Genomic DNA, 531,587 nt, shown 5'->3' on the forward strand with positions numbered 1-531,587 from the left:
CGAATTATTTCATTGTGGCAAAAAAGTGTAAGACGTACATTTTTTCTATCTCTATCTGCACTTGAATGTACGTCAGATACGCAGGGAAATTATTGGGGTGGTACTACTGAAACAATCAATCGACAATTTGGCATCGCCCGACGAAACCTGTTCGGTATTACCCCTCGTTGCCGGGGGAGGCACTAACGAGTTAGATCCGTCAGGTTCAACGACGATAGATCATCGACGTAGCAGCTATGGTGACGTAGGCGCTATTGATTTATCCGGTCGGCGAGAGAGCAGAGAGGTAGACGCGATTTAGGTCGACGCGCGCCGCGTCTAGACGGGCATAGACCGCGCCACCGACCGACCTACCCTCCCCTTTTTTCCTCGCCGCTCGCCGCTCGCCTCTCTCGCCCCCTTTTCCCCCTATATAGCCCGTTTGTTGTGGTACTCGGGAGGCGGTGCCGGTGCCGATGCCGACAGACGCCCGGCGACGCCGTAGCGTACCGCACGTCGCACAAGCGCCGCGACGCCCCTCAACGCTTTCGACACCTTTTTACTCTGCTTCGGTTTTCCATTTAGGTAAGCCTCCGTTTGCATTAAAACGCAACTTTCCTTTGCCAAAATCAAATTATTTCCCTTTTAATTACATATTTGCTCACAAAAATCTTTACAAATTCAGTTTTTTCCTATTTCTATTATTATATATTCATAATAAAATAAATAAAATATTTTATATTAGAATATTAATAATTCGATTTATTAAAACTGTGCTTTAAATTATTCGATATATTTTAATAAAAAATAAAATTGTTTTTTAATTAAATAATATAAATTTGTAATAAATAATCTTAAATGTCAAATTATTAATGCAAATAAATAAATAAAACATTTTTTCCATTTCAATTTCCCGGATGAGTCTTATTGTTCGCGTGTAAGAAACTAGGTCAAATACAAACGGGAGCAAATGCGTACATATCTTCTTTATGTATGCATAAAAATGCATTTTTATTACTTGTCTCTATATTTATTTATGAAAATATATATTTAATGTACATAAGCACATTAGTTATTTTATTATTAAAATACTTGACTAAAACAGTACTGCCCAATGCCTCTAAAATTGTAATGACGTCGCGTTTTTCGATAATTTGTTATCACACTCATCTAAACATTTTAACGACATTTATTTATTTAGTGAAATGTATATTAATAATATATGTTTAACAGTGACTAGATCCGATGTAAATTATAAGTGAATAAATTCCATTGCTAGTACTAAAATTTCCTAATCTCGAAGATTGCCAGTTAATAACATTTTCCACTTTTAGGTTTACACTTATATATATTTTTTGGTCATAATAAAAATTAAATCGTCCAGTTTATCGGAATAAAGTACGATGATTATTGTACAAAATTTATTGGCATAGTTTGCCTTCTAAATTAATAATAATATAATAAATTTAAAAAAATACCTTTTATATTTAATAGAAAAAAGTTGTAATTATAAATATAGTGGCAATTTTTTTTATTATTAAATACGCAAATAATAAAACGCGTTAATCAATTTTTTTGATTAAATTTTACAATTTTAAGTATGTTTCAGAATTTCAATTAATTTTTTCATTATTAAAAAATCACCATTTCAAATTAATTGTTTTTAATTTATTTTGTAACAAAAACGTCAATAATAAATTTGATGCACAACACTATTTGACAGTTCTTTTTATGGTTATGTTTATGACAATTTAATATTGATGCAATCTGAATCTAGTAAAGCAAAGTTTGTTATTTTTTTATTGATATGATATAAAGTCATTCAGTATTTTTGAAAAGTGCTATTTACAATTTAGCTATAAGTTAAATAAAATCCTTTCTCCTTTCAGAAAGATCAAAATGGAAGTCGAGCAAAGTAAAGGCTACAAAATTTGCAATCTAATTCGCGACAAGCGCATAGGCATCACGGCCGTGTCGCTGGAAGACCTGATATCCAAAATGCGCGAAAAGTTAAAAGCCGATGACGAGAAAGAGGATGAAAAAATCACAGTAGTTTTAGAATGCGACGGCACCGAAGTGGACGAAGAAGAGTACTTCGCCACGCTGGAGCCCGACACGTGCCTGATGGGTCTGAAAGGCACAGAGCGATGGTCTCCCAACGTTCCCAAGAGCCAAAGGTCCGAGGATCAAACGGACGACGCCTCGGGAGACAACCGAGGCACCAGACTGGTGAATCTCGTGGGACAGATAAAACACAGCATGTGCCACATATCGCTGCTCAACGAAGAAGACCTGGAACTGCTGTCCGACATGAACCCGGAATGCGTGTCCGATTTGATATCCGAGAAAGACAACATAATGTTTTTGGAACAGTTGAAAGATGCGTCCGGAAGGTAGTTTTCTAATGCGCGAAATTCGCCGTTTTAAACATAATGCCTTTGATTAGATATTGTTCTGTTTAATTTCAGATTTCGACTGGAAAAGCAGGAAGCTCATGATGCCATGGAATTATTGAAATTGTACCACGAGACTATGGTAAAAGGTCCCGAAAACTGATGCACGCCGAAGGGAAACTTAGACGTCGATACGTGCTGCCGTGAATCCCTCTCCCTCGCGTTTTAATCTTATATTTTTTTTATTAATTGAGCTGAAGTGAAGCACGCGGATAATGATACAGGTAGAGCTTGTGGTTGAGAATTTTAGTACTTTCGAGAAGTACCTTATTTATATAAATGCATATCTTTCTTCTTATTATACAGAATTTGACTGAAAACGAAGAAATTACTGCACATATAAAACTTTTACTTTATGTTTGGTTCGATTAGATTCCTTATTTGCGGGAAAATTCCACATGGCTATGTTATCTACTCCAAATATCATATAAATTTTGCTTTTATATTACACATATCATGTTGACGAGTTGAATACACTTTGCTTTTCAAATCATCAATTTACCATCTACTTTACACAGATATCTTTTAAATTACATACCATCATCACATTGAATAAAATATCATCTGAATACATATTTTTTAAGTAGATATTACTCATGAGATTTTTATAGATTGCACTCTATCTAAGCTGCATATCATTAAATTATTCGATGTTTTATTGCTTTCAATTCATTATTATTCGACTAGTGTGGTAAAAACATTGTCTAATTGATATTGTAAATTACACAAGGTGTCGGCAACCTTTTCAGAGTGGTGAGCTACATTCAGTTTTTAGTTTTATTTACCAGGCCGTAGGTAATTAAGAGTATATAAAGTTCTTAACCAACTAGTAAAAAACAAAATAAAATCTGAGCAATTCCATTGAATGATTTTTACCATATAAAATGTGTACGTTTAACTCTTAAAAACTAAAAATGGCAATATAAAAATAAGCACACAGCGAAACTTTTAGGATTTTCCATTAAAAGTCACTAATTTTGTTCAAGAAGATTATTCGTGAAATAAAAAGAATTTCCTTGATAACCATAATTTTTGCACAAAAACATTAGCTGCGCAGCAAAATTTTTTCGGAGCTTTCCTTTTAAAAACGGTAATTTTTTTCAATGAAATTAGCCGCATAATAAAAAATTAACCCTCAATAACCATTAAAAAAATTTTCCTAATAACTACGATTTTTTTATTTTACTTATAATATGGTGACCTCACAGAATACCCTTTTCGAAAGTCTTATCGGTTTGGAACTCATAATATAGGTAGTGTAAAAAAAATTCAATATACATATACATCCAGGCCTCGTATAACACGGTCATATGGTTCCACAAAAACGCCGTGTTATACGAGGCTTTGGAGTATTATATTATATATATATATATATATATATATATATATATATATATATATATATATATATATATATATATATATATATATATATTTATTATTACAAAAATATTTAATCAAATGAAAAACATTAAAAACTATAAAAGAGTAAAAACGAAATAAGTATGTTTAATGTTTTTTTCTTTAATGTGACTTGTGGCTGATTTTCCGCTTTGAATCCGGAGGTGGTATCTAAATACAAGCATATAGACGTACATCAGCCAGTACAGAAGAAAATTTATTCTTTCTAAATCCATTGCAAAAAATGATTCTTCGCAAATATACGTACTTCTAAGTGCCACTTTTTCGCGAAACTGATTAATCCCTCAAATTTTTGGGGTAAACTTCGATAAAATAGCTGGATATTTTCTGACGCAAATATCTTTTTCAACATTCATTATTTTGTGACCACAAAATTTCCATTTGTAGTTGATGTTGTACATTGACAATATAAAGTGGTATAAAAATATTTTTATTTAATTTTCTTTGTCACGTAAATCTTCAAATCTTCTCGTGTTTGCCAACTAATAACAGATACAGATTTACAACATGTAAAATGATATAAATTTTCTGTATTAAATGCTGAATTCAAAAGCCTTAATTTATGAATACATATCAACCAGAAATTTATCTTTACACTGCAGCCTCAAATTAAGATTATTTAGATATGTTGTAATATCTACCACAAATGCCAGTTTCTTTATCCGAAAGTTGTGGGCCAGAATTTTTATGCTCTGTCATGAAAATATCGATTTCTACACAAAAATTAACTCAACTATCTAAATAACATCCTTAAACTCAGTTGTATAATATGTTTTGACGAAATTTATATATGATTTAAAGAATACATTTTATTTTCATATTTATATAAAATTTATTATTTAAATAATTTGTATGGTCAATCGCTTGTGGGCCGTAGAAAAAAAAAAAAATAGACCGGAGGTTGTCGACCCCTGTATTAAACTATCTACGCCACACATATATTTTATCAAATATTAATTCACCATCAATTTATTACTATCCCATCAGTTAGTTAACTATATTTTACATTTTAATATTCACCATTTTACTACCACATTAAATATAATATCATCCAAACGAATTCCTATTTTGCGCAGATATCCTCATAATATCCTCATATATGATTGCATCCTATTTATGCCGCATATTTTATAAATTATACAATATTCTTTCACTTTCAATTCATTAATGCCTCATTGGTAAGTTGAACATATTTTACTTTTCAATCTCCCCGTTTTACCACCATCCAAATATACTCGATTTTTCCCAATATCCTCATGATATCGTTAAAGATTACACTCTATCTACCCCGCATATCATACAAATTATCAAATATTCTTTCGCTTTTATATCATTAATATCATTAGTAAGTTGAATAAACTATTTTTCAGATTTCCCCATTTTACCAACACATTGCATCAAATTTCCAAATATATTCCTTTTTTGCATATATAATCCTCATGGACACATAAATACATATTGCTTCATCTACACTACATATCTCATATAAAAGATTTAATATCTTTGCTTTTAATTAATCTAATCGTCGAATTGAATACGTTTCACAACTATATTTAAAATCATCCAAATTTCATTCTGTGTAAATATTTCTCATGGTAATATATGTACACTCTTTGTATGTCATATATCATACATAATATTAATTCCTTAATTTATTAGTATGTTAAATTACTTTTCTAATCTAACCATTTTATTACCACTTAGCATAAATTATCATCTAAATATATCTATATCACGAATACATCATATTCAAGATTCACCATTCAAATCATCCAAATAAATTGTCGATATTCCACGTTTTCGCTTTTAATTCATTACTATCACATAAACGAGTTGAGTACACCTTAATCATCTAAATAGATTCCATTTTTGCTTACATATACCTCATGACAATGGTAAAGATGCTCATGACTATCTACACCACATATCTTATCAACATCACATCTATGATTATTATAAAATATCATAGTATTGGAATGATTTTCACAAAATATAACAAAATGGTAAATTGTGCTATTTTTTAACTTGTAGTTGTATGTCATTTCTTCGACAAACCCTGTACTGTGTGTTAATATGAAAGATAAATAAATTTTAAAATAAAAAAGTTAGATATTAGAATTCTCAAGTATAACAAGCTCTAAATACAAGTGCCAATTACTTGATAATAATCAAACCTTTTATAGATATTTTACTTCCAACAATTTTATCGTGATAGTTTACGAAGATTATGTTAAACGTAGACGTTTTCTATATACACACTACCTTTAGGTATTATCTACTGCATCTATTGTACGTTTATATTTTTTTAACAATTTTATTTTTTATTTACAAGTATTCCCAATGTGCGATTTATTTACAATTTTCACAAAACCAACAACAAAATATGGGAGCGGTTATTAATTTATTAAGACTGATAGTTGGTAACGCGTTTTGCTTTAAAATTCGGCATATAGATATTAGTAATCGTTACTGATATAGACGATATCCCCCATACGATGGAAGAATCATCGATTTGCTCAAACGGTGCATCCGAAGCATGGAAACGGTGCGTAGGCTATCGGAGAACTTATTAAAAAATACGAAACTAAACGATCGGAAATTATTTAAAATTATATCAAAAAATTTGAAGGCCTGTAATAAAGACTAGCTCACATTAAATTACCCCTTCACGAGTTTTAATGTGAATTTAGACTAATAAGACTTCCAATTTAGAATCTTCTCACGTACCGTCACGATCCCTCGTCGACGCTCGTCGATTGATGTGTTTAAATACGCACACTTGCAATATACCCTGTAAAATGATAATAAATAATTAGTGTTTGTAATAAATATTGTAATCAAAAAAAAAATGATCAGTGTGAAGTTTTTTATACTCATCTTATTGTTTAGGCTGAATTCATACAAAAAAAATCAATTACTATTCTAACCCGGCTCACTTTTTAAACCCGAATTAAATAAACTAGAATAACTTTGTAGCAGTTTCATAGATATTAAATAGCGAAAGCTTTTGGATCACATAGGCGTATTTTTTGTATGAATGCAGCCTAATTCATATTTAACAAAATATAATCCTAGTTATTATTTTATGTAATTATAGTTTAATTATTGTTACGAAATATGGACACCAATATAACGACATTCTTATGCTATACATATATATTATACACATTCATAGAAAATTATTAGACTATAATAAAATAAAAAAAGAATTAAAAGGACCCCCCTAGTTATTAAACCATTGACGTTTATTAATATATTTATATTCGCCCCTTTGTACGTATTTTGAAATATGTATATATAATAAAAGTGTTTTTAATATATCAGTTCGATTGATGAAAGCCTTTGTAACGTTCGATAGCTTATTACTATAGAAGGAATTGATTGAAAATCACACGTTTATTTATATTATATTGTATTTGATATTAGTTTTTAAATGTATTGTTATTGTAACATGTATGATTTATTACTGATTATATTAAAATGATAATTCTTACGAATATTTATTTTAAATTTATATAATTTTGACCTTTATGAATTTAGTTTGTTGGAAATTACTTATTTGTGGCAGTTTCTAGTTGTCCTAAAAGAAAATAAAATTAGTATATGTCTGTTATAAAATACAGACGTGGACTAAACATTGGTAGTTGCATTATGTCTTTACAGAAATGATACATTAACAAAATAAATTCAAGATTTTCTTATAATTTATAATAGGGTTTGCATTTAAAATATAGCTTCTTATGTTTTTTATTAATTAAAAATATTATATAACTTTAAAATTATTATTCTAAATCTAAATTTGTATGAACTGCTTCTGACAAGTGAGAAAAATTTACTCAGTAAATAAAATTACCCAAGTTCAAACCCATTAATAACATTAACTATTTTACTCATGACTAACTTCATGCATTACCTAAGTATCTACTTCTACAATTTTTCTGTTTTTTTTTTTATTAATCTATAAAAAGATTGTAAAATTTATACAGCCAATATAAATGCGAATTAAGATTTTTTGTATTATATATACGTATATACTCAGCGACTGTCAGATAGGGACAATAAGAGCTGTATTTATTTAGCTACTATACATTATGTGGGTATGAATGTAGTAATATTTTAAGACTTGCATTTAACAGAATCTTACAAAGAAGCCTTAATTTTTTGAAACTGTCCTGAAAATTTACTATTTGTTTAGTGAAAGTCTAAAATGTAAGAAAGTTGATGCACAAACACAGATTCCTGTATTTTATTTTTTTTGTCAAAATGTGAATGTATTGTAAAGTCGAATTTGGTTGAAACTATTGGAGGTATCAGTGCAACAAAGAACGTAGAAAAAGATTATATTGCGATCCTAACTGAAGAAATAAAACAAATATCGCCGATTAAAGGACTATGTGTATTTCAACCAGGGCTTCCAAAAAATCGTCTGAAGAAAAACGATTTTCAGTTTTCTTACTCCACTGTTACAACCTGCCCAAAACGGTGTCAAATATCTCGACGTGGAAATTTAAGTAGACGTCGTTTATTCGAATTTTGAGAAGGCCTTCGACAAGGTTTGTCATGTGTTGATATTAAAAAAATAGTCGAACCTCTGTTGCTTGAATAATTTAACTCGGTTATTCTCAAGTAATTTGAGCAAACGTAAACTGTTTGTAACCGTTGGCGGCCGATTGACGAAAGAATATTTCATTCCTTCGGAGGTTTCTCAAGTGTCCATCCTCGGCCCTTTGCTCTTCGCGACATTTATTAATGATATAAATATTGCAATTACAAATTCAAAATATTTAAATACATTCGATCTGTTGTGGACTCCTCTGTACTAGGGCTTCCGACCCGGATAAAACCAGAACTGGGTACCCAGCTACCCGCGCGTTTTAAAAAGAACCGAGTATCCTATTATTTTTTACGGGTATCCGGTTATTTTAATTTTAATATAATATTTGATTTCTCCGCATGAAATATATATCTCACACAATTTTCAAGATACAAAATTCTTTGGTTATTTATCTATTTTGCAAAACCCATTTAGAGATTAAATGGGTAGTGAGAGCAGTGTATCAAAGACGGACAGGAAATCCTTTTTTAACAATCCGATAGTATTGTTTCACCATGTAAGTTTTATGACACATTTCGTTTCTGCATCTTCAAACATTTGCCATTTAACAAAAAAAATGGAAGTATTTGCTTAAAATACACACGGTATATTCGGGGGACTGATGTACACATAAAAAGGCATTTAAGTCTATTGATATTATTTACCATCAATGATTTATGATCGTTAGTCTTGATCGCTTATTATCCATTGGTTGATGGATAGTTCACTAGCAGATGTGAACAGATTTATTTTTAATACTCCAATGCAACTTCAATATCAATTACACAGAATAAATTTTTTGGTTATGTAATTAATATTTATTATCGATTTAGAAGTAACAAAAAATATTTTTTCTTCACTTTTAGAAATATGAAAATTCTGCTTGGACAATAGGTGATTCATAAATAGATGATTATAAAACTTTCATTCAAAATTTTATGATACTTTCAAGTTTATAATCCACAAGAGTTGACAATGATTGGCACTTCATAAAGTTTCTGTTAATCCTTTGACTCATAATAAAAACACATTTTTGCTATTTTTTCCATCTTACTTTGGTTTCATCACAAAATTAAAAAATGGAAAGTTTAGTGTCTTCATTGACGAATGAACAGGTACAAAGAATAGTAGATACATGGATGTCCAAGCTTATTGTTTGAAGAAGACGGTAAACCTTAGAATGTTACCGATACAAGAAAGTTGCAGTGCAAAAAATATGTTAAAGTCAATGAGTGAAAAAGTATCATCGCTTGGGATTAGTATTAAAGATGATGTCATGGCTTTCATTAGTGATAGTGCTGCTGTGATGTTAAAATTTGCTAAGCTCTCCCCATCTTATCAGCAACTATGCTATACCACAGGCATCACTTGGCAGTGTTTAAAGTGCTATATTTAAAAAAAAATAGTAAAGACGAATGTGATGAAAATGCCGATGATGAACCATTCGAGGATTTCGATATAAATCAATATAATTAAGTTTTTGATATAAATTCAGATGCGGATGACTGAAGAAATCACCAACGTAAAACTTGTACCATTAGAAAAATGAAGAAGATTTTTAAATATTCTCCCGTACAAAATAACATTTTACAAAAATATGTATATATGTATGTATTTAAAGTTGAAAAAAAAATATAACCTCATTTTAGACGTGAAAACCAGATGGAACACAATGAAGGCGATACTTGACTGCTTTTTACGAATTAAGCAACAAGTTAAAAATACACTAAGTGACCTAAATTTCAGTTATTTATGTGGAATGAAGAGTATTTAATTATTGCTGAAGGGATACTGAAGAAATTACAGCCAATAAAGATGACTATAGATACCTTAATAGAGAAGAGGTTACATTATTGACAGCTGAAGGGGCCTTAAAATGTTTTGTCAAACAATTGGAAATTTTTCTAATAATACATCAAATAATATCAAGTCATTCAATGATTCCTTAAACGCTGCCCAATTTGTTCTCTTATTGTAAAATGATGGTTTTTTCGCCTTATTTATTACTTTTGTACACACGGTAATTACAATCAGAGAATGATCTGATGATAGGTCCAATGAAGATACTTCTGAGATTCGTTTTACAACACAGAAGTCGATAAGGTCCAGACTTGAATTTGTACCAAAACAAGAACTAATGATCTTTACTTCGGTTGGTCTCACAACTTTTTATTTAATCGTCTAAATCGACAAGACTATATTTGCAAATAATGATATAAATAAAAAACAGTATACACAATAACCAAGTTTATTTAATAAACATTCATAGACAGTTAAATAGTTACAGTTTCATGATATACCAGTGTAATAGTCTGCGAAAATACTAGCGATTTATGTTTACATTTTTTTTTGTTGCTCTTTAACAATTATACACAGATATATAAATACATTAGATTACAATAAATAGTTTACAAAACAGTACAAGAGCTTTTCTCGCGAAACGGGTTGACCTTTTGACTGGTGAAGCCGACCAGGAGGCAGTCCTCTTGTTCGTGATCGATGATGAACTTGACGATGTCGGCCACCGCCTGCGACACGGGTATGCGCTTTATCGCGGCTTCCCGGCGCAGCTGCTCGGTGACAGCGCGCTGCTGCTGTAAGGTTGACACCATCATGTCCATCACGGCGGTGTCTGATAGGCCTATGTTGATTGTATTTTATAAAATCTCCAAGATTCAAAATGACGACGGGGCGAGGCCCTTTATTGCTAAAAACTATTAAATAACCTCATTAGTGACGATTGAAACGCGAGGTGTTTGCATAGCGTTGGTTCGATAATTTCACCAAAATAAGGAAATGGGTGGGGCGACGCTATGTTAGGTTGTGCACAGCATGCCAGTGTATAAATATCAAGTATGTGGGTTTATAAATCAGTACAGTGCTCGTTTATAGGAGTAGGATAAGTTTAATTATGTATATATCGCGTTTTTAATGGTGAAACTAACTCACCAAGTGCTGGTGACCACCGCCCGGGACGTCAGACTCGCAAAGTGTTGCTAGAGATTAAAAATATCGGACGCTTTATGACCACATTTTTTGAGCATGCGTGAAAAATCGATATTAACGGATAATAATAAATAAATTTACTTTTAGTTGTATTATACTTATATTTAAAACATTATAACAAATATTAATTACTTTTATAGAATGCTCAAAAATATTTTTATAATTTATATACAGCTGTGCAAGGCCTTTAAATACGCTTTTAAATTATGCGGAATATACGAGTGAAATTTTTGTTTAACACGAAATCCTGTAATGGAATATCATATAATGCGTAACACATCAGTTACTATTATACTGTAATCTTATTTATAAAAAATTATCAAAAAGACATGTTTGAAGAATGTTAGAAAGAAGGAGGACTGTAATTCCATCCATTGAAACCACAAGTGACACTCGTGGTCGTATTTCGTGAGCATATCCGGCAACCACGAGCTATATTTGTTGTATATTTCAATGTGCATTATTTTTATAGCCGAGAAATATAAAAATCTTTAGGGACTGTGATGATGGCGGGTGGCAATGAGACACAGATTGAGCCGCTGCAGTAATATATTTATTGACTATTAACGGTGTTTACATTACAAGGGGCGCGCGCGCGACGGCACGCGTCCGAACCCTTGCGGGCTTGCCGGTAGAAAGAGAAAACCGTCACGTCGATGCTACTTCAGCGCCGACCAGTTTTGGCCATAACAAATCTATTTTGGCCCCCATAAATCTTTAGTTTTGCGTAAATTATGACAAAATCCTACGCTTTTGGATGTAGTTGAAAAAGTTCCTAAAACATTTTTTTTTGAAATGGCAAAACAAATCTGTATACAAAACAAATGATCGATAGTAATTACAAGAAAAAATAAATAAATCATGGTATCCTGTAGTTTCTAATGAAATGAAAGTATTTTTTGCATTGTCCATTGTCATATCACGTAAAAATAAATTGGTCAAAAAATAATAAATAATATACGAACAAACCATCCCTTCCGACGGTTTTTGGTAATATCTGAAGCGGTCGTGTTTAAGCTTCTATTTTGTAGTTATCGGCGGGTCCGGTTGACGATTTGTGGTAGGACGTTTGTACAGCGAACTGTACAAAGTGGCCCTTGCGAAATCTTCCAGAAAGTTCTTGACGCGTTTTGACGGTGATCCTTCGACAGTCGTCGATGTTAATCCTCGAGCGCGTGTCCTGGAGATGGTTGCTCAGACAGGAGGCGAGGTGTAGAATCAGCGTTCAAGAGCGAAGATGAGATCGGAGCGGCGAGTTGTAGTCCAGTGAGTGTTGCAGAGTCGGAAGTCCGGAGTCGAATGAAATGTGAACTTTTGGCCCCGCCTTATATTCCCGGTCGGGTACGTTAAGGTATCCCCACTCCGCGCGTTGCTTGCGGCTGCGGGAATGCGGCGTCATTGTACGACGCCGCTTAGTTCGGGTGCAAGGCTCAGCGGGACTTCACTTTTGCGTATGATGCGTCCCGGACGGTCGTCTCGGGATCGCCATAGTACTCCCCCTCTTAGCAATTTACAGTTGCGAAATTCAACCAAGAGGAGAAATTATGGCTTGTTCTAATTGATGTGGTCTTCGTGCGCAGCGTGGGTCGGCGCAGATGAAGCAGAACCAGATGGTTGATGATTGTGTGGACGTATGTACAGCGAACTGTACAAAGTGGCCCCTACGAAACTCTCAGCTAACGGAAAAGTAGGGGTTCGGGGTCCGTTTGTCACTTGCGCATGACATGGTCCTCCAATGGTGTCCTAATGTGCATAGATCTACCTTAAAATATAAAGAATAATATTATTACTGTAATTAAAAAAATATATTTCAAGATACTGCCTGCGTCGTTGTCTGTATGTGTAGAGCTCGTCTGTCGTTTTGTTGAAGCTGTTGCTGGATGCTCAGTCTTTCAAGCGATTTGGGAATTTCACTGTTCTTCCGCATCTTGTCTGTTTGATTACGCGTTCAGGCGGCTTCTCGTCCCGTGGAGTAGAGTCCGCTGGTATCTCTTGAATAGGCGCCGTATCTTGATCCGTTGTCTGGATGTAAGCAGGTTTCAAGCGATCGATTGAAACGGTTTTCGGCTTTCCTCGAATATTCACTGTTACGCATTTGTCCGTTCTGCTAATAACAGCGAATGGTCCGTCGTATGGTGGCTGTAGTGAGCCTCGTGCTGCGTCATGCCTCACGAAAACGTGAGAGGTCGTGTGCAGGTCCTTGAAGACGAAGGTAGAATGTGGTCCATGCCGCTTGGGCGATGTCGGTGTCAATTCGGCCATCCGTTGTCGTAGTCGTTCGGCATAATCAGGAGTCGGTGACGTGTAATTATGCGTGCGTGGAGCCAAAAATTCTCCCGGTAATCGGAGAGGTTGTCCGAATACTAATTCGGCTGAAGTCGCTTTTAGATCCTCTCGCCAAGCTGCGCGGATTCCCATCAAGACTGCGGGTAATGACTCAGTCCATTGCTCGTCTTGATGGCACATGAGGGCGGCTTTCAGCTGTCTGTGGAGCCGTTCGACCATCCCATTTGCCGCGGGATGATACGCCGTCGTCCTTATGTGTGTAGATCCGGTTGAGCGGGCCAATTCTTTAAACAGGGCGCTTTCGAATTGCCGGCCTTGATCGGTGGTTATGCGAAGAGGTGTTCCGTAGCGGGAAATCCAGCCGCTGAAAAGCTCCTTAGCGACGGTTTCTGCAGTGATGTCGTCGATAGGAAAAGCTTCAGGCCAGCGGGTGAATCTGTCGACGCACGTTAACATGTACGTTTTTCCCTCCGATTGTGGAAGAGGGCCGACTAGGTCGATATGGATGTGTTCGAACCGTCCCTCCGGGGGCGGAAAACTGCCGATCGGCGTGGAAACATGGCGAGAAATTTTCGATCGCTGGCATTGTTCACACTCTCTAGCCCATCGCTTGCAATCGGTGCGCATACAGGGCCAGAAGAATTTCTCTGCGACGAGCTTGGTTGTTGGTCGTCCTCCAGGATGCGATAGGTTGTGGCACAATTCGAAAGCTTGTTTTCTAAATTGGAGCGGTAGATATGGTCGCTCGTTGCCGGTAGAGCTATCGCACAAAATTGTCGCATCGGATCCAGGAATGTTGACGGTCCGCAAATTGGTATATTTTTCAATTTCCGGATCTGCAGATTGTTGGCGCGACAGATCTTCATAATTTAAAGACTGCACGCTTTCTATTCTGGATAATGCATCCGCCACGACGTTATCGCTGCCCGAAATGTGTCGGACGTCAGTTGAGAACTGCGCGATGTAATCGGTGTGACGGAATTGTCGAGGGGAAGCTTTGTCAGGCTTCTGTTTAAATACATACGTCAGTGGTTTGTGATCGGTATGTATTGAAAATTCTCGTCCTTCGATCATGTGACGAAAATGTCTCACTGCTCGATATATGGCTAGCAACTCTCGATCGTAAGTGCTGTATCGAGTCTCCGTTGGTGAGATTTTCTTCGAGTAAAAGGCAAGTGGGTGCCATCCATCCGGTGTTTGTTGTTGAAGCACTGCGCCGATAGTCCTGTCCGAGGCGTCAGTGAAAAGTCCGAGTGGTAAACTTGGGTCTGGATGCACTAAGCAGGTGGCATCCGACAAGCCTTGTTTACACGCCGTGAAGGCTTTTTCCAATTCTTCACTCCACGGCACCGGATCGTTGTTGGATTTACTTCCCTTCAATTGATCCGTGAGAAGTTGTTGATTCGCGGACGCACTAGGGATAAACCTCCGGTAGAAATTTAACATCCCTAGGAAACGTCGTAGTTTCTGCATGGTGTCCGGGCGGGGAAAATCTGCAATGGCTGCAACCTTTTCCGGCAGTGGCCTGGTGCCTTCGTGGGAAACGCGATATCCCAGGAAATCAACTTCTGCTTTTCCGAAAACGCTCTTTGCTGAATTGATTAGCACTCCGTATTCCTTTAGTCGGCCGAATAGCTGCCGAAGGTGTTCATCGTGCTGTTGGTGGTTTTCGGATGCGACGAGTATATCGTCGATGTAGACGAAACAGAAGTCGAGTCCTCGAAGTGCTGAGTCCATAAATCGCTGGAACGTCTGTGCTGCGTTGCGTAGGCCAAACGACATAAAGGGGAACTCATAAAGTCCGAACGGTGTAGATATTGCTGTCTTCTTTATGTCCTCCGGAGCCACAGGTATCTGATGGTACGCCCGTACCAAATCGATTGTGCTGAAGATTTTCTGGTTCGCCAGTGCGTGGGCGAAATCCTCAATATGTGGCACGGGATAGCTGTCGGGTATTGTTCTTGCATTCAGTGCTCTATAATCTCCGCAGGGTCGCCACTCGCCAGGAGTTTTCTTCGCGACGAGGTGAAGAGGCGATGACCATGGGCTGTCAGATGGTCGAACGATTCCGTCGTTGATCATCTTCCGGAATTCCTCTTTGGCGATGTGGTACTTCTCCGGAGCTAGTCGTCGAGGGCGATTTGAAACTGGAGGGCCTGAACTGGTCCGGATGTGATGCACTGCTGTATGTTTCGGCTGAGGTCGCAGCGATGTCAATCCAGCTGATTGCGTAATTTCCGGAAAACGTTTCAAAATGTCGTGATACGTCGTCGTTCCGGAAATAGCTTTGATCTGCGGCAAACTATCTGTGCCTTGTACAATGCATTGAATGTTGAATGCAGTTGTACCGTCGACCAGGCGGGCACGTTTTAAATCTACAAGTAGATTAAAGTGGTGCAAGAAATCGGCTCCAATGATGGGTTTCGTTACGTCGGCAATGATAAAACGCCACTGAAAATCCCGACGAAGTCCTAAATCGACGGAGAGTTGTTTCCATCCGAACGTTTGGATGATGGAACCGTTGGCTGCGAAAAGGTCGTACGGAATAGCTGGAGTTCGAAGTCCTAATTTGCTTCTCGGATACACGGACAGGTCCGAGCCGGTATCGATTAAAAACTGTTCCTTTGTTACTTTGTCGGTAACAAACAGGCGGCTTGACTTCGGCCTAACATCGTCCGCTACCATTGACGAATGCCGGATTAGTTTTCCGACCTTTTCGAGCACGGATCCTTGCAACGGCGCGCCTTGTCCCCGAAAGTCTCGTGGTAGTAGCACAGTCCTGAATCGTTGCTTGGGCGTTTTTTCGAAGAGGAGCGACTTCTCGGGCGGTTGTTGTAAGCTCGGCTCCGGCTTGAGCTTCTTTGACGGTCTGTAGTAACGACCATCTTCTCCAAAATTGCAGTCATCCGGGACAGCTTTTCCTCGAGCATGTCCAATCTTGACGGAGTGGTTGGTGGAGGCGGTGCACTGACGGCGGCGGTAGTATTGTATCCGCATGGTTCGGCGTCCATCAATTTGTCGGCGATGGTGGCGAGTTTATCGATGCTCGTGTCGTCCAAAATCAGCATCATTTGACGCACGTGTGAAGGAAGACGGGCCATCCACACCGTGCGTAGGCCTAGCACGGAAAACTCTGAACCGGCGAGTCCTTCCAAGTGCCGTAAAAACTGAGATGGTTTCCTGTCGCCCATCTCCTCGCGCTCAAGGCATTGCCTTAACTTCGTTTCGCGTGATGATGAAAGGCGGCTGATCAGAGCAGCCTTTAACGTGTCGTACGCGTGCGCGGCCGGTTTATTAGTGATAATATCACGCACCTCTTGGATGGTGCGAGGCGGCAACGAAGACAACACCTTGTAGTACTTCGTTTCGTCCACCGTAATTCGAGCATGGGCCAGTTGTTCTTCAAGCATGATGAACCATAGGATAGGGTCATCGCTGGTGAAGGGCGGAGGCGTCACGGACACAGCATCGGAGTTGGCGGTTGGAGCACTGGTGTTGGCTGGAGCTTCCATCGTCACGTTTGAGTAATAGCTTCTTCGGGGAAAAAAATATTATAATGCGTTGGTGTCAAACACTGCCGGGGTTATACGCATTTAAAAATACGGTTGTGTTGGGTTCCGTCAGGACAGATATTTTTTTTGAGAAAAAAAAATAAATAAAAAAAAGCGTTGGTGTCAAAAACTGCCGAGATTATACGTATTTAAAAAAATACGGTTTACGCATCAGAAGGGTGCGTTAAATATCACGTCGGGGTCACCAATGAAGCGGTCGTGTTTAAGCTTCTATTTTGTAGTTATCGGCGGGTCCGGTTGACGATTTGTGGTAGGACGTTTGTACAGCGAACTGTACAAAGTGGCCCTTGCGAAATCTTCCAGAAAGTTCTTGACGCGTTTTGACGGTGATCCTTCGACAGTCGTCGATGTTAATCCTCGAGCGCGTGTCCTGGAGATGGTTGCTCAGACAGGAGGCGAGGTGTAGAATCAGCGTTCAAGAGCGAAGATGAGATCGGAGCGGCGAGTTGTAGTCCAGTGAGTGTTGCAGAGTCGGAAGTCCGGAGTCGAATGAAATGTGAACTTTTGGCCCCGCCTTATATTCCCGGTCGGGTACGTTAAGGTATCCCCACTCCGCGCGTTGCTTGCGGCTGCGGGAATGCGGCGTCATTGTACGACGCCGCTTAGTTCGGGTGCAAGGCTCAGCGGGACTTCACTTTTGCGTATGATGCGTCCCGGACGGTCGTCTCGGGATCGCCATATATCCAAATTTTTAGATTTTATAAATTATGAGGAAGCTGATAACTGATCGAATAAATAAAATTCGATGTGTAGTTGACCATTTGAAAAATAAATTTCAACAAATTATACTACATATGAGAGATGAGTAATCGATGAAGTTCGAAGGTCATATTAGGCAAGTGGAAATGTCTTGTTTTACTAAATTTTCTAGATTGCTTTGTAAGGTAGCACAGTCTACAAAACAATTGATATTGTTGCTATATTATATGAAGTTGTACAGAATAAAAGTAATTTTAAGTCAAAGTTTTCATTCTTTTTTATACTTGTCTTATAAAGAAACACACACAAAAAATATTTCACAAGCTTTTTCACGTTTAAAATCTTTATTTAGCCCTGTTAGCTATTAACTATTTTCCTGCCTTTCCTAGTTTAACATTTTATCTTCCAAACAAATTTTGCTTATTAGTATATTCCATACAGATTTTGAGAAAAATATATTTTACTAAAATACTATAATTTTCAATAAATCAATTGGCTTACAAATATTTTTTATTGAAAAATTACATTGAAGTTAAATTTTTCAATTACACATAAATCTTATTTGAATATAGAATAGAGTGTTTATTTTCTAATCTATTTAATTGTATGTAGGACGCGAAGGTATTCGGACCGACGAACGAAGCGGGAATAACGACAAAGCGGCAGCAGAGAGCACGTTTGGCTTGTTGTGTTGACATCTGACAATGTTGCGAGCCCAACCAAAAAGCTGCTCCAAAAGCACTTTGATAATAAATTATATTACATGTGTGCTAACCGTCTATCAACATAAAACTAACATTGAGGTTAAAATACAGATTATATATTTTAAATACATACTGGCTATTCATTATAAATACTTACCAATGAACTTTAATACTGATTTTGCTGACTGGATAGTTATGGGTGGCAATTAGATACACATTGAGCCGCTGCAGTAATGTTTTATTGATGATTAACGGTTATTTACATTGTTAAGAAGGCGGACGCGAGACGACGCGTCCGAATCGCCTGAAGATTGCCAGTCGAGAGAATAACCATCTCATCAGTGCTACCTAAGTGTCGCAAAGTTTTGGCCATAGCAAATCTAGGCTCTCACACTGACAAAAAAAATATTGTGACAATCTATCAAAATAATTCTTACCAGTTAATATAAATTCTGACCATAACTGTATTAAAATTCTGACCCGAAAATTCGAGCCTTATGTTAATTATATTTCATATAGCAACACAGTCATGTTGGCTGTCACTCGTTTTGCATTAACACGTGCACCTCTTAGAATTTTATATTCAGACATGGCTTCGTCTAGTGCGGCGTCTCGTGATAGATTAGAGAAAGCCACGAAGCTTTTGAACGCTCTGAAAGATGAGGTTACGTTTTGCATCACGAATGTCAATTAATATTTAATTTTTCACATTTTTTTAACTTTCAGTTGGAAACCCTTAAGCAATTAAAAGCCCAGGGGCGCATAATTCATTTAGTATTAGAAAACGAATCAATGCGCCGGCAGGTTACGTCGGTCATAAACGAATTGGTCAGATTAGAAACACTCAATGGCAAAAAACAAATTCCAGTGCCTAATCAAAATTATGTAGAAACAAATACAGGTATTGAGAGCGAAAACGTTAAATTAGAAGTGAAAGATGATAAAATAAAAGAACCCAAGCAGAAAAAAGCTAAAATTGTATCGGAGAAACCACCGGCTGCCAAAGAAGCTCCCGTCGACGTTGGACGCCTCGATTTTAGGATAGGAAAAATTGTGGAAGTGAATATTCATCCTAATGCCGATTCGCTTTACATCGAGGAAGTTGATTGTGGGGAGCCAAATCCGAGGATAGTCATTTCCGGATTAGTCAACCATGTACCAATTGAAGAGATGCGAGATAGACTTGTAGTTCTACTGTGCAATTTGAAACCAGTAAAAGTATGTATAAATTTGAGCTAATAAATTATCTGGACTTAATCATTATTTGCAGAAATGCATACATAAAATGTGTATTTACTATCTCAAAAATAAACAAATTTATTTAATCAATTTAATCTTTCGTAATGACCCAAAGAATGCAAATCCTTGGGTAAAACTTCTTCAAAAATGTTGACAGAAGCCATTTTAAATGATAACGTTCTTTTGCAATTAAGTTCGCTGAAGAATGGGCACTTGTTAAACCGAGTGATCTTTCGTTTTTATGCACTATTTAGGTTACTTCCATTATTGCATTAGGTGAGTTTTAGTCAGTGTTTTCTTTAAAATTTTAAAGTGCCTGCGCGTTTAGTGAGCTCTTAACCATATTATTAACTCATTGTTTCAGCTTCGGCCAAACCTGAGTATGGGAATTTAAATATATCATAAATAATATATGTATTTTTATGTAGTTACTTTGTTTTGCTTAGTTTACCTGGCATGAAGATCAAAATTTAATACATAATAATTTATTTTCAACAGATGCGCGGTCTTACATCCACTGCAATGGTCATGTGCGCCTCTGGTCCTGACAAAGTTGAAATACTAACACCGCCTCCAGGATCTAAACCCGGGGACTTGGTCCAATGCGAAGGGTATACAAGAAACCCAGACGTTCAACTCAATCCTAAGAAAAAAATATTTGAAACATGCGCCCCTGATCTTATGACAAATCAGGATAAAGAAGCTTGTTTCAAAAATATCCCATTGGTAGTACCGAGCAAGGGTAAGATTATATCGCAGACTTTGGCCGGAGTGAATGTGCGTTAATATTTTTTTGTATATCAGTACTTCAAATAAAACTACAATATGTTATAAAAATGTTTTATTAAATAACGTTATTTATTAAAATTTATGGATCTTTGACCAGATACGGAATTGGCAAAGAACCAGATAGTGTTTTAAATTAAGCCTGTGGTTTATTATTTCAAGAAAAATAAAGCAATTGCTACATAATTAGCAATATTCTTAAATAAGTGTTAATACCGGTCGACGAATATCACACGGCGTAATTGCATTATAACGAACCAGAAGTTAAAACATAATACTTGAATCTGGCTGTTTTGTTCAATTATAAAGGTAGCTAGCTGTTTATGAATAAGTAAGTTATGATTCGTCATCGCTTCTGTTTCCACCGTCCCTGGGTTTGGGTCCGCCAGCCCTCTTGGCCATGATGATTTGATCGATCTTGATTATGGTGGTCGTTGCTCCGACAGCATATCTGAGAGCCCATTCTTTGCAGGCGTAAAGATCGAAAATGCCCTTTTCTTTGGCATCGCAGAATTCATCAGTTTCAGATTCGACGTCAAATCCAGCGTTCTTGTGTCCTTCCTAAAATACAAAATTTTATATATCTTCAACTTATTTTCGTATTACAGTATTTTAAAGTGTAATATTATTTAATTTTTAGAACATATATAATTCTGAAAAACATGGACTTTTCCATAAAAGTGTAATTAAAATCAGATAAGAACTAAGGAAGATATCCTATCTAGGGCTTGCAATATCAGTATTGGGGCAAAAATCAATCTTAGATACTACCGGTATTACAAAATGAAATACCAGTAAAAAAACATTTTTTTTCCTCAAATCCGTAGATTTTATTTGTTGAAAACTATTTTTGAAAAAAATTAAAAACAATTAGGAAGCAGTAATCGGATTATTTTATTGTTTTTTATTACCAATTAATTAAAATAGTAATAATAATGGCAGTAGCGGTATTGACTGTTTTATTTACATATATTTAAAAATTTTTGAAGGAAAATAAAACTACATATCCTCATCTATACAAGATTGCAATGGTGGTTTTACAAGCTCTAGCAACACAAGTCAGTGTTGAAAGGGCTTTCTATGATTTAAGATTTATTCTACAGGACAAAAGAAACAGTTTAAATGAAAATACATTGGAAGATATTTTAATTATTAGATGCAACTTTCATATTTTTTTAATTATAAATAAATATACCCAAGAATCGTGTATACTTCAACCGTGAATATACAAATTTGTTTCGTCTATATAATTTTCGTTTAATAAATTGTATCATTATCACATATTATATACTTATACTTCTAATTATTATATTATTGTATTAATTAATGTAGTATGCTTATCACAAAAGAAGAAATAAAATGTTATGAATTATAATAGAAAATAATAAAAAATTAATCTCTGGGAGCTGAACCAAAAAAAACGTTATTTTTTCTGAAACGAAAACCGGAACCAAATTTATATATATGAAAACTGAATGAAAAAAATAACGGTCTGAAGCACTGGTTTTTATAACATTTTTCATCAAAAGTAGTCCAGATAAATGTTTTGATAAATTAAGTAATAGTTCACGCTAACTTTTACCATATGAACACTCTTGACCAATTGGTAGTGAGTGCCATTTTCAAAATTGGTTAGAGAAAAAGGAGATTACATGAAATGTATTTAAAACCTAAATAAAAACTATAGTGAGTGAAAAAATGTTTTCAGGCATAAATCAACGGTAAAAAAAACTTATGAGAATTATACCTGATGAGCACGGTGAAGATTTGTCAGAGCTTTTGTCGCATTCGCTCCTGAATTTTCAGCGAGAATCTTGGGGAAATTCTCCAAAGCATTAGCAAATCTCCTGACAGCGTATTGCTCAAGACCAGGTAGAGAATCGGCATATTTAGTCAGTTGATGCGCCAATTCCAATTCGACAGCACCAGCTCCAGGTAAGAATCTACAAAAAATATTTTTTACATTAGTCAAATTTATTTACTAGTAAATCGTGAAAACAAAAAACTATTACCTTCCATCGCGAGCAATACCCTTAAAAGTATTGACACCGTCGTCGATAGCCCTTTCGATATCGTCCATGTAATTATCTGTAGCGCCTCTAATCACGACCGTCGCGATTCTTGATTCGCCGTCATTCTTGAATACGACTGTATGCGTGTCACCGAGCTCTTCAATTTGCACGCTATCGATATAGCCTAATTCTTGCGAAGTTGGCGGCAATAATTTTGGTAATACTGTACCGCCGACTGCTTTGGCTAATCGTCTGAGATCAAACTTCGAGTTAAGTCTCACGCCCATCAATTTGTGTTTGTTTATGAAATGTAATGCCATATCGCCGAATTTTCCGCCGGAAATTACGATTTTAGCTCCCGAATCGGCGATGGCTTTGATTTGGTTCTCGAGCATGGATTCTTCGCCTCTGCTAAACTTCATAAGTTCTTCGGCAGTCTTTATTAAAACTGTTCCTTTCGTTTCAGTTTGAGATATATCAATCGGACAAGAGTAAAGAGCTACTTTGACTTTCTGCATGGAAGTGATGTCGCTTTCGACTTGACGCTTGAACACCATACCGTTTATGACGTAGGATTGAAGAAGACCGGAACCCAAAATCTTACAGATGCGAACGTTATCGACGTTGAAAGTCGTCTTTTCGGGTAATATTGAAACGCAAGCGTTAGTCACCAAATCGGTGATGAAATCTTCGTTTCCGTACTGTTTTGACATTATAGCGCATCTGATACCGATCTTGACGTCGTTGACATTTCTATAATCTTCGATCTTGTGGCAGACCAAAGTGGGTAGAATCTCCAGACACTTGTTTAAGGCTACTTCGTAACCGCTGGCGATTTCGGACGTGCTTATCCCTAAGCGGAGCAAATCTTCGGCAGCTTCTAAGAGTGCGCCGGATAAGATAATGACGAAGTTGGTTCCGTCTCCGATTTCAGCGTCTTGCATCTGGCTAGCCAGAACCATCATTTTGGCAGCTGGATGCTCAACATCCAGCTCTCTGATGATTGTGCCAGCGTCGTTTGTGACGAATTGCTTGTCAATGTGGTTTATGATCATCTTGTTCATTCCGTTGGGGCCATAAGCTGAGCGTACGCTTTGAGCAAACTGCTTGCATGCATTAATGTTACGGTAGACGGCTTCTTCCAAACCAGAATACATCTGAAAAATTATTGTTTACCTTAGTTTTTGCCCAAAACATAATAAAATTACATTAATATTTTTATAAGCTACAAACAACTATTTTATAAAATACAATATCACCAATTCAGTATAAAATGATACGTGTATTCGATTGTTTTATGAATATAAAAACTTGGATTGGCAATTTAATATGTATTAGACACACTATTGTGCAATAGATTTTGAATCCATGGAATTCTGTTAGAACCAGGGCTGTGGAGTCGGAGTCGTGGTGTTTTGGCCGGAGTTAAAGTCGTGAAAAATGAGCGACCCCGAACATTTTTTATATAAAATTCATTTTTTTAAATTATGAAATTTATGAAAATTTAATTGCGTAATAATGAATGTGTATAGCGTATGCATATAAAACGTATAGAAGAACACTAAAAATACCTGATAAAATTAAACTTTTTTGAGTCGGGAGTAGGAGTAGGAGTAGGCGTTGGAGTCGGAGTGGAGTCGTGTTATTGGTAAATATCGGAATCAGAGTCGTGTTTTTTTAACGACTCCACAGCCTTAGTTCCAAAAACTATAATTCCAAATTTTACACCCATTTTTTTTGTTTCGTAATTTGTGAACAAAAAATGATTTTTGGTACTTAACATTATTGTCACTACTATTTCGATACAAACAAATATTTTATAAAATGCAACGTCAAAAAGCTCCAATATTTGGGTGCCACATCAATTGAATGATAAGCATTTAGTGGACCGAATTTTTACTTGTGATTCATTACTTAAACAAATTGAGAATTAGTTTTTTCTCAAACAACTCATCACTAGGAGTCGAAAAGGGAAGGAATACCCAGAGGTCACGTTGTGTATCTGGTGAGGAATTGGAAGGATATTGTGTACTACGAGCAAGTACTGTTCACAATCAATTAATATTATCGAGAGTTGGTCAATAGAAAGGGAATTGTTTTTCACTATGAGAATGCCAGAATACACGCTTCTGCAGACTCGGCTGATTATTACAACTTGGTTGGGATGTTTTGGTGCATCCATCATAAAAATATTATTAAATATTTATTATATATATATTGCTATAAATTATACAATGCTTGTTCAGCTAGAAATTGTCTAAATTGAGTTAGAGCCATTTTTATATAAGAAACGGTGCAATTTGCTTTCGAAATAACGATAAATAAATCTCAGGGACGATCCGTTAAATTAGCTGGGGTAAGTTTAGAATCGCTACTATACGAAAACATAACTGTAATAATTTATGGAAAATATATTAAAAAATCATTGTAGTGTAGAGTATATTTTCAGTGTAAATTTCTAAAAATTCAACTTTGTAATAAAAAATGTCGCCTTGCACACATTTTGCGATTTTTGAATAAAATAATGCACAAATGTGCAATTCTAGTATGTCAAAAGGGTTAAATATATAATAAATGAAAGTTATTATAACCTATCAATGTGATTGGATCTATATATGAAATAACATACAACGAGACATAGTTTATGCAAAGAACATAAAGCATGTGTTAAAATATGTATTTTAGGGCATTTAAGCGTGACAAAGAGTGGGTGGTGCAGAAGGTTCTGGAAGTTTGTTTGACTCACCCGAGCACCTTCTTTGAGCATCTGCGCCACTCCTGGCGCTTTCGGCACGTGTAAAGCCATGGTGAATTTGGTCGAAGGTAGTTTTCGATCTAAGAAGGATACTCCCAAAAGTTTCGCGCACGTGCGAGTGGGCCGGCACGCGGATAGAGTATGGCCGAAAAGCGTCGCGCCTTGTCCAAGCGCTGTCGAATATAAATGATAAATGACATTTAGCGTTTACAATGTTATCAAAATATTTTCTTTCAAAATTAATAAATAAATTAACTTAAAAAAGAATACAATTTTTATATAATCTAAAAAGTTTATTTAATTTTGCAAATTATAAATTTTCTTGAAAAATCAATATCAACTTCATGCTGCTCTAACGCCCTATAGTGTATGGTCTTTAAGCTTTAGTTTTTGTGTTATCTGAATTTTAATCGGGTGTATGTCCAAGTACAGATGAAAAGGGTGCCAAAGAGAGCAATAAAAAAGCCAAAAGCGCCGAGAAATCGGCAAATTCGGGTATTCAGGCATACTTTCATTTAAGGGAGCAACATTCTTGACTTAATGGGCGCGACAGTGTTGCAAAGGCTTTACACTATTTCCAACGCTTTCAGTTTATTCATGTTTTTTTATTGCGTTGCAAATTTTTTGCTCAGTAGGACGATGAAATTGACCATAATCTATGGACAATAAAGTTGCCTATAGTTCGTACAGAATTATAATTTCTGTTGTGCGGTTGTTAAGCGATCTATTTCGTAAATATATTGTTGCGAACTAATATTTCATACTTTAAACACGCGTAATTATTGACAGCTGCCTAATTTACAGTGTTGTCAACACGGGAAACTCAAATTAAATCATTCTGTTTGTTTTATTACCATATGATATCTAAAAAGTGACCCCAGTAGTCTCGGCAACTATAGGGTTAAGCAGAAAGTTACGAAGAACTTACCGGGTTGACGGTACCAATATAACAACAACAAATTAAATCTAGTGTGTCAAGAGATCAACAGCATAAAATATATCAAAATATAAAACCACTAGTAATCTTGCATGAATTACTCAAAAGTTACAAAACGTACAAGGAAAATAATTTTGCGAATTGATTAATAATTAAAGTAACAGAATGCAACTCTAGACGTGGTCCGGGTCAAATTCTGAAATTTCGTTTTTTCTTTAATATTAATATTTAAGGTAGGAGCAATATTATTTTTAACAATAAAATAAATCATACCGTTATTAGTTTAAGCGCTTCTATAAAACGGATATCACATCGATTGCAGTGGTGTTATAACATTTCATTTTTAATTAGTTACCGGCATTTTTAGTAAGAGAAATGGTTTTAGAGTTTCATACTCTCGTTATAAACGAATTTTAAATGCTATTAATATTTTTATGTTATATTATTTTTATAATTTATATAGCTGATATAGCAAATTTGTACAATGTTTATAACGTATTTCAAGAACGTTAAGCAAATGCGTTTATGATATTCAATTTCAAGAATAGTGGTTATTATTTTTTAATAATATTTTTTTTATAAAATACATTTTTTGGACGATATCTCTATGGTCCATATTTAAGTGGTTATGTTCAAACGTCAAAATAAAAAAAATACTAGCCTGTCAATAATAAACGTTATGCTTCGGGTGTTTTATCGTTTATCAAGAAATGGGTAAAGAAATATCAATATTTGCACATATTTTGATAAATTATCACGTGAAATAGATATATGTTATAATTTTTCGCTCCCATTCAAGTTTTCACTTTATGCATTTCACATTGTACAATATTAACTCGATTTATTATTCAGCGACTGAAGATCAAATTGAAACACTAAACTTTTCTGGAAAAGGACTTAAAAAAATCAATAAGGCTACGGAAAACGAAGCGAAATGCTTGGTTACGCTCATATTAGACGACAACGAATTGCAGAGGCTCGATTATGTTGATTCATATTCGAGACTAGAACATGTAAATATTAAACATGCATTAAAATTATTTATTGATGTATTGAAATAAATCATAAATTTTAATATATTGAACAGCTTTCTGCATCTAAGAACGGTCTTCTTAGAATGCACGGAGTCAGTAGACTTTTAAGTTTACGAGAATTATGTCTCAGCCATAATTCAATATTGACTATTGAAGGTCTTAAAGAATTGGTTTACTTGAAGAAACTGATACTTTCGGGTATTCATCGTTTTTTTTAATCATTAGTTATTAACATATGTTTTATTGTGTGACTGTTTGGATTTGGATTCAAGTATTGCTTTTGTACCTTTATTTATGTTTAAGCATGCTTAATAATATTTATATAAAATATACTGAAACGTACTAACATTACAGGCAATAATATAAAATCTATAGAGCACCTCAACAATAATAATAATTTGGAACATTTGGATCTTTCCGATAATCAAATATCACACATTTCCGATATTTCATATCTTAAAAATCTGAAGGTAAATTATTAAACACTTGTTTTATAAATAATACTATAATTTGTGATTTGTGTATTACTAACTTTGTTAATGATACAATTATTATTGCATTGTATTTATTTTAGATTAATACGTTATTTTATTAATCAATTTTCAGCACTTAAATTTAGATCGGAATCGCTTTGGAAATTTGAAGCAATGTGAACGTTATCTGCCATCTTCGTTGATCTCGTTTGGAATTTCTAATAATTTTATCACCGATCTGAATACGTTGTGTCATATATCGCATCTGGAATCTTTGGAAAGATTTAATATTGAAGGAAATCCATGCGTTACACCGACCGATAATGAAAAATTGTATCCTTTTTTTATGTATTTAATCTAGATCCTTTTGCTCAATGTTTATTTTCCTTAAGTATACTTTTAGAAATTTCGATTATCGTCCTTTTGTCATTAATTGGGTGATGAACGTCAAAGTTCTCGATGGATATGAAGTGAATGCAATTGAAAGGTATTGATAATATATGTGTTATACCTTGATATTGTTGTAATATGATACATAATATCAAATTGCACTTTAATGTAATATTAATGTACTAATGAATCTGTTTTGTTTTTAGTTTAAAGGCAGAATGGTTATATAGTCAAGGAAAAGGACGTCAATTTAGAGAAGGTGAACATGCACTTTTGATTCAATATCTCGCAACAACTTGTCCGTCAGGGGCTGCAGCACCTGAAACTGAAGAACAGAGAAAGCTGAGGTTAATACTCAGCAAGGTAAATCTTTTTAATAATACCATTGTAAGTTCCTATAAAAACAATTAAATTTTATCTGCATTGTTGAGATTGGTCAGAACATGTGAACTCGCATGGTTCTATTTTGGGACTACGTTTATTTAAGAGTCAAATAAAAATCACTATTCAATATTTGTTATATTATAGCGTTCAAAACAAGTTTTTCAGTACTTAGAAAGTGCGTGGATACCTTTAAAAAAACAACTTTTGGCTGAGTGCACCACTTGCTGCATCTTTTCATGGACCTAAACCCTTTTCTTCTCATCTACTCTTTGTCTGTCCCAAAATGTCAAAATCACTGTAGGAAGATTAGTTCAATTGCATGTCTTAAGATGAATCTTGAGATTTGTATTTATATGTAGGGCTGCCCCTAGGAGATTGGCTGCCTGCTGCAAACATATTATAGATTGGCTGTCCCAATTTTTTTCAGCAAAATCTATCCCACCGTTGGTCGTGTGTGGAATCTCTGATTTTGATGAAGAGGTATGGCATTATTCCTTGCTCGCTCTATATATCTCCGGCTGGTAAGAAATCAACTGGTGCGGTAGCTGATCCATGACTTATGTATATCCGGAATTAAGGCTGTTTGAATTTTACTTCACAATGCCTTCAACTGCTGTATTGAACTCTGATGGTACTGCTTGAAAAGAAAATTAACGTTCTAGTCCACCCGTACACTCGTTGGTTGGAGTGACAGACATGCATCACTATACTGAAATTTCATTCATCGATAAATTTTAATTGGTTTTCTCGGCATTGATTTCAACAATGGCTCTCTTAAAAACTTGGCATTTTAGGACACAACATAAAAATACTGATTGCTTTGCATCAAATAAGCATTGTTAGAATGTATTCTTCGTAATTATCGGACAGTCACTCACAAATGGCCACCTTGGAAGTTTAGCTTTCATTAAGGGATGTATCGGAGGCAAAGCTAAACAATAACATGATTGGTTATAAATTCGTCTTCTCTCCCTTTCATATAATCACTCATGAACTTGCTCAATGATCACTTAGCGAACTTGCAATTTTGTCACAAACTCTTAAATGTTTTAGGAAGAGTTCATATTTTTTTATTCATTTTTTTATTCTAGGCGCAGCATCATCAACAGCAGCTCAGAGAACAAGGACCTAGTTCTCCACGTCTTAGACAATCGCCAAGAATGAATGGTATAGTATTATATTTAAATATATCTTATCAAATTTCATTTTGATTTATAATCATTGTATTGTAGCTCGCATAACGGGACGTATCACTAAATCACCCGATAGAGCAATGTCGAGCAGCTATCACTCAGCTTTATCTAATAAACACCACAGCTTATTAGCTCAATCTAGTCAAATGTCAGCTAGCTTTTCTGGCGAAATACCTTCAAACACACTACCAAGGACTAATCATCCCAAGATTGACTCGATAATGAGTCAAAGCTTTGATTTGTCGAATAGTTTGCAATTAAACACAGACAGCACAGATAATAAAGTAGAAGCAAAGAAGCAGTCAAACGAAATTGATAAGAAACCGAGAGAGTTAATTAAACCAGCTGAAGGTTAATCACTATTGTTTTATATGTAATATGGACATGGGTAATTTAGTATTGTTATTTATATATATTTGCTTCTTTAGATTCGAATAAAGCTCTAAACCAACCATTGGAAGCTGCCTCAAAGATGGTTCCAGTACCTGATTCAATGATGAGTCCGGATTATCAAGGACCAGCTTTTGTTCCTCCTCCCGGGATGATCAATCAATTGAATAAGAGGAATATTCCTGTTTCAAACTTCCAAACAAGCTCTCCGATGCCATCTAAAGGCTCTGTAACGAATAGTGTGGCTTTGAGCCAGACTGCTTCGTATTGCGAACCTTCGATGGCGAACAAAAATGGAAAGGCATTGAACAAGAGTGCGCCATCAATGATAGTAGCTAAACCGATTGCTCCTATAGTTAAAAATACTAAAGGTAAAATGGATATATCATTTTATAAATGAAAGATACAGATTTTAAATGTAATCTCTTTTTAGGATCTCCACAGCTCCCGAGAAGTGCAATGTCAAGTCCAAAAATGCGACATTGTACGGAAAAAAGAAAAGGTATGTGTGATTTAAAAAAACATTATGTTCATAGATGTTTATAATATTTTTTTTAAATAATTAAATATGAATATGATTTTGTATATAGTATAATCAAATTTCAGGAAGTTTCTCATCGAGACCGGTAGCTAACAATCATGAAGAATTGAACTCACAGTCACTTAAATGCTATAATAGCGCGTCGGCTCATACTTCCAACGGAGGTAGCATAAACTACACAAAATCAAGCGAAATGTCTTCTTCAAAAGCGACAAATGGAACTAGCAAGGCTCAAACTGACGATCAAGTAAATGACATTTATTCTCTTATTAGTATATCTTAACTTTTTATATGATATGCAACTTACTTTTAAATTATTGAGGTAAATTTTGTATTAGTTTTCTGTTTTTGTATATTAAAGTGTGAAGAATGGAGTAATTAAGATAATATTTAGATTTTAATATTTTTTTAATAAAAAGCAGGACATGTCTTTATTGTTGATTCCGATTTTATTGCACTATTTTTTTTTGTCTTTTAAGGTTACTCCGCCTAATACTCACGATGGTAATACTTCAGATGATGACAGTGAAATGTACGTCGAAAAGTTGAAGTCTATAAGAGACGCGGCTAATCAAAGGTGTGTATTAGTGGAAATGATGATTGGATTTTCAACTTTAACATATTTTTTTCTTAAATTATAGAAGAAAGAAACAGTCTATATCTGATAGCGGTTCTTCCGAGAATGTCGCTTCTTCGAACAAGTTGATGGCTAGTAAAAATAAATCGGCTTATAACGCAGCCGTTATTATTCAGAAGCTGTGGAGAGGTTACAGAACTAGAAATCTCAGTCAGAAGACTGGCAGTGTTTTGAATACGCTTCAAATGTTGAGAGCCAGACAGTACATTGAGTACGTATTAATATTTTCTTATAATATTCCCTATTGTAATAGAACAGAGTAGAACAAAAGTACGCCCTTAGTTTTTTATCCAAAATATTACCATTCGAATGCTTAAACATTCAATAATGAATCAAAATGTCTTGAAAATCATTTGCTTAAGTTTGTATATAATATAGTTATAAAATATGGCAAAAATCTACATTTTTATATTTATTAGGAAATTAACGAACGATATTGAGTCGACAAAGGCAGCGCTCGATAGCGATCGTAAAATACAACAGTTTCAAATGCAGGCTATCAGCGCTTTATGGAAAAAAATTTCAGCAATGGAAGGCGAATCTAAAACAAAAGGTATTGCATTCTATTTTATATTATTTGTATATAACATTATGTTTTTTATTCATTATTTTTTTTTAGATTCCGATGAAAAAGATGAAGACAAAGAAAGCAAAGACGTGGCAGTGAGAGAGTTGACGCAAACGTGTAACACTCTACAGGCTCAGATTCAACAGTTGCAGGGTTCCATGAGGGATATTTTGCAGTTTGTTTCGCATCGTAACGCCAGTCAAGCCGATCAGTGGTCTGATGGTATTGCAACTCAAACTGACATTACGGCAGTTCATACACCACAGGTTTGAATAAATTTTATATTCGTCAATCAAAGTTAAAGCTGTGATAATAAATATTGCAGTGTCAACATTTATTTTTCTATTTAGTATATCATTATTATTGCAGCAAAATATATTATAATGTTCTGGGAAGATTGAAAGTATTAGAAATTTTCATTGCCAGTACGTTGTAAATGTCTTATAAGATTGGATTTTGATATTTTTGGTAAAAAAATTAAATTATTGATTAGTCTTCTATAAAATACGCATTATAATATATGTTTGAAGCTAGAAAAAATATTTTTAAATCAAATTTTTATGATCAGTATTAAGAGATGTGTTTAAAAATGTTGTTTTAAAACGGTTTAAAGACAAACTAAACTAGACATGGCATAGCATTGTTATATTGCGAAAAAGCCCGTACATAGACGGCTAATATTTTATTTTATAAAAAATATTGCAATAAATTATACATAGAAAATTATAATACGTTGATTATTTACTAATGATCAAAAAGTATCTGCCATAAGGCCAAAAAAATAGCCTTATCTATTTTGCTAAACTTAGTACTCTTAGAAATGGACTACATCTGAATTTTCCATACTTAAGAATCTCGATCAGGCTCTTCTCCCATATTATATTTGAATTCTTGTGTCATAAACTCTTGACCCTCTGATTTTCACTATAAGTCTGAGAACAAAATTCATTTGGAGTTACATGCCACTATTTATTTTAAACTAACCTAGTCATATTACTTAAAGCACTTCTCTCAGCGATGCTTCTATTGTGGAAAACATTTTTTAAAGCCACTATTTGGGATCATATTGCTCTTGATTTCTTCTGTCTTGTATTATCATATCTCGAGACTAAAAAATATATCTGGAAATTTATAGAACACTACCAAACCAAAGCTATATTTCGTCCAAAAGAATTTTGCCTCTATATAGCGCACTCCAAGATTGTCATTCAAATTGACTGAACTATTATTAATTGTAAGTTTGACAAATATTTGCTGCTTTTGTACTGATGTTTGTTGTCTCTAGGCGAGGTTTATGTATGTGATGTATGTTATTTCTAAGTGAACATGATTGTTAAAATAAAGAGAGCGTAGAATTACGCTGATTCACACTCAGGATGAATATGAATAGCTAAAGTTCTGCACTCAGGTCATCGAGTTGATGCTGGAAGAGTTACCGCGATATCTAATGGGTAAAGCTGGTTCGATTGCCCTCTTTATGTCGTAATGACTGGGATGTTCCACAGGTCAATTCTACGGAGGACTGAATATCGGGGCCAATTAGATTCTGAGTCTATCAGCCTCGGATCTTAGCTGATTTCTGATTTAATCAGATTCTGGTAGAAGGCTATCTATACTTGGCTCTTTTTGGTTGTTTAAGATAGATCCATTCATCTTTTAATGTTAACTTGAAAATGTATTACTTTGTATTTATATTTTAAACAAAGACTACCATGTGATGACGCATAATCCTTTTGGCAATTATCTCTTATATTATACATTCCTCAGACACAATTATATACTGTATCTATAAGTTTTTCTTCTTCATGATTTTTTCATAGAACAATGACACATTGCTTCTTTTATTGGAATATTTATTACATCAGTTTTCGTTTTACAATTTTTTAAGGCTTTCTTATTCTCAGGTGTATTGTTATGAAATTTTGTGTATTTCCGTGTTTTCCTTCTGAAATTGGATAATTTTTTCTGTGCACCTTCATTCTTTTTCTCACTTTATTATGTCTTTTCTTGTATCACACTCTTAATTAAAATTTGGTTTGAAACACAACGACTGAAGATTTGCAGTCTGGAAAAAAATTACTTGCTTATTACAGTCTAAAGTCGCTTGCTGTCTCAGGCAGATACTTTTTGGTCAGACTTTGTATATCGTATTTATATTTATTTATTATAATATCTACTCTTTCTAATCTCTCTAATATTTTTCCCATATTAAAAATGTAATTTAGATGTGTTAATTTATAGCTATGTTATAAATCCCAAATTGTAAGTTTGCAGCATATTTATTTAAATATGCTACTTTTTTCTTAGATTTAATTTATTTTAGTGTTAATTTAAGTTTAATAATATTAAAGCCACTCTATAGACGTTCTTAGAAATTCGAGTAGCATTTAAAATAGTGCTTAATCAATGTATTGCATATTTAGGGTGAATCTACCGTGTCTTGGCCATTTCAAAAAATGGCATCAAGACCGTGCACTCTACACTTGTCCGTTCAGAATAGTAATTTCAATCAGACAAACGTGAACGGTAAAAAAGACGTGTCGCACGTCGAGGTACAAGTGCAAGAAAATTTGCCTGGCCAGGCGGACACCGGCGGAGATAACCCAAAGAAAGCCTCGGACTCTGTCGAGGCGGCTAAGGAAGATGTTAAAAACTTGAACGGAGACTGTCACAGTTGTAAACTGACTGAAGATTTGATTAGCGACTGCCTGGGCAGCAGCGCGAATTGTGAAACGGACGCAGTCAAGTCATAGTCGTTTATTCTTTAGTATATATGTATATACATATGCAAATTTGATGATAGATTATGTGTTTAATGATAGTTTATTGTGTAGTAATCATCTCATTTTTGTTCGTGTTACGATTTTTAATTTTTACATTATTTTAGGACAATTAAAAGGATGACAATGTACGGTCGGTGATTAGACGAATGACTTTAATTTTGTTTGGGTACTGTTGTAATAAATTAATCCGTGATGTTTTTGCGCTTAATATATAATATAACTATATATAAAATAACTGGAGAAAAGTAAGTGAACATTGAATACACATGCCAACCTTCACTTTTATCGCTTTATGCTTATTTATATTTTAGTATAATATAAATAATTTGATACAAAATCCCCCATTCTTTACTTTCGTTTTCTTCTATTGATACATTATTGTTTTACTTTTATCTTACACAATATATTGATACAAAATAACTGGCATGGCATGTTTATTATAATATAACAATCTTTCCGTAAAATAAGGAAGAAGTGTTTTTAAGTGATTTCGCTTCTAAATCAAAGTGCTTTAATATAATAATTACATTTAAAAAACTGAGACCAAATATTTACATTACTACATTATATTTACTACAGGGTTACTTTTATTATTATCACATTAAAAAGCATCCTTTTAATAACTAACATTCTTCCATATCATTTACATCTGATTCTTCTTCATTTTATATATACGTAGTTTTTTTCCCTATATAATATTATGGTATATAAAGAGTGGTGCACTTAGAAGTAGTCTATTTACCTCATCTGTAGTGTATGCGATTTTTTTATTGTTTTATTTATATACTGATTCATATATTGGATACGTAGGATGGATATTGTGACGATCCAGATTGCCCGTTTCATTGAGGTTCTGTCGCACATATCAAGAGGATCTTCAAACAGCAGGCTACTTTTAATTGCGCCATTCCATTTTTTATATAGTATTATTATAAAAAAATACAATTATAACTTAATTAAGTCATATATGATATTTGTGTATAACTTTTTTATGGTTTTAATCAAAATTAATTTATATAAAGCTAGATTATATTTATGATGAAAGCTTATGACAGTTTGTTAACACTAGGTTTACGGGTGTCGTTAAAAATAGGTATATAGTGACCAGATTTTCAAAAATAAGAAGTTTCCGAAAATAAAAATAGTGTTAATATATTTGCATTGTTCAAATATAAAAAGTCGTAAAAAAATCCAGAAAAAATACTGTTTGGTACAAATCAAATCAGAACCCGTCAATTTGACGGGTGCCGTAAATCTAGTGTTAAATTCTTGATGTATGTTAGATTGAGTCTATTTGTAATTCTTCGGTGTTATTTATTAAATTATGTTGTACTGTATTATTTTTTGCCACAAAGATAAAGTAACTTGATTTGTATTTCAAGTAAGCTGGGAATCTAGGGTTTTTTTTTATATATTATATAAAAAAAATAGGAGCTGATAAGAAAATATTGTAATTAATGAAAAACCGCATGTAATTTTACCTTTGTGGCTAAACTCTTGTACAGTGTTATTGTATTTTAAAATACTATTAGGCATTGTCGTTGTATTTTGAAAAAAAAGCAAAGAGAAATATTTTGTTATCGTTGCTTTCTATTTTCTTATCCTCATGTGAAGTGATTCTTGGATAACTATGCTTAAGACGAAAGTGATGCTTAGCAACGAGATGTTATAGAATGATCTCATTATCGTTGTATAAATCCGTCCATGTTGTTAAACAAAGCTAAACATTGGTGATCGTTTTGTGCATAATTTTAATTTTAATGTATCGAGATAGATACAAAAAATGCCTAATCGATAACTACTGAAACGAAACTGTATTGTTATTGTATCAGTCAATGATTTGTCATCGTTAATTATTAAATGATTAAGGACTATTTTATTTTAAACATATAACAGCATGGATTGTGTTAATTGATCTAAACATATTTTGCTATGTAATAGTATTATTTCTTTATTGTGCAAACTAAATTTTGTATTAGACATACATATATATTTCTTATTTTTTTTAGTGATAGGTTAAAAGCCAAAAAGTACATAAGACTCAACAGTAAATTTATATTTTTAATCTTGACACATTAATATATTATAGCCTAACCCTAAAAATATTATATTGCATAGAACTTTAATTATGTAGCCTTAGTTTCTGGAAAACCGTGCTTATTAAAACTTTAGTTTTCGATTAGCGGCTTTGTCAAATAAATTATAGAATACAAAAAGTTGTTGAAGCACGGTTTCTAGTTTCTACTAAAAATGCAAGAAATCCTAAATGTAGCTTATAGACCATTGGCAGCTTTTATTGTGTAATATATTTGCATGTATTTTATTATTTATGCTTGATCTCTATATATTCGATGATTGAATGACAGATTTTTGTTGTTATTTGAAACAATGTAAACTTTGAATAAATCAGTATATAAAGATTTATTGATAATTTCTTTTTAATTATTCGATTTTATATTATAAACTTGAGCTCTATGTATTATGTAAATATATTTGTATATTCACGTGTATTTACTTTCTAATCCTGTGATACATTTTAAACTAAATGCACGTATCTTTTGCCTTTTAATTATTTTAAATATAATCTTAGGTATATAAAGTATTGTATATTAAACCAAAGATTTTTATTGAGATATAATATATGAGTCATATTAATGATATTATTAATTAATTATGATTATTTATTGTGTTTATTATGTTTAGGCCCTAGACAAGTTGTCACGAAATTTAATATCTGTGCATCGTGGTTCTCTGTCATATCTTGAACTAATCACCATTTCTCTTGATCGTGACTATTTAAAATAATATTTTATCTGCGAATCCAATCAATATTGGTTTTAACTTCTTTTGTGTACTGAATTCTCATTCGTTGTGTGTCATTTTAAATCGCAATGAGCCATATCTGTAATTGTTTTTCAATTATTTTAGGATTCTTGCTGTTCCAAATTAAACGATTATACTAAACTTGAATGTGCATAGGTAACATCCATAGATTCATTACAAAATTAAGTTTTTGACTAAATTTAACATAACTATAGTCTCAAAAAAATGCATGCACGTTATAAAAAATGTCATAAAAAATATACGGTCAGATGCTTTTTGGTCATGTATGTCCAATATGCATTCAGAATGTATGATATAAGATATGGCGGAACAATTTCATGACAAGGACTCTGGGTTCTACATATGTTTTTTTGTATTTTTAGATTAAATAGATTAAGATATGAAGCTTTATTGTTGAATAAGGATGTGCATATTTTTCCATTCGATCGTCACGCATACGCTCAGCATGTAAAATTATATAGAATCTGTTTTACGTAATGACTGTAGCTTGTTGGGTATGTAGCATTTAATGCGAAGGCAAGGTGTCAGTTTTTGATGCGGCATGCTTTAAGTGGTAGTAGTGAGTGTTTTACGAATATTTTGCAATCGTGCGGAGGTCCCGTCGCCTGAGGCCGCATACGGAATATTGAATATATTGATTGTGGCATATTTTGGAAAGTCTGTATTTTGCATATTTTTTTATTAAGAAACGTTTATTCATTCCGCATACATTCCATTGTAATATGATAATGAATATAATGTTGTTTTATGAAACACAATTAAAGTGACTAAAATAATATCGCTGAAAAGTTTTTGTAAAAGTTTATTAAAAAATCAATATGTATGTAAATGTTCAATAATAAAGATTGCTGTTTTATTTTGGAATTGTTGTTTTAAATCAATACCTTTAATATAGTTTAATCTGTAATATTAATATATGTATTTTACAATTAATGTACAATATGTAGTTTTCTGGATAATAGAGTGTAACGTTAATTAATTATTGTTATATTAATATAATAATTTAGAATGTATACAAATTAAAAGTTTTGTATATAAATATTTATTTAACAATCTATCCTTTCAGTTGTATTGATGTATCTCACTCCACTGCGGCGCCCACACAAAAATATTATTTATACACTTTTTATGTGGATAGCAAACAAAAATATAACAATATTAATATCCATGTCTCAAAACTCATAGATGTACTGAACAAAGAAATGGTTTATCCTAAAAAAATATTTTAAGGATGAATAAAAATAATTTCTTTCTCGGAAATGCTTCTTTCAAATGCGACTAGTTCCAGCAGTACTTATTATTATAAAATAATAATTTTTTCTCCATCTAAAAATAATTTATTATTCACAATCGACGATTTTTTTGGTTGATCAGTTTCATCTGCTATAACATGTGGGTGTTTAGAATGCTCCTATTAACATTGCGGCATAATATTGACCACGAGAGAATTATTCATCCCTTAAGGCAGGGGTCGGCAAAGTGCGGCTCTTTGGCTCCTTGAGTGCGGCTCTGGCCAAATATCCACCAAATGTCCTTTCCATGCAACGTTGAATGTGTGCGTGAGCGTTGACGTAGTACCTGTTTCGTCCGGTAGGGGCACAGCGCAGCGTAGTAGTATGACAGCTGTCAATTTGCGTATTTGGCGGCTACAGAAAAGCCGGCCAAAAGTATGACCGGCGTCAGAAAAGGGTTTGTTGCCATTTTGAAAGAAAAAAATAATCATGAGATATTGGTTTATCATTGCATTATTCACCAAGAAGCGCTTTGTGCGCAGACATTTCTGAAAGAAATTAGTAAAGTTATGAGATTAGTGATCACGATCATCAACTCCATTGAACCTAAAGCTCTTAATCATCGTCAATTCAAATAATTTTTAGTTAAAATGGAGAGTGAGTACGCTGATCTTCTGCTTCATAACAAGGTTCGATGGTTATCAAGAGGGAACGTTTTAAAACGTTTCGCGTCCCTATTGCCAGAAATTGAAGCATTTCTCCTTGAGAAGGGTGTTCACTATCCAGAACTTACAGACAATCAGTGGATCCAAAACTTTCATTTCATGGTAGACGTTACGTCTCATCAAAATCAGCTTAACCGTAAGCTACAAGGGAAAGGAAACACAATTTTTTCGATGTTAGAAGAAGTCATTTCATTCGAAAACAAATTATCCCTTTTTGCTCAAGATTTTGAAAGGGAAACATTGTTTCACTTTCTGAGCCTGCTGAAGCATCGCCAAGAAAATAATTCCTCTTTTGACAAACACCATTTCAAAACAACAATTTTAAATATGAAGGAAGCATTTTCAGGTTTCAGGCATTTTCAGAAGCAGGTTTCAGGAGTTTAAAAACAGCAAAGCGACCTTAGCATTCGTCAAAAATCCTCTTAATGCTATAATAACTGAGTTGAAATTTTCTCCTTTTGGCATTGACATTGTAACTTTGAAATACAATTGCAGGATTTAAAAAACAAGGAAAAATGGAGCTCCAAATTTCAACGTCTTTGTATTGATTTGAAAATATTGGAGAAAAACGAATGTGATCTTAGTTCACAACACAAGTGGTCTGCTTTGAAAGACCTGGAGAATGAAGACATGATCATTTTCAACGTCTGGAATAGTATTCCTGACTCTTACGATCAGCTGAAAAAACTTGCGTTTGCTGTTCTTTCCCTTTTTGGTTCTACATATTCATGCGAACAATCCTTTTCAAGCATGAATTTTATCAAGAGTAAACTGAGAAGTTGTCTTATTGATGAGAACCTGGAATCATGCCTAAAATTAAAAACAACAACATATACACCTGACTTACTGAAACTTTCCAAGGAGATGCAACGACATTGTTCGCATTAAGTGTTTGTCAGTCATTGTCATGATTTCAATTTATGGATACCTTACTTTCATATTATTGTTTATCAACAAATAAATCTTCATTAAGTGTGAAATCAAGTTTTATTCAGTGTACCCGTAATTTAATGAAGGTCTAAAATTATATTAAAGGTTTACTAAATTAAAAAACAGATTTGGCTCTCAGAACTATTTTGAATCGTTGTAATGTACATATTTGGCTCTTTGGCCAATAAGTTTGCCGACCACTGCCTTAAGGCAATCCTGTAACATTAAGATATCACATATGAGGATTTTTACGAACCAATTGTGTGGAATTAAATGTGTACAAGCCTTAAGAGAAAACATCGTCCAGATGGCTACTTCGGCGATCGATAGCAGGGAGCTCGAAGAATAATGGTAATATACGCAGGGTCGAAAGTATTGTCTGGCGCGCGTCTTGTCATATAAAAAGTACTTTTTTTTGGCGGTAATAATGGGTAGTTAATGTCTCGGTAACCGGGGAGCTCAAAGAACAATGATAATATACACAGGGCCTTTTCATACAAAGCGTAGTTTTTTCGGCGACGAGTTTGATCGATATCTCTTTTCGTTGTTCAAGTTGTCTCTATGGTCACTTCTAAGATTAATTATAACGGCGCAGTTGGTTGAAAATCGCCTGTTGTCTTAATAACTGTATTTGAATATGAATTATGTTTCAAAATAATGAAAATTATATGTATAATGAAAACTCGTTACTGAAACTATTACGTGGGTAAGAAAAGTTTAAGGTCCCGTGGGCAATTCGCTATTCAAATTAATGAGGCGGTTTACTTTTGCCAAAACAAAAATCCCAAAACTTTACGAATAGTTTTATTTTATATATTTTAATATTAAAAATAAATAAAAACATAATCTGCTCATTATTAAGTAAAACACGTTGGCCATTGAAATTTTTGTATATTGTAAATTATTGTAATACAATAAAATTTCCATGCAACTCGATCGACTCGAAATATGTATTGGACAGGTATTAAGCTTTTACTTTTTAGCACACTTATACTCGCCAATCGAGAACAACCTCTTCAAGTGCATTAGTCTTAAGATTTTTTGCACATAGATTAAATCGATAAAAAAGTAACAGTAGAGGAAAGTTCTTTCAGGTTTTATCGGATTCCAGGTTTTTAGAGTAGCACAGTGTGTGAAGCTCTGTAACATACTTTACATTAACAACTCATAATTATTGACTGCGATGTTATAAATCTGAGGTACTGGATAGATATATTTTTATTTGTTTATTTGTTTAGTACACCTTTACTTCTTATATTGATATCAATATGCTATAGTATATTTTAATCAATAGAACAGCGGTTTCAAAAAGTCTTGGGTCGTAAAGTATACGCTTTGAGAATAGGCAGATGGTACACTGTGAGTATATTAATATTCGAACGTGATTTTTATTTCTTATTATCATCGAGATTCCCAAACAGTTTCGAGATAAACGATCTTGGCAGAGGTCATCGGTTGGTAGGCGGGAAGAGACAGGTGTTAGGATGCTGCGTGTGTTCCACCTGCCCCTGGACTAGACTAATGAAGGACCCCAAGAGGTGAGTAAGTACTCACGGTCGAGACGCATTCCACAAAGGCGGCGGTCTTCATAAAGAGACTCCAGAATGATCTCATTATTGCACTCTAAACTATTCCCATATATGTCACGTTTTTTCACCCCGAGAGATATCGTAATTAAAACGCGAAGGTGGTCGTCGGTGGTTTTACTTCTCAAGAGGAATGAAATTGGTGGATTGGCACTTAAGTTTAAAGTGGACCATGAATGACGTTCATATGACGTTTTGATCATATTTACGACATTATATGATAAGCAATTTAATAAGAAAGATATACTTTGAAAAAAACAAAGTTTAATATAAAATCATGTAATAATGGTATTATTATATAATACTATGACAATAATAAGTAGTGCATTTTTATTAAATTTTAATTTTAGAATTTTATGCATCTTTTTAAATTTTACGTATTTTTATTGTACGGTCCTAATATGAAACTATTCATAATTATGAGAAAGAACCACACAAAGCAATATAGATAAAAAAAAATGCGCAAAATACAATAATGTGTTAATGTTTTGTACTCGAAAGAGAAAGCAATTACGCACGTCCAATATATGTATGTGTATGTATATAATTTCAGTACAAAAACAACGCATAAACTCGTGTAATCAGTTTTTGGACCCCTGTCAAAGGAAGTAAAATTAAATTATCGCATTGATTGTCACAATGGTTCAACATTATGATCTTCAATTCTATCACACTGTTTGTCTTGTTTCTGCTATGTCACAAATATTACTTAATAAAAGTTAGTGGTATAATCTTATATTTGATTTAATTCAACTTGATATTTGATACGACTATGTTCTTATTGTTACAAACTTACAATGTTTCTCAACTTTGCTAAACTGTTGAACATTAACTGATCGAGTTGTTTTAACGCAGAGTTGTGTTTTAATATCGGGGTACGCCCAGCGGTGGGCACGCACCTACTGTTTGATTTTTATGTTTGATCTCCGTATGAAACAGCATTCCACCTATTGTGTTGGAGTTCATAGAATAAATATGAGCTTTGGAAAAAAGTCTAACATCCGGCCAATTACAAGGCGGTAGCGGAGCGATTCTCAAATGTTATTTGTAAATTCGAATGCTACAAAATTTCGCCAATATTTTATGTTTGGATATGTTTTTATTTTTTATTAATTTTTAATTAAATGATGACCATTATTCAAACAAGTTTTATTAACCATTTACATATATATTACAGTTAAAGTGTTAAATTTCGATAAAGTATACAATGCTTAGACAAAGTATGCACTATCAAGATTTGACAGACAACGAATCTAATCGTAGAGCCAATAAATAAATAAATATAGGGTTGGACAGGTTAGTTGTGAGCGAGCGAGCGTTGGTCAGAATAGTGAACACCCCATGAATAACTTTGCAATGAATCTATTTAATAGGAGGATTATATAAATGGTTAAGGCGACTCTTATTACAGCCCTAACTCCAAACGTTGCACTGTTAGGTATGTTGGGTATTGTTCTACGGATGCGAAGTATTGTAAACAAACTGATTAAGGAACATAAATAAATGGGCTTATCAAAGTGTAGAAGGCTTTTCATAATAGAAAAAATATTCAGAGAAAAAGTCTCACGTGCTGACTTTGCAACGGGCTTCACAATTCCCTGATCCTTTTCCGGCACTGATATGTAAAATATTTTTATTGAACATCTCTGGTTCGCACCGAATTTCGGAAATAGATACGACAAAAAAAGAAATATTATCTTCTTTATTGCATTACGAACGCTTCGCGACGCAGAAGCGAAATGAAAATAGAAAAAAATATTGTAAATAAAATGTTGTTATGTACAAAATCTATATACGAGTACAACGAAGCGAAGAAAGAGAAGAACGCGGAACACTACTGTGGCGCAAATGAATTGGATTGTCTGTCACCCTTAGTCCCCCTTATATTGGAGCGACCTGGACGCTTTGCACTGTACATTGTACTAAATGCTGGTGAAATGTTAATGGTCGATAACGGAGTAGTGTGAACGTGAGCTGGACATTTCAAAGCACAATGTTCCTTAAAAAGCAATACTGTAAAACAATTTTAATCTAAATACAGTTATAGAACGCTTGATTTGTAAAAACACCCAAAAATATTTTTTCTTTACATTTATATGATATACCTACAATGAAAATGTTCTTACTTAAGTGTTAGGGTGTATTTACAAGCAAAACTTATTTATTAAAAAATTATGAAACAAAGTAAATTGACTATGTGTCCGATTGTATACTCTCGGTTCGCCTAGAGAGGTTTCATGCTCGATTACTAATCGCTGTGATGGCCAAATAGAAGCAATTTGATTTGGTATTATTCATATTTATTTTATATTACAAATCTGACCGTCATGATTTACCAGGTGTTCCCAATGCGTCATGATGTTCCGTATACAAATAATCTTACATATTTACCAAGGTGAAGAGACTCATACTTATCGAGAAATAACCCAAAAATTCAACGTGTCTCGTTAATCAATGATATTAGCACTTGGATACCAACCCTATAAGTCCCAACTATATAATTTTGAACGAAAATGCAAAACTACCTCTGGACGGACAGAAAATTTGTTTCCACTGCGTTGCGAAATAGCCTGGTTACAAATTATGGTGTAACAGCTATTTTAAATGATGAAGGAATCGAAATATTTAAGAGAACTTGATAACGTCGATTACGTGAGGTGGATGTTAAAAGCAGTACCGCAGTGAAAAAGCCACGATTAACAAACGCGATAAAAAAAAACATTTGGAATGAGCCAAGCAATACCGAGATTAGACTGCTAATGATTGGAAAAAAGTATGTCTTTATATTATATTTTTAATTTTTTTAAATTTAAACTATGAATGTTTACAGTAATTATTTTGTATGTTTGTTTATCCGACGAGACAATGTTTGTGTAAAAATATGGTTTTTACTTTTTTAAATTATATAAAAGTGTGTAGAAATTACAAAAATGTGCAAAATAAGGCCTGGTCCATTTATTATGTCACACCCCGTATATCCAAGAGAGTAACCCACAGTTCAGAAAAAATAGTTAATGGTGTTACTAAGCACTTAGAAAACATAAAACACGTTATGCGTAACATCAATAGATAATTAAATAGCAAATCGAATGATTTTATATAATTTAATATTTATGTGCATTTAAAAAGTTAGATAAAAATAGTAGCAATAAATACCCATTTTTAGTGGCTTCTGCTAACAGCTAGTTATTAAGTGAGTTACTGGTTTGCACCACACTGTTTATTCTAAAGTCAATGCTATATTAGAAATGACTCAAGAATAAGCTTTCATGAATAGTCTGCATATAAAATAGTGCAGACGAAATTTTTGAAAATGAGATCATCTCAATATATAATTTGTTATTGAACTAGTTGCGATCCGTCGTCACTTCCGTGAATTTTTTATCATAAATGAAAGCCGAATATCATGACTTGCTCTACCATACAGCTTTTTGATTGCTTAGTCACGGTAAACTTTTATTGAGATATTTTGAGCTCAGAAGAGCAATTTAAATTTTTCTTACTGAAAAAACTCGCCCTTTGCTAATATTATCAAATACGAAATGACATATTTCATTAGATATCTTAAGGAATTTGTCTTTAAACTACAATGAAAAATAGTGTTCATATGTGAAACTTCTGTGTTTGAAAATATGAAAAAAAGCACGTTTTTTATAGCTGACTTAAATTATTCTTCCTGACCCGCTGAACATTAAATACTAAAAAAAGTTTGCCGATCTTTTGTATTAGAGCATATATGGATCAAACATATCTAATTAAAAAATATTTAAAAAAATATTAATAAGCTTAGGTTTACAATCATCCCCGTAAATGTAATGATACATAGTGCACCAAACATTTGTTGTATGTAGCTAAATATGATATTGAAATGTATGTACATTAAAAATAAGTACTGGAACAAAAGTTTGCAATTAATGGAAATCTAAAGCTCAATGAGCTTAATAAAGTCGCAAAGGATCAAGAGATGGCGAACTATAATATAGGCAGTCAATACCCATACTGGGTTGAGAAAATAGTGGTGCAAATTAATTATGTTGACTGTCACGCGTAGCCCCTTGTATCGGAGCGACCGGATGGCTCTGCACACCGCCTCAGTTTACGACTTGGTTGGGAATCGCTGGAATCGTGAGAAAGGCGATACGCAGCCTCCAATATGTCAAGATCGCTGCTCGCGTGTATCACCTGTCGCCGTAGACCAATCGGGGCGCTTCCACAACCTGTTCTTCTTTTACGTCCGAACCCGTAACCCTTTCATTGCGATATCTTAAACATCAACGGGTACAGAAAAATCACATTAATTTTGTAAGGTAACACGAAACTGGACGGTTCTGATATGATAACGCCAAACTTATGATATATGGTCGTTGGAATCATGTAAATTATAATTGATCTAGACTTGCAATATCTTTATAAAAATTGACAAGATGTATTTATATATTATTTATTTATTGTAGAAGTTCTTAATAAAATGTCTCTTTCATAATATTCAGAAGGATTCTCTTATATTCGTTACTTTTATTTCTTTTACCATCTGAAAAAAATATTGCATTTATATGAAAAAATGGGAATCTATAGTAATGTTATTCATCAAGGGCCACAGAACATTTTAATTGAAGCAAAAATAAACTTTTAAAGAGCTATAAGAAAATATGTGTAAATTTATTAAATACAAAAGTTTGCTAAAAATGAAAAAGCAAATACTTTTTACAAATCCATGATTTTGCAAGCACTGTCTATTGTTTTTTTTTGGGTTATAAATTACAGTGTTGATGTAATTAGTCATTCAGTATCGAGATGTAACAGCGAGATGGCAGATGATGCAAAAAACAACTAATTGCTATTTGCAAGTTAAGTTAATTTTGTTTTGCAAATATACGAATCTATTTTACATGCTAATAAACCGCTTCTAGCGGCTTCTAATAGATTTTGGATAATGATTAGCTCTGTAAAAAATTCTTTTTATCATAAAATGTGATACGATTTATCCAGATTTTTTTTAATGAAAATGATCAGTTTGTGCAACCGATTAAATTTTTACTTGTATAAATATAATTTTTTTTGCATCAACCAAGGGAGCATAATAAATATATTAAATATTAGTTGAGCTTAGTTTACTACATGCTTTGTTTTCAAAAACGAATTTTTTATTATTTGCTTCCAAGCCTTCCAAATTGTTTGAGGCGATGCGTTTTATATACGTATCGCTTATCTTATCCCTTGCATGTTATATTTAATATATCTTTTAATAATGAAAAATTAAATAGTGGAAGACAAGATAAGGTGACAACAATAAAAACTGAACTAAAATAACTGTTAACGACAAAAACTACAGTAATTCTAGTCTTATGGAATACTAAATAAAATAAGTAATTTATATAAATAATTTATTTATATTATTATTGGAAGCAATTGTGAAACCACTTCATTTTATTCCATTTTTTAGTAAGCTATTATAATACTTTATAATATTTATTATATATTATTTTATTGCGCAACAATGGTTGGAAAAAATTAGTGTAAATAGTTTTAAATCTTGGTGAAAATTCTTTATGTATTATATGTAATAGTATAACGAAAAGAAATCAAAAAATTTATTTCAATATTTAAAATTACAGCATAAAAATTATTTATATATTATTTAATTTTATATTCATAAAATAAACATTGTAATAATTACTTGTTTAATAATAAACAAACATGCGAGCAAAAATGTGCTTTATAGTAAACTTTTGTAGCCAATAGTAAATATAAATCGTATAACTGATAGGCATGCTAGTGATAAGTATTCGTGATTAAGATAATCTGCCTCTCATGTACCTGCCGAATACATGACAAATTTCCAAGAATTTTGGAAGGCTTGGTACGCTTTGCTATTAATAGACAACAATAAGAGCGGCTTTATGGGCTAATTCTTGTACATTGTCTTTTGAAAATCATTATATATTTTGTCCTCGTCTTGAATACAATATTATAATTTTGTTTTATTTGTATTTAAAAATAGTCACTCCTGTTATTTACACTGAAGTATCTTCAATTTTCAGCATTTTTTAAAAATATTTAATACATAAAATTCGGTTTGCTTTAATTTCTGTAGACCCACTATACACTTTTATGTCTTCAGATTAAAATTTAAAAATTAAAACTTCTTAGATCATCTCTTCATTTTCGTTAAAAAAATTTGTAAAGTCGATTTTATTTGCCTCTTGAATATTCTATGTGGCCCGTTTCGAGATTCTATAATAATAGGGACCAGTGATATATAGTAAATAAATGTTATGGTAGTAATATTAGTTTGCGTTAATAATTAGAAAATTCTTCTGCATCTATACATGCATATACGTATGTATGTGGGTAAGATATATTTCGTGTGTGTTCGCGTACATCTAATTAAGCACTTCCTTAAGGGTGAGTTTATTTCGTATTAATGTTCATATTGAAAACCTTAGGGCGAAACAACAGAAGCCTACAAAACCCACCCTGCTCTTTACTCAAAGGAAATTAATGTTGACTCAACGAAGATACAACTTGCGAAATCGACATAGACTACTCTTACAGAAGTTTAAAGGGGTGCCTCGTAATATAGAATTCAATGTATATAAAGCTAATCGAAAACAACTTTCATCGCTTATTTTAATTCTAGTAATTGTTAAATAATATAAATAATAAAAATCTATTTTTAAAGTACGTATAAAATGCGTAGAAGAGGGTTTCTTATATTTTTCTATTATTTTTAAGGTTACAATGTAGGTGTGTACGTGAATCGAATATGATGGGTCTAAGGTTCGCCACATACACGTTTCTATTATTTCCATGCAGCATTTTCATAAAAATATAGTATCATTTTTCCAATACGATACACCACGCCATGTCCCATTCAACATCGACCCACTTTCTAAAACTTTTCTCGCCCCTATTTGCGGCCAAACTACATACAAGTGACCCCATTTGCAACGTACACAACCACCATTCTGATTTTTTTCACAGCACAGAAATGTCTATTTATGAAATGGCTCTATTTAAATAATGCAACATGAATAATTCATAAAACGAATGTTTGCAGAATGGCCCAAAAAACCATGTATATTTTCAAATGATCATATCCAAGAAATCGGTAATGCTTAAGTAAATATAAAAGCATTTCAAAACAGTTCAAATTATGACCTTTTTAATAATGTATGATTTAAATTAAAATTCACAGGTCACATTTCCTAACTGGATGCGTAGCTAAAAATCTTATAAATTTTACTTATTAACTGTAATTTCATCTATAATTTTAATTGAAAGAATAAAATCTGAAAAACCGTACCGTTATATTTTTAGGAGTTCATTTGCGTGAAAACATATTTTTTAATTCTTATGTATAAAAATGGTGATGAAAAAATATGGCTAATTACCAGCCTAATTTCATCCAGTCTGACATACTTATTTAAAAAACTGTTTTGACAGGTGATAGGCATAAAATCTTAGTAATAGGACTGATTTTTATCTAATAAATTCACGATAAAAAAATCCACATAAAATGCTTTACTTATAAATAAACAATTTAGATTACAATTTTGATAATGTTCATCTTCATATTTTATTGATTAAAATTTATAAATTAAAAATCATAGGTAATATATGTATTATTTCAGTTAAAAATGATTAAACAGAGAGAAATCTTGCTGTAAAATAATTTTGCTACAAATGAAGAACTGCAAGGTCCCATTAATTCTTGAGCATTTAAAAATGACATAGCAACTCTGAGATGAGATCTTATACGCGTATACAGACTATGTATTCTCTATTCAATTTTTGACTAGCAAATAACAAATGGTTTAAAAATCTTGTCCGTAATGACTATTGCTTACTAAGAATTAGATTTATCTCTTCATTTCATATAATTTAAAAAATACTACAGTGCCCACTATAATTATGTAATGACTTTAAACTGAAAGGTTATATGTACTATTTTCTTTAGACATACGTAAAGTAAAAATATAAACATATTAAACTTTCTGAATTGTATGTAATGAATTAAATTTATTAATATTATTTAAAAGCCACATTTGGAGCCACACTGTATTTATAAAAAAGGCAAATTGAACTTTTAGAATCGACGCTACTGTACCACGTAGCCAATCGAGCGTTTACGCTCGAGAGGGAGACAAGCTCTCTTTCGAGAAACAATTGACACATTGGAAGATGAAAAAAGAAACAATATAGAAATGGTGCTGTGACTTTTCTCGCTTTAGTTGAAAATGTCAACTTCAAAGCGTGGCAAATTGTAGAGAAGTTAAACAGAAACACTTTTCAACGGCGCTTCTCAGGGTTTAGTCGGACAAAACAACAACACACACAAATATAGGGGAAAATAAGCGATCTCAGGATTGTGAAGAATTATAATTCTATGATATTTTATATTTACCCGGAAAATTTGCCGATGAATTTAATCAGAACGTTGGCATTTGTATAATGGAAAAGGCACTTGAGTCTTGAGTGGTACTCACTGTGAACCAGTTATTATCTTCGGGTGGGTACTAAAGCATTCAATATTAAAATTAAACTATACGCACAAATTATGTATAAATATGTACATCTTCAACATACAAGAATACCACATCAGATTTAGAAATATTTACGTATTTTATAATGGTAACGATTTTCCAGACATAATTTATCCCTAATTATTATAATATTCTGCCTAGCCATAACTGTTATTTCATAATTTTTCGTCTGAAAAATATTTGCTTTAGACTTACTTAGACTTTTACAACATTTTATATATATTATATATATATAAACAATATTATATATATTTTATATATAATATAAAATAAGACAGGGGTTCGAAAGAACTGGATTCACTGTTACATTTGATATATTTATGTGAGTCGGTGTTTTTTTGGTTTGGTATTTTTATCAAATTATTAATAATTTGTTGTAATCATAAAACCATAATAAGATAAAACGTATCATTTCTATGAGAAATGGGAATGGATAGAAATGTTGCTGTTTGTCGAGAAGAAAAATGTCGCAATAATAAAAAAAATTTGGAGCGGCATTTCAACATTATACATGTTAAATTTCAATTTGATTTTTATATTAAAAAAAATAAGGAAGAATAAGTTGTAAGAACTTAAATCTGCATTAGTTACGCAACAAAAGTTGTTTTTAAAGCATATTGAGCAATATAAGGCTGCAACAAGTTTTCAAATAGTCGATAAATGCAAATCCTTTTCTGATTGAGAATTTGTTAGAGAAACTTTTATTAAAGTCGCGGATTCACTTTTTAAAAATTTCAAATAAATACAGTGCTATATAGATAGTAATTTATAATAGTTGATTTCTAAAATTTAATAATTGTTTTTTTTTTATAATTTTTGTAATATAGAATAATAAATAAAATCTAGTTTTGTAAATATAAAATATGACAGTCACATTTTTAAGGTTTGAGAACCCTAGGGGGGTGTGATTTCGCAGCCAGTGAGACACAGGTTTCAGCAGGACATTCTTTGCCACGCCACCTACACGCGACCTGCCATGGACATCATCCCTGCACCAGCTTTTCTACCACCACTCGGAGAAAACATCCCGCCATTTATCGTCTATCGCAATTGTAATATTATATAATCTAATAACATTCTAATTAGATTCTACCTTGCGCCTCACTGGCTACGAAGTTACACTCTAGGGTTTTCAAACCTTAAAGTATTCAAAATTAAATAAATTATATATTTAATAGCTATTTTAAATCGTTCATTGAAGGTAAATCTTGTTGCAAATTTATATAATCTTCCTTTTAAGTAGATTCGTTGCAGAGTTATTCATGGGGTGTTCACTATTTAGACGAGCGCTCGCTTGCTCGTACGCGCACATTCTGTCCAACGCTATTTTTTATTTATTTGCTCTACTATTAGTCGCTTGCGATTAGGTTGGTTGTCAAACACGCTCTTCTGTCAAATATTATTTGTTGACGATGTAACTAGCTCAAGTCAGTGTTTGCTCACTCACTAGTTATAGCATACATCATACAGTGAAAGTATTGACAAAATGTAGCATTGTAAGCTTTAAGTAAAAGTCATAGTTAGTGCATATTTTGTCTAGAGATTGCATACTTTATCGAAATTTAACACTTTAACTGAAATATTTATGTTATTATAATGTTTGTTTTTATGGTTTTCCACAATTTATTTTGGTCATTTTAAACTCCATCTATTCATTATATACCAGATATTTTTATATACCAAATATATTTATCTCAGGGTTTTGATCGTAAAATTTATGTGTTGTTGTTATATTTTTAATTTTAATCCAAAACTAAATCGCAAATTAGTTTAATCATAATTTCACATAGGCTCTCTGATTGTGTCTCTCGTATAAACACACTATTAAAGCAGGGTGGAGATTGAAAAAAATCGAATTGAAATTCAGAGTCCATTTTTTCATTCAACACCGGGTAAAGTTTGGTCCGCCGTTAAAAAAGCAACGCACAAGAGAGGGACAGTATCGACCCTGAAAAACGTGAGGCTGGATGAAAGTAAGAAACAATTTGACGCTTTTTTACGGTAGAATTTCTCCGAGACGTGAGGGGATTTAATTTTCCGCCACCTTGAAGGTTGTACGGCCGAGAGGAAAAAATCCTCGGCATTCCATGGGGCCGCGGCGTGCCGCTACACTTTCAATGGGGCCTCCCCTTATTCTTTATCCTTTGCGCGGGATTAATAAAACGTTATTTTTATCTCGCCAATTGTGCGAGCCCCCGGGAAATTGGGTCATTTCATCCCCTGGCTAACAGCGAAAAAGGCATTCCTCTAATGCACCGCCCTAAATCTTATTCTTGATTGAATGTTAATGTCGCTACGGATCTAAGAAGGAATTCGCCGCCCCTGTTCGTTTCGAGAATACATAGTATATACACAGGGTCGGGTGATGGGGCAGTAACCCAAGGCGTTTATTTAAGGGACGTTGATGGCAATGTATCCTTCTTTTTCATGTAAATAAAGTTCTTAAACTATTTACATAGACATTTTTAATTGTAAAAGAGGACCGTCTTGCGCCACTTTATATACTATGCTTTATTCTGCTAAAGTGAAACAATTGCTCAAAATAAATAATTAAGAAGATGTTTTATTTAACAATAATCACATAATATAAAATATAAATTTAATTTGAAAAAAATTCTTTTGTTTTGTTGATTTTTTTCATGTAATTATAAATTTCATATGATATTTGGCTAATTAAATATCCTCTAAATAAGGAGCTGCAAATATGTATCTTTAATAAAAACAACTTTTATTGTGTGAAAATTGGTTGCATAATTATTTGCGAATATTTAATTAAACATATTTTACTATTTATCAACTTTTATCATTCATTACAGGTACATATATATATTTATACGTTCATGTATAGATTGACACGTATTTGTGCTATTTGTTGTCACGTTCAGTTACAAGTTGTATTTGGGATTGTTTTTGAGCTGCTGCATTCCTTACGCTTTCCGCTTCGGTGACCTCTGTCACAAGAGGTTTGATGTCCTTTGAAGCCGTTCCTTGGAAAACTTTTTCCTCGGGGGTTGCAAACAAAGAAAATCTGTCAAAATGAGGCAGAGACTTGCAGGGCTTTGAAATAATTTACCTATACACAAAGCCGATTTCGACATAATTAATTTTCACGTCTTGAAACGCAATACAATAAAGATATTTTAAAATTAAATATTTGTATACCTAAAATATACAGAAAACGTACTTATTTTTAAAATGTTTTAAAATCTTATTGGTAATGAGAATTTTTCTTGTCATATCAAGTGATTCAAATCTTGCTTATCTTAAAGAGCAAGAAGTAAACAATTTTTAATAAATAAATTTTACGTTGTTTATGATTTATTTATTAGAATATAAATACAGTATCATTGTGATTTTTTCTAAATCAATATTACTATGAAAAAAAGAATTACATAAAATATTATATTATATGTATCATACATTCGAACCAAAACACAATAATACTTTATAAAATAACCTAATAAAAATAAATAAACACAATATCAAATCATAAATGGATAAATTCAGAAAGAATTGTAGTATAAATATTCATTGTCTGATGTATTGTATATATTGGTATTTGCGGAGCAAATGTAAAACAAAGTACTTACCCTAGAGACTTTAGTACAATAGGAAAACCGCGAAGTGATTGACATTGAAAAAGTGGATAAGTGGGTCTAAACTGTAGCATTAAATAACAATAAAGCAGTAATTTTATTTTATGTTTAAAAGATTATTATATTATTAAATTTATACATATGTAATGGATTGGAACATTTATATGTATGAACGTGTATACAAAGTTTTCCAGCAGTGTTGTGACTGTCGCTTGAAGGCAATTAAGTCCAAAATTTAAATTTCACAGTTGACATATTCGCAGAAACTATTTCACTCGTTAACAACATCTTTAACAAGATTCTTTAGTCGCATCGACGATTACATTTGGTGTATAATGAAACGGGCGCTAATTGAGACGGTCTGCGAAAACTTTCTCCATTGTAGGACATAATATCAAATTCAATGGGACCAAATTGTGTTTCGCTGCTTACGATCTTATATTTTACACGTAAACTGTGAAAAAGTTAACTTGAACGTATTTCGACTGTGACTTTTAAATTTAACACAATTGTGTCTACGAGGTAAGCTCTAATTAAGCCACTTTATACATATATAAGAAATTCTGTAATGTATAAAACTTTTTTCACCATAAATGATTGTTCTGATTTTTTTAAATATTATTTTACTATTTTAATTTTATCATGTATAAAAAAATTATTGATAGTATGATTCTGTACTATTTTTTATCAGTCAATTAAACAAAATTAATACCTACAAGTAAGTATTAACTATACAGACTTGTAAGTCTGGAAAGGAATCGGTGATATCTATATCATTAATTATGTATTATTATTTGTAATATAATTTAAAATCAATAGAAGTCACTGCAACTGGGACCAGTTTTTAATATTAGCGCATTTTTTATACTTAAAAATCGGTCATTTCTAATAAAAATAATCTTAGTATAAAATATATCTTTTGAGGTAGAGTGTATGTATTTTTTTTTGTAAGCCAGCCTAAAATATATATCCATGTATATGTTATTATGTAAATTGCAAAAATATGAAAGGCATACATAAATAGCTACACATATAAATTATTTACAATGTGTGACTTATTTCACTTTTAAATAATTAGTACATTTAACTTAAATGAAAATGAAAATTGTTATTGCATTCATTCATTTGGCAATATATTAAGTGAAAAGTACCACAACGACCGTACTTTTCTGACTACCATTCCATTATCGTATGAGATTTTAGCTCTTTGCCTCTCCCGATTTAGCTTCGGAATACATTCTAATGGAGTGAAGCTTATAGACCAAGCTGTTCCATTGAGTTTTCCGAAAAAAACATAGCGGGTCAATCGCAATAAAAAAAAATCTATAACGCCCAAATTCTACCATAAAGTTCTTGATGGCATCATTTTTCAGCGAGTGCCTATACATTTATTTTATATTCTAGTTTAATAATTTAGAGTACCTTTCCAAAGCAGTAGAAACATCAATTTAATTTATAATCCACAGCAACTCTTTAATAATGTTTAACGCTTGATCATCATCGTTACACCATAACGACCGTCGTTTTTAAGACCGTGTCTCCATTTCATCCCGCTCGAATGCAATGTCCATATATTCAGGCTAACGGCGGATATCAAGCATTCGAGCCGAAATTGTGCAATAAAACCGAAACAGCTCGAGGCCCCGGGCTTTTCAGGCGTTTATTTTTTTCGTCGTACGCCGGCTTTAAATTTGCGGAAGGGTCAAATTAAATGACGCGGGCTTTCCGTGACTCGGGATTGATTTCGGTGTGCAAATCACGCCCAAAGCCTCGGAGCAGTTACCGTGGCAAGACTTAATATCTAGCGCGAAGGGTTGGCAGATTGAAATATGGCAAAACCCTACCGGAGCCCCCTTAATACTGGAGTCTGAGGATAGGTCTTACCTTTGTCATTCGTGGATTACTGTCGGCCCGTAATGTGCAAACGTAGCCCATTGTCGCTTGTTGGGCTCGTTGAAAGACTCAATGAGGCAGGTTTATATTGAAAATAAGCAATTTGCATTAAGCAATACTATAAAATGCTATATGAGGCGATATGTCAAAAAATAATATTACTCATATCATAAAATATTTTTAAAACGCTCATCAGACGAATTTGGAATACATTCTGCATTGCTAGGATAATGTAACAAGAAATAATTCATATGCATGGAGATGCTCTTCTGTCGAATTTTACGAAAATAAAATACTAGACCAGTGGTATACTTTGGTAATTACCAAAGTTAAATTAACTATTTTTTTTAATAGAAATACTGATATTTTTATTTTTACGAAAATATTTTAGAATTTTCTAGATTTATATTTGATTTTTTGGATCAACTGAAATGCCTTTTAAAATATTCCAAGAAGAGAAAATATATTTATTTAGAATTTAGAGTTAAACTAGTGTAATTGCTATGTAGCGTTTATCGGCACGCCAAATTTATAAATCGTTAACAACTAACTTATGATTAAAACTTTCATATGATTAAGGTATTAAAATTTAATAATTAACTTAGTAGACAATGTACTTGGCAGTTATTGTCTTAAATAGTAAACGAGAAACGCGATGTGCTTACAAATATAATTGTCCAAATGTTATCTTAAACTTTAATGAGTACTAAGAGATTAACCCACAATTATATAAGCTAGTAGTCTAGAAGCTTTCATAACAAATTCCCCTTCAAAATAGAGTTCTCAAAGAGATTTTTGGGAGATCTGCCGAAGAGTAAGACGCAAAAAGTTAAGTGTGATAAAATTAGTTTATATCATATATGCAAATTTTTACAAAAAGCTTTTTTTTTGTATAATAAATTTTAAGATCCACGAAGGGGCGGTCATTTCCCAATATACATCAAAATTCATCTTAATACAATTTTGAGGTCATCGAATCTAAGCGTTTAAGAGCATTTTAATTTTTATACTGAGCTTTGCTCAGGATAAGTGTTAGCTAGTGAGTGATGATTACTGATTGAGTCAAAGTCATAAAGTAATATGATGATTTCCCGAGTACTACTTGATCGATGCTCTGACTTTTCTCAGAAAGCCTTTTTATATATTTGATCTTTAGCAGCTTTGAAAAATCATGTGTAGATGGATTATATAAAAATAGGTAAAATGAGAGATCCACCTCCTTTTATACGACCCTAGAAAAAATTGCACATTGGGCCAGTGTGATTTAATACTATTGTGAGCAATGTACTTAGTAAGTTAAATGATTTAGGGTAGAAAATTTATGCGTTTTAATAATGACGATTTTCTTAGTTTATTTTTATGTTTAGATAGATAACACGTAAAGATTCTCCGGTGCATTGAATAAATATTTCTTTGTTCCAAAATGGTCACGGGAAACAATATATCACCGGAAGACAAATAGCACCGTAAGGCCACAAATTCCCGTTACGCAATTCACCTCGAAGATATTCATCAAGCAAATGTCACTTTCTAAAGGCGTATACTTATTTTGTTGTTCTAAGAAGCGAGTACAACGATTGGCTAAATGATTGCTGCATGATTGTGATTGGTGAGCAAGCTATGCAGCCCTGAATACTTAAGCCTGGACTCCAGTCACAGGCACCTGACAGACTCCGGCAGACATTCGAAGAGACTAGAAGATTCAACCCGCCTAGCAGACGAGAAGATACGACCTGAGACTCCCGAACACGATCATGGCAGCAAGAGGAACTGCCTCCAGAGTCTGTCGCTGCAGAAACTTACAAGACCCACGAGGATCTTACACGGACATCATCCCTGCGCCAGCTTCTCCATCAAATTTTGAATGAAAATTTTATAATCATCTATATACGAATCATCTAATTGATCAATAATAATTTTCGCTTTTCATATTTCCAAAAGTTCGGATTAAATATTATTTGTTACTTCTAAATCAATAATGAATATTAATTAGCTAATTGTATAATTTATTGTGTAATTGTTATTAAAATTGCATACAGATTAACGCCCGGGTTATTAAATTTGCTTTAGCTTGTGAGACATTAAGGATATTTTATTAAAATTTAAAACGTACATTTATTATGATTTTTTACATAAATATATTATCAAGTGTGTCATTTAAGCTGTGTTTCTAAATCTGTGGGCCGCATAATTAGGCATATATATGAAGCACTCCGAGTTCAGGAATTCCACAGATTTTATAATCAAAGTAATGCAGTATATTTATTTTCTAACGCTTTTGAAAACAAATATGAAAAGAGATCTCAGAATATCTACTTTTCATAACAGCTAGATCAGGACTCGGCAACCTTTTTTGGCTGCGGGTCAAAATATTTAAAATGTGACTTTTAAAAAGAATATTCGGGTCAGTGAATATTTTTGGTCCTAACAACCATATATGTGGTCTAGTCGTGACATCGTAACACGTTAAAAAAATGATATTTGCAGAACTGAAATTGGTCACTTCAAATCACCAAACGGTTCACTTGGTGACCCGCGGGTCATAGGTTGCCGAGCCCTGAGCTAGATGATAGACACGGGAGAAAAAATAACGACCGGCCTTATAATATGTAAGCATCAATGAATAATGAATAAAATAAATATATCTGATCAATACCTAGCATGTTATACCCAAAATTTCGAAAAACAATTGAATGAATAAAAAATGTAGTTTTTCCGTTTATTTTCAGTCGCATTGTTTAATTCGTTACGGGTCTATCAAAATCTAAATTCTAGCAGAAAAATTAAATTTAAAATTTTTCTTTTGAGTAAGGCTAAAAGATGGATACAGAATCAGTTAAGTCTATCGATTCTGAAGCCATTCCACCAGAAAGGCTCTCGGATAAGCTTAATAATAATTAGTCAATACAAATAAATAGTAGTGAGAAATATGTGAGAAGAAAGTGTCCTGTTTGTTCTGCACATGGAATGAGGAAAGATACAGCATACATGTGCAGAATTTGTGAAATTCCTCTCCATATTGGTGAATGTTTTTATACGTATCATTTAAAAAAAAATATTAAAATAGCTAAAAAAGTGTAATTAAAATTAATAAATAGAAACAAGTGCATAGTGTAGTTTGAAAGTGTAATTATAAAAATAAATGTGTTTGTGATAGTGGTTCGAGAAAATGGACACCGAAAAATTTGGTGAGTGCAAATTATATTATATTATATATGGATGTTTATTATAAATCGTTTATACAAAGAATTATTGAATCTTTAAACATAGATATTTCTAAATTATAAGAAACTGGTTTGTAACCATAGCAACTATTTTCAATATACCCAAAAAAATAATTATTCGTCCATGATTTTATTTCTGAGATTCTTTTAAGCGCAAACATATTTTTTTAAATTTTTACTTAATGACGGAAATTTATCTAAATTGTAGTTTTTCCTCCTGGTTTCTTAATCTGTGAATGACTGTGATTTTCTAAATGCTGAGGAAAAATCAAAATAACAAGCATTCGGTAAAAATGCACGTAGTTTAATTGATGTTATTTCTTGGAACTACCTTTATTACTGTGTTATCTAATTTATCTACATAAACCGTAACGTTTTTTTCAGGTAGAAAAACTTTGTTAATTGATAGGCTATAAACCGCGGATACTTCGATTTCTTTTGATTGGATTGATTTTATGTTTACATAGCAAAACAGTTTTGACCCTGAAATTTATTTCTGTTCAAGGAGTGTAACATAAAATATTATTTTAAGAATAAATAAATAATTATGGTTTATACATTTCATAAAAAAATCACGTGCCTTAAAAAGGCGACGACTTATTGCATTGCGACACAATGGAATAAGGCGAATTTTTTTACAAAAGTTTCAAGTAATATATAATTATTTTTTTATTAGATATTATGTAGAAATAGTATACTACTATCTCTCATTATCACGTAGAGGATAGTAAATTTGATAGTATCTTAGTATTTTTTTAATAAAAGAAAATGCATGATGTAGGACTTAAGCCTGAGCCACTAAACAATGTTCTTTCAAGATTCGTACACGAATCTTAAAAGAACAACAATAAAATGTTAAAAAAATCTAATTACATCTCTTGCTAGAGAGCTACCAATCGATGAAACACGCGATCGAGACTCTTCAGATCATTTTGTTAAATGTTAATGTATGAGGATGCTGAAACGACATTTGTCATAAAACTTTTACTGTGAAACAATACTATCGGATTGTTAAACAGAGATTTCCTGTCCCTTTTCGATACACAGCACTCACTACTGACTTAATCTCTAAATTGGTTTTTCAAAATAGAAGTCGGAGAATTTCGTATCTTGAAAATTATGTGAGATATATATTTTTTCATTTTTTTTATTGGTAAAAGATTCTGGATTTCTTAAAAATTTAATTATTAGTATCAATGTCTAATTTTTTACATTATTTAATTTCTCTTTAATTGCCTGTTGAAATTTCGAGCTTAGCTCAGAATTAATATTTTCCAGTTGTTTTACCAAAATTTTTAAGGCTCTTTCAGCTGTCAATAATTTAACATTTTCTCTATAAAAATACTCTATAGTCATCTTTATTGTTTGTAATTTCTTCAGTACCCCTTCAAACCACATAAATAACTAAAATGTAGGTCACTTAGTGTATTTTTAACTTGTTGCCTAAATCGTAAAAGGCAGTCAAGTATTGTCTCAATTGTGTTCCATCTGGTTTTCACGTATAAAATGAGGTTCAATTTTTTTTCAACTTTAAATACATATGTACATACTTCTGTAAAATGTTATTTTGTACAGGAAAGTATTTAAAAACTTCTCAATTTTTCTAATGCCGTCTATCGTTTCTTTGATTGTTAGTGTAAGTTTTATAGTGATTTTTTCACTCATTCGCATCAGAATTTATATTGAAAAAAATAATGATATTAATTAATATCGAAATACTCGAATGATTCGTCATCGACATCTTCATCAGATTCGTCGATTTCTTTACTATTTTTTTTACATATAACACTACCAAGTGAAACATGTGGTTATAGCATAGTTGCTGATAAGTTTGGGAGAATTTACCAAATTTTATCATCACAGCAGCACCATCACTAGTAAAAGCAATGGCATCATCTTTAATACTAATTCCAAACGAAGGTACTTTTTCACTCATTGACTTTAAAAGTACCTAGTGAATACATTTCCTTTGTAAATGCTGTCATGCCGCCATGGACAAAAATCAAGAAAAGTGTGCTTGCTTAACACAAAGAGTTATTAGATCAGGAGTGTGCATATTTATCTAAACGCAATAAAAATTGCAGCAACTCAATTGTATTTGAGTGGGCAGAAACACTAAATTGACTCGACCCTATTTAAAGATTATTTGCCAAAAAAGCATTTAACGATATATTATTAAAAGCAGAATTTAAAAATTTAAAAATACTAGTTACACCTTTACCTGTGTCATCTCTTAATTATGTACTTACATACTCATAGTCGCATCTCCGCAGCCATCTCCTAACTACTCATTTAATCCAAAACACAAAATTACATCCTCTTCTGCAGTCTTTTGCAACTGATTCACAAAATGGTGGATTTATATACAAAGCCGGGTCATTATTTTAAGTTGTTTGTTAGTTCAATATATTATATTACTGATCTGTGTACAATGTAAAATTATATCAATCTTTCATTTCACTTACCTTTATATAAGACTAAAGAACATAAAGTAGTGATTGACGTGTGTCCATTATTGCCTGACTGATGGTGACATTATAACGAGAATCTCAAATCTTTATTGTTCCTTCCAGTAGCAAGATATCGTAAGGTTACAGCCAGTTTTTCTTCAGCACTTATCGAATTCCTCATGTACGTATCTTGTTTTATCAAGTATGGCTTCACCGTTTCCAACAAAGTGGTCAAAACAGGCATCTTTCATACGATAATAGTTTTCTTTCGATTTTTTTATTTCATTCAATGAGTTCAAATGCGTGTAGGGATCATTTTTCTTCCCTTAACACGTTTTTTGTATCCAAAACTATTATTATTGCAATAGTAGCTATTTTTTTTATTGTAATTCATTGTTATCGAGAAGACTGATCGTATAATATCGTCTGTAAGTCCACCAGTCCGTTATCAGTATTTTTACGATCAAGATCAAGCACTGAACTGATGCCAGTTTAATCGTGTAACCCACGTCTATGTATGTATCTTATATTTGTTTGCAATAAATAGTGCCCCAATGCTTTTTGTTAACGCCTGCCATACTATAACATAATAGTATAAATCATTACCAAGTAAATGCACTTGAAGTTTGATTGAATTATGTATTTCTAATGTTGCTGAAAAGGTCCACGAAACACCATCGCTCCAGTTAATCTCGTTTGCTGAACGAAGCTGAATTGATTCGCAATAAAACGGTCGTTAATCAAGTCAGCCGAGTTTCCAATATTGAACAGCAACGCCTAACTTTACGATTAGTGCACGTGTGTGTATTCGTTCGTGAGTTTATGATTGAATCGAACAATTTGGTAGGTTTTGTGGGTATAGGAGCAAAGATTACCGTCGGCAGGTTGTTTCGCCAAGAGACGAGTTTTGCAGTAGCAGTTTGCCGCCATCCGACGTAACCCAATAAGCTGGCTGAGAACAATGGGGTCGCCTGAGATGGCTTGTTGCCGACGACTTTTTATGAATATGATCTTACTTCTCTTCCTAGTTGTTGGCATCGGTGTGTGTATTCCAAAAACAAGGCGGTGTATATGTACTTGCGCTGGTGGATGTACACCAGCGTAAGCTTCGACGCATAAAACGTAATCGCTTTTAATCTTTGCCCGCTCGATTTTACGACCACCGAGTTTGAAACTCGCGAAATTGTTGCTTAAAATTAAATCTTATGAACGCTCACGAAAATTGGCATGTTTGTAAGCGCCGCGTCGCGCGATGGTAAAGAGTGGATCGTTTAGAGTTGTTGTTTCAAATGGAGAGGTGGTATAAGAAATTTTGTTGAGGGCGAACCCAGCAAGGTGTCCCATAAAGAAATTCACTTTTGTTTTTGATATTACGAGGGATATTCGAAAAGTTAAGTTATGAAGTCATAACAATTCTTAATATTGTTTGTAAAGTTAATCGACCAATAAATGCATTAAAAATCGATTTTTTATTGGATGAGCTCATTAGCTATAACTACTCCTATTTTCATAATAAACGTCATTTATTTATAATTGAAAGTAATATCACTATTTTGCATGTACATAATGTCAATAACATACTGTATGTATCATTGGAATAGACTAATTATATTTATGATTAGTTTGATACTATTAAATTTGAATTAAGATTATAAAAAAATGGGTGTAATAAATATAAAATACCACTTTTATCTAGTCTTCGTTTACTTTTTAACATGTACGATACTAGTGTTGAAAATTTATTTCAATTAAATTAGGATTCATTCAATTTATATTATTACATAGTGACACATTAGACTAGAGTTTGATGTGTCACGATGGTTAGAAATAGTACATAGATATAAAAAGAGAAAAGTCATAAAGTAGCAAAATTAAATGATACAATCTGGAATCAAATGATACGACTTCTGGTAGACTTTGTATTTCATGCGCGCAAATATCAAATCATAATTTGAAGTTTGGAATAAAGAAAATAAATATTCAAACAAGAATAAAACACTATAAATTCTCATCGTTTTTAGAATATACTATGTATAATCTACTTATTTTATGTAGCTAGAATATTCTCTATTTATTCATTTCTTTTATTTTTATTGCAGTAAAAGTAGTAGGAGGTCATATGTGCCTTAAGGTGGTCGATATTTGTAGATCATATTACATACATTTTTATCAGCTCAGAAATTCTTCGTCTCGATCAACATCCTGTATCGTTCAATAATGAATGGCTTCGAATAGAAAACGGCCAGGATGCGAGCAGATTTTTATTATGTTTCTTTTTTATTCTTATTCTCTTTCTCTGATTCCAATATCCCGAGCCCGGCAAAGGAATGCGAATTAAATTAAGTGTTGAAAATTATACAAAATGAGTAAATTTGTGTAACATCCGAAGTCTGCCTCCTGTTCCTTTTCCTCTCAGCGCAGCGCTCCTTTATCTCGCTCTCCTTTGCGACACTCTTTTTGAATTTTTCTGCGCTGTACTATATTTTTTTTATTCTTGTATTGGCATTTCGTTCGTTACGTTACTCGATACAAATGGTTAAGAATTCACAATGTTTAATGTTCAATACAAGGGTAATCAACCATTGCACGGTGCGTCGATCGGAAAATAAATTTAGAATGTTTTATGTATATAAAATGTAAAGTATATTGAAAAAATAATCTATTACTGACTTTTTAACTCTCGCATATTTAAATATTTGTTTGTATGTTTCTTAATTATTAACTATTTTTTTTATCAATTGTATGATACTTATTTTACCATGTTTTGTTAGTGACCTAATATTTATTATTTATTTTTCATAAAAATCTGACCATTTTCTTGCCAGTATACAAATATTATTTATGCCTTTAAAAAAAAATTATGGTTCACACCTAAAATAGACGTGCACCAATAAATATTTTAAGCCATTTTTACCATTGACGAACCAGTAAAATTTTATCCTGAACGACACAAATATTTTTGGTGATTGTGATTTTTTTGTGAAATTCATACATCATACAAATGCGTGAAAACACATTACTCGGAATAAAATCTTTCATTGAAACTTAGTGTGCATGTTCGTAACGAGCTCTCCAGCTGTTATTCTTAACATTACCAAAAAAAGGACTTGCGACCCAAACGACAAATAAGTCACAATTGACCGTCAAAGTTATTCAGTATAATATATCAATAAACTATTACTATTAAACTAGCATGATTGACCAGTGATGTAAGTCACTGACTATTGATCTGAAAGACTTCCCATATAGACCATAGTGCTTTTAAATTTCTATTGTTAGTAATTATTATATAATTTTAATTTCAATCAACCATCACAGATAAGGTCTACTTAGATTTTCCTGATCTCACAGATGAATATCGTGGTGATTAATTAAAATCGAGCTAGGTCGTACATATTCTGTATTTAAATTGTCCAATAATGCGCTACTTATTTAATAAAGAAACAAAGGTGTCAAACAATTGAATGTGAGATTGTAGTTTTACACGTATGTTCAAAAATGTTGACCTTTGACCTGCTGAATTTGGCAGTTGTAAAATGTCCATTTAATGTTCATTTAAATTCAAAAACTATAGTAGATTTCATTTAAAATGTTTAGGTTAGTTTTGGGATTGATTCTTTCAAATTTAATTCGCTTGTAACGTACAGTATTTATAAAGAAAATAATCACGATTTTTATAATTAGTTGACTTTAAGAACTAAGAATTAATCCTTTTTTAAGATTTTAGTTGACATAAATACGTTTTTTTAGAAAAGCACAAAAATTAATATTTTATGCTCGTTTAGAGCAGCATATTTCACTAGCAATATCGGTAAAATTGTATTTTTACTAGTAGAAATGTATATATAGTGGTGAAAATGTATTTCTATATGAATTCATTGAATTGCAAATAAAAATATATTTTTACTGCTAATTAACTGCAATATATATTTAAAAAAAATGCACTTAGTATTTTCTGCATAAATCAACCTATAACGGAGGGTCTTGAAGTGTTTTGATTTGTACTCAATTTTTTATTTAGTTATCTTTATAAGCTAATATTTTATTTGAAAATAATAAATTTTATGAGTTTAAAGGGCATAGAAAAAAGTGCCACAAAAAATCTTTTAAATAATCTAATGAATTTTCACGAGAATCACAATTAAAAAATTAAATTTTTTTAGGCCATCTTGTATATTTCAAATTATTTGTTAGGTTAAGTATTGACAACGAAATTTCCACAATTTATGCTGAAAGCAAATTTGCGCTACCGCTATAATATTATACTAATTTGTTATTTCGAAATTCGTTTCTAAATTACTTTCACGTACACTCAATAATCAATTTACGACGAAATTCTGCACGAATAACTATTTCACGGCCAACAATAATAAAATTAATAATTGTTATTACGTGTTTGAAATTATTGATTCGCATGGTGTGTATTCCAGTTTTGGCATTAATCAAACGTAAGCTTGGCATGATCGTAAGTAACGATATGCCGAAACCGGTTATCGAGATCAGCTCTGATAGCTGCTCTAGAAGCTGCACCGCACTTAACCCCAAAAAGACTAATAGTGTCGGGGTAAGAACGAGCGAGCGAATGAAACGGGCGTATGTGTGCAATTTGCGAAAGAATGAAATAAAACACAAATAAGCGTGCCCGACTCTGGGTGAAGGCCCGGCGATACAAGTGAAATACAAATGACCCCAGAGCACACCGTATTCCGAAAGAGAATTTATAATAATTTGAAATACGATGTGGCCAACATTATATTACAATAATTGTAAAATAGCAGCACGGTGGTTAAATCAAAGCTATTATTTTCAGTTTAATTATTAAGGGGCGGTGTCGATTTTCTGTCAATGATTTGGCTTTCGATTGTGAGATTTAGAGCGCTCGAAAAAGAGTCGCGATCGCGTCCCTTATTCGGTCAAAACCGAATTCTAGTTTTTTATAAAAAAAATAATATTAAAAGAAGGATATATTTTAAATACTATTATTGATATATTTATATATATTGTATATGTACATACGTATGTATGTAATTAGGTGTTCAATAACTTCTTTTTTTCATTAAATAATATTTATTAAAAATTAGGCTTTTATTATTATTGTTTAAATTACTTAATGCATCTTTTTATGGTTTAAAACATTTCAAGATAATATTAATCATATTTATTTATCATTTAATATTAATTTTAGTATTTTTCGACCTTACAAGCGTAAATATTTGCGGATGAAGAAGCAAACAAGATAAAACAAACACGTATAATTTGTTGTTTATTCTATAAACATAAATATATAAGAAAGTTGGTTTACCTCGCATAAGCAATTAAATTTACTTTGTAGAAATGATGTGTCGGATACGTCAGATTTCATAAATCCCTTTTAGTTAAATTTTAATTTCCCCGCAGGTAAAACGTGTAATTCGCACGGATGACATTTTTACGACCGAACGATTTGTTTCGCATGTAACACGCGAAAAAAAGTTTATTTTTTTTACTATTACAACCCTATAAAATATACACCGGCGAACATTAACTGCCAAATTCGAACTGCAATAAAACGAATTAATTTTGCTATAGTTTCATTAAAACGCTTCTCTGTTTAATTTATTAACTCGCGTTATACTACGTTATGCTATTTTTATAATATTTAGTTTCGCTTCAATACAATTGCGATGGTTTTGTAGCCGTAAAAATTAAATTTTACAGCGCGGCGTAATAAAAAAATTGTAACTGCGTAAATTTTATGTTTGCCGTAAAAAGTAGATGTATCTGATTTGATGTGTTTATTGCTTTGCGTTATATACATGCAAAATTAGGTAATATTTCCTAAAGAGACACAATAAAGTTACCTTAATTTTTTTTGTGCAATTGAGAAGGTAATCATTTAGCTTACAATATTTTAATAAATAATATAATTAATATATTAAGAAGTATATGATTTAACCATAATTAGTAATCATTCTCTTGTGGTTATATTTGGAGATTGCATTTGGTTTTGTTTTTCAAAATTCACTAAATACCAACACGATATTTGATGTGCTAGCGACCAGTGAAGAAAAATTATTGATGAAATCAATGTTATTATCAGAAATATATTGAAAGATACTGACATATATTATAGTTATACTGCTGATATATAACTATATTTATATAAGTAATCCTGTAAGACTTAATTTTATTTTATCATATTGCATTCAACATTATTTGTATGATAGTTTCGGGTTTTAAGATTTAAGAGGTGTGATTTTGCAGCTAAAATAGACACCGGAAAATCTGGTAACAGTTTATTCAATAGGGTACAATTTACCGTTAGAAAATATTGTCGGGTTGTATTTCGTAGACTGATGGTGAAGAAAATGGAGCAGAAAGTGATGTCTTCTGGACGATCCGCTGATGTCTCGTGCGGAAGCGGGTCTTTCTCGGTTTGTCTCAGGTGCCGTCTGCTGTCTGAGCTCATTTGGTTGTTTGCCGTCTCGAATTGGTTGATCGTCTCGTTTCTAATTATGTAATCGTCTCTTGCCTCAAATCGTCTTCGATCGGTTAATCGTTTGCCGATGTGACAAAGTGTCATATCTTTCATATTCTTGATTCAAAACAGCTCTGGTGAATCACATATGTGGATGTTGGTGGGCCAATTGCATCGTTTAGTTTATTACCAATCGGAATATATTTATGTTTTGAAGAAGTAAACATATCAAAGATAGTTAATACAAGGGGTAGATGACAATAGCGGTTTTTACGCAGAATATACGCATTATCCATCGCGAATTCTTTACGCACTAAAAGGTGATTTTCTGGTGCTTACGAGTGGTTAATGGTAGGAGGAATGTGAAATATTTAAATTATAAGTATTCTTTAATTGTTGATAAGCATTTTGTCCAAACAAGTTGCTTATTTAATTTTCATATTATTTGAAATGGACGTTTGAATGACTTCAGAATTAATGGTGTAGCTTGTTGGATCCCCACTAGGGATTCCAATCCCGGGATCCCGGATCCCGGGATCCCGGGATCCCGAACGATTTTCAATACCCGATGAGTCCCGGGATTATAAAACATAATCCCGAATTTTTCGGATTGATTGATTTATCAAGCACAATCGAATTATTATTGACAACATCGTTATATTTCGTGTACAAACTTGCGCGAGTTGCACGTGTCATCTGTGAATCTTTGAGGCTGTGAGTCTGAACGTGCTTTTTCAGCAGCAGGCTGCTTAGAAACCAAAATCAGATCAAGGCTAAATGATAAAACACTTGATGCTTTGATGTTACTTCGTTCAATTAATTGTGTCTATGAATGTACATAGTATGTACATACATTGTCAAAAGTTCATTTTTTTCTTCTCAAATAAATATATAAGACCTTCCCTTTTTTATTTTTATTATATTATTTTCTATTTTAAGTCCAAGACTAAAATTATACGTACTTTATACATTGTACGTTATAAAAAACAGATGTAAAAATATATTGTATTATTCATTTTAAATTATTTTTATCTATAAAATAACATGAAAATTATCCCGGGACTGGTCCCGGGATCCCGGGATCGACTAATTGCAATACCGAAATCCCGGGATCAAAATTTTGGCCCGGGATTGGAATCCCTAATCCCCACAATATATAAAATAAGTTTATATTCTGTTCTTCGAATGTTCGTGTGAAATATGAAAAAAATTAATTATAAATAAATTAAAAAATTACATTACATTCAATATATTTATTAAGAAATTGTAGCGTTTATTTTTGTGAAGTATAAAAGAGTAATTCGATATCTAAATTAATTGAAAAACTTTCTTTGACAATTTATTTGGATTAATGACTATATAATACTATTTTTTTTCTTAGAATTTTTTGAAGATCATCAATCTTATCTCTGATAAATTTATGCAAGTATTTAATGAATATAAACCACACACAAATATGAGTGGTAATAAACTTTTATTTTGCGTGCTACATGCGAAACAAATCGCTCGCTCGTAAAAGTGTCATTCTCGCGAATTACGCTTTTGCCTGCGGCCAAATTAAAAATTTACCTCTTTTTGCGTGTGCGATAAAATTAAAGGTGTAGACCCTTGTAAACACTTTGTGGTCAGGGTATGTTAAAGACGAACAGTATTTTATTAAGGCAGAAAAAAGAGATAAGACGCGAATAAGCGTGTCGTGTGGTAGAGACGGTAGTATTCTGTTTACAGACGTATGATAGAGATGGATTGAGTCGCTAACTACTTTGACGCACCATTAGATACAAAGTGTTTAGATATTCGTATATATATATATGTATACGTATATGTTGTTATAAATTATAGATTCGAATTTATGTTTGTATTATGCGTGAATATTTCATAGTTCACCTGAGAGCGTTGATTAATTAATTTGTATTAATTAACCGACGCGAGCAAGAAACAGTAGCTGAGTTTTAATTTGGTTATATTACCGAACATATTATGATGTTAATATGTGAGGTTGAGTTATTAAATAATCAAGAGTTTAATTGAGCATTTTAATATCGTTAAATAAATTCTACTTTTTAATATGATAATATGTTAGACCTTTTAAAAAATAAATGAACTCCAGGATATTCAACTTTAATCTGTCCCCACAATTTTTGATTATCTAATACTTCGTGTGTTCTAACAAAAACGGTATTCTAAAAAAAAAACTCCAAATATCTATATTGTATTACTCTCATAAATAGAAGACCAATGAGTTTTACTCCATTCTTTAGTATGCTTATTGTGTGACGGTTACTGGTACATAGTAATACTGAAAAATGTGGCATTTAGAATTTTAGGTTGTTTCATATCAAATTTTTACTCAGTCAAAAACGGACCGAGAAGTAGTAAAAATATATGGTTATTTACTACGTTCATAGTAAATATCCACCACAAAAATGACAATTTGGGATTTGGCATGGATAATGTTAGCTAGAGAACTGTTAGAATATTAATGTTAAAAATAAGCATCGTGCTGTTTATGAAGAAAGATTTAGGTACATTATTTAAACTAATCTACAAACAACGGTTTGGAAATCTATAGCTAGCTCAATTTTTTCACAACATTCGAACGCCGTATTTGATCTACAGATAATCTTGAAAAGATTTCACAGAGAGAAAATAACTTTTGTCCTTATAAAAAAATTACACTTGATCACTTCTGTCGTTTTTACTTTCGCAATTTTAAGATTTTTTCTCTCCAAAGCTTAATATTAATCAAACAAATTAAATAATTTAACTAATAATTCTGTTATTGTCACTAAACAAAAAGTTTTTTTACACAAATCTTCTTAAAACTTGATTTATGTGTAAAATTAAATATTGATTTTAAGCATGTTATTAGTTATTTTCTATAATGTGTATTTTTTTAGATATAAATAAAAGTAAAATTCAATATTTTTATTTAAGCATTTATATCATCAGCAATTATTATTATTGTTATAGATTATAACATGATATGAAACAGTGTTTATATTATATTGATTTAAAACTTAGTTTTTGAGCGCTTGATAATATTTATAAAATCATAATTAATTAGCTTTTGTTATATATATACTAGGGAAAATGTTTTTTTTTATAAATAATTAACTTTTTTAAAGCTAATTAACCAGATTTCTAAGTTTCATTGGATCTTATCATTTCTAATTATTTTTTCTTCAAAATATAAACATTGCAGGATATTTTAAATTAAAACGGGTGAACGCTTGTAAATCTCGCACATGTTCTTTTTTAATCTATTTTTCAATGCAATAAAATAGCATTTATATTAAAAAGGTTCCTATTTAATGCATTTAGTGATAATAATTCTATAAATAAGATATTATTATATATATTAAAAGCACAAAGCTTTTTGCTTATTGCGCTTTTAACGCGTATTGCGACAGGTCTCATTCTTGGCTGATGTTCGCCGGTTGTTCTTAGCAAAATAAAAAAGAATAGCTTTCTTTTAAAATCCACACTTGTAAATGCTATTTAATAAATTATGTAGGAGGAATGGATAAAAGTTGTTGACGAGGGGTAAAACTGAATTTAGTTGGCACTTTCGTGCTGTTTTATTTGTGGTACTAGTAGTTTTTGCAGTATACTTCTTGAACATGCTTTAATAAGTATCCTTAAAGAGATTTAAACTGGTATTTGTTTTATTAACTTTTAATTGAATAGCGTTAACATTTAATTATATATTAGCTTTTAAAAAGTATTACATTTTTTGTGCATCGTTTACAGAGCAAATGCAAAGATAGTTTTATTATTAATACCCGTTTATCTTATTAAAACATATTATTAAAATAGCTTATAAATAATATTGTGTGTTTACAAAAAAATAAGAAAACTAGCAACAAGCATAAATTAAAATAATTATGTTTTGTGTTATTCATATTTTAGTCATTTTTATTATTATTCAATCGTTAATATGGAATAATTGAATATCTGTTTCTGTTAACTGTATATCATTTTTAACTTATTTTGGAGACAGGAAGAGCTAGACACATTTAGGGAGAAAAATTGATATTAAGATATGGCACAATTAATCCAAATTAAAAAAACCTATACCTAATAGTAGACTTGTATCTAATATTTTCGAATTGCAATGCTTATAAATTATAGTCTATCAAGCAATTATATTCTAATTATAATTGACAAAAACTTTAAATTTGTCATGCTACTTGCTTTGTCAGGATCCATGTCTTTAACTCATATTTTCTGTTTGTGGCTATTTAGAATAATTATCAAATATATATTTGACTTTTTTGTTAATTTGTATGGCATTGTGCTTAGTTAGATAATACTACCAGCAGATTTTTATATATTATAAGAGTAATAATTTTTATATATTTTTTTAAGATTATAAAAATATTTGTTATTTCGTTTCTAGCGGCAAATTGTACCATGTACAGCGGCAGCTTACGACTTTGCTTTGGTTTCAATTCAAAGATTGAACTGATAAATTGTTAATTTGATATAAATTCACCAAAGGACCGAGCAAAGAACGATTCTCGTTAAGTGCGCTTGAATCGTTTCTCGTTCGTAATTGAAAATACTTTGCAAAAGGTAGACGATAGTTTGTGTGTCACACGATATTCGACATTGCCATTTTTAATTCAATTAGGAAAGGGAGAAACTTAAAAGTTTTCTTTTTAAGTTCGCCGACGACTCATCTTGCTTAGATTGCAATTTTAAAGACGAAGAGAAGGACGGAAAAGGCTTTTTGCGTGTGCAACAAGGCGCGCGGTATTGGCATTTGATAGAGCAAGGTCGATTTGCTCTCGTATACAAGTTTTCTAAATATTTACTTGGGTAGTAATTTTGTAAGATATATATTGTAAAAAAAACCCTTTGTATCATGAATGAAAATATTCATTTTTAATCATTATTATCGATCACAGCTCGAGTACAAGCGTTATATTTATGGCGTGTAAAGTTTCATTGAAGCCATGGCTTAATAACGAGAAATTGATACTTTTACCCTTTAAAATTATAAATCTGTATGAAAAAACGTTTAATTATTGTATGGTAATATGAAATTTTAAAGAAGCCAATAAAGTAAATTTTGCATCACAGAATATATTTAAAATTAAATATATACATATATCATTTGCATGGTTTTGCTCTTTTGATCTCTCATAGAAATATTAAATCAAATAAAATACACATGATAAAATATAAGCAAATATTTTTATTGAGAATCTGTATTGAATTTAATAGCTTTTCATTTGATGATGACATTGCGACATAAATTGGTAATAAATATAGTATTCATGTTTCAAATCAAATCCTGTGACATTAAGTAACTGTTTTTGCGACTTATTTATTGTCATAGCAAAGACGATGTTAATTGGGAATTAAAGCTACTTGAATCATAAGATATTATATATAGGCTAGAAATCAATGGGGTTATGGATATAAAAAAAATGTTTTTAATGGTGCCCTTAAACGATTTTAAAAGGATCTTTGCCTAAATCACATACTATGAGCTAAATGCCTTAACAATTAGCGTCATATAAATTAAGAGTATTGGTTCATAAAGTTTCCCGCTAGAATTTTATGGTTACCAATGTTGTAGGCTAGTTTTTTGTTGTGGTATTTTGAGATTTTACTGATAAATATTTTTCTGAAATTGAAAAATTGAAAAAAATAGTTTTATTTTATTGGCGCAGGTGTTAGTTTATTTGAAGTGCAAAATTAAGAGGTACAAAAATAATAATTATATTTATAGGAAATAAGGATTATGAGATTTTTTTCTTTTGAAAGCTCTATACTGAATCAATACAATATTTTACAAATTCAAGTAAATATTAAAAAAACTATTCTGTGAAAATACAAATTATATTAAAACATCGCAATGGATTACTGTAAAAAGATCCAAGTTGTTATATATCTTTTAGAAACATGTACATACATGAAACATGTACAATGTACTAGGATTATTCTCATTTCACTGGAAATTTGGATCTCGTGTAGTTGTTAAATATGATACGGTGTATAAGATTATAATAGTAAGAAATATACAGTCTAGTTACTTTAATATGGCAATTAGTCAAAATATGATACTGCGGTATTTTTTCAAGCAAAAACATATATTTACTAAAATGAAAAAAATAATAAAGATATAATTAGTCTACAATAATTGGTATCATACTGAAGAAAGGTCAGATAAACATACGGAATTAATAAGCGTTTTACTAGGAAATTGGGATCTACAGACGGTTTTTGATACTTATACATATGTACATACCGACGACATCTTAATGATTGTATTTCTATAAAATATTTTTTTACCCGTATGAAAACGTTTTTTTAGCTCTTGAGTTAATTAGGTTAAGCTAAAAATAGAGGACATTTTTAACAGTTCAATTCTAGATGTAGTAACCTTAAAAAATGGCTAAATAAATTATTATAATAATATAAATAACACTGTTTATATGTCAAATTGATGCTAAACATATTATTAAACCAGTTTAAAAAAATGATTTTTGTTATATTTGTCAATCGTTTTTCAACATTTGTCGTTGATATTTAACTTGTTTAAAGTACATTTTTTCGGCAATTACTTAACAACTAAAGTTTAATATATATAATCAAGTACAGTAATAAGTTTTGTGCAAACATTGCACAAATTTATTAAAATTAGTATATATACTTATTGTTCTTGGGGTCTTGCCTGTGTTACATTGTCTCTAAGTGGTCTTTGATGATCGGGTTGAACTCTTGGATTTTGCACTGAGCTGCTGAACCAGATTTGACAGTTTTTCTAATATGTATAAATTTTATATCTTTTTATAGCTACGTATATATTTTACAGCTAAATAGTAGTTTTCTGGTACTTATAGACACTTAAGGGTAATATCAGAAATGTTGTCCTAATAGACGGTCCGTCAAATATTACCAATTATTAACACAATATTGTTTAGTTCCGAGATCTTTCATCTTGATATATATTCCGTTGTTAAGCCTTACTCGAGACAGCTTAATATTTATTTTTATTTATTTTAAATAGTCGTTAGATTGACTTCTTAATTAATTGTGCAAGTGCTTGACAACCTTACATTATATTAAAGTCCTCGTATATTGCTCGATCAAGTAATCGATGTGTAGTTTGTAGCTCAAAATTGAAAAAGAGAACCTCAAGGTTTGGGAGTCGCCGAATGAGTGTTATATATTATTGTAAAATAGTGGTGGTTAACCGTTGGTCCAAACAATATATTATTCATTATTTTAAATATTATATATGATCATTAAATATATGTGCTTATTGACCGCTTGGGTGACTTAGATTACGAAGATGTAGTTAGTTTAAAGGCGACAGTGCGTCTCAAATAGCCAGGGTGGACCTGAACTAAACTCCCAATTGTTTTTTTGGGCAATTGACTGTGAATGTTCAGTACTAAATTTCAATATGGAATCATTGTTCTTGGCCAACAACTTAGGGTTTATTATGAAATATAAAGCAAGTGATGCTTAGATTATGTGCCACAGTTTCTGTAAAATCAGAGCCAATTATAGAAGGAACAATTTGCGGAACCTTGACAATGTAGTGACCCTTTTACGGCCAACAATCTTCTACGCTAACATAATTTAGTTTTTCGTATAATATACGTATGAATATTTGAGTTGCTGCTTTAAATGATATTATTATATTAACACGTATTATTTGATTATGCCACTAATAATCGTTATTATATTTAAGTAAAGCAACGTAAGTAATTGCTCTTCTGAGAATGATACATTAGCACATCTCTAATGTCCGTTATTTCGTTTTTACATGTAACTTGTGATAGACAGCTTATTGCGTATTCTTTTTGTGTTTATATATAACTTCTTTTTAATTATACAAAAACATAGACACATAATCAAGATCTGAAAAGTCATCCGAGGACATCTAAAAACTTACACATGTCCTCGTAAACGAGAACATCTGGTAACTGTGACAGATCTTAACATCTGTGTAATTCTACATATAAATATTTCGATTCCATTAAAATTCTTAGTGTTTCATTAAATGACATACATTTTTAAAATCCACGTTAAAAGTAATAATATCGCGCCGTCACAGTGGAAACGTTGGATTCATATCTAGCATTCATTTAATTATTTTTCAACAATATTACGGCTTAAAATTAGTGAGAATCGAATAAAGTATATCTAAACCAAATTTAGACCAATAGGAGGGCGCAAAAAATAATTATCCCTTTTCGGAAGTCAAAAATCCACATCATAAACAAAAAATCATGCCGACGTCATTGCAGTGAGAATGCTCGTTACCGAAGGTTTCCACTGCAACGGCGCCGGCACGATTTTATTGCTTTTGACGTGAATTTTTGACTTCTGAGAAGTGATAATTATTTTTGCGCCCTCATATTGACTGAAATTCGGTTTGAATATACTTTGACCATTGCTCATATATCAGAAGTGGTTTGAATATATTTTGATAAACACTCTTATATTTATGAAGCAAGCGAGATGTAACGCCTGTCTGTACTTCTTCTGCTTATTTCCCCATTTAGTGAGAGTTTATTTGTATTTTAGATTTCAGTCAATTAAAGTTTTAAAAATTTAATTACTTTTAGAATCTTCATTAGATTAGGTTTTGATTTGAACAGCCCATTTTTTTAATTCTAATATTAATTCGGTATAATTTTTTATTTTATATATTTTTTTCTGTATATTTTAAAAATTATGCCACGCCATTGAAATCGAATTTTTATTGTAGTAGATTTAACTCATTATAAACAATACGCACCGATTTATCATATTGACTCTGCGCAATTATCACCTGTGCGAACATTGTGGAAGCACTGTAGAATAGCGCGAGAAAGGCACTATCAAAAGCGTACACCGTGTACTCACCGAAAGAGACGGAGCTACCGGTAGTACTATCCTCACGGTGCGAGAGAGATAAACGCATACAATTTACTCTCGGCCAGAGCGAGAAGGAGAGATAAGCGTGCCGGAAAGCTCCCGGCAAAAGCTCGCGCTCAGTTCGGTTCTAGGCCCGGAGCCCGTAGGTCGCATGGAACTCGCGAACCACTAGACCTGATCTAGAAAACCCGCGAATTGTAAATACGACAATTGTCAAAACGGAACTGTTTGAATTGATATCAGTGCTAGACACATATATACAATAGTCCGACTGTACTATTATATATACATATAATACATAGGTTAATAAAACGCTTTTATTTTATCAATTATTTTATTTTACGTACTAGTGTTTTTTTGTGTTTGTGATTGTGTGACGCGTACTAAAATCGTATTATTACTACCATAAATTTCTGTGTGCATTCGCTGAAATACTGTGTGTTGTGATTTGATTACTGCTAGAACGGAAATCGAAAGGGGAAACTCGAAAGGGAATATTGGAAAATTTCGTTAACGGTGAGTTTATTTCATAGGTCTCCATGTTTGCGCAAATCTATATTGTCGCGTTATATAAATTCGGATACGCGAAATTATGTCAATAATGAAAGCTCAAAAACTCATGTTATTGTTGTGTGTGTTAGTTTTACGTAATATGAGTAGATACGACGTCGGATAATTGAACTGTCACGTGATACGATGAATTAATCTGTTGAAAAGGGATGTTATTTAACGTAGTTTTGCAAAAAATAAAATACATTTCACTCTATGTCAATTGAGGACATCATCAATTTATGTTCACTTGTGTATTTAGATGTGTTTGACAGCTGTCATTTTTTTGTTTACGCCTATGTTCCAATCTAATAAACGGCGTCTAAATAATATATATTATATTTCATTTCTGCTATATACTTTATGGGGTGAATTTATGTTTTTATCTTAGATTAAAATCAATTTAAATTTATGAAAAATATTCTTTATCATAAATGTCGCTAAAATATATTTAAAAGCAATATGCTTTTAACTGGAATTTTATATGGTATATAAATAAAGAAATAATGGTTTTACCTGATGGTTAATATAAACCGTATTAAAAATATGAGTGTAGTTTAATATTTTTACGTATATTGCCATAATTCTATTTATCTATTAGTGGGTCAATTTAAATATCTTAATTGATTGCTTAGGAACTACTGTATAAAATATACGTAAATTACGAAATGTGACTAAACTAATTGTATATCAACTGTAAAAATATTTTAGTTCAAACTTATTTAGCAACGGTTGTTAATATTGTTCGTTTTATTAGTGTGACTATGAAAATATATTCCGAAGTTTATTAAAATTTATATTAATAATAATTAGTAATTGCTTTAATGACAATATATTATGCATCTGAGAATAATTTAGTTTATTAGTTATCATATAATTAGTTAATTATTTAAAACTTTCTTATTATTTTTACTAGCTTAGAGTAAGAATATATATGTATATATACATTATTTTATTAAGTGGAGTAAAACGATTTGAGAAAAATATATTATATTGTTAGTTTATTTGTTAAAACATATGACTAAATCTTATTTTTATAAAAAAAATCGGCAACCACTATTTTTATTTATATCTAAAAAATAAAAATGGTAAATAAATAGTAGATTATGCCATTTAATGTGTAGAAAACCTTAAATAATAAAAAAATAAAAAGGTATATTACTTATTTAAAATAAACATAATATATAAATAAATGGCTTTCTATGAAAAAAAATATTGTTATTAATATAATAAAATAAAATATTACTATATTGAAGAAAAATATGTACTATATTCAAGATTAAATCATTGACCCATTTTACTCAAAGAAAATTATGTCTTGTTGTTGATTAAATTACAAAAAAGTAATTGGTATATTTAATATTTCTGTATATTATATATGACTATTGTGCTTATTCAGTCTTAACATATTTATTGTATAAACCTGATATTGAATCCCATCGTGAATAAGCAACTAATGCCAGTCCTTTATCTATTAATTAAAGGCTGGTATCCTCCTACAATTCTCTATTGGTTCTACATAAATCTAATGCTATAATAATCGATTTGCAATTGAAAACAGAATTTACAATGTGAATATCTAATGTCGTTATGGATATATTTTGGTTCGATCAAGATTTATATATTATATTATAAAAGCTTTTGTGAAACTGTTACTATTATATTGTAGTGTGTATACATATCGAAACGACTAATAAGTATAAATAAATTTGTGAAATTTAACAATATTTATCGTGCACTAAATCACTATTTATTGGCAGGGTTTACAATAATGATAATGTCAAAACCATTGAGAGGCAGATTAAAAGGTCAAACTGACGGTCACTTTGTCTATAAATATACAAAGACAATAAAGCCTGTCGCTAATTAAGTGTCGAAAAATACGATACAGGCAGTTTTCTACATTTATACGCAAATTCACTAAAGCGAAATTATTCGTAAGAAAATTTATTCATGTTTTTTGTTTACATTGTGTGCACACACACACATATACACATGTATACGTTTCTACTTTATTGTTTTGCCATTCCGGACGAAATACTTTTCCACCTTTTCTCGCATAATACCGGCAAGATAACATCGGTTCGACGTTTCGGCGAGAATCCCAAAATGGTTTTGATAGCTTATTTTGCTCTTACGAATTTGGGTAGGAAACGATTTCAGGCATTTCAGTGCGTGATTCGGATTTTTAGATATAATTTAATTAAGTATATATGTATAATATATAACGTTAAGTAACTATATAAAATATATCTATATGGCTTTGGTTAATTAATTATAGTTTTGGAAAATTAAATGAAAGAAAAGATGCTGTATATTGATCATATAAATAAAATAAGAGTGAGCTATGGTTTAATTTTAATGAATATAATTTTATGATATTATTTTAATATGTCTTATATGTAATATTTTTTCATTATAGTTTTGCATTTTAAAGCATAATTCAATTTATTACACACCTTAATACAATAAAATAATATTTGCATTTAATAACTAAATTACCGGTTAAGATAAATCAGTTGTAAAAGTATATGAATTTTATATTCACAATTATAATAAAAAAGCAATTACAATTAATTATTAAATAAATATTATCATATAACTTTATATAAGTAAAAAAAATACACGTTGAATTTATCTGTGTCGTATAATTACTTTTATCAATTATGTCTCGTTTTATTAATATAGTAAATAACTGGATTTTTTTTATAATTGCTCATATTTTTTTTTCCTTATTTCTAAATGTGCTTTAAAGTGATAGTCTCAGTATTTTTTTACAGTGATTTTTAAAAAAAATTTTTTTTTTACAGCTACTTGTAATTCGTAGCTAGCTTATGCAGTATTTCTCTATGGTTACACTTATTTTTTCAAAGTGTGTTGTAGTTTTTATTTTGTGTTGCAAATGTGTAAACAAGTGATGAAAATATGCCACATTTACGAATTCTCTATTTATTATTAGAGAATTCTCTATATTGTTTATAAAAAAATAAGTTTAAAAGTAATAAAGTCGTCAAAGCCTTTTCTAATATCACTCGTATTTATAATAAATAAATATAAATGATTGAAAATGTAATAATCTATAGAAGATAGATAAGGGTAATTAAATAGATAAGACAAATAATTTTGAAACAGTAATTAGTGAAATATAATGTCTCCCATTATATATTGCAATAATTATGTTTTTCCTTTTAGTCAGTTTGTGCGGTACCTATTATTATGATTTTTGCGGTACCTATTTGATTATTCCCTTCCTTTTAGATGTATTTTATTAGTTGCATGACAAACCTTTAAGTTAGCTGTAATAGTTTCTTAACATTTGTGTGTGGATTAGCTTAAAAAGTAATTTTCAATTTGTTTATCAACAGCAAATACAATTTTTCTATGGGGCTCATTTTCATGGTTCAGTAAAAGTTTCAAACCAAAGTATTACAGTTCTCTAAATTATAGTAATCTCAAATTTATATTTCTCGTGGCTTAAGCCGTATTGTGTTGCAATATGAACTTGTAGAAAAAAGAATATGTAGATATAATGCGTATATAAATGACACCACAATAAATATAACTTCTCGCGGAATAAATAAAAAATATAATTGCTTACTACGAAATTTTTGTTGTAATTATATAATAGTTATATATGTTATAGTTTCTAACTTAATAAAAAAATAGTCATATATAAAGCATTTTTAAATAGCTGCATTTATGATTAGAGGGCTATACAAGCTGCAATGATAATAAAAATAAATATTTTTTTAATTAGTATTATTAATTATATAGCAATTTAAAAAAATACGAGCTTTTCTTGAAAGGCATTTTCTTCTGCTTAATAAAATACTGCTAGCGATCAATGAAGTTTATAAGCAATATCAAGAAGTATTCAGCATTGTCCTTTCAAAAGTAGTTATGTATTGAGTGGCAAAAAATCAGGCAAGATATGATGTTGGAATCAAGAAATTAGTTCTCAGGCTCATAAAATATAGTACATTTAGATCCATGGTAACACTTCTAAAAAATAATTATAATTCGTTAGAAATACTTTATAGACTGTATATTTTAACTTTCCGAATATCTCTTGTATTTGTGTTATTCACCAAGGACCCTCGCATTATATTTTCAGTGAATCACGTTAAAGGTTCTCCTCGTTAAGGTCTAGCCTAGGTAAGCTCCTTCCCATGACACAAATTCCTTATTGAGCATTGTGTTTTGTTGATTTTTCAAAGGTCAACAGGTCCGAACGGTGATCAGAGCAGGGCACGTACAGCCGCCCCATATACAGAATCCCAATTTCGCAAACCGGCTCATATAATATATCGGGGACCGGGCCGCTTCGGTCTATTATTGAAAGACGTGATATATCCTTTCAATGGTCATTCACCAAAAAAGGGACTTCCTCGCTGAAAGGCTCGTTCGCCGTCGGATTGAAAGGGGCTGATTACTGCAATAATGCCGAGAAAAATCCAGCCTCCAGCCTTCCACTTTGGGTACACGCGTTCGCTCATTTTTCGTCGTTTCACCAGAAACACACACACACCTATACCCAAAACATTGTATTAAAAAAGATGTGCGATCCAATGCTCGGGTCATTGTGTCACGAGTTTATTTACTGACTGGCGACACAATGGGCGAGTTGATAAATTGGTTTTCGCCTTGTATGAAACGAGAATCAATCATGCGAGAGTGACTATGGGCAATTGGTTAATACGCCTACGTTTATTAGATTGAAATTAAGAATCATGCATTTTTATCAGCCATAGAGCCCTACAAGATTGACGTGTTGATTTACTATGGCACATATTATAGATTCATTCAACGGCAACTTGGAATGCATAAAGCTTTATATATTAACCTTATTCAAAAATATACAATTAAATGTAAAAAGCCTAAATACATTTTGTAATCCATTCATAACATAATCGCCTCATACAGATATAGGACAAATTTAAATTGAATTAATAAAGTAAAACAAAACTACTCTTTTTTTGCCTAAACATATAATGGCATTTTGATCCATGATATTAATATTATTATAATCTTACATCTTTAAAATACCATGTTTTACATTATCACATTTTTTACATTGATAACAAAACTGCAAAATGTGTTACTTGGCGACGCAGAAGTAGTGGCGTTGATTCTTGGCTGGCCCTTTAAGAAAGCTTATCAACGTGTATGTCTCTGGTGACCAGATAGAGACCTATCTCCTTCTGAAGATGCCTTCTGTGTGGGCCCAAGTAGACAAGGGCGAAGCCCCGGCGTCAGGTCATCTGAAAGGTGGAGCTTAATGTGACGGGGGCTTACAGTAAAGGACTGACAAGGCGTCAGGGCCGAGAATGTAAGTCCTATCTGTAGTACGCATTCCGTTTTTTCTTGATCGTGGTTCGAATCCCTGGTATATCTCGTATTTTTGGATTTAAATTCTTAGATTTATATGATCCACATCTCAAAGTCTTTTTACTAATATAAATTTACCAATAGCTACCACGTAAAATAATTATTTAATTAAAAAAAATGTTTTGATTAAAATATAAACATTATTTTATTAAAATGATTGATGAATATGTTTTGACGTATTTCTATAATAATAACAAGTGTTCTGTCTCACATCATTAGCATACTTTTATTGTATATTGATCAAATATGTATAAATCGAGCAACGAGAAAAAGTGTGGGGGGGCAGGTAGGGGCATTTGCCCCCCATTAAATTTGAATAGAAAAATGCATTTATTGAAATACTATGATTTTTTACAAAATCGAAATATTGAAAAAAATGACAACCGACTGGTCAAATTTTGCCCCCCCCCCTGGAAAAACTAAAATAACGTTATCCCTCGAAGAAAATCGGATTATCCCTTCAAGAAAATCTAAGAAAATAGTCTCGAATCTATCCCTAAAATATTTTTTAAAATATATCATTTCTGTGAATATATTTTCACTGGTTGATATATACTTTTACCGGTGAAAATTTAATTTATATGGCAGGTGCTAGTAAATTTTTATGATTTCAACTTTTCCATACGTATTAAAAATACATTTTCATAATTATCATTATTTATTTACATGGAATGTATAAATCTTACAGTGACTTTGTATTTTAAGTGAAGTTAAATATTCACTAGTTAAGTCCAAACACATTTTCACCAGTGATAATATAGATTAACTGATAAGCTCTCGCGTTCCAAGCGCTAAAACTGTTTAAAAATTAGGTATTTTATTTGAAAGCAATTTCTCTCTCTGATGTTTACTTATTAAGGGCGTTAAGTAATTATATTTGTTATTGATTTTACATTAAGACATTAACACATACAAATAGAGCACTATTTTATATTATTTCAAATCAATAAAACAATTTATCAATATAGCCTTTGAATCTCATCATTTTTGTACAATAACTAAAGATATTATTATATGGTTGAAAAATAACATATAATAATAAAAAAAGCTACAAATTAAAACCAGATTATTAGCTGTTTTTCCCCGCTTTTTCTTCATTTTGCTATTTATTTTAAAATAAGAAATTATAGCGCAACACTGCAGATTGAGATTTTTAAACGAATCTAGGTACCATATGTCATATATTTTTAATTAGGACTTGAAATATTTTAAAAGGCTCACCATCCTTATCGCGTTGTTATGTTTGTCGTTAAAGTTTTATGAACGTAGCCCGCCAGCGAAGCACAGGCGCATAGTAGCTTCTGTTTTTAGTATTTCTAGGAACGGCGCCTTTAAAATAAGGAAAAATAAATATAATAATAAAATTAATCTATGGGTATACATTGAAATCCGTGAGATTATTGTACCGATCAGAATAAAATTTATTTTTGATTAAGTTCTTGATTTATTATGCTTCGTATTTATTTGCTATATTTCATATTATATTTATTCAATAATAATATGACCTATATCACGTGACGTAATTTCATGTGACTTTGATCAATGAGTTGTTCAAGTATACGTAAATGAAATTGTCTTGCGTATTGTAAATGTTATTTATTTATTCTGAACACAGAAAATATTGATTACATGTCACACGTGTTTATGTATATTTGCTTGTCATAATATTGTGTATAATATATATGTATATAGGGTTCTAAATACTCTAATTACATATTAGATAGTCAAATAAGAGTGAGAAAACAACTTGTATCTAATATTAATGAACGTAAAGTTAAACGTAGTTGCTAATTACGCTCGAGAGGTCGTAAAATTAAAATAATTGCTTTATAATATCGTGATGTCAAATTTTCTCCATATTGTAGTATTAATTTTAATTAGCAATTTGAACTATATGTTATAATATATAGAGCAAACCCTCAATTTAACACACTAATTGAGAGAAGGGAGTTTCCGTTATTGCCGGATGACCATTAGATCCGAATATATATTGGCATAGAAAATTTTATAGATACGGTTATGAATTAATTATTATATTTTAACATTGGTACTAACGCATATATTATTTATATACAATTATTTTATTTTCTCTCCCTTTTAAATATAGGTTTCATTCTTAAGTTGCATAAGACTTTCAATTTTTCATAAGAGTTCCGGCTCATTAGAAACAACGAAAGTTACCTAGTCGGGCCTTCATTTCATTACATTACGCGAAATGAGACTCGGCTCACCTTTTACCTGGGTTGTCGCTTGTGATAGTCGTGGTCGAGCTAATTGACACTAAATTAATATGATGCTTAACATAACTAATTAATGTAAGAATAAAAATATAGGATTTATGGTATGTTGGATGGAAAGGCGGTTGGAGATTTATAAAGGAGGAAAAAATAGGATTTTTCATATTAACACTATCTTTATCAGTTTTTTAGTGACGCCACTAGCGTAAGAACAAGTAAATACCAATATAAGGCCAAACATCTGAACGTTAGTTTTGTTGTGACGTCATGATCAGGTATTTTGATTCTTTAGGTTGCTTCTTTTTATATTAATTTTAATATTTACTGTGTTTGTAAAATTATACATTTGTGCAATATATTCATTTAGTGACTATTTATACAATAACTTATAATTATAAACATTTTTCTGAGCTTATTCACGTTCATCTAAGTAATATAATTTAATATTTATTTTATCTCAATTTCTCTTTAATTTTGCAACACTTTATTTAACTGTGAATTTTGTGCTAAACATAAAATTGTTACACAAAATAGCACGTGAAAATGAACAATTTATTTATAGATAATTTTAATACCTAATATTACTCTATCCAGCATCCTCAAAGTATAATTTAATACATTAAAATATACAGATACATACTTTTTGTAAATTTTAATATTAAAATCTAATATTTGTCGTTGTGTTTTCTTTGGAGAAGGGCCGGAGATCAGCTGGCTATTGATCAGTTTTTGAGATATTGCTGATTTTAGTCGATCTTTTTGCCTGTTTTTTCTCTGTACGATCCCGCATCAAGTGATTTTGTCGCTGTTTTAGTAAAATACATGAGCTTAGTTAGAGTATTTATTTCGAATAATTAAGCATAAGCTGACAACAATGTATATAGTTCTTGATGCATAGTTTGTCACTCATTTTATATAAGCGAATACTAAATTGCTTATGTATTTTTTATTACAACAAATAAGTTGTTTATTAACTGCGAAGGTAAAGATTTAAATCCTACAATGAATACAAAAAGTATTTTTTAATTAGCAAGCGTGAGGTTCGGTTCAACTGTACACTCAGAATTGCCTCCGAGTCGGCTCTGCTTGTGGGTACCCACAGGGATTTTTGACACAAAAAAGTGGTAGAAGGGTGAGATTTAATTTTTTATCGCACATCTGTTTTCGCGGGCGCCCTAGTTAAATTTTCAACTTTCGCCCGTTGCACCTGTTGCCCGCGGTGAAAATGCGTTATGTCATTATAGCGTATGAAATAATTAAAGGAATTAATCGCACGACACGTCACAGCGACACAATTACCAAAGCCGACTAATCGTGACAAACGCCCGACGCGTGACGCAGACAAAATTAAACCCGAAGATTAAGAATCTCTGTTCGGATTGTGCGTGTGTCTGTCTGTATTTTGTGTGTGTGTGTGTCGCTAAGCGACGACAAAAATTTTCACGCGATGAATATTCAACAATTAATCAACGTCGAAAGTGTGTACGTACGGTTGCAATGGCTCTTCAGCGTTTTATCGCGTGACATATTCAGAAAGGAAGGAAACACTGTTATCTCGGCTCGGTGCTACATTTTTGCGGCTAAATTTTCGCCGTAGACTGAATTTTCACGAGGGTTCCTAAAATTAAAATGCAACAGCACCTTTGTGAATTTACATAAGTCGACGCTGATAAACTGTACATACTGGACAAGAAAAAATACTTTTATAATTTACCACTACTATTAAAATCTTAGAATATTTAATATTCTCTATTTAAATCGTAGGAAAAAAGGAAAACTTTTTGAGAAGCGGGCCATATGCATTAGTGGCGGTGCATATATACAAGATGTAGAAGCACCGCTTTTCCAATTTATTTCTTTCAATACATATATTATACTATAATAGTGTTAAGGCTTCTCGCATTCCTGCGTTATTTGCGTATAAATAATTACGCTGCAATGGAAATTTCAGCGTCATATCGGCAGTTCAATATTCTGGGGTTTTATGTGCTTTTTAAGCAGCCCAAACGCAGGTAAACAAAAAATATTAAAATTATAGTTAATTAACTGTGTTGTTTCTTATGCCACCTAGTAAATGCTTTTGCATAATTACCTAATTTGTTAAAAATGCATATGAAAGTATATAAATATAAAAAAAATATAACGCTTTTTCAAAGTCCATGTCTTAAGAAAACTAATATTGCTCTATTTTTATTTATTTTTAAATCTGGTTTTTGGCTAATGTAACATATCTATTAAATTGCATGCTATATATATATTAATTTGAAATCCTTCGTTGAAAAATGACACTATCTCAATGTATTATAACGGAATATACGAAATCTTCAACTATTGATTAATAAAATTCAATCATTTTTTAAAAATGATTTTACTATGACGGGCGTTAGCCCAATGTAATATAATGTGACAAACACAAATAACAACTATGAAGTAAAAGTAGCACATAGATTTAATTTGTAATCTGTAAATCAATGACAACTATTATAATAATCAAAAAAATAATTATCACAGCTTACAATCAATATTTGTTACTACACACGACTACGATATTTATCCGTAATAGTAAGAAAATCTAGTAAACCTAATATATGACAATTGCCTGGAATTATAATTATAAATTAATTAAAAATACTGGTCTCCCTGAAACATTACAGGAAGAATCCATAAGGGAAGAAACCCAGAATTTTTAGGCAATATTCATTCATTCTATCGTGCTGTTATTTTTATATTATCTTATACAAATAATTTCACTGAGTTAATTGACTCTATATATATCACAAAATGATATCGTCTCTCAGATATATTTATAAACATTGCGCATTTAAAACGACTTGCTGACAGATTTTTTAATGTTTTGATTTTATTTGAAATATAACATGAGATTATAAAAATCTAGGAAAAATGAATTTCTCATGCTCGATCTGAATATTAATTATATAATAATCATTAATTCCGATTTTCAAAGCAAGCTACAAATTGAGAAACTTCAAAGTTCATTTGGGATTCAAACTTAAGTCTTTCACGTATTTGTTATTAACTTATACCACTGCTCTTGTCGTGTTGGTTAAAACGTTGAATATAATATGTACTATATATGAAATGGCAACGTTAAAATATTATAAGTTTTTTAAAGAGAATTATGCCACATGTTTATTTTTACAGATGAAAAGTAAAAACAACGAATTCTTGTGAAATAAATAGATTTCTTATTTGTAGAAGTACGCTATGTTTCTTAATTGAAAGTACACCTTATAAATATTTTATAATGGCACTACCTATATTTTTTAACTTACTATTGTTTGAAAAGTTTCTCATTTGATTGTATTTATATAGCGGTTTAATATCGTTAATTTTAATGAAATTTAGTAGAAAACATTTAGTTTACCTTGATTTTGTAATTGCAAAAGTATCTAATACATAAATAAGATGGTTTATGACTAATTCGCGTATCCCAAAGGCGTTATAGTGTTATATTATACACTAGAGACCTTTAATTAAGCATACTATAAGATGCCGGAAGGTATTTTGAGTAAGATTACCTATAAACAGCCATTATCCTGCATACGAAATTAATTCGAAATATTCCCATAGTACATTTCAAAATTTCTCTGCGGGGATTCGACATGCGATATTCAATTTATATATATATATACACATCGATCTAGTCGTTCATATTACTGCTGATTGTCTAGAATTTCCATTCAGAACGGGTCACTGCAGTTGGAAAATTTATACGTTCGTCTTCTAGGGAAAATTGTGTCCTATTCTAGGTGGGAAGTTGGTAGCAATTTACGCCACGTTACTTGTGCATATTAGCTTCCAATAGCTCAGGTGATGTGTGCACGTAGCGCGTTCATACCGAGGCGTTCCAGTACAGGCACTATATTATACATGTTTGGGTATGACGAAATATTTTAATATAACGTGTGACGATGAAGCTGCGATGAGAGCTTAAGACTGACGTAAATATATTCTTTTGAAGGGTAAGGATCTGCAGTATTGCGGTTTCAACGAAGAAAACTATGAGCAGCTTCGCCTTATGTCCAAAGATGTAACATTTTTGCAACTATTACCATATTTAAAATTTAATGTTCTGTTTCATAATTAATGAACTCATTTTTTGTTGTTGTTGAAATTAAAATAAAACTTACTTTTCGTAAGTAGTTTAAAAGTGGTTTACCGGAACAGTAAGATTTTTACGTAGAAAAGTGATTTTGAAAGTTTAAAATTTAATTTTCTTTAACTTTGCATTAATAACAATTTCTTCGCAACGTAATAAAGTTTTCATATAAAAAATTATGTTACAAATATTTTACTACACTTTTAGATTTTTTCTTAGTTCTTAAAGTATATATTAGCTGCAAAAACTACTTAAAAGTTTTATTTTATTATTATTAGGTCTAAGATGTTTTCATTTTAAGTCATACACATATTTATATAGTGGAAAAAATCTTAAATTATCGAGATCTTAATTTTCTGAATTAGTTATTTTATCTCTAGTCAACACTTTAGCCAGATTATTTGCAGTAGAGAATATAAACAAATTTATTATTAACAAACCAACTACCTATTCGTCGCTCAATTGCCGACGTTCCAAATTTGTTCAAAATACGCTTTCAAAATTGAAAATCCAAACACGTTGCATTAAAACATCAAACATAATGTGCGTCGACATTTCGCATTAAACGTGCGCCCATTCGACTCGTTTCGGCAATAAATAATGACCACCGTCGCAAAGGGTTAACGCACTCGGCGGTTCACTTTAATGAAACGGTAATTTGGTTATAATGAAAGGGTTAAATCGCACTAATGATGGTCAGCCCGTGGGGGTTAAAAACGCGACTCCTTTGCGAATTTGCTAAAACCGATGAAATATGAACGCAATTAATAATAATATAAAAAAACTGTTCTCTTATAGTAATGACTATATTACGAATGGGCCCGCTGAAAAAAAGTCCCCGGGCGGCCATTTATTGAATTTATCCGTTGCGAAAGTGTAACCATCAATCATACGTATTGTACGCCATTAAATATGTAACTGTAATACATTACGATTTCGAGCCTAACCATTCGTATTCATCATTTTGATATTTTTCTTCTTCTTAAAGACGCGCGCGAGCACTTTCGATTCGATTCGAAACAAATTGTTTTATTCATCTATGTTTTATACCGGTGTTTACCAAACCATGGTTCGTGCTAAAAAGTATTGGTTTTAAGGTAGAAAGTAGTTAGTCTTTTTCATTCTCGTCCAGACATGGACGATTTTTATAAACTTTGTAACGCGATTGTTTTTTGTTTTGAATACATAAAAAAAAGGAGGTGTGATGAGGTGTGACTTTAACAAATAGACGCAGAAAGACTATAACAATTGATTTTATATACGCATATAAAGAAATATAGATGTTACTATCAGGCGGTGGAGTTGAAATTAAGTTTTCGCTGGCGTGAAGAGTTGTATTATTGTCGGCCTTGACTCTGTGGGGTTTTTTACTAGTTTGTATTTTGCGTCTCTCACCGTGTCTATCTTCTGCGTCTTTCACCGCGTCTCTCCTCTGTGACCAAGTGTTACATATTTTATAATAATGGTTCAAGTCAGTATTATCCGCAGGGTAGAACGTGTTGTTTACATGCGTTATTTCCAAACAAAGAGTAGTTTTTCAGAGATACTTAAGGATGACTAAGGTCTCGGGACATATGTGGTATTAGGTGGTCCGCCCAATATTAATAATTATTACTGAAATTGTTTGATCACAAGATATTTTTTTATTATTATTTATTTATTTACGTAATTTACCTAACCTAACGTAACGATTTTTGATTAAATTTTAAGGATAATAACTTTTATTTTTACGTTTTTATAATACATTGGACTTGAATATATTTATAATAAATTTTTTTAAAATGCTGTTTTTATTCTTCTTCTTTATTTTAACTAATGATGTAAGTACATAACATATTTACATAAAATAAAAGTTGTGGGAGAGAATTAGATTATTCAAGAGGGGCTAAATCACATAAGGTCGTGTTTCCGTGGTAAATGTAATCCATATATTTAATATCACTAGCCTTCTTTCTATATATATATTAGATAAAAAAATATTTATGTAATAGTCATTATTAAAATAATGATATTTTATTATATATAATACCTCATTTCTTCATCAAAATTTATAACTATACAGTTTAACACTGCACAATATCGGATACTGAGTAATTATGTTAACAATTCATGGATTACAAAATAAATAAATATAGTACAAGTAATTTCAAGTAATATTTTTATAGCTATTTTATTTTTAGTAAATAATTAAAAGAAATTGGAGGTATTTGGCAGTAAAATTTAGATATTTAAAATGTATTTTATATATGATATTTAATAATAAGCATTTAATTTGTTTAATTAAACATAATATAAGACAGTTATTTTGTCATAGCATATATTTTTAGAAACGCTGTTTCATATTATTTCTTATTTATATATGTATATATGTGTGGCGTGTGTGAATTTACTTTTGCTCGATATTGACACCTCGATCCATCATCAGAAACGTTATTTTGTCATTACTTTGCCTACGCCCAATTCCGCTCTGCCATAATATATTACAGTAAAAAACTATTGTTTGTTAGTATAAAAACGTATTGCCTTATACGTATAAAAAATAATAGACAATAAATAATAAAAAAAACGAGAGGTAAAAATGGTTATTCACACAACCAGCGCGCGATTGAACCAATAGAGAAATTTTCCAATTTTCAAGCACGTGTGTTTCTATGTGCCATGTGCGACTTGTTTTTCGACTGAAATCTATTTAGCTCTTCACTATTGAATCGACGAATGTATATATTTTTTATTGATTTATAAAAAATGTCCGTACGGTAAGATAGATTATCAATTACTCGCAAATAAAATTCACCAAACCACACATTTCCTGTTGGTTTGTTCTATATTATTGTTTTGGACAGAAAGAGCGACTCAATCAATTGTTACAATAATTCAATAAGATAGTAATCAAATTACTCGATTCGTTTGAGGTAGGATGACAGAATATTTATGATTTGTTTGTCCGTTATTCGCTGTTATTATATTTAATGATGATAATGTGTATCTTACTTGAGTGATATTTAATTATTTTACAGCTAGGAAATTGATTTATATTATAATTAGATACAATTTTAATATCTTATTTTCATCGCCATTTCCAGGTAATAAATATTGTGGCAAAATATATTTATGATTATTCTCCAGTTTTCCTGACAGATCTTTAGTATTTTTCACTTGGTCCTAATCTTATCAGAGATTTTTCTCTATTCCTTGTTCCTTTGACGTCCCCAGTGATATCAAACCTTTCCATACTATTAAAATTTCTCCACAATATATTTCTAAAAAAACTAGAGAATGCTCCTAATGCGTATTGTAGACGGCCGCTCTACTTTTATGGAGAAATTGATTTTTTTTCTCTCCAAGAAATAACATTTTATTATGCTTTTTTTCTTGAACTTGGACTAAGATGTATTTTTACAATAAGCTTTTATTATTCTGAATCTTTGATTTAACTTTGACATAAATCTTTGAGTTGCCGAAGATTTTTTCAAAAATAGTCTGTGATTTATGAACCTAGATATTTGGATTTAAAAAACTATAGATCATATCAAAAATTAAATTTAAATTTACTATCCATAGTTTTATATATAATATAATTCATAAAATTAAAGCCTATTATAAATCATTATATTTATTTTTACTAAGAGAAGCTTTAAAATATTTTTTAAAAATATCTATCATTATTAACATAGCATTACATGGTAGCTTCCGTTTATAGGTATATAATCTTGATATCGTAAATAAATAACTATAAAGGGTTGTATTCTTAGTCATTTTCATATATTTATTTGTTTGTAAAGCCAAGTTTAATCTGTAAATCTATGCCTTATCGGCGTATTAAACGCAAATATATAATCTAGAATCATCGCTTAGTTTTGTTTTAAAATAAATACCTACACTATTATTATAATGTGGAGAAAAAAATATGTGTATATAATATTATAAGCCTCGGTTGAAATATTTGAGTCACGCAACGGGCAAAGACAGTGATATTGCATGCCTTAATATTACAATATAACGTTAACTATACATGTGAAACTTTCGTTTCCGTTTCGTGTAAAGAATTTAAGCGTACACAAGATGCTTAAAAAATAACTCACGTTTAAAACGCCCTTAGTTTTTTTTAATACAAAAAATAATTAAAAGAAACTAAAGCTATCCATTGTGTGCTATCTAAAATAGGTTTAAAGTTCGGTTCGGTTTCTATTGAAAGAGTTTAATGCATTTAACAATGGTTTATTGCTAGATTTTTTTTATACAAATAAAATTTATGTCTATTCTGATAAAGTTCAATTCCGGAAGGTTTCATTAAGCGTACGGTATAAGAATTAAATTGATTTTAATACTTTTTATCGGTATTGTCCGTGAAATAGTATTAACTGAACCACGCCCAATTATTATGTTTCTAATTAAAATAAAGCATGGTTGCTATGAAACACATTTAATAAGAATTTAAGCGAATACCTTACGATGTAAAAGGGAGTGACTAGCTGCGTGGTATAATAATAACAAATAAGATAATTAAATTAAAGCGATATCATAATAATTTATACCGCATAATGTAGGTAAGGTTCTTTGGTAACAACGTCGTTATTAATATCGATTATAATCAAAAGCTATTTCGGTTCCTTTATACATACACATATATTTTTTCAATAATAATAAAGAACAGGTTTCTGGCCTAAAAGGTTATTACTCGAATATGCGATTTTTATCTATTTAATGCATTATTCAAACAAATCTGGTAGTTGGATTGGATCATAATAAGCATTGAGAAAAAATGCCTTTAATGATATTGATCATAGGCGCCAGATAAAAAAAATAGCCATATATTATAAAAAATAAACATGACACTCTGGAGCATGACAATCTATTGTAAATACACTGTCAATGTTGAGTTAACTAGTTTTTATCATTTTTATAAGACTGCCTACATAAAAAAAACTTGATAATCAAGTTTTAATATTAATATAAAATATTATGGCATTACTCGATTATATATGTATATATTTTTTATGATGATCAAAGACTGACCTGTCACATTTATTTTACACAAACAATATAACATTGTTCGTTCAAATTTTAATGAATAATAATAACAATATATGTTATAAATTTATTTAACGGTGGTTTCTTTTTTATCCAAAATAGGGGTAGTGACGAGCCAATGCCATTTTGGACGGCTTTTATCTTCGTATTCAATTACTTTTTCACTCATAATATACTATTTGCAGCATTCATTCATAGTTCTATAAATAAAAAAGTTGCTATGTGGACTATTTAAACATCAGATAATTTTAACTAGATTATAAGATTTTCTTTTTAGAAAAACTTTATCACCAACCGCTAATTTTGATCAATATATTTATTAATATTACTCGAACACCGATTATTACGCATATTGTGTTGTATTTTGAATAAATTAATTATATATATGTTAAGCCATATATATAGTAACAATATGAAATAAAATTATAATATTATATTAAAAATATGTTATAGTCTAATGACACGTGCTTCAAATTTAGTACAGTATAAAAGTAATACATTTTGATACATTCTCACTGAAATTTAATTGTTATTTGCTAGCATTTTATTTTTTAAATACAATTAAGTATTCGGAGGAAATCAAAGCTTACCATCGGGACATAAGAGTTTTGCATAATACAAACAGATAAGGATCTTTACGTCTCAGATTTTCACTACGAAAGTTGTTCGCCAGTCTCTGCAAGACACCCCTAGAGAGTTTGACGTTATTAGCTCATTAAGACAGTTTCGCTGTGTTTTTAAAACGCTTCCGTTGTCGTATTAGGAGCCTTCAAAGTTTCTCAATGTGTTTCGGGATCGGATTTCGATTAGCGCTCGCTGGGACTCTGGATTGAAGCGGAGATTCTGTACTCAAGTCTCGCAGGGAAAACTTTCGACTCAATGCATTTCCCTCTTATTTTTTGGCTTTCTAATGTTTGAAAGCTTCTACTTTTAAATGAAGTTGATCTAGTTTCAGATACGAGAGCCGAGTCTCCTCTCTTTCAATGCGTCATGTGACCCACTTCAAATGCAACTAAAGCGCTAAAGGCGAGACCTGCACGTCAACAATGGCGAATAAATTCATGTACATTTTGACTAGCTATATAATACGTATAAAATGATGAAGCTGTAGCATTGAAAAAACAGCAGTCAATTGCCTTTTAATATAACAAGGGCAATTAAATATTTTATTATTAACTCTGAAATCATCTCATAAAATTCATAAAATACTATGTAACCCAACGATAATATATTCAATCTGATTTAAATATTTCATTATTAATTTTAAGTTACTACAACATCTTTTACACTAAGTAAGAAAGCTTTATCAATTAGATACGACTCACCTAATACAAAATCAAATAGAGTCTATGAAATATCAAGCAAAGTTGCAGTTTCATTATGTGAGGATTTTGAGTGCCAAGGTATTTCAAGGACAGAACAGTGTAGTCCGTAACGTTTCAGACCAGTAACTCTTAGGTTTCGGGTTCGAGCCCCGGCAGCGCAACTCGAATTTTTATTTATAAATGCACTATTATAAAAAAGTAGCTCCAGCTGCAGTGACATCAATTGGTTATAAATTATATTACACCTAATAACTTATAATTATTAATATAGATGTCACCGATTCCCAGACTTGCAGTTTGGTGGATAATACTCACTTGTAGGTATTCATTATATCTGATTGACTTACTCAGTTGGTACAGATTTGCCCGTTGTAACGTATTGGGCTAACGCCTGTCAGGTTACAACGGAAGATTTATTACAAAAAAATGCAATTAAAACCCTATATACCACCAATAAACACTTTTTTTATTATAATTAAATGATTGACATTAAATAAACATACATTTATAATATTATATATTTGAGAAAGTGAATTTATAGGTTTAGAACTTTATTAGGTTACTTCGTTTATGTTCGGCTTGGATTCGGTTTAGTCTGTTTGAAATATTGTCGTATTTTATTGATTGATTTTACTGTTATTGAGCAGTTAAAGCAATTATTTTCAAATATAGTGAAAATATAACTTCAATGGTAATCTTAATTCACTTTGACATAGATATCACTAACAAAATGCAGTAGCGATAACGCCAATAGGGACAAATTTTCAAAGCACATTTACCAGGAGGCGCAGACCCTAAGCAACGCGCCATCATCAGGTGCTGCTGTGGTACATATTCCTAGTTGCCCCTCTATGGAGGGCTTCAACGGAAGGGAAGCTTTTCTATGAAAAACGCCATAAATAGAGCACAGTCTTTAAAGTCAAGTCAATGAAGGCCTTCAATGAAGGGTAGTGATAAGTTTCAGTCAAAAGGCGATACTCGGTCTAGTCGGCCCATTTAATCCAAAGAAAGGTGCGCGTTGTTATATCTCATGAGAGATTCAAAAGCAGCTCTGGATGGCGTGACTCAAAAGCTGTCGCATTCCTATCGTCTGGCAAAGAAAGGGCGAGTTTTATCTAAACCACTCAAAGCCGAGTAATAAAACAGTAAAATGATTTATTTTTGTTTAGAAAAGTTTTATCGTGCGTTTTCTGTCGCTAACAGCCGTTTTTGGAGCGGTTCCGAAAAGAACGCTTGTTTTGTAAATTATTGTTAAGACTTTATAGCTCAAGCCCTGACACTCGAGTTTATTTTTATTTAAATCCTTACTAATCTTGATATTATACCTGATTACAATATTATTTTTAAGATTAGCCACTTTCGACGTTAAATTACGTCGGGCTCACCACTTTCGGGTTTTGAGGCCGAATGAGTATTACTTTGAACCAAAATTAACGTCGAAAATAGCAGTTATATACATATATAAGTCACCACATACATATATAGAGAAATGTAGATGCCGCTTTCAGACGGTGAAGTAAAAATTTCAGGTCTTAGAAGTAGGAGGGTTGTATTATTGTCTGCTGTGATTTCGTAAAGCATTTGCATCTCTTACCATGTCTCTGCAGCGTTTTTGCTTTTGTGACCAAGTGTCATATTTTTTATAATGCTGATTCGAGACAATTCTGGCAAATCAAAGATATGGATATTTGTGAGCCAATTACATCGCTTCTTGGACACACATAGAAAATGTGTTTACGCCTTAAAATAAAAATAGTACAGATGGTCACTCCAGTGGTCGGTAACCAAAGGGTAGAATAACAATAGTGCTTTGCGCTGGCTAAAATGTATTGTCTGACTAATATCGTTTTCAAACAAAGTATATTTAGGTGTTATTTATGAGTTATTACCGTCTCGATATGGATGTGCTATTAGGTGGTCCGTGCAATATTTGTTACATTTGGCCTTATTTTTGAGACGTTTTTTCGTTTGTTCGAAATGGTCATTGTAGTCAGGGCCGCCGAAAGCAAACATGGGTTCTGGGAAAACCATGATTCCGGGCCTCAAGACAAAAATGGCATTTTATGTATTTTAAACGTCGTAATCTTATTATAATCGTAAGTCTTGATTAAATAATGATAGGTACGACCCAACCCTTTCTATGCTATAAAAAATATAAAAATAAGCCACTGTTGTGACTTATTTTCTTAAATCATATTTTATGCGAAATAGTTTACTTAGACGTTAAACGTTATTAAAAACAACTACTCATAATATTTACCTGATAATTAGTCGCGTTTTCTTCGCTGCTTAGTGTTGCTATATAGTGAATTTCCAGTCCAGGGAAAAAGCAATAAAATCGTGCCATCGTGGTGAAAACGCTCGATTATTAAGCGTTTATATTAAGACTTTTATAACAATATTACGAGTGAGAATCGAATAAAGCACATCTAAGCCGAATTTTGATCAAAGGAGTGAAAAAACAATTATCCCTTCTCATATGTCAAAAATCCTCGTCAAAGGCGATAAAATCGTGCCATCTCGTTACAAAGCGACGGCGTCGACACGATTTTATTGCTTTTGACTTGAATTTTTGACTTCTGAGAAGTGATAATTGTTTTGGCGTTCTCCTATATATTTATTTCTTATATAACATATTTTTAAAACATAGTGTAATATCGAAATGCATACAAACTGTGGAGCTGTTTGTGTGATGCGATGTCTGTTACATATGCTTCCGCTTATTTTTCCCTGAGAGATGAGTTGGCTTAGTTTGTATTTTTCCTAATGAAAGTTCTAAAACTATAATTAGTTTTGGAACTTTCACTAGGTTAGGTTTAGATTTGAACAGCAAATGGACATTTCACAACTGTCAAATTGATTTTCATAAACATTTTAGAGCAGCATATTAGCGCCTATCAGTTTAATTATAATTAATCAATTATTAAGTGGGAAGCAGCCGTTGTTATAATTAGCTTTACTATTTTTGAATAAGCGAATGTGTGTGCCAAGTAAGGTATAATTGGTAGAAATTCTTGTAGTTCTTGAAGTTATTTTTGATTAGAAGAATGTGTGATTTATGTGCTTCATATATGATTGGTCCAATGGAAGAACTTTCTTACGTATATTGCTTTAAAACCATTGTGGTTTGAACAGGTAAAAAATTGACAACACTGCACTTATTGGGACGTATTCAACCATGCCGACTTAGCAATGCTATATATCATATAATTTTGTGTTTGTAAAGGTACCGTATTCAAGAATGCTAATTCCTTAAAATCTTTGATTATAACATATAAGCGGTCTTTTTGATATAACAATTGCACTTGTGGGCAAGTCATAAATATTTTTGTTTATTGCGCTTTTAACGCGTACATACGTTTAATGCGTATTTGCAATGCGTACTTTTTTCCTGATCGAGTGTTTTCTGCATATTAATTTTAAAGTACACTTAGTGCAAATATTGATTTTATTACGCGCATTGTAGAAATTTATTTTATAGAAAGAGCACCGATTTATTTTTAATAATTTTATGGTCAAAACAAAATATACTGTATATTAATATTTTATTTAAAATCAAACCTTTCATTAAAAGATAGACGTTTCGGACCTGGTCATAAATTTATCCTTGTGGGATTTTGTTATGCCTAATAAGGGCCGATTCTGGGCTACGATTATTTATTTAATAAAGTGGCTGAAGGTAGATATATTCAAGAGCAACCCGATAACACGAATATTTAATAACGCCCCGTTTTCGAGCAATTAATACCAATACACCTACCAAGTACCCGTACATACAACATTAAAAAGCACCAGTTCTTTAGATAGGAATCGTAAAAATAAACGTACGTGTTACATAACGCCGTGTACGGATCGGATTTAATATTTTACATGTCGTTTAGATGTAACGACCGGGGCGAAGATTAATGAGCGATTATATCTAAGACGGTACAACCAGGTTCGAATATATTTTATGTACATCTACTGGTCTGTCTGGGATGTGTGTATTTTTTTAAGGTTGTCGCAATTTACAAAAGCCGAAACGGTTCAAAAGACACGAGCCGCTTTATTAATGCTACGCGTGTTAATCTTTTATCTTCTGATTGTGATATCCATATATTTAAATAGAAATCGGCACAATAGAGAGCTATTAATGGAGATGTTTAATAAAATGTTGGCTTATTTGACGCTCTTCATGATATCATATTTCAAAGATAATCTGACCTAAAGTGGCACTGAAAAAATCTCAATCCATTTGTGTTACCATATCATGACATATTAGATTGAACCGATCTAAAAATTAATAATTTTTAAGCCGTCGGATTTCATTACTTGATTTGAGACTTATCTATGGTAATTCATTTAAAAAAATATTTAAAACAAGTTGGTTTTATTTTTGTTCTAATATATTCATATCCTCAAATATTAATATTCAAAAAAAAAAATAATTTTAATAAAATTTATTATTTAACATGAGTGGCAAAATTAAGATGTAAGTATCTTGAGAATAATCATAAAATACTTTGACATTTAACCATATAGTCAAATAAGTATAATTTTTTTTAAAAATATTATATTTTTAAAGATACTTCTTCAAATGTTACGAGGCGAAATTCACTACTGCAGCAATATATCCGACAACGATTCGACGTAAATTAGCAGCATTCGAAGTTTCCCGGTACAAATAGTTGAAATATTGGCAATCGAGTAGCACTGTTCGTTTCTCGTTTATCGCTTGTAATGAACGAATGAATTAAAAATACATTTATAGAAATATTTTGAAGGGATTACTTCGCGTTTGATTAAGCTTTTAATCTTTTGAACAGGTAATGGTCCTTCTCGCACTCGAAATACTTAATCAACTCTAATAACCGCTATCCTTTGAACTATTACGTTTCACAGTCGAGTTTGAGCACTTAAATGCCGTCGTAATTACTCAACGCTGGCCCCGATAAACCCGACAAGTATAGTTAAACTTGCGAATACATACTTTACAAGAGCGAGGGAATAAAGCGTTTTATATAATACATTATTATTTGCGCCACGGACGCCGCGCACGTATTTTATGCCTACACTAAAACCGAAACGTCGCGAATTATTAACACACTTCCGAGAATATTCGACTCCTTGGCTTATGGCTCATTTCGCTGCGAGCCAGAAAGAATATCAAATAATCATATATAGTAGATTAATGATACTATATGCTGGTTATTCTGTGAAATCGATTTGATGCAGTGTTTCGAAAATTATGAGGCATATTCATAAAGCAAAACATATTTCTAAGCCATTTTATTTTAATATCGACTCCTAATACCTTTAGAACACCTCTTTATTTATTTTTTGTCATACTCAACATTGACCTCAATCTATTTGGCAAGTCTATTAACGAGTATATTCGTTCTAACGTCAAATAAATCTCGCTTCTGCTCTCTTTTTCATTACCAAACGCGCGCATGTATAAAATATTTAAATTTATTAATATAATCTTGAGCTTTAGTCTAGATTTTATTTTTTATGATTTTTAAGTATTAAATCTAGACTTTTGAAATAAGCAAAATCGAAGGCATCAATGTCGATTTAAGGCATAGTTACTTTATTAACAAATCATGCATCAAAATTGAGTCGATTGGTCGCGAATTATTAAAAAATATTTTTAACAAATTCAACTATATCCTTATTAAATTAGCAAAAAAATGACACCCTTAATAAACATAATAAAACATGTCTGTTCCTGACATACAAAAAAAATCACTATTTTCTTTGTTAAATACATATAATATATTCTTTATAAGCTCATACAATTAATAAATTTTAAATACCTAATACGTATGATCTAGGTTTTAGTTACTCATCCCTATATTTATCCGTGAGATTATTAAAATTTAAGGAAACCTAATGTGTGATGATCGGTAGAAATTATTTTTATATGATTATCAATAATTACAATCTTCCAGACATAAATAGAAATAGAATAACACTAATGTCAATATAGGATTCGAACCCAGGTTTTTCAGGTCAATAGTCAGTGACTCTATCGTGTTGGTTTAATACTAATAGTTGATCGATATATTTATAAATAATATATTTTTTAACGTGATTGAAAATTTTACTAGTGATAATAAAAAATGATCTTTTGCTGCAATAACGAGCAAATGCTTATTATTAAATTATTCAATACCATATTCTTGAAAGACGATTAATCCCTAGACTATGTTTATCACAGAGGGCAAATAATTACAGCTGAGATCTACTCTATGCAATTAGAACGTGTAACGGATACGTTACTTTAGAAACAGCCAAAGCTAGTAATTCTTGAGGGATAATGCAAGGCACAAGAAACATAGGAAAATGTTTGTGAGTTAGGATTGAATATCCTATCTCATCGTTCATATTCTCCCGATTTTTTATTACCGACTATCGCCTTTTTTTTGCTTCTAAAATATTTCCATATTGATTTAAAATGGAATGAAAACTACTTTAAGGCAAATTTATCCAATATTCGATTAGTTTTAGTATTTTTATATTACTTACCCTCAAATAGTGTTTTACTGAAAGAAAAAAGATGTTGATGCGCAAGTTTTTTTATAAATTATTCTATCAATAAAGCGGGTAGGGGCGGAGCCCTGGTGGTGGACCCTACGTAGAATTATTGTCTCTGTAGGAGCAAACCCTCTCCATGACAATTGATAAAAAAGAGAAGGTTTATACCCGTGGAACCGTTGAAATAAAATCCATTCTATTGCTTCAACAAAACTTGCCGAAAATTTTTATTTCGATCATTTTAGCAGGAGCTGAAAATACTATCTCTGTCTATAGTTCTTTATGTACAATTTGTCACCCTTTTGATGACACTTCTGCATTTCTAGAAATCAGAAAATTATGATATCCTGAGAATTAGTTCAAAAATATGTTTTAAAGTAACAGCAAGACTGACTTCACAACTCTCAAATATTATTCGGTTCAAGATCTTTATCTATAGATTTAGTAATGTGATGATATAAAATATATGTTACATTGATTTAAATTCAAGTTTTTGTACTTCTTATATTATTTATGAATGCTTATACTGTAAAATATATTTTTGTTGTTGTGAAAATCACTACAAACATTTTTTTTATAGTTAGACTTGAAAAATAATTGATTTTTTTTCATGTTTAAAATATAAGTGCATTCGCTGTTTGTTTTTGTTTGTTGTCTCAAACCTTCTTAATATTTATATAATCAGAAGTATTGATTTTAAAAGGCTTTTATTATTTTTTGCTCTGAAGCATACATATATAAAGATTAATAGATAATAATAATTATTAATAATATCTATAAAAATAACAAAATATTAGATATATATATATATATGTAGATAAATACGTTTGATTTCAATATAAAAGTTTCCAATATAACATACTTCAAGCTCATAATACATTTAGCAATATGTATTTGTCGATAAACGTTAAATTCAATAGCGTAAAAGCTCTAGAGGCGTTTTCCCAAGTTTAAAATATAAATCCATCTATAATTTATTAAAATAGAAGGCGCTTGTCAAGCCTCGTTCCAGTGCCGAATACGTAACGTGTACGTTTCTTATTTGCCTTCCAGAGAACTGTTCGACCTAATAATTTATTGAGTTAGCATAACAACTTAAAGATGCTCGGCGTGTCACCCCGTTCTACACAAACTGAGTTAAAAATAAGTTTGACATACGTTATTCGCAAAATTTACATACATATGTTCATTTCATTTACATAATACAAACATGTTTTATTGACAAATATATTGGATATTATATAATTTCTAAAAAGTCAAATCATGATTTGAGGGGTAGTTGGATATCAATTATTAATTAAATATTTAATCTAAACATATATTTTTTTTTTATATTTTCGCTGTTATACGTAGAGTAGATACTTTCACTTACCTGTATATGCTATAACATAATATATGTTGACAAGAAGTTTCGTGTGAATTAAATGTCTTCATCTTATGTTCTACATGTGTCTGTGAACTTTTGTTTCAATTCAACGTAAAGCGTAGCGTTGTAGCTTCGTAGCCTTTCTTCTTATTATCGCTTCGACAGATCTCAATTTCAAAAGCGCGTTATGTGCCTGTGATACGGTAACCATTATTCGGAGGCTTAGAATAGCAACTCTCCTTGATATGTTAGACGCTGGCTCGTCTCCAATTTCGACGTTTATCGCGCTAGAATTTACTTCTGAGTGGATTCAAAGAAAAAAAATATTGATGCATTTGGACAAAGGACGTACGAGGATAATCCTTTGAATTATTTATTTAAGGTAAACCTAAAGAGATGCTACCGCTCGGACCCGTGTCAAAATCCAACATAGAAAAGCGCTTACCACTGCGAATTGCGCATATATGTAAATAGAAAAAAATAATTACACGAGAATAAAGCCTAATGTATTTTTATTCCAAAGTACGTTTCAAGTTAATGTATTATACGCTTAGCTGTTGGTGAAAACAATGATACTATAAAAGAACAATAGTACCCTTTTACGTATTTATAGGGATAACTTTAGCATCGAAAATGTAACAATACGTATTTTTTTTAAATATATTTATATTCTGTGTCTTAAAAATATTATTTTTATAAATGTATATGAAATACAAAATTTAAAAAATATTTATATAAAAACTATTTTTTTCACAACTATTTGATTTCTGAGATGATGCACCATATGTTGAAATTGTACTCACTGAATTATGATCGTTGTTGTTTTCATTAACAGTTAGGGTATGTCGTTTAAAAAATACGAGCATTTAAGCATTATTAAGAATATTGGCAATTGCATAAATTTGGTTTTATTACTATTTTTATGATGATATCTTAGATGTGCCTTAAAACTAGAGGCACCAGTTCCTTTTACAACATGATTTGGTATAAAATTATGTAATTATTGTGCTTTGGAATAAATCAGTAGCAAATGGCACATTATCTTAGATGGTAAATGATACTGTGGGGATTCTAACCACCTGCACAATTAACTTTAAGGTCATTGTAACGACCATTTCTAGCAAATGAAAATAAATTTCTAACTCGTCTCGAAAGTAAGGTCTTAATAATGATTGAGAGCTCGGGACGAAACAATTGCGTTATTAATTGTTAATATTATATATTATTGGGGAATAGGAATAATCGCAAAGTTTCTTTCATTCTTAGATTCTTTGCCCAATATAAAGAATTCGAGGTAGAACCAGACTCTATGTTTTTGTCTAATACATCGACGTTACTAGATTTAAATTTGTGTATATGTGCACCAGTGGTTATCTTCTGAAATATGCAATTTAGGGATGCTATGTTTGGTATCTGGTCGGCAGTGCTATTTTGTACTAACCTTTTTATTTCATAAATTAGGATCCAATGGTTGGAATCAAAATTATTTTGTCGTTATTAATGGGTACTCTTATTTGTAATGTTTACAAAAACGTAAAGTATCTGTAAATCCGAGAGAAACAAATCTATTCATTAAAAAAATACAAATTTATGTCTTTTTAACAAATTAAAAAAAAAAAATATATCTTAGTTTGTATTGTAATTATCATTACGATGGTATGAGTAACTGCTAAATACATCATAGATATGTACTAAATAGCGCCATGGGGGGTACATGTGACAGCAACTTTAAACAAATTGTTAATTTATAGTTTAATATTATCTGATATACACAAAACATATATTATATTTCTCAAAAATCGTTTCTTTGTATAGAGATGTTTTTTTGTATTATACAAATTTATCAGGGATTTGAATTTTTTCATGTAAATATAAATATAAACAAATAATATTATAAACTATACTAAAAAATTATATTTTAAATTTAAATTGCTTTTAAAAGATAGGTAATAGGTTTAAAGAGTGAGAGTAAAATTTATTTTTCATACTTAAATTTCACGAATATTAAGCATTATTTGTTTTGAAAAAAATCATTTTGAAAATATCTTAATAGAACATCCTGTATTTCAGGGTCAAACTATAATATAAAATAATGTCAAATTTTATGGCGTCGTATAGGCGAGAATTTGATATTTTCCTGTTCAGCTGACTCAGGTGAGCTGACCTAAAAACAGCATTAGACGTCCGTATAGCAGTCTTCGGACTCGGTTAGCAAATTACATTTGTTTTATACTATCTAAGCATGACATATTTATTAATAAAATCTATTTTATAGTGTTTCAAGAGATCTAATAATTTTGACTTAGCAAATATATTATTTTTACTAGTACTTTTGTTAATTAGTATTCAAGGGGATAAGCGTGGGTTTGATCCGGTTCTCGCTATGATAAATCACCGGCTCCATTGTACCGTGATCTTTGTCCAGAAAAAACACGTTTAAAGCGACGGTGTCAATTTTTTGACGCAAAAAACCGCATTAATGAATATATTTTTTCGTTGCTACAAGACCGGCTTTGGTCATCGGTATATAACTGTTGCTATTATATTTTCGAATAGTCCTTTTTATCAAAGCGAATAATAAAACGTCCAATTTTATATTATTTTCAGTTGGACAAGCGCAAAAAAAATCGTGAAAAGGGAACTGTTGACGTATTTTATTTTCATCGTATTGTATTTATAAACGTATGTTCACTGCTTTTATTCTGTTGTAGGCAGGCCACAGGTCAACAATTTTAATTATTTATGTTAAGGAATTGAATTTATAATAATTTCAAGTTTTTATTATTATGTTTAATTAAAAGTTAAACGCATTTCTCCTAAAAATATTAAATCAAAAAGCTTTTTTGTTGAACGCCAAGCAAACGTCGCTCAATCAACGTTGACGTCTCTTTTAAAACGTTATTTATTTCGTCTTGCGTTTCTAAAAGGTTATACATATATTGGATAGAAGAAAAAAACTATACGTATTTTATTACTAATTGTCTCTTCTCATTAAGTGTGCTATAGCGAAATTGATGTTTTCTTAGAATAATCAACGTAAGGTTGAGTTTTTGCAAGCAATATTAATTTCACATCACTTTATTCTGAATTTTAAATTAAAAATACTTTTATTGCACTTAAGATATTAAAAATGTACATGTGTTGTATGCGCAAGGTTGTAAAGTAACTAAAATAACATACTTTGTTTACCCTTTTATATTTACTTAAAAAAACGATAGACGGGTAAACGTTTTTGCCGATTGTGTGTAAAATAGAATCGAGAACACAACATTTCAATGGAATAACTCTAGTATTTTTAGTTGTCAGAAATTGCAAGCGAACTGTCATTTTTTTTTGAAACTTACTATTTGGTATTTGTATCTAGAAATGTATGACAAGCTATCCAAACTGTTGACGTTGTATCATACATATGTTCTATTATATTTGTGTTCATGCATTTTTAAAATTTACTCTATATAAAGGTAGTTAAAATATGTTTCCCATTTATCTTAAATTATTAGTTAATAAAAAACACGGACTAATTTTGATCATCTAATTTTAACATTAAAACAATCTGTTGCATGGACCTTCGTGTGAAAAAATTACAATCAAAAGGGTTATCGGCCGAAATTTCAACAGAAAAGTGAGGGTCTGAGTCCCCAATCATTATAAAATTAAACTCATGCAACACGACCCATATACAAACACCCAATATAAAAAAGGTAACATATAACGAGAGGGCTTCATTATGTGGTGGATTCTGACCACGAAATCAACTACCTGATCGAAAAATCCGACATATGGTAAACCTTTATCTCGGGTCATTTTTTCTGATAACGCTCTGACCAAACCCGTTCTACCAAACAGTTCAATTTATTATTATTAAATAAAAAAACGGACAAATCTACGAGGCGCGTCAGTTGCATAGCAATAAATTAAAGAACGGGAAATAAAATATTTGTACGAATAAATCAAAGTCTAGAACACAATGCGGTCGCGGCGTTAAAAATATTGTTAATAAATTAGTATTTAACAAAGTTTTGCTACGGGTGGATTTTTTGTATGTATTTGATAAAATATATGAATTATTAATAAATTGCTTGCTGTATTTTTTTTTGGAAATGGATATTCTCGCGACGGTAATAAATTCCTAATGGTCATCGGTTTAAACGCTCCTTTATCGCGGTATTATCGGTTGTTTTCTCGTAATGTATAAATATTTGAAAAATATGTAAATCTGAGCGTATCAAACGAGAAAAAGAAGGCAAAGAAACCTTAAAAATAAATAAATAAGAAAAAATAGACCCCCTTAGATGAAATTAATGTGTTTGCAAAAGTCTTCTCCTCAACGTAAATAATGGTAAGCGAGTAATTTTCGTTAAATGTTAGACGAAGAAAAGTAAAAGAAAAATAAAGGATTTTTCGACACAATAACGTCGTTTCCCGTTGTCATAAAATTGATTTTGTAGCGAGAATATTATTTTTTCGTTATTTTTTGCGCGGAGAATCTGCGGGATAAACAAACATGTATAAACAAGACTATATTAAAAATATGCTGAAATTGTATCTGAAGAAAAGTCGACGAAAACCCAATTCAATCGACAGTAACCCAAAGCTGACTTAAATAAAATGAAATAAACAAGTCGTTGTTTGCCATTTTTTAATAAAAACATAAGGTATTCAGAATGATTTTATTTTGTACATTTGCTTTACACAAAGCTATAATTTACATTTTAAATTTCACGCCGGTTGTTTTTATAAGGTCTCGTTTTTAAGATATCGTAAATTATAAACAATTAAAAAATAAAGTACTACATGGTAAAATAAAATCAACAAATATATAGTGTATTTCTTACAATAAAAAATCTAATATAATATTTTATATGATTTAAGAAAATAGTACAGAAAAAACCATCGCATTCTCTGATCACCAAACAAAAGTTTTCTAACTATTCCCAACATTTTGATTAAAAAATTAGTTTTTTTTGTAGTAATAATTCTATACAAATAATATAAATATTGTATAAAATTATTTATGTTATAATTATAATACTACAAAACGTAAATAGTATTATTATTCAATTTAATATTTGATTTCTTAAAAGTAATAGTTATTGTGAATTAACATGATGGTTTTTTGTATATAGTCTCATTTTAAAGATTTCTTAAATTTTTATTTTTATATGTAAATCAAGTAATCCTTTATTTGTAGTAACAATTTTATACAGTGATAAGAAATGAAATACAAAAAAAATGTCTTAATTAAAATAGCCATTTAAATACAACATAAGGTTAAACATATTATCATTTAATTGTATTTTTATTTTTGATTGCATTTAATCATTATTTGTTTTTATAAAAAATTACATTATTGGGTATATTATTATATTTACTAAAGTTATTTTTACGAAAGTTTTAAATGTGAAGCATACAATTTTACACCTTTTAATAAATTACGAATAATCTTCGCTTTAATATACATATATACAATTTATGATATTGCTTGACAGGAACGACAGGAAATCGAAATAGCCGTTAGCGTCTGATTTGGCATTCTTCGCACCGTAGTCACACGAGTGGTTTTTATCTAAAATCTAGTATTTCGGTTGATGAGACACATTTTTTCCCTCGACGGCCACAATATCGACGCATGCCGAGCCTCTTTTTTCTCAGCATTCTCATCACGATTTGTTAAGTGTTCTGAGTAAAGTTTGAATTTTTTAGATTCGACGTATTCCCGATGATTACAAATTGAGGTTGTATCTCTTTCGGCGGTACGTGTCTTGAATGCCTTGCAGCGCCTGAGATTTCTTTCTTTTTCTTTGAATTTATTTATTTTTTTCGTTATTTATTCGTCGAACAACTTTCTGTCGGGTTATAATTAAAGTTGCGACGTTTACGACTACGGGGCGATAACAAGAGTAACAGCTGTTGTTACTGATCGCGGATGTAGGTTACGCCCGGATAAGGGCTGAAAGAAATTGTGTGCTTTATCCCGAAGCGGGATTTGAACGCTAGAGTTTAACAACTGTGACCAATTAAGTCAGTCTCTTTATATTTATTTATTTTATTTAATAAATAATACTATATTTTCTGGCTTTACCCAGTTTTGTATATCAATTCAACTTGTCTTTCGAAACTCTATAGTTCACAACAGAAATTATGTTGCATTGATACAGAAATTCAATACAGAATAAATTACTATCCATGGCTCAAATCTATTATCTATTATATCGTGGGGTAGTGATTTTTTAATTTTATATTTCAATCCTATATGTCGAAAGCTTGACTTATATCCAGTAAAGTAACTGAACTATATTTCCTCTACTATAGATTTTTATTAGTATTGTTTGCCATTTAGTATATTTATTTAATTGTGCCACGCTCTTGCAGAAAATCAAATCGGTGGTTTGGGATTATATTATATTGTTTCTGTAAAATTGGATTTAATCTTCGTCATATAATAATAATCTGGACCTACTTCTATTGTATTGGAAAATAATAAAACCTTAATATTGCGATTTTTATTTTTAGAATTTATTTACTTTATTTTAAGTTTTCTCTAAAGGAAGTCGAATTTATGTGGTGCTTCTAGAAATAACTTTTAGATAGAATGCTGGAAATGGTTCGAAAATTTTTGTTAGATGATTAGAGAATGTGATCTTTTTTTCTTTATTATTTCTTATTTCTTAAGTCATGTCAAATATTATGCTGTTTTTTTTTAATACTAAGAATATTATGTAATTGTTAATTTTATTTTAATTTCTGAGAGATGCTGTAACTCTTTTGTCAACTATCTCACCTTAACTTATTTATCACTCAAAAATATTAATTTTTTATTTAATTTTTATTATTTATTGATCACCATTTATTTAACAATTTAATTGCTAAAAAATTTTTAATTATATTTATTACCTATACTATTTATTTATTTAGCTTAATAGTTCATTTTTACATCAATCAATATATATATATATATATATATATATATATATATATATATATATATAATATATAATATAAACAAAATATACAAAAAATACATGATAAAATAATTTATTTCTTAATGCACGAAGGTATTTTTTTTATTCCATTTAAGAAACCCGTACTAGTTTTATTTTTACGGATTGTTCTAGGAGTATTATTATACAAATTAACACCTCCGTGTTACTATTATACAAATTAACACCAAACTGTCCTTAAATTTTCTCTATTTCTAGTATTAAATTTATGTACATCTTTATTTCTTATTAAAATACTGTGGTATCATATTATTTTCTAACATATATAAATACTAAATTCATCTTTAATATTTCTTGAACATTTAACCATTCCAATATGTCAATCATACTTCTACAACTAGTAAATCTCTCATTGCCCGATTTTGTAATTTTTGCAACATTTGTTTATCTAATTTATTAAACATATCTAATATTGTTGCAAAATAAGTAAAATCAGGCAATATGATACTATTGTAATTTTTTTTGCAATCCATGAAAATTGCTCTAATGATTTTGAAATCCAAAAAATCCAAGAAAACTGCTCCAATGATTTTGTTTGTATCCTTGGCCAACCTCCAATTATTTATTACTTGTTGTAATGCAGTCTCAGTGGAATGTTTTTCTCTGAATCCCGATTGTTGTTCACATAGGATGTTTTGAGATATAATAAAATCCTTTAATTGTTTGATTACTACTTCTTCCATCACTTTTTCTATACAAGGCAACATGTTGATTGTTCTCAATATCCTGAACCTTTTTACTATTTTTTATTTTAGGTATAGATACAATAGTAGCAATCTTCAGGTATTTCTCCTTCGGATATATATACTAATAAATACTCAATAGCAATAATTATTTATGTTTACGTTGTTTAAATTATGGTTATTTATAACACTATTCCTAATACTTATCATAACTTTCGTTTTTTTGCGTTTGATTTAAATTTATTAAGTCTTAACGAACTTTTGACACCCCTTAAATCATTATTTATATTATTCACTTATTAATTTATGTCAGTTCAATATAAATATATCTGGATATCAACTGTAAAAAGTTGTACCTTCTTTCTTAATTTAGAATTTTTACACAAATTAAATAATAAGTATTTAGGTCCAACAAATTACTTTTGTCTAATAAACTCAACTTTAAATTTTTTGTTACTTGAATAACATTGTAAATAAATATTAATTTGTGCAAGTAAAAATATATTTGATAAAGTATAATAATTTATGATGAATACATAAAATTTAATATACATTTTAGCATAGAGCTTATTCTATATACACCCATTTATAACATGATACATTTATTTAAAATATTCTTTGTTGGCTGTGTTAAAAATTAACATAGGCTTTAAATTTTTGTCGCCATAATCTTATGGGATGACAGGATAATTCGAGTGAGACGACAGAGTTAATCTCGCCCGCATACATAATTACAACAAAATTTTGACCTACATATTTCGACTTTACGTTTACATACAATACAATTTCATTCAGATCCACGCTATGTAAAATTTCTTTACTTTGATATACGTTTAAATATATTTCTACACACGTAGACGTATATTTTTTACGTCGCATAAACGTCTCTCATCTTGCACCCCGGCTCCTTCTTTGTCGTCATTTTTCATTGCGCTCCTTTTTTTGAACAAGCGCTCTAAAAATAAATCTCATAAGATCGTACAATTTGACAAATGCCCAAAATGCTACATTGGAAAATCCCGCGGCTCGAAAAAATATCGAACACGGCTACATTTTTATGTCCAATTAAAAAAGTTAGCAATTATTTCGGCAGCAGCGAGAAAATTTTTCCATTCCGACAACGACACGTTGTGTTATGCTTTTATATTAAATAAATGATTTTATTTTTTTAAACGATGAAAAAGTTTATTGTACTTTTTTATTACGTTTTTGACGTGCACGTAATATTGGAACGTCGTTAAATATTAACGATTATCATTATAATGCGTACAGATGTAAGTCGGTTGTAAAAATGGATATAAAGTTAAAACAAACGAGATTTGTCTCGTAAATATAAATTAAATTGTCTTTCAAAGTATGATTTAATTTGTAGCGATTGCTAAAATAAATTATTAAATTGAATTAAGTAAATAAAATTCAATGTATTTTTATCTTTACATAAAATACAGTTGATACATATTTTTTGAAAAAATTAATGATTGATATATTTTAAGTAAAAACTAAGCAATACTTTTGCTTAACTATGTTATATGTTGTAGTTAAATACGATGCTAACAAAATTAGCATTATTTTTTTTAATTAAATGTTTGCGCAAACATTGAAGTGAGATTTATTGGCACATCAGTCAAAAGGATCAAAATTGAGTTTCAAAATATATTTGTTGTTAAGAAACAATTTATTTAAAAACATTGCCAATAAGAATAACACAAGTATTGGAACACGTCATACGATTCGATTAAGGAATCGGCCACCAGAAAATTGAAAGCGCCGATTCGAACCTCAAGAAGCTCTTCGCTACGATCAAATACGTAGTTCAGTCTGTAATTCGTTTCTATATAGTCAAATATATAATATGTATGTACACGTAAGTTTCTTATATAACTCTAAGAAAAATCGTTGTACGTATATAGTTGTATTTTTACAATTAATTGTAAACAAAACTTCATCGTCATTCTCGGCTTGTTTTGTTACGAAACATTTATACTAATTATGGGCGGCCGACCTTTGCCAAAGTCTCAGCCTTTCAAATTGATTACGTCACTTTAGCGGGCTTTGAGCCCTCCCATAACCCACCCACATCCCGCCAAAAACCCATTAAACCAGCATCTTTGGATCCCTGAGCTGCTTTTGCGAATACGCTGATACATTCGCCACGATTCAAACACTTCATCCCACGCGAGATCAAAACTGATTTCGTAACTGTGTTTCAAACACCGGTTAAAGAAAAAATGTATAATATCATAGTACCATCTCTTTGTGTTGTGTTGGCTATAAGTAAATCCGACCACACCTTGGTATATAAATCGTATCGGTTTCGTCATAGTACACTAATGGTATCTATTTGCATGCGAGTCGTATAAATTTTCGGTTGAAAAATAAATAAAAACGAACTAATTGAATGGATTTCACTTTATGAACCGGATGACCTTTGCGATTGCACAAAATTGTCGCCGGTAGCCGAATTGACCTTTTTACGGAACATTTTGCCGTGTTCCGTGAAATACAAGGAAATAAAACATCGCCATACTGATTAACTACCAACACAAGTGTACGTTCATGTAATGTACATTGGTATATATAGAATTACTGGTAGGTATAAAAAAAAGCTCTAAACAATGAACTTTGTCACCACATTAAGAAAATATTATATGAGAATCAGCATTTATTATTAGCAGTATTCGTAAAACTTGCTAAATGCACAAGATCAATCTTATCACTTTGTTTCTCGAAATATTCGTATAAAGATGTATTTGTCTCATTGTGCAAACACCATCACATTAATTTACTTTAATAAAATACTATCTAAAGCAATCACAGTTTCATTTGTAGCATTCGATGTAGCATTAATTGTATTTTATTTTTGTATCAACAGTACAACACTGGTTTCGTTAAATGATTTAAGAACTTTATTTTCAAACAAATTTTATCTTTGCAAAACAACTTTCCTCCACAAAAGAGTTTGTATTTAGTCAACATAAAAAATAAAATTGAAGAACCAATATATCTTCATTTCGTTACATCTTCTTTTCCATAATTTCATAATTGAATTAAGGTCGGAAGAGCGTAGTCCGTAACGTCTCAGATTAGTAACTCTGAGTTTCGTGTTCCAGCCCCGGCAGCGGCACTCGAATTTTTATTTATAAAAAATGTGTTATTATTAAAAAAACTGGCTCCAGCTGCAGTGACATTTATTTATTATAAATTGTATGGCACATAATAATTATTAATTAATAATTTAGATGTCACTGATTCCCAGACTTTCAGTCTGGTGGTTAATACTTACTTGTAGGTGTTCATTATGTATGATTGACTTACTCAGTTAGTATAAATTTGCCCCTTGTAGCGCATTGAGCTTACGCCTGTCAGGTTAAACCGGAAGATTTAATAAAAATAAATTTTATTTAGCGTTTGATATACTGGTATCTTTTTAGTTTAAGAATAAAAAGTAACGGTACTTTTACATGTTAATATAGTTTCTATAAATATGTACACTAAAATAAGATTTTTGCTACAAGAATTTATTTTTGTATAAAGTTCAATAAAAACAATTAATAGGTATTCGTAATTGTAGTAAATATTAATGTTAAGTAAATATTAAAATTATTATATTATAAACTCGATAAGTTTAAATTTATATTTTGCGTTTGAAATACTGATATTTTTTTAGTTTAGGATACAAAATTATTAACTGTTGTTAAAAATTAACAATTTGTGATTATTAAAATAATTATAACATAAAAATTTAAGCATAAGAAAAATAACCAAATACTAAAATAAATTATAGAAGAATATTGATTTCATAAAAGTAAATAATATCTTTACTTTAAAAAATAAAAATGTAGTTTTATATATATTAGTAACAAAAAATTACCCTAAAAATTTTTTTATGTATTTTTTTGAGTATTTTGTTCTAAAAAATGATGCACTTTACTAAAATTTTATTATAATTAATCGATAGTTGCATTTGCTTGGAAATCAGCGTTTAATTTTATGTATAAACATAGTCTTATATTTGTGATAAAGATTAAATATAAATGTTATGGTGTGACTTAAAGTAAATTAATTTATTGTTACTTTCACCATTTATATTATTGTATTTGCTTTTACATTTTTTATTCACTTTTAATCTAAATTTACTAGAATGTACATATAAACATATACGTTCAATAATTGTAAAGTAGCTTTACAGTGCCTAACTTTATTCCGGAGCGTTCGAATTTACTCGTTTTAATAGATATCGGATTTTCTCGAAGGCGCTCGTCTCGAAACTTAACTATTTTCACGTATAGAAACTTTAGAATTTATTTCTGTATACTTTTTACTGGAACTCTTTTAAATCAATAGTGTTTTACGCGACTTGTGAAAAAAACTGGCATTATTTTCACGTGGCACATATGAGATAAATATATTCGCGTTTGTATACTTGCGTGCCGCTTTTATGAAACAATTCTTGCCATCCGCTTTTATGAAACAAGTGGATTCATTGCAGAAATTTCGTTAAATAATCTGCACGAAAGCTCTGCTAAACTTGTGTTACTACTGACTTAGTTTCGAAGAAGAACCACACGTTGTGTTTTACTGGGTAAGAAATTTGCAACTGCTTTTTCAGGGGCCGGCGCAGCGCCATGTTATGAATTGTTTCCATGAAACACAATATGTTTCCTCATTGTGTTTTTTTATATTTATTTTAATATCACGCTTTTGTGTGTATATAATAATAAACAATAGTTTGGATCTCTTTACCAAACAATGGGGCGTCTCTGGCTTTATATATATATTATATAAATAAAAAATCAATACAATGAAACGACAGTGTACACTAACTAAACATAATGATATGTGCGAGAGCGAAAATTGAAGGCTGGCGAAAGAGCCTTAAAAGATATATTGTTATGTTTCGTAACAATACGTCTATCTATCTCTATAAGCGGTAATGTTACTCATTTTTACATTGCTCAACGCGTATATTTTTTGGGTTATTAAATAATGTACACCGCATGCCTTAAAAGTGTATGCCGTACATAAAACGTCCGGTGTAATTTAGACATATGCGCTTATAAAATGTGAGCGCAATAATTGTGCCATATATTGCAATGTGTATATATTTAACTTTTTTTTGTAGTTTTACAATGTGATTTATTATTTTAAAACATCATAAAATATAATTAAATATCTTATTTTCTCTTAAAGCATATGTATAAAGGCAGTTAAGCCGCGTAAAGTCATTCTGTAGTGGATATTTTATATTATCAATATATTTTAGAGACATTGTTAGAATTTCATATTATATTTACTGTGTCATTTATAACTAAAGTTTTATTTTTTGCATCATAGCCAACTAAACTATTAGAGTAAATAATACATGCTTTATTGCCGTATTTTACTAAATAATACTCTTTATTATTAGGTTTTATCAGATCAACTTAGTAAAGCATTGGTGTATTGCCACTTAAATAAAAGTACCTACCTTTTTTTCTATTCCATTTTTAAACCAAAATATTATCATAATATTAAGCCAATTAATCTATAGAAACGAAATCAGTATTGCTTTTTAGCGAGGTAAAAATTTTGCTTGAAAAATTAAATAATCAAATCTGACGAATTGAGTTTTGACAAATATAAAAAAGTCATGAACAATAAATATTTTTAATAGTTTATAAATTTATTAATTTACTAGATGTAAGTCACAGCAAAGTGCTTGAGATTTGTATTTAAAATGACTGCGGTAATTTTAAATTTCATTAAGTGTGATGTTTGTTTAATGTGTCTCGTTTTCTCGTAAGGTAAAACTTCTTTTGAGAATTGACAATTAGTTTTTATTTATTTAATGTACTTTTGCACAGTAAGAAATGGCAAAAAGGAAATTAAGTTTTTAATAAAGAAAGAATCCGTGCTTAGTCATGAATTAATTTAAAAATATAAAATTATTATTTTCGTTTTTAATGGTTTGTTAATAGATAGACATTAGAAATAATTATAAGGAAACTGTTACTTAAACAAATATAAAATTGCTAACATTGTGTGCTCTAGCTTCCAAAAAAATACATATGTTAGATCAGCAAATGTTTTTTAATGTACATTGTTAATCTTTATGTTTAACTTTATGAAAATCCCGCGTATATATATATGTAAGTTTAATTCAAGGGCAGCGATATAGGACGGTCGCGAGAGCGACATTATTATACACACGCTGTGTTGTGTTGTAAAGTATCGCTTCTCGCTTCAGTATGCCCGAGGCTTAAGTCGGAAAGTATTTCACGTCGTATTTTCTTTCCACTGGACGTATCGGTATTATACACTTTTTTGGCAAATAATATAATATTAAAATATTACTTGTGCATTCGTTTTAATTGAAACCCACCAGCCGGCTCTTGATGAGGTTATATATTTTTTACGATCATTCCAAAAACTCTTATAAAAAGTTAACTCTCACGAGGAGAACTCTTAAAAAATAACATTTATTCTCGTCCGCAGACATCTTGGAGGTATCATTTACATTCGCGGTTATTCAAAGTTACGGCGTACGTATAAACCTCCGCGTATTTTTATGTCCAATTAAAAGTTCCCAATTATTTTCTCGAGCTTGCAATAAAATTTGAACCACGCGCTTTTTTCGATATCATAAAATTTGCATGCCCACAATTGACTATGGACAAAATAATTTTACTGCTCTTATTAATACAAATACACATCATCCTTATTGTTGATTTTATTGTTCATAATCCACATCAACGCCCATCGATGAACAAAAGAGCCCCACAGGGCGCCTCTACGTGATATTTCATCACGAGCTAGCATTATTATATTATACACAGTGCGATCGTAATATTTCATTTTTATTAATAAATAAATTTTATTGCTCGTAACCGCCGCTACGATACCATAATAATTGATGATTTCTTTAGCATTTAATATTGTGATATTTAATCGACGAGATGGAAAGGCATTGTTTTTTGTGTGTGAATATTCTAAACATAAATCAACATTCAGCCTCCAATTTCTCAATAATAAAGTGACGCTTAAAATATATAAATATATGTATTTGGCTCATATATTAATTTAAACATATTATTTTTAAATATGTCTAGTAAATAAATATAAAATTAGAAACATTAATTTTAAGAAACAATGTTTGGACTTCTTATCAATTTCTGACTGATAGATCATTTTTAAGCGCAAGCATTTTATGCATATATTGATAACTTAAGATAAAAAATCAGTGGTTTATTAAAAAGTTACATTAAAAATTTGGGTTAAATTAATTGGGAACTTACAAAGTAAGAATCCATATAAAAAATTAAAAGAATGCCATTAACACCTGAAAGTTATTGTCAGGGATTTATAAAAAAACACCGTCCTTTAAAAAGATTGACCTAAATTTGTGAACAGAGAATTGGGTTATACAATTTATTACCACGTCAAAGCGCAACCACAAGTGGTGATGATGTTTGGATGGCATTAAGCAACCAATACATTTTTCATACTACTTTTCACTTTTACAGCATTATTTGATTTATTTATATGCATTAAAGTACTTCAATCTTATAGAGATGAGATAAATATGCTTTTACAGTAACGTAAAACACTATTATAAACCATTATGCTAATTTTTATTTAAAATTATTTTTGTAAATTTCGTATATTCGTCAAGATAATATTTAGTGACATAGAGTAACACACAACCATATGCCATTACTGTAAAAATACTTTTAAGGGTTTCACAGATATTTGATATTGTTCAATTTTATATGAATCTAATACATTTGAATATTATATATGTCTGCGAGAGGCAATATATAAGCTTTGGATAAATGATAAATTTAAATAATATATAAAATTATACATAGTATAATATTAGTTACGCTTCAAAGCCAATACTATAAATAACTTTTTCTTGAATCTGATTTTATATGTTTTTATGATTGGTACATTATTTTTATCTCTCGCATGTAGAGTATAAAGAGAAGTATGTTAAGTTACTCCACTGACATATTTTTATTCAGGAAAAGCATGACGTTGTGTTGGCGCCTTTAGCCACGACTCCCCACTGAGGTAATTTAAATAATTATGAAGAAAGTATGAGAGTTTTCTTTAGTTTCAAAGAGGCCGGTAATATATCGTAATTACTTGCAAGAATGTGTTAATATAAAATAAAGACTACATCCAATATTAAATAAGCGAATGCTTTAAATTCTTTAAAGCATCCATATAAAATATAACTGACCTCAAAATCAACGGTTCAGAAAATTTATAAAAATGCATAATAATATAAAAAAACTTAACCAGAACGGTTTCGGTATTGCGTGTCAGGGTATGAAGTAAACGCATATACAGAAGATTTTCGGCGATTGTCAACTTTTTAAATTATTGTTATTTATTGAAAATTTTTTGTACTTAAATATCTAGATATCTTAATTACTTTTTTTTCATGAAATTATATACGCTTCAATATTTATATAAATGAATAAATTAATTGGTAATTTGTTTTATTATAGCTCTTAATTCTTTGACAAGATAAAAAACTAGTTGACCTCAGCTATTATATGAACAAGCGCCATCGTTGAAGTAATATTTTTTCATGCTGCAAAAAATGTCCAAAATTTATTTATAAAAAAATGTGACATCCGTTAATGACAGTATAACTAAAAAGACGTTTTTTTTTAAAAGTAATATTAATAATGTTCTCACAATAATTATTAGTAAAAATATATCATGTAGAAGCGAAATAATATAAGCCTAGAAATGTTTTTAAAATATGGTTATAACCATCGCTTCTTTGTGAGAAAGTAATGCTTGCGTGTTAGTAAAATATTAGTATTAAGCTGATTATATAAGTAAAAATGTAATTTTATCATATTTATGGTGATATAAATTTGAAGTATTTTTTCGGTTTGTATTTGTAAATTATTAATTTTATTTTTTTGTTAAAATTATATTCACATATATTAATAATTTGTTACTGCTACTGCTATTAAAATAAATATAAAAATTCAAAACAATTAATAAAGCAACTAAACAATGCTTTGACTGTTTTTTCTACTTTACTACTACTTTATTTCGATAATTTGATTTAAGTTTTCTCTGAACAAATCCCAATCAGTTTTATGATTATATATGTAAGATGGGAGTTTATATTTTGTAGATTAAATTCATCTGTAATTTTACTAGTATCGGGAAATGATCTGATGACAGCTCGAAACATGGTTCAGCTAAAATTCGTTTTACATCTATTCCTTTGACAATGTAGAACTCAATCAAGTTAAGTAGTTTTTCTCTGACCAATAAGCCAGTATTTTCTTCGTAATGTTGAATGGATGTTGTGATGAGTCTAGTGGATCGAGGTATTTTTAAGTAAGATTTTTTTCGTAAAATGAGTTTCGGAGTAAGAGGTCTAATTTGTGTTGTTCGAAAATTCTTGTGTATGTTGCGTTAAACCGTTGGCGTTCCATATGGCAAAATATAGTAAGGCGCTCATTTTGAAATTTTAGAAACATTTACTGTTAGTCGAGCGTTTCATCATCATAAGTAAATGTGTTCTTCTAATATTTCGATCGGTTGTGTTTTTATTTTTATTTGTTTTGTTCGAAGTTGTGAATGCTGTTTTTTGGAGTTGCTTATATACTAGACGACCTATTTAATTTGCTGGATGGTTTTCATTGAAAGTTGCACATTTTATCAGTCATTATTTTTGTCTTTCCTTATGTTATTATCAATTTGAAGTATATTTTTGGTCTGTATTTTGTAGAGTTAAAATTCATTTAAATCTTATTTAGTTTTACCTACTGCTATTCAAATATAAAAATAAACAACTAAATAATGCTTTTAGTGTAGGTACTGTGAAAGAGTGTATGGCTAGGCTGTCAAATTATTAGCTCAGTAGATAAGATATAAAGGCTTTTTAGAAAGTTAGCAGCGAGTGCTTTTGATAAATCACGTGATTTATCTCCCTGTATCACACTCGAGACAGGTAAATTGCATCTCAATTGGAACCTAACTAGCCCATTTGGAAGCTAACACATCTAACACATTTCAATCGAAGTATAGCACAAACTCGGAAGTTCGAGAGCTTGCACAAATGTTAAGCGTTCTGGATAATTTACTATTTGTAATAGAATAATAAATAAAGCTTAGAAAACGGGTGCCACATGAACTAAATGTATACAGTGCATTTCGAGATTGTATCGCCAATCATAATCTGCAAATATTTTTTATTCAAATGAATATATAGAGCGATATACTTTGGCCCCGGGCGAAATTGTGTGCCACGGCTAGTTACAAATAAAAATTGAATATCGACTCTGCGACCGCTCTGTGGCACCTAGTAGTTGTGCACGGTTCTAAGCGTGATTAGTCGCTCTTTGCGGAAATCGAAAACCTGTCGGGGTCGACCTCGGCTCTCGCACCAACGGTGCGCTACCCCACCCGCTCTAGTCCGTCGCAAATAAACAAATAAATACCTGTGTGTGCTGCCGGCGCGCTCTGCACCTGACGCCGCCGACCAATCGCGTCGCCGCTATCCTCCTGGGTCCGCTCTTTTTTCTTCCATTTCGAAATCCTTTCGTTCATGTTCTTTTTTCGAAATCTTATTACGCGGCCGTACGGTAATCGACTCGCCGGACAGGGCGCGGACTCGAATCGAATCAACTCCGCCGGGCGTGAACGATGCGAATTTACACTGTAAACACGAGAGAAGGGAAACGTTGTTTGTGTTTTAGCACAACATTGGGAGTGTGGATAAAATGTAAACATGTATATAAAATGTGTTTTAATAATCGGGATGATATCAAAATTAGCTTCATTAATATTATTAAAGCAAACGTAAAAGGCATTATCACAATGCGTTGCGGCTACGTTGAAAGTAGGTTACAAAACTCTACAGTACATTAAAAGTAATAAGCTTTACGTAAAATCAGTACAATTGTAGTGTTTTTGACTAATTTTTCTTTATATATGACATTTAGAAGAGGTTGCTTCATTCAAATTCATTATTACAAAAGCATATTGACGTAAGTGTCTTAAGTCAGATATTACAACAATAATCTGTTAGTATAATCATTTTACAGGAAGTGACTCTTGATTAAAGTACAGTGAAACCTAGTTTTACACGAATATTTTTTTCCGAACCCGTATTTTTAAACACTCGTATACTTTTTCAAACTTAAGTTTATTTGTTCTAAAACTTTAAAAAAAATTGAGACATTTTGCCTCTTTTTAAAGATTGACGAAAATGTGCCATTACATTTTTGTTAAAAATATTCACGGTTCCCATTGCTGTGGTACTTTTCCACGAAATTTTGCACTGTTTCACACATTTTACATATATCCCTAGTCTCATTTAAAATAAGGTGGGTTTCAGCCTCTTTCCCTTCCTTTTCAAACGAGATCACTTTTATAGCCTCGTGCTGTTGCTCGCGATGCAGATCTATTCATTTTTCTATGGTCCGTTTCTTGCAATGTTTTTACAGCAACTTTTTCTTAAATCGCCTCATAACTCCTGTTTTTCCCTAAGGACACATTTTCATATACAATTGGCAGTTCCCATCAACGTAATCAGGTCACAGTTTTGTCCAAGCAGAATAAAAAAATTCTCTTGATAATTCCACCCCATGTTTTATCGATGATCTTGTCTCCTAGGGTAAGATTTAGCTTTAGTATAAAGCTTAAATTCAATGAACTTAAATTCCTTTCATTTCACTTTGAGTAGCATATTTTTTTTTAAAACGCATATCTTCACTGCAAGAAAAATTATTGACCGATAAAAAAATCATTGGCTCAGTTAGGTAGAAAATGACATTGCTTGTTTATCAAATTAAAATTAAATAAAAAAAATTGCTTCTATTTGGAAACACTTACTTACGTAAACCAAGTTAAGTAGAACAACTGAAAACATTACAACGCCAGTACTTAAAACGAATATACTACAAAAATAGGACAGTACCTTAACAAAAGCAAACAAAGAAAAATAAAAACTTTGTGCAAACCTTTTTAAGGAAAGCTCTCAGCTATTTATAATACAGTCAGCTGATAAAAATATAACTCCAATAGACTTATAAAACTATTTTAAAACTCACGTATCTGTTTAACGTTGCGTTTAAGTTTAAGTGTGTGGATAAGCAATAAAATATAGTTGTGATTATGATAACCAAACCAGTAAAATTAACTGTAAATTCCACTTCATGTTTCAACTTAATTTAAAGATATTTAAAAACTTATTTTTGTATCCATAAAACACATAAAAACTAGTACTGATTTAATATATTTCTGGATTGACGAGTAGAGCAGGTTTTATTTATTATTTAATAAAGTCATTATGAGTCTTAATTTATTTTAAGTGAGTCTCTTGATTAAAAAACTCTATTCTTCAGCATTCAACGTGTGTAGTTTTAAAAATATTAACCATGATTTATATTGAATTATCTCTGAACTATTAATTTCACATGTACCATATCTGCAGATAATAGATTGCAGTATATACAATCGCAGAACTTTTTCAATATTGTGTGTATTACATAGTATTGTATATATTATAATATAGTAAAAATTAAACTTAATGTATGTAAGTGTATAAGTGATAAAACGAAATACTTTTGCCGCCGTTTGTGTATCCTGTATGCGCAGCACGCTATTTAGGTGTAGCCTTACTTTTATATATTAAATTTAATAATAAATAAAATATTTATTTGTATATATGAATTTTAATATTGTTTGCTGGTAAAAAACGCGAATACTTTTTAGGGTAAAGATACTACCGCCTACTGTTAAAAATATATAATAGAAAGTAAATAAAAAATACAATATTTATATTAAAAGTAAGATGCTAAATGATTGCTGGGTAAAGCTTACGTTTTTGAAATATGTGCGTAAATATACATTAAGAGAGGTTTGCAAAATATATTCTGCCTAGTTAAGTGTGATAAATATTTTTTGATAAATATATATGTGACTTGATAAAATGTGAAAAATCGTATAGCACATTTCAATTGATTATTTAATTTTTTACTAACTTTAAAGTTTTGTATGTATTTGGTAATAAATATAACTGCGTTATTGATTGTGCTAAGCTGAAAAAAATTGGAGATTTTCTGGGGAATGCATATTAAGTTTTACATTTATTCCTTGCTGAAAATTTCAAAATTTTTATGATTATTTTATATTAATTTTATATGTATAAAATTAAGTTGTTGATATTATCTATTTTATAACATTACCAATAATCTCTATTTGCTCTAAAATTCTTAAATCTGCATTGTTCTACAGAAGGGATGCTCCTACGTAAGTAGGGACATATGACAGTATTTTCTTGTTCATCGATGTTCAAGTGATCTCTGCATTGATTTGATTATGCCTGCTGACTTTACAAATTGAACAGGCAGCTTAAGGTTAATTTCTATATCCATATTATGAAAAGAATTACTTGATACAACTTCCGAAAAATAATATATACACTGAATTTTCTTTGTTGTATTCAGATTACAATAATGTAAAATGACAGTTATTCGTTTTTCACTAAACTAAGCTATACATATGTTGTAACAATAGGGCTGCGTACGATAAAACCGTATTTAAATATTTTATTTGAAGCGTTATTTTTGCACAACCCCGGGCGCGGTAAAAGGCGTGAAAATATCGGGCAAACGGACCGATTATATCTGTTTCGCAATTTATGTCATGCGATTTTTTTTAAAAGGGTCTGCATGTACTTTGCGAAAGCTGCGAGTCGTGGGAAAGGCCTGAACCCCTCGCGGGTCTAGACTGTATCGTCGTGACGTATGTGGGTCTTAATTTTTCAGCGGTCATGATAACTGTGATAGATTAATAACAATTTGTCATATTTATGTATGACGTAATATAAAAAAATATATAATAATATTATACCGTGATTTAACTAAGAGTTATTAAAAAAAATTGTAATATTGTTAACCTAAAAATATAACTGGATATATAATAATAATGTTTATTTTTTTGTTTCAGGTGTGTATCTTCTACTTTTATGTGTTTTGAGGGATTCATCTGAAAACAGCAACAGTTAATTCAAAGGTAACATTCACGACTATTTTAATAAACATTTTTATCTGGGATCGAAATATGTGCATATTTTCTTGATTTTAATGAAAATAATGCATTTTGCCTTTAACAACAGATTATTACTTTATTTTTTGTGGTATACTTATATATAAATATGATATACTTGTTTCTATATATACTGAAGGTCGGTCCATATTAGGGTAGAAATTGAGCTTAATACATATATACATAGACGGGAACGCGACTTTTATAGATAAAATAAAAACATACATTTTAAAAATATACTTACTATTTTTAAGTATATTTTTAAATTGTACGTTTTTAATCCTTAATAATGAGTTTAAGTTTTGTTTTGCCCCTAAATCATATTAATGAATGCAAAAATGAATATACAAAGTAACATCGGGAAGAGTAAATTTTAGCTTCTAGCCTTAGATTACCTAGAGGGTCACGATCGCGTCCTTTATTCTAGTACAGCCAGGAGGTCAGCGCTTGAGAACGATTTTATTGTATAAGTCATTTAGTTTCTCAATAAGTTTCGCAATTATGTTTTTGGCGATTTATAATAGTAGCTGAAAAATAATATGTCGGAATGTGCTAATCTATTTTAGGTGTGCCATAATTGTATTATTTCCAAATATTTGTTGCTATAATTCTGGTTTGTGTATTGAAAATCATGACGTATTGGGAAAGCCTGTCGTCCTGAAATGGTACATACTTTCAAGCATGTTTCAATGTAAAATTTTATTGTATAAAATTGTACAATATATATTTACATACAGCTTAAGATTAAAATTTTTAAACATATATAATTTTAAAACTCTTCATATGAGATTGAATCATATTAGTAATAATAATCTATCAATATCAAGCTAATTATTATATATCTAAATAGAAATTGATTTTTAATCTGAGCGTGTTTTTAAAGTAAAATGATTCTATAAGGAACTAAATGTTGATATATTTAAAGTTAAGTTAATTAAGTTTTATTTAAACCATATTTTAAAAGCACATAATCTATTTATGCTAATTCTGCAACATTTAATCAATGCCGATTGTAATTAATAGTACAAAGTTTATTTTATGCATAAATAAATTGTCTTCTGAAATTTTATTTGTAATTTGCATTTTAATATCTGTTACATTGAATGTTACTAATAAAAATATTTTTTTTACTAGCATTAAAATGATATATTTCTAGTAGTAAAATATAATTTATCTGACAGGTGCCAGTGAAAATATATGCTGCTATAAACTGTTATTTGACAGTCGTGATACATGTAAAAAAACAAAAAAGCAGTGAATTAACTGATGGTTATAATTTTACTGGTCAATATCAGTTGAATTGATATTGACCTGTACATTTTAAAAACAATTGTTTGCTACATTTTAACTGGAAAATTGTATTTATACAAGTAAAAATATAACTTCACTGAAAAATAAACAATACCTGTAAGATTCAAAATGTCCATTTGCTGTACATATCTAAATCTAACCTAAGCGAATTAACCAAACCTAACTTGCACTAATGTAAGTTCTAAAACTGTCTATAGTTTTTTATTCGACTGATTCAATTAGAGTAAGTTTGCGTTTAAATAGAAAATGCAAATTAAATTTAATAGATATTTAAGAGTAGCATTTAATTTCACTAGCGCTAATGAATTAAATTATATTTTTGCTAGTAGAAATATATATCTACAAGTATTTGGAAAGAATTTTATAGTCCGTAAATTTTATTTTTACTCTTATATTATATCGATGTTTTATTATTATATTAAGAAATCACAGTAGGTAGACAATCAGCCGTTTAATCTAATTCGTTTGGTAATTATTACATCATTACACCATCATTAAAAAATGTGCATATTTAAAACTTCTTATTATTTTTTATTTATTAATATTAACGAAAATACTGACACTTTTTTGATAAATTCATATTTCATTGGTAATAATACTACGTTTTTAATTACCATGTAGTATTTGTCTCCATAATATTTATACAAACACTACATAAGTTTTAACTAAATTATTGAATATACCTTAAAAATCTAAATTATTAAAATTCAGTAGTAGTGTGTGGATTTTTTCTTATTTACGTACACTTTCTTATCTGACAAGTTGTGAGCAAGCAAAATATTTTAAAACAGTTGCTTTCAATCACGTTTGAGTTTTATGATTATTTTATAGTATATGTATCAAAATGGTAGTATTAAAGGGTCTTTATTGAGTCATTTTTACTCGAAAGTAGAGGTAGCCAATTTACACTTAAGGCTATGGATATTATAGAGCTTATAATAGGTATTAAGTAGGTTTTTATTGTGTATATTACTTTTTGTAACACAATCCCATATAAATGCAAACCATCTAAAAACTTAGCAGGTTTTATTTGAAATATGATTTTTTGACGAATCCAATACCTATCTTTGTATTACATTTGCGAGAGGTAAAAATATATTTGTAGGTATGATGATGTTAGCTTTTATGTTACGCCAGGCAGATTTAGACATAATATATTTTATGTTCTACTTTTTAATAGGATCCCGCACTTCTGAAGTGTAAATTATTCTTAAAAGTTCATGAAAAAACTTTTCGGTATACGGAATGAATTATAGTAATAATAAAAAAAGAGTACTGTTAAAAGAGAACCGAGCCCAGCTGGTCCATTAGCGATTCAAAAAATTATAATAATCGATCCTAGCAGGCAGCCCTGGCACCATAACACCGCAGGGCAGCGAGGTAGCGAAGCGGTAGGCCTTCGGAACAGGTAGTTGCCGGGGAGGCAAGGTGAGAGGTGATTTGGTCAGGATCTGATCAGCACCACTTACCTACCTGACGATGCTAACACCACACAAGCGTACTGGCTTCGAGACGGCTTTATTAAAGCTCGCGGTATGGCGGAGCTTTATACATAATAATACATCATATGTGACGAATTATTGAATAATACGTGATATTGCACTTACGTATCTTTTTTTCACCTTGAGCGTTTTATATTTATTACAAATATATTTTATGGTGAAAACTGAATCATGGATGCATTTTTTAAATATATGTTTTATAAAAGGCTTATGTATCATTAAAACGTTATGTAGATAAAATTCAAAATTGTTTTTCATTGACAGCTTATGATTAAAAAAAAAATACAACAAACCTGTTGTATTTAATTTTATAAATGTTGGAACTATTATACCTACATACTGTGATATACATTATAATGTTTTTTTAAATTAAATTTAAATGAATTTATTCTAATCTATAATTTATTTGATGTCGTATATGTTAAGGAAAATAGCCGTTGTTTTCAACACCAAATTTTGAGTTGCTTCCTTAGAGTAATACCGACCATATATAACAGTGCAAAGTTTTAACTAAAAAATATGTATTGAGGCACTCATAGATTATATATTTTCTTAATCATATAAATTTGGCTTCTTAAATCTAATTTTTTATTATTTATTTTAACTGTTATATAATAACAAAGATAGGCTAACTTACTTTATATGTAAGTTATGCAGTATACGTAGCTTTTATTAATAATTTAAAAATATATTTTCAAGTTTTAAATTATGTTTTTTTAAAATGAAATAAAAACCTAATTTTGTTGCTCGGTTAATACGTGATATATAAATGGTCTTGATGTGCATTAATTAACTCCATAAATAGAAGAATAAAACAACATGCGGTATCATGATATGAAGTATTGTAAAATCTATATTTATTTGCTTATTGTATTTCCCCTGTTCTTCTTACAGGCAAAATTTTCATTAGTTCAACGTACATTTATTTTCTGACAGGTTCGCAAATGAAATGAGTTATATTTAGGCATTTTATAATTTGAAAAGTCATTTTAAGCCACAAGTAAAGTTTGTGCATAGAGCTATATACGTTAATTCTGATCATTTTCTTTAAAATAGTGTATAAATTAATTTATTCTCATTACGTATTCTGAATCGGCACTTCAACGTGGCGGGCAGTAAAGTCTTGAGATTTAGGTGAGCCCATTTAGTAGTTTCTTTGGTCCGTAGAAATGCTTTGTCTTCCCACATTCAAGTAAGAGGGCTCTCGCTGGTAATATATAGACCGTGATCATAGCAAAATGTTGCAGCGCACTTTAATATTTATAGTATTCAGTTGCAGATATGTTCCGAGAGGCACAAAGCCACCACCTTACTACATACTACACAGCGCTAAAACTATATGAAAAATAAATTTTTGTCTGTAGTAAATTAATTATTCACTGAGCGTAAAATGCAAACAAGTTTACGAACAACACGACCGTTTGCGTAATAAAAATCTTAATCCAATCAATCATTTTGGCGTTTGAATTTAAATCTATAGCCCCAGAGCGTCGATAATTTAGTAATTCAGAAAATTGTTTAATCCAACATCGATCCGAGCCGCAGGGTGTCAAGCATAATGGGCGTCTATTATAGCCATTAGTGCTTGTGTGTGTATATATTGTATTAAGATATAGATACACAATCTGGCAATGGTAATTTTATCTTTAATAACGTTTAAAAACTTGAGGTCTAAATAATCTTGATGAGGTTTTCGTGTTTACATAGATGTTATTAAATGTATCGAGCATTCAGTAATGTAATAATCCCACGCCAGAAGTGAATTTTCTAGTACTACTCTATATTTAGCTATAAGGATTTCAAAATGCGTAGGGAATTTTCAAATATATATATAGAGTATCGATTATTAGTATTTATATGTATATAATTAATTGATGAGGGTTAAAAGCTCTCGAAAATATGGTTTTGTGAAAAAACTTTCCAATCCAAATAATAAATTATGATGCGTGAGTATATTGTTATAGTTGATAAAATAAAGACACTGTATTATAATATTTAAATATGTATGTTTTGATTATCAGTATAAAATTAATGTTTATTAAAACTTTTTTGCAGTATTATCATTGAGCTCGATAAAGTCTGATATAAAATTAAAATATACAGTAATATTAGAAAGACGGTTTTGTTAGCTAAGTTCGCAATTTAGATTCGAAAACAGAACATTTTTAACGGTTATTACGGTCTGTTACAGACAGACCTTGGGCTTTTATTATTATTTTCATTCTCGAGATTTTCGAAAAGATTATGGAATCACAATTTCTAGTTAGTGACACCAGGCACATTCAAAGTTAAGCGCAAATTAACGGCTGCTTACCATCCCTACTTAAACGTAACTATTTCGTTCGTTAAACGTTTACGAGCGAACTGCCAGGTTGACCTTAGGGGTGGATACCACCCTCGAATGGCATTGCTTTACAGCGTTATACACTCATCATTAAAAGTGTTGATGAACAACTAAAAAACATTCCTTCCGCAGGGTAGCCATTCTCACATTTACGACTTACACAATTATTTTCATTCAAAGCTTTGTGACACTATCCTTTAAATTCCATTGTGTTTAATAGGTCAGAATTAATTGATAAGATTTATTGTAATTTGTATCCTTTATACTTAACATTTTTTTATATAAGCAATATAATTTCAGATCGAAAAAACATAAAGCTTAATAAATCATGTTCTACTCCGCATGCAATGCATTATTCTCTGTGTAAACATCGATGCACGACATCTCGATATAAGCGATGGGCGTTTAAAGCTCATCAATTTAAAGCTGTCAATTCTTAATCAAGCTTTTTGGCAAAAGATTGTCAATTTATCATACGTCGACGTTAACATCTCATTTATGATTGCGAAACGCTCGAAAATTTATACACGCGTGCCATTTGTGAAAGTCACAATCGTAAATCACACAACGCTTCTATTTTTATTTTTTCGAACTTGTCGTAAGAATTAATTTTCCAAATAATAATGTAAAGCCCACGAAGGGCACTGCTGTGGCATAAATCAAAAAATAAAGTTGTAAAGTGTCGTCTTTTATTTGTTCGACAACTTTTGTAATCCTGTCAAAGTTTGATCGATGTTTAATTAAGGCTGAGGCTATTCCATGTATAATACATGAACGATTGCATTATAAAGTGGGATCTGATTTTATAACATCTGTGTAACATTATTGTTATTAATATTATTTATCAAATAGTGAGAGTTTAATACATAACATCTAAACAAGACCGATCAATACCATCTCAAATGGAATGCTTCATTCGTTTTTTTTTTAAATTTAATTTTATGGATAACGTTAAAAATGTTTATGAAATCCATTATGAGCTTATTGAAAGTATTATATTTATAATATGAAATAAATCTTCTGTTGTAATCTGACAGACGTAAGCCCAATGCGTTAAAACGGGCAAATCTGTACCAACTGAGTACGTCAATCAAACATAATGCTTATTAAGAACACAAGCTAGATAATACTTTCTACCCGGCGCATAATACTATTGTTCTTCTACTTTTGGTTATTGATCGCCAAAGTTGTCATCTCAAACGTTTCTTTGTTAAGGCGTCAACGCATTTCTGGGCGAATATTCTCATTTGCGATTCACTAGATCTGTTTCAAACCAGCATTATTAAAGTGTGACACTAAGTCACAGAGACAAAAATGCGGTGATGGATGCAAAAAACAGACGAGGAGAAACGCCATGGAGTCACAGAAGCAAAGATGAGCCAATAAATCGCATCGACACAAGTGACAATAATATATATTTCATTGAGCAGCGCAAGAACATATCACGATAATTTCAACCGCTCTGATGAAATCACAGCCGGCAATAATACAACTCAAGATTCTCTGACTTCCAAGATTTTTTATTTTAATTCCCCCACCTGATTTATCAATATATTTCGTAATTTATACATGTTAATGCAATAAACTGTTACTAGCTTTTCTGGCCGCAAAATCTGTAACATATGATTATCTATTAAATTAATACACAAAAATGATACTATTAGACTAAATATAAATAGAATACACCTATACTTACTTACTCAAAAATGATTGCTGAACATAGGTTTGGATAGAGCTACTTGCTTTCTCAGAATCTACTGTTAAAATATATATAAAAAATATAAGTTTGAAAAAGAAAAATCTGTCTTGTGGTGAAAACCACAGGGCTTATATACTTGTTCATGACACGAGTGCAGCACAGATAACTTATCAAGGAGATCTGCGGATATTTGCCAACGTTTGAACGTGGGTTTGCTACAGAAAGAAGGAGATTAAGTAGTCTAAGGACAGAGAGGAAAAAGAGAACGTGCGACATGATTGTTTGCTCAAAGGATATTCGCTTGGCTCCAGGTGAGGAGGGCAAAAATCGCGACCCAATTCAACTCTGAATATAAATCAAATAAAATAATGAGGCAAACGGATTTATTACGTTACACACCTAAGACCCGCGGCGATATTTCCAATTTCGATATATATTTTCCTTGTGTCTAACCTTGCGAGCGCTGCGCTTCGGAAAATCCCTTGCGCTGCGAGGGGGTGGGGAGTCGAGAGAGGCGCTTAAGCGGTTTAACCCCATCATGAACGATAAAATAAAATTTCAATCGACATCTATATAGATGTATATATAATCTGTGATTTTCATTTTTATTTTTTAAAAAACGGTGATCAATAATAAATGAATCAAATTATCCATATCACTAAGGTTTTTTAAGAAAATTAAATATTTTTTTTATATGAATCTATATTAATGCGATACAAATATGATTTGTATTCCATCTTGTAAAGATTTGTGATTTTTATTGTTAATTATTTACAGTAACAAATAGTTAGTATTAGGGCTTTTATTGCAATCCTTATAAATAATGGGCTTAAATAGTGTATATGTTGTGATAATTGATAGCTTTCGAGAGTCTACGAAGTTATTGTGAAAAATTCTTAGGTGATCCAAATATCTTATTTCACATGCTTTGTTCAGCCAAACCTTTATTACTGTAGCTTTTAACCATTATTACAACCTTATCAAAATTTTAAGAATCGCAATAATTTAATTACACACATTTTTTTTACAAATATGTCACAAAGTACCCCACTATACACTACGGTGTTAATCTCGTCTCTTTCACTCGAGAGAAAAACACGCGTCATTACACCCCAAAGGTGGAAAAGTGTAAGGGCAGTTTCGTTCAATAAGGTCACTTCGTAATTCCGAGTTGGAATTAAATTGATACAGCGCACACTCAATTATGTTCTCTTGCGAAGCGGACCGCCCCCTCGGGGTATAAAAAATATAAGATCGCTAAACGAGGGTTGATCCGTCTCTGAGCCGAGTATAATATCCTTAAATCTATTATTTAACATGCAAAATTTCTTTGAAATGATAATGCTTTTACTCTCGGAAGAAGACGTGTTTTTCTTTGGGTCGCAGACCGTTATTTCCTGTAATGCCGGACACTGTGAAGTATGTGTCAAATTTCTTTATCTCTTGAACCTTAACCTTTCCCTATTTGATCCCACGCGTCATATCTCAATATTTTTTGAAAAATGTATGAGTAAAGATAATATATTAGTAACATATTACATATAGTAGGAGCGAATCAAATAATATTATTCTTATATATGATACACTGTAAACAGAAAATAATCAGGATTAAAGTATTTACAATATATAGTGACCCAAAAATGAAACAGAAGATTTCTTAAATAGTTCAGGTATTGCAATAAGCAGCACTAAAATAAAAAAATGTGTAATATAATGATTACATTTTGATGGTCTATATTTATAAAAAACCGATTCATTCCTTAAAAGTTTCAAATTATTTATAAACTAACATCATTTATAATTACAATTAGATTCTAGTTTTAGGATATTGTCAATTATGTTTAAAAAAAATTAAAATTAATAATTTACTTTTGCTTTGCCAGCAGATTCATTAACGATTTTTAATTACATTTTATCATATATTATATAACATGTATATACTGCATTAATTAAAAGCCGAGTTTCAACTCTAGATTATATTTTTAAAAAAGAAAAAGTGAGAGGAATATTTGTGTATTTTAATTATAATTAAGCAGGAAGATACTGATATTTTGAAAATAACGTAATAATACTTATTATTATTTTCAGCGACATAATTAAATAGTTACGCGGTATACGTAGCCGTAAGAATGATAAAAATAGCTATTAATTTTGTTAGTTTTGCAATTAAAAATTCGAACCCATGGCCATTTACAAATAAGGACTACGCTATGTCGCCCTTAAAATTATATTATTCATATTATTGTATTCATTAAATTTTAACTAGAATAAATATAATTTCGCTAACTCAGTTAGTTAAAATGTATCCAACATTTATTTTCAGTGCTTAGTATTAATAAAACTGAATTTATTTGTTACGGGTATTTCTATGATTAAAAATCTTATACCACATTGTTAAACTAAAAACTATCATATTTAAAATAAATCTATTTACTATTTTAGGCTTTTTTTTTATTATTTAGTAGGCATACCCTTAGCTTTAATTACAGCTGCAACCCTTTTTGCCATACTGTTAATTATTTTTTTTCAATTTTCTCCATTCCATCTGCAATTTTTCTCGCAGCTCAATTTTGAATTTGTAATTGTGTTTCAACATTTCCTTTTAATTTTACCCATAAATGCTCTATATTATTTAAGTCTTATGACTGTGTAGGCCATTCTAAAAGCGTCGAACTCTTTGACGCAAAGCAACCATGCTTGGGAGTAGTTTTTAGTAGGAATCCCTTAAAGTGAATTCCAACATTTAATATAAATGTCACTATACTACCCTCGCAAGTGTACAAGTTTTATACCCCTGCTGCTGTCATAAACCTCCAGACCATAACGCTTCCGCCATAATATTTGACTTTAGATATTATGCAATCATATATTCTTTTCCGACCCTTTGCCTTAATTTAATAACACTTCAATAAAAAGGCAATTGTAACATAAACAAGTGAGATATTGATATAAAAGTAGATTATGTTATAAACTAATTAACATTTAAATAAATAGTTTAGAACTTAATATAAAGAACCAGAAACAATCATATATTTTGTTTGCTTAAATTTTAAAGAATATCATCAAAAACCATTTTAGAATCGAAAGATATTAAAAAAAACTCTTTGGAGAAGTAATATAAAAGAAAGAAATATGTAGCGTTATGTAATGGTTTGACAACGGACATTTGAAATGCTTGATTTGCTTAATCATCTGGCTACTAACTATTTTGCTTACATTACGATAGAGTTTCTTTTTAATTGCTTACAATGGCCTTGTTTTTGCAATTATATTCGTTCATATTTTGACAGGTGTCAATTTAAGCATTTAATAAAGATTAAATGTCTTTATTTTTTTATATTTTATATAGCAAATCTGAATATCATGACTATACACGTTCCCTAATGCGTCATTATGATTTTAAGCATTTTCTGCAAGGATAACTGTATCATCTGTGCATCAAACTTTTTTTTACGTCAAAATGTACTCTTGTTTTATCCTCTATCAAGACTTACGGTAATCTAGCATAGCTAGGAATTTTCAAATGTAAATCGAATGGCATTAATAAGGCCTCGAGTGCTTCAAGGAGTTCCTCAAAATATCTGTTAACGAATCGAGTTTCTAATCGCCCACGCCGAAATACTGCTCGGATGACCGAGAAAGGCACGTGGGTATGCAGTGCTAATAAACCGAAACGGTGCTCAACTCTTATCTATCTATAGCTATAGTAATAAACGTTTAAATTAATGCCCTAAACGATGACAGTGGATATATAGCGTATATAAAACTTATTCGAAATGCTTTGATTTTACGCAAAAGCCATCGACGGGGGCGATGAAGTGGCGTTTTTTATGTACTATTACTTGTATACTAGTTTGATGCGTGTTTTTCATTGTTATGGCTGCTTGAGAGGCTTTGATGAATACTTAGAATGTTAAGTGCATGATTATGTGACTTGATTTAATTTTATCGAAGATTAAATTATGTTTGTGATTTATGAGCAGCTATTAATTATGTTTGAGTAACCTTTTTATTGTGTATTTTCTATTAGGCACTTGAGTCATTATATGTTTTTTTAATATTTTATATTTTTGTGGAATTATTTGCTTAAGTATTATTTATTAGTTTTCAATAGCTGTAATAGCTTCCAAAATTTATTAAATATAAAAGCTTAGACGGTTAAATGTGTAGGTATATTTGTATATGTTATTATAAGCATACACTATACAACGCAAGAGTATCTATGATACATATATTGTACCATGGAGCTATTTGTGTTTCTCAAACATTGTGTATATAATATATTCCTGTATTGTCGGTAAGTTCAGGTCATATTATTTTCACATACATAGTGAATTGTAAGTCAGTTTTTTATTTATATTTTTTAAATATGTATAAAAAATGAAATTACGTTTATTGTTATCACTTTTTGGAGAATTTATGATATATTTAATATCTTAAAAGTTTTTGTATTGTTTTCTTTTGAAAACACTATTGTTAGAATGGTACTGTTTTAACTAAATCATACATAAGATAAAAATTATTAAATTGTACTTCTTATAATTTATTAGGAATTTAATGAGCAAAAAACTGTGCACTTGAAATAATTATAAAAACATATTTTTTGGCATCCCTCTATATGTAAATACTTTTTTTGCCACATATATAAGATATACATTTAATTTAAATTCAGATATATTTTTATTTAAAAACTAATTAAAAATCTGAAAATAATTCAATTTTGAATAAGTACTTAAATTAAATCCACAAAATAGTAAATTTTGCTAAATTACTAAAAAAACATTTTAAACTGATTTATTATATTTAATATAAATTAATTTAATACAAAGTACATACTAAATTTATTAAAGCATCAGTTTTTACTTTTGATAAAGATACGTTTTTAAAGAAATAAAAAATTATAGCTATAAATTTTTTTTTGGGTATGATTTTTCTTGCTATTTTTGCTCAAATAAATTTTATAAAAATAAATTAAAGTCATCTTTACATAAGATTATTTATTTATTTACATCCAAGCGTCTAACACCCAAATCAAAATAACAACAATGGCGCATTAATATGAGGGCGTAACTTTTTTTCGATGCGGCAATCGTCGGCGAACGCATTACCACGACTTCATCTTCGATACGTTTTTTTTGTGAGACGAATCGATTAAGAAAACCTAGGGTCGTTCTTGATCCACTTAAAACGCTGCAGATATTTATAATGACCAATCCGGAATACAAGGAATATCCGGTCGAACATAACCAGTGAAACGGCTTTCCAAATTGAGATTACAACATCCAAATGCCCTTTTTATAGCTACGAATAAAAAGGGTACACCCGGGCAACCGAGGACGAATCGGAACTTTTTCTCCGCCTCGTTCTTATTTAGGTTATTTTTTCTTTATATTTCCATTCGAAACTGTCGTAAAATTTTATTTTTATACATCATACATACTGCAGGGATACATCCTCTATTGATAATATGTGGATAGTTCCTATTCAAAGCTCAAAAACGCCATATATATATTAAGTATTACTCGTTAAAATAAAAAAATGGGAGCTCTTCGAATAACTATTCACGGTTCAATAATATGTTTTGTAAGGATATTAATAATAAAGATATATAAATTTTAAATATATTGAAATTATTCTTTAAAATAGATATTTAAGAACTATAAATATCTGTATATGATCATTCGCCAATAAGAATACTTTAGCTCAGGAGCACTGCTTTATTCTGATTATTTTATATATTAAAATACAATCTGTTTGTTATTTTAAAAGCTCAAGAAAATTATTGACATTGTATAATCACTAATTTTTAGCACACTTATTTTAGAAAAAGTAAATATCTCGTATCAGATGACAAATACTACCCTTTAAATTCATGTATTATTTATTGCGATAGAAATATTTAGAATCGCGTTAACATGTATACGAGGAAAAGCACTTAATATCATAGTAGTAATTTTAGACACTCTGATTTTGGGTGCCACCTATTAACAAGCGCCTGCGTGTCAAAGTATTGATTAATTTACTGCTTGAAAGAACGGAAGTAAATGTGTATTACCAATTAAGGTATATTTTTACTAGTATAAATATAATTTCTGCTAGCTCAAAACAGTCGAGATAATTTTTAATTGCATTGTTCAGTGTCAGTAGAATCACATTTATTCACAAACGGATAATTTGGTACGTGTATTTTTATTTAGTTACATCACATCGTTTGACAAAATACAACAATATTCAAAATAAATTAAATATAACTTAAATGTATTCTAAACTTATGGGACAGATAAAAGCTTAAAGACTATACACCTAGTTAGTTTTAAAACTTTCAATAGGTCAAGTATGGTTTAGGTTATGTTTGGGTTGAAACAGAAAATGGAGCTTTCGCAATTATCGTATTGAGTTTTATAGACATTTCAGAGTAGCACATTAAATTTTATTTTCAATAGTAGAATTATATATCTTACAGTTGAAATATTTTTTTAAAAAACGCTAGTGAAAATATATTTTCACCGGTTTTAACCAATCATTGTAACATATACATCATTGCGTATGATCTTATTTTGACTATATAATCATGTTTGGGTACTTTTATTTTTTTGAATTGTGTCCATGTGTCTTTCGCACTTATTTATTTTATTTCTGTATAATGTTCGGTGTTTTGTAGCTAATTAATTAAAAGTTTTAAGATCGAAAAAGTAAAAATTTGATGGAGCAAAACTTGAATATGGTAGCTTACAAACACGCGCTAATCAGCTTCGTCTTTTTAAGGTATATACTTTTATTTAACGGTTTACAAAGTCTTTCAGCTGAATTTGTTAATTAAATTCTAAAGGGTAATAATTCATGGCACACTTTAAATCCCATCAAAAACAAAGCTTTACCTTTTTGGTAAGGTTTCGAATTTAGAAGCACTTAATTGTTCGTTGAAACAACAGCTTCTGTGTTTTTGTTGCAGTTTAATTTTTTTATTATTTTAAGTTAGTAGTTAATTTAATAAAAAATCGAATGCAAATGTACTAGCATAAAAGACAATAATGTATCATACATTTTTTCTAATCTTATTTGGTTGAACTATTTCGTACATAGCGATATATTATATATTGATTGTAAGCTGTATAAGTAGGTTATAGTTATGCCACTGATTTACTTAGTAGTTATTGATTATGTTTATCTCGTTGTAATGAATTAGGGTAACGTCAGCCATGTTACAACGTAAGATTTACAATAAATTAATATACATAAATTTGCACTATTTAACTAAAATTGTGTTTACAAATAAAGTAGAGGACTGTTTCAAGCTGCGCCCACTGTACGCATATAAATAATAACATCGGACAGGGACGGCAAAAATCAGTTATCAACCTTACAGAGCCAGTCTTATGTAAATCTTTGTTTTCGTTTCTGGTTTTTTTAACGACCGCTAATGGAGTCAAGTTAACCAATTCTGGCTGCGGGTTGCGCAAAGCGACAATTAAACACTAAATTATAACGCGCCGCCTAACGGCCGGTTAATAAATTGTCCGTGCGGGTTAACTGCGAAATTTATCAGTTATGCCTTAGCCGTTACGCATTATCGACTGTTTGGCCAAGCAGTCTTTAGTGGGCACCTTCGAAATTTATAATATGTAAAAGGGTAAAACGATCGCGGTAAATTCTCGCCACTTTAGTGCGCTTTAACAAAGTGCTCGTTGGGATTCGAGGCGATTGCCAATTATCGTTAAAGACTACTTTTTTCGTTGTTGTTTCATTACAGCATATTTAATACGATATAACTTTTTAACGAGCAATACTGTGGGGCAAACGTAAAGGATACCATTGTGGCAAAATGAGCGGGTGTAAATTATTAAAACGGGCCGAGGAGTTACGACTAGATGTGCAACGCAATGTAGAACCGCGGCCGGTTTACGTCGTATCGTACGTTCACGTGATGTAATGGACGTAAAAGATCGGCAACGACCTCGTTATAGTGACTATAATATGAATTTTTCAAAGCATAAAATGGCGGGGTGCTAATTAAAACGTAAAATTTATATGCGCGATGCAGATGTTTGTATCGATGTGGCTGCGGCTGAAACTTTCACTTCGAGTTTTCAATTCTGATTGTCGACATTTTTTGGAATCTCATTTTAATTTTAGGTTGATTTCTTTTATGTGGTCGATTTTTACTCAGTAAAAAACAGCCGTGATTCGAAAAAGACATTTGTAAGAAATAAACATATTTTTAAATTTATTTATTGAGACGTGTTGTGTTATTTTTTTTACTTGTAGTTGGTTTTATATTTTGGGTTTTCATGCATTACAATGTCAAAAAAAATATACAAAGAAGGCTTCGCGAAAGGATAGTTTGGGATTTAATAAAGGTAATGCTAGTCAGAAAACTGTAAGGCGTTGGTTTCTATAATTTAGATTTGAAATATTTTTAGATAATAAATAGATTTATTTAGCTATAATCAATTGAGATATCTTGTAAACGACAAATTATTTTTACAATAAATATTTTAGTCTTGAAGACAATAGCATTGTCGTAATAAGTGGCTTTAAGCAACCAAAAAGAGATCTTTCATACAAAGGGTAGCGCAGCAAAGAAAATAGAAAACGTGCATGACACTCAGTATTGCACAATAACTACGAACCTTCAAAATACATGATTTTGTTTCAATATTTATAACAATTATACTGTAAAAGACCCGGGAAGTATTTAAAAAGCTTAGAATTGCGTTTGTCGATTTCTTAATTTCATTTATATTTGATTGAAGCGCAAATAGGTGTAGTACACAAATGCAATATAATTTTTAGATTATTTATTTATGCTATTGCTAATATATTAAACATATTATTAAATATATCTTTAGAGAGTTAAATTGCTTTTAATAAAAGTGTATTAGTTTTTATTGAAATAATTTGTAAAAACCAGTTTTGAACAAATCATTATTTGCTCTGTTTTTATTAAAAAAAATGTATTCAAGAAATTGTCTCATAGTTTTTAGAACAATATTTATTTTAAGCTAAGCTATATAACTAATACATTTATCTTAATAGCCACAATTTGCGAAAACTAAAATAGATCATACTATTTCATATATTTTAAAATATAAATGTTACATAAGATTTATGTTAAGCAAAATACATAATCTAGAATTTACAAGGTTATTTAATTATAATAAAATTTAATAAACAAATATTTGCGGTTTTCGAATTGCCTTTATTTTATTATTATATAAATATTCTTATAATTTAAACCATTAAACAACGATCACCAGTCTGTACATATTTCTTTAATAACGTATTTTTCAGTCTGAAATATAAAATAAATTATTTCTATTGAGAGTACTTAGAAGATTCAAGATTTTCAAGTACTTATGAAAGCTCAACATTATTAAATAATAATCTTTGAAAAAGATACTTATCATTGTTTAAAAGGTCTTATTAAATAATGCAACTTATTTTTGAGTTAGAAAAATATTTAATAGTAAAATATATTTAATAAAGTTACCGAATATTTAACATTAAAGTCAAAGTAATGTTTTGAGTGAAGTAGTATGTTAATTAGCTTTTTATTAAGTAACAAACCGTACAATTATTTTTATTGTGATAGATTAGCAATTTAAGAGACATATGAGCTTCACAAGAGTTATTTTTTGGGGCTGTTTTGGCTTGGGCTATTTCATGCCTTCATTTTTTTGAGCTTTTCTGAGAGGTCATGGTTTTATACATGCCATATCAACATAAAATTGCAGTCAATAGTAATTTGTAAAATAATTGTTCAAGAATTTAATGAACATCCTTTGTGTCTTGTTAGAGACAAAATATGAAGAATACAGTCACATTTTATTACACCCGACGTGCAAAATAATTAAATTTGAGTTTGCGCGCCCCATTCACATCTTGCACATTCGTTGCTTTTGTTAATCACGGAAACGCTACATGACAGGTTTGCACGAGCTCCGCAAATCGCTATTTAATTAAACGTATACTAGGCACTATACTACCACGACGCAAATCCAGTGTCATTGTTTAGTTTTCCTCCGATTCTACTATACAAAATTCAACGGCGCTCTCATGCACAATAGAGGGTTTACTACCAACCTGGTTGCTTTCTAAAGAACTACAATTTCTTTCAAGAGCAATGCAATCAATCCTCTCTGGCCGTATCATTTCTTTTACATCTTGTATTCCGGCTATAGATGGACTGTTCGTAAAGTTTTCGAACGTTTTAAATAGCGTGTCAACCAGGTACAAAGTTGAAGTGATGTGCATTGTTAAATTTGTGAATAATAAAAGCAAGATAATAATGTGTATTATTGATGATGATATTACAGGTATTGTAACTTTAAAACTTAAATAAAGAGGTCTGCCATATAATTTGTAGGGTTGCAGATTTTTTAATTTATTTTAATGTGTTTTTGTCTTCAACTTTTGTGTCATAGATTCTGTTCCATCTTTAAAGTTTCAATTCAAGTCAAGTTTTTCTCACATATAGATAGATATTTCTAAGCGTAGTGTAAATTGTTTAACTCAGGCTTTGTCAACTTTATAAGAAAGAGCAACGGCTTGTAGTTTATGATGATTAAACGTTGGGTCTTATGGTCAGGAAAATGTCACTTTGCTTCCCTTATAAAACTTTTGTAAAGATACTACTATGTCATATAAATACACCAATTTTAAATGATTTAACCCTTTGCGCTCGTAAGTCGACTATGTGTCGACATCGTATTTCAAGCGTTGCACTCGAACGTCGACAATATGTCGACAAAACTTTGAATGCATTTATTGGCTTTGTGTTCAAGCAAATTTTGAAAATTTAAATTTATTAATATTAAAAAGACTTCTGCTAAACACATTTCAGTAATATTGAATTTTTAGCTTATGCAAATAACTCAATAATTTTAAATTTACAAGTGTAAGTTTATTGTAAAATTTTTCATCGGAACATGGTCAAAGCGCGCGGTGTTAGGACGGCATCGCGCTAGACTGACAGATTTAGGTTATCAATTATTGCATAAAAACTGATTTTTTCCTTCAAAGGGCATCTATATTTTTATGATATGGGATGAAACAGGATCATATGCTCTAATTGTGCATAATTATTACTTTATATTGTGTGTCTGTTATGAAATAAAAATAAAAATTTTAAGACGGAAAAAAGAGCGAGATGCCGTTATGCAAGCAGAGCTCGCTTACTCGCTCGCACTAATAATACGAGCGATTGACAACTATCGACCTGGGTACTCAACTCAAATGATAATATTGGTCTCGACACATTTAATTTATTTTCGAGCTAGTAAATTACTAAACTATATAAAACAGAATTAGTAATCTGTGTTTTAATTATTTATAAATACATATATTGATTTTATTTTAAAAATTATCCAAATAATTACGAATGACGATATAATAATGGATTTTTAAGGACGTGACGATGAATTTGATATTAACCGTGATATTATTACTGTGACAGTAATAGTATGCGTTTATGCTAAGACTATTTCTACCAATTTTAAATCTTGTCTAAGTATTTAAAGTTTCAAGTTTTAGGATAATCTTTTTAAGTAATATTTTTTTATGATCAATTTATTTATACTATTAAAAACTGTTTTAATAAATTCAAAACTTAAAAATTCAAAAATAAATCCATACATAAATACAAGCTATGCTGATTCGCTCTAGGTGTAAGAACGCCTGCCAATCCAAAACAGATCTCCAAAAAAAAAACAATGTAATACTTATCATTTCTGCCTTAAATGGGCAAATACATACAAAAAACTTGTAGAATATTTGTCTAAATAGAAAATTTGATCATTTTCACGAAATATAATAAAACTTTACCGGCCCCACCTAATATTTTTTATGTACAAAAAAATTGGTTGGGGACTTTCTCCAATTGCATTTAGATTATCACCACAGCTGATATTTTTGAGCGCCATTTCGAAATTTGTTAATATGTGGGGGCACATATTCATGCCATATTTTTAAAAATATTATGGTTCAAATAATTCTAGTGATTACAGCCTTAAATTATACTAAAAAGCCATTTTATTAGGCTCAAATGTTTACGGCACCTATAAATGTCTAATGAGTACTGGCGATTTTCTTGATGACACCCATAGAAGTCATTCGCGGTGAAAGGGTTAAAAGTCTTGTAAGACATCTTTTTTCAGAGAGTTTTAGGATTGTATTGTACTTATATAAATTTATCCATATTTAACACTCTACTGGTGGATGACTCAAATATGCGTCATTGAAAAACTATTGTTAAAAGCCGTTTATGCACAACATAATCAACACTTACACATTTAATTGGATAAGATTTAAAACACAGTTTGTAAATTAGTGATATCTATTATATATTCTTAACTATAATTACAGCTTACAATCAATAGATGTCGCTTAGCAGCTAGGGCCTAATTTTAATAATAGCGCATTCCTATTATTAAAATGTTTAGTTTGCTGCGGGGACCTGAACCGATAGCCTCTTGAATATCAGTTCAACGCCTTAAGGACTGCGACATTCCGGTTAAACAAGACAATCTAAATATAAAGTTGTAAAATCGCCATGACGCACTTTGAAAGTCTCTCTGTAAAATATATGACTGAAGAATATAGACAAGGTTATTTTACTCATCTAATACCATAGACCAGGGGTCGGCCAACATTTTTGTGAAGGACCAGATTGTAAATATTTTAAGCTCAGCGGGCCAGGAAGCAAAATTAAAATGAGCTTTATCATTTCTCTCAAAAATTCAAATGTGGTGTAAATTTTAAATATAAGCACTGTTTTTCTTTTTAGCTCAAAGTTCAATCTGTTAAGAAATCTCATGATATCTGCAGCAAAGGCTAATTCTCAAATCTATTTAATATCAGATGTTACACATTTTATTCGAAATTCACTTTAAAATGTACTTTGTTAACGTTTTTCAACTTTATTAATAATATTTTCATTTGTAGTTGTTCCATGCAAACTATTCATCAAAACTAGTTTTTCAGTCACTTAAACATAGCATTGACTGCTTGAATAAATAATTTAGTGCAAACCAGTAACTTACTATTTAGTTACTTACTGTTTGCAGAAGCCTTTAAAAATGGATAAATACTGCTACTATTTATACATAATCCTTTACTTATACAAAATATTAACTGTTTGGCAAAGGCTACATGTAATATTTTGACTTAGAGAGCCATGCGAAAGCCTGAATTCAGCAATGGTGTTAAGAGTCGAAAATAATTTAAATCTACCGAATTGAGTTAAAAAAAACTGTTATCTAGTTGTCTATTGATGTTACACACAATGTGCTTATCTTTTAGCAACTGTTCTCGCCGAAAAACTGGTAGACGAACAAATCTATTGCAAAAGGCGTTACGTGGGCACTGAAGATGCTGTCAAATTTAAAGTGCATAACGTCACGGTGAAATACAAAGCAATAGGAGCACCTTATAAGGTGATACCTAGCTAGCTCCTTAACTCGACGGTTGGCCGCTCTATTATAGCACATACTTTGATTTTTTTATATGTCAAATCTAACAATTACTTGCAGCCCGGATTAAAATAAGCAGAGGGCTGGATTTGGCCGTAATTTTCTGACCTCTGCCATGGACAGTGAATATATTAAAAAATATCTAATTTAATTTGGCCTTCTTTTTCGTATTTTAAATATTCCTATCCTAAGTGCATGTAAACGCAGGACAAATACCCCCTGGATAGATATATCTCCCATCAAAACTCCCCTGGACATTAACCCCCTGTACAAATAATCCCCTGTGCAAATAACCCCCTGACAAATAGCCCCCTGAAAATTAACTCCCCGTGTAAATAACCCCCCTGACGATTAACCCCCGCCACGTATAGAGATAAGTATTTTATATAAGTTGTTATTATTTATAATAAATGGTCATTATTTTAATAAAATAATGTTTAATACGAATAATCAGTATCAATACTAATTTATTTCATTCAGCAAAATACAGAATTTTTAAAATATCAATAAAACTAACACATTTACGAAGAAAATATACGTATTGTATATTTTGTACCGGTGACCGGTGCGAGCAAAATTGTTATAAAGAGTATTAAAAAAAAATAAAAAATATTATGAGGCTAGATACATATGTATGTATAATACAGCTAAACTTTGGTAATGGCGTCAGTATATGTTTTATTAAGTATAATAGAGCGTCACAAGACGTGTTAAGTAATATCTGTATTATCTTTATACGTGGCGGGGGTTAATTGTCAGGGGGATTATTTGCATGGTGGGTTAATTGTCAGGGGTTATTTGCACGGGGGGTCAATGTCCAGGGGGGTTTTGACGGGGGGTTATTGTCCAAGGGGTATATTTCCAGGCGGTTAGTGTCCTAGAAACATATTTCCTAATCTAGATTCTCCTTTATATATGGACCTTCGCTTTACTTTATTTGGAATCTCATTATCGGCAACTTAGCGTCAAAAGTGTTAAATTTTGCTTTTAAAAATCATTGGTTATATCGTCAAAATGTATCCTTTTGCTTAAAACATATGTGGTGATGTGCATATTGTTTGTGTTTTATTTATTGTAAGGTGCATAACAATTTTTCGTATTAAATGTGTTTTTAAACGTTATTATATGTTGATATATGTTTTATTTAACTAACAGTATATTTTTTTATTTTTTATAATACGTTTATTGTAATCTGATTTTCTAAAAAGTCTAAAACTTGTTAATGGGAATATATTAACTATTTACCAAGAAAAAACAACAATTAAAAAAACTAAAAACTAAGGTTTTACTAAGAAAAAAAAACTACAAGTAAAAAACTTGTGCTCTTTGTAATTTTAATCTTGATTAAATTTTATTGTAACCATTATTTTTTTGTATGAGCGCAAATTGTTGATCGATGTTATGAGCGCTAAACGCTATAGAACGAGCGCGATGCGCAAGATAATAAGCGCATTGCGCAAGATAATAAACGATGGGTGCAAAAAAAATACAAACAGTCCAATATTTTAATTATTTAGAATTCATATGACATCTAGCTATTTACAAATTTCTTAATGGTTATAAACCCCTGCCGCTACATCACTCAGCTGTTTTTTTAAATAATTCATTTATTTGTTTTACCGCGCATTTGATTGCGATGGACGAAAAATCATCTAAAAACATCATTACATTTACCTTCCTATACTATGTATGCCTAATACTATGTCATTTATTTTTTGTGAATAGTAAGTACAATTCTTCGTGAACACATTTTAATAAATTATTCTTTTCTAAGTTTCATGGTTAACGTTTTACAAATTATTTAAAAAAGTACAATAAAAAAAGTTATTTTCCGATTAAAGTATTTAAATTATAATATATTTTAAATATTTAATTAATTTTTTTTTAACTAAAATACTGACAAACTATCAATCTTTCGCTGTATTAATTTTAATTTGTAAAAAGATTAATCAAAACATGTTTTATTTCATTTTTACTTCCAAAAATTGAACATAAAAAAAGTCTCGAAATTAAATACGAGCTGGCGCTACCCCAACCAAAAAAAAAATACGAGTGCAAAGGGTTAATTGTCTAGTATTAAAATGTCTTGTAACATTTTTAATAAAATTCATTTTACTCAAAAATTTTATATTTATTTAATTAAAACTATTTTTTAGCATTTATGAGTTGCTTTAAAAAAATTGATTTCATTGCGTTGAGTAAAGAATTGCTAACAAAAATTCGGTTCACTAAATTTGGTTCGTTTAATTGATACGATATTTAAAACAATAGGGTAGTAAAAAATAAAGTATTTTTAAAAAGTATCTTATTCTACTTATATATTTAAAATATGACAAGAAACCACTAGGGCTCACTGATAATAACATAATTTGATTAAACTGATATATAGATTGTTACTGTATAATATATAATAGTTTGTCTCTTTCATACATTTTGGTACATCTTAAGATAATATTATTTTCATAAACTACTACAATACATAATAAAAAAAGTTGAAAAGAAATATTTAAAAAATAACTAAGAACTTTTAAAACAGCCATATATGTACAAGTGCACCTTCGTGTTCACACTTCATCTCTACCCGCTAGAATACGTAAGAAATATCAATCTTTTCGCCGCCGACATCGATCAAAAGGTGAATTAATGAACGCAACAGTTATCCTAAGAGTAACACGCATTCTCAACACGGATTTCAATTAATACTTCTCTAGGCGTACAGATAAAATACCAACACACAAAAAAACACCATTAGAGTCGTTGTAAAATATTTGTTCTGTAATTACACGAAATTACCCGGTGGGTTGATTAAATTTTAATTGTTTCTAATTCGAAATCGTGCGCGTTAGTTATCGGGTGCTTAATGTGTTAAGCGATGATTTATTGTTCGCGTATCCTTTAGGGTATTTGTTTAAATCACTCTAATTATGATTATGTGAAATTGTTGCTTTATTTTAATTACATCGGTGACGCCCATATTAATAATATAACGGGTCTGAGTTTTCATTTCTTGACTGTTATAACGAATCATGATTGTGAGCGTAAGATTAAAATGAAATTAATAAAATACGCTACCGGAGATGACTTCGCGAATAATTTCAATGCTGCAAGTCAGCAAAAAATAATAAATAGTGTGTAGAGCGATGTGTGCTGGCTAGAAAAATATGACATGATTGTGTATTTAAGAAAAGTGTTTTATTATTAGAAGAACACAATATACAATCATTTAAAATAATATGAGCTTAAGAAGACTTTTTAATGTTTGGAAAAAATATTTTCTATTAGTAATTATGATAAACAATTATAAAAATTAAATATTCATTAAGCCTATTTCGATATATAGATTAAAATATTGTAATATTGATTTTATAAATTTTGCTAAAAAAATTCTCACTTTTATTTTTTAGAATGATCAAAGTAAAAACCAATGCACTTCTTTGCCACAGTAAGCATTAGATCAATTTTTTTTATTCACATGCAAATTTTAAGATATTTCTTTACGTATTTTTAGTAGGGTCTAGTTTTTAGACACTTATGATATTAATGTATAATTTAAACTTACAAGTTACATCCTTTTTTAACAATGCATAACTATATTTTTATAATTGAAACAAATATACATATACTGTAAAATATATGTATCAGGTTTTTCCAACCGGTACAATATTTTTATAATTTAGTGGTCATTCTAACGTACATTTGAACAAACGAAAAGATAAATCAATACGTCTGACAAGTAAAGTCACAGTATTTCATACAAACGATCTCGTGCCCAGCAATTGCGTTAATAATTGAAAATATTGCACTGTCCACCTATTAGCACATTTATCCTGTGACCTTAATTACTCATAATTACCGCCGAACTACTCTTTCTTTGGAAAGGACACACGCAATAAATTTTACTCAGAGCATAATACTATTGTCCTTTCTGAAATTAAAAAAAAGTCTGAAATTAAATAATCAGAATGATCTTAGCTTTGTGAGAAGAGCATGCAGTGAAATTCTATATTCTTCTTCATTGTAACTATAATACATAATTTAAAATAAATATTTTATAATGATAAACAGTTTTTAGTTTGACAAAAAAAATCTTTTTTTTTAAAGTATAAAGCAAATAAAAAACAGCTAGATTGAGTTATATTTACTATACGATTGTTATTATTACATGGTATGAGTAAAAGCGATAATGAGCTGTATATTATATATTACTTTTTAAGGATGTGCTGAACACTTTATTGGCTTAAAAATGCACAAGTAAAATTACAGGTAATAAATGTTTTGACTATCTAGACTTTAATTAAATAAAAATTAATTATTAATTCTATTTATATTCTAGTTTATATAATTTATATGTTTTATAGAAGGGCAGTATTATATTCTAATTTTAATGGTCTAATTTTAATATATTGTTATTAAAGAATGTCTTTCATAATTGCTTCGTAAGAATAACCAATTTAAACATTTTGCGTATTATTTTCGAAAATAGACTTTCCACGAACAGGTGAATTGACGCTCCAAGAAAAAATCCTGTGGGATTTGAGAGGCCACAAAAGTGACCCATGCCGCACGGATGACGTGTTCGAAAAACGTGCCTGTCCAAAAATTCACAATGGGACGTGTCTAAAAATCGAACGGCCGTTTATTGGATTCTTCGGCTTTATTTATTTTCTTTTTCCTCAGAAAATCTATCTATACTTATAGTACAAAAGCACTACATAATGCGACTATACGAGCTATATTGAGCAATAATTATTGATCTTTGTACCAATAGAGATTATTTTACCTGTTCGTTCTTTTATTGATCAAATTCTTGACCTTTGATTTATTTATAAATCTTTACTGTATTCTACTGTTTTTTTACTTTTTCTTTTATCTCTATATAGTTCTATGAAAAGTTCTTTAACAAAAAAACAATTAGGTGATTATTAAAAGGTTACGTATTGTAGGACTAATATTATATTGAAACTATATTATATTATTGTGTTTTAAATGATTTTACCCTCCTCTATATTTTCATTCAGTTATTTAATTCATTGGCCATATATTTAAGGTCTGATGTTTCATTTTATCTGATCCTTTAATGCATTTACAGTTTAAATATAGTTTTATTCATTGAATAACCTTAAAAAAATAAGACATTCTTAAGACTTACATAATGAAATTAAAGTTTATTTTAAAATAAGTATTGCTTAGTTACATTACTAGCTAATTAATTATATATTTTGCAGAAGACATTAAAATCTATAAAAATATATTAAAACGTAGTCTACATTCATATAACATATTCTTAATTGAATTAATTTGTTACATGCGAATAAATAAGCATTTCGAATGGCTATTTCGAAGAATTTTTCTCGGACTCGAATTAAAGCAAAAAATGTGAAATACCTAAAAAAAGTTTTGGGACAATTTCGCTTGATGAATTCGTACCGAGCCGTATTTTTTAATAACGAACGCGTAGCTCAAATAATTTAATTTAATTTATATAATTCACCCGTACATACAAATGCCATTTGCTGAAGACAAAAGGCGGATAACACATCAGACGGGGCAGCTTCTTTTGTGCTCAATTATTAATGCAGAGTCGGATTGCTTTTTTTCCTCTCCCTCTCTTTGTGTCTCGCCTAATTCGCCCGGGGCCATTTTTTCTGAAGGTGCTTCTAAAAAATCGAAAAAAATAATCCTACGCACACACCTAATAGTACGCTTATAAACGAAATGACGGACGTTTAATTAAAAAGATTGTGCGAGTGATACAGTACGACCAAACGACCAATATCGTGCCGATAACTGAATCTATGTTCTCTTTTATAACAGTAATAATAAATTTGAAATATATTATTATTATCGTTACAATTGTATCATAATTTTACATCATAAGTATCAGTCATCATAAGTATCATAATTTTACATCAATGATTATATTTTTTAAAATTATAAAATACTTGCTCTTTACGTGGTAGTTTATATTAGAAAATTAAATAGTGGCACTAAGTATTTTTCCCTTCTTCTTTTTTGAAGCTGGCCGAGGCGAAGCAAAGTTGCCGGAAGCAACCTACTACACTCTCGTACTCGCCTAACTTCCGGCAACTTCACGAGAGTGTAGAGCAGGCAATTTTTTTTTGCGTCCAAATTTTCGCACTCATAGCCAAAATCTAAAAAAAAATAATTATAAAATCATTGTATAGTCAAGTTATAAACAGCTTCTTATATTTATTTTATTATGTTGGACATTTATGAATATTATGTTTATATATTGTGAAATATATCAGCGATTTATATTTTATATTTGCTTTTTGTGAAGATGCAATGATAATGTCGTATACAATAGAACATCTCTACATTATTGTATGCTTCAACTTAACAATATATTGTATTGCATGAAAAGCTATATTACTTATTTTTAAAATGCCAAGCCCTTGTTATATTTATTTATCCCACTATATTTTTCATCATAGACATTTCACATTCACAAATCACAACAACATAATTTATTAAGTAATCAATAATGGCCGTAGATCTAGATTGACAGGTATATAATTGAGCGCCTGGCCATCGATAGTGGACAACGCTTTAAAGCACAAGAATCGCCAAACAATAAACATTACGGACATTATACAGAATTACGATCGCAATTTCGTGATTACCCCCTTGCCTATCTTGAAATCTATATTTCGCATTACGGTTCACTACTCTTTTTTTCCATAGCGACTAAGTACGCCTGCGGGCGGTTATTATCTGAACTTATCTAAAGAAATCCGGAGCGGAAGGCTTCGATCTTTAGTACCAGTATTATACTATTTTGGTTCGAACGCACCACAATTGATGGTGTCAATTTATCAGTAGTTGGTATGATAACAGTTGTTAGTGGCAAATTGTGTAATGATGATAGTCGGGATAACAGAAAGAATCACAAAGCACCATGGGAATTGGAGCGCAATAATTCATCTAGCTAATGACCGTTTTCACGATGGATATAAAAATATCATATATATACTATTGTAATATTATATAATATATGTCGATAAATTTGATTTTGATTGTTAGTAATGCTACGCGATTAGTTTTTATGTTTTGTAACAATTGGTTAATGTTTCGTTTTATTGCGATCGAATAATAATGTTTATTTTTTACGCTTGTTTCAGGTGCGTATCGTCTCGTTTTGATGTGTGTTGGGAAATTCGTTCTATTACATCAACAGGTTGTTAATTCCAAGGTATTATTCATGGTATTAAGCCATCGATTATCTACTGTTAATTAAAAATATGTTTGTTAAACATAATACGTTTATATGATATAAATGTTTATATGATATATAATTTATAATTTAAATCATTCTCTATGTTCAAAATATGAGCGTTGCTTGTATATAATTTATTAATTTAATATGATATATGTATAGTCTAATAGATTAGTATATAATAGGTCACAAAAAAAAATTTGTGCCTCATATGTCTAAGGGCAACTTTCAACTTTATTTTTTATCATTTTAAGTGCCGGTCCAGATAGCCCAATTAAATGTAGTTTTATTCAAAAGTATCGAATTTATAGGGGTTATAGGGATTTGGCAAATAATAGGCACGTTTGACAAACATAATTTTTTATTGATTGTTAGATGTTTGGTATTATTTTTTTTTACCACAAACGTCTGTACAAGCAATAAATAATAAATGTATCATTCGTCATTATAGCGGCTAGACGAAGCGACATTTCATTTATCACACGCGATAGAAAAATTACCGTTATTTTTATATATTTTTTATTTTTATCGAATTACCTGTATTCAAATCGAGCGATAGCATTATAATTGCTTGGGTCTGGGTCTACGGATTGTTATTTATTGGCGTCGATAGATAGAATCCAAATCGGCTATTTATATTATGCGCTCTTTGGAGATGGTCTTTTGTAAAGATTTTATCCTGACAAAGGCACGTCTCTCCTAGTCGTTTGCATGCTAGGAACTCGCACGCGATTTCGCGAACGCTGGCGTGACACGTGCTGACAACAAAACCCTTTTCTGTCGAGTCAATAAAGCGAAGATAATCATCTGAACATGATGCCATTATGGCGGAGGTACGATTTTACAACTGATTTAAAAAAAATATATGTTATAATTATATATTACGCATTTCTATCAGAGTAAGAGTGAACGTAGAAGTTCAAAATAAAAATTCAATTTTGTTATTTACCCCAGAAAATAGTTTTATTAAAAAGATTTTCGTGGAATAGAGCCCCTTTTATTTTTACAAACTGTGCTATTTATTATTTTCTATGAAGTGTAACTCTTCTTGAATATTATTTTTCATTTTTCGATTTACTTTTTCATATAAAAATATTTTTAATTAACTTGACCATTTTGTGCAAAATTTTTCATTTTAAACAGAAATTTATTATGTAAAGAATATTTTTTCCTACTATTGCTGTTATTTCAAATATTTTAGTCAGTACTTTTTTCCGTCATTCAGAATTAACCTATGTATTTAATTAATAATACATATACGTTTGCTACGTGCTAGTTAAGTTTGCCAGATATTTTTTTTAATTGGGTCTTTTCGATTGTTCTTAGATCTTTCTTGTTGCTGAAGTCATCTTCAGTAGACATATATAATGGCAAGGAACCGTCTTAAATTTTCAAATGTTTTAGCTAGCGGAAAGTTATTAGTGGTCTTGCCTTATTCTAGTATATATTAACATGATAAGATATATAATGTCCTAAAAAATGTATTCCCGCTGCTCTTAGTTTGAATTTTTAAGTGTTGATGTTGATATTAAGTTCACAAAAGCATGGCCAATTTTTAAAACAAACTTTTATTCTTTCAGCTATGTGTGAAAGTCGTAGTTTTGAGGTTTAATATTAAGTACCAAGTTAAAACAGTCATGCGTTTAGGGCTCTGTAGTTGCCACAAGGGCGTCATAATCCATTATTTATGTGCATCTCATAAAGTGAACTGTACCAGCGACTATTGAAGAGATTTCTATGAAATTTGTATAAAAATCATCTTTTACAATTTAATTTTGCTAGTAGCTAGTTTGGCAGGCAAAGTACATTTTCTATTTGTTTTAATAGTGTGATGCTCGTTCGAATTCGAAACAATATTTATGATTAGATAATATAATGTACATGGACGAAAATATGTCGCGTGGTGCTACAAATCCCTGTTTAGAAGTTGTAGTTTTATAACGTCTACTAGTAATGTAAAGTGTCGTTGATAATATTCTCCAAAAATTGACAAAAGTCTGCAAGAAGTAGAAGTCAAGGAGTTGATGTCTGAAAAAATAAATAGGTGAACCGTTAACTGAGTTTTTGTTTTTGTAACTGGTTGATGCATGGGCATAGGAATGACGTTGATGTCAGCGCTTGTATCAATTAAAACTCATTTCACAGTTAATTCGTTTAATATAAAAAGCGGTTTGTTTATTGGTTTAACTTTGTTGTCGCAAAAAGATCCGATTGTGTAAACTTATTGGCCCTTTTCTTGAACTTGTAGTGATACGAATAAGTTTCGACTCACTGAAGCTCCTCGCTGTGCGTCTTTGTTGCACATTATTTGCTGTTTAGCTGTGCAATCATGTCTGAACCAACTACAGGCGGAAGTCAATGAGGTAAAATCCATCACTGTACTGCGATTAAAATTCGAGGGTAAAACCCTAGCATAATTTCATGGAAACAGGATTTCAATGATTTGGACGGCTCATAGAAATTTTCATTAATGAGTCATCCCTTATCTTAAAGCACCATCAGTATTGAAATAATTTACAATTATTATAATTTGCAGCTTAAAAACTAAAAGTATCAGTTATTAGTTGGGTAATTATTATATATGCAAAAGTATACGGTTATATATGTACATATATGAATGTAAAAATATTTGAGCAAAATCTTAATATACCAGTTGTTTTTAAAGTAGCTAAAAATATATATATTTAAATAGAGGGGAATTTTAAAAATACACAACAAATTTTACTTGTTTTAAAATACACAGACTAAATTCACCAATATCTTTGTCAGTTAGATAATTTCCTTTAAAATAATCTTGATTTTCATTTCATTCTAGAATAATTACGAATATAAATTTTCACGTATTTATTGTTACTGATACGCGTCTGAAAAATAACTAAAATTTTAGTATTCATTCAGACGCGTATCAGTGACAATAAATACGTGTAAACTGGTTTTTGTTATTATTTTAAAGATATAAAACATAAAAAACAATGATAATTAGTAATAATATTAGAAAAAATCTTAAACTAATAAAGATGTAAACTTCACAAGTATGTAAGAAATATTTTTCATAAATTTTCTGAATATACCTTTTATTAAGTATTTTAAATTAAATCAAATATAAATTTTATTATCTTTATTGTTAGTTATGTTCAATCACGTTGTTTACAATGCTAGTTATTAATAAAACATATATAAATATTATTAAATAAATATTGAATTAATTTATTACTTAAACTTCTACCTCACACTTTCTTGTTTTAGAGTGCTTTCTCGTTTTAGAATTAATTACTAGAAAAAATAATAACTAACATTAACAGTGCAAAAAATTAAAATAATTCTCTACTCAGCCATATATTATATTAAAATATATATTTTATATGACATAAAAGTAAAAAATAATAAATACAATATTTAAAAATATATTATTTTTATAGATTTAATTTACATAAGATGTAAATTCGTCAATTTAATAATTATCATATAATGCTACTTTTGTGAACTTTGATATTTAAAATCTTGGATAAATTTATTCAATTATTTAATTTAATTTAAACAAAGGTTAATTTTTTACTTATGTTTATGAAATAATAAAGTACTTTTAAACTCGTGACCTATTATATTTCAGAAGATTTTTGGTGATAAAGGTTGTATTAATTTAAAATACGCTCACATTTACCCTCAACATTTTAAAGTACTTTTAAGAATTAATTTTCTTGCGTTAATATTTAAATGAAATTAATGTTTAACGCATTAAATGAAAATTATATGCTATAAATAAAAACAGAATAAGAATGACTGATAGCTAGTTTAATCATACGTCACGTCTTTTGTGCGTTTGCTGATTTAGGTATACAATCACACATTCCTTTCCATTCCTAATAAAACTATTATACATATGCACATCCATGGAATTTTTTTATTTAACTTTTTTTTATTTCATACACACATATGTATTTCTATTCATCATCCTTAAAAAGATTGGCGTGTTTTGCCTACAGCATCTCTCTAACAATATTTTTAAGATTTGGATCCATGGGTTTTCTACTCTGACGTTCCGACTACCAGACATAACGAGATCCAATTAAACGCATTCCTTTTTCTAGTTTTTATATTATTTATTATTATTTCTATCTCTCTCCACTATTATCTAATCGTGACGCTATATTTGATTTAATTACACCGTCATAGACGTTGAACTAAAAAAATATTACATAGTAGCTACGCATGTATGTATGTATAATTTTTTCTACGAACGGACACGATAATTCAATATTGTTTTTTTGTTTAATTCCGTTTTCATTACCGAGCAATGGGTTTGATTGAGCACTTCCATTACTAGGAAGAATGAAGAGCGATTTTTGTTGGATCGAATGCATTAATGAGAGGTCGTGAATCGAATTGCCCATCGGCAATGATCTATCGCAGTCATCCGGTGTAGTGATCCAAATATATCATCTTTAGTAACATGTTTACTTTTCACTTAATTGTCATAGACGTTCATAAATGGTTTAAAATTATAACCCAATGTAATATTTTTTTTTAAAATTTATTCTTTATTTTGTTTTAATAATTACACGAATAACTAGAAGCTATCATTAAAATATATTTAATTTCAATACTAATTTATCTTTGAAGATTATGCCTATTATTTAACATTTCTAAATTATAATAAAATATGAATTACTATATATATGTATATATTATATTATAATGTAAGATTTAAGTATTATACAAATCCTCAGGGCTCTGAAAGCAATTCCTTAGAAGCTTTAAAGCTCCAAACACATAATTTCTCTGAACAGCCCCTTTGATACAAGTTTTATTCCGTGAATAGTTTTATCTATATTTATCAAGATCATATAAGGTTAGAAGCTGCTATGATAATAATCTAATCTATTTTATTAAATCAACTTGTAAAGTTTTACTATATAGGGATTTTCTTAACTTTTGTGCCAGATATGTATACACAATTCTTATATTTAATTAATATGAATTTTATCAATATTTCGAGTGGAAGAAAACCATTCGGAATGTGTAATTCGGTTTCGAATAAGTATTTGACCCAATTGCGTCATAATTAAATTTGTCCTGGCCGTAACTTGACAAATTAGCATATCTTCTTGGGATACGAATTATATGTATGTATATAAAATAGGGCAAAGTTTCTTAATTCATTATAATATGTAGAAAATTATACACTGTGTTGGCTTGTTAAAATAATAATAAGTATGTGTTTTGCGACTTTTCAGCGAGTGTCTCGTGAGATTCATGTAAAATCTTTATTGTCAACCGTTAAAGATAATATAAACGTATGCTCAAACAATATGATATTAAAATAACTGTCAAATTATTAATAAACATATAATAATATGAAAAAAATGTTTAACCTTACAAACAGAATTGTAAATTATTTTGGAATAATTAGACTGGTTAGTAATTATTTTTTCTGAGAACAGTTTGTGTGGTATATATGGGTTTACCGATATTTTTTTACCGTCAATTTTATTCCATGAATATGATAAAATAGCATTCTGTTTTAATTTTATAGATAATGTACATTTTATATGTATATCGGAAAATATACATATAATTAATTTGAAGGACACTATTTTTTTATGTAGTGAATTGTAGTAAAATAGACATATGTGTATTTATAGTTTTTCTGTAATTTTCACTGAATATCTTGAAATATATAGACAAAGAAAAGCCCAAATCATAATTAAAATACTAAAAATATGCAAAAGCACATTTGTTGTATGTAGCAAATATGGTTTATGCCAGACGTGATAAAATGAAGCAGTTAAACATTACGGTTTAATGTAAAGTATTCTCACAGTGCAAAAGAAAGTTTACACGGGTTTGTTTTTAATTAACCTAAACTAACAGATTATCCTAATGTGTATATACTACGTATGTATACATCTTCGGTTATCAATGGAGATGTAATATAAGCAATTTGTGACATTATTATATATAGAGTACACAAAACACTTGTTCAAAAACACCACTAAGAATATTATTCTGAGCCTAGACATAAGGACTATTCGCGTAGATTAGGTCCTCGCTTTCATAAGGACAAAGTAGCGTAGACTTTCACTTCATAGAGGCAGTTCTGTAGATTGCAGTCTTGGTGGAGAGCGTGGTTGAGAGCTCTCTCCGGAAAATACCGTAACTATAGGCTTTGGCTTCTGGCTGATCTTTTAATAAGCGCCTCGTTCCGCATATGTTGTGTTGGACTGGATGACCTCAATAAGGCTAACCGAGCTTAGTCGGAGAACAGAGTTGGGCTATCTGCAGTGGATTCTTTAATGGAGACGTCCGGCCAAGGACGAAAGTTTGACGAATGCTGGCGTGCTGTGGTGTTAGCTTGTAATATTTAATATTTAAAGGCTAAGGGCCTTTAAATATGAAATATTATTCATTTTAAGAAAAATAAATTATTATTATTTTTATTAAAATAACTTGGCTAAAACACAAATACAATCTAGTTCTGATAATGCTCTAATAATCACAATAAACCTAAAAATATTTTTTATTATTCTGTCAAAGGAAAATTGTTTATTAAATTTATTAATAAAAATCGACGATGTACAGAAATGGGAATAAATAATATAGAAGTACTTCTTCAACCACACTTAAAATTAGACAGAGCTCATGAAATCTCTAAGTAATATATAATACAAATACATGTAGTACAGTAGTGTGGAAACAACATGACAATACTGACTGATTTATTTTTTTTGTGGCAAAAAATATTTCTATTTGCACAGTTGCGAACTAAATAATTACTGTTTTATAATTTGTTTAGTGTTTTTTGCCAGTAATACTATTTTTTTTTACAAAAAATTCTTCACGTTGATAATTATTTTACTATCAAATCTATTATATTATAAATGTGGAATTTTTCGTTTCTTTGGAATGCGATTATCTGAGCGTTCGGTCCATATTGTCGTAGCGATTGCGGCTTTGGTTATTGCCACACATTGAAACATAATGTCTTTGTTGGGTGTGTGTGCTGACTCGTCGTTAACCGGAGATGCGGATGCTGTATTTCTTACCTTTACCGTTACTTTAATGACATACCGTCCGCAACCGAACTGCCAGTCCGGTTTGCGGGACCTGTTCTTGGTGAAAAATTTGACCAGTTTGGTGCCGCGTCACCGTTGACAGTTTTTGATTGTGAATTTAATCCACATCGATTTTGATAGTAGAAAGGTCGACCTCGTCCCTTCTCATCTCTCACTTCCGCCCACTTGGCTCCTAGAAGAAGAAGTTATAATCCGCAGATAAGCGTGACCCACGAAACTTTCGACAAGAACTGGCTGATCCTCCAATTATCGTTCCTCCCTTTGAGTTTGCTTGCCGTTATCGCTACGTATGAAAGGTCTACGGCGACATTATTATTAGTTGGATGTTTTAACGGAAATTGTTTCATATTATATATGTACGACAATGTATTGTATAAATATACGTTTAATAATTATCGCTGTTACAAGCTCCAAGTTCTCTATCAAAGCGTCCTTTTAACAGTTTGAAACTAGTGTAGTCGAAGCGGTTCAACAGCATTAACTCTTATCTGTTAAAAATAAACATGAGCTATAAATTTAATAGTAGAATTCTAAAACAACTAGCAAAAAATATTGAAAAATAGTCGCGATGACCTCTATGTTTACATACTTTCAAATAAGTAATATATTACCTTCTAAACTAAACGGTTAAATTTAATATTTATATATTATCTATAGTATTATGTTTTAAATTACTTGTGTTTATATTTAACCTTATTTATTCGTCTAGATTAGAAAATGCATCAATCGCTGTCTCTAATATTTCACACTATATTTTATTACCGCACGCATAAATCTAACTTTTTAACTTAATGAATTATATTTTTTTTAATAAATACTAGTCAATTCAGCTCTAGAGTAATATATTTTATAAAATATTTATTATTATATTAAGAAACAATTTATATTGGAATAGTAGCTGTTATTGAAATAGTATAGTAAATTATATCGGAATCATTTATCTAGAACAGAGAGAAAGCAGTTTTAATTTATCATTAAAATATAAACCGTACATGATTTTCTATGTAACCGTAGTAATTTTTAACATGCTTGTGGTTAGGTTTGCCCATATTTTCCATTATAATTTTCTATCGCAAGATCAGGAAATGTCAATAGTTTAATACTCAAAAACATTATATTTTTTAGTCAAGTTTTAATTATACTAATTATAGTTTATTATTTATATTTATAAATAATATATTTTTTTTTATATAAAAGATTATATGTATAAAATATTTTTATAAGTAATAAATAACATATTAAAATATTGATACAAACCAATAAGATATTTGTAATAACAAAACAATATTCAGTATATAGGATTCTTAAAAATAAACTTTATTAAAGCTAACGTTAAATATAAGGTAAATTTTAAACGACAGATGTTTGTGTGTGATTTGATCCACAATTTTCTTTAATATTAAAAATATTGTTTTATGAACATACATACATAAATATATATTTGAATATCTTAATTGTGACATACCATATTAAAAAGCACAATAGAATATTAAGTATTTTGTCAAACTGGTTTTGTTACAGAAAAATATCCTTAAACTCAGTATAAATAAGTTAAAAGTTACAAGGCTAAATAGTTAATTATTAGTGCATTAGCAAATAACTTTTTATTATTTAAAGGTTAAAAAATAGTAAAATACAATTAATTGATAATTAAAACCAAAAAAAAATTAGCAAATAGTTTCACAATTTTTTGGCGCCTTCTGGATTTTTTTTATGTATTGTTTTTTGCAACTAATGCTATAAAAGGTTAATTCAGGCAATCCACTGTGTATAAGAAATGGTTATAGGATATTCTATTCTATTTAGTTAAAAAAAAAACCCAGTCTCCAAATGATTAATACAAAAATATAGAAAAACTTTTCATAATTGTAAATGTATGCCTTTTGAAAATTCATAATCAGAATTGTCTTATTGCACACTCTTGCTCCTGAAGCCGTAGATATAGTAGTTACACACTCCAGAGCAGAGTTTCCCAAACTATTCTGCAATGAAAGTCTGCGAAAATCCTAAAATTTGAACGAAACACCTTGCTTATTTTTTAAGGAAGCTAGTTAATAATAAATAATCAAAGTTAAATAAAATATAAACACGATAGACGAAGAGTATCTAAGCCTCTGACTATTCACCTAAAAGACCTAAGTTTGAATCCCATACGAACCTTAGTGTTTTTTAATTTGTATTGTGTCTGGAAGATCGGAACTAGTTATTATTATATAATTATAATTCCGATTGATCATCACAGATAAGGTTTACCTAGATTTCCTAATCTCACGGATGAATATCGTGGTGTTAAATTAAAATCTAGCTAGGTCGTACATATCTGGTATTAAAACTTCTCTAATAATGAGCTAATACAGCTCATAGAGAATATCTTATATGTATTAAAAATAAATAATAAAAAAACTATTAGGAAGTTAAATGTCTGTTCATATGTGACACTTGCTCTTTAACCTTTTCACTGCGGCTGATATTTTTGCGCGTCATTTTCATATTTGTTAATATGTGGAGAGCATATATTCATGCCATATTTTTAATAATATTATGGTTCAATAAATTTAAGTGATTTATAGCCTTAAAATATACCAAACAACCATATTATTAAACTCAAAGGCTTATGGCCCCTTTAGGTGCTTAATTAATATTGGTAATTTTCTTGATGACTTCTATAGAAGCCAAAAAGAATATTAGATTTTTAAGACAGCACAGTTTCTATATTATTTTATTCTTAAATCGTAGATGTATTACTAAAACTAACACGTCTTCTGTTATGTTTGATAAAGATTTTGTTTTTAAATAATATATAATATTCTATAACAAGAACATTAATTTTGCCAAAATATTATTTTCACGCAAATTACAACAATTGATATTTTAAATGTATATATATCTTATGTTATGTAAATAATTTAAAATTAGCTTTGATTCATATATTTCATTAGAATAACACAAACTTTATTGTGATTAAGGTAATATTATATAAATAGTAGACTAAATATTATACATGAATTTTAAAGCTATTAACTTGATAACTTGGCAACTGTGGACAGACTAATGGCAGTAATAAGCCGAGCTGCCCAAGTCATACAAAAAAAAGGACGTCATCTCTTTCATTCGCATTAGGTACGAAAAGATGGATATTCTTTAACACTCGCCTGTTAAAATGAAGGCAAACAACATATTAAAAGACGAATATTTTTTTATTTAGTAAATTTATTAATGATTTTTGAATTATTTAGCTGGTGTTTTATCCCCAAAATCACGTATTAGTATCCTTTAAGATTTAAAATACTAACTTGAATTATAGTTGAACTTTTAGATCTTTTAAACGTGTTTTAGATTCACAAACACGTATTTTGTAGACTTTAATATTCATAAAGGGCCGAATATTTTCATACCTAGAGAATTTAATGGTAATTTGTATGGTCTCTAACAGGTGTTTTAGATTAACAAACACCTGTTTTGTGGACTTTAATAATATTCATAAAAAGGCAAATATTTCTATATATTGTGAAGTATTGTTGATTTTTAAAGGTCTTTTACATGTATTTTTGACCCACCAATACGTTTTTTGCTGCCAAAAAAGTATATTAAGAGCTGAATATTTTCATATTTAGTACAATTATTGTGAATTTTTATGATCTCTTAAAGGTATTTTATACCATTTAATCTTTATAATATATTGTAAAGTTATGTCTTTTTAAATGTATCTTTGACCAACAAACACGTGGTTTGTGGCGATAAATATTTATTAACTTTCCGTGGAACACTAGAATTCTGCAGAATATAGTTCAAGAAACTCTGCTTTAGAGAACTGTGTTTTATGATAAACAATAGCTTTAGCTATTTATGTATATTACAAGTTTATACAAATTTTTACTTATATGAATATAAACTTGCTAATTTAGCATGTTATAATGTATCAATTGAGTGGCTTATATATATATATATATATATATATATATATATATATATATATATATATATATATATATATATATATATATATATATATATATATATATATATATATATATATATATATATATATATATATATATATATATATATATATATATATATATATATATATATATATATATATATATATATATATATATATATATATATATATATATATATATATATATACATATAACTTCACTGAAACATATATGAAACAAATATTTTATATTTCATAATTTTCATTAGAATATCTCAGCCTAACTAAGACATCTCTAGACGTTTTGGCAGTTTTGTCGCAGTCATCGTCGTGTCGCACAAATCATGCGACGAATCCGCTTGCGTTTTTGAACAACCGGCACACCGTAGCAATTAAGTTGATGTACGACAATAACGTAAAAGGGTAAGAATTCCGGGGGAAACGGTCCAACTTTACCGCTCTGGGGGGCGGCGGCTAAAAAGACGAGATTTAGTACTTAAGTACGCAGAGCGAAATGTCAAACGCTATAAGATATACTGTGTAACGCCGTAAGATATATTATATTGTGGAATCATTCGGAGCTCCTTTGTTTTACACGAGTACCGTTTAAATTTATTCGGCAGCCACACCACTCATACAGATACACACCAACCCCCAACGAGGATTCGATTCTCGGGGGATGAAGTGGTTACAAAACTCGCTCGGGCCAAAACCAACCTGCGTGCTTTACACACCCCTGTAAAAAGAATTATTGACTTATCAGCATCTAAAAATGACTTCAAGCACGATAGAAAACCGCCAGGTGATCAATCACGGTTCACGTGTATTGTCAAGTGCTTTTTTATTTCGCGGCTCGTTTGGCGGTGCATAGAGCTCTTGAACCCTTAATCCCTTCGAGATCGAGAGATTGCCACTTTTCATTATTGTGATTTTTATTAGCGAAACACACCCGCCTCTTTTCTTATCCTCTTTTATCTGGATTTTGGCAATAAAGCTTTAACGAGCAAAAGCGTCACTTTTGGCTCGTGACTGTAAATCCACCGATTAATTTATAGATGTTTAAAACCGCGTTATAAACGCGGCGAGTTGTAAATTAAATGCTTAATTACACAATTAAAAAAATATGTAAATTATTATGTATTTAAAATTAAATATAAATTTATTATAAGCGTTTTAAATAAACTTCATAAACCAAGTTTAAAAACAATTTTTTTTTATGGTTCTTATTAATAGTATAAAAGTATGTATATGTGTATTATTATTAAAAAATAAAAAATGAGTTTTTTATTTTTGTGATTTTCTTGCATGGGGTAAGTTCTTCTTAAAAAAAATTATAGATCTTTAGTAAATAAAAAAGTTTTTCCAAACAAAAACATCTAAATTTATTTTAAGTGTTGATATTTCATGAATTAATATTGTTAACGAAAAACTGAAACCCACTTTATATTCAATATTGTGAAAAGCATAGGAAAAGTAATACAAATAAATATTTTTTAGAATTAATCTATGCAAAGATAAAAAAACGTAAACACAGAAAACTGTATAAAAGTATATTTTCATTTCAAGTTAATATTAAATTGTGTACTAGGAATATTAAAGATATTAATACGCTTAATGTAAAAATATTAAATTATTAAGTAATCTTATTTATTGTTGTTTAAATTGATATTATAGAATTATTCCTTGAAAATAAAATGTTATATCATTAATAATTTATAATAAAACATGTATAAACACATAATATACCATAGCTCATTTGTAGCTCGTACGTTGATTTTATCACACAATAATAAAATGTAATTTAAATCGCAATAACTATTTTTATTAACCATTTATTATTTTTATTGCGTGGTAATGGACACTGCTAAAAGAAAATTATATTTTTTGCTAAAAATATCTTGATGTATATTTCAGTACATACATATGTTGATGATTAAAAATATCTATCCAAGTGTCGCGACAAAATTTTAAATAAAATAGGGGATGAAAATGAATATATTTTACGTACCACTGGACTAAAATAATAGTAAGGCATAAATCACATATTAAAATTGATGCATTGACCATGAGAAAAAGCTTGTCGCAATACGCGCAATAGCTAAAACATCTAAATTAGATTTTAACCCGATCATTAAAGATGATTTGATTAAGGAACGCAGATAAGGTTACAAAAACCTATTTTCAACCTAGTACATCTGTTGTTTCTATTATTTATAAACGCCATTGACACGACCATGACAAGTGTTAAAAATCGTCCGAACGATTTTTGACTTGTTGCCTTTGTTGTTTGACTTATTCGTTTGACGAAGAGTAGCTAAAAACGGTTTACCTCTAAGCACATATTGATATAAAATAAATATGCTAATGACGAGAAAAAAATATAGCAAAAACGTGTTGTGTAAACGTTTTTAGTACATAATGTGTATTTTGAGTACATAGATATTATAGAGGCTATCGATTTATTGAATCATTAGTTTATTTATTACTTTTTTTAAATTGATTATAGGCGAATTAAATGGAAAATATTAAACCAGGAATGTCTCTAAATATTATAATTATTATAAACGCGCGGTATTAGCATCTGTATAAGAGTTAATTAAAATAAGAATCGTTCATCTGCATATCTCGTCGCTAATCTGCATATCGAATACAAGCCCCCTTTAAAATTTATATATAGATAAATACATATTTTTTCATCGCGATAGAACATCGTGATATTTATTTTTATTAGTTTATATAAGAAAAATCCGCATTTTCGTTTCGCTGTCGTACACAAAGAGGAAATAAAATTATATTTCTTATCACATCGCAAAATGCCATTTCACTCACAAACTCGAGCCGCTCGCTATATTGGAGCATAAATTACGATAGAGTCGTTTTCGCTCGGCACGTGACTTTCGGTACAGAATTATCACATAAAATTCGCTGTAATTTACACTGAAAATATTTATGAATTGATTTACAGCCGAATATAAAAAAAAAGTTAATTAGACTTTCGCCGGCCGATAACGCGCGCCGTTTCCAATAAAGCCGAAAAATCCCCCTCCGTTTGATAATGTTAAAATAAAGGAAAATCTTGGCTCTGAAACAGAGCGGAGGAAATATTGGCTTTAGCAGAAAAAAATATATACATCCGAGAAATAAGTTATTCGTGAGAGTCTTTGAGCAAAAGGCGTTTAAGAATATTTAACACGTTTTTAACATAAATTATACAGATAATGAATAAAAATCATAACGAGAAAATGATATATAAAAAAATAATTTATAACCATTCATTTTATCTTCCTTGCTGTTTTTTGTCTATAACGTTTATTATTATATCAAAGAAATGCATATGAATACACACATTAAAATTAAATACATGTTACTGTTTCATAAGAATTTTCAAGCAAAATCGCTGAGAGTGTTAATAATATTATTAAGAAAATACAAAAAAATACAAAAATTGATATGTTATTAAGTGGTTGAAATTATTGGTTTATATTTGATATCATTTAAACAAATTTATTTCTCGATTATATTATGATGATTTGACTTCACCTTTAGTATTCATAGAGAAAATTTGTTTCTAAAAAAATAAAGAACAAACTGCGCAAAACAATTTCAATTTGTTTAGATAAACAAATGTTTTATTTGTCATTACATACCCATAATGGCCATTCGAACATTAAAATATGAATATTTATATTACGTTCCGATGAACGTGAGCAAAATAATGAACGTGTATACATTTGATGTATTATATATACACTTTGTTTACAGGGAAGCGTTGATATTATCCTTTATAATATTACAGACCCGACATTGTGTGCACCGAGACTTTTTGATCGAACATGTAACGATTTTTTCATAAATGTCTTACAACCTTCATGAATAAATTAAACTGTGAACGTAAGCTTGTATTCGGTATACATTCAGTGGGCGTTTTGACACAGTCGACATTCAGTCAAAGATCAAAAGGGGTTCGGACCCTAGAACATTAAATGGGCGCATGGACTGAATCTTGAGTTACTAACGGTTTAATTGGTGTGGTTTTACATTGATTTGGTCGAAGATATTGTACTAGGTTGGGATGAATGCATACAGTGTGTAGCACTGTAAAAGTAATTGCTCACTAAAATTATATTTTTTATTTTAAGCAATATTTTATAAGTATTACTTTATATGTAGGTGTCTATGTATATGTTTTTATTTTTTATTTTTATCACAAATCTGATTATGATTTAACATCATAATTCTTTATAAAAAAATATGTTTTTTAAGAATTATGATATGCTTTTTAAAATTAAAAGTAAAATATTGCCATAACACAGATACAGTCTAAATTATATATTTTTCAAAAAGGTTTATAAAATAAATTCTATATATTGTGAAAAGGTCTTGCTATTTTAGATAATAATTTTCTTAATAACAATTTATGGCATATGTATGTATTTTCTTCAAAAATATATTTGAAAATCATTATAAAAAATACAAAATGTTTATTATTTGATATGTGAATCTAAAACTTTTTATTTTTATTTTAGAAGTCTATATTTTGACAAAATTTACGTTTTTTTTGATAAATGCTTAAGAATACTTTGTATTTATATTTTTTTTTAAATATACAATATTTAGACACTATATTTAGTATATAATGTTAAATGTCGTTAATTTAATTTTTATGCATTTTTTCAAAGCAGATGTATTTCAAAAACAATTAATGGAGATTAATCTTTTTTAATTAAAAAAATATTTACTGTATTGTCAGAGAAACACTTTAATATTTATGTATGTATATGTTCACATATATATGCAACAAATTCAAGATTACTTTATATACTTATTTATGTGTAGCAAATAGGTCTTCTAAAATAGTCAATTTATTAATTTAAAAATTTAGTTAATTTTTTTGGTTAGAAAAAAATATTTTTATACCGTAATATAAGTATTATATATCTTATATATAATTGTTCTAATCCGCTTCCGCCGTCGCTTCCGGACGCGCATAACTTTAAACGAAACATTCTCCGTTCAATTATCTACTCTGTAAATCGTATCGCTTTGTATTAACGGTGTGTAACAATACACGTAAACAAAGGAAATATATTTAATTATAATAATAAATAATAATAAAAATTAAAATTGAATTTGTTCCGATTGATTTTCGAGCCGCCGGTAATGCGTTCTGTTGTTTCGACCAATCAAAAATAAGCATTCAAATATTCAAATAGCGTCGACCAATGAAAAATAAGCATTCAAATTCAAATAGATAGTACCGTGACAACACTTTTAAATAATTATTATTTAATAATAAAATTTTGCTACGCGACAATAATTTTCATTAATTCGTCATTTGACTGAATAAAAATTAAATATATACATAATGTGTTGAGGATTAGAAGAATACATTGATTAAACTAGATAAACAATCATAAAATAATCTTCGTAATGAAATTTTCAAATTTTGAATTCCCGGCGACGGGCTCCGAGGCCTAAAAGTGAGTTTTTGCTTTTATAAATAATCGGATTGCAAATTAACTAGGTGTGTTATAACTATGAAAATTAAATATATACATAATGTGTTGAGGATAAGAAGAATACATTGATTAAATTAGATAAACAATCATAAAACAATCTTTGTAATGAAATCTTCAAATTTTGAAATCCCGTCGCCGGGCTCCGAGGCCGAAAAGTGAGTTTTACTTTTATATTACATAAACATTATCATTGCTTTCCGATTTAATACATATATACGTTAGATTTTAAGAATTTTAAATTAACCAGTTATGTTTTAAACATGAACGTGTAATATATCCTTAGTATGTGAGGATTGAAAGTTAATGTCGATCAAATCGGCGCTGTCGGACAGCTTATAAATGTGTACTTTCTTGGATGTTATCTAATAAACGACATTTTACAATGATTATAAATATGTGATTGCATACCTGGAATAATCGATAGCCAAAATATCTAAGAGTGGGTTATTTTTAATTCCGATGTGGCAAAATATGTACAATTTTTGTTCTGTGCCATCATTCCTCTTTCTGAATAGCCAAATTTAAGATAGTCAGTTACATCAAACTTATGTAGTATGTTCTTTATAAAAAGATAATACTTGCTGACAATGACTTCAACATGAGAAGATTAACTCTTTGTTTATATATACCAATTCTACGTTGTAGCCATTTAGGTCATCAAATTGTTCCATCATTGCTTCTGAAAAGTAATTAAAAAATAATAAGAGTAAACATTGAACACATTATTACTACTATTATAATCCATAAATTAAATTTGAACGACAAACAAAGAACAAAATTAACGGAAATTACTGTAGAGGATTAAACACGTAGATTGACATATCTTCATCTTCTTCAAAATAGTCGCAATATGTCATACATTCATTGTTTGCCATACGTAAATGTTATTAGATCTCTCATTGATTCTGAAAATTGACTGTAAACGATACTATATATTGGGTAAAAAGTAACTTTTTGTTTACACTAATATGAGATTTTTCATTATTACTACCATTGTAATATGTTTAATTAACTTTGGCATGTATATCTTCAATTGCCAAATCACTGCTGTTTGTCTTTTAATATTAGATCCTAGAAAGTCAATAGTAATTTTGTTAGAATAACCGTGATATAGTATTCATATAACCAAACACTTACTGGCACACTCATAATTGATAATTTCGATTATAAAGTCTATAATTCCAATGGTAAATCACTTTGAATCATCTACAATTGTAACTTTTTAAGAAAAATGCTGTGATTATAACATATTTCACTGTTTATTTAATCGCACTAAGCTGTATCCCGGCGCGCGCTTGACCGATGACAGAAGAACTGTCACATATAAGAAATTCCGGGGAATACCGGTAATGGTATTTCCCCGGCGCGCTTGAGAACGAACTACGAAATTGATTTTATCGATTTAAATTGTAAAACACTTATCAATATGTGTATAAAAATCATCAAATTCTAAAAAAAATATTTTTTTAAAATATGTTTAGTTTATACGGTATTTAAAATATAATATAAATAATGTAAATTTTTTATTAGCTTCTCTTAACAGAAAAAATGTGTACTTAAATTTTGGCGAACGTTGCCAATTTAAAGTAATAGTTTTTAGAGAATTTTTAAAATTTCCTTTGAAAAAATATTTTCAACAAAAAGGGGCAAAGTTTAAAAATAAGTACTATTCGATAACAACCAACTACTAAACACATAGTGTTGCAAAAATCCCTCTTACTGACACCTTTGAAAGGAAACTACACAAAATTGTATAAAACTAATTTAAATATTTTATAAAGTTTCAGAATAAAATTTCAAGATTTATTCAAAATAATTTTTTCAACTTTAAAAATATTTTTTATTTTATTATGGATTTTAAATTTTCTTTATTTATTATGGATTTCAAATATGTTTAGTTTATTATTAATTTTAAATAATGTGAAAACTTTTTGCATTTATTAATTATTAAAATATATAATACTGCGCAGAAAAATCATTTACTTTAAAAAATATATAAATCAAAATAAGTCTAAGTATTTTTTATTAAAAATAGACAAAGGTCTCAAAATTATTAATATTTTTAAAACTCATTTTTGGTCTAAAGTAACATATTAGGTGCTTGATAATTTCAGTTTCAGCTCGGTTAGTCATAGATTGGATGATTCTGGGCAATTACAAAATATACCGAAATGAGAATAAATCAATACAATATCATTAAAAAAAGGTTAGGTTGTTTGGTTCTATAGTGAAAGTCGGCGCGAGCGGTAGCGAGGCATCAGAAAGAGACGAGTGAATGCTAGAAAGAGACGCGAGATTTGATGTCACAAGACGCCCTAATGTATGCTTTATGGGAAAGCGCAAACGGGACCTCAAACACCTAAAATACGCTAAAACACAATCAATGACTTATAATCGCTCACATTGCACCAACTATAGGTGGTCGATTGTGTTGTAGCGTCAGTAAGGTGTAAAAAATATTTTTAATTATCAGTAATATTTTTGAGCGGATGTGTAACCAATGCTATTTATTATTAATATTATTTATTTAAACTGTAAACCTACTTTTAAATATTACAAAATGTTACGTTTTAATATTATTTTTTATGTTGAAAACATTTTGGTATTTTTTTGTTTTATTAATATTTAGTTAGGTTACAATTCTATTTGAAAAATTAATACAGTTCAATCTCTTTGTAACGAATACCGAAATAACGAAATTCCCAGTATAACGAATGTTTAATTTGTCCCCGAAAAACTTTCATACAAAATGTTTTCATTGTAATGAAGACTAATTTCAGTATAACAAAATATTTTGCTCCGAATTTAAGAATGACGTTATAACTTGACAAAATATTTCTAAGAATTCAGTTCATCATTGACTTGGGGTGTGCCAAATGTGTTCAAAAGCGACATTACAGGTGTTTCGTTGACCCTCAAACTTTTTTTATAAAACATTTTTTTCACAAATTTTATTGTGTTTCATACATTTTCCTTAAACAAGGACAAAAAACGATCTGTCAACCTTATAAAAGGTTATTTTGATGCTGTAGTATTACAGTAATTAAAATAAAAATAAAAATATATCATCTTCCTTACATTCAATATAACGAATTTTCAGTACACCAAAACTTATTCCTTGGTTCCGTGAGCTTCGCTGTATTGAAATTTTATAGTACAATTTTTAATTTATTATTATCTAGCCAAGTTTTAAGCCTATTTATAAATGATATACAATATTTAGATTTATCATTAAATATCTAAGTTTCAATATAACGATCAAATCTAACGTTGTAAATCTAATAAATAATATCAAATGTTTTCTTCTGGAAATATTTAGTCAAGTTGTAAACCTATTTTCAAATGAATTGAAAATGTTAAGTAGTTTTTTATAGATTGAACTATTTTGTCTATCATTGAAAATCCAAAATAGTAATGTCCAATTTGAACCATTAAATTTTTAAAAATATTTAAAAAAATCAGAACGAAGCAAAAATTATATTTAAAACCCAAAAAGTTGAGGGTCCGGTATTCGCACACTCGCTAGCTATCGGTACCTCACGATAGTGAGGTACCGACAGCTAGTTTTTATTATAAATGAAGTATGTAAATGTTCAAGTATTTTTTGATTACACTCTTATTTATTTTGTGTAATAGCTATTTTATTATTATATTCAATAACTTAAAAGCTTCATATAAATCAAATCTTGGTAACTTAATTAGTGCGAAGTTTCTATAAAATGTATGAAGCATACATGAATATATATGTATATTCCAATACATATAGTTTAAAAACTATCATTAGCTCTTTTTTTAATGCAAAATTTTATAATAACTCTATTATATTTAAGATATAAATTTAATTTATTCATAAATATAATATGTACAAATATTAAAAATAGCAATTCATCTCGTTGACTAATTTTTAATTAAAATTATTTTTTTAATATATGTTTGCTGTCTAATAAAATTATGATATTTCACTAATTATCATTAACGTCTATTTAAATCTTACTGTTTGATGAATGTAATTTTTCAATTATACTAATATAAAATATGTTTTATAATTGAATACTTTAACTGGAATACTCAGTTATTTTAAAATAATAACTTAGATAAAGAAGATTAGATCATGAATAAAAATTCTTTAAAATTCAGTATACAGTTATTTCAAACGATTATACAAATATATCGCACACAAAATGGTGCAATATATTTTTTTAATTTGACAATAACAATGTTCTGGCATTTCCAAATGATACGGGTAAATCCGTTGGTCTCCAAAGGCGGTCGAACGATGTCTTTGACCTCCTTGGAAACCACCTTCATTCCTCAGCTGCATGACGAGTGTGACGCTTCTTTCTTGGCTTCCTGTCGTGAAGAATGCCCCGCGGCCTTTTAATCAATTACCATCTTCTCTCTCTTTCAATAACAGCAAATTCTTCTTATAGATCCAGCACAGCGTAGAAAATCAATTCGTCACGTTTTCAAAAAAATGTCACCAAAATCGTTTAATAAAACCGCAATGTCGATTGATTTTTGTCGACGATTTTTATATCGATTAGTACAGAATAAAATCGGAACCGTTCCGCCTTACATTTTTTTTTCTTATAAACTATTTTTTTCATTAGAAGTTTTGGTTACGGAATAAGTCAATATAACTAGTATATTACAGAAAAAAGTTTTCCTTAATTTTGGTAATCTTATATAAAATATCGTACTAAATAATCTAAATAAAATCGAGCTAGTTCGATATGAATTGATTGTAAAATGTATTCATAGTTTATATTCAGTAAAATATAAATCACTGATTTACTGATTCGTCTCAATATTAATTTAATAGTGTTTTAATGTGTTACAACGGGGTGAATACATTTGGATAGCGGCACTTATATTACAATAAAAGATTTACAATAAATATAATAATATAACACCGATCCAATATATTTAGACTGTATTATTTATTATATATATATATACAATTATAATATATATATATTTTATAAAGTTAAGTGTTTATTTTAAAATATATGTATGTATAATATATATAATGTAAATACATGTAATACAATTCACATACAAAGTGACATAATACAACAAAAAACGTTGGTAGAACACAACATAAGGCTAAGCTAGAACAATTTAATTTATGTCATCCTTGTTCTTGCCCGTGCTGTCCGATCTCGTAGGGTCAAGGTTGATACTACAGATATATACGAATTTACGTCTTATCCCCGTTTGTTTTCCAACCCAAGATATTTTTCTTCTCCCGCATAAAATATACATACGTTTGTATGTATGTTCATATAAACCCCTGTTTAGTATTCGTGCCATCCATTACTATATATTACAACGATTGCCGTTAAGATAACATCTAGCACCGAAATTTGATGCAACGATATACATATGTATATTTATGCGGCCGTACAAATTTATTATAATGAATTGGCCATCGGGGGTTATTTTTTATTTTATCTTTTCAACAAAGACCACCGTGGAATGATAATAAATAAGGAACGAGCGTGAAAATGGTGGCAAGATACAAGTAGCCAACTAGCCGCGGAATTACCTGTCTGATTATATTGCCCTGAGGATTTTCTTGTGTTTTTTTTCTGTCATACATACCTCATAAACACTCTGGTTATTCATCATAAGTAATTAGTCGAACGAATTTCGATTTAACAGCTGTCAAAAATGTATTTGCATACGTCTGAATAGATCATTTGTTATTTGAAGTGAACGCAATTCTATTCTAAGAGAAATTTCTACCTTGAAGGCAGATTCAATTTCGTTTGCAATGCGATAGATTTGCTTGTAAGTTGAATTAAACGATATATTAAAAAATACTGTAACTTCACAGATTACATATATTGAAATAATATGATCTTAACTTTGTATTGAATATGTTGAATATAGCTTTTGAATAAATCATTACATTTTAGGGAATATATATTTTATTATATTATATTATTTGTTGTATCGATATTTATCTAGAATTACTTGGAATATTTGTTAAATATACGGTTGTATTTGATAGGGTAGTAACTCGATATGCTTTCTAGTATTCTACATATGTGTGCTTATAGCATATTGATAAATTATTTCGGTTTCGACGTCTTAAACTAAAACTTCTCGATTCGCGCAAACCTTAGCGAACTTGTAGTTTACACCTGTCTTAGAAACTAGCGCAGTATATTTAAAATTTATCAGTTAAACTACTATCTGAACTACAGTTATAAATAATATTAAATTTAATTAGTTTATGAGTTGATGTAATATATAATTATTTTAATTAATCTTGGTCTTTCATATCTTATATTTTGAACCAGCAAGTATATATTTTCTAGTATGTAAATGATATTGAGTAACTTATATTTTATAATCGCGTTTTGTTTAAACTAAATCAACTGCATTATGCTTTTTTATTTAAATTTAATAATAGAGCTTTTCAAGTGATCCCTTGATAAAAAAAATCGTATCTGTGCTATAAACGCGATTAGGGCGATCCTTCGAAATTACAAATAATGAAATTTGAATAAGACAGCTTTTTCAGTCAGGCAACGATTTATATCGCCCCGTTAAGCAATTATGATTCTGATGAAAAATTTCCCGACAGAGATCGACCCCAGCGTAATCCCTTCGGAAGACTTTTCATCAAAGGGAAATTTCTAAATTAAAGCGTTAATTTTTTTATACCATCCACGCGATTCGAACGTTTTTGAATTAATAAATTTAATTTCCCAGAGCTGTAATATTGGCGGTTGCTTTATATTTTCTTGACGTCCAATATTTCTCGCAATTTCCATATGTTGAAGTGAAGTATTTTTTTTAACAAACTTGGTGGTATATTTAAATTCAAATTTTAAAACGCAATTTATTATTAGATTCGTTAGCGAAAACAAAAATATTTTTAATAAGGCTATATTTTAGAACCTTTTTATTTTGAGTATACAAATTTAATCAACGCGCCTTTCAAATATACGTTCACAGTAATTAATTGGCAAAATATATAAAATAAACTGTACAAAAGATTTTTGCAACAAAGAGAAGATAACAAGATTTGTATGTAAAATTACACGCCTCGTTTTTATTTTTGTTTTTAAATATCATCTATTTTGTTTTTGGATCATACTTTAATTCGTTGAATGTATATGGAAATATTGTATTAAAGTTTAACTGCTTAATAATTTTGTTGAAATAATGAATTTATTTACCCGTAGGTAAATATAATACATACGTAACACCATCTTTATATAAATTAAACTATCTTGCAAATTTTATATACATATTAACAAATAAAAAAGTAACGATTTTGAGCGACACATGTTATCATTACTTAGGGGGTGTTATTATTAGATTATGATCTCGATGGAGACAGTCTGGAGCAGCAAACTTTTTTATATTTTGTTAACGCGAACCATTCTATTCACTTAATATGATATATTAACTGTTAACGATATGCACACATACATATATCACAGTATGTTTGCACACACATTTCATAATATCATACAAATATCCATTATATTGTATATGTATATGAATGTATAATGGGTAGGAACACAAGGTGATAGAATCGAGAAGCGTTATCACCATCGCCGCAAATCACACACGTCAATTAATCACACCGTTTTGACAGTTCAGTAGTGCGATGATAAATTCCCTATGCGGCCCTACATCGTGCCAAAAGTGCATTTTGCTATGGGGTATTTTTTATCATCATTTAGGTATATGTATATAAATAACCAAAAGTATCAAGCTTATGTAAAAACAGTAGAGATTTGATACCATCAAAAATATTATACTATATAGTTATAGTTTTAATATGACTTTGGCTTAAATTGTAGAATATTTAAATGTTATCTCAATTGCTTGAAAGATTAAGGAAAATATTTGTTTGGAATATATAGGCTGTATGGTCAAACTCCGTTTAATATAATATAATTTATCCAGCTTGTTTATCTATAAGCAAATATATTGTAAATATAAGATACTTTTACTGACCAAAATAGTAATAAATGTAAAACAATGGCATTGTATCATAACCACGCGTTTCGTTGAGTACAATATATTGTTTAGTGGTGACAAGCATTTGCATAAGTTTTTGGGCACATTTAATTTAAAAAAATCTTGTAATGCATATTGTTTTGTATATAAAGGTATTTTAATATGAAATTCTTAATAGTTTTTCAATATGATTTTTAATGTTAAGCTATGTATAATCCTTTAACAGCTATATATATATAAATATATATTTACAAAAGCAAGAGCTTTAATATTAAATTTGTTAAAAAAGCTCACTTTAAAATTACTGTTTTAATTAATTCGACTTCTCACTACACTTTAACGAAGTTTCACTACGTTTTTAGTAAATTTAATGATGACTTCATACACTGATTATATTTTAAGAAAATAATCTTAATTTAATATTCTGTTATTTCGTATTATTGTCTTGATTATATAAGTTACCAAAATGTTGTTTTTACATTCAAGAAAAAAGTTTGTTTCTCATTTCACACTACTTTTTATTGCATTGGGGCAATTTTAAATAGATTTCCCCGTCCAATATACAAATATGACCTAGACACAGAGTAAACATCTATCATGAATTTTACTAGACCTAAAAAAATATATGACTTTTTATTTTTAAATATAAAATATTATACAATACTCCATCTAAATATGGAATTTGAGTTGACTTAAGCATAGCTAAGAGAAAAAAACTTTAACACAGATGAATACCAATGGGTAACCATAGATAAATATTGCTGATGAATAATCTAAGATAACTCGTGGATCATTTAAATTTCGGTTCACTTGATTTTCTGCAACTATAAGCATAAACACTAATGCATTTTAATTTATAAATAATATGTATGAGATAACTTCAAGTATTCATTTAAAGAATTTAAATTTCGTGTATTCATTATAATTGTGTATTTAAAAATAATACGAAAAAAAACCTAGATCTTTTGGTAGAATTTATGATAAAAATCCTTTAAAAAGTAAGTCTCTTACACGTTGCAAAGTATCTTAAAACAAGCATGGGACTCTCAAAGTTTTATTTTCTACGATTTTTAAAAGTGCTGCATAAATCAGCAGACATAACAAAAGTCTTAAATGATCTTCGTCAGTCTAATTATTTGGCAGACCTGATTCTCTCATGATAATATGTCAAAGTACGCTTTTTTCTAATTATTTTTTTTCTGAATATAATGTAAGAATTTATTAAAAATTCACGATAATAATTATTAATTTTGTGAATTCTTCATACTGTTTTAAAATAAAATAAATATTTTATTTATACCTGAAAGTAGAATAATATAAACATGCTAATAGTATTTTGCAATAAAAGGGCAGTAATAAAAACATCTTATTCAGTTAATAAAGCTATTTTAATATTCTTATAAAGTTTAAAGAAAGTAAATTTTAAATATAGTGATATATAGTACTCAAGAAAGATTCTATGTGACTATTTTTTTTAATTATTTCAAAACAGGGAAATTACTCTTACAAAAGTAATATTAGGTTTAAACAGATATTTTAAAATTGTAAACATAAATCTCAACAAATGTATACGATTACTAGTTATTGTATTGATTGTTAAATATGTTCCCAGAAACATTAAATGGCTTTTAAAATAAAATTTCTGGGTTTTGAGGTCACAGGGATGAAAAAGCTAGTGACAGTTAATTTTTTAAGCATGTAATGATACCACATATATGTATATTTAAATGTAGATGATGCTATTAGGTGATAGAGTTAAAATGACAGGGCTTAAAAGTTGAATATTCTTTGTTGGAGTGTCGAGTTGAATTATTGTCGGCCGTGATGATACTAGACGATCCACTGATGTGTTTTGTGCTGCGAGTCTGGCGTCTCTGAAGTGTCTTTTGTCCGTATGCCTGTCACTTATTTCAAATCTATGGTTCAAGATAGTACTGGCAAATCGCGAATGTGGATGTTGGCAAGCCATTTGCATCACCTTTTGGGAAATAAAAATTGAAACAAAATGCATTGTCCTTTTACACACAAAATGTATTTTTTTTGGTACTAAAATGTTAATTAGAGTGATTAACGTCTTGAGATAGATGTGCTGATAGATGGTCCGTGAAATATTATTAATTTTTACTGCAATTGTTAGGTCCCAATATCTCTTTTCCATTATTAGGCCTTACTTTCAAGACAAGTATTTATATACATTTGCTTAAAATACTTTTATATAATTGTACAGATAGTTGAAACTCTTTTAGAATTAAGATTTTAAAAAAAAAATTTTAAACTATGGAAGAGAGATTTTTCATGTGGCAATAGGTTTGTTAGTTATATTAAATTGAGAGATTAGACAAACGATATCTTTGGTTCTTAAACATAATATAAACATTTTGCATACGGTAGTTTGGTGTTAACAATGCATAGAGAAATCGTGCGGGGTATCTGGTATTGCACAATAACCACAACATTCGAAACGCACGACAGAGGCAATTGTTTAACTTTGCATCGAATATCATTGTTGTTTTGCATCCATAGTTAATGATTGTTATTTCGAGCTTGATTTCTCTCTTATAAGCGTCACTTTTTAAGTGTATGGTCTAAAGATAATGCGATTGATTCTCAATCTTATACGTCTGCCATTTCTCAAAGCTTAATCACATCGGCACAGATAGAAAGTTCTCTTCTAGGAGAACCATCTTCCCTAAGATTATACATGTGTCGAGAATCATTGAAAAAAAAAAAAATATGAGGATCACGATCCTTAATTATCGTATACAACCATTAATATTTTTTTTTTTGCTAATAACGTGTTAAAATTTCGGGTTGGATATTTTTGGACCTATTGGTATATCATTATTCGTATAACAAATCGATGGGCGTTATGGCGTGATTATCGCGTTGAAGCGATACAATTTCACGTTCAATTAACGAAAACGCCATTCGGCGCATTGACAAATAGCGTCCGGAGCGGGTTATTAAATATCATATTATCCATAATTAATTTTAGCCCCAAAAACTACCGTCGGCTATTATATTCGAACAATGCCGGTTTGCTTCAGGCAATATTTGATCGTTCTGATTGTTCGGACCGCTCTAGTTACATACAAATTGTTTCATGTGCCAATGCACGTATGTTGCGCGCGTGTAATACATCATTATGACGTTTAAAATTATATATTTTTTGTATTAAAATAATTCAATTTGTGTCACTTTTAAACGGTCAATTTGTTAAGATTTCCTGTCGACTAAATGCGGGTTTTTTCTACTCGTTAAATGTGTAATATTATAATTGATTTATCTAGATTTTTTTGAATTGTTAATAACATGTCACAAAAAAAGTAACACATTTTAGAAGCATATATGAAACTAGCGCGTGATTTTATATTGTACTGACATTCCAATAAATAAAATAATTTAATAATAATATTTATTTTGGTATTTTTTGTAGTTATTATATGATTCGTATTTGATAAGATAAAAAAGTAACACTTTTGCTATTAAATATTATCAAATTAATTTGGTAAAACTATAAGTCTAGTTTGAATAAATTTTGTTCAGTAAAATTGATTTGGTCCAAAAATCTTTGAATATTATATATCTCAAGCTTTTTATTACATTTGCGTCTTATCCAATATATTAAGGCTCACAATTACGCTCTTAAGACGTATTATTACCAAAAACGATATGTCGTTGAGGTTGGTGCCGCAAAGGAATAAATATATACGTAGGGGCTGCGAAGTCGTTTTAGCGTTTAAAAACTTTCATGGACGAACGGGCCCGGGTCTCAGTCGTCGCAAACCTTTTTCGAATGACCCTCATATATATTTATGTCGTTTATACGGTCATTCGAGCGGTCGTATGCCGTTGACGCCGCACTGCAGCCGAGCCCGAAAGCTTTATATTTATATACACACACATATTATATATAGCTGTATGTATGTGTGTGTGTGTGCGGATATTTTTTTCATCCCTCTCGCTGGAAAATGGAAATTTTCCCTTTATAAACATCCCCACTTCGGATAATATGGTAAACTCGAATCAAACACGTTGCCGGAGCAACCGAAGGCACTTCGTGCCAAATTTATTCAGAGCCGTACTTCATTCCGCCGATTTTCACATATATAGAGGCCAATTGAGCCACGCATTATACACACATATATACGCAAAATGTCCAAATATATACATACCAAGGAACACTAAATGATTCTAAATTACTACCGAATCGTGTGGTATAGTTTAATGCATGATTTGTCACAAATGTATTGTTACGTCCATATTATTTTCTTAGAAATATACACTCTGTCTTGTGCAGATATAGTTACTAAATAATATGAAGACTTAGCATAGTAATTTATTAATTTATTAAGCATAGTAATTAAAAAAAATGTGATCTGAAAATAATTATTTAGCATCTAATAATAATTTTAATTGTACGTATATCCATTATGATTTAGGGCGGTTAAAACGTAAAAATATATTAAATTATATATTTATTTAATTTGTATGCTTAATTTTAAGCATGTCACCTTTAATTTAAAGCTTCGTTAAAAGCTTATGGAATTTATTACAATTTTTTAAAATTGTTTAGTGATTTTTTTGCTGTTTTTAGTATTTTTTAAGTAGTATATACAGGCTTCGACATTTTATTGGGACACTCAAATACATTTGTTATATCCTGAAAAATTGTAGAAATATAAATTAAAAATCAATCGAGGTTGTTTAAAGTGTTAATTTTAAGCTATTTTTAATATTTAGTAGGCGCAATTTTTCTCGCAACGCAATTTTGAATTTTCTATTGTGATGGGCAAACTTTTCTTTGATTTTTGACCATAAATGCTGTATAGGATCTAAGTCTGTTAACTTCGGGCCATTCTAAAAGCGTCAAACTCTTTGACGCAAGTATGGCACGGAGCGTTGTCTTGCTGGAATCGGATAGTAGCATGGTCTGTGCTTGGAAATATTCCAACGGTATTCCAACATTAAAATATAAACGTCATTATTCATACTATTTTTGCAAGTGTACATGTTTCTTATCCCTGCTGCTGCCATGCAACTACAGACCATAACGCTTCCGCCATTATATTTGACTTTGGGTAGTACGCAACCAGCTATATATTATACTTCTCAGACTCTTCGACGCATGTGTAGTACACAATATATTAAAAAATATTATTATATTATAAAAAAATAATATAAATTGAATTTATTTTAAAATTTCTAAAGCAATGTTTTTTTTATTAATAATTTATTTTAAAAATTCTAAAGCAATAAAATAAAAAGTATGATTATTAAAAAAAATATTGCCTTAGAAATTTAAAAATCAAATAAGTTTTTTATAACAAGCAATATTAGTTTAAAATTACTACAAACTTGGATTCATCAGACCAAATGACTTTCGTTCAATCTTCAGATGTCCTATCTCAGTGCTTTCGAGCCCACTCTAAACATCGAGTTTTATTTATTCCTGAAAGCCACAGTATGTGTTGCCCTTTACAACCTCTGAGTCCAACATTATTGAACCTTATTCTCATTGTCTGTAAAAAAATGGATGGCCATCCGCTTGCAGAAACTTTAGCAGCCAGCTTTGAAGACGTTTTTCGGCAATTTTTAAGGGACTCAGGATCCAAGATTCGATTTTTCTGGGCAGTTGTCCTTCGTTTTATTCTAATTTTTAGCTTTAGTTTAGCTTTTAAGCTTTAGTTTAAAATCATTTTAGACAGTGTGTCGTGAACAATTAATGTGTTTAATAATTTCTAAAAATTAAAAAAAAAATTCATTCTAAAAATTAAAACTTTTTTATGAAAAAATATATAATTAAAAGTTTTAAACTTAACTATCTTAAGATACGTAATATATTTGTAAGCAGAAGCATTTAAAAATAATCAAGGATATTAAAAAAAAGGATTTTTTCGAGAAATCATTTTATACTTTTACATATATTTTGATACGTGTACGAGCTAAAAAAATTAATTTGAAGAATTTACCAATTAAACAAAATACTTAAGACGTTATTTTTACATAATCTTACTGAAAAAATAAAACATTTTGTTGAAAAAATACCAAACAAAAAAAATAAAAATATTGTTTTTAACGATTGTAAATCTAAACATAAATAATATTTTCAATTCAGGGGAGCTTTTAGCTAGGCTTAAAAAGATTTTTACTTATATTATAGTTTATTTTATTAAATTATAAAATAAAAATTAAAATATATTTTGTAAGTAGAAGCGTCGAAAAACAATAAGCAGACCAATCGACTCTATCTCAGAAAGAAATAATTCCAATTTGAGCAAATCTTAGAATATATTTTTTAAGATTTTTCCAATCTCACGTGGTAGTACTTATGATATTAAGTGCATTGCAACATTAAAAAAGTATCTTTTTAAATAAAATTTATTAAAAATTATTACACATACAAATTTGTCCCATTGTCACTATATGCCATAATACAATTTTAATTAGACAAAATTATTATGTTTCAATAAAAACATTTATCTCAAAAATCTGCCAAAAACATTCTTAGTAATTATTTTTGTAAAAGAAAATTAAGAAATAACTATGTTGTTAAACTGCTATGTTACACAGTAATCGCCCACCATATATAAAAGGTACTCTAAGATAAATATATATTATATTTATTTTAAATGCGATCTCTGCGCGATTTTGCATATTATAAATATACACTATCTGTTCGCTTTTTAACTTTAAGCGTTAACTGAAAGCTCTAAACCCACGAGACTCATCCTAGGCATACAAATTTAAGCTAAATATGCAAAACGCTTATATCAACAACACACACACACGCGTTAATCCTCGAAAGTTTTCTAACCCGCTTATGTCACAATATAAATTTAAAGTTTTCCCTTCATTCCGATGTATATACACACACACTAGCAACACTTAAATCGGATTCTCAAGTCAATCAAACAAGAATTCAATAATTTTGGGCAAACATCGAGTGGGAACGGTACTGTCCCCTCTCGTGTAATTGAATCTTTGTTACTCGACACTGTGTACAAATTGTACATTCTATATTTAACTACATCCCAATGAAACTTCGCATTTGTCTTAGTATCTGGGAAACCGAGATTCGATTGATGTTATCCGCGTATCAAACACGTCGTAGATTGATTGCCAAAGAGACAATACGATTAAGTGTATTTCTTTAAACAAATAATATAATAAGGTTCTGTTTAGTCATTATTTTAAAGCAAATCTTTGTGATGTAAATATTGATTGATGTAATTTAAGTCGCGTTACTTTTTATTTTGAAGTATAAATATTTCATTACATACTAATGAATTATTATTTAAACCAAAATTATTGCTGTGGGTTTAAAATTAAAAAAGTAACACTTGTATACCATAATTATTTTCAACCCTCAGTGTTCTTAACATTTTTTCATCATTTATTTTATTATGCGAGACTCTAACTATTTTCTTTCCCAGCAGTCACACATCATTTGAGTTCTTCTCTCATCAGACGATAAAAAAACCACACATTGCTCCGTGGGATGCATTTTTCAGTGGCATATGTGCTCAACCGCACATATGCTATGCATAAAAAACGTAGTATGCATTTATGATCTTTCGATTTATTTTAAAACGATATTCAATATAGATGTTTGACGTTTCTCAATTTATTTGATTCAACACAATCGTCTTGGCTCGTTGAACTCGTCGTTGAAAATATGTACTGTGATACCATCTAGCCATGATTCGATAACCTTTTATCGACTATACATTTGTATGAAAATTTCTGATGCTGCAGTTTGAACTAGAAATTGCATCGAGAATATTTTATTTATTTATGGAGTACGTATGCGCAAAACCAAAATGTTATTTTAGACTATTGTTCTTCATATATACATTATGTTATATGTCTGGTGTTGTAGATATAAACAGCAATATAACAAATAAGTTTGATTTTTATTTTAATTTGATTACTATTCGATTAAATATAATTTTATTTCTAATGTGAAAAGATTGTTTAATATCGATTAATCATAGAATAAGTAAGACATATTTACAATATCGCAGAATTTTAAATATTTAATATTGTGCATTGTGTAGTATAGACGTTAACTTTATACAAAAAATATTATTTAAAATAGACAATTAAGGTTTATTAATGCGATTAAATTACGTTTAAACGGCGAGTTATAAAAACGTTTATTAATTGTTTTATTACGTTATATCGATGCTCTTTCTACGTGATGGTTATCACGAATCGGCTCGACTTGAAAGGGTTTTATTGCTTAGTAAACTTGTTAGAAATTACTAATTTCCTATGACTAGTTTTTCTGGTAATTAATGGACTCAGTATTTTTTTTAACTGAATTCGACAACGCCGTTAAAAAAACATTTTATCTTGTCGATAAATTAAGCAGTAAGAAAATGTCTTTATTTAGTGCTTAATTAAGATCGCAATCATTTAATTATAAATTTCGCTAATTGTTTCATACGCCTGTATATATGATTCTAAATTGTGTAAAACATTTTAAGTAATGAACATGAGGTTTATCGGATTTAGTTGAAAGTCTTTTATACATAATCAAAAGTAGAGAAAACTCTTTGAAGTCACATATTAACTAATGTTATAAAATAAAACAAAAGACACCTTTCAAGTATGTATAATAAATTATACGCATTTATTAATGTAGTTAATTTTGTGTTGCTTATGAAAATTATATTAAAGTGTCGATAAAAATTAAAATTTAGTGAAATCTTGGTATTCTATGCAAATGCGAAATATATATTAAAATCTTGTTTTTTTAAATATTGTGTAATCAAAGAAAAGTTTTACACTTATTATAATTATTGGTGTAAATTTAAGCTATATTACCAATGTGCATGTTCATAAAAAAGCATAAAATGTGTCAAAATATCTATAAATTAACTAATAAAATGATAATTTTAATCGAGCTGCTATTGAAATGGCATATCAAATGATCCAGTAAGCTATAAATAATCTCATGATAAAATGTTTTAAATGAAATAAAAGAGTTTTATAAAGAAATCGTATATATGATGTTATGGAAAATATTGATAATAAAACACTTTAATACATTTCCTCAATCTGAATATTGCATAATAAAATATATCGTATTACTTATATATTTATAGCCAGCGGTTTATGGCAGGAAAATGTCTTTATTCATTTAATTAAGATTGAAATCGTTCTGACGCTTTTCATTAAAACTTTTTTCAGCAATTTTCATTATAACGCAATTATATTCGTAAGGAGGCCGTTGATCACGTACCGAATAAGTTTTTTTGCGCAATGCTCTCTTTGTTTGTAGAAAGGGCCTTGGGTAACGCACCTGAATAACACTGCTGAAATTAACCATAAAAATTATTCTGGGTTACGGCAATCCCTTAAGAGAATTTTAAATTTTGTATGTGTCAGCTTTCGTCGGAAGCCTTATTAAGATTACGCCGGGTCCGCTTCATTTCGTTGTGTACGTGTGGCCTCGACTTTGTTCGAGATTACTCGAAGAATTTAATCTACAATTTCGACAAGGACCCATCAGAGTTCTTAATAAGGACGGAGTTCCTAATATAACAAAAAGAAAATATATTAAAAATAGCGCAGATTAAATTTCGTTTAACATTCATAACGTCCGGGCTCTCATCAATGCGAGAAAGCTTGCGCTGTGTACATTTTATATTAATTTAATAATTTTATGGCACGTCTGTATTGAATGAACAAGTCTTAAAGCATACAATTGTATAAGGATTTTTATTACTATTAAGCTTGATAAGTAAGTGTGATTAGATATAATTTACGATTCGATCTGCGTTCGTGAGCCTCAAACGATGCGCTGCTAATTTGTTTGCCTCATATTTATGTATTATGTCATAGTACTATCATTACTTAAATTTTGGCAAAACATGTATAACAAAAGATATTGTAAAACATATGTGCGTTTTATTTCTATGTGTAAGCTTACACATTAAATTTTACATGTGACATATTGACGAATTAAAAATATATTATTCAGTACATATAATTACTATTTCATACAGATTAATTTATTTTAAATAATTTATATTATTAAAATTAAGTAAATATAATTTAAAAGAAGCTTAGAGTCATTGTAATTTATATATTACGTGTAAAAATAATTTTAAATGCGTACATACTATAACATGAAAAGAAAATTAGGCACTAGTAGCATAAAATATTTTTCAGTATCTTTATGGATTAGATCCATCTGCCATTTCAAATATTTTTAAATATTACACTAATTTTATTTAAATGTATATATATATATACTTTTTTTTAATAATCTAAATTTATAACTGTCATATAAAAACTTACATTTCAAAGCAATGAAACGAGATTGTTTCACATTAAAAATATTTGTTTCTGTTTATTTGCTTTTTTGTCAATATTAAATAAATCAAATTAGTAATTTTTAATTAAATAATTTTTATTTAGGCTTTTGAAAGAAGCCTGCAATAATAACAAATATTATAAATAAAGTGATATATATGACATATGTTTTTATATTTTTATAAAATTATGTTATATGTGCCACTGATTTTTTTGTAATATTTTTATAATTTTATATATATTATGTAAATTTTAATTTTATATTTTATTACTATTATTCACTAAAAAAATCACATTTAAGAAGCAGAAAAACTGGTTGACAACAATATTAGCATTTTATTATATGGATCGTATCAGGCATCGCTAATAACTCTTACTTTTTCATGTGGCATTTAAAAATAGCTTACTCATACTTATTGTTTAATAAAAATATAGTGTTTTATTTAAAAAAGGTTCATAGAATTATTTTTTTGCATAGTTTTATATGTTAAACAAAACATTATATATTATATGTAAAAATGATTATCTATATTATAGAAATAATTTGATCCATTTTTAGAATTAAAGGTATATAAAGCCTTACAGATAATCCCAAATTATATATAAATCATTTTATTATAGTATAAATCTATAATACTTATTTTATATAGTTAAATTTTTTTTTTATATAGTTAATTTTTTTTTATATAGTTAAAATTTATTTTTTAATAGTATACGTTTTGTATAACTAAAAAATACTTTGAGTTATAACTAGGCATTCTGGATTCTAGATGTGTTACGAGAATTCTTATTTTCACTTCTCAAAAGAATCCTCGAGAAATTTTGACCAATAAATGTCAGATAAAGTATTTGTTTATAATTAAATAGTATATAAGTTAATATATTTATATAATTAATAAACAGAGTACTAGATGATTGTTAAAAAATTAAACAAATAGGACGATGACTTGTTATAAAGGACGTAAATAATCCATTGCCCAGAACAGAACGATTTATTTTGATTGATTACAACGCGTTGATTTACGAAAGAATTTTGGGGTCCTGTGTTAAATATTTCAAAAAAGATAAAAATAAAAAGCATATTTATATTATTGAATAAACAAATTTTATGGCGTAGCTCTTTAGAAGGTTCTCATACATTTTTGCAATCTGTTAATTTTCACGCGGAGCGGTTTCATATTATTAAATTATTAATGCGGCTCTTAGATTAATAAAACAAAAATAAGACCGATTAAAGTAATTTAGGAGATTGTAAAGATTTTTTGCCAGGTAAATACTTCCGACCTTAATTTAAAGCTTTCAAGAAAGCGTTTATATATTAAAACATATAGTACAGACCCACCCTTACTAATGCAGTGATAAAAATAATTTATCGGTTGTAAAACATTTGCAAATATACGTACGAATTTTATTTTGAATAAGAAAAGCTCTTCAAAAATTCAAGAAAAATCAGAATTTTTTTTTCTGATTTTTTTTGAAATTCTTGAAGAGCATTTTTTCTCGAGAAATAATTCTCAAGAAGAATCACTAGCTACAACTATAATATAAAAAAATATACTTTGATTAATTGTGGTTTTTATATATAAACAAATATGTTGCATATTATTATTATACATGAAATTTTTTTATCTAGTTTATAGTAATATTATGCATTTTATATTTGCAGCGTAATATAAGCATTTTGTGAGTTGATAAATATTTTTTTTTGCTTATCTTCAAATCAGTTAAATAACTGGTAAGTTTTTTAATTTAAACAAAGCATGGTTATGGTAACTTGAAAATAAAATGATTTATTTTACGGCCTTAATATACATTATAATAGTTAAATTTATATTTTTGTGACTACATTGTGATTTCAATATAAAAAAAATATAGTAGATTTTCACAAAGTAATTTTATAACGCATTTATCATTTACAGAGTACAGGTTGATTTTTAAAACTATATTTAATGATTTTAAAACCAAATCTATTTATGTTCAATACTAAAAAGGCGCATAAGCCTAAAATAATAAAATTACGATGTAAAATGACGCGATAAATCACGATTTTTACGTTAAAATAGTTGGAACAAATGCTAAAATCCAATAAAGGATATTGGTATCGTGTCTAGCGCCAATGTAGGCTTCCTGTTACCGTTTTTTCTCTTCTCTCACGGTCAAGCGAAAACAAAAACAATGAGCTCTAATGAACCGAACCAGAACGATGCTGTGAACCGTGGAAAGAATTCGCATCCCATTGTTGATTAATTGCCACTCGAGCTTCATCCCTGCGAACCAGGAACCAATCGTCAAAAGTGCCTCTGGTATGTATATATCGAGAGACCTTTTCCCATGTCAGATTTAGCTAGCTCGATTCAGGTATTTGTTTGGATCCAATCTGAGATTTTATTCTAAGTTTAATCTCGCTTGTTCTGAAGAATCAGTGAGCATCCTCAAATAGTGTATTGTGCTCTTATTGAACATAATCTGATCGATTATACATTGTATTATTATAAATAAAAGCAATTTTTTCGATTCATAATTTTTATTTATTTCGCTTAAGGGTAAAGATGTAATTAACTGTAAATAATAGCAAAAAATACTTAACTACATTTTTTTTAAATCTTCTTTATTTGTTGAAGTAACATTTATGCTTTTTGATGTTATTAATATACAAATAATATTGTTTCATTAGAAATAGCATGATGTTTGCATTGAGTAAAATAATAACCAATATTAATGTGTGTTTATGTAATATAATCATAACCATTACTTAAATATAACTAAATATATGCTAATAAATTATCGTTATTGTTTATATCATTTATAGATAATGTGTAAAAAAATTGAACGAATTAGGAAAACTGGAAAAATATAATTGTGGTAGGAAAAATACGGAATTTTAATTATAAAATATATATGTAATATATACATTTATCTGAGTTCACATAAAATTTAAACTATCGACTGAACTTAATAAACATATATTTTATCATTGTGCTATAATAACGTTATTTTTATTTTTACTTTTAGTTAAAATAATATCATGCTGCGTGTAAACTAATTACTTTACATCCCTATATTTTTGACAAAATTTATGTTGCATAAATTAGACCTGAACATATTATCTTAACAATTTTAATGTTTTTTAATTTGCTTTAATAAGCATATTATTTGCAATAAAAGGGTTTATTTTGATTAGTGAAAATATATAAGAGATAAATACATTATTGCTTAATTAGAAACAAAAAATTAGTATTATGAAAAAAAAGCATTAGGCTTATCGGTTAAAAAATAAGTATATGTAGTCAAATTTAAAATATGTAGATATTCTCTAAGTTGTTATATAACTGATTTTTCTGCAGCTTAATAAATCTATCTATTTAGAATGTTAAATGCTTTAAATAAAATGTGTTAAACTTCATGATTGATCATTAAAAAAATATATTAACTAATCAGCTAAAAAAATAATAAAAAGCTTTTATTGAATATATTCAATCAAATATATATATATATATATATATTGTATCAGTTGCTATAAAACTAACATCTCTCCAAGCTTATTGATTCTATCTCCGTAAAATGTTAGTTGCCTTAAAGCAAACATTGAATCAAGTGTATTGAATTCCAATATTGATTATTTATTTTCCGAAACAAATAATGAGCATTATCTAATAGTAGGGGGAAGCAAAGTCTGGAGAATATAATGTTCTTTATATCATAACTACTTATTATTATTTTTGTAGAGAAATTATCACCACATGTGGTAAGAGACTTTTTTATGTTTATGTTGTCAAGTAATTAATGTCTATCTCTTCGAAATACAGTGTTTATTTTCAATAATGGCGTAAGTTTAATTAAAAAGCTTATATCGTACAATACTTTTATATATTTTTACATAACTAGAAGTACTACTTTTTATGCCTTTGAAAGCGCTTAAATTAACTTTTTTTAGATCTATACTAATCAATAAAAAAAATATTGTTTTTTTAGTGTTTTTTTATTGATCTCAAAAAAACCGCGTATTAAAATAAAATTTAACGTTAATTATTTATTATATATTAAGAATTTTTTTATTTTTTATAAAACGTTTTAGTGCAATATTTAATTTAAAAATCATAATATTATATACAATAGATCACTATTTTCATATTCACCATTTTATTATTATTTAAAATCTATTAAAAATATGAAGAAAAATAAACCGCTGGTGTTTATAGTTTAATTTAGCAAGCTAAGTTGGTAACATTAAAAAAAAATCTACAATTCAAAGGAAAATAGCCCTAATTTACATATATTATATTTATTAGCAATTTATCAACACCATTTATTAATAAAACTTAATTTGGCTTCAGATCCAGTAAACTGACAGTACAATAGTTAATTCAAGTTGCAAAAAAAATTTAATCTTCCTATTGATATCGACATGGATTTTCTGGGTGTCATAAATACTTTAAGCAGTCTGGTATGACGATTTTTAAATAAATTCCTCCGCATAATTCATTATTAATCTTCTAGCAATGAAATAAGAAAATTCAGATGGGAATCCTGCAGGGATTTTTCTTGACCCGATTTTTTTCTATACTAAACTATTTTCGCTAAACTGTCAACTTAATTTAATCTAGCAATATGAACGTGCTTATTGAGCTTAAATATATCTTGTGTCATTATAGTTATTAGGTTAAATAATTAACTATTAAAAAATAATTTAAACTTATAATATTTATTAAATATAAACACAAATTTTAATTGGTTAATAAATCCTTAGTTTATAACATTTTTTTATTATCAATGAATTTATCAGATTTAATCAACAATTTTAAATATAAATCTTGAACGTCGCAAAAGCGGCTTAAAATACAGTATCATTTCGAGAGGAAATCAGAGACAAGTAACATCCACGACACCTGCACGTCTTTTTACATCTACTAGCATTGACAGGGTTTTCCGGTCGACTTAAGCGGCTTCAATATTTCAGCGGCGTCGTCAGAACAGCATCGTCGAATGGCGGCTAATTTATTTAACAGACCCAACCTACCCACCCTAAGGGCCAGAGGGAGATCTAAGGTATCCCACGCACCAAACTTATTTATTCCAGCGAGACAGATTTGACAATCTCCGAACGAAAACTGTAAATAACGTTAGGGAATTATTTAATCCTAGCCGAGGCACGGTGTACTCCTGACAAATTTAATTTGCGTTTGATATATTATATGTAAATATATTATTAAAGTTGCTTGGATACTTTATTGATGGCGTGGCGCTTTGTTGGTAGCTTGTCATTAAAGTTTAGGTCATAAGAAAAATAAAAAATATGTATTGATTATACTGCACTGCAAAGTTTAACTAAACAATAATCTAGTTAAGTGTAAAATAATGCGCCGATACAAATATGTCGTTCGTATTCAGTTTTAAGGTTACATTCATAATGAAACACTTATTATAAAAGTACTAAAGAAGCGTGCGGTGCTTCTAATTAATGTAGCTTATTCAGACCGTATTTGTAATAGCTTTGCTTTTTCTCATAGAAATAAATAAAAATATAAGTACATTATAATATATATTGCTTCATAAGTCTTAAGAATGATTAGAATAATACTTATATAATAGTAATGAACGATATCAAATCCACAAAGCACTCACTAACTACATATACAACATCTATTAACAACTGTTAAGTTCATGGTTTAAAAGGATTTTGGCTTCGCTGCAGTTGCTAAATTCGTTGTATACAACTAGTGAACGGAACACAACGACTACAATTTGCGGCGTTGGACTGTTGTTGGTAAGCTCTTAACGCCAAACGACCTCAGAAGTGGACTTTCAACATCGATCGTATACAACTACATAATTTTAAACAAATTCCATATGACAAACTTTCTCGAAATGGCAAAAAGCAGATAAGCGATGTCGTATATTTATTCAATAAAATATTCTTCAAAGCAAAACTAATCATTTTAATTGAATCTTTGAACTGAATACTTCTGAAAGCGCCCCGGGCTTCAATGCGACTCTAATCTTAATTTTGCAAATAGTTTATTTGGCATTGAAAACTTTCACTTTGCATTTATTTATATATGGTTAGTTGGATAAATATATAACTTGACGCATTGATTGTGCGTTGGCAAATGTTTATTCAGACTTTAACCATAATGACTTCTAGACATTAAAATTACTTTTTAAAATAGCCTCTTGTCTTTAGTTACTCATATATAATTTTTTAAATATTATAAAAAAGGATATATTTAAATGATTCAATTTTAGTTCATTCATGAAATTACAGATGTCAGATTATATTTATCGAACAAATGTCAAACATTACAATCGACCATCGAAAAGCAATCCTGTCATTTGATCGGCACATCAAAGCAAGCACTTGTCATCTTCTTTTCTCCGCTCTTTGATCGAGACGAGTGGTAATCAGTCGTTTGTTATTCACTTTTGCCCTTCGCGTTTAAGACCGACTCCCCACACAAGGGGTCTCGTGATGATGAACCCACGCGCTGCTTACTTGTTTGGTTACTCGTTTCATTATGATTCGAGAAAATTTACGATTCCGTCGGAAGCTCTTTGTGTATCGAAATTGCATTACACAAACGTTAAAGATATTTAAAGATACTTCAAAGTGAGCAATAGTATTCATGGATAATCAAATTTACACATTTTTTTTCAAAAAATATTTTATAAGCCGTTGTTAACATTCAATGAACTCTTTTGACGATTTTTTGTGCTTCACTATGTCATAACTTCTATTTATCGTATATCTAGAAAAACTATTATAATATTGATAACAATCAGGTTAATTATAATTGTATTACGGTTTATTCATAGACAATCCATTTCTCAATTGTTTTGCATTTTGCCAATCGATTCGATAAAATTAAACTCTATTATATATTCTTAGTTTACTACCAGATTTCTGTTGTAGTCAAATTTAATTAATCTTGAAAAAGCAATTTTTCTTCTTCCGTGATAAAATTTGTTAAACACTGTCTTAACTATATATTTTAAATAAATCTATTATTATATTGATTTGTGTTAGGAATAATTCTGATTATTTTATTAATAATTTTAATATCTATTTATTTTATTATTTATGCTTTAAAAATTGTCCAATAAATTATTTAAAACTTTAGCAGGTAATAAAGACAAACATTCTTTAAGTATTCTGAAAAACTTTAATGTAGTAAGAAATATTTTAGCGTTTTTAATAAAATACTTTCATTTAAAAGATATTTTTATAAAATTAGTTTTAGGGTTTGAGAACACAATGGGTGTGAATCCGTAACCAATGGGATTTTTTTTACAATATTTACATATGTTGCGACAGACGATTAATGGCGATGTGGTTTTTCCAAGCGGGACTGGAAAAGCTGGCGCAGAGATGATGTCCATGGGAGGTCCTCAGATGTCTAGCATGTGGCGTAGCAGCGAGTGTTCGGTATGGAGGAGTTCCTCTCATCTTCCTTCGTACATTTTTTCCTTTTTTTTTGTTACGTTTGAGAAGCATTGAAAATTTATCTAAGAAAAGCCAGGGAATGAATATGTGGTTTGTTTTGTATATTTACGGTATGTTTTTAAGCCATGATTTTATTTTTGACGCAGAGCATAAGTTCAAATAAATGGTCAGAATTTGTCAATATGTGATGATACTTTTTGGCACGATGTTATAAACTATATTGAAATCTGATGTGGAATCCGACATGTCCGATACGTTAGGGTGGTGTTTTTCAAATTTACGACCAACTCAACACACACAGTCACGAAAGGAGTTTGTTTATCGACAGGACGTGTTCGAGATTTGAAACCGATCCTGAGGATTCAACAGGCGTCGAAGGTCTGCCGAAAGTAATGACGACCGCTGAAGGGTCACGTGCGGCGATAAAATGATGACCTGCCTAGGGTCACGGAACAATTTGCAAGACCTTCCACAAACACCCTCATTCAAATCGACACCGCATTAATTTCAATCTTTTTTGTCCACAGATTTGGGCGGACGGTCGTTCGTCCTTGGCATTGATGTTTTCGAGTTGAGGTGAGTGTTTCTTTTTCTTTATTGTGTATCATGAATGTGTGTTAGGGTTAAGTACAAATTAACTGGTGTCGGTAGCGGTGTAGTTTATTTGTTAAAAAGAACGATAATGGACGGAAAGAATTTGTTAGGGTCTAAGTTTTTTGTGCCCGAACTTCTTGTCTCAGATAACATCCTGCCGGCGCGGCATCTCGGCATGATTTACTGACATTAAATTACTTAGTGCGATAATTATAAGTTGTGTGTATATTTCTTATGACTACATATGTACGCACACGTGTGAGTTGGGACCTTAATTGAGTTAAAGTAAAAAAATATATACATGTTAGATAAAAGCAAAATCAAGTTCAATTAAATCTTTATAGGGTTTTTTTATTTTTATTTCGAATACCTATATTTGTAATAAGTTTACACACACCTATACCTATAGTACATATAATACGTATGTCACATTAACTATCTTTTATTACGCTATATGCATTTAACATAACTATTAAACCTAATATTTATAAAAATATTTATAAAATAAGTGGTATCTAGGACTTTCTATCAAGCGATAGAATCAATAAATGTAAAAGTTTGATTAATTGTTTTAATATGTTTTTTTTGAAACATTGCGTTTCAATAATATAATCAATTATTTTTTTATGTTTTTTTTATTACTAATCTAAGTTATCAGTACGCGATGACTTAAGAAAAGTCTGTCTTATTTACGTAATCAGCTACTCATACTATTGATTAAACTAAGATAGCATTTTCTAATATTTTCATTTTTTTTTATTTAATACAATTTTTATCATTTTATGTTACCTTCTTCCACATTTTTAACGAATTACTACTAAATTTTTTGTAATAATTTATAGGTTTAGAATTAAAACAATTAAAAATAGGCTATTTGAACAAAAAATGTAGTAGTCAGAAAGGGCCAAGTCCGGTGAAAATAGAAGCTGCATTAAAAAGTTTACAGATTTTATACTGAGTCAATCAAGCAGTATATTTTTATATAGAATAATATTTTTTTGCTTATTTATTTGATATGGTCTCTTTTCCTCAATCAACTCAAAAGTTTACTATACACTTCTGCGATCACTGTTTTATCTTGTTTTAACACTTTAAAATAAATACTTCCTTTCAATTCCCACCATACACTTTAGGGTGCAATCTAAATAAATGTATAGCTTGGATTCGCCTTTTTTGCGTGAGATAGATACTGTTTTTCTTAGTCACAAAAGACCGATTTATTGTCCTTTATTATCTGATTTTGACAATTTTCTTTCATTATTCCACGATTAGGTAAAAGTGTAATTTTTTGGTCAATAATAACAAAAACTATTGGTTTTAATAATAAGGTTAACCCCTAATACAACAATTTTACATCTAAGGAAATTAGGCTACACATTTTTATTTATTCTCTATATTTAGAATTAACCAAAGTCTATTTTCTTAAACCATAACATATATATTTTTTAAGCATTTGAAATACATATATATATATAATAAGAAAAAATATTTAAAAATACAAATGACTAGAATTTTTTTATGTTATACACATACTGATATAATGATCTAATTTTAAGGAACATATACGTATGTATTCTCGTTAGCAGAGAGCTTAAAACAATGTTTTTCTCATTACTTTATTTTATAATTGAATAAAAGTAGTATTAAGCTAATGCTTTTTAAACAATACATTAAAAATAATAACGTTTATAAATACACATTTTAAGAAATGCAATTGATATATAAAATACATACATACTATAACCTCGAAGAACAGTCTGGTTTATTACCATTATTAATATTATATTTATACTTGTATTGTATTTGTTATATTAGCAGTTTATTGGCAATACCTTGAAATATTCTTGTACCCATTTAAAATAAATATAAGTAGTACATTTGCAATGTGCTTAATATTAATTAATATTGGTAACTAAAATAAATACATAAGGCCTCAAAATAACATGTTTAAATAATTATATATTCTTTATTTTGAGATTAACTAACACATTGAACAGATATTTTGTATTTACTAACATACTCAAGTATGACATATGATTTATATTATCTATTCAAAAAACATATTTTTAAGACTTAAAAATAATGTGTCATATAAGTTATCAATGCGATTATATGTATATAGTAAAGCAATTGTATTTAAAAAACATACACAAAACCTAAAAATTATATGTTATATTAATTATAAATACGATTGATATTCATAATGTGAAGATATATATGCCAGAAAATATTTTTTTTTCGGGATTTCCATATCCTTTAAAAACACCTTTTATTTATTTATTTAAGACATGCACAGTAAGACTATTGTTATGGCTAAAATACTTGGAGCAAACCTGGTGCTCGTAAAGTTTATTTTTTGTTAATCATATTTGATTTAAGCAGTAATCTAAATGTATTGCTGGTCCTTCGAAGCACCGGTAAGGTGATCTTCTCGCGAGGGTCAAGGTCGCACGCAAAAATATTTGCAACTTTTTTTCGAGAAACGAAGGCAAACACACCTTAATATATATTTTTCAATATAGTATCTATGAATCTGAGTGCATCTATGCAAGTCTTTTTTCTAATGAGTTTTTATTATTCCAACACCCAACGCGTGCAGTAGCGTGCTGTTACAAACATTATATAAAAAACAGTTATCAATTCTCCTTGACATTGTTTATGGAGTTGCTCGTTAAACGCTTGCATAAACGGACGGCCTTTGACATTTTTATTTATGATAAGCTGTAAATTACCATAGTATTTATCAAATAAAAACAAGTTAGCCGTTGCTTCTTTCGTATAGAATAAACGGTTCACTAAATTAATTAAAAATTATTTTAAGCACATATTTTAACAAGCCAAGCATCGGTGCGTCTGGAGGCTGGTCAATACTGTCATGACACTCGAACTCTTTCAAAAAAGCATTGCTGCTAAATGATAATATCGCTTTAATTTAGACAAGGAGTGTGTGAATTATCATTTAATAATAATATATTACAAAAAGTATATAAAAGCATATTTTTATAAAACGGGTTATATGTTTTATGTATTGTTACATTTTTTAAAAGCAAATATTTATTTTTAAATGTTATCACGTCTTGCATTGCACGTTTTAAGCTCAAAACATTCGCTTTGCAAATGTTGACTTGTAGCATATATTCTCGTGTCAGTATGCGCCAGCAAGAGATATTCATCTATGCAAGGATCCACAATTCTCTTTCAGTCCACGAATGCTATACATCTTATATAATTCAATTTCGTATGTCTGTTTCACAATAGTTCATCCAATGCATACCAGAAATGTGTGTATTTTCACGGTTGGGAAATGGAATTCAAACACAGATACAGAATCATTGTAAAAATATCAAACTATAGACTTACAATAATATTTATTTATTTTAAATATAAATATTCAATCAATTCAAACCTTTAATTGGTTTTGAGAATTCATTAACACGAAATCTAGCAAATGCTGCGCGTTTCGTTGAAATTTAATTTGCCGAGTACCAAAGTCTTATAAGTGTTTCTCTTCGCCAGGCTCTCACTCACAGATTCCCGACACCGATACAGATTTATTAAACTAAGATGTCGACAATAATTTTCGATTTTATCATAGAAACATAAATTCATCATTGTGTGTATGTATATGTGTTAGTCTCTTGCATGCTAGATTCCGTTTCAAAGAATACTCGACAGGTCGTTAGGTATTTCCTTTGCAAACTGGTTATATTGAGTAGTGGAAAAAAATGTATAGCCACGCTACAGAATAGCAAACGACATCTCTGTATTGGATCTGCTGGTCTCTTTGCGGACTGAATCACGTATCTTGGTAGTCGGGTTGATGGTTTTATAATTTCCTTAGCGCTAACCGCGTATTATGTTATGTACTGATTGAGAAGGTAAACTATGCACAAACACACCTCTGCTTAATTAGCTCTCAGATACTCGAGGGATTATACACTTTGTATACGAGGGTATGAGGAAATAATATATTGATTCTATATCAAAATATATAGATTCTATATCAAAATATAAATATATCTATTATGTTAGATATAAATATAGTTAGATATATATATACATACTAGATATTTGACAGGGTTAATATTGTCAATTAAATTTTGTTAGATGAAATTTCTTTTGCACCAATTAGAAATTATTTGAATAATTAAATGTATTTATTGAATATACCGTATAAAATTCTATCTATTATTTGCTGCAAAATTTCTGTCTATTTAATATAAATTATAATCCAAGTATGTTATTTCTATATAACTCGATTATTCGGTTGTTTACTACTATACAAGTGTAATGAAGAAAAACATCAACAATGAAATGCAAAATTTCAGAAATATTTCATTAGTACGCGTTTTCAAGTTTCATGCATTTCATTACTTGCTTTAATGCATTCCGTGCTTAAATGTATACATTTCGTTCTAAAGGAACAGTAATATTTATTATATATAACAAGCAAACAAAAATCTTTAATGGATTAGTAATCATATAAATATTTATATATTCAACATATTTATTTTTATATTTAAGTAAAAAAACATATTATAAATATAAGAAAAATAAATCCAATTCGATTTGTTTTTCTTAAAAAATATCTACTGTGATATTTATTGCGAGCATTAATTTTATAATACATTATAATGTCTTATTTTTTAAATCCTGATTTACACAATACAAATAAAAATGTAAGAAGTTGCTTTATAAAATGTACGCGATAAAATAAATACGCGATAAGGCCTTACAACGTAATTGCGATAAGCGCTCTCTGATTTTAATAAATAAATTATACAAAAGCTCTCGACTTAATAATTCATTCCGTTTCTTAGTTTACGAAGTCGAATTAGTTACGAAGCAATGATAAGGTATAATTTAGAAGCAACACGACATGAACTGAAAGCTACCTGAATAAAAAGTATTTATATTATACATATATAGGCTAGTCGAAAATTAGAAAGGCATGCAATGAGCTTTCATTTAATATTCCTATTAAAAATTTATGTTTTTATAATATTATTAGAACGTTTGTTAAAAAAATAGATTTTAATAAATTACTTATATCATATAATTTAAATATATACAATTATTTCGAACTATTTTTTTATACTAAACTTATTTTTTATGGCATTGATGATTTTGTAAAAATCATCGATGAATATATTAATAATAACAAAAATTAATTTTAATGTTATATAAACTAAAATATCGAAATATATTAAAGTAATGGTTAAACTAGAAAGAACTAGAATGTTGAAAGCTAGGTTCATTTTGTGAATACATTTTAAGATTTTTGTACGTAGCATTTTAGTAACAATAGCATTTTTTAAATTAAAAAAGCTCCAAATTAATCGAATATACTAGAAAAAAACGCAAGTACTATTATAACGTATTATAAACATAAATATTTTATCACAAAAATAAGTGTTTTATGAAATAGAAATATAATAAAACATAAAATAAATGTGTAATGAATATGCGATAGACTAATGCCTGCCACTATGCTCTCTGGAAATTGGTCAAGGTTGGCCAATGACGGAGAATATAGTAGGTAACTTCGGTCGAGTTCGGTTCTGCCCGTTTTAAAATCTCTCGGAAGTTGCCCGAGGTTACCGAGAACAGGAGGTAAAAAAGGGGTTATTCAGTCGACTCGGCCAGCTTCAAGCGCTTCCAAACATTGTCGGCAAAAAGACTGGAGTCAAAGGGACCAAAGTCGGAGCTGCTCTTTCGTGCGCGAGCGGTGAGATACTTTCACTTTCGCTCTCTAGCGTGTTAAGTGACGAGATTGAGAGAGATAATGATATGGTTTTTCGCAAACTGAGATAAAGCGAGTAACTCGGTTCAATTTTAGTATGCGCGTAGGCGTCCTATGGTTAACATGCATGTCGAGCGCTGCATCGTGGTCACGTGGTCAATTTATCACATGCTTATCGGAGAGTTCAACAGACTCTTACTGACATATTTAAATATTTTAGGGCACCAAAAGGGATTAATTATATTTTTAATATCATTATTATATTTTTTTCATATAAAATTAAATAATTAAAAAAATAATTAGTAGTACTTGATTTTGTTAAGGAAAATCGTTTCGAATATCCTTATGTATTTTCCTAGATCGGTTTATATAAATGTCACGCCATAACGAATTCTTATATAGAATCAATGGCGACAAATTCTAGGATAGTCACAGATGTGGTGTTTGTATTCTGAAGTATCATTTTCATGCCTTATGGCATTTTGCAAAAGCCGACAAAGATTTTTTCGTAAATTGAATATTTACGACCGAAAGTTTTCACTGATATTGTATTGGTGAGTGCCCACACAAACTTTTATAATTATCAGTAGCGTAATTTTAATAATATGACAATTTAAAAATTGCAATTATTTGGCACATTTTTCGTTCGCGCGCAAATATGCCGGCTGTACGTGACAAAAGCCGCCGTCCGGACGGTATATGAAATTTGCGACAGTGTGGTCGCTTACTCAGAGTCGTAGGTCTCGACCGACTTCAGTTCGGACAACTTCCAGAGAGTGTAGTGCATAATATTTGTTGTTGTTCATTTACATCTTTTACTCAATAATTCGTAGTTATTGTGAACACCCTACCCTGTAAAGACTACTTTGAAACTGTTACTACTTTGAAACTGTATTGTTCCAAATTACATAATTAGTAATACAAAGCTCAAAAACACGCATTCTTACAATTTAATTTGTGACTAATCAAAACGTACCAGCTTTGAAATTACGCTTATATCGATGCGCTCGACGATAATAAATTTTCACGATTCGAAAAGTCACAAAAATAAATAAATATATTATACGGCTTAAAAAGTGACAACGCCATAAATTTGATATAGGAAGCCAAATATACAGTGGTTATACTAAAAAAAATGTATTATTTAATTATAAGAAATGAACTATATTGATAAAAAAATGCAAAGTTTATTTTTTAATGTTTGTATAATGTATGAAGAAATATAATTTACAACTATTTATTTGTTCAAAGAAAACGACATCCAAAAGAATATTTATTTTTATTATTTTGATTCCCTGAGGGAGATCTACCCAGGCGGTAGTTACGCTACTGCTAACATACCATAATTTTGTGAAATTATATTTTATTTTTATACCTTTTATACCCACACAACATACATCTATTATTTCATTTATGCGTTATTCTCTCCCCATATGCGACTTTTCCCCGAGGGCTGCCTGTACGAGAAAATGATTTTCCAATTATCGACACGAAGGACCCTAAAACGCGGCTCTAGATTCAATCTTGCGTCTGAATTATTTAATGCGACATAAATCGACGCACAAACTCCTAATTTCAAAGACAATTAAACAATCCGTACGAAACGGGGTTGGGATATTTTAGAGACGGTCGGGAATTTTCTTAAATCGGAGGGTAAACAAGCAGTTAACCCATTTAAGTAATCTTATTAAGAGTTGAGAAATCGCGTCGCGTTGTTTATCGAAATATTTTGTTGTGTACGAACGTATAAACAATTTAATTAATTCGCTGGAGCAAATCAATACATTGCGTATTATAGAAAATAAAATGTTACAGCTGTACATATAATACATATTTTATTTCTAAATTAATTTGAGTTTTATGATTAATTTAATTAATTACATATTTGTAAGTATGAGTTACTTGTTATGCTCTCTTAATAGTTGTAACCTAATGTGCTAAAATATTACATACGGCACGAAAAACTACACAAGAATATTTTCCGCATGTTTTGTTATATGTAGGAGTTTATCTAAAATACAAAAGCGACGGTAGTGGCATAGCAAATATGTAAATTTGACCGTAGGACAATAGTGTAAGTCAGTGCAAGCGGTTGTTTTAGAAGTTCCGTTCTGAAAGATTCATGAATTTGGATGAAGTTGAGCAAAATATTGCAAGAGTTATCTTTAAATATTAACAATTGGTAACACATGACTTACGTAGAAATAATCTGAAGCAAAGAATAATTGAAAAAGTGACATTATATATGATTATATGTGACATTATAAATGCCATCTCATATGTATTAAATGATCTGAATATTTTCGTTGAAAGCCAAAATTGTTCAAATGTAGGAGTTAAAGGTTATGAATAAAGGAGGAAAATATGATATATTTTTGATTACAAATATTTTCAACGTATGTTTTTTATATATTCAAATACATGGTAATACATGGTAACAAAATCAATTTACCTCTAAATTATTTATATATGCACCATATATTATTGATATCGTTCATTGATATAAAAAAATTCTGTGAAACAAAATCGACGATTTTCAAAAAATGATATTGTATAGAGAGAGAGAGAGAAGTAATAATTTTGTTTATTTATTGAACATAACAACATTTTCATGTTATTATTAAAGTAACAAAAGGATAATCGAAAAAACTTTGTGATTGGCAGAATTGTGCACTTTTCGTGATGATTTCATCCCTGGAAAGTTTCTCGTTCTAAGCAAACAAACGAGTTCGTCGCCTTCCGCATTCGCAGATTATGAAGCGGAATTCGGCGCCGCAAATAAATTAGCGGCAAAGAGGGCTCGAGGACTTTCAAGAAGCTTATGTTAGTTAAATTAATGATATTTATGAAAATGCGACGCCGTCCATCAGGCGTCGAAGGGAGGAAGATGAGAGGGAACGGGCGGAATAATGTACCGAAAGAGGGCAGGGGGCGAAATAACGGAATAAATATTTCGGCAGTTTGTTTCTGAGGGCGAATCGGAACCGTAGACAAGCGAGAAGATTAGTTGATAATGCTCTGGGAGAGACGTCGACATCTTCGATAAATTGAATTGCAGTTGAACGGTATTTAGGTAATTAAATAACATGGAAACTTAAATTATTGCAAGTGTAAAAACGCGACTATTGTACTAAATAAAATAAATAAATATTTTTTTTTTCTTAAATGCAAGTTTTATTAATGTGTGTATTTAGATATATTGTAGAACAACTAATGTCAATATATTGTTAGGTTTTAATGTTTTAAGTTACAGATTTGCAAATTGAGTATTAAATAATATTATAATATTCTTAGCGTACGAATGATGATGACTGACAATGATCCCCGATTTTTTGATTTTTATTTTATATATAATTTTGATCTATTTAAATGCATGGAATATACTGACAAGATTAAAATTATTAAAAATAATTTGTGAGTTAACTAATAAAAAAAGTGAAAAATTGGGCAATCCATACAAAATATTTAGTCCCATAATTAATTACAATGTATTTTTAAATTTCTAGAAAGATTTTATTATTTACCATCTTTTCTACTGCTGCACTTAAAAACTTACTTGTAATTTAGTAGCGATTGGTTAAATAAAGAACGTAAGCATTTTCAACATATCTGTACATAGATAAACGCGTATTTTTTAATTTTATACAACATAAGGAGAAACGGTCCAAGCAAACTTCACTGAGGAGCTCCACCTGAAATATTTCAATGTATCAAGTTTTCATTATTCAGTGAAACAACATAGTTTCTAATTTTCATGTATGATCATATTAAGTATATCAATTAGTAAGGGATTTTATATTTGTACATTTTGTAAAGCATACTGTCATACCATTCAGTGTCGAAAGCATTTCTATATATAATATTTATTTATTAATAAATATTATTTATTAATTTATTTAGCTTAATAGCTAATTTTTACATCAAACAACTTTAAGTATATAAGCATATATAAAAAATATATAAAAAATACACAACAGAAAATAATAATATACACTAATAAGACATAATATTATAATTTATTTCTATATGTACGAAGGTGTTTTTTAACTCCATTTAGGAAGCCCGTTATATTTTTGCTTTGTCGGATTATTCTTGGAACACTATTATACAAATCAAAACCTCCGTACATAACTCCCCTAGCCGTACTCGTTTTCTTATACTTATCTATCTTTAAATTTTCTCTATTTCTAGTATGATATTTATATACATCTCTATTTCTTATTAAATACTTATTAAAATATTCTAGCAACATATTATTTTCTAACTTATATATAAATACTAAAACATTCATACTCAATATTTCTCGAACATTCAACCATTCTAATCTATCAATCATACTTTTACAACTAGTTAATCTATTTTTATTTAAGATTACTCTCATTGCCCTATTTTGTAATTTTTGCAACATTTGTGTGTCTAATTTATTTAACATATTTAATATTGTTGCACAATAATTAAAATGGGGCAATATTATACTATTGTAAATTTTTTTTTTTGTATTTATACTTAATATATTTCTTAATCTAGATAATAAACCTATTTTTCTGCTAATTTTTTTTAATATGTAATTACAATGTTCTTTAAAATTTAATTTTGTATCAACAATTACTCCTGAATATTTTATACTATCCCCTATTTCTATACTAGAGTTATTTATTACTTTTTTGATATTATCATCTAACACGTTTTTATAATTAATAAACATACATTTAGTTTTATTCTCATTTAATTTAAGTACATTATTCTTTAACCATATTTCTAATATACTTAATTCATTATTTAAATTATTTACAATTTCTTTAATGTTATCACTTATGCAATACATTAATGTGTCATCCGTAAATTGATTAATTTTACATTTTTTTATATATCATTATTATACAAAACAAATAACAATGGTCCCAATTTAAACCCTTGTGGTACTCCATAAGACACTAATTTCTTTTCAGAATAAACATAATTTATTTTAACTTTTTGTTTCTTTTAATTTAAGTTAATATTAAACCATCTTAAAACTATATCACTTATACCTATATTCTCCAATTTCTTTAACATTATTTTTCTTTCTATTGTTTCGAAGGCTCTCTTAAAATCTAAGAAAACTGCTCCAATAATTTTGTTTGTATCCTTAGCCAACAACCAATCATTTATCAGTACTTGTAATGCAGTTTCAGTGGAATGTTTTTCTCTGAATCTCGATTGTTGTTCACATATTATGTTTTGAGAAGTAATAAATTCCTTTAATTGTTTGATTACTACTTCTTCTATTATTTTTTTTATACACGGTAGCATGTTGATTGGTCTCATTTTTTAAACTTTTTTACTATTTTTTATATTAGGTATAGGTACAATAGTTGCAATCTTTAAATTTTCAGGCATTTCTCCTAAGGAAAGTGCTTTATTTATTTAATAATTTAATTTAGTTCCTATTATTTCCCAAGTTTCTTTAATTATATTTATATCTAGTTCATCAGTACTAGTTCCTTTTTTAAATTTACATATTATGTTATGAATTTCATCTAATGATACTGATTTAAATTTACTAAATTTTACAATTATTGCTTTATTGTTATATTGTACTAAATTACTAAGCCTTGGTATTGAATTTACAATTTCTTCTATGCTCTCAATGTAATATGTATTCATTTTTTCTGCCATTATATAAGGATCTTGATATATAACACTAAAAGGCCCGTACTTTTTTAATATTTTAATTAGCGCATAAATGCTCCGTTATATTATACTAACAAGTTGACGTGTTGTCAAATAATTTTCGCAAAAACCGAACTGTTCGTTTTTAATTAAATTCCCCAAAAAAGTCTTTTAAACGCGCATGGATTATTTTTGAATATTTACTAAATTACTGTAATAAACTGGTAGGATTTTCAACGAGATTATTATTGGGTGCATTTTTAACGGTTATCTTATTGGTACAAACATAAGCAATTATTTAAGATATTTGATATGTAATAAATGTACAAATAAATATCATCTGTCAATTTCAGAGCTTAATTTTTCACTTTTTAATTATACTTAAAATTTTCTTAGCGCTACCCTTACAAATTGAACATTGGTCGAACATGACACAGTTTTTTTACTTTCTATTAGGACTTTTTTCGTAATAAACGAAAACAGTTTTATACAGACATTGTTAAAGCAATTTTTATTAACAAAAGAAAAGACGAAATTATTTATTTTGGTATTTGAATATGAACTGAGTGAAAATTAGAGGACACGCCTATAGGCGTAACTTTGCGAAACTATTTTATAATGATAAAAAATGACAACACCAAAATTAGTTCAAGGAGCAAGGTGACATTTTAACTCCGACAATAAAGATAGACAGTCATATGAAAAAACAAATAGCTTGCTATTCAGAAGTGTGTATATATTTTAGTGTGGATAAATGCGATCCGCTTCGAGTAGTACATTACAAGTGAGTGAGTTATTGTTCGACGTGGTAGAAGTGAAACGACAACGTTATATTTATATTTTAGTAATCAGAAAGCATGAAAAATGTTTACCTCGTTGAAAGCGTTAAACTAAATGTCAACTGCAAATATCTTATTGTATAGCTTCCGCTCGCCAATGGCATACAGAAATCCCTCATTTTTCCACTCTTCTGCGAAACTAAAATGGTACAAATGAATCAAGCGACGACGCTACCTTAACGTGTAGGTATCGGGTGAAACTCAATTATAAATAAATACAACAATCTGAGCGATAAATAAGCAAAGTTTCCCTGAAACGTATTTCCAATCAATAACCCGAGCGACTCGCGTACTCCCACATACACACACATCGAAGGAAACTCGTTCATATTTTCCCCTCGGCCATGATTGATGATAACTCAACTCGCGTATAATGGATTATTTTCGTTTTTCGCCTACCCCGTTGTTAACTCCCATAATCTCCAATCATTTTTACCCCACTCCCCACCGCACTGCTTCGGTGCAAATAGCATTTAACTCGGATTCAATTTATCGACGCCGGCGCCGTCGACGCCTCTCCCGAGGCATTATCAACTAATCCCTTTGCCTGTCTACGGATCTGATTCGCCTTCGGGAACAAATAACCAAAATATTTACCTCCCAGTACACGCACGATACTTGCTATATTAGACACAAACAATAAAATTGACACGTCCTAAAAAGTTTTACAAATTTATATAAATATATTTTATTAGGTTTTTAGTTCAAATAACTTGGTTCACAGTGTAAAAATATATGTATGTATATGTAGAAAGTTTATAGCTTTCGTAACTGGCTTCGCCTGCGATATTTTTCTAGCAATATCGTATCCTTCAATACCTGCCCATAACCGCTATTTTTTGTTGCGTTATTTTTATCTGCCAGCAAATATAGGTGTTATGGATGCTTTGTTTGAGACATTGAAAACTATTTTTTTCATGGAAAACACTGAATGGTATGCTAAGATCCCTGACTATCTGATACACTTAATACGCTCATATACGAAAATTAGAAGCTATGTTGTTTCACTGAATTTTGAAAACTTGATACATTGGAATATTCCAGCTGGAATTTCTAAGTGAAGTTTGCTTGGATCGTTTCTCTTAATGTTGTATACGAGCGATACACCAAAATTAAAATAATACGCGTTTATATATGTACAGCTATGTTAAAAATCGCGACTAAATTACAAAAATGTTTTAAAAACCTAAATAAATATTTTGAAACGTAGACAACTGTTCACTTTGAAGAAGTCCGATATTAAATAGCAAAAGCACACTTACTACAAAAATGAAATTTTTAGCACGTGCTTGCTAGGTGTGGAGTAACACCCACAATATTGATTTTTCTAAACTGCAAGTAATTTAAAATAAAGATTGAAAAGCTACACACAATACACTTTAACATACTGATCTTAACTTCACAACATATTAACGATAAAATAACTAAATTAATAAACACGGATTTTTTATTAAATTTTCTTTATTTCTGTTAAATACATATTTTTATTTATTACGAATTATGACAGTGAGTGATTTAATTGAATTGATTTATATGTCTTTATTAGTTGTAAATTACTCCATGTTACAACTATCCAGCAGGATTCACAATGTGAGCATGTTAATTTTTCGCTCGTTCTGAAGCATCGCCGTGATCCAATTTGAGTCTACTGTTATTTTATATCTTTATTAATGACAAACAATGCAACAATGAGAACTCTAATATTTATTATATGCTGTTTACTGAAAATTTCACATATGCAAGCAATTAATTTTGTATTTATTGTATCACATTTTACAAATATTCTTGTAACTTAGGCCAAAATGTCTTTACTATAAAAGCGGGCTGTAGAGTGCCCTAGAGAGTTGCGATTGCGTCCCTTATTCTTTACCGTCGCGGCTAGGACGTCAGCGCACGAAAACACTCCTGAGATTTTCAAACACAAGGATGTTTAAGGCGGAAGCTAGAACAATGTATTTAGTGTGTGTGTATTTATGTAAATTAGTGCTGATGTATTTGTATATAGTTTAATGAAATAAGTTACATATTTGTGCAACGATCATCTGTTGTCATGATGATCAGTGACTATTGCCTACTGTATGCATGTATAGAGTCAGTTTGAATTAATCATTTATTTGACTGTGAGATTTGAACCTATGGCTTTGAAATATTAGTTCAGAACCTCATAGATCATGCTATTTTGGTCTTAATATATAATAGAAGAGAAAAGAAATTGCGATTATTAGCCTTGTATTTGTTGTACATTAATAAATATATTTAATAGATATTAGCTGTATTTTTTTTGCAATAAGCTACCTTACCCTTGCTTCAATAAAATAACTTCAAATAAAAAAATATTGCTAAGTCTTGTACTTTTCATGATTATTGTGATTTTTTAAATAAAAAATGGCGTGTTTGGGAATTAATTTTATGAAATATAAAAATGTATTTTTTGGCTAGCATATAATGTTTTTATAAAAGTTTTAATGTGACATAGCTATTTACATATATATCATGCATATTTTTTATGGAATTTAAGATGATTACAACTTTTTGTACTAAGATTTATTATGTAAAATTATGTGCTGATCTTAGATATTTTTTTTAGTATTTTATTAGCAAGCATAAGTTTTTTATTGTCGATTTAAATATTTATAAGGCTAGTGTGCGGTTCTATAAATTTTGTCATTTAATAAAATCGCGTACAATGTTATTAAAACAATACGGGAAAATATGCGACGCGTCTGCATAAGATTTTTTTCTTGACTAACAAACTAGTTTTTATATAATGAATTAAATAAACGACGGAAATTGCAATGATGTCCAGGAAGCTCAATACTAAATAAGGCGATTTCCGTCCTAAGAAAAAAAAATACACGATTTTATATGTGTAAAATCTAAGTATAATCTAATACTAAAATATATCAATAATGTTACTATTTTTAAAAATATTTTTTCTAAATTTATATTTTTTTTGTGAATACTTTAAATTGTTGGTTATTAATTAATTATCTGGCAGTTTCTAAAAGATATTGAAACTCTAATCACTAGAAATTTATATTTAATGTATTTGCAGCTAGCTTTTAGGCATTATATATGTATATCTTGGAAATTAATTAATGCATATTATTATCGCAATCAGTGGTCTGATTGCTATCCTCAACATTTCGTTTGCTGAAAGACAATGCCATTTAATTGAGAGGAAAATTTATCGGTGCAAATAATGATCTGCTGTTTTATTTCTTGGAATTTGACGACGCTTTTGAGATGTAATTACGATGCGATTCTTAATTGCTGTATTTTTTCTTGTTTTTATGTCCTATCGATCGTTATATTTGTTATCACAACTCTGTTCCCAGTGAGTTAAATTCTTATTATTGTTATATATCTATATGGTAATCTACACATTTCGGTTTGTCAAACCACATTACAATGCAAAATTTGAGCAGAGTCTAGCACGCGACCCTATCTAGGTATAGGGTCTATGTAATAAATGAAATTTCGTTACCTTGACGACCTGCCCGGGAAAACCGAAACGGACCCGACCGCCGATTTCGAACTTGCTCGATATTGCGATTTAATTATAGCGACACCCCGATGAATATTCATTCGATGATAAATATGTACATTTTATTACACGCGTATGTGCATAATGTATCTAGATATAATTTACAAAAATAATACAGTTTTAAAAATAGGATAAAAATATATCATGGATATAAATTGGGTATATTAAATATTTATGCAACCAAGGTGTTGATATTTATATATTACAAATTAAATTTGTAATTTACAACTTTAAGAGTTATTGTTATGTATACTTCAGAAGATCAGTTTAAACTAGGATTGACGAAGCGGCTGGATTTTCAGTTCTTTCCGCCTCTTTAAGGTGAAAATTTTTGATAAAGTGCTGATGGAAGCGAAGTCAGAATGGAAATGGCTATGTATGCGTTTTATACGTTTGGTATCTGGTTTGCGTACCTTCGCCAAGACTGCCAATTATGAACATTTAAGGTTGTAATTGCATTTATTTATTCTGTCTATTTTTTTGTTGGAATATTGGCCATTCTGTGACCGTATGCATCGAAACTGTTGGAGATTTGGCGACATTGAGTTTAACTGTGTGTAAAAACACCAAACGGCCGTTTGGCTTTTAGCTAATCCCTCTATTGTTCATACAGTATGCACTGGTAAGCATAACAAAGACCGAACAACTTTCCGAGTGTTCTAAAGGCACTTTTAACTGTAATATGCAACAAGTTTTCTCTCACGTTTATTGCTTTGAGCTTACCAATTTTTACCAATAGATTTCATAATGGCATAATGGCACTTTTTTTGCATTTTATATATATATTTTTAAATATTTTATTTTTAATTTCCTAAAATACACAAAAATGTTGTTGTTTTATTAACTATAATTAAATGAATTGATGAAAATATTTAATTAAGTTTTAAATATTAAAATTTTAGGAGAGAAATACTATATAAAAATATTTAACTGAATTATTCGCAGTTTATTATTAAAATAAATGTTTAAAATAAAATATGTATAGTGTTGTTTCGAAAGATTATAAATCTATTCATATTGTGCATTGCTTGAATTTATAAATCATTAAAAAAGGCTTGAAGCTAATTTTCTTTTTAGTATTTGCTATGGCAATGGCAATAAAGTTTAATATATTGTATAACAATAGCAGTCGATATTCGATTTATTAACATATTTTTTCAAATATTATGATTAAAAATAAAAAGCTACAATTATAATAAATATAATCTTAATATTATGAATGTTTATTTAAAACCCACTGCAAGTATTAATAAAGTAATATAAAAGTCTTTGCATCTTCACATTTTGGATATTCCTCGTATATGTTATATTAAAATATAATTCTTCCTTTTATTTATTATATTGTACATTTTATAGAAAATAATAATAAAAATACCTGTATTGTATATTAAACTTTTGATGGAGCGTCAAAAGCGTTTCTTAAAATATTTCGCATTATTCATAAACGTTCGCCTTCTGATCGAATATTCGTTATTTTAACACAACCAAGCGGGTATACAAATAAAAATATACACAAAGAGGCCGAGTGCAAAAATTTGCGCAGCGCCCGAAAATATAACCGCACAAACAAACAATGGCAAAACAGAGACGGTTTAAACGCGTGGAAAACTCGACGCGCGGCGCTTTTTCCGCCGATCGGGGAGCAATTCATGCATAAATAAGTTTATTTCGGCGTTAAAATAAGTGGTTATTGATGGCGGCGAGAGTAGGAAATTTTACGACGCACCTAACGGCTGTGAAAATAAAAGGCGTAACAAATAAACCGCCCGTCCGTTCAACGCGGCAGCGCCACGGGGCGCGCGTTTCAAAGGGGCGCCGAACAAAGGGGGGCGAGCGTTTGCACAATTTTCATATTTCACATTCGAACGCCGGCACGACATATTTGCGCAAAAGGAAAGCTCGAAGTATTACGCTTTATGATATTATAATGTTTGAACACATAAAATATTTGCTTATGCGATAAACCGATAATACAGTTTTTGAGAGAACTTCATAAAATATGATCCGTGAATATATAATAATATAAAAAGCTAGCATGTTTAATATGAGTGCATAAAAAGACTTTAAAATATTTATACAATACGTTGCTAATCTACTTGTGAGCTATCTGTAAACGAAAAATAATTTTATATATATTTTTAATTTATTAACAATTTTTTCCCATGTAAAACCCTAAATTAATTTTAAAATCTGATTTAAATGATAACGGGACCTTAATGTAAAAGTTATATGTATTTAAAGCGATTAAAAATATTTTAAAAATATTTATTATTGATAAAGAATGTTTCAGAAAAAACTGTTTTATTGCTTATTATTTTATGCATATATCTTACACTATATCTATAAATAAACTATATTGCTATGTAAAACAGTCAAATAAAATATGTCCATATGTATGTATATTTTTAACACCTATTAGATATATTCTATAAATTAAAAAATCTCATTATTAGTGAATTTTTAATATCCTATTTATACGACCTAACTCGATTATAATTATTCATCATGCAGCGATAATCTAGCCAATCGATGCACTCGCTTTTTCGAGCAATGAATAAGTTGTACGCCTTTAGAAAATGACATTTGCTTGAAGGACATCTCCGAGGTCGAATTGTGTAACGGGAATTTGTGACCTTACGGTGATATATTATTTCCCATGACGGTTTTGTAATAAAGAAATATTCTTTTAATGCACCGGAGAATCCTTGCGTGTTATTTATGGGAAACCCTTTTTTCTAGTCGTAACGAAGGTATTTGTGTGGTCCAATCTTTTACACTATTGTCTAGTTTGTCCTTATTGATGAATGATCATTTTTGGTCACAGTCATTAGTGTGATTTTTAATAATTAGATCCCTCACAGATATCACTCTACTTTTTTTTGGCTAATTAGTTTTTAACATAGTGTGCATAATGTTTTGATTTATTTGGAAATGATAAGGAATCAGAAACAATAGTTTGAAAACACATTGGGAGAAATTTAAATCAAATATAAAAATACATATTATATATTCTTCCGATCGCAATATTTTCATAAAGCGAGCCGTGAAAATTGAAACTCCAAACCACCAGTGACGCAAAGCAATTTCCCTCACGCGCCAAATATCTAACATGCTTATCGATAATTTAAAAACAAAACATCATTTCCAAAGAGATATATTCAATTTGTACCTTCTTCTTTATCCAACTTGGCTCACACCCTTATTTTTTTCTGTTTCTGGGCCTCGGGAACCTTTATATGCCATTCAGGACGCCGAGTGAATAACGATGCGATGGGCGTAAAGGGATACAGACGAAGAGCCGAGCCGGTGTAAGAGAAGAGAAGTGAAATATAAGGGCCTATGTGCATTAACCGAGCACTAAAAACAAGCATAGTGTCCGAGTACCAAGAGCAGAAGCTAGAAAAAAGACCACTATAAAGCGTCGCATAAAAAAAGCGGGTAATGAAGTCCTTCGATACTACGACGTCGCTTTTATTGCCGACGGGAAACACTCGGAAAAGTGACGGAGGTGTGTCGTAAAGTGAGCTTCAGTCATCTTCAGATACGATCGGAAGTTTCAACGAGAGATATACTAGAGTTTCGCTTCATTGAATATAGGTTTTAAGTATATATATGTTATATTATGCTTAATAAGATGTAATTATTAATTCTACATTGGATTAAAGCCAAGAAAAATTTTACTAAATTTACAAAAATTGCAATATTTAATAAAATACAATATATACTGAGCAATTTTTTAGTCTTCAGTGTGAGCTTTGTTATTATAACACAATTATGCTTAAAATTGTTACAGGTATTCAAAAATGTTACAAAACATGCGTGGTTAAATATAAACATAAGAAACATGTCAAATTCTTCATTATATATTGGTATTTTACAATGTCAAGACTTGTATATTGATGTAACTTTACACAATTGATATTCACATCACAAGTCAAGAGCACTACAAAATTCATGAGAAATGCTGTATCGAAGCAGAAGTTGTAGCCTTTTTGTTTTTAATATAATTGCGTTAAACTCAAAAGGAAAGACAGCATATGTAAAATATAAATTTGTTACATAAATTAACTTTGCTTTATAAACTTTATATTAATTAATATAAAAATATGTTTATATAAAGAAACCATATTGGTTTAGTTTTTTTAGACCATCAAATCAAAGTTTTTCTCAACTCGATAAAAACAAAGCTTATTACTTTAATAAATATCCTGAGAACTGTATAATAACCAAAACTTTTAAAAGCAATTAACTGTGTTGTAAACATATTTATGTAACACAAAAAAATATTTAACCATAAAAATAAATATGTTATGAGAAATAAATAATTTTATATTAGTACGATAAATATTTATTAATATTAAAAATATGTGTTATAATATTGATACGTAAATAAAAATAAAATTATGTTTTACGTTAAATTAAGTAGCACCTTATTCCGCCCATAAAATACAAGTTACTCCAGTGATAAATATATTTTACATTACTCATACTTTAATAAAATATAATTTAACGAAAATTAATTAATTGTTTGCCTCAAATAATACACAAATAGTTTACTATTAAGTTTTTTGAGCCTTATTAGCTTCTGTGTTTGCTGTTTATCTAAGGGTTTAATCTCTTTTCTAATCAGTTTTTAATAATTTTGCAGCCTTCAAAAGCATAGATAATTAATGACATCCCAAGTTACTGTTGTTAAAAAACGATTAAACCTCTTTGCATACCGTACATTGAAAATTTAAATTTTTAAAGAAATATGTAGATAATCTCCTCTAAAATGTACTAATTGCTAATTTTAAGATTAATGCTTTATAAATTTATAATAAATTTCAAACTATGTTTCTACATTGAAAAAAAAGTACAAAAAACAAGGCTTTTTACGTAGATTTATATGAAAAGGCGTCCCTAACATAATTTAAGAGAAGACTAATCATTATTGCCGACGGGCTTAAGCACTGCTTATTTCAGTATGGTTATTATTCTAAACACACGACCGGGATGGCTGTCGGCCTAATGCACAGAACATGTTTGCCTACTGTTGAGCTTAATGATAAAGACATACTTAAACACGTATACAGGCATATTTATACGCCTTCATTATTTATGTCCGGATAAAGGAAGTATTATATAGTAATTGTAAAATATTACTTTAAATTTTACCATATATTATTTATTTAACTGATATTGAGATAGCATCAAGATTTTAATAAAAAACATAAATTAAAAAAATTCAGGTTTTAAACACACATGTTACATGTTTAATTTTCTGTTTATAAATACATTTTCAAGATCTAATGTGGTCCTGAATTAGACAGATTTATAGCCTATAAGTATTAAAGACAATTTTAAACATAATGTTTATTTACATAATAAAAATAAAATTAATTATGCTGTCAGCCGATAAGAGACACGGTATACAAATGGCGCAGGACTTCTGGTAATGCGGTACATATAAACTATTTTCTCAATGGAAAAGGAGGGTTTTAAATGTTTTTTCGTATTTATTAGAGATTTTTTAATACATATAGATTTTCAATTCTCTAGAGAGCGTAGGCGCAGTGCTTAAATCTCTTTCTGTTTATATAAATTCAGTACATCTAATCTGCATTGCTGTGACCCAGCAAGGGTAAAGCCACGGCGGCGGACTCTCTGGGGCGCTGAATGTTTAGAAAAGGCATATATTTTATCCTTAAGGCCATTTAAGCTGTGATTGTGGAACTTATATTAGTATATAAAAATGAAAATATTATTTGATTGTGTTAATTAAAGACTATTAGGAAGTTTTTTCAAGATTAGTATAAAAAAATTGTAATATATTATTTTTCTGCGTGATTTTTGTTGACTAGCAATTTAGAAAAAAATATTATTGCTGATGTTACTCCACACCGAGCAAGCATGTGTTAAAATTTGTTCCATTAATTGTCTATTAAAGTAAATTAGAATTTTATTTTTTAACGTAAGCCTACTAACGTTCTTATAATCAGTGTAAGGACCGCGATGGCGGCAAGTCATTTAGAGCTTTTAATATGAGTTCAATAAATTTAAACTTGAAGTCCAGGTATATACTAATAGATTTACATTTTAAATTACTGCCCCGTTAACTGTCTACTTTAGGGCTAATTAATTTCAATTTTTCATCTCAAAAAAAAAATTTAAGTCTTCTGTAATTGATTTAAAATTAATTTATGACGTAAGTACTCATTTAAATAGCCGTATCGTCAGCGTAAATATATTTTATTATGTTTCGATACTGTTTGTATACAAAATACAGAGAAACTAACTTCTCTGACCAATTTTAGCAAAAATTTTATCGAGTGTTCATTATTTAGTAAAAAATACTATTGATGAGTCATCTCTTTTCTCTGCAGCACCCTATCACACGATTGAAATTAATATATTTGTTTACATCTGCAGCAGATATTATTATCTACTATTTTCAATTATAATTTATTATTGTATTTAAAAGTTTGTCTATAAAATAGAGAAAAAATATATTTATTGTTACTAAAAAAATCGTTGCTACGTTTAAGAATAGAACCAAGGTTCTGTAAATTACGTTTTAAACTGATTTCCAACGGTTCTTGGAGCTTATTTAAAAATACTCTTAAAGAAAAATAAATTTTAATTAGTCACACGATTCCATGTGCTTCCGAAAAACCCTCTTTTTTCGCTAAACGCCAGAAATCCTGGGTCATTGATTAGAGCAGAGAGGAGAGCGCGTTTTATTTTCTTTGCCTCACATAAGGTTTTTTTAAGTCATTATTTTTAAAGTTGCTATTGCCTGTCTTACTTTAATTCTAATGATGATGACCTTTAAGGATTAGAAAGCACGTCACTGTGTCTATGGATAATCCACTCCAGTGTCATGTTACATTATTTCTGAGTCAGAATTTTATGTATTTGTGTTCTATATTAAGATATTGTGAATAATAACTTATTGAGTAATTGTAATGTTTAATGTTATAAATTGTCAGATTGTTGCGAAGGCGAAAAAAATAATATAAAATAAACATTTTTTTGTGTAACTAATTATAAAAGAAACACATTAAATATAAGACTTTATTAAAATCGTTTATTTTTGTCCATATTATTTAGAAAAAAAGTATTTATTATTATACAAATAAGTACATTTTTATTAAAAATATATATTGTATAATATAATATGTTTTTTTTACTTTGGCATAAGATTTAATATCGACGATCTTGATAATTATTTGGCTAGTTTTACTTTTGAGGGATAATAAATCATCATTCTGATACACTTGCTATATAAATAAACAACTCTTTAGTGTTTATAAAAAATGTACATAGTTAAAATAATGAAAATTATGCATGTTAAAAGTACAAAAAAATAAATCATATAGTATATAATTAACTACAAAGTATTGAAATTATATTTTGTAGTAAACTAATTAATTATATGATTTTCATTTATATACATTTTTAGCTTCAATTTGTTTTCATGCTTTATAACTTAAATCTCATAAATTAGTTTTTATATATAAATATATATTTTCGTCATATTTTATATAAAAGCATTAAAAAAACCGCAACGTACTATTTGTTTATTAAGTTTATTAAGTTCACATTTCTATATTATAGCTTTATGGCAATCGTTAGCATTGAATAATCATGACATTATATATTTACATATTAAATAGAAAATGTGCTTAATACATTTTCGTTGAAACGCGATTTATGTGTATCAATACACATTTTATATCGAAATAATAAATAATATTTTGACAACGTACATATCCAAACATTTGGACCGAAACTGGTATTGTTATATGTTTTCGATTAGTCATAGTAAAAAAATCATTGAATATGGAACCCACTCTCGTACAATAGTAACACGCGCTTAATCATCTGTGGCGCGCGAGCTTTGAAATTCAATAAAAAAATAATCAACCATATAAATTATAATAAATCACCGCCCTTATAAGCACAATTGTAATTAATTTTAAAATACCACAATCGGTACAATGATACAATGCCTTATTGGCTGTCCATAATAATGGCAACGCTTCAAACGTGGGTGTCTAGTCTCGTTCTACAAGATCTTCTTCGGATCGGACTAGATCGTTTCAATAATAATAATAATAAAAAAAACTAGATTCGATCGCCGATACTGGTCTTGCAACTCGAATTCCACATATTGCGGTTATACTGTGCAAAGTCGTCACACCGGTAGCACGGCGTTGACTCATTAACGACTTTTCTGCTCCGGAGGCTCTTAATCCTCGCGAATGATTAACTATTGCATTTCTTAAAGATTTTGTTGTATTGTGATAATATTGGTACACTGTTCTTTTTAAATTAACGCAATAGAGTGATGTTTAGTTTATATTTTATTCTATAAGCTACTATCTAATCATATTAAAAGGCATATTTGGGAAGTAAATATACAAAGTATATATAATATTTTAAATCAATATTCAGAGATTGCTTTTTTTATTTTTCATCAAACATAAAACAAGCTGGCAATGAATTTTAGAACACACAGAAGAAACGGATCACAGAACGAATCTCGCACTTACGTGATTAGGGTTTTAAACATACACTGTAGGCACAACGTTGCCGCGATTGAAGTTCGATATACTCTACCACGTAATACATATCCTCACACTATTGACAAACGTAGATTTACCATTTTGCTTTGGATACTTTTGAATCTTATAAGCCTAATAAATATCATTATAAAAAAATAAAAGACGATGAAAAGATATAGGCCAGTCGCATTTGTACTCCTTATTTATGATTCATTTCTGTGGTTGTCCAGTGATTTAGATAATCAAGCAGTCAAGTGTCACGTGACTGAGTTATCGGTGACGCTTTGATTGTGTGCAGTCACGTCACGTCACGTTGGAAGAATTTGCAGCGGCTGCAATAAATATTCAGCGCGAATTTAACCTATTCACTGCCGCTGGTGTCGGTCCGACGAATTTATGAATGAATAAATTATTATTATATAGACGAGTTAAAATTATTTCACATTCATTGAGCCATATAAATAATTAAATTTACAGCTATTTATGACTTTGGAAAACCTAATTTTTCATTAATAATAGCTTAGAGACTTTTTCGTGAGTAATTCAAAAATAAAACCATTAGAGCAGTTTTCTTGGATTTTAAACGATATTATAGAATATTGTTTTAGTATTTTTATATAATTAACAACATATTTGTTCAGAGTATATAATTAAGTATTTATTAAAAAAAAATCTAGATTTTTATTAGATATACGAAAAAAATATATGTTATATAATTAGTATTAAATAAGTATGGCGAAGGGAATATTTAACAAAGGTGTAAATTTATGTTATTATAATTATAGGGCAATCTGCATAAATAAAAAACAACATCGAAAATTGTGATCTTTTAATGTATATTTGTGTTTTATGATATTTTGTTAGTTTTGGTATTTAATTAGATATTAACTTAATAAATTATAAAAACAATATTAAAATTTATATAAATTACAATTAGATCATTTGAATGTTATTTTATCTATGTATATATAAGCACACATGTATTATTTCAATTTTTTTTACTTCTAGTGTAATTATTTGCTCATTTCGTAAATATTTTATAAGTGAGAAATGTTTCGGGTTTTGAGACTGAAAGGGTGTGATTTTGCAGCTAAAATAAACCCCGGAAAAGCTAATTACATTTAATTTTAAGAATTGTAATATCAGATCTTGAAAGTCAGAGAGTGTAAAGTTGGATTGTTGTCGGCTGTGATCTGTCGTGATGTATTTTTGTGACGATGCTGGATGTTCAACTGATGTGCTGTGACTTCTTGGCGTTTCTGATCAAGTCTCTAAATCCTCTATCGGTCCGTCTGTCTCTCTGTGATCAAGTTTAACATATTTTATACTGCTGGTTAGAGACAGATCTGACAAATCGCAGATTAGGATATTCATTGTTTCTTGCACACACCCACAAAAACACCTTAAAAAAACGGCTGGATGCTCCCTTTGGCGATTATCAACAAAGATGTAGAATAACAATAGTCTATTGCATCCAACACGCATTCTTTCCAAAAATAAAGTAGTTTTATCAGTACCCATGGGTACTTACCAATGATGTCCTAATAAATGTTACGTGAAATAATAACACTTATTAATTATAAGATCTGTCTTTCATTGTTAGCCCTTACATTTGAGACAAGATAGTTCCTATTTTTATTTGCTCAAAATGTTCGTTAGAATGACTTTTAAATAAATTTTGCAGGTAGTTAAAACCCTCATGGATATACTATATGTAAATAATATCCTTAATAAGCCTTTTATTTCTCCATGTTTTGTTTTTAAATATTTATTTTAAATATCATATATTTTTTATTCTATTTATTGGTAATTGAAAACTATTTTGACTTTTAACTCCACTTTTATTACCATTTTTATTTTCAATTCCTTCTTAATTTTACTCTTATATTTAAATAAAAAATATGTTATATTAATATTTTTTAATAAAATACATCAAATTTACTATCGTGAGTTCCTAAACTATCAGTGTAGATTAGTAACTTTACCTTATGAATCTAATGATATTAAAATTATTAATGTGTGTTTTTACATCATAAAGTTGAAAAATATATTATTATACGTAATGGCAAATTCGGTCGGCTCCTCTTTCTACTACATTACATTGTTTTTGTGATCATTACTGGTTTTCGCCGCTTTTGATGATTAGATTTTTTCATTCATTATACATTACACTACACATCTTGATCTCGAAAGTTTCCTGTCCGTTTTTTTCGTTCATACAACCAATTTTCGAAACGTAACGCACGTAACGACGCTAATAACGCGACGATTGTTACTCGTTCCCATCCCGCGTTTGGTGAATTACTAAAAAACACATTATTTTTTTTAGATTTATTTCACTACTGTACGTGATCTATGGAACGGCGCCGATTGCCCAAATCAGATTTTTTGGAACTCTAGGCCCGCGGCCGATCGTTTTATTCCAATTACGCCCGTTAAATCCGGACGATTAGTCGTACTCGGATAATGGCCGAAAAGGGGGAATTTAATGTTTTCAATGGTGGATTTTAAAATAAAATATTATGTATCTGTTCTAAAGGTACATATATACAGAATAAATGCGCGTGTTTTATGTACCTGTCGATTAACGTGAAAATATAACGAGCATTGTAAAAGTGCTGGAAACGTGTTGCCTAATGGATTCTACTTATTATAGTTCATAATATGCTCGCAATATTGAGAGTTAATCCATAGTATTATTACATAAAAAATGAATATAATTTAATAGCATTTTAATATGGATGTTACGTTATTTATGTGTAACAATGCTACGTTTAAAATAATACATCTATTTCTGTTAAAATAAATACAGTTTTCATGCGTTTGTTATTATAGAGTTATCTTTTACATATATAAAACACGATAACACTATAATAAAAAATAAATTAATTTTAAATCATTAGTGTAATGGCAAAGAGAACTATTTGTGGTACACCTTTATAAAAATATGATGTTAGATGATTTTTTTTTATTTTTGCGCAAATAAATAAGACTAAATTAAACTAAAAATAAGACGCGCAAATAAGACTAATTTAAAATCTGTATTTCCTCAACCCTTTAAACGCCAGCGATTTTTAGTGAGTCACCTGTTATTTCTCTTTCTATATAAATATAAAATACTTGGTTTACTGAATAATAAAGCTAGTACAATATTATTTAATAATTATTAAAAAAAATATTTTGAAATAATTCGTAAACTTGTTATAAAAAAAATTGTTAAAAAAAATGATCATCAACTGACGCACTGGTGAGTCGCTGGCATTTAAGTGGTTAAGACCACTTGTAAATTTATAGCCAAAATAATTTCAGATTTACAGTCAGCTTATATATCTCATTTTTTAGTCTAAATCATAGAAATAAAAGTAGAATGAAAATATAAAAATAATATTTATTGAATACCTACATATTTGTAATTAATCATAATGCTTATTATATTCCATTATCCCTAGTTCTTCGATATGATACGAAATTGTAAAAGTCATCCATTTCATGTTAAAATGCCTTAATAATATAGTAATCTAGATTTGCGATTGGAAACGTTATTGAATGAAGCCATGTGAATGATACAAGTCGTAGCATAATGGCTCCATTACCAATATTAAAATGATGTGTAGAAATCGGTATCTGCGATCTTGATACGAGTTCGTATTGGCCTCTACGCCACTATTATCTAACATCTAATTTCGCCCAAGTTATGTAGTAAATACCTCTTAAATTATCGTGGCAAATTGATATACTTGATAATTTAATTTTATTATTGTCAAAAATAAATATAAACGATTTACAACGTAAATGTTTTTCTGCTTTATTTTGTATTCAAGTTAAAAAAATACGCGCTTCCGGATAAGGGAGAAAAAATATATAAGGAAAATTAAAACGTATTCAGAGCGCTAATAAATCGGCATAAATGAATAATGAAAGTTCCGTTTAAGAACGAGAGAAAAAATTCTCGACGAGAAAGACGGTCAGCTTTCAGAAACGACAGATTTTTGTTTTATGTTAGCGTTGAAAAGGAGCATCTGTTGTTGTAAGGTTTGAATAATCTTTCAAATTGAAAATGATTGACGGATTATCCTTAATCACAAAGAAAAACATTCCGCGTTTTCATCGGAGCTTAATCCTTGAAAAGGGTAATCGATTTATTCGAAAAATGCCTGTACAATTCATAAAAGCGCGTCACGATTATGTAATGCCAATACAACACAAATTGGGATAGAGTCAATTTTGTTATATTTTTATTTTTTTAAATTAAATAAAGACACTCAGTAACTCACAAAGACATCCAGAAAAAAATTGCATTTAAGAGCTATCAACACACAAGTGTAATTTTTACATTTTAAAAAATAGCTTTGCAGTACCCCGTACAAGTAAAAAAATTAACTATTTTACTACAAATTTGTAATAATTTTATTGACATATTATAATTTATACAGATGTAAATATTTTTAATACATTGAATATCTATTATTAAATATTGATAGTTGAATGCTTGTCATGTTAAATTGTTCGCTAAAGTTGAGTTCTTCTAACAAATTGTCTTTCATGATGTTATTATGTTTTCCTTTTTACATATATCCCATTGTCAGACTAAGAATTCTATACTTGTGATGTTCCATTAAAGCGTTCCGTAATACTGCGGTCAACGATGATTTGATAGGTGATGCTATAATAATATACCGTGATAACGTTTTGAAGCCCGTATCTCAATAATGGCTTTAGATCGAAATCATTATAATGATATTATAAAAATAGAAAAAAAAACTATCGATTTTCAGGTATATGCTACATAATTTAGGCTAACTAGGGGCAAATCGAAGTTGAAGTTGAGATACAAAATTATGTTTAATAGATGCTTCTAAGTGTTTTATACTTAATAAGTAAATAATTGTTATTAATTTTTTAAAGATTGTTAATATAATTTTAAACAGGTAATATGTGTATTGCTTTAAACCAGTTTTCAACTTAAACTAGACGTTAAAAGTTCTATTACGAATTTCAAAGAAGTATTCACATATTTCATAGCAGTTTTATTTACTTTTCCTAAAGTTCCACGCCATGTATTTATTGTATATACATAATTCTAAGCGAAAAAGTCAAAACTTTGAACATAGTTATAAAAAACATCTAAATAAAGCAATACTTTTGAGATGATCAGAAAAATATGAATAAATACGACAAAGGAGTTGTTTTATAATAAAAAGCTGCAAACATATCTTGAGTACTTTATTGGGTAAAAATCTGTTTGATAGTTTTTAAGTATATATTTTTTGCTTATAATTATGATTTAAAACATATATACGCATTTTAAAATTGTATGACTTTTTAAAACCATCGACTCATATTGACCTGTTGATATAATAATTTACAACTCTTTGTGACATGAATTTATTATGTATAACTATATTTAAATTTACTTTTCGATAATAAATTAAACCTGTCGTTATAGTTGTATGCTATTATGTAAATTTTGCTTTATAAATTAAGTAAAATAAATTGTTTTTCAAAATATTTACTTTGCCCGAATACTAAAACAATATTTATAAATTATGATATAATATGGTTTATAGTATTATACATATTGAGTTAATTTAAAAATTTGTATAAATCTAAGGAAAATGTATTCGATTGGTAAATATTTTAAAATCAGATATTGTTAATTTACTTATTTTTTAGTCTTTGACTCTATTGTCAAAGTAATGTAAATTCTTAGATTATTTATATTAAATGTTTAGCTAGTAGAGTAAGTTTTTGACTTACATGATTAAACTAGGTTTTAGTGTGCGAGAGGTCAACTGCTAAGGTCGTGTAGTTAACAGATAACTATTACTTTTGTGTGTAATAATGCAATAGACAATGCGTCTATCGGTTGTAATCTACTTCTTGCATTAACGAACTTAAATTGAGTTCATCTTGCAGTTTAATTTATTCAATGCGTGAACATGTTTCATAGATTGAATATGCAAGCGATGCAATTGGACAACAAATTTCTGCATCTGGGATACGCCAGAGACAACTCGAATCAAGATTATAAAAGATATGGCACTTTGTTACATCAGTAAATGATAAGCGATTTGAGACGAGAAAGTCAGATATATTTTCTGTGCTTGACAATCATGACGTATAAAGTTAGCCTGTCAGGTTTTAATATTCATAAAAGTATTATTAATGCTCTTCGATTATATTTTTTGTCTTGGAAATATTATATAAAGCACAACTCAATACGTATTTCGTAGTATTAAGGTGTGCTGTAAAAATGTTCAAAACAATACAATGAATTACTCTAGCTTTATAACTTGATACCATGCGAGCATTTGAAGGTTATGAATGGCCACTGATGAGTCGATCTTACATGGTAAATGGAATTCTAGCGAAATTACGGTATACAGAGCGTGTAATGAATATCCATAGAAACCCTTTGTTAGCAATGGGCAAACGTAGTACGTCGAAATAAATTAAATCTTGTTATATTGAATCACACTATATATCCTCTCAGGTATACGCGATCATTCAATTATAAGATTGGGGGAGTAATAGACTCACTTGCGGGTAGCAAATTAGAGAGAGGGCAAAAGGACGTAACCATGTAGGCACCCGTTCTGCTGTACGGCGGACGGAAGTCGTTGAACTAAGCCCTTATATTCACCTATCTAACTGTGGCTTATTGGTCTGATCGATATCTGGAATCGAACGGGTCGAGGTACCGAGGCACTGAGTAGGGCTCGGGGGTCCGACCGACGTGTCTGGAATAGTAATGAGCCAATGGGGCCAGTTTATTGTGGGAAAATACTAGAAACAGTTAGACGTATTTCATTTGATCCAATATTCCACCGTCCGCCAGTAAACTTTTTACGGCCGGAAAGTAAAATTCGAAACCCACCCTGGTAGGATGTAAAACCAATCGACTTTATAATGACAGTTGTAAAATATTGTAATTATTTATTGCCGGCGGTTTTCCGCGACCAAGACGTGACTTTTGTACGCAATTTTGGATATACACTGCAGAGAGAGAGATGAGAGTAGAGATTAATCAATGGAACCATTCAAGAGTAACGTTTATATATGTGTCTCAAAAGTATTATTTCTTAATCAAAAAATACATTATAGAAATATATAGTATTATGTAGTTTCTTGTCGAAGATGCTAAAAAGCCAATTGAAGCAAATCTTTATTTTTATATTTCATTGTTAATATATAAAATAAGTTCTCGCTATATACAATTTATTTTTCCGATAAAAAAGTATTATATGATCGTCGAGAATCAAATTATAAAAGCTCTTGCCATTTTGTTCATTAAAAATATATATTTCAGTAATATCTAGTCATAAAATGTATTTTATATAATACATTTGTGCTTTACACATTGAAATATGGAACAATAGAAAGTTAAATTATATATGTATATGTACATAATCAGTGGTATCCAATATTTTTTCAAAGCAAAATCAACAATGCGTTAACTTGTGCTATCAGTTTTTGAAGTCCTGTCATGAAAAGACAAATTAAATTATAAAGTCAATTGTTACATAAAATAAACAAAGCTTCTTTCTGTGTTCAAAAGAGAATCGATAGAATGGGCTCATAAAAATTAAACACTATTTAATAAATTGATAATAATATTTTGAGATTTTAAAGGTATAAGTTAAAAATGTAATAAAAGAGAATTGCCATAATTTATAAAAAGCATTAATTAATAAAATGAATTGCGTAATATAATCAAAGAAAATTTTTATATAAAGTTGATTCGCAATATTTGATTTTATAATAATAATAAATTTGATTTTATTAAGAAAAGCATCTTCTTATAAATACTACATTGGAATTTTGATCAATCGTTCATATTAAAAATCAGTTTTATTGTTTTTGCACCTTAATAATATTTACAGCTTCTTAACAAAAACTAAAAATATTTATCAATATATTTTAATTAGACTCAATATATGTTTATGTTGCAATTGCTTTATATGGTTAAGATTTGTACGCAGTTTCTGATACATCCTATAGAGAGATGAGAGTAGAGATTAATCAGCAGATCCATTCATGTGAAACGTCTGAATATACGTTAATTTAATTCGCGTGATAATGTGAGCCGTTCCATGCGTACAATACAACGTAATAATTTTACATTAAAAAAGAAATTGTATGTGTGAGGGAGAGAGAAATACAATCATTGTAATTGATGGTCCATTTTCGCTCTACTAGCCATTCTTTGAACGAAATGTCCTTTTTGACGAAAATTGAACGAGGCATTCATATTGCGAACAATAATTCCGTAAATAAAACACGGCACTGAAACTCATAAAAACTACGTTTTATGAATCCTAGATACGTAAACGATTTTATGGTAACGTAAACATAACTCGATGCTAATATGTGAATTTATTAATGCTTGCCCTTGAACCCATATTGTATTTGTTGGTATCAATAGATTTGAACTTTAATAAAATATACTAAAAAAAAGAACCTTTATTTTTATAAATTATATAAACAATAAATATTGTGCTATTTGCCGTTTTGTTGCATATATTATATTACAAGGATCATGAATTTCCGTTGAGGCAATTTGAGTAATTTTAAATTTAAACAGAACAATTTATTTATATAGAATTAAAATTACAATAAAACATATATTTAGCTTACAAAAATAAACACGTTAAACATATTAAAAATACCATTAGGATACATACGGCTTAAGGAGATCATTATTCGGAGGCACATACTTAGAAACATGGATAAAGTCGTTGTTCTCAATAGTAAAGCAGACTTCTGTGTGAGTTTATAAAGAGGATTGCAATGTAAAAGCAGTTTCGGTGGAGAGAGCCATTGGCCATAAATATGGGCGTAGATTTATGACTAACTCTTTAATGAGAACTTCGCTTGGTGAATGCAGCTGTGAGGTTACAGTCTTAGCGGGCCTCAATATGATTCAAAAAAGGCAAAAAATTGTGTTTTGGCCGACCAAGAACGAAAGCTTGGAAAATGGTATCTCTCAGCAGTGTTAGTCTACTAAAAAGCCGTTTTTTAAAGTTTTTAAGGAGAAAGGGAGTGACTAGCTGATACCCTAAAACAAATGTGATGTCCTCTTCGCTCTTGTCGCCTACCCGAGATCAACTATTCTACGTAGCTCAGTATTGTTAATAGCCCTGGCGAAAGGATCACTTAAAAACGTGTAATAATCTAAATATTTTTTCATTAAATAGAAAGGCTCTTTCTAGTGAATTAGTTTTAAAGTAGTTCAAAATGTTAGGCGATTTTTAAAATTAAATTACAATATTTACAGTTAAATACGTTCTAGTATAGTAAGTATAAGCAGTAGAATATTTTGTATATTGCCTGTATGATTTAACAAAATATTTTGTAGAATTTTCCATTTTGAGGAAAAAATCCTCAGGATAAAAACCGCAAACCGCAGGAAAATCTTTGTCTAGGAAATTTTATAACAATAATTAATCTATGCTTATTTGTAATTGATTTTTTTTGCCAATCTCCAAAACTAAAAAATCAGTAATCGCTAAGTGACTTTAAATATATTTTATTTTTATTAGATGAAATGGAAATTTATGATAATTGCTCACCCATTCTTTTAAATAAGTCTTGTATCTATTAATATTCATTCAAAAAATTATATTACGACAGTAAAAACTATATAAAATGATTTTTTTGTTATGGGGCCCAGAATCATTATTTTCCCAGGGCCCGGGTTCGTTTTCGGCGGCCCTGCCATTTTTTTAATATAAATAAAAATCATTCTTATTTATTAATAAGCATTTAGAGATAAATTATTTCTTAATTAAAAAAATAGTTTTCACTCTAATGTTTTAAAAGTATTTTTTTAAGCTTATCGGGTAATAAATCTGGATCTTTTTTTATTTATTAAATATATAATATATATTTAATAACTTACTACGTTTATATTTTGGTATTTCTATAAAAAATGTACAAAAATCACTTTTTATCGAACCGACTAGAATTGCCTGTGTTTTTTATGTGCCTCAAATTGAAGCCGACTGATCGCTCATCAGTGAAACCAAGCGAAGAATGGAACCGGACATAAGGACCTTCGGCGCGGACTCAATTTATTTTCCAAGTGAAAATTCCTTATACTTCTAAAGTTAGGGGGGCCGGGGGTCCACGCTGGGGCCCCGGAGAGTATCGCACGAGTCAAACGGCAAACCTCAAAGTAAAAATCTCTCTGACAGTCGAAGCAAAACGGAGGGTCGTGAAACGACACATGTCGTCCACGGCTACGGATCGCTGAAAGGGAAATAAATGGGAGCAAAGTTGAGATGATAGTGTGTACACGTCGTGTATGTGTGTTCACATCTAGAAAGGATCACCAATTTGATGATACAGGGCCGACGAAAAAGGGATGAACCGTGAATGTGTTTGACTTGCAAATTGGTCACGGAGACGAATTTGACCTAGTGCGACGGTTCGAAGCGATTTGGTGATTTTTATTTTATAGATAGTATATATAAAACGATAACGGGTCATTGATTGGACAGGGAATGTGTAATGTAAATTTCCTTTTATGGCACGGTAGCGTAAACGCGTTTATAGTTTAGGCTTTCCTTTGAGATAAAATGTAATAATACTATTTGCAGTTTAACCTGGCAAATACTATTACTAGAATCAATATCAAGGGCTGGCAATATGTTGCTTACAAAAAGTAAGTGTATTTTTCATTTGATATATGTATCTGAAAAAAAGTGAGACAATAAACCTTAATAGATTGGATTTAGATTATTTATCATTGCGTAAGAATCTCCCAGTTACAATAAATTCCAGTCAGATACATAAATACAGTTAATACACAAATTGTAATAATTAACATTTAAAATATACGAGTAAAACTTACTTAGTTATTGAAATTTAACCCATTTCCAGATTTAGGTCTTGTATTTTACTATCCAATATATACATTAATTTCCTACGTTGATTTTGTGACAAGCGAAGACATTGAGGGATTTAACCGCAACCCGGACAGCGAGACCACTTACCAACACTTGATTAATGAACGAATTCAAATTAATACCATTAATTGAAAGACCCTCGGGGGACAATTTTGGTCATTCGTGTTTAATTTTACCATATCTATATTATGGCCTGTTTGCGTCTGGACCACAAGACGTATGAAATTTATTATTAATTTTTCGATTTAATGCCTTCGCACAACCGCAAGCTTAGCTTGGTGGTTTTGCTTAACGATCTTTGTGTAAAGTTTACCTTGTGGCAAAGAGCAAGTTTTATTTGTGAAATCGCTTAGGGCAATACAAAGTTTACTTTTATCTATTTTAACTCACGTATATGTGTGTGTATATCTACATTTTGGTATACCATGTTATCATCAAGCAAATACTGAGTACTAAAAATAAATTCCAAAATATAATTTATTATGTGGTATATTAAATTTATAAATTATTTTATATTGTGTTTGTACATTATAAATTGTATATTATAAATTTAATGTATATTTTTTAAAGGTAATTGAGAATTTATTACCAGAAATAATTTTATTCAATCATAAATGTGCCATTTTGATCAACGATCTTCTCCAATCTAGATTCCCCTCTCGTATCATTTAATTCCTGGAAAGTGTTAGAAAAAAACTAATTCAATTTATTTAACTAGAAATTTGTGTTAATTCACACCATTAAGAGTGTTATTCAAAGCTTTAAAGTGATAAGTCTGGATTATAAAGTAAAAGCACTAAACACTATATTTTTCTGTCTTATTCGGAAAATCTGTCTTCCATGCATATTTAATACTGTAAATATGTTATTGTCGTATTTTATGAGTTAAATGTCCTAGTAAAGTGTGAATATTTCTTTAGCGTTGCTATCCATTGACTAATTTATTGTCTTCGTTGTTTCGACTAAAATTTGTGATTTTATTGTAAAAATCTCTCCTAATATATCCATTACTTTCGAATGTTTATTTATAAATAAACTTTGTTTTAACTGAAAATTATGTAGGATGATCTGCAGTATATTTTATATTCGCAGCAAATAAAATAATAAAACTATAATAAATAGATAATAAAGACAATATTAAACCTTAATTAAAAATCCATACAAACACTTTGCTTTATATTATACATATGAATAGGTTAAAAATTTTGTCTCTTTAGATTAATTTAGATTAATATAATAGACGTTTCAAAACAAACACTGAATGATTGAATACTAATTCGATATGCATCATTATTATTGTTTATTTTCAATATAAATATATATCACTTAATTTTTTTTTAATAAAGGTAATACTCTTGAATATTTAAGAACCGCTTTGTATTTACGTGTTTTAAAATAAATGGAATTCTTGACGTCTTTGCTATGAGCAATTTCTTTTGTGTAACGAGTTCCATTCTTTGATATGTGTAGATTATTATTACGCTCGGTCATATATCAAAAAGTTTAATTTCGCCATCCTTTTATCACCGCGGGGGGCCACCAACATTCAAAATGAAATCTTTCAAAATGTCCAAAAGGACGATGACGATGGGGGAGAAGGGCAGCCGCTTCAATTTTAAACCTTCGTCGTTCGCACAAAAGAGGAAGGCTTTCCTCCATCCATCAAGTCCGGCGCAGTGAGAAAACTCGCAGAAATCCCCGGCAACTTATTGTTTAAGATTTTCGCAAATATTGTAAATGGTTTTCGCGCCGTTTCGTCCACTTGACGTCCCTGAATCATTTATCACGGGTCCGGCCTCGTGGCGGGATGACAGCTCGCCCCTGACCCCTTCTCGTGGGGGGTCCTAAGGATCAAAGCCCGAGCAACCATTCAAACTTGTCTAGCGTCAATGTAATTAATCCTTGTACTACAACGGGAAATCGGGATAATAACGAAACGAGCGCGCGCCAAATTTATACAAAGTGGCTTTATTCGGAATGAAAAAATCGGGGCTCAATTTAAATTCGCTTTTCATTCAAACGCTGACGAAATGAAAATTATGTAGGGATACTGCGTATTGTATAGTTCCCATCGGGACATTCAGTTTTTAACGTGAATGGGTCGTATCATTAATCAGCTATTTTCAATTGTCACTCAAAATCAACCTATATTTTTAATCACAAAAAATGATTTTATATAAATTGTATAGCAAAGATTTGTATTGAAAACCTTATTATAATAAGGAAAAATCAACAACAGCACTAGCTAAATTATATAAATTTAATGTTTTTTTATATTGTATTATCATTAATTTGACAACTGGATTTAATGCAGTAAAATAAATAAATAATACATTTAGTTATATGTGGTTATTACTAAGAGAAAATCTAGAAAAAACAGTTTCGAATTTATTCTGAAAATATTTTTTAAAATATGTCGTTTCAGTCAAATCCTATCAGAATACATTTTTACTAATAAATATCTTGCAGGTAATAGTCAAATTATATGATTTTACCTTTTCTATTTGTAGTAGAATATGTATTTACATACTTATCAATATTTATTTACATCCGATGTATAAATGTTATAGTGGATGTGTATTATTAGTAAAGTTATATTTTTACTAGTAAATTCCAAATTGATTTTCACCAGTAGATATATATTTCTTTTAGCGAAAATATATTCGACTGATAGGTAACCGTGAATTATTTTGATGTATTGTATTTGCTGTTTTACGCCAATGGACCGCGGCCTAGAGAGATAGAACTTTACGCTTGTTTTGCCAGCTGGCACAGTTCCTTTAAACCTGAGTACCCTACCCAAACTTGCTAATGTGCATTACCTGATTGATGAACAGACCCAAGCAACAGGGATCCCAGTAATACCGAACCGCATCCGAAAACCCTCGGGTATATACTATAATATATATACCTAGCAGGTCCGTCCCACGCTGCGGTCGGATGCTAAAGTTTCGTGGTTACCTTCTTGTTAGCCGAAAAATACAAAGTAAAATAAATAAAACTACTTTTTGTACCTCTTATTTACTATAAGAATAACCGCGAACCTCGTAATTATGAATAATTTAATAATATAGTAAATGATTGAGCAGGACGATAAAAAGAGTGACGTAGCCTACCTGCAAACGTATGATTATATTAATTTGAAATGTGTTTAGGTAAAAATGACAGCTAGATGTCAAATATAATGACAGCTGGATTTTGGGAGATGACTTTAGTGTATGAAGGGCTAAGATAATCGTTGCTATGATTTAAATATATAATAAATATTTAATAAACTGTTTGTTAACCGATGGTGCATGATACGCAAAGTATTAGGGTAACTGTGGCAGACCCAAGGGATGATATTTACATTTTACAAATAATTATTATTCAGCATATTTAAGCTTGGGTTAAATACTTTCTCAACAATGTTGATTATTTAGCATTTATTAAACATGTGTATATTTAGTTTATTATTAAAAGAAAAAAGCTTAGGCCGAGAATAAACGGAGATATGTTTGAGCTCATATTTGTGAAGTGAAGTGAATTTGAAATATAATATTTTTTTTTACCTAAATTTCGTATTCAATGGTTATTAGGAATTATTTTATATTATAAGTTATTACTATAATAAATACAAATCTAGATATAACGTAGAAAGTCGCGAGTGGAATAATATAATATATATTTTTAGCGTTTTTATACTAATTTTTACATATATGTATGTAAAGATATTAAATTATTTTTATGTTTATAGAAGCTTTATATAGAATTAATAAAATAAATAAATTATAAACCTAGTAAATTGTTTATACGTTTTTAATTTATTTATTTTCATTACACTGTTTATTTTTTTAGAATACAAGCGAATTTTCTACAATATATTTTTTATAAAATACAATAATAAATATTTTTGCGTAGTGCATAAATATTTATAATAAGTTTTTTAATTTCCTTTCGGAGTATATATGTTAAATTTTATTGTAGTTTTATTTATTCGTTATTTTCAAATCGCTTTTTCATTAATATTTTTTTTTAAATATTATTTTATTTATTTTTAATTACATTTTTAATTAATTTTTCCTTTAAGTTTTTGTGAGATTTTATAAAAAACAGCAGTGTTTTATACTAAACAAATACAATTTTTGTGTGTAACCAAAAATAAGCTATTTAAAAAAAAATCGGAATATTATTTCACGCATTTTCTAGAATGGTCTGCATTATCATATAATTTTATTTTTTATTGTTACTTATTTATCTTACAAATGAAACATTTTGGTGATACTACGTTTGTACAGAACCATTTTGCTCTAAATTTTTGGATAAACGCAATTTTTGTTATACATTATTATACAGATAAAAATAAATTAGTTATTTGCAAAAACGCTTAGTATACAATTAGAAAATCATGCTGTATTTTATTCTTTCTTATTAAATATTAAACCCCCCTTAACAAACGGCTTTAAGAACACGCGGCAATTCAAGTTTCTAAAATATTCAATAACCAGTTGCAACCCTTTTATTTTACTTACAAATTAATAAACGAGTAAAAAACAACGAGTTAATAAATTAAGTTTTAAAGCTCTCTGAATTAAATTGTATTCCTAATAAATAAACTTTTGGGTTTTGGGGTCCAAGAGGTGTGAATTTGCAGCCAAGTAGACGCCGATAAAGCTCGTAACAGCTAATTTTATTAAGATATAGAAATTACTACACTTATAGAGACATGTAGATGCTGCTATCAAGCAGTAAAGTTAAAATAGTCTTTGAAATGTTTTTATGCCTAACAAGACTGGTATCCAAAAAGTGAAAGAACTATATTAATATGTGCATTGTAGAATGTATTGTCTAGAGCACGTCCTTTTCAAACAAAGAGTAGTTTTTCAGCAGTACTTTTTGGTTATTAACGTTTTAAGACGGATATATTATTAAGTGGTTCGTGCAATATTTTAAATTAAAAACGCAATTATTTGGTCACAAAATCATTGTGTGTGGCTCCACTTTTTAAACAGGTTGATCTGTATTTTTATTTTTTCAAAATGTCGTTATAATGCCCTTTTGTGAAGATGGTTGAAACCCCCACAACATTGTAATTTTAAATTTGATGAATAGAAAAGTCTCACTGTTTCTATTATATAAACAAGTTACATATTTCTTCATAGCATTTAAGGCATTTAAAACATATATTTGATATTATATAAAATATTCATATAAAAAACAAGATGTTAAGGTAATAAAGGTTAAAAAATACCAGGAATAATACGCGGGCGAAGCCACACATGAATGCTAGTGTTGTTATATAAAAAAACTGGTTCGCCACGACGTCATAGAATAAATAAGATGAAACGCTGAAATATGTTTTAATATAATTAAAAGTTATGCAATATATTTATTAACCCTACATATTTACTAAAGGGTATACTTATTCATAAACAGCTCAGATGTATTTATTATATATGTATATGTAATATTTTACAATACTATTATGTTACATATTTGATTGTATGTACATATATAATATATAATTAAATACGTATATGCATATATGAACATATATTCTATACATACGTATATTTAAATAAATTCTCTTTACATGCACCACGATCCCCAGAAAATGTAGGCCTGAGTGAAATTTGCTGTACACCTCTTGTACAACCTTCCTCTGGGGGGTCGTTTTGTACGTCAGGTGGACAAGGGGCCGAAATGGGGTTTATTTGTTCAGGTTCCAATGATTAAAATCTCACCCCCATAGATGCGAAGCGTAGTTCGCGCCTATGGACTCATAGCAGCTCGTTCATACGTCAGTTGTTCAACAATGCTCATCGATGTTCGTACAACGTCTGCCCGAAAAAGGCAATGTATCCGAACCGCTTTTCCGAAGGGACCCCAAATATGGATATACATATAAACTATTGAAGATTATCATCTGACCCTATTCGGAGCTGTAACAACCTTTGCAGAAAATTGCTATCTCTTTCCACTGGCGGAAACATTTTTTCTTCTCGTTCACCTCCTTGGCGCTATCGTTCCAATTTGCATTTTTAGGCATCGACTAAGGCGAAACAGCTTATGAAAAGTTGTATAATATAATTGAAATTGAAAAATATTATCCCCCTTAGTATATACAAATATGTAATAAAGATGGTAGATATAATGCTAGGTCCAAAAGTATCCGACCTAACTTTAATATATATATTTTTTATATGTAAAGTCAACAGTTTGCTTTATTGTTATTGCTCTTATAATGTAATATTTTTTTATTACTTTCAAAAGCATACAATATAATATATATATATATATATATATATATATATGTACACTTTAAATTGTGATTTGCATTTTTTTCTTTATGTATAGTTGTTAATTTAAACATATAATTTTTAGTAAATTATTAAATTTTAAGTTTGTACTTATTTTGGTTTATTAAACATATTTTTGATTAATTTTAGAGTTGAATTCTCTTTACTTTCTTGCTCGCAAAATTCGTAAAATTTCAGTAAAATGATGCAATTTTCCCCTTACTGGCATTAGTAAGACTTTTTTGCTTCTTAATCCTAATATATTGTAAGCTTTTCTCGAGATTTTCTCATTCATATTCGTAATGTGAATATTGAACGAATTTTATTATAATATGTATTAAAAAATATACAGCTTAGCAAAAAATAAAAAATCAAATTCTAATTTTTAGTTAGGGTATTAAAACAGAAAAAATAACTAGTCATTTAAATATATATATATAAATATATGCATATATATTTTTTAAATAAGTGTTTTTTTTCTGCTTTTCCTTTTCTCGATATTTTATTATAGTATCAATACTAGAAGGATGTTAAGAGTAAACTTATTTTAAATGCGGTGCTAAAGAAAGATTTATGATGCACAGAAAAAAAAAGGATTAATGTCTCTACAATAAAAGAAAATGTCAGCGATGTGCATAAAACATTTTGAACATACTATATATATATATATATATATATATATATATATATATATATATATATATATATATATATATATATATATATATATATATATATATATATATATATATATATATATATATATATATATATATATATATATATATATATATATATATATATATATATATATATATATATATATATATATATATATATATATATATATATATATATATATATATATATATATATATATATATATATATATATATATATATATATATATATATATATATATATATATATATATATATATATATATATATATATATATATATATATGTATATCAGAAAAAAGCGAATAAATTTAAACTATTAAAAAATCATTATTTTTTAGTAAAATTGTATATAATAAATTAATAAAGTAAATTATTTTTATTTAGAAAGACGAAGTCGATTCTCAACTAAAGACTATAAGGGATGCAATTATTTTGATACATCAATTTTAACATATGCATATATACATATATTTTTTTATAATTAACCTCATTGTTAATTAAATTTATTTGTTATTAAACAGCTTCATTCAGCTGAGTAATGGGTATGTGATGAAAACTCCTCAATATCCTTTCATTTACGCAACGGCAATCAAAGAAACGGCTTCGGTCATCAAAAATCCGTTCACGTGAATTCTGTCGAAAGCGTAAATAGATTCGCTGATTTTTATACGCGATTTGAATGCGAAACGAGATTGATATCGTTCGATTCCGGTGAAAAATCGCACGGAGGCGTAGAAACAAATAAAATGAATCACCATCAGCTTCATTATCCCAGATGAATAAACCAGGACCGTTTCAGCGTATTTTTTGCGATGCTAATCAAAAATGAATTTGCTATCATATATTAAGTCAGTCCAGCGTTTTATAAGATCTTATAAAAATAAACACCGGACCTAAAAACGTACTACTTTTAAAGCTATATTTTTTTTATATTAACGGGAAATAAGAATTTAAGAAGAAACTGTATTTAAAGATATTTTTTCCTAATCAAAATAGCATATTTTTATTTTAAGATTTTAATAGAATATACAAGCTTGTTTTATTAACCCCTTTTAATGATCTTTACCTAAAAATCAAAACGATTTTTTATTATAAGCGTATTAAATCATAAAAAACTAATAATTTTTAATAGTTTTAGTCAATGAAATTAATGTGTTGAAAACAAGCATAAAATTTTTAGAAAGTTATAAAAATGCATTAAAATAAATAAATATAATAATTTACACACACACTTAAGACTATTGTGTTAAACATATAGTTCAAAAAGTTTATTTAACCATTTAGCTCTTAGCTTACAGCAAAATATTTTAATATTTAAAATTTTCCTTACACATATAAAAAAATTTATCATAAAATACTTGAGGTTAATATGCTGCTTAAAAATATTATTTCTATAGCCATATTAATGATTTGGTAACATTTTTGTATACCATATTACAGATTTGATTATTTTTAATAATATTTTTCTAATATGTTTGACATACCTGGTAAGATACATATCGTTCTGTATCGTTTGGTTCTTTCCTAGGTTTGAGTAAAATAAAATTTGAGCGACCTTCCATTGAGTTAGAAAGTAGTTTTATTTAATTACTGAGCTTAATATGATGATCAATAATTTTATGACTTTTACCAGCAGTTCTTTTATAACTTTGCCGCTTATTAGGTCATATCTCGGTATCTTCTTTGCGTTCATATATTAATATATTATGTATTTTACTTATTATACTGAGAATTTTTGAATTGTAAAGATGTAAATTTATTAGTTAAATAAAGTTTAATAAAGAAATAACTAATTTCACTGAACTATATTTGTTAATTTAATTGTTTAAATTAAACATATAAGTAATATGTATTATACAATCGTTGATGCATTTACACAACGTTGTTTCACCGATTGAGAGCTACATATATATAAATGGAGACTCAAGGATTTATAGAATGAAAAATTCAATTAGGCCAAAAGTCGTTAATAAAGAAAAAACTCTAAAAGTTATGGTTTTACGACTTCAATATAAATTTACGCCCTAGCTTTTAACGGCAGATATAAATTTTGCGCTGCGTTTTAATTTGTAAAATTTTACGTTTTAAAAACAGGGGTGATGATGAAATGCACTATGTAGAAACATCTCTTGTTTTGCAAATTACTCTACCAAAAAGGCAATTATGCAAAAATTAACCGCGGTTTAGAAGACGTGTAAAGCGTTGCGGGTGTGCAGCGTCGCTTATGACTTTTTAATCAGCGCAATTACAAAGTCTTGTACACATGGATATTAATTTTCAGGCTCAGTGGTTTTTCCCGAGCGTCGACAAGCCGAGCTTTAATTAAAAATATTTTATAATTAAATAATGGCTTAATTAGAAAATTCGATTCTTTGTTTAGCGTTTCTGCTATGATTCCGACGATCAATTATAATTAACCTCTCAGCGCTGTGTTTAACAATTCGAAATTATATTGTTTTACAAGGCACAAAAGCTAATGAAAGTCATACGAGGGATGGTGTGAAATATTCTGACCTTTAAGAGAATATCTAATAAATTTATTTAGTTGTAATTAATCTTAAGAACAATAGTTTCAATTGGAGAGAGAGATGGATTTCAAATGAAATAATTTTACTCCTGTTCTAATTATAAAACACTTTAGCACTTAACAGTATTCACATCACAGAGTAAAATATGATGTTGATAATATTTAAGTATTTTTTTTTTCAAAATTTACTTAACAATCAAATTGATAGATCAATTATAAAGATTTTTACAAAATCACTTTAAAACTTTTCCCAGAAACGTTATGAAATTTTGCACTTAGTAAAACATTGTGCTTAAAAATTCTTAATCTATCCCCAAGTTTAGTACAACTCGTCACTGGGGACGAAACTTAGATCATTAGCATCTAGAGTCTGCAACAAAATTTCCTGCCGTGGGTTAAGATGGGTACAAATGTCAAATTCAAAGTGGTTTCCTCCGTCGAGAACGTTTTGTCCAGCATATTCTAAAACTGTGACCATTCTAATTGATTACAAGCCTCACAAGTCGACGGAAATCATTATAAGAAAAAGGACTACATGATTGAATACGAACATGTGATTATTAAGTAACGTCCATTCGTGTTGAATACATTCCAACACTTGTTATGATGTATGTGTCGTTATGATCGTTAAGATAATGGTCATATGATTTGAACTAATGATGTAGGATGAATGTTTTTTGAACATGGAATATTATTTTCACATTACTATTATCGCAGTTCGTAGTTAAACTGTTTTTACTGCCGCAAACGTAACGTGATTCAGTTAACACACGTGAGGAGATTAAAATATTTGTGAGTGTGATAATTTGTATGTATTTATTATTTATCAATATATAATTACAGAGAAATATTTAGAGATACTACATTTAAAGAAATAAGAATCGAAGCTTAAACACAAAAACGTGTTAGCTGCGTTATTGTCAAATTACGATGGAAATTAATGTCGACAAACAGCGGATTTTGTATTATCAAAGGCGGGTGAAAACAAGGGGTACCTTTTGTTTATCTTTTGGGGTCACCCTGTATTCATTCGTTAAAAACTGTTTGCTTAGGGGCCTCTCGCTGAGCGCGATTTGAATATACATTTTAAATTAAATACAAGGATTTAACCCGTTTCTAACACTGTTTACTTATAACGTTAGGTGTATTAATAAATTTTGGTTACAGGTTCAAGTTACAGTGACGCTTGAATTAGTAAAACGTGTGCAAATTTTAAAACTTGATTTTAATGTTCTATTTTTATTTTGTTTCAGAGTAAACAACGGTTACTGTGAATGAGCAATTACACTGTAAGTATTACGATGACTATTTAAGTAGTTAAAGAAAATTAAAAATTATTAAATAAGCTTTTTATCCTAAATGTAACTCAAGGTAACTTAAATTTTAAATAAATCTTATTAAGATTTATTATCTTAGGATACAAAAATGTATTTAACACTAAGATAAAATATTTATGTTTATTTATAAGCACATTAGTTTTTATTATAAAAATATTTTAATTGCTTTTTATAATTAGTTATGCTATTACATTTATTATTACGATATATCATACATACAAGTTAAATAATTTTTTTAGTGTTTTTTTATAAAATATTGCTAATAATACATATTGTGTAATTATTTTTCAGAATTTATTTTAATTTTTTTCGTATTTTTTATACAATAATTCGTAATATATTTTCTAAAATTTTTAACCCTGCAATGTATTTTTTTAAAAATAAAAATAGGAAATATTTGGTATTCAGATAGAAGATTTTAGAAGACTTTGGATATATATTTATATATTCTTAAACGCTTCAATAAAGTACAAATTTTATTTATTTATTTTAAATAATGTCTTTACTGCTTTCATATTTCTTAACAAAATAAAACACTACTGACTATTATCGTATGATGTTAGAGTGCAGAAAATCCTTGATATTGCAGTCCAAATTTGAGTCCACATGCTTTCTTATTAAAGCAATTAAAAAAATTTAGGGCACCTTTTCGATTTACTGCCATTATTGTTCCGTCAATTAAGTGGATACCTTATATTATATTACAAAATATAAAAAGCACCTCTATATTATTTGGCTCTCTGGATTTTGCACACTTGCTTGAAGAAAGTTTTCCTTGAAATTTTTGCCATCTTAACGATGAACGTATTGCACTTAATATTATTACTACAAATTTATTTTTCTCTCATAAAAAAGCATTCTTCCTCAATCTAAAATGGTCTAGCTATTATGCTGATTGGCTAACTTTGTGGGTCTTTGTGGGTTTTTTTATTGGTATTACTGCTTTGCACTTTTCATAAGGGTTGTCCACGTGAATTTATTTATCAAGTACTTGTTATATCCACATTAGTTTTATGTATAACTAATTTGTAGTTTATCAATTTATCTATATTTTTACCCCCATTTATTGCACCTGAATTGTTATTTTTTTAAGTCTTTTAACTGATACATATAGCGTAAAACTTGTATCGTTATTAACCATATTGACAAAAACACAATAATATCGCATTTTTAACTCAATTTAAATGATGAACGATTTAACATTTTTACTTTTATAAATATTTTTACTATAAAAGCTGATGATGAATTGGATAAAGTTACCACTCGAAAACAATACAAACATACATAATAATTAGTTAAAAATATCTTCAACTAAGTATAACAAATTTTTGCATTTTTTTCACGATACTGTAGTTGTAAATTTATTAGTATCATATGTATAATTATCCCAAATATATTAAATATTTTAGCAATAAAATCTAGTGTTTTCGTAATTCTTTTTAAATAACTATTGCATAATCAATTGACAAATTAGGTCTATATATAAATATATAATATTTCATTTTATTTTGTCGGAGTGGGTTCTTAGATCATCATTACAAAGATAAAACCGCCGGCCGGTTATAGTAATAGAAAATCGCAAAAAAAATATTCGTAGTTTAAATAATTTGGATCTTCCGAGAAAGTATGCATGTTTTTAAACGTCTGACACGAACTTCTTTATTAAGTTTTTTTCTGAGCGTCTTTTTTATTACTTAAACCAAAATAATTTTAAGAGTTCAAGTATTAAAATTTCCTTTCAAGAAGTATTCACCTTTACTTATGTAGCGTTATCAAAACGGCAGTGAATGTACACTTTTTAAAAATATATGTACAAATTTAATTATATATACTAGAAAATGCTTTATAAAATTTCTCGAAAAATGAAAATTCTCGATTTGCCATTATTTCTAGAAATTCTCGAGAAGAAACACTAATTAAAACGCCCTGGCGTCATGTACTAATTGGTAGCATTTCAAAGTAACCGATGTTTTTTAATGTTGTTAATCTAGATTAGGTATATCAAACATAATAAATATTATTATACATAAGTTTTAGTTATATAATCATATTTACAGACGCTGTAGATGCTCGGTGTTGCGCTTTATCTTGCTCCATGTTTAATAAAATATAAATAATACACACACTGTCTTACAACAAAACTTACTATAATAACTCAAAATGTTAATTTAACAATCAAAGCGTCTATGTTATTGATAAGACGTTTTTGACAGTTCAAAATCAAAATTAAATTCTCATTTATTAATTATTATTAAATGTCGATAATCAACGAGGGTATAAAATAATAAAAACGTTCGGATTTTCATTATAAGGAATCAGCAAAAAAAAACTTTGGACAGGCGATTGATTCGCTTGTCAAATTGGAAATTGTCCTAATATAGCGGAAGCGAAATCCCTGCTCCGACGGCAGCACTTCTCAAATATTCAGAACGGGCCACCCCCTTCGTATCCGGCACGAAATGTGATTGATACAGTGTAATAGCGGTGGCACACTTCCACCGCTCAGGTTGACCTCGCAGGCTCAAATTGACATTCAAACGTGGGCCGCATATGAATCGGGCCACAAACGACAAATAAATATATGGAACGGTTTACTCGCTTCATATAAAATATATATATTCAATATGAGTATCATACCTAAATGTTGTATGCGGCGCGCATATATACAGCCTGATTCAAAACAATATCAATGGTTTCTAGTTTGGAGAAAATTATATACAACATATTAAAATTTTATACAAATCATGTGTTATGTAATTAGATTGATAATTTTATTTTGTTTAATTAGTAATATGGAAAGTAAATCTGTCTTTATCTACTACATTATTTTGTGTTCCTGATGCGTAACGTCGTTACGAAAAAATATTTTTAGAATTAATTCTTGAAACCTGTTTCATGGTATGGTATTACAGCGGTACGAAATATTATTGTTAGAGAGGGTTCGAAAAGTAACTATAAGAATACTCAATAAACTTACTAAAGGATAGACTCGACAAATCGTCGACGCTCAGCATTTTTCAGCTGCAGGCTATCTAGTGCTCTTATTCTTGAATGTATCTGTCGGTAGATTAGCACTCGCTGACTTTATTCTGGCTTGGGCCATTCACCTCTAAAGATGTCTTTGGCGATAGATATAAAGTACTGTGTGTAATTTTTATGTGTACTATTTTTATTTCTCAGTATTTTGCTTATAAAAATGCCATTTTAAATTCCGATGTTTTATAAACATTGGTACTTGAGGCAAACTGAACACGCAACACATTGTTTATGTTACTCTTAACGATGAAAATTACTATACCTTTATTTGACCCTATTAAATAAAATAAAAATACTTGTAAAAATCACATATCACGAAACAACATTTTTTTAAGTTATCTTAAAAGGAATAACGTATTCCGTAACGTCTCAGATTAGTAACTCTGAAGTTGCGGGTTCGAGCCCCGGCAGCGGCACTCGAATTTTTATTTATTTTAAAAAACGCACCATTATAAATAAAATGATAATTTATAACTAATAAAATAGATTTCACTGACTCCCAAAACTTTCAGTCTGATGGATAATACTTTCTTGTAGGTATTTAGTGTATCTAATTGAATTACTCAGTTGGTACAGATTTTCCCCGTTGTAACGCATTGGGCTTTATGCCTGTCAGGTTATAACGAAAGATTTAATAAAAATAAATAAAATAAAATTTGACAGATCTAATCAATTTATGCATAGTTACTTCTTAGGACCCTGAATATTATAAATATTTTATTGAGTGCCATCCTTTCTAATGTTACTACGTTACACTTCAGTATTTTCTTTGGATCATATTTATTTGATATAATAATTGCTTTGCAAAAAAGTATACTAACGTTTTTATGAAAATAATTAATATTATTTTTTTTTTAAATTGGGAATTTTTTTTTATTAGTTATATAATATAACTAGAATTAATGAGTAACAAATTAATAATAATTACATATGTCTTTAATATACAAAAATATATATATATATAAATAGATGAAACTTTATTTTTATTATTACTATGGATGTTTATAAAGTACAGATAAAAGGTTAATAAAGAAGAAACGATATAAGTCTGAAAAACTGCTGTATACTAAGCTTAAGGGCCTTTTAGACTTTTCTGCATACCCTACTTTTTTAAGTTTGGAAAAGTAACGCTCTGCCTTATTCTGACACGTTTCAGCTTTTGCTTTCAGTTTCTTGTGTATTAAAGGACTTCTAGTGAAGTTCACCGTCAACATGTTTTTGTTAATATAAAAAACTTTATTAACAAATTAGAAAGATAAGATTTTGTTGATTTTGTTGACGTTTATTACCGACAAACTCACTCAAGATATTAAAAAAAATCATTTTGCTATATGTCAATAATTTTTAAGCTATTGGAAGCTTTGCGCAAGTTCGGTGGTAAATTAGAAAGCGTCCGCATAAATCAAAATAATCATTCACAGATACAAAGACGTGTTCTTATGGAAAATAAAAAAATTTAAAAATACTTTCTGGACGCGAAGGCCCTAAAAAATCACTAAGAATCACTAAAAAATTCGATCGTTTTTTTATTCTATATTAAGTACAAAGTTTATTTAGGATAGAACTGCCGTGACGATGTACTTTTATGGCTATCAATTTATTATGTTAATACTGATGCTATCAGTTGTATTGATTATTTTATCGTGCTATTTTATATACACACACAATGAGAATTTCATTAAGCCGAAGCTCATTGCGCAAATCGCATTTATTTTAATTTCTTCATAACACAGCCCAAGCTCGGAAAGTTTGCCTACTTTGTTCAATTTCCACCGTTAACTACCCCTCGATGGTATGTTTGCATGCGACACCACCTAGTGAACCACCCTTAGTCTCACCCCATATCTGAGTCCAGTCAGCGGAATCGATAGAACCACTTTTTCACCTTCATCATTTTCGCCAGTGTCAGGGGCTGACCCATGAAACTTTTTACTTTTCCACCCCCGTACTAGTTATAATATGTGTATAACACTTTTAGCTGTGGAATGTGTGTATGTACGCACAAACTCAGGTGCAAAATGGCCGTTATGAGTTTTTAACTGCAACGTTGGCTCGCTTGCGTGTTAAGAGGTGTTTTTTTTTTACCGGCAAAAAAATAGAAACGTTAGGAATTTTACGAGCGTGCCCCTATTTATGGTGCATTCGGCATAATACGACGGAAATCACGTAATTTCATTTACGGCGCGGAAAATCCTCTCTTTAATGAATTGTGTGTATGCGTGTTCACTAGGATACGTGTGTTTGTAAGGATACAAGCCTGGTTGAACAAGATAAGGCGCAAACAAAGAAATTGCACAAAGGAGAGATAAATAAATAGACAAATGTAAAGTGTGATAAGAAAAAGTGGATGCGGGGACGTTGATCAAGTGTTGGACAGAAAATCTGTTTAGATTTTTGGATGATAATTAAACCTTTTTGTTAAACTAGTAATTTTGCAAAAATTCAAAGCTATTAAAGTTGTGAAATAGAACAGGGTAGATTGTAAAGGCATAGATCATATACATATGTTATTGGCTGGCATATTCAATGCAAGGTTAGGTTAATTCCTAAGAAACCATTATTTTATAATGAGTTGCCTTTTGTTTTAAGTGGTTTTGATTTCCAGTTTTGTTTTCATCATTGCAATAATTTTGATCACAATTATTTATACATGCAAAGCAAAGCATTAAAAAAAATATATGCGCAATCAAATAATCCAAAGCAAAAAAAAAACTATAATAAAGAATTTTACATAACTGGAAGTAAAACGTCAGGAAAATAGTTATAAGTTGAATTTTTTAAACTTATAATTGATGATCAAATTAGATTTCACGTGATATTAAATTTTATTCTAAATTATGAAAATCGCATGTATTTATAATTTTTGTTAATTTTAGGGAATTTTATACGGGAATAACAATTGCCAATATAGAATTTAGCTATTCTATTTATTTGCTTCTTCATAATTATTTATTTATTACTTATCTCCCGTTGCACCTATACACATGCATTATCTTATTGCGTTATAACGGGTTAAACACAATAAGTAGTGAGACTGGCGTTCTAGCTCCATTTTATTTTTAAAAAATCATCCCGACTTTTTTTGTGAGACAAGGAAAATCTAGGAAAACCTAATTAATGATGGTCGATCAAAATTAAAAATATGTAATAATTACTAATTTCTATCTCCTAAAAACGATAGTAATTGAAAAACACGGGTTCATATAATATTCGATTAGACTAATTCTTGATAGGACTCAAACCAAGGCCTATCAAGAATTAGTCACTCTATTATGCTGGTATTGTCATTTAATTTTATAAATACAAATATTTAAAAATAAATCAATGACCCTTTTTCAAAACATATTAACTGCACATTAAACTCAACACAGGTGTTTTTTTGCTTTTGGATTAAACAAGTCATATTTAATTTCTATCGTGTCTTGGAGATTATTGATACGGAATTAGTGATATATAATTTATTTCTTAATAATCATTACGGGTTTGGTTAACCTAGAGTTTTCTAATTTCACAGATAAATATCTTTATGAATAATTTATTTTTTTAAATACGTTTATTTCAATAATATAAATAATTTTACAGACATACATTTGTACGTCAACAATTAGTTATAAGCTTAATTTATTAAAAAAAAAATAAAAGACAAGCGTTTGTGTTTCTAATTTAAGAAAAAAATAAAAACTCCTTTCAATTTAAGCAAAATAAAAATACAGGAAACAAAAAAATTAAAAACAATTAATTTAGTGATAGTTTGAGTACACCTCATTGAAGAACTAAATTTATTAATATGTTGTTTTTAGTCTCTAAAGCCATGTGTTTCAGCATTTTGTGCTTGTATTAAAATTTACAGTGATTTAATTGTTGGTATTTTAAGGCTAATATGCATATTTTAAGTAAAATACATAAAAATGCTTTTAAAGAGTGCCTTATTTACATTTAAGTATGCAATAATATACTACATCGTATTTTATTATTTATTATAAAAAAAGAGAGCAAAAATAAAACTTTTTATAGAGCACACAAAAAGCCAATTACGACACTGTATATCTGTTTTAATTGTAAATTATCTTACTCTTGTTAAGTGAATTGGCTTGTAGCTGTGATGTTAACTTAAAATATCATTATTTTTATATTTCTTTGTTATCTTAAGTGTTATCACGTACCCACTTTTTATGAGGTTTGAGTGTTTGAAAGAAAAAAAACTTTTCGGCTTGAATTAAGCTAAATCACAATATACATATTATTAATGCGGTATTTTCATCAAGTCGTTACGCCGCCCACAGAAAAAAACCAAAAGGCAATATACGCACACAATATTCCGAACACAGCGTAACCTTTTTTACCAAATTCGGCACTTGACGCGTTAAATTCACCAGCGATAAAATTAGATGGCGTGACGACGGCGAAATAATCAATTTTTACCGGCAACACCGTTTCGCAATCGCTGCCGCACCTCAATAAATCGCATTAATTTCCCCGCCGAACCTATTCCCTTCGCCGGGGTCATATTTGAGCTTTTAATTAGCGATTAAATGAGAAAAATGACTGAGACGGGTGTCACTTTTGCAGAAATGGTATAGCGCCAGCGCCACCGCAAAAACCTCTTTCGGCACGCGACTATTCTCGCGGCTCGTTTAGAACGCGGAAATTCGCACAAAGGGCGGGCCCTTACGACCCCTGCGGCGTTTGAGTAGTCTGGGCTCCATCTTTGATCATCCCTGGTGTTCTCAAAGGTTTGTTGACTCTTGGATGTAAAGGGAAAATTTGCATACGGATGACATGATAATTTTTTCTATTATTTTTTTCTGGCACTTACGACATGATAAAAATAATTTGAGAAATCACCATAGATTCAATTAAAAATTGCATAATCAATATTGTTTTGTATTTAAAAGTCTTAATATTTACAATTTTGTCTTAAAAAAAATTATTCCAAAATTTAGTAGCGGTCATTCAGACCTTAGCATAGGTATAGAACAATCAACTGGTAATTCTCTATACCAGAATGTCCTGCCTGTTTAGCCTTTGAGATTTATATAATGATATAAAAGTAAATCTATACAAATAGTGCTAGAAAAAAATTACCAGAATAATATAAATATTTTATTTTTATTTTTATAAATTTAAATAAAAAATAAAAATTAAACATATTATTGAATTTTGTGGCGAAATATTGCCTTTTCAAACATCACAAGCAGGCCTATAATTATAAAATCGACAAAACACATATATGTAGAAAAATTAATTGTATTTATATTAATTAGCAAATATAGAAATCAGATAATCATCTAAAAATTTATTTTTTATAGTGATTTTTATAAATCAAAAATTCATATTTTTTAGCATATTTTAAACCCTTAATTTAGATGAAAAATATAAAATACGAATTTTAACTTGATAATAACAATTTACCGTACATTAACATAAAAATGAAAATAATAAAAAAATATAATAATACAATTGCAGTATCTATTATAAATAACAATATTAAAAAATAGTGAAGTTTATTAGATATATTTATCTTAAAATATACAAAGAATAAAATTTAAATGTATGTGAAAAATAATATGTATTTATTTATTGAAACTATTTTTTTACTAATTAAATCCATTTTTCTTTACAGTAGATTTATTGTGTAGGTATAAGCTTGTCTTTTAATATTAAGAAATCATTATAAAACTAAATTATATATAAAATCATTTTTATTTAGGTATTAATAAAATAATGAATTATTTTTTAAGCATATTGTAAGATCCATAAAGCTTCAAAGTATTAAAATATAAACAATGTGTTATTGTAAACGCAGCAGCATTTATATAAACGTATAGAATTTTTTAAGCTCTTGAATATAAAAAATAATTTTAGTTACAATTATAATATATTAAAATATGCATAACTGTAAAAACAAAGCTATATTTATTCATTAAAAAAATAACTGAAATTTATTTTTTAACAAGTAAAAAGTTACCTTTCCACTGCTAATTTTCTGTCCACCTACTTTTTCTAACAAGGTTAAACGCAACTCGCACCCGCGAAAAAATATAAATAACACACACACCCACATATACGCAGAGTCTAACGGAAAACTTCGACGTCCCGGGAGTTGGCTGGGTCCGAAAATTGTGTGACCCAGGTGCAAATATTAATCTGGCGCAGGTCGCCTTTGGCGCAAATGTCCGCACTTTGTTCGGGCGTAATTTCACTCGACGATAAATTACCGAGCGCTGGAAATGCAGAATAACGACCTTAATTTTGTAAACATCCAACGACGATATATCTTATGGGTGACCCTAAAGCGGCGTTTTTGCGCGCTTAACGTCCTGAATTGATAACGAGAGACCGTTTTGCCGAGTCGTAAAACGAACGGGGTTTGTATTATAAGTTAATTCCCGCGCCGCCACTGATTCAGCGCCACCGCTGCGGATAAACTATTGTAATCGTCTAAATATTGTTGTAATCTTGTTCGCTTTGATCCTTTATCAAATCACTAAATGTGCTTAGCAACTCGTGCTCTTTAAATTATTCTAAATATAGCTTATGCAAGGGAGAAGTATTAATAATTTTCAAGATGGTAGAATACGCGCCATGATCGGTCCAGAAGTATAACCTACCGGGTTTAAATAAAACACAAATATAAAATAACTGAATTTATATGCCGAACAACACTTTAATTTATTCTGATCAAGCTTAGTAATTATTGTTCCAAACATGTGTAATTTTTTTATGTGTTGACTCAAACAAAATATCCGATTTCATTACTGTTGGTTTTTTTTAACCTAAAATTTTTAAATAATCAAAGAAATTTTGAAGCAATCGTTTTAAACCCAAATTCAACGTAGATGAATGTAAATGAGAGTAGTCATTTTGAGAAAAGTAACATTTTATGAATAAGATATGCTTTGTAAATAACGCTGTATGTTGTTCTAAAAATAAATATTAATATATTCTCATAAGAATTGCATGTTAAATAATCGTTACTAATCAACTACCTATAAAAGTATATATTTATAATTGTTACTATTCTTTAAAAAATTTTCATTCATTCTTAATGTCTAAAAAAAATACTTAATATGTCAACATTTAAAAACATTTGTTTTTTACTTTGCGTAATACAATAGTGATTAATAAATCGTAAAACTGCTAAATTAGTAATAATATAACCAGACAAATAACGTTGTGTGATGATTTTTAAGAAGTTGCGCCATTAGTCAAAATTTAAAGGTCACTATATCGACCACTTGAACAACGAAAATAGTAATCTCTCAGATTAAATATTAAAAAAACACTGATTTATCAATATACCTTGACGATACAGTCGTCATAACTAATTATTAAGAATTAAAATAAAATATTTTCAATAGAATAAATAGTATTCTAATCAAAATACTTTACATGTGAAAATACTGTGATAGTAAGACCTATTTTAAGACTTAAAAGCAAAGCTATCTGTATCAAAAAAGTTGCTATATAATTTAACTCTAGCCTGTCTAATTCTATAACAACAAAAAACATTAAATATTAACAGATTTTTTTTACACGTATAGCTTAAAAGCTCCAATAGCAGTACACTTTATTTGATTTTTATCTTTTATCTAGATAGGTAAAAATGAAATTCCTAATTGTGATTTTCTATGATGTTAAAAGGTTGAGCATTGAATAATTCGTTTTTATAGCTGTCCTAAATAAAAAATATCATAATAAACCCCAATATAATTATAAATTATATAACAACGATGGACGTGATCAATATTTACGATCTCAATAAAATCCAATTATTTGAAACACCATATCGATGACCCAATTTTCGATTGTTTTGATCGTGCTTTGTTAGAACGAAACCATTATATATAATATTCCACTGCATGATAACGGTTTAATTTAATCAAAATATGGATTAACATTTTCGTGCATTTCGAAACATTACAATATAACTGCAACTGGCCATGATAAACTATTTGTGATATGGGTGGACTTTATCATGGTCAATAATTATTTATAATAAAAATAGGTAATAAATATTTTGAGTATTTATTAAGTAGCTTTAAAATATAATTAAATTTAAATATTTTTTTAATGGTTATAAAAAAGTGTAGTGATATTTTTAGTACAATCATCAAGAATGAACCAGACCGTGCAGATTGTGTTTGACACCGCAATTTCGGATGTTATTCTAACTTTGATAAAGATTAAAGCGTGAAATTAATGCATTATCCGCTTGAAAACATATTTAGTTTCAGTTAATCCTTTCTGTTCTGTATTATACAGCGATTTCGATAGTCGCGGTTTTAGAGTAATACCAGTGAATCGCGCGTGACGGTCATTTTGCGTAAAGTCGTTTTCACCGGTCATTTGTAAACGTCCGCTTCGGTTTTTCGGTACACGGAAAATTCCAATTACCGATAATATACGGTGATTGATTTTGGTTTAATTTTGGCCGCCTTTGGTATGCAAATGGAGACCGTAAGACAAATTATCTAGATCTGGCGAGCGCTCGATCGCCCACTCGTTTTTGCAGATCTCTAAACTCTAAATGCTTAATCGACGAATGTCTATTTTTTTCACTAACAAGTACTAATACACAAACTTAGATCATAATCTAGCATTTAAGTGTTGCTGTTATTAAAAAATCAAGATCAAACATGGACAGCGAATTAATGATGCTATGGTATATTGTGCTATTTTTTATAATATACTAATGTGTAAAAATATATCCATGATTTATGTAACACTTGTGCTACTATAAAATTGGATAGCTTTAGATTTTTCCACAAGTCGCAAGTATCTACATTCATTAAATGTAGACCTTTGATATATTATACACCATAATGAAGATAAAGGAAACATTAAATGAGCATTTCGCATGCGATGCTTAAATATTCATAAATACCACTATATCACTATCATAATAATATTCATTGTCAACTGTTTAACAAAAGCTTTGTTAATATAATGTTAAAATTAGGTTATTACTAAATATATCTTGTTATGTAAAATTTTATAGAAATACAAGATAACTTTAAAATTATAGTAATATAAATATTAATATTACACTAATAAAATATTTTATCAAATAATACTGCATATATACGCTAGTTTATTTCAGGACGTATCGTTTTAAAGAAACCTACTGTCTGCATAATAGTGAAAAAATCTCATAAAAGACTTGTGATATCTTCTTAGAATAACTGAAAAACATGCTATTGTATAAAATAGTAGTTTTACTAATAGTGAATAGTCAATAAAGATAATTGTATTTAATTTATTGATTATATTTTTTTTGCTTGATTTTAAAAAATCCTAGTATTTTTATTGTCAAAAATATGTTCTGTGTTAAAGTTATGTAATTAAATTATACTTTTAAACAGTGACATAGCCATAATTTTGGCAAGAGTGGAGAGAAAGGGGAATGTTAAGAATACTAACGAGGAATGGAAAAAACTATTATTTAATAAAATTAATTTAAAATAATTTTTCGGTAAATTAACAAATATATTGTTTTATTATTTAAAAAGTAAACAAAAAATATAAATTTAATCTTCGCGTTTTTAATTATATTTTTTTGGATATTTTGTGGTAGGGGAGGAGGAGGAGAGGCTTGGACCCTCGAACGCCCTCTTCGCTACGCCATTACTCTTAAGTAATCAAATTTTATTTCAAAATCCAATAGGGTTTTTTCTTTACATGCCAATATTGCAATAAAAAATATTTAATATTGTATAAATGAAAATATGGTTACATTTATAAACAAATTGTAAAAAAAATACACGAGCGAGTGAAAAACGTGAAAAATAGTTTACATATAGATTGTGTTATTTGAGCTTATTTTATTTTTATTCACTCTTTTATTAATCTAGTGATGATGTTTTTATTGTGTTCATAATAAGTTTATTTAAATTAAAGTTTTTAAAAGAATGCTTGTGTTATAAAATCGATTTTTTTTAAATTAATATATAATTCTTAAAAAAAATGTGTTTTAAATTAAAAAAAAATGTTTTTAGTTAAATTTATGTGATAAAATTAAACTTCAAGTTACTGAATTCGAGTTTAAAATTATTATGAATGAATAAAATTATATAGAGTATTGATTCATTGAACATTGTGATTTATTTTCAATAAATATTAACAGATTAAAGATATTGAAACTTTTGCCAGAAAATTACACGTATATATTTCTAAATGAAAAAATAATAAATTAGTGTTTTTTTTTAGTCTTACAAAAATGTTTTTAGTTAAAATTATGTAATTAAATTACATTTTAAGTAATAGAATCTAAATTTTAATTTGTAATTTTGAAAATAAATTAAAAATTTATTGAGCATTGTATTAATTAAACTCGGTGTTTTTTATTTTTGTGTTGATGATACAATTTTTTTATTTGTATTGTTGCATTTTATATTATATTTAATAAAATTGTAGTAATTATTAAAAAATGCTTGTTTTATATAACAAATTAAAAATTAGAGATTTATTTTTAATAAATAATTACAGATTAAGTTAATAAAACTGCTCAGTAAAATATAAATACATAATTTCTTTAGATAGAATTTATTTTCGTTTTTCGTTTAAAAATTAAATTATGTTACTAATTTATACTTTAAATTACATAAACTAGTTAAATTCTTAATTTGATTTAGATTGTATTACTTAAACTCAGTTTTTTTTATTCATGTTTTTATTTTTGTAGTGATGATGTAAATAAAACCACTCTCATTATAAATGGCATTGAAAAAATTTAAAGATTTCTTGAAGTAAAAATAAAAACCCAACAAATTTTGTTAAATTTATTAAAATAATCAGCGATCTACTTTAAGTAAAAATTTTTGTAAAAAATAATAAAAATAATTAAAATGAAAAACTATAAAGTAATGCAATATATACTGTATATTATTTTTATTATTACAAGTGTGACTTAACCCTTTGTGGAGTGTTGCCGTACATGTACGGCGGTCGATCATTCACTGTTTTGAAGTTCCCAGATAGTTATTTACATATATAATTGAAAGAATAAAAAATAATTTATTTATATAATATTTTTTAAATGATTTCTGTACAAAATAAACTAACATAATTTATAATAATTTTATAAAAACTATGGAAATCCTCTGTATTGAATAAAAAATTTTTCACAAAAGTCTAATAATATGTAATAAATATGTGAAATAAATTTAAAAAAATTTACAATAAAAATGTGTTAAAATATTTTTTCTAAATATACTAATACAAAAAGTAGTTAAATAAATTAAAGCAATGAAACTAATATAATCACTATTTTTTTATTATTATTATTTACTAAAAATGATATAATATATAATATAAAATAAAAAACAACAGAAATAATTATGTAAATATATGGAAAATTAACTCACTCCCAGGTGTATACTAACAAATTAACAAATGTTTACAAATTAACCCAATATTGAAAGGGTTAATAACAAATTTTTAAATCTTTATAGCAAAATATATTTCTATACGCTATTACTGTTATTATATTTAAAATATTATTAAAATATGTATGTGGGTTTTGTACGCAAAAATATCAAACTTGTAAGGCATAATTTAAAAATTTGCAATTACAGGTAAACAAATAATTTGATATCTATATTAAAAAGATTTTTTAATATCCTAGTATAAACAAATATAGCTCGACAGTGAAACTTCTGATAGATATTATGTACACATTCAAGTCTCAGTCGTTTAGTATTTAATCTCCGAAAGTAAATATTAATAGTAGCAAAATCGAATGGCAAAGTTCGACGAATTCATAACAATTATTTACGTGAACCAAAATTGAAATTGGTGTCTGAGTGTTTTGGCTTCTAAAGAGACCCTTCGTCGCAAAATTGGTTTCTCTAGCTCCGCCTCAACCTCGTTCTTCTCCCTCGCATACTTTATGCTTATTTTCCACCGGCGATTCACCTATCTATTTTGTTATCTCTAATGGAATCCATTAATGTCTCAACTTTTTCTCGGAACCATTTTGTACCCCATAAATTTAGTCTCATTGCTCCGTGCGCTTTCCAATATTTCCCGCGCCGCGTTAATCTCGATTACGACCCAAATTAGATCTCATTATTCTCGAACTGACGCCGTTTTAACGTTTAATTTCGACTTTAGGCTAACAAAAAAAACCTCCCTCTCTAGATAGATTTAAATACTTATCTGTACATCTATACTATACAATCAGGTCTCTCTATAAATTCATGAGGGTTTTTATTACGTGTTTGGGTTCGAGATTCTGATTTTTAACACATTTTCGAATCTTGCTAATCGATATTTATATATAATAATTCAGTGTGATATATTTTTGCAGTATTATAAGTAAAATATTTTATAAAAAAGTTATATGATTAGAGCTTTTTATTGTGTGGCAGTATATAAATGTATATATTTTGAATAGATAATATCATAATATAATATTAAATCCCATTTCATTAACGTCATAAATCCAATAAATACTACAGCAATATTAATATACGTTATTTTTATCTCAGTATTTCGCATAAGGATAATCTTTATTACGAAAAGTTTTTCTTTATTTCTGACACAGCCCGAGCACTTTATCCTCAATTTCAAAAGCACCGTGTTACAACGGGAGTAATGAAGTATGAAGCCTCGGGGTTGAATAGAATTTGTAGCAAAGATTTCATAACATTAGACGGGCACAGAGTGGAACCGAGCAAATCGACTGGTTAATAGAGTTATTTTCCTCGGAATCATCTGACAACGCCACGCCTTAGCAGAAAGCCTTTAGCTCAAAGCTTCGGCGAGAGGAAAGAAGACACCGCAAGACAAGGGAAAGGGAGCATAAGTACGCCAAAGAGTGTTCCGCCAAACAATAGAGATTTACTGCTTCAGATCTGCAATAAATCTTTCGAAGATAAGTCCTTTAAGATAAGTAAGACTTATTTTGAATACACGGAAGCGCGTTTATGCCGTCACTTTGGAGTCAAACGAAAGGAAATGTGAGCACTAGAGCGTTTCATATGTGTAATACATCTAAAATGATATATTTCCGCTGAAACAGTGCTTATTTTTTAGAGTAAACTTATACTGAAATTTGATTTACATTGTGATTAATTTAAGAAAATAATAATATAAATGATTATTATTAATATTGCGAATGATTTATAGTTCATTACATAAATACGTTTCGTTACGGTACCATTAATATCGGTATTGAGGAAAAATCACCATTTTAAATTAGCATCTTAAATCCTAACATTTTATCTGTTGAAAACGATATATTAGAACTACGAAAACGACGATGTATATATTGCTTGAAAGCAGAAGCGGAGATTAACCAAAGTAGTGTTATCGGCGTAGCATAGCAAAGTACAGTAATATTATGCAGTATTAGCGTATTTTTCATTCTCTAATATGTTTTTCTTTTAATTATAGTATTTATAAAATGTCTATTTAAAACATGCTTTTATAATAATCATAGTGAGTACTCTCTAGCTTATGATTGCCCCATTTTGTTTCGCACCTCTGTTGAGTGGTGTTTAGATCTGATCAATATGATTTAGTTTGAATTCCAAAAAAATATCATAATCAAACAAAAAATCTACAAGTCACAAATATTAACTTACAATAAACATTTTAAGGAATAATGATGTAATTATTTTATATTTATTTTATTCTATTAATTTATTGTGCTTATTAAATTATAACTAATTTTTACACTAAACAAATTTTAACTCAACTTACATATAATATATAATATAAAAAAAACTTATTGTATAGTAATCTTTCAAACATAATTAATTAAAAAAATAATGGTTATTATATTAAAATTGTAGTTTTAAGTGTCTTGAGAAACAGCTTCTTGAATACTGGGAAAATTTAAAGTCATAAGGCAGGGTTAAAGAGTCAGCTTTACTTTATATGTTTATATCTTCAATCGTTATTCTTGTTATGTACTTACTGTACACATTTATTATATGAAAATACTTATCGATAATAACCCCTTCGTTATGAAAAGCATCTTTCATAATTAAACTAAACATTTTTGCGCCATTATCGGCTATGAAGAGCTTCGAAGCTTAGACTTGATACTAATAAGAGCTTATGCTAAAGTTTCGCCACTATAATGACTATCGAAGCTTCTCTCTGAATTAGTCGTCATGCTCTTTCAGGGCACTAGACGAGCTTTCAAATGAATGAAATGAAAATATAAAAAAACCGCGGCATTAGAACCGACTCAACAACTCAACTTGCGCGAAGCTCTCGGTTAATGGGCCTCGAGAAACACTCGCCACTCGGCGGGAACGAAATTTTCCATTTTCTTAAACCTCAAGGGCTCGAGGCGAGCTTTTTGCCGAGCGATTTTTTTTCGAGCCATTCTCTCAGGAGCAAAAGAGTTGCTAACGGTACAAAGGGCTCATTGTGCACTGCGTTAAAACGCCGGCCGACGGATACTAGCTGCTTGGTGTAGTCGACGTTTTTTAAACGCTTCCTATTATGCTCTGAATCTTTTTTTTTTGGTAAGTTTGGTTTTTTATATAATAAAAATATTCATTCAGACCTGGTACTAAAGGTTAATCTTTTTAGTTAACTCACTCGTTATTCAAGGAAAAAGAACTATATTATATTTATATTTTCAGCAATACAAAATACATATATACAGATATCTTTTAAACGATATTGAATAAAGTACTTTTTCATTAATTTTATTTTATTGTTTAATTCATTAAAGTGTAAATAGTTCATATTACAAAATATATATTTGCTTTGTTTTTAATTAAGGATTGAAGGATATTATAAAAAATAAAACATAAAAATTAAATCCACTCTTCACCTTTTGAGTAGTGAGTTGAAATTTATACAGATATGTTAATTTGTTAGTATAGGTACACCTGGCAGTAGGTTAATTTTACGTATTTACCCATAATTATTTCTGTTATTTATATATTATTATTACACATTTATAGTAAATTATAGAAAAAAATCAGTGATTCTCAACATTTTATTGCTTTGATTTATAAAAATACTTTTTTGTATTAGTATGTTAGTTGTTTGTGTTCATCGTATGTGCATGTGTCTGCCGTGCAATTAGCCAAGATTGTGGTAACCAACCCCTTTGGAGGTGAAAACCGGCAGATATTTGCGCGTAAGTAGCACAATTTAATAAATAGTATAAATAGATTGATTAATATAATATATAAATAGTATAAGATAGAAATAATTAGTATTGTTACATAAAAAAAAATGGCCGATAGCGGCGTGAATATAGCGGGCGTAATTACGCCAGAAAATAGAATAAAAGAAATGGATGAATTAAAAACAAAATTAAATGTATTATTATCAAATGGTAATATATTATCAAAAGAAAAAAAAACCATTATAACTAATACATTTGATATAATGTATAAACATTTATTAGATGTATTAAAAACTAATAGGGACGATGTAAATAATAAAAATGAAAATAATAACTCAATAATTGAGTTATTAAATGAAGTTAGAAAAGATGTTTATAATATAAAGGATAAACTAAATTTAAATAACAATATTATTAAAAATAAAATGCAAAAGAAACATTATTCGGAAATCGTAAAAAAAGGAAAAGATATTGCGATAATTATACCTAAAAATTTGCAAAATATAGAGCAGACAAAAAAGGATTGCAAAAATTTAATTAAACCAACAGAATTAGAAGTTGGAATACAAAATATAAGACCAATAAGCAAAGGAGGTATAATAATTACATGTGATAGTAAAGAAGATGCATCGAAAATTACGACAGATGCAGTAAAAAAACTAGGAGATAAATATAATATAAAAGTAGGAAATTTAAAGAAACCAAAAATAAAAATAATTGGAATTTCTGAAGAATTAAAATATGATCAACTAAAAAAGTGTATAATGAAACAAAACACATGTGTAGAAGAAAACAAATGTTATTTAGAAGTAAAACATATTAAAAAAAACAAATTTAATAAGTATGATGCTATTATTGAAGTAGATGTTACGACATTTAAAAATATAATGGATGTAGGCAAATTAAATATTGAATGGGATAGGTGTAAAGTATATGAAGACATATTCATATACCGTTGTTATAACTGTTATGGTTATAATCACAAAGCCAGTGAATGTAAAAATAAAAAAAATTGTATAAAATGTGGTTCGGAAGAACATTTAATAAATCAATGCAACAAAAAAGAAAACTGTGTGAATTGCTGTAGAGCAAATAAATTACTAAATCTTAATTTGAATGTGGAACACAACTCCATGGATAGAAATTGTTCAATTTATAAAAGATACGAGCAAAATTACTATAATAAAATACAATATAATATAGTATAGCAATTAAAAAAATCAAGTTCATATGGGAAACAAGAATCAGTAACTGGGATATTAATCAATGCACAAGGTTATTTAAAACATAAAGAGGAAATAGAATTAATTACTGAAAAGGAATATCCAATATTTTTAGGGTTAACTGAAACCCATATCACAAATGACATTGAAGAATTTGAACTAAATATTGGCAATTATAATATAATTAGATGTGATTCTAATTCCAGACATACAGGAGGTGTTATACTGTATATTAGAAATGATATAAAATTCAATACTATATTTAAAAATAATCAAGATAAGACATACTGGTCTATCACAGTTAAGATTTTTATTGAAAAAATTCCCATAATATTATGTATAGCATACAGATCTCCAAATAGTAATCCGAATATATTCATAGAATTTATAAATAATATTGCAGAATGGAGTTTTGATCAAATTTTGGATACTGTTTTAATTGGAGATTGGAATTTTAATTGGAACAAATGTGAAGATTTTTACACAGCAAAATTAGAAAAAATATCAAATATATTTGGTTTAAGACAATGTGTCAAAGAAAATACAAGGACTAATAATAGATCGAGCACATTAATAGATTTAGTATTTACCAACAACAAAAAAATTTATTGTGAAGTAAAATCAACTCCTAGAATAACTGACCATTCAATTGTATATATTTATATAGAAAAACATAATGAACTTAAGTTTAAAAAAACAAAAAAAATTGATATAATTAAAAAAATTAATTTTAATAAATTAAGATTAGAATTACAAAAATGTGACTGGAATGTAGATAATATGGATGTTAATAGGATATGGAACAAAATTTATAAGAATATAGTAGATTGTAAAACAAAAAGTCAATATAATTTTAAAAAGGAATATCGTTACAACCCAAAACCGTGGTTTAATGATGATGTTAAAAATGCTATAAAGAAAAGAGATGAGTCATACAAAATTTTTCAAATATTAAAAACAGAACAAATAGAATATAAAGTCTTTAATGAAAAATGGAAAACATACACACAATGTAGAAATATGGCAGTCAAAGTATTAAGAATGGCTAAAAAGAAATGGTATGAAAAATTGATAGATGAAATACAAAATGATCCAAATAAGATGTGGAAATCAATAAAACAATTAATTAATCCAACTCAGAAAAACGACATAATAAAAATGGAAATTAATGGAAATATATATCAAGATCCTTATATAATGGCAGAAAAGATGAATACATATTACATTGAGAGCATAGAAGAAATTGTAAATTCAATACCAAGGATTAGTAATTTAGTACAATATAATAATAAAACATTAATTGTAAAATTTAGTAAATTTAAATCAGTATCATTAGATGAAATTCATAACATAATATGTAAATTTAAAAAAGGAACTAGTACTGATGAACTAGATATAAATATAATTAAAGAAACATGGGAAATAATAGGAACTAAATTAAATTATTTAATAAATAAAGCACTCTCATTAGGAGAAATGCCTGAAAATTTAAAGATTGCTACTATTGTACCTATACCTAAAATAAAAAATAGTAAAAAAGTTGAAGAAATGAGAGCAATCAACATGCTACCGTGTATAGAAAAAATAATAGAAGAAGTAGTAATCAAACAATTAAAGGAATTTATTACTTCTCAAAACATAATATGTGAACAACAATCGGGATTCAGAGAAAAGCATTCCACTGAAACTGCATTACAAGTAGTGATAAATGATTGGCTGTTGGCTAAGGATACAAACAAAATCATTGGAGCAGTTTTCTTGGATTTCAAGAGAGCCTTCGAAACAATAGACAGAGAAATAATGTTGAAGAAATTGGAGAGTATAGGTATAAGTGATATAGTTTTGAGATGGTTTAATAATTACTTATATAAAAGAAAACAAAAAGTTAAGATAAATAATGTATGTTCTGAAGAGAGGTTAGTGTATTATGGAGTACCACAAGGGTCTAAATTGGGACCATTGTTGTTTGTTTTATATATAAATGATATAGTTAATAACGTAAGAAAATGTAAAGTTCATCTATTTGCGGATGACACATTGATCTATTGCATGGGTGATAACATTGAAGAAGTTGTGAGTAATTTGAATGATGAATTAGGTGTGTTAGAGATATGGTTAAAGAATAATGTACTTAAATTAAATGAGAATAAAACTAAATGTATGTTTATTAATTATAAAAATGTGTTAGATGATAGTACCAAAATAGTAATAAATAACTCTAATATAGAAATAGTGGATAATATAAAATATTTAGGAGTAATTGTTGATACAAAATTAAACTTTAAAGAACATTGTAATTACATATTAAAAAAAATTAGTAGAAAAATAGGTTTATTATCTAGATTAAGAAATATATTAAGTATAAATACAAAAAAATTAATTTACAATAGTATAATATTGCCCCATTTTAATTATTGTGCAACACTATTAAATATGTTGAATAAATTAGATAAACAAATGTTGCAAAAATTACAAAATAGGGCAATGAGAGTAATCTTAAATAAAAATAGATTAACTAATTGTAAAAGTATGATTGATAGATTAGAATGGTTGAATGTTCAAGAAATATTGAGTATGAATGTTTTAGTATTTATATATAAGTTAGAAAATAATATGTTACCACACTATTTTAATAAGTATTTAATAAGAAATAAAGATGTACATAAATATAATACTAGAAATAGAGAAAATTTAAAGATAATTAAGTATAAGAAAACGAGTACGGCTAGGGGAATTATGTACGGAGGTTTTAATTTATATAATAGTCTTCCAAGAGAAATCCGAAACAGCAAAAATATAACGGGTTTTATAAATGGAATAAAAAAACACCTTCGTACATATAGAAATAAAATATTATAATATTAAGTCTTTATTATTGTATATTTTTTCTTTCTGTTATGTATTTTTTATATATTTTTATATATGTTTACTAAATTTGTTAGATGTAAAGATTAGCTATTAAGCTAAATAAATTAATAAAATAAATAAAATAATAATAATAATGTTTTAATAATTCATCTTACAATTTTTCCAATTAATATTTCGCTTTTAGAAACTCTCAATATTTTTTATACAATTCATATAAAATATTTTTTTTAATATTTATTATTTAATATTAAAAAAAAAAATTATTATATATTTAGTTAAATATGTAAATATATAAATATCTGAGGTACCTCAAAACAGTCAAAGATCGATCGCTGTACATGTACGGCGATTCCACTCAAAGGGTTAATATGCTCGACGCCTCTTAATACGACACAGAATTTTTGGCTGCATATTTTACAGTAATATTTATTTAAGTGCATATTTACATTGTTTTATAAAATAAATTACTTATTATAATATATATATATATAATTTACTTATTATTTAAGTATGATTGAAATAACAGTACTTCTCTAAGACCGAATTATTTAAAATAAACGAATAGGGTAATACAAGCAAAAACACATTATTTAAAAATAGATTTGTAGTAAAACTCAACGTTATCATTTTTAATCTGTCACATTCTTATATGTATGTACTTACTTGCCCTTAATTTAGTACATAATGCAGAATTGAAACAGACGTTAGTGTTTAATATTTTAATTTAATAATCAAATGCAATTTATTATCTAAATATATAAATGCAGCTTAGATAAAAATGGCAATATATGCGATCACCTCACGACAGAGCTAAATTAAATAAATCAATAAAATATCTAAAAAAACTAACGAGCAGATCTAAGAATATCTTAAAAGTCTTGCTGTTACAGAGTCCACATAATACTTGCTTTGGAATGTAACAAAAATAAACACGAAAACTCTCAACCATTCTTTCTCTAAATCAGACTTAATTACAGAAAATGGTAAAGCTTTCGGTGATCATTTTCTAAATACATTGAAGACACTTGTGGAAATAATCATGATAGTGACCATAAAATTAATGATTTTTTAAATGCACTTCTTCAGATGGCTAAAAACAATTTTAAGAATTTTCAATACAATAAGTAAAATACATAAAATAAAAATATATTTATGCCAATCAGACACCGGGAAATAACTTGGAAAGCGGCAGAGTGATAATTTCCGGCAAAAGTCATCCAATTAATTATTCAACTCACTATTAAGATTAAACAACTTTTCAATCAAGGTTGCCCAAATTATAATTTTACTAAAACCAAGAAAAGAACAGAACAATATTGTCTAATATAGAACGATTAGCGTCTTATTAGCTATGTCAAAAAAATACTATTAAAAATAATTCATTTGGCATAATAAATAAACATTCTACAATAAAGAAAGTGCATAGGTTAGCAAAATATATCAATGATATTTAAAAAAGGCCTCCATTAAAAGTTATATTTATTTATTTTTTCATTAATGCTTACTTACTGAAATAAAGAATAAAGAAAGAAATTTAAACATATATTATAAATTCCAATTAAATAAAATAAAAAATATTGAAAAGAACATACGTGTAATAAACAAAACCGTTTATTTTTATTTTAATACTTAAAAATTATACACAAGGAGTTTATTGCAATAGTTTGCCAATAATGGTCAAGTGATTAAATAAGTCCATGTTAGTATTAAGCTATAACAATTTAATCAAACCATTTTGGGCCATTAGAGATATGCGTTTTTTATTATCCGATCATTAATCTCATATTGCGCCATATTTATTTAATCATATTCGCGATTAAAAAACACATTATATGCCACTGTGAATAAAAAAAAACATGGTTTTCCTTCGACACGTCATCAATAACGACGTTTAATAATTCACAATTCGATTAATTAGCCCTGAGGCTCGTTCATATATATTTATATATTTTATACTTGGAACGTAATTATGCAACAACCCGTTTTTCCAACTATTAAATTATCGCTCGGCGCTAAAATATTAATAAAATCAAAACTGAACCGCTTGTATTTTTTGCGAGCGGATTTATATTCGCCTACCGGGTGTGTGCAAAAAATATGCAAATTATTTTAATGATAGACAAGGTGCGCGCAAAATTGTTTCGTGGCATGGAACAAAGCCCGTAACGAATTATGACCGATGAATGTATGTATAACAGACATGTTATTTTTTATCCGTATATAAGCTAAGTTTAAACAATGTAAATTTGAAATATGTCTTGAAAAATGTCTATGTATTAAATATCTTTTTTCTACATACATATATACATATACATATGTATATTATATTAAGGACGGATTGTCAGATTATATGTAGATTTTTATATTGCAATATATATTTAATAGCACTGATTATTTTTACTATTCTTTAACTTATTTGAAGAGAGGCTAAATAATACAATTAAGTTGCTTTAACGCAAACACTCAAATTCATTTTTAGTACCTTAATAACCACATATTAAAAAATATACATGCTCACAGTGACATCAATAATTTTTGTGTGATACCCAGAATAGGCTAAAAATTTGAGTTGATTTATGCAATATAATGAAATGAAAGTATTTAAAAATTAAGATCTAAGCTGCAACAATCATATGTTACCAATTTAGATACATTGATTTTATGTGTCTAAATACTGTAACACACACACACAATTAACGCTTTGGCCTCTTAAAGGTAGAGTAACAACAACAAAATGTATAAAATCACGATCTATGAATAATATATTATTATCCTGACCTTTAAATCAGCGGTGTTTGTTTTTGTTTTCAATACAAAGTTTGTTGATGTTTGAATTTTGTTCAAGAATTGAGATCGTGATTAATTTTATATGTTAGTTAAATGTAAAGTTTTGTTTTTTAGTGGGTTTAACTATGGGTTCCGGACAACGAGCTGGACCAGGGGATGCGAAGAGAGAAGCGGAGATTTTTTTTTTTTAGTAAATATCTATGTAAGTGTAAGTAAGTGATCTATGGTTTCCTTCGTGTGACATTTATTTTTCGGAAGGATGGTAAATTACAAAAGGATAGCCGTTGGCCGTTTCAGTGGCAATCTTGAATGCGCGTGTTATCATTTTCAAGGCATTTACAATTGATACTTTTCTTTCTGATTCATGGCAGGTACTTTAACTTCATATTCAAAAAAATTTTCTCACGGCAGTGTCCTATTTTAACAATGAAGTGCCTTTTTATCTAAGGCGTTTAAAATATCACAAGCCAAAACTGGATTTATCACCATGGCTTATGATGTATTAGTATAATATTTCGATTTTCACGCTTGTAAATTTAGCTTAAAGCCTTTTGACCGTTTTTCAGGCTTTCAAATATCCATTGAGTCGTGATATTGCTTTTTTTTATGCCGTTATTTATTTTAATATATTAGGCAATTAGTTATTTTACAGTACTTGCTAGAAATTGAGCTTACTATAAAATATATGATTATTCAAGAATTACCTTCCTAGAAAATGAAAATGGTTAGGTTCAACTGTAGTATTATATGCAATTTAAACGAAAATGGTTTTACTAACAAAATATAAGTGATCGGTAGAACACCCAGAACTGCACAATAGCCACGCATACTTTTTAAAGTCATCAATTAATATAATTCGCCAAAAATGACTACAAAATTTCTTAATATTGCAACTACCCTCGGGTCAAAAACATTGTTTGCATTATTCTTTGCAAGTATCGTACGGTCACCATACTATATGATATAATTTGGAGGTGATGCAATTTATTTCACTTACTATTCGTTCAAGATTTCTCAAAAGAAAAAAATAATACATGACCTCATACCTCATACTAATTATTCATCACTAATTATATAATCAAACTAACGAATGCTGTGATCTACATTTTTCTGTACACATTTTAAAAAAAATATATGTATTGTACAATAGACTTTTATCATCAGCTAGTACAGTATCTAACAGGCTGTAAATCTCACACTACTCGGCCACAAAAAATAATAATGAAGTTTAAGATAATTTTTAGGAACATTGTTATTTATAAAACGGGATTATTAGGGACTTTTTCAATATATATAAGGCTTAACGCAGCTAACTATTGCTATTTGTGAAATGTGTTTTAATTAACGCACATCTCACAAAGAATTATTATGTGCTAGAATTAAAGAATAATTTATGTATCATATAAAAAAATAAAGTTTAAATGCAATGACAGCTCTCTCTCTTTTAGAGCTTTTATGAAGGAGAAGGACAACCAGTAGTAATTTTAAAATTTCATTATTACTATGAATTGCCATTAAAGATTACTTTTCGAAAAGGAAAATCAGTCGTATCAATCTCTGATTATGTTGATAAATTTTAATTGTCACAGGCTTTGAAATACAGGCTCTTTAGACTACTCATGAAGTACCCTAACTTTCACGTACGTAAATCTTATTTTAAATAAGAACTGAGATATACATAGCATATTTAGTCCTGTGAGTGTGAGCTTTAGTGTCCCAGAGAGTCACGATCACGTCCTTTAAGAATGCTCTTCTTGTAATTTAGCTTCCCAGTAAGCTTGTCAAAAAAATAATGTTTTCTTTTATAATTATAAAAAGCTGGGAAAATTAATTTGGGACGATGCTTATTTATTTTAAGTATAAACGGTCACTTTTATAAAAAAGTTTAATTATTTTATTTTTGTCTATAATGACTTGACAGGTTTACTTAATGCGTCATAATGATGAGATTTGTAATAATATAAAATTATAAAATGTAAAAGCTTATATATCAAATAAAATAAAAATGCTAAGCACATCCTCCTGTTTTCTTTAAATAATAAAAAACATAGCTAATCACGTATGCGACTAATAAAGAAAAAAGCTTCCTGAAAAAATGCGCACAAATTCAAGGTCGGATCATATTACTAGTATCATTATAGTAAGTATTAAAATAAGTAGGCGTTCGAATTTTATAGCAATTAAAAATAATCGATCGTTGGATTAGTTTGAGCGATACCCAAAACCATATCAGCATACATTACTATTTAATTGACACGTTCGATAGTGTCAAGAGATTGTTTCGCCGATCTAGATTAATGGATTGGTAATGAATATTCATATATGACTTGTAATATTTTTTTTTAATGTATACAGGTACGAAGCATAATAATTTAAACGCTTGAAAATTTATTAGGCGCATTTCTTTTAATATAAAACACACTATATTGAATTATATAGATCGCATATAACATTTTTATGAAAATATATGTGATGTGGGCGAGTATTGTAATTTATTGCCCACACCCCGAGGGTTTGACTCCCAGATAAGTGAGTTATGACAAAAATAGTGGTCAGCTATTATATGATAGGAACTAACATTTTGACCTATAAACATATTGTATGTATAATATATGTTCGTAAATAATCTACATTCATTATCAATATAATGAATGCTTAAATATAGTATATATTTATAATCTAAGCTGTGTTTTTGATGAAAATTATGAATTAAACTGCAGATTAAATCTTTGTATATACTTACTTATTAAATAATTTATAATATTCAATAATGCGGTATTTATATTTATCATAGTATTTGTATGTATATTTATTACAATGCGGAATTTATATTTATTTTTTCCTTAGCGTGTTCAAGAAAATGTGCAAATATTTGCTATTATAAGTGTGACGAAATAAATTCAGTTTTTCTGCAATCTTATCCACGGTTAACTTGGCGTAAAAAATACATATTTGCATAACAGCTCTTGATTCGGGTCAAAAGCGACCCGAGGGATACTTGAAGGTTGAATCGCGTTTTTGTAATCGTTCCAAAACCTTTTTGTAAACATCGAGATCTGCATTTGAATATTTAATTTGATAACATATCGCTACTAAATTCGTTACACATGCGACTCGTTACAAGTATGACTTAATAGCGTCAAGTTTACTATGTCGTGTTTGAGTTGGCAAGGTCCGTAAAGTTTGTCAGTGTGTTGTGACTATGTTAGCATTGTTAGCAAACATTTAATATGTATGTATGTATTAAACGAAGACCCCAATTAGTGCCAATTTTGACTTGCTAATTAATTATTATCTTAAGCGCCCATTTGTACAGTTTGAAGAGTTCTATAACTATTTTAATGGAAATATAATTTACTTTGATGTGTGTAAATAATGGTTTAATAATGATATTTTAAATGCTAGTATTTCCATGAAACCCTAATGTTACGGAAAAAATATAAAAATAAATCAAAAATATATTATTTAGGACGTAATATAAACAGAACATTACATATAACCATAAAATAAACGCTGGAATAAATATTAATAAAATTAAGGTTACCCACAAAAAGTATAAATAAAAACCACCAAAGTCTTACAAAGTATACGAAAAGCTAAATTTAAGCCATGTCGTAACGTATGCAGTTGAGACATGGACATTGATAGAGTGGAATAAGGAGAACCTGAGAACATTTGACCTAGCTGAAAGTAACCAGTATGATAGATCAATAATATAACAATGTGTACAAATGTTGCTTATTAAGTTGAGGTCTTAGACTAAAATTCCTTATAAACTAACTCCTTTTTAAAATTTACATCATGTTTGAAAAATTCGGTCCTAGTAGTAAGAATTCGTAGTCGACTATACAGTTATAAAAAAAACAGCGAGAAGAATCTTGATATTCAATAGAACTTGACAAGCTTTTTTGTTAAAACTTTATAAGCATACACTCATGTTCCATCACTTGTTATAGTTATTATAATTTTGAGTCGTAGAGACTCCATTATAAATTTGATTTTTAGTTAAAAATTCGGTCGCTACTCGTTTTTAATCATATTCTTAATACTCACTCACTAATTAGCAAATATAATATCCTTATATTCTTACATTTTATGTATAAATATTTATACTATAAACCATTTAATATTTAAAATTGAAATAATCCAAATTCCTAAAGCTTTAATCACCGAGTTCAGATTCTTTCAAGCTTATACATTGTATGTATACTTTTAATATGCCAAACTTAGTTTTAGCCAAAGTGAAAAAGGGCGAACGCTCTTTGGGCCATTATGGCTTACGGGGGTCAGCCTCGTCTTCCTTCCATGGCTTCGATCTCCTGTCTGGAGGATGCTGGCGTGTCGCACAAGCTATGCGTGACTAGAATAAAGAGAAGGGTCTGTCAATCTTGAACGGTTGTTAGTCCCAACCCTCGAGTCCTGCTCCTGGGCCTGTGCTCCCACAAATCGACACTTGAAGGCACACGTCGCGTCGTCGTCACGATTCATCCCTCGTACTCCTGGCCAAAGTATCGATAATTCATACTGGCGCCTCGCCGACGAAACTTATTAAAAATGTTATTTTTTTCTTGTTACAGATGAACGCCCCCTGAAGAATGACACGTCAGGTATGTGTATTGTTTTACAAAACATCGTTGCCCTAGTTTAGCTCACGTACTAAAAAAGTATATATTATATTGTATATATTGCAGTCGTAAATAGTTGCACAGGTACAGGACTCATGTCTAAGACCCCAACTGGCAAAAAAAACGTTAAATTCATATTTGACAATTGCAGCATAACTTTTTTTTTGTATTATGTAGATATAATATAATTTGTTTTCGTCTTCAACAACGCGACCATATAGTCACAATATAGTTATGTATACAATTTTTTAAAATATGAAAAGAACACGGATCGGATTATAAAGTATTGTAAATGATCTATTAAATATAAAAACAATTAATTTCTGAAATGAAATCGAGAAAAAGCAATTAAATATTAGTAATATAGAGAAAAAGCAATTAAATATTAGTAATAATATTTCTACATAAGACAATTTGCTTTTTTATTATTTAAAAAAAATTCACACGGCTTATGTAAAGTCGATTACAGTACTAGATGCATGTTTATATTGAATTAAATGACAACCCAGAATAAGCTAGTTTCAGCGAAAGGATTAAGCTTTATCTTCTTATCGTTCCTGTCCAAACTCAAATTGGATTAGATAACGTTATCAAGCGTAACGCCAAAAAGTTTCCGCTCTTAAATACTAAACATTGATACTGCGTATAATTTAATTTATATTGTTTTCATGATTTTTTTTAATTATTAAATCAAGGTTTCCTAAAAATTACCGGCTTTAATTTCCAAATTAGGTAAAATAATACCAAAAGACGTGAACTAAGCGAAAAAGAAATGATAAGCATTTAATTTATATATGTATTTACCACTACTAGTAAGATTATAAAACAGGTGTGTATCAAAAAAATATTAAGCACAAAGTTTGCAATTTAAAACATCATACTGTTGATAAATATTTATCCATAGATATTTCTTCAATCACTTTCGGAAATCTGTTGGATTTGGTTTTCTCCCGCGCGTTCCACTATTACTTACTTTCTGTCTTACACGTAAACTGTTTAAATGCAATTCTAGTTGACTTGAAATGCATTCTATGTTTCACGGACTCTCTGCAAAGTTATTTAGATTTTCTATGAAGATGGGTTTCCAACAATCAGCCCTTTAATGCTGGAAAGTGTCATAGTGTGTCATTTTCTTGATCCCGTTTGCAACCAAATTATTGTTATGATCTCGGTAGGAACGTTTTGGCTAAAGAAACTTACATTAAAGATCGTGAAATCCATTTAAAACGCAAACGAAGGTTTTCTATACAAGTTAACGACATCTGCAATAAATCTTCCAAGATGCTCAGGCTCGTTATGAGGAATGCGTTTCACTTTGACGATCCATCAGTATTCTGCGTTATCTATTACACTTCTGTTTACATCATTCTTGAATCCGATCTATTAATTGGAATTCCTGAAAAACCAAATACTCTATCTTAATCAAAAATGATAATATTTAGTTAATATCCTTTCTTGTAACCCAGCGACATTCTTTTAGGAGCGTTGGGATACGATTCTCGCAGAAAAGTGTATGTTGCTAATCATTTCTTCAAACTATTCTTGAGGAATTCTAGTCTTGGGTTCATAACGTCTTCTAAAATCACGATCGCGTTCTCTTTTGTTAGTCGTTAGATCCGACTTGGGTGTGGCTGTCACCGTCCAGATTTAATTGCACATTTATATGATAAATGTCAGCTTCAATGAGCTGGTCAAAATATTTTTTTTCTTACTAGGTTTATTTTTTTATTTAACTTATTTATTAAAATTAGGATTCATTGAAAGATGATTATTTCATAAGAAGCTGTGTCAAAAATACATAAAAAAACATGTAGTGCATAGGTTTCAGGAATAAATATATTAAAAACAAGTTTTTACCCTTGATTGTACGCTTCTGAATTATCAATAGAGAAACTTACTAAGCATACCATAATTGTATACCTTTGGATAAACACAACATCGAGCACGTATTGTTTGATTCACTTAATAAATCAAATAATCTGATTAATAATTTATTTATTTATTAGGCATAACTATTTATACATGTATTAGTATTTCTTGTGTATTATTACTTAATATTTTGCTTTATTGCCATTTAATAAATCTATTTTTATTTAATTAATACAAAAGTCATCAATATATGTATGTATGGTGTATGATACATAGAAAATGATCAAGGTTTAATTATCTCTCCGGATTCAAAAGAACAAATTATCATTGAATTTTAATAATACATATAATAATATATTTAGTAGTATGGTATTTGACCTTTAAATAATTACTCAAAACTAAATTTTTTGCTGTACTTAAAACTCTAAAGTAAGTCTTCTTGTTATGATTAATCTCAATAATAATTTTTATCAATTAGTCTGATTTTGACGTCACGATACTCCACGCCAACTTGAAAAAGGAACTCATTAAAGTTTTTCTTAAGAATATATACACAAGTACTTCAAATATAAAGTCAAAAGCCATCAGGAATTGATCTACAGGGTGGGGAAAAATAAACTTACAAGTGGCAATAAAAAATAATACAAGTACCGCCTCTCACTGTCATTAATACGAATTCATTCAATAGCTTTGCTTTACAAAGTTTAGATCTAATTTTAACTAATGCTGCTATATGTATGATTTTTAGCTAACTTTTTGACATAAATAACCCTTTAAAAAAATCTGTAAAACTAATAGTCTACTTTTATATTTTATGTATACATAGACAATTTTGAAACTCCCATTTATTACAAGTGACACTTTGTAAAATATAGTTATTCAAATACACTTGACTGACTTATTGATTATAGTTACGTATCACTATAACACAGCTTGTCTTTCTAATAATATTAAGGTAAAACTTGCAAGGTAAACTATTGTTGATCACCTAGTAAATTAATAGAGAGGGCTTAAAGGGTGGTTAGTCATCATGTCACCGTCTTCGATCTAATTCACTCCTCATTGAACGACTCAGCCGTCTGAGTCGTTCAATGAGGAGTGCTCTCATTAGTTTCGTTCTTTTGGAATAGGGTCTGTATTTTTATTATATATGCTTTCGTTTCGTCAGTGGCACGCGCACTCTCGAGTGCTCACAAAGTACTTGGAGTCCTGTGGGGTTGGCTGTTCTCGTTTATCAATCACACAGAAAGTGCCGGCAATTATTTAACCCCATCGTTTTTCAGTCTACATGCACTGATTGGTCATTATTTCAAGTCATCCGCCCGTCGGTGACTAATACCCCTTTCGGTCGCCAGACGCCTTTGTCAACCCCTCTCGAAGAGGGTAGCTCGATATTGAGACTTTGAGACGTTGACAGATTGACTTTTAATGGCGCGAACGTTGCCGTAGAAAATTTGCATTCCAAGTTGGATTTGTTCGAATATATACATACATATTGAACGTATCTAAAAATGCAATATTATAATAAAGTTAATTTGTTTTAATGGATATATATATATATTTATTAAGATATAGACTATAATTTGATACTACTAATTAGTTAATCACTTAGATAATCAGATTATATTATCCTTGATGTAATTAGTGGTGTTCAATGTGACCCAATCACATAAGCGTTTGACTCCAAAATTCCCGAGAGGATCAAAATGATTGACAACAGAATCGAATACATATTAATCGAAATTATATTGACAATCTTTGTCAGATTGTAGAATTGTGCATAATTAATTTTATTATAATATTTTATTTTTGCAAATCGTACTGAATTATTAATCTCTCTATAATAACGTTTGCTAGATGTGTTAATTAATATTAATTTTCTGAAAATTTTAGACTTTTCGTTATATAACGTTTAATGGCAACCCTCTACAACTGTGTATAGATATCCAGTCCGCATTTGCGCCGATTTATATTTAATTCAGCCGTCTTTGGCGACAGTTCCAAAATTATTGGACCCCCAGCGCAGTGGGGGCGCGTCCGAGCGAATCTTGAGCTTGTAATTTTTTGACTTAATATTTAAATCGACTTCGTAATTGAACTTGTTCGGAACGAAATAATTTTATGGGCGCATAAATTTTGCAATTGCTAAAGAGACGAGACTGTGTGACTGCGCCGCGAGTTGGCAAAGACTTAACCGAGCTCTCAATACGACCAACTTTTCAAAGAAATTAATTAAAGGCTTTCCGCTTCCCCTGGCGGCTTCGGGTCTTCTTGTTTCGAAAATTTGCATTGTATGAAGTGCACCAGTTGGTGCTAACTCGAAAGCTTCTTATCGCTGATACTGCGAGAGAAGTGCTCCTCGAACACCCGGTTGCACCGACACATTGCAGCCGCTGAGAATTAACCTTTTACACTAGGCGGCCTTACAGTATTATCTGGAGTGTCGTTAAAGTGGAACCGAACCACACACAACCCACGTGGATTCACGGTTAAGCGCCCGCTGCGTGAGATACGTGACATTTTGATAAGGCTGCCCGAAGGGACTGATAAGTCTGTCGTGAACAAAGGCTTCTCAAATGTTTAACAAGAACGTTTGGTTGTTAGGTTATACTACTAACTTGTCCGCACCGTGAATATTTGAACTATTTCGAACGAATGCTTAAACTATAACTCCCTGGAGGGTTTTAAACGCCTAGTCTTATCAATTTTTAATAAATACTACCAACGTTATTTAAGTCTTATTTTAATACAATTCAAATAAAACTTATTTACTACTATTTAACACATAAAATCACGCATGGTTTGATATTTAAACCATTTAACATCCTAATGTAAAGTTATGGACTGTAGCTATATACATTCCTAACAAAATATTATAATAAATATAATGTAGAAAATTTGATTACAATCCAAATTGAAATACAGATAGAATTAAACTGTAGTATATATGATTTTAATTGACCATTATATTTTTAAAATATTTTTTTCATGATCAGAATTTACAGAAATGTATTTTTGAGCTTGGAAACGTATTTCTTGATTCCAACCTCATAAAAGTCTTGCGCCGTATCGTTTTTTTGGCACTCAATAATTTACGATTGTTTAAAAAAAAGTCTTCAAGTTCATCAATAGTTATTAGTCTTATGAACATAAAAATAATCTCACTACTTTTTTAGTTATCAACGTGACTACTCACCACTATTTGAGCAGGCAAAATGCAGTAAAATGGCGGTCAATGCTATCAGTAGAAAAAAATCGTTATGCAATTTTTTCTCCTCGCACAGAAAAAATTAATTGCTGAAAGAACAATAACTCTTAGTGAGATTATGAATTATTACGGCTATGCTTTGTTACAAACATTATAAGTACAATGCTGCTAATAAAATTACACAAATACGTAGTGTTACCAAGCGAGCAAAACTACCTTGTATTCTTACTTTCTGAATATCTTTAGTATTAGGAAAATGTTTTATTTTTCTGTAAAGCTGTTTATATACAGAAAAATATTTAGTTGATGTTGATTTCTAAAGACAAAAGAGGCAGGTCCTGTAGAATATAAAGGCTACTTAAAATTCTTCAGAAAAATCTGTAAAATATAAAGGTTACTTGAAAGACTTATACGTATACATTGATTGTGAATTTTTCATATTTTTATCTCCAGCCACTAATAAATTATTTATTATTACGTTAGGTTTTTAATTTAAAAAAAATGAAGAATCAGAACGTCGTACCTTTTTATGTGAAACGATTTTTTTATTATGAGTATTGTTTTTTACAATATAATACAGATAAGTACATTAAATATACGTTGGTGGTTACAATTTAAGAGAAAACCCATAAATCTTTATACAATTTAAAGCAAAAATAAAAAAAGAAATAAAAAAAAAAGATTTAGTGCTAATTGAAGCATATTGAGCTATAAATACTCAATTTTGCGTGAAATTCTAGCTGGAGTACCCCAGGAAAGTTTGTTAGGGCCGTTTCTCTTTATCATATATACGAAAAATAGCAAAAAAATACGCATTTATCTATACGCTGATGATACAGACATTTAAACAAGTGCTTACGGTCCTAAACCAATCGCGAATTATTTACAAAAATCTTAAATAAATATTTTGAGGGTGGAAAATTGAAATTACCCGAATTAAAACAATAGCAGTTATTTTTCAAAATGTAGACAAACTTTGCCACCACCTATCCTAAATGAAGAGTGCAATAATGGCAAATGGACAACAAGCGTTAATTTCATAAGCTAACACTTGGACTTAAGCTTAAATTTAATAAACGTTTTCTTGCAACTTTGATCTAAATAGCTAGCCGCTATTGCGGCCCCTGGATCGATATTTACTATTAAAAAATTAATTAATTAGAACCATTTTAACATATACCTGCTAGATGTGGAGTAACACCAGTAACATTCTTTTTTTCTAAATTGCAATCAATTTAATATAAAGCTATAAAATTAATATATAAAACACATTTTTATATTAATTTAAAAAAATGCATATCATTCTTCAAGTACTAACAATTAAAGTATACTGTAATTTTCATATCATAACGCGTTTTTTCTAAGCAATATCGATTTGATGTCCATAATGACAGCAAAGCTCTAAAATATGTTTGTTAAATTTTAGTTTGGAGTCCAGGTGTAAGTCTAGGTATTGAATTCTAGATTTACATTCTAGGTTACTCTCAGGTTAGCCTTTAAGAGGCAAAGACAAAGTTTGTCTACGTTTCGTAAATATTATATAATGGACTTTAATTTGTGTACCTCTCAAACATCGTGCCTTAAAACCACGTTTCTGTGATTCAAAAGCGTCGCTATAAATATTTGGTAAACTATTGTAATTTTATCTAGCTTTATTAGTCTTATTAGTCTTTGGAAAAAACAACTACTTTTCACATTTTAAATGTATTTTTTTGGGTTATATTTGTGTAAATGTCTTTAGAATAATTTAAAATTTCAACGGCTTAAAATATTTACTCTTCGGTGGTTAGATCAAAACTAAATATAAAGTGGTATTTTTATAGTACCAATCTAACTGTACAACTATACATTTATATATGTTTTACACACGAATTTCAATTAAGTAATTTCATATCGACTGAACGCTAGGTATTCAATCGTTTATATTTTTTATTCGCACTTTAATGCTCACAAAGGAGTCAGCCTTGCGGAAAAAACCGCACCCTATGAAACCGTAGGATCTTGCTTCAATTTTTTTCTTTCTCCCTGTATCCGCAATCTGTACTCGCAAAAAGTTTTTATTCGAGGTCCGATTTCAGCCAAAAGTGAAACCTATACCAAAAAAATGGCGAGCCTACGAACGAGCATTGTCGCGTTTACGGGGAAATAATCAGACTTAACAGTTTTTAAGGGCGACGTTAAGAAAAAAAAGCGTTCGAAAAAGAAAGTTTTGTTTTAAATAAACAAGCAAAGCGTGAAATCTTTTTAAGCGTGAAAATGTCACGGAACAAAATATACACAAAGTTTGCGTGAAAATTTTCAAGCACGCCCTGCTACCCTACCCCGTATCTACCTCTCGTCCTTGATAAAGCTCCCCAACTTGGCAGGGATATAAATTAAATCAATTTAAATTCTACGCTGTTACGTATAATTGTAAGGAGACTCTGGAGCACCTGTCATGCCACCAAGTCTAAAGTCTGAATGCGTCATTGATTTCACGATACGATTGTGCTCATTGTTCTGGCTCTCTTGTTTTAATCGACTAAGTCTTGTACACAAACTATTAATAAAATTAGATAGATTACATTCTTAGAATTGCGTTGTAAATTTATATTTTAATGAATTTATAATGTAAAGCTTAGATGTATTGTGTATGTATTGCTTCTTATAACTTTGAATATATAATACATACATTCAACTAGTAAAAAAATATTTCCTAATTAATATAGAGTAAAAATGTTTTTAATGCAATTCGCTATAAACATCTATTTTATATCTTTCAATAAACAATAAAACCTTTTGAAATAAAAACTGGTTTGCCTAATACCGTTTAAAGAATTTTTCTCCAATTTATTTTATGCAAGTTATTAGTATTATTTTATCTTTTTAATTTACTTTTGTAAGCTAAAAAATGATTATTAACCAGCAATTTGTATTTGTATTTCTATATTTTTAATTTATTAATAAATGTTTATATAAATAAAATTTACCTGCTCTACTAACTTACATTCTAATAACATTAGCAGAATATTAAAATAGAAAAGCTACTAATGAAACAGCAGTATTTATTCTTAAGATAACTCATTTGTAGTAATAGATATATGTTGATTTTCTCGGGTAAATGTTGAATTTTCAAAATTCTCATAAATTAAAAAAAAATGGATAAATTTTTTTAGATGTTTTACAATCACTTTTTTTGTACTACTGCATAAGAAAGGATAAGTCCGAGACAGATGTTTGAAATATATGCTTTCTTGGAAGCGTTCATATATGTAATTGTTTATAATTTTTTTCACTACTTCAATCGGACTTAATCTTGCTTTAGTAATCTAGGAACTACATTATTAATTAAATGATAAAAATCTTCTTTACATTGTAATCGACAGATTTCAAAAATCTATGGAGGCTTTAAAATAAAATTTGCCTGTCAGCGAACTCAAATCTCGCTTTTTCAATGTTCCACAGAACAACAGATTTTTTTTATTTTTTTCTCTGAAAAATAACATAGAAAGCTCAAAATTCCTTGGTATTTCAAAACTCTTTAATCAATCGAAGTCAATCAGTTCGTTCTGGTTCTTAGCTTATTTGCATTCATTATAATAAATCTCTTTACAAATAAAATATAATTATATTAAAATACAAATATATATTATATATTTTTTATAAATCAGAATTTCTCTAGAATTTTCGAGAAAATCGTAAAGTGAAAATGAGAATTCTAGTTGTTATTAATGGTCTCAGAAATGGCAGTTTATGTTGATGTAAAATAATGGATAGTGTGCATTTGCTGCTGCTGCTGTCATAACCATATGCATTTATTTGTAATAATCTCATCGTCATTTCAATATACATTACTGAAACATATATGCATTATTATTAGAGATATTATTTTAAATTGTAACTAACAGAATCATTATGAAAAAAAAAAATTTTTGTAAGATACAATGTTGGTTAATAAAAAATATATAATGTGTAATTTTACATATTTCCAAGCTGCATTATTTTTCTGTATTTTAAATTAGAGAATGGGACGATTACAATCGAATAAATATTTTATGGAACAAAAACATCATTATATATCTGCAGCTAAAAGGCACGTGCCACATTACTCACAGCAGTGAAATTAGCAAAATGTATCATCAGATCAAATAAGCTCCATGTTAGCATTTTATTTTTATTCCAGCTGAACTTTTTTAACTAACAGACAGTAAATAATGGATTTTTTGAATTAGTACTTAACTTGAAAAGCTTTAAACATTGTAAAAAGAATAATTAAAGTAAAAATGTACGGTTGAAACTACACATATCTTGTTGCCTCTAGTGAGATAATTGATTATTTAAATAAACGTTAAAATGTATCCTAGAAAAAAATCATATCAATATAACATCTAATTTATATTCTCAAAAGCTTTAGAATATTTATAGTAAATATTTTATTTATATATAATTAATGTATTATAATATCACATAAAACTTTCAATTTAATTAAAATATGAATACGTAGATGCAAATACCGTTGTAGAATTAAATACGAGAAAAAAGGAAATTGATAAAAATAGTTCCAAAGCGATGGAGAAGGTTTCATTTAGTGCAAAGTACGTTTCCACTCTTCTGGCAGGCATTAATCATCGCCATGTCGTTGAAGGAAACGACTAGGAAAAAATAGCATCGTTCTTGTCGACGGAAAAAGGTCGACTAGGTGAATAATTTAATTTTGCACCGGATATAAATGTATATATCTGCAGTTTATTAAGAGATTTTTTACATTTATAGAAAATCATTTAATAATTTATATTTGATCAAATCCTATTCTCAAAACTGATTCACACAGCTGTTTACTACTTATAAGTTAGACTTGTATTAAGCTACAAACAATTTTAAATGAATAAACCTTTTTTAAATATTTTTGACAGCAAAGTATAAATAGTTTTAAGTATTAAACAGTAATGTAACATAAAAAAGTAATGTAGTCTAAATAGCTCTTATTACTTTAATGGTAGTATGCATATACAAATTTATTTTGTATATCTTTCAGTGTAATCCGTCATATATAATTTTAAATCTATGTTAGTTTTTTATAACACATGTAGTCTAAGCTTTGCCATTGTTATTTATGTATGAAAACCATATTGTTGATCATAAAAATAAAATACCATCATACTTTCAAACATGATGTCGATTCAAAAACCATATCAATTACACGAAATGTCGTGTTAGCTCGTGCATTTGGATTTACACACGTAAATTGCATTTATGTATACATTTTTTATACAAAATTCTAAGCAATGTTAGCGTGCATGTTTCTGTGTACTACATACATTATATCAAGGCTTGTCTAGTATCATGACTGGCTTTTCACACAATGTCTTTCATCCGTATATATCCATTTAATTCCGTTCATACATTTAATTCTGAGCGTCGCGCGAAGGGAGCTAAAAATTACCACCCCAAGAAACGACCCACCATCATCCCTCGTATCCGGCTGTCTTCCAGTCCGAGGTATATGCTGTTGATTTTATGTTTCGTTTGCTCCATCATACGCTTTTATGTTTTATGTTTCCCTCCGGGAACTTGGTCTAATGACATTAACAAGACGCCTGCCCCCTCGAATTGTGGTATTGCTGAACCAAAATATAAAAATATGATATATTTTATATAAAACACATTAGTAAAATATGTCGATATTATTTGTAGAGGATGCGTACTGATTTAATATTATTTGCTTATTAAGATTATTCGACATATCAAATACAAATTATTATTATTTGCGTAAAAAATACCATGCAAAATATTGCAGGGAATTCAATATAACACATGGTTGAGGAGATATAATAAGAAAGTTTATATGGTGATTTATGGATGTTCGTAAATATTGCATTTGATCTACTACATGTCAAACGGATACGTATTACAACCCTCCGTGTGATATACGACTTTAAAAATATAATATATTATATAATATAATTTATTTATTTTAAAAATAAAGCTTAGATTGAACACATCTGATACATATCTGTTTTTTAATATAAAAATATTAACTAATGATTTAAAATATAATTTATTTTTATTTTAATGATTTATAGTATTATTTATTTTTAAAGATCGTTTATACATCGTCTGTATTTTGATTTATTTCGTCTAGGAAATATTGCACCAGTTAAAATGAATATTTAGAAAGAGAAAGGTTTGGAGAATAAGGTGGATGCGATACATTTTATTGAGAGTCAATTTCGCAGTATGAAAACGCGTATTGTCGTGTTGTAGAATTATTCAACTTATGTTTACAAGTGATCACAAAATAACTTTTATTGTTAGTCATGCTTAAGAGTTTTATAGTGCACAACCAATTTTTTTAAGGGCCGTAGTTAGTTATTTTTTCAATAAATTTATATATCATGCAGTTCCTGTAAAAATTATGCCATCGTGAATTTTTAAGCCTTATGTTTCTATTTAAATATTATTATATAGAGTCCATTTATTTAGTGATCACCTAATATTAAAATATTTATGATAATTGTTTTATAGTATAATTTAATAATTAATTTAAGAGTAATTTTGATTTAAGATTCGATTCGATAATTATGCTACATTATCCACGTGTAAATATATTTTATTTAAGAATACTATACATATGCATATTGGCTTTGCTTAATTTTATTAGTCATAATAACAATCTTTATTTGTATTTAGCTGCAATACCTTTTTAGAAGACCGAATAGTTTAAAAGTTATGCTAACATAACGTGGAAGTAGTTATTTTTTATTTACTGCATTTCTTTGTAATAAATTCAGTGTTATATTAAACTAGGTCATTAAATTCCACGAATTTAATCTACTGGGAAACGTGGCAAATAAAATAATAATGTATTATGAATAAGGAGCTATTTTTGACTTTAATTACTTACCTCCATAATAAATGTACATGAAAATTAGTAAAACCGTCATCCTTGTTTTCAATTAATAATTACCTAGTGTCTGTATAGTAATAAATAGTATTTTAACTCAGTGAATTACAATTGCTTTTGATAATTATATATTTTTTTAATGTACTTTAGGTTAAAAATTATTTATAATATTTGCAATCAACAAATATATAACTGTATTGTATTAGTCAAAAGCCTAAATGAATAAACTAAAATATGCTTTTAAGCAATATATAATTGTTAACCTGATATATAAAAAGATTTTTGCATATTTTGTACTAAGAAAAACTTGTGCAGATGATATTCAAAAATATCTAAAAAGCGAGACTTGCTTAGAAAAAAATATCAATACAGGTAAATCTTGTTTAACAGTGTAATTTAAAATATATAAACTTATTTCAAAAAAAAATATGTTAGTATAATATCATGTATCTAATGCTATAATAGAAAAAAAAATCTTTGTACTTTTTGGTATTTTTTTTATGTAAAGTATACATTTCTGATCCAAGGCATCGGATTTAATAATGGGATTTTTTTATTTATCCACCTCCGAGATTTCGTATGAAAAATAGGCGGAATTCGGTCAGGTGGGACGGGAGAGAAGATGTTTCATTTCTCTGAGAGTGAATGGAGTGTGGCAGGCGTTATCGAGATAAGAATTCGGCAATATTGTGAGCTTCACCTCAATACGCAAAAATCAATTGGCTCGGCGAATTATTAAAAGGCTGATTCAATATTAGCCGGCGTCGGCCGCCTGTTCCTTTGTGCTTTAGCTCCCCATCTTCCCCGTTTCGAAGGGAAACTAAAGTATTTATGAGGGCTTCCAGCCCCTTCCGCTCCATCCGTTCTCAAACTGAGAACCCTTAGGGGCCGCTTCCCTTGAAAGGTTGCATGCGCTTCTTGCCACTTATTCTGCTATTAAGATATCCTATATTTAAATCTTTGGTAGATTCGGCAATTCGACCTACAATATAGGCCCTTATCCCTTCTATATCTACCTTAAAACACATGTATGTATAGATGCCATGTAATACGGTATATACGAGGGATATTCGTAAAGTAAAAATACAATTCTAGTAAAAAATAATTTCTTTTACCGAAAACTATGAATTCAATTCATTGATTGTAGCAAAAAAATTATTCACGTTAAATAAAATAACATAAAAAAATTTAAACGTTCGTAATAAATAAAATAATGAAAAATCACACATTGTCACCAAACTAAAAATAAAAAAAATTGTAAGCGTTGAGACAGTCAATGAATTTTATGATTAATTTTAAAAATAATAGTAAATACAATGTGCGTTGAATAAAAAATATAAAAAATTAAAACCAGTATGATACCGAAAGATTTGGGATCAAATCCCATATGTTTTTTTTTTATTTATCAGAATTAGCGATTTTTATATAATTATTTTTTCAGCTGATTAATTCCGCTTGCTTATGCTTAAAAATTAATAACGGGGTCAATTCTAAAACATTTAAATTTTATTCGCATAAATATCATACGCTGTGAACATTATTATTAACTAAATTGTATATTATTTTCATAGCTTAATTTTCTGAGCTTGTAATTTAGAAAAAAAATGTATTTTTGTCATTACTCCACACCTAGCAATCATATTTTAAATTAAGTATGTATAAGCTTATATTTTTTTACAAGAAGCGCTTTTTTAATTAAATATCGGTCTAAAGGCTTCAAACGTCACATAAAAAACTTATTTTTTTGAGCATCCAACGTGCATAGACTTTGATTGTTTTGTCTGAATATTTTTTGACGTATAATATGAAGTTGATTGATTATGATACGCCTAACAAAATGAGTTCATTAGTGACAACCTAATGCTTTATAAAGTATAATTGCGGCAACGTGACTAGGACTCGGGTGGAAATACATCTTAAATGTATTTATTTCTTATGTTTTTATGTCACTATCTTTTAATTAATATTTATATAATTTTATACTGTGATATTATTTGTATTATATATATACAATTAGGAGCTTAGTAAAATGTAGTGAAAGGTATTGAAATTTATATATGTATATAATAATATAATATAGTAATAAACTACTCTAGTATAGAAATAGTGGATAATATAAAATATTTAGGAGTAATTGTTGATACAAAATTAAATTTTAAAGAACATTGTAATTACATATTAAAAAAAAATAGTAGAAAAATAGGTTTATTATCTAGATTAAGAAATATATTAAGTATAAATACAAAAAAAATAATTTTTAATAGTATAATATTGCCCCATTTTAATTATTGTGCAACACTATTAAATATGTTAAATAAATTAGATAAACAAATGTTGCAAAAATTACAAAATAGGGCAATGAGAGTAATTTTAAATAAAAATAGATTAACTAATTGTAAAAGTATGATTGATAGATTAGAATGGTTGAATGTTCAAGAAATATTGATTATGAATGTTTTAGTATTTATATATAAGCTAGAAAATAATATATTACCAAAATATTTTAATAAGTATTTAATAAGAAATAAAGATGTACATAAATATAATACATATATAAGAAAATGTATAATACATGTATAAGAAAATGAGTACGGCTAGGGGAATTATGTACGGAGGTTTTGATTTATATAATAGTCTTCCAAGAGAAATCCGAAACAGCAAAAATATAACGGGTTTCATAAATGGAATAAAAAAACACCTTCGTACATATAGAAATAAATTATAATATTAAGACTTTATTATTGTATATTTTTATTTTTTATTTCTGTTATGTATTTTTTATATATTTTTATATATGTTTACTAAATTTGTTAGATGTAAAGATTAGCTATTAAGCTAAATAAATTAATAAAATAAAATAAAATAAAATATACAGGCTAATTTATAAAATCACATATTTTTACCGTAATGAAACAATAATAATAAATGTTATAATGTAATAAAAGGAATGCTAAAAATATATGAGTCCATTGACAACATATGCACAGCAGTATATAAATTCACAAACACACAAAACAAGTAGGGGTTTATAACGGACCGAACAAGGATCATGTCAGCTTATATCGCGCGCGTCAAAGTTTGAAAAGGATCTTCTCGTAACTGCCTGATTGTGTATTTAAATCGTCGTTCAATATGCAAAAACAGAAAGTGATTTTTCGCGACGTTAAAAAGTGTTTCATTACGTAATAATACATGTACACGTAGACGGCTCGTCACGTAGTTGGGTGTGTATAAAATTACATTGCATGATCATGCGATACAAAAAAGAACGGAAAAAAGGAAGAAAGAGTACACACACTGGGCCTGAGAGAGAGCGTTGTAAAAAAGCTGTAGTGTAGGAACACAAAGGGCACTTACACTGTCGCTGAAAGAACCCGGCTCCTAGGCTCCTTTCATCAAAAACACCTTTAACTCCTACACCTTGAGCCTCAACCACCCTCTTTTTCACCCCCACTGACGTGCACCACAGAAAAGGGTGCGAGTATGGATGAGCGAGCGTATCGTTTAGAAACAACTGGCCTCACATGTCTTTGGGTGAAATAATATAATAAAAAAATAATAATACGACGACGAAAATGTTATATTTCAACAAGAGCTACGACGTGCTATTGCGAATATTGCATTCTAGAATTTGTGAGAAGCTAGATATTTAAGGTTAATGAAAATACATAATTATTTATATGCCTTCTAACAATGAAAGTCATTTATAACGCACTTTGAAATGGGATGAAATGCTTAATTATAGTCACATTAACAGTGCTCATGTGATTTAATAAACACGTTTTATCCTAATTACTAGAAATAAGTATATACCTTTAGTGTATCACTATATTTTTAACTCAATTTATAATCATTGTTTATATAAATATTATCCTTTCATACGTACAATGAAAAATATAAATTTAGAACTGAATGCCAAAGTGTATTCTTTCGATTTATGTAAAAAAATTCAATACCTATTTGACGATCTCATATATAAAAATTTAACAAGGAAGTCGCTTTCATGATTCAAAGTTATAGCCGCTCGGCGTTTCATGCAAATATCTACGTATTATACTATACACATAGTCTTCTCGAAAGTTTGCGAAACGATTTTTCGGTTATAAATTATTTTATAACCGCAGAAAATTTTATTTTTCATAATAAAAAGACACCCCTCACACGCCAGGGGTCGCGTTCCAATTTAGATAAAAGATCGCAGATAAGCGCATTTTTCGTGAGTTATAGACATGACGATTTTATTGCCTCGTGAAGGATGCCATAAATTATAATTAAGCAATAATGGAGGCATTTTAGGTGTCATAATAAATAGCAATTTTAAATTTCAACTCCTTTATCGTTGTGCCCAGATTTGATCTCATTGTGTGTAATAGCTATAATCTAATACTATTATGTATTATCACATAAAGTAAACTATAAATTATATTCACTGTATTTTGTGTGTATTATATTATTACAGGCGCTATGAGCCATTAATTTGAAACATTTACTCTTGATTGATTTTCCCCAAACAATCGCATTTTGCTGCTTCAACACTTCTACCAAATAATATAACTCGAACAATATCGTTACTATTGAAAATTAATTAATATATTATGCGCAACAGATGTTGTGTAAGTACATACATACAATACATATATTCCTACTATTGAGGTTACTTAAGACTAAATAAATAGAACTGTAAATGATATTTCATAATTTTAATATTTTGCTTACCTTACTCTCTTTGAAGTAAACACAAATTTGAATAATAACAACACGTTGTTGTTTAGGCTAACAAGTCAGAATACAAACACAGTTACATTGAAGCATTATAAAATTATAAATATATATATATCAGATTCTTAACTAATTAAAGATGGTTATTCAATATTAAAATATATAAATGCTGCTTTTAATTCCTTTTTTTGTGTTTGTTTTTTTTTTTATAAATTGCAATTATGAATTTTTAAGAAAAGCTGAGAGCGCTGGTTTATAGAAAAAATATTAGTGAGTCAGGCGTTCTTAAAAGTTTTAAAAAACCGCTAGGCGCCAGGGATACTAACGGTTTCGAGCGACGCAAGACGGTGGATCTTGAGTCGTCGACCAAAGCAAAGTTGGCAGCAGATTTTTACCATCGTCTTATCGGACTTTCATCATTTATAAACTGGCTACTATTGATGTCCACTGTTTTTATAGCCTTCAGAGCAGAATTTACGCAGCACTTCAGAGAGTTTTTATTGAAACTGCAGCCTTTTAATTTTCAATATATTTGCCATGGCAATAAATAAGTTAGTAATACGGTTGTTCAATATGACTTGCTTCTATTATGATAAATAATATGTATTGCAGGATAAAAAATGTGTTAACAGATACGATATAACTGAGAACAAACGCCGTCAAAGCTATTATATCATATATAAAATGATGCTCATGTGAACTTTAAAAAATATAACCTTTTATACGATATTAAAGTTTAACTTTATAAAAAAAAATACCTTTTTTCAGCAGACTTTCATATTTTATTTATAGCTAAATTATGCTAGTATAGAATCTCGAGTATATCTATATTATATTCGATTATTTATTGAGAAACACAAAAAAACATTTTCATGTACACCCTTTCACGTGTTGAATATTGAAAAACGCTCTAGTGCAAATATCTCAATAAATAGACGCGTGCTCGAATTTCATACGAGATGGTCGTTTTTCGCCTTAAGATTTTTTCTTAGAGAATTCATATACTTTTTCTTTTCGCTCGCTGAATATATTTTTGTCTCCAAGACTACACCCCTTGCTTCTATTTCCGCGTTAAGTCTGAATAGAGAATCAAACGTAAAACCATTTAAATATTGTCGCTGGAGGGTCCCCGTACGAATACTGAAACGCCTTTGAAAAACAAATTCGCGCGGCAGATATCAATCTGCTGAGTGCTTTATCAACAGTTCTCTACTCCTCATACACATTTATTTCTCGGGGGCGTTGGGCTAAATCTAAGTAAATTTCACGAGGCCAGATTTGAAATCGATACTCGATATCAATATTTAATGTATAATACACGTGTCGAACTTTTTGAGACGTGGAGACGCACGTATTAAATATTGACGCTGTGTTAAAATTATGATATTCAGCATCAAAACTCTATGTTGATGTATACTTAGCTCAACTGAATGATTAGGAATTTATAGCACTGCAGTCTGTCGCATAGCAGAACGATGACTACTCACATAAAATATGACAATCACTGTTTAAAAAAAAAACGCTTGGTGTTGCACATTACAAAGCTCCTTAGCATATTATCATATTAATAACTAAATAAACCTTGCTCATTTTCTTGCCTAACCAAATATAGACCGTCTCAAATGTATTTCTTTTCTGTAATGTGATTTAATGGCACATATTGCCTATCTCACTAATGAGTTCAAATTGCTTATGTTACTTCCAAAATTGTCTTATTCTTTCCCGTCTTTGCTCAGACACAATACATATTCGGAGAGGTGATACATTACCTCATTAGTGCGATTGTTTGTTGTCGTATTAAATAGCTCTCGGGCGAATCAGATCAACTCAACGTCTGGCAAAACGATCCTTCATATAACAATATAATCAGGCGTTCTCAACAATTAATTAACAAAACGACGGTAAAGCGCAACGTCATCGATCAAAAGACAACAACACAACAAAGGAGCAGAAGAACAATATACTTAATTATCAGCCCGAAGCGTAGCCAAGATAACCGATGAGTAGCAGATCAAAATTAATGAATCCAGGTCCGAATCGCAATAGATTCAGCGACGATATTGTCCCGGTAACAAACGGTGACGATGGACCGCAGCATCTAGGGCCTGATGAATTGTTTAGCTCAGACGTAAAATTGCGGTCGCATCTAGTTTAATTCCATAAAATTAATAAATAACCGCGATGGCACGCCTTTGTGCTATGTCACCTTATATAATACTACACTATCGTATTTCTATTAATAAATATATTAGGTATTTGTGATTATGATCAATCAATCTTATATAAATACGAAAATAAAATACCTTATAACTGTAATAGTATTTAAATATATAATTTCGCATTTATTTTTGATAAATCAACAACAAAAATGTACTTGATAAAAAAATGAAAATTAAAAGAAAAAAAAATAGTTGTCTCTAATATTCATATTTAATTTTTGATTTTATTAATATAGACTATTTTTAATTTGTTATTATAAATATATTTTATTACACAAATTGATATAATGTAATTAAAATAAAATGGTAATAATTTAATTTTATTTTATTAGTATTTTTAAATATTAAAAATATATTGGAACGTTTTAAGTCTTAGTAATATATATAAGCACAAAACGTGCTTTTCTTCGTAAATAAAGGAAAAACTAAAAGGATTTTATGACAGCACGTTTATATTCTACCTTTTGTACTAAAGCTCGTTTATTAATTTAATATAAAATTTACAGAAAAACTGCGGAAATATTTAATTAATCATAGACAATAATAATATAAATAGGTGGCAATTACAAATTTAATTACACTAATTTTAATATTTCTAAATTATTAAGTTTCAACAAACTACACGTATAGTTTTAATTTAGAGATTCAGAGATAACAAATATATTCACTAAAATGGAATAGATATCACGTGACTAAACAATTGCGTTATTAATTGAGAATATATGAAAAACTTAATAGCACATCCATGCTGAAAAATCATTAACCCAAGTGTACCGGAAAAATTACTTATTGCTTGAAAAGGATGCGTGATAGATAAAACATTTTATCATTCGCATAATACTATTGTTATTATGCCATTAGGCTACCAATTGCAGGAGTGAGCATCTAAACCGTTTTTTTAAGGCGCAACACATTTCGTATATGTAACCTACAGAACGTTTTTGATTTTTTCTTTTAATTAAAGAATTTAATAATAAATATTTTTAAAGTCGACCTTTATTTTACAAATCATTTAATTAATTGTGAAATAAAGTTGACTTTTTCAATGGAGTGCTTCTAAATTTTTTCAAACTGAATTGGTGTAATACATTTGATATTTTTAATGTAACACTAATTGTTTTTTTTTAATAATATGTATAATTATTTTTATTATTATCTGTTTTACGAATATTTATGATGCGTATTCATTACATTTGTGGAAATTTTGAACACCAAAACAATTTGTTCTCTCAAAGTTTGGAAGTCATTCTAACAACTATTTTTAACAAACGAAAACACGTCTTCAAAGTAAGTAAAGAAAGTATAATATAATAGTACATCCCTTCAGAGGCGTTTATCACCCATATATATTTTACTCTTTATTTGGAAAGGAAACGCGTTAGCTAGACAATACATCATACCCTGTGCCTAATTCTAATGTTTTTTTCACTCTTAGCATTATAAAATATGTGACACCACGTCATCTCTGCTTCTGTGACATAGACGTCACAGCAGCAGAGACGAGCTAAGGGACTGCATCGACACAAGATATATCAGGGGATTGTTCAGAGAGCTAATTAATTAAAAAATAAAAAAAATAATAAAATATCTTTAAACGCGTAGTAAATATTATATGTTAATGCGAAAACCTATATAATATATTAAATTAATAAAAAAAAATATATTTATTATCATGAGATAATTATTATTGTACATTTAGATGTTTATAGAGCAAAACAAATATAAATAATAACTGTTTATTACTGCTTTGAAAATCCCTGAGCCCTTAATTATCAAACAGAAAATGGGTTGTCTATTACCACGATAATGAGCAACGACGTTCATTACAATAATGAAAAACATAGATATATAGTGAATAAATAAGTTTTTATAAAAAAGGAACACTAATGTTAAAACTGATTAAAAGTATATAAAGTGAAATATAATTTAATATATTTACACAGCAACATTGTTTGGTTTGAATATGGTAAAAGCATTTTGTATTTTTATTTATATATAATTAAGTACTTTATATTGCAAATTTTTATAAAAAATTAAGCGATTTTTCACCACCACAAACTAGTATTAAATACAATGTAAAATATTACTACATAACAATTTATTACATAATTTAATAAGCACCCTTAAATAATAAAAATCCATGAAAGTTTGCTAAAGTAATTCTCAAATTTAATTTGAACTTAATAACACAGAATACTGGTGAATATTTAAACGATCTACTTTCGCATTTCCACACAGACAATCCGGCGTATGACGGGCCGGAAAATTGCATAGTATACGAAACGGGGAAAATTGCAGTCACGCCATTGCAATTACATACACGCGTGCAATTATTAGGCCGAGCCCTAGCCAATATCCTTTGTGTTGCTTTTCCGAAGGGTTTTTACATCCCCTAGATATTGCAGAGGCCCTACAATATTTAATCAAATTATCCAAGAGAAAGAAATAGAGAGATGTTCGCTCATTGTGTATCATATATTGTGGCTATGCAAAAGTTTTATGCTCGATGAGATCGTATGTAATTACGTGGAAAAGTTTTAAAAAATATGCAAAAAAATATACGTTTGAATAATAATATATATTCGAATATGTATGTATACAACTGTGAAACCAAGTTCGTCTGTAATTAAATCGCAAAAGAATAACCGGTAATTTTACAGTCGAAATCGCAACGAAGTTTCACCAAGAATTTTAGCTTCGCCCGCATTTAAAATTTTCATCGCCTACATAACATAACGGCGTAAAGTTTTATAAAGTAAAATGTAAGTACCTATAATATAACGTACCCGTAATTTGTATAAAAAATATTTTGCGTCATTAGCTTTAACATAAAATATTTATTTCAATTATTGAAATATGTTTTGGAGAGCTCTCGGTTTTTCATAGAAAACTTTGCCCTAGTAATAGTCGATAAAAAAAATCGACAATTTATATATTAATTATTAAGTTTCACATATACTCATAACAATACTATCGTGTTTGGAAATAATATTTTTTTCTACCCTGAAAGTAATTTAAACAAAAAACACTGCTATTGATTATGTGGCGAATCCTTCAGCTATCATCGAATAAAATATTGTGTCGATTATACAAAATTTCAGAAAAGTTGTTAGCCATTTTAATCTAAGTGAGCAAAAAAAATCTTTAGAAGCCTCTAATTTACAATGCTCTTAAATATAAGTAATAAAAATTTATTGAAATAGTATGCACATAATCCTATTTTTTTTGTCTAAATAAATATGTTATTATTAAAACAAAATGTATGGATTAAAATTAGTATATAATATATATTTTTTAATTTTATACAAAATCAAAATTTATTAATTTAATTTAAGAAGTTACTGTGCAATAATAGCGCGTCAGTAATAATTTACTATAGTTCATTAATAGTGCATAGTAATAACCTAGAGGTACAATAATATTAAAAACTCGGGTTTGGTCGGTCTTTATTTACTTTTATATAAACTGCAGTTTTATATATTATTATGTTTATATGTAACGTTATTACCTAATAATAAAAAATAGTGAAGCGAATACACGTTAATAGTTCAAGGAATTTAATTCTCCGACACGTACATTATCACTGGCTATGCGCTGATTAAAACTGCATCAAAAAGTAATAATGGTCTGAAACTGTTGGAGGACCAAACTAGTTTAACCGATGTTATTGAAACTTTTCAGCGTACTATAGGTATATATGTACGAAGTTTATGTCTGCGCGAAAAGTAATTTCTAAACGTATTATATATTTTTTTAATAATCAAAACTTTTAAATTGAAAACGGAATGTCTAGGCTTCGCAAGTAATGTGTTAAATTAACGTGTAGTATTATAATGCTTTTTGCCGTGTTTATTGTTTTTATTTATGTATGAATAATAGTCATTTTAACGGAGAAACATGCCGTGCAATGTTGGCTTAATGTCGTTTTGTCAGGTAATACTTGTTCACCGCTTTAATGGTTATATGTTATTATATTTTTCGTCACCTTTTTTAATGATGGCTTTTCGGCAATTTTCGTAAGATTTATAATATAATTACGTATAGCCCTTTAAGTGTATATAAATCATATTTATTATTAGGGCTATATTGATAAATATAATATATTTATGTATAAAATGGTATGCTTTTCGAAGAAGTTTGTTAGCGATTTTGGACAATAGTTACAATTAATACTTATGTTTTAACTAGCGGTTAAAGATTTAAAGCAAATAAATTTTGATGGTATTTTTTTATTGAATACATACAATATAATATCTATGAGTGGAAGTAGTTCAATATTCATCAAATATGTATGAGCTCGATTTTAATTTATCTCGATCTCTTTATCAACACGAAGGACAATAATAAAGTAAATATACCATTCGCATACAATTCAGATATAATTTAGTTGGCGGTACTTCAGAAAGAGTACACAAAAAATATAAAATAAAAACAGTAGAGTATCAAAACATTTTCTTCAGTATACTGTGCAACTAAAAAAACAATAAGCGGCTTGTATACAATGTAATAAATATTTTTATCAAGAGGGAACAGTAAAGAATTATTATATGATATTTCAAAATACTAGCAAAATATAGAACGGATGGCAATAAATATGGTGCAAGTATCTGAATCTAATAACTATGCAAAATATGTTTTTGAACGGTCATATGAGTAAACATATCGAGGCTCATGTTCAATACTATTTATTTTATTATACATATAATATATTTATATATGTACTAAAATTGTTCATATAATATTCGTGCACTCACGATTTAAATACACTGCTTTAAAAAGTCAAACCAGTGTTTTTAAATTATTATTCTGTACATGTATATCATAAATGTAAGTATAAATAGTATATTTTGGATATCTATTTATGAAATTATATTATTTTACCAATAGGTCAGAATATGTAAATATTATAACCATGTAATTATATAATATACCAGGAGAAGAAACCGCAAATGTTTGATTCTCAGATAGCGGATTCCTCGAAGGCTTTGTTTTTTTTTATCTGTTCCTTATTTTAAGCATCATAGCAATAACAATACCTTGATTTTTAACGCGTACTTAAATATATATTTACTTACTATATTGGCGATACATACAATTGTGTGTAACAACATCAAAGAAAAATATAGTATTGATCCATATTTATTTGCGGATTTTAGATTATTAAAAAGAGGTCGAGACAAATAATCGATACCTTTAGGATGTATTGTTTAAAAAGAGTTGTGATTTTATTTATCATATACCATTAAAGAATTGTATAAGTCTAACTAAATGAATATATTGTAAATGCAATAGAACCTAACATTTCATTTTATAAAAGTATGTGGTTTGCTTTTTCTTAAAATTGCATATTTTATTCCAGTCAATTGTAAGCATTAATTGTTAGAATCGATATTTTGGTTTGGTGGCTGCAGTTTATAGTACAACATACCCTTCTTATTAATTCAGATACATAATATATTATTTAAATCAATTATACAGCCTTTGTATGGTCTGTATTGGCTCACCATGTGTTGACTAACATTGTTGCATTGAATCCATTTTTCATAAGATATTTTGGAATGTGATACCAATATCGCTCAATTCTAGTGGTTTCAATGTACGACATCTTCATAATGATACACATATCAATGCGTCCACGCTAGCATAAAATCACAAAAGCCGTAATATCCACGGCTTATAACAGAGCCAAGAATAGGTCTCCGGTAATTGAGGGCGCGTCCCGTGACATGACAAATGGCACGGGGAACAAAGGAGAGGCTGCTCATTAAAAGATTGTTAATATTCCCACTTTGTCGTCGGGATTACGGCATGTGTGAACAATCAAAGTTGGCAAAGTGCGGTCCCGGCGCAATATGCAAGTCACGAGCATGCACAGGGATGCTGTGATTAAAATCTGAGCCAAGCCCGCCATGCCACCGAGCCAAATGGGCTGATCAAAGCTCACGGCGAATGTTTGCGGTCCGATGTCCAACGATCAACGATTCCGATGCGATTACACTCGTCTTGTGTTCACTCAGCCATTACGATAATGGTAAAGTGGGAGTGATTCTTAGTATTGGTATAATACTAGTCAGAGCAACAGATGACTAGATGACTTTATTTACATTTGAGTATTCACAAATGTGTGTCAGCTTATCGCATTTTTATAGCAAAAAACTGTCATACAGTTCTAATTCAGCAAAACAGATCAAATTATATGAATTAAAAAAATACATGTTAGTTAATTTTAATTATAACGATAGACTATAATATCATAAATTATTTTTGTACAAATTATTTTTTACAAATTGTAAAATTTTTTTAATTTACTATTAATGCATGATGTTCTCATAGTCTTATCTGCATCTATATTATTCATTCTACAAAGATCGAATTAATCTTTGGATTTGGAACGTTGTAGCTGGAGCAGAGTTGACGTGAAGAGGGAAGCAGCTGCTTTATTTTAAGTGTTTGTCGATGGTTAGCGTAGCTCCGCTTAGTGCGAGTAAACACTTATGTGTCCCAAGTCAAAAGTACCATGCAAAAGTAATTTATGTAGGTTTTGGTTGAAAGGAACTGATGTAACCATATGATAAAAAAAGAGGTTCTTATTAATGGATGACGAATAAATTAAATAGTTTTAAATACATATTTTTGGTTTCGCAAAAAAATCGTTTATATTTACAAATATAATGGATTGTTGTTATACGTTTATTTTTGTTGAGTAGATCAAAATACTGGATATAAAAAAATAACAATGTAAGATAAATAAACCGTTTTTAATACAAAATTCGCAAATAATTACTTAAATTGATAACAAATATAATGCAAAAAAAATATATTTTATAAACCTACCATATTATCCATATATTAATTATTTAATTAATTACATTGAATAAATAAGGTAATAAAAATACAACAATAAAAAAACACTTAGTCAATTGTAGGAAAAGCAACTTAAACATAGCATAAATAGGCAATAATCATTTTAACTCATATATTTTGAAAGTCAAAAATAAAGCTTTTTACATATTTAAAATAATAATTAATTCAACCAAATAAATAGATAGATTATTTTATTTCACGAACCTTTTGTGATAATTTACGTTTTCATGCAAATAAAACATAATTGAACATGGTGATACGAAATTATCCATTTATTTTATATAAAATCTGACTCGCGCACTTACAATTAACTATTATTTTCAGTATTTTTATATCGAGTTTCAATAGCGAAATAATAATAGTTTCGTACGTTGAACGAAACAACGGACGTAGTTAATTAAAAGCAAACGTAGATTTTCATTACAGTTATATTCGAATTGCGCTTTTATTGAAAAAGAATATACATTGATATTTTTTTAAAAATTGAATACATCATATTGCTTTCATCTACGTTTGATTTAAAAGCCCATATGAAAAAAATAACTTTTCAGCGTGAATTGTTAGTATCATTATACTAACAATTCACTCAAGAGGAATGCCTATGTTTGAAAAATCAATTACCAGAAAACGTAAGCAAGTTAACAATTAAGAATACCAGACTTACAAAAACCGGTGTCGAAACAATATCATTATTTTGACAAATTAAAGTAAAAGGACTATATTTGTTAATAAATTGCTACTTTAAATTTATTCACACTATATTAGGGCATTCATTAGAAAATCAAAGTTTGTCTATACGTTTGACCGTAATTGGTCAAAATAAGCCGTTTTCCCTTTAGTTCGAGTTGCTTGTAAGAAACGTACAAAAGTGTTGACACTAGCGCTTTTTGAAACCATTAACTTTTTAAGGATTCGTAGACCTGTTACAATAACTGTTTGCATTTAATACTGTGTGCAACAAAATCACTCAGACCCAAAACTTTAAGCTTCCTAATATGATTATAATCCAGAGCTAAAAACTGGGCCATAAATTTAGTATATATATGTATTTAATATTCAATTGATCAATGTGTAATATTAATACAAATATTTTTTTAATAGGATTCAGTAATTTTTTACTAGTGTTTTTACTTTAATATTATAGTTTCCGATTATTAATTTTTCAGTAACCACTTAAAAATAATTCGGATTGATACTTTTTAATAAGACCATTAAATGTATGATATTTTTAAATATGTTAGTGATGATTTATAAAATCATTTTTAGTACAAAAAAATGAACCATTAAACAAACTTTGCAATTAGCTGAACTAGAAATTACTATAGTAATTTTGCATTCATTGACACACTAATATTGTAGTTTTTATTTACATTAAAAATATCCACTGTATAAAATAAATATATTAAGAAGTATAACCATTTATTTTAGAATATTAATATACACATGCATACAAGTCGTATAACAAGGCTAACTACAATGACGTGCAACACACGATATATGTACACTAGCTTTTTCCAAGTGGCAATTATGACAATTTGGCTCGACACACGCGTATTAAATCCGTTCCAATTTCCTGCGGTACTAAGCTTCTACTTACTAGTTCAAACCGTTCAAGTTCAAGCCCGTTGAATATTCAAGAGGTTCAATGTAACTGTTCATCTCGCAAGGAAATCGCACAGTAAGCCTACCTATACCGGTTAAAATTAATGTTTTCCCAGTCGAGTAATGACTGCCGGTAGCTCGCGGGTCTCTGTGTGTATTATTTTTTGTATACGCTATTTTTTGTGACCTCTTCCTGCCTGCACCATAAAATATGCATTCAGTTTGCAGAATATGCACAAGAAAACGTGAATTCAACTAGAATTCTGCTCCTCCGTCTAGGAGTTTATTCAAATTTTCTGTGTATGCTTATGTATGTGTTTTCGAAAACGTGTTTCGAGTCTCAAAAAGATGTCTCGACGTCACCTCTCTTTGAAAAGTGATAATTTCGTCTTCTTTTCCACACATTTTTCGATGGTAAAGCTGAAACATAATTAATTCGGCGAAGCTCTTATCTTCAAACTGAGAGCAATAAAAAAACTCTCAACGTATAATACGATCATAAAATAAAACATTCTAATATATTTTATGTTAAAAAACCGTTCTTATTAATAACAATAAATCACTAAATGCTTAAATTTCAAATTATTCATGAAGTTAGAATTTTGACGCCCAATAGTGTTATAGTAATAACAGTAATTTAATCACACGCCTATTATTATAGTGAGTACTAAAACAAACATTGAACTGTGCATATAAATTGCATAATTTTGTGTTGTAGTTGTTTTGTAATTATAATGTAACTGTGGATAAAATTAGGTTGTCAATATATGTGTAAAAAAATATGTAATTAATTTAAGCATGTTTATTATAGAAATTGTATTTTAATTTATAGTAATTTTCGTACGCTATTTAAAATAATCGTTGTCGTTCATTAACGATTGAAAGGCCGGATATCGAACACCATAATTAAAATTATCTACTTCTAGGCTACACTTGAGCTTGTTATAAAGAGTGGGCGCAATTGACCGTAACTGTTATTTGATATCCTAAAAAAATATGAAATAATAAGTTATTTAATTACAAGTTAGGTATAATATAAAAAATAGCGACTACGTAATTTGTTTAATACAAGAGCTACGAAGAAATTAAGACTAATGCGATAAAGCGTCTGATGGAATTCATAAAAACTTTTTAACATATTCGTCAAAATAATACTAGTAATTGTCTTTTTAATAAATGAAATGTTTTTTATTTAACACTTTTTTGAAGTCAAAAAAATATCATATTAACGCATATAAAAATGCTGTGTTTTTTGGCTTGTCTTTTAAAAAAAGTTAAAAAAATAATTAAATATGTATATTGAAGTTTTGATATCAATTTAACGATGTGTCAGTGACAACTAAATTCGTTCCAAGTCTCTTTACTCATGTTTATAATAAAAACCGCCTAAAACACATTGTACGTATTCGGCAGCTTCCCTTTTACCTAGGCTTCGTGTGATTTTCGACTCTTGATCAAACTCAAGATGCCACTCAAAGGGACGAGTTATGAGGACATAAGAAGTTGGGAACAGTGCGACGAAGTGCCTATTGGAGTCCCCAGAAATGGTTTTGAAAAATGCTATCAGTAGGGAAAGTAGCGCTAGAAGAATATTGTGTACGTAAGATGTGATCATTTAAATACATTACTTGCCACAATTAGTAAATATGTTAAATAATAATAATTCGGATAAAGGTTTTTTAGTATTTTTTTAATAGCATAATTTTAAAATGTATTCGATATAAATTAATAAAATTGTAATAACTACATTAACAATTTTAATTTTAGGGCAACTTTAATATTATTCAGAAAGTTTTATTTTATTTAGGTCTGGGCATTGTATTGTACGTGTCAATTAAAAATATCGATCAGTCTTGAATTCTAATGGAATTAGAAAATTTGCATCAAAACAAAATTCAGAGTTGATAATATTTTACTTTAATAACATATATTATTGCGCATTTTTAACTTAAAAAAAAATGTTGAAAATTAAAAATTTAGCAATGCGATACTTCTGAATTATTTTTGATGGTCATGTAAAATATCACATTGCTGTGAAAATAATGGTAATAAATAATAATGTAGAAAACTAAGACCTTTTATTGTAGCATACACTTAATTATAACAATGAGGCAAGCTATAAAAACTGTAATTTTCTTTTCTGTGATTAAAAAAAATAAATTATTTTACACGCTTTATGTTTAAGCATAACACATAATAATAGTATAAAAATTAAAAATACAAAATGCACTATAAAAATAGTAAAAACAAAACCATCTTGACACTTCTTTAAGGATAAATGAGTGTACTTTAGCCAAATATATGCCGGGAAAGCTGTAAATTTTTTTACTAGTTTTTTTATTATTTTTTAATAAATTTTCAGAATTTTTATACGTGATACAATATTTATTCATAATATTAAGTTCCTTACATTACAATTATTAATCAAAATTTTCAGTTTCTTTAAATTATTATTTTAATCTAGACTTTAGATTATTAAAGTAATTATTTATAGAGGAAAATCTAGTAACAGTTTCATTTATAAACATATATTAATTACCACATACATATATACATAAAAATGTAAATGGCGCTATCAGGCGGTGAATTTAAAACGCTTGAATCAGTAAGCAATCGAATGAATCGTACTCTCTACTGGCGTGTCGGGTTGTATTATTGTCTGCTGTGATTTCATTGAGCAGCTTGGATCTGTCGTAACGCGTTCCTGTGATGAAGCGTTTTTTAATTATTTTTTTTGTATTGATGGCGGTCTTTTTACATCTAACGAAAAATCAAATGTTGAGGACTATCGATTGAGATCGATTTTTATCCATAGAGAAGCTTACAATTATTTATGTTCTTCAATGAGTATTGTAAAGTTAAGATATAAAAAATGATTATTATACAAACTCAGTAGTGGAATTTAATGATGCTTTACAGTATTATTTTATAAAGGTAGTTGTAATTAAAGCATCATCAGTGTTGTGAAGACAGGAATGTTACTTCTTAGATGCAGTTAAAAGTGTGTATTGTATATATAAATAAATTACCTTTGGATAACTGTAAAATATTGTCATAAAAATAATATATTTTATAGTGGTATCTACTATCATTTTTAATAGACTCTCAATGAATGGTTAAAAGTATAAGACCTTACAACTTATTAGAAAGTGCAGTTTTAAAGATAAGTGGCACGTAATAAAAGTACATTATAAACTGCCTGAAGGTTAACATGACTAAACAGCTATTCTACCTTGTAAGGAACGGGAATCACTATCAATAACTTTTCAGACACGAAGATGACGTCTTATTTGTAAACGTCAAGAATGAGTATTTCTAAATATTATATCTGAATTTAATAATATAAAATAATACCAAAATTTGGAATAAAAATATTTTAATTTTAATAAGATTATAGAAAATTTGTAATTATACTTCAATGTCACTCCAAATATTATAAACCCCATGAAACAGCATCACAAAGCACCGACGCACCATTTTGAGATTTTCATACCCTATCCCGGGTATTTAGGCGTTTTAATTACTCTCGCTTCGCACACTCGGATTTTAATTCTTCCATTATAATTAACAAGGGCGATATCCGAAGCAGAGCGCCTTTAATATGTAAAAATGTCACTCAGATTACGAGCGACGTTTTGGTACCTTTTGAATGATTACACTCCGCCCCACACTACCTTTCTCTCTACACACCAAAGCCTTACACCTAGACGCCTGCCTGCCTGCCTGACAAAAGGCAATTTATTATGTTGAACATTGTTGCTTGGCCGAAATTAACATAGTCCCACGCGCCTGCGGAAGACTTAAAAAGTTGCTATGTGCTGGTGTGTGAGTGAGTGAGCATACCGACCCAAACATAATGTCGTGTGTTTCATACACAATGGGGGATTTGAGGCCAACAAAGAAATTAGAGCTCATGGCTTTTGGTGGCCCGTACGAAACGTAAGACCCAGGCTACAATGAGCCAAATCCCCTTTCAGCGAGACGTGAATGGATATGTCAGCTTAGAAGTCAGCCGTCAAATATACGATTATAATTATAATGCACACGTCTCTCGTACTACTATGTATATCATTATAGTATACTGTGTGTCTAATGTTGTGAATATGCTGTGCGACTCGCGAAATTTATTCACATGCCGCGGATGGAAGGATATGTTACCGAGGTTGTGTCGGAGTGTAGTTAATGTGTGTATGAATTTATGTTCCTTGACGTTTCTTATATATGTTATAATTTGTAAAACATAAGTTTTATATCAAAAGCGTAACTATACATGGCCATTTATGCTACAAAATTATCAACTTGAAGAACCAGCAACTTTGCTATTGCTTTAATTCATTAAAATGGAAGTTATTTAAATTACCAACTGGGACGGAATATGTTATTCTATATATTACAGGATTTATTTAGACTTTTATTTCATCATAAATGTTTTATTTTATCATAACTGTTGGGCATCGGTTTGAAAAATAATTCTTAAACAGCTTAAAAATAAGTTGAAGAAGCGCATTGGCTGATTAGCGTATAAAAAGAAATATTAAAGTGTTACTATTTCATTGTTCTATACTTTTATAAGTATGTATACTTTTGATTGACTGATCGACAATATAAATCCATACAAAAAACTACCACAAAATTATATTTATAGTCATGCGCTTTTGATAATAAACTTGACATTTTAATATACATATACGATTATACTATTTGCGATAAAAATTCAGAACTATATTTTGCCCCATATCACTAACTTATTATATTGTATTCTACACCATCATAATTGGTAAGTCATTCCGAAAGAAATATTCCATTTTCATACTGGACGATAACAAAAAGTACATAAGAAGAAAATTGCTCGCTCTCTCGCCTGCTTATAATCTCGTCTTAAATCTCACACACGCCGAGATAAAATTTAGGGTGAACCCGCTAAACAAATTGGGCCTTGCGTTCTCGTTTATCATCTCGAATACTAATTTTTGCAGCCTCGAAACTCTAAAAGGGTATGACCTAATTTTTTATTACTAATTCTTCCACAAGCGACGCGATTGATTCCCTTTTAAAGCTCGATAGACTAAAGGGTTAGTCTGGTCGCGGGTTAAAAAAGTCACAGGTCCGATACTGCGTTAAGGGTCGGGTCATTTCGGTAATGATGAATGATCGCCGTTATAATCCAGAACCGTTACGAGAATGGGCCCCGACCTTCACCTCGGAACGGGATGCCCTTTATTACCACCGAAAAGCGGGCGAAATTTGTATGGAGCTATTCGTGAATTATTTATGCGAAAAAAAGCTACTTTTATTATGATTAAAAAATTAAAAAAAACATGCAACAACAACAAAAACAACCTCAAAAGCTTCAGAATGTTGAACAATTTGGGAAAGAAACCTCGGCCCGTAACGCTTTCCGCGGCGGTAAATAAAATCTACGTTATGTGCCGAAGGGCCGTAAACGAGATAATGCGCTCAGGGAAAAGAAATAATTAAACATTAGACGTTACGATCTCAGAGTCGTGTATTTTGCGTGGTTTATATGGTATTTAAAATGTAACAAAATGAGGTCATTTTCGTAAATGATGCAAAATGCCTTATCTTCTTTATTTAATTATACTTTTAGAGGTCTATCTCTTAATCCGGAGCTAAGAGATTTTTATTTTTATTTACCTTTAAAAACACACAAGTGGAATAAAATTTAATTTTAAAACATCTAGCTTAACACACTTGGGGTTATTTTAAAGTGGTACATTAATAACAATTATCCATTATAAGCTTTACATACAACAAATCCTAATTGAATCTAAATTAACACTATATATATATATTAAATTGTTAAAATATTAATCGTTTAGCGTTCATATATTTCAAAGCAAAAAATGTATTTTAAGAAATGCACCGACACAATAATTTATCCACGTATAGTTTATTTTTGAGATTTTTCTACAAAAATATATTGAATATAAATGCAAATTAAAATTATTCCTTATTTAATCGATTACGTTAAGGCTCAATTTTGTTAGATACGTATTTATATTGTTTTACTTAATATTTAAAATGAGCTTTATTACTACATGTCAAAGCATATTTTGAAACATACATAACATTTAGAGCTTCAGCTAACTCTAAAAATTTCATACATATGTAAGTATATATTCAATAATGCCGACAATTATTAAAAATATACAATTTCTTCAAAACGTTTCTTTAATGATTAAATTTGTTACAAGTCGTTCCTGTGTTAATTTTTTTAATATTATGTTTTACTACATATAATTATAGGACTGCCATCAACTAAAGTGGTATTTATTTGATTTTTTCGTTTGGCTAAAAATCTCATTAAAAGAACAATAAATTAAATTTTACAGTACAATAAATGTGTAAAAATAATTATTTATTATTGTTCAAATAATGGCATTAAAAACATGTTTAGCAGTATAATTCACATATTACTACTAAATATAAAAATAAAATAAGTATTTTTTATTACATAAACTTTATGAAACTCAACTCAAGATTAATGCAATATAAGTATGACCTTTAATTCTAATAATAAAAAGTATTTTAAAATTTTTTTTTTCATTGGAAATATTGTTAAAAACATCATATTATTAAAAAAAAATTAAAGTAATGTAATTTCACTATAAAAATCTTGAAAAAAGGTTGAAAATAAAATGATATTTTCAGTATTAAATCATGCAGCTATAGACGCTGGAATAGCTGGTAACAGTTTATTTTATAAATATATATGAGCCCATAATTATGAAAGTGGACTACATCATATTTCTTTCATTTCGAGATATTTAAATGTTTGCATTTGAGTAAATTAAAAAATATTTTTATATTACGCAATATAACGTTTACAAAATTTATCAAAATATTAAAATTAATTTAACACAAGCTCTCCTGACAATCGGCTGATTTCTCTCATATCGACGTTTCTTTTTGCCTCTGGCGAATAAAAGATAAGGCTTAGATACACCCCCGAAAATGAGTACGCCTTAACAAAGCAGATGGACACTCAGGCGATCGGTAACCAAGAGTCAAATAACAATAGTAATGTATTGTCAAGCGCCCGTCTTTTTACAACAAGAATTTTTATATTTTTGTATTTATGAATGATTAACGTATCGGTCGGATGTGCTATTAAGTGGTCCATGCAGTATTTCCAATTATTAACAATCTCTCTTCCGTCGTATTTTTGGCCTCGCTTTTGAGAAGAGCTAAACTTTTACAGTTATCAGAGTGACCTCTAAATTTTAATAAATTGTACATGTAGTTGAAAAGCTACAACATTATGTATAACTACATACAAATGTTAAATGGTTCAAATACTATTTTTTTAAAAATGTTTTTGATTATGATTATGATAAATGTTCTAAATAAGAAAAAGTCTAAGCCAAAAATAATATTAAAAAATAAATATGATTTATTATTATATATATAACACATACTTAAATATGTACTATTTCAATTATGACTAACTTTGTGCGATAAACGCGAATTTGAGTGTTTTTTTTAAATTATACTTAACATTTTATTCAAATTCTATTGTTTTTTTTATTTTATAATTTTATTATAAAATTACGCAACATAACAATATAAATAAAATATAATTTATTTTGAAATTGCCTCATAATAACATTAGAACACTCTTTTGTTTATTTTTTTACAAAAACAACATTAGCATGACAACAAGTTAAACAAGATTTTTGGATCATTGTTTTCACTGACAATAAATGGTATTTAAATCTGTGCATTTTAAACGTCACTTTTATATATTAAAAAAATGTTTTTAACATAAGGATAAACAAATAAGCGATGAATTTTAGCAGCAGTTTCTGCTCTCATACATAATAAATAAATAGTAGACATTACGAGTAAGCAACATGTAAAAAAATCTTATCCTGTATGTTTATAAAAAAATATAATAAAATAATACATTATAATAATTATGCCACAGTAAGTAAATAAATAAAAACCCTCTTTAATAATATATATTTATATATACTAAACCTAATATGTATACTTTCTTCTGAGAACGTCGCTGTATATCTATTAATGAGAATCTCAGGTCGCCTTTTCATACTGAGCCATGTTTGCTGTTCTGTATAAAAATACCACTAAAGAAAACATACGTATACATTTTTCACAAACATAATTTAATATATTTTATATTTTTTCTTTCACAGAACTAATCTCCGTTCGAAAAAAGTGATAAAAATGCACCGAAGCATTTGCAATCATCGATGATACAAATGGAAACGAGCGAGAGCATGGCGGCCCAGAGATCCTACGCTGCCAGAAAACCTGATGAAAGGATCTATGCAAGATCCAAGGTCTACGATCTGAATATGTTCAGAGATCCTCGCGTGACGACACTGGACAGTGTCGAGTCAAAGTGCAAGTGTAATAGAGTGTGTGTTGTGAATAAAAAAATAGAGTCGGCCTCGGTCGACTATCCGTCTCCGAATTTGTGTAGAAAGAAAGTTTCAATGTTTCTATTGTTGCGGATGACGGCAATGGCGGTCGACGCGTCAAATTTAGCTAGAATTTTATTGTGCATTACCGCCATCTTACTGAGCAGTCGGCCATTTTGCGCAGCGCAGAACCACCACTATAATGACGTGTACAGGCAGCAGAAGTTCGCGATGGAACCCCAAGATCAAGTAAGTAAATTTTTTTATTATTAAATATGTCAAATACACAAGTATTTCGACCTAATAAAACGTACTGCTTTATTTACTAAAATACATTTTATTTCATATAAATGTCAATGATAAAAAAGCAAGGGTTTCAAACAGCGTATTGTATAATATTACAGTGGTACCTCGGTTCTTGTTTACTTCGGTTTTCATCAGTTTCGGTATTCGCAGATTTTTTCCGCGAAAAATCTGTCTTGGTTTACGTCGATTGCCTCGGATTTCATCGACGTACGCAAACCACCTCATATGTCGCTTTTTTAATACGTTTCACGTTTGTCAAATGACAATTTAGATCAGCATATAATTTCATGGAAATCTGTTGGACAATTTTTGTTTCAACTAGTAAAAGTATACGACAACCGAAAAAAATGTATTCTGATATAATTTTACTGGTAATGAAAAATAATTGTAACATTTACAAAATAATATAAGATTCGGTAAAAAATCATATTACCAAAAAGAACTTCAAATAAATCTTTTTTTTTGAATGACTTTTAAAACTAGAGACGATAAGGTAAAATTCAAGTATTTTTTGCTCTTTTTATATATTATATGTATATATATAAAATTGATAGTTGAAGACCGCACACTTTACTTTTTTCACAAGTTTCACGCTTGTCAAATGACCATTTATATTAGCATATAATTTCATGGGCATCTGTCAGCTAAATTGTGGTTAAACTAGTAAAAGTATATATTATATCTACCAAAAAAAATTATGTAGTTCAATATGATTTCACTGAAATGCTAAAAAAATATATTTACTGCTAATAAAAATTTACTCTGACATTTAAAAATCAATATGAGATTCGTTTAAAAATCACATCAACAAGAAGGACTTCATCAATCCTTATTTTGAAATGATTTTTAAAACTAGATACGATAACCTAAAATTCAAATATAAAATATTTAGCTTTCATTCATATAATTTACTTCTCTATATATATTTATGTATATATAAAATTGAAAATAATTATACGATAAAGCTTATCTCAAGCTCTTTTTATTTATGTATATGTAGCTGGAGTTAAAATCATTATATTATAGAACAGTAGTTCGAAAAAAAGTGCATTTTTTTTTGCTTTTATCTCGCAAATCTGAATGACTTAAAGCAAATATAGAATTTATTTTTCTAATAATAGATATTTAATAACAAAACACCGCACAAAAGTCATATCTAAAGAAATCAACAAAATCTTAAAGTTATGAAATATCTTGTTAGTCGTTACGGCGGTAAAAAAATAACAATAAACGTGTAAATGATTTCCAGTTCCTTCGAAGCCTTTTATTTGTCCATATTAAGTCAAATAAAAAATCCACAAATTAAAATCATATTTAATATAAATTATGATATTTAAAGTCACATGCTGATTTAAATTTTACTGTGTAATAAAATTATCACTTAAAAAATAATATTAAGTTATTTTTTTCAGAGTTTAATTACATTGTAATATCATCATAAATATTGGCATTTTTTACCCTTTTGTATATAAATATGTGCTTATATTTATTTTATATTTTTTAAATAATTAAATATTTTTAATAACAATGGAGCACGTACCGCAGAAAGCACTCGTGATTAATTAGGCGCGGATAAATAATCAAATTTCAGATTGAAAAACGTTTTTTTAAGGGCGTCCCACTGCTATGCCAAATTGAAAATAAATCTCAATTCAGTGCGCTCCTCTATGTAAATAATAAATTAATTAAAAATAAAATTTAATTAAGCGTGGTAAATAGGCCGAGAGGAACTGTGGCCCAAGGCGCCCCGAGACCCAACAATTCTCACTACGGGGATGGGTTTATTTAAGAAGCAATTCAATTTTGTACCGGCCGCGTACATACCGAGAAAACCTTGTTAATCTTGAATTATACCCTTAAACAACACATACTTAAATCGACCATATATATAACACATTGTTTTTGTGTGTAGACATACATATATACACGTGCAATGCAAATTATTAAATTGCAACTTATATAAACCACAAGTTCAATAAATATTATAATATAAAAAAATACTTGCCCTATTTTTCCCTATTATTTATGTGCCCTTTTTTACAACTGGACTTTACTTTATTTCATAATGAAGTATTTAGTAAAATATATTTTTATTTGTATATTTAATATTTTTGTATTTTCAATAATTTGTGTTTCTTTAGTAAAACTATTTACAAGTACTTGTGACCAAAAATCATAATTAAATAGATATTACATACTAACATATTTATATTTTTATAACAGCATATTTTTTTATTACTAAAGTATGATATTTTGAGGTTTGAGAACCCTATGGGTATGACTTCGTAGCCAGTAAGACTCAGGGTGGAATCTAGTAAGAGTTTTTATTAGATTAAATACAATTACGTCAGACGATAAATGGCGATATGTTGCTTGATGGGCATTGTCCAAGATCGTATTTCATTGCAACGGGACTGTTTTTTAGTATATCCGTGACCGTTTCGCAACAAAGAAATTATTTCTCAATGACGGAGAATATTTACAGTAAGAACAAAACTCGGTGTTATTTATGGGTTTTTTCTGGTCGTAACGAGGGCTATGTGTGGTATCTATGTGTGCATATCCGCAAATCACAAAAGCTTTGGTATTTTGAAGCTGAGTCATCTTTTCATGATTATTTGACAACCAGAGATGAAAAATAGGCATTGTACGACAAAAATTGCCGTAGTACAAGACAGTGCTTATCTAAAAGTCAAGTAGTGAAACATACCTTATAGCTCGCGCTCACTGTGAAAATGTATGTATTGTCGGATTGCAAAGGGATTGTACAATACGAAACTCTTGAGTCTAGCCAAACAATATCAGAGTGACTACTTTTTGACATCCATTGCAAGAACGATTATTAAGGCCCTACGAGTCCAACCCAATGGGCGGCATCCAGCTTTTAAGGGCTGGATGAGCGGGATCCATCCCCCGTAGTACTACATTGTTTGTTAGAGTCTCAGTAGTGTTTCTCCCGAGCGTTCTGGAAAACGCTCTCCTGACCATTTGCAAATCTGTTGCATTGCTTTTGCTTAGCATTAGCTTTTCATGCTACATCACTTTACGTGATGCCTCAGATCCAGCTTAAGCCCTCGATCCTTAAGGACCGAGCTCTTTTGGCCAGCTGGCGTTGAAATGCAATGCTTTGCTCGTCATTGGTAGTCCAGAAGACTCTACCTCAGCTGGGTGCTCACAAAGTTTTGCTTCCTCAGAATTCAAGCTCAAAAGAGATCTCTCACTCTCCCACACTTAACAGCAAACTCCAGCGTGTAGTCGTCTGGCACCGGCCAAACAATAACAGCAAGTTGTATAGTGATTAAGTAGATCATTAGCACGAGAAAATAAAAAAAGTCTTGCACATGTCAACAGCAAAATAATGCTTGTCCCTTTCGATAAAATCAAGGAATGCGGCTCAAAGGCCCAATTTTTCGACCTTATATTCCAGACCTTGCTTTTTCCGATTATTATTTATTTTGAACGATACAACATTCTAGACAAAAAAAAGCAAAATGCAGACGATGCGAAAAAGGGACTATCGGAATATTCTAAATCAAAGCCTCTAACATTTTTGGTAATGGAATTAAAAAATGACCAAGTGTTGGAAGAAGATTACATCTTAAAAATAATATTGATTTTCGATTCAATAATATAAAAATATTTTTTTTTATAATTTGAAAAAGCTTGCTATTTTTTATTTTTATACAAAATATAGTTTTTCTATGAATTATATAATATAAGAATTTAAATATTTATTTACATTTTAATGAATTGTATAATATTTTAATTATTATACAGCAATCTATTGTATCGCATCTATTTTATTTATTTAAATTTCAAGTCAATATACCAATACATTTTAAGGCACTGTAAACCCTTTTAGAATTAATTCTCTTTTTTATCGACGACATTGCAAAATAAAGGCCTTATTGGCGACGCAATTAATTTTGCACATAGACAGAAAAGGGGGTCGTAAAAAGGCGCGACTTTCCGTTAATAAAAGGCGACACGGTTAGGGTGCCTGAAACAGAAGACACGGCCCCACATGCAAATGCGGCTGTTTATTTGGCTAATGTATCCTTAAATACGTTGTAGTTAATGAGTCATAAAAGTTAAGGGCCCCGGTTAAGGCGTTATTGCCCTATAAAGCTCATCGGATTTGTATCTCGGGAGAGAGAGACGCTGCCTGATGGGCATGCCACATGCGTAATCAGCTTTACCCGGAACCAGCGATTCTCAAAGGGCTGCAAAGATAATATCGAACGCTGTGTAAACACATCCCTGAACTAGATACAAGCGTGTATATAATATATGTTCGTATATACTGACAATCAAAGCTGATGTTCTTTATAAATATTGTATGTAAACATTAAGTAAAGGGCTGTGTTTTTCTTTTCATGGAAGAATGTAATATAAGATATGTTGTGTTCTTACACACACAATTCATGTATTATGTTATGTAAAACATTTTAAAATATATAATATATATACAGCTATTGTTAACGATAAATTGTTTTAATGGATGTATGTCTAAAGCATTCTACATTATTTATGAATCTATTGAAAATCAGTACCTACTTAGTAATACAAATAGAATTATATGTAATTATAATAAAATATTACATAATTTAAGTAATGAGCTTGCATTTCAATTAGCCATAAAATGTATGATATCGACTAAAAAACAAATTAGTGTAATATACTTTAAATGTTTTTTTAGCGTCTTTTTATCAAGTCAGGATGTTAATACCACTTTCATGATTTTGCAGCCAAAACAGGCGCCGAAAAAATTAATAATAGTTTAGTTTTAATAATAACATGTTTATAAATTATCACATTTTAGAGAAGTGTAGATAGAGTTAAAATAACAGGTCTTGGAAGTCAGCGAGTCGTTGCTAGTGTGTCGAGTTGTATTATTGTCTGCTGAAATTTCAATATAGAGACGTTGGGATTGTCATTACTTCTTCTCACAATATTCTCTGGGCTATCCATTGATGTCTCTTGCGTTTATGCGGTATCTTGACTCGTCTCTTCTTGTCCCTGCTGCTGTCCTTCCTCGTCTGTTTTTTACATCTCTCACCGCATATCTGAATATGTGACTAAGTGTCACATTTTTATTATTTTGAGTTATTCTCCAGAAAATCGCATATAAAAATGTTTTTGAGGCAATCGCATTGTATTTTGGACACAACCACGAAATGTATTTAATAGTGTAACCCGCAAGGTATAATGCATCATTTAGCGCATATCCTTTCCAAACAAAGAGTAGTTTTATCGGGGTTAATATGATTAAAGTTTTACTGATGATATGCTATTAGATAGTTCGTGCGATATTTTCAATTATCACCGCAATTGTTTGGTCACGAGATCGCTTTTTGACTGTGGTACAAAATATCATTTGTTGCCTAACTTTCGAGACGTGTTTTTATTATCCGAAATTGTTGTTAACCGTTTGAATGTTATAAGGACGCCGGTATCCGTTTCTAGCTTTGAATTTTTTTTTTGTAAAATTATGAAATATTTTTTCTCGATACTTTTTGCTTACTTACATGTATCAATTAAATTCTATTTTATTCATATAATAAATAGAAGTGCATACAAAAAAAAAATCAGAATTTTTTTATATGCCAAAAAATGTTTTTTAGCATACACCTCTTACTTTTGCTTGGCACTAAAAGAGTTAAAATAACCTTTAAATTATAAAAAAAAATTGTCCAAAAAATTATATAAATATTAGCATATTTATTTTAACGAAACATGAATTAAATTTATTGTCTATTTTTGCTTATAACTGCTAAGTTATTACTTTTATTGTGAAACATTTTTAATTTTAATTTTATCTATGAATATAATCATGAACTTTTACATAAATAAAAATGTATAGCATATTATTGTTTATTAATTTAAAAAATCTATAAACCTTAATGTATTATATATTATTTCTTTATAAACTAAAAAATACAATAATTTAGTCTCAAACTTTTAATTTAATCTTGAATTTAAGATTAGTAAATTTTGGCAAATATTTTTAAAAAGAAAGTCGACGTCTACAAAAGTAAAATTTAATAGAAATTATACTATTTTTTCTGTATTTTATCAAAAAGATTAGTCCTACTAAAAACCTAGTTAGTTTTTAAAAAAACATGACTAGTACTGTAGCATACTTTTCTGTTAAATATTTGTGAAAAAAATATTTTAATCTGTCTCTATCATAAAATAATAAATTGCAGTATTTCATAATAAAACAATTGTTGATATATAAACCAGACCATTTTAATGTATGAGAATATGGAATAACGGACTACATTAAAAATAAATATTTAAACTTTCCATGTAAAATATAATTCAAAAGTTTAAAACAATAGTTAGATAACATCTCATTCACCAGTTATGATCATAACCATTCAATATGATATACTGGTAAACGCGGTTTATTGTTTCACGCAACTTAAACTATTATTCGACGTCAAAATTCAATTTCCGCACCAATCGCCGTTTTGTGTGTTATATCTAAAACTCGTATGTAAACACATTTTATATACATCCATGATATCAATATCAAATAAGTAAGAAACTATTTTTAATTTATTTCACAATTTACTATTTCTTTAAATTACATAGAAAGTATTTTCATTTTTATAAAAATGTTCTAAAGCAAAATTATGAAATAAATTATATTAAAACATAGAACTGGTTCTTTGACAAGTATGGGATTAAAAATAATTAATAATACTCTTAAATGGGAATAAATTCTGAATTATATAATTGGCAAAATTAGAATTCAATCAATAAAACACAATAAAAATCACGCGTTCTAATTTAATTATAATAACACGCGTGAATTAACGTTTAACAGTCGATTCCATCAAAAATTGATTTGTTTATTATTTCGAGGTTGAGATAAGAGAGACCGTCGGGTGCTAAAGCAACAAAATAAAAAGTTGTCAATTGGCCGGTCACAAAAGGCCATCGAATAAGGGGTAGATAAGAGGATTAAACGTCGGGGGTGGCGAAAAGCGTGGAAGAGGGTGAAAAGTTGGTCGCAGGGGTACAAACACCGGGCATAAAATTCAATTTAAAGATAGGAAATGTGAGGACATCGTTAGGGCTAATCTCGTCGGGAATCTGGATAAGTTTTGTTCGACCCCCTTTTAAGATGCAGGCGAAGTTTGAGAATGTCGAACGACCGACCATTTCAAATGGAATTAATCGCACCAGTTTTCAATGTAATTCAAAAATAGCTAGATAAATTTTAATATCGCTTGACGAAGTTCAGTTAAAATGTGCTCTAAACAGTGAACATTGTAAAAATTACATACATTTAAAAGTGATTTTTCGATTCATTTAAATAAGAAATAGATTTTGGGATAACTTAATATGTTGTATTAACTTTTTATACAATATAATATCAGAGAGTAGCTTAACATATTAATTTAATATAATACAATTTTATTGCAATTGAAAATTATTTTATTTAATAAGCAATTATCTTAGGATTCTGAAAGAATTCATTATTTAATTACCCGTAGCATTAAAGCAGCAATTAGATTCGTCCCACATTTTTAAAAATAAAAAAAAAACAACATTACGTATTCCAAATACGTTTTGTGGGTAGATTTGCAAAATTTGAATACGCGTCGTACTAAAGCATCTTTAATTCAAGTTATTTTCGTTACCAAAGTGTAAATATTAATGCAAGGATTTAAATAGATTAACGTTTTAAGCGAAACATTGAGCCTGACTTGGGAATGAGGATAGTTTTACTAATAATATGGATTAGGAAAATCCTTTGATATGCAAGAGCTCACGCATACGCAATAATATGATATATGTATGTACGTTATAATCGCACGTTAATCCGTAAACCGCGTACTTGTCACATATATATTATATGTATAAATTCGTTCTTCATATTTTCTTAATTATAACCACTTAATTATTATCTCAAGTCGAGAGTCAAATTAATGATTATTTATTAATGCGTAATAAATATACTTATGTTATGATTTCAACATGAAAGTAATATTTATTTTTATTTTTATTTTTAGACGGCAATCGTAGGCTCAAGAGTAACGCTTCCCTGCAGAGTTGTGGGAAAATCTGGAGTTCTTCAATGGACAAAAGACGATTTCGGTCTAGGAGCTCACAGGAATCTTAGCGGCTATGAAAGATATTCAATGGTTGGCAGCGACGAAGAAGGTAATATCCCTATCCTAAATATTATTCATATACATACATATCTACGTTTATATCTTTAGATAGCGACATTTTCTATTGTAGGTTTATATTATATTTTTAAAAGTATCTGGTATACGTGTGAATTATATTTATTTTGTGCCAAATATTATTTGAATATGCTAAAAATATTATTAGAAGAATTTTCATTGCTATTTTTATTTACAGGACATTGTCAAAATTGTTTAAGTACATGTCTTAATCCCTAAAAAACGGGATTTGGTCATGTACTTTTCTTTAAAATTCAACTGATTTGTGTAACTTCAATTTTCAGATTTTATAATGCTAAAAATATATTTATAATCAATGAAAAATTTATTTTGGAATATTAATTACATTTAATTTAGGTGTTTAAGGACATCATTAATATTTATTAGATAAAAATTATAAATCAAAATTATATATAATAAGTAACATATCAAAATTAGGTGAAATATAAATGTAAAACAACCAAGAATCAGATTATAATAAATTTCGGGAATCGTGCTTCGTACATTTTAGAATTATTAGCAAACATTTTTTTTATTTGTAACAATCTAGGGCTTTTTAATTATTAATATAATTGTACAATATTTTTACTACAAATAAAAGCACATTAATTTTATGTAAATTTACCTATACATTTTATAAGTTTTTTTTACATGATTTTGATCTTTTTTTCCCATGTTTAATGCAAATTAGTAAGATTTTAGAAAGCATTAAAACATTTTTATTTAAACAAAATATTTTTAGCAAGTACAAATTTATTTTGGTAGAAAACGTATATGTTACAGTGAATGTGTTTTTTTCAGTGAAATTATATTTTTACTAACTAGGTCATTGTAAATGTATCGAACTAACGATAACTGTATAGTTAAACGTACGTTTTGAAATTCATCAGAGTAGTAGTGGTTTATAATAAGTTTTATGACTTAAATTTCTATTTCTTCTTTTTTGATTCGTTAAAATAAACGTTGATATTGGAAATATTTACTTTTTGAATTATTAGTTGACTTAAATAATTCAGATTTAATACTTTAATAATGTTTTAATTGACATAAAAAATGTTCTCTTTTGAAATGCATATAATTTCATCAGCACCTGTCAGTAAAATTAAATATTCACTGGTATAAATATTTTGCTACCTGTAGAATGTATTTCGATATGATTTCACTGAAATTCTAGTAAAACTATATTTTCATTAGTATTACACATTTACTGTAACATATAAGTACCAGGCGCGAGCGGTGAGATACTTTCCCTCTTGATCGCTTACGTGTTAAGTGACGAGAGTGAGTGAGAGATAAGAGCATGCGGTCCGCATGCCCTTATCTATCATTCCCCTTCGTCACTTAACACGCGAGCGATTGAGAGGAACAGTATTTTACTGCCCGCCTCTGATATGTACAATTACATTAAGTGATGGATTGAAGCAAATTTAGAAATATTAGTTTTCTGTATAAAAAGCCAGTAAAAATGTACATTTTCATCACAATATACTAATCCTGCGTCTAATTCTACATTCAAATAGTAAGAAATAGTTTTAAATTTAAATAAATATTTATGTATAAAAGTCTAAATTCGTCTTAAAATGTGTTTTTAGATTTCTCATCTCTTTTAATATAATTTTCAATGAATATTTTTTTAATATAATGCAATTTGTCTATTTTTTCAATAAACCATTTTCTCAGGAACTATGCACATAATTTAAAAAAATGTATGAAGTCTTTCACTCGAGGTTTTCTTTAAATAATTAACATGAAATTATAGGCAAATCTCAATATTATTTTATTATCTGAATATAGGTTAGTCGTCGGCAAATGTAGCAATTCTGATCTGAGGAAGATTTATCGTGTATAATAAATACAGCATCGGTCCAAGAATGCTGCTTTGAGGCACACGCAATATTTATTTTGTGTTATAAATTTTTGTATTTATTTCTCAGATCTTAATTTAGATGTATCGATCACTTAAGTTAGCCTTAAAAATTAAATAAAATTTAAAAAATAGTACATACTTTTTTAATGCTTATTTTTTTGTATATAAACTAGACAATTATTATTTTCCAATAATTTATAGAAATCTATGAATATATCCTTAACTAATTACTTTTTCTTAATTATTATTAGAGGTTAAAGCCAATAATGTTTTGGCTGATTTGTGCTATATTTAAACCGTATATATATTATAGCTAAATCTGTGCTTATATTTTATTACATAAAAATAACATATTTTCTATCCAAATATTTATTTGTATTAATTACTTCTTAATTATTGATTTCTTAAATGTAAACTTTTGCTTATACAAATTAATTTAATATAAAAAAATATAGTTTAAGCAACAAATAGCACTTTACTATCATTATTTTATACCATATAGAATGTACAACTGACCTAAATATTTATCCACGAAGTTCGGAAAAGTTGGAAGACTTTTATTTAACGCGATAGATTTGAACTACTTTTTTCTTTGAGTGGTTCTAAAATACAATTTAGTTTACACTATTTCTTTAAGTATGCGTATTGATTAATCAATTGTTTTATATATTTAGGAATTGCTCTGTGTCTTTATAAATCGTGACCCTTTCATTTTTTTCCCGGCGCTTATTAGCGTTCGCCGCAGATACAATCTTTGAACATTGTTTTAATTTAAGCCTTCAGGCGAGAGGGGAGGATTTTTTTGTGAAAAAAAGGAAATTTAAAATGTGGTCGTCCGCGGAAGGGGATGCTCGTAATTTGGATTCTCGTTTCCGCTTCCGTCCGGATGATCATCGCAGCCGTGCTGCTTGCATTATGTGCCTGTGGCACGAATCGAGATATTTTTTTTACTCGCACACAGATTGTTGCTTCCTTTGAAAATGTGGCCCATAAATTTCCCTTGATAAGTCCATTTACAACATGATTGTTTTTAATTGTGTTTCCTGAAAAGATAGATACACCTAATTAAATTTTTAATTAAAATATACACGTCAAGTGTATTTATTATTTAAATTACCCTCAAATTATCAAAATGTATCGCAAACATATCTATTTTAGATTCTTTATTAAAATATAATTTTAAATAATGCTTTATCTATTTATATAAAATTACACTTGTTTTAATAATTCGATTATACGTTTATGAATTTTTTAGCTTTCTGATAAAAACAGGTCTGTGTTACAAGATATTTTACTTACTTTTTCAAACTGTCAAAAAATATTTTTGCACAAATTCCATTTTTAAACAAAAATTCATGAATATATTATGCAGGTTTTTAAATTTCATTTTTTCTGCTCTAAAAGTTTTGAAGTTCGAGCTTTCGTTTGCAATGTAGCATTAAACATCAAATTAGTACTGTTCTTCTTCTGTGCATATTATTTAAATATACAGAAAAAAACTCATCTAAATATTATAGCAACATAACGGACATTTTTTTATAAAAGCAAAGAGTTCATTTTTTTATTAAATTGCTCTTATTGATTTCTTAAACTCTCTTGAATTATATGCTATTTTATGTTAATTGAATTTCTTACGTAACCAGTTATCAAAATGCAATTAAAAAAAATGTTTAATTTTTTCATCATTAATTACTCATGCATTATTAAAAATAACTTATTTAATTAAATCAAAATGCCTAGCTTTCTATTATGTTGACAAATGATGTAGTTATTTCGAGGTAAATTGTTATTGTCGACATATGGTATGTGTTACTAATTAACTAGTTAATTTTGAGTAATGTTTCAATATATTGGATCTCTCACATTCAAACAGTAATTAAACCGATATTCAAATTTAATTACTTTAATCATATGAGTGGATGCTGAGAGCGGCTGAATGTCATAATAAAATATGGATATAGCTATATAGAATATGTATTAATATAAATAATTAAAATTTAATATAATAAATTTTTATGTTTTTTTACGTTTATGTTGCTGTATCATTGATTAGAAAATTGCTTATAAAATAGATTAATTCATAATTTTATTTAATACTAACAATAAAATATTATGTTAATTCAACAAAATATCGATTCTCAGCCAACTTATCTGCTTATATTTACAAAATTAAGCAGGAAGCACACCGGGTTTAATGGATCTTCTGGATGTTTCGTATTACACGCTCATTTGGCCAGAGAGCAGCAGAAATAATTTCTTACTCTTGTGTGCAAATCCTATGGGTATATCCCCGACTCGGTCGGGTACTTGGTACTATATATCCTGTATATCAGTTCTGCGTGACTTTAACCAGTCGGTTAAGTGAATTATACACCACCGGAGAGGCGAAAAGTTACACGACCCCCTCCTTCGGGGACACCTTAAAAGGGTGTATTCTGCGATTAGAGGGTAGAAATAATTAACAATAATACCACCGCCTTCTCCTCGTCTTGCGTCGAAAGGTCCCTTTTAATTTTGACAACGCCACCCGAAATGATAACTCAGATTTACAGCTACTCTTTTGTATTAAATCTTCCGTATCAGAAAATTAAAATCTTCCGAGTAGCAAGCGTTTTACACCAGCCTGATACTTTTTTTCAATTTCGACTCGTTTTTTATAGCAAATATTATAGCAATTATTATTCGAATTAAAATCAATTTTTTAAGGAAATCTCTTATTAAATTTAAAGCAAATTAAATATTTAGTAAATTATATACAGGGGATTTATTTAAGACAAATTCAATATTATTTATTAGGTAATTAACACATTTTTGTAATGAAACTGTAATTGATATTAATAAAAAAAATGTAGATGTATAATACTAGCTTGTATATGTGTTATTTTAATACTTAATTTTATTAAATTGTTTTAAAATATTTTTTACACGTTACAATAACTAAAATATTGCTGACGGCTTCGCGCAAAATATTTTCGAGAAATCTTTTTATATAATATACAATAAATATTTATTGCATAAAAATGAAAAGTTCCAAAATTAAGTGTTACTAACTTAAGTGTAAAATAAAACGTTCATTTTTGATTTTGCATTATTATTTTTTTTATTAAATCTTCCGTTGTAACCTGACATAGTTTAAAATAAAATAAATTAAAAATGCTTATAAGTTATATTTTATACATATTTTTTTAAGAATAAAAATTATTATATGTTTTATAATACACTTTAAATACAAATTATTAATTTTAATCATATTAAAATGTATTTTTTTTTATATTTCAGGCGATTTTTCGTTGGACATATCTCCTGTATTACTTGAAGATGACGCTCGATATCAATGTCAAGTTAGTCCTGGATTACAAGGTTAGTTTTATTTATTTTAATCTTATATAATTGTATAAAACTACCTACATACTTATATATTAGACTATACTTTTATAAAAATCCATACTAGTAAAACTTTAATTCCATTTGATAATGTCACACACTACATCCCTTCTTCTTACTCAACAGACATTTCCATTTCTCCCGGTAATCCCGAGCATATGAGCTACAGTCGTTTTCCGTACGACGAGAGCTTCTACAACTTACCTGTTTTTAGCCACCACGTTTCACTGTCAAGAGTTAAACCAGCGAAATGCATTGTTTCAGAAGTTTTATTTAAACCATTATACTCTCTTACTACTTCGTATATACATTTATATAGAAAAACATTTTCAATTAAAAACTCCCAACCCACACAAGATATTTTTAATCAATAACCAACCCAATCGGCTTTCAACAACAATACAATTCACCCATCCACGCATTCAAAAACTGTATGCAAATACATATATTTTGATGATATATCGTTCGTGACGGGACGGCGTCATCAATTTCCGAATGTCGAATCACAGATACGTCACGAATCGCCTTTGAAAATTGATTATCTCTCCTGCGTTTGATCAAACGTGCAACTACAAAAATAATAGTGATTCGAGAGATTTATATGAATTTTCCTGAATCTACCATGTATACTATTTTTGTATTGACATATATATGTATCTCAAAATCAAAGTTTTCCCATATCCGTTCTCCATCCCGCAAACTATATATATATGTATATATAGGTTTACTTATATGCACACTTTAATTTATTTATAAATAAAAATTGCAAATTGTTCTATAAAATATGATATTTTTATTTTTTTGTGATTTGTGATTTGTGAAAAAACATCTTGTTTTAGTAAAATTAAATTGGTGAAACGCAAATCTTGCTAAAGTGTAAATTATATTCAGCTTACTTTGTTTTACTGTAGATGTCATATTATCAAAACTAAAACAGAATAATTAATTGATTTTAATTTTAAGCATCTAAATTTTTTTTTTTTTGTAAAAGTATAGTATTTTGAACTATATAAATATTTTAAATATTTAGTGACATTTTTTTTTTATATCAGACAATCTAACAAATTAAATATTTTAAATTTAAAATTTAATTTTAAATTTAAATTGTTAATTAATTGTCTTAAAAAACAAACCAACTTTAATCATTTCCTTTTGTCTTTACACAATTAAGTAAAATTACTATTGTGAATTTTTTTTCTACCATTAAATTTTGTACTTAATAAAAAACATACTTAACGCTTAGTTTTATATTTGATAATAAATTTGAACTTAATATTCTTTTTTTATGTTTTTATTGTTTATATACACTTTTATAAAAATCCAGTTGCAACTGCACCATCATAAGTTGTGTTTGTCCCCGATATCTCCTTTCTTGTGACTAAATCGTTATTCTTGTCAGGTCAAGCCGGCATCAGGTCACGTTTCGCGGTGCTGTCTGTGCTCGTGCCACCGGATCCACCGAAAATTCTCCAAGGACCCAAGCTGACGGCCACCGAAGACCAAGAGATTGAACTCGAGTGTGTTTCAGTCGGTGGGAAGCCGGCCGCAGAGGTATTTAACTTTTCACATGTACACTTTTTAAAAGTTACCCATAGCACTGGACGTGACTTGCATTATTTCCCCGGGTTATTTTTTCAGTTTCTGCTTTGCTCTCTTTGTGGTCCGACACTGTTCAGTTGTTTCGGATTACTTGAGAAATACTCGTAAACTAGAACTTGTCTAGACAAATACTCTGCTCGTGTAACGAGTAAAGAGATACACTAACTGAATACACCTAAAAAATCTATACTTGTATATTATGTAGTGTTTGAATAAAATATTAAGAGTCCCTGCAATAAACTCTCGCCTCTAGTGCACGTAAAAGATGACCACTCATACGTGAGTCACATTTTACAATATATTAATATAATTTAAAGTGCATTTCTTTCATAGTTTAATATTATTCAAATAAAGCTAAATATAACTAATATTATTTTTTTCAAACAATAAACACTATTTTTTTATTTTATATATATATTAAATAATAATTTTTTATTTATTTATTTATTTTATAAATATATAATATTAAACTTTTTTGCTCGTTAACTAATATACTTGCCAAATAATATTTTTGAATTTTTCATTCTAATATGCATAAAAGTATTATATAGATTAGCTTCAAATCTATATTATTGAAGAATACTTAATAGAAATAGTAATAAAAATACTATTTAAAATCATTTATTACTACTATTTTATTTATTTTTTTAAGAATATTTTTAAATTCAATCTATATTTAAGGACTTCATAGATTAAAGCACTACAATTGCTATTTTAATGTTATCAACTATAAATGAAATGATACATTTCTCTGCCTTAATTAATTCTCTAATATATTTTTAATATGTTTCTTTTTTGTATTTTAAATATTAGTCTAATTTATAGACATTTATGGATTGTACTAATATGTCAGTTCTATTTAAAGAAAAACATTTTTTACAATTTTTTTTTTCATGAGACTTAAAAAGTCTTCGATACAAAAATGTTAAATTATTATTTTATCCCACATTGTATGAAAAAATATATATTAAGCCTGATTTAATTTAAAAACGACATTTTGCTCGTTGATATTTTCCATATTTTAGGTAGTTTTTATAAATAAGCACAATTTGTTTCTTTCAGGTGGCAATTTAATATGATAACAATAATACAATTTATCTAAGGGTGATCTAGTTTTATATTTATTTTTGTTAAATACTTCTGACGCTATTTGTCTAATATGTGTTAAAAATTTCATGATATGTATTCGCAAAACAGGTTGCTATTTAAATATTATATTTCTTGGACAGACCTTTTATCGAAAAAAAGCTCGAGGTTTTCTTTGGATGATGAACGCATAAAAAATAATACATAAACCCTTTGAGTAGTAGGTAATTTAAACACATTTGTTAATTTGTTAGTATACACCTGGTAATGAGTTAACTTTATGTGTTTTTTCATAATTATTTTTATTGTTATATAAAATAACAATTTATTTAATTTTCGGCTTTTGTGGCTTTTTTTATTATCAATATAGAGGCTCTCAATTTTTTTTTATAATTTTATTATAACATATTTTTTATTATATTATTTTATTAGTATTATTTTCTATAAAAATCATTTACAATGAATGAAATAAAATAATGTTTTTTATTTATTATTTCTTTGGTTATATATGGTAATATATAACCATCTGGGGTGCCTCAAAACAGTAAAAGATCGACCGCCGTACATATACGGCAATACCGCTCAAAGGGTTAATTTTAGGAAAGACTGATACTTTATCAATATTAATAGTCGAACACTTTCAACTGGTATCAGTGACAAAAAACTTTATAGGCACAAACATATATTTTTAATACATACATATAATTTGATTCAACATCATTTTTTAATAAATGTTTATTGCAATACGATAATTAATTTTACAAACAAACTATGTTATTAATTTATAGCCATTTTCATGTTTACAACTTCGTTTTTAGTTACTATAGCTATAGTTTAGTTTGAAATATAAATAAAGTATCTTTTACCATTTAAAACGACGGAAAAAAATAAAAAAATAGAAAAATAGATAATTCAAGCATATTTAGTTACAGATCTTAAACCATTAAAATGAGCTTTTGAGCCTCTTAAGCAATATGTGCTTTTTGAATTTTGTGCTTCTATAGAAATTTAAGATTCTATTTATCATACGCAAAATATTTGTACAGTATTTTCTAGTATAAAAATGATAATGTTCTATTGCTAGTATTAAATTTAGTTTAGTTTAGTGTATTGGGATAAGTATAAAGAGGTGCACTTTGTGTTATATGAATATATTTATTTTAAATGACTTTAAATGATACAAAATAAAATGTATTACTATTGTTTTAAAATAGGTTTAACCAATTGATTGTGTATAAGGATTTTGGAAATATACATTAAGCGCGCTTTTTAAAATAAATATGGGTCTACAGACCGCAATGGCAGCAAGCTCTTTAGAGCAAGATTTTAAAATGTGTCCTCAATTTAAGCACAAGTATTAAACGCTAGATTTTTATTTTACGTTATTACACTTTTCACTTTGAAAAGGCAGTGGCACAGTTTGTATACGTTTCGTAAATATAATTAATTATTTTTAATTAAAGTTAATTTTTTACCTCTACAAATATTTATTGAAGCTTCCTAAATATTTTTGATTATTTTAAGACTGTAAGCACTAGTTAAAATAGCTTTATCGTCAGCGTATATAGATAGATTCGTATTTTATTATTTGGAAAATCGTTCGTATACAAAATTAAGAGAAACGGTCCGAGCAAACTTACTTGAGGAACTCTAGCTGGAATTTTATCCGATATAGAGAGTTTATTACTTAGGAAAATAACATAGCTTTTATCTTTCAGGTGTAAGTGTATTATATAAGGAGTCTAATATTTGTATAGCTTGTGAAGCAAACTTTAATGCCATACCGTGTCGAAATATTTTTATATATCTAAAATTAAGAGATATGTACATTTTTCAGTATTAAAATTAGCGCATTGTCGAATGATTTTTACGAAAGCCAAACTCTTGGTTAATAATTTTATATTGTATTTTTTTAAATATTTTAATAAAATAGAGTTATAAACTGATGCGAGTAAATCTTAATTTTTTTTTAAGTGTTCGGGAAATACCTAAGATATAAGCAAACTTTATAAATGTTAAGTAATGAATACCATTTACAAAAAAGGCATATGATCGATTTGTTATCTTATCTGCAGATTTCAGGACTTTTTAATTTTCAAATTCGTAATGGCACTCAAAATTTTCCTATGCTTCGAAAATTGTATCGTTATCTACCGTGATTGCTTCTATATTTGATCGTTCTATTATTTTTTATGAACCAGTAACATTAAATATAGTTTATGAGTAAATTAAATATTTTTTTATTTTATGGTAAATTTAATTTTTTACGTAGTAAAAAGTATTTCTACTGTACGCCTATTAAATAAAAAAAATACTACATTTGATTGATACGTTTTTCAATTATATTTCCACATACATGTTAACCATGTAGTCAAAAATGTCGCATGTGTATAATGTCACTCAAATATAATTTACTCGTCTGCCTTCAGAGTAAATTGCGTATAACGACCCTAATGGATAGATAAGTTAGTTTTGTCGAGTCACATAGTAGACGTTGAATCGAAATATAATAATACTAAGCCTGGTTCGATAGGCTTCGCCGAATACAAATAGTAATCATATAATTATATATGCATATAGTTTGTGTTTACATTCGACATTATCGTTATATATTGTGGATAAAAGAATATTGAAAGATCATATCGTATAATGAAAAATTTGTCAATATTAGTTAATAACATGTATGTTTATATACATACATGTACATCACTTGTATTGAATGATAAAAACATATATTAAGATTGACATGAAAACTTCCACAGTACTTCTAATGAAAAAAATATTACTAAATTCAGAAACATGTCGAGTTATATTTTATGTATTTAACCGCTAATTTAATAAAACTTTATTATATAATCATACGCTCAAACTTGGGAACTGATATAAATGACCCGACATCCCCAACATGCAATCGGGTGATCAGAACGTGTGTTATACACGTTGGTGATAGATCATCCCTGACCGTGGGATACGGTCCGAGGTATTCGTAGGTACATAGGTAGAAAGATATATTGGAACAAACTTTCTGGCAGATGTGTACGAAAAGCTGGATGGTGAGGGGTGGGGGCGTCTTTATGGACCGCCCGCCAATTTATTCAGTTTTATGGCGCATAAATTTTGACGTAGAGCAGATAAGAATTCGGAATTTGCCTATCTTTTATGGCTTCGATACTAACAATTTCCGGAGAGCGGTGATGAACTTGCATTATGTACTCATTCGTCCGGCGGGCCGTAGTTTACGCTATATAGTATATATGTTTTCTTCTTCGGCCGCCTAAACCCTTCTGCCCTTGTCACTAGGTCATAAAACGTCGGCTGGAAAACTGTTTTCCTCGTTTATTTTTTATTTTTTGCTTCTTGGCCCAGTCGTAAACCCCAGCCAGGATGTGACAGTTCAATCAGAAAGCCGTTGAGATGTGTGTATGGAAATAATGTTTATTGTGTAGTTTTTCTCTTTTTATACTGTTTGATGTGTTTTTTATTACGACGGCGTTTATTCTAAAAAAAGTTTGAGATTTTCATCTATTATATTGTATAGTTACAGTTTAATCTAATATTGTATAACACATGTATTTTAAAACACATACATAGCAACATTATACATTTAAAAACAATGTAAGAATATTTCTCACTAAGGTCCGAAAACAGATTCTTATCATATTTTTGAAATCGATAGTATCGCAATTCTAAAATTATACGAAACCAGGTATTATTTTACCCGGACAAAAAAATCTTATTGAATCCACTGCGGTCCAATTTATTTAATCACATAAATTAATCTTCTTACTTATTTTTTATATATCAATTATTTTGGGTATACCCGTTCCAGATATTGCGACCACTATCTGAAAAAACTAAGAATGGTTAGCTCTATCCTTGTAAATAGTATTTAGTTAATTATTCACTATTGTAATTTACACAATACCAATGGTTCTCAACCTATTTTTAATTATTTTTGTATTACTTTGATTTATGAAACATTAAATATATGTATGTATGTACATTACAATTACTTATATATTTATATATGCTTGTCCATCGTATGATATTTCTCGAAAAAATTGTTGTTTTTCTTTAACTATTTTTTTTTTATATATATTATAATTAACCACAAGGGTACCTATTTGATAAGCAACGCCTAGTCCAAATCATAGCGATTTTTTCATTTATGTTACAATTTTTTCGTGGCTTGTTTTAGACCTACTTATACTAGTTAAATATACTTCACCATTATACAGAGTAATCCAATTCGAGTTTCCTATGCTGGCAGCAATGTAAATCAGACAACTGTTAATAATCACACGTGTTCAAAGTGTCAAATGCAGGGACATCGTTTTAACTTTTTCCAGAGGGTGTGGCGCAAAAGTTGGTTCGTCAGTGATCGTTTTTTTTATTTTTCGACTTTATTCATATCCATAGTATTTCAATACATGACATGCATTTTTTAAGCCAAATTCTAAAGAGTGTCCCTATTTAAGATACATATTAAAATCAATAAAATTGAGCCGTAGTAGAAACGCTCAGTTGTCCAGCGTTCTTTATAACAATATTACGAGTATAATAAGTAAAAATTAAATGATTCATATCTGAACCAAATTTTGAGCATTATGAAAGCAAAAAATACAATATATCAGAAGTGAAAAATCCACGTCAAAAGCAATAAAATCGTGTAGTCGCCATCACAGTAAAAATGCTCGATTATCAAGCGTTTATATTAAGACTTTTTATAGCAATATTAGAATAAAGCACATCTAAACGGAATTTTTCCCAATAGTAATAATTATTCCTTCTCAAAACTCAAAAATACATGTCAAAAGCAATAAAATCGTGCCATCGTTGTCCCACTGCAAAATATAAAATAAATTAGGCATGTAATGGTTAAACCATTTTGAGCGTAAAAAACGTGCCATTGTCATCGATTGAATTTACTATAAAGAAATTATATTTACTGGCGTTGATAAACTACGCTATTCCTGCATTTCTGTATTTGTAGTGATCGAATAACGCTTATGTGTACCGACACTCGTCGTCGTCGTCGATTATAACTATACCACCACGATAGGTCGATAGTACAGTCAGTAACTTAAAAAATCTGTACTCGAATCCAATATGAATTCTAGTATTTTTTCAAGTTCTATCGTGTTTCGAAAATTGAAATTGGTTATCATTATTTATTTAAAATTGTTTTTTTCGTATTTTTATAATCTCACAGATAAATATCAAATAAAATTAGGCTAGGTCGTGCATAGTGACATATATTGCTTTACATCTATAATAGTAGTTTATAATTAATAAACTAGATGTCATTAATTTACAGACTAATTTTAGTCTAATGTTTCACTATCTACTTGTAGTTGTTGGTTGTATTCACCCCGCTGTCACGCATTAAAATAACTATAGAATTCTCTTTGAATATTGGGTTGGAAACTCTGGATTTTGGACGTCGGATCTGGATCAAGGCTTACAGTTATAATTTATAATAATAGTCACGTACAGTTTATGTAATTCTCGTACTATACATACGTGATGTTTGCGTCGTTTTTCTAAATCTAATCGTTTTTAAAGATAAGGTTGAACTTGTGATTTTAGATGTCGTAGCTAGATCAGAATTGAGGTAAAGAGGGAAGCGGCTGATTTTATTCTTGATGCGAAATGGAAAGAACTGTTATGTTTTCCAAGTCAGGAGTAACTGACGGATATTCTTAATTAAAGTTTCTGTCGATAGCAAATATCGAATATCGAATGTACGTTAAGTATTCATTTATATATGCGTTTTTTATTGCTCTAGCTTCTGTCAACGTGTGCAACAATTGCAACAATTTGGGAGCAAAAATAGATTTATTTATTTTTCTCGTATTTTTTTATACGACTTTTGGTGTACCTGTTTGAGTTTTAACAGGTTAAGATTTTCCAACACTAATTCAACACATTTTTACTGCTGGCTATTAGAAGTTTTCAAAACCATTAATTATATAGTGTATTTAGGCACAAATGCGCCATTAGTAATGCATTTAGATTTGTTAATTTCACAGAATCTTGAATCGTTATGCACTAATTGGCGAATCGTGAAGATTATATGGATTTTTGTTTATCACGCTTTTAACGCGTTAATACAACAGTTCTTTCTCACGATCAATGCATATATATAATAAAATTAGTATTTTATATATAGCCAGGCGGTCTCTACAATATTATTCTAAGCTTGCAGAATATTATTTTAAAGTAAAAGAAGTAATTTTTAGACTGTAATATTTAAATAAAATACATAAACAGTAAACACCTATAAAAATATTTGACTTAACCAGTATTTTGTAATATTTTTACATATAAACCGTATCGATAGATTTTTAATTATCCTTTGATTTTGTCATATATTAATTACCGGAAAGACTTAATAATGCTGACTATAAAATATTTTACGATTATTTAAAGTTAGAGACATTGCTGATATATTAATTTAATATAATGGAGTTAGCTTTTACGTGAATTTTATAAAAAATATTTAGTCTTTTATTCTGATTTATCACTATAGTGATATATAATGGTACTTATAAAAGCAGATATAATTTAAAGAAAATTATTTTGGTTTAAGTCAGTGATTTGTTAATAGAAATTGTAATAATAATTTACTTTTTAAGAGGTGCAAAATACTTTTATTAAAACAAATAAAAGTATAGAAACTTTTCACACACCTTTCTTAATCTATAACTGTTCAATTACAATTAAAACCATGTATTAAATTATTTACATAAAAAGATAAATTTAACTTTTTTCAGTAATTTGAAGTATATGCTGATAATAAAATAAAGAAATCAAAATAGTAAAATTAGAATAATTCTTTACATTAATTTTTCTGAATATCCTACAAAATATATTATTTTAAATCGACAATAATTATCATTGTTGAAGTTTGTTTTACGGCTTGGTAATTACTAATTCTATAAATTGGCCGTTCAACTTAATGCCTTCAGCTTTCACGAAAATGAACTTTGAAAACCGCACACGAATTACAACTACCTTATTTCTAACTAAAACTGGGTCAATGAAGTTGCCTCTAAAGTTTTTTCTTACTATATTTATATACGTTTGTGTATTGAATACATATTAAATATGTTATATATATATAATATATACACAAATGAGTTTTTTTTATTTAATCTTATAAAATGGTTACATACATGTTAATACATATATAATAAATATAAATAAATTTAATAGCTGCAGAATAAATCATTGAGTATGTACCTAATAGACACATTTGTCCAAGTCTCAAATGAACCACAGTTTTTTTCAATTTTTCAATCGTATTTACGAGTTAGTAATTATGTATTAATTAATTGTGATTCTGATCTATCATCATAGGTTAGATTTTCCTTTTTACGGATGATTTTGTAATAAATATTTAAAATAAAATAAGCTATTTTTTGCATAGTCTTATCTATGGATCTTACGCTGTAGTAATGTAATAATCACTAATTTAATCTGATTTAAGTCTGGTGTCTCACTACTTACTTGTAGATTTAGATTGTGCTTTTTAGATACTCATTAGACTAATGCTTGTTATGTTACAACGAAAGATTCACGAATCCCTAATAAAAATAATAAATATCTTGTGATGTTTGTTATCAATAAATTAATAGAAATGTAGTTACCTAAATCTGACTAAAACATTTTTCATCCTTGTTGGTAATCTGATTTTATTATATTGATATCTAATGATTGCTTTATTGCGTGGTTTAAACTTTAAGAGTAAAAAATGAATAGTGTCCCTTAAAAATATCATATTTTTATTATGCTAAAATTTTAGCATAATTGAGTCTTTTAGATTAATAAAGAATCAAAATTTAAAAAATAAATGTATATATGTTTTTCTATAAACCTCATAAGAGCGCAAGCTGTGTAAACATTTCTTCAAAATACCATGAATCTGTAAATCAAATATTGTAAAGTAAATATTTACGAAAATGGCCAAATCATTCAATGGCTCCCCTTGGTCGTATTATATAATCCCCAAAACACAATTTTCATTTTTCGCATAATACCATGAAGTATAAATCACTTCACACGTTTCACACCGCTAAAAACAATTTCATTAAAGCTCGATGTTAATGACTTTTATTGCTTGTTATAAAAATATTGTTTCAAGTATATTAACGCGTATGATGACGTGTGTTTTTGAGGGTGGGTGCAAGAAAAAAATTAACATACATCAACAGTTTGTTCGTTGGAAAATGAATTTCTAAAAGTTTTCGAACTGGGGTGTTGGAAAGTCTTTGCCAAGTTTTGTATTACCGAAAATACATTCGTACAGGCTTAGTCTAAAGCCCTACATTGCTGTAATACGACGTCGAAAATGTGGGTAATTTCCTGGAGACTTGTTTTTGCTTCCCTATTTATAAAATAAAAATCAAATTTATTTTTCGACAACGTCAATAAATATACCATTTTACAATAATTTTATTGTAAAATAATTATTTAACTTGATATATTATACTAAATTATTATAACAATAAATATTTTATTTGATGGATCAACCTTTTTCAAGTGTTTCTGGTTCAGAAATGTAGAAGAGACTTTAAATGAAATAACTATTATAGAGATACTGATATTAAATACTAAAGATAATGAGGTATTTAAATATGTATTGATAATATACACGTTGCATTCCATCATATAAACATGTATGTCACTAACTTTTAATTGCATTTTATTGATAAATAATAAATGCTTTACAGTATATTAAATTTCTGCATAATATATTATTTGATATACTGGCAGTTTAACAGTATTTAATTTTACTAAAAAAATATTGCTTTGATTGCAATGAACATGGAAATCATTTTTCACATGGCTTACTTTATTAAATCAATCTAAAACATATTTAAGTAATTAAAAAACTACCTAACTTAACCTCTTTATTAGTTTTTTTAATTTTAAAGTAGTAATAGGTTTATTTTATGTTAATTATTGAAAGTTTATTTTGAATATTAGATCCAGATTTATTTTATTTATTTTTTTTATTATAAGATTTCAAACATATAATTATGAGATTTAACTAATATGTTGTATTTTTAACAACTAGTGTTACAAATGAGTCGTTGCTTACATATGCACATAAAAGATTTTGACTCAGTGAATGGTTAAATCTAAATTGTGGATAAAAACAATCGTAAGCATGATAATGGCTAAAAACCATTTATATTTGCTATTTTTGTAAACTTATTGATAATATAGAAATTTTCGTTTTATAAAATAAAAAAAATCTCATTTAATTGGATAAAGTAATTTGATCTATAATCTTACTTTCTTTACAAAATTGTTGCTATAAAAGTTACCTTTAAAGCTACAGCTAAGTTTACTTTCTGATTTGTATTAAGAGCAGCATACAAATATATTATTTTAATTGATTAACTGTGTAAGAGATATTTTATGAATTTCTTGTCTTGTAAATCAAATAAAAAGTATTTTTTTTTAGTAATAATCCTTTAATTTAAAGAAGTGATAAAATTTTTTTTAATGCTTACAGGAACTTAAATAATGTAGAATATATACTACATAAAAACGCTCTCTTATCAAGATGATGAATGGTTAAAAATGTTGTAAGAAGTATATTTTATCCTAATAATAAAATTTGCATTAAATTATAATTATCATTATTATAAATTATTAAAATGAGATATTTACACAGAAGCAAAATTTTGAAGTCTCAGTTAAATTGTACTAATATTTGCTATTTTACCGAATTCAACATTTTAAAAAAATAATATATACATCGTGTGTATGTATATGTTAATTAAATATTAGGCTTTAAAAAAATTAGTCACCTTTAATTTTATGTGTCACTTATATAATAAAGTCACACTACTAATTTTATTTGATGCGTTAGTAATTAAAAAATAGACTCCACTTATAAATTTATAAGTGTATATTTATAGTTATAAAATTTTCTTGCCTTGGATTTTTTTTTTATATAATAGTTGACTTTTTTGTTATTGTGTAATATATAATTTATTAATATAGTATATTTTAATATTTATTTTTATATTGCTAAGCAATAACTTTAGGCTTTAAGTAGCTGTTATGTTATGCGCACATATTATATTTACAAGATAAATAGTAAATATCATTCTCATACCACTACAAGCACTACAATAAATCTAATTATTATTCATTCCTACGAAAAACAAATTAGTGTAATACCAAATTAGCTCGATTTTTTGTAATCTGCTTAACAGCGACTAATTTCGTTATTAATTAAGGCCTTCTTATCCGGATTTGAGCCGAGTCGTTTATTTATTTTAATTCGTTCCGACTTAACCCGCTCACGGGCACCCGATAAGACTGCCCCGTTTAATTAATTATTATTCATAGAATTGAATGCCTATTTTGCCATTTTACTGGGGGTACAATGTAAATCAACTAGTATTAATTAATATACACGCACAGACATACACTTCAATGCTATGAATAAAAGATAAGTCCTTTTTAATTTTCTCGGGCTCACTCCGATCGTTTTGTGTGTACTCTGTGTAAACATTGATAAAGAAGGGGGCCTACGAAAAAGCGGCCTTGCTTTCTTCCCCGGCATGGAAAAGCCTTTTCACCCATTCATTTTAGCATGGAAAACAGTCTTGTGTGAGCTTTTACAAAAAAGCCACAGGGAGACGAGTGGATGGACCCGATGATGGACGCCCGAAGAGATAAGAATATATTATACACATCAGAAAGAGTTATTTATGAAGCGTATAATACGCACATACAGGGTGACAATGAAGCCACTGATGATGATAATATAACAACATGGCTTAGTTTAAACATTTTTTTTTAATAGTTTAGTATATTTTAATGTAAAACTGAAAACTTGACAATAATATCTGATCGATTTTTAAATCTACACAAAAAGCTTTATAATATTTTTTTCTGCAATAAATCCTAATTTGCCCTATCAATCTTTATTATCAAGAATACTATTCTCATTTTATTCACACGACTGAACTAGTGATAATTGCTATAACAAATAATTTATTGTCAACTTTTACTAAATATTCGTAGATCTAATGCAGCATATGATTTATGATATATTAAAAAAGGGTATCCATATTATATAATTTAAATTAAACTGTTTTATTTTTAACGTTTCATATTTACTCTTTTCAATCCAAATGTTTACGATATAGCATATCTACTCACAGGAAACAGCTCGAATATTATATAAATAAAATTATTTAATAACGCAATGAAAATTTTGTGTTTAAGTTATTTTTATAATGTTGTTTATGTTAGTATCTTTTAATTAATAGTACTTAAGGTTGCTATATTTTTATTAAAATTGTTTTTAAAATTATTTTAATATCATCCTATACATATTTCTATATAGTATAGTTGACTTGCTATAGTCTCACGCATTTTTTACTCGGCAGCAGCGTCCTTTTAGCTTAAATTATTGTTTGTTTTCCCTCGAAAAACGGATATAAATGGGGTCTTTAAGGGCGACGAAGGGGTGTCTCGTCGCGGTTTTAAAATTTCAATGGTAAGCCCTCGTTAAGGATGAAGCCGTTAGACAATGTGAATATTTTTGCAAATGTGAGGTAGGTATAAGGGGGATTTCGAAACAATTCTTAGTATAATTAGGTACTAAAAAAGTGTCGGTCGTGTAGTTATTACATTTATTATGGTCTGTGCCCTTATTTCTTTTTAATTTAATTATGGAATATAAAATGTAATTATTTAATATTGCATAAACATATTTTATGTAAAAATAATTGATTTGTTAAAGCTTTATAAAATTTATCATTGTCAACGTTAAAACGATTGACACTAAATTATCAATTAAACATTAGTGTTTTATATATTTATTATTTATTTCTTTTACTTTTACGTTTTTAAGTTGTTCTCTTATGGTACATTTATGTTGTATCTAATGTTTAGTGTTTATTTATATATTTCTTTGAGAAATATTTTTACCGTTTATTTTCCTTGTTTCAAGGCAATCTATCGACTTTCACACAAAGAGGAAAAATGCTTAAATAATTTAAATAGCACATTTACCAAAATTAAACACAAACACATACAGGAGCGCAGTATTTGCGTTTCATTATAGCGCCAAGTGTTTTTCTTTGCAAATTGTCTCCATTTATTTACATACACACTACACCGACGCGACGTCGAGATAACTTTTCATTACTTACATGTTGCATGTAAATTTAACAGTATATCATGTGCAGCATCTGCTCGTGCAATAATTCAGATGAGATTAAATTCGGGCAAACTTCGTTTTCATATGTATGAGGAAGATTCCGACAAAAGCCGCGACGTCTTATCACGCTGGCGCTAGAACGAATCTGTTACTAAATAAACCAAAATAATAAAAAAAATACAAGAAAAAGTCGCAGAAAATGGAAAAAAAATATAATACATTTTGAAACAAGGCGTGTGATATTATCATATCATACAGAAAATGTCTGGGAGCTTTGAGTTCAATATCTTTCCACAAAATTTTCTTAAACTTAATTAAGCAATGTATAAAATGAGATTGACTTATTTGTTACTAAAATAGATTTTTAATGATAATTTTTTTTTATAAAAATACTATTTTATTTAGTACTGATTTAACTATTTATTTTCTCAGCTAAGTTTGTGCTTCGTCTTTTATTTTATATAATATAATATCATGAAGGTAGACTATATTTTATTATGATTAAATTACAAATATTGTTTACTTTCAGAAATCTAACACCCACATGTTTATTTTATATTATATTATATATTGCACTTAATAAAGAAATATTAAGTCCTATTTTTTTGAATCAGAGAAGCAAATATTTTTATAAAATATATGTTAATAATATGTCTGTAATAATTATTGCTTTGAGTGTCAAAACATTTATGCAATAATTAGGGATTTTAGAACAGACTGATCTTCTAACCTTTTTCTATCAAAAGCCTTAGTTATAATCAATTTTTTTTAAATTTAAGAATAGTTCAAGATATTTCTTTGTTCATAAGTATTGGGATGGACGATAAAACAATATTTTTTATTTATCAATCAAATCAAAAAACTTTTTTGTTTACTCTACAGATTTTTATACTTTTACTTTCAGTATATTTATAAAAATAATTTAAAATATTTGTTATTATGTATTATATTTAGTAACTTTTATAACTTAAAAAAAGGCTTAAAACGCATAATTCAAAGTACAAAATCGTTGTAAAAAAAATTTTTATACGTTTTTTTGCTTTATTTGTTATTTTTGATCTGTGAAGTTTTCATAAAATATGTATCAGAAAGTAATTTTGGTCTATATAATATAATTGCGCAATTTACAATTAAATCCATCAGTATGTAACCTAATATCTTAACCCTTGTTCCAATTAATGTATTTTAGAATCTGTTACAAGACAGTTTAAAATGTTATCGTCAAACAAAATATTTGCGATTAAATTTTAATCGAAGGCGAAAATATTTATCTTTATATTAAATGCCAATCAAAATATTGCGGCGGCGCTTAATTTTCAAAACAAATATAGCGTTCAATTAAAGAAGATTTTCCCTTTTCCGAGATGGAAAAGCGCCGAAGCAAATCATAATTATTTATTTATAGCGCCTTTTCAAAAGCTCTTTCTCTTCCTTTCCTTTTTCCTCAGATATCTAAGCCTAGACATAAAGAAATATAAGTTATTAAAATAATACAACATTTTTAATAAATCTATTCTTTTTCTTTCAGTTAAATATAAAGCTTAGCAAATGTTATCTTTCATATGTATTTTACAAAAGCTTGAAAAGCTCTTACTATTTCTTCTATTTTCGTCTTTATGTATCGAAAAATATAATTAAATTCTCGATATATTTTTAACAATTAATAAATATGAAGAAAGATCATCTATATGAGCTTTCTTTTTATTGTAATTTTATAAAATAGAGCGTTTCTACTTTTTGCAATTAACCTTCATTAAAAATAAGCTGCGTTTAGTTCGTTTTGTATTTTTAACTTTATCTTAATATTGTAATTTTTTTAAACCTCAACATTTTTTTAAATTATATATAATTTTTTTTTCAAATAAGCATTACAAGTCAGTAAGTGTACTAAAATATAATTACTAACAAACAGGTTAATTATTATACTTTATTTTGCTTAGTAAACTCAACAACAGGTGTTTTGTTATTACTATAACAAATCGCAAATATTGTTAATAAAATATTTTTTTATATAAAAAAACGAAAAACAATTTTTATATATTTATTAGCAAAACAGTTCATAAAATAATATATTTGCCAGTATAAAATTTTTTTTTTAAATATTATAAGCAAATGTTTTATATTTTAGAAGATCATGTATACAAAACACCATACATAATTTATAAAATTAAATAAAGTGTTTTTTTATATATATTTTATATTAAGAACGAGTATTATAATTATTTTTCATTTAGTATGAGATATCTGAAATTCTATACTTAGTCATACATTTAAAATTAATTAGCATAATAATCGTGTTATATATAATATAACGAACGGGACACTGTGAATTTTGGTACTAAAATTATCATAAGATTTGCAAAATGCTAACTTAACCGGGTAATCTGTAAAGAAAATAAATCATACCCAGATATTGCGAACAAGCAGAAATTGCAGACAAATTAGCGATAATTCGCAGAGATAATTTCCTAAATAATAATTTAATATATTAATATACTGTTTCACTCTGTATATATGTTGTTTGGGTAACTCTAAAATTTAATAAAGGTACAAAACATTTTACTTTTTTGCCTGTATGCATCACTTATATTTTATTTCAACTACGGTATACCGTAGCTCGTATTGCAAAAAGCAAACACCAAAACAAATATACGTAATATAATTTGATACGCCATAATCTGCCATAACATTGTGGCGTGCGTTCCACCACAATAATAATAAAGCTTCATTGCAGGCAATAATCTGGTCTTCGTAAATTCGGACTAATATTAAAGTCTGACACCACACGCGCCTTCTATTTCTTATAGTGTAATAAAAAATGTACGTACATTACGATGTAATATATACATGTTATAAGCTTGCCCCAAAACAAAAAATAATTTAAGATATCTTGGTTGAATGGGATTAAGTGAAATTTGATGTTGCTCAAGATTAATTAAATATTATATATGGCTTTGAAATTAATCGTTAAGAGTTATTCATGAAGTATATCATGAATATATTCAGGAGCGAGCGTTGGTTGGAACATGGAACACCCCATGAATAAATCTCAACTAAGACTTTTAATTGTATGTGCACAAATCAGGTTCAAAATTTTTTCGTAAATTTTTTATTGAAAATCTGTCTCTTTTTAAAAATGTTTTAATGGCATATAATAGTGAAATTATTCGATTAAATTCGATTTATTGTAAAGGTTATTTTTTTAAGGGACGACGTTGTATTTGTCAAATAAATTTTTGATGAAAAATTCTCATTTTAATATATAGCTTTTTTACATATGGTGCTATTCGCAATAATTTTAAACATAATAGTGTTTGTGAACAATGTAATAAAAAATAAATTCTTATTTTTTTAAATATAATATGATACAGAATTCTTGGAATCTGAAATCATAGAAAAAGTAATCAATAGACGTCTTATAATTTCCATGAGCTATCGTCTTATAATATAGCAACTACATCAAAGTCAATAAAGTGAGAATATTTCTAAAAAGAGTATGCGTGGTCTTAATTATAAAATCAACTTTTCTGAAACGCAAAAATTATTACAAGCTAAGTGAATAATATTGTAAGTGTCTAATAATATTTATTGTGCTTCTGAAAGTGCACGATGTGATTACGATGCATGTGGGACGCGTTATTCACCGAAACGGTGGCAATTCCGCATATGGATTTGGTGACATTTAAAAATTGCTCTAGGTACCACCAGGAATATGATTTGTGGATGTGAGCTCAAAGGAAATGGGCATAACCGCGTTTCCCGACGATTCGCCGCGTGTTATATAGGGAGAGTCGTGAAAATGGAATTGGGTGTAATTTTTTATACCAAATGAATTTTCCATAACTTTAATTACTTAAGAAATATTGAAATTCGGTCTAAAACATGTACGAAAAGCAATCAGCTTGAAATTAGATGATAAAAACTGATTGAAACATAATTTCCGGTAATGGTTTATATGTATTATATATATAATAAATTGTATTCGAACGTAAAGGTTACGAACTTATGATTTAAATTTTGATTAAGATTCGAGTGAACGCCCGGTAAAAGTTATTAATTATTTATTAGGTATTAAATCGATTTCCAGTTGCTTGAGTATATAAATTTAAATATTATGAATTAATATACATATAAATAATTATAAATGATTCTCAATGTTATTAAATCCACGTATAAATAATTGTTGCTTGAGAAATCTCCGCTTATTTACTGTTACTGTCATCAATTATTTATAATAAACACACGTTATAAACTGGAGTGTGACGCAGTTAAATTACTGGTAATAAAAATCATAAAATGGTTTAATGTAAAATTTATTTTTATTAAAAAATATTTTTGATTACTGATAAACGGTGTATTAATTTAATTACGGCAGTTTCACATGCGTCCAATTGAAATGCCTTTTTTAATTTTATATTATAAGTAATAAATTCAGTAATGAAAATTTCATAAATATTAAAAAAAAAAAAAAAATTATTTTATATTTTTTATCATAAAGATTTTTTTGAGAAAGTGTAGATAAATATTTCTTCGCGTAGTATTTAATTTTTATTTATAACCCTTTAGCTGTTTTTAAGTTTTTTTAAATTTAACCTGATATACATTGGTCAATGCTACACAACAATAAAATTAAATATATAAAAAAATGTAGCAAATCACTGGCAAACTAACGCAGTTAAAACTTTCCAAATTTCTGTTTTCGAGCATTATGATTTTAACAATGATCGTCATTAGCATTTATTTGGGTCATTAACATTTATTTTTTAGATAGCCATTTTATTTTTTGTCATCTATTTTAGTCGAGGTTTCTCTTATCGATCCAAATTAAATAGTGCATAAAATACACCCTTTGATAAAATTACGCATTGAGTACCACCCGTTCCAGATTTTTTTTAGTTGAACTTTAGAATTTTTTGTAAAAACATAGAAGGGTGCCAACTTCACACCCATAAATGTATATACTATATTAAGTAACATCTGTTTCAAATTTATCTCAACTAATTTTTTAATACCTTCTCAAAAATGAAACTTACGTAGTTTATTAACCACATAAGTTTCGTTTCTGTTGCACTGTATATAATAAAATATTATATAAAATAAATTCATTCCATTAGTGAATTACTTATTTATACTCTAAAGAGCATAACTCAAGTGTTATTAATAAGTCCTTGTCTAATTATTATTGAAAAATTAATAAAATAAACCTTTAACCTCCATTTTTTAGGCGAATCAAATATTGTACATAATTTTTATTTTTTATTTTATTTTATTTTTTAGATTAAATTAAGACCATCGTGGCCTAACAGGTTACCCCAATGCGCCACGATGGTCGAAAACAAATTTTAAATTTATAAAACAAAAAAAAAACGTATATATACATAAATAGAACAATACTTAAAAATAATAAACATAACAAAAAATTATAAAATATCAAAATTAAATGAGACAAACTGGATCAGCTCCTTGTAGCCAACATTAAACAGGTCAATATGTAATGCAAGCGTATTAAGGAGCCGTATGGCCACAGCTATAGGCGAGTCGGCAAGTGCGGATGTCCTAGCCCTAACTGCCATCAAAAGAGGTCTCGATCGTGATTCTCGAAAATGTTCCGGAACCCAAAACTGGAATTCCTCGAGAATAGCTGGATTGTCGTCAGCACCTTTTAGTAGTTTGAAAAAATGCTTAGCGACATACAGCTTTCTGCGAGAATTCAGCGAATCATATCCCAACGCCCCTAAAAGAAAGGCGCTGGGATATAAGTACGGATAATAACCAAATGTCCTTTTGTAAAGGTATCTTAAATACCTTTTTTGAATTTTTTCCACTAAAAGGGAATATTTGGCTATTTGGGGATTCCAAATTATAGATCCCGATTCAAGAATGCTACGAACTAAGGTGTCATAGAGGATGCGAATAACTGACGGATCGTCAAAGTGAAAGGCATTCCTCATAACAAAGCCGAGCATCTTGGAAGATTTATCACAGACGTCGTGTATGTGTAGAGAGAACCTCCATTTGCTCTCGAAAGTGATTCCGAGATCTTTAATGGAAGTTTCTCTAGTCAAAATGTTACCACCAAGATGGTAGAAATAAGCTGATGGCGAACGGGATCGAGAAAATGACACAGTATGGCACTTTCCGACACTAAAGGGCAGACGGTTAACGGAAGCCCATCTCCACAGAGAGTCTAAATCACTTTGTAGAGAGAAGGAGTCCGCAACAGATCGAATGCATTTATATAATTTTAAATCATCTGTGTACAGAAGAAAACTTGAATTTTTAATTGCTGTATTTATGTCATTAATAAATAACACAAAAAGCAGAGGTCCCAGATTGGATCCTTGAGGAACCCCCGAAGTAATACATAATGTTACATTCATGTACGCTTTCATAAGAACGTATTGTTTATTTATGTATGTATGTTAATATAACAATTAAAATTTATTCTTTTATCTCATTAATGGATTGCCAGTTAATGATCAACTTCAAAATCAACTGAAATCTGTATTATTTTGACATGATACCCCCTTAAACTGACAGCGATATGTAATAACTATCAATGATTCACACGATACTATATATTAGCAAAACTTAATTGTAGATTAAACGTATGTATATGTAACGTACTTATCACACATCTTAATTTCAGATAACGTGGATCGACGGCGAAGGCAACGTTATGACCCAAAACTTGGAGTATTTCACCGAAGTGTTGCCTGACGGAAGGAGGGTGACAGCTAGATCCGTCCTGCGGCTGACACCCAAAAGGAAACATCACAATCTGACCCTCACATGCCAAGCCCAAAATACAGCAGACAGGGCCTATAGGTCGGCGACTGTGCATTTAGAGGTATTTATCACAATAATTTACACCACCTATCGTAGAACGACTTCCACTTAATTTTAAAGCTAATAAAACTTTGCTTATAAATTAAATAAAATGACATATTATAACTTCAATTGATTATTGACAAAAATACTATGAAATACTTTGACTAGTGAAACAGTACATTTTTGCTATTAACATTTTATAATATGTTATGAATAGATCGACTTTGTACATCCGTCGTGGTCAAACAAATAATGTGTTGCTCTTGCCGCTGCCACGTCAGTGTTGTTCGAATGCATAAAACGACCCCCACACTGCCTAGAACATAAGTTTAAAATAATTTGCTTAATGAAAAAAATTATAAACAAAAAATAATTCCAAAAAGTGCCATTAAATTTTATTGTATAATTTTTCTAAAAAAAAATCAAACTGATCAAACAAATCCACATATCTGTAAATGTTTCAAAAGTTAGTAAATAATATAAAAATCAATTTGTTATATAACTAAAATTTAATTTAGTGCTTTATGTATTTTTTCTAATATTTTTTCACCCCATAATATATGCCCTACCATCGGCATAATATCAAATACTTTTACTAACATTTGTCCCACTATTCCATAACCTATTAATATAATACACATTTATTTGTCAAATATTTACGTTTATATTTGTTTTAAATTGCTTTTAAGCTATACAGGGAAACGCGTTCTATACACAACATTCGTATTTGAATATCCATTTATCCGCTGGCTCTCAAGGGGAAAAATAAGGTGCGTTCGAGAATGGCTCCATCGATATAAGTTACCAAAAGGGATATCCTCCTCGCCCAATGAGGGAAAAGTTGTTACTTTTCGAACATGTTTTTCACATACTTTATACGGGTTTTTATGCCTATTTTGGTTAAGAAAAAAAAACACAACGCGCCAAGCCATTCTCGCCCGCGTTGTATCATATTAAATCCCTGCGGTTTTTTTATTCACATAACGCGTACGACCGAATGGGTTTATGAAACTGGATATGTTTAGACGTGCCGTTAGAAAAGCTTCCGTAAGTAAAGTACGTAAACACATAAACGTATTATTAATGGATGGATGCGAAGGTTATTAAGCCCCGCGGCGAAACTAATAACTTTGAGTTTGTATTTGATCTACATAAAAAATAAATTGAATTTTTATTGCTCCAACATTGTGTGCCTGCATGAGAAATTTAAAGCTTTTAAGCATCGCATAACACTTAAGTGTATCCATCATGAGTAGTGTTTTAATACACTGATGCAATATGCATAAACACTATAGAGAAACATCCGACCTGCTGCGCTACATTTACAAAGTATCAACTAAAAATATAAAATAAGTCTTGGCTCAATACATAAAAAAAATCGTAATTATACAACTAAAATACTTGATAAATGTATTCTTAACCATAAAAATATTTATCTACATAAAATATATGTTTCGTGTACCATTGATTTTATAAAATGCTTAATGCATGTTATTATATACTTTATTTCATTCGTTTGCATATGTAAGCTACTTAAAGCGTATTTATATTGCATTGAGCTTAAAATCTGCTATTGTTTTTAAAGCTGTCCGTTACTAACTGCCCACTCGTTTGCTTTAGTCATCGTTTTACCATAGGTAGTGTTTTTTAAGCATCGTATTTAACTCGTTCACGCCGGAGTACTTGGTAAATGTATTTTTATTATTATTTATAAACCGTTAATACACAGATGCGAAAAAAACTTTTTATTTAGACATTCTATATAGTGGTTTAAAGATATATTCAGGTATTATCCGGTTTTAGTCGAGCGAAATTATATGTTGTAGTCGGTAAAAAAATATTTTTATGAACTGATTTTCTGCAATACATATGCTCATACAAAAACGGGATTTAAAACAAACAATGAACATTTAAACGAATAGTACGCAGAAATATTATTATATAATATAAATGACATTTTCATCATATTTAGCTTAAAAATATGCTAAACACTATTTCTATATATTATAAACAGGGCTTTTTTGTCATGTAACGCAGTGGAACGGTGTTCCGGCGCTTTTTTTCACCATATTTTTAATAAAATGTTACGCAGTTGACAATCTACGTAACATTTTATTTCTTTATTTTTACCTAAATTTAATGTCATTATTTTTAATTTATTATTTATTCATTGTAGGTATTTAAAAAAAAAATGTTGCATTTGACTCCCCTGGCACTCGCAAAATCAAGGACATTCTTTGCGCGCGTGTCGCAATAAGAACATAGGGCACGTGCTCTGGTTTAAAAACTAAATACAAGGTCATTTAATACATAAAAATAGAAAAAAAAATTTGATTTGCTGATTTCTGTAAATTCACAAAATACTCTATAACGTAGTATTCCTATAACGAAGGCTCAATCTCTACGCTATAGAGAGGTCGACTGTATAAAATTTTAAGCCCAATTTATAAAATTTAAAAAAAATTGGTTACTTCTCCCACTAAAAAACAACGACAAAAAATATGGAAATATCGATGTGATAAAAAGCTATGAAATGTATGGATAAAAATTATGGAAAGATAAGGAGGTACAATTTAATTTACGATTTTCAATGAGTGAGAATCAAATGAAGAACATTTAAACCAAATTTTGACCAATAGGAGAGCGCAAAAAACAATTATCCCTTCTCAGAAGTCAAAAATCCACGTCAAAAGCAATAAAATCGTGCCATCGCCGTCGCAGTGGGAACGCTCGTTACCGAGCGTAGTGATAATTGTTTTTGCGCCTTCCTATTGACCAAAATTTGGTTTTAATACAGTTTGACCAATACTTCCATAGCAATAAATTTCAATATAAATAAATCTTTACTTTTTTATGCGCTTTGTGGCATAGGTGCTATAAATTATATTTAACAAAAAAGATACGACACTCTTTTTTGATTTAAAAAAGCCCTGATTATAAAATAAATACATTATGTAGTCAAAATGATTCGTAAGCTTATTATAAAAAAATTATCTTACGCCGTTATGAAGTGGATTATATGTATATTAATATAATAATTGAAAACATCTAACGTTAAAATATTACCTTGCAGTTTTTGATTTCATTACTTAAGTATCATATTTAGCTCCTCTTCTAAAGTTTAAGTATAAGTATTATAAAGAAAGTTGTATTATAGTACTTAAATGTATATTTAAAAAAAAATAACATACTAAGAATAATAAATGTGTTATTATAAATATTTTAAATATACGTTTGATTTATTATAGGTACGACATGCACCAGTAGTGTCTCTGAAAGTTCCATTCAACTCCAAAATAGGCGGAAGAGCAAAAGAAGGAATCCAATTACAATTAGGTATTTTATTTTTATAATGATTCTTAAATGTATATTTCATATTTGTGTGTATTTTATTTTGTATTTATTTTATAGAATGCAACGTAGAAGCTAATCCGAACGATGTGAAATATTATTGGTATCTCAACGACGAGCCAATACCTGGAAACCATTCAACAAAATATGTACGTATATACAAATACATATATATATATATAATGCTTAATATAATATTTATATACACGCGTTGGAAATATTTATTCATTAAATCGAATACGCTATGCCTCTTTGAAAATAACGACCAGTTTCAATAGGCATGTAAAAATGTATTATTGAAATTTGGCGTAATTGAATTTCAAGCTTTCAAGAAAATTAACAACAAGCTGATACGATATTGTGGTGTATGTTTTATATAAATTTAAATATATTAAGTAAATTATATATAATGTAATAAATCAAGATCCTATTAGCATTAATATATTTCCTAGAACTTAGATATGAATGAACTATTTTACATATAGCATACTATGGAATTATGCACGAATTTAATGAAAGCTATAAATTTCAATATACTAATTATTAATGTGCAAATTTATCAAGTTAAATAATTTAATCGAAAAATCCGTGCAAAAATAATAACCCCTCTGAATAAAAAATACCGAGGGGAGACGAGGCAAATAACTTCGTCCTTATTTGTCCAAGAGTGGCATTCACTGTCCTGAGGGACGAAATGAGTACAGCTCGCCACTTGAAACGTCGAAATAATTTCTTTCGAGGCGATAGAGCCAAGCTGCGGTAAAACTCGTTGGTCATTAACCACTATCACTCGTATTTATTTTTACATACAACACACTAATGCATTTTTAACTGGGAACGTTTTACGACACAACAAGTAGTTATGCATAACGAGAATACAAATTTAAACATTAAACTCGAAGGACTTAATCAAGACTTCTACATGACAAAATATGAATTTATACTACAATATTTTGTATATGTATAATTAAAACTTAATAATTCTATATTTAATTTATTATAGTATATCTTTGTAGTTTTCGTAGAAATAATAATAACCAGATCTTATAGACATTATTCTTGGAAGTAGTAATATTTATCTCAAAAATATAACTTTATTATTATGAAGAAATTCAATATAAAATGAAAGTTCTTATTATTTTATGTATAATTTTTATGAAGAAGTATATTTATACGTTCCAATACAACTTAATTTCAGTTTATTTATTTATTTCATAATATTTGAAGCATATATTTTAAATCGCAAAAGCAATCAAATATTGAATTTCATGGTATATAATTATATCAATAAAACATTTATGATGTATATATTACATTTCACAATTAGCTTTGCAATCTGAACTGTTTTTTAGCCTTTGTAAAAAAAATATATAACCAATATAATTAAAAAGAAAATTTGGCAATATTTAATAATAAATAAAGTAAAACTCTATTATTTATATTAAATTTAAAAGTCTAAGAAACAATATTTATTTACATGTATTATCTTATAATACTTATTTTTTTCTAATATTTAGCGAAATACTTAACTTTTAATTATGAGAAAAAAATATTTATAGCTACATATGTAAATATATTTTAAGTATAAAAAAAAGACTATTTTTTTTATACTTAAAATATATTTAAAACTTCCGTCTGTCCAAATAAATTTTAAGTACCTCATAGCAGTGTACTAGATCCAGAACTAGGGTTCTCAATCGAGTATTTGAGTGTATCGAACTCTCAAATTTTTTTGTTTTAAAACTTGCATTAATTTACTGTAACCAAAATGATCATCCATCAACAAGAAAACAACACAATAGCGTAAAAGATTTTGAACCACACAGGACCATATAAATAACACGAGTTTTTTTCTTACTGTAAATATTCTCAGTCATTGAGAGAATATTTCCTTGCTGCGAAACGGTCACGAATATAATAGATCATCGGATCCTCAAATTCCCGTTGCAATTAAATACGACCTTGGACAATGCCCATCAGCGAGCGTCGTTTTCTAAAGGCGTATACCTTTTTCGCCATTCTAAGAAGCGACTGCAGCGATTGGCTGGATAATTGTTGCATAATTGCGATTGATCGGCAAGCTTTGAGTCCCTGGATACTTAAGCCTTGACTCCGATGAGAAAAAAGCAGTCACCAGCAGCTACTTGAAGAGACCAGTAGACGCCTGTTGCCCGCGAGAGGTACTCCATACGAGTACTACCGTAACAGAGAGAGATCAATTTCCGCTGTACACTCACTGCCATGCGCCATCTTTGAGGACCTTTCACGGACATCATCATTGCGCCAGCTTCTCCACCACATCTCGTCATTTATCGTCTGTCGCAACATATGTAAATAATGTTATAAAATTCTAACCAGATTCCACCTTGAGCCTCACTGGTCGAAATCACGCCCCTAGGTTTCCCAAATCTTAAATGAGTATTAGAATATTTTTAATTATTTGTCTGATTTTCAACTATATGAAGGTTTTTTCAAATATTTATAAAATATTGATTTATGCTATCTCGAATGAAATTAGAATGAAACAATTAGTATAGATTTTTCTCTAAATATACCCTATAGATTAGTGACTTGTTTTTCCTAAATTCATTATGTCATTATGTCGTGGAATTAGGCATTAGCGAATTCCAATTAAATTAATTACGGAGATATTGACCGTAAGATTTAAGGAAGAAATGTATAGATTTATAATTGTCGTGATAGACAATTTATCCACGTGCTAGAAATTTTGCTGCAAAGAAAAACAGTTTCAGTCAGTAAAAATTATCAGATTTATAATATAGTTATTACGATTGCCTCTTAATAAAAAACTTTCAAGAGATAATGATTGAGAATATGAAAAAATACTATTAAAGTTTCGGACTACATTCCAAAGCATTTTAATTAATATTTTATGTTTAAAGTTATCTTTTGATAAACACTTATGTCATTGTAAGGAATTTATATTTAACACCTCATCATAAAAATACGTTTTAAATGTCGATTATTCTGTGTATAAAACAGGATACAACATATCTAAATACAATCAAAATACTAAACAATCACCAGACTCTATGACATATAAATCTGGCTTGTGTGGAAAAGACCCATTTAATTTTTCCCATGATATTTGTTTAACTTTTTTTAGCATTCTTATGAATTTTACCTGTTAAGAAAGTCTTGAAAATATTTTAGTCGGTACACTTATTTTTTTATGACTGCATATTTTTCCCTTTACGAATCTGATACTGAGGTCTTGACGTATGACCTCATTAAGTACATACCATGGGGCGTTAGTTATAAGTGCTCTACATTCTATGACACATCTCTCTGGTGCTGCAGAACAATATCGTTTTTTCTCCAGTCTTCAGATATTTTATTATCGAATCTGTGATTTTTTTATAAATCCAATTTAATGTTTAAGAATAAGATTTTTATCATTTAATATTGACTAAAGTCTTTAGAGGAGCAGTTTTTCAAGATAAGATTGAAAGCAGGCTGATTGGTCTATGTCTTTAGGATTCTGGATTATCGGTATACTTTCTCGGTATTGGTGTCAATAATATTTCTGCAACTTACCATTGGTAGTGTGCTACTCTTTGTATGGTATTAAATATATTATATATGTAATGAGCTTTCTCTGACATTTATTTTAGTAATTACCCTGTAATGAGGTCATATCCTAGCGCTTTCTTTAATCTTTGATCCTTTATTATTATTTATTTAATTTCTTTAATTTTAAGACTTAATTATTCAACCAAAGTACAGATGTCTATTTATAATCTTTTATAAATATTCACAAAAAATATTAACCCAATGTCACAATTTTATTTTCACTTTTTTCAAGTAGTTTTTTAAAAAACATTTAACAAAATCAAATTTAATTACATTTTAATTTATGATTAGAGAAAATACACATTTATCTTTTAAAAATCTAGGGCCTGAAAAATATTTTATAATATATCCAAATCAATCATTTTTTTATAATATACTTTGATGAGTTGTTAGCTAAAAATAATTTTAGAAATAAAATTGCTGATGTAATATATTATTTTATAAAACACAAGATCTATCAAAAAACAAAGCAAATAGTTTGCTTTAAACACAACGCACGTAAAAAAATAAAATTACAAGATAAAGCAATGAAGTCTTGACTTGTTTTTCATATGAACCTAAACCCAACTTGTTTCATTGAAACGTTTACTTTTTTATGTCGAATCCTAATACCTTATTTTATTCTACGTTCGTTATTTACGTTCGGGTAAAAAGTCATGTGCGCTGAAATTGCTTCTATGCCAATTTCACAATTAGCTCATAACGAGCTCCCGCTGGGCGTGCGACGGGGTTGTTGTGCCACGGGGTAGGCAAAAGGGGTTGGTTTAAAATTAACATGTGAATGGCCTAATTGTGTGCCGCATTTATGGACGCTTTGGCTCATTTTTGCCTGGCGCCCCGTTATACACTGTACGTGTTATGTTGTATTGAATCAAATAATAATTCTGACCGACATTATTCTACTGTAAAATCCGACGCGCTGCGTTTGTAATTGGTTTAAACTGTGTACCTTTGTGGCGCTAACTAAATTTATATAACGACATTATCCCGTAACTCTCGCGCGCCAGAATTGCGTAGATGGATGTAGGATATATATAATAACAACAATGTATTGTGATAAGCCGCCCTGGGGCTTATTAATACAGTATCAACCAATGTGTATATATTGACAATAACTAAATATTAAAATATATTCTCAGCAATAAATTAAAAATTAATACAGTAAAATTCATATTTTCAAAACAAGGATATATTAATATTAAACAGGCAATTCTTTAAATAAAATATATGTTGCATAAAATCTAGATTAGATTATTATGGTACACCTTGTTTTTGTGATATCACAAAATCTATTAATGCTAAATTTAGACTTGTGCCCTCTGTTAGTTTTTTGAGAACTAAAGCGAAAATAAATTGTGCTATAGTTTCACTTTGTGAATTACTCGAACCATAATTATTTCTGAAGACATGACAGAAGTGCGTATGAATTATATTGAGGGAAAAATTGTACATAAATAACATTTATATATAATACATAGACTTTTCTTTATAATTAGTTTTAATAGTCATAGAGCTGTGTGTTATATTTCTACACCAGAAATATTTTTTTAACATAAAAAGTACGCTGATATTTATTCATTTATCTTGACGTAGCGGTCAGAGCTTATTTTAATATAGAAGGCAAAGTTATTTCGTTCATAAATTATTAATTAATAAATATGAATTACTATTATTACGTGACGTTCTCATTGCCTTATCTGCGGATCGTAGCTGAATCATGATTAGCGTGAAGAGGGAAGCGGCTGCGTATCAATTGATGCTTAGCGTGGCTCCGCTTGATGCTAGTTCAGTTGAACTTTTTGCTGTAACTAGTGAAAGTTATAATAAAGGTTTTTGTGAATGTGTATGTTGTGCACTATGTGTGCACTTACATATATACGCTAGTCGATAAGGAGAAGATTATTTTTCTCAACTTACTATCAACGCGTATTATTAAATTTATTGTATTTCGGGTAATCGCTGCAGTTTTAAATAGTTGAGATTTGGCAATACTGCACTTAACATAAATTATAAATATAATACTAGTCGTTTTTATTGCTCAATTTTTAATAATAATTCCTAAATATGAATTTTCGTAATCTATTTTTACGGTCAATGCGTATTTATTTAAAATTTGTTAGCTGGTATAATATTTATAAATTAATTAATTAGATTTAAAAACCTAGCTTTTAATAGCATATTGTGCTTTTAAAGCTTTTTGCGACAAGTCCTTTTTCGCGGTCAATGCGTATTTGCAATTTTTTTCTACATTGTTGGTTAATATTTACATATTCATAAGACCTATTATTATTCTCGTGTATTACAATACTTACGTGTACGTGTAAATTGTTACCCCGTGGTAATGCATCTGGTAGTGCCTGTTATGATACAATAAATAATTACCGTTAATTAAAAATCAGTTTGCGTAATACAAGCATACAAATTTAAAGAATCTTGTGCTAGATCTCACATATTTCATATATTTATATAGAGTAGAGATTTTAACTCATATTCCACGAAACGATTTTTATTTTCCGCAAAGCTTTAGATTACTCTTTGACGCAAAATTAAAATTATGGGTGTATTAAAAATATACAATTCAAACAGTTTTTTTTCATAAAAATACATTTTCTTTAAAAGTAAAGTAGCATCTAAAAATAATTGTTTTTTGCTACAAAAGTGTGCTAAAATTATATACATTAAAATTATAAATATGATGTTGTTTATTTTTTAAATTATGTGATAACACATATATTCTCGTTACGTGGCTTAGTTTATTGTGAAACTTAGTAGAAAAAATGAGTAGTCTTAAAATTGTATTAAAATTAGAAGAGATAAGTACTTTGTAGTTAAGTCAATTAAAAATCTGTTCGATTAACGATTGAAAAAACGATTAGTTTTCACTGCACGGCCCAATTTAATTTTTTTATGAATATAAAATAAAATGATTGCATTACTTATTAAATAAAATAATTCTTTAGAAACTTTTATTCATATAATAAATAATTCTCATAATTTTTTTATACATAAATCAAAAGACGAGATGATGGAGAGATAAAAAAAATACTCAAAGGTAATTTCTCAGTAAAAATATCCAAATATAAATACGTTGCGTGGCCAGATGAATCTCGGTATTATATGTTAGTGGTAATTTAAATGTAAAATGTTTTTAAGGAAGTTTGTTTAACAATAGGACATACTGAGTTTATTTTTTAAAACATAATTTTGCGTTGCGTAGCCAAAACTTTATGAATATTTTATCATATAAAATGGCGGTGTTCAAGTAATATTTTTTAAGTAAAACTTAATTACTATTCTTATTAAAAATATTTTATAGTATATATGGTAAAAAAATATATTTTTTTGCCAAAAAACAGTAGTTTAATCTTGCAGTATAAATATAGCTAAGCACGAAATTAGTGCACAATATACTACCCCTTGAAATAATTTAAAGTTAATAGTAAAAGTAGCTCAAATTGATCAAAAAAACTTTTTTTAATTAAATAAAAAATAACATAATTTTATCGCAATTTGCGTAAAGGAGAAAATTGTTTTACTGTTTAAAAGAAATAAGTTTATTTTCTATAACTGCAGCAACAAATTTTAAATGAACTATTAAATAACTATTATTTCAGTGTAATTTTTATTTTATCCCAATATTGTATTTAAGCGAAATTTAGAGTCGCCATACCTCAGCAGCAGTTCTGTTGAAATAATGTCAATCCCTGACTATTTAAAATAAACGTGTATTTATATTCTTAATAAAAGCTAAAATAATATTTAATATTATAAGAATATGTGTAGGTAGACATATGTATATGAAGAGTCAGCCCAACATAAGGTGTCCAAACGGTCTATATGACGGTCCAAACGAAAGCGATCTGATTTTTGATGCTGACCATGTCGAATTTTCCAAATAGCAAAGATTCCTATGAATGAACCACGTCATGGAAGAGTAATCAGGGAGGTAGAAATTGAATCTGGGGCTTGGAAAAATTGGCGAAGAAAACGTTTGCGACGCGCTATAGTGTAAAAAGGAACCTTTGCAGTTAACCTAGAAACACTGGATTGATTGCAGTCAGCGTATTTTGACATCCTTTTTTCATATCATTTTTTTCTTATATTTATAGATTATACATAACGTCACGAGGGAGCTCCATAACTCAATAGTAAGGTGCGAAGCACACAACGCAGTTGGCAGGAGCGAAGATTCAGAAACGCTAGATGTTGCATGTGAGTATAAATTGTATTTATTTACTAATAAAATAGGGTGGTTTGATTATTAAATATTTTTTTATTCTATAATTACTTTCTGTTCGTAAAAAAAGCGATATTACCTTAAACATAAATATACACTTTCTCGTGAATTTACGACTTTTTTGGTTGCCAATATAATAAAACGATCATTTAATTTTCAAAGAATATGTATACAATGTTTATTTTTGGGCTCATAACCTTGCATGAAATTATCAAGAAAGGATATTGTGACTTCTTAGAATATATCTAAATGTAAATTTAGACACCCCTTTTTTCATTTATTTATATACAATTTTATATTCAAGCATATTTTAAGACATACATATGTCAATATACAGATAAAATAGTTGTTAAGAAAAATATTTTTTATAAATAAAAGAAGTATTTGTAGTTTTTAGTTCAGTTTATTGTGTGTAGCTTCAAAGGCAAAAACAGTCAATTGATATTTTTATTTCTGAAAATAAAATGTATAAGCTTTTAAAAAATATATATGTAACTCAACTTGACTTTTATCGAAAGTTAAAATATAAAAGCTCTTAAATATAATATAAAAACATTTTTTAAGTCAAACGTTTTCATGCCAAATAAATATATAGAATAACTAATAATATTTTTAATACTGATATTCTATGAACCATTAGTTGTTAGTAAAAATAATAGTATAGCTTAATTGAAAGCGTGCTATACCGGTTATCAAATATTAAAAGATGGAACTAAAAAATATTTTTAAAGATTTACTGATATTTAAATAAAATATATTTTATTTTAATTTTTGATATTATCAAGAGAAACGAATTTTATTTGAATTAAGAATTCTAAAGATGGCAGAGGTTCAAGATTTTTTAAATTATGTATATCTTGTGAATCAGTTATTAAGCAAGAAAAACATTTCATTTAAGTTTTATTCGAGTGCTCTTAATGCTTTGAGTAGTAATTGTAGACTCTATGTAAAAGTTGTTCTTCTTTTACTTTTTATGTACTGTATCGTGTAAATATCTTAGGTTTAACTTTAAAACCGAGTACATCATACTTTCTTGTTTGTTTTAATATCTCAACGCAAAGTTTTTCCACCTCGCGCAAGACTTAATGGCTGAGCATCTTTGCTTAAAGACCATTCATCCTATAAAACATTAGCACTTTTCTCTTCGTCCACGGTACATAAAACTCTTATTGTTATTTATTGTTTATCTTGTATCTTTCATAGACGGACCCAGTTTCCGCACGAGACCCAGCGACGTTGAATCCGATCTGGATGCTGCGGCTACTTTGACATGTGACGTAGAAGGAAATCCGCAGCCCCAGATTATTTGGTTGCACGAGGACCAAGACAGATGGAGTGTGAGTACCATTGAAATTACTAGACTCTATTAAAATTCTGCTAGAAATTAAATTAAAATGGAACATTCCATTTAAATCGCGTAACCTTTATTCACCTCTATTTTTTTTTATTACACAGAAGCAATCGAATGCTTGGTTACTTTTTTGTTGCGTTATTTATTGAAAAAGCTGTGGAAAAAAATGAAATTTCTCAATTTTGCTTTCGCGTGAAATGCATTAAAAATTCGCTTCCGAGAGAAAAATTGTTCACCGCACAAGTACAATCAACGCCGGCAAACGTTATTCCAATTCCAAATTACAACAGCACTTGAAACATTTATGCTTTGAAAAATGGACCATTAACCGGTTCGCTCTAAAATTGTTATCCGGGGAGTAATTTCAAGCGATTACGTTTTTATATTTTTAACAGAGAAAAATATCACCTGTGTGTTCGTATTCATCTAAATAATTCTGCGAATGGTATCATAAAAAAGGAATCATAAACGGGCTATATTTAAATCCACAATTAATAAAAAAGCAAAGATATATTTAATTATAAATATAAGTTTCACGTTTAATTTTGGTCTCTTAATTGCATCTAATAATACGACGACAACGATAGGCGACACGCAATCGCCATTTCCGTCAAAAATAGTATCTATGGCACTAAACCAAAATCTTGATTAGTAATAACGCTTTGCTAACGAGCGTAATAATTCAACTAATGATGGTACGCATATAATGAACCAATCATAAAATAGAAAAAAAAAATAATATTTGATAAATTTTTATATTTTTCATTGTTTGATTTAAAAAAAATTGCTTTGCTATATATTTATTTACAAATCCGATAAAGAAGCAAACACTAAAATTGTAGTTATTGTATATACATTTAATTACAATTTACTAATTAATAATATTTTATTTTTGACAATTGCTTTTTTAGCCCAAAGTTCAAAACATATTTAAACATATTTAAAAAACAGATCAAACCGTAATAAATTACATGAGCTCAATGTGTTACAACAATATTAACAAAGTCAATGACTTCTAAGTTAAGCAGTTAAACCCCAGACTTAAATCAAAGTCAGTAAATCAATAACTTTTAGTTTACTACTTACAAACTAATATTACAGCTCACAATTAATCGATGTCACCATACATGACATTATTTAATTTTATTTTAATTTTGTAACACAATATTTATCTGTTTAATACTAATCTAGGTAAAATTTAAGGTGGAAAATCTGCTCCTTTCTTTCTCCCAATATGACGTCCCTGTGTAAAGTTAAATATATTAAATTATGATAAATATATTATGTTCTTGCCAACTTGTCTGCGTCTCAAAAAATACAGTAATTTCTGAAGATTGAGACCAGAGTTGACGTGAAGAGGGAAGCGGTTGCTTAGTTGTACTTGCTGCAAATTCAAATAAACTTCCGTGTGTCTTAATTCAGTAGTAACTGATTCTATTTTTTATTAAAATTTTCTGTCGCCGTTGAATTTTAAATAAAAATAAATACATGTGCTATGTATGCCATAATAATGGGGTACCCTTAAAATGTTGTGTAACTCTTTACAAGTGCATAGCCTGGCCGAAATATTTAGGCAGGTAGTTTTAGCCGTAATTCTGAGAGCTATACAAAGTAATTTGTGGTTTTTAATGCTCACTTGATTTTTAAAAAGGGATTGCAGGTCTAATTGTTCAGTTACGTTATGTAGTTATATTTTTTTTATGAAATAATTTATTTTTAATATTACATAAACATTAAAAAAATGTTAAAAAACGCGCAAATATAATTTTATTGCATTCGCATGAACTATAAACATAATAATTGTTTACGACACGCTGTCTAAAATGCTTTGAAACGATGCAATGAAAGTATTTCCTACAAATCAAAGCCAAGAACTAAAAAAAACAAGAGAAAACTTCATAATGAAGATTAAATGATGGTTCACAAGTCCCTTTTTAGCCATATATATTTTACGAACAATTTTGTGGACTTGAAGATTTAAAGCTCGAACACGGCTTTTATAAATAAATAAAACTCGAAGGTTAGAGTGGGCCCGAAAATACCGAGATTGGACTTCAAAGGATTGGGTGAAAGTGATTTGGTTCGATAAATCCAACTTTAAATTAATTTTAAGCTAAAATTGCTAAATATAAGAACAAAAAATATTAAAAACGTAATTTATTCAAAAATTTCTAAAGCAAGAATTTTAAAAATAATCATTATGTTTTGAACAATTTAAAAATGGTGACCCCTGGTCTAGTACATGTGCGTCGAAGAATCAAAGAAGAATATATTGCTGATTGTGTAGTACCCAAAGTCAAGTATTGTGGCGGAAGCGTTGTGGTCTGGGGTTGCATGGCAGCAGCAGCGGTAGGAATCCTGTATACTTGCGAAGATAGTATGAATCGATAGATTGAAATCTACATTAAAGGATTCCTACTAGAAAATATTTTTAAGCACAGACCACGCTACCATCCAATACTAACAAGAAAACGCTCCATGACATACTTCGCTAAAAAGTAGGGGCTGGTTTGCGTCAAATAGTTTGACGCTTTTAGAATAGCCTACACAGTCACCATACCTAAATTCTATAAAGAATTTATGGGCAAAACTAACAGGAAAGATTTCCTAACACGATTGAATATTTAAAACTGCGAGAAAATTGAAGATGGAATGGAGAAAATTGTCTTCGTTCACCTTCAGGTCATTAATGTAATTAATGACAGTATGCCAAAAAGGTTTGTAGATGTAATTAAAGCTAAAGGTGGCGTACTAAATATCAAAAACACTTTAAATAATCAGATTTTTATTTATATTTTAACGATTTTTTAAGATTGGGGTTCCCCATAATAGGGCCAAGTCTTTATTAGAAAATGTATTTTTTTCTAAGGCTTTCGTCGTTCGCATCAATAGTGATAATTTAAGAGTGTTTTTTTTTGTAAATAAAAGGATTTATATTCAATTTGTTAGCGCATTACACCAACCCATACAAAAATAATCCGAAAACATTTTCACACGTCTGCTAATAAACAAGTGGTTTTTGTGTAAGTTCCGGCGACATAATCGTGCGTGCCGCTTAATAATTTGTAATAGCGACAGTGGGAACACGCCAAAAAGAAAGCTCATAAATCTGACGACAATATTTTTTGAGAACAGAAAGACTTGCGTGCGGTCCTCGAGACCATCTCGCGGTACTTACTGCCGCCGAAAATGGACACCGTCGAGGGTCTGAGGGTCGTAAAAATTCGCAGTAATGCGGGTCCCCGGGAGAGCCCAAAGGCCCCCGTCCGGTACAAAGGCCCCGCGTCGGTGCCGCGGCGGCTAGTCGTTACGGGGGCTTTATCGGTCGTAAAAGCTCCTAACTGCCGGACACAGCCGGCCAGTTGACACTGTCGACGGAAAGATAGCGTGAAGATACCACATAATCCCATACCCGCGCATAGGTACACGTTGTTGTGTTTGTATTTATGTTTGCGAGTGTGTGCGTGTTGGATACGGTGTAAGCTCGATATGCGAGAATGTGTTAATCCGGATTAATAAAGATCGGCTGGAGCTAATGTATATAAAATAGTATAACAAACTAAAATTATGATTTAAACGAATCGTAAAATAAGATATTCCTGCTATCGTAAAAATAAATTAAACTTACCTTAATTAATAACGCGATGAATATGACACAAATTGCTAATGAAGAATGCTGGTGAACGTCAAACATTTTTCATATATATTTTTTGTATTATTAATAAAGTTTTACCGAGGAACGAAAAATTACAAAAGTGACTCCCATATATAAAAAAAAACAAATCAATCATAAAGAATTAAAAGTCACTGTTGATTTTATCAGCATCAGCTCAAGTATTCTAAAACATTCTTCAAAAGTATGCCTCAAACCTTATCGAAAAATATTAGATTGCTCAAACAGCATGGTTTTCGTATATCAAGATCAGCAGCAACGAATTTGTTTTTATTTTTCTTTCAATTTTGTGACGAAACATCTCAATACAGGCAATCAAGTAGATGTTTTCTAATTTCAAAAAATCTCTCAATGAAGATCATGTCTTAATTCATAAAAAATGACTAGGTCTCAATTATTTTGAATACATTGATTTGTGGAAATTCCACAATATTTTGATCCTGGCTCATAATCTTTTCTAAAAATATATAAGATACAAAGTCTTGCATAGAATGAACTTTATAGATGAATGTTTATTTCGTGTTCATCTTTATGTTCCAAAATCACGAGCGGAGCATTTAAATTCGTATACTCGCAGATCATAATATATGCCGTGTATAATCGCTAATTAATTCAATTTTACTAAAACTATAATAAAGATGCATCCAATATTTCCAAATTTGTTAAATATGTAACATGGTTTATCATTTAAAATGCATTTTATCTTTTTATTTCATTTAAATTAAAAATACATACATAACAAGTACATACATTTGTATATAAAATAATAACAGACTCCAAAAACCAACAATAATTCATAGTCAAAAATGAAACAACTTCATGTTACATAAAATATGTGTATGTATACATACATATTTTTTTTTAAAATGGCTTTAATCTGAAGACGATGAAGAAATGGTAACCTGCATATCACTGTCGCCATCATTTATGGGCCTGGCTTAAAAAAATTGTCCAATGTTGTTTGTCTTGCCGTCTTGTCCATTTCGTTCTTCAGTGATTTATAACAGCTAATGGCTGAGTTAATTCCTCGAGAAAGTTTGGCACTACGTTCGACGTCAGGGTCGTTTTCAAGGAGGATGTTTATTCCTTGTTCGAAATAGGAAAAAGCTTTTGACGACTTTTTTGATGTTAGCAGTTTGAATAGAACAGGCTCTGTCTCTTCATCAAATGCCGGTTCTGCTTGCAACTGAATGAGTTCCTTATATGAAAGGGGTTCCCTATCAGCTTCAAGTAGATCAAGCACATAACGCTCGTTCAAACCTTCAAAGCCGAGATCATGTGCTAGATCCAAAATGTTTTGCCTAATTTCAAGAAGGCAATTAACTTCTGCATCAGTAATTTTTACACATTCTGGCCATATTTTTTTCTAAACATGGTTCATTGTTGTTAATTTTAATTCCTTCCATGATTCACTGATGCTGTCAACAGCATCCTTGATGTTATAGTTTTTCCAAAATGTTTTAATTGAAGATTTACCATCGGTTTCTCTTATAAGTTGTCGGAAAGTTTGGCGTAGGTAATATGCCTTAAAAGTGGCTATTGCACCCTGATCCATTGGTTGGATCAGAGCTGTTGTATTTTTCGGAAGGTACTCAATCATGACATCTTCAGATAGTTCGGATAAATTAGTAGGATGCCCTGGTGCATTATCCAAAATTAGCAAAGCCTTGTTGCTTAAATTATTGTCTCGCAAATATTTTTTCACTTCTGTGCAAAAGTGATTTTTGAACCAATCCTCTAAAGTAGCTTTAGTCATCCAAGCTTTCTTGTTGGATCTCTATATGACGGGTAATTGATTTTTATTTAATCCTTTAAGAGGCCTTGGATTTTCGGACAAATATATTAAAAGTGGTTTTTGCTTAAAATCAACGCGGCATTTGCACCAAGTAGCAAAATGAATCGTTCTTTAGACACCTTATAACCAGGCGCAGATTTTTCGGTTTTTTAAATGTACGTGCAATCAGGCATTCGCTTCCAATAAAGCCCTATTTCGTCTATGTTAAACACTTGTTCAGGTTTATGATCACCTCTTTCAATAATTCCCTTTAAAATGTTGGGATATTCCTTAGATGCGGCCTCATCGGCTCTAGCTGCTTCACCTTTCATTTTAAAATTATGCAAATTAAATCTATTTTTAAATTTTTAAAAAAATCGACATCGAAAAAAAGTTTTTTTGTCGTTATAGCGAAACATTTTAGGCCGTAAATCGAAAACGTGTCTTAATTGAAGAGGGCCGTTATAGCGAAAGGCCGTATAAAGAGCGGCCGTATATCGAGGTATGGGTGTATAATACTATACCACTGAACTTTACAAAATTGATTACATATTCTATTAAAGGAAGTTATTAAATATACATATTATATATACGTACGCTACATGTACAATATCAAAAATTTGTATACAGCGTGTTTGACTGTAGGTATGTACTTACATGTATAAATCCGTTCGCATAGTACAGGGATTATCAAAGCAGCACTCAATTAATAATAGATAAGGTACAACCCCAAACCCAAATCCAGGATGTATAGCAAGATGCACAATTAAGGGTAAGGCGATTACAAAGAAAGTCTTTCAAGTGCTCATCCTTTCTTTGACACTGATCCTAAATGAGCATGGAACGCATTTCTGCGAGGTTAAAATAGACTTCCTGGAAAGCATAATATCCTCAACCCGATACAATACTCCCCAGAAAGTGGTCACTAGATACACACGACTAGTTTGAGCACTCACAAAAGGCAGATATTAACATTTTACGAGTGTAAAACAATCACTTTTATTACTCGAGGTAAGCCCGTGCGGAATTCACTTTCAACATAAAATTTTACGAAATATTTTTTAATATTACAATCTGTTATTTACATTACAATTGGCAATGTATGTATAATTAAATATAGGTTAAAAATACAACATTGATATTTCTTGGATTTAATACAACTTTAAATATAAAAATCGTGCATCGTAATTGTTGCGAATTATTATACTTTTAGAATATCTTTGGTCAGAGTTAATGCAATAATTTATTACAATGAAATTTCTATCTATGATATATGATAAAATGCATTTGTTGTGTATGAATGTGACAGTTAAAAATACAATTTTTGTATTTGAATGGCAGTAATCACAACGGCAGTGGATTAAGCCTGTCAGCAAATTCGCGTCGCGCGAATCTAACTAATCTCGTAATATAACACCCGCCGAACGATCGGTTATAATCGCATTATTATTTTTGATGCGACCCCGGTCCGGCAATAACGGCAAACGTTAAACTAAAGTGTTACCGGCCTCCGGGAAATTCTGCGCCTAATAAAGGTTTACGAAGGTCTACCCTGTCCCCGAGACTGTTTGGGTCCAGTTACTTCTTTCTCGTTGCTCCCAATTTATCGTCGAAAACTTTGCAGCACTAATGCGGGCCCGAGTTGCGAAAAGTGCTTGCAAATATGCCACTGCCTCATCCACACATTCAGATGTGCAATACCAATGATAACTGAACTTTTATGGTTATGCGGGGCAGTTAAATTCTTGTGTGTGAAAAATTGTCTGTAAGCGTTCCCACTAAGGCTTTGGTTATGATTTTACCCGTATGCAGTATTTAATTATGTAATTTTGCAAGACACTTCGATGATTTCATCCTTAAATGGGCAATTAATTAAATTAAAATTACATAATAAAAAAATAATAGTTCGCCTTGTAAGCACATTATATTAGTATATGTTCAAAAACAGTAACTAACATAGACAAGAATACAAGTGTTATATCTAACGTGTCTGTGAGAACATTATATAAGTATAATTCAAGACAATCATAACAATGCTCATATGGACCATCTTGTTTTTAATTTCTATCCAGGAGATCAAAAGTCTCCAAGAGAGCAAAATTAGTGAATTCCGAACAATCGTATCAGGTTTTTCTAATCTCAAATATAAATATCGTGATTATTAATTATAAGTATTGAGTATTAAAAGCTGCAAAAAATGAGCAACTTCAGCTGATATAGAATATCTTTTATATATTAAAAAAAATGTGTTTTAAATTTAATATAAATTTTATCGAAAATAATATGTGAGACTAATAAAAATATTTTTATAAAGAATGATATTAATTTTATTTTTATAAAGAATGATAATTCCTAATATTTTAATAATAATAATTTTTAATATTTTTAATATTTTATTATTTTATTTTTATAATAATAATTTATTTTTATAAAGAATGATAATAATTTTTATTAGCAATGATAATATTACGCGACATATATTTGCCAATTATTTTAAAAGGTAAATATACCTTAAAAGTCGAAATTCTTGTGTACACAATTGTATCATACATATTTTTTTTAATATAACAGTGAATGCTATTTTTAATACAGAATTTAACAAAATTTAAAATTATATTTTTTTAATATCAAACAAATAAATTTCTCAGATTAAATATAATAAATGTATGTATTTAGCTATTTTATTGCAGCATAACAGATTTTTCAGTATTTTGTATATAGGCAAATGATCAGACATTTTTAGCATCTAATCAATCATTTTTAACGAACGCTCGTGATTTTGGAGTAGTTAAGATTATTATTGGAAAGGCAGCTTATTTATTATTATGATAATTATTAATTGTACAGAGCTGCAATTTTATGTATAAAATTAACCAGGATGGTTTCAATTAATAAATATTCGTAATAAATATAAAAGAAAATAATAATAAAGAACCTATATATTGATAGAAAATACAGTAAAAATAATTTTCAGAAAATTAACTTATATATATTTATTATTTATGTTATGATTTTGATTAAGCTCTATCGACTAAAATATGAATGCCAGAAAATTCAGTCATAATAAATTACTGCCTGAAAATGCATATATTAAACAATTTTCTATCGTTTATTTTGATAACAATCCAATATTACTTTAGAATAATAAAAATACTGTGAATAAATATTTTTTATAACCAAAATATGATTATAAATATAACGTATTAAAATTTTGACAAATAATCACGATAACATATAGTTCAGTCTTTTGATAACAACATTTGAAAAATGATTACACAATTTTAACATCGGATTAATATTTTATAACGAAAGATCGCGATTTTTAACGTAGATTGTAATTAGAAAGACAGCTTATTTATATGTTTCTTATGAGTTTATTATTTTCACATTGCTGAATATAATTTCATGACCTGTTAACCCAATTACACCTAACGATTTTTATAACCAGAGATTCGATATCAATATAAAATAAAAATACATTAATTGATAGTTAACAATTAAATAAGATTTTTAGTAAATGCACTATATAATTTTTATAATATGATATGATTTTGACTCTTATCATTTGACCAAAAAATAAAAACTAGACAACTCAGTAAAGTACAGTCATACTTATATTAAACCAGTGGTAATAAGAAATTAATAAAGATACAATATTTCCTTTCAATACTTACTTCAAAATATCAAAAACGCAAATTATGTTTTAATAACAAATACAATATAAAATTCTGTTTATAAATATAACATTTACTATATTTTTAAATAAATATATTTATTTATTTTTTTAATCTTCTCATATTAAAAAAATCCAGCTAAGTCTTAATTCAAGTCAGTTATAGAAAAAAATATTATTTTTATACTGAAAAGAGTCATATAAGGTATAAAACTATTATTATTTAGATACAATCTTATAAAACGTAAGCATAGAAGTATTTATTTATTTTATTTATTTATTTATTTTATTAATTTATTTAGCTTAATAGCTAATCTTTACATCTAACAAATTTAGTAAACATATATAAAAATATATAAAAAATACATAACAGAAAGAAAAAATATACAATAATAAAGACTTAATACTATAATATTTTATTTCTATATGTACGAAGGTGTTTTTTTATTCCATTTATAAAACCCGTTATATTTTTGCTGTTTCGGATTTCTCTTGGAAGACTATTATATAAATTAAAACCTCCGTACATAATTCCCCTAGCCGTACTCGTTTTCTTATACTTAATTATCTTTAAATTTTCTCTATTTCTAGTATTATATTTATGTACATCTTTATTTCTTATTAAATACTTATTAAAATAGTGTGGTAACATATTATTTTCTAACTTATATATAAATACTAAAACATTCATACTCAATATTTCTTGAACATTCAACCATTCTAATCTATCAATCATACTTTTACAATTAGTTAATCTATTTTTATTTAAGATTACTCTCATTGCCCTATTTTGTAATTTTTGCAACATTTGTTTATCTAATTTATTCAACATATTTAATAGTGTTGCACAATAATTAAAATGGGGCAATATTATACTATTGTAAATTAATTTTTTTGTATTTATACTTAATATATTTCTTAATCTAGATAATAAACCTATTTTTCTACTAATTTTTTTAATATGTAATTACAATGTTCTTTAAAGTTTAATTTTGTATCAACAATTACTCCTAAATATTTTATATTATCCACTATTTCTATATTAGAGTTATTTATTACTATTTTGGTACTATCATCTAACACATTTTTATAATTAATAAACATACATTTAGTTTTATTCTCATTTAATTTAAGTACATTATTCTTTAACCATATCTCTAACACACCTAATTCATCATTCAAATTACTCACAACTTCTTCAATGTTATCACCCATGCAATAGATCAATGTGTCATCCGCAAATAGATGAACTTTACATTTTCTTACGTTATTAACTATATCATTTATATATAAAACAAACAACAATGGTCCCAATTTAGACCCTTGTGGTACTCCATAATACACTAACCTCTCTTCAGAACATACATTATTTATCTTAACTTTTTGTTTTCTTTTATATAAGTAATTATTAAACCATCTCAAAACTATATCACTTATACCTATACTCTCCAATTTCTTCAACATTATTTCTCTGTCTATTGTTTCGAAGGCTCTCTTGAAATCCAAGAAAACTGCTCCAATGATTTTGTTTGTATCCTTAGCCAACAGCCAATCATTTATCACTACTTGTAATGCAGTTTCAGTGGAATGCTTTTCTCTGAATCCCGATTGTTGTTCACATATTATGTTTTGAGAAGTAATAAATTCCTTTAATTGTTTGATTACTACTTCTTCTATTATTTTTTCTATACACGGTAGCATGTTGATTGGTCTCATTTCTTCAACTTTTTTACTATTTTTTATTTTAGGTATAGGTACAATAGTAGCAATCTTTAAATTTTCAGGCATTTCTCCTAATGAGAGTGCTTTATTTATTAAATAATTTAATTTAGTTCCTATTATTTCCCATGTTTCTTTAATTATATTTATATCTAGTTCATCAGTACTAGTTCCTTTTTTAAATTTACATATTATGTTATGAATTTCATCTAATGATACTGATTTAAATTTACTAAATTTTACAATTAATGTTTTATTATTATATTGTACTAAATTACTAATCCTTGGTATTGAATTTACAATTTCTTCTATGCTCTCAATGTAATATGTATTCATCTTTTCTGCCATTATATAAGGATCTTGATATATATTTCCATTAATTTCCATTTTTATTATGTCGTTTTTCTGAGTTGGATTAATTAATTGTTTTATTGATTTCCACATCTTATTTGGATCATTTTGTATTTCATCTATCAATTTTTCATACCATTTCTTTTTAGCCATTCTTAATACTTTGACTGCCATATTTCTACATTGTGTGTATGTTTTCCATTTTTCATTAAAGACTTTATATTCTATTTGTTCTGTTTTTAATATTTGAAAAATGTTGTATGACTCATCTCTTTTCTTTATAGCATTTTTAACATCATCATTAAACCACGGTTTTGGGTTGTAACGATATTCCTTTTTAAAATTATATTGACTTTTTGTTTTACAATCTACTATATTCTTATAAATTTTGTTCCATATCCTATTAACATCCATATTATCTACATTCCAGTCACATTTTTGTAATTCTAATCTTAATTTATTAAAATTAATTTTTTTAATTATATCAATTTTTTTTGTTTTTTTAAACTTAAGTTCATTATGTTTTTCTATATAAATATATACAATTGAATGGTCAGTTATTCTTGGAGTTGATTTTACTTCACAATAAATTTTTTTGTTGTTGGTAAATACTAAATCTATTAATGTGCTCGATCTATTATTAGTCCTTGTATTTTCTTTGACACATTGTCTTAAACCAAATATATTTGATATTTTTTCTAATTTTGCTGTGTAAAAATCTTCACATTTGTTCCAATTAAAATTCCAATCTCCAATTAAAACAGTATCCAAAATTTGATCAAAACTCCATTCTGCAATATTATTTATAAATTCTATGAATATATTCGGATTACTATTTGGAGATCTGTATGCTATACATAATATTATGGGAATTTTTTCAATAAAAATCTTAACTGTGATAGACCAGTATGTCTTATCTTGATTATTTTTAAATATAGTATTGAATTTTATATCATTTCTAATATACAGTACAAAAAAAATAATTTCTATGATGCTTAAAATCATGTTACGAAAATTTGGTAAAATATATATTATAAAGAAATTGTGCGCAAATTTATGATTAGGTTTTTTTTATATTATATATATTTTAAATATTTATTTATATTCAAAACTACAGACTCATTGCAAGTTTTTATTTTTTAATATGGAAGACATGTTTTTTTTTAATATTTTTGTAATAATTCGTAACCGAATACCATTCAATAATTTTTGTATTGCCATATTATATTACTAATATCGGTAATCTTAGGCTTTTAAAAAAATACTTTATGATCTTAGGTACTAAAAATAATATTTTCTTATCTATTATATTAATTATTTATATATGATGTAAAATATATTTTCAATAAAAAAAACCTTCTCAAATAGTGACATTGATACAGATACTATAGGGCATAAATTATAAAATAGAAATTTGTTTATATAGGAAATAAAAAAATAATTAAAATAATATTACCCTTATATGTATGAATAAACATTTCAATCCATACAATTGATAAGCTAAAATTTTTATATTGATTTCATCATAATTAAGTAGATTTTTTTATTTTTATATATTTTATTTTATAATTTTACATTATTATTAAGCAAATAAATCTTTGTGGCAAATAATTTTTACCAAATTAATTATATTACAAATCATAGCAATTTTTATTAACCATATAATATAATTCTTTTTTTAGTAATTACTATCATGTGCTATTGTGAAATACACAATTAGTAAAAACCTGTATTTAGAGTAATATAAATTAATAAATAGTTATGTGTGTCTCTTACACATTATTTTTATTTTATTTAAAATACACAAATAAATTTATAACAAATTATTAATTTAAAATATTGATGAACTACTTTTAAATATTAGTATTCTATAATAATATAATGTGTAGAATCAACTAAATAAATTGTTAAACGTAAACGTAAATATGTCATTTCATTAAGTAAACTTATATTTACCAAATATATACTATAATTTTAATAAATATATTAAACTAACTTTATAGTGTTTTAGATGATTTTTTAATTATAAATTTTCAATATATAAAATTGTTTTATTTTTACTGTTAAAACAACATACAATTTTCACCTATTGTTTTATTATTTCAAGACAATATTCTGTATGAAATATTGTTATTAAATTAGAGACCTGTAAAAAATTGTGGTTCATTTATTATTTAATAATAAAAAAGTGTTGGAACCTTCAGAATATAAAGCGAAAAGTCTCCACAATCGGGTAAACAATATAACTTAGTCGAAAGTTAATGAACATATTTTTATACATTACACCCCACGAACAAAATCAAAAAGTTATCCATTATCCGTCGAAGGGCGTCGGACGCGTCCATTTTCCGCGTCTTTACGCACTTTGACTTTTAAATTATTATTTTCAAGAGAGACGTCGTTGTTTGAAACTTATTCAACTTTTCCAGGTTGTCGGAAGAACGCCGAATCTCACTTTGACTGTTGACTCTTCGACGTCGGGCAAATACATTTGCAAGGCGTCGGTTCAAGGGTTTCCCGAAATCGAGGCCGAGGCGACGGTGTATTTGAGAGGTGAGAATATATAATGCCACGACTCTATGATTAGCGTCGGGGAGGCTTAAAAACTTTTTAATAACCACCAGGACCACCGGCTGTCGTATCGAGGAGAGCTCAAACTGGAGCGGCCGGAGCACCAGCCAAAGTTCAATGCTTGGCGATCGCTGTTCCGAGACCTAGGGTCATTTGGCTGATCCGAGGAAGACCTATAACTCCACAAGATCAGGTAAGGCTTTTTTTAATTAAGTAATATATTAAATGTCATGTCATATACAATTTATATACATAAACCATCTTTATCGTACAATATAATTTAATATTTGATAAAGGAGTGACTTATGAAACATGATATATATTCACAGATATTTTTGAAAGAATTAAGGATATATATTAACTTCTTTGCTGTTTTTATTTATGTAACATAATCATATCTTTCTCAAAAGTACGTTAACATCACCCAGCGCCTTTGAGGAGTCCTAATTCAAGCATTACGATAGTTTATTGCACACTCGAGAATTAAACTCCGACATCTCTGCGCTTTCAGCTCGACGTGTTCAAATGTGTTTATATGCTTTGTGTGTGTGTGTATGTGTGCTTTGCATAGTGTTTTTAGCGTCCATTAAGCACTTTCGGCTTCGAATTATTTCTCGCAGCAAAAAGGAGAAGCATCGCTACGTGCATAATTAAAGTTGCTCCATAATTTAACCCCTCGTCTAACCTCGAGTCCGGCGAACACATTCAAAAGTTAAACACAGCGTCTAGTTTATCTCTGATTTTACACCTTTTGCACTACAGGACTTCTCCATATTGGAGGACGTGCTACCCGAGGGCGTCAGGTCGACCCTCATCATCAGGGAGAGCCAATCCAAGCATTTTGGCTCTTACAACTGCTCGGCGACCAACGACTATGGCACGGACGTGGTGGAGATCACTCTAGTCGCACAAAGTGAGTAAACACTTTTTTTTATCATGCATTCTATTCACGTAGCGTACATCTACTTACGTTACCTTTTAGTCTAGCTCTAGATTTATGTTTAAAGTCTAACTAATCATATTTTATAGTTACAAAAAAAAGTATCGAAAATAATTTGTATGACTTTATTTTGCCAGACAGTTAAAAAATATATGTAATATTACTAGTGCTATTTCACACTTGGCTATAATTTTTGTGGGTTACAACTTGTATTTATTAAATAATTAAATATAAATATTTGCAAGCCCTTTACAGTTCTGAAATATGTTTAGCTTATTCAGTATTGTAAGACAGGTGTATGCATAAGTATCAATCGTTAGAATTTCATAATATACTATTACTATGATGCTATGGTAAAGCTATTTTTTATTCTGAATAAAAATCAAAATTGCTTATGTTTTATTTTTGCTAATTTTCATTTTCATTTATCGAGCATTTTAACTCTCATAAGCTAAGACAATAAATTTCTTCTATTAATATTTAATTAAGTAGCTCTTATTGTATTTTCCGATTAAACGGATAAATATTTAAATAATTACAGAAGAGAACAGGGCATTAAAATCTAGTGTTAAATACGCCAATTTAAGGCTTGGTGTCATTGCGACCTTCAGACCGATATTTATTACACTAGAAATAGCGCTTTTTACTACAAAAAAATAATACTATTTTTTTTTATAAACTGCAAGTCATCCAAAATAAGACTATAAAAATAATATATAATACACATTTTATATATTTTTTAAAACTACATAGCCTACAAATACCGACTGTCATTTTATTACCAGAAAATACTATAAAAATACTTCGCGTAAACAACCTCACGCTCAAAATGTGAAAGCATATCTTACTTTAAAGGTTGAAAAACATATTTTAATGCTTCAATATTCCTCAACCAACATTCAATTCATTGTTTTATATTTATTTTTTTTCCCCTTAAATTGTAAAAGATTTTTTAGTTAAACACTTTTAACTGATTTATGTTTTATTCATATTTTAATTACATTGCAAACATGAAAATGAGTATGGTAATATATGTAGTAATATAAATACATATATAGTTATAAACAAAAAAAAGAACTACCAAGCAAATTTCATTCATATTTTAATTAAACATAAATATTGAAATTGACCTAATATATTGACAATCAGCTTTTTTAGCCAATAAATATGTACCGACCGAAAAATGTGCTCAATTAGCGGTTGAGAGTATAATTTTTACTACAATGTGTAAAAGCTACATATTTCACAATAATTTGAGTTTAACATATAGTATATTGATAATAGTGATATTTTAATTTATTTAAAAAATTAGGAGTATATCTACCACAATCGTATAAATTTATGGCAGTACTCTAAAGAACATATTATTAAATATCAATAGGTGTTTTTAAAGAATATAAGATATTCTCTATGAGTTGAAGAAGCCCATTATTATGAAAAAATATACCTTATAAATAGCTTTATTATCACAATATTTATTCGTATTTTTTCATATAAAAGTTAAAAGTCATTAAATAGAAACTGAGGGCTCAGATCCTAAAAACGGCTTTAAGAAATTGGGGCGTTCGATTGGGCCTGATTTGGCTCCCGATTTAATTTCGAAGGGTTGCGTAGTCAGACTCGCTGCTCCTCTAAAATATTTCCTGATCTTTGGAAATTCACAAACATCACCAATATTTATAAAATGGGTAACAAATTGTACATACAGAATTATAGATCAGCTCCTGCAAAATATATACACCCTCAACCTCTTTCAGCATGTTTTGTTAGACCAACAGCATTGGTTTCGTTTTGCCCGTTCTTCTGTTACTAAACATTTCGTCTTTCACTAAAACAGTGACAAAATCTATTGATGCGGAAATTCGATTGGACGTCGTATACATGGAAAGGTTTGTCATATTTAAAAAATTGTTGAATCTCGGTTGATCGAGTTATTTGAGCAATCGTAAACACTTTGTAGCTTATGCCGGCCAATTGTCGAAAGAGGACTTCACCCCTTCGAGGGTTCCTTAAGGGTCCAATCTGAGCCCTCTGCTTTTCATGTGATTTATTACTGATATGGATACATCAATAAAAAAATCAAAAAGTATATTAGGTAATATAAAAAAATATTTTTTTATTAGCCCAATGTGTAACAACGAAGTAAACACAATTAAGAACTACTAAATCAGTAGTGAGACACTCGTTTCTCGCTAGTATTACATATTTTATAATAGTGACATAATTTTTTAATAATTAATAATGGCATTATTTTATATATTAGACACCGTGCTTTGTTGACACACATAACCTTTTGCAACCTTACTTATTAATTTATATTACAAGAAGTTTATAAACTATCAAAATACTCAAAAGCAGATAAGACGACACCACACGTCAAAAACTTAATACTTTAGTATATAAATTAAGACATTATTTCAATAAAATAGAGCTAATAATACTCACCCCATTAAACTAAATACTAAGTCAAATACAACTTATAACTTTCGATGAAGCTTTAAAAGTAAAATTAAAGCTTATTCTACGCTAGCATAAAGATATTATAAATTTCTCACAATAATTATTCTGCGCAACTCACTACACGGCACACATTAAACATTCACCAGCCAAATCGCCAAGATCGTAAATTCTTCTCGCGTCACTCATCATTCATCACTTATTCACGAACACTTACGAACGTACGAACATCGGCGTAGTAGTCAAAAGTCATCCCACGCCCATACCACCACTTTTTTAACACTCCCAGAGAGAAATATCTAGCGGGTAGGGGGTGGATGGGCTGAAGCGTAATTCTATGGTGGTGGGGTCGGTAAATCTGATCTGACGGCAGCGGAACGGGGATGGTGGTAATTATTAACTCCGACGTGTGGTATTAGCATATCGTATTTTCATTTCGGCGTGCGCCTATTTTCTATGCAGAGTGCGTGGTATTACTTTAATTGTTATACGGCTTTCGCGGGCGAAAACCGTACGCGCGGGTTTAATTCCGCGCTGATTGCTTCATCCGATGATCTTGCTATGGGCAAATATGAAATTCGCGGAAATCGATAGAAACGAGTGGATTTGTTCGAAGCTATTGTGGGGAAAATCTATAGTTGAATATTATGCAGCATTAAACCAAAGCTGAACGAATGGCGAAGCTCAGGTCCCTCTATTTAATTTTTTTAATTTAATATTGAGCATAATTGTTTATCAGGTTTATCAATTGAAAAGATTAAATTAGCAGGTCTAAAAACAGTTGAAAAGCTTCAAACAAAATTAAAAGGCATGAGAATATAAATAGTGTGCTATGAAATCACAAAGCCAATCACTATGTGATGTATAAAATTGCGTTTCGAACCTATAAAACAAAAAAGAGACATTTGTAGAAATGGGACACCACCGTGAGAAAACTTTTTTGTCGATTAAGTATCTGTCATTTATCGAAAATTTATTAAGAACAAACATTGTTTGCGTTTGCGTAGATCTATAATCGTCTCTAAAAATCGTATTAAATTATTGGTTAGCGGCTGTTTTCTCTGTTTTCTTAATCGTAACTTCGGTGTAACTCAGCCTTATTGAACTCTCGTGTGTCTCAAATCAGAAACGAATTATTATAAAGTAATTTTTTACTTATAATAAATCTAGATGAAAAATCTTAATAAATAGATAAATAGATTTGCGTTTATATACTTTCTAGAGAAAAGAAAGATGCTTTTGCTCATTTATAACCTAGACTCTTGAATCAATGCGACAATTTAGAGTTGAAACATATTATGATGTTGTTTGTTTTTCATTATTATATAAATGACCTAATTCGCAACAGCCGCTAGAGATTTGACAACAAAGTCTTGACACTTTTAATTTTGCGACCTGCTATTCTTATTTTACTAACTTTTATCATTTTCAACGCAAAGCCTTTTTTTTAAAGATTTTTTTATGGAGTTGCGATTTTTTTTCAATACACGTTTGAAACAAAGTGGTGACTCACGAACTTAGTCGAGATATATAAAAGGTCTATTTAAAAAAAACTTATTAATAATAATATAAAGAAAGTTTAAAGAGAAAATTAATTCGTTTATAAATTATTTCTATCATAGAATTACTTATTATTGTAACTTTATGGTTTTAAATAGTAAAATTGTAAATCAAGAGAATTTAAGCCACCCTGGAGGAACACCTGTTCTAAAATGACGCCGCGGCGATAAGGTTAAAAACGAGTTTTGTTAAATTCGTCTTGCTTTTATGATGCTTTAAAATCTATAGAATTACTTTTCTTAAATAATACATTTATTTCACAGAAAACGCGTGCATCATTTAAAAATAATATGATGAAACTGGTGGATGTTTTCTTCTTGTGTACTATATAACTTTATTATTAATGCTTACAAATTTAATCAAAAAAAATATATCAATATAAAATCTAACCTATGAAAAAATTAATAAATTATGTGGTTTTGCGCATTTATGTAAATTATTTACTCAAAAAAATAACACATGGAAAAAAAATATTTCACCACTTATATAATACAACTAAATTGTATCAAAAACACGAATATAGTAATTACAATATCAATGATTAAACTAAAATAAAAACATGGCGAAGGAAATATAAAAGTTGGAAAACCGATATTTTTTTTAATAATTGAGCTCTAGTATTAGCTATAAATAATTTACTACAATTTAATTAAACGCAAAGTATAAGCCAGTTTTAACCACAATTAAGTGTTATTAAGAAGAAAATAGTAAAATTAGCAATATTTTTATCACTATGTCCTAAATATTTTAATATACACATATTTACAATTTTATTAGAAAATTGTTAGCATATGTATATTTAGTACTTGAAAGATAAAATACATTTAAATTATTAATACTTTAAAATGAGTTTTTTAACATTATCACTGTAACTAATATTACTTTTAAATTGTTGCATACATATGACATGGAATTACATAAATTAACAAAAAAGGCATACCAGTTTTTAATCATAATCCAGAGAACAAATTTTGATATTAATAACTTTATTTTAGTCCTTATCAATATTTTAAGCTTTTTATATGACTTTACTTTAAATATTTATTGCACTATCGCATGCGAGATTCAATCTTCTAAAGTTTAATACGTATTTAAGGTTGTCCGAACCGGGTACCTGGTTTTCCGCGAGTTTTAAAAAGAACCGAACACCCTGTTATTTTCTACTATTTTTATTTCGATATAATACTTGATTTTTCCATATATCTGACACAATTTTAAGATGCGAAATTCTCCAGCTATTCTTATATTTTGTAAGCCTTATAGTGAGAGCGGTGTGTCGTAAAGGGGCAGGAAATCCCAATTTAACAATCCTATAGTATTGTTTCACAATGTAAGTTCTATGACATATTTAGTTTCGGCATCCTCAAATATTTGCCGTTTAACAAAAAAAGAAAATGGGAGTATTTGCTTAAAATACACATGGCATACTCGGGGGGGATGTTCGTACACAAAAAAAGGCATTTAAGTCTATTGTTATTATTAACGTCAATGATTTATGATCGATTGTTAGAACATTGGTTGATAGACAGCTATCCAGCAAGAGATGTGAATAGTTTTTTTTTTAATATCCAATTTTGATATCAATTAAACAGAATAAATGATTTGATCAGGTAAATAATATTTATTATTGATTTAGAATTAACAGAAATCCTTATTCTTTACTTTTGAAAATAAAAAAGAGCAATTATGTGATTCATAAATAAAATATTATAAAATTTTCATTTAAAACTTTTTTATGCTTCCAAGTTTATAACCCGCGAGAGTTGACAATGATGGAAACTTTGTAAATCGTCTATTAATCTTTTGACTCATAGTAAAAACACATTTTTGCTGTCAACAATATATTGGGACGGGTGAGCCATTTCCCTTGTTTTTACGATACGCAAATATTTATTTTAAAATTATTCCACAGTAACAGACAAACGTAAAACAAGAGCGGTTCTGAAATATTTCTTCGCTATTTTTTCCATCTTACTTTGGTTTTATTTGGTTCATAAAATTGAATTTATAATTTACTTTAAAATGTATATATTATGACTAAAATCAAATCTTTCTTAGATCTATATAAAAATTACATTAGTTTAATATGCGGTTTAATATAAGTTATTAAATTTTTTTTCCGTAATTCTACGAATATTTTAAAACTGATAAATTTGCAATAAACAATATTTTTAGACGTCGTTGTATTTAATTTTAGTTAAAATTGTATTGATCCGCTTTTTATTTCCCAGATGTAAATTTATTTTTAGTAATATGTATTTTGCAACCCCTGGATATTTTGTATGTATTACACTAAAAATGCATTCATGAGTTATGATTCATTTACTATATATGCAAACATGATCAAGATTTTCATATTTATTAGTTTTAATATTATATTTAAATTTTATTTTCTTAGGATCGTTTCCATTGCTTGTCATCTTATCCGGCGTTATCGGCGGTGCCATCGTAATCGTCGCCATGACAATGATCCTAATCTTATGCCGTAAGAAGAAGGAAAAGCAAAACCCGTCGCAGAGGGATAACAAAAAACCTGACGTCATGGCAGACACAGAAAAAGCCAACGCGGACAAGAGATCTCAAACCCCAGATAGGAATTCTTGCATCAGCGATCTCAAACTGGACCTGAAGGATGCCGATAGGAACTGCGAAGCGGTCAGTATAACCCCATCATATATAAGCTTAACATATAACCGATATTGATGGGCAATTAATATAACAGGATTATCGAAACGGTCATCCGATCAACGGGCAAATGCTGGTGCCAGGAAGTCAAAATGGCATCCTGCTACAATATCCGAGGTTCTCTAATGAATATATAGATCCGCTTTTCCCGGCGTCTGAGTATAAGGTAAATTTACTATTAGGTGTGAATTATTTAATGATATTAATATTAGGTGTTTAATATATGTATTTTTTTACAGGACGAGCATGGATATACAGGATACGTGGGCTATGGAGAATATGCTAGAGATTACAGTCCAGCTCCAGCTGTTCTACAACCCGCCTTAACACATGATGCCAACAGGTAATAGCATCCTCAATTTTAAAGCATAATGTAATGAACAAATACTGTATAACTAAGTTATATTAGCAGAATACAACTTTCATCCCTCCACTCCAGCCACCAGCTGACGGCACATCTGAATCAACTCAACGCCCAACTGTCTTCCATAACGAACAACGGCAGCTCCATGAGCAGCTCTCTGACTAGGAGCACAGACACGGCTTCAACAGTGCCGTGCACGTCTGCCTCTAATTCTCAAAATAACTCGCTGCAGAGGGCGAATATCGAGTTCAAAGTTCAACCTAATCCGACTGATCCTGTCGGTGCGGCGGCAATCTTCAGGAACGGATCAGCCGGGATGAGTTACAGCGGAAACGACCTGAGACACGTTTCCTTGAGCAACCCGCACCTTAGAATCACGGCTGGATTGGGTGAGTACTCCTTGATAATAGAAAACATATTATTTGGTTCAAAAATCACATTTTGCGAGACGTTGACAACAGTTGATGAACCCCTAACCTTAAATTATATATGAATATGATGGAAAGCAACTGAATGGGCATACGTGATTTTTTTATAATGACTTTGACACGTGTTAGTAATTTTAGTAATCTGCATTTTTGTTACTAAACAATATTTATTTAAATTAGGAAAATTAAGACTCCTGCAAAAATACAAGAAATAAGTTTTTGCTAACTAGTCCTAGCAATTATTTAAGGGAGGTAGTCTTACATTACAAGAAAAAATCATCAGTAAAAACAATAATTAAATATACACTAAATCTTCGAAAACATTGACTTTGACAGTCAAAAATACTTAAATTACATTTCGGTTACAGTAAAATCTTTGTTCTATAACTGAAACCCAATTTTCTAACTACTTTTTTACCGATTTTACCAGATCTTTTAAATTTTCACAAAAAATAATAAACAATTCTGGTTAATCTTTAACAAACACATTTTTAACATTTATTATATATTTATAAGCTACACAAGATGTTTTGGCACAAGTTATGATATTTATAACTCCATTGTTACTTTTGGCCAACCTCTGTATCCGAATAGCACATTAAATATTGCATTAAAATCGCTGTCCCAAATTTGAATTCCATATATATCCACACCAGAGTACGCAATTAATTTATGCGCTCTCGTGGTTTTCTTTATGCGAATGCCTTTTACCAAATGCGGGAACCCTTTATGTAATATGTCCTGTGAGGTTTGAGAAAGGATACGAAAGCGGACTTTAAATTCTTGTTATTATTTGTTCTCGCCGTTTATGCGAACACAGCTTTTAAGTGAAATTTACCACACAATACGAATGCATCCTATTATAATAGCTTCGTTTCAATATCAAACAAACACGGAAAAGACAAAAGCATAAATATATTTTTCACACTTAAAATTTGAAAACCCCTGAACAAAAAAATATTTAATAAAAATATAAGATTTAGAGCCAATGGAGTAGAAGTTTAAACGTGATCTTGGATTTTATATTAATATAAAAAATACGATACAAAAAATAAAAGTCATAAAGTTTTGCATATAAAAAGTTTTTTTTATGATTTTTGTCATAAAATAATGGAGACATCTCACGTTTTTTTTCTTGACAATTCAACATTATATAAATTTTGGGTTGCTTTATAATAGCTTTCATTTTTTTTCTTATTTAATATGATTGTCCATGGTAACATTTAGACAGTCTTCTCAATCTTTTTGGATTTTCGCAACTCTCTTATACTGCAGGGTTTTATTTATTTTTATTGTATTTTAATATTAAAAACATATATTTGCCTAATAAGCAACACAAACTTACATGCATACTATATAAACTATACTTTATTTGCATTAACACAATCGGTTCAAGAGCTATCCATTTTAGCAATGTTCATAATTGAGAAAAAATAGCAAATTTGGGTTTACGCTACTATTAACTCTTCAAATCACACGATAATCATTACTCCTCTTTATATTTTAAACAAAGTTATAGAAAATAAAATCATTACTATATTTTTAATATTTATCAATCAATCGGAGTAATGATAAGTATATCGAAACGTATATCCGTATCGTGTGTTTTCGAGATAATATGGGCGTGAACCCAAACTTGCCATCTCATTCTCAATTATGAATAATGATGTTATGGATAGCACTCGAACTGACTGTGTTAACGCAAATATAGTATAGGACTTAATACAACATATATACATAGATCGGTAAAGTCAAACTAATTATCATTAAATTCTATAGGAAGTAATAAATATTGATTTTATTATTTTGTTTTTTTTTCAAACAGACGTATTATGTATAGTAGAATTTTGACAAAAATTAAAATCTTGTATTTATAAACAATTATTTATGCAAATATCTTTATCAATAGTAGGCTTGATATATGGAATGTATAGTTTAATAAAAATAAAATGTTTTGTTTGAAACGGCAAAGAAGTCGTTCAAAAAATAAACAAATAATATTTTAGTTAAGGAACAAAGATTTTACTGTGAGCAAAATGTATATTATAATATCTTAAGCTGTCAAAGTTAAAGTTTTCGAAAATCTAGTGTAACATAAAAATATCGCGTTTACCCAAATAATGGTTTTTCCAATTCTTGTACCTCAAATAATTCCCGGAACTAGTTAGCAAAAATCTAACACAAGTGATTTTTACAGTAATTTAAATCTGGTAAATTTTCAACGCTAATTATTTAATGACTATTTAGTGAATACACTAAATTAAAATGTATTTTTTTAAAGAGTAGTATTACTTTTTATTGTCAAAATTTTATGTACCGTTATTAAAAAAAGAAAAAATTGCTATTTATTTATTAATTAATAACTTAAATGTTTTGTTAATATAAATGTGTTACAATAACTAAGTATTTTTTTATTAAACTTATGTTTTCATCAGTACAAATATAATTTCACTATAAGGCCAATTAAAATTTATCAAACAATTAATTTCTAATTTTACTGTTCAATATCAGTAACTGTATTTATTCACTGCGTAGATAATCCAGAACGTTTGGAAACTATAATCTAAAACTAACTATAGTATTAGAATATTTATCAGATTAATTTGAGCGTAGGTATTTCGTTTAGATTTAGTTCGATTTGAATAGAAAATGGATGTTTCGCAACTGTTTAATTGAGTTGCAATCACACTTGAAAGCAGCAAATAATTTTACTATGGCCTATCAGTCACTGAAACGCCAGTGAAAATATAACTTTACTGATAATGCAAAATAACTAAAAATCATAGCAGCAAAATGGATATTTAATGACTTTTAAAACTGGACAGCATAACATCGAAATTAAAGATTTTTTCCATTTAACTTTATATGTGTATATTAAAAAAAGTAGCACAATATTGTTTAATATGATATGTATCTATATGTATATGTGAATTGTGTATTTAGTTAAACATGACTTGTCATCCACAGGTACTGTCAACACGGCGAACCCCGCGGCCACCCCGGCGCCTCCGCCCTATTCCGGCCACAGGGCCACCTCAACCCTCTCCACAGGTGGGCCCTTTCACAAAGACCTAAAAATTAATTTGCTTTCACATACGAGGCACGTTTGACGATTTATTGAAAAAAAAGAGCCTCACTTGCGTAAATAAATTTATGTATACGCGAGTACTCACTACGTGCGTGTTGTTTTTTTTTTGTTTGCGGCAATACTGTACAAAGGGGCGTGACAAAAATAATTAGCTTATTTGCATGACAGTGATGCTGGCCACGCTTTGATTATGAAGCCCGTATCAATATTTGAATGAGCAATTTTTAATTTGATATAAATATTTTAACACGGCACCCTGTGCACCGCCCGAGTTATTAATCGATTTACGGTATCACCATTTTTTTAGCAGATTTTTGATATTGTTATAGGAAATGGATAACAAATTTGATATGAAAGCTATTTTGGTATATTATATATATTTTCCAAGAATTTTGACCCTGTAAACATTCTCTAAATTTAAATCTCTGCAGCATTTTATAATCATTTTTAAAAATACTCATTACATAAAGCTTTTGATTGACATACAGGCGATCCATTAAAAATGTAATATTCGGTAGAATCGATAAATAAAAATGTACCCTATAGAAAATAACTCGGATACTAAATATAAATATTTAATTTATTTATATCTTGATAAAAATCTATGAAAATCCAGTGGTAAAAATCATCTGGAGACAATAATTTTTGTATCCTTTTGAGACTTTTTTTATTGTTTTTAAAACAATGTTTTTCTAACATATTAAAATGTGTTAAAATTAAAATTAAAATATTAAATATAGCATCTGAGGGCGTAGGTGCAGTGGCGCATGTTCTTTCTCTTGAGTGCAGGCCCTCTGGGGGCCTAGTCTCTGTGAAATAAGGTATTCGCTGGCACATGTAGAAGCTGGATGTCTGAGGGACGCATGCCATGTGAGAAAGGATTTTAAATTATATTTTATGGTTCTAGATATGAAGCGAACATAAGTGACCTCTTAAATTGCGCTCTATGGGACTTTTGTGGGTCTAAACGGCAATAGTGGAGCCCGATATTAAATTGTTTTTGAGGGTGACTTAACTGCGACTGAAATTAAAAATTTTTTCAACCGCTTTTCTCTTCTGGAAAGTTGTTTAAAAATGAAATTTGAAGCTTGGATGACACACTTCGTAACTATTACTGTATGAGTCATCCCTTATCTCGCTGGCTCATTGCGCAATTCAAATTCCGTTATTTTTTGTCCACGTGAATCACGCCACAAAAACAAGCGGACCAACTAAAAGTATGTGGATTTTTCACCCTACAAATTTCAACGACATATATTTTTAAATGTTTTGCAAAAATATAAAAGTCGATATAATCGATATATTTTTTTTATACTTCGCTCAGAGTTTAATTTTACACCATTCCGTAAATATTTACGTATAACGATTTCGCGGTATGCAAAATTACTAAATTAATATTACCGTGGCTATATAAGTCAAACACACACTCGAATTAAAACAATGTAATGATGAAGCAGGAGTGTTTTATCGATATATTTAATAAAATAAGGCGCTATTTATATTTATTATAAATTACTTTTTACAACTGTTCTAATAAACGATGTATAAAATTATAATATTATGAGACAGTTTTTTTATTTAATTGCTTTTATAACTCAGACAATTACTAATTAACTTTTCGATTAGCAAAATGAACTTTTTTCATTCAAGGGCCGAGGATATATTGGCCTCGTTACATATTGATGTTAATTGATATTGGATTTTTTTATTCGCATACAGGAAGCCACGTGTCCACTCCCCCAGGGTCTCTGACTCCACCGACAAGTTTGACAGGGGTCCCTAACGGAGGTCCAACAATACAAGGACAACCCCAATCGCCCAGTTCCCAGTACATTCTGCCGCCGTCGACGCAGAGCAACGGTCAACTGGTCCATCTCACCAAAAAGGGTAAACAAATCAATTTTTGCTCTCGATGAACAGTTAAAAATGTATACCCATGTGTGGAATATTTCAACGAACGATGTACCTTTTTTCAATTTTGAATCTCGCAAATCTAGTATTGAATCGCGATAAATAATACCGAGAATTTATGAATCGGTATAAAATAAAAAGATACAAAAAAATACTATAGCATGTTTTATATTATAAATAATTTGATTATTTTTTTCCTAGGTACTGGAACTCAACCAGCTTTGGCCACACACGTATAAATTAAACCGAGGAGACTGAATAGGGGTACTAAACAATTTTTCGCGCGAATGTTGTGATGTAAACAAGGTATTTTGCATTCCAGATCTTATGGTTAATTATTGTATTATTTAGATATAAATTATAAAGCGCAAAAAAATAACTTCGGACAGAGTTATTATATAAATAGTGAAGCGTGTATTTTTTATCAGAGAACATCAAATTTGATAGTTATGAAATAAGTGCAACGATTAAATGAAACATACGTCATATTATAATTATAATGATGAATAATTTGTACAGTCAATTATCGTGTTTATTTCTATTATAAGTATAAATGTAAATAGTGAATAGAATAATGTTTTTATTTTATTTATTTAAATGAAACATTTTGTCAATTCGTATTCACATATCATATGTTTATCATTTGTAACATTGAACATATCTCTAACATATTTTATATATTCATTGATTTATGTTAAGTATGACAATCGTTCTTTATATATTGTACATACATTAAAGTATTATTTGATGTTTAGTAAATTAATAATTGAGATTGTTAAATGACAATATTTCTACAAGATTTTTGCGAACTTTGCATAATACGATCAAAAAAATAAGTTGTTGATATAAACAAAGAAAATAATAATAAAATATTTATAAATCAATATATAATAGATAATTATATAAATTAAATTTTTAATTAGTTATTATCGTGATTTCTTCTGTGATACGAATAGTTTTGGCTCCGCCATCATAAAAAAAGCTTTACTAAAAAATGTTTAGTGTTTACAAAAAAGATATTAATAATTCAATAAAAAATGCTTTGAGTATCAATTGTCAAAAATGTTCCGTTTCATCAATATAAATATAAATATATTTATATGCTAATATTTAATTTCGTAGACGTTCAGACATAGAGTACGCTCTATTTAATAAGAGAAAATATATTTTATGTATAGATCGCAAATATAAAACTAATAAAACGATCATATCGGCCAAATATCATGCTACACCAGAATATCAATCATTCGATTATACATATCGAAAATGTTCATGAAGCCAATTACGAAAAAATAAATGTATATCATAATGGTAAAAAAGCTTAAGGGTCGAAATAAGAAGACGACATGCTAGAAATTCATAGTCTATCTATTGTATGATAAAACTCAATTTCAATATAATTTTACGAGTGCTTTATATTGTATATAGGAGTACGAAAAAGTATAAAATAACATGCAAATTCGATAAACCTTTGCGATACGTTCAGGTTTTGTGAAGGATGGGCATGTAAATATTTATAAGAACTTGGCAAATTATTTATTGTAATTTTCATTTAGTATATTTATTTGCACAAAAAAATGTAATATATTTTAGAAGTTTGTTTGTCTATAAATGTATGCCATAAAATTACACTCTATTTTATATTATAAACATATTATTTTGTGTTGTGATTTATGTATCATTTAATAAATATGTTTTCTATTTCTAAGAAACGTTTTCGAAACTGTTATAAATGTAAATAATACTTTATATGAACATATTATATTATAGATGATAAATTTTGTATTCTTCTAGATAAATTATGTACATTTACCGTCAATGAAAGTAAAATATATATATATATATATATATAAATAAATACATATATTATAAAATGCTGCTATTGTATATAAAAAACATGAAATCGAATTATAAGTTATAAGTGTTTTCTATCAATCAATTTAAGGTTTACTTGAATTTCTTTTAGTTTTAATTGCTCATTATATGGAATGAATTTTTTCGGAAAATTTATTGAAATCTGTTACCTAATTGTAATGAGAGATTGAGATGAAAAATTGTACAACTGTCAATTTGAAACTTGGCCTATGAATAAAAATGAATTCTATGATTAACCGTATTTTTATTTCTCGTACCACTGGTCAGTCATTATTACCTTTTCATAAAAATAAATACGTATATTCAACAAAAATAAGAAATTACTATTTTAATATAATATATAACAAAGATGCACTAAGAGAGATTGCGAACTATGAATAATATATTTATAATTTATTATAAAATAAAATGAAAGGTAAGTATAAAAATAATTAAAAAAATAAATTTAGAGTTTTAAGGTTTTAGACACATTGTATTTATAGATGAATGCAAACTTTAGAATATTGAATATTGACAAAAAAAAAATTTTTTAATAATACAACATTAGCAATATTTTTTTCTGTCTTAAAATCATTAAACATTTAATTTTTCACTAATTTAAATGTTATTTTCTACGACTAAGATTCTGTATTATGTTTTTGTGAGTACCATTATAACATACATTTTAATTATTTATACAGTAATTTTTTCTGTTATTAAAAATATTGCTTATATTTTTTTTAGATATGCATACCGTTTAAAATTCTGTTCTCTATTATATTATTATATTTATTATTAAAATAAATATAATTACATATAAAATCTTAGAAATGCAATGTTACTGGTTTGTTATATTTATGCAATATTTTTTTTTAATAGTATTAAAGTATAAAATCGCATAAAGTATTAAAGTATAAAATCGCATAAAGTACGAAGTAGAGTTTTGTATTTGCTATAGATTTTCAAACCGTTTTTATATTATGCATAAAAGAAACATTTTTAATCAAAATGTATACATTATTAGCAATTTAATTAGATTTATTAAAGAGCGTAATTATTAAAAATTAAATATGTTTTCTTCGTCAAACGACACAACATACTCCCCAATTTTTTTAAAGAAAATAAATTATGTAAACATTGATTTACTTAAAAGTTAACTTAACTTCTTACCATATTTATTTTATTTTCAAAATATTTACTCACCGCAAAAGACGATTATCCATTTTTGAAATATAATTATCCAAAACATTCAATACGCCCCATAATAATTTTCCACGCACACAATAGAGTCGGTAAATTTGCTAAATTATGTACTATTACGGGGAGAGCATTCGATTCGAACACTTCATTCAGAAAATGAGAGTATGAAACGCTAACCCTGTGGAAAAAGGTCAATCGTGGGTCTCGGCTATTGTTTATAATAAGTTATGTGAAAGCTTTCCCCATACAAAGGCAGGGCAAAGGGCGAACGATAATTCGGCCGTAAAACATGGAAGGCAACCGTCCGTGGTCTGGTTCAATCTTTAAGAACGCCACTTTCCATATGGCCAAAGTGAAGGCGACACTTTTCAGCTAGAACGCCTTTGTTTCTATTTATTGTGCAAATTGGACAGTATGAAAGCGATTTTGGATAAATTGAACAAAATTAAACCTTCACGGTAAAAGGTCTGGGTGAAAGGGTGTTGTACAGCGGCCAAACGATGTCGGAACCATTACCAAGGATTGGAATTATCAATATCAAATATCAAAATTTAATTAAAATATTTTTAATAATAAAAAATAAATATTTTTTGTAAAAATAATATATATTATAGTATATTTGACAATATCATTTAAGACTTACATTATTATTAATTTATTTATAAATAGCTTTAAGTGTAAATTTAACTAAAGATTTTGTAAGCGTGGTTTTAATTTCCTGGAGCAGCAAAAAATATTTTTTTAATACTGTATATTTATTGTATTAAATATAATAGAAACATTTCTTAAAATATCATAAATAGCTAATAAATGTAAATAAAGTTTAAAGAATATGTAGTTATTAGGGTTTTAAATACTAGAATGATTTACGTATATACATGACAACTATTTTCATTGTTGAATTTAAAGTTGACTGCTAAAATGTCTAAAAAGGTCATACATGGATCTCATATGCTGCAAATCCCTTCATAAATTACTGCTCTTAAATTAAAGGGCTAAAATAGACTCCTCAACGTCTGTCATATTATTTATTTTTATAAAAAGCAAATTTTTGTTTGTTTGTATATTTGTCTATGCTTAAAGAATTCTGTAGTCTTCAATAATGGGTTTTAATCGGTTTGTTTACTGTAGTGCATTTAGCTAATCCCTTCGAATTTTCGTCCGACACGTGTAAGATGCACACAGACAAATGTCGGATAAAGGCCTTACATTTTGCCACCGTATCGTTAAAACTAATGACGTAGCTTTTAACGCGTGAGATTTTTTTAAATAAAAGCTTTGGACCTGTTTTGTACTGCCTTAAACCCCAGGAGACGAAAGTTACACCGTTAAGATTAGTAACAATTAAATTTATTTTAATGATGAAAATCTATCAGCGATTTAAAGAACTACTTTTTGGGTGTAAAAAACCTTTTTCCGAATACACTTATACTTATACTTATATTAATACTTATCCCTCGATTTAAGTGGTTAAGAAAAACTGTTTTTAATGCTCTAAATCACACATATAGCGTGATGATTTACAAACGCAAGGGTTGGCTTACTACCACTTCTTACATTTTACCTACATCTGGAACCTCTCCCACTACCTATGCAATGTGTCCTGAGTGTTTTTTTCAATACGTGCATTGAAAAAAACATTTGAACAAAAAAAAACACTAGCTATATTGCATTTTTATTTAAAAAGTGCCTCGAATAACTTTTATTCTATGTTCAGCTGTAGATATAGTAGATAAAATTGTCTACTAAATAGCAACAATTTGCTTTGAATAATTTTATTTGTATAAAAATATCATTTTTTTAGATAATAGATTAAAGCTCCTTAATATTTTGACTGAAGCTGTATTTTTAAAATATTATATTTGCATATTTACGATAAGCTTAATTATAACAAAAGCAAGCAATAAATAGATCGAACCAACCATTCACATCGATTATACATTTACTATTATTATATATAAATATATACACACAGCAACAAGTCCCAACTTTAACACGACTAAGTATGCGAGCCCAAACCATGTATGCCATAATTTAGAACTCGTCCATTGTTCGAATACTATACCTCTATTTGCTTTGTTTCATCGCAAGTTTCAGTCTATATAATGCCGTGCAAGCTTTTAATTGGCCTCTAATTAAAGAGGCGGTAACAAAACCCTTAATATTTATTATAATAATAATGAACGCGCGGGGCTTTTCGTTTAATATACCGAAAGTATATTATAAAGAGGGCACACACGCCCTTTTAGGATTGAATTATATCTCCCCATTATCGGATTAAATGTAGGTAAAACGCAAAAATTGATACCGTGCATATGAAAGCGTTTGTGTGATATAACCGTTAATAATAGCCTCAGTTGGTATTATTCTATTAGCGAGTCGAGAAACGGTTGCTTATTGAATTTAGTTTTTCTATATGCCTAATTATGCTTATGAGTACATCTACATGAATGTAATAACAAGAAGTGACAAGAAAAGTACAGTGTTATATAAAGTTATATAAATTTTAAATGCATAAGAAAAAAAATGTGCTTCTATAATAAAACAATACTTTACTACAAATAGCGCATTCTTTTTTAAACCATATTCCAAAATATCAATTTTTTTAGAACGAAAAAATATTTATCTAAAACGAAATTAACCTAAAAGAAGTAGACCATCAATAATTTAAACACAGTTTTAAAGACCTTGATGAATAAAACTTAGTTTGAAGTTTTTAGATGTTCTAAAAAATATTTTTTACTAAAATTCAATATTTACACATATTATGTACAAGTGGTTATGAATAATATATTTTTTACAAATTAATAATATTTATATTTATTTACATATTATATATAGATGGTAATTAATTTTCATGATAAATAAAAAAATATTTGTTTTCCAATACTTTTTTGTCCAGTTTAAACCCAATGTAATGATAATTGAATAACTCCTTGACCTTATGTAATTGGTTGTCTCGCTGAGAAGAGGCTGACAAAAAATCTCACATGGCAATAAAAATAAATATAGGAACTCGGACAACCAAGAATTACTTTTCATCTGAAGACTTCCTCTCAGACACTTTGCCTTAAAACTCATTTCAGGCATAACTATCTATGTTTAAGACGAAAATTTCAAGAGTTCTCTAATTTAACCTACTAAGTTCATAAGAACTTTACCTAAGAAGAGATCAGCCTAAATTTAGACCACCGAAATATAGAGCAAACACACATTGGAGATTTCTGTAGCATACAGCCGCACTCACTGAAAAATCTTAATTGTTGCACAACGAATTAAATAATAACAAACTTTATCTTTACAAAATAAACCTTTTTACTCAAAATAACAGAGAAATTTAAAGCTATTTTATAATATAAAATAATAAATTAAAAAGATAAAATGGAGTTGTATTATTTTGTGTTAAAAAATATTACTAGCTATAAAGCATAAATCAATATACTTTTAAAAAATAGTTCACGCTGTAAACTAATAGTTCTGATTTTACATTATACAAAAAAACATTCTGTGAAATATATACAAATTTCTTACGTATAAAATTAAAATATTTACCAAAAAAATTAATGTTTTAATAAATATTATAAAGAATAATTTATTGAATAAAAACTTAGATTAGAATATCTACTTATAAATTTTTTTTATATTCTATTTAATATCTTCATGCATTGTTGTGTATTTTTTATATTAATTTTAGTATTTAAAGTAAATATTTTCTTGTTGTATATTTTTAGAAATATTAGAATCTACTTTTAATAATAAAATTATTTTAAATATATATGAACAATATACAATAAAAAAATATAGTAAATTAATTAGAATCACATTTAATTTACCTGTTATTATTACATTATTAAATAATTATTAAAATAAATAGTTCATAGTTCAAAAAATAAATGTCTTATATAATTTTACTGTATTTTTTAAGTTACATTTAAAATTATCTTTGAAATTGTTTCTTACAATTAAATCGTATTTTTACAATTGGATTATGTAGAACAAATCATATTTGCTATTTTTTTAGTACAAAACAATTTTTCTATTGCTCCTAGTTTTAAACAATAAAAATCTAATTTATAGCCATATATATTTATTTTTTAAATATGTACGTAATGCGATACACAGACCAGAAAAATAACAAAATTTCAATGGGTTAGAAACTACGCGTCGATACGAATTAAGATGAATTATCCGAATGATTAAATATTATTTCAAAACCTTCCACCAGAAGAGACAAACTCAAAAAGACAGTCCATGCTAAAATAATTGTGGTTAAGATGTCCTTGCTACCTACCTCTGTGTCCATACACAGAGGTGGGTAGCCTCACGAAGAGGTCATGGGTCCCACACGTCTGACGTCATAAAGTTCTTGATGACTTCTGAGAGACAGCAATCCATAGAGTTTCGATTACGAGACAATAAGACCCCAGATAACCAATGCCAGAGCGCTTACGCCTTTCAGAAAACAGACTCGAATAACCAGAGATCCTGCTTCCTGCGTCTCAAACAATACTACATAATCGTTTATAGAAACAAAATTATTAAAATAATTTAATTTTATTAAGAAAAAATATTTTTACTTTTCACGATTATTACAAAAAGTGAAGTTAACAATATTTGTATAGCTATTTCAAAAACTGACTTAATTAAAATTAACTGATATTCTTCTACGGTTTTTTAACCTTTATATTTTAATTTTAAAAAGAAATTGACAACCAAATTTTGTTTTAATTGCATATAAACAATATGATTACTTTTTATCTGAGAATAAAAACACTGTGTATATACAATATTATATATAATAATATCAAATGTTTAAGCAGTAATTTTATGTGCTACTCCGAAACGTCATAAAATATTTTTGTTTTAACCCTCTGGGAGATTAAACAAGATTGGATTATGCAGTATCGTGACCTCAATTTTACGACCCCCGATCTAGATTAAACATTATACCGTTGACTGGTGCAATACAGTGTAACGAACACAATTAACATTGATTAAGCAATTTTACTTAGATTACCGCAACAGATAATTATGTAATGAAAAAATTTAATATATTTTTATTTATATAATAATTTAAAAAATAGCTACAATTAATATATAATACTAAGTATATAACAGATAGAAATCTATGAAGGTTATTAATTACAATATTTGTTGGAAATAAACAGTTCACACGTTTTTATTACGATAAATATATTTTGCACGAATAGAAAACAATTTAAAAAGCTCAAATCATGGATTTATTAGTTATTATCAAACAACAAGAATTTTATAGCGATGAAAAAAAAATCTCAGAAAGCTAAGCAAATATGAAAATTAGTAAAAAAAGGATACGTATGTTTTTATTTATAAATTAAGAACTACAACTTATAGTTTTTTTATGAGATTTTAGATCTTTATGAATTTAGCTTTTATCAGATATTTATATTATATTTAATTAATTAAACCCAAGTAAAAATCAATTTAAATTAATTTTCACGTTTTATTTATTAAAAATATTTATCTTTATCCAAATTTATTATTTTTTTATATAGGTAAGCTACTTTACACCAAAATTACTTTATTAAACGACACTTTAAGTTTTGTATCGAAAGTGCTCCCATTTATAGATTAAAATATTCTCCGTGACTCGAACCAAGTCTCTCTAAATTAAACTTTCAGACGTATGATTAAATGAAAACTAAGTTACTGTCCAATGTATTCTATAAATAAATTGATGAAAGCATTAGCTACTGATACAATTTTAGACAGATCTATTTTTCGCTTAGCGAGAGAATTTACAAATACATCAATCGTCTTTAACAGTATCATATATCAAACATATTAAAAATAATTAATTAATTTATCACTGAAAGCTTAAGATAAATTTCTATTGATCCGGTAAACTAAAAAAATGCAAAGTATTAGTATTTTATTATTTAGTAATCACCCAAAATTTTTGCGTTGCTAAGATCTGTTAAGCAAGTTATTAAAACTAATAGCTCCACCAAATAGACAAAGACAAACACAAGTCCAAAAGAAAGTTGTTTCCAATTTGATCGTAAAATCTAGTCTAATCAATTAGCTACCTTGAATCGCCAAGATATTCGAGACAACGTGATCATTTTAAGATACAGATTAGAAGAAAACGTATCTATAGAATATTATGTATTTATTTCAAAATATACAGTCACCAACACCATTGGCTAGTGCTTTTTATTATATAAATTATATCAGATTTACTTTAAATATTAATGTCTGCATAGTTATAATTTATGTCCAACTTTTCCTTCTATAAATAAAAAAATTAATTTTAACCATAAATTAAAATGATTTTACAGCAAAATTTTATGAATAATTCGTTTCGCAAAGTGATTTTTTGCACCTCGGGAAAGTTTTAATGCATGTTCCCCATTTTTAGGCAAGGCTGCAACATTAATCTTGGTCGTTCGTTGGGATAGTTTTTTGAACTAATAATAAGTAGTGGCTGGCGATAGCACCAGCGCTGTGGCAAAATTCCGGTCTCACTTTATTCCGTTTGAGGTCAGATCACTTTCAAACTTGTAGAAATTCCGCAAACAGATGTCGCTAGGAACGCGCCCCCAAACCTAGTTTATCACGGCCAACTATGCCCAGCGAAATTTATCGTTGTCGTGAAAATGTGCCGCGGGGTCTCGAAACCCAAGGGTCTTGGTTTGCGAGACCTCAGACCCGCAGTAGCTTTATGGCAAAACCGGCCCGTGCCTAGGGCCCCGGGCGATATTAATTAAAATAATGGAACCTGGCGAAAACACGGCGAGACAGGTGCTGTATGCAATCACGTGAGTGTTACGCCAAATTGAAGGCGCAATTTAATGTGTTGATAATCCACAAAATATCAATTGTTTTAGTGTACATTTATTTATTTAAAATCCAGGTATCATAGCTTGATGGTTACCATAATACGTAATAAAAATTATGAAAAAATACTATTAAAACTTATTTTTTTCTTAGCTAATAATTAATTCAAACATAACATAATCCATTTTATAATATTATTAATGTTTAATATAAAAAATTTCATTTCACTCATAATTGAAATAAAAAAAAAACACAAAGATATATCACACAGAATTATTATATATCATTCATATTTCATACGCGTTTTCGAGCTTTCAACCGTATAAAAAAACACACATCACTCTACATAAGTTTTAATAATTTTCGTCGCACGTCGCTCGGCGTGTAAAAAATAAATATAATAAAATTAGTAATTTAATACACACACGTATAACTTTTATTATAAATTTAACCGATCAAAGCTTTGCGCCAGAAAACGTGCGACATGTACACTTTTAGTATTATTTAATTATATAAAAATTTCAAAACGGAGAGGTATGATGAGACCCTTCAGTACTGCAAGGCCAAAGTTCAGTTAACTTGAGTAATGGCTGGCAATTATAATTTCGGCATAGCGGGCCCCGACGTAACCAAGTTTCACGGTAATTAAATCAAATAACAATTATTATGGAAAACCCTAATGAACACAAAGCTCAGACACGGTGGGCATTTTTCAAACATGCCACATTACGCAAAAGCTACGTTTTTTATTTTTGTAATTTGATTGAGAGACTTTTCGCCAACAATTTCATTGTTCGCCGTTGAAAACGTAATAGAAAAACGGTTCGGCTGGCTCCTTTGAGTTTTTAATTGAATTTAAGCGCTCTATTAACTTTATTATCTGCGAGTTCTCTATAATCCGCATTGATTGAAGTTGTGCAATGAAACATGTCGTGATTTTTCATTGTTAAAACTAGAATGCTCACTTCAGTAATTATTACCTTTGATTTAATTATAAGCAATATTTTAAAGATTTTACCTCTTAAGATAAAGTTAATAATAAAATAGACAATAATATACATATGTTTATATTATAAGCTTTAGATATATTTACATATGTGTATATATTCAAAATATATAATAATATTATTGTTTATAATATTATTTATAAAAATATCCATATAATATAATATCTATATTTTTTGTTTACCTATCTACCTTTAACACTAAAAACCCTTAATTAATTTTATAAATTTCTCGTGTATTCATAAATATATATAATATACACATATATGAATTCACGCAGATTGTAACAATATGGTTATTTAAGCATTGACTACGGTTAATGAATATAATGATATTTTTTATAATAATACATAATGGGTGTTACAATTAAAATAATAATGCCATATGTACCTGATACTCCTGAAATTCGTCATTAAGTCGTTATCTTTTCAAAACTATCTAATAACGATATTTAAACGAGCAAAAAATCAATAGCAAATGATTAATGGTCGCATCCATTAATATTAATACATTCACCTGGTAATTAATCATAGGCGTGTCGGCAATTTTTCCGATTGATTGATACGTTGTGAGCTTTACGTACCTAGCTAGTTCTGAAAATACAAATTCACGGTTAAATGACTTAATTGTGTATATTAAGCTTAGGGTTCAGAAAATTCGAGTAGTGCTATTTTTGCTTATTTATTTTCTTTGTGTCAGGCGTGTTTATTTTTAGGGTTATTATTTAATACGTTTGCTTTTAATATTTGCCTATTTTTTGTAAGTATTTCTTCAAGTGATGCGTTTGTTCAACTCTGAAATCCGGACGTCAAACTAGATCAGGGGATGCGAAGAAAGAAGTAGCTTCGATCTTCAATGGTCTAAAATTTGATTGGTCTTCTCGTGGATAAAGTTCATACGAACTTAGTGGCCCGAGAGACTATCCTTACGGCTTAGGTCGAAAACAGTTAGAGCACTTCGTTGGCACACAGCCGACTATGTGATTCCTGCACGATATTAAAGGTAGTGGTTGCTAATGGGCATATTAGTAAGAGCCTATGCCCAACCATAAATGACGTGTGAGAACATCCGATTCTGATTTCTTGAACTCTGAAGTAGATGTTCAAGCCTAAATGTCACTAACTAACTTTGTTGCCTGCTTAGGCGGATAACAAACTGCCGTTTAGATGGCAATTCCGAATGCACGTGTTAACCTTTTTAAAGCATTTACGACGAACACTTTTTGATTTATAGCGAGTTATTTATCCTAGTTTGCGAAACGGTGTTTTCACATATGAGGTATTATGCTTAATTTACTGTGACCAAAATGATAATCCATCAATAAGGAAATAAGACTCATTATGATCAGACATAAGCCCTCGCTACGACCAGAAAGAATCACATAAATAACTTGCAAGTGTTCTCACTATATATATTTTCCGTCATTAGAAGAATATTTCTTTGTTGCGAAACAATCACGGAAAACAATAAATCACTGAATCCACAAGATTCCCGTTGCAGTATACGACCTTGGACAATACCCATCAAGCAAATGTCACTTTCTAAAGGCGTATACCTATTTCGCTATTCTAAGAAACGAGTACATCTATTGACTAGACTATCGCTGCATGATTGTGGTTCGTCAGCATGCTTTGCAGCCTTTAGTATTTAAGGGTTGTCACCAAGGAGGAGACGGCAGTCGCAGGTAGACACTGAGACACTTGCTGACTCTGGCACGTTGGCCTTGCCTTCCCCCTCTCCCTTCGCTCACCCGTTAACGACATATACTGTCGCTGCCACAGCAATCAGAACTCTGAGAATTATCCATTGACATTATCCCTCCGCCAGCTTCTCGCCATTGCTCAGAGAATAACGAGCTCAGGCAAAATATAAAATGCGTTGCGCAACATGTAAATACAATCTAATAAAACTAGTTTCCACCTGCGTCTTACTGGCTGCGAAGTCACACCCCTTAGGGTTACCAAACCTTAAACACGAACGCATAGCAATATGGTTATTATGCGTGTTATTTTTTCTAAAAGCTATTAAAGCGTTTTCAGACTTGCCAATTTATCCCTTCATTGCATGAAAATGTTGGTTTAATTAATGAACTCAACAATTTAAATTAGGAATATTGTGACCCAACAGACACCCAATGCGGCACGATGGTCAATAAATAATACATTTAATATAAAAAAAATGCTCCCATAAGAACAAATAATAACCAAATATTCACTTATAATGGTATCTCAAGAATATTTTTTTGAACTTTGTCAAAGTACCTCATAACAAAGTCGTAAAAAAAATTCTACTTGCTCTAAAAAGTGATTCCAAGATCTTATGAGAAAGTTTCTTTAGGCAAAATATTCCTACAGAGATCGTAGGAATAATCTGATGGCGAATAGGGTTGATTATATTTCACAGAATGGTGATTTCTGACTAAAGGGTAGACGGTTGACGGAAGCTTATCTCTATAAAGAGTCTAGATCACTTTGTATAGAAAAGCAGTCAGCAACAGATCTACTGCATTTAAATAATTTTAGATCATCTGCACACAGAAAAAAACTTGAATTTTTCACGGCCGTATTTATGTCATAATAAATCTTCTAAAGAGCAGAAGGCTAAAATGGACCCTTGAGGAACCCTTAAAAGGTTAAAATATTCCTACAACAATCGACTGCCAAATGTTACGTACTGTCTACAATCTGTCAAATAACTTAGATTATTTGAAAAATTGAGGTTTGTCATTTTCCATGACGTTGATTCAACAAAGCTCTGAAAGGCATAATTATGAATAATTAATTTGGCAGGAGTTGACTATACTATGATTAATCTAAAGTTATTTATACATGTTCTGCCACCATTTTTGTCAATAGTTCTCTTTCAAAGATCAGAAAATGATGACCTGCTATAATTATATAATATGACTCATTAAAGCTATGCATTGCTTTTAAACGTCATGCCTTCATGCGTAATACGCAAAACTATATTTAAAATAATTAGATTTCTGAACAGCTTATAAACTTTACTTTTCTATAAAGACAGACTATAAGCTATAAATAAACGATACTGTGCTTAAACTAATCGTAAAGTTATTATTTGCTAAGATCACGGCGAACCACTTTTTGAACTATAATACATATATACGTATTATATACACATTAACCTATTAATATTGTTGTGCTTTGATGAAATCTTATCAACATTGATATATAATCGTGTTAAAATCAATACCCAACCAACCAGCCCGAAGCGAATCGTAATACCCTGACGCTTGTGGCAATGTGTTTTAAAATGATAAAAGCTTTTTAACGTGCACCGGTAATAAACCTAACCGAGTGGTTTTATTAACTACAATTTCAATTAAAAACTAACTGCCAGTAATTACATTATGAATAATTGAACATAGGTTGTATTACGCATTACATAAATTGTTCGTTGTTCATTCACTTATGCTTTTTATATGTTGAATTATTAAATAACACATTTTTTTATCGAAAATAATATTATATATTTTTTTAATTATCAAATGCACATAAATTTGCTCTTTGACTTTAATCAGGCTCATCATTAGCATTTGATATATAATTTTTAAAAACAATTATATTTTTATTATATAATATAAAATTTCGAATGAAATATTCCCTTTTATTTTGCAATACAATGTAGATATACTACACTTCTACATATCAAATCTGACTTGTTACTTTATTGTAAATGCTTATACTCGCATTTATTTTTTACATTTCATTACACGTATATACAATATAACATTTAACCTTAACTTGACAGACGCTACATGACCTCAAACGCAATTTAATATAGAGCTTGTGTGTATAAAAAGGCTTTAATATACTATAAAAAAAATGTAAAACGTGTGCTATATTATTTTATATTAATATATGTATTGTATGTTGACTGTTTTACTAAATTTTGCTTAGGAAACAATGTCATGTCCAATATCACGTTGTACCGTCCTAGTCCTTAATAATACTGTATATCGATTAGGGCGTAGGAACTAAAGAGCTTTGAGCGTCGTCGTCGAGCTTCGTTAGATAAACTTTGCGACGGCTTGTTGCTTCGGAGTAAGTAAATTTTTTCAGAAGAATGTAAAACTGACTTTTTCACTTTACGACCCAACATTAAAGGGTAATCTTTTTTTAAGGTCAGTATATTCGAAAAGCTGATTTAATAGGCGCCTCTGAAAGCTGATTCGTTGTATTTTGAATTACAATTTTCAATGAAAGGGTGAACATAGAGTATTAGAGTTTATATTGTATTATATATGTAAAAATTAAGTTAATAAAGTCAAGTATTAATAAATGAAAAGCAAAAGGATTTTGCTTAATTCAATGAGTTATACATAAATATTAAGTTAAAAATTGTTTTAATCGTAAAATTTTATAAAATTATTACGGTATGCAAAAATTAGCGCACAAGATAATTTGTGTAACTATAATTTTTTATTCCAATATATACAAGTGATCTTATAATTTTAAATATTATTAAGAAATTTGAATATTATTTAAAAATCACGTTATAAACCTTTTAACAACAGTTAATAAAATTATATGATTTTTGTCTTATAAATGTAATAAGCTATTAAATAATATATATAATAATAAACCAGCTATGCATTGCCAATATTTTAAGTACTTATTAAAAGTTTAATTTAAAAAAAATACAATATGAATCAAACTTGGCAGGAAAATCTACATATTTTTTTAATTAATTAAATTACTCTTTCATTTTATATATTAATAATATGATATAATAATATAAATATATGTTCATAAATTTTCTGATTCAAATAAAATGTAAACTTTTATTTTATTATAAATGATAATAAAACTATAATTTGGAAAGTGGTTTAAATTAATTTGTGGTTTACAAAAACATCATTTCATTTCACTTATGCTTATATAAATAATCACATAATCTGTTTACATATGAATGAATCACAAAATCCTAAAGCAGATGTAAATGAAATTTTATTTAATATTTTAAAACACCAATAAATTAAATAAAACCACTTATTAACCAATGTTGGGACAATTTCGTGATCATTGACAAAATTTATCATACCGACTTGCTTAAGTTTATATAAATCAAATTACTCAAATAGTTTTTAGCTTTCATCAAACAGTTTATTTATCGCTTGCATTTCAGTTTAAGCTCGCTTTGTATTTAAGAACAAAACAAAATGTACAGTCGGTGCTAAAATATAAGGCTCAATGGTTAGTGTATACCGCGATAAATGTGCTTAGATAAACTATCTATAAAAAATAATGACTAGCTTAAATCAAATGTAGTGACTCGTTATACATAAAAACAAGAGTCTACGAGTACCGAAAAAACTACCTTTCTGTATGAAAATTATGTGCGATAGACAATGCGTTCACATTTAAGGCTTAAACATATTGCAAAAAGCGATGCAATTGGCCCACTAACAACTCCATCTGCGATTCGTCAGAACTGTCTTAAATTAGAGATATAAAATTACGACAGTGAGAGACAGACGGGTGAAGGAGGAGAATGACGCTTCAATACAACAACCCTAACCACGCATAAGCAATGTCAAAAAAGCATTAAAATTAAAGTGTTTATTAATATTTGCGACTGATAATAATAAAGTAGATATAAATTAAAATTTGCATCGTATTTTACATTTACTATATGTTCGAGGGATTTCAGAAAATATAAGATGAGATCTTTTCAAATATGGTGTTAGGATCATTTACAATTTAATAACAAATCAGAAGAAATATACTAAATTTCTTGTAATGATTGCAACAAAACTTACATTACTCAGACAAACCGTAGGATTTTACATAGAAACTACGTTAAAAAAAAATCATAATATAAACTTTGATACAAATAAAACTTTAACAAAATTAAAAACTTGATTTTAAAAAATTATAGAAAAGCAATTAAAATCTAAATTTAAAAAATAGCAATAAATTAAAGAGATGACGCGATAGTAATTTTTGATACTTGGTTACTAGTTTTAAACTTAGCTTAATTAAATTTTAACAAAATTCATTTAAACAAACTAATTCGAAAATGAATGCACTTGTTATTCCCTTAGTAATAAACAAACAAAAATTACAAAACACAAGATCGAATCAATTACGATGCTGAGATAAGCTCATAATTACGCCTAATAACTACAACATTGGCAATTGTTTTTTGATGTACAATTTTTAACTGTTTGAATAACCGCAATTTTATTCTCGTATAACATGTCTACAACATCGTGGGCCTCGTAACCCAAAATTACTGTCTGTTGAGACGTGTGCCACGATCTTCTGATCCCTACTAACATACCTTGTGGGAATACGGTGTACCAGCACTACATACACATGTATTTTTCTGATTTATAGTATAGATTTTACAGATCTAAGAATTAAAAATTCATGGGTAATAAAACATAATACATAATTATTAATACCATGCTCGTTAAAAAAACAACGTTGGTTTTATAAGAGTATTTTTAAATTTACTAAAATATGTTTACAAAAATTTAAATAAAAGGTAATAGTTAAATACTTTTTTTTTATTTTTTTATCTTCACAAATATTAGACATTTTAATTCTATAATTTTTTTATAAGGAATATTGAAAGCAATATATTAAATTAGCAATTTTCTATAATAATTTTTAATGTTAAAAATAACAATAGATCTATTTTAAGCGTTCCATTAAAGAAAATATCCGATTCATTGTTTACCATGTTATATTAAAATATAGTACAAAAAGTCTCTTATTTATTCAACAATGTTTTAAAAAGAGCTTTAATATAATATTGTTAAATGTATTTAAAACGCCCAATGCTCAGAAATGTCCATTAGTATTATATTTTATTTTTAAAAGAGTCACTAAATAATACAAGCATATTGAATATGCTAAAACGTAATAAATGTTGTATTCACATTTACGTTTATTTATTTTATACTTTATACAAACATTATTCGTGTCAAACGTTTCTGTAAAAAATAGTGTAATATTACAAAAGTGTCTTGCCACTCTGAAAAGCGAACGTTTAACTCTTTGTGCTGAAAATTTCAGACGTTCGAAGGAATTCAAAGTGACTTTGCACATACACATAAGTACACAACAACGTAGAGACGCGAAACGTTAAAATGTAACCTGGTCGCGAAAATATTTCGGTTGACCGGAATAACTGGGTTATTCACATAAAATATGCATACCAGAAGAAACAACACACGGTTGAATTGATAAACGTTTAAATTTATTTTGAACATAACGGCGGTTCGTTAATGAAGCATACCAAATTAACTCTTGGGCAAACAGGCGGTTAGCCGATTTCGCGTTTGATTCATTTACTCCTGACCCACGTCGGATCTCTCTTCTCTTCCGTCGACCGAAGGTGCCTATTAGCCTTTATATTTTAATTTGCATGTCATTACAGACCTGCGAATCGAATGGAATTTTAATGCGCACCCATCCCATCAAAATAGCGGTGGAAAGGAAATCGAAATGTGCCACACTCCCTAGCAACTATTACGATTGATGTACTGCGTAGTATCCCCTATTATATAATATTATATTATACTACCATAAAGCTCATTTTAGATATAACAGTAAATCATGAAAACTCTTTAATCTGAATCCTAAACCTTAGTTATCATGAAACCTGACAATTTAAATAATAAATTATTATTTAAATTACACATTAAGGTCACTTTAAACTCATCAACTAAAAACTACTACTATATTATTTATTATTTCAGCTTGACAATCTCCATGTCCTTTTTTTAATTTTTTTGCTTTTAATTGCTAGTTTATTGATAAGGTAGCAGAATAAAGATATGTGAAGAAGCTATGTTTATTACTTATAGAATATTTTTAAGGATTAAAATGAGTATCTAAATTGTCAATGTAGAGATTTGCTCTTGTGGCTATTTTATAGTACATGTCTTTATATTTCAGCATCTCCACATAGTTAGTTAAAACTTTTCCAGAGATTAGACAGTCCTCGAGCATATGAAATATGATCCTCAGCGGAATAATATTGCATGATACCGGCATTGACTATATGAGAATATAGATTTCATATCTAAACAAAATGTGGGTGTATACCAATTCAAGTTAAAGTCAGATTTCTAACAATCTTTCGCGAATTGTTTCGTAAAGCAAAATTTAATAAAATTCTAAATAGTCTGTGGTAGAAAGTAAAATCGATACTTTAATTTCGCATCTTGACAACACCGAAGGCCGTTATAAAAATTTAATATTATTTTTTTACGCTCATCGAAAAAAAATATAAACGTTGCGACGTTCAAAAAATCGACGTTATAATGTTCACGTGTTACATTTATTGCACGCGTAAAATTTTTAGCGGTCGTAAAGTTGAAAAGAAACCATTTCCGAGCACTAAAGTTACAATAATCCTAAGCCCGTACGCGTAATCACGTGAATTGTAACAGGTGTTGAATTTTCACAAGAGGACGCGTGTGCGTTATGTATTATGCTTTATACGTGTGATACATTTTATTATATATGTACATGTACGTGAGAAATATATATTTATTTGTGTGTGGATATATGTAATCATAACTAACTATACACCCAAAATATAACATACTACCTTACAGCGTATTAAAATCAAGAGCAAAATTATATATTCTTATTTATATTATTTTTTAATACATATTTCATTTTGTGTACTCCTTAAGTAGCTCTTGTATTACCAAGAATCACAAATAATGGGCAACGTAAAAGCTTTGAATCATGGCTGCATTTAATATATTTATTTAAGTCCTAAAATTTCATTATTATGGAGCACAAAATAATAGACTACCTGAATTTTATGACGGCTTTTGAAACAAGCCGCTGAAAGAATACGTCTAAGATTTGGGGATCATAAATTTATGCTAGAATTGCTAAAAGCACATATTTTTAGTTTGCTTGTGCAGGTTCTCAACAATGCATTAAATGTAAAAAAAACAGTAATTTTTATTTAATTTCAATGCAAATTACTGGGTTTTTTTTTGCATACATTTGCTCATGGTTGTCCATGAGCAAATCTATGCAAAAAAATAATTCCATTGTCTGTCAAAAGCAAAGAGATTCAAACAAGACTAAGAACCGTTTTGTCATAAATGCGTTCTATATAAGAAAGGGAAGGGGGAGGAGATCACCGAACTCAATATATCAAGCGGAACTAGAATATTTGCTTTAATCTATACGTGTCTTATCTTATTTGATTATTTTAGCTGTGTCTAATGGTGTATTTAAAAAACAGTGAAATGGGGACACTATATTTTTTAATTTATGTTAACACGTTCCTGTTTTAATATTAATTGATTTTGTCAAGGAGTGCAAGGTCGTTCAGTCTTTATAACGAGTAAAATTTTTATTGTCTACTCTAATGCGATACAATTAATTAGACGAATTTTAATAAAAACATACAATTTATAAATCTCTGATATAAGAAACGTTCAATTTAAAAAAAAAAAATATTCCTGCTAAATTTAGTTTATTCATGATATTTTCAGCTCTATTGATTTTTTTTCAACATTAAAAATTATGTTTAATGATTATATAAATTGTCTGTAGAATATAAATAAACTTGGGACCAATTTATTTATTAAGGTATCGATGTTGCAATTATTAATCTTAATTTTAAATACTAAAATTAATATCTAAATATACTATTTATAGACCTTCAAATATAATTGACATTAAAATTCAGTGAAATGTCTTCCGTTATTATTTTATTATTATTTTGTACTTGTCAAAATAAAATACGGTTCGTTTTCTCTTCATTAAAATAATATGAAAAGTAATACATAATATTATAATATATTTATCATTATATAACATATAAAAAGACGTCTTCTTTGTTCTTTGTCCATGTAATGAAAATGATAACGTCAGATTACATCAAAATAAATGTCAAAATTTTTGACTTGCCGTTATAAAATAATTTGACGCGACATTTTCATTTGACCGCAAAGAAAATAATGCAGGAATTTTTATTATGAACAATTAATGAGAGTTTTGTCTTTAAATAAGCACAAAAATATAATATATAACGTAATTTCACCCGGTGTGTTATATCGTTAAATGTTTGCATATCGATGTTTGCCTTTCGTGTGTAACGGCTACATTTTGTTTGCACACATGAGATGTAAATTATTAAATTGAATTAATCTATATTCACATCTGCACCGAGAATATATTCGTTTAAGCTGTTTATGTGCGAGTTTTATTTAAGAAATTTATATTACATATATATAAAATTTGTGTGGGAGCTATAATATGTAACATAATGGTATAACGTACACTTAGCTCTCAGACGTTTTCAATATTTCACCTCTAACAAAACGACCTTAGTGTATAAATTTTATTATTTAAATTCGATACGTTCTCATAAATAAAATTTTATCGTTAAACTTTTACTGGAATATTTTCACAAATGGTAGACACAACAATTCTCCAGAAAGTTAGCAGTGTTATTTACCATATTTTTATTGAATAAGTGAAAATAAGATTTACATGAATAATATTTTTAGCTTTATGGTTTTTCATCACGATTAATTTTATATGTACAAAATTTTTAACTTTTCACAATAAAGTAAGAAAAACACTAAAGATTTTTATCATTAAAATGAAATAATATGTTATATTGTAGGGGCTCCAACAACTTATTAAAAAATAATTTCATGGTCATTCTAACGTTTATTTCGAACCAATAAAAATAAATACCAGCTCGACTCAAAAGTAAAGCCTAACAATGTCAAAGAGAGCTCGGGGCTAAATGATTGTATTAATAATTGTTATATTTCACGGTCCACCTATAAGTCTTTATTCACTTATAATCAGCAATAAGTATCGAAAAATTACTATTTTGTATTAAAAAGATGCGCAAAAAGCAATGCGTTCTACCAAGCGCCAGAAAACTATTGTTATTTTCACCCCCTGTCAATGATCGCTGAAAATACCCATCTATAAGTTTTACTTTTAGTGTCAGCTACGTGAAGCTGGTCCGATTTAAATAATTTTGTTTAAATGCTTATTTTTTTACTTACTATGTATTATTTTTTTACGATCGTGCCACATTATGGTAATATGTTAGATTACGATGGTCTTAATATAATTTAGATCAATGTTGTTATTAAAACATTAGTTTTTTTTTAATATTTATAAAATAACCCGCAAATATTCTCTAAAATATAGTGTTATCCCTTTTTGATTACTTTATTATTTTTCTTATCCTGCAAAACAGATGGCCTTGATATTATGCTTTGGGCACAGGTGCAGAATGCGACACCGTTCTCGTCATATGCTTTACCAATGAATGCATTTATTTTGCTGTTTATATTTTCATTTCAGTTTAAAGTTCATGAGATATCTTAAAGATTGAAGTGAAAATTGTATTGATAGCCATATATGTTTTAATAAATCAAAATTTTCAAATTAATTACATAGTGTTTTATTTATATTTTAGAAATACCTTCATAATATAATATGTATATTAAAATCATTGTTAAAAATATGTCTTTATTATTATTTTTTAATATAATAATTAACGTGCTTATAATATTTTTTGTAACGCGTGTGCTCTGGCTGGCAGCTATAAAGTGAAATGCCTGTCATTAAATTCTTCACGAAGCACAGAGGTGGGGTGGTTAAATATTAACCGAAAGACGAAATTGTTACGTTAATATTTAATGCACCCCCCCACAGTTGCCTACCCTATTAAAAAGTCTTCAAAACCGACGTAGTACTTGGACTTGGACTTGGAAAATACGGCCCGTGTAATACGTTTCGCGAAATTCGCTACAAATTCATAATTCAAACTCGCAGCCAGACCGGATATACATACGTGTACGTATTTTTTAATACAAATGGCGGTCACAAATAAATGTCCTGGTTTGTTTTTTAAACTGCTTGTTTGCCTTTTTGTATTCCACGTTTACTCTGATGTATGAACAGGGACGAGCGGGTTTATTTATAGTAGATTTTGTATTTCACGTAAAGGGAGAATCACATACCAATTGTTATTTGTTGGCTTTTAATTAATTAAATTGTAATTTACGATAATGTATTAAGTCACAGATATTCATATTTCTATATGCGTCTTTAATAAATAGTAAAACTAATAATGTAAAAAAATATGCAAATGTTCTTTAAATTTATTACGACTTATTAAACCACTACGATTGTTGCTTTTTAGTTATATATAATACACAATATGCAACAATTGGAGGTATTTGAAAATATATACATTATAATTGCACTCTTTACATTTATGTAGCAAAACCTGCATACAAAATAATTACTAAAATCGCCTTATATTTAATATAAATACGGAAATGTACAGTTTTAAGCTTGAGAACATATCTCATTATACTGTGAGTTGATAATTATATTATTTAGCGACTTATTGTAGAATTACATATATTGGCTCATTGTTTAGCAGCTTTATAAAATATTATTATTTATATAGCTTGATATTCATAATACTTCAAACCTATATACTTTAAATTAATTAGTTGAATTGACTAGTATAATTAATGTCTAACTATTGAAATCCGCAATGCCTTATATTTTTAAATTAAAATAAAATTTAAAAACTATATTTTAAATATATTCTAAATATTTTAAGATAAGAATACAACCGCGGCCGGTAAAAATAGCGTACGTCAAATGCGTCAGTCATATGAGCGCTTGACAAAAGAGAGCACGTCATAAGGGCGCAAAAATACTTGGAAAAATCAAGTAATTAATATTTAATAAATTAGGTATAAAAAATATTATATAAGTAAATTATGAAAAATTTACAAAGAATAAAAATTCACGAAATATAGGCGGTAAAATTAGTGTTTTATGTGCCAGAGCGTAATGACTAATAAAATGATTAGTCAATAAAAACATTATTATTTATGAATTATTACGTACATACGAAAGTATGCCTCCCCATCCCCATACATACGATATACATCAGTGAGATTAAGATTACTATAAATAAAACTGTAAGATTTACAATATTTGACTATATGCTATTAAAAACCTATATTCTAACGTGTGCCCGCCTTCTGGGATGATCAGATTTTAAGTTTCATGGCATCTTCGTGTAGTAACGAATAGAAAATATACCAATTAAAAGTTTCAAAAATTTCTTAAACCATAGGAACCCAAAAACCAACTGCGATGCTGTGAAAATTGAATATTAAATTTTATTAATCGCATATAATTAAAAAAATGTTTTCGAAAAATTCTAATGATATTTTCATTTTCTATTTGATTATGTGAAAATATGTACCTATCACCGAAGTTGTAATTTTCAACTAAAAAAGCTCGACCATCTGCTAGGGAAAATCCTTTATGAATAATAGGTACATATGCATATGTATACTAAACACAATAATTAATTAAAATACTAAATTATTCCAAGGTCAAGCGAACTTTTAAGTAGGATCTAACCAACGGAGTTATATATTTTTTTGTAGATGACTTTGTATATTTTGTATCAATCATAACATACTCTTTTATTTATAACATATAAATAATGCAGTATTTTCAAAACGCCTTTTTATTTATTTGGGTTTACGCCCTTTAAAAATGTTAATATGGCCATAAAATGTTTGGCTCCAACCAAGCGGAAAACTCCCGCTCGGTCTTCCTTGCTCTACTGGCTTCCATACTGCGCGGACGTACTAATGAACTTAAATAAATTTTATCTGATCCATCGAGCCTCAGTTACACAAATTTCCCATGTTAAAGTTGCACACGTATAAATGAAAAAAACTGCCGACTTTTCCTAAGTGTATTTTATTTGCTCTTTTGAGCACCATTAGGACGACCTTCTTATGTTGAGGCTATATGTGTAACTTTTTAGAAAGAAGTTAAAGAAAACCTATATAGTCATAGCAGAGCTTCACCTGTGATTAAGCACTGAAGCTTATTTGTAAATTTTAAATATGATACTTAAGAGAACTTCATTGAAAATATATTAGGTATTAACCAATCTCTGAGATTCAGACGGCAATTATACTATGTTAACTGTTTTTAAATAAAAACTGTTTAATAATAATTAATAATTTTATTCGTATCAAACAAAATTCTCGTATTATTTTTATTAATTAAGAGAATAAAAATTAGTTGTATTGTTAAAGTGGGTTTAACTACTAAATCATAATTCTTAGAATATTCACAAAATTTGTTGTCGATATATTAAATCTGTTTGCCAGGCTGACATATATTGTCTTTTATTAATAAATTATGTGAAAAAACAAACTGCTTGACAAACCATAAAACATATAAAATAAATACAAACGTATTTATTGCAACTTGTATATAATTTGTTATTGTATCCATTTCTATGAGTAGAGTACGCTCGGGATAACGATTCCGGTTTGTTATTGTGTGCGTGAACTGTGTGGGTCAAAACAATTTCGCTCAGATATTTAATTTTTTTATTTTAAAAGAAAATATATGTTTATTTAACATACATACATCTGAGCTATGTTGAAAATTTCAACGGACAATTAAAAATATATTATATAATCATAGAAACCAGACATTGCTGTCATTAATTAAATATTTGCAAAATTCAAAATCTTTCATTAGTCAAAAAAATAATAAAGTCTTTAGCTATTCTTCGAAAGCAAAAAGATATAAAATGGAAAAAAAATTATTCGCATGTTGTTTAATGGCTCGACGACTCTATTAAATCATTAAAATCCGTTGAATAAATTAAAAAATTATCATTGACGTAACGATAAGAATAATAACTTTTTTAAGCCTTACAGAGAATAGTGTAAAAAAAACAACAACGTATGGATTAATGAAAAAATAATTAAAATATTTTAATCCACGAGTAAGAGAACGAATAACTTACAGTGTATATTTGAAGCCTTGATATCAATTAACCCAGATATGCCCAAATTTCATTTATAAATAAAAAACAGTGGCATGAGTTTAGTGACTTACCTATGAGACAGTGGGCATATCTGGGTTAAACCAATATTAACACAAAATTATTTAAAATAAATCACTAAAGAAGATCGAACTTATGTGCCACACTGCACTTTAATGACGAATACCAGCGTTGACGAATCAGCGACTGTCCTTAAAAGAGAAAGTGAGACAACGAAGTACACGCTACATCGCTTCTCCCTCTCATATACATGTACACGCACACAATAACAAATTGATCTAAGAGTAATTTAAAGATAATCGATACAAGTACTTTAAGTGGCTCATTTAACAAATGCAACTGTGGAGTCTTATTCTTAAAACCCACGTTAATTTACTGTGAGTAAAATGATTATCCAGCAACAAGAAAACAAGACAATAGCGTAAAGCCTATAAAATAGGCTTTAATTTTAAATACATTTGTGAAACTTGCAAAAATATTGATTTAAAAAGCTTAATAAAATTGAATATTGAAACTGAATTATTAAAAAACAAATATATGATGTAAACTAATGAAAATCCTACATAGAATATTTTATAATTTTGTGTTTTAATATATTTTCATCTGCACTTACACAATATAGCGTTAAAACACTATACCGTGTATAAGCTGAGTTTTGAAAGCTCGCAAAAGCTTTTTGTCTCGCCGTTACCGCTGTGCCATCTGTTGATCCTCGAGTGAATCGAACGAAGCCTTGCATCGGCGTCTCACCGGCTTTCCTTTGCAATATTGCCAGATTACGTAACAAAATATTTTCTCTTTTCTCGAAACTGGGTCGAAAACGGCGGATTTCAGCTGAAATATCCCCCGACCGGTGGCATTGTGCGCGGATTAATCAAAACATTACGCCGTAATGCGGAATGCCCGCCGCTTATTGTGATCGGACCGAGATTAATGACCCAATGGCATTTTGCGCATGCATCCGACGCTAAGCTCGTATAAATCACGCTGTTTATATCGTAAATAATTTTAAAATCTTTGTATAATTATGTAATCGTGTTTTTGTAATCCAAAGATTAATCTTAGAAGTCAAAAAATTAATCTGAATTAATACAATTTTGAGAAAATATACAGAACGCAGCTTGGCGAGTGCAAATATCAGAATACTATTTATTTTATATTTTAATATAAATCTTTAATACAATTAGACATATTGTTTTACTTGGGTTATTTTAATTAGATTCATTCTATCTACATCTCTAGTTTGTAATTACTAATAACTACAAGATATACCAGACAAGACGATGAGTAATAAATACCAGAAATTTCAAATATTTTTTTTACAATTACAAATTTATTTATCAAGTCATAAATACAGTGGAATTTTTTATTAATATTATTTTTATTAAAAAACATAATACTTATATTTTTGTACTAAATTTTAATGATATTTTTTTATTCTTCTGCTTAATTGTTATCAAAAATTAGAAGTTCTATAGGTATCACAATTAGCAGGTTCTGCTGCATTATTGCACTTAATTGCATAAACCTCACTTATTCTCAGAATATCCTTATATAATGTTCTCAGCAATATAAACAACAGTAACTGATTTCGGGAAATGTCCAGCTGATAGTGGATTACTGGCAGTATTAGGGAGATTTAAAAGTATTTCTCGCGAAACAAAAGTAAAAAAATGCTGCAATTTTTATTCACCAAAACTTGATTCTGCATATTTAAAATTTTGCCTAATAGATAAAACAAAAAAAATAATTTAATATAATTTTAATTAACACTATTTAGCCTAAAAACTATTTATTATTTATCACCTGATTTCACCTCACTAAGAATGACTGAAACTTGATTTTTAAAAAATTGAAATTCTGAACAATTCATTCTGAAATTTATTATCAACTCAGCCTTTAATTTTTTGAGAATCAACTATTTTAATCTTTACGCCAGGCCCTCTCATTTTACTAAAAATCCTTTCAGATCATGCATTAACATGTGGAATGGTGAAAATATTTTCAATAATTCTTAAAAATGGTCGAGAATATTGTTTTTAATAAAACGAACGGCGCGCACACTTTGAACGTTTGGACACTGATACTAAACGCGTCCCCGACCATTAGCATGCAACTCATACATATTAGGAAAGAAATACATTTCATAACAGACTTCATCACATTACTTTACAGTCAAAATCTGTCATGTTTTTACATGCGGGGTATATAAATGTTTATGCGGGATGCGGTACAAATTACTCATGTGTGGAACTCTGACATTCCTGATCAAAGGTGAAGGTTCAGCTGACACTTCTTCGAATTGTCGAAATTACACAGTACACTAATGTTTAAGCAAATAAATTCAGATATTATAAAACGAAATTTAATTTCATTATAATTTTTGTTATACTGATATAGAATATTTTTTTTATTTCTCGGTATTATTTTTTATTCAGAAATGTACAAACTTCCAAAACCGTTGTCAAAAAATATGATTTACATTAAAATTTACCTCAAATTTTACTTTTAATTTAGCTTACGTTTTTTTATCTTTTACGGACGAACTGGCTTTTGAATGTGAGATTTGTAAGAAGTTATCAAAGCTAAAGCACATATTTAATAATCAATGGCTAATTGGACAAAACCTAATAAATTTAAAGATAAACAAAGATATAATTGCAGTATCTTAATAAGAAAAACTACATGGTTTTTTACTTTTTAACACTTTTTATCTTCAATTCAAAATTGTTAATACCCCGCATTTTCTATTTTCTGATACACTTTTTTGCAAATCATATTTTTCAAAATCCACCAAATTTTTTACACGTCTTAAAAAAATTAACAATCTATATATAACTCATAATTACCAATGTATATATAACATAGTCTCTTGGGTTATACGCCTGGCACTTTATTACAATACATTATTGCGGCCACATATGTTTTAATAATTTAGATTCATGTTATAGAGATCGAATTTACTTCACGTTTCGTCACATGCCTATGCCAATTCCGTGAGAGTGACAATCGAAATGTTCATGGAGTGTAATGTGTATTATTTACAAAGATATTTCATAAACCTATAACGCAAATTTGTTAAGAGTTCTCGCACGTGTCGTCAATGTTTTCATGTGGTGTATATTATAGGGAAAAAACGAGAGCTTCACCCCTCCCGGGAAATGTATCCGAGAAACGTCTTAACTGACTACGCCTGAGGCGCCTATAAGAGTAATGTGTTATTGCTCTTATATCAAAATTTACTTTAGAAAGCACTTTTTTTAATGTTGTAAAAACACACGGGGAGGAGTCGGTCTGAGCAGCAACGGCGGGGAAAAAATGTCGGAATTTTTAATCCCGGTCCCGTAGTCTCCGGAGTCGTATTAGTATTTATTACACATGCAAATCTCTTCCGAGCGAAAAGCGGGCGCGTGTAAGCAGAGCGAGGGAAAGTAAGCCAATTTGGGTGTGGGAAAGGGGGGGGGGGGTCGGATGGATGGAGGAGAAAAATATGAAAAGTTTGTTAATAAACATCTGTACAAATTGTTCGAAAGAAAAATTATATCTCTTAAAGGGGAAAACAAGTAAAGGTAGTCTTGCCACCCGCCCAACGGGACTCGATACTCAAGATTTCGTCTCAAAATGGCGACTGTCTCTCAAGAAAAAGTAAACACACGCGTGTTGTCTGTAATCAAATCCAAAGTCTCAAATAACACGATTTTCGTATTTGATAATAAAAAATATCTCTTTTTAACAATCAAAAGATTTATTTTTATTTATATAGTTTTTTTTAGCGTCGAAGATTTTTTAACATGTTTTTATTCGAAAATCATAGCTTAAAAACAATATTCAAGTGGCTCAAGTGTTATTTCAAATGCTAGTAACTCATATTTTAGAAACGTGTCCAATTCAGACATATGCATTTTTATGTTATTTCATGTTCTTTGCAAGGTAAAAGAACTCCTCAACTATGTGCTTTATAATATTTCCTATGTGTCGGTTGAGATTTATTATAATATATACTTTTATTTTAAAAATATTGCATGATAATATTACCAACAAGTCAAAGTGTATTTTTTTGTAAAATATACATGCTGCCCTATCTATATTGCTTCTTAATAATTAATAAATATGGATTTTTATACTCAAAGCTTAAAACAATAGCACAGAAATACTTTGAATAACATTTATCATATATAAATGTAATATCACTTCATTTCCATTGCGCATTTATTTTTAGCAAAATATTTTATAGCAGATTAAAACACCTCTTTAAGGTGTAAGTGTGAATTTATAATATATTTTAATAAAAAATGTAATAATACATATTTTCTTGAAGCAGACTTCTTTGGTGTCAAATATGTCAATCAAATTAGAGTTTATAATTTTATTTATACAGAAAAAATTCTCAATTTTGTACTTTATAATAATTGTGAGATCTCGTACTAATTTTAAACATCCTCAAGTAGCATTGACTATTTAAATAGCTTGAAAATAATTATTTTTACAAAATATTAATGAATCGCGAAAAATGTTTTATGTAATTTATAAAGTTATATTTATTATTCCTAGGCATTTTCCCCTTGATTAATTTTACCCTATGTCTAAGTGATTGTGTACTTTGGCACCGATTTATTCTTTAATAAATAAATAAATAAAAACAGCAGCATTTTATTTATATTACACATTTAAAATTACATACGTTTATCAAAACTACTGCTATCCTTAATAAGCTATATTTACGAGGTTAAAATTCAGAAATTGTAAAATATTTTCACCACAGACAATATTTAACCTTTATAGAAATATAAAACATAAGAAGAGAACCAGCTCATGTCTCATTGATATTGTCAAATAAGGGTTACCTAAACACATCTCAAGAGTCAAACCGTCTGAAAAGGTTAATGATCTGCATCGAAGCGATTACTCCTGTGACACCAAAAAATAGATTCTATAATATTCGTAATAATTTTTCTTACTTTTTACTGATATTAAATGTGCAAATTACTTATCAGTCAGGGTGTCAAAAAAATGCTTAACTCATACTGATCAGGGATGAAATTTCAGCTTTTTAAATCACTAGAATTAAGATTAGCTGCGATTTAAATACCTTAGCAACATTAATGGAACATTTTAAATACATCGTTTTATCGAATTTATTGTATATACAATAGCTAAGTATATTTGGAACGAATTTCATATACATAAAGATCGGATCCATATCGGCATTTATTCTGTGTTGATTTTAACTGCGATTCAATCAATAAATCAATTGAAATAAAATGATTGCGTCTTAAAACAACAATAACAATCACATAACACAAACTTTATAAAAAAAATTGTGCTACACACCTGTTTTTGAGATATTTGTGAAACGAAAATAAAAGGTGGGCGGTCAACGAACAAATTCTGAGAATTTTAGTCATATTAGATACGGCCGATAACTTGCTATTTTTAAAAAAAATTTGAATCCGTAAAAGCATTTTTTTTTTTCAGAAGAGCATCTCATTAGTTCGCATTTCGAATTAAAATGTAGTGCAAAAAGTGCATAAAGAAACATGGATTTTAGAGCGGAACTAATAATTAAGGTATATTCGGAGAGAGAAAGACTTGTGTTGCTCAAGTATACAAATTGTTTCATTTAAAAAAATATTTCATTAGAGAAAGTATAAAGTTTTATTTATGTGCGTATATTTATTTTTTAATTTGTATTTTTGGTATAGCTTTGTTTTTATATACATTTTTTTTTTCATATGCATTCCAATTTTTTTTTGTACAACAGATTTTATTATTAAAACAAATATTTAAATTTTTTATGAAAAACATACTCATCTAGTTTTTAATGAAAAACATACTCATCTAGTGAAAATTTTGGCAAAGTTCTCTTTATTTCAAATAGAGTAGTTTGGGTGCAAGCCTTATTGAAAACATAAGTCATACTTAATATTTTAGTTTAATAATTGTAATGCATATTTAAAAGTAAATGGGACATTTACTGTTAAAATATATTTGCATTAGTGAAAATTTAACGGAAAAATACGCTCCTACTGTAATAGTTGCAAAACAGCTATTTGCAGTTTAAACTAAAATCTAACCTTCATAAATTAAGCAAACGCAACTTTACTAAATAAAAATATTATAGTTACCAAACTTTAATTAAGGTACAATGTTTTAGCTCCGTTGGGTTGAAGAGCAAATGGACGTTTTGTAACCGTCAAATTAAGTTTAAAGCAGCATATAATTTCACTAGCTCCTATCAAATAACCTATATTTGAGGACAATTAAATAAACAATTTATAAAATAGTTATTTCAAAAAACAAATTGTTTGTGCATTGCTGATGGACAGGTTAGATGTGAGCAAGTATTGATTAGAACAATGAACTTTATAAAAACCTGAAGATTTACCTTAACAATTCGTTTTATGGAAGTATTTGATTAAATGCACATATATTTTTGCTAGTAAAAATATTTATTTACTAGTAAAAATGTGTTCTTTTATGATTTCACTGAGATGGTAGTAAAATTATAACTTTACTAAAAAATACACGTTACTGGAACATATACACCAATCCTATCACAAACAAATTATCTTGTAGTATTATATTTATATTTATAGATTTTTTTTAATATAATTATATTTCGAACTGTATTTATGTACTTAATTTTATTTATTGAAATGTCGTATGCAGTGGTTTTGAAAATATTTTGGTAATTTTAGATTGTGCGATTTTTTCACTCTAAACCATTTTCTTGGATTTGCACATTTTATCTATATTTAAAATACATATAAAATATTTGTTTTAGAATATTTTTAATTTTTATTCTATTTTAACATAAAGTAAATAGAGAAACAATGAAGAAAGTTGTTAAAAAGTCATGATGATTAGATTTGTAATCAAAAAATAAAATAAACAAATTTTTTATATTAATACAAATATGATATTAAAAAAATATTACACATCTGGTTTTTATATTAAAATTACTTTTAATAAACCGTTTGCGTTTATTTATAGTATTTTAGTTTCAGTTAGACGCGAAATTATATAAAATTTGTTTTACAACTATTTATTTTAACTCATTGCTTTTAACTAATGTATTTTGGACGTTTGTTCTATTACATTTTAACAAAGCCTTTTGGAACTGTCTAAAAGTGAAAAATGAGAACTTGTTTTTAACGCATTTATTTGATCGATACGAGTCAATAAAAAAAATGAAAATAGACTTTTATTTCAACAATATTCTGTACAATAGAATATGATATCATTACAATTAATAACAATACACCTTTAACAGGTGGGAAATGGAAATTTATTTAAAATTGCTTTCCGCCACTATTTCCTTTGCTTAGTTTGTTTTACATAATAATATCCGGTGCTAATTATATTGTGTTTTAAATGTTTATTCGCTTTTTGGTATTAGAGTTTTGTTTAGTTTGGCACCAATCGATTAAAAACATTTTTAAGCAAAGTTTTCTTTAATTTGTTATACAACTGTTGTCTATAATATTTAACAAGGATCATATTATAATTTATATTATTCGCATAAGTATAATATGTAGATCAAAATGTAATACTTTGTTAGAATTACACATACAATGTATAATATTACTTCACATTTCGGTTTAACTTGGATAATCTCCATTAAAATGTGTATACATTTTCATGGGACACTCTGAATAACCATTTTAACCATGCAGCGCTTAAGTGGTTAACTGAAATATTATTTTAAGCGACGTTCAAAAGCATAACGCTTGAATAATACACACAACTGGGGCGATAGGCCGTGCAATTAAATCGTACAACATCTAGATAATTTTATAAAAATGCAACGTTTGCCTGAATAATTGCCTCAATATTTTAACGCGCCGAGATTAAAATTCCTACCAGCCGGCCTAAAGGGAAAGAGTTAAAGCGTTTATAATTTTTTTTTTGAGATAAATATTGCGTGCTTATGTTAAATACAAAAATGTCTGGTTTTTGAACAATAACAAAAAAAATATAGAGAGTGTACAGCATGAATACAAATTTGCGCTGTTTGCGAAACGTTTGGCGTTACGGCTTCAACAAGGCAACTGGCAACGGAGGGCAATCCATTTGTACGAGGGCTTATGTCGTAAAGAGAAGTTGTTACAATTGTGTTGTAGTAGTAACCTCTACATACACCGGGGCGCTGCAACATGCATAGTTTGCAAATAAAATTTCGTCGCCCTACTACTTTTCACAGCAAGGCACACTTTGCATTAAATTCTCTGTTTATTTTAAAGCCTCTCGGAATGTGTATTCCAGCTTTGGCAACCAACTATTCCTCGACATTCGACATGTTATACTATTTTTACAGTTGTATCATTATACCAAACAACTGACGCCGCTTATTTGCAAATAATATTAATGTTTAAAATTAAAACAAAAGTTATAACTAGAACGCGTTTTAATGAAGATAATTAGTTATCCATATACACATTTTACTGTTATATGCATTAAATTAATAATTTATTTGTAAGAAACTAAATGAAACTCAAACATAAGTTTCAGTATTATAATAAATATTCTAATTAGTTTTTAAAATGTACTCCAAAGCAATTTTTTATTACAAATCTGAAAATAATGACTTTACAGGTTTTTCAAATACGTCATAATAAATATTATACAAACAAGATTTACTTAACATTTTACATACATATTTTATTTTAATTTTTAGATTAAATTCAGACCATCGTGTCCTAACAGGTTACCCCAATGCGCCACGATGTTCGAAAACAAATTTTAAATTTATAAAACAAAAAAAACGTATATATATACATAAATAGAACCATACTTAAAAATAATTAACATAACAAAAAATTATAAAATATCAAAATTAAATGATACAAACTGGATCAGTTCCTCGTAGCTAACATTAAACAGGTAAATACGTAATGCCAGCGTATTAGGGAGCCAGATGGCCACAGCTATAGGCGAATCGGCAAGTGTGGACGTCCTAGTCCTAACGGCCATCAAAAGAGGACGCGATCGTGATTCTCGAAAATGTTCCGGAACCCAAAACTGGAATTTCTCGAGAACAGCTGGATTGTCGACAGCACTTTTTAGTAATTTGAAAAAATGCTTAGCAACATACAACTTTATGCGAGAGCTCAGCGAATCGTATCTCAACGCTCCTAAAAGAAAAGCGCTGGGATATATGTACGGATAATAAGCAAATGTCCTTTTGTAAAGGTATCTTAAATACCTTTTTAGAATTTTTTCCACTAAAAGAGAATATTTGGCTATTCGGGGATTCCAAATTATAGATCCCGATTCAAGAATGCTACGAACTAAGGTGTCATAGAGGATGCGAATAACTGACGGATCGTCAAAGTGAAAGGCATTCCTCATAACAAAGCCGAGCATCTTGGAAGATTTATCACAGACGTCGTGTATGTGTAGAGAGAACCTCCATTTGCTCTCGAAAATGATTGCGAGATCTTTAGTGAAAGTTTCTCTAGTCAAAATGTTACCACCCAGATGGTAGAAATAAGCTGATGGCGAACGGGATCGAGAAAATGACACAGTATGGCACTTTCCGACACTAAAGGGCAGACGGTTAACGGAAGCCCATCTCCACAGAGAGTCTAAATCACTTTGTAGAGAAAAGGAGTCCACAACAGATCGAATGCATTTATATAATTTTAAATCATCTGCGTACAGAAGAAAACATAAATTTGTAATTGCTGTATTTATGTCATTAATAAATAACACAAAAAGCAGAGGGCCCAGATTGGATCCTTGAGGAACCCTCGAAGGGGTAAAATATTCTTAAAATATATTTAGATTACAAACTGTCTACGATTGCTAAAATAACTCGAGAATAACCGAGTTAAATTATCCAAACAACCGAGGTTCGACAATTTTTTTAATAATAACCTATGACAAACTTTGTCAAAGGCTTTCTCAAAATCTGTATACACGACGTATACTTGAATTCCCGCATCGAGAGAAGTTGTCACCGTTTTGGTGAACGACAGAAGGTTAGTAACAGTGGAACGGGCAGGATGAAACCCGTGCTGTTGGTCTAACAAAACTTGCCGAAAGTGATTATAGAGATATTTAGGAATAATTATTTCAAATAATTTAGCAGGAGCTGACAACACTGCGACTGGTTTATAATTCTTTATATATAATTTGTCACCCTTTTTATAAATAGGGGTGACTTTTGTGCATTTCCATAGATCAGGAAATAATGATGTCTTGAGAATCAGATCATAAATACATTTTAGAGGAGCAGCGAGACTATGCATAGTATATACATATATACTATGCATATAAAATAAATCAGTATCCAAACACACACTCTTTCACAGACATATTATTAAAGATTTTCACGAAATATTAAACTACACCATTAAATAAAAACAACTATGGTGCAAAGATAAAATATATGTGCAATTTACTACATTGTTTAGCTCTATTAACTATCGCCAAAATATCTTTGCATTCTCGAGCCGCTACTGGTAAGAATGAGGGTCACAATCACTGCTTTCTATGATTTAATTTTGTACACTCATTACCTGTATCAATTATTTTTATACACGCTATGAGTGCCTTTGACTAACGCCTGTTATTTTACATCGTCGATTTTTATATCGACATACATGGATTAAGAAAGAGACTTTAGTTTTTAAATTGTAAGTTATTAAAACAATAGTAAAAGTCAAAGTAGGAGTCATTAATTTATAATTAATATTTAAACATGCCAATATAAATAAATAGGGCTTTACATTTACTTAAATTTATCCTAAATATATTAGTTATGAAATCTGATTTAAATGCTAAAAAATATTGTTATTTGAACTAAATATTAGTATCAATCGATTAGTTTGACATAGGAATCCGTACTAAAATAAAAGTAAAAAGCATAGACATTACCAGAAAAATATGTTAAGATAAGATTATTTTAAAAAACCCACTTTTAATGATTGCGTAAGTGTAATAATGAAATAAATACAAAAATATCTTAAAAATGGTATGGGAAATTAAGAAAAGGAGGAATGTTTTATTTTATTTTTTTATGTTATACACGTATCAAAATATTCATTTTACTGATAAGAATATTGTAGACTTTATGATATAAACTGAATCGTACAATATTTTTCAATTAGATATGATTAAAAAAAATGAAAAATTTTATCAGCTATATCTCAGTAGGGATTATTCCTTTTCAAAAATTTTCTACCATTCTCAGATTCTTTAGACATTCCACTCGCGGTTCGCTTCCATTCCTCTTACCTTTCAGGCTTATAAAAAACCAGTCCACGATGCTCAAATATACCCGAAAATTACATTAATAATAGATGACCATTTCATAACATTAGCTGATATATATTACAGTTTTTTTTTGTCTGATCGGAAACATTGTCACTACGACTGATTTTATTGAAAAAACTTTCTGCATTACATATGGAAAACTATTAAATTACATATGGAAAAGTATACATATCTCTAAATTTCGTAATAAAAAATATAAGTAACCATTTCTCTTCGAAGCATTGTATATACATATAAATTATATACATATTTACAAGCAACACTGAATCCATATATCATTTAAACATACACCATTTTTAACCAGGCTCGTTTGGTGCTCGAACATTTTTATTTTGCGAGCGTAATAAATACGCTCGCCAAAACTCGCGACTTTCACGATATTATCATGCATAAAATGGCTTTATTAAGGTATATAATAGTTGTATTTTGGCATTGCACCGTATAACCAAACTGTCGAGGCGAGAGTTCATTCCGCAAACTCCCGGAACGTTCTCAATCTCTTTTGTTTAGCTCCCCCTCGCTGTTCGAAAATTGTTTCGAGTTTAAAACGATAAACAAAAGTGAAGATAGGGATGTATATTTCTATGTGTATGTACATAACGAAACGTAATTATTTGTATATTGTATGTATACTTTGTATAATGCGAGTGTCTTTCGCGGACTTTCACTTTGTTCGCAACTTTTCGAATAATAAAGGCGCTTTATAGAAAATTAGAGTGATGAGTTATATTTTAAAATAATATTTGACCATATGTATATAATGTTACATACTTTTCTGATATTATTATCACAAAGAAATCAGGGTTTTTAATATAAATAAAAATAATAGAGTAATAACCTAAGCAAAAAAATTCAAAGCCATTCTAAGCAAAAAGGATTTACTTATTTTTACCGTATGATCATTTTATTGCAGATGCAATATATTTCTTTTATTTATTATTTAGCTTATTACAAGTTGTAAAAATTACAATATTTCAAACGTAAACTGATCATTAGTACACACATACATATGTAACTATATTCTATAATACAATTAAATCGATGAAAAAGCATTTTTCATTGCTACCATCATATATTTATTTTTTAATAATTAATCATATAATCGGTGAGAGTCTAAGATCTAGTAAACAATAATACGCAAAAATCCGTTTGCAATTTTTTTACGTAAATCGGATAGTGTATTATTGCTTAAATAAAATAATCGTATAAACACAGATGTGCTAATCTTAATGCATCTTTCTAAGAAAAGCGATTACGTACATGGCTTTACTAACGTGCATTAGTGTACTAATACATCTTTCTAAGAAGAAGAAAGCTGTTATGTATTCCTGATTCCAATTATTTATGCTCTTATATTTGTTTTAAACCCGGACTCAACAACCTGAGTTTTAATTAGTCCAGGGCTTGTTAAAACTGTAATTTCTATACAATTACTTTATAACCAACCCAGGATAATCATTCTGAATTCTCGGAATTAGACACGAGCAGCCAGCATTTAAGTTTAAATATATATATATATGTGTTTTTTTTTATTACCATATATGTACAACTCTGCTCGATTTGAAATAATCATCACGATATGTATCCGTGAGATTGCGAAAACTTAGGAAAACATAATCTGTGATGATCGATCGTAATTAAAATTATATAATAATAATAAACACATGTTTTAATAAACAGGTTTTAATAGAATTGATATTAGTCGATAAATATACCACTTAGAACCAATCTAATAAAAGCGTTCAAACGTTGTTTTTCAATAAAGGTGCTTTATAAATAGCGAAAGATCAACTAGAAGTAGAGATAGCCACAAACTTTAAAAACCATAAATAAAACCTCAACGAAATTTTCAAACACATGAACATTGAGCATTAGTCTGACATGCCCAAAAACATATCTGTTCTTATTCTATTAAAAAAATATGACAAAGACTATTATCCTCATTTATTCGCAAAAAAACCGTAAAGGTACATGATAATATATTATATCACAGTTTTCCACACATGTGCCAAATAACAAAAACAAATACAATGAAGATAGATAATAAAGCTTATTTTTTCGAAATAAAACCGTTTACTAGTCGTCAAAACTGCGTGCATTAAACATTTTAGAGGGTTTGAAATAACTGATAATTGAGACACGCTTATTCTAAGTAGCACCCTAACATCAGTACATCCTTCACTCATCATTAATGCAAGGAGCCCCAAAACATCAGTGCTTTGCCTATATATACTCAACAAATATTAAATTTCAGTCTACACTACTACGATTCATCCGTACTCCCCCGCATTCGACACCGTCAGTCGGCACTGACACCTGATATATATTAAAATATCTATATACGTATAATATAATAATTTTTCAAGAACATCTTATTGTTTGCCAAAATCACACTAACTAAAAAATATTAACACAATTTTCTTACGGTAGTATTCAGTGTACTATCGAAATCATATTTTTTTTAATAAAATGATTTATTCTAATTTTTATATTGATTTTATTACTTATTTTATCAAATTTTCAGTTATAATAAAATACATACCATCAACTTACGACATAGTAAAACTAAATAAATGAACAAAATTAAAGAATGAACTAATCATCTAAGTAAAGAAAGAGGTAATTCAAATATCGATGGCTTAAAGTGTAAATTTGCTAACCACCTGAAAATGGCTTAATAATGTCATATTGTACCTTTAATAGAAATCCATATATTAAAATAAATCTATCTTCAAAATCTCCAATTAAACACTACAAACTTGATTTTGTTTTTTTTTTTTTTTTCAAGAAGTCTATTTAGTTTTTTGTTTTTCCTATAAAGTTGCTAAATATGAAGTTAACAATTTTACACTTTAATCCATCGATTTATATTAAAAGCCTAACTTTTACACAGAATACTTACTTTGAAAGGTAACAAAGAAAATAAGAAACTCTTTAAACAATTCTCTCTCCCAATCAAACTTAATACCGGGAAATGGGTCAAAGACGATAAAGAAAAAGGTAAAGCTTTCGGCGATCACTTAACCAATTCATTTAAAATATTTCTCAAGGAAGACACTTGTGAAAATAATCATAATAGTGACAATGATATTTACAATTTTTCAAGAGCACCTCTTCGGATGGAAAAACAATTTTTAAAAATCTTATTGAATGTAGTAAAATATATTATAGAAAAAGATATGAATGCCAAGAAAACACTGGAATATGACCTTATATGCAGCAAAGTGATAAAAGAATTGCCAGTGAAAATCATAAAGTTACTGCCCATCTTATTTATGTCAGTAATCAGATTAAACTACTTTTAACCCAGTGAAGGGTTGCCCAAATTAAAATTTTGCTTAAACCAATAAAATAACCAGATGATATTACCTCTTATAGACCGATAAGTATCTTAGCAATTATGTCAAAAATATTTTTTTTAAATCCTTATATTGATGACTAACAAATATAAATTAAGTAACTGAAACTGAGTCAGAATAAGTAAATAAACAATTAAAAAAATAAGTAAACAATATATAAACGGATTAAAACTCACTGACAAGTAATCTGCTATAAGACAAAATTATAACTAAACGTAGACTTTAGCGTGTAAATATGTTTAAACAAATAAATATATTAAATTAACATAAGCAATATTATGACTACTAACAAAAGTACTACTAATTAACCTATAATTGGATAAATATCATTATCATATAATTTTATGTATTTTATTGAAAGGAAGCTTCTATTGAGAGATTCCTATATGCTATTTTTAATTTTTTTTTACCAAAGTGGCTAGTTGCTGGTAGAAAGGAAAAATAATGAAATATATATTATAAAAATGGCTTATAGTCCAAATAGACAGATTGTTTTATTTGTAAATAATACTATTAAATCTGATTATTATATTGTGATCGTACATTACACTACTCGTCAAATGTAGTTAAAATTAAAATAATTAAATTCACAATAATTGCAAAAATAAAATGATATGCCATAAATACATAATAAAAACCTACATTTAATTAATGTTATGTGTAATATCTATATATACTATATTAATATTATAGTAAAATATATTTTATATGTTCCATATTTTGCTAAAGCAGAATGATTTTACTGAAAATTGTTTAAAAAACACTAATAATTTATGTGCAGCAAAAAAAGTTGTTTTTAATATTAAAATACTTTTATTATTAATAAAATAATTTTTTACCAATTAAGGCGAATAGTTAAAGGAAGGACGCTTATCATAATTTCCCTTGTGGTTACAATGAAACTTTAAACTCGATTATAAGGTTGAATAAAAAATGTTGTCTGGTTCCATATTAAAAAAAACACCCAGGCGAAAATCTCCTAATCTCTGCAAATTTCAAAGTTTATCGTCGTAATTTTTCACTTGAATTTTTTATATATATATACATTTATTTTTTTATTATACCATAATATAATATAGGTCTATTCTAACAGACACACGATTCACTCGTACATCAACGTCCAAATGAACTATTTAATTTTTTTTTTATACAAATGTAAGGCATCTTTCGCTCTTTGTATGTGGTTTTACCACAATAATATCATTAATAATTTTATATGATATTACACGAGGGCATTGTGCCAATGTGATCAATTTTTATATGCATAATAATGCGCTATAAAGAGTTTTTTTAATAAAATACTTCATTTTAAATTGCGACTGTCGCGTTATATGATATTGTAATAACCAATGTGACAAAAGTACACAATTATGAATGATAGTTGTCACTGTTTATATTTATCACGGAAAATTACACCTAAACAATTTTTATATCACAATATCAATGTCTGAATATTTTTTGCGACAATAGTAGCTATATTGTTAAAATATTCGCTCAAGTAAAAATTACTTATTAGTAAAAATGAAACATATAATACTAAAAAAAATGCTATTGATATTGTTTCAACATTGTAATAGTTCACCTTATCTATATTTATAATATGTTCACCTTATCTATATAATGAATATGCAAACAAATTTTATGCTGCAGAAAAAAAACATTAGGAACAAAAATCCAGTATTATAATTTTAAGAACTTCAAGAGGTTGCCTAAATATAATATATATAATCAAGAACAATAAATTTATGTATCAAAACTAAATTTTGTGATAAAATCTGTTTAATAAAGATAATCAGAAGCAAATAATAATTGAGTTATAAGTGTAATTAATATTGTTTTTAAATATGTTTTCACATTGATTTGAAAACACAGCTACATTTAAAATATTTTTTAACTCTTGCATAACAGCCAGATCACACAACTTTACAAGCAACTCATCCCTTTCATGAGTTAAATTGATTTTCAATAAAAACAAACTTAGAAGTGTGTGCATGATAGACAGCGCTTTCTAATCAAAGTCGTGTACTTTTTTACATCGCATTGAATAACGCTTTGACAATTTTTTTATTACTGTATTACATACATTATATTCTTACATATGCAAATATTTCATAAAATTTTACAATTTAAAAACAAAAGTAATTTTTCCCATAGTCAGATAATTTTAAATTTTCTAAATGTCACCCTAATTGTAAACTGTCTTTCGTTGTACGTTTTAATAATAATAACCCTGTAGCATTGTAAAGTGTTCTATCAAAAAATTTCAATGTCTACAATTCTTGACTGTCTAAAAACACAATATATGAATTTTAATTAAACATTTTAATGTATAATATAGGTTAATGGAAGCTATAGCTTTATATGGTGCAACAATGCGCATATCCTTCAGTCTGGTGAAACATTACAACTGCCATCACTTAAAATAGTCACATTCCTAGCTGCCGTGCCATAATCATTTATCATGGAGTAAATGGCTTACCGGCACGGTTATTAATTATTTACGAAATGCATTTGATGAATACCAACGGGCCCGTGGCACTGATTGCTTTGTGGTGTCTCATATTGCTACGAATTAATCCCTAATGAACGACGCTGCGAACTGAATCTTATCACATACTTGAGTTGTCTTCGGCGGCGAAATTGCCAGTAAAACTGTACTTATACCTAGGAACAAGAATACCTAATTACTTAGTGAGGTTTCCACTCGAGTTTGATTCAGGCGTACCTATTGTTCGGTGATTAATTAGCAATGCAACAATGGGTTTTAATTGGTGTACCAAATATAGGTATACACGCTTATAAGGGTACACAACCATAATCAATATGCATATAGTATATATGATCATGTATATATCTTGAAATCAAGTTTTAAGTCTGTAGTAATAATAATAATAAAATCGCTTGAAAATGTATTACTTTAAAGTTTATATTTTTATTAGGAATATACATATGTTACTAAAATTCTAATATAATGAACTGTATTATTTTGTAAAAAACGCATAATTTTCCGAAAAATTATATACCTGTATTTAATAACAGTAACTGTGTTTTCCACCTGAATTAATATATCACGAGGGGGAACAACCAACTAACACTGATTCCGCGACTGCAACTAATTAATACGTAAGTAAATTATAAACATATACGGCGTAGGGAGCGATTTATTGAGTTGGCCGTAAACACAATGGTGTCACACAAAACATAGTTTGAAGTAGTTGCGGCAAAGCAAATACATTCCTTTGGAGTACGACGACCGGCGGCGCCTCGTCCGCCAACCTTATTCATAACATTTCATAGCTATGTAACTCATTAATACATACTTAAATAAATACTACTACAGTGGCCCAATTTGTGTATAAGTGCCACCTGTCATCGTGCATCTAGCAAGTATTACTACCTTTTCTAGAAAAATCATAAAAGCTTCAAATCCCCTAAATATAATTAAGATCTATTTTTTATCACTGATTATATCAATGTTGCTATTATTTTTCGCGTTTTAATTACAAAAAAAATGTATTTTTAAACTAAAAAATTATGAAACATTACAATGAATCAAGTTCTTTGGTAAGAGGGAATTTTATAATTTAAAATGTACAAAGTCAGATAGTAATTGCAATATTCTAGTTTTAAATTTAAAATTAAATAAAAATGTATTTATAAATAAAAACGTTTTAATTTATAAATACAAATTTTGATATAAATAATGTATTATATGTATAATAAAGCAACGAAGCGTCTATTAGATACCTTTTTTTCGAATAAAAAGTATTATTTTTTTACTCTGTTCTTTAAAGATAAGTAATTTCAAAAATGTCTAACGAGACATTGTTTTACTGAATAACTTTGAATAATTACGGTAGTTGAATAACAACTCCAAATTTTCAAAGAATGTAAATCACGCGCGTATACTTTGGCTATTTATATTTGCGACATTCTAAAAATAAATAACTAAATTCGAATCGATAATCGCCTGAGAATAGCAGGAAATTGAAATAAACCTGGTGTAATACGACAGATGGAGATAAAATAAATTCAGCGATAAATTTATCTATATATCTACTTTTTAGTACATTTGCAATATATTCATGCCTTTCCAGTCTGTTTTTACTACTATTTATATGAGAAATTGATTATAAAATATGATTTTACCGGCGATTATTTATTTAAGTAGAAATTTAACTAACCAAAATGTTATCTATTTGCTGAACTGTTTTTTTTAATATTTAATGGGTTGAAAACATATTTTAATCGTAATATCATAAATTCATAAGGTATTGAGACAATAAAATGTAGGGAAAATCTCAGAGAAGTATTATGCTTGCACTACACTCTCTGGAAGTTGTCCGAACCGAAGTACAACTGAAGTCGGCCGAGGTCACTGACTTTCAAGTAGCGGCCACACTGCCACAAATTTCATATGCCTTCCGACGGCGGCCGTGAATGACGTCCGCACGGCGGTTTCTGTCACGTACAGCTGGCATATTTGCGCGCGATCGAAAAATATGCCAAATAATCGCAATTTTTAAATTGTCATATCATTAAAATTACGCTACTGATAATTAAAAAAGTTTGTGTGGGCACTCACCAATACAATATCAGTGAAAACTTTTCGGTCATAAATATTCAATTTACGCAAAATCTTGTCGGCTTTTGCAAAATGTCATAAGGCATAAAAATGATACGAACACTACATCTGTGACTATCCAAGAATTTGTCGCCATCGATTCTAATAAGAATTTGTTATGGTGTGACATTTAAATAAATACATAAGGATATTCGAAACGATTTTTTTTAACAAAATCAAGTACCACTAATTATTTTTTAATTATTTAATTTTATATAAAAAAAATATAATAATGATATTTGTTATAATATTGTACTATCAAAAATATAATTAATTCCTTTTGGTGCCCTAAAATATTCAAAGATGTCAGTAAGAGTCTTTTGAAGTCCCCGATAAGCATGTGGTATTATAACTTGACCACATGACTACGATGCAGCGCTCGACATGCGTGCTGACCCTAGGACGCCTACGCGCATACTGAAATTTAACCGAGTTTCTCGTTCTATCTCAGTTTGCAAAAAACCATATCATTATCTCTTTCACTCTTGTCACTTAACACGCGAGAAAGCGAAAGGGGAAGTATCTTACCGCTCGCGCTCGAAAGAGCAGCTCCAACTTCGGTCCTTTTGCTGACAATGTTCGGAAGCGCTCGAAGCTGGCCAAGTCGACTGCATTACCCCCACTTTACCTCCCGTTCTCGGTAATATCGGACAACTTCCGAGAGATTTTAGAGCGGGCAGAACTGAACTCGACTGAAGTAACCCACTATATTCTCTGTCCTTGGCCAACCTTGGCCAACTTCCAGAGATTGTAGTGCAGGCATTATACATATATAAAAGTAGGGCAAGTTTCTAATTCAAATTCGTGTTATTTTGCGATTGTTAGTTGTGAATTAAAACCTTTAGACTGTGTAATTACTACCTAAATTTATTCATACGGTACTCATTTATTCATTATTTTACTATATTAGAGATATTAAAAATTGTATAGCTTTTTAAAAAACAAATAAAGATAAAGCAAACCGGATATTTTATTTTAATTTAAAAAATAGTTTTTTTCTAGTACATTGCTGTTAAAAAAGAATGTAAATATATGTAAGTGTCAGAATTTTAGAATTGCAGACATTTTTAATAAATAATATTAAAATAAAAACGATCTTTTTGCGACTGGAAGGCGAGTGTCAGTCTGTTCAAACCTAAACCGATTAACCGGGTTTTGGTCATTACAAAAAAAAAGTACTTTTTGACTATTATTATTATTTTTTTCTTACGCACAAAATTGAAAAATAAATTTTCAATCGAAGCAACAGCGATTGAACTGCCGTTTCTCGGAAATAATCATTCCAAAAAGGGGTTTCTTCAGGTAATTTTTTTGTCATATGCTCGGACAATACCTAATAAGTAGTCAGTTAGTTAAATATTTAAATACTCAATATTCTACGACCGTCAAGTACTTTTTTAATTGTGTTAAAAATTAGAAATACTAGATAATAAATGTTTAAAAATACATTCATACAATACTATCTTGTCTTTATCTTAAAATGTAATCCTATTCCAGTTATAAAATTGATCACAAATTTCATTTAGCGTTTCAAAGTTATTTTATCAATTCGTAATAGAAATGAATAAATAATATAATATATGAAAATTTGTCTAATGACATTTAGTTCCAAATAGTTTCGATTTATGTTCCAAATAAATTGAATGCTACATCGGTCTTTTTAATTTATCCAGCACACATTTTTAAAATATACTTAAACAATTTAACATACATGTTTATATGATAAATTAAATCAAAATCGAGCTTTAGTTCCGAAATTTCCATTTCAGTAGGTGGTCATCATAGTGCACGGTTAGTTTTAGTATCTCGGCAGTTAGTAGATAATGTATGCAAAGTAATATGCCTGAGCAAATTAATTTTGAGATAGATGTTTGTAAAGCTGCATATTTGTGCATCTACACGTGTGTAGTATGGCACAAAGAGCAACCATTGAAATATCCGAAGCGAAAATTCCATTTGGTAGGCCGTCGCATCCGATCCGAAACTGGGCATTACGGTTAGTCAAGTTAGAGTGCTCTTGTCGGCGATGTCTGTGGGGTTCCATCCCCTACATCTAGATGTTAATAATTAGAACCGCCCGCATCTCTGTGTGTAGTACCTACGTACTAGTGGAGGTCATAGCCTGTGCAGTGCCGCATTACCTCTCATGAATTATAGTCTTGGTAATTCCGAACGCGCCGCTACTGGACAGGCTTGCAAGCGTCAAACGTTTAAAATCATCTACTGTGCAATAGAATTTATATTTGTCATTGAACCTTATCGAACATAAATTAAATTATTAGTTTGTTTTAGAATAATACCAGATTAAAGAGCTATGAAAAAGCACGAAATTGAAAATAAATGAAATACCCAAAAATCGACGTTATATTTCATTAATTGAAATGGTGCGCCTGACGCACCCTACGAGTAATATAGAGCCAAGCGATGGTGCGATTCACGCACCTTACGAGCAGAAAGGGTTATTAAATAATAAGTGTTATAATTAAGGCAATAAATAATTTAACTTCATACATACTATTTTATAATCATAATATATAGTCCAAAAGGTAATGTCCACTTTTAATTTTTTTTTAAATTTGCATATATAGTAAAACATTTAATTAGTTTCAAAGCATCTTAGAGCAATAAAAAATATTATTTCCAGATTGTTGCTAATAATAAAAACGACACAAAAAAAATTAAATAAATTTTTAATTCGTCGTTGTTAAGACAACACTTTGTACTAAAAATCGCAAAAAAATATTGTATTTTAAATTAAAAATTAAAAACACAACACTGCTTATTTTGTGTCACAATTTACTGAAATAATATTTTAGGAATATGCAAAACAGATTTTTGTAAAATATTTAGGTTAATTACTTTTCTACTAACTTAAATCATCGTTAACCAATTTGTTACTTGCCCTACATTTAAAATGTTGACTTTTTAATTTTATGCATAAACTAAGTAATTTCCCAGAAAATTGTATAAAATGTTGTTTTTATAACAAAGACCACTTTTTTATATTTCTCGAAAAAAATTTCATCATCTTGTATCTTAATTTTTTGTTAAAATACCCAATAATATTGTTATAATACCCTATCCATAGATTATTATTAATACACAATATACAGCATACACACGCAGGTATCACTATATATTTGCGGAAAATACATTTTACGTTGGAATTGTGCTCTGCAGCTAAGTATATTTTACGAGCTCCGAAATGACCTCGTTTTCGAATATACGGTTATCGACACTTAGAGCGGATATTGGGCTAATGCGAACCTAACCTTTGCGCGTGGTGTACCATCTCAGATCGTACATTTGCATTTACGTATCGACAGTATATTAATTACGTGTCGAGATTTAAAGTAAATACACTGACCACGTAACGCTCTAGATTGATACACTGACGTTTACCTGAAGTGTCCGATATATACTATAATGCACAATGATGGTTTATTGCCATCGCTAACCGGGAACACTGTTTGATTTAGGTGAAAGCTGTTCATTAGTTAAATTATTAATGAGTATACACTATCAATTGATTGGTGATTGTATTAGAAAATTGAAAATAAATATATTTTCAAAACAATGGAAAAATAGTCGATAATAGACAAATAATACAAAATAAAACGTAGTATATCATTAATCATATATTTATCTATGTTGTTTTATATATCACGTATTTTTCACTAAATGTAATTCAGAATCATAAAACTTTGCGCATGTCTTCAATAAAAGTTCAACTATTTATATGTCTAATGAAATTATATTAACTTGGATGTAATGTATTTATCTTATTTTGTTAAAAACTACATATAAACTATTGAAACTTAAACAGTGGTAAGTAATTGTAGATCGCGTAATCAAACGCTTGTCTGTTAACGCAAACAAATAAAAATCCTTTTTGAGATACATTAGTTAATTAAAGCAATTTGCAAAAAAAAAAATTTAATGAATAAAATATTGTATTATTCTTACTTTATATTTTTAATTATTATTATCTATATTTTTTATTTAAATATCACTGTTATCTATGAAACCCTAATTATTCATTTCTGCTTCTGTCTTACCTTTAAAAGCTTTCGTTATTAATTACATATTTTTAAAGAAGCGGTCAATTTTTAATTACTTTAATAATTTATTTCCCAATTAGAAACGAACTTTTTCGATTCAGAGATCCTAAAAGCAAAGTGACTTAAATCTGACATTAAACACCCATAGAATTGACAACGACTTTGAAAGTTTTCAAAATGCACGCTGTTATTAGGTTCTAGTACATTTGATAATAATTATTTCTATCGTACAAAATTTCGTTAAATCGAATAATCGAATATTTAACACCCAATACAGTTGACATAATTCTTGAATATCCCTAAGCGGGCGGCTCTAAAGGGATAATTATGACACCCAGAATGGTATTTTGTTATCGATATTCAATATCAACTCCAATTATAGCATGAAGTTTATTCCCGTAACTACAGCTACATCGCATTACCGCCGTTAATTCGACAACTATGGCCTGAAAATCGTTAGTATAAATTGAAAGGGTGCTTAGGTCTAATAACAGATGATGGTGAAATTTCCAACCACACTAATTATGTCGAATTATAATTTTTTAATCACATTATTACGAATATTTTTTAATAAAGCAATAATGAGACAAAACCTAACTGACAATAAAGCTTTTATCTACCAATATTTTACCTATTACTAATATCAATAATACAATATTTAAAACGTTTATACTAAAACTAAGATTTTTTTCATAGAATGTATATGCAATAAAAACTTTTTTAATGCATAAAGTATTTGAACAACATTTTTTTTGATTGATTCGAGAGATAAAGTCGATTTTTAATATCACTACTTTTGTGATCTGCTCGTATGAGTTCCGATATCCTCTGTTGCTTTGTAATCAAGTGTTTTATATTGTTTTACGAATCGGTAATTAGAATAATTGTGAACCATTCGCGTTATCTTTTACAATACACTCCTATAATTTTAACTATTATGGCGATCGTTAACCTTGATATCTGATAAATAATAGCGTAAAAATATATATATCTGCTTATACAGGGTAAAGTTTTTTACAGCCACGGTAATAGTTGATTATTAATGACTTTTGAAAATTTGTGGTTATTGTGCAATATTGAGCGTCAAATCCTTTTTTTGTTGTTAAACGCAATTTATTATATATATATATATATATATAAATTATTGATGAGTGCCAGGATGAATAGACAGATCATAAAAAAAGAGAGAAAAAATATCCTTATAATAAATATTATATTATCATAAAACTGACTTTTTAAATTATAATGAACCCTATACAATATAATGTCAGTTGTAGCAAGATAATGGATGATAAACATGTTACAAAGTATCCACGTAAACTAACAAATTTTCTGAATTTAAGTAAATTACGTTGCTAGCCATATTATGCTTCTAAGAATCCAATGTATCCAACGATACTATGCTATGCGACACGATTTGTTTTATTAATGAATACCAATTTAGTTTTAATATTGATTGGTGTTTAAAGTTAATCGACTAGAAAGTTGTTAAAGTGCTTTAGAATATTAAGGGATGTTTGACTCATAAGCGTAACAGGTAAGAGTAGCTAAAATAATATTTTGTCGATAAATCATTAAAAATAAATATACTAAAAATATATATGCTCTTTTGGACAAGTAAATAGAATATTAAACTTGATTGCCATAATATTAGTTTTAAATTGCTTTCCCATGCTTTATTTTCAACAAATCTTTTTACATACAACTTTTATCTATTTTCATACCTAAATATATTTTTCAAAAATATTTCCTAATCATATTCTTACTATTTATTTTGTTTGATAGCCCTTAAAATGTAAATAAAAGAGTGCACCTCACTCTTAGTGGCTTATTATTGTGTCTATTTTAAAAATATATTTATTGGTATTAGTCACATTATTTAAAGCTAGCAGTTTTCCCATTTAATGACATACGTATATATGCGTTCCTCGGTCTTAACATGTAAAGTGATTTTTTTTTTCGGAATATTTAAAAAGGCGATTATCTTAATATTTTCTATATAAACCAAATTTCTAATTTTCACTAAGAATATTGTTGTTTAGTGTAAAAGTGGATAATGAACCTAAATTAGTATATAACTTAAAATATATTACTAGACAATTAATGCAATAAAGATCTATTCTATATAATTTAGTGCGTAATTGGATTCCGGTAAATTTTTCCGGCCGCGCTTGCAGTCCGTGCTACGAGAAGTCCGAATTGTTACGCAATTAGGTGTTTCCCAGGGCCGTAGATATTAATTTAGCAGCGCCGTGAGGGGAACATAATTCGTTCGAATGGCCAAGAGTTTTCCAGCGCTGCACAAGAGGAATAATTGGACTAGGAAAATGGGAAAATTGTAGGGAGCGAGAGAGCAAGCGAGAAGTGCCGACATGATCTCGAACGTAGTACGGCCCCGGGCAATACATAAGCCGATTTCAGCTAAATTTTACACAAAAAAATAGTAAAAACTCTCTCGGTATAATTTAAATAAATAAATTACTATTTATTTAATTTAAAATTATAAGTTAATTAGATTATTTCCAGTATTATTTATTTTAAGTAAAGTAAAACATTTTTGAGCAGCATACATTTTTTTAATTTTCTGAGCTTAAAGTGTGTTACTTACTTATCAGTTTTAATTTATTTATAGCTATAAAAGTATACAAGATAAAGTTAATGAATTTATATTTTAAAAAATATACATATCCTTTGCTGAAATGGATACTAAAACATAATACATTTTTCAGAATTAAATAAATTTTATCTTAAAATATTTTTTTGTTGGACTTTGTCTTTATATATTTATTATTGTATTGCTGTTTGTATCACAAAATTATTATTAAATAAACATAACTTAACATGAAAAAACTACCAATAAACCACATACATTTAAATTAAATGGACCAACCTATATTTCAATTTGTCCGAAAACCAATAGAAATAAGCGATATACAAAAAATGTATATATTAGTAAATTTAGTTAACCAAATTATTCCAGATCAACATCAAGCTCTGATATTTTATTCGACAATTCTTCAATAATTTTTACAATACAATAAAGTTATACTAGAAAAATTTCAGAAAAAAACATTAAACGAAAGAATAAGTTGTAATGTATCACGATAAACTCCTAAATATATATAAAATCCAATTTATTATCTAAGTAAAAATATGCTAGAATCAGCATAATGAGCGTTTTCTATTTTAAAAAATCAATTTTTTTTACTGCAAAAAATTTTTAAAACAAAACCTTAAAAAAGAGAATATACGCGATCACCACACGACAAAAATTAAATAGTTCAACAAAACATCTAAAAATATAATTACCAAAGGAAAGATTGAAGCAATCCGAGATTGTCTTGAAAGCCTAACTGCTACAGAGTCCCCAAAATATTATCTTTGGATAGTCACAAAGAGAATACAAAACTCTTAACAGTTCTCTTCCCCTATTTGACTAAATAACAGAAAATGGGTCAGAGACGATCATTTACTTAATATACTTAAATCATTTTTATAAAAAGACACTTGTGAAAATGATCAGAATAGTTATAAGAAATTGTATTATTGTATAATACAATTCTTTAGATAAGAAAATAATCAAAAATCTCTTATTAAATTTTTTTTAAAAAAAACACATTATAAAAATATATAAAGATACACTTACTTAAAAATATTAGAGTTTTCATTGTTTTAAGGTAATCATTTTTTTTAATAAAACGATCTATTTTTAGCCTAACTTTTATATTAATTTTCTTATTAAATTATTTATTTTAAATTAGTCGATTTTATTTCATAACCATTATTTAGTAAGATCGTCAGTAACAAACACATTTTATAAAATAATATTATAATATACGCGATCACATCACGACAAAGCCAAATTAAATAAATTACCAAAACAACTAAATAAACTTATCATTAATATAAAGAACGAGGCAATCCAAGCATATTTAAAAAAAATGTTTTTTCTCTCCGAATTAGATTTAAAAACGCACAATTGATCAGAGACAATAAAGCTTTCAGTGATCACTTGCTAAAAGCATTTTAGTTCTTTTTTAAGGAAGTCAAGGAAGTCAAGACAATGAAATTTATGATTTTTTAAATGCATATGTAAGTATAAAAAAAAACAATAATAAAAAATAATAAAAGACACCGGAATTTAACTTTATTTAAGAAATTGTAAAAAGTAGCTTACTAGTTATAACATAAATATTCAATAAAATACTAATAAAAATATTTTAACCGGTAATATAAAAACTTAATCTCTTACTATATAATCAATTTGGCTTTAGAAATAAACATTTTACAATCAACAAAGTGCATAGGCTACAAATTATACTAATGAACACTTTGAAAATAAAATATGTTGCTCAACCGTATTTTTAAATATAACCCAGGCTCTTGACTCTTTGCTCTTACTCTAAAAAATTAACTGCTTCCACACAACATATTATTAATAATCTATTCCTACCGGGTATATAGACACTTTAAAATTAAGATCGGAGAAATAAAAATATTCAACAAGAATTGCTACATTTGCTGACGACACTACAATAATGGCATCTAATACTAAGAGATTTCAAGATCATCTCTCAAGAATCCAAGCTTAGCTTCCTAAATGGCGAATCAGAGCTAATCAATCCATGTTACACTTACGCTAAACAAAGATACTTGTCATCCGGTGTCCCTTAATGGGAAATGGATATCACATGAAAATTCCACCTAATTCATATCGACAGAAGACTGACCTAAAAAACTCATATGAAATAAACTAAACATATGTGTTAGATTTAATTAACATAAGTAATGTCATGACAATTAACAAAAGTACTACTAACTAACATATTAAAATATATAGATAAGATTATAATTTATCTTGACTCATTAAACTATAATTTTAATCAATCATTTAATAAAAGTCTGCTTCAAGTGAAAAGATTTACTACATGGTATTTTTATTATTCCTTTCACAACTGCCTTGTTGTTAAGAGAAATATAATATAAATATTACTTATTGTACAAATGGACAGATTGCATTGAAATAAAAATAATATTGCAAAATTTATTTTATAATTTATACAACCTAAAATAATTCATTAAAATATTTGTGAATTTAAAAAGCTTGAGCAACTTTAAGTATATAAACATAATTATTATTCACGTACTTAAGTTTATTACCATGTGAAAATATAAAATATTAAATTAGAAAATGATAACAGATTTTCTAGTTTAATAGAAAAAATAAACTTACTATATCAAGACAATATTTATTTAATTAGAAATATTTAATAAAATAATTGCTTTAAAATTATTAATGATTAAACATTTTTGTATGACTAAATTAAACGCCCCAACTATTTTTTGTTGTTTTGATTTAAATATATGTTTAATACATTACAAAAAATAGAATTGTTAAATAATGTTAATTCACATAGGAATTGTATAATGCCGGGAATATAGACGAAATAAAAAATAGATGATGTAACCAAGTTTGTTATAAGCAAATAATATTTAATATTAAATATTTGAATTATACCTAATCATAACGGGTAAATGTCAAAGGTGAGTTAGTCTACCGCAAAGTTTCTATAATTTATTTTCATGTAATTACAGAATAGTAGTGATTTTTCACTCTCTGTTTTTCCATGAGCATAATTATTAAAATAACAACCCGAGCGTGTAAACTTTTTCGTGTCTAATTTGCAATTTAAATCGTTTTCGGAGAAAACTCTAATTTTCCATCACCTTTCGCCGAATTACATAGCCTTTACTAAAATGTTTAAGGCGTTTTTCCATACATTTTCACTTCTTCAAAAAAAATATTCCACATAACAAATTCCAAACTAATAACGACGAATACGATTTTGTTCAACAATGTGTATAATACACAATCTATTCGCCACAAAAGGTTCTAACGATTCATAATTTCTGTGAAGGTATTATTTCCACGCACGAAACACACTTTGTGAACATGAAATCTTAAAGAATCGTATAAGAGATACATATTTGCTGTACAATTCGAAATATATTTATTTTGTACATATAAATATGCAGTTTAATAGTGTCCTGAACAGCAATATATTACAATATGTAATATATGGAAACAGAGATATAAAATATATTTCAGTGCAAATAATAAAATTATCAATCTAAGATTAAATAGTTATTTAACTTCTTATGGGATAATATAGTATTTACATTTAGAAATAGTATATATGAACAAATATTTTCAATATCTGTAAATAATATTATTCTTAATAAATATTTTAGTTTTTTCAATTAACATATTTATAAATATAAGAATAAGCAAGAATTCGTGAACCTATGGCAGATCACATATTAAACATTATAGTTATTATATAAAATGCCATGTTTATGCTTTACTATATGTACATACATGCCAGTTTATATTTTTCTTAAACTGTACTATTCTCTTCATGTAAAAGGTGCTTTCTATTGTCTCAAATATGTTATGTAACGTTTCGTGTAATTACTCCAACTTGCGCATAATGTGTACGTGCAAGTTTAAAACAGCTTAATGGCTATTGTTACGGAAAGTTGTTAAAGCTAGTGCTGTTGATAGTTTTAGATCACATTTACCTGTGTACGTACATATTTTCTTTTAAAAATAAATAAACGTTAATTGGATACAAATTGTGGTATAAAAAGCCAGACAACAATTTGCTTGAAAGCGTACGTGAATTCTCTTAATGTAAATATTGAACGGGAATTCAATTGTTGTTGACGAACAATAAGTTTCTGGGCACCAAGCACAAAGTTAGGTACGCTTGTGCGGACCCTTGGCCCTTGGGGCTACATTTATTGGAATTATTAGCATTGTGATAGTCGACATCAGAGTATGTCTACAAGGGATATTGTTATTTCGATTTCCAAATTCAATTACCCGGCATACAACGATTATATGCATTGAACAATGAACACGCTTGAAACTACATACATACTAGGTCAGTTCATAAATTAGTGAGTATTTTTAATATTTGAATATGATCCGAATAAAAAAATGACAGAGAGATAATTTTAAAATTAAATGCAAAACCAATTTATATTGTAATTAACTTTATATATATATGACACCCTTTCATTATATTGGGTACACGGTGACACAGAATAATTTCTAGCTTAGTTTTTCGATTTTTGCCCCATATAAATTTATTAACAGCTTAACGCCCGAGTACTCACTTAGTGGCCGTAAACTCAGGCATGCATCATGCGTTTTCTTTTATTAAAAAAAATACTAAGATACTATCAAGTTTGTCTCTATATGATCATTAGAGTTGGTAGTATACTATTTCTACGTACTATCAAATAAAAAATAAAATATATTTATTTCAAATTTCTGTAAAAAGAGTCGTCTTATCCCATTGCGACGAAATGCAATAAGATGTCGCCTTTTTGGGGTACGTTTTTATGAAATGTATGGACCATAATTATTTATTTCATATATAAAATAATATTTTATGTTATACTCCTTGAACAAAAATAAATTTGAGGGTCTAACTATCTGGCAACGTAAACATGAAACCAATCCAATTAAAAGAAATGAAAACATCAATTAGCAAAGTTTTTCAATTTAAAATTCTGTATTAATCAAAGAACTCAAAGAATAAGAGATCAGGGGGGAAAAACTACAATTTGAATAAATTATACCCGTATTAGTTTAATGTAAATATAATTGAAAAAAAAATAATATTATTGCGCTCTGAGGAATAAAATCATAAGCGAATAAATATCTTCTTTTCATTCCTAATATTTTGTGTAAATTTAAAATGACTAAAATAGTTACAAACCAGTTTTTTGTAATTAAATAATATATATGTTTAAATGCTTCTATATTTTTTTTGTATAAGCGATTCACAAAAAATATCCGTTTATAATATAATTTGCACTCACCCAATTTTTCGGCGTCCTTTTTCTGCTTACAACTGTCACTGACACATTTATTTTCACCATTACACTTAAAAACCACACTATATTCTTATTCATATTTTTTTAATTTAACACTTTTTATCTATTTCAATATTTTTTGATACATATTAGCACATTCATCAATATGAATAAGAACTTCACAACTTCTGCACATGTACACTATATCTTTCCTTATTCCATGTGCAGAACAAGCACGACACTATCTTCTCACATATTTCTACAGACTTTTTATTTTTATTGGCTGATGATTTTTTAGCTTATTAAGATGTGGTAGAAACTAGTGAAATGTGCTTAGAATCGATAGATTTCACCGAATTCTGCGTCCATCCTTTAGCCATACTCAAAAAGAAGCCTTTGAATTTAATTTTACTGTAACGATTTAAATTTTAATAGACACTGAACGAAAAAAACAATGCGCATTAAAATAAATGAAAAAACAAAATTTTTTGTTTATATAATTATATAATATTTCGCACTTTCGCACAAATCACTATATTCACAATCACATCGGACAACGCGTCTTAAAATTTTTGCAAAAAGATTTCATCTCTTTCTAAAAATATACTACTTCTGCTCACACTAGTTAATGTTAATGTATGGCTTTGTTAGTCCTTTGTTTACGTTTAAATATTGGTGAAGATTTTCAATTCTGGGAGTTTTTGACTTTGAATAGCAATTTTTCTTTAAAGTTGCAGCATTAAACGTCTCGGTTTAGATTATGTTTTTAATTTGAAAAAAATAAAAAATCTTTAAAATAGAAGGTAAAATAAAAAGTAACATAATACAATAAACAAATAATAATTTATTATAATTGTTAAAAAAAATGAAAAACACAATTATAAAAAAAGGGTTAAAAATACTAAATCTTAATTACAGCCATTGTATATACAATTTATTTATTTTTTAAATATAAAATATGTATATCTTGCAATATAACTCTCTAACAAATTTAAAAAAATAATATCGTCTACTGAATGAAGGACTTTTTGAAGTTATTATGGGATGGTTTCAACAATCTATTAATTCTCGGTGAGACTTAGAGTGACCTAGAGAGTCTTAATCACGTCCCTTATTAATAACATGATAACTCAATAATATTTTTGTAAAAGGTCATTTAAAATATTTTTTCTCTATTTTATGTGTGCACCATACTTGTTTTAAATTTTTTTTAATAATAAATGTTATAATTTACCTTTTTTTGTAAATATTCAATCAAATGTATGAGCGTATGTATTGTATATATATATATATATATATATATATATATATATATATATATATATATATATATATATATATATATATATATATATATATATATATATATATATATATATATATATATATATATATATATATATATATATATATATATATATATATATATATATATATATATATATTGTATTGTATATAAATATATGTATGGTAAATGTTAAATAAAATCTGTTTGTATAAAAGCCATCATGATGTATTGAGAAAACCTGTCATAATAGGCAGATTTACGATGAAAAAAAAATACAATCGAAAAATATGTATATGCAGGTGTTTCAAAATACTTTTTTCAATGTTAATTCAAGTATGTTTTAATTTAAAATAGTGGAAAAGATCACAACGTATAAATATTTTTCAGGACAAAATTAATAACTATCAATTATCAATTTTTTTTTTGCAGAAAAGAACTTCAAAGCTTTGTTCCAGGATCAGTTATATATAATCCCGATAGACTGGTAGTATAAATAGTGATTAATACCCAAAAGACCTGTTTTTAGATATCATAAGAAACATAGTGTTGTTTAATTTCTATCGTGTCTAAGAGAACGAAATTTATTATTTTATATTTTGCGATTAAAAAAGCGTGACTTTGCAACTAAATAGACGCCGAAAAATATAGTAACATATATTAATTACCACATGTATATCAATAAATGTGTATATCACTATCAGGCGGTGGAGTTAAAATTGCAGATCTTAGTAGTAGTCAAAGTGTTCATGGCATGTCGAGTTGTATTATTGTCTGCTGTTATTTTATAGAGCAGATTAGATCTATCGTGTTGTGTTTTGCATGCAGTGTCCTTACTCTGTGGCATCTCTTCTGGTGCATCTCTTACCGCGTGACCAAATGTTACACATAATAATTCCTTTGCATGAAAATCTAGTTTTCTAGAAAATGTTACAACATGACATTTATCAGCGCTATTTAAATACCACATCGCCTGTAATACGAAAATAAATTACACCCTAGGCAACAATCGAATATAGACCATGGCACAGGGTTGCGTCAACAATCGATATAATCTATTCGCGAGCGCGTTGATTAAAATTGTCGGAATATTGTTTCGACGGCCGTTATAACGGCGCCGTTATTGAAGTTGAACGAATTAATTAGACAATTATGCGTTTTAGAGGCCGTTACAGCTCGGCCTCGAAAATCCTAGCATCCGAATGTCTTGTTCAAAGCGAAAGCTCGCGGATATCGCTTTGTAAATTTCTCAGCCCGCAAAAGGCGTTGCAAAGTCTACACATATTTGACGTTAATGCCGTTTCACGAAACGAGTTATAATGTCTAATATAACTTTGGGCACGTGTTTTAAATTAAATTTATAGTTTGAACTTACCCAAGATTCGTGTGTATGTATGATAGCATGGGAAATAATTAGTTTCGAACGTACTTACATACGTAGTATATACAGATAATTCAATAATATCCTACGTATGTAAGTATAATGTATATGATAAAGATTTTGTAATAAATTAATTTGTTCAATACACTTTTAATGTCTTATTTATAGTTTCTGTAAAAATAATATTTTAAATGCAATGTCTATTTTTACCTTTACCCAAAAAAATCATATCTGCTTTAAATAATGTTTATTTACATGAATAAAAGCATGCCTATTCAAATAAATCTGCATAATATATAATATATAGATATATACGTTTGGCACATTGTTCAGTAGAATGTAAAATTAAAAATTAAATACAATATTCGATTATTAAAGTTAATTAAATCCTGACGCAGTTTTTTAATTAAAATAAATGCATATCAAAAGTTGTCTTTTAATTATCGTTATTTATGAGGTGTCTATATTATTGTTAAAATTAATGAATTTTAATTAGTTTTAACAATACATAAAATGTTCGGAATTCAGAACATGTCACAGTAATGCTAATTAGGTATTAAATAATTATTGTAATAATATGTGCTAATTTCTAATGGAATTCAGATAAATACTAATACATATAATATACAAAAAAAAGTAGGTCACCAAAATTTAGATTATCGTTTTAAAAAATGCTGAAAGAGCAATTTCTGCAATTTTACAAGCACATTTAAAAATGTACATGCGTTGCGAAGAAACTATTAACAGAGAAAAATTAGGATTTAGGAAAGACCTAGGTACATGAAAAACGCTCTTCTGCATGAAAACTGTACTTTTATTACGAAGTTTGTAAATATGTTTGTAAATTTGATCTAGAGTAAGACAGAGCAAGCAGTGAAACGCATTGAGGGAGATTAGACTGAAAATATTCCAATGCAGAGAGGTGTTCTTTATCCTACTCTTCACAAGTTATACTCCAAAACCATAATCAAAGAAGTACTTCAAAGAAAATCTCAATACAAATCGGCGAAGAGACAATCAACAAAATTCGTTATGCTGATGACACGGATTGTTGACGACCGTCCAAGATTCCTGGATACTGAAAATTTTAAATCTTTACAAAAGAGCCTACGAATAAGCATCGCTACAACAGAATATATGGTTTAAAGCAATTTCCTCATGGACCCGGTACGTTAATCGTTAGGTGGAGATAAAATTGAGAGAGTGAACCATTTCAAATGCATGTCTTACTAACAAGCAGTTACATCTTTCGACCAGAATTAAATTCGTAAAGTGCTATGTCTGGTCAGTGATATTATACGGATGCGAAACCCAGACTTTTTAAATATAGAGTACCTCGGACACATGATAGCTGCAATGAAAAACTTCTTAGACGACAGCCTAAGAAGTGTTTCGTTGCAGCTAATGAACTAGAAGGACATTATTTGGGGAGGGGGCATGTGAAGGGTTTGCCCCGCCCCCATTAATTTGGCCAAAAAAACACATGTCATTTAATAACATACTATGAATTTTGAAGAAATCAAAATATTAAAAAAAAATGTTCACTAACTGGCCAACTTTTGCCCCCCCCCCCCCCCTCCTGGAAAGAAGGTAAAATGACGTCCCTTATTCTCAACTAGAAATTATCGGATTATCCATCTAAGAAAATCCAAAAAAAACAACCTCGAATCTATCCCGAAAATATTATATCGCCGTTGCAGTGGGAACGCTCAGTAACGAGCGTTCCCACTGCAATGGCGATGGCACGATTTTATTGCTTTTGACATGAATTTTTTGCTTCTGAAAAGGGATAATAGTTTTTTGCGCTCTCTTTTTGGTCAAAATTTGGTTTAAATATGCTTCATTTGATTCTCACTTATTGTAAGTCATAATATTGTTATAAAAAGTTTGAATATGAACCCTAGATAACCGAGCGTTCCCACTGTGAAAGCAAAATTAGATATTTATTTATTTATTAAAATTATAACCATCGTGACCTGACAGGCAAACCCAATGCGTCACGATAGTCAAAAGTACTATTACATCATAATACATACAAATATAAACAAGACAAAACAACAGACACAAATCACCTCAACAGGTGTGCATTGTCCCATACGAACTGAACCAGAACTCCATATGTGCAAGAGAAAATGTCAATATTACTATGGACAGAATTGAGCAGATAAATAGCCTTGGCCAGAGAAGAGTTGGCAAGTGCTCCAGTTCTAGACTTAACAGGCAAGAATAGTGGACGCGACCGAGAACTATAACCACCTTCAGGAGCCCACATTTGAAGCTGCTCGAGCACTGAAGGATTGTATACGATGCTCTTGAGCAATTTCCAGAAGTGTTTAATTACATAAACAGAAACGTATCCCAGGGCTCCCAAAATAAAAGCACTGGGAAACAAGAACGGATAATACCCGTATTCCTTCAAGTATAAATATCGAAGAAATTTATGTTGTACTTTTTCCAGCTTCAATTCATTACATTGATTCATTACGCCTGGGATCCAAATGATGGAGCTAGTTTTTAGTATGCTGCGGACTATAGTATCATAAAGAGTGCGCAATACTAAAGTATTCCTGAAGTAACGCGCATTTCTCAAGATAAAACCGAGCATTTTTAAGGATTTGCTATGAGTCTCTGCAATGTGCTGGCTAAATTTCCAACGTTCTTCGAAAGTCACTCCTAAATCCTTAGTTGAAGAAAACCTTTCCAGAAAATATCTGCCTAGATGGTATGAATATTTTGCCGGCGTTAACGACCTTGAAAATGAAATTGTGTGACATTTCTTTACACTGAAAGGCAATTGGTTATAGCAAGCCCATTTCCATATAGAGTTGAGATCCTCCTGTAGGTCGAGGGAATCAGAAATCGAATGCATTTTCTTGTAAATTTTCAAGTTATCTGCATATAATAAAAAATCTGAATGCTCTATTGCTGTTTCTATGTCATTAATGAACAATAAAAAAAACAATGGACCCAAATTGGATCCTTGAGGTACTCCAGTAGGGGTCGTATATCGTTCTGAAAAAGAGTTATTATACTTGACGAATTGATATATATTGTTCAAGTAATTTGAGAATAGATTTATGAGATCTTCAGAAAGCTTGATGATATGAATTAGGTCTATAAAATGCATGTCATTTAATGAAATACTATAAATTCTAATTAAATTAAAATGTTAGAAAAAGGATTACTGACTGGCCAACTTCTGCCACCCCCTGAAAAAAGCGGTTATAAATAAACAACAAGTTGGTACAGAAAAACAAAACGGATACATTGAATCATTAAAATGTTTGTAATAAAATCTTAGATTTGAGATAATATACTAATTTCTATAAAAAATGAAACCCTAGTAGTCATACACTAATTATAATAACAAAAATAATGAAAAGCTAATTATATTACGACACAGCCTGTATAAGCAGCGTATTTTTATATTAAATCTTTCTAATAAATGCACAATACATTTACAAGCAACATTAATTAAAATTAAACGGATTATCTTCAGCACAACCAAGAATGTTTTCATTGACCCTCGTTAGGTTGGAATTTAAGCAAAAATTTTAATATAATCGCCACAGATTTTATACTTTTTTGCGTTGTTGTTTACCAACCATTAATTACACTGCTTGTAATGTAGATTAGTAACATTTTATAATATTTATTGTTCCATTAAGTATTAATTACAGACATTTGTAAAATAATACATGGCATAATAGTAGCGTGCCAATTATTACGATAAGACAATAAAATTAAAATAATTCATTTCTCGTATGAATACATCAAACCCCGAAAAAAGTATGTAAATTAGGGGTGAGCTGCGTGTTAAATTTGATGCGAAGGACCACCTGAAGATTAATGGCGGATTAATGCAGCTGAAAAAGTGAAAGTCAAAAGGTTAAAGACACAGTGACCCAGCAAAAAGCTCGCCGGTTCAAGGTTCAAAGCTTGCACGGGTCGTCTGCGCTCAAAACCTTAATGAATATTAATTAGACAGTATATTCAACAACATATAGTATATGTACCAATAGTCTTTTTTTCACTCAAACACAGTCACGTTTCGTATAAAGAGCGTCGGATTTACAGCACCCCTAAATAAAATAATTATATTGAATCAATTGACCAGAAAAAGACATGTTTAACTGATTCAAATTTCACAACCCATAGTAACTAAATGTAAATGTAAATTCATTGGCATCTGTCTATCGAACAGATAGCGTGTACATACATACCCCTTCGGTGGTTCCCTAGTGGTCAAACCTGAGCCCTATGCTCTTCACCTTATTTATTAATGACATAAATACTGCAGCTACAAATTTAAGTTTTTTTCTGTTTGCAGAACAATTAAAATTATTTCAATACGATAAATCTGTGGTAGACTCCTTTACTTTATATAATGATTTAGATTATTTATGGAGATGAGCTTTCGTCAACCGTCTACCCTTTAGTATTGTAAATTGGCATACTGTGTAATTTTCTCGATCATATTCGCCATCATATTATTTCTACAACCATAGTAGAAATATTTTGGCTAAAGATCGGAATCACTTTTAAAAGCGAGTGAAGGTTCTTACATATATACGACGTCTGCGATAAATTATTTCTCAGAATTTTTTTTTAGGACCGCAAAGGGTTAAGAAACATTCATAGAAGAATATTTGATTATTATCCATTCTTGTATCCCAGTGCCTTTTCTTAAGGGGATATGATCCACTGAGTTCTCGCAAATTTTTTTACGTCGCTAATCATTTATTTTAGTTACTGAAGGGTGATTTTGGCAAGCAAACTGAGTAATTCTAGTTTTAGCTTCAGGAATATATTCGAGAATCACGATCGCATCCTCGTTTCATGCCCTATGGTTGCCGCTATCAGGCTTCTTTATTCGCTGGCGAGAAACTGGTTCGGTTCGTACCATTTAATTTTAATATTTTATAATTTCTTTCTCTTTTTAACTACGTAAAATTTTTGCGTAGTATTTTTAATCTTACTAGTATTATATTTTTTGTGTATTTTAATAATACGATGTATTGTTTTTTGACCGTCATGACGCAATAAGTAACGGTGGTTTAATAAAATTAAAATAAATAAATATAATGATTTACAGTAAAATACGCCCTGGCAAAATACATCTTATCATTGTTATATTATAATAATCTATCACTAAATGTTTGATAGTAATAATTAGATTCTGATTCATGCTATAAGTTACTATTATACGTCAACTAACAAATTTTGTCCCAAAGCATTAATAGTGCGGTGACCTGACACGAATAAACAATTATGGTGATTTACGATCCAATCATAATTATTCATCATTTCAATGCAACACAATTATGTTTGTCTATACTTGTCTAAATATACATACAGAAGATTGCCAAACTGATAAGTGATAAGAACTGTCTTCTACGTAAAAGATTTTAGCATCATATTACTAGTGCACCTTACAATAAACGAACACATGTAGATAAATAATATACAATAATTATTTATATAAACATATATTTAGCCCAAAATGTACATATATTTAGCCCACTATACTTATATTTAGCCCAAAATGTATTTAAATGTAAGAGTAAAAAGTACTCAATGCAGTATTATACTGTATGTCTGGGCGACGTTTACTGAATAATACCTTTAACTAATTAATGAACGCATCGTTTTTAATTAATATAATTGACATGTCGTTTGTATACTATCTAAATTAACAACATTAATTATTTTGTTTAATTAGCGATAATAAAGCTCAACTAAGCACGAACCTGATGCGACATATTCGCTGTTGAGTAAATTCGCAAATTTTAACTCTCGATCTTTAAAGTTGTAATATATATTTATCTTTTTGTCTGCGCCAGACTCTGCCTCGGTTTATTTAACTGAAACTTGATTCAAGTATTACAAGAGAGTAATTATTTAGCTACTGAACATTTTAGGTTGTTAATTTTCTTATAATTAATATAATACGTATATACGAGTGATGTTGCATATAAATAATAATATTAAATGGATAAATTAGGCATCGAGTGTCTAATGGGTTGCTACGCTAGTTACTAAAGCGTGTGTTTTGAATAACAATAATATATGTATGGACGTGATTAAACTATATCGCAAATTATCACACATTGTGAAACTAGCGTGGAGGGTCTACGTTGTGCAAATGCCACCCCGAGACTAGGATTCGGGCCTTAGGGGCTAATTTCAGCTATAAACTTTAATTAAAAATACAAACAAGCTTTCACTAAGTTGAACTAATATGACATAAAATACTTTTAGTATATATTCAAAATATATTGCGAAAAACTAACACAAGTATAATTTAAATAATATTTTTTCAAGTCTTAGTGCTTATAAAATGCTTAGTGTTTCTTAATAGGAATATGGAATCAATTGCTTAATAAACACAATACATACACTAGCAATGCTAAAATTTTTTATATATATATGTACAATATGTATATGTACATGTAGTATATCGAAGATTGAAAGTGACAACATAAGCCTGTAGTGAGATGTATGGTTAAAATGAAAAATATTACAGAGAGAAAACAGAAAAAGTCGGATAATAATAATATACGATATAATTTTATACAATATGAACAATTTCTAATATATCATTGTTATAATATTTTACTAATAATATCGTATTTTTAATAAAAATCAACAATTATTCATAAAAGTAGTATCTTTTATATATTAAGCAGCATCGTTTTTGACCTTGTTCCAGTTTCATTATCATTCATTGTTATAAAAACGGTATATTCTGTTACTATATTTGTATTATATTTAATGAAAATGTTTGCGTAGATTTAATTTTTATTTTATCGATGAATGAGATTAATAGTCTAGTATTTTAAATTGTATATTTGCACAGTGCTTTATTATTTAATATATTTATCTTAAAGATTTTTCTAATAATAATGATTTTAATTCTGGCTGACGTTACCGTTTCCAGCAGCAGAAAAACTAATTCGAAACCTTAATAAACAAAGTATTTTTATTAAAATATAAAATCACTAATTGGTCGATTTGTGTCGAATAAAGACACACTTTTTATCTAAGAGCTTCTCACTGCTTGATCATTTAATGACCTTATTTTATGAACTGTGAAACTAACATAACTTTCCATGTGTGAAATTTTAATAATAATAATATTATTTAAAGTTTATAAATAAACCAAACAAACTGAATTAATATAAATTATAAAAAAAAACTTTCAACCTTTGCAAAAAAAATTTTAGGATTCCAACTAAATCATTATTAATATATTATTTATTATATTTAAAACTACTTTATTGCGTATAAAATTTTAAATCTAATAAAAGTAACACATATATAAAATAATAAAACAAACTAAACTCACTAAACTACGTTTAAATTAACTTGCACTAGCACAAATTGTTTTAAGAACTGGCACAAAAAATCCTTCTTAATTTTTATTGCTAAAAAATAAAATCAGTTTTTAGTGACGTGAATAAAATTAAAATAAAACGCTTGAACAATCAATTTTAAAGAAAATTTCAAAATTATTTAGCTTGTAAAAACCTTAGGAGCCTTAGGAGTGTGACATCGTAGCCTGTAAAACGCAGTGGAATCTAGTTAAAGTTTTAATAGACGAAAAATGGCGAGATATTATTTCTGAGCAGTGGTGGAGAATCTGGCGCAGGGATGATGTCCGTGCGAGATCCTCAAAGCTCTTGTAGGTGGCGTGGCAGCGACATTATAGCGAAGTATGATCTTTCTCTGTTACGGTGGTCTTCATATAAAAGAGCGCTCATGACAATATGTCTTCTGGTTTCTTCGAGTATCTGCCTGAGTCTGCTAGTGACTGCTTGTGACTGACTGACCTCTTCTCATCAGAGTCCAGATCCAGGGCTGCAAAGCTTTCTGATCAATCACAATCATTCAGCGATCATCCAGCCAATAGATGTACTCGTTTCTTAAAACAGCGATACGCCTATAAAAAGCGACATTTGCTTAGTGGGCATTATCCAAGGTCGTATACTGCAACAGGAATCTTACAAACCTGGTTATTTATTATATCTGTAACCGTTTCGCACCAAATAAATATTCTTTCAATGACGGAGAATATTTACAGTAAAAACACTTGCGTGATATTTATGTAATTTTTTTCTGATCGTAACGAAGGCTTTTGTCTGTGCTTCAATCCTTTACGCTATTATCTTGTTTTCTTGTTGTTGAATGATTATTTTGGTCACAGTAAAGAAACGTGAGTTTTAAGACTGTATTTTCAAATAAAATATAACCAACGCATTTTTTATATCACTGAGTCTGCGCCAGAAGTTTGAACATATGCATGCTTTCTTAGAAGCGTTTATTGCTTAAAAATATTTTTACTACTTTAATCAGCCTTATCTTTGATTTGGTGATTTAAAAACTATGCATAATAATAATCAAATAATAATAAGCCGCTCAGCATGAGAATCGACAGCTGAAAAAAATATATGGGGGCTTGTTTCTTCAATAATCCAAAAAGATTTTTTATTTATATAACTTGCTCGAAAATTAAAATATGTAAAGCAGCAAAAGATTTACAATTTTCTCTACAATTTAGGTATAAATACGGGAGTCCAAAATTCCTTTATAACTCGACGACGTTATGTTCCTTGATCGCATCCGTTTTAACACTCGATCATTTGTGTTTATATTCTTTTCAGTTAATAAAGTTAGGTCCTTAGTTTCAATTTTTTTTCCTTTTCTTGCAAATATTTGTCGCAGAACGTATCTTCTAAAACTCCTTAAATTTATGCATAATTTTCGTGTCAAAGGAAACGCCTTGTTTAATATTTTGTTCCATCAGATCCCTATATATTGTTTTCAAAATATATCAGAGATAAATTTGATGATATTATTATATTTGGTCCAGAAAGGAATAGATAGTTGCTAACTATTCATTTTATTACAATTTTGCTTGGAACTTTGATTAGACTGATTGACAAATAGGGTAGTTTTTTAATAGCTCTCTAAGGTTTTTATAAATTTTCTACATCAAAGGATCACTGTGTATTTTAAAACTAAGTGATTGACATATCTTTTAAAAAATACTGTTTCATTGCATTTTTGCACCCAAAAATACATATACATAAATCATATATTTTTGGCTTTTTTTAATTTTGCATAACCCACTTATTAAAAATGTGTTGATAAAAAGCCAGAAATTCTCACTTTTATTAATTTTTTGTGTTGTTGCAAAAATTACAAAATAGGGCAATGAGAGTAATCTTAAATAAAAATAGATTAACTAATTGTAAAAGTATGATTGATAGATTAGAATGGTTGAATGTTCAAGAAATATTGAGTATGAATGTTTTAGTATTTATATATAAGTTAGAAAATAATATGTTACCAGAATATTTTAATAAATATTTAATAAGAAATAAAGATGTACATAAATATAATACTAGAAATAGAGAAAATTTAAAGATAATTAAGTATAAGAAAACGAGTACGGCTAGGGGAATTATGTACGGAGGTTTTGATTTATATAATAGTTTTCCAAGAGAAATCCGAAACAGCAAAAATATAACGGGTTTCATAAATGGAATAAAACAACACCTTCGTACATATAGAAATAAATTATAATATTAAGACTTTATTATTGTATATTTTTAGTTTTTCTTTCTGTTATGTATTTTTTATATATTTTTATATATGTTTACTAAATTTGTTAGATGTAAAGATTAGCTATTAAGCTAAATAAATTAATTAAATAAATAAATAAATAAATATATAAATTGCAATAAATAAAAAATAGTATTAAAGCAATAAATAAATAAATTTTATTATGCAAAAAATTTATACACTATAATAATATTGAAAATACTTGTATTATACCCGTACTTAATAATTAATTGCTTTGTAAAGTTTTTAATTAATCAATAAACTGTTTATTTATTAGGTACTTAATCAAGTTTATCGTAAAATATAATTGGGCTTAATTAACAGCAGAAATACTTAAATAAATCCGTTGTTTATGGCGGCAATGTTCTTTTATGCGATGGCAAAACGTTATTCGACGCAGTCCCGATTTAATTCCGAGTTTTTACAGCGCCCTTCACGAACAATTGAGTTTACCCAGAGGCCCTTCGAGAAGCAAAAAATTAATGAAAACGTTTAACGTTATATCGGTGGATTTCTTAAAGGCATCGGTAAACGTAATCCAATGCCCCCGAAGGGATTTCGAGGAGCCATCTAAAAAGCTGCACTCTACCCTCCGAACCTCCTTGGCCAAAGGAGGGAATCGATCCGGAAGAAAACGACTAAGGGCTATTTTATTTAGATATTCACGGATAAGAGTTGGCTCTGAGCTAGATCGATCGGAAAATGCCATTTTTGCGCGAAGAGCATGCAATGTTATGTCGCGAAGACGGTGAAACGTTCGCGGATTATAGATACGCACGAAAGATTGCGCATCCAATTTTTCTTTAGTATTTTAAGATTTAAGAGATTAATTTATTACGCGTATGAAATATAACATTTGGATGGAAATAAATAATATTAAAATAAATAGAAGAATCTTACACGTAGCACACATGTCCTAAGACCAGTTTCAAAAACATCACTAGAAACATTAGACCATGTTGTCTCATATTAAAAACGAGACATTTCAAGCAAAAATATAAAATGGCTAAAATCAGTGTTTAATTAATTAAAAATCTAAAATAATAAATTATTATGTGGTTTTGCAGGCCCTTTTGTCGGTTAAGTGAATAAAAAAATACAGACGGGCTTAAGATTGAGTAATGCTCAGTTTATAGCAATTCTAAAGTACATCACTTACAACAACACCGGGTGCATTTCGCATGCACACAAGGGTCTCCGATTACCATATAGTTTATCGGCATTAAGTCACGGTAGCTTCGATGTTCGTGAGCGGGAATTCTACAGAATTATCACGTAGTCAAATGTGTCTATTTTGAGTCATACACAGTTAAACCGCCACAAGATAAGCATGCTGGTCTCTTTGCATCCATTGGATCATTCTCCGAGTGTTTTTGCCCTTGCACAATTTGGGATTATTATTTTTATAACCCAGCTTGTGTGAATACCCAACTTTTATAGTTGGCTATAAAAGCAGTGGCGTAGTAATTTGTACACGGTCTGCACAACGGGCAATTATTGCATCGGACGAATGCAATAACGCTGGTGGAATCGTTGATTTTCGCACGGATTTCGGCAGATAGCCGGCGCCAATCTTAATTAAAAATCTCTACAGCCATTACTATAGCGTGTTTGGTTCGTTTAACATAAATGCAAGTTTTAATTAAAGTGCCATATTGGTTATGAATATGAATAGCATTTTTAAAAAATAATGATTGATTCGAATAAATAAAATATTGAAAAAAAATAGGAGAGCAAGTCAATCAGCATTTTAATACATAACGTAAAAGTCTATTATCGATATCAAAGTGAATGGATTTGAATACAGAAAGTGCTCTTTCTTACTTTTATTCTCATGAATTTAAAAGCTTAAAGAAGTTTTTTTTATATATAATACCTAACATCTTGCATTTAATCTCTGATTGAAAAATAATGCTAATAACACTTAAATGAAATTTAACACTTGTTTTATTTGTAGGTATGGACTATTATAATGCAATAAATTTAAAAAAAAGTACTTTGTTTAAAATAAAAAGTTTAAGAAGTTTAAAAAAATCAACGGTAAAGTTCATTTGAAATGATTAACAATACTTATTTACCATGCTAAAGATACAGATCTAGCATTTTTTAATAATAGATTTTAAAAACTGACATTAAAATTAAGTCAAAATATTTTTTTAGAATCTACATTCCATAAGATCGCATTTTTTTTTAATTTAAGAATTACATATATTTTTGCTCTTATATGATTATGTTATAATAATAATAAAAATTGTTTAAAATATTTCAGCTATATTGATAAAAATAATTTTATTTTATAATAAAATTAATATTATTTAATTTATCCCAGTATCCCAGATATTAAAAATAATATATTTTTCTAACTATCACCACATTAAAAAATTTAAATTAAAAAGAGAAAGGTCAATTTCCTCAAGATATTATTATTCATCAAACAGCAATAACTAAAAACAAAAATAAACATTAAATCTTTGAACAACTAATGGTATTAAAAAAATGCGATGGTTGTGTGGTTGCGAAATTATAAATGCTCTGTTTCAAAATTAGAAATACTCTGACAATGGTTCTACAAATATAAGCAAACTAAAAGAAAAAACGAATTACTACAAAATATATTGGAAATTTGTCGAGAACAAATAGTTTTAGAAATTGAAAACACATTGAATTTAGCCGTCATGGCAGACGATATTACGGATGTTTCTGAATTTGTATGAACATTTATTGTTGTCTGTTACGAACTTATGAGTGGTTTTCGGATTTTTTTTATTCTGAAAATCTTAATGCAGATAGGTTATCTAAATGTATACTTAATGAGATTCATAAGGTATTGAAAAATATTTTAAGCAAATTAATAGTCCAAAAATATGATAGAGCTAATGTTACGAAGGGTCAGCAGAGAGGTGTGCAACATGAGATACAACAGGTTTTTAAAAATGCACATTATGTTCATTTTTATGCACATCCATAAAAACTTAATATGAAACATGTTTCAGCATCTACTTAATCTGCGAGATTATTTTTCGCTAATCTAATGGGAAGAGCAACAATATTTTCAAAATCTCCAAAGAGATTAGCAACATTAGATAAACATGTTTAGGCTCATATTCCAAAATCATCGAATATCCGTTGAAATTTTAATATTAGAACAGTTCTTAAAAGCAAAGACAATCTTATAAAATGTTTTGAAGAGTTTCAGTACTTAAAAACTAGTTAATAAAACTTCACAAGATTCGACAGTATTTTACGATTATTAAAAGATTATATATGATTATATTGACTGGGTGTTTTCCATAAAGTTATATTATACAAGCAGATGCAATCGAAAAACGTTGATACTTGTAGAATTCATAAAGCATTGAACATTATTTTAAAAATAAATAAATAAATAATAAAAATAATAAATAAATCCGTAATTAAAAGTTTTATAAATCTGTTAGCACTAGTACAATTTTTGAAAGTAAAGAAGTATGTAACTGTATTTAAAAGGAAGCAAAACAAAGATTTGTCAACACATCATTTAATAACTGAAAAACTATTTTATCACGAAAATTTTTAGAATTATCATAAAAAATTTCAAATTCTTTGAATAAAAGAAACATGTAATATGTATTTAGATTAAGTTTAAGAAAAAAATAGAAATAGTATTACAAATGTTTTATTTACGTACAGAATTTCATAATTTTAATAAATTGATTGCATTAGTATATTTAATTTTTTAAGAAAATTTAGCAAGCGTATTTTCTTAAGAAATCAAACTCATAAGAATATTAGTTACAATTTCTATGACTATGACAAAACCTAAAGAATTATTTTAAACTTTAAAAATAATCAAGTATTTCTTAAGAAATAATATAAATCAAGAGCGTCAATGATTTTGATTGAAAGAAACCTAATTTCAGAAATATTTATTTTACTGAGGGGTTAATTGACAAATATTCTCAGGCCAAAAATCGAAGAACAGACTAAAATTTGAATATAAAATAATTAAATTAAGGATATTTTAAAAAAATATTAACTTTAATTTTCCTATTTCTAAGTTATTATTTTTTTCAATAAATTGTAACATTGATAATAAACATATCTTGTAAATTAGACATTGGCTATTAATCAGTACAATTTTACTATTTATACAGAAATAGGTAATAGTCTGCAACATATTTTTGTAACATAATATTAATATAAATAATAAAAAAATAATACAATTCTTAAATGTGTTTTTTTGGAAGCAGTCGTATGCAGTCCCCCTAAGATTTCAAGCCACGAAATATCACTAAAAATTACTATATATTCGTGTTGTTTTTGTAGCATTATATGCGGCACGTAAAATCTTAGCAGACTAGCGTATTCAAAAAATATTTGAGTAAAATAAATTATAGCACCTAAAGGGCTAACCTGTTTTTTTAAATACAACATAGTAACATATTTATCGTTTGATGGTAGAGCATCAACGGATAAAATTAAATACATGATAAAAGTATTTCACACCACCGACACAATAAATCAATAGTAATAAGCAACCAATATGACGTTAGTAGTGTTCATATTGTGGCTGAGCAGCCGAATGGTCTTCAAAACGTCAAAAAACAGCTGGAGATTTGGCAACGCCGCGATTTGACAACGACTATCGGCACCTGTTACTATGATATAACGTTACTTTGTAATTGTAAAGGCTTCGACTGGCCCTTGTATATAGTGTATTTGGGAATACATTTACTTAATGCGCCTGAATCATTGGCGTAACGAATATACTTGTTCAGACAGTCATTGGGAGCAATAGCAATTTGTCTTAATACAATTTTAATACGTGTTTGTGGCATATGTATTTTTTGGATAAGTGTTATAGTCCTGAAATATTAGTTTATACACGTTTAGTATAAAAAATCATGGTCTTCATAATTAAATTATATTGTTAAATGCCTTATTTATTATGAGACAGAAAATTGATTATTAATTATTTAATACAATTTTTAAATAAAAACCAATTTAATAAGTTTTTCTACATTTATTAATGGTGAAATAATAGGAAATAAAATGTACGGAAAAAATTAAAAATATAATAAAAATACTTATAATGAATTACGGCATTTGGTTAATTTTAATTAAGGTGCTTACAAAACACTTTTTTTTTCAACATTATTTTTCACATATTTTTTAATATTATCTTGATATAAAAATTCATTATATACATATATATTATCAACAAGGGCAATATAATAATAATGATAAAGACAGCAAGATTCAAAGAATTCAACATTAAATAAAACATATTAGAAATTGCCTCTATGAAAGAAATACAAATAAATAATCAACTTAAAAAGTTTTTAAGGATAAAAAGTTAACGGGAAAGATAAAATCTTCGCGTGAATCAGCTCAAGAACTTCAATCCGTTTTAGGTATATGTACTATATATACATATATCTTTCAATTCATAAACTCTACGTATCTGTTTTAAGCTTCCAATCTTTATATTTCTTATCATACTTATACGCTTTTAATCGTATGGTTACCTCGAGAGAGTTTTTTACTTTCAAACGTATTTTGATAAAATTACATACAGTTAATTTAATAACCAAAATATTAAAAAATTACAATAATTGTATAGCGTATTATTAGGCAAAAATTATAGCTCACTAAGTAAAGAAATAATTAGGTACATGATACCCGTCAGTGCCTTTTAAAAATGTTTAAATTAAAAAATCTATGGGAAATTAATGAATCTTATAGAGAAACCAATATGTTATGATTTGATTCGTTTTTTTTTTATTGTAATAAAAATCATTTTATTGTACTATAGTTCCGTAATTTAATATTCTTGGCTTCAATGTGTCATATAAAATACGAAGTATGACTATATTATTGAGTTACTTTGCACTAGATTGACTACATATAGGTAAAAATTATTATTAAATAAAATAGACAATGTTTTCAAAATGTTTTTTTTAACGCTGTAGAGTAATAGAATATTACAGATAAAAATGAATCATTGTATAAATACATATCAGGCGTGACAATAAGATACTTTCTCTCTCGATCGCTCGCGTGTTAAGTGACGAGAATGAGTGAGAGATAAGAGCATGTGGTCAGCATTCTCTTAACCCTTGATATGTATATATTTTAATATCATAAGTGCATAATAATTAATTAAAAAACTGATAATTGTTTAACCATATTCCTCAGTCTTGCATTACACAATATTCACTCATCCTTCAATTCTATAGTTTCCTTCCATCGATTTGTTGTAGGCAACTGTAAACCACTGTGAATATATCCGAATTACCGATCCTCCTTTTGATAGCGCAAACTGCAAATTCATTACAGGCAGTTAACAGCGATCGTTATTATTAATTACAAAATAGCTTCTGTGAATCGCCATAGTGAATGCAATCACATTGCAACCGCAACGGCTCCGGTTCGACCGCCACAGAACCAGCCTCCTAAACCGACGACACAATGGCTATAAATATAAGCACAGGGGTGTCGATGCAAATTTGCAACAATCGACATTGAGAATTCAGTCCTAAAATGATGCTGATATGGAGAAGGTTATGGAAAGCTATCCGACTGAAACGATATCGATGGGATGTATTTCTGTCTAGACAATGCGATGTAATGAAATGGGCGATGCGATCTTAGAGGATTTCTAGCTATTGAACATCGATGTAAATGACAAAAGGGGAAAGCTATCATTTTCTTGTATCGAGATCCACATCATCGTTGCAGTACGCTTGCTAATAAAATTTTGTAGATAATCACAAATAAATAAGACATAAGATTCACATTATCTAAACTTGTATTTGAGTTTAATAAAAAACTTTGATTTAATAAATCAGAAGTTTATATATTACTCTCTCGTGTAAAATACAATTAATTTAATTTAGAATCTTAGAAACAAAGCATAATTATTGTATAATATAAGCATTGTTCGTCATTAAAATTAAATTAGGTCCTTGTGTTTTCTATTGAATTATGTTTATTAAATTTTTACATATAATTTTTTCTATGTTTATTAAAAGTATATATTCTCTTTTTAAATAGTATATAAAACGACCCAGTGGCAATAAGTCAAATAAAATACGATTTACTTTAAAATGTTATTATTAACGAATCAATGGTTCAAAGCAAAGTATCAAAAATAACATATTTTCTGATAAAAGGTTTGAAAATCGAACAAAAAGCGAAAATTTCAACTCAAAATTATTTTGGAACCAATGATTAAAGAGCACTGAAGCGCCGAAGTGTGAGATACAAATATGAATAATGGAAATCAAAACTCATTTTCAAAAGCATAAAGTGTAAATTTCGTATTTTATACATGCATATGTATACGTTGTATATAAATTATAATATTAAGAAGTCGATAAATTTTAAATTATCACCCATTTCCGAAATATATACATATAACGTTTACCTTTTGATTTTAAATAATAACATTTTGACGAAATAAGTTATATTCTATCAAATATACATATATTCTCAAGATGTAAACGTTTTATAGTTTCAACATATCATAATGTCGCAGCACATTTGAGAAAAGTATTTTTAATGTTAGCTTTAATTTTTAAGCCTTGAAATTAAAAATAATTTAAAACTAAGATTTAAAGAGTTTTAATATTTAAACTTTCCGAGTTGAGCTTTAAAAGCTTTAAGGTATGTTATTTTAATTGGATCTTTTATCTTGAATATAAAAAAATGTTGCAGCAAGTTTGTGCGAATTCTATTTAAACATGATAAATCCGATTTAATATTTCGTTTCTTTGAAAGCTTTGTTTTATAACTACAAACAAACTTAAGTAATTGTTTATTAAAAATAATCTCTTTAAACAAAAGTTTGTATATTACAATGGCGAAAAGAGCAAAGGTACGAAATATTGACAAGTTTACCTTACAAATGAAATAAAAAGGTAGATGCTCCAGAAAGATCTATTTAAACTAACTACAAGAATATTTTATTGTAATTTTTTTTTAAGATAACAATATGTTCTACCCCATATATGTTTTAATATTAGTGCTATTTAAAATATACAACTGGTGATTAAGTGTGCTGAATTAAATACTATCAAGTCACATTTTTACTTAAAATAAGTTTCTCCATGTTGTACTCACGAATCTCCAGTCAAAGAAGAAAGCAAAATAATTAATATTCTAAACAACATAAAAAGATTAACATTAATGTCAATTATGCCTTAACTTAAAATAATTTTAATATAATATCCTATTAATTATGCCATTGAAGATGTATCAAGCTGTATTTGATGTAAGTGTAGTTACTTAAACAAAACTAAAAAACTATATGAAACATTCATAATTTAATACAAAGATATATTAATAAAAAAATAATATACTTCTATAAATATAGTCTTATTTAATTTAAGAGACACGATATAATAATATTCTACAGGTACTCTATGCAAACTACTACTATGCAAAATATATTATTGCTAGAATTTAGGTAACATAATCAATAGTCTGTTTCTGCCCTATAACATCGCATATGCCAAACTATTATTAAAATAAAAAGCAAAGGATTACCTTTAACCCTAATGGAATATATAAACTTTAGCATGAAGTACTAGACTTACTTTTGCCATGATCTTTCAGGCGAACTTGAAGTTTTGCTTTCGAGTTCAAATAAACGAGATTTTAGCTGAACTTACACCAAGCGGAGCTACGCCATATGTCGACCGAGATGATCCTTAGAGCACCATAAATGCACCTGCTCTCTCCATCAATCGAATTTAGCAGTATTTGTTTAATTATAAATGTGTTTATTCTCATGACTATGTAAATAAACACCTATATACTTTTAATTGAACAAATAATTCTATGTGATTAAAAAAATAATTTAGCAAATAAAATCTATAAAAATACATGCATAAACTGTGAGTTTAACACAGCTCATTCACAGATGGCCACTCAGGAAAAATATAAATTCGCTGAAATACAGGGACGTATATTATGAAGTAAAGATTGTTTAAAATAATAGCTTTTACGATTCTTTAAAAATTCTTCTGGAAGAAAATAAAATACCTAGTTCGCATGAACTCAGACACCAATTAATTTATTTATTTTATAATAAATGTATATCAACTATTTAAAGTCTGCCCTCAGTGACCACTTTTCTTTGGAGCATCATTATTTTGCTTTGCCACATTATTTAAATTTATTGGAACTCTAAACACCTATACTAACATTTATTATATGTACATATATATATTGTGCAATAAACGTTTCATTAACTGACAGTCAGTCACACCACCACACCACAAACTCGGAACTATTAATAAATACTTAGTCGATTGTGGTTTATTTGTTTCTTGCCAGCTGCAAAAACTGGTTTTGAAAGCTTAATATCGTCGTATTGCAAATATTTACTATTAAATACAGAAGAAACATACAACAAACTTATTATAGATATTATTCCCAAGTAATATCGCAAAGTCAAAAATTTTACTTTGTATGAACAAATTGCTTCAAGTTTAACTTTTTGGTTTATAGTGTTTGTAATAGTTTGTGTTGTTCTTACTGAGCTGAATACATCCATGTGATAATATAACACCATAAATTCTACAAGCAACTACCAAATGGTAGCGCTCAACCATCGAAACCGCGTAGCAATCATCGTTTCAGGCATTCCATTCGCACGTCGCCAGAATATATATGACCAGTCGTTGACAACAATTTGCACAACTATTTATTTAAATTAATTACGACCGTGTAATCTATTAGAGGCGCAAAGGGCGAGCCGCAATATGTATTTAAGGGGTCTTATCAAACCCCACGTTCTAGCGGGCGGGACTTGGCTTTTCCTTATGATTTATTTGCCAAGAATAATTCTTGGGCCAAACAAAGATCGTGGTAAGGGATGATATGTCTAATAAGCGTCTTCGGCAAGCTTAAGTACTAATTTACAACGTATGTGTGTGTTGCGTTTTTATTTGCACAAACAGAGCCGCGAACGTGTAAACACGTCGAATCGTTATGATAACTTGGTAATTAAACATAGACGCTATACGCATATTATATAATACTAGGTTGAATCGGCGAACGTGTCGAATTGGGTGGAAACCGTGTTGAACAACTGGTATGTTGGACAAATAACTGTGTAATAACACGCAGCATGAGCAAATAATTATCTATTGGCGAAACCGAAAACAACACGAAAACAGTTAATTTTAGCTGCGATGACTATGTTAACGCGTTAGTCCTGGAAATTAAATTTATATATCATTCTGTAAATTTCAATGAATCATCTATTATGTTTAAATAATATTGAAATATTGTTTTATAATTGGCATTATTATACGAATTTATGTATTCTTAGAAGTAAAGCTTATTTCTAATTCTTAGTCAAACGAGAATACTGAAAAACAATTTAGAAGAAAGGTATCATTAAACACAGACTACTAAAAAACGCATTTGTGAACATTTAGTTGTTTGTTTCAGAAAACCTTTAAAGCTCTATAGAGACATTGATTGTAATCGCGTAAAAATATAATTTATTTGGTTATATTAAAAAAATAATAATAATTTATTTACATTTAATTTTAAATTCACACTGACTTAACATAGACATGTAACTAAATTCCTTTATCTTGTTTTGAAGATAATGTCGATTTTTTATGTATATATAAAAAAAACTCCCTGAACTATTTGCTATAATTAAGCAACAACAAAAAATCCAAAATTGGGAGTGAAATCTTATGAATAATAAATTACGCTAATAATTTTAAATATTTCACGGGTGACCTGAAAGCACATCTATCCCAAAATTTTAATCACTCAGTACCATGAAAAACTACCTTTTTTTTTAAAAAAAAATGCGCACTAATAATATTGTTATTCTACCCTTTGGTTACTGATCGTCAAAGTAAGCATCTGTACTATTTATTTAAAGTGTGTGTGTAAGAAACGATAAAATTGACAAACATCCTAACTTGCGATTTGCTATCTCAAACCAGTATTATAAAATATATGATACTTGATCGCGGATAAAGAAAGATGCCATGGAGTTACAGCAGCAGAGATGAGCCAGTAACTGTATCAACACGGAAACACACACGATAGATCTGAGTTGCTCCACGAAATCACAGCCGTCAATAATACAACTCGACACGCCACCAAAAACCCTTTAATTTCTAAGACCTGCCATTTCAACTCTACCGCCTAATAGTGGCATATACATCTATTTATATATTTTAATAAAATGTTATTACCTTTTTTGGCACTTATTTCAGCTGCAACCACGGGGCCTCAACACCTGAAATTCATAAAAACATTTGGTTAAAATCGCTTTTTATTGTTTTTTAATGATAAAAGTAATAAAAATTCCTTTATAATACTTATTAAAAAATAATTATATTATGGTCAAGATATTAAAAAAAATATTTAGATTAAATTTGCATTTTTTTTCCTTGATTTCCTTTTTTTTTGATTTTTTTTTTTAATTTAATTTTTTTCCCTTGATTTACTTAAAATTCATAAAAACATATGCTTTAAATAATCGCTTTTTATTGTTTTTTAATGATAAAAGTAATAAAAATTCCTTTATAATACTTAATAAATAATATTATGCCGCGCCGGACAATCCCGCGCCGACTAAGCCGCCCCGACAGCCACGCAAGACAATCCCGCGCAATATAACCCCGACAATGCCGCGACGAAAAAGCCGCGCCGACATTGCCGCGCAAATCAAAATTATAAAATTGAATAAAATAAAAGAAAATATTTTTTTTAATTTTAATTATTTTGTTTTGTGGACAGCTCTATCACTAGTGATTCGCTTTTTGAACAGTTAGTCATAGATTGGATGATGCTAGACAGTTACAAAATATACCGAAATGAAAATAAATCAATACAATATCATTAAAAAAAGGTTAGGTTGTTTGGTTCTACAGTGAAAGTCGGCGCGAGCGGTAGCGAGACGCCTCCATTTTCCTATATATATATATATATATATATATATATATATATTTGTAATTATTAATAAATAAAAACCATGTTATAAAATAAATTTTGTTTTGATTTTGCACGGCTATGACGGCGCGGCTTAGTCGGCGCGGGATTGTCCTGCGCGGCTTTGTCGGGGTGCCATTATGATCAACATATTAAAAAAAATATTTAGATTACAATTAATTTTTTTTCCTTGATACTCATTAAAAAAATCCAATATTTTATAGACAATTTTTTTTTTTCAATTATGTTTAGTTACTTGCTTATAATCCAGTTAATACAGATTTTATAATATTTTTTTTGGCGACAACAAAATACCGCATAACTCAAAAATTTGTCATAAGTTTTTGCGCTCTAAAGTATATATAATTTTTAATTGCTATAATTGTTATAGATAAGCATTATATTGCATATATAAAATGCCAAATCTACTATAACATAATAACAATAATACATAAGTGCATATTAATCTCATTACAATAACAAACTTGATACAGAAAAACAGTGAGATTATTTGTTGCGATTATCACATAAAAAAATATTATAATAAAATACAGGGTTAATTTATAAAAAGTCACCTAGAAGAAATAATAATATTTTATTAAACTGACTTTTAATAAAATGGTAAAGTTTAATTATACTGCCAAATTAGTCTAAAGAAAACTGTCTGTAAGAGTATTATATATAAATACTCATTTACTAAATTATATATAGAAATACTCATTTCGAAACACCTACGCAATTTGAAAGGTACCAACTGAAATATTTATTTTTTCATTATTAGCACTGCCTCCTAATTTACAGCTTTATATTGGTGCGTGAAATAATTTGTGTTATAAAAATATATACTAGACAAATATTCTTGGCGTCTCATTGGATAAAAATAAATACAATTAGAACCTAAGTTCAGCATACGTATGCTTTTCTTAAGAAAATTTAAATTTTAGATTAATATCAGATACAAAATATGTCTACACACAAAATCGTGTCTGTTGATTATATATCTGTACTGTAGTCTATTAATAAAATGAGCAAAATTAATGTACAAGATCAAGTAGGCATCAAACAACTGTATAAGAAATCTTTTATATTTCAAACTCACCCAGGTTATAATTTTTAAAATGATTTTACATGGTACTACAACGTTTGAAAACTCCTGCAATTTCTTGTATGCTTTTGATTTTAACAATTAACAAATTTCACTTATTATTTTTACATATTATTATAGCGCACTAGTTCAACAGAATGTATAATATATTCGCATGGATATAAAGTATATTTAAATTATTTTGCATAATTTGACGGAGAGGAGGAGCTTCTCTCGAATTATGAAATTAAACGACCCCGTAGCCCGGTTTTTAAAGCACTTTGCCAGCGGTATTAAGAAAATAATTTTTGTCCGGAACATTTGGCCCGGTAATCACCGTTTCCCAGTCTCCTTTTGTGCTGTAACAAAACACACACACAAACCAACAAACACTACAGGCAGGTCAGGCCAGTAGTCGATACGCCGTGAAAAATTGTCGGGCTTAGCCGCGTTCGGAATTACGGAGATTGGCCTTATCAATAACATAAATCGAGGGGTCAAATATACCCCATCGCTCCTTATCGCCCGGCATTTTGTTTCGAGTTTGCGAACGCTCTCATAAAGTGCCAATAAAATTTTAACGCGGCTCCGTACCGAACAAAAGAGCGAAATTTACGAACGAGAACTCCACGGATCGACGTTTGTTTGCTATTCGAACGTCAAACGACACCCCGATTACTCTCCACTCCACTCCCAAATGGAAAATTTAAAAAAAAATACGGAAATCGTCTCTCACGAAACCGTTATTGATCGTTAAATAAAGGAATCGGTATACAGTCACGGTAGGGCTGTAAAAATGTTACGTAGTTTTCCGATCTGTGGTGTAATTGCTGGCACACGAGACGTGTATTGTATATAAATTATATAATGAAGATTTTTAATGTGTGCAATATACATAATATAATTGTAAACTTAACTTACACATTACAATAAAAATAAAAATAAATATTTAAATGTGCATTAGGATAGCCATGATAAAAAAAATTATTTATTTAGCTATGCAATCGTCGCTCGATGAGAATTTCCCTCATTCTGGAATACCACATGATCCAATCTGGGTTCTCTGCTCTTTAATAATAATATACACGCGGCAATTAATAATTCAGAATATTTATTATATGCTAATGAGTGTTTCATATTAGCACAGATTCAGATTCACTCTCTTCATAGAGATCCGGAGTCGCTGAAAAGACAATTGATTTGTAAAAAAAAAATATAATAATGACAGCTGTGTTTACTGAAATCAATCTGTAAATTATTAACATATATTTTTTTAATTTTAAACCAGTATCACAGCTCACATTTAAATTATTAATTTGTAAAATTTAGTAAAACCTAATCTATGACTATCGATTAAAATAATAATTATATAATAATCTCTTATTATTTACTAAACACGATAAAAATACAAATTAACTTATTATACCACTGGTCTGTCAAATGTTTGAAAACAAAGACAATAAAAATTCTTACGTAATATAATATTAACTAAAAGGTTCATTTTCATATCACTTACAAAATTAAATTTACATTTTATTTACAATGCCACTATATTAATTGTTAATTAAAAAACACACGCTCTATGTACTCAACAAAGTAAGCAAAAATTTAAAATGTACTTACATTGCGCAATTTTTAAAACCTCGAAAGACTCATATTCTATACGGTAATAAATTATTATTAAAGTTAGCTCATTCTTTTTTCTCTAAAACAAATTTATTAAAATTTATCAAGTGGATAAATATCAAATATGAATTAAAATATCTGACACAATAATATCATAATTTATACAACAAGTCATGTACATATATTTAAATGATTTAATATAGGTAAATCTATGTAAAAATAATAATTGTAAAAAAGATCTGTTTTTATCTACTAAATAGTTTAATATCTCACGCTTAAAATAATAATTATTTAGAAGTGATAATAATTGTAGCAAAACATATCTTAAAGCTTTCGTTATGCTTACATTACATGTTTGAAATGATTTTCCTATTCACACGAAATATGAATAGATAAACTGCTGCTGAAATGCATTGCTAATATGTTTTGGTTTTATGGAAATAAATTATAAACAGTCAAATTAATATTTTGAATCAGAATAAGCAAGAATTTAAGTCTAAAATAAGTAGAATATCATCGATTTTTACTGCTAAACAATTTTATAAACAAGATTAGTAAGTTCTGTTTCTGAAAATGTGATTATCAAATTCGCAAGTGACTATGATTAAAAGCAAGTGTATTTTCTGTCGTCTAATATGTGCATTTAATATATACAATAAGTACATTAAATTGAATAAGCAATTAAAAAAATATTTAATTTAATCTAAATTGCCTTAAACTACGTTTACTCGTCTTACGACTTTAATGAATGTTAAATCACCAACACAGGGCTCAAATGACGCTTTCGTCCGTTAACGTTTTACGACCGAGCGACGACCTTAAAGAAGCGAAAACTAATATAGCCCTCTGAAGATTTCAACCTTCTACGTGAACACGACCTAAAATTGCACGGTGAGCAAATCTCTGCGTCGAAAATCCCCGAATATTTTCCCAGTCCCGAATCGAATTAGACAAACAATTATCGGCGGAGCGAATTTCGATTGTCTCGGCAGTAAAAACCAGGACCGAGAATCTATCGGAAAGCTATAAAAAAGAGATCACACACGCGCCCCGTTTTTTCCTAAGGCAGCCATTTTGAAAGATGGCCGACGAAACGGCGAAACTGTAATTTTCCGCGGAGTCGATAATGGCCCCCGGCGATCGATCTCGGTGTGTTGTGTGCAAAATTTTACACCTCATGAATATTTATTAAAAATTAACGCCTTTCTTTCGAACCGCCTGTATATAGTGTGAATTCGGGTTAATGGCGAATTTAGAACTTTGGCACCCTCCCGCATTAAGTGCGATTCGAGAGGCCTGAGTTTTGATCTAAAAATATATTTTTATGTATTAAAAATATATTTTTAGATCAAAATAATGAATAATAAATAAAAATAATGTTAAAGAAATTGGAGAGTATAGGTATAAGTGATATAGTTTTAAGATGGTTTATTAATTACTTATATAAAAGAAAACAAAAAGTTAAAATAAATAATGTATATTCTGAAGAGAAATTAGTGTCTTATGGAGTACCACAAGGGTCTAAATTGGGACCATTGTTATTTGTTTTGTATATTAATGATATAGTTAATAACGTGAAAAAATGTAAAATTCATCTATTTGCGGATGACACATTAATGTATTGCATAGGTGATAACATTAAAGAAATTGTAAATAATTTAAATAATGAATTAAGTATATTAGAAATATGGTTAAAGAATAATGTACTTAAATTAAATGAGAATAAAACTAAATGTATGTTTATTAATTATAAAAATGTGTTAGATGATAGTACCAAAATAGTAATAAATAACTCTAGTATAGAAATAGTGGATAATATAAAATATTTAGGAGTAATTGTTGATACAAAATTAAATTTTAAAGAACATTGTAATTACATATTAAAAAAAATTAGTAGAAAAATAGGTTTATTATCTAGATTAAGAAATATATTAAGTATAAATACAAAAAAAATAATTTACAATAGTATATGATTGCCCCATTTTAATTATTGTGCAACACTATTAAATATGTTAAATAAATTAGACAAACAAATGTTGCAAAAATTACAAAATAGGGCAATGAGAGTAATCTTAAATAAAAATAGATTAACTAATTGTAAAAGTATGATTGATAGATTAGAATGGTTGAATGTTCAAGAAATATTGAGTATGAATGTTTTAGTATTTATATATAAGTTGGAAAATAATATGTTACCAGAATATTTTAATAAGTATTTAATAAGAAATAAAGATGTACATAAATATAATACTAGAAATAGAGAAAATTTAAAGATAATTAGGTATAAGAAAACGAGTACGGCTAGGGGAATTATGTACGGAGGTTTTGATTTATATAATAGTCTTCCAAGAGAAATCCGAAACAGCAAAAATATAACGGGTTTCATAAATGGAATAAAAAAACACCTTCGTACATATAGAAATAAATTATAATATTAAGTCTTTATTATTGTATATTTTTATTTTTTCCTTCTGTTATGTATTTTTTATATATTTTTATATATGTTCACTAAATTTGTTAGATGTAAAGATTAGCTATTAAGCTAAATAAATTAATAAAATAAAATAAAATAAATAAATAAAAAATATTTATTGAGATATGATAATATATATAATATTAATGATATAATATAAACTTACAACTTTATATATTTTTGAATTGTATATATGTTAACTTACTTCAGATTACCCTTATTCAAAAATAAACAAAGATACCACAACAGCTAATGAATATTACAGCTTTCAAAGTAAGACAATCAAATTTTAATTGTGGTCAAATGAAAATGTCAATGTGTAGTATATATTCATTATAATATAATATAACTAAAATACGCGTTTATAAATCCTATAATAACAAATATATTTATTGCATAATTTTGCAATGAAGATAAACATTTCACCCAGCTACTCATAGCGAGCTCTGCTCCCGACCGATGAGAAGAGCGCTTGCTCACTCACACTTTTTTGCGCCAGATGATTGTTTATTTATATGTTGCTTCAAATCTTGCCATATTAATACTAAATAATGCCATTAAATACATATATTATTTAATACTACAGAGAAAATGGCCGAAGTGGAACGAGTCGGCCATTTTATTTACCCGCATCGTGCGGTTGGCCATTTTGCCGGGGTGTGCGGTCCACTGCTTCACGTTAATCCGTGATGTTAAATTTACGGTTTAGCTGAATATTATTAACGGTGTTTGTTGTGACATTTTGCCGGTTTCTTCAATTAATAACTGGCGCAAAACTTTGCCCCGCAAACGAAACGTTGCCGCACGTTGCGGTGTCGCAACGCAGGTAAAATTGTGCGCAAACAGTTGTGATTTTGGCACCCAGCGTGCCATTTACACGTTTACTGTTCTAATTAAATATTCAAAAAGTTAAAATAACCTATAAATTTGTGTCTATTGATTATAAACTTCATTTGAATATACTATATGTTCATCCATTTAAGAATTGCTCATGTGGAGCATACTCTTTAAACAAATATCCTTAATCTGATTAAATACACATATATAAGATTAAACTAGAACTATATTTTTCCTTAGTCAATATGATAGTGTTTGATTGTTTCATTAAAATTGTGTTTATTTAGTTCATTTTAAGATTATATAGTTACATTAAGCATACAAAATTCCATCAGAGATAGAAATTTATTTTATGTTTGTAAAACTGTGGATGTATAATGGAAAAATTGTATGGTATTCTCCAATATTTATTTTTCATTAAGAATATTTTATAATAATTTAAATAAATACAATTTAAAGAGAGCACAGTCTTGAAAATATGGTAAGTACTTAATAATAGCTCAATAAAACTATTTTAAGTTTTTTAAGGACATCATCACGAAATGTGACCGCACATTGTCGTGGTAAGAGACTACAATTTTTGTAATCCCTAAATAACGTTCAAATAATAACAAAAACACAAAGTTTGACTAAACAACATTAAAGCTAATTTATATATATTTGCTCTCACACCACATATAAAAAAACATAAAAAATCAAACTAATAACACAATTTCTGAAAAACTTCTTTCCTAGTACTAAATTCCTAAATACAAATACATCTGTGTACTACAACTTAAATTATTGTTAGATTCTTACTATTATGTAGAATATTTTTATTGATATAAAATTTTAGACCTTGATTAGCGATTAATATCGCTGATTTCAATTTTCGAAATAGAGTTTTAATGTCAGTGCATGATGAAGTAAACACTATAATACCAACACTTTTATGGCCACATCCAATTTTGTATTTCATTAAAGTATATTTAATAAAAATGAACATAACTGACATGTTTAAAAAGAGAAGGAATTGGTTATATTAAATTTTATCAATAGTTTTACCTCATTAAAATTCAAAGATTGTTGTTTTTAGGTATTAAGAAAAGTTGGTTCATATATTGTTGCCAACTTAAATCATCAAAAAATGGCTTGTTCAGTGTTTTGTTACCTGTGGAAATATTTTTGTGCTTTGCAATTATATGCCTCTTTAAAGAAAGCTTGAAAAACCAAGTTCTTGTAGTTTTGAAACAAAATTTAAAAATTCGTGCGAAATATGTTTAAAGGTGAAGTTAAGATTTATTTTGCCTAAGCAAGACTATGAACAATCTTGAAAGCATTTTTGTGAAATATTTTGCCATAACTTTATTTCTTCATAAATTATAATTCGGTTTACCTTATTATTATTTTATATATAGCCATTTTAATATATTTTCTAATACATTATAATTGCTTTAAATATAATAATATAAATTGATTCATGTTTGGTTACAGCTAGGGCATCCAAATACCCGCCCAAATGCATAACCCAGTTCTTGTATATTTTTATAATGGAACCGGGTACCCGGGTAATTATTGTCAACTAGTATATACTGACCCGGAGTTCAAATTTACGAATATTATAGATCTTTGATTTTGAATTTTATCTTGAATTTTAATCATAATTCATTATACCTTTTCAAAACTCCTTTTATCACTACCTACTGTGTATGCAGTTGTGATTTTAACGGAAGCATCGAATAACGTTGCCCGGAAAAATAGAAAAATTTTCAATTAAATATATTAGTCAAAAAACAGAGAATTTTCTTCTTTAAAATCGTGTGACAACAGATGTTTAATTTAAAATATATATATATATATAAATATATATATATATATATATATATATATATATATATATATATATATATATATATATATATATATATATATATATATATATATATATATATATATATATATATATATATATTGATGAAAAGAACTTAGTATCTGTTAAAAATAACCCGATTCTCCGTTCCTTTACGCGGATACCCGGAGGCCCGGTTCCGGTTCTTACCCGGTTTGGAAGTCCTAGTTTCAACAGCATATTTTGCGCAATACATGAACCAACCAAAACAAATATCCAGATGGTCTTCAAAGTCCAGACTTAAAACCTAATCATGTATACCTAACAAAATCTTATAGTTTTATGTTATAGTAATTATGATAATCTATTATACTTTAAAATGTTTAGAATGGCGTATTTGTAATGATTCTTAAAATTAAAAGCATTAATTTAGATTATCCTAAGAATCATTATGTTTAAATAAAGCATAATAATTTTAATTAACTCTCATCTTCTATTAGTAACTTTTCAGAAAAGCATTAAGTTAATATTTAAGAATTCAATTTAATATTAATAAGCAACATATTGTCGATAAGAAACAACAATTTTTTTTACATTGCCTGCCCTTAGTGTTGTTTTATTTTATATTTTTAGTTACACTTAAATCTTTAAGCTACTAATTAGTATTACTCCTGGATAGTAATGGCGTTTATAAGCTTTTTTAAACTATTTTTCCCGGCAATTAATTAAAAGTATTTTAGTTTTAATTCATGCTCATCTTGCACTCACATACATTAAAATTAGATCAGACAATTGCTTGACTTTATATCTAATATAAATTAACAACCCTAGCTTTTTATAATCAGTTTTGAAAAGTCAGATTTTAAAACTGAAGAACCATGTCATTGATTATATATTATATATATATAAGTATATATAATTAATTATCAGTCTTTCAAATCCATAGTTCGTATTTTTTAAATCACTTATATTAAGTTTGAAATTATCATTTTTAAGATATTTATTACGTATAGTACAATACTTTATTATCTTAGTAACATTAAAATGACATCAAAATTATAAACTGCAAACTTCAATTAATATGGTATGATTTTGTGAATATTATTATAGTTAAACTAAACACTGCAAATTTATCCTTACAAACTCTGTCCAGCGTATAATTGTTAAGCAAATATTGAATAGTGTACATATGTATTTATTAAATTAGTTTGGTATACATATAAGCATAAACTTTGGATATAAAATATGAAAGATGTTTTTCATTTGATAGTGTACACTGTACAGTATTCAACGGGGAGCCTTTGTACATAGCGAGTTTATTTTTCTTGGTATGTTTAATTAGCTTTCCACTGTTTATTCGTTCGTTTCACTCGGAGGATGGAATAAGGAATACGTGCATATTTAATTAAATTCCCTACAAAGTGAAACGTGAGTTATCTACTAGTCTTATATACGATAGAGCGTTATTATATCATATGTACATATATTTGCAGAGTTGAATATTTATACATCATATATCATATTACACATCAATTTCGTTTATATTTTAAATATAGCTTATTAGAATGGTAATGAATTATATCATTGAGTGTGAGACGCATAGAGATATTATTGTTCACATGAATTATTAATTCCTAAGAGGTTTCCGAACCGAGCACGCTCCTATGGCGATGCATGATAACTTTATCATGAATTCGAAGCGCTTTGTATAAATGGAAAAGGATTCGTTTCCATACCAATCGCGTTATCCGCATTTTCGAATTGCTTATTGCGAAAACCGCAAAATATTCAATTCGGCATAACGTAGCATAAAAATAATTTTCCGTTCGAATTAAATTTATGACAAAATCTGCATTTGCACGCCGTTGTTCTATATCCGAAAGAAATAATTTGTTGCTTGGATGCACCGAAGGGAAAATAGTTGGAAAGAGCATCAATAGCATGAAATTGCATTTTACATAGCTGCTCTTATTTTAAGCATATTTTACTTGACAGAAAAACAAAGTTGAACCTATTTTTTAAATCGGTGTAAAATATAACTTTTTTAGTTTCAAAAATAGCAAATATGTTCGATTTTGAATATATTTCAAGAGCTGCTACTTTATTTACATAGTATTTGGATATTCGTGATCTTATGTTTGTAGACTATTATTTAAATATTTTTAAGCTATTCCTTGATCTATTCTAAGAACACATCTTATCAATCTTTGAGAATAAATAAAACCTACTATTATATATAAACATATTAAATTTAAATTTCTGGGATTTGTTTCTCGTCAGAACATATATATGCAATATAGATTTTATGCAACACACTTTTTAATGTTTTTTTTTTGTGTTACATTACATTAGTGTCTCTATCTCCTATATGTATAATAATCAGAGCATGTATTTTAATTTTGCTCTTTTACTAAGCAATCTGAATATATAAAAGTTTTAATTGAAACATCAATTGTACAAGTTTTTATCTTAAAAACTACACCTATGTTCAGCTTATATTTTAAATAAATAATATAGTTCCCATATCGTACTTTACTTTGCAGTCGTTTATTTTGATAATCATGCAGTGTGCTTTTTTTAAATACTTTTAATAATAATTATTTTATATTTTTTTATATAATACATAAAAAAATGTCAATATGATTGTGCTATACTATAACTAATCACAATTTTAAAATAAACTATTTATAGTGCTATACTATAGGTGGTTTATTTTACCCCAAGCAAGACAGCAACGTTTCCTACAATTAAAGTCTAAATTTTTAAACCATTTATCAAAAAAGATTAAAAGCTTTCTTAAAAAAAATAAAGTGTAGGCAAATCAATTAAAAATTTGATTAGTCACTAGTTTTTAAGCGCTTCTAAGAAATTCCCTTGCTTTCGCAAGGCGCTATGAATATTAAGAGTTTTGAGCCACACCAGACAGTTAATGTTGGGTTTTAACCAAAGCAGAGATTACAACATTAGCATTTATTTGACATATTTAACGTCTTTAACAGCCTCTGAGCAGGCTAACATTACATTGAGCTGCTTTCGTCCTTGACCGGGTGTCTCCATTTTAGACTCCGAACCCTATTAATGGGATGGTATTCCCATTGAAGCCCTCTGATACTGCAGCCTCCACAGAGCAAAGAAAATTAGAAGTAAACGCCTTTATTTATGGCATTAGCTTTATATCTCATTTTACAGAAAAATACCCTTCTTAAAAAGTTAGCCAGAAGTCTGGAATATTCGTTCTTCTGATTATTGGCATATTTAGATTTTGCATTGCCCGGATAAATCGAGTTTTTATTAATTCTTTCTTCACTATTTTATTTTAAATTTTAAATATAGCAATTAATAAAGTCTGCTGTTTAAATTTTAAATGATTTGTATTATATCTTCACTTTTAACCCATTTTTTCTAATACATTATAGTAATACATTTTAACAGTAGAAATTTGATTTAACTATATTTAAACTAATACTAAAATATGTTTTTTTAATTAATACATTAGGGCTATATACCATTTTTGTATATTTTTTCTGCTAGTAGTATTTTAAGATAACCAATAGTTTAATTTAAATATAAAATAATTCACTACTTTTTTTATGAAAACTGTACTAATATTTTGTTGAAAAAAATTGATTCGACTTAAATTTTTATAAACAAAATTTAAGAACGCGATTAGTGCCATAGTTTTTATTATATCAACATGAAACTTTTTACGAAAATAGACTTCGTAAAACTAGATTTTTAGCCAGCCTGGTGTGCCATCTTGTTTCAAAACAAAGTAAATTTTAAAAAAATATGCAATAATTGCATCTTGCATTTGCATTGCAAAATCTCAATAAATACAAATTAAATTAAAAATAAATTTTATTTACAAAATGATTTTCTTACATTTTTTGTAATTTAGCTTTTGAGGAAACGCTAACTTATTTTAAAAAAATATTTATTTAATTTTTTAAATAGCGGCTATTCAAAACATAAAAAACGAAATTCCTTTGAAAATTTTAGAAAAAATAGAAAAATTTTAAAATATAAATTTAATTAAAATAATATTTATTGTCGTTTTCTTTGGATATATTGAAATTAAGAAAGACGAGTCATAGTTTTATTAATATCGACATGTATTTTTTTCTAAGAATAATTATTTAAATTATCTTTAAAAAAGTTTATAAATCATCCTTATCGGTAATATTTTTGAATAGCGGCTTATAAACTACAATAATAAACTACTCCTCTAATAATAATTAACAAATTATTAATAAAAGAGTAGTTTAATGGAGAAACCTTTTAATAAATCAATTTATTTTATCTTCTCAAAACAATGGCCATATATAATATGTATAGTGTAATTTAAAATAAATTTTACAGTTAACCGTGCCATAGGCGATTATTGAATTTATCTGAGTGAATTTAATTATTGAGCATCATATAACCTTTACTTTTTTAATAAATATAAATATTGTTTTAAAAAATCCACAGATTTCTTTGAAGAACTTATTATTTTTTTATTATATTATCATTAAAATAATATATATTTAACGAATAAATTTTTGAAACATGAAATATGATATATTACAAAATTAAATAATCCCTGAGAAAAATAACTGAAACAGAAGTGAATTATGGGACACTTTGTGGAGCATTTAAGATTTTTTTGAAAAACACACTAGCATCACACATGTTATATAATACAATTGTATGCATATAAGCGCCGAGTTTAACGGCGTTTTCCGAAGCGAGAAAATAATGACGATTGTTATATTGTTTTTCTCGGAATGTAGTAAAAACGTATAGAGAGAAGTGCCTTCTCCACGCTCCGTGCGTCGAGATTTGCCCTGGATAGACCGACAATAAATAAAGTGAGGCACAACCGATCGCTAAATCTCTCTCAGCGAGGGCGGTGGTATACCGTATATATCTCTCTATACATATGTATATATATAAAAAAAAGTATTTTATGCGATTTTTACAAGTGGCACCATAAGTTGGGACAATCTATCGATCTTCAGCCGTTGCCGCATTGTGTCGTCCAGTAGGCACTCTATCACTACCCCCTCGTCGGCCACTTTTCAATCGCTTCCATGGCATATAATAAAGAGGACAAACTTTGCCGAGAACGTCCACTCGCTGGAAAACTTGTTATCGAACCTTACGGCTCTTATTCGCAGCTAAAAATGATTTGCTCTTTGCGAGAACAACGAAATCCTTCACGCGCGCGCATTATGTCCCGGCGACGACGAGTGGAAATGTTGAGAAATTTCCGACTAGTTGACAAAACGACTTTTCCAAAGTACGAGTATACGTGGAAGTTATGCTTTATATGAAGAATAATATTTATTATTATTACTAAAGGAATTCGATAGCGAAAAACATTTTTTTCAAATCTAGAAATAGGCCTTAAAACTTTTAAAAATAATAAATCAATACGTAAACCTAAGGGAATAAAATCATATATTTTATTATTTGAGAGCTATTTTTATGACATAACTTATAATCACCGGATGTTACTATACCACTAGAGATGATATTTATTTTCAGCATATGGACGTTTGAATGGCAACGACCCATATATAATATAATGTGAAAGCACTGTTTCTATTTCATGTATCAAGGAAAAATATCAAATTGTGTTTACGTTTACATAAAATATAATAATATATTTATTATATACTGTCCGTTAGCAGAACTTCACATGCCAACTAACTTGCTCCATAGGTCAAGAGCGTGCGGGGGAGTAGTGGTGTGTGAGAAAAATATATATGAAATATATTAACGTGAATATTACTGCTATTAGTATGAATTAGGGTTACATATTCTACACAATAGCAGTTCAAGATAATTTTATAGTCCTATTATTTTATATTAATATTATTTATTACTTAGTCTTATTTTTATTTGTTTTAATTTTTTTCTTTTAAATTTATAGTCTATGTATTTTTAACATGTTGAATAAACGCCAATTTCAATGCGTTGTACAGTTTCAGAAAGATTAAAAAAATAAAGAGAGTGAAATTGAAATGGATAAATTGTGGTAATTAAAAGGTTATGTTAATCATGCATTGTATTGTGCGTGTTCATTACATCTGTACGTAATTTATAATTAATATATTAATAGATTTCGATGTTTTTTATATAAAATATCGGTCGAAAAATGATTTAATTACCACTTAATCACTTCTACTGTAACATGTATGTATTATTGCACACATTGAAGAAAAACTGAGAAGAAGATATTCGATTATTTTTTTATCATATGCAATATAAATAATAAAAATACTCTATATATAAATTTAAAAACTCTAATAAAAATCTAAATATATTAAACTAAGTCTTGTGAATTGAGTGATTATTTATTTTTATTTAAAAACTTTTAAATTAAAGGTTACGTAATAATGCAGATACCACTTTTTTGCCTTTCAGCACGTTTCAGATACAAGTGTATTTAGGGGTCCTATATATCAAAATATATTTGTTCCCGTCCAGACATGTTCTGGAAAATTGACAAGACTTATGGTTTCGGCTTAAGTTTAAAGCTAAAACCAAAACTAAATATTAAAATTGTATAAGATTCTCTATGAAACATTCATCGGCTAATTGAAAACCAATCGTTGCTGCCAATATATTTAAGAATACTGCCATGTATTTTTTATTACAGAAACTTATTGAACGGACACAAAAAATTCGAAAATAATCTCGCGACTTTTGTAGCCTCAAAGTGTCTAAATAGCCAAATGTCTGAACTCTTAGCTTTATAATCTAGTAACCCTCCTCATACCCCACAATGTAAATGTATCTAAATCTGTGATATATTCAGTTATCGCACACGCTCACATGCACTTAAATATAAATGCATTACCCTCCGAACTGGGTGCGATTGCGCTGAATTTGCACTATGACGAAGGACCCAAATTTGCTTATGTCGATATTGTGGTTTTCGTCATTGTGCGCGGGCGTAGGTACAATACATGCACACACACACTAGAGAGTAAATTCATAATAATAAATCGTCGATGTGAATTCGCGTGCAATCTATACCACGCTTAATATTCTACGGCGTAGGTTAAATTTAAAATTATCGCTTTCCGTTTTGGGTTTAAATCACGCGAATGAATGTCGCTAGATAATATTGGTATAGCAACAGCAGCGGTAGTTATTTTAATGTGTGTATGTGTTGCCTCATAGTGAAAAATTTCGCAGATGACACTAACGTGTTAATTACGCGAAACTAAGGAACCTTTAGCTTCGCCTTGTGCTTGTTTGCCGGGTTGAAACGATTTACTTTGTTAACGTCGTTTAGTACTAACTTTGGTGTAGTTCTCCCGTCAAAGCGCTCAAAAATATTCGTTCATCAGAACTCTGTTGTACGATACATTTTGTGTAAGTAATAAAAGTGTTCACAATATTTATGAAAACTAACCACAATTTTTATCTAGATATAAACGCAATTCAAAACTTATTTTGTTTTAATATGACATTTTTTATTTTTCTAGAATAAAAAAATTTAAAATCTCGCCTTAAAAAAACTAGAAATTTAATTTAAATAGCACCATTTTTTTAAGCTTAAAATCTGTATAGTAAATTATGAATATAAAAACCTTATTGGTAGCAAAAATAATTATTTCAAAACACTTAATGGTAGCAAAAAATTCATTATATTTAAAAAAGAGTCTAAAACTACTGTAAAACTTCATTTCGATGGTTTTAAAAATCAGTGAAAACCATAAAAAATTAGTAAAAACTCATATAAGAGATTTTATATGTATAAAATTTAAAAAATTTGGGTCTTTTACGGATGTTTTGAGACAAACATTAACCCGTGGACTCATGTCGAGTCTTGAAAGAACAGTGGAAAAAAAAACATAAAAAAAATCAGTATAAACGCATAAGAGATATATAAAATTTTAATAAATCATGTCTTTTACGAATGTTTTGAGGCTAATATTAACAGCTTAACGCTTGAGAACTCGTGTAGAGTACGCTCGGGATAAGGATTCCGGTTTGTTATTGTGTGCGTGAACTGTGTGGCTCAAAACAATTTCGCTCAGAATATTTAATTTTTTTATTTTAAAAAAAATATATGTTTATTTAACATACATACATCTGAGCTAAGTTGGAAATTTCAACGGACAATTAAAAATATATTATATAATCAAAGAAACCAGACATTGATGTCATTATTTAAATATTTGCAAAATTCAAAATCTTTCACTAGTCAAAAAAAGAATGAAGTCTTTAGCTATTCTTCAAAAGCAAAAATATATAAAATGGGGAAAGAAATTATTCGCAGATTGTTTAATGGCTCGACGACTCTACTAAATCATTAGAATCCATTGAATCATTTTAAAAATTATCATTGGCGCAACGATAAGAATAATAACTTTTTTAAGCCTTACAGAGAATAGTGTAAAAAAACCAACAACGTACGGATTAATACAAAAATAATTAAAATATTTTAATCCACGGGTAAGAGAACGAAATACAGTGTATATTTGAAGCCTTGATATCAATTAACCCAAAAAACAGCGGCACGAGTTTAGTGACCTACCCATGGGACAGTGGGCATATCTGGGTTAAACCAATATCAACACAAAATTATTTAAAATAAATCACTTGAGAAGATCGAACTTCTGTCTCACACTGCACTTTATTGACGAATACCAGCGTTGACGAATCAGCGACTGTCCTTAAAAGAGAAAGCGAGACAACGAAGTACACGCTACATCGCTTCTCCTTCTCATATACATGTACACGCACATAATAACAAACCGGCATCCTTATCCCGAGCGTACTCTACGAGTCTTGAAAAACCAGTGTCATGCGTTTTTTTTTATTAAAAAAATACAGAGATATCATCAAGCTTGCCTCTATATGATAATGAGATATGGTAGTATACTACTTCTACATAATATCAAATAAAAATTAAATTATATTTTAATGAGTCGTCGCCTTTTTAGGGCACATGAATTGTTTGTATAAAAGAATATATTTCATCTAAAAAATAATATTTAATATTTCACTTCTTGAACGGAAATAAATTTTAGGATCAAAACTGTTTGGCTAGGTAGCCATAAAATTAATCCAATCAAAAGAAATCGAAACATACGCGATTGATAGTACATAATTAACAAATTATTACAATTTTAAATTTTGTATATTATTGCAAAATATGAAATTAAGAACGTTACGGTATATATAAATAAATTAGATAACAAAGTAATCTAAAAACTTTAAAAAAATTCCATCGATTACCTTACGAACATTTTCACCGGGTGTTTGTAATTTTGATAATTCACTTATTAAAAATCCAGGGGAAAAAAGCTAAAATTCCGATAATTTTTGATGTTTATTAAGTAAAATAGTTTATTGCTGTTATTAAGTAAAATATTTGCAAAAAAATAAAATTTTTGCGCTTAAAAGAATCTCTGAGGAATAAAATCATGAACATGAATTCCTAATTAACTGCAATGAGTACTAACCAATTATTAAAAATGTAATAATATGTATGTTATGTAATTTTTGTATAAACAATTTATAATAAATATCCATTTAAAATATAATATAATTTGCACTCACCAATTTTTCGGCATCCATTTTCTGCGTACAACTGTCACGAACACATGTAATTTCTTAATAACACTTATCACTATATCCATATTTATATTTATTTTAATTATTTACACTTTTTTATCTATTTATAATATAATATAATTTGCACACTTCAAATTTTTCGGCGTTCATTTTTTGCGTACAACTTATACATTTATTTTATTAATTACACTTTTAAACCACACTTTATGCTAATTTATATTAATTTTTATTATTTACACAATTTCAATAAATTTTGATACGTATTAAAACATTCGTTAATATGAAGAGGAATTTCACAACTCTGCACATGTAAGCTACACTTTCCTTATTCTAAATGACATTTTCTTCTCACATATTTTTCACCGCTTTTTATTTTTATTGACTAATGTTTTTTGAGCTTATCCGAAAGCCTTTCTGGTATATCGACAGCAAGGGCACGGCAAAATTGGTAGAAACCATTGAAATGACTTTAAAATAGATAGTTTCAACTGAATTCTGCATCCACTCTTTAGCCTTACTCAAAAGAAAATCTTAGAATTTAATTTTGCTATTAGGATTTAGATTTTGCTAGACACGGAACGAATTTAAACAATGCTCGTTGAAATAAATAAAAAACTACCTTGTTTATCCATTCCATTGTTTTTTAAAATATTAGGTAACTAGGCATTTAACGGTGCGATCAACAACTTTCAAATATATATTATAGTCCATTATACATTGAAGCTTATATATTGTAAGGCCGGTCGTTCTGGTTTCTTCCACGTGTCTATCACCCAGCTGTTAAGAAAAGTAGATTTCATTCTGTAATATATTTTCTTATTTATTTTTTAAATTTCGATACGCGGTGTACCTTTTTTGCCATATTTTATCTGTACGGGCCTTAATTTCTTATTTTTTAGGGATTCTGGCAGACCCTTATTTTCCCGGATTGTTCCACAAAGTCCCGTTTTTTGCAATTTTAAAAATTGTCAGCATAAACACGGTGCCACTTGTCCAGATATGGGGTAAGTACATTCATCAATTTATTTACTAATCTTTCTGCATTTCCAGTGTATAATTTTAAATTACAAATATAACCGACATCTGATTCGCAAATCATTCTACTTAATATTCTATATTTGGTTGATAATGATATGAAAATAAGTCTACCTAACCATAAAATCATTTTCTCATCCAGAAAAAGGTTTTGCCTTGTCTTATAAACATTATTAAATTTGCCTAAAAAGTAATCAAAAATTAGTTTCCCTTTCGCCAGCCTATCTGTACTACTTGAAATTGTTGCATTATTAACAAAACACAAAAAAGTTAAAATTTGTCTAAATCTATTTCTTGACATAATTTTTCGAAATATTACCGTCTTGATTATGGTTTCGTTGAGCAATATTCATTTTGACACCCTTTATGGACTATTTTCAGTTCACTTACTGTCACATCGTTCCATTGTGCGTTTTTTTTTGTATTTGTGAGATGTTTGCCGATACTATAAATTTGTTTTCGATACTATTATTTGGAAAAAATCATCGGCAATAAATAAATTGAACACTTTTTCTATGCTTCCACTATTGTTCGGAAAAACTTGTTACCCTGAAACACCTTCGAAATCTTGATTATCGCTTATTGGAACAAATTTTCTTCTTCAAGAATAATATCACTATCACTGGATAAAAGTAAATTTATCACACGCGGTCTATGCTAACAAACACTTGAATTAGAATCACTTTCGCATATATCACTATATTCACAATCACTGTAGACGTTGGACAACGCGTCTTTAAAATTTTCCAAAAACGTTGAATCTCTTTTCTCCATTTTGGGGTGATTGAAAATATTTTTTTTATTAAAATCGCAATCATAAAAGATCACTGAAAAAAGAGCAATTTTTGCGATACGTTTCTATCAATAATAAATAAATTTTTGTATCTGTGTGGAATTCCTGAATTTAGAATGCGTCATATATTCTAATTGATCAATTCTCAAAAGGTATTTATGCGAAAAATCATAGGAAAGCTACATATTAAATTTCAATAAAAAATAATTATTTGTTTATAAGTTATAGGGAATTTATTAAAAAATATAATTGCTTGCCATTATTCCACGAAATCGCCCAGCTACCAAACAAAGTTCGGCAAAAAAAACCCCGGGCGAAATACTAGATTGAAATATTGTAAAACTTTTTCAAAATATTTCTGAGATTTTATATAAAAATCTCATATAAAAGCTTCTATATACACTGAAAAATATTTGAGAACTAAAAGTTATTTTGCACCAAAAATTCATAGATAAAAAAATTTTATAAACCCTCAAAAATCTTTACAAATCTATAATAAATAAAATGCTTACAATTCTTGTAGATCTTTTTTAACTTTTTCAGGCTATAAAACTCATTTTTAGAGTTATATAGACTTGTAAAGTTCAATAAAAACATCACAAATGCTGAAAATCTCATTAAAGATTATAAATTAATAGGTCTCATACGGGTGTTTCAAGCTAAAATAGATATAAAACATTTCTTATAATTCTTAGGTTTTTCACAATTTTTTTAGCACTTAAAACTAATTGTAAAGGCTATATAAACATGAAAAATTAAAAAGCTTAAAGACTCACAAATATTAACTCTGATTTAGCTAATAATTTATAAAAAATGCTAGACTTTAAAAAATACGATTTTAAAGTTCATTTTTGCTTAAAAACTAAATTGATAAGCTTGGAAAATTTGTGAAAAACCAAAAAAAAAATATATATAAAAGGCTCTATATAGACTGTATTATGCGTTTTTAAATTACATGTCATATGATATGATGTCTTCAGCAAGTGTTTTTTAATATATTTATTCTTATTTGGCAGATCATTTAAAATTTTGTGCACTATTTAAAATGAAAAAATATCTTAAACATACATATATTGTATAAAATAATAAAGTAATGTATCATACATCCAATTTTGGATCTAAAAAAAACTTGTTGGTCAACGGGTATTTAATCCATTGTCAACCAACCCTTAGAGTCAGCTTAAATTCAGACTCGACTGGGTGACTGTATGTTTTACACTGACAGCAGACATTTATTGCATTCCGACCTCAGAGTGGGACCTTTATTCTGAAGGCGTATTTATACGTCGATCCCAATGGACGTTCCTTGCTTTCGGATCACTGCACTTTTGATCCGGACAATGTTGGAAAAAATGTCACAAAGCCATCGACATACATATACAACTTCTTCGATTTGTCTTTAACTTTGATATTCATTTAGTTACATATATAACATATACACTGCCATAACGCGTCTTCCTCATGAGTTGCTGCTAACAATTAAATTGTGTTATTAATATATATATTTTTTTAAATATTGTGATATATTAAAATTACGAAAAATATTTTTTTAATAAATAATTTTGCGGTATAGCTGAATAACTTAATTTTAAATAAGCAAAATATGTTGATCAGTGCACACTCAGTGAGTCTCATTGAATCTCGCTAGAACCGATAGTTTTCACATCAGATCTTTCACTAAATAAAATATTGACTAAGAGCTACTTTTGCTAATAACATTCTTAAATAAGAATCAGTTCTAAAACTTTACTATTAAAACTTTCAGGTTCCATGGAAGTCTTAGTCTTAGCGCGAACCACACCGAATCACATACCGCTTTGTCTAAAGGATTTTGTAACTATTATTATTACCATTTTGATGTATTTATGTATGTTAATTACATACACACATACACACATGCAAAGCGGATTAGACTATAAACAAGCAATCGGCCGCTTATCGCGCCGAGGATTATTTGTCCTAATAATGAATGCCGTAGGAATCCGCGACGCGGCGGGCATTAATTAAGATACCGCGGCTGAGTCTCTATTTTATTAAGCCGTAGTATCTGCCGGTATATATGCTTTAGAAGGCTGCAGAGGCATCCTCTAAGCCCTGGCGTCTAACTGAGCGCACTGCATGAAATTAAACCAGCTCCCTGGTGCATTCTTCCGCGTGCAAGTGGATGCATTAAGTCATTGCACCGCCTTGTCTCCGCGGGAAGATAACTCTCGATTGCTGACGCTGAAACTGCTGCTGCTGCACTATTTTGCTCTCGAAACATGCAAATTTAAATTAACAGTACAGTGTGATTGTGTCGGACCCCAGGCGAAAAATAGATGAAAAACATCTACGCGCGCAGTAGTGGCGATTATATGGGTTAATAGGTGGCGAGGGGCGCGCGGATAATGAAAATACGGATTATATTACTTTATAAAATTATTGTGTTAATAATATTCAAATTGCTTTATTAATTAATGTAACATCATAATATTGTGTAAATCAGAGATCAGCAGATGTATAATGCAAACGTATCAATCTCAAAGCACTAAATAATTTTATTATTAATAACGCTGTTATGGTATTCACTTTATATTATATATTCGTGTTATAATTATTATTAACAGACGTACTTTAATAGTAAGCAAAGCAACAACAAATTGCTTATTTAAATAGACTTTTTTTGTACACTCGTGTATTAAGAAGACGATATTTATGCCGTGATATAAACCTCAAACTAGATTTTATGATGTAACAATCCATTAGGCTCTAAAGGATTGTTATTTATAATATAAAGTATCCTCTCTTAAAATCTTAACATTGTTTATAATGCTCCTTAAATTATAACCTATAGTAAATTCAATGCTGTTTACATTTTATACAGATAGCAAATGATGACATACCACATCAATATTATTTAGTGATAAACAGATAAAACTTACCTGAGGAGTTGGTACTAAACTCTAAGATTTCGAAGCTGTTATATAGTACTACTTTATTTCTGTAATAATGTAACTATTTTTGACTAACTAATATATTTTAAATATTCCATAGTAGACGATTGATAGTGTGTATTATAGTATAGAAATCAATTAAAAAATCAGAATTTCTATTTGTAAAAGGTTTTTTAATAACAATTAAAAAGTCTGTTATATAAATTAGTTTAGAACCAGTAATTTCTATACATATTTTATAAGTATATTGATAAAAAAATAGTGTTTTGCATAAGAATTATATAAGATAAAAAATAAATTTGTAAGCAGGAATGAAATGAAATCATTTTTTAACGAGGATATTTTCCCTTACAAGAATTTGCTTAGATATTATATATAAAAAATAAAAATATATAACATAAAAATATATAGATAATAGTACCAAAATAGTAATAAATAACTCTAGTATAGAAATAGTGGATAATATAAAATATTTAGGAGTAATTGTTGATACAAAATTAAATTTTAAAGAACATTGTAATTACATATTAAAAAAAATTAGTAGAAAAATAGGTTTATTATCTAGATTAAGAAATATATTAAGTATAAATACAAAAAAAATAATTTACAATAGTATAATATTGCCCCATTTTAATTATTGTGCAACACTAATAAATATGTTAAATAAATTAGATAAACAAATGTTGCAAAAATTACAAAATAGGGCAATGAGAGTAATCTTAAATAAAAATAGATTAACTAATTGTAAAAGTATGATTGATAGATTATAATGGTTGAATGTTCAAGAAATATTGAGTATGAATGTTTTAGTATTTATATATAAGTTAGAAAATCATATGTTACCAGAATATTTTAATAAGTATTTAATAAGAAATAAAGATGTACATAAATATAATACTAGAAATAGAGAAAATTTAAAGATAATTAAGTATAAGAAAACGAGTACGGCTAGGGGAGCTATGTACGGAGGTTTTGATTTATATAATAGTCTTCCAAGAGAAATCCGAAACAGCAAAAATATAACGGGTTTCATAAATGAAATAAAAAAACACCTTCGTACATATAGAAATAAATTATAATATTAAGTCTTTATTATTGTATATTTTTATTTTTTCTTTCTGTTATGTATTTTTTATATATTTTTATATATGTTTACTAAATTTGTTAGATGTAAAGATTAGCTATTAAGCTAAATAAATTAATAAAATAAAATAAAATAAAAAGATTTATATAATAAATAGGGACTTTAAAAAGAATAAAAATAGATAGACTGTAAAATATTATAGGATAATCAAGGATATTTGTATCTAAATTTGGAAACCCTAAAATAAACGTAATTTTTGGTTTTAAAAAATATATTTTTTTTTTCGTTACAAGACTACAAATTTGTGCAATAAATTAATATTAATATATATTATAGATACTGCGTCCATACTTTGCCAAAACTTCTGGCAAAAAAAAAGTGATAGCTAGGCTGGACCTAATCTAACGATTGACATGAAAAGGCTGCTTAGCTGTTTTATCGACTCAGATATCTAAATCGTCTGTGTTAATTTTGTGCGAGCTTCACTGATAGCGGGTTCAAGCCGGAATAAATAAGTAAAGAGTGTATTTTTGCAGCGTATAAATATGTGAGAAACAATAATTCTTATGGTTTTCTTACTCCAACATAGCTTATTTATATCTGTGATCGACTTTTTTTCTTATAAAATAAGCTTTATTGCATCACCAATATTAGTTATTAGTCATTTTTGCAGGTTTTACTTACTGGTGTTTTATTATCAATGCTTTTTTACATGTATTTGCTTCTTATTTTGCCACTTTTCTTTTAATCATCAATAAAAAAATATATTTAATAACAAATAAAATATATTTAAAATCGTATTTTTTGCTGAAAACGAAATTTTAGCGTCATACCGCTAATCCATTATCTTACCTAAATTTTAACGTCATTTTTGACTACTACTTTTATTCCTCTCGTTATATAATTTAATATTTCGTCACATTCATTTTTGTTTTTTTTATCGATAATTACAATAAATTGCCAGATAACTAACTTTAAAGCTTAAAAAGATGTGATAGTTAATATCGCCTAAGACGATAAGCTACATATTGTTACAAGCAAATTAAATTAATTTACATTCAACAGTAACATAAATTTTAAAATGGAATATTTGTAAAATTGTTGTAGATACTTTTTGTAAAGTTTTCTTAATACTTAGTCCCTAATAAAATATTTATCGATTTTTGTTGAAGCTTTTGTTTAGCTGACACAAAAAATTTTTCTTTGTACTATAAAGTACATTATTGTTTAGCGCAATAATACAAATAAAAATATTTTTTTTAAGTTTATACTCAAAAATATAATTTTAAAGCATTGTTTGAGTAAAAACAACCTTACAATTTTAATTAAAGCTAATTGTTTAAACAAAAACAGTTTGAGTTATTATACATAATATATAAAGCTAATCGATTTCAAAGGTTTTCTTGAAACAACGAGTAACAATTATTTTTTTTATATTCAGTATCGAAGCTTATAAATGTATCGTATTATATATTGTATATTTTAAATCTCTCAGTTTTTTTAAGAAACTGTCTATATTATTACACGAAATTGGATGCCTGTCAAAAACCTCAATTTCGTTGGTGAATTTTAATAAATTTTATATTATGGAAAGCAAAGATATTGCAAACTAAAGTAGTGTATCAAATTCATTCTGCTATAAGTACTGAATATACTTAATATTATTATTTTTTGGAGTAGTATTTTAATAATCTATATTAATATTTTTTAGTGTATTAACTATGTATCGATTATTAAGTTTAACTAATTTTAAATTGTACCATAAAATCACTTTCATTTATATAAGTTGCAAACCCTTAGAAATGCTGTGCTACAACATTAACACCGTATCAAACACACCGCATTCAACTTTTAGTGATAAATGTGTGAAATATATTAGTTTGGTAAGAACTTTCAATAAACTGTAATTTTGCTTTTACAAGTAAGTATAGCACGTACTTATGTATACGTTTGACCTCGAAGCTCGGCAGTATTCAGAGGTTTTAAACATGTATAATAAATAATATAAATTACCCTTCAGTGTTCAGCGAAAGGTTTTAATTAATTATATGTGCTAATATAGTCTGGACGATTTAATAATTCAGTTCGTTAATTCTTAATTTTATTTAATTGTTGATACTGAATAAAGAGGCTTACTTTACATTTTAAATTTAAATTCAAATTGAATTATTTAAACATGTTTTATGAATAAATTGTAATTATTAATATGATGAAAATGGGCAATAATTTTAAAACGCTATTTAAAATAGCAATATCATTTTTTGCATACACGCCATTTATTCACAAAGCTTTTATACAAATTCAGTGTTGAGGTTTGATTTAAAGGCTTGACAAAAATAAAACTCCCCTTTATATATATATATTATAGATAGATGATAATCTAATCTGTACATGTACATAATAAATTGTACGCTGCTTAAAATGTATCACACCTTATTATTTTAATTTAATTTTGTTATATAATATAGTAATTTATATCACTTGATTTTTATAAAATATTAGACGTTTATTACAACATTTTTAAAAGGCAAAATAGTGCTTAAATCAGCACCCGTGCCGCTCTCTATCCACTCCTGAGATTCCTTGCAGTGCCCGAGGCATTGGCGAAGTTTACTATTGAAAAACGAGCATTTTCGCTTAGTTTTTCGTTTGGTAAGTGGCCGTTGCCAGTTACGACCAGTCGTACATTAAATTTTCCGTTCCAATATGGGTTATTACGACCCCATGTGGTACTTGAAGGTAGTACCCACTATGTGTACCACCACATACCGGCACCTACGACAACCATGTGACACACGTTCAATTCGCGCTGAAATCTTGATACCAACGAACGCAAACACCGTGTGTCCGTTAATCCTACTAAACAACAAACAGGATTTCGGATGCATTAGCATTCTCATATTATTATTTAACTATCTCTGAAGTATACAAAGCAAATATTTGGTGAATCGTATCAGCCAACGCTGTTGTTTGTCAGTCACAGAATAAACTATGTGCAAGTGGATGCGATAACTTTGCCCATTGATAAGCAATTCCTATGAAAATAAAGAAATACAAAAATATATTTTCCATAAATATAATACAACAAGATGTAAAAGGAGATCTTATACTAGTTTTTTTTTTAAAAATATATTAGATAATGTGCTACAAAAAATTACAATTAATCATTAAGGTCTCACAGAATAAATACAGACTAATTAAGAAATTTACCATTTTTTTTATAATGATGGAATAAAAAATAGATTCACAGATAAACTAGTAGTTCGTATTACCATATTGTATTTTTTGAAGCATATTAGCGTCATATGCATTCTAAATTTTCTAAGGCAATATATTACATTTCTTTTATAATTTGGTTTAGGAAATCTTTCTTAGGATTTTTCATTCTTATATATCTGTTTTATCTATTTTGATGTATTATAGTGTATCTATCAATTTAACATATACTCTATCAAATGCTTTTTTCTAAAGCAATATAGCAAATATTTTCTTCATTGGAGGATTATATTTATAACAATGCTTTTATGGTTTCCCATTCCCGTTTATATCCAAATTCTAAATCACTAAGTAAGCTTGTACACTTATATCCAGGCCTGCCAAGAGGGAGAGGAGAGAAGACAAATTCTCGGGGGCCGTTCTTCTTGAGGAGCTTGACTCCGGAAAAAATAATAACAGGAATATATTAGGGGTACCGGAAAAGATTCCATTTTCTTACATTCCTTGTTTGAGATCAGTTTGTCCCTGGACACGGTGGAGTGAGCATCTTTGTAAGTTTTTTTTCTGTAGTATTGTTCCTCTGCTTTCTTTTTTGCGCCATAAATATTTTTTTATTCTTAAGGGTATAATAAGCAAACCAGAAGCAACCGAACAACACATGCGGCATTGCATACTACTTTTTTTCGATCAAGGCTGGAAAGCAACTAAGGCAGCTAAAACCATTATTGAAATTTATGGAGTTTTGGTTCCGGCGATTTAAATCTGGCGATAGGACCTTAACAAACGCTCCGAAATCAGGACGACCTTAAAAATTCAACGATGAACTGCTGAAGGTCATTTTGGAGTCAGATCTTCGTCAAAGTATCGAGAATTAATCCCAAAAACTTGCTGCTCCGTGATCTACAGTGCAAGAACACATAAAAAAATCGGCAAAACTAATCGAAGGGGTGTTTGGGTTCCCCATGCGCTTTCAGTAATAGCAAAGAGGAGCGGATGAACACGTGCGATTCACTGTTGTCAAGAAACAGAATTCACCCATATTTGGATCAAATTGTGACTAGTGACGAAAAGTGGATAGTATACGACAAGGTGGTGCGAAAAAAACAACGGATTTTAAAGAACGAAGTACCAGTTCCGACCCCTAAGCCCGGCCTCACCCTTCGCAAGGTCCTATTGTGTGTATGGTGGGATATTCGTGGAATTATCCATTATGAACTGTTAAAACCGGGTGATACGATAACTGCAGAAGTTTATTGTCAACAACTCGATAGATTGAATGAGAAATTAAAAGTGAAACGTCCGAATTTGATGAACCGAAAAGGAGTGATTCTGTTACACGACAACGCGCGCCCTCACAGTGCAAAGATGACCCGTGAAAAAATATGCAATTTAAATTTTGAAGTCTTGAAGCATCATCCATATTCGCCAGACCTCGCTCCTTCTGATTTTTATCTCTTTAGATCTATGGAACATTCATTTAGGGACAAAAAATTTGAAAATCTGAAAAGTCGCAAATCATTTAAATTCGTATTTTAATTCGAAACCACCAAATTCTTATAAAGCGGGAATCGAAAAATTGCCTGAAAGATGGCAAACAGTTCTAGATAATTGTCCATCAATAATGAATCTGAACTAAACTACAACTGTTTTAGATGTATGTATTAATGTATATCAGGTGAAAGTTCTTTTGGCCCTTTTATATACATATAATTCAAGAAATAAAATAAGCGGAACATTGCCTTCAAAAGCACCTACTTTTTAGGTAGTACTTTCACAATAAACATTATTATTCAAAGGGACAGATTGTAAACAGTAAGTTTTAGTGTTCGATCTGAAAATTTAGATCGCTAAGGAAGAAGCAAAGATTCAAAGAAAAAAAAATATGAAATAAATTAACTGCCAAATATATCTTTATAATTTCTAATTTCAATGTCGTTTGATTAATCGTTTTATTTATTAATATTTTTGTATTATATTATTTTAAATATATTATCTTTAAATTTTGCCTAAGTATTTTTTTGTCTATTTTAATATATTTTATTTAAATTTTTTTTAATTTATTTTGTATCATACATCTACTGCAAACCAAAAAATAATAATTAACGTAATATTCGAAATATAATACATCTATTTTTCGTGCATTTTAATATCTATTAAATTATTTTTTTGTATAATTAAAAAAAATATATTTACATATTATTTAAAACCAGTTTTTGATTTGTAAAACAAATGAAAACTTAGTTTTATTTTTTGGATGGTTTTTGGTTAAAAGTATGTGAATAAGTGGATATTTGTCTTAACGGCGTAGCATTCTTATATATACCCTCATTTATTAAAATAGAGAACAGTTATTTAAAATAAATATATTTTACATAAAATAATATTTTTTAAATTTTAACTTGAATAAAATATCATATTTTAACCCTTTTTATCTTACCAAGAAATAATTTTAGTTTAAAATGTTTAATAACGCGTTGAAAGTGTTACATAATTTATTTTACTAGAAAAATATATAAAATACTTGACATAAATTTAAAGCCGTTCAATGTTGTTTAGCGACCCAAATTTCGGTCGTTTCCCATATATTAAACAGCTCTGATCTAGGAAAACGGTTTATGGGGGAGTCAAGATAATGCGGAAGGCTTAAATTGCATTGAACTTAAATTATAATGAAAGGGTAGGCTAAAATTAAAGTCTTTATAGGTTTTAAACTACCGGTTAAAATACTTAAACGTATAAAATGTGTATACAGTTCCTATTAAATATTTACTTTGTTTAGAAATAAAAGGAATACACTATCAAAATATTTTAATAGGACCTTTAATTTGGGATGAAATAATAAATATAGCATTGCGACCACATTAATTATTCTGTCTTTTTGCTACAAAGTTAAATATGAAGAGAAATAGACATGAAATATTTATATTAATAAACGTTATATTTACTACAGTTTTATTCACATATTTATTTATTTTGCTTAATACTATGATAAACAATATAAATTTATGTATCTCATTAATTTTGAATTTGGTTTTAAAAGGCCTATTTAGGTCATGCATTTTCATGGTATCGTTAATTTAGAAATATACATATATTGGAATATTATCTGAATTTGTATTATCTGTATGTAAATATAAAGTTATGTATGTATGTTTGATAATATAATACGTATAATATAGGAAGAGCGTGTATTTACGTCGTCTTTGGCTACATCGAAGAAATTCGCCTTAGCCTCGAGAAATATGAGGAAATTTGATAGGTTCTCGTGAGTGTATCGATATTCTGTATGTTTTCAGTGTTTACAGAGGAGTCGTTTCCCGTTTGGGAAACCCTCGTCTCCTGTTTGTGGATTTTAGGGATATTCCAAGGCCTGGGGCTATCGGGTGACAGTAACTGGGGTCGGTAGATCAAACAGCTGTTGGCGACCCATTATAATGCGAATACTCGCAAGACTTTGCAACAGAGATTTGAAACTTTTCGCATATATTTTTTTAACGTGTAAAATTTTGCGATAAGCTTATTTTTGAAGGTGAAAAATAGATTTTTTCTCAACCTCCGTCTTAAAAAAAATATATTCTTATAATGTTATTTATAGGCTAGAGTTTCAGACTTTTGCCAGAAAGACAAATTACTTGTATACAAAGTAATACTTAAACCAATGTTTTTACCCATTCGAAATAAAGTGTGATGATCCTCTATTGATTTAAGCGTGTACATATAATATACGAAAATAAATCTTTTGTCAGAGAATATTTTTAATAAAAAAAATTAAACATCGTTTCTTGTTAAAAGTAAAATATCAGATTATCGTTGTTTTGTTTAGTAACAAAATTATAGTATTTTTTTCCAAAAAGAATAAGTTGCATAAAATCGACTTATTTAAAAAATAATAACATATATAAAATCAGCGAAAATTTTTACATATGATAAGTGTTCTTAATACTTGATGCAAGTATAAAATTACGCTTGAAAAGAGCACAAAACACATTGAAAAATTATACAAATTTTACGAAAATAATATATTTTAATTATATATAAATTTACATGTTCTTCGGGTGTTTTCCTATTAAATTTGTTGCTAATGTATAATAAAATGAATTCGTTACATTAAATAGTCCTGAACGTAAACCAACCGTTGACAACATCGTCCGATCCGAATATGTTCAGTTGATAAAAGTGACATTTCGGTCTCGACTCGTATACATTACAGCATACTATCGTATGACATGCAGTAAAGCATAGACAAAGTATTATATATTACGTATACACAAACATTCTTATACAATATGGCCCATAAAAAACTTAATTTAAATGGTAATATTTCACGATCTGTCAATGCTGAAAAAAGTGTACTTTATCATATAAGTATATCTTTTTCTTCTACTGTTTTTTTCCGATTCCAAATGTTGACGAGCACCTATTTGATTATGTCCAAATATGTATCTTGGTCCTTAACTGCACAAAACACTTCTTTAGCTGCCATCTGCATCAAATTTAAATAAACTGGCTTCTTTGAAGTGAACCTTAATTTCATCATTGGAGTTCTTTTCGTTATATACCCAACTAGAGTACGCTCGGGATAAGGATTCCGGTTTGTAATTGTGTGCGTGTATATGTATATGAGAGGGAGAAGCGATGTAGCGTGTACTTCGTTGTCTCGCTTTCTCTTTTAAGGACAGTCGCTGATTCGTCAACGCTGGTATTTGTCATTAAATGGCAGTGTGGCACAGAAGTTCGATCTTCTCTAGTGATTTATTTTAAATAATTTTGTGTTGATATTGGTTTTACCCAGATATTCCCACTGTCTCATGGGTAAGTCACTAAACTCATGCCACTGTTTTTTATTTATAAATGAAATTTGGGCATATCTGGGTTAATTGATATCAAGGCTTCAAATATACACTGTAAGTTATTCGTTCTCTTACCCGTGGATTAAAATATTTTAATTATTTTTCCTTTAATCCGTACATTATTGTTTTTTTTACACTATTCTCTGTAAGGCTTAAAAAAGTTATTATTCTTATCGTTGCGCCAATGATAATTTTTTAATTTATTCAATGGATTCTAATGATTTAATGGAGTCGTCGAGCCATTAAACAATCTGCGAATAATTTCATTCCCCATTTTATATCTTTTTGCTTTTGAAGAATAGCTAAAGACTTCATTATTTTTTTGACTAGTGAAAGATTTTGAATTTTGCAAATATTTAATTATTGACACCAATGTCTGGTTTTTTCGATTATATAATATATTTTTAATTGTCCGTTGAAACTTCCAACTTAGCTCAGATGTATGTATGTTAAATAAACATATATTTTCTTTTAAAATAAGAAAATTAAATATTCTGAGCGAAATTGTTTTGAGCCACACAGTTCACGCACACAATAACAAACCGGAATCCTTATCCCGAGCGTACTCTACTCAGGTATTTAAAATTATTTATTAATAATTTTTCTGATATTATTGATTTAACAAAATAAAACTACAAACTTACCATTAAACCAAAGTGGATTAAAAAAATTAAAAAGCCTATTTTTTTCAACAATTCATAATTTTTTTATAATAAAAATGCTTTATATTTTATTTATAATTAATTTTATCCCCTCCCTCCATCCTGTCATTGATTAATTTAGAGTGCTTTAAAAAACTAAATGTTTTAATAATTGTATGTAAAAATTTCTACCCCTGCTCCATATCAATCTAGATATTTATTTATCCAAAAACATACATTTATACTTCAATTTCATAAATTTTTTTTCACACTCTCACTAAATCACTTCTAATATATACAAGATTATCTCAATGTTTATATTAGTTTCATACGTGCATATATAATAATTAAAGGTATCATCGGCTAAAAGTGTATTTTACTATTTGTTCATTAATTGCGGTTTGCATTTAATATGCAATTTTACTCATAAATACATTAATTTGGAAATTTATAGTATACCAAACGAAGCTTGGTTATATAATTTTATAAACATTTAAACCATTATAAAATATGTTAATATTTCATTATTAAGCTCACAAGCTGATTTAGGTCAAACAACACTACATTTATTAAATGTCCAACTCTTAGTATCATCTGTCAGAGATCGACTATTAAACGTTTTTTTAAATAATATCTATATAAAATAAAAATACTACATAAAACAATAAGCTTCGAAAATTCGATACATTTTTTTGAACCACCCTCTTAAGCACACATACATACAGCAAAGCCACTTAGTCCCCAACTCAAGTTTCACACAGTGTACCACACTCATTTAACTGGCTTGTAAAAATTTTAAGATTTCGCCCGGGCAAGAACTGGGTCGAAGCTTCAAGAAAAACGAGAGACTGGGACAAAACGGTCCCGGGCCAAGGTAACAAGTTTGTTAATTTAGGGGTGAGGGGGTATGGCGAGCCCGTTAATTTGTACTTGCACGCCGTGCGGATACAAAAGGAATCGTGCGGATCCGCAATATTGCGGGATTAATTAATTCAACCTCTACCACCCTAATTGGCAGCTGTGCTTCGACTAATAACGCTATCCAACCAACCTCCGCCCTGCGTTTTAAGATTTGCTCGCTGGCAGGCGCGAGCTAATTGTAATTTAATTATTGAGGACCATCGATGGGTTAAGGCACACAAAGAGAGATTAATTCTGTATGATCGTGACAAATCAAGGACAATTGCTGGAAGACAATATACGAGACATTGAGAATATTAAGAGACAACTCAACAAATGTATCGAGATAATTAATTTTTAAGGGAAATTAATTACCAGACAATTAAACTCATAAATATAGGTAATTATCTCTATTGGCTTCAGCACCGTTGGGATTGTGGCACATACAGCATAGCGTGCCCTACAAAGAGGCCTTTTTGTGAGTTAGGCTATTTAATGAGCAGATGAGCCCAACTAGCTATGCAAAAAACCTTGATATTGGGTCTTAACGTTGGGTCAGACTCGAGAACAATTCATCTGCGAGAGTGCTACTGTCTCTGACTTGTCTTATCTGAATTTTGCCATCTGTATGTTTCATCAGAATTTTCTTTGATGAGTCATCGCTTATCTCGCCACTAAAGCTATTGTAATTTAAATATTTTTTCCCGTCTGTGTAATAAAAATAAATTAATTCGCGTGTTATTGTACATTTAAGCTTATAATATTATACTTGAAAAAAATACAAATATTTAATTTTAATAATTACCTAATGGCCATTAAATTACTTTCAACTCTATATGGAAATGGGCTTGATATAACCAATTGCCTTTCAGTGTAAAGAAATGAACCACACAATGTCATTTTCAAGGTCATTAACGCCGGCAAAATATTCATACCATCTAGGCGGATATTTTCTGGAAAGGTTTTCTTCAACTAAGGATTTAGGAGTGACTTTCGAAGAACGTTGGAAATTTAGCCAGCACATTGCAGAGACTCATAGCAAATCCTTAAAAATGCTCGGTTTTATCTTGAGAAATGCGCGTTACTTCAGGAATACTTTAGTATTGCGCACTCTTTATGATACTCTAGTCCGCAGCATACTAGAAACTAGCTCCATCATTTGGATCCCAGGCGTAATGAATCAATGTAATGAATTGAAGCTGGAAAAAGTACAACGTAAATTTCTTCGATATTTATACTTGAAGGAATACGGGTATTATCCGTTCTTGTTTCCCAGTGCTTTTATTTTGGGAGCCCTGGGATACGTTTCTTTGTCGACTCGCAGAAGTGTTTATGTAATTAAACACTTCTGGAAATTGCTCAAGGGCATCGTAGACAATCCTTCAGTGCTCGAGCAGCTTCAAATGTGGGCTCCTGAAGGTGGTTATAGTTCTCGGTCGCGTCCACTATTCTTGCCTGTAAAGTCTAGAGCTGGAGCACTTGCCAACTCTTCTCTGGCCAAGGCTATTTATCTGCTCAATTCTGTCCATAGTAATATTGACATTTTCTCTTGCACATATGGAGTTTTGGTTCAGTTCGTATGGGACAATGCACACCTGTTGAGGTGATTTGTGTCTGTTGTTTTGTCTTGTTTATATTTGTATGTATTATGATGTATTAGTTCTTTCGACTATCGTGACGCATTGGGTTTGCCTGTCAGGTCACGATGGTTATAATTTTAATAAATCAATAAATATCTGTCAGAAATTAATTTGTCGTTTTTAAAATATTTTATTCACTTGTATGTGCATTCGTTAACTCAGCAGTCGTCAAAGTTTTTCACCAAATTTTCCGCTTCGCCACTTTTCATCCGGCCCGAATTAATTCGCCGCGCGTATCGCCCCTTTCGCCGCGAATTAATTCAGCGATCGTAATTCTCATGCAAACAAACTAAACGCGCGGCGAAATTTTTCGCCCATCACAACAGCCATCTTCGTTCTTGTCTCTTATCAATTTATGCTAATATTTTTATACACAACAACGTAGTACCGTTTCTAAAGAAAGAGAGGGAGCGGATGTAAAACGAAGTGCCCTTTTGATAAGATGACCAAACGTACCGGTTTGAATGGGACCCTTTTTAGATTTGTTCCGGTCGTTTAATTGTTTTATTAAAACTTTTACATTAGTTCCATCATTATTAGTTCTCTAAACAGCAGCTTAGACACTTTAAATATTCTGCAAATGAATCAAAATAATAAAACTGAACTTTTAGAAGTCGTATTGAGCAACCAAAAGTGACATTACGCGACCGCACAAAAGTTAAATAAGTTGAACTACAAAAACTTGCCTCATCCACTTTACTCACAAACAAAATATCATTTCGACTACATCACACACGATAGCTGCTGTTAAAAGTTCATTTCGAGATTATATCAAATCTTAAATTCTCTAATTTTACGCCACTGGAATAAATAAAATGTAAATTAACAACAGAAATGTGTCAATTGTATTGTATTAGAATTTTAAGTTTAAAAACCGATTTTTTAGCATCTAATATTTGCTGCACTCTATAGTATTTTTTAATTACACGTTTTATTGAGCAACAAAAATTCACAACATTTATGACAAACCATTTTTTATTTTTTTTATTTGCCAAATAAATTAGTTGTAATCATTGTCTAGATTAAAAATATATTTAAACAAACTAAAAAATGTGCTTTTTGCCGTAATTAAAAGCTTCTTTCTCCCTAGCTCTATTTCGATTCAAAATAAAAATATTTTTTAAAAACAGTGTTTTGGTAGTAATTCTTAGACTTTTTTATACCTCTTTTACAGCTACTATATTTTCTCAATTAGGTTAACGATCGGGGTATTTCAATATGTTTTATTTTGTATAAATGTTTTTATTGCTTTGCCTGTATAACAAAAATTGTTATATTGCATATATACAAATTATTTCATACTGATGTAGTTGAGGAAGCAATCTTGTTCCATAATTGCCCTTTCAATATACATACAATCACCCAATACCTTCTCCACTAATCACTGACCACAGCATTCCATTTACGGGATGCTTTACGGTCTATACTAAGCAATTGGAGTGATTTTCATTCCAGTTATTCTCACATATAAGCACTTTCTATTCACAATTTAAAATGTGCTTCTGCCATTAAATATAATTAAAAGCATTAAATATTAAATCAGCGAATCTGTTTTCATAATAAACACAAATTTTAATTATTAGCACATTGATCTTCAAAATGTATGTTTTTGCGTCTCAAATTTGTATTAAAAACATTTTTTTTATTTATATATAGCTTTACAATTTATATATAAACATGTCTGTTATGATTTTAAATAGTCTTTTCTTGACCTTCTTATTATGGAAGTTTATTTTGTTAAGACAAAGATAGTTGTTCCTTAATTTGTTGCACAAATATTAAGGCAGGCGTCTCCGATGTGGGTTTGCTCTGAATTCTGGTCGTCGAGTTAGACTAGTATATGTGAAGAGAGAAGCGGCAGCTTCTGCGATCGTTCCTGGTTTGAAATTAAGTCATCCTCCTTATGGTTTTAGTGCAAGTTCAAGTGCTCTTGAAGTTCGGATGTCTTGAACTTTGAAGCGGATGTTCAAGTGTAGAGAAAATCTTAGAGAGGTGAAGTGATGAGTGGATTATCCCAGGTTGCCCGCATTTCAGTATTTATATCCATGGCCCCCTCTACAGTAGATTTTGTTGTCCGCCCACTTTTTTAGTAGGACGAATAATTAAAAAATAGTAGCGATTTTTTTGCGGTTTTGAGAATAAATTCAATTGTATCAATTATGCCTTCTCAAGGCAGCAGATATTAAAACATATTGATTTATGACGTGTACCTTGTGATTACAGCCTTTAAAGGAATTTTCGCGGTGTTTTACTTTAACAATTTTTTTTTTCTTAGACGGTTAAAACTTTATCACTAATAAAACTGACCTTTTTATGATTTGATATCATATGTAAGTCTCTTCAATTATGAATAATGGTTTAGTTCAGTTGATTGAATAACCCTTTCAACGCGTATTAACCATTTCACCGCAGCTGATATTTTTGTGTTGTAGAAAACAAGCAGCAGCATATTGTTCTTTTTTTTTTAAAACCATTGCCTTCTCAAAATTACAGAATTTCAGTTTAAAAAATATTGATTTCTTCTGATTATGTATGTTTTAATGTTTTTTGATATTGATTTATATTATAAGGTTTAAAAAATCATAAATGAAAAAAATAGTTTTTATTTTTAATTTGAAGATAACAGTAATATATTTTTTATTTGTGACAATTTATCCGCCCATGCAGCCCTGAAAATTCAGATCGTACTTTATAATTACAATTCCTTATTTCTGCGTTAGTGGTATGAAAATAAAAACATGTTAAAAAAACACCACTTTAGAGAGTCGCGATTGCGTCCTTCGTTCTTAACCGTTACAGCCTGAATATCAGTGCTCAAAAACGCTTCTGATTTTTCTTTTTTTTTTCTATTTTGTTTTAAATACATTATTAATTATTAAGAAAATGTGTCAAAGCATGATAAATAAATAAGTGCGCCAAATAATTTAGACAAAGATTGAATATAAATAAGGTAATCCAGACGAATCAGCTCCTTACATTAATTTCATTAGTGTCGATTTTTATTATTTTTGCAATCAAAAATAATAGACAATGCAATCTTGCTTGAGACTTTTTCTCACAATGTACTAGAACTGTATTAATTATTAATAAATTCATTATAGAAGGATGTGGACTTAGATATTAATTTATCCCTCCTCCCTTCCTCTCGCGACATCCGGTCTCGACCCGTTTTTATCTCAGGAAGTATGGTAACCCTTCTTTCGGAGCGATAATATTTTCAAGTCTTTTGTCAGTCGTAGATGCCCAAACACAATAATGACTTTGCAAAGACAAATTCGACGTACGAAACGTGGATATTAATTTTGGCGCCCGCTTTTGTGTGTCCGCCCTTCAAAGTGACGATTGTGTCGAACTTTATTGAAAATTTTCAAACGGGCGAAATGAGTTTCAGGCGAAGTGCGCGCTGCTGTTATTTACGTTGTAAAATTTAGTGCGAGGGTCCGACCTCGAGGCTTTGTTTTGGATGTGCGGATCTCGCGGGATTAACCTTTTGGTTAAATTGTGGTTGTTCGATACGTATTATTAGAAAATTAAAAATACAACGCCAGTCGTTTGGTGTTTTCGCTTAAATAAATAACGTACTTGTACAACGAATGCCTCGGTTAAAATACAAAAAGACTAAGTCTTTTACTATTCGTATAATTTGATAATATAGTATAAAAAAAATCATTATATATTTACATATTCAAAGATTAATTATTTTTCTTTGTTTATTTTAATCTTTGGTAAATTAACGAATCGGTTGGTTTTTCATTCCAATATTTATATTCAAAGTTTTTAACAAAGGCATGACCTTACAATTACAATAAAATAACATAATTCAAACAAGTTTTATTCAGACTATAATTGGAATAAACCACAGAAGGTTATACATTGCTGCAAAAAACACTTTTTTATCAGTATACAAGGACAGTTGCTTTAAATAAAAAGATGCGGCTTCTATTTACAAGAGTAAATCATATGAATTAAAATAATTTACATAGGTGAATTAAAATTTACATTTTTACAAACTAAGGATTTTAAAAACTGCTTGGTCAATTTTATTTTGCATGAACCTCTGTAACTGTTTAAAAATTAATTTCTAGTTAATTTTTCATGAGAAACACTTTTACACGTTGGAGATTTTTACATATTGAAAATGCTACATTAAGTTTACCATGAGAAAACATAAGCTTCTTTAAATTTACTCATAAATACAAAAAAATACATTTACGCCCTCAACTTGTATTTTGTCACAACGTATCACAAAAATATAAATATTTACTATTTAGTAAACATTTAAACAAACTAAATCGTCACAAATAATAGTGTAATTATTTTAAGTATATGTTGTTTGAAGTTCATAATTTGCAATAATTGTCTCAACATAACACATAATGCGTTATTGTGATAACATCCAGAGTCTAATAAAATACTAAGATATATTTTAAGATGGTTTAATAATTACTTATATAAAAGAAAACAAAAAGTTAAAATAAATAATGTATATTCTGAAGAGAAATTAGTGTCTTATGGAGTACCACAAGGGTCTAAATTGGGACCATTGTTATTTGTTTTGTATATTAATGATATAGTTAATAACGTGAAAAAATGTAAAATTCATCTATTTGCGGATGACACATTAATGTATTGCATAGGTGATAACATTAAAGAAATTGTAAATAATTTAAATAATGAATTAAGTATATTAGAAATATGGTTAAAGAATAATGTACTTAAATTAAATGAGAATAAAACTAAATGTATGTTTATTAATTATAAAAATGTGTTAGATAATAGTACCAAAATAGTAATAAATAACTCTAGTATAGAAATAGTGGATAATAAAAAATATTTAGGAGTAATTGTTGATACAAAATTAAATTTTAAAGAACATTGTAATTACATATTAAAAAAAATTAGTAGAAAAATAGGTTTATTATCTAGATTAAGAAATATATTAGGTATAAATACAAAAAAAAAATTTACAATAGTATAATATTGCCCCATTTTAATTATTGTGCAACACTATTAAATATGTTAAATAAATTAGATAAACAAATGCTGCAAAAATTACAAAATAGGGCAATGAGAGTAATCTTAAATAAAAATAGATTAACTAATTGTAAAAGTATGATTGATAGATTAGAATGGTTGAATGTTCAAGAAATATTGAGTATGAATGTTTTAGTATTTATATATAAGTTAGAAAATAATATGTTACCAAAATATTTTAATAAGTATTTAATAAGAAATAAAGATGTACATAAATATAATACTAGAAATAAAGAAAATTTAAAGATAATTAAGTATAAGAAAACGAGTACGGCTAGGGGAATTATGTACGGAGGTTTTGATTTATATAATAGTCTTCCAAGAGAAATCCGAAACAGCAAAAATATAACGGGTTTCATAAATGGAATAAAAAAAACACCTTCGTACATATAGAAATAAATTATAATATTAAGACTTTATTATTGTATATTTTTATTTTTTATTTCTGTTATGTATTTTTTATATATTTTTATATATGTTTACTAAATTTGTTAGATGTAAAGATTAGCTATTAAGCTAAATAAATTAATAAAATAAATAAATAAATCTATAATAATTTTCGTGTCAATTACATACATTATATATAGTTAAAAATCATAAGCGTCTCCATTTTTTTTTTTAAATAATACTGAACAATAAAATAAAAATTCAAGTATTGAATAAAAACTAAAAAATAGGTTTACCCATAAAAAAAATTGTCATTAATAAATGTACACAAAACATACTAATTGCAATGTATTTTATTAAGTCAACAAATCAAATAGTCAGCTATTAATATCATAAACAGTCTGTAAGTTTTTGCCAAACTACCAACTTTTTCATTAAATTACTAACACAAATTTAACAAAATTATTGATTCAATACACAGGCTTTTTATTAATATATTTTAATAGCTTTGTTTTATTATCGTAGCCCTTAACTGTTTTTAGCATCATCAATATTTTAAACAGTGTTTCGAAAATATATTAAGCAACTTTAATATGTACATAACCGCAAAACAATCAATACCGTGTTTTTTTTAATAGTGAAAACCAATCATTTTAGTGGGCGTCTGTTAAATAAAAATGTGCTTTTACAAAAAAGTTCTATTTAAGACGCAATGATGCTAAAAAAACAGCTTTGGAAAAATATTTAAAGACTAAATATAGTGTTTATATTGTAAAAATCGTATATATTGATATTTTTAATATTAATCAATATACATGCCACGTCAAAAGTACAAACAGAGAAAGGGCTTTTAGGGAAGACCTTTTGTTTTAACGTTTTGTATTAAATTTTGCTACGCTCGCGTATTTGTTTGCATCGAAAATTATTTAGGGGGAGAATTCGATATAAGCTGCCTATGGAAAGCTCGGAAAAGGCATTTAATCGGCAAAGTGCCCGTTTTCATTCCGAGCAAAGCCCTTTTTTAGCGAGAAAAAAATTTATATATATATATCCAAAAACGCACCCCGATATTTAAGATAATCCATCAATTTTCGATTCGAAACCGACCTTTCGTTTTGTTTGGGAAATGTGCGCATAATCCCCTTTTCCGATACACGACTGTGCATATGAAGACACGTTGTGATAGACAGCTTTTATTACACATACATATGCATATATAGAATGAGAGCAACATATGTGGGTGAAGTCACTCACTTACGATTGAAGAAAAAATCAATCAATCTTCAGACAAGATTTGTGTTGAAAAGTGACGTGAAGCAAAATTTCACATTGTCTTGAATGGAAGTTTTTCTTAGTATTTAAATATCAATTTTCTACATATGTGATTATATACAAATTAAAATGAACGATTTACTTTTAATTACTGAAGGGGCTCATGTTGCCCGATGCGGCCCTGCGCCACAGTTAAAAGCGGCATTGGCTGCAGGTTGTACAATTGCGGAAATATTCCGTTTACAATTTGCATCGCAAATCGTTCGGAATTTGCTTTCACTTTTTCTTTTGGTATTGGCTAACCGTATATACATACATATATCATATATTTGAACAAGATCCATTAGGAACTTCACAGTTAAAAAACAATTTCACAATAGCAAAAAAAATATATTTAATTAAATTAATTATAAAAATACTTTCACAAGCATTTTGTCACTCTTGTTATATTTAAATACGTAAAACGTATTTTAATAAATATGCACAAGTTCAATATTTTAAAAATATTTTTTAAAACTTTTGACATTCAGTTGTGTATATTTATTTCAAATTTTCCGTTGCAACATTAACCAATGCGTTAAAACGAGATCAACACAATCAACAACTACTCAAAAAGTGGTGATAAACAATACTGAAATAAAAGTCTGTAAATTGATGATATATATTTTAATAATAATAAACTATTAATTTTGCTTAAAATCGATAATATTGAACGATTTTATTATAATATTTCATTATGATATTTATCCGCGAAATTAGAAAAATTTTGGAAAAATATATAATAATCACTAATTTTATTCTCTCAGACACGATCGAAATTCAAAAACACTAGGATCCATATGAGATACAAATACAAATATTTTAGATATTTTGTACCACTGGTCTAACGTACATTTATATCAAAAGATGCTTATGTTTTATGCAGGTTCTTTGAGAGTAACTATGCAAAATGTGCTTTAGATTAGTCTAATGGTGTAAAACTGTACGTGAAGTAAATATAAAAACATATATACATTTATATATTTTATAGATTAATTACAAATTATTGTGGATAAGAACTGGAGGTAAAGAATAGACTACTCGTATTTGCCAAGGATAACAATTATTTTTAAATACATAAATATAACCCCATTACCTTTCCTTAATCGTTAAGTACTATAGAGAGAATAAAAAAGAAATGTTTGAAATATAGTGCTGAAAAAGATTACAGATAAAAATCAACTTGATTTTTAATTTATATATAATCAAAAAAACTGCGTATCTAACAACATCTTATAGTGATTTGCACGAAGAGCATTCTTTAGTTTTTTTAATCTACTAATATCACAAATTAAAAGCCACACAATCATATATTTTATTAATGGGAACTGTGAAAGCGTTTGAACCGTCAAATTAAAAATGGGTTTCTTTGTTAAAATGGGACATCACCGTGGAAAACAATTTAACGACTTAAGTTACAAAGTACAGTCGGGTTTGCTCGCAAAACAGGCGTTCCTAATCTGTTCTAGCGGTCAACGTCAATTGCTTTAAAAATACAGATTAAATTTCTCTTTGCGTACACACTATATTTATAAATAACACAACTCATATCCTAAAAGCGAATTGAAACATGCTTTTTAGTATTTTGTTGTTATCCTTTAGCACTTTTTACCTAAATTTAATATCTGGACACCCTACTGTTTTATAAGATATTGTGTTTGTTATTTACTTTCGCGCAGCTTAACGATCCAGTAAACACTTGCTCCAATTTAATTCATAGATAACATTTTTTAATTCTAAATAATGCATTTTCTCTTTGTTAAATATTATGGCACCCCGATAAAGCCGCGCAAAGTCAAAACAAAATTAATTTTATAACATGGTTTTTATTTATTAATAATTACAAATATATATAGGAAAAGGAAGGCGTCTCGCTACCGCTCGCGCCGACTTTCACTGTAGAACCAAACAACCTAACTTTTTTTTTAATGATATTGTATTGATTTATTTTCATTTCGGTATATTTTGTAACTTTCCAGCATCATCCAATCTATGACTAGCTGTTCAAAAAGCGAATCACTAGTGATAGAGCTGTCCACAAAACAAAACAATTAGAATTAAAAAAATCATTTTCTTTCATTTTATTTAATTTTATAATTTTGATTTGCGCGGCAATGTCGGCGCGGCTTTATCGTCGCGGCAATGTCGGGGTTGTATTGCGCGGGATTGTCTTGCGCGGCTATGTCGGGGCGGCTTAGTCGGCGCGGGATTGTCCGGCGCGGCTTTGTCGGGTCCCTAAATATTATATATACACATTTAAAGGCGTTTTGTATGGGTAAAAATATTGAAAACAACACAATTCTACGAGCAAAATAATTTTAGTAAATAACAATTTGATAACAAATAATTAGCTTGCAATATTTTCATTCAACTAATAAAATGCGTGTTTTTTATCACAAAAATACTGACAATGTTGGTATTTCGGTATTAAAAAAAAAATATAAAAATATCACATAATGAACACAAGAAAAATTATGAACATTTGCCAATAATAAGATGTTCTAAAGCTCAGCTAAGCGTCTTATTTCTGTTTCTAGAACATGAAAACACTACTGAAAGTTAGTGGGAAAAATAATATACAAAAAACAGAGGAAGATCTTAAGTAAAAAAAGATTCAGGACTCTCAACTACAGCATTATAAAATGAGGCTGGTTTTCTACCTGGGTAATGATGATATACTTTATTTGCAAATATAATATATGCCATTCTCAACTACAGACAGAAATTGTCAAATGTCTATTAAACGGATCGGTTGCAAACACGTGCTGACCGGAGGGCAAAAATCGTCAATAATCATGTGACCGTAACGGCAAACAAGGGTAGAAAATAACTCGACTTTTGCCCCCAAATGGTAAAAACAAAACTATCGGCAAACAAGCAAACGACACCAACTCTGGAGAGCCAAAGTCTGCGGCATACCATTAAAAGTTTGTCATACAGAGACATTTTCGATTGGTTGGTTTTGCGCGTTTTGCAATTTAAATCAGCACCGCGGCCGCGACTAACGAATTGCTCGTCGTGCAATAATAATACACACAATAACAACATGTCCACCGGGCCGGAAGTAATCAGTCGGCCATTTGTCGCACTAGCGGAAACGGGAGTCGATTCGAAATGGCCAAACGCATAAATGAACGAGACGTAATGACGCATTCACGCCAAACTGGAACGTCCCGCGCCACTGACAATTAGCTGATCTTATCCTGGAAAAATTGATACGAAGAATGGCTAGGTTTCAAAACGAACAATATCGTGAAATTAAAGTTCCGTGGATGACTTAAATATACAATAAAACTTGTTAACTATCACGGCGCCAAGCTAAAAAAGACACCAGTTGTTACTCACCATTGCGTTTCCCGTGCTGCTCAAACCCAAACTTAACCTGAACAAATTAACGATTATATGTTAAGTTAAGTTTGGGTTTAAACAAAAAATGGATGTTTTGTAGATTAAAATTTAAACATGGCGCCGTGCTAATTAACAAGTACCGAACTTTTAAAGAGTCATCCACTGAAAATTCTGGTAAAAAATATACAATAAAAAATTCACACAAGTTGCAAAATTATTTACTGGGAACAATTTAAATTAAGGAAAAGCCAATATACACAAGAAATACTCTTCTGCATGCAAACGCTACTTCAAGAAGTTTGTAAACCAGTTTTGAGAAAGTATTTGATCGCGTAAATCAAAATCATCTCAAAATGAAGAGACATGTAACACTAGTCAGCCATAATAAGCATTAAGGAAAGCAAATAGAGAAATGTGTCAGACAAGAATGTGTTTTCTTTTCTACTCTTATTAATCTATACTCCAGAACCATATTTAAAGTAGTATGCGACGAGATCGTTGTTGACCTTCATAGTCTCTGGATAGTAAAAATGTAGAATATATAATAAAGGCTCACGAATAAACACACTGGCACAAAAACAATTTAAGACACTTACAAAATTACATTTGTCAACGTCAAAATGTTTGCCCTCGATTCGTTATGCGACTTAATAAAACAATTTTTTTAACAAGTAAGACGAAAAATATTTACCTCTACGGCATGAGCATGTTAACTTATATAAACATGGTTTCAAGATATTTAATATTTGCATATTTATACCTGTTTTAACTTTCTGAAAATTTACAATTATAGAGTTAGTAAATTTTCACTGCAGACCATTAATATATATTCCTATTTTTCTAATGAAATGTAAATTTATTTTTTTACAATAAAATTGTTCTCTAATACTAACAATAAATTTTACTTTGTTTTTCTTAGATACTTTATGCATCCATTGACTTTTCAAGGTTTTTAGTTACACTACAGAATTAACTCTAATGAATTATTGTTGTCATCACTTAAAGTTAAAATTTTAATACTTTTGTAAATAATCATAAATAAATAAATACAATAAAAGACTATTATTTTCATTATATAAATGCTAAATATTTATTTAAAATAAATGTCAAATATATTTTCCGTTAAGAGTAAAAGAGTTTAGAAGAAAATTACAATTTTAAATTAACTGCAATTTCATTTAACTCCCGTTAGCATAAATATATTTTTACGTAACTTTTTTTCCATTTTCGTGTTCATTTATGCAAAATACGTCATTATTCACGGCACGTATTTTATCAACACTTTGATGTGTGTTTTTGCGAAACGTGTAATTATTTCATTTTGCGCCCCCGTCAAAGTTATTCGCGCGCGTGTGAGTGCGTACTATATACTTATATTTTTTCACCAAAAATCTATTTGAGTAAATTAAAACCGTATAAAAATTCCGACACCGGGAAATTCGTGAATTGTGTTATCTAACAACTTACGCGGCAGGATATATTTCTAGTTTTTTTTTTCTTTTCGCCTCTGTAAAAAATAGTCGGCGGTAATGGATGATTTAACTCCGGGTCTAATCTAATGGAGTTGGATTTAGATAAAGACTTACACCTTAAATTTACGATGCTCTCTTAAATTGCCTTCGAAAAATAATTGTCGAACTGCACGTGATAAATCAGAGGCTCTAAACAGGTTAATTAATAATTTAATTTTTTTATAAATAATATAGCAACAATTTTTTTTTACATTTATTATTTCCTGTTCTCTTATGTTAAATTCTACAATAAATAGCATCGGTAATATAAAGATTATCAACTTAAGAACTGTTAAATAATAACTTCCATTAAACACAGCGGCTATAAATCGCACAAATATAAATTAAACTATGAAGAAAAAATACTTTTTTCGATCAATTTTTGGAGTATTTGATTTATTATTTTATTTGGTATTAGTACATAATACAAAATAAAATAATATTTTTAAATGGAGTAATTATTATTGAGCTGATTTTATTAAAAAATATTTGACCGTTTCACACATCAGAAAAATAATATAATGATAGTATATTAAAATATAAATGATTTCATAAGTTATATATATTTAATATTTCATATTTATATAAACCTTCTTTTGAGGCAAAAATATCGTAAAAACTATGTAGTCTACTTTTATATAATAAACATATGTACATATGTATGTATTAAATATATCAAAAAAATGTTAAGGCTTTTCATATGTTTATGTTGTATACACGTTCCAAATACAAAATAATGTATACGTTTACCCGAAACAGAATCACAATATAATGATATATTGTATTATATTTAGCCGGCACAAAAAATCTTTGAAGCGTTGAACACAATTCAATGGCGTAAAGTTTCAGGGGAGGAAAAAATTGTGTTCGTTTGTTCAGCCATGTGCGAAATCCGAAATTTCGCCTACACACGAACAATTAAATATCCCGCAAAAGTGTTTTTCGCGTCGCTGTTATTGTCGTTTGGAAATTTACTATCATTTAATATGAACGCTGGGGGAGTGTTTAAAAATGATTTATTAACGACAAACACCGCGGTTAGGAGGGAAAAATTCTAAGGGGGCGGAAGACGGAAGTACCTAGTAGTAGAAAAAATATATAATCGAGAATATTCGTCCGAAAGAAAATATTTCAGGAGGAGAAGAAAGGCGAAATAACTGGTTCCGTAATCCGAAATATCTGTCCATTATGTACACTTTTTTGCAAAAGAATAAGATAGACGAGGGGAATTCTCGCAATTTGTCATGCGAAATAGAATGTTCATAAATGCGATGACAAAATATTAAGACAAATTAAGGTACATAATAAACACAATATTTCGTTATATTATAAAATTTATATTTTAAAATTACAAGTAAACGAAATACGATACTTCAAAATGTATTTATTTTTATTCATTCTAAACAGAAGAGCTAACATTAGTTCCTGCATTATTTGTTTCTTTATAAATGTATGTAGTGTCTAAGAAATTTTAAATAAATTGATAAAATAAGCGTAACAATAAATTACAAAAATCGACCTCAAATGATGAATCTGAACAGTTGTTTGAGATGTATGTACTGATGTTTTTCAAGTTAAAGTTTCTTCACCCTTTTTTATACATACAATAAATAAAAGGAGTGGAACATTGCCTGCAAAAGCACCCACTTTCTAAGTAGTACTTTCACAATAAACATTATTATATAAAGGTACAGATTGTAGTTTTTGACGCGGCTTTTTATTGCTTTTTTAAAGTTTAAGAAATATTTGACATGAAAGAAAATATTCAACGAATGTGTATTGGTTGCAGTAAATTTAGGTATTAGATCTAAAAAGAAGCAAATAAATAATGAAAAATCAACATCAATACCAGCTGAATTATAATACATAAACCAAATGTGTTTTTAGATTGTGTTATTGGTAATTTGTTATCGGTAAAAATAATTAAATAATACATTCAGTTTCATGTGCTTATTCCTAAGAGAAAATCAAGAAAAAATTGTCGAATCTATTCCGAAAATATTTTTTTAAATATATCATTTCTGTAAAATCATATCGGAATATATTTTCGCAAGTAGATATATATTTTTATTAGTGAAAATATAAATTATCTGGCTGATGCTAGTGAAATTATATGATTTCAACTTTTCTTTATGTATTAATACATATATTTACATACTTATCATTATTTATTTACATCCGAAATATGAATGTTACAGTGAATGTGTATTTTTTGTAAAGTTATATTCACTAGTAGATTTCAAATACATTTTAACCAACAGATATATATTTTTAATAGCAAATATATAATTTAACTGATGTTTATAAAACGCAATTTGACAGTTGCGAAACGTCCATTTGCTGTTAAAACCCAAACCTAACCTAATGAAAGTTCTAAAACTAATTCTAGTTTAGTTACTTTTATTAGGTCAAGTCCAAAATACAAACTAAGCCAATTAAGCAATATGTGAGATGCGACAGACATCGCATCTCACATACTGCTCCATAGTTTGTCTGCATTTCGAGGTTACACTATGTTTTAAAAATATATAGCTATCCTTACCGATATTAATATGGACTTCTAATATAAGATGGCTGATCAAAGTATATTTAAACCGTATTTTGGTCAATAGGAGAGCGCAAAAACAATTATCACTTCTCAGAAGGCAAAAATTCACGTCAAAATCAATAAAATCGTGTCGGTGCCGTCGCAGTGGGAACGCTCGGTAACGAGCGTTCCCACTGCGACAGCGACGGCACGATTTTATTGGTTTTGACGTGAATTTTTGACTTCTGAGGAGAGATAATTGTTTTTTGCTCTCTTCTATTGATCAAAATTCGGTTTAGATGTTCTTTGTTTGTTTCTCGCTCGTAATATTGTTTTAAAAAAAGCTTAATATAAACGCTTGATAATCAAGTGTTTTCACTGCGATGGCACGATTTTAATGCTTTTGATCTAAACTGAAAATTCATTATATAGCAACACTGAGCAGCAAAGAAAACACGACTATTATCAAGTAAATATTATAAAAAAATATTTTTAATAATTTTTAATGCCTAATTAAAATATTTCGCATAAAATATTATTTCGGAAAATGTGTCGCAACGGTGACTGAATTTTATATTTATTTGTAGCATAGAAAGGGTTAACTCGTACCTATTATTATTATACTTGTACGAAGTTAAAAAATACATGAAATGCAATTTTTTCATGAGGCCCGGAATCATTGTTTTTCTAGAGTCAGTGTTTGCTTTCGGCGGCCCTGCTGATATTACTACTAAAAAATTATATTAAGAGTCAACGAAACCAATAGTTTAGGTTTCATACTATCTAGTAAATAGCTACCTACCCAAAAAAATATTTCACAACAAACACAACATAGGTATGCACTTGGAAAGGTACCTTACATTACGGACACATAACTGGATAAAAATAAAACGCAAGTGATCGTGCTAAAATTTCAACTGTTCCTTAAAAACAGGTGTACAGAATTAAAATCTAAAGCTCACGTCGAAATAATCTTAATATTCTAAGCAAAAACGTTGGGATGCATCATTTTTTTATAATTTGTAATAAACTATACCCTTTATTTATTTATTAGCGTAAAAAAATACGAAAAAAAAATAAAAAACATTATCTAAGCACCAATTTTCAGAAATGCATAACTTAACTTTATTATTTATTTTTATATATAATTCACTATTTAGTATTTAAAATTATATATTAAACATTTAGTCAACCTGACACAAAAATTATTAAAATTAATTTTTATGATATGAATTTTAGAATCTACAATTAATATTGAATATTTGCCGTCACTTTTACACAATACATAATACACTTTTATATTATTTTCGTCTGACATATTTAATATAAAAATTGATAGCAAAAAACCTTAATATTTTTTATATAAATACGTCAACGAATATTATCCCTCAAACGATTTTTACTTTATCGTCAAACATAGGTATAATATTGAGAAAATTATTATTTAACGTTTTTATTTTATTTTATTTTATTAAATTTTATTTTAACGCCGTTCATCATTTATTTCATTATGAACGTCACACAGTCAAATGAGCACCAAGTTGTACGTCAAATATGACGAAAAATCGCATTGTCACGTCAGATATTGGAGGCCTAGTGTTATTAGAAGGCATGAAAGGAAAGCCACGGAGGCGATATTGGCTTTTAGAAATGTGCCAATTATATTATTATTAAAGTTTCCGGCTCAACGGTCTTGATATTACACTTATTGCGCACACTAGAAGATCACCCCGCTGAAAAGGATCTTGAACGACTCATAATCTAGCAGAGCTACGTGCCGCGACCGGAAATCACACATGAATGCCTTTTGTTATCTCTAATCGCTATTACTTGTGATTTAAGCGCCCTTATTGCGATTAGAATTACTTTAAATTAACTGAGATAACACCACAACTATAAATACCCTATTAAAAGTATAGATAAAATCAATATATACTCCACTTATTCATAATAAAAAAAAAGAATTGCTTTAAAAGTAAATACGAAATTTAATATTGTACGACTCACGTCATAAATAAATATTAAAAATTTATTTTCCATATTTTAAACGTCAAAGTTTAATCAAAAGTGACGTGAAGGGGGAAGCGGCAGCTTTCTTTCCCTTTCGATTTTAAGTTAATACCTTGTGTATCTTTGCTTAGTGCGAATTCAAATGTTTGTACAAACCAGGAATGACCCATCAAATGATGAAAGTCGACGAGACGAAGTTATTATAGAAGGATGTAAAATTAATTGTGTGTTTTTGTGACCATTATAGTTGGAACATGCGGAAATTTGGTAACACTACACTTTCAACTATGTATAGCACATTCCACTTTATTGTGCTTTTAACGTGTAAGCAAGACAAATTTTTAATACAATCAATGCGTATTCAAATGCTATCTATTTGACCGAGTGATCCCTACAGTATCTAATAACATTCCTAATTTTATTGATATTATTATATGATTTATTAGACTATAAAGAAGTAATGTGATGGAGAATTTTGTTTAATGTCTCACACACAAAAATATATTTAAATACGAATATATTCGTGAGGTTATGAAGAACCTAAAAATAGAGTTCAAATAAATAAAACGGATTTACACAAAAAAAATATGTGGTATAAGAAAAGCAGTAAAAATGAACAAGACTTTATTTTTATTTATAAAAATATCAGTACAAAGCATATTTTGTATTAAGCCTGCTGCCAATAAACTTACAACAAAATAATATAACTATAAAAAATCATTTTTGCCAAATTTAAAATCAAACGTTATTAATGTTGATTTGTAAGCTACAAAAAATCAGTACTAGCTATTGAGAAAATCAGCAGCTGCACAATCAGATAAATGATTAATTTCTGAAATTTCGGCAATCACAAAGTTTTTTATATGTATGCAAGAAAAATTCATAAACACGGTGATGAATGTATAAGTTTGGCGAGTGTGTGGTGATCGATTGACAATATTTTACAGGCTAACTGTTGTAGAAGATTTACAGTAGTTTAATAATTTACCTGCTTAAAATAAGCCGCGTTGACAAACAACTATGTTTTTATTGGACGAGCTTCTAATTGTTTATTATATGAATACCACATACATTAAATATTTTTAGTGTGTGTAAGAAATTATTTGTAGTGGTTTTCTTATCAACATCAAATTTGACTACATATAAACATCCCTTCGTGGAACTTTTAGCTTAAGCCTCTTCCAGTAGGCGTTTCCATTCTACACGATACGGCGATTGTCTCCCAGTTGAATACTCAGATCATCGTTAGGGGAGGAATAATATAAGGGATGCCTTAATGGATCACATTTTTCTCGAAAACTCATCCGTATAGCATATGTTGATTTATATAGACTATTTGATAAAATATACTGAACGTTTTTTTCTGTGCTTTATATATCACATATTGCTTATGCTTTGCAGTGAATCTAAAAAATAATAATAATCCGAGCCTTCGTGAAAATATGTGTTTTATTGGCATTAAAATGACTTTACTTTAGTCGACATTTTTAAGTTTCTGAATACTCTGGAAACTATCTACGAAAATACCATGTACTTTACTGCAGTAAGATTGCTAAGTCACGAACTTAAAACAAAAACCTGCCCTTGAATTTAAAAATAGCTTATGTAACGTTTTTAGTTAATATCAATGCTCATTTAAATGAACTGAGCTTACATTTTTAAAATCAAAATAAAAAATGAATTGAATGTTTCAAGCAGCTTGATAAAGCTAGATTGAGATACCATGATAATATTTACTCCTTAGACGTAGTGAGATCATCAGGGGTTTTAAAGAGAATATATTCTTCAAACCACTTGATGTCTTGCCACTAGTAAAAATGTTTACACCTTACATTATTTGAGATGGAGAGAAAAATAAATTTGCTCTTTGATGCACTCTATGATGTGATTAATATATGATTAATTTGTAGCGATGTTTACATAAAACTAGTTAAAAAACATGGCACACGCGCGTCTGAAGTCCCGATAGCAGTGCCCGCGGACCTAGCAGCTGTCAAGAACTACGTCCGCATTCTTACAATCCCTTCCAACGTACGGGGTGGGGATATGGCTTAGTCGCACGACGGTGTATATAACGCGGCACGAAACCAATCTACTCACGGACTACCACTTAACCTCCTACTTGAGCATCACCTTCTTAAATTATCACCTACTGATGCAATGGAAGATTTATTTATTTATTTATTTATTAAAATTATAACCATCGTGACCTGACAGGCAAACCTAATGCGTCACGATAGTCAAAAGTACTAATACATCATAATACATACAAATATAAACAAGACAAAACAACAGACACAAATCACCTCAACAGGTGTGCATTGTCCCATACGAATTGAACCAAAACTCCATAAGTGCAAGAGAAAATGTCAATATTACTATGGACAGAATTGAGCAGATAAATGGCCTTGGCCAGAGAAGAGTTGGCAAGTGCTCCAGTTCTACACTTAACAGGCAAGAAAAGTGGACGCGACCGAGAACTATATCCACCTTCAGGAGCCCACATTTGAAGCTGCTCGAGCACTGAAGGATTGTCTACGATGCCCTTGAGCAATTTCCAGAAGTGTTTAATTACATAAACACTTCTGCGAGTCGACAAAGAAACGTATCCCAGGGCTCCCAAAATAAAAGCACTGGGAAACAAGAACGGATAATACCCGTATTCCTTCAAGTATAAATATCGAAGAAATTTACGTTGTACTTTTTCCAGCTTCAATTCATTACATTGATTCATTACGCCTGGGATCCAAATGATGGAGCTAGTTTCTAGTATGCTGCGGACTAGAGTATCATAAAGAGTGCGCAATACTAAAGTATTCCTGAAGTAACGCGCATTTCTCAAGATAAAACCGAGCATTTTTAAGGATTTGCTATGAGTTTCTGCAATGTGCTGGCTAAATTTCCAACGTTCTTCGAAAGTCACTCCTAAATCCTTAGTTGAAGAAAACCTTTCCAGAAAATATCCGCCTAGATGGTATGAATATTTTGCCGGCGTTAATGACCTTGAAAATGAAATTGTGTGACATTTCTTTACACTGAAAGGCAATTGGTTATAGCAAGCCCATTTCCATATAGAGTTGAGATCCTCCTGTAGGTCGAGGGAATCAGAAATCGAATGCATTTTCTTGTAAATTTTATAAGATTTAATATTGAAGCGACTTCGTACGATCTTTACGCTTTAACTCGATAATAAATAAGTTTTTTATGAAACTGACACTAAATCATATTGTAATGAGTTGATTTTTTTTAATTTTATGCTCAAATCGTTTTCAGAAATTGATCAGATTTATACTTTTTTATTTTATTTTAACTTTACGGATATATTATATTATACAACCATACAACTGGGGTAGGTATTTCGTTCGATTAGGTCAATACAAAAAATATTCTACCAGATGAAAAGGATAGAATCCCCTTTGGCCGTTGAAATTTCACCATTGAACAAAATCGCATGCACAATGGTCGGCACATCCATCAAACTTTATCTGACCTACCCCCGTAAATCAACGCCCTTCTTCATCCAGGGACCAAGATCATTTCCTTATTCTGCGTTCTGGGGCCAGAGGAATTAGACGTGGCGTAGAGAAGAGCCGACGTAACCGCGGTAGCTGTATTTCACAGTTAACGTCTTCCACTCGAGCTATAAAACAAATAAAGTACCAGGGACGGGTAACTAGCTACCGTAGTCGGAACACTACCTGCCAGGTAACCAGCCAATTGGCCCGATTGAAACACATGCCCGAGGGTGCTTGAACCCACGACGCAATCGACACGGAAAATGTATCCTTATTTATTGCCAACGGAAGTGTGAGAGAAAAATGTGTATATAGCTATATAAAAAATCAGTAATTGATATATGATTAATTTATGAATAAGTAATAACTTAATCACTAAAAAAATAATAGCAAGGCATTTGGAAGGCATGGAAGGCTCGATTTTAAAATTAGGCGCTTTAATTAGACGAGTTTTGGTAACTGAATCACCGTTTTTTACGATAATCATAGATAAAAATCTCTCAGTTTGGTAAAAATATGGTTAAAAGAAACGCATTTTTGTTAAACGACCACTATCAAATTGTTTTAATTCTGATATGTGTGTATTAAATAGTTTTGCACCTATATATCATATTTAAGCAGATTTAAAAGTTATTTTTGAAATATAAATAATTTATATAACACCAGATTATTTTTATTATATATTTATTGTTTTAGAAACATTTTGTTCATTTAAAAAATTGGAAAATTAAAAAGATTTTTAGAAATTTCGCAAAACGAAATTTATTTTCCTGTCATTTATAATTGAGGCGCTACACTTTCAAGTTTTAAATCTCGCAAAATTGTTTAACAATCACCGTTAAGTGTTTCATTGAATTTTCCCTACGTTTGACGCGGATTCTCAACAATTAATTGCTTACATAATTATTAATTAAAGATAGACTACCGCAACAAACTTTGTCACTTAAGTCGAGACATTTCAAATGAAACTTCATCAAATAAACTGATATTTATACATATAATTGCATGAGAGTAATACTTGTGAACTTTTGATTTTAATGTATAATAATAACACTATAAACTTTTCTTGTTCAAAATGAGTATAGGTATGTTTTATTCTAATTTTATATTAATAATAATGGTAAATTTTGTTTTATCCAAATCTACATTAAATTATAAGCAGGTGTAATAGTCAGCTATTTTAAATAAATATTATATATAAAATATCTTGCTGCAATATTGCTGCTGATATCATCAATGAATGCATATTTTGCTGTATAAAAATGACGTTTCAATATAATTAAAATGTAAATATTTAGTTCTAAATATGTGAACTAAATATTAAAAGTGGTATTTTTAATAAAAACTAAACCTTTTTTCCGTGAAAGATTATAATATACGTTATATAATTCACATCGTAGTCAGCGAATTTAATGTTGTTCATTGAAACATTAAAAAATGTGCTGTACTAAATTCCATTCTAGACAATTTGGCGGCTTAATCCTACTTTCTTACGATATATAGCGTATTTTTGTTTACACAAACGTTTTAACGTGAGATACGTACTGTTACGTCGCGTTTCTATGTATTGAATAGCTTAGTGAATTGCAGCTATATTGACAATTGGATTAATTTATATTTATTTAATTACTTCATTTAAAATTACTTATCTGAACTTTTTTATAATCTACTTAATATCATCCTAACCGAAAATACATTAGCACGTACTTGAGGATTTGTTTTATTGAAATAATGTTTTCTTATTTAATTTCTTACTATATCAATATAATAAAAAATATTTTATAATATTACTAAATTTAAATATCAGTAATAAGAACATTTTTAATAACACCATAAGTTACTTTATAATTAAAAAAAGTTTTTTATATGTTTTATGTGTAAATATAAAAGCCAGTTTTTAATCACATTTACTAATTAGAAGGAAACAAACTGTAAGTATCGACCACCTAATCTGTGACTTTGGACCGAAAGTAGACCTTTGTATATTTTTATTAAAAATATTTTGATTTACATTTTTCTTTTAAGTTAATGTTTTTTCTCCACAGCATTATATATTTTAATAATTAATAAATGCAAAAACTTTTCACCGTATTTAAAATTTATAATAAATTAAACATATTTAAAATCTATAATAAACTAAAAATATTTTTTAAGGTTGAAAAAAATACTTTATAATTTTAAAAATATTTAAATTGCTGTTTTACAATTTTGTGGAGTTTTCTCTCGAACGCGTCAGTAAATGGGATTATTCTATTGGTAGTTACCTTTTAATGACAGCACTTTACGCGCTGTCATTGTGAAGATGCGAATAGTAGTTATTTTGAGACTGCCTGTTTTTGTTGGAAATGTTTTTTTAGACGAAATTTTAAAAATTCTAAAAAAAATATAACTTTAAGTTGCCAAGGTTTGCCAAAATTTAATCACACTTATATCTGTATGTAGAAGCTAGTACAAATTCACAATATTTATATTATTTTTAAAATCCCTTATAAATTAAACACATTTTTCTTAAGTAAAAAATAATTTTTTTTAGAACTTGATAATTTTTTACATATTTTGAATCTATAAAAGCAATTGCATAGTTTGTTTTCGAGCGTGCCTAAACCGGGACTTCCCTTAAATATCAAATTTGCTTACACATGACAACTCTTCTATCATCTGTCAGGCGCTTGCCTGTACAGTTTAGTAAAATACGTTATAATCACAGCATTTTTCTTAAAAAGTGTTAATTAAAGATGATTCGAAACGATGTAGCATTGGAATTATAGACAATATAAACAAAACTTTAAATTATGAGTGTGCCAGTAAGTGCTTGGTTATATGAATAATATATCACGGTTTATCTAACAAAATTACTATTGACTTTCTAGGATCTAATATTAAATGACAAACAGCAGTGATTTGGCAATTAAAGATATACATGCCAAAGTTAATTAAACATATTACGATGGTAGTAATAATGAAAAATCTCATATTAGCGTAAACAAAAAGTTAGATTTTGCCCACTATATAGTATTGTTTGCAGTTCATTTTCAGAAGCAATGAAAGATCTAATAACATTTACGTATGGCAAACAATTAAAATATGACGTATTGCGACAATTTTGGAGAAGATGAAGAGATGCCAATCTACGTGTTTAATCCTCTACAGTAACTTTCATTACTTATGTTTTTCGGATGTCGTTTAATTTTTATTATGGATTATATTAGTAGTAATATTGTGTTCAATGTTTAACTCTTGATAAGGTCTTATTGTTTTTAATAATTTTTCAGAAGCAATGATAGAACAATTTGATGACCTTTATGACGACAACGTAGAATTGGTATATGTAAACAAAATGTTGGATGTCACTGTCAGCAAGTATAATCTTTTTATAAAGAAAATACGTAACTGAATATTCTGAATTTGGCTGTTCCAAAAGAGAAATTATTGCACAGAAAAAAAATAATAAAAAACAATGACGTAAATACATATTTTACATCGGAATTAAAAATAGCCCCCTCATAGATATTTTGGCTATCAATTATTCCAAGTATGCAATCACATATTTATAATCATTGTAAAATGTCGTTTATTAGATAACATCCAAGAAACTACACATTTATAAGCTGTCCGTTGGCTGATATATATGGCGTTCCCACTGCGACAGCGCCGATTTGATCGACATTAACTATCAATCCTCATACATACTAAGGATATATTACAGTTTCACGTTTAAAACATAACTGGTTTATTTGCAATTCTTAAAATCTAACGTATATGTGCATTAAATTGGAAGCAATGATAATGTTTATGTAATATAAAATGAAAAACTCACTTTTCGGCCTCGGAGCCCGGTGACGGGAATTCAAAATTTGAAGATTCCATTACGAAGATGGTTTTGTGATTGTTTATCTAATTTAATCAATGTATTCTTCTTATCCTAAACACATAACGTATATAATTAATTTTCATAGTTATAACACACCTAGTTAATTTGCAATCCGATTATTTATAAAAGGAAAAACTCACTTTTCGGTCTCGGAGTCCGTCGCCGGGAATTCAAAATTTGAAGATTTCATTACGAAGATTTTTTTATGATTGTTTATCTAGTTTAATCAATGTTTTCTTCTTAGCCTCAACACATTATGTATATATTTAATTTTCATTGTTATAACACACCTAGTTAATTTGCAATCCGATTATTTATATTCAGTCAAATGACGAGATAATAAAAATTATTGTTGCGTAGCAAAATTTTATTATTAAATAATAATTATTTTAAACTGTTGTCACGGTAGTGTCGGCCATCTTGTTTTATATTTGAATGCTTATTTTTCATTGGTCGAAACAACAGAACGCATTACCGGTGCCTCGGAAAGCAACGAAGCAAATTCAAATTTTATTTTTATAATTATTTATTATTATAATTTAAAATATTTCCTTTGTTTATTATATACACACCTGACTCTCTTTAAAACTTTCAAGTCTTATCTTCTCAGATAAAAAATTCTTGCGGTAAATTTTCTAACTCACTGTGTTATAACACTCAAATCAAGGTTAAAATCTAATACAATTATTTTAAAAAATTTAGAAGACAACGTTTTCTGCCATATCGTAATAAATCAGAGACTTTTTTCATCAAAAATGTTGTTTTATTCAATTGTAAGAAATGTAGACATAGTGTAGAAGATCGTCTTTGCCTATTATAACTTGGTAATTGATGAAATGTCAAAAAATATTATCAATTACTAAGGAAAACAGTATTAAAGATATTTTAAATTATATAAATTGTTATGATTAAACTCTAATGTCTACATAACCAAATACTTTCAAAGTAAACGATTACATAATATCTTTATATTAATATACATATGTATGTTCTAGGGAGAGGCATGTTTGTGTGTGGTATTGGATAGTTTCCAAAGGAGCGTGGCGAAGCGTATAACCTCAGGTGAATTACACTTCACTCTGCCACATAATCGTGTGATACCTAAATGCACTCGAGCGACAATTCAAACAAAGATGGAATATGTCGAAATTTAGTGGACCACTGACCGAAAGCTGAAACCGTTCTAAGATTCCAAGCTGAACAATTCGAAAATGTAAAGCTACGAATACATTTGAATAATAATTATTTTGATCGAAAGCAAACCTGCGGCGACAGCAGAGGGAGCTCAAAATGGGTGGGTAGGATTCTGTAAGATAAATTATAAATTTTATTTTTGAGAGTATTCACTCCATGTACTCAAATGGTGGTGTATAGGTAGGCCGACAGCTGTGTCGCATAATAATGAGACGTGTTTATATTTTTCTGCTTTAGATATTTGAATTTTAAATAGCAAATGGAACAGCGAGATGAAGCTATGCAAATTGCCTTAATAGATTTATATTAAAATTAATACATATTTAATCAGGTGTTATTTTTAAAGGTGAAAATAAATGGATTTAATTAGTTGAAGCTAATAGTGGGGGAATTTTTTAATATTTATATAATAAACACGGCTATTCGTGTATATATAATGGAGGTAATCACGAGTAAAAAAATGTTTTATTAAAATCTTTGAAATATTTTTAAATTAATTATATTTTTGTATGTTAAAATATATTTTTACTTACACTACGGTAAAATCATATCGGAATACATTTTCCCTGGTAAATATAATTTTTTACTAGTAAAAATATAATTTATTTAAGGTGTTAGTAAAATTATATTTAAAATTATAAAATTATATACAATCCTGGGAAATCTGGGACGGTTGATAACCCTGGTTCTAGTACCTGCCAATCTGTCAGGATGATTTTGGACGCAGATATGACATTTCTTGCAATTACTCTTGCGGTTTCTAGTCAGAAAAAAATTAAAAAGTATCAGACGTTAGTACAAATTGAGCCCAATGATTATAAAAATACTATTGTTGCACAATAATAAATAAATAATAACTTAGTAATTGGTATGAATTTGCTCCTTGTACATTGGAAATGATAATAATGAAAACGTGTGAGGTAGTATTCAAAAAATAAAAGAGAACGTTCATTTAGCTATTATAGATAATTGTTTATACACTAAACACTAAATAAATTAAATTGTATATTATAAACAGCAATGGTCCTAATTTGGACTGTTTGGACCACCCGTCAATCAAAATTTTCATAATTCTTGTCAATAACGTAGATTGTGCGCCTGCGCATTGTGACCGTTTTTAGTCTAGCGTGTTCGCATGAGCAGCGGTCATGCCCGAGCGTAATATATTGCTGTATATATATTTTCCTGTATTATGGAAAGTCTACCATTGCATTACAAACATAGTATGGACTTATAAACCGGTAATACTTACCAATTACTAACTTATTATTTATTTATTTTTATGCAACAATAGTATTTTTATAATCATCGGGCTCATTTGTACCAACGTCTGATTCTTTTCAATTTTTTTCTGAGTAGAAACCGCAAGAATAATTGCAAGAAATGCCATATCTGCGTTCGAAATTATATTGACAGATAGGCAGGTACTAGATTCAGGATTATCAACCGTCCCTGTATCAGAAAAATTTGACAGATTCGATACGACTTCCTTCGACGGCGCAACAAACCGAGTGAGTCATGGCGATTGACGCAGCATGAATCGAAACCTTCAATCGCGATTGATCGTCTCCGGGATCCTTTAGTGATGATCTTCGACTGAGTTTTGAACGCCACTTGTTAAATCCTGTTCGCCACCAGCGAATTTTACTTCGAAAAATACGTAGGGAATTAATACAACTTAACTGATATTGATAAGTTAAATTTTAACAGTAGAGTTTCTAGTTTTTTTAATTGAACAAATTTATGTAACACATTTATTTCACAGTAGAACAGCGAAAAAATCTTTAAATTGTTGACTATTTAATTATTGCATAGAAACTACCTCCCTTATTCTGGGTATTAATGAAATATTTTATATGGTATTGCTTTAAAAGATACATAATTAAATAGATCAAACATATTCTGTCATGTACATTTTTCACAGTAATGGTTAATCTATTACGTTTTGCTATTATTTTAAACCCTTAATTTAGCTTATAATATAAGCCCCAAGAAAAAAACCATAACAGCTCTCCCCTTTTTCTTTGTTTTTATATCAAATAAAAACTTTTTTACTTAACAGTTAGTATTTATTTCAATTGGAAACATTTTATTTTGATACAAAATAATAAGAGTATACAATCATGTTGAATACAATAACACTGCTTATAAATCACAAAAGGCAACTACGCTGTTTTAACATAAGCTTTACCCTTCTCTTTCTCTATGTTTAAAAACTCATTTTGTGATGGTTATTTTATTTTTTTCATGTAATTCTCTTTACCTCAAACGCAGAACAAAGATCATATTGTGAATATAACCTTTGCGAAATAAAAATGCAAGTGGTTTCAAACAGTCTGACACTCGTGTAAGAGTTATAACTTATAACTTTCTACATCATCAAATGGTATTCTTACATAAAATTGCAAAATAGTTAATAATCAAATTTAGCGAACCTCTGTTAGGATCTGTGTGCTTTTTATATTAGTAATATTAATTAAAATCACAAATTTTATATGTATTAATTCGAACTAGGGTAAATGCAACAGAAAGTACTGCAGAATAGGTATTTTGATTCAAATTTTGCAGCAAACATTTAAATGAGACGACTCTGGAACTCTTTGCCGAACGCAATTTGCAACGTTTCAATAAAAATAAACCAGATTTCTTATCTGGCAGTAAAAGTTCGACATTTTCATTTCGCGAAATGAAAAGTCTCTCAGTAGATAATGCGGTTTACCAGTCGTTGGAAAGCGATTACAGATAACGTCAGACTGTTCATAGCAATGAAGTAGATATCGGACGATCGAGTTAAAAAAAAGTTGTGCGACAAATTATATCCAGCATAAGGAGTTCTGGATATCGCGATCAATCGTCATAAGTTTCTAAAAACTTCTGCAACTGTCTGTTATTGTTGATAAAATGGAATGCTTTAGCTAATTAAAATTTGTATCCGCTCACATTACACAAAAGTAGCATAAATTAACCGAATGTTTTCTTTATTTATCACCTATGTAAAATATAATTAGTATGATTTAAAAATATAAATCTTATCCCAAAAAATATTAAGTATTAGAATAGTGTGGATCTAGAATTTACCGTAAAAACATACTATTTTAAATCAGTCTAATCAAATATACAAATAAGTGTTATATTGTTGTATTTTATAATATTGAACACTATGTTACATATATAGTGCACTAAATGTTGTACAAATCACGCCTAAAATTCCAAAACATCTGTAGTTTAAGAATTTACTATAATTTTAGTAGACCCTTTCTGTAATGCGCGACTCGTTAATTCATCTTCGGCGACGATTAGAATGACGCTTTATCGTTCTTGTGTCACCTATTGAGGAATAGGAAGTCTGAGGGGAAAAAATCAGAGATTAGTATGCGTAATCGAAATTTCCATCAATGAGTCACCCCTCATCTTGCCGTACTTTGATTTATTTTCGGTTTCCTTTTGTATATTTTTTTGTTAGTATGACTACATTTGCTGCTACTGCTGATGATTCAGCATTGATTGTGAAAAAGTACTAATAAAACTAGTGGATGATGATGTATAATTACTGTCTCATAAAATATTACATAATATATGTATGTACATCAAGGAAATTCATGTGCAATGATAGTTAATATTATGAACGTCCTTATTTACATAATAAATTTTATTAGATTAAAATGATTAAATCACCGGCAATTCCAACAATTTATAATTACAATGGGTCCTCATACCCACGAACTAAATTAGTTCCACGAACCGGTTTGTAGTATTAAACACGATTTTTCATATTGTTCTATGTGATATAAATTAATTTCTATCAGACCCTTAACATTAAATTAACATACATTTATTTTACTCCTTTATTACATGTTTATCTTGTTATATTTAATGACATTGAATAATCATAAGAACACTATGATCCCACTCTGTTAATATGTTAAATTTGCCACAGTATAGAAATACGGTCGTATCACGAATATTGTTCCTGGAAGTTAGATAGTGGTGTGTTGAATTTATCTGCTGTGATATATATTGTTTCGATGAGCCTTTGTCAGTGTCTGTGTGAATCTCCCTGAGTCTGCCATGTTGTCTCTCCAGCGTCTGCCCGTGTCGCTGTAATCTAAAACGATGTGATTAAGTATCACATATTTTATATTGATCATGCAAGACAGCCCTGGCGAATCGCAGATGAGGATGTTGACAAACCAATTGCATCGCTTTTTGAACACGCAAAATGTGTTCACGCCTTAAGAGAAACCACGTTCCAAGTGGCTACTTTACTACCACTTGGAAGAAATGTCTCGCCGATAATCTTCCGTCACACTCATATAAATATATCAATAAAAAGTCTTACTAGATCTCATTGGCCGCGCGGTCAATCACCCCTAAAAGATAATTGTATGAAGGGGGGCCAAGTTAAGGATCGCCCCGGACAGCACAAACACTGATATTAATATATATTTAAATATTTTTAGCACGCATTTCTAATGTGAGAAATACCTTATAAATTATATATTTTAAACAGTAATGGATTAGTTATGTAATAATTTGCTTTAAAACACCATATGAACCAAATTTCTACTTTGTCACAGGACATTGAGAATATATTTCAAGTTTTAGTCATAGCCATCAACTAATAATAAAATTGTATTAATCGATACAGCTTATTATTATTCCAATATGTTGTATACCCATGACTTAAATTATATGTAACATCGTAACAAATCAACGTTTTTTTTTCAACCCTCTGCGGCCGGCGAATAGCCGTATAAGTTTGCGAATAAGATCTAATTAAACATGGTCGACCAGAAGATACAATGTTCGCCCGCGGAAGGGCGGGTGAGTTTAGGGGAAGGAGAGTCGGACCCAAGGGTGGCCTATTAACAAGGTCAAATATTTGAACTAGCCCCGATCTCCCGGGCTTTAGTTACACGCTCAAATGAGGGTCGGCAACCGGCAAAAAAGGTGGCAACCCCGTGAGACTTCTTCGGATCTGAGCCTTGATTTAACGCTTCCGCGAACTCGTGGCTTCCACACATTCAAAGTGACTTTGCCGGAATCCGTCCCGGATGCGAACTTATCTGGCGGACACGAAAATAGATTGTGCGCCGAGACGCTATACCTGCCTTGTGCATATTTGTGGTGCTTAGAGTTAATTGACCCCAAAATGAGGTAACCAAATTTTCAACGGATTCGCTTATTTGGTAGTGTAATTAAAAATACCAAACGTGGTACTTCCTCCTCCCACCGACTGTGAAGCTACTTCAACCCCTCAACGTAGTCGTGGTCTTTTTAGCGGTTTACTACTTCAGTAGTATCTTAGTCTTCATATTTCACCTACATGCATTGCTCGCTTTAAGTTGTCTACAAAGGAACTACTATGAATTTTATTGGTTTAATATATTTTTTTGTCAATGAGGGTTATTCATAAGTATTTTAATTATAATTCTTATTAATTATACTTTTCAGTGGCTTTGTTATTAGTTTTATTCCAGTTTCTTTTCTTGGCATAGGCTTCATTTTAATAGATTTTTTAAGCATTTATCAAATAAAGCAAGGCGCAAAGTACGATCGCCGATAGTCGTTCTTAGATACCCAGTTTTTGTATTATGGAAGCGTTGGTTTTCTTTATCATAGGGGCTCCAACTTAAGGTGTCGTACCCCCAAAGGGTGCAGAATAGCATATCAGGGGATGCAACAAAGAGGGGAAAGAATGTAATGTATGCATCAAATCAAAGTTCTGCGAAGAAATCAAAGTTTTTTCTGAAGAAGTGTGAATGTGATCTGTTAGGAAGATTGAAATCACAAGAGTTCACCCAAATGTAAGCTAATTTTTCTGACTTTTATATTCGTATCAATGTTACTATTATTGAAAAAGAATCTCTTAGACTGTTTACTTCTATAATAACCTGTGAATAAATTTCAATTCTTCTAAATGATTTTGTACTTGACAAATCTTAAACTTAAACTAAGCCAGTTATATTTAATTTCATTGCTCGAATTAAAAGTTATCTTGTTGTCAATACTAGTGTGATCAACTTATTCTTACAGCAGTAATTACACTGAAGAGTGTCGACAAGTCTATAAAGTTTTCCATCTTTTTTAATTATGTTTGTGAAAATCCGAGTCGACATATTGCCTTTATGCGAGAATACACAACAGTAACAACCCGAGGCGGGAGCCAGTCGCGAAAGGACAAAACTCGTTGCGAAACTTGAGCATTTCCATTTCGTCTCGAGATTCGCAAACTTTTGTGTTATCATAAATTTTCTACAACTGCTCTTAACGAAGGCGAGGAGCAAAGGCAAACCGGTTAAAGCGGGAGAGCAAAAAAGGCTCGAAACTCGATCGATTATTTAAACAAACACATTAAGTAACTTTCCGTTGAATGTATTCGTAAAAAAACTTCAAAAGTCAAAGTTTAAGCCTAAAATACGTTTTAAAATACGGGCCTTAATGAAAATATATTTACTTGTGTACATATATACATATTATACACACAACTTAATAAAATGCCTTTGCATAATATGAGATAAATCTTTGAATAGTATGAGTAAAAACAAATCATTATGAAAAAAACATATAGCTAATTTGCCCAGCGTTATCAGCGTAACAGTTATGTTTCACTGACACATATGCGCTCAAAATCTTGTGAGTTTCACTCGAAAGGAAACAACCATAATAACACAGTTTTTAAAACGCGGATTTATACGATTTTTCGAAACAGTGTCTAACCGCGTAGATCGTCGTATGATGACATGGATTTATCTGGATCATTTCTGCGCTATAGCACTGCATATAATGCTGATATAAGTCGTTGTTGATCTCACATCTTGAGATCTCTAATTACTGTTTATTAAACAGATCCGAAAATTTAAATTATGTGCCTCTTCCTCTGAAAATCTCCGGCGCAAAAGACCTACTCCTGTAATTCACCATTTCGAGGGAATTGCATCAAATTTAATTTATACAAAAAAAAACCGCTTGAAATAACGACCACTGTATTGGTTACATATGATTTTCTTTTGTATGCTTAATGCTTCCTTTTTCTGTATTTTTGCAATTAAGTTTGCTGAGGAATTCTGCGCTTGTCAAGCTGAGCGACACAGTTTCTCAGCACATGCAGCGGAAGATTTATCGTTCGGTAAATATTTTTCACTCGACCCGAGCACTTTTTTTACCTATTCTTCCATGCTACAATTATTTTGTATACAACAGCTTCATTTGCGACAAAATTTCGTTTGTAGATATTCATATACAAATATCCGTTATCTCCTGTGAAGCTTTGTTAAGTACAAATGTTTTTGTAGTTTGCATTATTGTTTCTTGTCTATTGTGTATTTTTTACTTTTATTAATTAATTACGTGCTATGTAATTGATTTTGTGATTGAGTAAAGAGCATACTGTAGGGAGCTTATTTATATATATTTATTTAGATTTCATTATGGCCAAAACTTGGCAACTCTCTTCTCTTGTCGACGCTGGCGGACTCGCACGCCGGTGCGGGCCCCGCCGTTTTCTCTGTATATAAATACCATGTAACTTAATCAATTCATTCTGTATGTAATTGCCACCCGTCACCTCCCGTCGCCAAAATAGTGTAATTAAAACATTGTTTTCAATATTTCTCCATCTTATTGACAACCTATTTTATGAAAAACCCCTTTCATATTATCAAATCAACTTTTCTCGATCCATGATTTAACGCTAAATATTTAACTGCCGATGAAACAAGTGTAGGGATGCCTATTTATATATGTATTTATTTAGGTTTTGTTATGCCCAAAACCTGGCGGCACTCTGGTAACACTGGCGTCACGGACACAGTTTTTCTTTGCGACTCGGCGAGCTCGCACAGCCACTTATTAATTTATATAAATAGCATGTAACTTCAGATCTTAAATAAAATACTATTGCAGCGGCTCAACATATGTCTAATTGCCACCCGTCACTTTCCGTCGCCATATGATTTTCTACTTTAAAAAATATATTTATCTATGACAACAGCAACAACTTTACAACCCAGTGGCTAATTGCATCAACATAACTATCGCTCCACGGACTATTCAGGGATCTGATTAATGGGATTACCGTGAGGGAAGGGCATTTCTCAAATCACGCATCTAAATAAACAATATTCAGTACAACGGTGCGGAGCGTCAATTCATTCAATCGACAGCCGCACGACTTAAACGTTCATCCGAGCAAAAAACTCCAATAACCATGGATCGTTTTCGCACCACGCATACTCTAATTGAAAATACACATCCGCAGAGACGTCGTACAGTGCGCACCGAAGTAGTATTGAGGTGGACCCGATTAAGTCGATTCGCCATTGTGCACAGCAATTGGAGCTGTGTCCATCAACTTTATGAAAGATTTTGCGGAAAGATCTTGCGGACCTGTGAATTGACCTCCAATGTCATGGGATTTAATTTTAATTAATTTTGGATTATTTTCTGATGGGGATGTGCAAAGTCGCTGGTCTACACCGATAAACTAGAGACGGTAGATGACTTGGAAAGCAACATTCGCCGCATTGCTG

General features: G+C 29.1%; 6 protein-coding genes, 1 long non-coding RNA gene and 1 pseudogene across 19 annotated transcripts; 5 read left to right on the top strand and 3 right to left on the bottom strand.

The window, feature by feature from the left end:
* Positions 1-415: 415 nt before the first annotated feature.
* LOC148234944 (DNA fragmentation factor subunit alpha-like) lies at positions 416-3,598 on the top strand. Of its 7 annotated transcripts, none has more exons than XM_088186249.1 (3): positions 416-564; positions 1,869-2,372; positions 2,448-3,598. In XM_088186249.1, the coding sequence occupies exons 2-3, from the start codon at positions 1,879-1,881 to the stop codon at positions 2,533-2,535; spliced, it is 582 nt and encodes a 193-aa protein (XP_088042375.1). In that variant the 5' UTR covers positions 416-564; positions 1,869-1,878; the 3' UTR covers positions 2,536-3,598. The 7 variants fall into 7 exon arrangements, with proteins under 7 accessions (XP_088042375.1, XP_088042379.1, XP_088042376.1 ...); XM_088186253.1 differs by having other exon boundaries at positions 441-564; positions 2,426-3,598; XM_088186250.1 differs by lacking the exon at positions 416-564 and adding an exon at positions 1,686-1,765 and having other exon boundaries at positions 1,843-2,372.
* A 7,082-nt stretch (positions 3,599-10,680) lies between these two features.
* Positions 10,681-11,517, bottom strand: LOC148234945 (guanine nucleotide-binding protein subunit gamma-1-like). Its single transcript, XM_088186303.1, has 2 exons — positions 11,398-11,517; positions 10,681-11,162 (listed from the first exon to the last, which is right to left on the bottom strand). Exon 2 carries the CDS (start codon positions 11,067-11,069, stop codon positions 10,857-10,859), a length of 213 nt encoding a protein of 70 aa, XP_088042429.1. The 5' UTR covers positions 11,070-11,162; positions 11,398-11,517; the 3' UTR covers positions 10,681-10,856.
* A 7,702-nt stretch (positions 11,518-19,219) lies between these two features.
* Positions 19,220-20,791, top strand: AIMP1 (aaRS-interacting multifunctional protein 1). Its single transcript, XM_088185307.1, has 3 exons — positions 19,220-19,379; positions 19,442-19,933; positions 20,453-20,791. The coding sequence occupies exons 1-3, from the start codon at positions 19,245-19,247 to the stop codon at positions 20,738-20,740; spliced, it is 915 nt and encodes a 304-aa protein (XP_088041433.1). The 5' UTR covers positions 19,220-19,244; the 3' UTR covers positions 20,741-20,791.
* On the bottom strand, positions 20,781-25,661 carry CCT8 (chaperonin containing TCP1 subunit 8). The gene is made up of 4 exons (XM_088185306.1): positions 25,499-25,661; positions 22,753-23,909; positions 22,488-22,683; positions 20,781-21,301 (listed from the first exon to the last, which is right to left on the bottom strand). Exons 1-4 carry the CDS (start codon positions 25,556-25,558, stop codon positions 21,077-21,079), a joined length of 1,638 nt encoding a protein of 545 aa, XP_088041432.1. The 5' UTR covers positions 25,559-25,661; the 3' UTR covers positions 20,781-21,076.
* Positions 25,662-27,058: 1,397 nt separating this feature from the next.
* Cep97 (centrosomal protein 97kDa) lies at positions 27,059-35,979 on the top strand. 2 transcript variants are annotated; one of them, XM_088186278.1, is made up of 17 exons: positions 27,059-27,158; positions 27,297-27,457; positions 27,532-27,676; positions 27,833-27,948; positions 28,085-28,284; positions 28,355-28,438; positions 28,548-28,704; positions 29,817-29,892; positions 29,958-30,269; positions 30,347-30,679; positions 30,742-30,810; positions 30,915-31,096; positions 31,329-31,426; positions 31,491-31,697; positions 31,906-32,039; positions 32,106-32,320; positions 34,478-35,979. In XM_088186278.1, the coding sequence occupies exons 1-17, from the start codon at positions 27,155-27,157 to the stop codon at positions 34,805-34,807; spliced, it is 2,823 nt and encodes a 940-aa protein (XP_088042404.1). In that variant the 5' UTR covers positions 27,059-27,154; the 3' UTR covers positions 34,808-35,979. The 2 variants fall into 2 exon arrangements, with proteins under 2 accessions (XP_088042404.1, XP_088042405.1); XM_088186279.1 differs by having other exon boundaries at positions 34,942-35,080.
* Positions 35,980-77,324: 41,345 nt separating this feature from the next.
* On the top strand, positions 77,325-383,476 carry LOC148234949 (irregular chiasm C-roughest protein-like). 6 transcript variants are annotated; one of them, XM_088186133.1, is made up of 24 exons: positions 77,430-77,508; positions 77,669-77,722; positions 195,867-195,915; positions 241,915-241,950; positions 271,590-271,619; positions 307,179-307,655; positions 315,740-315,890; positions 321,063-321,143; positions 322,567-322,718; positions 342,698-342,898; positions 346,128-346,215; positions 346,291-346,379; positions 353,934-354,036; positions 355,265-355,398; positions 369,032-369,155; positions 369,227-369,366; positions 369,936-370,086; positions 376,529-376,785; positions 376,853-376,981; positions 377,055-377,158; positions 377,225-377,568; positions 380,575-380,658; positions 382,415-382,582; positions 382,808-383,476. In XM_088186133.1, exons 6-24 carry the CDS (start codon positions 307,236-307,238, stop codon positions 382,843-382,845), a joined length of 2,958 nt encoding a protein of 985 aa, XP_088042259.1. In that variant the 5' UTR covers positions 77,430-77,508; positions 77,669-77,722; positions 195,867-195,915; positions 241,915-241,950; positions 271,590-271,619; positions 307,179-307,235; the 3' UTR covers positions 382,846-383,476. The 6 variants fall into 6 exon arrangements, with proteins under 6 accessions (XP_088042258.1, XP_088042262.1, XP_088042264.1 ...); XM_088186132.1 differs by having other exon boundaries at positions 77,325-77,722; XM_088186136.1 differs by having other exon boundaries at positions 77,325-77,722; positions 377,228-377,568.
* LOC148234950 (uncharacterized) lies at positions 169,009-170,905 on the bottom strand. Its single transcript, XR_015809543.1, has 3 exons — positions 170,863-170,905; positions 170,727-170,795; positions 169,009-170,660 (listed from the first exon to the last, which is right to left on the bottom strand). It is a non-coding gene; the product is annotated as an uncharacterized LOC148234950 (long non-coding RNA).
* A 107,834-nt stretch (positions 383,477-491,310) lies between the features above and the next one.
* LOC148234951 (histone-lysine N-methyltransferase SETMAR pseudogene) lies at positions 491,311-493,723 on the top strand (annotated as a pseudogene).
* The last annotated feature ends 37,864 nt before the right edge of the window (positions 493,724-531,587 follow it).

Source organism: Plectrocnemia conspersa, unplaced genomic scaffold (genome assembly GCF_051122295.1).
Source record: "Plectrocnemia conspersa isolate PC_06_02 unplaced genomic scaffold, ASM5112229v1 ptg000005l, whole genome shotgun sequence".
Lineage (NCBI taxonomy): Eukaryota > Metazoa > Arthropoda > Insecta > Trichoptera > Polycentropodidae > Plectrocnemia > Plectrocnemia conspersa.

What these genes read in the sequence shown, in the direction of transcription:
- AIMP1 (XM_088185307.1), top strand. Translation starts at nt 19,245, where the DNA reads ATGTTGGCTGTCACTCGTTTTGCATTAACACGTGCACCTCTTAGAATT. An exon ending in TGAACGCTCTGAAAGATGAG is followed by an intron (nt 19,380 to 19,441) that starts GTTACGTTTTGC and finishes TTTAACTTTCAG; the next exon opens with TTGGAAACCCTTAAGCAATT. An exon ending in GCAATTTGAAACCAGTAAAA is followed by an intron (nt 19,934 to 20,452) that starts GTATGTATAAAT and finishes TATTTTCAACAG; the next exon opens with ATGCGCGGTCTTACATCCAC.
- LOC148234944 (XM_088186247.1), top strand. Translation starts at nt 1,740, where the DNA reads ATGCAATCTGAATCTAGTAAAGCAAA. An exon ending in TCTGAATCTAGTAAAGCAAA is followed by an intron (nt 1,766 to 1,835) that starts GTTTGTTATTTT and finishes TTTACAATTTAG; the next exon opens with CTATAAGTTAAATAAAATCC. An exon ending in TTGAAAGATGCGTCCGGAAG is followed by an intron (nt 2,373 to 2,447) that starts GTAGTTTTCTAA and finishes GTTTAATTTCAG; the next exon opens with ATTTCGACTGGAAAAGCAGG.
- Cep97 (XM_088186278.1), top strand. An exon ending in TGAGGTTAATACTCAGCAAG is followed by an intron (nt 28,705 to 29,816) that starts GTAAATCTTTTT and finishes TTTTTATTCTAG; the next exon opens with GCGCAGCATCATCAACAGCA. An exon ending in TTGTACGGAAAAAAGAAAAG is followed by an intron (nt 30,811 to 30,914) that starts GTATGTGTGATT and finishes ATCAAATTTCAG; the next exon opens with GAAGTTTCTCATCGAGACCG.
- LOC148234945 (XM_088186303.1), bottom strand. Translation starts at nt 11,069, where the DNA reads ATGGACATGATGGTGTCAACCTTACAGCAGCAGCGCGCTGTCACCGAG.
- CCT8 (XM_088185306.1), bottom strand. Translation starts at nt 25,558, where the DNA reads ATGGCTTTACACGTGCCGAAAGCGCCAGGAGTGGCGCAGATGCTCAAA. An exon ending in TGCTCAAAGAAGGTGCTCGG is followed by an intron (nt 23,910 to 25,498) that starts GTGAGTCAAACA and finishes ATAATTTTTCAG; the next exon opens with ATGTATTCTGGTTTGGAAGA. An exon ending in ATCTTCACCGTGCTCATCAG is followed by an intron (nt 21,302 to 22,487) that starts GTATAATTCTCA and finishes TTTGTATTTTAG; the next exon opens with GAAGGACACAAGAACGCTGG.
- LOC148234949 (XM_088186132.1), top strand. Translation starts at nt 307,236, where the DNA reads ATGATACAAATGGAAACGAGCGAGAGCATGGCGGCCCAGAGATCCTAC. An exon ending in GGCGACGGTGTATTTGAGAG is followed by an intron (nt 369,156 to 369,226) that starts GTGAGAATATAT and finishes AATAACCACCAG; the next exon opens with GACCACCGGCTGTCGTATCG. An exon ending in CACCTCAACCCTCTCCACAG is followed by an intron (nt 380,659 to 382,414) that starts GTGGGCCCTTTC and finishes ATTCGCATACAG; the next exon opens with GAAGCCACGTGTCCACTCCC.